We start from the raw sequence: 576,716 nt of genomic DNA, 5'->3' as shown, positions 1-576,716 counted from the left end.
GTTCCGCTGCCGCGTTAAGCTCACCGTCAAACACGCCCATAGAAACCACTGCGTGGTTACGACTGACGCGTTTGGAGGTGCCTCACGGCTTCAAAAGATACGACAGATATTCGAAAATCGACTTTTTCGGTTCTATTTGATCTATAGTTAATAAAATACTGCCTTAAATTAAGATTTTACTGATAGTTTCCTTATTTTGCGACAAAAACCAAAGTATCCCGGAATAATGTACCACATTTTACTATCCCGGAATAGTGTACAGTTACCTTACCTATTTTCTTTCTTGTTAATTGTAGTTTTGTATCACAATACATAGTACAGCTTTACTGTAACGTTATTTTATTTTATTAGTATGTATGTTTGTTGTTTGTTACTCCCTCAATTAATTAATAAAGGAAACTGTGGCAAGTGTGGAATAAGCAGAACTGTCTTCTGAAGGATTACCGGACAAACACACCTTTTAAAAAAGTTCTAATGCTTCAGGTTTTTGGTGTTCATGGGTGACAGCGATCTGTCTGCTCATTTGCCTTCTTTACAACTTTACAATCAGATGTTAAAATTGAATGTTGTATATTTTGTCCTCAAAACATCGGCAATAATTACATAATAATTAAACTAGTAACTAGCTAAGTTTACTTCTTCCTTTTTAAGTATAGGAGCCTTTTTTGTTGGCATCTATATAAATTAATATAATACTTACCAGGTTACTTATGTTATATGAACAAAGTGATATGACGTTTTAAAACAATATTTAGAAAGTAGTATACTAAGGCATTGTATGGACTTACTTTTTAATTGCATAGTAACTGAATTTGACTTTTAATTCACCTTAGAATATAAATAAAACATTGTAACTGCGTATGCTTATTGCTTGCATTGCCAATGCACAAAAGGGAATTTGTTGCTACGCATAATTTTACATGAGATTTCTTGTACATCAGAAAAACCTTAAATGAAAACTGATGAAACTATAATGACCTTGACTTTAAAACGTAATTAATACTAATTTAAAAACATTTCATTAAAAGCCAAAAAGCGCCGTTCTAAGACCTTAGAAGTTGCAAACTAATCAGTGTTACCATAACCAGGGAATATCAAAAACATTCATAAAGCTTAATATAATTATAACATTTTCAATAGGTTATATATAAAATAATAGGAATAACTTAACTTTAAATAATAGGAATAACTTTTAATTTGCTTAATGACGTCATCATGACGTCACATCATCAGATACTTAATACCATTAAGTAGGTACTCATACGAAACTTAACACTATATCATATTTTGATGTTCTTACTTTATTTTATTTTCGCATGCAGTATTTGTATTGACATGCAAGGCTCTGAACATCTGCATAGTAAATAATATTTGTTGTCTCGGATTTGGATAGGAAGTATAATTAATAATCAAACGAACTTACCTGTGAAGTTTGATTACAATTATACGAGTATCCAAATCCGAGACAACAAAGTCCCGCCCCCCAACCCCGAAAATAACAATAAAATGGTTTCACGACACAAAAAGATCTACTCTAAAAAAATGATGGGTTTACGCCGCAGGGCGCTGGGCTATGTTGAAGGTAGTAGGTATGCATGGCGAGAACTTGTTTTTTAAATTTTATATCTCTGAAATGTGTGACTTTGGACGGTACGATTCCGTGTGCTGCATAGTAAATAATATTTGTTGTCTCGGATTTGGATACTCGTATAATTGTAATCAAACTTCACAGGTAAGTTCGTTTGATTATTAATTGTTACAGCGTATTTTTGAAATGTCACTAAAGCCGGTTCCAAAATTAATTTATCTAAGGGCAATTCCCCGTTGTAGAGGAATGTAGGTAGTTATGCTATAAATACGAGTATATAGTATAATACATTAGGTATGCTTATTTTTAAATATGTGTATTAAAATACCAGACATAGCGATTTCTATTCCTCGACTGATCAAGTGATCATTTCACTCGTAAACGTGACGTAGGTTACCTACCTAAATGTTTCGGTCAGCATTTTGTATGTGATTTAGCGGATCATTGTCGAAACAGCTCACAAACTAAACAAATTCATTCAAAACGAAACGCGTCGCCGTATAAAATTATACTAGGCGATCTGTTCAAACCGGAAGAAAATCCCGTCATGTGGTAACCCTGATTTCATAAAGACAAGGGGCGGCGCCGCGCGCGGGAGGTCTCGCGCAACTGACCACTAATTGCGAGCCGCTTGGCGACGCTGATCGATAACACGATAATGTCTTCAATGCGAGACGCTTTCCTTTTGACTCTTGCGGACGACAAATTGGTATGCACTAAGTCGAAAAAAAATATATCAATTTATATAGTGAATATAAAGAGCATTATCATTATTATGACAATTTTCTAAAACTGACCACTAATTGCGAACCGCTTGGTGACGCGATAACACGATAATGTCTTCAATGCGAGACTTTCCTTTGACTCTTGCGGACAACAAATTGTTATTCACTAATGCGAAAGAAAAAAATATTTACAATTTTTTACTACTTACTGCCCAACTGGTCACAATTTGCGAATCACTTGGTGACGCTGATCGATATCACGATAAGGCCTGATTTAGACGGCGTGCGAACTCGCATGCGATTTTAGTTACATTGCGGGTGGTTGAGGTTGCATACAATTTTGCACAGCCATCAAATACCGTAATGTAATAAAACTCGTATGCGAGTTCTTGTACCGTCTAAATGGGCCATAATGCATCCAATGCGAGACTTTCCTTTGACTCTTACAGACGACAAATTGTTATAAAAAATCTCTTATTGCACTTATTCCAAAGAGAATGAAAGAAAAAGTCATAAATAATTAGGTATCAATTATCACCACCATTTTTTACAACGGACCACTACCTTATAGTGAACCGCTTGAAGACTCTGATCGACAACACGATAATGTCTTCAATGCAAGACGCTTTCCTTTGACTCTTTAATCGGGTGAGAAATTTATTTTGCACTAATTCAGAAAATAATAAAATTTATGGGTTATGGACTGCACTGCACACGGACAGCATTGCTCTCATACTGATCAGAAACCATAAAAAATATATTTATTTTTACAACAACGCAAAATTTTCACTATTCCTTTTGGAATACTAATTTGTGTAATATAACATAAATGAATGTAAACAAAAGTGGCTACTGGCTGATAATGACAATGGCATCAGTTCCACCTCCCTCCCTCCTTCCGGTCTTGGCAGTTCTCAAGCGAAGTATGTCCGCTATTTGGCAAATGCCGGCGGGTCTGTCTCACTGGCTGTCAACATACCGAGTGCTTCTTGCGTTCACTATTCCGTCTTTGCGTTGCCATCCGGGCACTTGTGAAAACTGTCGGCTGTTTTTCTTCTGAATGAATTGAAATAATATCTCTTTAATTTAGGTACATTAAGTAACTTAGCCATAGCGATGCAATTAAAAGTGCAATAATTATTATTAAAGTGCAATGTTTAGGTATTACTAACACTCATCGGATATAATTTGATGACAATGATGTGACTACTTGTCCCTTTTGGGTGATAAGAAAAGTCTGAACTAATAAAAATATTTGTTTTATATCTGAGTTAGATTAAATGCTCGCAAACTGCCGTGAGAAATCTTGGCAGTAAAATATGAATCAATTAAATTTTCGATAATTGCTGTCCATGCGTTGGCATGAAGGTAGGCACTAAAGACCCCCCCCTAATTAGTATGCAATGGGGCGTCCGTTTAAGATGAATGAGTTGATACGAGCCAAGCGATGCCGCGCCCGCACGCCCTTTTGTGCCACGCTAACCCTGTAAGAGATAACGAAATGGTGTTACTATATATCACAATTTTAAACCGTGTGAAACTTTAATTTCATTTGCATAATGGCTTCTTTTATGAAACCGTTTAGCAGCCTTAAAAGACGGATGAACAACAACATCCTACGAGTTTTAGATTGCAATTGCAGACTCGTCATTAATCTAGTCAAGCCTAATTGAGTAATTGGGCGTATTGCAAATAAACAATAGATTGTTGTTCACAAAGGCTGCTTAATATGAAGCTAAGAAAAAAGATACATAAAGTATGTACAGTAAACGGCCATAAAATGGTCATAGGTCTTTGGAAAGAGACAATTAACGTCACATAAGCAAGAAAGAGACAACGCTCTACGACGATGACCGTTTTCTGTAAAATTGTGAACCTGCTTTTAATGAGAAATATGTGCATAATATAAATCTTTCCAATATTGAATGCATTAATTATACTTCCGACTGAGTTTAACCTTGCACTCATATCTATCATCATCAAGAGTAACGGATGTCTACCGCTCTACGAAACCAAATCTTAAATAAATGTACGAGTATAAAGTACATGTCCAAAAATATTTTATGTACATATAATTTGTTCTATATACAATTCAGAGAAATTATTTTTTATTAAGTTGTTAAGTAAATGGGTTTTGTTAAGTAAATGTCACATTCTTTAGACGCGTCTGATTCGCTACTATGAATATTAGATATTGACTTACCCCCTATTCATAAACGTTCAGTAAAGTTATCAAGCCTATAAGTACGTTTGTCCCTTTCCGACGTATTGGTGTGATAGAAAGGGACAACCGAACTTTATCGGCTTGATAACTTTAGTGAACGTTTATAAATAAAGGGGTATATCTACCTTACATGTAAGTAGTTACTTATCATAGAAGCGAAGATATGACAAGGTATTATACATGGATCACGATTAACTAATACTGTAATTAACTACAGAGTCATGCACGCCATAAAATAGATATTTATTAAACCTATGTCATGGCTTTTGCTATGGAACATGCATTCATTTGTAACTTTGTAAATCATCGTATTAAAAATATTTAAAATTGCAAACGGGACTTAATCGCGTATTTACTATGTTTTAAACACTAACCTCCGACGTTTCAAGGACGGCATTGTCCCCGTGGTCTCGGAGCAGACTGGCTGAAGTCTCGGAGGAAATATAGACTGGAGTAGCCTTTCAGTTACTTACCCCTCTGCCAAAAAACTTGAACAAATGTTCATAAAGTCACGTAAATACAATTTCACAATCGATTCATGCTCATTCACAGAATCGCCACGACACATATCACTGGTAATTAAAAATGCCCGCTTGTGCTGTGAACACTTGTAATAAGCGCTCAAATACCTCAAGTTTGCAAAAAGATGGCATAATATTCCATTTGTAAGTAATTTTAATATTGTTATATTTTTTTTTGTTAGCCTATTTGAGTGTCCCACTGCTGGGCAAAGGCCTCTCCCCTGGCTCTCCATGACTCCCTGTTCTCTGTTTCCTCCGGCCAGTTCTTCAGAAAGGCGTCAAGATCGTTTCGCCATCTTTGCCTGGGCCTGCCCGGCCCTCGCTTCTTCGTCGGCATCCACTTGGTGGCTATGTTAGCCCACCTATCCGAATGCATGCGATAGACGTGGCCGGCCCAGTCCCATTTAAGCCTGGCGGTTTTTTTGCCAACATCAGCAATGCGAGTTTTGGAGCGCAGCGTAGTGTTTCGGACTCGATCGGTCCTTTTGACACCTAGAATGCTGCGCTCCATAGCGCGTTGGCAAACCTTCAGTTTGGACTTCTGAATCTCTGTGAGTGACCATGTTTGGGCGCCGTAGGTTAGGACAGGCAGAATACACATGTCGACGAGTTTTCGCTTGAGTGACAGTGGAAGGTTTCCCTTCATAAGCTCCTTCATGGACCAGTAGCTCTTCCAAGCGTTATCGACACGGCGTTCGACTTCTTTGTCTTGCCTGTTGCTGAAAGAGACTAGCTGGCCCAAGTAAATATACTCGTCGACATATTGTATATTCTGCCCATCTACCTCGACCCTACGTTTCTTGCTGTTGGTCATCACTTGTGTTTTTGCACGATTCATTCGAAGTCCAACCTGAAAGCTTGCGTTGCTCAGATCTTGGAGCATTTCTTGCAGTTCGGATTCCGAGGAGGCAAAGAGGACAATGTCGTCGGCGAAGCGAAGGTTTGATAACCTCTTGTCTCCGACGACTATTCCTCTATTCTCCCAGGAAACCGCAAGGCTTTTAAAAACTTCTTCAAGGGTGCTGGTGAATAATTTTGGAGATAGCGGATCACCCTGTTTGACACCTCGCTGTATAGGAAACGACGGGCCGGAGTACTGAAGTTTTATGTCTGCTGTACTATTCCTGTATATGTTTTGAATTAAGCTAATGTATCTGGGGTGGATATTTTGGTTTTGAAGTGCGGTTACTATGGCGGAATGTGTGATGCTATCAAATGCTTTGGTGTAGTCTACGAATGCTAGGTATAAGGAAGGGGAGTTTGAATTCCGTAGACTTTTCTATGACCTGGTTGATTGTGTGGAGGTGATCGGTGGTGGAGAACCCTGGACGAAAGCCAGCTTGATTGGGCGGTCGGTGTTGATCGAGTTGCCCGGCAATGCGACGCTCTATAATTTTAATAAATATTTTATATATGTGGGATACAAGACTGATTGGCCGATAGTTTCCTATGTCGGCTTTATCCCCTTTCTTGTGCAAAAGTATAATATTTGAATGAAGCAGTTTTTGAGGTATTTGTCCTGTATTTACTATGGTGTTAAACAATTTTGAAAGAGGAAGTAATAGACTTGTTTTCCCGAAAACCAGTGCTTCTGTGGTGATACCGTCAACTCCAGGGCTTTTGTCGAATTTCATTGTAGACAAGGCTTTGGCCACTTCCTCAGTTGTTATGGGAGAGATAGTTTCGCCGCAGAAGAGTTCCAGGGTGTTGTGTGCGTTAAGTGGGTCTGAGTATAAGGAAGAGTAAAACTTGGTGCATATATTCATTATCTGGTTTCTATCGCCGCATTTCTTGCCGTGTTCATCTTTTAAATTAGTTATCCACGATTTTCCTTTTGTTATCCCATTTTTTGCTGTTCTAAGTGACCTGTTGTTTACTATTGCTGCTGTAACTAAATCTGTATTGTATTTTCGGATGTCGGTTCGGATGCTGCGTTTAACTTTTCTGTCTGTCATTCGATATTCTGCGGAGCCTATTTCTAGATTAGTACGTTGTTCTATTAAGTTTTTGGTGTCCTTTGATAATATGGTGCGTTTATTTTTAGTGGTGGTTTTAATTTTTCTCTGTTGTTTGTTGTTATATTATTGTTATATTACTGTTTTTATTATCTAAATGATAATATTTTTGTCATACGTCATCGAATATCGATTTATGTGATCGAATGCAATCGATTTGAAATTTGTTGGTGGGTAGAAATTACGTCACGAACACTCCCCACGAGACTTCGATTTTTTGCTGTTTAAGAAGTTACCTAATGTGGTTTACAATAGGGTCGATATTTATATATCAATATATTCATAAAAAGACGCACTCCCCACGAGACTTCATTTATATATTTTGTAAGAATTAACCTAATTTCAATTAGAATAGAGCATATATTATAATAATATTGACAAGGATAATAAAATTGAAAATTAGAAAAATCATTTGACCGAGACTTCGTCGTAGAGATGTGGGCATGGTCGATGAAATACCAACTATCGATAAAAAAGTATGATTTGCAAACCTTGATCACACAATTCATTTGAAATATATTTGCAATTTTCCGAAAGAGAATGATTTGAGTTTTATTACATGTACTTAATAAACTTTACACTTTGAACCAGTATTGAAAACAGTTAATGAAGACTAAACCATTTCTAGTTTATTTATTTAACCAAGTTTGTCTATAATGATTTAGTACCACCAACCGCAGTAAACGTTGTTGATTAGTTAGTCTGGAAAAATAAATTAATGTTTTGTCAAAATGTCAAATATTTCTTTACCTACTAATCCTATTATCCATCGCTAGTCCACCCGCGTGATACCTACTACCCAGGATTGTCATAAGTGAATCTTAATATGATTATAATAGTGCCAAACATTAAACAGATCTAGAAAAAACAACGACATCATTAAAATTATAATTTGCTTCATTAATTATTATCGACTTCAGTTATCGATGCCTGCCTCACCCCTATAGATTGAGAAACACACGTGCGCATTTAGTGTCCATATACACTGTGTTTCTACGAAGTATTTCCATGTGTGATATGTCTGTGTGCATCATAATGAGCATGTGTTATTTTTTTATCATAATGTGCGTGTGTATTGACAATAATATTTTTTGCATTTGTGAGTACATGTGTTATTTCCTCACCTCCCGCGAATCTTGGCAGAATTATTTGTACGTAGACGCAACATGAAGGCTACTCCAGTGTATATTTCCTCCGAGGCTGAAGTTGACATCAACATCTTCTAGCTGTACGAGTTTTTCGAACTACCCGCACTTGGTCCTGACTACCCACTTGAACAGTTTGTGCACTAGGGATGTCACCTTGTCGACACACAACACTCACGATATTCGGTTTTTCAACCTGCGATATTTGTTTCTTCTTGCATTTACTAATCAATGTTGAATCAGTGCTTGCAATGTAACATTGTTCGGATTAAAGAACTTTGGTCCGCAAATAAATTTAACATTTCGCTTTATGAGAAGAAGTCGGTTAAAAATGACATATACGGTTATATACACAGAATTAGATTTAGATAGAAGAAACAAGCTCATTTATTTGTATGGCGGCCGAGCGTGTCAGATTTTGTACTGAAGTTGTTACTTGCCTGTGATTTTAAAGGCCCTTGAGTGTTCATATTAACTTTTGTGTTGTTGCATTTAAATATCACGTAACGAGGCATTTATAATGTTTTTGTTGACTTCAACTTACATAAATTGACACCCGAAAGCTGCAAGCTGCGTTTAAAGACGGACAACTCAGTGGATTTTACTGAGTTCATTTGACACGCTAAGTAAATACGTTTACTTGATCTATGGTATATATGACATCTGTGGAATATGTTAACAAAAAATTGATGTAATAAGTAAATACTAATAATAAACATAAAGATCGGACAATAATGCATCATACGCTTAACAAAAATAACGTCTCGCTATGATAGGCCCGCCATCAATTGACGTGTAGAGGACGCTACAATAATAGCAACGAACTAATTCTGCTACTGCCAACCTACTGTAGCTAGAAGTTAATCAATGCACTATTGAAAACCACAATTTTAAAACTAGGTATACAAAGCAAGGACGATATAATACCGGGACAAAGTCCATACAGAAAAGCGTACCCCTGAAATGTATGGGCCTTTTAGACTTAGTTTTAAGCCTAAAGGGACCTGCTGTTCGCAGCCTGGAAGTGGCCAAAATCATATTTTCCCGAAATATTTTTGCGTTTTTTATAAGAGCAAATATGACATATTTCTTTATTTTAATATCTTGATATCACGTCAATAGGTACACATTTTGAAAAAAAAAAATTAAATTTGTACGCATCATCAGTATTGTTATGATAGTATTTAATAGGTGGCGCTAAAAAATTGAGGAATGATTCTTAGTATGAAGATTGTAAATCCCATATAAATCATTCTTGGTAATATTCACTTATCAATTTCAAATATTCAAGCATCTAATTACACGTTTAGCTTTGACGTAATCGTATTTATTTTGTCAAGACATGTCGACGCATCATTGCTCCAAAAGGTTTCCGCATTTCCTTTTACAGCTAAAGAATCCGAAGAAGGAAAGCGCTCGATATAAAGCCGTTTGACCCTTCCGTCGCCCAGGAGATCACAGGCTGCAACCAGTTACATAACATGCGTTATTTAAGCGCGACAACCTTTTACGAAAGTAATAATGTGATAGAGACTACGCATGTCGCGTATGGTGAGTCAGGGGGCGTTGACCCGCCGCGGACGCAGCGCGAACTATTCCTGGGGGGTAGGCACAAGGCACAATTTCTCCAACGTACGCCCTAACTGTATTTTATATGCGATAATTACATGTAATCGACAGCTTACGCTAAAGAGCCAAACGAGGTGCAGATATGTAACCTTTTAGCAGTCACAGGATCAGGTATATCCCAAAGGAGTACCCTGAATTAGTCTAAAATAACAAGGGATTTATTTTCAAGTTGGAAAGTCTCATTTATGCATCGCAAAGATATTCATTTTGTAAATCATTATTTACAGTTTAATCAGAAATTTAAAATTTGCAACATTGTAGAGTCGCGAGTCGTCCCGTTTTCTTATGTTAATTTTAAAATTCATGACACTACAGTGTTGCCACTTTTAAGTTTTTACAATTTCTTGTCGGACAGTAAGTTATGATTACATAATTTTGACAAAAAAGTCCGTTTCAGTCTACCCTTATTCAGGCATGCATACCAAGGAATAAGTTTTAAAACTGAAAAAATAAATTCAATTATCAGTCAATGATGTGTAACCAAGAATCTTATATACATACTGGATGTTGCACGCCGAACATTACTTTGAAGCCAGAAAATTTGACCTTGAATTACGTCACGCCGGTCTTGCATCTCTTTCTTTAGGGTGTCCATGATTAAGCATACATTAGGGATATCCCGCGGAATTTGACGTATTACATCTCTCGACACAGGCTTAAAACCTTTGAACCTCCGTTTTGACAATATTCTCAGCTTGATATGATATTGATATGTGTTAAAATGTCAAATATTAATATTAGCGCCATCTATCTGAGCGTACCTACCCCAAAGGTGTATCGCCATCTAGCTCACCGTACCTTTTTCTGTATGGTTTTGAGGTACGTTTTTTTCTTAGACTTTATCTGTCTATACGGAGTTACATAAGTATTTGTCAATACTCAATACTCAATACTCAATCATTTATTGCACATAATGGTTACACAGTTGGCATATAATATTTATACAGATCGCATTATGTACCCTGTTGGGCGCAGCAAGATATAGTGAGAAAGGCACTTATAATTAGACTTAAGTATAAATTTGTACATTGCTATAATATTTCTAAATATCGCTAAATTCATCATTTAAATATGTCTTTTACTAACTGACACCTGTGTTTATTAAAGCATGCAATGGAATATATATTTTAGTGTTTTGGTCACTTTAAACCATCACAATAATATTTTGGTAGTAACTACTGGGAAAACTAATCCCAGTAGCTATCAACCCCCGGTGTGGTAATTAACAATGTGGGGGAAATCCCAGTAGTTAGGACAGGTAAAAACTTGGTGGTTACTAGTGGGAATAGCCACAAAAATATAAGGGAAGTATTTGTCAATGGGGAAATAATGAAATACTGTGAGCGTCAGAATGGCGGGTGTACATCAAGCAATCCTGGTGTGGTATACGTCAGGAGTTAGTGCTAGCAATGTGCCAAATGTGCGCCAAAATTCGAGCAATGTGCTCTTTGAACTCCAGAGATATTTAAGAAATTAATGACACCCGCCATTCTGACGTCAGGTTGGCGGGTGTACTTCCAGTTCTAGCTAATGGCTGCCTACTCAAGAGTGAAAGTACTGCCTGAGGTTAGTGTTCGCAATGTGCTTCCACATGTATGAAACACAAACTAATTCAGAGAACCGTTGAAGAGTAATATGGGATTGAATAAATATATCTATGAGTATCACTTTTTTGTGAAAAGCGCCTGCATGTTAATGCTGCATTGCAGGCAATGAACATTGCTATTTTATTTCAGCAGGCGTTATAGATATATTTATTCAATCCCATATTACTCTTCAACGGCTCTCTGAATTAGTGTGTGTTTCATACATGTGGAAGCACATTGCGAGAAATACTAGGACGTTTTAAAACAGTATCTTTATTTTTAAGCGCCGCCCCAAATCTCAAGGAAGGTGGTTCTCAATTCGTACGTATTTCAATTCTCTTCGCATGTATATATGTATCTCAATTTAATGTTTATGCCACGATATATCCGTCGTTACTGGACTGATTTTTAAAATTTCTTTCTGTGTCATAATCTTCAGGCTTAAAGTGCAAATTGTCGAACGCTCTGAAACATTTCCTTTTATCGGTACAATCGACAGCCAACAGCCAATGCTGCCTCCTTCCTTCATCTTTTGGAACACTGAAAAGTTTAATATTATTCATGTTAATTGTAAAGACATAAATTATATAAAGTTGGTATTATTATACTGTGATATGAACTATGAACATAGAAACCGTACCAAGTTGATAGATTTAGCTCCATTCAATAAGAGTAAATACCATGCAAGAAAAAAGATTGGTCACCCTAGTCGTAAAACCACACATAGCATTATTTTTCTTTAAAGGTCATATTTATCGTTCTAAACCTATTCGTGGGAATTTTGATATAATTTGAGACAATGAAAACAATATAATGATAAGAACTAACCAAGATTACAAGCAAAATAGAAGAAAATTTATTGCCAGTGAGGTTTATGAACATTTTGGTAAAATAAGTACTTACTTGTGAAATTTTACGTCGGATTTCGGTTTCCATTTACTTCCACAATGGTTCACTATGCAATACATAGCTCAGAACTTAAGTAAATCGTCGAAAAACGTTTATTTTGCAAAATAAATCTCTGAATCGGTGAATGAATTTTGACAATTCTGACATATCGGGCATATTTTTTTATTATTAGTGTTCCCATAGTACGCAGGAGGTAAATACCGGAGAAATAAGGTTTTTGATTGAGTTTTTTTTTGTATAATACAAAGAAAAGTAAGTCAATTTGATTGAAGAATGCTTTATACGTTTTTTTTATTAACTTATCTGGCAATACATCACAGTGTTGGAATGAGATAGAACATAGGAGTAAAGGTGAATGAACCTGGCTTCAACTCATTGGTCGGCACGCACTATCCAGAGATATATATAAAATTCTTGTGTGTAACCAAGTTTAAAAACGTTACGTTACAGGCAAGACAATGACTAAACAGACGTCGTATAAATCAACAAGCAGACTAACACTCCCTCGGTCATGAAAACCTAATAGATTGGTGGGCGTAGTCCTAATTTAAATAATATATGTTTAAACACTTATATTGTAGGTTGCTATGTTCCAAAATAAACATGATAGTCACTAGTCATCAAATAATATTTGCACACGAACACCGTCAACAATTTTTCATTTTGTTACAAATGTGTGTCAAAGAAATTACTTTTTCATCACAATAGAGTGATAGTTGGCATTTCACGTAGCAACAAAAACAACCTACATATATTATTACGTTTGTTTCTTTACGTCATTTGAATTAAGAAGGTTTTTCTGTAAAATTGTATAGGTATTTGTGTTTTATTCACAATTTGTCAAGTGGAAATTCTAGTCGATTAAGGAATCTTAAGAAAAACATACGACCCAATACGTCAAATAACCTCTAGATACGATTGTGTATGATATGTTAGTGTCATAAATGACATTTCTTCAAAGAAAAACGTAACTGTTGACATTCACAACACAATGAAGTGTGAATCAATCCGTATCGTATTTACATCTAATATTTGAGTATCTCTAAGTTCGAATCCAGCCGTATTCTTTCCCGATGAACCCCCCGTGTTCCTTTTCTACGGAGCCTTGTTCGATGCAATCACGACTATCACGACAGAAACTAACTTGTCAAGTTCTGCCATAAATTCCCACTCGCACTTGACCAGTTTTAATTGCTAGATGGAGAGTCAGTACATGATTCAGTTGCAGTAAATTTGCTTCGTTCTGTACGCGTCGTCTGGATTTAAGGTACCTTAAGAACATAGATTATTTATACAGGTTTTATTTTATAACAGGTACTTAAGAAAATTTTTAGTATAGTTCGAAATAAATGGTTTAATAAATAATGATGAATGAACTAGGACACATTTCATAAGAATACAAAGTACGCCCAGACATTTTTCATATATTAAAAACATAAGTATGTAATCGTTGCAACTACAATGTTTATTTTGCTTACTGGCCAAGGTATAAGTATGTAACTTTCATATAATTTGCCTGTCTGACCCGGAAATTTTCTATGAAATTCGAGGTTTTTTTCGCAATTCAGCGTTTCCTATTAAATTTATTCACTCCATAAATTATTTCAGGTAAGTAAATAAATACCCAGCATTTACATAACATTTTTTTATTTGTATAATGGTTGTGCCAAAAAACCAAACCTTTAGCTCTTGAATCTTTCATTTTGCATATTAATAACTAAATGAAATTAGTACCAAATGAAATTCGCAATAACACAAAGAACTGCTTACGCATACCGACTCTTAAGAGGCCGAGGCGATCTCATGTCGATACTGTCACATGACTAATGGAGAAGGCGCCGATCTCAGATATCGGAAAATAAAAGTGTTTTCAATACTCCAGTGACCTGAGGGTACTGAAACTAACTATTTTGCATAAAAACATCGAATATATTCTAATTAATTCTAATTAACACAAGTCAAATTATACATACATACAATCACGCCTGTATCCCATGAAGGGGTAGGCAGAGCACATGAAACTACTCAAGTTTCAGTGCCACTCTTGGCAAATAAGGGGTTGACAGAAAACGAAATTGTGACATTACAGTGACAGGTTGCCAGCCTCTCGCCTACGCCACAATTTAACCCATATCCCACAGTCGCCTTCTACGACACCCACGGAAAGAAAAGGGGGGGGGGGTGAAATTCTTAACCCGTCACCACACGGGGGTCAATTATAGTCTATTGAAAATATAAATTATAATCTATTGAATATATATAGAGGGCGCTGCGAGTCCTTGTATAGATTACTCATATGAGAGATAATTTCGACCTCAGCAAAAGAGTACGCTGGTTCAATTCCAGCCTCAGGCACGAGAGGCCTTGGTCACTTTTTCTTTCATATGTGTAATTTATTTAGGTTTTAATTCATCGAATATACTGTTATGATCAATTTAGGAAGCTTTGGTATTGAAAACAAAACATATAAATCAGTAAAAGTGTTGATACACTAAAACTAGGTAGGTAATAAATACTTAGATAAATAATTCCAAAATTCACGGCGTTAACCCCGGAATCCTGAAAAAGCTTTGACTATCATACATTTAACTGGTCTGCATTGAAATATTTTAATCGTGTCGCTTAACTTCATACTCGGGTAAATCCATTCCGCTGTAAGATTGGTTATCTTTCAAGTAGTTTTCACTTACTTTCAGGTTTCAGAGTTTGAAGTTACTGATATAATTTCCGATGTTGCAGTTGATAGCAAGCAGGCGTGTAGTTCAAAAAAGTACAAGTTGCAGTTAAATAGCAATACATCTGTAGCTAATCCAAAATTTTACGGAAATCGCGGATTTATAGGTGTTCGTTTTATGACAGACCATAAGAACCTACAAAATATAAAAATATTGAAAATGCCTAGCACAATTCCTATTTCTTCCGGCATTTTTTAGGGTTCCGTAGTCACTAGGAACCCTTATAGTTTCGCCATGTCTGTATGTCCGTCCGTCCGTCCATCCGTCCGTCCGTCCGTCCGTCCGTCCGTCCGTCCGTCCGTCCGTCCGTCCGTCCGCGGATAATCTCAGTAACCGTTAGGACTAGAAAGTTGAAATTTGGTACCAATATGTATATCAATCACGCCAACAAAGTGCAAAAATAAAAAATGGAAAAAAATGTTTTATTGGGGTACCCCCCCTACATATAAAGTGGGGGCTGATATTTTTTTTCATTCCAACCCCATCATGTGATATATTGTTGGATAGGTATTTAAAAATGAATAAGGGTTTACTAAGATCGATTTTTGATAATATTAATATTTTGAAATAATCGCTCCTAAAGGAAAAAAAGTGCGTCCCCCCTCTAACTTTCGAACCATATGTTTAAAAAATATGAAAAAAATCACAAAAGTAGAACTTTATAAAGACTTTCTAAGAAAATTGTTTTGAACTTAATAGGTTCAGTAGTTCTTGAGAAAAATACGGAAAACTACGGAACCCTACACTGAGCGTGGCCCGACACGCTCTTGGCCGGTTTTTTTCTTCTGAATTCCTCCTCCATCTTTGATTTTATGATTCTTACAGAAACTACCCAAAACTTGTTATTTTTCTAACGAGTAATTATGATCTAACAAGTTTTTTTTTGGAAAATAACAAAGTACCTAAACCAGAAATAAATTGCACATATGAAAGAAAAACTTACATTTACTTTAAGATAGCACAAGTTGAAATATTTTCAATAGAATATAATTTGACTTGTGTTAATTAGAAATAACAAAGTACCTAAAGGGGAACCCTAAAGCAGCATAGTATGTATTCGCTCACCGCCCGCATCGCTTCGATTCCCACACACTGCACGTGAGGGCGGCCTCATCTAGATCGCAGGCGTTATGGTCTCTACACCATTATTACCATTCAACAGAAAATCTCAGAATACAACTAAGTGAGACATATTTAAATCTAAATATGTAAAAAAAAGAAACTGACTGACTGACTGACTGACTGATCAACGCACAGCCGAAACCGTTGGCCCTAGAGATTCCAAATTTGGCACTTAGGTTATTATAAAGTGTAGAGGAGCACTATGAAAGGATTTTTCAAAATTCACTTCCTAAGGGGGTGAAATGGGGGTTTGTATAGTTTTTATGGGTTAAACAAGGTTAGATTAGACGCGAAGCCGCGGGAAAAAGCTAGTATTTAAAATACGGTTGCATTCACGTTATTATATCAATATGTTGGTGACAATGGCGACATGTTTCGAATCGTATGGAGACTGTTCATCAGTGCAATCTTGTATGTCGCCAATAGCGATATAATTAACGTGAGTACAACCGTATTTCTGAATAATTAAATATCTACTGGGAAGTATCGCTGGGAGGGCAGTGTGATGGCGATCTGCGTCAGCTTTAAGTCAGTAACTGGCAGGGTCTGAGCAGGATCGGGGCAGTTGGCGATCTCTCATTTCGGAGGCGAATATTCATTTTGGATCACTGGGGGTTACCATGACGTGCTAAAGCCGTTCAGTTTAGGTTGAGAGAGAGGGACGGAGCTATGTAACTGCCATAGCTGTGTCCCTTTCTCTCAACCTAAACTGAACGTCTTTAGTACGTCTTTAGTACGCCACTTGTAGCGATAGGTATCTAGGGCAGTTCTGAGAAAGAAGTCTAGGCTACAAAGTGTTAAATCTATTTATTAGGTCTATTTAGGGACGTGGGTCGTAGGCCTACGGTGGTGATGGCAAATGGATCGCAGCGTAGCTGAGCGTTACTGTCCTGGCGTCCTGGCGTCGGTAGTGGCGTGTGACGCGGCGTTCGACGCGAGTGGGCAGAGGCGTCCAGGCAGGGTGAAGATTTGCGCCCCCCAGAGCCTAAATAGTTAGTTATTCATAAAACCATCATTTAGATTTTTAATTTTTCATTTAATTGCACACCTAAAGATCATAACGACAGAAAAGCAAGCGATAAATATTGTACTACGACTACTACAAGGCCGTAATGTGATTTTAGGCGAAGAAGTGTTGTCCGATAATGAACGATATTCAATAGATCATGATGATATAAGATGGACGAAATGTATCGATCAAAGTCTAAACTCAGTCAGTTATTTTTTTTGCAATTTGATGTTTATGCAAGTTAAGAATTTTGGGCACGCAAGTTTTCTACTGAGATCTTTCTATTGTGACGACGCAGTGCACCTGGGCGTATAATTGAAAAAAATATATTACTAAACAAAAAAAGCCATAAGCGAGAGAGCACCGCTGAAACAGGATTGTTTCTCCATCGATCATGCGTGCAAGTCTCGTTCACTTACTCCCGTTCTGCCGTGTAAGGCAAGCCTTCTTATCCAGCTCATCTATTAAAAAATATCAAGTCTCGACTGTAAGATCGTTTAGTGTAACTTGGTCTCGAAAACTGTTATAAATATTCATGAGTAATTGGGGGTCAGACGTATAAACAAAAGTTTGTGATTAGCAAGAGTCTAATCTACAAAGTCGTTGAGTGTGTTACACACGGAAAAGTGTGTTTCACACTTTTTACAGTGTCGTTTTGGAAGGGTCTTCTCCCATAGGACAATGCCATCCTGGAAATAATGAAAGAAAAAATAAAATTTAAATAATGATTACTTAAAAATCATGAAAAATTAATTCAGTTTAAAGTTCACGATTTTAATAAACAAGTAAATCAGCGGCTCTCGAATTTACAGTAGTAAGTTTTTTCTAACACATTTTGTGCCATTAGTAAGGTGCAACATTGTACAATGGAAAACTTCTTATATATCAACGATTATTTTCTACTTAGAATTCTAACTAGGTAATTCTAATGTATTTATCTAGCGCTAAACCGATTCAAATGACATAGATAAATTGTTACAATTAAAATAGTATTCATTTATGAATAACAGCCAATAACTATGATCTAGCGATTCTAGCGACATTAACGACAATTCATTATCAAGATAACACTTTATAGCAGATTTAACCCAGATTCTAGGACGACAATGTGGGTATTGTATACATCGAGTTATGTTCTGTACTCCGGCCTAGCCAAAGTGACAGTCGTTGACCCCACGTGGCGAACAAAGCGCAACTGGCTCGCACACCAATACCGACGAGCGATAGAGAGACCTAGCTACGGAGCGTAAGCAATTGTGACGTTGGCTAGTTACTCATCACACTGAAACTGTGATAAGCGTTATTACTGGAAATTGGAACAAGACATCCGGAGCTTAAATTGTGGCACTATCCCGGTCAGTGACTGAAATGTTTGCAGATTCCTTGATTTTTGGGACTGCCGTAAAGTTTTTGATATTTATAATTGGACGTGTGTGTGTGTGTGTGTGTGTGTGTGTGTGTGTGTGTGTGTGTGTGTGTGTGTGTGTTGTGTGTGTGTGTGTGTGTGTGTGTGTGTGTGCGTGCGTGCGTGCGTGCGTGCGTGCGTGCGTGCGTGCGTGCGTGCGTGCGTGCGTGCGTGCGTGCGTGCGTGCGTGCGTGCGTGCGTGCGTGCGTGCGTGCGTGCGTGCGTGCGTGCGTGTGAGTGTGTGTGTGTGTGTACGAATATGAGGGATAAGTTTGAGTATGCGGCTGTACGAACATCTACAATATTTGCTACTGTGAAAAAACTTTATGCAAACTGACAGCTAGAATTCCATTAAGTAGCAGAGAAAGACTTAATAGCGAAATTATTTTTTCAGTACAGATGGTGTTTTTTATACGCACTAGTGCGAGAAGTGGTTCATTATATACCAGGTCGAAACTTTAGAGGCTCATCTGTACTGAAAAACGTCGTACGATACACGTGCGAAAAGGAAATTCGGAACTCGTCGTGTTTTAATCTATCGCCACTCGTTTCGAACTTCCTTTTTTACGCACTTGTATCGTAATGTACTATTAAAAACCACCCAGCACCCGCCTGACGTAATAATGACTACGCAACATTATCTAAAAATCTATTGTAGATAGAGAACGAGGACCGCCGGATGCGGAGACCTTGCCAAATGTGTACTGCAAACCGCGAACACTGCAGCAGCGGACCAGACGCCGACGACAGACGCTTCCTGAGCCGGTCGCCACGTGACGCGCCGTCACCACTAAATTTACTTGTGACAGTGAGACACTCTGCCGCCTGTCGGTGTCGCCTCTCCCCGACCTCCATCGACGCAACCGATACACCATAATACCCAGCGATAGTAAACCATAGGGCAAAAGTAGCAAATGCTACGATTTAGGGCATCTGGGGGTCGTGAAATTTGTTTTTACAAGCTTTTATTCAACTTGCCTTGTTAGTAATGTTAGTATGTTAGTGTGCGTTAAAACGTAGAAGATAAATTTGACCCACTTCCCGGTTTCCGATTGAGCTAAAATTTTGCACACATATGTAAATCACGTGACAATGCAATATTATGGTATCGTGGAGCTGATCTGATGATGGAGCAGAAAGGTGGTCATAGGAACTCTGTTATGAAACGTCGTATCCCCATCGAGTAAGGGATTTTTAGAAACGTCTCGGAGAGTAGTAGATGACTGTTGAAAGAAAGGTACAGTCAGCGATAAAAGCTTGTGCCAAAAATGAAATTTTTGCAAAAAAAAACTTATTCTCTAATAAGCATCCTAGAAAAAGTTCGTTTTATTGTTGTAAATATTGGGTTGGCACAAAAATAATGAGACACTTGGTTTACGTTTTATATTTTTTATTATTATTACAATACAAAAAGCTTATTCGATGATGTAATCACCATTAGCATCTATGACTTCTTGCCAACGATCCGGCAAAGTTTGGATGCCTTTCGCCCAGAACTCTGATGGCTGTGCCTCGAAAAAGTTGTTCAACTCCACCTGTACATCATGGAAATCATGAATTGTTTACCCCGCAAATGTCGTTTCAGGGCTCTAAACAAATAAAAGTCTGATGGTGCGAGGTCTGGAGAATAAGGTGGGTGGGGTATCGTCTCCCAGCCCAAGTTCTGCAGCTGTTGGCGAACGGTAGATGGGACATGAGGTCGAGCGTTATCACGTAGTAAAATTACAGTGGCTCGTCTTCGTCGTTTTTTCTTGATAGCAGAAAATAGTTCGGTGAGCTGTGATGAATATTTGTTAGCGTTTACAGTTTCATTGTGTAATAGTTCATGAAACAGCATGCCTTGCGAGTCCCAGACCCAACAAAGCAAAACTTTTAAGCGGTTCTTTTGACTCAGCTTCGGTTGAGTTGGTGGCGTTTCTTCTCGAGGCAGCCAAAAAGCACGACGTGTATCGTTCTCATAATAAATCCATGATTCATCTCCCGTAACCAGATCAGTCAAAAACTCTTTACGTCGGGGTCGCAGCAAAAGTGATTGACAGATGGCGACACGGACTGCACGACTGGCGTCGGTAAGGATGTGCGGTACCCATCGAGCCAAAAATTTTCGATACCCAAGCTCATGCAGATGGTATTCCACAGCGTGGTGACTGCAGTTAAGTGCTTCCGCTAATTCACGAGTAGTCATCGCAATAGCATAGCATCAGGATTCAACTATAGTTCGCAGCGTAAATCGTCATCATTGAATGCAGGTGGTCGCCCTGAGCGTGACTGACTTTCAAGGCTCCTGTCTCCTGATTTAAAACGGTCAAACCATCTGGACACCGAGGCATGGCATGTACTTCCAGCGCCCAATGCAGTGTTGATATTGTCAGCTGCAGCCCGCGCACTGTGGCCTAACAAGTACTCGTATAAGTAAAGTGTTCGAACTTGTCGCTCGTCCATTTTATTTCAATCTAACTAAACCAATCACGAGGGCGGCTTTATATACCCTCACATTAGAAGTACCTAGAATGTTCTACAACATACTAGAATATTATCGAAAACAATTAACTTAAGAAAGGAAATGTATAGAGTTTTGTAGAGTGTGTCATTACTTTTGTGCCAACCCAATATATGCCCAGCCGGCCCAGCCGAACAGGGGGGTTACCATGACGTACTAAAGACGTTCAGTTTAGGTTGAGAGAAAGGGACACAGCTATAGCAGTTACATAGCTCCGTCCCTCTCTCTCAACCTAAACTGAACGGCTTTAGCACGTCATGGTAACCCCCCAGGTACCTAATCGTTGACGCTACGTAGCGATCGAAAAATAGCTGAGAAAAGCTTACGATGCGTAAGCGAGTGTGACGTTGGATAGGAACTATGGAAATTATCATTTTAAACGTAGACTGAAAAATCGTAGTTACTTATAAAATAAAATCAAAGCACGATTTTATTTTATCCAGTCAATATGCAAGAAAAATTGGTTTTATTATTGTTTCAAATCTGTTGTTGGGCCCACAACTTAATCTTTTTAAACATAGACCGAGAGAAACATATTTAGTTACAGAATTTGATCAAAGCATGAAAGTCATGAATTTTCTGCAATTACCATGTAATTAGGAAAAGTTAGTTTTATTGTTGCAAATCTATAGTCAGACCCAGGAATTTATTATTTCACACATGGACATAGAATCATACTTAATATTACGGCAATCGGCTAGAATTTTATTGCCATAATAAGTACCTAACATGCTTGGAGTGGGTGAAAAGGGCCTCTATGTAAAATTGGCATAGACAATACAATAGTAAAAAACATGAAAAGGATGAATCCCTAAATATAAATGGTAAACCAGTAGAAAGGGTTGAAAAATATAAGTACTTGGGATGCTGGCTCAATGAAAAATGGGTCCCTAAAAAGGAGATCCAAGTAAGAATAGAAATGGCCAGGAGTGCCTTTATAAAAATTGAAAAATTATTCACAAATAAAGATATAAACTTAAATCTGAGATGGAGACTGGTTAAATGTTTTGTTCTGCAAATACTGATGTACGGAGTGGAAGCATGGGCCCTAAATAAATCAATAGTCAACAAGCTAAATGCATTTGAAATGTGGATATACAGAAGGATGCTGAGAATATCTTGGGTAGATAAGATATAACAAACAAGTATTGGGCAGAATGAAAAAGACAACGGAAGTTGTATTGACAGTCAAAAGAAGAAAAACAGCATATTTTGGACATATTTACAGAAACACTAAATATGCCTTACTGAAAAACATTGTAGAGGGAAAGATGGACGGAAAGAGAACTAGAGGAAGACCAAGAACATCATGGTGTGGCAATATAAGGAGTTGGACCGGTATTGCAGACGCTACCACTCTGAGTAGAGTGGCTAAACGCAGAGAAGATTTTCGCATGGTGATCGCCGACATCCGTTTGGATATGGCACCTTACGAAGAAGAATACAATACCTGCCCTGAAACTGTGGTTCTCGTAGCCCATCCTAATAAAACTAGGTTCAACAACCGAGCCAACGGGAATGACGCCTCGTCTAGATATTGTATATGCGGTATGCGTTTAATATCTAGCGAGATGTAAATAAATTGCTAGGATTATTGCCAAGTGGAAAATCACTATATTATTTATATTGGACGCGCGGAATTCGCATTGACAATATTTTGACAGTGTGCGGTTCGAGGGATTTAGAATATTTAGATACGACCGCATCGCGCACTTGGAATTTTTATCATTTTATTTTCTATTTTGAAACGGGACTATTGAGATCATTTGAAGTGTATGAAAGCAGCGTAGCATTTTAGTTTGTTCATAAAATTGAAGACTGACTATTATATTTAGTTTATTTCTGTACGTAATATATGTACATATTTCTCAATCTCGGAGCGATATATGTTTCTCCTGAATAACGGATAAAATAAATTAATTAAGAGTTTTCTCCAGACAAAATTAAGATAAAGAATAAGTTTTCTTTGCATGTTTTCAATATGACGTCTAACTTTACATGTAGGTAAATAAACTATGAATTGTAAAGGACGTGCCACATCTTTATAAAGTTTATACGTAGCATTTGAAGCAGGCGAGAGCGCAGGCGCTAGCAGCAGGGAGAAACGGGCGCCGCGCCAGTCGCCATCTAAGGAGTGCAACTGTACAACCGGACCACATTCGCCTCGCCATCCAACACTGCGCTAGGCCAGTTCAAACCTACACCCACATCAGAACGATATCCGAAAGACATCATTCAGTCATCGCACGCCAATACAGCTACGGGCATGCACGAGCGATATCCTTGATATGTCCTAATGATATTAACGTAAAAAGAATTGTCCTGTATGTTACTCCTTACCGTCAATTTTATCCACCAAATCCAAACTACGATCTGAATTCTTATCTCTAGGAGACATATCAACAATCACTGCAAGTCTAGAATAGTCTAGACAAATATTAGATAACCATCAAAAGTAAATAATATGGTTGACATGTTACACGCGCGCCGATGTTTAGTTACCTATTTAGCTAACTATGCATTCATATATATGTACCTATAAAGTTGGATCTCTTGGAGATCGAAAATTACAATTATTTTACTTTATATAAAAACTATAATTGGACTATGATTGCTGTTTGTAGTTGTTTTCAGGGCACCGTTTTGTGACATTTTAATTTTATAAAAGTTGCCCCAAAGTAAATACAGTAGCATCAAATTAATTATTTCTTCATTTGCTGGATGCTTTCCCACGTACTCTAATGTTTTTATCCACAGTGAGTTATGAAAACTATTATTTAATTACGTACGCTTAATAGCTGTGTGAAGAAATTATATTTCCTCAAGATTATCCTATAAATATCCTGGAAGGTAACGTTTATACGTAGGTACGAGATAATTTTTTTGGGGATATTTTTTTATATGTGGTATAGTGACGGTCGATGCTGCTTGCAGAAAGCTATCCTACTTGCGTGTTCTCCGGTCGTCGTACCCTCATTATAACTCAATCGTCTAGAAACGGACTGGACTCACAGATCTACAAGTTTTTTCCCGCGTTACAATCCCGAGTTGCTAGGACGCGTATTTATTTTTACCCCTGATCCGAGTTCCCAAGAATCCAGCGCGAGTGGTTTATACGCAGACAGCGGGACGACATCGCACGCACCCCGCTACCACCCTCTCGCGCATACTTCGGCGCTCCGGCTAACCATAATCGGTCCTCACATTATTAAACGTTCTGTACCGTGAGATTTTTGTACGTAAAGCTTATTAAAACGCACTTGGCCCGAGACGTGATCAGATACCCAATGCGCGTTGAGTAAAACATTATCATTTTCGAGGAACTAATTTTCACGATTTTTTCTAAGTTTCACAGGCTGATCATCATGTGGTACTAAAATTACAGTAAATGACGCTGATATGTTTAAGTTTTATGATTGTTACAGTTTGTCATCGTGTTTAAAATTATTAGAAAAATATAACGTAGCTAACGTGCGATCATTATATCGGCATAAAAAGTAAAGCAAAAAGCTGTAAAGCAGAATTCCCAGGCAACGCCGCAGGGTTGATTCTCGTGTGTACGTAATTTATGCCAGGACATAAATAGAGACGGTGAGGTGCCTACTTACTTACCTATAACATAGGCGCATAACCGGCGCTTGGATATGAAAGTCATAGCATTTATCCAAACACGTTTCTCGAGCGATTGAGAAGAGTGCTGGGATCCATTACGTGTTGCATGAGCAAACAAAGTCCTGTCAAAGCATTAAAGTCCTTAGCTGCATTAAAATTAAGTATGAGATGGGGCGTGAAGTGCTTGACGGGCGTGTTTGTTGATGGAGGCCAGCCGGCGCTGACGATGGGTAGGTAATCTCTACAAAATTGACATTTGGCGCCAAAAGGTATTCTTATTGGGAGTGTAGCATTTGGTTTGGCGCAATCTGGGAGTGTGTAAATATTTATTGAGTGTCTTGCTCGCCTCGAGTGACGACATGCATCGCCGTTTCGTTTTGCGAGGTGTAAACAAATTCATACGGCACGGGTGTTATTTTCCATTACAAATCTAGTGCGATATGTCTTTGGGCTTGTAATAACACCCCTTTAACCATGTGCACTATTTTTATACTTAATGTAATACGATATTAATAAGCTTTGGAATTGTTGATTTAATTAAAGGCACCTTTTTTCCGACCGCAGCCGTAGGTGTCTTTTTATGTATTTAAGAACCAAATCGATAATAAATGGGTTTAAAATAACTGTAAAACTTTACATATATGTGAAATTAATTGGTTTTAGATATGTTTATTGTTTTTTAACTAGGCCATTAAGGTTATAGGTAATATCGGAATAGCAAATCTTACTATGTAGATACTGCGTTATGCTAACCTACGCTAACTATTTTTTAAGCTTTAGAAAGTATAAATAAAAAATCTAATAATAAATACCTCTAATAAAACGGTAAACTGAAATGAATGCTACATATTTCCTAAGGAAAAGTAAACCTACATATAAATACAAGCTAAAGATTAATTAATAAGTATTGAATACCTCATCTAATAAGGTGAGTTATGACTAGAAACAATTATATCTGACCATAATGCGCCTTGCACGCATTGATTAGGGATCAATGACTTCGCCCCATACTTATCTCAACAATGAACATACATCGCTGGATATAGGAACTAATTAGTTAAAGTGAAAAATTACGTGGGAACCAATCATAAAAAGATTATTGCATATATCAAAAAATGTCTACAGCTTAATGTAAGTACCTATTTTTTTCTCAACAACAGAGTTGGAAGTTTGGGTCTTTATGATGGGTAGGGTAGGTACGCTGTTCAATCATCAAAATATTGTAAAATAAACTTACTTAGTACATACCTATGTATGTATATGTAGGAATATTGTACTGGTTACGCCGCTATTGCCAAATTTTAATTTTTTTTTTTAAGAGGGCATTCAACGAAAACGTCGTAATAATGTAAAATTGATAGTTTTGGTCGGCAAAATGCTACACTTTCCGTCATCTAAAAGACTTATTAAGTTCAGGATTCGATTAGGACATCTTCTTAACTTACATGTTGTGAGACTGGATTTTTAAAAACTAACTCACTTAATTAATTATGATTTTTTTTCTGGTGCATGTTTAGGAAAACCCGCGAAAAGTGCTGACTTAGTCCGTCTAATTTGTAAAATTTGGATAGTTTTGAATGCTTCAAGTGGTAAATTTGTATTATGTATATCCTGTACTACAATCATCTGAGACTACTTCTTTGCTATAAGGCTTTAGAATAGAGTAAATGAGGATATGATGAATCCAATTTGTTTCAGAAATCACCTCAGAATAAGTGTCAATTTCTTCGAAAACTTACGTGTTTTTGAAGTAGTTTTAATATAAAAATAATCTGCAACGCTTACTCAAACAGATTTTATGCAAAAGTATTCTATTAATTGCAATTTAATATTTTTGACGATTTTTTAAAAATGACTCCTTATTACCGGTTACGCGCGCTTGCGATGTCAGTACCGCGGCAGAGCTTGTAGAGGCAGGACGTATGTTAGTCCGCTCCGCACGCGGCTCGACGATCGCGAAGTTATTTTGTCATTGTGTGCGGCACCCGCCGTGTCCAAAACCGCACTTGTGTGCGTGTTTGGCTGTACTGTTGCATGTATACTGCGACCGAAAACTTTGATCCTTGGGTTGACGACTTTGGTAACTAACTAATTAACTTGACTAATATTTTTAGTAAGTATTATTTATTATTGAATATCATTTGAGGTTACTGACTCGTCTCAACAAAATCTTTGACAATAGATGGTACTCAGGATCTGATGATGAAGTCAGATGGTAGTCATGAGTTCTCATCAACCAGGTCTTGAAACCATTTCGTGTTTGGGCTCGTTTGATTCACCTCAACAAGATCTTTGACAAGAGGTGATGGTACCCAGGATCTGATGATGAAGCCGGAAGGTAGTCATGAGTTCTCATCAACCAGGTCTTGAAACCATTTCGTGTTTGGGCTCGTTTGATTTGCCTCAACAAGATCTTTGACAAGAGGTGATGGTACCCAGGATCTGATGATGAAGCCGGAAGGTAGTCATGAGTTCTCATCAACCAGGTCTTGAAACCATTTCGTGTTTGGGCTCGTTTGGTTCGTCTCAACAAGATCTTTGACAAGAGATGGTACCCAGGATCTGATGATGAAGCTGGAAGGTAGTCAAGAGAATTCATCAACCAGGTCTTGAAACCACTCCGTGTTTGGGCTCGTTTGGTTCGTCTCAACAAGATCTTTGACAAGAGATGGTACCCAGGATCTGATGGTGAAGCCGGAAGGTAGTCAAGAGTATTCAACAACCAGGTCTTGAAACTCTTCTGTGTTTGGGCTCGTTTGATTCATCTCAACGAGATCTTTGACAAGAGATGGTACCCAGGATCTGATGATGAAGCTGGAAGGTAGTCAAGAGTATTCCACGACCAGGTCTTGAAACCACTTCGTGTTTGGGTTCGTTTGATTCGTCTCAACAAGATCTTTGCCAAGAGATGGTAATCACTCTTTTATACTCTGGCGCATCCACTGTCTCAGTGTGTCAACAGTCAACTAAAGCAGGTAGGCGTAGCGTAGAGTTGTGTTTCCTTACAAAAAACCAATACATAGATGTGGACCTTCCTGTGCTCCATGCAATTAAAACAACATAATATTTAAAAACCGGCCGAGAGCGTGTCGGGTCACGCTCAGTGCCTACACTGAGCGTGGCCCGACACGCTCTCGGCCGGTTTTTAAAGCCGCGTTGGTAAATAGCCGCTCGGCTCTTCCGTAGTTTTCCATATTTTTCAAAAACTACAGAACCTATCAAGTTCAAAACAGTTTTCCTAGAAAGTTTATAAAGTTCTACTTTTGTGATTTTTAAATATTTTTTAAATATATGGTTAAAAAGTTAGAGAGGGGGGGGGGGGACACTTTTTTTTTCTTTAGGAGCGATTATTCCCGAAAATATTAATATTATCAAAAAACGATTTCAGTAATTCATTTTTAAATACCTATCCAACAATAAATCATACGTTAGGGTTGAAATGAAAAAAAAATCACTCCCTACTTTAGGTACGTGTAGGAACCGTACCCTAATAAAACATTTTTTCCACTTTTTATTTTTGCACTTTGTCGGCGTGACTGATATACATATTGGTACCAAATTTCAGCTCTCTAGTTGTAACGGTCACTGAGATTATCCGCGGACGGACGGACGGACGGAGGGACAGACAGACAGACATGGCGAAACTATAAGGGTTCCTAGTTGACTACGAAACCCTAAAAACACATTTTAAATATTAAACTTATATTGACCGGGATATAGACCGTGAATATAAGTCTAATGAAAATAACCGTGAATCATTCAAAAGTCAAAACTATTACATTTTAAATATAAAAAAAAAACTACTTAAAATTAAAGAAAACCGATCTTAGTTCCATTATATACAGAGTGGGGCCTGTAACAAAGGCGAAGAATTGAACTGTAGGCTATTCTCCTTATACTGATCAACATTTATTCAGTAACTTTTAAAAATTATGAAGTCTTTAAATTTTTAATTTTTCATACAAAATAAATATTAGCTTCAATGTACGCCATTATTGTTGTCATTGACGTTGTCTGTCACACTTTAGACTTAACAGAATTCGCAATACATTACCTCTTAGAAAAAACTTTCAAGGGTGATAAAAATCAAAATACAAGTTATTTTTAAAAGTCGCCGAACAAATGTTGATCAGTATAAGTGCGTTTTCACATTATCCGATCCGATATCGGATGTCGGACCGATATCCCATACATTACAGGCGCCATCTTGGATTTTTTCTATTGAAATGCTTCCGACATCCGATATCGGATCGGATAGTGTGAAAACGGCTTAAGGAGAATAGCCTAGAGTTCAATTCTTCGCCTTTGTTACAGACCCCACTCTGTATATGTACCTAGAAAACATCATCATCTTCCTTGCGTTATCCCGGCATTTGCCACGGCTCATGGGAGCCTGCGGTTCACTTTGACAACTAATCCCAAGATTTGGCGTAGGCACTAGTTTTTACGAAAGCGACTGCCATCTGACCTTTCAACCCAAAGGGTAAACTAGACCTTATTGGAATAAGTCCGGTTTCCTCACGATGTTTTCCTTCACCGAAAAGAACCTAGAAAACATATCATATACAAAATAAAATAAAACTAAGAAAACGGATTTAATATATTCATTATACGCGATATAATCTGATTCCATAAATTTATTTCATGAGTAACTATCGCGGTGACAGAAGACAATATTATATACACAATTTATTATATTATAAAAGTTTTTTAATTTATTTCTTCCAAGGCTACACACGTTTTAATAAAAAAAACTGTGATAAGTTTAATAATTAAACTAAAAGGTCAAGTATTTATGCACGAAATCATGTATGCAAATATGTAATATATATGGTGGTGTTTTTACGCAAGTATCAATAATGGTTAGTCCGCAACGCCACTGACGGCGTGGCGGTACCGACCATGAATGCTATCCCTTTCGCTCTAGCCGCACGTAAGGTTTGTTCGAAGAGGATCGCACGCTATGTCTGTACCGCAGGCTACAATCGTTATGCTTCTGGTTATAATGTGCGTCTGCACACAGGCGCACGCCAGCGCCGCCGGCGTCGAAATGCGAGCAAGCAGATTTTTTGAAAGCGCTCTTAAATACGTATGATCTTAGAATGAAGTTTTGGTAAGTATTACAGCAATTCCCGAATAGTTTGTACATTTGGATCACGTCTCCGATTTTGACAAAAATTGATAGGCTGATAGACTCCATGATGCTGAGCAAGATCCACTAGGTTTCACAAAATGTCCTGGGTTGTTTGTATGAAACTTTCCTTTTTTGTTACCGAAAATGTATAGAAATCTGGTAACAAAAAAGGAAGGTTTCATACAAACAACCTAGGTGCTTGCTCATTATTGTTTTAATCACTTAAACTAAATTAAGTCATAAAATCGAACTAGTATTAACAATTCCTCAGATTCCGAGTGATGATCAAGCGATAAAGTTTTTGTGTTACACCTAAAACCAGTTTTTATAACGCGGTTACGATAAACCACTAAAAATGGAAGACGCCTCAAAGTCTCCAATAATCGCTCTAAAAATGCAAGTCGATTCTCTTTACAAAATTGCTAATGAATGCCTTTATTAGGGTTGGCTCTAGCAATTACTAGGTTTGTTACACCTGCTTCAGCTATGCACGGTTTTTATCACTGCCGGCCTAGCCGAAGTGATAATTGTTGACGATACGTGACATTCGAAACGCAGTCTGGCTCTGTCGCACCTCTATACAGAAGAGCGACAGGGAGCACTAGCTACGAAGCGATTGTTACGTTGGATAGGGACCCTGCTCTTACTAGGAACGGGTCGGTTAGGTTCCAAAGAATGCCACATCCTCCTTTACAGAGGACCTACCAGACTACATGTCTCCTTCACCACCCTCCACTAACGACTGTGAGAACCTCGTGCGTCACAATTGTAATCGCTTTTAAACTGCGTCATATGACATTTAATATCGACAATTAATTAATTTGATGAGTAATTTTGCGATGTATATTTTAAACTGATCGATATTAATTTGGCAATATATAAACCGGTTTTGAATGGGTAGGCAGATTTATAACATTGAATCTATTAACACCTGCTACACGTTCGATATTAAATTAAATAATCATTTGGTGCATCTTGAGTGAATAGGTCAGACTAATCTCCAATCTTTAGATATACCTAATATCTTTTATTTTTAGGGTTCCGTACCAAAAAGGTACAAAAGGAACCCTTATGGCGCCGCTCTGCCCGTCTGTCCGTCTGTCACATTACTAAATATCTCGAGAACTACTTAACTTAGCTTTGCTTCGCTGTACTAAAGAACCAAAGGATTTTTTGTAGGCCGGACTTCTTAAACATACCTTTAATGTTGTGCTGTAGGTGTTAGCGTCGCACCTCTTTTATATTTAAATGGTTTCCAATTTTGTAGGATCTATTTAGATTTGATATGACGTACTTACCTACTGTCTGTTTATTATTTTTAACAACTTTCATAAAAATTGAATTAGCCTTTTAAGCTCTAAATGAATTATGCGACTGATTTCCACTAATTCTACATACACGTCGAATAGAGGAAATAAGTTTGTTTCTTTATAGCGGATTAACCTATATTAGTGATGATTACTAGGCAGTGGGCCGAGCGGCGCTGGGCGCAGCACGCACGGCGGCATCGGCACTGCGCACGCCCTCGCGCCGGCGCAGCGGATGCACGTGCTCGAGCGCCGATGGACTAGCGTGCTGAAGCGCGACTTGCACTTCCGACTCACATTCATTCCCGCGCCATTCATACAACTGCGTCATTCATTTAATTCAAGTTCATAACGAGCCACCGCACGTGGGAGGCTCACGACACGACACACCCGCGACTTAACCATTCTCACACTAACTTTTAGTGTCGATAAAGATAAACGAGGGCCCATTTTCACGATTCATCCGGCGACACCGAACAGGTCCATAAAATAAATCGGATCGCTCAAGTTTCGGAGGCGCATTTATTGCTTCTCGGTATTTACGCCGTTTTAAATTCTGTAAGGCGCGCAATATTTCACGGCACCTTTAAGCCGGTCTTCTAATTATACGGGCGGGCTCCGGTGACAGCGGACGCCGATCGATCGGCGGCGAGGCGCGGACGGCGCCGGCGCGGGCGCCGAGATGCTATCACGGGTGAACCGTCGCACCGCGCCATACTTTTCTAACTTTTTGGCCTGCCGGGTCGCGCGGGGGCGTATTGTGTGCAATTGTAGCACGCGAGGGCACCTCGGGCCGACGACCCGCTGTCCCCCGCGTCATTTAATCCGACAGCGTTATGGCCGGCCCGGCGCCTTTGTTGGCTACCGGCTTAATGAGAACCGTGGGTGGCTTATGACACGTCAGGATATGATCATAAAGGTGCCAAAAATTCTACCTGCCCCAGGTTGCGCCGACGACATTCCTATCCCGCGCCTTTCAAAATTAATGTCTATTGTCCGCGCATGCGCCGCGGCACGATGGCGCGTCTTGACGGGGGATATGAACCGATTATGAACGACATCACCGCCGCGCCAGGAGCGGGATTAGGCCCGGACGCAATCCACACAAACACGCATTCAAATAACTCGCCGGCGTCGGTCTCTGATAGCGTCGCTTTTAATTGAGATGTATGCACTTAAATTCTTTGACCCCAATTAATTTCGTGGAAGTGAGTTCGTTGGGAGTTAATTAAGTGTGCTAATATTTGCTAACACGGGCCCGCGTAAGCACTTCAGTTGTAATTGCAGTTTATTCGTTAAATAAAATTACCGCTGCACCCAAAATAAACACCTAAATTTATATGGCTTTTGAGTAAAGTAGGTAGTAGGTACCCACTAAAATTGCGTCGTTGTCCATCTCATTAAACATAGGTACCTCATATCTTTTGCGAGAGTATTTATAATATGAAACTTTTGATCAGATTCCAATTAGAAAGGTAATATACCTAAACCAAGTCATCATACTTGCTCAAAAGGTACCGGATACACGCTTTACAAACCCGAGCTCCAAATTCTGATCTATTCGCCTTTTTGCTCGCAAATAAAAACAATCCGGCACAGCGTACAGTAATGCGATTTGAGTGCAATGCATTGCACATGGCGTGACGTCACTGGGCGTTTGTTACTCGGGGCAATGAACCGAGGACTGAATTGGACATACTTAAGTGTCCTGCGATGGAGAGCAATACCGACAGCGACGCGAACTTACACTTCGTTTGGCACTTGAACTATCTACTGGATTTAAATATCAAATGCTTATTTTAACGTCCCAATATGTAAGTACCTAGTGGACTTTCTTTTGTAAAAAATAACTTTACCTAAACATTACTTATTATTTGAAAACTGTGCTTACCACTGGAATAAATGGGGATGGTGTGACTCGCCCAGTGCGAGTGTGGTAGCCCCGAGCAGACGGTCGAACACATAGTCCTGGAATGTCCCCTCACCAAATTAGAAGGACGAATTGAAGACCTTATAAACCTCAGCGAAACGGCAATTGAGTATTTGAAGAGCACATACATCAATCACTAGTTTAAGATTTAATACTTAAGGAAATAATTATGTTATTGAAATCCAGTAAGACATATAAATTCCATACGATAATAAAAATAACTTATTATTTTCTTAAACATTTATTGTGCGCAATAAACTTAACATCAAAATAAAAGAATTTGAACAGTGCCACTTTGCTACCCCATAGGCCAGAAGTCAGAAGTCTCGTAACAGTTTAAAGGAGTTCAAAAATTAAAACTATAGGATAATGGACAGATAGCAATAGGATCAATTACAATTTCCAAACACGTTAAGATTGTAATGCTAAACATTTGTTTGAGAAAACATTTGATAATATTAAGCAAAACTAACTGTAAATTTACAGTAAACAAATCCGTTCAGCTACTGAATATCAACATTGAATAATGAGGATTTGTACTCTCTGTACGTTGTTAGTAAACATAACCCTCCTTGTCTAAAAGGACCTTATTCACCAAGTGCTACAAGATCCAACTACCCGAAATTCCAACTGATTTATTTTATATAATGGACCTTAATGCACATTAACCTTAAGGACCTTTTGGGTATCGAACGCCACAAATGATATTGCGGGACCTTACAATGTCGCGCAATACTCAACGTTCATTGAGTTCATTCTGATTCCGAACACGCCGCGATACCTACCACGAGTAAATAAATACAAACAAACTACAACGCACTATATTCTGCGTTTAATGCGCGGGCATTCCAGAAATCAGGATTACAAGACTACTTCATACCTACTTTTATAGTCTTGCATTCCACTGTTTCATTTTCTGATTCTGATACTTATCTAAAGAGGTCCTGTCATTTCCATAAGCGACAAAGATCTAAAAGATAGGATCGATTGTGGGTAGGCGTTGATGCGATACCTAGATAGCCAAACAAAAAAACTAGCTTTGCACAACTAATGATGATTTTTTGAATGATGTTTTGCTACGTTTTAATTAAATGGAGATCTTACATTTAAGATTATTGCATATTAAAGTATAGTTGAAGTAAGCATACCAAAGAACGCAAACTTACCATCTTAGAAATCAGAGCATAATCAGTAAGGATAAAAACAAATAAGATTTTTCAGATTCTGCAGTTTACGGGTAGACAAACGCGATCTCGTATCTTTATCCGTCACTCAAGTGTTATCTCAATCGATCTGTCAAGAGCACTGTTAATTTGACAGTAAACCTCGGAACGCGTGACACCGCGTTCCGCGTTGCTCCCGTGTGTACTACTCGCCACGTATAACCATTACGCAAGGCCCGTGCTGGCGCCCTTTCAGCCGACACCCACCTCTCCACACGTCACGCGTTCACCACGTAGGTACATCTAATAATATACGTAAATAGATAAGATGCATACAGTACAGCACCCACCATTCACACATCTCGCACGCTGCTAATATAAAATTATTTTTATGCAACTTTCATTTTTACCCTAGCAGTTTATTCTTTACCCTGAGTATTTAATGGTATAGATCACAGGTATAGATAAAGTACCTACTAAAGCGTGGCTCGTTCAGACATCCGTCAAACAACGTCGTCGCTTTGACACCGCAATACACGGTAATTATTATGTATGTTTCCTTGTCACGTCCTGTCTCGACCGTCTAGACTTTCCCGACGAACGAGTTTATCTCCTCGTAGGCAATACAATTTTTGGCACACTTGTAAAAATATTTTGGCAAACATACCTAAGTGAGTTTCAGCCGATGCGGAAAATGAATGAAAGTCGACGGGCGAGTGAGTCACGGCCCAGTCTACAACACGTATTTAGGGAAAAAGTAATTGAGTGGTTATTGCGACTAACGGAGAGGAAAAATGCTTTTCATGTTTTATAAGACAAAATTACATTGATCAATTATGCCATTATTTATATTATATCATTAATTGTCATGCTTGCAAAATTTCGTATTGAACTAGAAAGAGGACCCTAGACTGTATCAGCACTCTCCATCAGATGAAATTGTAGTCAAATGATCTAATAAAAAAAAGGTAATTAACGATTGCGTCTTTATCCACTTCAAAACAATATATTTTACTGAAATCGCAAGTGAAACGCGTGTTACTGAATAATTTGACTGTTGATAGATCCACTGTATTGTAATTTCTAACATTTTAAAAGCTTCGTTAAATACTAATCTTTGCTGTAATTTAGTGTTTGAATTAGCGTTATTAAACAACAGTTTTATTTAGAATCATACAAGAGTTTTTATGTAAAAGTAACTCAATAAACTCTTTAATTTTACTAGTATAAGAATAAGTGTGTGAAGGTGCGATTTTCGAGCCACAGCGCGGCCTCCTTACTGCCAAGGCTGCCCCAGCGCAGGCCGAGCGACACCCGACACCGACATCGCCGCTAAGCTACCTCTTCTAGCCTCTATTTATGTGCTTACGGTTGTAATAAATATATCTAACGTTTTTATTGTGGGAACTTTGGCTAAGGTTGGACCAACGTGTAAAATAGTGGGAACATCCGTTACTTTACGCTGTCACGAATGTCCCAATTTCGTTTCTAACACAGGGTCGCATTTCTCTTTAGATACACAAGGCCTTAGATTAGACTATCAAACAATGGTTTCGAAGTTGACAAAAGGGGCTTCGATAATTTAGGGAGTTTTCTGGAATTTCAAGTGTCTATACGAACCCTAGACGGATGGTAAATTAAGGGTCGTGTTTGGGGCGATCAAAATAACGTTGTCCTGTCCTAATAAATGGTGTAACTATATTTTACCAGGAAGACCTAAATACCTATACAAAGTAGAATTACAGCAAGAATGTAAAAGGATGAGTTTAATTATACGACCATTACAAGTAAACAAAACGACTCGAGTTTCCACGATTATTGTCAATTAACGTTGTCTTTTAGACTTAAACTAGGCATATTTATTTAATTAACTTAATTTACTGCGGCTTGCCGATGCCGATTACGCCATTACCATGTAAATGTTCTTAGAAAAATTAAGACGGCGATTACCCTGAGAAAATTCTCAGTCATTATTTAATTTTCAGAAACATATGTCTGAAGAAGACAGATATGTAAACGACTTACTACGTAAGGCATGCATGTACGTAAAGGAATTACATACCCTTGTATAAGTATGTAATTGCATGGGTCCAATCTATACTAATATTTTCAATGGGAAAGTGTGTGTGTCTGTTTGTTTGTCCGTTTTTCACGGCAAAACGGAGCGACGAATCAACGTGATTTTTAGGTGATAGTTGAAGGGGAGTGACATAGGCTCCTTTTAGGGTTCCGTAGTCAACTAGAAACCCTTATAGTTTCGCCATGTCTATCTGTCCGTCCGCCCGTCCGTCCGCGGGTAATCTCAATGACCGTTAGCACTAGAAAGCTGAAATTTGTTATCAATATGTATATAAATCACGCCGACAAAATAAAAATGAATGGTAACTAAAATCGTTTTTTGATAATAAATATTTTCGGAAATTTTAAAGGAAAAAAAGGTCCCCCTCTAACTTTTGAACCACAATATGTTTAAAAAATATGAAAAAAATCACAAAAGTAGAACTTTATAAAGAAGAAGAAGAAGATATTTCTATGAAAATTGTTTTGAACTTGATAGGTTCAGTAGTTTTTGAGAAAAATACGGAAAACTACGGAACCCTACATTGAGCGTGGCCCAACACGCTCTTGGCCGGTTTTGTCTCTTTCTAACGCGAGCGAAGCCGAGGGCAAAAGCTAGTATCCCATATATCCAATGCGATGATGATGGTATGATGACAATACAAGTTAATGTATTTAAGTCAGACAACAACATGGACACCATATACACGGTGTTTCCGGTATCACTCAAAAGCTCAGACACCCCAACTGATTTTTATTTTTTTAAACGTATCTAGAATGTTCATTTTTTAATCTGATGATTATTATTTTTTTAAATTGAGTTTTAAATTTTCTGTGCAGCTCTACTCGGCTTTTAACTCTACACTCAATAAAATAATTGCTAGTTACCATCATAAACCTTCAAACTGTTTAATTGTGTACGTTACTGCAACGACATAAGGTTTACAAATAGACAGCTATGTCGATGTAAAGCACTTTAACCTGTGTCACAGTAAACTTCAAATTGGACAGGTGACTCAGTAAGCAAATTTAAACCTAAAATTCAAAATGACAAGGTTGTAATTAGGTACGAGTTCAATTTGTTATGACTTATGATAAACTTTAAAATTAAACTGACGCACAACGTCTATCTCGTAGCGGAAAAAATAATCGTCCAAGTAACCACTGTAACCAGCCAGTATTAATACCCTTAAATACTGAAAAAGGTATACAACCTCTAACAATATGATATGCACAATGTTGTATTACAAATTTGTAGAATGGGCACGTAAACAATAACTAATAATACAAATTAAAACAAAAAATATTACCCCCATCAAGATATAGCTCAATCGATTCTACTCTCGATTCTGAACAAACAGTTTTCAGGTTTTTAGTGTTAAGTGAAACACGGTGTATACATTCCTTATTACACGAGTACTGGTTCTGAACGTTGATACAATTGAATTAAAACGATTGCATTCCCATACCAAATTACTACGAGAAATCATGTATGATGGAGTTGGCTTGAATGCTCTGTCTAGTAGTTGAGGTGTTCTGTGAGCTAGTTCTAGTATGTTATATGGCTTTCCATGCAGAAAGGACCCTGTCCTTATGTACCAAGGGCCATAAAGACGTTTCAACTGAAATTGTAACAGAAATTCTAATAGACATTTCTTACTGCAAACGAATCATAAAAACCATGGAAAGCCGCATATATTAGGCCTGAAAGGTGCTATTTATCACTTTCATTTGTTATTTTCACTCACGACACGATGATATCTGATAAGAGTATTTTTTATGACATTAGATTTCACTTTAGATTGATTGAAATATCAAGCTTCAAGATGACTTTTGAAACTTACTTATAATAAATAAGTAAGTACGAGATAACTCAATCTGTTTTTCCTATTTATTTATTTGATAAAATTTTGCCGGAATCACGATATGTACTGTTTGTACACGAATATATTCTAAATAGAAGAAACTCTCAGTTCTCAGTACATTATTTGACGACCGGTCTGGCGCAGTCGGTAGTGACCCTGCCTGCTGCGCCGCGGTCCCGGGTTCGAATCCCGGTAAGGGCATTTATTTGTGTGATGAGCACAGATATTTGTTCCTGAGTCATGGATGTTTTCTATGTATATAAGTATTTATAATTATATTATATATATCTTTGTCTGAGTACCCACAACACAAGCCTTCTTGAGCTTACCGTGGGCCTCAGTCAATCTGTGTAAGAATGTCCTATAATATTTATTTTATTTATTTATTTATTTATTAACTTTGGAAAGTTGTCCGATACTTATGTGACAAATATCACTAAAAAGTTATCCCTACTCCATAATAATACTATTAATACTGCAAACGTTGCTTTGAATATAAAAAAGTGTAGACTGACTGAATTAAAAATCTATATAGGAATGAACCTCTTGCATAGCATTACAATATTTAGTTTTGTCAATGATGCCAACATACGCAGTACTTTTGGTGTTATTTACAATCAGCACGGGTAGCATGGTCGCGCGATAGACGATAAACGTTCCTATCGCACTATTAGTAAGTGCGATAGGGACGGCCAGATGTTTTATCATTTATCGCGCGACCATAATTGCCTGCCAGGCCAAGCTATGTCAGCAGCGATTTTCAGAGCCCGGCCTAATTGTTTCATTATTTCATAGAAATTTTAAGTTAAAAGTAACACTCGCCCTGTGCCTTCAAAATCGCTATTACCAATAAGTAACAACAGCTTGGCCTGACTCTGGTTGTGTTGTGATCTGTCAGACTTCTATATTTATTCTAGTTCGTTGACTGGAATATAAAACAATTCAGAGTACCTATCAGACATCCAGATACCTGAAGTACAGGTTTGTTAGTAAAAAACGATCTCTTCGAGTTGCAAGTACCTTTAATAAATGCGAGGAACTTGTCTATTTAGAATAATATTTTACTAACGATTTCTTGTATTTAATTGCGATGTCCGGTATTCGTACTGGTAATGTAGGTTTATTCATTCGTTAAAGTGGAGATTACAATTTTAATTATTATAATTTTAAGTTTAAATAGTTTAATCAAAATAGTAATAGTTTGAGTTTTTCGGAATTTATGTGCGAAATGTACTAATTCCAATAAGGTCTAGTTTACCCTTCGGGTTGGAAGGTCAGATGGCAGTCGCTTTCGTAAAAACTAGTGCCTATGCCAAATCTTGGGATTAGTTGTCAAAGCGGACCCCAGGCTCCCATGAGCCGTGGCAAATGCCGGGAGAACGCAAGGAGGATGATGAGTTTAATCAAAGATAGTTATTTTATTAAATTATCAATGTAGCAAAGACAATTTGGTAGAGGGAGTGGTAACTTTTGAAATGTTTGATGTCAACTTTTAAAGTATAGGCTACTTTCCTCCTAGGCAAATCAGCTTCTTTTTAAACACTGTCAAAACGATCTTGAATGGCTTGCTAATAATATGGAATTAATATGAAATCGAATTGAGTGACGTCACGGTCAACTGATTTACTTTATATATTTCTATCTGATTTATAAAATATAAATTGGAGCTAAAAATAACTTCTGTCCCTGGTTCTTATAATTATCTGATGCTTTATTTCGTGCATGGCATAAAATATTTCATTTTAAGTAGTCAAGTTGCCTATTAGGAATGGGCAGTTACTTACTATATTCATTATTCATGCTAGTTACATATGTAATTATTATGTATTCTATAAATCATGCCATAAAATAAAAAATAAGAGATATGTATAAAAACATATTCTAGAAAGTGACTAATTCCAAAAGGATTAATTACGATCGAAATTAGATTATTACATTATTTTAGCCTGTTTTCAGAATTTTTGAAACTTAGTAAGCTACCCAAATACACCGGAATAGGTAGCATATGTTGAACTTGTCTGTTTGTTTGTCCGTCTTTCACGGCAAAACGGAGCGACGAATTGACGTGATTTTTTAAGTGGAGATATATGTATCATATTATTATAAAACAGTACCATACACATAAAAACTATTAGCAACATAATGTATGTAGGTATGTTACTTAGCTCACTTTACATATATGTAGTATAAAGGTATAGGTACCTCCTCAGTTTACGTTAGTCAGCGACGACTGACGACTGCTCGTCTAGTGTTTAAATGCCTACTATTATTGCCTACAGAATGTGATCTAGGTTCGTAACCACAACCTTTGACTGTAAATATTAATGCGTATAGATAGCTACATCTTTTATTTGATATGAGAGATATTTTATTTGATGAGAGAGAAGGAGAGACAATAAAATAAATAAATATTGGGGACACCTTACACAGATCAAGTTAGCCCCAAACTAAGCAAAGCTTGTACTATGGGTGCTAAGCGACGATATACGATATACTTAAATAGATAAATACATACTTATATACATAGAAAACATCCATGACTCAGGAACAAATATCTGTGCTCATCACACAAATAAATGCCCTTACCGGGATTCGAACCCAGGACCGCGGCTCAGCAGGCAGGGTCACTACCGACTGAGCCAGACCGGTCGTCAAAACATCATTCTAGTTGGTATAGACCCTGATTGTTAAGCCGATTGCCGTGGATTTGAATTCCGGTAAGGGCATTTATTTTGTGATGGGCATTTATTTATATTTGTTTCTTATTTATGGGTATAAGTACATATTTATCGTTGTATATTATATTTATCGTTGTCTGAGTACCCACCACATATTTATAAGCTTTCTTGTGTTGTGTCTCATAATAGTAAATTATATATTTACGAGAATGTATATTATTTTTGTTAGAGCTGGAGGTACTGAAATTATACAGAGAAGGTGTGTACGTAGAGTTTGTAGTGTTAAAGTAATTATTCATCATTATTTAACTATGTGCATACAGTACAGATGCTTTGGCCTTATTCAGTACCAGGCACAGAACTCTACCTATATTTGGCGCTGCGAATGATGATCTGTATGACAGTTCCTTACTCGCTATAGATAGAACAGACTTAATTAATTCGAAAAATTATGTATGAAATGGGGTTTATCACATTTTTATTGATTAATTGTTACATTTCTAAGGCCCACTTGCACCGACCACTTAACTCAGGGTTAGTGGGCTGTCAACTGTCAAATTCCATATGAAATGGTGGGTTAACCCTCCAGTTTCGTTGGTGCAAGTGGCCCTAAGTAAAACAAGCTATGCTTTCTACAAAATGAACTGTCATAGTAATCATCGTTGGCCGCATCACGTATACCTGCATACCTCATAGTGTAAACGTGAGTACGAGTCCAAAAGTATAATTCTCACGTCACTCTAATTGGTTTACTACTAACAGCAATCATTCATAATTGTGTATGATAAAGATAAGATTGCAAAATCATACGACACTGATAGACACCAGTGTTATGAAATACCGGCTCTATTAAAAAATACGGCGTGCAATAAAAACGTACAATTCGATAGTAAGTCGTGTGGCATCGTCATAATTAAATACGTCATTATAAGAGGCAAGAGTCTATATGACGAGTGAGATGCATTGGACGTAAGTTATTCGCGAATACGTCAATATGAAACTGGTGATTAACTTACTGATTTTCTCCTAAATTCGTCCTAAAGCTTTACGTTTTTAAACTGTGATAAATCATTGGTAGATTTTTACGTTTATATGTTTTCGTTCCAATATTCTGAAAAATATTATCGAATCTTCAATGACCAAAATACGTAAAGGGATAATAGTTATTTCTTATACAAGGGGGCAAAATTGTATTTTAACGCCGAGTGTGGAATTGAAAAACGAGCAAGTGAAAGGATTCTATAGTTGAACCACGAGCGAAGCGAGTGGTTCGAGAATAGAATGCGAGTTTTTTAACCCACGAGAAGTAAAATACATTTGCACCCGAGTGTTAACACAAAACTTTTCCCCTCACTATAGCGGGGAAACTACAACGCAAAAAATGCGTTTATCACTGCTTCCAGTAGGTCCACAGGTGGTAAATCATCATTATTACTAGATTCACCTACTTTTATCAATTTTAAAGCAGTTAATTTGACTTTATTCTAGGTCAAATTACTTTACCCACTAGTGGATAAAATGCGTTTTTACCCGCTGGTATTAAAGGACAAAACACGTGTTTCCGAGCTAGTGAGGGGAAAATATATTGACGGTTTTTAGGTAAATGTGACTTACAGGTTATACTCGTAGTAGGTACTCTTAAGTTAGCTACAAAGTAAAAGCTGTATAATTCAAGTTAAAAATCAAAAATATCAAGATCATTAAGATTTTTGAATATTAATTTATCAAATGCAAGTAATAGCCGGAAAAGGTTCCTAAATAGAGCAGCCTAAATAACAGTTCTTATAAGGTAAATCAGTGCTAGTATGTATGTAAATAGTTGACATTCCGTATGCAATATGATTTATACGGCAACGAGCTTAATTGAAGCCAGTACCTAAGTTTATTTTTTATGTTGCTAAGCTCATTTTACCTTGATTCTAATACGATACCTATTATTCTCAATCAATTGGTAGTCACACGATTTAAAGCTAAAGATATCCTCATTGCTGCTGAATATAATTGAACACACGTGCATTACAGTTTACTTTGACATAGAGTTAATAAATATAATATTTTGATTTCTATATAGTGCAAGCAGATTTCCAATGAGAGATTTTCCAATGGTTTACGCCTGCTACTTCCATCTTGGTTAGATGCTGTCTTCATTCGATCTTGCATCCACCCTACGAGATGCCAGATGATCGTTTGCCCGATTACGTTCGTCAGATGTCTTTGGCCGATAACATTTGAGTTATTGTATCACTGTTGAAAATAGATCTGCGTGAACTTCCTCGGGCGCCGATACCGCTTCGTAAACCTTCTCACGTGGTATTGTTTTTATTATCCCTCCGAACCACCGGTATCGGCTTACCTACTGATAACGATACGTTAGATACGTGTGTATTATTGATAAATAAGGACTCGTATTAGCTAAGCCAGCCGTCGTCGGCAGCAGCCACGCTCTACGGCGCAACAACATCGCTATGTCAATTGCGATATATGTCCTCCAATGCTTAATGCTTCATTGCGTTCTAATGAATCGGCTTACCGGGTCACAGGAGCACGATTAACATGTAAAGAGTGATGCATCAGAAGGTTCGTCTTGGGTGAGTCGGTTTGTTTTGATGAGGTTAGGTCGGGAAGACTTACCGGCGGGCCTGGTGGTGCGGCGCGCGGGCTCGTCCTCGCGCAGGTCGGGCGCGTGTCGGCGCGCGGCGGCCGGCGGAGCCAGCGCCGCCAGCGCCAGCACCAGCACGGCGGGCAGCATCACGCCGCACTGCTCGCACTAGTATCTCGTATCGGCCTCTTCGCTCCCGGCGAGCGACCGAGCTCACTATTTTCGCCGCGCGCGGAGTCGGTGCAGCGAGCGTTCGGATCGAGCGGAGGTTCGCGACTAGCGGGCGTCGTCGTGGCGCGACGGCTGAGCCGGACTGAGACGAGCGCGCGATTTCCCGGCTGACGCGGCGAGGGGGCCGGCGGCCGTGGTCGCGGAAAACGCGCGGCCCACCGCGGCCCGGGCGGCGGGCGGGGAAAATGCAACCGCCATCCGCCCCCCGCCCGCGCCCACTCCCGCATTCTGCGTCTGCGCCGCCGCCGCTACTGCACCGCGCTTATCCTCTACAATTAACACTTCACTCATTCATCTCTTATTATACATACTACTTTATATCTTAAATAAGTAAATAAATATTTCGTATATCGTCATACCTGACTCATAGCGGTAAGGTGTTTTTCATGGTGTGCTTTAAAAAAATACACAGGTATACAATCATTTAACATATAAAAACACACAAGGTAACTATTCGTCACTAATATCCCAGTCTACTTGTAAAATATCATGTCGCAGTGGATGTTTAATATTATTTAATCCTGGTTAAACATGCGTATAATTAATTGTAGGTGTTTAGATGTATTATTATATCTATCGCGTTCGTCTCATAACGCGTACGTCAAACACGTCAGTCAGCATGTTTGCCACACCTCTTATTACGAGTTTATGTCCCTCAGAAAATTAACTACCTACCTATTGAAGAGCGACGAGTAATTTTTACGTAAACATAAATAGAGAACGCTGAAGTGGACATAAATACTTAACAGTAATAACTGTAATTGTTACTAATAATAAAAAAATGGGTTCAAAGTAGATAAACGACTATATACTTTAATTTTAAAAAATAAGAGGAAAACGAACGGTCAAATAGAAATGCCGCAGGAGATAGCTATGCGAGGCATGATAAAAAATAAAATGAAAAATTTGAATAAAACTAACTATAAGTGGTATCGTTTGTTATGGCTAGGGCGTCCAGCCAAATCCCCAGATTAATAAAATAATGCATTAGGTCAATACGGGTAAGTGTGTCAAATTGGCCTTGTTGAAACAATGATCAGTGTTTATTGAGAACTCATACAACGTTGACCTCTAACCGTGAGTAGCAAGTAGCAAAAGTATGAACTCGCAGAAACACCTGTGTCAATGAACAATGACAGGTACACTTACCCGTATCAACCTTATTATTATTTTGTATGTAAATTATGTTTTAATACAAATAAATAAATTATTCTCATAAACGGGAAAACCCTCGAGTCAGCTTATTACGATAATCAAGATAATTATTTTAAACAAAGTGGAAAAATAGGATACGATCATTTTTTGAATCATAAAACAACGAGCAAATGTGAGGCATATTACGCATAATTGAGGGTTCCAAACGAGACTAAAAAAACAATGAAATATCGTCACTACTTTTAAAAAAACCGGCCAAGAGCGTGTCGGGCCACGCTCAGTGTAGGGTTCCGTAGTTTTCCGTATTTTTCTCAAAAACTACTGAACCTATCAAGTTCAAAACAATTTTCCTAGAAAGTATTCATAAAGTTCTACTTTAGTGATTTTTTTCATATTTTTTAAACATATGGTTCAAAAGTTAGAGGGGGGGGGACGCACTTTTTTTTCCTTTAGGAGCGATTATTTCCGAAACTATTAATATTATCAAAAAACCGGCCAAGAGCGTGTCGGGCCACGCTCAGTGGTAGGGTTCCGTAGTTTTTCGTATTTTTCTCAAAAACTACTGAACCTATCAAGTTCAAAATAATTTTCCTAGAAAGTCTTTATAAAGTTGTACTTTTGTGATTTTTTTCATATTTTTTAAACATATGGTTCAAAAGTTAGAGGGGGGGGACGCACTTTTTTCCTTTAGGAGCGATTATTTCCGAAAATATTAATATTCTCAAAAAACGATCTTAGTAAACCCTAATTTATTTTTAAATACCTATCCAACAATATATCACACGTTGGGGTTGGAATAAAAAAAATATCAGCTCCCACTTTACATGTAGGGGGGGTACCCTAATAAAACATTTTTTTTCCATTTCTTTATTTTTGCACTTTGTTGGCGTGATTGATATACATATTGGTACCAAATTTCAGCTTTCTAGTGCTAACGGTTACTGAGATTATCCGCGGACGGACGGACGGACGGACGGACGGACGGACAGACAGACATGGCGAAACTATAAGGGTTCCTAGTTGACTACGGAACCCTAAAAACGATATCAGTAAACCCTTATTCATTTTTTAATACCTATCCAACGATATTGGGACCGTGCGCGACGACACGCCACGTGACAGGTGACCATTATGGACAATATTGTCGCCGCTGTTAAGCGAGAAGTAAGTAAAAATTGTGAAAAAATTAATGAAATCTTGTGTTATTTTACTATATTAGACAATTTTGGACGACGGTGGTTACAACATTATCGCCAATAACATTAAAATTGTTGTTTTCAGTGAGAAATTAACAAACTGGTGACTAAAACGGGGTTTCGTGCCATCGCTCACGAAATCATTTTCCAACCTAAGACGATGAATAAAGACAAGAAATTGGTGCTAGCTGGGCATTTTCTAGAGATCTTTTTTACACCATTTGTACCTATGTGCAATAAAGTATAAATAAATCATTGGCTTTTGAAATAGTTGATCAGTTCACTGCTATCCTGTCATTTTCATAGGCTAACTATAACTATAGGTATTATAAGTATCATTGCAGGGTACAGGGTTTATTGTAAAATAAAAACAAACTAGCTATAATAACGTTTAATTATAATATACATTACATAAACTTGTTTCATTTACTTGAAAATATTGGAGGTTTACCAGATATCACATCAAATACAATCATGAATGCGATGAAATAAGTTCTCAGGAATTTTATTTAAAATGTGATAAGCCTTCAGTGGATGGACTGCTTCTGCTTCTGTTGTTCTCGTGCTCCTTCTTCCCATTGAAACCGTCCGTTTCGATTTGTAAACAGGAGCACAGATGAGGAAACAAATAAAATTATTTCCGAACATAACTGGGATTGGCTTCCACGTCGGCTTTTCTACCTCCAATAAAATTTGCACTATAAATTCACCGTAAATTCAATTCAATACTTGTATCAAATGATTACGCACTTTAAGTAAAACTTCAGAGATTGGACGACACTTTTCTTCTTACGGCAACTATTCACTTAAACGGTGGTTTCGTTTCCACCACATATAGCTAGTTGACTGACTAAAAAAATCTGTCAATGAAAAGAAAATTGTAGTATGTATGGAACAGACACTGCGTTTTATTATTGAGGAACAGCCTGATATAGCTTTCTGACAAAGCACAGACATATTATTAAAGCATGAACAAAAATATATGACTGCGCGCCATGTTGCGGAATTTCATTAGAACTATTTTCTTCATACTATATTGAACTGTCACCCCATACATCAGAATAACAGCGCCCTCCTGACAATAGTCATATTTCTGGCCAGGCTTTAATAACAGATGGACAAGTAATCGTACCAAGTAGTCATATTTAGTCTGTTAGAACTTAGAGTCAGACCAAGCTAAGTTAGCAACGATTTTGATAGCCCCGCCAGCTCAAGGGTTAAGTATCTAAACATCGTAATTTCACAAATTTGATGATCCAACTAGCAATTCTATCAAAATCACTCCAATTTACATTATTTACTGAGACTTTATTAAGTGTGTTTTCCGATATTGGTTCGGTAATGTGAAAGCGCACTAAGGATCGGTTGCACTAAACCGCCCGTGACCGAATTTAACATTCGCAATTTTTTTGTACGGGAATTTCCAAAGAATTGCGTGATGTGACGTTGACTGAGGTTGATGCAATTCAAGTACGGAACTCTAAACGTGGCGCCATAAAATTCGCAATAACATTTATCGTTTGTAAACATTCGTGGCTAGCGGTGACAGAATAATTGTGCTCTAATGTGCGACACAGGATTCTTAGAAGGTAATAAAGTTATCAACAGCTTTTAAACAAACTAATAAAGCTGCTATAAAAGTACGAGTATGATATTTGAAAATTTCCCAACATAAATTGTAATTTAATTTTTGCCAACGTTTATTTGACGACCAGTCTGGCCTAGCGCGTGGGTCACTAACGCTGCCTGCTAAGCCGCGGTCCCGGGTTCGAATCCCGGTAAGAGCATTTATTTGTGTGATGAGCACAGATATTTGTTCCTGAGTCATGGATGTTTTCTATGTATATATGTATTTGTATATTAATGTATATCGTTGTCTGAGTACCCACAACAGAAGCCTTCTTGAGCTTACCATGTGTCTCAGTCAATATGTGTAAGAATGTTCTATAATATTTATTTATTTATTTAAACTTACTTTTTAGGGTTCCTTACTCTGAAAAAGCTACGGTACTTTCGTACATATCTCAACGACGATCTGTCATATGCGTAAAAACTTAGCTCCATCTTAGATCCAATATGTACTTCTACCTATGTAAAACACAAAGTACCAAAGTAATCCTATTAGGGCCCCGTTTTTAAAACAACGAAAATACGGTACGTGTCTTATCTACCTGTCTATAAATTAATATGTTTCGTAATAAAATAATAATTATGGGATAGTACGGAACTCACAATAGCCCTCATGAATATAATGTTTTTTTATCTAGAGTAAATTCCCTAAATATGGACTAGTCACATAATATGGACTATGGCAATTATTCGCTAGATGTCGCTGTTATCGTAGTGAAGTTAGTAGCATTCGATGCCCTGGCGTCGCCCCGCTCCGCCAGTCGATTGCAGCGAAGCTACATGTCCGCTCGTGTCAGTGATCGCCATTTTGAAATTATAAGCACATTTGATGTAATTTTTGGGTGAATTTTGTAAGATTATTACTGCTTTATTTACGGTCGCTTATTCTTGAATCTCAATATTTTAGAAACGTTGATTTGTTAGTAAATGTTCTTGATTTAATGTGTAATTGCACGTCATACCTATAATTTTTGAAAAATGTTTAACGTTCAAATGCCACTGGTTCTTATTATGGACCAATGGTGAGGTTTCAAATATGGTCTAGTGGTCCATATTATGAGGGGTTAAAAAAACATATTTATTTGTCATTTAAGACTATTTACATTAACAAGTTCCTCACATATTTTTGCAAACTTATATCACACTAAAAGTATCGTGGTCCATATTTTGTACCCCCAGTCCGAATTAAATACCCAGTACCTAGTCCATATTAAGCTCTTCTTTTGTAGCACTTAATTTTGAGACATTTTATAAAAACAAAAATATTCTTAGAGGATTTGCTTTTTGGATGCAATTTTAGCATAAGATATAATCACTAGATAGTTTCTCGACTGATTAACTTTAATTACACTTGTCTAACTTCAAAGTTCTGCGTTTTATTTCATTAATCCTTATGGTAGTCCATATTTAGGGAATTTACTCTAATTTTTATAAATGATGTTGTTTTCTTCTACAAATAATCTCTGAAAATTTGTATAAATGAGATAATACTATAGAAACTGATTATATCGCGTATAATGAATTTACAATTCATCAGTTTCCATAGTTTTATTTCATGAGCAACTATCGCGGTAACGGAAGACAATATTAGTATAAATGATTTTTTTTTTCGGGGCAGTATGATTTAAAAGACTAAATCATAGATTTGACATGGCGGCGTATTGTAATTGAAATCAAAATGTATGAATTCACGACACAGTTATACCTACTTTATCAGTAGGCCTAGCACATGATGGCCGCGGGAGTATGTCGCCGCGAGATAGATGCCACGTCTTCTTCTAACTGTATTAATGACATAAGGACTAGTCTAATACTCCCGCGGCCAATATAGAAATAATATAGTATTAGTGTGTCGCGCCCGCGCCAATCCATGCAAAGAAAAATACGAGTGAAATGCACGGTACCACAGATTATCAATATAGTATTTTATGCAACAGGCGTTTAAAGGAGGTCAAAAAAGACGAGTGGCGTGGGTAACGCCACGCCACGAGTATTTTTTGACTCAGTTAAACACCGTTGCATGCAATACTTTTTCTACGACCATGCACTTACTTTTGAATAGTTTTCTAGAATAACTTTCGTGAAATTCGCACTGTTTCCTATAAGTATTTTGACTTGTCGTATGCGTGGGTGCGCGGGGCGCCGGCCGGGGGCGGGCATCTTTTATGTAGGGTTTTAACGATCTATGCACGACACGGTAAATGACGAATAACAACACGGGAGTAGAAAAAGTTACTAACGTAAGTGCGTTTTCACATTATCCGATCCGATATCGGATGTCGGCAGGATTTCAAAGGCAAAAATCAAAGATGGCGGCTTAAATGGATCGGATAATGTGAAAACGCACTAACAGATCCTTCACTTGCCCGCAAATCGACAAATACCTACGCTTTATTTTACTAATAATCTTTTTCTTAAGCTCTCTATCCCTGCCTCACCGCACTGGGTTTATGACTAACTCTTTTGCTGTCCAGGCGAGCCGTCTCTGGAATTCACTCTCTCAGTATTAGACAAGCCCCAAGCAAGTTAGCTTTCAAGCGGGTACTACATCAGTATCTGCTGAACAAGAGTTCGAGTAGCATCCATCAATATATATTTGCGAATATATATCAATTATATAGTAAGTATATTTATTTATGTTTGCATATATTTATATTTATGTATTATATTAGTATTTTATGAAGTTAATCAGTTGTTTTCGATTATTCTACCATTGTCATTTTTCCTTCTCCTTGCACCATTTGTACGTCTCTGTTTAGCCCGATGGTTGACTGGTAGAGAATGCCATTAGGCATTAAGTCCGTCATTTGTACATTTTTGTTTTATTTGTGCAATAAAGTTTAAATAAATAAATAATATATTTAAGTAATATGTTACTACGTAAAACTCGGAGGACTAGTAGGTACGTGCCACGCGACTACACAGGCGGGCGCGTGGCGCCTCTCGGCCACTTGCTACCTCGAGGCAATTGCTAGCGGGTAGGTACTTAACGAACAACCGCGAGCGAGTGACGTAGGCCTGACGATACTAAATTTGATCAGTTAGATAAGTGTTCATTCGAATTGGCCTGTGTGGTTGTAGCGGACCCTTAGTCCGCCGCTATAGTTATTGCGAGCTACGAAAGTAGCTACGAATGCTACGCGCTACGCTAACATTCACTGGTTTGCATTTTCCTTTTCCCAGTAAATCTACCTACTTGTGCAACATATACATTCATTAATTAATTAGGTAAGGTACAGCGCAGCGGGGTAAATTTCGACTGGCCTGGATTTTGGCCATTATTACACTATGATGTTGAGTTCTACATGTATCCACTGAACACACCTACCATATATATTATAACCGGTGGACACTCGATTTAATAATGCAAACATTGTAAAACATGGAAAAAATGGACCAGTTTCATTTGTCCCCCAGTCAAGATTTGCCCCGCTGTATCTTACGTAAAAAGTTTAGTGCTTTAAGGGTTGTTGTTTGAACCTAAGTAGCTCTAAAGTATTAGAAAAAACAGATTTTCTTATTAAAATGACGTGGGTAGATTTTGCTTTTACAACCTGTAACATATCTTTAATTAAGGTTACCTATTAATTAAGGTAGGGTTCCGTATCTTAATTTAGTCATCTTGTTTTTCACACATTAAAATTATTTTATTATTATGCCCAACATATTCGCAATTTCACGTATTACCAATATCTCTCAGAAAAATAAAATAAAAGTAGGAAGTAGCAGGTATTTAATGTAACCTATTCTATTTAAAGTCTAGGTCAAGTGGAACATCGTTAGAAAGACCTCAAATTGTATAAATTAAAACAATTTTTTATAAAAAAAAATACATTTTCCTCAACATTCTTTTTTTTTCCAAAACAAAAAATGTTTTGGTACGGAGCCCTAAAAATACCGCCCCCTTATCTCCGAAGTTAACCAACGAAAAATTATGAATATTTTACGAAACATTGGTCGTACCTATGCTAAATATTACAGGAAAAATAAAATCATGTCTGTATTTTGAATTTTTTTTTTTATTAACAAAAACTTTTCAAATTTTAACTTTCAATTTAATATAATATGTATCGTTGTTGAAATGAATACGAGATTTTACGTAAAATATCTTCTTTCAATTAAAATTAAAACTACGATTTCCGGAGGTTAACATTATAAAGAATTATCCCTGAAAATAAACCAACATACTATACAGGGGCGGTTACCATGACGTGCTAAAGCCGTTCAGTTTAGGTTGAGAGAGAGGGACGGAGCTATGTAACTGCTATAGCTGTGTCCCTTTCTCTCAACCTAAACTGAACGGCTTTAGTACGTCATGGTAACCCCCCTGGTCGCGCAAATTAGTTAGCGAATTCACCGAGAGATGGCGCTATACCACAGAATATATAATAGTACAAGTACAGAAGGCCCACTACTTTGATGTTCACGAAATGCCGCCTTTATAAATGCCTACAAAATTCTAACAAAGAAACGAGCCGCACTTGCGCAGCGTCGGAGGATAGGGTTGCCTATAGATTACAACGAATTAATATTCAGATAAAATTTTATTCTATATCATATTTAAGTCTTAGGTACTTTCTAGGTATACAGTATTTATATATTTTTGTTTAATCCCTAACATCACAAGGCTTATTGAACTTTTCCGTGGGACTTAATCATTAATAGATGTGTAAAATTGTCTTATTTATTCATGATGACATTTAACTAAGCATTATTAGCCATTCCACACGCCGACATCGCATATAAACCTTAATAAAAACTCGCGACGTAAAGTAACAATAAAAAGTGCGAACGTGCGTTCCGTGAGAACGCGCGCCACCCCTGACTATATAGGCCGCGAACTCGCGGCCGCCAGCATGTACTTGTAGCGCGGCGATAGAATCGCAGAGTGAGCCACCCCTGGCTATACACAATAATACTCTTAGTACACACTGTCTTTAAAGTTATCTGAGAAACTTATTTTAACTTAGATTATTTTAACTATTGAAAGTTTGCACGGAACCCTCGGTGGGCGAGTCCGACTCGCATATGGCCGGTTTTTATGGTTCCGTACCAAAAAAGTACAAAAGGAACCCTTATGGCGACGCTCTGTCCGTCTGTCATACAAGGCGACAACAGTTAATTGTGAAACAATACCACAGTATAATAAAGAGTACCTACTATTATACAGTATGGCCGCTCCCGCTCCCCGCTGAAAGTGCCGCCCATCCCCTCTCGGTTACTTCACAGTTACCTCCTGTCAAAAACGCGAGTCGACCTGTCATATTTGACTCATCTCAAGCATAGTACGCGTTCACCTACACGAGCATAGCCTGTGTGCTAGGAAAGCGCCTCTTTCATATATTTGATCGACAGTGTCCGAGCCTCTGAGGTGTGACAATACTGAGTACCTACAGCCCGCCATATTCGTGGCCTATGTAAAAGTATAATCAAAGGCGCCGAAACTCAAAATTTCTTTACCCTGATCGAGGGCTCAGTCCTGTTCCTGTCCAAAGACCCGGTACACCATTTCTAAAGACAAGAAATTAAAAAATAGTTTAATTTGCAAGGAGCGGTCGATGGAAGAGTACGAATCGCACTTGACCAGGTTGCCAATGGATGGTACAATGGTACAACGCAACGATTAGGTACAAAGATATAGTTTTATTAATTACGCGCAGTTGGTGTGCTCAATTCAATGCTCAGTGTGATATACTAGGCACCTACGAGACCTTTATAATTGAAAATAAGTAAAAGGTGCCGTCTGTGAAGACCGGTCTGTTTAAGCTTACTGGGGCTGTTATAACTTAGTAACTTTAATTCAAATTTTTATTAAATTAGGACACTTTGTTTGGTTGTCGTTTGTTTCCTTTCTTTTAGTGAATATTTATATATGATTTTGACTCTTGGAGACCATATACATCTCTAAGGAGAATTAGATTAAGTATACATTTTATCTTTAGTTGTGACATTTAGAGTCGTTTGCACCTCTAAAGTAATTTTAGACTTTTTTGTATTTGTACTTTTTATATTTAGTGTAGTTCTTGGTTGTAATTCGACATTTAGAGACCTTCTACATCTCTAATTAATTGTATAGAGTTAACTTTAGTTAGAACTTAGAATTAGTATATAATAGTATCAATTGTAATTTCAATTCAATTTTAAATATTTTCTAAATATGTGACGTGTATTTGCTGAATAAATTATTTTGATTTTTGATTTTGATTTTGACGTCCTTTTTTCTGTCGCTCATAATTTTGATCTTTTCGGCGCCAAATCAAGCATAACAGCTGCCACTGAGACTTCGATGAATTTTAACTTTATCTATAAGCACGTAAGTGTATGTTGCTCTGTGGTCTGTGATGGAATTATCGGTCATTGTCGTTGAAACTGCGGTGCCAATATCTACACTACACCTTTGGAGTGGAGTGGAACAGGTTAAAAACAGCATTTTGCCGTCTTTCACAGATTTCGAAATTGTTCTATTGCGATGTGCTTCTTAGACTTGCGTATAGATAGCAAGTAAGCCTGTCATGGTTCATTTAATGTCAATTTACTTTCCCAAAAATCTGATCGAACCTTAAGCCGAACTCCTAAGGCGCGTATGTCGCAAGGTTCCAAAAGGATTAAAACTAACCATAATACTTACGGTGTATCACTTACATTTTCAAAGTGTCAAAAGGGTATCTACGTGTTGGCGTCTGCTCCGCGCACGTCTTCCAAAGGTCCAGATTCCAATGGCGTCCGTGATGCGAAAGTCATACTTACAAGCTTACAACATTCACGCCAGATTGTTCATCGCCGATTTTATCTTGAAGATCCAATCGTCAAAACTCGCAGAAAAATGCAATTTAGTTAGTCTTAATAAATGTAAAAAGTATTGAAATCCTTTTTATAGGCCTAAGTGGCCGAGTTATGTAATTATGCTAAATAATTAACATAATTATTACACTTAAATTACTGATACTAAAAACGCCTTGGCAACTAGGTATCTGTGCGATCAATCTCTAATTAATAAAAACAATTAGTGGTTCATTATAATCATTACAGTTGTTTGGCTATATTATAGATATTACTATCATTTTAGTATCTGGGACATAAATCAAAGTCTTGTCAACACAAATCGTACTCAGGCAAACAAATTAAGATTTTGATAGCATGTTTTATTACCCTAGAATTCAAGATGGCGGACATTTTCCAAAATGGCGGCCGCATATTTTTAAAAATTTATAGAATCGTAACGGCTGCACCGATTTTGATGGTTGAGGTGTCTATCGCATCGTATTGAAGCGTTAATTAATATAAAAAATTAAAGTCATAAAAAATTAAGATGGCGGCCGAATAATAAGAAAAATATGAAAATTTCAAACTATTTTTTTTCATTCTCGTGCAATTTACCAATAAATTTTCTATGATATGGTCACATTTTTATGTATTTAAATTAAACCTGATAATATTATCTACATAATAAAATAAAAATCATGAAAATCCGTTGAGTAGTTTTTGAACTATACTCATTTGAAATGGAGCGCGCGGATTTGAAAGACGTTTTCGCACGTGATGTAAACAATTTTGGAATCATAACGGCTGCACCGATTTTAATGGTTGGGGTAGCTATCAGTTTGTATTAAAACATTTATTTATATAAAAATTAAAATCATTTAAAAAATAAAGATGGCGGCCGAATAATTAAAAAAATATGAAATTTTCATTTTTTTTTTATTCTCACGAAATTTACAAACAGTTTTTCTACCATATACGGTCACATTTTTATTTTTTTTAATAAAATCTAATATAAACATCTGCAAAATAAAACAAAAAACATTAAAATCCGTTCAGTAGTTTTTGAACTATACGCATTGAAAATGAAGCGCGCGGGTTTGAAAGACGTCTTTGCACTTGATATGTGATGCATCGTTTCGTTTGGTACCGCTACACACGCAAGACTGATTATTTATTTTGGTCATAACTTACTATATTACTATTCAGAAACAATGTTTTTAGTATTTATATACGTTATTAGTTTTTTATTCCGAGTTTAGGTATATTTAGATAACCCCCGTAAACTTGACCATCACATAATTTGTATTTTAATACGTAAAAGAACTTAAATGCACATAACATAACATTTGTATTAATAGCAATTGTCCTTTCCGAGGACTCCAGAGATAATTTTCGACAACTTAGGGGGCTTCAGAAATATCTATGTATAAAATAACTTGTTTTCTGCGACAAGGAGCGTATGTTTTTGTAGTGCTGGCGATGTTGGTGGGATGCTGGTTATTAATTTTGGTTGGAAAAAGTTCCAAACGCACCAAGTTAACCGATAAATGTTGAGTCTGCGGATCAAGTTTTCAAGCATGGCCATTATTCCTCCAGGAATACACTGTTCAGCATGACAACCAACAATACTTTTTCCAGAAACTATAGCCTGTTGATGTTATAAGTGTGGTGATTTTTTTTTCTAAACAATTTACTTCCTCAGAGAACATTTGCTCTGCTATTTCAGGGTAAACCATAGGAACGTAACCGGAAGAAGCTGATAGCCTCATTGTACCTCGCCCAAAAGATATGGCGGAACAGGGACTCACGCGTATCATCACATCTTCCGATACAGATGTCTTGGTATTTAAATAAAAATCACTGGAGTCTTCGGGTGAAGGATAGACGTAAAGTCAGTGGCCAGATTCGGGTTTGGACCTAGCTTAGAGCCTCGCAAGGCCTCATGTGAGACCTCGAGTGAGTTCAGGGTGGTAACGGATGCTAGAGTGTCCCATGCCCTTCGTTGAGTTTATCTCGCAGTTTGTAGCCGTGGAGGCTTTCAAGGCGTTACGTGCGAGATCGGACGTGATGTAAATGGAGGCAGGAATGACGGCAAAACGACACTTTTCGAGTGCCTCAGCCGCCAAACCATACCGGTAAACAGGCCTGAGTCCATGCTTGCTCACTAAAATATGTGTTAAGAACGGTCCCAATTTGGCATTTAAGCATGTGATCTATGGAGCTAATTATATTGGGAAATTTCCAATTCTTATCTATTATATTTTCTTAAGACTTCAAATGAGAATAACCTACCGGAGTATAAGCCTTAAGGTACTACTGCTATTCGTGGTTTTTACGCTTTTACGTCTGATACGTTAAGTTAAGTTATACCAGCTTTGATAGAAACATCGCAGTAACTACAAAGTCTTCCTGGAGGAATAATCGCTATGCTTGAAAAGTTCACTCCAGTTCAACTTGGTGAGCAAGAAACTGTTTACTACCGAAAATAAATTAGTACCTAACCAACATCGGCAGCACTCCGTGTCGTATAATAACGCCCCATATTCTGGATATTACTTCTGTGCCTATGCCATCATCCTGGGGTTGGAAGACGTACAATGATAGTTGGGTACTGCAGTGGTCTGAAAACAGGGAGATATGGTATGAATATGTATACTTGGACAATTGCGGTTGTGAAAAAGGCTGCGAAACAATACGCTGTACGTGTTGTGGGTCTACCCTGCGCGGCGCAATGCAAATAATGCAATGTATTAATAATGTTATCATTATTTCCTTGTTTGATATTATTTTGTATCTCTTTTATCTTTCAGTATAACCTAGACGAGAAGCAAAAAATATGTTTTGTATTAATATATGTTTCCGTAGCCCCTACAGGAGTTGTCGAAAATTATCTCTGGAGTCATCGGAAAGGACAATTGCTATTAATACAAATGTTATGTTATGTGCATTTAAGTTCTTTTACGTATTAAAATAAAAATTATGTGATGGTCAAGTTTACGGGGTTGTCTAAATATACCTAAACTCGGAATAAAAAACTAATAATGTATATAAATACTAAAAACATTGATTCTGAATAGTAATATAGTAAGTTGTGACCAAAATAAATAATCATTCTTGCGTGTATAGCGGTACCAAACGATACGATGCATCACATATCAAGTGCAAAGACGTCTTTCAAACCCGCGCGCTTCATTTTCAATGCGTATAGTTCAAAAACTACTGAACGGATTTTAATGTTTTTTTGTTTTATTTTGTAGACGTTAATATCAGATTTTATTTAAATAAATAAAAATGTGACCATATGGTAGAAAAACTATTTGTAAGTTTCGTGAGAATAAAAAAAATTGAAAATTTCATATTTTTTTATTATTCGGCCGCCATCTTTATTTTTTAAATGATTTTAATTTTTATATAAATAAATGTTTTAATACAAACTGATAGCTACCCCAACCATTAAAATCGGTGCAGCCGTTATGATTCCAAAATTGTTTACATCACGTGCGAAAACGTCTTTCAAATCCGCGCGCTCCATTTCAAATGAGTATAGTTCAAAAACTACTCAACGGATTTTCATGATTTTTATTTTATTATGTAGATAATATTATCAGGTTCAATTTAAATACATAAAAATGTGACCATATCATAGAAAATTTATTGGTAAATTGCACGAGAATGAAAAAAAAAGTTTGAAATTTTCATATTTTTCTTATTATTCGGCCGCCATCTTAATTTTTTTATAACTTTATTTTTTTATATTAATGAACACTTCAATACAATGCGATAGACACCCCAACCATCAAAATCGGTGCAGCCGTTACGATTCTATAAATTTTTAAAAATATGCGGCCGCCATTTTGGAAAATGTCCGCCATCTTGAATTCTAGTGGATGAAAATCGTGTTTCCTCGGATGAAAACGTTTATATTGGTCCCTAGTATCACTGTGCAAAGTGGCTTGCTTTCTGCATAAAGTGCAGCTTTTGACCAGAATTTCGCCGTAAGCCCTATGACTACCATGGCTAATCCATTGTCTCGACTGTTGTTTCGTCTCTGGAATATAGTGATGAATCCAGGTTTCGTCCATGGTTACAAAACGTCGAATAAACTCCACGGGATTTTTATTAAACACCTGCAAGTTTGCAGCAGATGTTTGCATGCGGATACGCTTTTGTTCTGGAGTGAGAAGCCGCGGCACCCACCTTGCACAAAGCTTTTTCATGTGTATTTCATTATGCAAAATAAAATGTACCCGCTCCGTCGAGATGCTTGAGACTTCAGCTAATTCACGTATTATCAATCGTCGATCAGCTAAAACTAGATCGTGGATTTTATCTACGATTTCTGGTAAAACCGCCGTTTTCGGAGCACCTGGTCGGGGTGCATCTTCAATGCTTGTCCTGCCACGCTTGAACTCATTTACCCACAGTCGAACGGTCTCGTACGAAGGACAAGAGTTGCCCAACGTAGGAGAAATCCTTTCATGAATTTCTTTCGCCGTTTTCGCTTCCAAAAAAAAGAATTGAATCCCACCACGAACTCCAATTTTCTCCATTATACCGATTTAACTTGATAACTTTTTCTAACAGCTGTCAAAACTAAAATTCCCGCCGACAATTACTTTGATGCCACAGATTAAATACAGTTAGTTATCAAACTTTATGAATAAAAAGATAGTTACCACTAACGCCATCTTTTAGTACCCGAAACAAGTTACATGTCAAACCGCCCCAAGAATCTTATATATATCTCTGGATAGTGCGTGCCGACCAATGAGTTGAAGCCAGAAAATTTGACCTTGAATTACGTCACGCCGGTCTTGCATCTCTTTCTTTAGGGTGTCCATGATTAAGCATACATTAGGGATATCCCGCGGAATTTGACGTATTACATCTCTCGACACAGGCTTAAAACCTTTGAACCTCCGTTTTGACAATATTCTCAGCTTGATATGATATTGATATGTGTTAAAATGTCAAATATTAATATTAGCGCCATCTATCTGAGCGTACCTACCCCAAAGGTGTATCGCCATCTAGCTCACCGTACCTTTTTCTGTATGGTTTTGAGGTAAGTTTTTTTCTTAGACTTTATATCTGTCTATACGGAGTTACATAAGTATTTGTCTTTTACTAACTGACACCTGTGTTTATTAAAGCATGCAATGGAATATATATTTTAGTGTTTTGGTCATCACAATAATATTTTGGTAGTAACTACTGGGAAAACTAATCCCAGTAGCTATCAACCCCCGGTGTGGTAATTAACAATGTGGGGAAATCCCAGTAGTTAGGACAGGTAAAAACTTGGTGGTAACTAGTGGGAATAGCCACAAAAATATAAGGGAAGTATTTGTCAATGGGGAAATAATGAAATACTAGGACGTTTTAAAACAGTATCTTTATTTTTAAGCGCCGCCCCAAATCTCAAGGAAGGTGGTTCTCAATTCGTACGTATTTCAATTCTCTTCGCATGTATATATGTATCTCAATTTAATGTTTAGGCCACGATATATCCGTCGTTACTGGACTGATTTTTAAAATTTCTTTCTGTGTCATAATCTTCAGGCTTAAAGTGCAAATCTGCAAATTGTCGAACGCTCTGAAACATTTCCTTTTATCGGTACAATCGACAGCCAACAGCCAATGCTGCCTCCTTCCTTCATCTTTTGGAACACTGAAAAGTTTAATATTATTCATGTTAATTGTAAAGACATAAATTATATAAAGTTGGTATTATTATACTGTGATATGAACTATGAACATAGAAACCGTACCAAGTTGATAGATTTAGCTCCATTCAATAAGAGTAAATACCATGCAAGAAAAAGATTGGTCACCCTAGTCGTAAAACCACACATAGCATTATTTTTCTTTAAAGGTCATATTTATCGTTCTAAACCTATTCGTGGGAATTTTGATATAATTTGAGACAATGAAACCAATATAATGATAAGAACTAACCAAGATTACAAGCAAAATAGAAGAAAATTTATTGCCAGTGAGGTTTATGAACATTTTTGTAAAATAAGTACTTACTTGTGAAATTTTACGTCGGATTTCGGTTTCCATTTACTTCCACAATGGTTCACTATGCAATACATAGCTCAGAACTTAAGTAAATCGTCGAAAAACGTTTATTTTGCAAAATAAATCTCTGAATCGGTGAATGAATTTTGACAATTCTGACATATCGGGCATATTTTTTTATTATTAGTGTTCCCATAGTACGCAGGAGGTAAATACCGGAGAAATAAGGTTTTTGATTGAGTTTTTTTTTGTATAATACAAAGAAAAGTAAGTCAATTTGATTGAAGAATGTTTTATACGTTTTTTTTATTAACTTATCTGGCAATACATCACAGTGTTGGAATGAGATAGAACATAGGAGTATACCTATGTTTTATTTCTAGCAGTCATCATGTGCGTACTAAATCGCTACAGAGTTAGCTTACTCTCTTTTCGGTAAAAATATCGCTAATGGATAAAATGATTAGTTCTTCCAAAACTACCTAGTTACCTAGTTTTCGTATAACGCCTACGCATAATAACTAGCAAAACACATGCCAAATATAAAGGTTGATAAGATTTTTTGGGGCGACATTTTAGCGAAACGAAAAAGCCCCCAAATAAAGATTGAAAAAAAAAACAATTAAGCCCAACGGTATTCAATCTGTTTTGGTTTAGATAAAAATTATATGCTAGAGATATTCAATAGCAATGGTTGTTTAATGGTTAGTAATCATCAAATGAGTGTTTCAAAGCAAAAATCAAATATTGGTGAGGATATTTTATTCCATAATACAGCATAAGACAAACCGGAATGTCACATTTCGCATTTTCAATATTTTTTGATTCTCATATCATATCATAAAAATAAAAAAAGACTATTCACCACACGAGCCACAGTGTATCCTTGGATATTAGGTTTTAACAATTTCTTCTAAATTATTATAAAAATGCTAAGTTATAATTAATTGTGTAAGAGCTGAAGATTCTGAGCACTGTTTCCCTGTAGGTAGAAACACTTCTCAAAATGACACCATGTTTATCTAATACATACATATACCTAAGTTACAAGAATAATCTCGGTTCGCCGTGAGACACTGTAAATGCAGACACGACTGGCCGCCACCAACGTCGTCGAAACTATCGTAATGGAAATACATAACAACTTACTCTACCTCGTTAACTCCGAAAAATAAACTATCATCATACAATAAGTCGTTCAAATAAGTGGAATACGCACAAAACCGGTGACACCACCATACATCGAGAGGAGCACGTGAAAAATTGTTATAGTAAAAGTCAAAGCGATGTGAACAGGCTACCGGCGCGCCTTCCTCCCCGGTGATCGAATCAAAGTCAGCTGGTATGAAGTAACTTCAAATACTTTATTACGACAACTTAATCAACATTATAGTACACATACAAAACATGTTATACTGTGATTCGTTTTATCACGTGTTAGCTACATACCTATCCACATCACGATGCGCGACACAAAAGTGTCGGGTCTCCTTGTTTACTGATATTTATTAATTATAAACAAAATTGTATTTTTGCATAAACTTTACACGCTATATTTTGTTCAACGTCGCCGGGGACCGAGCGGGCCGCGCGGGCGCGCGAGGAGCGCTCGGTCGCGGCCGCCGACGTATCAGTAAGTAATACATTTATGATTCCGCACATAATACATCGTATTTTATAGCAAATAAAGTTAAGATATCTTAAACCATAGTCTCTTTCAGTGTTGTGTGTGTGGGGCACGTTAGCGGCTGGCGTTCTTGAGCTGGTTGGAGAGCCAGTCGAGCCCCTCGTACAGCCCGTCGCCGGACGTGGCGCACGTGGCCTGGATGTACCAGTTGCGGTTGCGCAGCGAGTGCAGCCCCAGCTTGTCCGTGATCTCCGCCGCGTTCATCGCGTTCGGCAGGTCCTACAACACCACACCGACATATGTCAGCACCGCTCCTCTTCATTACACAACACACTGCATTTAGTACATATGGAGACAGTTTTTTCTTAGACTCGAGATTTAAAGCTCTTGCAGATAGTAAAAACATACAAAAGTCCACGAAAGTCTGTAGCACCGAATGGCCTGGGTATTTTATGAAATTTTTAACAAAATTTTGGAATGTCAAGAAAAAAAATGATGAAAATGTCAAAATTCAAACAAAACACGTTTAAAATAATAACAATTAACGGGATTTCAATACGTGAAACATTGAACAATCTAATCAATTTTTTTATTATTGCAGAACAGCTTAAGTGTTTTTAGAAGGCAATTAACCAGTGGATATAGTTGTCATGGCATGCATTATATCTGAACTAAGCTTATTAATTATTATATTGTCATGCACAACTTTATTTTTTTCGAACAGTTGACCTGGGCTAGACCTTAACGAGAATAATCGTGGCAATCCTCCATTAGGAAATAGGAATATTGCACAGGAAGGCTGCACTTTCCATTATGCTAACGTGCTACTTCGAATTGTATCTTGTCTAATAAATAAATGTACCTATCTTGTGTAATAAAGAATGTTCATAATCATCATCATATCAGCCTCTATCGCCCACTGCTGAGCATAGGCCTCTCTTCTAGTACGCCACTTGTCCAGGTCCTGAACTAGTCTCATGAAGAATGTAAATCAGTAATCACCTGTTTGTTAGCGAAGATCAGCAGCACAGCATCCCGCAGTTCGTCTTCACTCAACATTCGCATGAGCTCCTCGCGGGCCTCGCCGATACGCTCCCGATCATTACTGTCTACTACGAAGATGAGACCCTGAAATCAACGAGAATTTGGTTGAATTATAATGTTTTGAAGACATAAAGGGAAGGAACCTATCTAGATCGCCTAGTAGGTTTAGTTGCGAAAATAGAACCTGTAGTGTCAAATTGCGCATTATTAACTTGCATTATTAATGCAAGTATCGTTACTATAGTAGTGATCTTTCCCTATCGTTCATTCATACTAGTAGTATGACGGAGGCAGGTAAATGCAATACGCTACAGAGCGTGATCGAATGTACACGTGTCTACGCGCACAGACTAACAAAATCAAGGCGAAAGCGAAAGTTACAAGTTGTATTAATTGGATGTAATGACAACAAAAAGAAGTAACTTGAAACCTTTGTTTTTTGCATAATAATGATGCTACTTTATTTAGTCCATCACTTTCATTCAATAACCCAGATTTAGATCCCACTCTCAAATAGTTCTTACACCATGGCGGGTGCTGCTCTGTGTGCGTCCCATGACACGGGCAACGTCAGCATCCGTTCGGTGTACCCCTTACATCTCATTAAAGTGTCAAAAGGGCCTTTAAATGTTGGCTTCGGCTCCGCGCACGCCTCCCAAAGGTCCGGAACACCATTGTTCCGTGATGGGAAAGAAATGCTACTATGAAACATCACCTTCTCTGCTCCTATCTTTACAATCCAAGTCTTCACGCACACTACTACAAACGTATACCTACATTATATACGCACACATACAAATATTATCGGCCGACAGGTGGCGGGGGGTCCGGCATGCCAAAAATGTCGGAAGCGTCCTGCCGATATCGGCAGTTCGATGGTGCCTCGGACAAAAACTGTCGTAGGATAGTGCCATCTGGATTAAATCCGCAATTTTTGCGTTTTATATCGTTTTTTAGTAATAATGATTTATCAAATACATAAATAAAGACCTGGAAGCGCATAAATCTTACATTTTACATCCTTCCTACATCCGATATCGGATCGGATAATGTGAAAACGGCCTTAGTGGTTAGCTGTGATGCCTGTGATATTAGCACGCTTTCAAACAGATTTTTTTATATCACATACGTGATCGATAATAATATAAAAGTTTCTTAATCACAGATAAAGGAAACAGCAGTAAAGGTACGTGAGAATTTCGTTAGTCGATTTTTCTCAACTTACGGTAATTTCATATGAGCGAAATAGCAGACATGACACTACTTATAAAACAGAAAACACATAATTACATTAATAACTTTAAACATAAATGACTGAATATCTGTTTTATAAATCGTAAACTACTATTAAGAGTTTGTAACTTTATCGTAACGTCTATGCAGCGTGGAACACCTATGTAGCCTGTACACGCTAGATAGATGTTCCATATAGCAATCGTTTAGAAATTTCGAAAAAATTAACTGATTTGACTAGTAGGTAATCAAAATACTCTTTGCCCCTTAACAGTTGGTGAAACAGTTTTAAGACATGTAAGCAAAAGCTGTAGTGATTAACGTCCAAAACATTGAAAACCCGCCTAACGGAAACCAGCTAAAATAAAACAATAGGTAGGTAAAGCACAAGATAGTGGGTAAGTCCCTTCATGAAAATTGAATTTTAAAACATTACAGATCTTTTTCTTCGAACAGTTAGAACAATAGATGTTAGGTAAACTCATACATATTTATAAGTCATACTGTTAACAGATCCTATCATCGAGAAGAGTTTAAATTTAAAAAGCAAGTTTTCTTATTTCCTGTTTATTTTATTGGATAATTTCATTTTGAATAGAATCTAGTCTCCTTAAAAAAAACCTTATTGTTGTATGGACCCTATGGAATTCATAGAAAAATAAGTACTCTTGAAAAGCCATTTCTCATCTGTAATACCACTATTCGTTTCATTTTTACATGTACAGTTATTTATGTTAGTAAACATTACATTTTTTTTTTTTCAAAAAAAAGATTTGTCCTAATTACATACAACATTGTCAAATTATGACTATTAAAACTGTACCTATTTAGTCATTCATCAGCTTGAGTAAATGTAGTTAACATGGCCCAATGGTTAATAACAATGACTATGGTTGTATTTTGTTTCAAACACCAGGAAGCAAGTCATGCACAACAAACTACAATTCATATCTATATCAGAGGTATTTATGACTAAGCCAAAAGGCCACTAAATTAGTGTAACACACAATTTCAACCAACTAAATGGGTTACATTTTCATTTCTAATTAGTTTCACATAGTTGAGTCTAGTTTTAATTAAATCTCCATTTAAATAAGAGAGCAATCTGGTTAATCCCAGATTATCAGATTGGAAAACTATACATTTTATCTTTTTATTTAAGTTAGAAAATTATAATGACATTTCAAAAACAAATTAGTACATACATACTAGTATCCCATTCTCATCCTATATCCAATGCAAAAGTTTTGAAATCAATTTATTTATTTGCTGTAACTAGGTAATCTCATTCATCTGTCATCACAAAGTACATTCACTTACACTTTGCTTATCTTATGGTGGAATGAAGGGCATAATTATCTGGCTAATGTAACATATACAACGTGTTTCCGGTATCACTCAAAACCTCAGACACCCCAACTGATTTTTATTTTTTTAAACTCATCTAGAGTATTCATCTTTTAATCTGATCGTTACTTTTTTTTTAATTGAATTTTTAATTTTCTGTACAGCTCTACTTGACTTTTAGCTCTACACTCAATAAAATAATTGCTAACTACCATCATAAACCATAAGACTATTTATTTGTGTACGTTACTGCAACGACATAAGGTTTACCAATAGACAGCTAAGATGTCACTGTAAAACACTTTAAAGCTTTATCACAGTAAACTTCAAATTGGACAGGTAATCGCAGTAAGCAAATTTAAACCCAATATTCAAAATGACAAGGTTGTAATTAGGTACGAGTTCAATTTGTTATGACTTATGATAAACATTAAGATTAAACTGACAAACAACGTCAAACTAGTAGCGGAAAAAATAATCGTCCAAGTAACCAGCCAGTATTAATACCCCTAAATACTGAAAAAGGTAAACAACCTCTAGCAATGCCATATACACAATGTTGTATTACGAGTACATAGAATGGGCACGTAAAAAATAACTAATAATACTAATTTAAATAAAAATATTACCCCCATCAAGATATAGCTCAATCGATTCTACTCTCGATTCTGAACAAACTGTTTTCAGGTTTTTAATGTTAAGTGAAACACGGTGTATAACCTAGCCCTAGCTTATTAAATAGGAGCCATGCCTAATTTAGTTACAAATTTGAAAATTTAGTTCCATAATAAAACAACTAATTGATTTACTAACCTGTGTGTTTTGGAAGTAATGCCTCCACAGTGGTCTGATTTTGTCTTGGCCGCCGACATCCCATACGGTGAAACTGATGTTTTTGTATTCTACAGTTTCCACATTGAATCCTGAAGTATTTTAATGCATAGTTAGTGAAAAGTTTCAGCAGAGAATCAAGAAGAGCATTGTGGCCAAGGCTTGAACTTGAACCAGGTCACAATGGCATAGGTCAAGAGTTAGAGGATAATTTCATTTACAGATGTATATGTGAGTGAGTTTAGTGAAACGTCCCACTTTGTCGGTTCTAGTTACGGAGCTACGGGCAGTTTAGTGAAATATGGCAAAACCTACCGAAAATCGATTTTCAATAAAAACTGATTAATAAGACTCTAATAAAGCTATTATTTTGATGCCGGTGCATAAATGTCAAATTTAAGCACCTTTTCAGGGCCTCAAAATTTAGTGCCGACCGTCCTACTTTGTCGGTTACATATGAAACCGTGGATATCATACTTGTGACTGTTTTAGGGAAAACTTCTTACTTTTTCAATGAGTAATTGTAATATAACAAAACTTAAGCTATCTTTTGGTGAAAGAATTATGTCTGTATGTCAAATAGTTATTTTTTTTTTATGTATTCAAATATTGCAAAAGTAAAAAAGTGAGAACTGTTATACTTTGAGACGGCAAAAAACACACTTGTACTTTGAAGTTATGGAGTGATGGGTATCAAATAAATCGCCACACTTTAAGGATTTCAAATTAGTCAAAATCATGTATGTGACCTTGACAGTTTTAATATAAAAATATTCTGAAGCTAAAAACACCGAAATAGTTCTATGGATCCCTTCAGTCAAAAATGTAATTTATTATATTCTAGTGGCTCTGGGCTGAGCTGTGGGGCCGTACAAGTATTACGTAAGCATAGAGGGGTGGGGTTTTTTTGCTTTTCTTATTTTTAATGACATGGGAGGTAGGGGGAGGCATCTAGATGATGATTAAGTAATATGTTTACATGGGGATCGGGTACAGAGCTATGCTTACTTTTGCTGACTAGGCCACCACCTAATGTATACCATGTTTATCGCAATAAAGTAATTCATAATTCATAATAGGGTGTTGGAGAGACACTTAGTTCCTTTAGGCATAATTGTAATAAATCTACTTACGTCTTATTTGAACGACCCCCTTAGATCTTCGCGATATTATTAGAAAACACAAAAGTGAAGAACACTTAGTTCCTTTAGGCAAATTATCACATTGAAGTAAGTCAGTCAAGGAGAACCGACCCCAGATGAAGGAATAAGCTACTAGACCGACAAAGTGGGTCACTAAACTTGAGTCGAAAATAAATTCAGTTCAAATTCCGTAAAAATAGATCAAACAAACAACATTACTATCAATGACTATTATGTTAATAATAACAAACCTTTATATCATAGATAAAATGTGTTTACCGCACACATGTATTTCACTGAACAAGCACTAAAGTTTAGTAAACCGACAAAGTGGGACGCTCCCTACAGAAAATCACTAAACTTTATTTGCATAAAAAAGTACTTAATATTTGATGTTTTTATACTTTTTAAGATTGATCAGTGTGTTTTTAAGTAATCATATGTTTTAAATTGATATACATAGGTAATTTGTATTTTTATAATATTATAATTTTCAAATATATTTTTATTAACTTTTTAATATAATGACTAACTTAGGGCATCCATAGAATTATTTCTACTTTTTTAGCATAAGAATTATAAATACAATTTTAATGATAAAACTGCATGTTGTGCTATAAATTTGGAAAATATAGATATATTCACGTTGACATATTTTTGTTCTGTTTTTATGTTTAAGTCTCCGTAACATTAAAACTACTATGATTACATACATGATTTAGACTTATTCGAAATCCCTAAAGTACGACGATTAATTTGATACCCACCACTCCATAACTTCACACTACAAGTGTGTTTTTTACCATCCCGTACTTTAACCAACGTTTTCTCAATTGTCGGTTTTACGCTTTTGCAAACTTGAAGAATTAAAAAAAAAAACTAAGGTGACGGACCCAATCATGGACAGTTTAAGAAAAAAATTCGCCTGTTTTTGATATTTCACTGATAAATGTAAAAATTCTACCGCCAAGCGTGTTAAATCTTGAATGTCCTATCCTTCTTCTAAATTTCAAGCGTATTGCAGAATAGATACTCCTATTGGTTTCTTCATAGTTAACAAATTAAAACTAGGTGTTTTTTCTCCAATTATGGACGGCAGTTCTCCAGTAATGGATCCCCCATTATGGACAGTGAAATAAGTTTAAAATTTTACTTTTAAAGCCAACTGATACGCAATTAGTCAATTTTATACACCATAAATACAATTAGTTTGGGTTATTTTAACATAGGATTGTTTCTTGTAAATTTTGGTTTTGTAAATTGTTCCTTGTCCATCATAGGAGGTAGGCAGTTTTTCGGGTCCAGTAATGGACACTCGCAAAATAACGTCCTTTTTTTATATCTTTGGAGCAACAAACTATTATGTTTTATACCTTATCTCATGCTTAATGCAGTTAGTAAAACGCATTCAAGATTACACCGTGCGTTATTTTTTTATTATTTTATACATGAACTCATCTCTCTTAGCAACATTACTAAGAATTCGTCTTGATATTTTTTTCAGTAAACTGGTGAATTTTATCTTGTCTCCAAATCCTTCAGAAATAACCGAATTAATTGAAACTTCAAAATGAAACAGCTCTACAACTCTAGTTTATGGTACATAGCCGTCAGGTTTTAGAAACTTATTTTAGATACTTATTTTTCAGGATTTGTGTTTTTTTGTCCATAATGGCATCACCGTCCATTATGGGGTATTTTACCTTATAGCACCTAGAGACATGATTTTTTCACCAAAAGATAGCTTATGTTCCGTAGTATTAGGAACTAGTCCTAACTCCATATCAACAAAGTGGGACCTTTTCCCGTGCACAAGCACATATTTACTCCACATAGTCAAATTTAATAATGAATGGTTTCAATGTAAACAATTTAAAAAATCTGAGAAGAAACACAGATACCACAATGGTTGAGTTGTATAGCCAACTTGAAATGTGCATCAATATCATATTTTCAAAACATGACCACACTGGTGCATATTTCAGAATCTCTTATGTAAATAACTCTACAATAATGAATCTATTGTATCAAGCAAATGAAGTTGGCAAGTGTCAAAGTTGGTGACATCATAGCTTGACCCCAATTTTTCTATGAGCTTTGGTTTTATAGGCTGGAATCCAGGATAAAAAAGTAAAGAAGGAAAATAAAGATTTATACACAATTTTACTGATTGATTGGGCAAGCTCTATTGTTGCTATTGTTTAATACTTTGGTGAGCTATCTCCATTTGACGAATGACTTTTGAAGTGGGTACGATGGATGAAAGGCAAATAACTCTCTTTGTGAATTTAACAAAATAATTTCATAACAAACAAACATAAAGATTAAAGGACTAAGTTGAAACTATATGGCAATAATTGTGTAACTATCTATGTGGCAATTTCACTTGTCATATTCCTTGATGAAATCTAATTGGTACATCAGAAACACAACAACAAGGTAGCCACATTGATAACATATTGCACCAATTGAATATAAAACTCTTAACTCATCAAAACTAACAAGTTACCAATAGTCATACTAATAGATGCCCATTAAGTGGGTTAATTACATTTACAGATCCTGGCTCAAATGCATATGATTATTAGCATAATAAAAATTAAGAACATATTTAAACAGGAAAGCACAAGAAGATTAGATACATGGCTAAATTCTCATAATTGCAAGGAACTATTGAGGTTATCAGTCAACATATGTTGAAAGAGCAAATTGTTAGGAACTAGTATACATACTCACCAATAGTTGGGATTGTTGTAACAATTTCGCCTAATTTCAGTTTGTACAGAATTGTGGTTTTACCAGCGGCGTCGAGACCGACCATCAATATTCTCATTTCCTTTTTGCCAAATAGGCCTTTAAATAAATTTGCAAACATATTCCCCATTTTTCAGCCTTGTATGTATTCTGTAAGAGAAAGTATTAATGAGTAAAAAGTGAGCATCTGTGAGTCATCCTTCCATAAGTCTACACGTTAATCAATGATAATGACATGGCAAGTTGCTGGAATCCCACATAGAAATTCACACGAAATCTATGATAAAACACACTGTTTTCCTCCGCTAAATGGAATGACTAAAAATTCATATTGCGTTTTATTGAAAATGACCTTCGGGAGAGCGTCAGCCCTTACACTTCCAACAATGATTGACTAGCCAACACCGTTGTAGGAGCTGCGGTCACCACCCTCGGGTTGTAGCGTCGTCACAAAATCACTATTACTGTTCACAGTTTACAAATTGATATTCGAAGCACTAATAGAACTCAAAACTAAGAAGTACTTACATTTCCACACCAAAATACCTTTACTAACGAGAAAAAAAACGCTATACTTAAAATGAAATCTCAGAAATCCGCTGGATGTCAAAATGGCGGCGAACGTGGAAGTTATTCGTGCTTATGCCACGTATCGTAGAAAGTGGCCAGGAGCAATAACATTTTGGATCAAATATAAATTATAATTTTTGTTTTATTCATATAAATAGGCAAAATGAAACAAGATAAATACCTCCCTGATGGATAAATAAAATAGTTTCTATACAAACCTTGATAAATTATTTTTATTACAATGTGTAGACATTAATTTATATAAAATCTGGCGTTATTTTACTTAGCTTGAACTAACTCAGAGTAGCTCAAACATACTAACAATGTTGTCATTGGAAAAAACATGGAAAAAACAAACAAAATTTCAATAAGTTAATGACATATAATATCTCTTAAGATATTATAGTTAATATAACAAGGCAGCTGACATGCATAGTCAACTTATTTTAATTAAATAAGGATGTATTTTTACCCAGAAAAGCAACACAACTTGATCACAACAGAGCACCTCAAATTTCTATTTGTATCAATTTTGAGTGACTGTGCTGGCAATCCCAAGCGGAAATGGATGTGTAACGGAAACTGATTTTTGACACTTGACAGTAATGACATTGACATTGACAATAGTCGAGGCCGACGGTCGAACACCGACGACGAACTTGATTGATTGCGATATCAAGGTACAAAGGCGTACACAATTTACTCAACCTGTAAAGTAATTCATTTCCTTCTTAAACAACACTTACTTCTTAATATTCGTAAATATGGAGCTTCATACCTGGCTTGTTCAGCCTCCAAAGTATACAACTTTTAGAGTAAACAAAACACGAGAATATGATATCAAAACTTTTGAAAATTACCTGGAAAACGTAAGTATTACCGATTATTATGTATAAACCATAGTTTTATTATTGTAACTAACTTTACAGACTTATTTCAGCAACGTGAAAGTTTAAAAGTACCAGCAATACCGAAGTTCTACTGCCTGTATCCAGACTGCTTGGTTGTAGAGCAGTGGTTAACTGAAGTCGAACCGAGTGGTCACTGTGAGGTGATAGTAGACGCACTGTGTGCCGCCGCTGTACTGAGGGGCGCTCATGTCTTTGCTCCAGGAGTAATGGGACTTCCACCAGGTTAGCATCTTGTTATAGTTGTTGTTGTAATTGAGTTCTCTCACTGCCATCCCTGTCCATGTTAACAATATAATTACCATTAATTAATTTCCGGAGATCATGTTCAACTTGTGATGTTGTGGTCTGATTGGATCATTTATATATTGAATTTGAAACAGCCTTCATTTTGGGGTCTAATCTCCTAATACTAGAACAAGTTATTAGTTTCATTTGAGTTTCTTTTATTTTTTCTATATTATTTTAAAACAAAAGAAATTCAACAAAGTTTGCCAATTTTCCTTCACTATTTCAGGAGACAGGATAATATAACTGTAGTATTGCCATGCTAACACATAGTCTTAGTCAACATCACAATCTTAAAATTCTAAATACATTTTACAGGTTGCAGTATTGATGATAAAGTTGACATCTATGGTGATGTGGATGGGAAATGCAAGAAAGGGCTGAAAGTAGAGTATACTGGCCAGAAAGTTTTTGTTGGCACCGGCTACTTAAAGATGCTTCGACATGAGCTATTCAATGATGGCACACCACCCAGGTAACTCATCATTCAATTGGAGTGTTTCATCTTTTGTTTCATTCAATTTTAACATAAGACCATAAGGGTCGACTCACACCGCAATGGCAGAGGCGAGCAGTGGCCGAGAGCGGGGAGCAGCGGTCAGCCAACCGCTACTGACGTAATTTAAAACTTTATCTACTATTTAAAAAGACCAGTATACAGGCCGTGCTACCTGTTTGAGTTAGTTAAGTGATATTGGTCTTTTTAATTATGTAGATAAAGTTTAAAATTTGTTTACACTAAAAGTGCTCACTCGTCGCCTCGCTGCCGGCCATTGCCATTCCGGTGTGAGCCAACCCTAAAACTTCATTTCCAATGTTTCCTAAAGCCCATTTGGAAAATATGCTAATTAACGGCTAGCTTTATCATTCATTTAAACACAATTCCAAAGCGCAATTTAATTTGAACTGCATAATGGAATGCTACAGTTTAAATTCTATTAGCGTATATAAAGAAAGGCGGGTAGCGCGACCGCCGCAACAAGATCGCTTATTTAGAGCTCCCGACAAATCAACTTAAAATAAATACAAAACTGCTGCAATCAACCAGTGAGATATACCAAAATCTTCCGGGGGAAAAGATCTATCCACTAGTGAAAACCGTTCTCCAATATATCAAATACCCTTGAAGAAATCACAGTGTAAAGTGTCACAAAAATCGTTTATTAAGTGCGGTCAACGGCCGCTAGTGCTTGGAAGTTCAGTGACCCGTGAACTTCGTTCATCTCCGTCACCGTTCGGCCGCAGCACATCATAGATAAGGAAGCGCTGGCCTTGAGCGACGCTCCGCACAGCCGGCCGTCGAGTAAGTTAACATATGTTATTTTGTTTACGAGTACGCTACTGCTGTTGCTAGATAAATTGCTAAAATGAATTGCAAAGGATGCGGCGATGCTATTAGTCACCTAGAAATATTAAATTGCGTGGCTTGCAATGGCGGTTACCATTATATGTGCCTGAATATCACAACAGCACAATACATGGCAAAAAATTATGAAATAAAACGTATTTGGCACTGTCCGGATTGCATGAACATTACCCGCAGGCGCAGAAACGATGACACACCCGTACGCGCGCATATCCCCTCGTCCCTGAATGAAACTACCATGTCAGTGGACGCCCTTCTCGACCTTGAAGGAGATATACCAGGCGACACGTTAAATAAAACGCAGATACATAACACTTCTAGTAGCGAAGAAATTACATTATCGAGCATTAATGCGTTGCTAACGGCCAATAATAAGTTTTTAATCAACAATATGAACACAGCAATACAAACACAGATAAACCTAGCTTTTAGCCAATTTAACAAGGAAATCACACAGAATTTGACACAAGTACGGACTGAGCAACAAAAATGCACCACAAAAATTGAGGACATCAGTAAACAAATTCAATCGCTTGAAGCGGAAAACACTATTTTAAAATCAGAGCTCAGAAATCTTGAGAGCCGCATGTCCAGCCTAACGGAGGAATCGCTAGACAATGTTCAAAATAATAAAAAAATTGTAATGTATGGATTGAGTGAATATCACCACGAAACACAGGACGAGTTGTACGGCCGCGTCACCGACTTTTTCTATGAAACACTAGGAATCAATGTTAACACCTACGTCGAAGATGTGGCCAGAATTGGAAAACGAGGTCCTCGACGTCCCCTCGTAATCGAGTTTATGAGTAAAAGGATGGCAAGATACATACTAGATAACTCCTTATGCTTCAAGAATACTGGCATCGCTGTTTCTGCATATTTAGATAACAAAGCTCGAGAAGAACGAAACACGCTGAGAGAAATTATGTTAGAAGCGCGTAAATGTGGGAAATACGCAGTGATCAGACACAATAAATTATTCATAGAAGGTGAAGAATATCGAAACAACCAACATAAGATACAGCAGCAACGGCGAACACTAGAACCAAATACTAACACAAGTTACATAACATCAACAGCCACACAAACCATACATACCGAAACCGATACTGCAGGCCCATCGGCGGCCGATCATTCTTCGCCGAAATCGCCGAATATGAGTCCAAATTTAAATAATCCTCCCGCAACATTTTTTCGCACCTCAAAATGATAAAAATGATATCAATATATTATTCCAAAATGTGCAGAGTCTAAAAAATAAAACCCATATACTAGAAACATTCTTAGAAACTAACGATTATCAAGTACTATGTTTAACTGAAACTTGGATATCAGAACAACAAAAAGATATTATCCACATCGAAGGGTACGAATTTGCAGCGGCGTTTTATCGGAGCGAGCGACCGGGCGGAGGAGTGGCGATTCTGATACGAGATGGTATTGATTACATTGAAAGGAAAGACATTTCAGAATTATCTACTGAGTATATAGTTGAATGCTGTGCAGTCGAAATCACACAATATAATATGTGTATAATTAATATATACAGGCCGGATAGAAGCATAGACACCTTTTTCACAGTATTAAATAACATTTTATCAAAAATTAAATTTAAGCAAAAAATGAGAATCATAATTGGAGGAGATTTTAATATAAACATTTTCATAAATTCAACATCTACAGAGAAACTATTAAATACTATGTTAGAATCAAATTTAAGACAGATAGTCAAACAAGCGACCAGGGTAAGCATTAAGTCTTCTACTTGCATTGACCTTGTATTTACGAATAAAACGGACCATGTAGTGAAAATTGTAGAAAATGGTATATCTGATCATAGAATGGTAATATATAGTTGTCAAACGCAGAACTTACAGGAAGAAAAAAAACAGTATACTTATAAACGAATTTTTAGTGAAAAAAATATGCAGAGTTTTAAAGATGGGCTTAGTAACATTATATGGGAAGACATAATATTGCCAAGTAACGATGCAAACCAAAACTATAACCACTTCCATAATAAAATACAAGAATTACTCAATAAATATATTCCATTAAAACGCATAAAAATAAAACGTAAAAATAATAAAACACCGTGGTTGACTGTCGGGTTAAAAATAGCATGTAAAAATAAAAGATTTCTTAGGATTGCCAGGAACCACACAAAAAATAAAGAATTTATATCTTATTACAGAAAATATGAAAAAATTTTAAAAAAATGTGTATAGTTATCTAAAAGGTTTAATTTCATAGAACAAATGGAAAAATCAACCAATAAAATTAAAACAATGTGGAACATCGTAAAAAGCACAACGTCCCGAAACAAAACTTCTAAACACAAAAACATGAAGATAAAAATTGATGATTGTGTTATAGAAACACCCAAGCAAATAGCATGTACTCTCAACGAATACTTTGCATCTGTGGGTGAGTCATCACTAGCAGGTAGCGGCGCCGGCGCGAGCGCGCCTGCGCAAGCGCCCGGCCGCCCCGTCATTGTACCTACAGTAAACTCCATTATGATTAGCGAAGTAGACGAGCGCGAAATTATTACATTAATACGGCATATGAAAAATAGAACCAGCTCGGGCATAGATGATATTCCGTCGGTACTCGTTAAATTTTGCACTAATGAATTAGTAACCCCGCTTAAGTGGTTAATAAACCAATCCTTTTACGAAGGAACATTTCCGGAACGATTGAAGGTTTCGAAAATAAAGCCGATTTTAAAACCAGGCGGTAAAGAGAGCGACCCAAGCCAGTACAGACCTATTGCACTATTACCAACTTTTTCCAAACTATTTGAAAAAGCCATGACAAAACGAATTTATAACTTTTTTGAGAAATATCACATTTTCGATAAGAATCAATTCGGTTTTCGGAAACGGCATTCGACGACTCTGGCCATCTATAACTATATCCAGGAAATACTTATTTACCTTAACTCAAAAAATATGCTGTAGGGTTACTCCTGGATATGTCTAAAGCTTATGACCGTGTATCCCACAACATTCTACTTCGAAAACTATACGACATGGGCATCCGCGGAATTGCCCATACATGGCTAAAGTCATATTTACAAAATCGCAAACAGTGTGTACAAGTAGATTGGTATTATAAAGACACTGGATTAGTGAAGGCGGTAACCTCACCAATGCGAACCATTACATGCTCAATTCCTCAAGGCAGTGTGATTGGATGCGTCCTATTTCTCGCGTACATCAACGATTTGCCAAAAAATATGGAAAGTAAATGCGTGATGTTTGCGGACGACGTCTCGTTGCTACTTAACTGCTCGGATAGTACTGAGTGCGATGAGCGCCTCCCGCAAATTACAGAAACCATAATGGAATGGCTTTTAGATCACAATCTTGAAATAAACTTAAAAAAAACCAAAATAATCCAGTTTAGACCTGTCCAAAAAAAACCACTGCAACTGTCGTTACAAATAAATAATGAAAATATTGAAGAAGTAAATGAATTCAAACTGTTAGGAATAAAAATAGATACAAATTTAAATTGGAAATCACACGTAGATAATATTAAATCAAAATTGTCTAGTTTCTTATTTGCGTTAAGTGTACTAAAGATCAATACTAACCTGGAAACCGCCCTGTCAGCATATTTCGCGTTCGGACATGCAAGACTCCAGTACGGTATTATTTTGTGGGGGCCAGCACGGATGCTCATCACCTATTCCTAATGCAAAAAAAGTGCATTCGCATACTTACCAACACCCAGATACCAAATAGTTGTAGACCTCACTTTTCTGAACTACGTATCCTCACTTTGCCCTCGATATACATATTGGAAGCAGCACTCTTTGTTAGGAATAACTCTCATCTCTTTACTACAAAAATGATTAACTCAGAACGAAGGAAAAATGATAAACCACAATTAGAACTACCCCCATCAAAATTAGAAATGTTTAAAAAAGGCCCGTACTACCGATGTATACTTATAGCAAATAAACTGCCCGAAATTATAATTAATGAAAAAGAAGACAAAGTATTTAAAAGCAAACTAAAGGACTTACTCATCAAAAAATGCTATTACTCTATAGACGAGTATCTAGAAGACGAATCTTTACCCAAATAAATAATTAATAATTTAATTTATATTCAATATAATTACATACCTACTTAAGGCCTGCGAATCTATTAAAGTTGCTCTGTACATGAGAAATTAAATATAAATAGTTTAAAATATTACCAATAATAATTGTAGATAAAAATAAAATAAAAAATCAGTTGAATTGAGAACCTCCTCCTTTTTTGAAGTCGTTTGATAAATAATTATTGAATATAATGCAATTATAAAATGTACTAAAACTATATAAAACCAGCTTAGCCTTATGCTTTAAGCATAAGTGGTAAATGCGAATAATAATTGTAATTTTTATGAATGTACCTGCACTTCCTAGCTCTAATTTAGTTTTAAGGAATACTTGCTGTGCCCTAACAGGGTTCATGTGTGAACTTACCTTATTGTAACACCTGCTTGTACCACATGATTATTATGCAATAAATTATGAATTATGAATTATGAATTATGAAATCATAACCTTGGAGAGATTCAACAAAAGTTCATGTCATCAATCATTTATTTTCAGCGGAATCGCTATAGAAGTTTCTCTGCCTGCCTCAAGACTCCCAGTGATCAATGAGTCCATATACCCCAAAGGAACTCTAGTTCTACAAAACCTTCCGTCCATGGTCTGCGGCTGGGTGGTGAATGCACAGGCCAAGGAGGTCATCTTAGACATGTGTGCTTCTCCTGGTAATAAGACTACACACTTAGCTGAAATGTCTGATAATGAAGTTAGTAGACTTAGACTATGTAGAAGGGTTTTTTTATGCACTGCCCACATGTTCCTATATCTATTGCATTTGCAAAACTATATTTCTGTTACACTGGCACAGTGCATTACCCAAGGGCATCACTGGCAAGGCATATTATGTGCTATAGAAATAGGAATAGGCTGGTACGAAATAAAATTGTTTGTGTGTGAGGCGTCATCCATACTTTACATGGATAATTGCTTTTAATTTTTTTATGTACTACATAGTTGAATAAGAGGACTATTTCATTGTTATTTTTTTCTCATAGTTTATCTTTGTTTTAGGCAATAATTATCGCAATAGATAAAACTCCTCAAAAAGTCGTTAGAATAAAGGAAAATTGTGAAAAACATGGAGTAGCATGTGTCACCGCTTACGCCTTTGACTCGACAAAGTGTTATTCAGAAAATGGTACTACTGATGTTGTCAAAGGCCCTCCTTTTGCTTCTAATGTTTTTGACAAGATCCTACTTGATGGACCATGCAGCGGACTTGGACAAAGGCCTCAGCTAGTTAACAAAATGACAGACAAGATGCTGCAGTCTTACAAATTTGTGCAACGAAAGTTAGTGGAATCTGTAAGTGAATTTCTACTTAGAACTTTTCCTACTTGCTGTAAGGATCGTCATACACACACATCTCACACTGAAACATGAACAACCCTACAACTGCGACACATGTCATGCACTTTCGTAGAACCGCAATTTATGGTCGTACAATAAAGCGGACGATTTCATAGTATTAGTTTGTATTTTTTTATGCAATATACCCTAAAAAGGTCACTAGAGACTTGGTAGTCGCGAAGAAACTTTGTACCGCTAATACTGAAAAAAAAGAACACAATTTCGAGTCATTGCCAGTCTTTGTTTTGTTCAACATTGACCTTATTCTCACGCGTACCAACATAAATAAAGGTACAATTTACTTAATTCGCTTTTATAAAGTCCTTGATTGTTTGCAGGCAGTGAAAGTACTGAAAGTGGGAGGTGTTTTAGTATACAGTACATGCACAGTGACTGTCGAAGAGAATGAAGCGATGGTTGCTTGGGCGTTGGACAAGTACCCCTGCCTCCAGCTCGTCCCCGCGGAGCCTCTTCTTGGAGGCCCAGGGATGAAATGCGCGGGACTCACGGATGCTCAAAGGTAAACTGAATTATAGATAGAAGCGGAGCAACACACACATGACTAGACGTAAATACTATATTTGTATGTACTTAGTAGCAGTCTAAAAAACCGGCCAACTGCGAGTTCTACTCGCGTTGTAAAGGTTCCGTGCACTACAAGAAGGGCTTAAGCGCCTCCTTTTTAGTAGGAACTTAAGTCATTTTTGCGAATAATCGATATTTTGAACAAAACGCGCTCAAACAATTTTAAGAGACTTGGTAACTGCTTGCAGCGGCAGTGAGTGAAATTCGTAATTTGAGTTTTTTTCTTTTAGTCCGACTCCGACTTACGCTTTACTATAGATTTCTAATAGGTTTTCCTGTAATCTATAGATTGAAAACTATCTCGTGTATTTTTTTGAAAATTTTACGCAAAGTAGTTTCGGAGATATGGGGGGAATGGTAATTTTTTGCCTATTTTCTTAAATAACTTGAAAATTACCTTACTAAAATAATTAAAAAAATATTTTTGAAATACTTATAAAAAACCTCTTTCATTTGATATGTAACACAATATAGTTCTAGAAACTTTGATTTTTAATTTTCACTTTTACCCCCCAAAAGTGGCCCCTATAATTAATTATAGGGGCCACCCTATAATTAATTTTTCTTAATTTAAATTACATTTATTTATTTATTTATTGGTAAATAACAACTTAAATCTATCTTTACAGGTTTTCCTAATGCGATAGATAAGCGAACCAAACAATAAAACAGTTATTGCCAGTATATAAAAAAAAGAAACTAAACTAAAATTAACATAGTGGCCTTTGTGAGATCATTCAGGGAGCATGTAAAAATGTCTATCTCGAGAGCAACTTTATTGATAGCGCGAATCGCCCTCGTAAGCGGGGCTTACATGTCCGTCTTTGGGTCATAGGTTTCCATATGCGTGCCAAATTTCAAGTTAATCGGTTCAGTAGTTTCGGAGAAAATTTGCTGTGACGACGGACAGACAGACGCACGAGTGATCCTATAAGGGTTCCGTTTTTCCTTTTTGAGGTACGGAACCCTAAAAACAATGAGAAAATGCCAACTGTCAAATAACAGGACTACCGATCAGTTTTCTGAATATGTACAGTCAGGGGATACCCCCATTTGCCAGAATTTCATTTGCCATAATTTTATTTGCCATCCTATTCAACAATCATAATATTGTTTCTCATAACATCTTATGCCATAATCATTGTTTACTATATTAATCTAGTGCCAGAAACTTTGTTTCCCATAAAGTCAGTTTCCATAATGTCATTTGTCAGAATCATCAAAATCCGTAATTACCACATTCCATACCATCATTTGTCATACAAATTAGCGTCCAGAAAAGTCAATTTCCATAATGTGCTTTGGCAGAATCGAAAACTACTATAATAGGTACTAGAAGGACTAGTGAATGAAACTGCTATCAGAAAGTAGGTTAGGTTAGGTTAGGTTAGAACTGTGACCCCCTGGAAAATGAAACTGCTATCAGAAAGTAGGTTAGGTTAGGTTAGAACTGTGAACCTCTGGAAAAGGAAACTGCTTGAAAAGTAGGTTAGAACTGTGACCCCCCGGAAAATGAAAATACTATCAGACAGTAGGTTAGGTTAGGTTAGAACTGCGACCCCCTGGAAAATGAAACTGCTATCAGAAAGTAGGTTAGGTTAGGTTAGAACTGTGACCCCCTGGAGAATGAAACTGCTGGAAAAGTAGGTTAGGTTAGGTTAGAACTGTGACCCCTGGAAAATGAAACTGCTATCAGAAAGTAGGTTAGGTTAGGTAATAATATGGGCAACAATTAATATGGCAATAATTGCTTATGGCGTTTGAATATTCTATGAAATCATATTATTGCACTTAATAATATGGCTAACAAATAGTATGGCATTGTATGATTATAGAAGGTAATATTCGGATAAACAACGAGTATGTCATATGATTTTTATGGTAAACAAATCATTCGGGCAAATGAAATTCAGGCAAGTTAGATTCGGGCAAATGAATATTATGTTAAATGACTGTCGGGCAAACAATAGACAACCTACAGTCAGAACTCAGCAAAGAATATATTGTGACAGACATTATATCCAATCGCGCATTTGCTGTCACAATATATTCGACGCTGACTGTACTGTCCGGTTATTGTGGATCTCAGGGGATGTCTTTCAATACAAAGAGATTGATTTCATAATAATCATTTATTGTTCCCATGTAAAAATACTTTTCTCGTGAATAAACGTTACAAGAAACTCTTATAAACTAAAAAGATGGGATTAACAATCGTATAATTAATTTGTCTTATAAACTAGTAAAATTCAATTTAATAATCGGGTTGATCGAGCACTACAAATCACGTTTGGATCTACTATAGCTTTTGTAACGAAGAGTATCCCAGTGATGTTAGAAATCTTATAAAAACAATGGCATTACATGTTTATATGGCATTTAAAACTTTAAATTAACTCTTTAATAGGTATATTAATCAATACCAGTAATATGATGAACGTAATTCTTTATAACGAAATATAAATCTCAACTTCAAATTGGTACTCTATTTGTACTAAAGAAAAAATACAGTAATTTATCACATGATATCACATTGAAACATAAATGGAAAATATGAATGATTTATAATATATGTGTGTCACATTACCCAATAAAATGGCGGTACTCATGCAACTAAATTCCATTTATGTTGAGTTTGATAAATCGATCTGTAAAAATATTACTCCATTTTGCAAGGGACTATCCACATACTGACGACGCACGTCGTAAGACGCGGAACGGATGCCAGCGCCGCGCCGCCCAGGTGCCCGGTCCGTGTCCTACGACGTGTGTCGCCTATGTGTGTGGGTTGGCCCTAAGTATGTCAATAATATCTCAGTGCTAAATTTTGCTTACTAATAGTCCGGTCCACACAGAGCGAGGCACGTCACGCGGCAAACGTGCTACGTAGACGTCAGCGCGTGTATCTTAGACATTGCCTCGCGACGTGCCTCGATCTCTGTGGACCTGGCTAATGACACATGCCTTGTATATTAATGGTAACTATTGTTGTTACAGAGCAATGCTACAACGATTTGGACCCGAAGAAGATCCTCTTAGGCCAACAAATCATCCTATATATAAAGACACGATAGGATTCTTCATCGCAAAATTCATTAAAACGCAATAAGTTATAATTAATAAATAAATGTGTGTACATAAGAAAAATAATATGGGTTCTTATTTCGGATTTGGCTACCTAACAGAGAAAATAAATAACAGCCTGTCTCCACAGTTTCGTTGATTAAGAATGCTGCCTTAGGGAACGGAAAACACACTCACCAGTCATATCCATATCACATTGTAAAACAATCTTGGCAAGATAAACAATTCTCTACTAAATGCACTATGTAAATACACAAAATAAACAGTGAATGACAAATTACCTATATTGTACCGTTGAGGTTTACAAATATCACAAGCCAACATGCCAAAAATGTACCTACGTGACGGTAGCGCGTCGTGCAAAGCTTTGTTGAAAGGGCAAATTTGTAACATTTTTAGATAACTTTGGCTCACATTAAAACGTGTAGGGGGGGGGGGGGATAGCTACCAGATGACTATGCACCGTGGTGTAAATACAATATAGATAAAACCTGTACCGAATTTATTCTGATAGCCAAAGCAGGCCTACGTCACACGCTCGCGGTCGCGCGTTGAGAACCTACACGATAGCCGTTCATTCGAATGAACAAGTGGCCGAGGGGCGCCACTAGCTGCTACCTACACGCTAGCCGTTCATTCGAATGAACAATTGGCCGAGGGGCGCCACGCGCCCGCCTGGGTAGTCGCGTAGCACGCACCTAGTTTTACGTAGTAACTCATTAGAGTCATTAGTATTAGTTAAATAAAGCGTAGGTATTTGTCGTTTTGCGGACAAGTGAAGGATCTGTTACGTTAGTAACTTATTAATGTTCTGTGGCTAAAGTAAATATTGGGTATGTACAATCATCTACCTTTTTAACTGCTACTAAATATTTGGCTGATAACATATCAAAACCAAATTAAGCTAACTCCACCCTTAAAATACATTAAATAAAATGTCTATATAAATCACAGGGATTCAATGCGTACCCACAGATCAGCCTTCAGCAAGATACCTCTCTTGTCAAATTTGATGGGATCCGAAGTCTTCGGGCATGCGGAAAACTTGAAGTTTTTCAGAAGCGACACCATGGCCAATTTTGCGGAATACATTGCGAAACGTAGACCTGTAAAAAAATAAAATATTGAACATGAAACATTAGATATTAGTATTACCCATGCAGTAAATATTTAGATACCTAGTGAACGACGAGTTTCACATTTACAGGACGTCTTTCATTATTCTGTATTGTCTTCCTATATTTTAGAGGCATAGTACACTGCCGACGCATGTATAGGTACCTAATTGAAACGTGCAAAGAGAAAAATCCGCGTGCGACAAACACGTGCACACAAACATTACGTTAGAAGTTCAGTAGGCCTAACACAGAAATAGCCTGACGGTATCTCGCCAGCGAGATTGGAATAGGTCTGTCTTTGATTTACTATTAGGTACCTAGTTACTATATGGTGATGGTTCCTGCTGGTGAGTAAGATTACGAGAGCTCAGAAGGGTGGGTTGTGTTACAATTACAATCGGCAGCGCGCTAGTAACATCTCTGTAGTTTTTTTTTTGCAGGCGTCTTTCGGCTACGGCGACTGTTTTCTAACAGACCGACCGTATTCTTATAAACACTTTTTTTTTACTACGTCGGTGGCAAACAAGCATACGGTCCGCCTGATGGAAAGCGGTCACCGTAACCTATGAACGCCTGCAACTTATGGAGTGTCACATGCGCGTCGCGTCGCCAACCCGTTAGAAGCTTTTGCTGTCCCTTGCTTTTGATTTTGTGTTGGCTGTGTGTTGTGCACTCCCTTTTGCTGTGTTAAGTACACAGCAAAAAAGACTGTACAAGTTCCAAGGAGGGTTCGGGTTGCCGACGACTCAAAAGACAATAGACGGAACAAATTAGTTCCGTAGATCCTTCCGTCACCAGCACACCGCACCCTCGTTGAGCTCTGGCAACCTTACTCACCGGCAGGAACACAACACTATGAGTAGGGTCTAGTGCTATTTGGCTGCGGTCTTCTGTAAGGCGGAGGTACTTCCCCAGTTGGGCTCTGCTCTAGATTCGAGCGAGATGATATCCGCTGCGCTGTGCCCTACCACACAAAACGGAATATAATGATATTCAGTAATTAGCTGGGCCATTTTTTTCAAAGTTGTCCACCCCACTTTTTTCGTAACATGGGTATTTTTTACGCGATTCATACTCAGAATCGAGAGCTCTTTCGATCCTGATAGGAGAAAAAAATGTCCCAAGCTCCCAAGATTTCCATACATTTTTTCGAACCTTCCATTCCGTTACCGCCATACAAAATGTATGAAAAAATGATAACGGAATGGGAAAAAACCTTGGGACACTTTTTTTCTCCTATTAGGATTGAAAGAGCTCGCGATTCTGAGTGGAAAACACATAAAAATTTCCAAATACAAAAAAAAAGTGGGGTGGACAACTTTGAAAAAAATGACCCAGCTGCCTGCCTACCGCCACCAACGTAGTATAAAAAAATATAAAGCGTACCTATGCAGTTCCTCGGTCCAGCCCCAAAAGCCAGGAACAAATGAGCTGGTCTATTCTTCTTCTCGTCCCCCACGAACCTCTCTGGTCTGAACTCTTCAGGTTGTGGGTAAATGTCGGGGTCTGTGTGGATCCCGTATACCGGGATGGCAACAACGTCCCCCACGTTGATTTCTACTGGTGTTCCGGGAAGGGTGTACTTCTTGGTGCAGACTCTGTCTACTCGGGCGACCGGTGGGAACAGTCTTAGTGTTTCTGAAGCAAGATATACAATATTTTTGTTAGTTTTAGGGTTCCGTACCTAAAAAGGAAAACAGGCCAATAGCGTGTCGGGCCACGCGCAGTGTATAGATCCGTATTTTTTTTTCAAAAACTTCAACCTATCAAGTTCAATACAATTTTCCTAGAAAGTCTTTAAGTTCTCTTTTGTGATTTTTTTTCAATTTTTTTAAACTTATGGTTTAAAAGTTAGAAAGGGTTACATTTTTGGAGCGATTATTAACGAAAATATGAACAATATCAAAAAATGATATGCGTAAACCCCTATTAATTTTTAAATACTTATCAAACAATATATCACACGTTAGGGTTGATATAAAAAAACCATTCCCCACTTTACGTGTAGGGCACCTACTCTAATACAAAACATTTTTTCCCACTTTTTATTTTACCACTTTGTCGGCGAGATTGATATACATATTGGAACCAAATTTCAGCTTTCTAGTGATAACGGTCACTGAGATTATCTGCAAACGGACGGACAGACAGACATGGCGAAACCATAAGGGTTCCTATATATAGTTGACTACGGAACCCTAAAAAATTGCGAATCGTAGGTACCTACGTACCAGCAAGATGTCGAGAGATTTACATAACTCCAAATATGTATAATAGAATAGTTATACATACGAATAGAGATTAGGTTTTGTTAACATAAACATAAGTTGATCAGCAGACACTTATTAATTCAGAAGTGTCGATACAGAATGAATAAGTTGTTAGTCTAGTCGGCGTCAGCGACAGACGACTGATCATGTAGTTATGTTGACACAAATCGTGCTCGCTAAACCGGATTGCTAAACATATTCCAAAAATGCACAGTTTTTGTGAAAGGCTAGTGACATAACATAGAAAGTTTAATTTAATATTCATCTTAGAATTTGAATAAGTACCGAATAAAATACGAGCTTTAGTTATCTATACTCTCTCGTTTTTTCATTAATTGAGATCGGATTAGAAGAAAGCTCGGGAAGAAAGTTACAGAAATCGAATTATAACATTTTTAGGCTACATTTTACAAGCATCTTTCTCAAATAAGAAAAACGGGATAAGCGTATAACCAGAGTCGCCCTTTTTTTTAAAATGCTACGGCGGTGGCAAACAAGCATACGGCCCGCCTGATGTAAAGCGGTCACCGTAACCTATGGACGCCTGCAACTCAAACAGTGTCACAAGCGCGTTGCCACCCTATTAGAAACTTGTACACTCCCTTTTGCTGTGTTAAGTACACAGCAAAAAGGAATGTACAAGTTCTAAGGAGGGTTCGGGTTGCCGACGACTCAAAGTTAGTTCCGTAAGTCCTCCCGTCATCAGCACACCGCAGCCTCGTTGAGCTCTGGCAGCCTTACTCACCGGCAGGAACACAACACTATGAGTAGGGTCTAGTGCTATTTGGCTGCGGTCTTCTGTAAGGCGGAGGTACTACCCCAGTTGGGCTCTGCTCTAGATTCGAGCGAGACGATATCCGCTGTGCTGTGCCCTACCACACAAAGCGGAATATCATAAAATTTTATAATATTTATAATATTGTCCACAGAAGTGACATTTAACCACTAACATAGGGGACACAGAAATACACAATTATTCTGTTAACAATCGAGTCGAGAGAGCAATCGAGTCGAGTCGAGAGAGGATAGAAGCAGCCGGCCAGCAGAGGGTCTACCGTTTTTTTTTGTTATAGCTAGAATATGGCAAAGTGACAGGACACTTAAAAAACGTATACCCTACTTACTGAACTTATTGCCAAGTGACATTACACAGGAACCAAACAAAAATACCTTCAAAAGACGGTTAAAAAAGTATCTCTTAGAAACTCTATAAGGGATCGTCTTCCTGCATGTATGTTATTTTAATGTTTATGGGTTCTCAAATGTTAACCTTGATGATGATGATATACTTTTATCCCCCATCAGGGAATCTTTAACTGACTGTTAACCTTGAAGTATTATTTGATTTCTTGACTCCACAGTCAAACTTATACCATAGTTTTGTGGAGCACTGTATAAGTATATTTTATTTATACTATAGTTACCTTTGATTGTAATAATTAAATAAATAAATAATAAATAAGTAAATCACTCACCCAATAAAAACCCTTCTAGATAAGACAACTGCGACAGCAGCTCATAAGACATTTCTTTTCCCTCCGTAAGCTCCGTGACATGAGCCCGAAGGTTTTCCTGGATCTCTGGCTTGGTGGCCAGCATGTGAATGGCGAAGGAGAGGAGCGTGCTGGACGTTTCGTAGCCAGCTATGAGAAACAGGAGAGATTGTGCGTCGATCGTGTCGTCATCGAGTACTGTAAGGATATAAGTAATAAATTGTAATAAGCAAGATCAATTATTTAATCCTAGTCAATAATGCGCGAGCTAAAAATACCGAATCAAATTCTAACCCCCTTATTCATAACGTAGTCTAAAGTTATCAAGCCGATAAAGTTCGTTTGTTTGTCCTTTTCTATCACGCGGATACGTCGGAAAGGGACAAACGAACTTTATCAGCTTGATAACTTTAGGGACCATCCACACTCAAGAGACGCATGTCCGCCGACGCGGAACGGACGTTAGCGCCACGCCGCCTGAATGTAATTTAAAAAACGTCTCCTCAGTACATTTTGTATAGGAAAGACGTAAGACGCGCCCCCAGGCGGCGCGGCGCGCGCCAATTAAGCAACGTCCCTTGCGCGTCCTTCCTATACAAAATGTACTGAGGAGACGTTTTTTTAAATTACATTCAAGCGGCGTGGCGCTGACGTCCGTTCCGCGTCGGCGGACATGCGTCTCTTGAGTGTGGACGGTCCCTTAGAGTACGTTTATGAATAAAGGGGTAAACCTAAATAAATACCAGTCCTTCAAAATAGTTTCTCCGAAAGAAGTTCAAAAGTAGCTAATCCTTTCAGGCGTTGGTGGTAAGTACTTATTGTTTTATTACCTTTTACTATAATATATCAAACGATACCCAGTGATTATTGAAAGCTGACATTATTGTTTGTCGGTCTCAGTAAGAAAATGGTGTTATAAGTGATATTGGTTTTATACTTACATGTTCCTTTCGTGCCGTCCGCGTCAACATTTTCTTTATTTGCTCCGTCTATGAGCAGCTGCAAGAAATCACTTCTCCTAAAAACAAAAATAGAGTAAAAATTATTGTCACGTTTTTAACTACTTACCTACACGTAGGTACAGTGGCGCCGTCTAAGTAATAATATTATTATGTAAGTATCAGATGTTTCGTCAAGTTCGCCAGTTATGGTGGGTACCTACCTTTGTACAGTCAACCAATTGGAACCCTAGGCCACTATACAACCATATCGAAATGACAAGAAGTAAGGGTCCCCCCACATCTAGCGTCTCACGAGCGTAGCGTCGGGCCAACTGTATGGGCAAAGCCTGACGCGGCGTCTTTTTCCATATAGTTGGCCCGACGCTACGCTCGCGAGACGCTAGATGTGGGGGGACCTTAAGAGATTTATTACAATCTAATTTATAACGTCACTATGATATATTTCTACAATGGTCTAGGGTTCCAATTGGTTGACTGTACAACTCGCCTATAGAAGTTTAGACCAAAAATAAATGACGATTAAAAAAGCAACAGGTAATAAGGTTTTACTATCCTACGAGTATCATATCGTCAGACTTCAAACACATCGAGACAGGGTATTGTCCTACTTACTAAATAGATGCATGTACGAATTAACTGATAAGATACGAGTAAAACTAGATATTTAAATAAACAAACATGCAACAATGTTATACTGTTATCACGGTTTATGCGTCGTTGGACTAAAAGTAAATATGGCGATGTATAAAAATGTCTACATATAAAATAAAAATTGGTCCGAGTATTAGAAAGCCAATACTTCAAAATGTTTAAGTCTTATCAAGTCGGAATATAAAAATTACTACTTTCAAAGTATACAAATGTCTAAGTCTTATCAAGTCGGAATATAAAAATGACTACTTTCTTTACATAGGTCCTGGCCCCTATTTCACCAAGTTGACAGGTTCTACAAACTATCTAATGTTGGCTCACTGCCTGCGGACGACCTTCTTGATAAAGCGATTATTGTTATAATTTTAGCATACATTTTCGTTTCTCATAATAAATATAACAAAAAGTAATTTTAAAATACATCGCCATATTTACTTTTAGTGTCGCAACATATCGACGCTGGAAAGGCTAATTGACTAACAGACCATTTTTGGGCATATTGAGTTATATACATCATTGGAATCAGCGATTTTTTCTGCGTCTAACGAGCCAGGTTTCAAAACGATCTGAAGACTTTTTTGGCTTGTTAGCAATTTGGAAAAAGGCAATTTACTAAAAACATTTTCTCTAACAAGCCACTTTTTTTGACAAATTATTGAGATACTGGCTATATGTTAACGCCAGAAACACTTTTTTGGATGTTAGTCAATTTCGTTTAATGTAATTTTATGTGTTTTAGTTTATAAGTAATTTTACCAGAATGAAAAAATGTTATGATTGCACGTTAACCATTTATCTAGAACCGCGGTAGTAAAGAACTGCACGTTAGCCGTTTATCCAGAACCGCGGCAGTCAAAAACTGCACGTTAGCCGTTTATCCCAACTGGCGAAATAGTGGCTTAGGTGGTTTAAGCAAATATCCTAGAAATTAATAACACAACATTCTCCTTTAATCCATTTTACTTGTCTTTGGTAAATAAAAATTACATTTAATAGTCAAATATCCTGACGAAATAATTATATTTTAATTTACGTTAGTGAATTTAAATGAACTCTTCAGTCATAGCGTAATGCGTATTAGGTATTTTAAAACCAAAAACTGACCTTGAGCGTAAACATTTTACAAGGGGGAAAGGGGCGGGCGACTCTTTAGTCAACGCTTAGTGCTACTCGAGTTAAGACGTGACAGCTATCGTGCGTAATTGTGGCGATCATTCATTTCGGAGTGTTTAGAGGTAACATTGGACAAAAATCTACAATGGACTCTTCATATAAGAAAACTAGCAAACAAATTAAGTTCAGCCGCATACGCCGTTAGGAGAATCAGGCAACTGACTAATGTTGAGACAGCTCGCCTAGTGTATCATAGTTATTTTCACAGTTTAATGTCATATGGTATTCTGGTTTAGGGCAAAGTAGCTGACATACAGACTATTTTTGTATTACAAAAGAGAGCCATTCGTTCTATTTACAACTTAGGAACACGTGAAGAGAACTTTTCAAAGAAATTAATATCTTAACTGTAGCTTTCCAAAACATCTATGATAGTATAATTTATGTTGTTAAGAATTTAGACTGTTTCACTAAGAATTCTGATATCCATAATTATAACACTAGAAAAATAAGCTTGCCATAAAGAAGTTTCGTGTCCGCAAAGTACAGAAATCATTTGTTGGGCAATGAATGCATTAATTTTTATAATAAGTTACCTGACACTGTTTTGAGATTACCCCTCCCAGCTCTTAAGAACTACTTTAAAAAATCATTGATATTAAAGGCTTATTACAGAGTCGAGGACTATTTGATAGATAAACAATATAAACATGCATGGCCCGAACCAGAAACTGCAAAAAACAAATAGCAATTAAAATAATTGTATTATGTGTAGAGGACACAGTTCAGATAAGAAAGCACATAAAATATTTTATGTTTTGTAAGATCATAATATATATGTAATAAACTATTCATAAGAGCTTGTAACTAGGCCTACATGAATAAATATATTTTGAATTTGAATTTGAATTTGTACATATTTAATGATATTGACATTGACGACGATTGATTGATTTGACGAAGCCTGCGCTGAGGATTTGGATGATGGTTTGTATGTTTTGGTAATAAAGAATTTTTGTTTATAGTATTGAGATTTATATTATCTTTTTCTTCTGTGACAATTTGATATGTTTTCTCTGAAGAAGAACGACGTCAACGACGTATTATTAAACTACAATATAATTTATTGAAATTAATTTCCATAGAGTACCTACCTACTTACCTAGTTTATTAATTTTTTTTTGATGAATACTTTTGCATGTTAAATTTTATCTTGTTATTTAATGCATTTTAATTATAAGATGTAATGTATTGAAAAGAAGTGGCCCGCCGAGTTTCTTGCCGGTCCCATAGTGGATACCCCCCTCCCAACTGAGGGGAGACTGAAATCTTCTCGAGGCTGAGGCGTAGGGTTAGAGCCGGCGTAGATTTATTTGACGTTCATATGCGCATTGTAATATGCCTACTTGAAAAATAAATAATTCATTTTCATTTTCAAGTCTTTGTTTTGTGTATTCCTTAATTATTATTATACCTAATTTTAATTGTATAAAGTAATAATGATACTCGAACCTATATTTAAGTAATAAGTCGTTTTATTTATGTTCCTTTCTCTTTTTAACACAAACGCTAAGCTTACTAATAATATTTACGAGTACCTTTCTATTGTTTATTTTGAAAGTACCTATAAGTTTGTTTTTATACTGTCCCGTGTATAACTCACTGGTCAAAGGAAACGGGTCAGATAGTATGGAGATCTTGAGATTCAATGTTGTAGTACTTGTAGTGAATACGGTTACCTTGTTGACCTAGTTGACCTTGACTAGTGACTTTGCCTACTAAGTTGGAGGCCCTGGAATCGAATTCCGGTGAGGTCGTTTATTTGTATGTATATAAGTAGGTACCGTATTTACCTACATTTATCTACATTAGTAAGTACCTATATATATCGTCGCCCATCACACCATAATACAAGCCTTGCTTAGTTTGGGGCTTTGTTGATTTGTATCAGATTGCCCCCAGAATATTTAAAATATATACATACTCACATACACACATTTTTATGCCTTTTTCACTACATGGTGGCGGCAGAGCGTCGAAGGTGCAACAGTAGAAACCTATGTCTATTTTCGTACAATCAACAGCAAAAGTAAGTGTTGACCATCTTCCTTTTTATAATATAATAAGGTCTAAAATCGAATAATGATCACTTACTTTTGCTGTTGCCTGGACAAATAAGTTTAACTTAATTAAAGATTCTTTCATGAGAAATACAATAGTTTTCAGTATGACATCTCATCTAAAAACAGGTGTTAGTTTTTGGTGAAGTGCCTTTTAAGCTGTTATACCAGTGTTTCATAATGTTAGCTAGTGGCTGTTATGCATTTTCTTCGATTCTAGTTTTGTTTGAAACGTCTTATTATATGTTCTTTTGGGTTGGGTTTTAAAGCTAATAGTCGCATAAGTTAAGTATCCGTTCCCTAAGAAACTATGAATATGGTGGTTAGACCTTTATCCTGACTTTTAAAAAATGACAATTGTCTAACGTGGTCTTTATTTCGTAAATACGTACATATATCGGAATACAATCATATTGATCAAATAAACAACACAAATACCTCCAACTTCGTAGTACATCATTTTATTGTATAATAAATAAACAAAAAGTTATGATTTTTTTTCCAAAAAAAAAAGTTTATATTGGCTCTGTAAAGTTTGCAAAATGCACGTTAGTCAATTAGCCTTTCCAGCGTCGATATTTATATTTGGTCTAATATACAGATGCACATTTTTATACTTCGTCAAAATTATATACGCCCGAACTTATGTAAGTGGACATTTTTATACATCGTCATATTTACTTTTAGTCTAGTGCCGCAACATATGTATTTATATTTGGTCTAATATACAGGTGGACATTTTTATACTTCGTCGAAATTATATACGCACGAACTTATGCAAGTAGACATTTTTATACATCGCCATATTTACTTTTAGTCCAACGACGCATAAACCCCATTTCTCAAAGCTGAAAGTTACAAGCGGAAGTCTCTTTTCAACTTGTCATATTAGACATTGCTACCACTTGTAAATTGTAACTTGTAGCTTCGAGATATGGCCCACTGATGATTAGGTAAATTAAGTTCTTTAATTTTATTTACTTGACAAAAAAAACGTGGACAACGGGTGACTGAGGAAAAATTACAATGTGCAAAAGCTACCCACATACACACAATTTTTCCTCAGTCACCCGTTGACCACGAATGCTGTAAAGTGTTCGAAACGTTGGAATAAATTATAAATTCATTATACGCGATATGATCCGTTTCCATAGTTTTATTTCATGAGTAACTATCGCGGTAACCGAAGACAATATTAAAAAAACTTACTTTTCATCACTAGATCTCCTTTCTTTCTTAGCAGCTTTCAGTATGGCGACTAGTTCTCTTGTACTCTCTTCATTCATAAACGATATGTTGAAATATCTCAACATTTTGGGTGCAAATAACAGGAAGAAGAATATTAACATCCTCTTAGACTTGGACATATAGTTGAATCGTTCTGCAAGCTGGAATTCATTCAATGTAACTGAGAAATAATCAATGCAATTACAAAAAAAAGACACAAATTGAACAAATTTAATAAATAGAACCTGCTCTAATATTTCACATAATCGCAACATCCGTTTAGTTTAAGAGCAACTGTGCTTAAGATAGGCACACATTACACATATTTTGCAGTCAAACTTAATAACACCCTTCAAAGTCAGTATCAAATGAAAAATAGAGTAATGGCCACTATGGCCAGTACGGCCACTCACCACACAAGGTTTTTTATTTTTAACAATAAAAGTATTAGGGTCGCCACAACGCAGGTAACACCTCTGGAATTGCAGGTGGCAGTAGGCTATGTTGATGAATGCTGATGAACTTGCCAAGGCCGGATCTGAAGACAACTTCATAGGTCCGGAACCTTTTGTGGGCCTTTCACAAGGAACCATTAAAACGGCTATGAAAGACCGAACAAAGGCTAATCACCAAAAAGAGTGGGATGCCCTGGTAGGTCTGAAGCATTCAAAGCTCTTTATGCGGAGGGTTGACTCTGGATGGAGAAAAAAGCTAGGAAAGCTAGGCAAAAGACAACTCCAAATTATAACGGGGGTGTTCACAGGCCATTACGGGGTCAAAGGAATCTTGGCCGAGATGGGACACGCTGACAACACTGATTGTCGCATGTGTGGCGAAGAGGAAGAGACCGTCAGACATCTAATGTGTGAATGTCACGCCCTCGCCAGACAAAGAATGAAGAACTTTGGAGCAGGCTACCTGGTACCAAAGGACTTCAGAGAGCTACCCATGAGCCTCATCATCCGATACGTGGAGATGGTCGAGAAGCTCCTGAATAGCTGAAGGATCTTAGGATCGTAGGGGGTAATTGCACAAAAGATCCCGATGGGTCGAAGTGTATCCGGAAGGGCCCCCGCAGATTTAAGATAAGATAAGGCTTATGTTGATTGCTTAACATCAGACGGGCTTATGCTTCTTTGCCACCAACTTGGTATAAAAAAAGTCTGTCTATTTGGTTTTTTTAGGGTTCGTTAAAATCGTTTTTTGATAATATTCATATTTTCGGAAATAATCGCTCCTAAAGGAAAAAAAAGTGTGTGTGTGTGTATGTCCCCCTCTAACTTTTGAACCATATGTTTAAAAAATCACAAAAGTAGAACTTTATAAAGACTTTCTAGGAAAATTGTTTTGAACTTGATAGGTTCAGTAAGTTTTTGAGAAAAATACGGAAAACTACGGAACCCTACACTGAGCGTGGCCCGACACGCTCTTGGCCGGTTTTTCTTACAAAAATTTCAATTCATTACTTATCTTTACATATTTTGATTATGATTTTATATTTTGCTGTACTGTACAATATTTGATGGTAACTGAAAAGACCTAATTTTCCAAATTACGTGTTTTCTGATGAAACTGACTGCTTAATTCCGATTTATAGGAAGGTATGTCTTTTATACATTAGGTATCACCACCGAAAGTCTAATTAAAAAAAACACATTAAACCTACTACATACATACAACATACATACAATCACGCCTGTTTCCCATATAGGGGTAGGCAGAGCACATGAAACTGCTAAAGTTACAGTGCCACTCTTGGCAAATAAGGGGTTGAAAGAAAACGAAACTGTGACATATATAAACCTACTAACCTTTATGAAATTGGTATTTTCATCACCTAAAGCATCACATTTGATACCAAAGGCACAAGCTCCAATAACCTCCAATGTAAAATGTCCCATTGTGTCCTTCATTTCAACATCCTGTTTATCTAAAAGTATCATAATAATCAGTGTAATTGTAGCATAATTGGAATTGGATTGGTGGTCCAGCGGTAAGAGTGTGCGAGTTTCGATCCGGATGAGGAAAAAATATATATTGTTGATTTTGATGAAATAAAAGAACATTAACATCAGAAATATATTTAAGGTGATGTGTTCTTTGCCTAGTTTAGTTCATAATAGAACATGAATAGAAGGCGAGAGGTGCAAATCTTATTCCTATCTCACCCAGTCAAAATACCAATTCTATACTAATGTCAACTTACCATATTGCTTTAAGAACTGAACCATTTGGTCTGTGCACACCTCGATCAAAGGCAGCATATTCTTTAATCTTGCAGAGCTGAACGCTGGGGTTAATGTGCTGCGAACCCCTTTCCATTCGGCACCCTAATGTGATAATATAATATTTTGTAAACATAAACATAAACATAAAATGTAAAAGCGTAAAAGAGCTTGACATTTCTTACAATAAGATTGTAAACTTACTTAAAGTATCAAAGTGTGTGAAGCCCTATGGGTACAAAAACTGTTGTAACAGAACTCTGAACTATTTTATTAACCCTTTGAAGAAACTGGCCGGAAAAAGCACACCAGAGGGAGTTGTGGAAATCAAGGGGAGAGGCCTTTGCCCAGGATTGGGACACTATAACGGGCTAAATTTTTTTTTTATTGAAGACGTAAAAACTTACTTTTAAATTAAGAAGAGATTGGCTTAAGTATCTTGGTTCATTACTGTTTAAAGTGTTTCTGTCAACAAAATGTTCAAAATCTCTTATTGTGATTGCCTTGATCAGCTCTGGGTCCAACACATACAAACAGGGTCTTCTTCCTTCAAATATCCCTAGAAGAAGGAACATACCACTTTAATTTTATGAAATTATTTACTGTATTGCAAATTTAATCATGTTAAGGTGCATGGCAAGGTTATCAAATAATTAAAAAACAACATAAGGTCACAAAAAAAACCACCTTGATGTAACATGAGAAAATTTTGTATAAATTTTAGAAAATAATCACGGAACTCTTGATGTGGTGCACAAATCTCTCACTCAACAACAGCTCCTGAGGATGCCTCGTAGAGAGGCGAAACACGTGTCGAGTTTTGTATTTTTGGTGGTGGGTTGTTGTATTTATTTGCGTATTTATTTTTATTTTTGCGGTGGGAGGGTGGGAAAATTAATTGCATGTAAAAATACGCAAGTAAGTACAACAGGTTAACACTGATTGACTTGCACGTTATCAATTCGCGGATTAGCAAAGGAACGTTCTAGTTTACGATTAAATCTCTCACTGTTATTTATCATTTACGTTACTTGTACCAACTTTTAAGGTATCACATTATCATAGTTTGAAATTAAATAATTTAGGATTTTTGTAGGAAACTTACCTCCATAGGGATTGCCTTTAAAAAAGTTATAGATCTCATACTGGAATTCATGGAATGATTTTTTAGCCATCATTCGAGAGCCCAAATTACCTACTACAGGATACGGTTTCATGAATTTGATCCCTTTTTGTTCAAAGAATTCAAATGTACTTGTATAATACATGTACAGACTGAATATTAGGGTCAGAAATAAAATAAGCTTCCATTCTTCCATTACGAAGAAAATTATTTGTTTCGTCCCACTGTTTATCTGCATGATTTGGCCGTAAACACTTGCACCGAGAAAATAATTAAGCGTGCTTCGGCGTTGAGTCGAGCCAAACACTGAATGGATTCGCTGCAGTGCTTGCAGGTGAAATATACGAAATGAATAATAATGCAATCGCTACATGAAAGAGCAAATACAATAAATTACTCACAGGAACTACAACTACTTATGCAAACAATGAATGAAACACAAATGAAATGACAGTTTTACTTTTGGTGAATGGAAGTAAAATGTCAAGCTAGGAACATACTACGCGGACGTCCGTCGTAAAGCTAGGAACATACTACGCGGACGTCCGTCGTAAAACGAACGCGACCGCGACCTATCAGTGTGCACGGAACAAAACATCCAGAGAGACAGCACGGGAAGCATGGTCGCGCGATAGACGATAAAATAGCAGGCCGTCTCTATCGCACTATTTGTAAGTGCGATATGGACGGCCTGATATTTTATCGTCTATCGCGCGACCATGCTTCCCGTGCAGATTTCGATCGGACGTCCGTGCGCTCAAGGCCACGTCCGCGTCCGTCGACCGATAGTTTGCACGGTTATGTGTATTTCCATTGTCCAGATTCCCGTCCGCGGTCGTTTTACGACGGACGTCCGCGTAGTATGTTCCTAGCTTAAACTGTCACTTGATTTAAGCTAGGAACATACTACGCGGACGTCCGTCGTAAAACGACTGCGACCGCGACCGAACAGTGTGCACGGAACAGAACATCCAGCGAGCCAGATTTCGAACGGACGTCCATGCGCTCAAGGCCACGTCCACGTCCGTCGACCGATAGTTTGCACGGTTATGTGTATTTCCATTGTCCAGATTCCCGTCCGCGGTCGATTCACGACGGACGTCCGCGTAGTGTGTTCCTAGCTTTAATGGTTCAGAACATTCGGAAACCAAATATTATAAATGAATATATGCGGTAATTAGAAGGAAGTGTTATTGTGAAGGTTGAATATGCAATCGACTCATGCTTGACCAAATTTAAGTTTGGAACCTCAGTTGTCTATGTGCAGACTTTTGAGTTTTCAAACGACACTCTTCTGACAGGACTCATGATGTAAACATGTTTGTGTAAATATATATTAATAAATTATAAATAAATAACGTTCGGATAATTAAAAGTGCCTTCCTATTGTTCCAAGGACCTCCTGTGGGAATTACCACAGGTTATGGGCCATACGCGACGTTAAGGAACATTGTATTTAAAGCTAGGAAGTGTTTGTATTTTTTCAGCATTATTTAGTCAGCTTTCGTACGGCGAGAATAACGTTAGCAACCACAGTTGTTGACAACATAACCTTAGCAACGAGAGTAACATCATAGTTAAAGAAAAACCGTAAGTAAACTACATCATGGACAGCAAGGACAACATAAAGACTTTGAAATTAAATACGAATTATTCTAATTGGAGAAAACTAGCTAAATTATTTCTGGATGCAAAAGGAATTGGAGCCGATGATAAAGGTAAAGACGCAAAAGCTAAATACTATATTTTAAATTCAATAGATGAAAATATTTTACATTATGTGATTAATTGCTCAACCACAAAGGATATTTTTGAAAAATTAGATATTGTCTTCAATTACAAAGTGGAAAAAGACAGTCACCTCAGAGTTATAGAATTTTATAACTACAAATTTACTGGAGATATACTTCAAGATATTAGCAAATTGCAAAATATGTGTTTTGAACTAGAATCTACCGCAAATAAAATAAATGATGACATGCTTATACAAAAGATTTTGACCATTTTACCTTCAACATTAAATTACTTCAGGACTGTATGGGAGGTAACTCCGAAGTCTGACCAAACCATACATACTTTGATCGAACGAATTCAAAAAGAACTTAAGCTTGTTGAAAATAATTATTCAATAGTAGTCAATTCAGATATAAATCACCAAACAGAGGAAGCAATGAAAAGCAATGAAAGAATTTGTTTTAATTGTAACCAACGAGGGCATATTGCGAGATTCTGTAATAATAAAAAATGCACTATATGCAATAAAAGTGGCCACACTTCCAGTGAATGTTTTTCTACAAAGGTATGTAGGAAATGTAACAGGAAGGGACACATTGAAAAATTTTGTCGCACTTTTAGTCTGGTGAGTGAACAACTGAAGCATACAACTAGTATTAGAGCCATTATTGATTCGGGTGCATCCTCTCACATGTTCTATAATAATGATGTCATTAACTCCACAGAAAATGTAAATGTAGAAATAAGATGTGCTAATGCAGAGAACCTCGTCGCACAAGCCATAGGTACAGTAAAAACAAATGGTTTTGAACTGGAAGATGTACTACATGTTCCTGCAATTTCTAGAAACCTGATATCTGTAAGTTCAATCACTGATCATGCAGCTTCTGTACTCTTCGTTGGAAACAAGGTAACTGTAAAGAAATATAATCGCATTATTCTTACGGGATATAAAACTAGAAACGGTCTTTATGAAACAGAATTTTCTGCTAACACTGTTCGCGAGGTTTTGCTTTCTGAGAACGCCGATATTTGGCATCGTCGGCTAGGTCACGTATCGGATGTGCCGCGTCTAGCTAAACTGGTGAACGGTATCAAAATTGGGGGGAACATAAAGAAAACTTTTGTGAAATATGCATTAAAGCAAAAATGACTAGAAAACCTTTCAAAAATAATAGAATTAAAGCAAAATTTCCTTTAGAAATTATCCATACGGACATTTGCGGTCCGATAGAAATTCCCACTTGGGATAATAAAAAATATTTTATTACTTTTTTGGATGACTTTACACATTTTTGTGTTGTCTACTTAATTACTTTTAAAAGTGAAGCCTTTGATAAAATAAAACAGTTTGTGACTTTAGCGGAGAACCATTTCAATACAAAAGTTAAGAAAATCAGATGCGACAACGGAAAAGAATACTCGAACAATAACCTAATGTCTTGGTGCAGCTCTAAGGGCATAATTATGGATCTAACAATACCCTACACTCCTCAATTAAATGGAAAAGCAGAGCGATTAAATAGAACCTTGTTAGAACGAACGAGAGCATTACTATTCGATGGTCGAGTTCCAAATTATCTATGGGGTGAAGCACTTATAACTGCAAGTTTCTTAATCAATAGAAGTCCTACCGAAGGCAAAGACAAAACTCCAGCAGAGATGTGGTTTGGCATCAAACCTGATGTATCACATGTAAGACGTTTTGGTTCAACAACTTATTATAAAATAAACTCTGGTGTACGAAAGCTAGATGTCAGATGCAAAAAGGGAATCCTGATTGGCTATATCAGGAATGGTTACAAAATATGGGTGGATGAAACAAAAACAATTGTAAGAGCGAGGGATGTAAGAATAAATGAAGATGAGCAAGGTATATATACAAATGAAGAAAATGATGAAACTATTAGAGGTCTTTGGACAATCAACGAAGAAACTGAAGAGACAGTTAGGGAAGGCACAACACAAAATGAAGATCAAATAAACAGGCAGGAAGAAAATCAGGTCAGAAGAGTCAACAGTAATGAAGGTCGAGAAGGAGATACATTAAGAAGAATTGAAACAAGTAGCAATGGAGAGGAGGGTCGAGAAGGAGGTACATCAAGAAGAGTTGGAGGAAGTAGTAATATAGAGAAGAGTCGAGAAGGTGATATGTTAAAAAGAAAAGTAAGAAGTAGAAATGCAGAGAATGTTCGAGAAGGTGTTATTCATTTAAGAAGATTAGGAAGCGAAACAAGTGAAGATGAAACAAAAGAAGATGAAACAAAAGAAGATGAAACAAAAGTAGATGAAACAAAAGTAGATGAAACAAAAGAAGATGAAACAAAAGAAGATGAAACAAAAGAAGGTGAAACAAAAGAAGATGAAACAAATGAAAGCGAAACAAATGAAGGCGAAATAAATGATGGCGAAACAAATGAAGGTGAAATAAATGAAGGCGAAACAAATGAAGATAAAACAAAAGACAATGAAACAAATGAAATAGAAACAATTGAAGAAGAAGAAAATAATGAAGTATTTTATGATGGGAATGAAGAATTTTTTGATAACGAAGAAGTTGAAAATCGAGTTGGAAGTATTGAAAATCAAAATATTGATAGTGATGTTAATCAAAATAGAAGAGTTCAACCTGCCAGAAACCACAGATTACCTGATAGATATAAAGATTATTTAATGAATTATGATACTGAAGCTTCAATGTTAACTTACGAGGAGGCAATAGAATCAAAAGAAAAGGATAAATGGAAAAAGGCAATAAAAGAAGAAATTAAATCACTTGAAGAAAATAAGACGTGGTCATTTGTGGATGAACAGGAAGCAAAAGGAAGAAAATTAGTTACTAGCAAGTGGATTTTTACAGTAAAGTCTGATGGCAGATATAAAGCCAGACTAGTTGCAAGAGGCTTTCAACAAAAGTACAAAATAGATTATGACGAGACGTACAGTCCGGTAGTTAATAGTACGTCTTTAAGAATCTTACTATCTATTGCAGCGGCAAAAGGGTTAAAAATAAAACAGTTTGATGTGAAGACAGCCTTTTTACATGGAGACTTGAAAGAATGTATATACATGAAGGTACCCAAAGGCTATAGCAACAAAGAAGGCAAAGTATGCAAACTAAACAAGAGCTTATACGGTCTGAAACAAGCTCCACTAATGTGGAATATTAAGTTTACAGAGTTCTTAATAAAGATGGGGTTCAAGCAGATGAAACTTGATCAATGCATTTTTGTTATGGAGGGTGAAAGGAAGATTATTCTTGCGGTATATGTCGATGATGGATTAGTTCTTGGAGAGAAAGAAGAAGATCTAGTGTACATAATAGAAAGAATTAGAAAGGCTTTTGAACTAAGAGTCTTAGATGAAGTCACCAATTACATTGGTTTGGACATTAAGCAAGATGAAAATGGGATTAAAATTTTTCAGAAAACATACAGTGAGAAAATCATTAAGAAATTTAACCTAAACAATGCCAAAGAATGTAAATGTCCAACAATTCTGATAGAACAGCATCCGTCAGTAAAGGTTGATACTAAGTCTCATGAGCTTTACCGAGAGATGATAGGGTCATTGTTATATCTTTCGAATAAAACGCGACCAGACATTAGTTTTCAAGTGGGTTATTGTTCGAGGCATCAAAATTCTCCAAATTTAAATGATTTGAATAATGCTAAGACAATTTTGCGATTCCTGAAAGGCTCATCAGAAAAAGGGATTCACTTTAATAAAGATGATAAAGTACTCAGGGGTTATTGTGATTCGGATTTCGCGGGAGATCCAGACACTAGGCGCAGCACTTCTGGTTTTGTGATTTGGCTGAATGGTGGACCAGTGGCATGGAGCTCAAGAAAACAATCAGTAGTCGCACTGAGCAGCACAGAAGCAGAATTCATAGCAGCAGCAGAATGTTGTAAAGAACTACTATTTATAAGGGATCTGATTTATGAGATAACCAAGGAAAAACTAGAAGTTGAGATGAGAGTAGATAATCAATCTGCAATTTGGCTTATGAAAAAAGGAATCATGGGGAGAAGAAGCAAACACATAGACGTAAAATACTATTACCTAAAAGAGAAAATTGACGAAAATCAGATTACAGTTAAATACTGTCCGACGGGATCACAGCTGGCTGATATATTAACTAAAAGTTTACCGGCTGTAAAGTTTGAAAAATGTCAACGAAGATTAGTGTTTTAGTGATATTGTGGCTAAAATGAGTCATTGAGTGTAGTATAAGTGCGGGCTAAAGTGAACGTTAATAATTTTTTCGGCTCATGTCGGGGTTTTGTTTATAATTATCGTAGTATGTAAGTTTTTTATAGGGTGTGTAAAAATAATACAGAAATGTGTATTGAAAGAAAACTTAAGGATTCTGGAAGCATGAAATAAAGTTAGAATTAAGGGGGTGCTTAATAATGATTCACTTAAGGGGGTGTGAGTGTACTAATGGTAAGTGTCGCGACGTTTCGCGAGTTACCTGGCAACACTACCAACTGAACGAAACAACCTCCATTCAAACCAGTAAAAACCTGTTTGTCACTTTATGGCGTGTTGAATTTAATTATGTAAATTAATATTCGAATCAGTGCTCATCAAGGGGAGCCGAGTCACCAAAGAAAGCTAAGTGGTGTTTTATATCTCTATGATAAAAGAGGAGTTATTTTCCCAAAACGTTCTCGTACATTTAACCTAAAACTAACTTTTCATAATTGAATATTATTGCTATGCATTATTACGAAGTTTACGATGATGATGTTTCCGTTATGGATGATATATTGAAATGAGTGTGGCAGGGAGTTGTTACACGTTTATGCATATAAAGATCATGTAGTTAACATGATTGCATCACAAAATGGCGCATGTTGAATGCGGGAAAGAGCCAACGTGGCTGTAAGTCAGCGCGGCCCCAACGAGTTTGGGACCAGGCATCGGGTAGCCCTGATGCTGGTATGACCGCCACCGGGGGCTGGGGGTGCGGTCCAGCCTTAGTAATTGTGCTATCTATTTAATATGAGGAAAGTTATGAGTTTGGCTGGGGTTGGAGTCGCGCCCCAGGCCTTGGTAAACGCCAGTGAGTTTGTGAGACCTGGCCGCTGACACCTGAAGGCCATGGGTTCACGCATCCTCTGGGAGGACCCCCAAGATGGTGATCACTGTAAGGGCCCTCGGGCATGTGTACAGACTAGCGCTACTCTGAGAGGGTTGACGAACCTTCATACACATTTTGGGTCTAATAATGATATTTGTCAGGCGTTGGCCACTAGTGTGGAGCGTTGTGACATACCATGTAAATGTATAGCTTTAAGTTTGTATATTGTGTCTAAGAAAATGTATGATTTGATAAAGATGGATTTGGTAATGAGCCAGATGAAAGAACTACCTGATTTCCCTATGGGTTTTTCATGTGTTGGTTAAATTCATGTTTATGAAAGTAATTACTGATATGATAATGTGGTTTATGAAACACCTATGATTTACCTAAAAGTGGCTTTGATAATGTGGTTACCACAGAGAGGTTCTGTGGCTTATGAAACATCTATGATGTATCTATAAGTGGCTTTGATAATATGTGTACGACAGAGGTGTTCTGTTGTTTATGAAATATCTCTAATAATCTGTAATGTGTTGATCTATGTGTGGTGTTAATGTACTTGCCTTAGTTGTGTTTATGAGAGACATGTTTGAGAAGTGTACTTTGTAAGAGAATGGTTACAAAGCTTTCATATTGAGTTTGGCTATTATATATGGAATTTTGTATCCTGAATATGCTGAATTAAGTTGATATATCTCAATACATTAGTTGAGATAATAGCAACTATAATGAAAGACAAATGTTGTTAGAAATTGACTTTGTTTACTGATTTACTGCATTATTTGTGTAGTACTTTGGTATGAATATTGATGCACCATAATGGTGACTGGAAAGTATCTTTGAGATACTTTACATATGTATTTAAGTACTACATTTATGTAGTTCAAAGGGAACTAACATGATGATGGTCATGATAATGATAATGGTCATGATAATGATAATGGTCATGATAATGATAATGGTCATGATAATGATAATGGTCATGATAATGATAATGGTCATGATAATGATAATGATGATGATGATGAAATAGTTGGAACTGTGATAACTTTAATAAGCAACTTGGAATTAATGATTTCAGTGAGATTTGAGAACCTATAATGGAAAGAATATAATATGAGATTAACCTTGTAATAATACTTGCATAGAACTAAATGTGTGATATTATATAGAGATAATTTAGTGACTTTGTAAGTCATAGTTACCCCTTTTTTAATACAGATCTTGAGATGCCAGTCATGCTGACCAGTGTGGAAGCAACGAGGACAGCGGTTAGAGAAAGGCTCTAACAGTCATTCCATACATGCAGTGTAGCCACTGCTAACCAAAGGTATGAATCATTCCTTTGCTTGACTGACGTTTGTACAGATTGAGTTATAATGATAGCAGTTATAGTGATAAATCTTTGGAGATGAATTCAGGCAGTGTTATAATTCTCTTTGTTCCAAACTTATTCCCCAGAGTTTGGAACAAAATTGGTTGAGTTAGTCTGGGATATTTGGTAGTGGCTGGGGAGACGCTGCCAAAATCACAGAAAGAATAAAGTTAAAAGTACATTTCATTTGTTAAAATTCTATTATGGTATCTGAGAAATTGCATAAAGACGTCAGTTCATGGGATGTGTGATTCATATCATTTAAAATTATTTATTTGTGTTCTACATTCATCAATTTAACGAAAAATAGGTTTAACAGGTACTAGAAGAAGCTGATTTGAAATTATTAATGTCATCTAGCGTCGAGTAGAAGTGATAGCCACGAGATGGACACAGAAATTGGCAGCATAGCATTTACGTTATGTGTGTTATAATAAAGATATATTGCTCTTTTATTTAAGCATGAATGTACGAATTGTATACTTATTTTATTGTGATTTCCCTTCATACCAATTATATGTAGAAATATTGGTAAAGAATGTTTATTTGTTGTTCGACAAAGTGAGGTTGACAATTGGTGCAAGTTTACGAAGTTTGATAAGTACAAGTTTACGAAGTTTGTAGAGCTCAAGTTTACGAGGTTTGTTAGTACTTACAACATTTTATTTTCAAATGCTTATTATAAATTAATAAATATGTTAAACATTAACAAAATTAATACACAAATAAAAGGACAAATAATTGCTTTCTGTAATTATTGGTTCTTAAAACATAAATGAAAAATCGATGTGATCGATAAACACGCATAAAAAACAGTCGATTTCCGAACGTCTGTCTTTGACATATGACATTAAAGGATTGTAAATGTAAATGTGACAATCCATCACAGAAAGGCCCTTATGGCAGGTATTGAGTTAGGCACAGATCCTAAATCTGCATTAAATAAGCTATCTAATACAAAAAAAATCATGGCCCTAGGCCACGTACTTTTTTTTTTTAAAAATCATCAAGCATACACATGCTAAGTATTGCACTTTTGAGAAAACGTGAAAAGAAGTTTGAAACTCACTTTAAGGGTGTTCCCATTGGAAGTTACATAGATGACGATTGATTGTATATCTCAAGGTACATTTCTTTGAGAATCAGTTGTGATTGTGTTTCATCGACTTCCAGATCATGAAAAATCGAGCTTTGATTAGGGCAAGTCGCTTATAAGAAAAAATTAGGAAAACATATTTTTTTGGCTTTTCTTCTAATATGTTGCTATCTGAACTATAGTACATAGTTATATATGTTTCAACTTACATTTAAGGATAGAAATAAAATCCCATGGTTCATTAAATATGTATATTTTAATCAGAATATCACAATTAGAATATTTAACATCTGCTCCTATAATAATAATAATTTTCGTATAGAGACTTCTAAATTATATTTAATCAGTCTACACATTTATAACTAAAGTGTCAGAATTATTCTGCATGTCTTATTTTTTTATTTATAAATTTTTAAAGTTACATAAAAATCACAAATTATTGACTCCCATACATTTGGGAAAAGGGCCCTTATGACCATCACAGATAAAAATTACTCATTGCTAATGTATTTTATTATTTTAGTTACTTATCTTGTATTATAACAGAATACCAAAGAAAAAATGTTATATGAAGTAAACTTAAAATCTTGATCATTAATCAGTAATTCTCATAAAACGTTTATTATAATTATTAATTCACACAGTACCTACCAGATCGATTTGTAATTCTTAATATTTGTTTTTTAATTATTTAAGACACAGTATATCGGAAGAAAACACATCTTACCACCGATAATGTCACCAATAAGGGACCATTCATCCGCGTGAAGAGCGCGGCGTGCGAAGTGTCGCGAGTAAGAGAGAGACAGTGGTAACGGCGGCATTAGTCAAAGGAAGAACATCTTCGCTTTGACACGCCGCCGAGTGAGGTTTGAAGTCAGATTGCACTTAGTAGCTACTCACGAGTAAGATTTTTATTTTAAAGTGACGACTAGGTACCTAAATCGGGTAATTTTTAAATTAGGTATCAAAGTACTTCATTGAATCGTACCTATATAACATAAACTAACTTATAAACAAAAGTTGTAAGTAATTACAACATTTTTTAACAACAGTTTTCATATTTTCGAACGCGCTCTGGCATAAGGGCCCTTTTCTACTAAACTTTGAGCTGAATTTTAATATAGAAATACTTAACGTACACTACTGAAACCAAGCTACAATTGCACGTCTATTCGTATATTTTACTATTTTGCATAAATTCAAAAATCGATAATTTCGAACGATTTTACAAAAACGTCGATATCTCCGTAACTAGAAACCGCCATAAGGGCCCTTTTCTTATGGATTGTCACAAATATTGTTACCGGCGAAATATGTATATAAATAAAAGTGAAATTACTTGTTGATTACCTGAAAATATGACGGGGAGTCCGTTTCTACACAGGGAGGTAGTACCAGGATAAATCTACGCTAATTCTAGCCACTGTGGTCCCAATGCAGACATTCGGTTTTATGGCTCATTGGGAAGCAGGCACAGCAAAGAGGTTTGGGGTTTAATCCCTAGCAAGGACGCCCTTGTGGCGATATGAACGCCCTTGGGGCAAAATGTTGAAAGACTCGGTGAGTGTTGTAAAAGCTTTTAACTACTTTAAAGTCAGGGGATATGAATGATAAAGGAGTTTTGTACATGTTCAGTTTTGCATCTTTTGGCAAATGATAAATAATGAAATTCCACGCAAATTTGTATTGTACGAATGTGTTCATCTCAAAATATCTTTACGCATTGAGTATAGGTACTCATCATTATAGTGTTATTATGAATCGCTCTGTTTGACATCACATAAAATTGAAATATTGATATGATTCATCATTTGCAATTTCATCACATAAAAATTCTCTTTATCGTTTCTTAGTAGAAACCCATACTCTGAAGATTAACTACGAAATAACCACATAATTGACGTCGTTAAAATACTTCTTATTGGAATCAACCATTTTATGCCAATTTTAACAAGACCTTCTTGCCCAAGTATCCACATTTGTTAGTAATATAGAGAAGTTAACCACTGACACCAAGTGCACTAATACCATGAGTTAAAAACAAATCAGAACAAAGCGTCATCACTTCATCAAAATTACACACTATAATAAACCGGTTAAATACTGAACTTTATCAGTATTTTAAAATTGTAAACAAACAAGTACCAATGAAATTTCTAAAGTGACTACCTCACAGCTCGAAGGTGAAGAAGAACTAGCTGAATTTGAAAATGCCTTAATTCTACAATTTGATATAAAGGTGTCTAACATACAATTAAGTAAACTACGGGTTAATAAGCGAAGCAAATTATCTGAGTTTATACTCCACAAGTTTAAGTGAAATGTAGTGGACTGGTACCCCTTGATGGGACCAGTTTCATTCTTGTATAAGTCAGTGGGACTGATGTGATGTTGATAAATTAATATACCTAAGGGAGGTATGGAGAACCTCAGTACTAAATTGAACTTCTTCAGTTTTGTTAATTTTCATGTGACCTCGAAAGGAGAGAGAGAGGATTCTCTTGCTGTTATAACAATATCAAGTTGTTTTCTAAGTTCTTGTGTAGATTTAAACTTACTTAGTTTCACTTCATATATTATATATTCTGGAAACTTTTCTATGAGTATGAACCTCAAGTGATGATGATCAATATTTTCCCCTAATGAATGTTAAGAATATGAGATGTTATTGGATCTCATTTATGGTCTTGTGCCAATCTTCAAACCTTTCACTCTGTATAGAGTGGCATAATGGATATTAACCACTTGCTTGGGTTTTCATACCTATTTTTGAGCATATCGACAGCAATCTGATAACTAAGGTTATCTATACTTCATCACCTATTAAAATTTGGGCTCTCCTTTTTCTTTTAAAGAGGCCTTATGACACCAAAAGTGAAAATATAAAATATCAACTTAAATGGAAAGCTAGAAAATTGTGAAAACAATTATTACAGCCTGCCTGTGTGGTGACGGGTTAAGAATTTCACCACCCCCTTTCTTCCCGTGGGTGTCGTAGAAGGCGACTATGGGATATGGGTTAAATTGTGGCGTAGGCGAGAGGTTGGCAACCTGTCACTGCAATGCCACAGTTTCGTTTTCTTTAAACCCCTTATTGCCAAGAGTGGCCCTGAAGCTTTAGTAGTTTCATGTGCTCTGCCTACCCCTTTATGGGATACAGGCGTGATTGTATGTATGTATGTATTATTACAGCGATTTTGCCTTATCTATGAGGTAATGAAAAACCGTATAAGAAATTAACAAACAGCTGCTATATTTGTTTTAAAGGAAGACATAAAGAAAAGAATGTCAAAATGTCAAATGCGTTCATTACAATACTACAGGAAAATTAACAAGGCCTTGTGTCCGAAGCTATGACTTTCAAATAGTAAATAAAACTTGTCAAGACCTTACACATACACAGAGAAGGAACACTGTTTTACAAACTGCTGCATTATCTGCTATAAATAGGAATGGAATTGTCAAGAAATAAATATCACTTATTGAGGGACAGTAGTTCTCAAAGAAGTTACATGACACAAAGAATTGAAAATAAATTATATTTAAGCACAGAACAGAAAATTGGCCTATTTATTTTCATATTTGAAACTGAGTAACTAAAGGAAATTAAAAATAAACTGGTTGGAATTTACTTGAAAATATAGGTATTAAGATTATTGTTTACCAATATGGTACCAGCAATTACACCAAGTGTATCATGTCCCAGAGAAGATCTGCGTACATATGTGAGCAATTACAATAAAAGGATAAATTTAGTAGATGATAACCCTTTGTCAGATCGTATTGACATACTTATAGGAAGAGATTATTATTATTATTTGCATCTCCGTTTAAAATTCTCGGGTCTTTCGAGCCCGCTCATTTATTATTATTATTCTTCATGAATACTGAGAAACAGAATTTTCAGAAAATCTATATTAGGCTAGATCTTATCAGAAAACCTGATCATAGAGACAAAATGACCTGATGGTTTTAACTTACTTTCAGACTCTGTATGAGAATAAATTAACAAAACCTGACCCTACTTTAGATGTTAGGAAATGTAAAAGTACTAGAACTAGAAAAGAACTAGAATCCATTAGTATCACAGATACTTCTAGCACGGATAGAGACGAAGAAACTATTAATAATTAACGAGACCACTACTATTATTAACAACCGCTATACGGTTGGCTAGTTGTGTAATGAGTACCCTACGGGTCTACCTGCAATAGAGAGTCGCACTGCTCATTTATGAAAAAATCCCATGAGACCGATTGAATAAAGAGATTATAGAGTTTGTCCCTAATCACAGCCAGGTAGATTAATTTGGCCCACCATGGAATTTCCTTGAGTGGAAAGGCCATGAGAACTGTACAACGTTTCAGCAGAGGGTAGAGAAGGTAAAAGCTTGATTGAGTCTATAATTATCATGGCCATCTGATGCTAAAAGATCTCCTCCAACTCGTGGTCAAGTTCAGATGTCATAGAATAACAAATAGCTGATATAGAAAAAGCTTTCTTATAAATCGGACGAAATGAAAAGGATAAGAGATGTGACTAGATTTTATGGCTATAGAACATTAACAAAACGTATTCTATGGATACGAATCCTATGGATCTGGAAAATTCCAGAAATAAACAATAAAGGCACAGTAAAAACCTTAGGTTTGGTTTGTGATATGTGCAAAGATACTTAAATTAAGAACAAATCTAACAAAAATACTTTCACCAAAAGAGAAATACTAAATACCATAGCTTACATCTATGATCCGTGTGGGCTTGCAGCGCCTATCTTTTAACCAGCTAAATTGCTCTTACAATCTTTATGGGTAAATAAAAAATATTAGATGAAACTCTACCTTATTAAAAGAAATTGTAACATACTGGAAAACTATATAACTGTGTAGAGGTAGTAAAAGAAATATGTAGGTATACTTACCTAGAAATATATCTAGGGAAGAAACTTGTCAAATATATGGTTTCACAGACGCATTAGTCAATGCATATTCTGCTATAGTGCATAGAGATACTAACTATAATATATACAGCAAAGGTATTAACTGAAATAGACTGACTCTCATAAGAAATCAAGGATGATTTAAAAATGTCCGTTTAGAACTATGAGGCACCTCAATAGAAAATAGATTAATATAATATGGAAAAATATATCTCCCAATAAAAGGTGACTAAGCAAACATTAGAGTGTGACAGTCAGATTGTTATAGGTGGCAGTCAAACAAGTTACTTGTACTATTTGTAACAAAAGGGATAGAAAAAATGTAAAAGAACAAAAACTTAGATCTACGTTATGTATCCTCCAAATTGAATCCGGCTGATGTAGCAAAAGGACCGTTAAATGACAGAAAATTACATTTTGGCTACTTAAATTGTCCCGAAGTTCTTGTTATATAGCCCGTCTAAATGTCTGAGCAATCAGATGATTGACAACACTTTTTCTGGCGCGGGAGGGTCTCTCGAATTGTGAGAGGTTAAGAATAAACAAGTGAGAGTTCAAGTTAAGGTGGCACCACGTGTTGTGTTGGTGACATAGTATGTACAAATTAAGAAAAAATCAAGAGAACAGAGAGACTCAGAAAGTTGATCGTATATCAAAATTAATTACAGAAATAAATGGGCAATGTAGAGTGGCCAAAGCAAATTAGGTAATACTATATTTATAGGATATATAGCACATTTGTGTCCTTGAGATAGGAGAATCAATGGTGTCTGTGGATCCTGCAAAGGATATATTAAATGATAAACATTCTATGAGGAAGAAGTGATGGATCTTGATATAGAAGTAGATATACCGGTTTAAAGAGAAGATGTGAAACATAATGGAAAATAGATCAAAGGAAGAGATAGTGGATAATAACATACTAAGGACTCAGAGATAAAATAAGGTGGATATAGGCTTAAGCAGAAGGCATCAATGAAACAGAAATCATGTATACCTCTGAAAATATGTCAGAGTGATTTGCAAAAGATGGCATAGAGTCAGTGACGCCTAGAGATGAGAGACAAAAGAGAACAACAGCGGTCCAAGCAATTGGAGAAGATCAAAGAGTGGTCCCGCCACTTGTTGCTTACACTAACTCCTTTTCATTAAACTTTCGTCGTCGGGTGTGTCGCGACGTTTCGCGAGTTACCTGGCAACACTACCAACTGAACGAAACAACCTCCATTCAAACCAGTAAAAACCTGTTTGTCACTTTATGGCGTGTTGAATTTAATTATGTAAATTAATATTCGAATCAGTGCTCATCAAGGGGAGCCGAGTCACCAAAGAAAGCTAAGTGGTGTTTTATATCTCTATGATAAAAGAGGAGTTATTTTCCCAAAACGTTCTCGTACATTTAACCTAAAACTAACTTTTCATAATTGAATATTATTGCTATGCATTATTACGAAGTTTACGATGATGATGTTTCCGTTATGGATGATATATTGAAATGAGTGTGGCAGGGAGTTGTTACACGTTTATGCATATAAAGATCATGTAGTTAACATGATTGCATCACAAAATGGCGCATGTTGAATGCGGGAAAGAGCCAACGTGGCTGTAAGTCAGCGCGGCCCCAACGAGTTTGGGACCAGGCATCGGGTAGCCCTGATGCTGGTATGACCGCCACCGGGGGCTGGGGGTGCGGTCCAGCCTTAGTAATTGTGCTATCTATTTAATATGAGGAAAGTTATGAGTTTGGCTGGGGTTGGAGTCGCGCCCCAGGCCTTGGTAAACGCCAGTGAGTTTGTGAGACCTGGCCGCTGACACCTGAAGGCCATGGGTTCACGCATCCTCTGGGAGGACCCCCAAGATGGTGATCACTGTAAGGGCCCTCGGGCATGTGTACAGACTAGCGCTACTCTGAGAGGGTTGACGAACCTTCATACACATTTTGGGTCTAATAATGATATTTGTCAGGCGTTGGCCACTAGTGTGGAGCGTTGTGACATACCATGTAAATGTATAGCTTTAAGTTTGTATATTGTGTCTAAGAAAATGTATGATTTGATAAAGATGGATTTGGTAATGAGCCAGATGAAAGAACTACCTGATTTCCCTATGGGTTTTTCATGTGTTGGTTAAATTCATGTTTATGAAAGTAATTACTGATATGATAATGTGGTTTATGAAACACCTATGATTTACCTAAAAGTGGCTTTGATAATGTGGTTACCACAGAGAGGTTCTGTGGCTTATGAAACATCTATGATGTATCTATAAGTGGCTTTGATAATATGTGTACGACAGAGGTGTTCTGTTGTTTATGAAATATCTCTAATAATCTGTAATGTGTTGATCTATGTGTGGTGTTAATGTACTTGCCTTAGTTGTGTTTATGAGAGACATGTTTGAGAAGTGTACTTTGTAAGAGAATGGTTACAAAGCTTTCATATTGAGTTTGGCTATTATATATGGAATTTTGTATCCTGAATATGCTGAATTAAGTTGATATATCTCAATACATTAGTTGAGATAATAGCAACTATAATGAAAGACAAATGTTGTTAGAAATTGACTTTGTTTACTGATTTACTGCATTATTTGTGTAGTACTTTGGTATGAATATTGATGCACCATAATGGTGACTGGAAAGTATCTTTGAGATACTTTACATATGTATTTAAGTACTACATTTATGTAGTTCAAAGGGAACTAACATGATGATGGTCATGATAATGATAATGGTCATGATAATGATAATGGTCATGATAATGATAATGGTCATGATAATGATAATGGTCATGATAATGATAATGGTCATGATAATGATAATGATGATGATGATGAAATAGTTGGAACTGTGATAACTTTAATAAGCAACTTGGAATTAATGATTTCAGTGAGATTTGAGAACCTATAATGGAAAGAATATAATATGAGATTAACCTTGTAATAATACTTGCATAGAACTAAATGTGTGATATTATATAGAGATAATTTAGTGACTTTGTAAGTCATAGTTACCCCTTTTTTAATACAGATCTTGAGATGCCAGTCATGCTGACCAGTGTGGAAGCAACGAGGACAGCGGTTAGAGAAAGGCTCTAACAGTCATTCCATACATGCAGTGTAGCCACTGCTAACCAAAGGTATGAATCATTCCTTTGCTTGACTGACGTTTGTACAGATTGAGTTATAATGATAGCAGTTATAGTGATAAATCTTTGGAGATGAATTCAGGCAGTGTTATAATTCTCTTTGTTCCAAACTTATTCCCCAGAGTTTGGAACAGTAAGTGAATCAATATAAAAGTAACCAACAAACCAACTTGAAGAAAGAGTAAAACCACATATTCATTTAATAATTATTATTTACACAGTGTTCTGAAGTTATCCTTAAGTATTTTTTCTAAATTTTATTTATTCCAAATATTATTATAATTTTTAGTATTTTAGTATTTGTTTAGAGAAGGGAAGGATACGTAAATTTTATAATCGATATATATATTTGGCAATTAGTAATGATGTATCGAGCGGTGGAGAATAAAGATAAGTATGAGTCGAGAGGTGGAATAAATAAGGGAGATAGATGTAGTTAATTTATATATTAGTAGCGATGTATCGAGTGGGAGAATAAAGATAAATATAAAGCGAGAAGTAGAATAATTAACTGTTTATTTATATATTTGTAGCGATGTATCGAGTGGGAGAATAAAGAATAATATGAGGCGAGAAGCTGAATAATTAACTACTTATTTATATATTAGTAGTGATGTGTCGATTAGTGGGAGTTTATATTATATGAGAGTACATGTAGATATGTACTAATTAATATTTGATGATAATGTTTTTTGAAACCTTTTGTTTTTTGGTAAACTAATGTGATGAAAGTTTTTGAAATATTGTTCTGGAAATGAGATTGTGGCCTTTTAAATAAAAGTTGTAAAGTATTAGATAAAAGTTGTAAAGTATGTACTAACGCTTCAAGCAGAGTCGATTGAGGGGGTGTGTTATTGTGAAGGTTGAATATGCAATCGACTCATGCTTGACCAAATTTAAGTTTGGAACCTCAGTTGTCTATGTGCAGACTTTTGAGTTTTCAAACGACACTCTTCTGACAGGACTCATGATGTAAACATGTTTGTGTAAATATATATTAATAAATTATAAATAAATAACGTTCGGATAATTAAAAGTGCCTTCCTATTGTTCCAAGGACCTCCTGTGGGAATTACCACAGGAAGTATTGTAATTTTAATTATTTACATATATAGCACATATAAATTTTATTCTAAAATACTCATTAATATACATAACACTCATTAGATTCAGGAGCTAAATGATAAAAAATTTAATAAAGGAATAAACATTACGATAAAATTTAATGTGTTTTGGTTTTTCACAGCTGTCACAGCTGTCATTCATTGTCACTATTGTCAGTTGAGTTGACATGGTTGTATTATTACCAAGAAATTGTACGTTGAGACTTCCGGTTGGGACGCCATCATAGCGGTTTCGTGTCGTGAATAATTTATTTTTCTTTTACTCATTAATGTTGTTTAAAGTGTAATATTGATAGCGTATTATGCAGTAAACTAATGGTGTAGTGAGAAGCTGATGAAGAATTGTTCTCGAAACGCGTTTAGCCTCTTTTTTGTCGTAAACGGCCGGTAGTCCACGTGCTCTTGTAAAATCTAGCTATCAATTTACAAGTGCTAAGTCACCGTACAATGTCGTACTTACCGTACAAAAATTACTAATATTAATTAGCTCATATCACCTTGACACTGGCGAAATAGTCCCAATGGACTGAAGCCATTTAATTTTAAAAACTGAACTGAACTGAAATTGTACGTTCTTGTTATTTCAATTTATTAACATTTACATCAATAATTGTCTACCTATAGCGTAGTTGGAAAAAAGTAAAGCTTATTACTATGGGTAAAACATCAAAAGATAAAAGAGATATCTACTATAGGTTAGCTAAGGAAGAAGGATGGCGAGCCAGAAGTGCATTTAAATTGCTACAAATTAATGAAGAACACAACATATTTGAAGGAGTACTCCGCGCCGTGGATCTCTGCGCCGCTCCCGGTAGCTGGAGCCAAGTACTGACAAAGAAACTTCGACAGAATGCTCAAAATGAAGATGAAGTTAAGATAGTGGCCGTCGACTTGCAAGCTATGGCGGCTCTGCCGGGCGTCAAACAAATACAAGGCGACATAACCAAGGTGTCGACTGCTAACGAAATAATTAAGGAATTTGAAGGATTAAAGGCAGATTTAGTTGTTTGTGATGGAGCCCCAGATGTGACCGGATTGCATGATATTGACGAGTATGTCCAATCACAGCTTCTCCTAGCAGCTTTGAATATTACTACACATGTTCTCAAAGATGGAGGTGTATTTGTGGCTAAAATCTTTAGAGGGAAAGATGTGTCACTCTTATATTCACAGCTGAAGCAGTTTTTCAAGTTTGTTACTGTCAGCAAGCCGAGGAGTTCAAGAAATTCAAGTATTGAAGCCTTTGTGATATGTCAGAACTACCAGCCACCGGAAGGCTATGTGCCAACCATGGTGAATCCTCTGCTTGATCACAAGTACTGTGATTTCAATCAGTTCACTGGCCCTAACAGATATATTGTGCCCTTCAATGCATGTGGGGACTTAAGTGCATATGACTCTGATACCTCATATCCTTTACTGTTGGATGGACAGTCATCTTATGAATATAAGGAACCAGTTCAGGGCCCTATCAATCCACCTTACAAAGAAGTATTAGACAAGACAAAAAATTTACAGTTACAGAAGTATATTTTTATTATTAAAAAAAGTAGAAAAAGCTTTCTGGGAATACATATAACGAGGGAAAAATAAGACAATATTGTATATTTGTGTAAAACCCCTCGATTGCCGCCTCAGGGCTTATTATCAATACTGTAACCTGACTTGTAAGTCTTAACACTCAATGTATGTATTTCTAAGAAATTTTAATTTCTACAATATTTCTATGTGTAAAATGTAAATATCAAAGAGTATATATTTACACAGTAAACATGACTACTCTCACATAGTATATAATACTACTCTTTGATATTTACATTTTATACATAGATTCTCTATGCAGTGTCTATGTATAACATTAATAAAACTGGTTAGATGTCCTTGGTCTAAAAGATGTCTACCAAACCTTCAAAAAAACATCTTTTGACATTGACATACAGATTCAGAATGTAATAAAGCTATAAACTAAGAAATTCTAAATTTTTGTTATAATTTTAAATTAGCTGTGATATAATTAATAAATAATCATGCCTAAAAAAGTCAATAACAAAGCTGTTGAATTTAGCAAATATTTCTTAGCAAAAAAGGTATGTATACAAAAGCGGCTATATTTCCGAGCTCATATAACCCGGCAACCTTCAATCAAGGATGAACAGGCATCTTCTGGGCAAGCTCACTCCATCGTAGGCCATGTCTTTGCCTTTGGCTAGTCTGTGGTCAAGAGTAAGCCCATTCATAACAAAAAAAAAGCAAACTTATACTATCCACATTTAGACCATTATTATCTGCACCCTAGTTTCGTGTTTTGCAAAAAACTCACGGTATTGACCCTGTGTTTTAGATTGAAGTTACCCCAATGTATTAATTCCGTTCGCCATCATTAACAATAGATGAGTGTTGAAATGGCGCAGTCGGTAGGATACATATATGGACTACCCGTCATGTTCTAACTGTACCAATTATAGAAGGCTTATCTATCTCGCGGGCGAGATACTGTCGTGTCACGACCAACATTTGCTTACCCTGTAAGGTAAGGAAGGAGTTGACTAACTCTATTATGTAAACAGTTCGGAGGGGCGCCGTGAGGCAATCCTCCTCACCATGGTGTCTATGTGTTTCAATTGACCTATCCAATCTAACATGCTTTCCAGCCTAGAGCAAGGCGTCAATATAAACGTTAAAACTTGTAAATGCGCCAGTAAAAGAAATTAGGTACTAATTTTTTATCCGCCATTTTCCATTGGAACGCGCTTCGCACATCTAGTTTCTTCCACAAAATAGGTAATTAATTATATTATGACAATTTACACAAGTGTCCACAGCTAAAATCTACACAGTATCATATTATATCTTTCCAGACATTTTACGGACCGACAAAAAAGGAACCAGTATGGGTATATTTGGAGAGAGAAATGCAACAGAATGCAGACAGAAAACCTTACAACGAAAAAGTGGGCGACTGGCTTAAGTTTTTGCGAGACATGAAACGCTTTTTTTATCAGGAAAGTAAGTATACCTACTGTGCGTACGTAAGTGGCTACGCAAGGATTTTTGTAGGTGCATAACATGTTTAATCTCTATTGGCATCTTATGGGCATGTCCAACAATAATACTAGCTGCGGCCGTTGGAACTAATTTGACACCCAGGAGGATGGTGATGACAATTTAATTGAAAAAACCGGCCAAGAGCGTGTCGGGCCACGCTCAGTGTAGGGTTCCGTAGTTTTCAGTATTTTTCTCAAAAACTACTGAACCTATCAAGTTCAAAACAATTTTCCTAGAAAGTCTTTATAAAGTTCTACTTTTGTGTTTTTTTTTCATATTTTTTAAACATATGGTTCAAAAGTTAGAGGGGGGGGACGCACTTTTTTTTCCTTTAGGAGCGATTATTTCCGAAAATATTAATATTATCAAAAAACGATCTTAGTAAACCCTTATTCATTTTTAAATACCTATCCAACAATATATCACATGTTGGGGTTGGAATGAAAAAAAATATCAGCCCCCACTTTACATGTAGGGGGGGTACCCTAATAAAACATTTTTTTCCATTTTTTATTTTTGCACCTTGTTGGCGTGATTGATATACATATTGGTACCAAATTTCAGCTTTCTAGTACTTACGGTTACTGAGATTATCCGCGGACGGACGGACGGACGGACGGACGGACAGACAGACATGGCGAAACTATAAGGGTTCCTAGTTGACTACGGAACCCTAAAAAGCCGACAAAGTGAGGGCAGCACCAGTCGTGCACATAGCGAATAATGTTGTACCTCTAATTATAATATTTATCCAAACGGAATACCATTCCTTGATAACATCGAAATGAAGAGTAGGGTACATGTATGTAGGCAAAGTGGAATAGTGTACTGTACTTACCTTTCTCTCTATCGCTATTTCATGCATTACGAACTCTGATGTGAGTTGGTTTCAATTTAACGCGTCCAACGGCTATTGGGCTTCCAATCTTATCACTTACCTACGTGGAAAAAGCATCCGTCACGTTTTCGAAGTTTCGTTTTTCGTCACGTTCCTAAATTTGTCCAATTCTGCTTTCGTCAGCCATTCTTTATTCGTCACGATTGTCGATGGTCTTTCTCAACTACGGTCAATTTCGTTGTTCATCTTTATCTTAATCCGTCTCGTTCTTCACTCGTCATAATCTTCTTTCGGCATGTCCGCTGTTAAATGGAAGGTTTTCGTGTTTTTTCGCAGTCTTAAGTCGGTACCAACTTAGAATATGATCAAATACGAAATGATGAAAAACGATTGAGTCGAAATAAGAAAAAGGCCAACAACTCATTATGGTCAAAGACTATAATGACTGCAGACTAGGTTGACGAATGAAGAATGGAAAGCAGAATTGGACAAATTTAGGAACGTGACGAAAAACGAACGAGACGACCCAAGAGTATACCGTGAGTGTGAGAGTGACAGATGTCTTATCCACGTTGATAAGTGATGAAATTGCAAGCATGATAGCCCCGCTGTCATCCACAGGTAAAAAGCAAGAAAGAATACTGAAAAAGGAAATTGGTCCACTTTGGTACGTGGAAATGTCAGGATATCAGAAAGACGTTCTTAAGGAATTAGTGAAGAACATCCACTATGACTTGATTGAAAACCTGCCCACACGGACTCGAAAATCCTTATCAGATTTAGGCCTCAGCAGGAGCATACCCAAGTCTGTTTTAATGAAATGTATGAACGAGGCTGGCGAGGACGCAGCAGTATTTATTTGGAAGTTATACACTGCAATTTATAATCAATCGCCCAGTGAACCTCGGGGAGGTACGGTGTATAATATTTTAAAACGATCATTTCCCCGATTTAAAACTTAATGTAGGTTTTGTAATATTGTCATTGTCCAACGATACGCGTAGTGTGTTCCTAGCTTTAAAACTTAATGTAGGTTTTGTAATATTGTCATAACATACCTACCCATGTGGGGGCATTATAGGGGCGTGAAAAATGTTACACGCTTTTACAAGTTATATTTTACTAGCTTTTGCCCGCGGCTTCGCTCGTGTTAGAAAGAAACAAAAAGTAGGCTATGTCACTCTTCATCCCTTCATCTATTTCCCCTTAAAAAATCACGTCAATCCGTCGCTCCGTTTTGCCGTGAAAGACGGACAAACAAACAGACACACACTTTCCCATTTATAATATTAGTATGGATTTACAATGTGCCATACCAGATATGGGGCCTGGGTATAACGCGTTCCGTTGTGCAAACTATTTTAACAGATATTATAATGTAAGATGGGATAAGACAGTCACTAGGACAAGACTAAACTGTAGGGAAATATGTAGGGAGTCCTCATATTGTCCTCAAATAGCGAGTTCATGTAATGTTCATTTCAATTTAGTTTTTACTTCACTTATAAGTTAACAGTAAATACCAAGACACACTCGTAGTTCAATAGTCGTCGAGGACGCGACGATTTTTATCCTAGTTAGTTTTAGTTTAGACCTAGATCTATTACTCAAAAATATACTAGTTCCCTATGGTACAGTCGAGTTCGTAAATATGTGTACATTTTTTCACTTTAACTCGTTGCAATAAGGTGAAAATACTGGGGACGCTATTGCTATGTCTTGTATGGGAACCCTGCATTTTATGATTAAGCACTGAGACTTGGCACAGTTGTTCATTGGGTGGCCCTGAGTAGATAAAGATCGGGAGGCATCGAGAGCCCCCCTTAATTTAGGAGGGAGGAGGGGGGAAGGCTGGCGCCTCCGCGCTTCCTTTGAAACCATATTTCTCTAAAACTATACAAAATAGGGCATGCGATATATAATTTTCGGATAAATGAAGGACGAGGAATTCATTTTTGGAACAAAAGAAATGTATTTTAGAACAAAAATACAAAATAAAATGGGAAAATCTGAAAACGAGATTTTTTTTTATACATATTATTGCACATTTTATGAAAACTGTAATGGTTTTTTCTAAATAAAAAATATTATTTAATAGCTACATTTATCTAGTTTTAGAAAATGTATAATTTGTTATAGAAATATATTATACGACGAGTGATAAAAATTAATTTACAACGCCCGATAGGGTGATTTGAATGCTCATTTCAATAAGTTTTGTCAATGATTTCAGGTATAATCACTATTTTTAACACACGAAAGCCGTAATCATTGTATTTTATGGCTATTTTAGTGATTAATGTACATAAATAAAAAATACAAATACAAAAAATAAAAAAAATATTAAATGTGATAACTTTTTTATAACATTATCCTATTATGTTCTTTCTATACAATATATATCTAAAAGCAATCGGGAAGCATCGAGAGCCCCCCTTAATTTAGGAGGGAGGAGGGGGGAAGGCTGGCGCCTCCGCGCTTCCTTTGAAACAATATTTCTCTAAAACTATACAAAATAGGGCATGCGATATATCATTTTCGGATAAATGAAGGACGAGGAATTCATTTTTGGAACAAAAGAAATGTATTTTAGAACAAAAATACAAAATAAAATGGGAAAATCTGAAAACGAGATTTTTTTTTTATACATATTATTGCACATTTTATGAAAACTGTAATGGTTTTTTCTAAATAAAAAATATTATTTAATAGCTACATTTATCTAGTTTTAGAAAATGTATAATTTGTTATAGAAATATATTATACGACGAGTGATAAAAATTAATTTACAACGCCCGATAGGGTGATTTGAATGCTCATTTCAATAAGTTTTGTCAATGATTTCAGGTATAATCACTATTTTTAACACACGAAAGCCGTAATCATTGTATTTTATGGCTATTTTAGTGATTAATGTACATAAATAAAAAATACAAATACAAAAAAAAAAAAAATTAAATGTGATAACTTTTTTATAACATTATCCTATTATGTTCTTTCTATACAATATATATCTAAAAGCAATAAATATGAATGAAAAGCCACATTTATGTAGTTTATAAAAATATATAGTTTGTTACATAAATATATTACGAAACGCGAGATAAAAAATAATGAAAGTGACGTGGCAGGGCGATCTTGATGTACGGTACGGGTCAGCTTGTATGATTCGATGAGGTGAGGTAAAGGTACTCAAAGCTCTCAAAAAGTGTAGTTATTTAGAGTACTTCAAATTAAACAACATACTCCTATATAGTCTGAATTTAACTATTTATATCACATGAAATGATCGATTGATATGATAGGTCAGATATATAGATCTGATCCTAATACATCTTGTGAAATAGTAGTTATCTATATGATTTCCATAATTTATGAATAATTCTTACTTGACATATTTATTATTCCAGATCTGCGTCCTGTACTTTGGTTAACGAGTGCCGAAAATAGTTATTAACCAAAAAAGACCGCCAAATTAACAGCATTTCACCGACAAAAGCTGCCTTGCACCATTTTTGTAAGGGTTATAGGTATATCAAGGTGTCCATTTATGGGGTCAACTGAACCCAATTCAAAATTTGCCATTATTTGCTACTTGTGGCTGGACGAAAGTCTGTAACAATTGGGATTTGGGAGCCTACTTGCCCGCAACGTTGCCTGTTGCTGCAGAAACATGCCTCGAAATTGTCAGATGCAGGTGTAAAAAACAGTGCCGCGTAAGGTGCAATCGTAAAAAAAGACTTTTTAAATTAAATGTTCGGAGCTGATGTGCTTATGCAGTGGATGTTGTTATATGTACATAATTAAATTCAGACTATTCATGTTGTTTTATTTGAATAACTCAAAATAGCTACACTTTTTGAGAGCCTTGAGTACTAGCCCCGATACACATTTTTCGTCTAGTCAGACCATTTTTTGAGGTTCTCCTTTGTACAAAAGCAATGTCTTAGTTCAAAAATCATTAATGTTTAATGCTAATACGAATCTAGTTTATTTTTTATGGCACTATTGCGCAATAACTAACTATCATTGATACTGAAAGGAAGAATATGACGATTTTTATTTTATCTTTTATGGATGGGTAAAACCGATTTAAGGGGGCCCAAAGGAAGTAACTAAATTCTGCTAGTAAACTAAAAAATCTTCAAGCCTATGCATGCAGAACTGCTTTAGGAGAGGAGAACGTGATTAAGACATTTTTTTTGCAATATAAGTCACATGCAATTTTATTTTACAATCAAAATAAACTATATTATAGGACTTTTACAATTTTCTGTACTGGGTCGTGATATACCTACATGTGTAAACGTTATTAGAATAAGTATATTTCTGTATTACTAGACGAACTCCACTGCATAGCGGGTAGTACCTTTACCTCACCTCATCGAATAATGCAAGCTGACCCGTACATTAAAATTTTCATTTTCATTATTTTTTATCTCGCGTTTCGTAATATATTTGTATAACAAACTATATATTTTTATAAACTGCATAAATGTGGCTTTTTATTGATATTTATTGCTTTTAGATATATATTGTGTAGAAAGAACAAAATAGGATAATGTTAAAAAAAATAATCACATTTTTAATATTTTTTAAAAAAATTGTATTTTTTTTTATTTTAAGTACATTAATCACTAAAATAGCCATAAACTACAATGATTACGGCTTTCGTGTGTTAAAAATAGTGATTATACCTGAAATCATTGACAAAACTTATTGAAATGAGCATTCAAATCACCCTATCGGGCGATGTAAATTATTTTTTATCACTCGTCGTATAATATATTTCTATAACAAATTATACATTTTCTAAAACTAGATAAATGTAGCTATTAAATTATATTTTTGATTTAGAAAAAACCATTACAGTTTTCATAAAATGTGCAATAATATGTATAAAAAAAAATCTCGTTTTCAGATTTTCCCATTTTATTTTGTATTTTTGTTCTAAAATACATTTTTTTTGTTCCAAAAATGAATTCCTCGTCCTTCATTTATCCGAAAATGATATATCGCATGCCCTATTTTGTATAGGTTTAGAGAAATATGGTTTCAAAGGAAGCGCGGCGGCGCCAGCCTTCCCCCCCTCTTCCCTCCTAAATTAAGGGGGGCTCTCAATGCCTCCCGATCTTTATCTACTCAGGGCCACCCAAGGAACAACCTGTGCCAAGTCTCAGTGCTTAATCATAAAATGCAGGGTGTTGTGCAATAGCGTCCCCAGTAAAAAATGTACACATATTTATGAACTCGACTGTACACACGCTCAAGGACTTTAATTGTTGAGCCATTTAGATATCACAATAATTTTGTTATTTCATAGTTAAGATATGACGTGTCCAGTATAAAATGAGCTAGAAGTATATCAACAATTATAGTCCGTAATCGTACCTACACGTCATGTTGGTAGGTATTTATTAACCGCCTTCCAAATCTCAAAGGAAGGGGTTATCAAGTCGTCTGTATGTTTTTTTTTTTTTAATGTTTGTTCCTCGATATCTCCGTCGTTACTAGACCGATTTTGAAAATTTTTTTTTTGATTGAATGTATATGCATACAGATTGGTCCCATTTTTCTCAAAACCTAGTTCTGATGATGGGATCCTGGAGAAATCGAGGGAACTCCTCAAATATGAAAGGCATACATATGGTGATTTTTGTGTTTTTGAAGGAACAGCATGCATTTACGTACGGAACAGTGACATTTGGTGCAGTGGAACTCCTGATGATGGTCAGAATGGAACTCCTCAAATCTGAACGGCACACTTATAGTGACTTTGGTATTTTTATAAGAACAGCATGCACTTACGTCCAGAACAGTGATATTTGGTGCAGTGGAATTGCTGATGATGGTCAGAACGGAACTCCTCAAATCTGAACGGCACACTTATAGTGACTTTGGTATTTTTATAAGAACAGCATGCACTTACGTCCAGAACAGTGACATTTGGTGCAGTGGAACTGCTGATGAAGAGTGAGCCGCCCCTGGTTAGAGTTCCGTTCTGATAATCATTCTCATCTGTAAGTACTTCAGAATCATCCAGATTTAAAAATTGGTTCAGAAATGACGGAGATATCGAAAAACAAACATTAAAAAAATATACAGACGAATTGATAACATAATCCAACATTTGAAAGTATTTATCACCAGAACCCCAAAGGAAGGCGGTTTTTTTTTTCTTAAAAATTATTTTTCTCAAACATGCAATGAAATATTGTCTTTACGTTCCTTAAAATGGGCTGGGAAGTATCGCTTTTTGGGCGCAACAACTCGAGAGGACTGTAAAGGGATTTCATATTATTTTTTAGGCCTAGGCCTGCAAAGTAACTTTTTTTTATAAAATATTGTCCTTTAGAGCATTTTTTTTTATTTCATTGTATGTTTGAGAAAAGCACTATACATGCCTCGGCGTGAAAACGGATTCCCGGCCTCGTATCCCTATCCGGCCTCGCTCGCACGCTCGCTCGGCCGTATATACCCACTTGGCCGGAAATCCTCATTTTCCCGGCCTCTGATGTAATGTACTATTTCATTTGTGATCATCTATTCCTATCCCATAGAATACGATATGGACGGAATGATTCTTATGTCAGCGCTGGTCTTTATTGACTATGATGAATGTGTAGAATCTTTAAGAGAGTTAACGAAGCCAGTAAAGGAATCACCCGAACCACCGAAGAAGAAAGGTAAAATCAATAAATACATGTTTTTTTTTACTTTTAATACTAACCAATTAATACTAATAAGTGTGAGATGATATTTTGACTCGTACTTAGGTAATTACTCAGGTACCTATACCGAGTACCTAGTCAAATTACCTAGTAATAAACGTTTGGTATTAAACTGTACTACCTTGATAGGTAGCGTTAGTGAGTTATTTGAACATCAGATCAACGTCTAAGAAATAGTTAGCGTTAGTGCGTTTTCACATTATCCGATCAGATATCGGATGTAGGAAGGATTTCAAAGGCAAAAATCAAAGATGGTGGCTTAAATATATGGGATATCGGTCCTACACCCGATATCGGATCGGATATGTGAAAACGCACTTATGGAAAATGCCGTCGGTCAGTTGTACTTACCAACATTGCATCAATCATCAGCCATAGAAGTCACTAGATCCTGACGGTGCTGATTTAGGAGACGCAACGTGTGGAGTGGCCCTTTTGTTAGACCGTGAAATTTTTTATTGGTAACTAAGCGACGGTTTTAGGTTACAATATTAGGAGTGCTTGAATAGGCTACTTTGCATCCTAGTCAAATCAGCTTCTTTTTAAGAACTGTCAAAATGAATTCGAACGATTTGCTAATATGGAATTTATATGAAATCGAATTGAGTGACGTCACGGTCAACTCAGTTACTTTATATATTTCTACCTGACTTATTAAATAGAAATTGGTTTAAAAAATAACCTAATCTGTCCATGTTTTTCTTATAATCTGATGTTTTATTTTGTGCATGGTATAAAATATTTTTCACCACACCAACTGGTAAAGGCTTACTTTGCTATTCGAAAACAGATAGCAAAATTGCATTTTATTCACAAGAGTGCAAAGTAATTTCATAGAAATTTTAACTTGATGTCTTGAGCCGGCTGGTATAATTAACGTGTACATGATGATTTTGAATCATATTAAATATTGATTAGATTGATAGATTTGATTTAGTTTGATGTTTTATAGTCAGTATTTTGTTCGTGTTGGTGTGGTGAAAAATTTTGTGTTTCACTCGGCGGCAAAGTTTGTTTAACCTTCGTGCCTTGAAACCCTCGCAACGCTCAAGATTCCACTTTTTGAACCACTCGCTACGCTCGCGGTTCAATACTGGAATCTTTCGCTAATGCTCGGGTATCAATATTGGCACGTGCGGTTAAACAACAACTTTGCCCCCTTGTAAAACAAATAACTATTATTTTAACTACAGTCAAGTTCCCTATAAGTATTATGTTTCAACAGGTAAAAAGACTAGCAATTATGCAGACGACCGGTACGGAATGTATTTGGAGCGAACTACTATACCTGTGTACTGTAGACACCCGTCTCCGCAGCGAGGGCAGAGAGTCAACAAGCCGCAGCCCCGAATGGAGAAAAAGATCACGATTAGGAGTGATGATGTACGATTTTTATTTTATTACATTATATTCCACTAGGCAGCAAAGTTTGCTTTAATGGCGCCTTAAAACTCTCGCAACGCTCAGGATTCCATTATTCGAGGCTAATGCCTCTATGATGATGATCCTGATTCTTTTTTGAAATATATTAATACCCAGATAATTATTTAGGTATTAGAAAATTAACAACTTCTTGTTATAATTAGTTATTTAAAAATATTTTTTATTCCTCAGAGCTATGAAGAATTAAGAATGGATAATAAGTTCGTAAGTACAAAAATTAGTTGTCGAACTGCAGTAGGCGGTAACATATTTTTTTATTTTTTGTACAATCTATAACTTACATTAATTTTTTTATTCTTATTAGTTAGAGAGATTTTCTGCCGACAATAATAATGTACTATCTCTAATTCGAATACGTAGTTTACTTATTAAATGGCTCAAAATCTTGTTAAACAGCTTGATAAAAGACTGCAAAGATGTGTAAAAGCGAAACAAGCGGAAAGGATTTGCACTTACAAATTTTGGGAGCCACCCGTTTATCTTCGTAAGTAACTAACAAATTATTATGTAAATTATAATGTAATATTATAATTGAATGTATGTATTTTTAAACCGTCAGAGCAAAGACATTCAATTAATAATGTGTTGTCATTCATCTTAAACACATATTGTCAACTTCATAGCCCACTCAGTCCATTCTAATATTTATAAGTGGGAAAGTGTGTGTGTCTGTTTGTTTGTCCGTCTTTCACAGCAAAACGGAGCGACGAATTGACGAAATTTTTTAAGTGGAAGATAGTTGCATGAAGGGGTGGAGAGTGACATAGGCTACTTTTTGTCTCTTTCTAACCCCCCCACCTCCCTAAAATGGGGGGTGGAAGTTTTGTATGGAGCATTCCGCAGTTTTCGAATTTAACGCGGGCGAAGCCGCGGGCAAAAGCTAGTGATTGTTTAAAATATAAACGGCCCCCTCTTTTATGTAATGACTGTTTAATAATCTGGCTTTAAAACATGACTTCTTAGAGTGTATCTTAATAAACGATGCCAAAATGTTTAAAAAAATTGACAAAGTCTACTAAATATGTAACTTTGAATATTTCAGGTAGCACTAGCCCGGGTATGGCGGAATATTATAAGAAGTTAAAGTTACTACAAAAGTCAGCACGAGTTCAACATGCGAGTCCTATAGATAACGTACAATTTAACGTGGGAACTGTCGCTTTAGTAGGGGGACAACCACGTTATATTTTAAACAGTAAGTATTATACATATTCAAACTTAAATAATAACATGGAAGTTAAAGTGACCTCCAGTGCCCATGGCTGGGTCGAACCTACTGCATACCACCCTGCAAACGCGGCAGATGCATACGAACCGTTTGACCACCCTGATCACATCGGCCCGGGTCGATTTTCTTAAGAATTATGACCAGTGTTATGGTTCTATTGGTTTGTATCCGATACCCAACCGATACCTATTGGAACCGACTCAGGTAGTTACAACATAGCAAGAGAGATGGCGCTGTATATAAAATTCCAATATTTTTTTGTTTAATTTACAGATATTGTTTTATTACCGACTGGATACATAGCTATCAATGGGGGAACAAGCTCATTCTCCACTGGAGAATACTTGACAGTTATAGATGGACACTGGAGGTACCCAGTGGAAAAAGAAGAAAAATGCGATCCTGATTGTGACTGCTTGAAATGGTAAGCGGAGTTACAACCAACTGAAGCAACCAAAAAATTTAATAATTACGTACAGAAAGGACACTTCGTAAAAAACGGAAATTTGAGAGCAGTTCAGGGTCGTATCGTGTTGCCCCTTTCCGAAGCATGGCACTATCACTTACTGCTATTTATGATTCTCAAAAGTCACGTTGTACCAACCCTGATATATCATCATCATCATCATCATATCAGCCGAAAGACGTCCACTGCTGGACATAGGCCTCCCCCAAAGAATGCCACAATGACCTGTCCTGCGCCACCCGCATCCAGCGGTGGGCGGGGCACATTGCACGTAGAACCGATGGCCGTTGGGGCGGAAAGGTTCTCGAGTGGCGACCGCGTACCGGAAGGCGAACCGTGGGTAGGCCCCTAACAAGGTGGACTGATGACCTGGTGAAGGTCGCAGGACCCTGATATATGCTACCTAGCATTTGTGAATCGAAGATTAGGTACCAGAATTGCCCTATCGGGACAGTATTTACGACCCTTGGATCTACCTACAGATAAAGAATCACTTTTTACCACGAATTTAAAACCTATCATCACTATTATTTAAACGTCTAAAATTAAAACAAACATCGTTTCTTTTAGGGAACCAACCGTGTTAAAACATTTAGAAAAATCCAAATGCAAGTGCGGTCACCTTTACGATTTCTACCACGAAGGGAAATCTAAGGAGAAGTACTTCTACCAGCCGATGAAAGAGATGCCAATGTGGTTCGACGAAGCTAAAATATACCAGATGGATCCAACAGAGGATTTCATAAAAGACACGGTTATAATGGCAGAAAGGTCTCAGGATCCAACGGTATGTCTTGTTTGTGTTAAATAGTATAAAATCTACCTATTCATGTTCTTTCGCTTAGGGTCGGTTGCACCAAACCGTATGTCATCGAATTTCGAGTTTTTGTATCAGAATTTCTATAATAGACTTCTTCTGCTGCGTGACCTTGAGGTGACTGTATATACCGTGACACATTTGATTCACTGACACATCATCGTCACTCACCGACGTCTATCGAACTTTCCGTTAACTTCGGTATAAAGTTAACGGCTTTAACGGTGTTAGGCGGTTTATGGACTTAATATAGTGATGAAGTGACTGACGTTCAATAAAAACACGACTATATGCATGGTAGGTATAAGTATTTGCGAGACATGATACGAAGATAAAATTTAGGTAAATCTTATCTTCGTCACGGTCGAACAATTGTCCTGTAAACTACAGGAAAATAACATTTTCTTTACAGCCGGTTCCGTCCCATCCTGAATTGTCGGCAGGTGGTATAAAACCGAAGGCTCTACTACAGGTAAAAAGAAATTCCGTACAACAATATGTATAGGTAAAAGTAGTAGGTACCTACACTCTGACTTCAGCCAGTAAACAACCAGAATAAATTTGACATATTTATTAGTTGCGAGAAACTCCTCCGTGATGCCATAGATTAAATATAAGAAGATCATACCATCCCATACATTAAAATGCATCACATGATGGCGCACAAAAAAAAAAAAAATTGATGGTATGATCTTCTTATATTTTATCGTCACACCGTTATGTAAGCTTTCAATAGTTACCGTTTTATGAAATTAAGTTAATAGTTCGATATTTGATACTTAATTGTAGAATAATAGGAAACAAAATTGAAAAATTAAATATGTATTTATTTTCTGAACTTAACGTTTAGAAAATTACTGAGTACACCCTGTTTTGAACAAAACCCTGAACAAAAAAAACACGGTGTATAATAATTTTCTCAAGTCTTTCTCAAGCTTTGAGCTATCATAATGCATTCTACACTATACATATAATACATACCTATCGTCACTACTTTAAAAAAATCTCGTATCTCACGCTGTTCCTCAAAGTTAAAACGCAGTAAGTTTATATGCATTCCATACATACTTACTACAATTTTATTTTCATTGACACACGAAGATACAAGTTTTTTTTTAAATAGTGACGATATGTTTGACTGTCATATGTTTCAGTCGTTCCTTGCCGATTTATCTGGGACCCCGCTAGTGATCCCCCACCTACCTCAAGCGGAACTCCTGAACAACCTGCAAGAGCTCGTCAGAAAACGCTTCAACGGCGAGCTGGCTCCAGAGACTCACAGTTTGTAGCTTCAAATTGATTTTAACGAAACCCGTGAAGATTAGGGATCATCCATAAATTACGTCACACGTTAATGTGACCAGCTGTGACAAGGAAGGGTTTTTAGTGTGACGTAATTTATGGATGCTCCCTTACCTAGTAGTTGCAAAGTTTTTGTAAACGCTTTAAATTGTTTCTTGTTCGGGAATGATTTTTTTGACCCGGGGTCATACATATACGATTTTTCCGTGATTTAGAATATTTACACCAATTAGACAAGTCTTAAAAAAAAATTTCAAGTTTATTGAAATCTTTCTCAAGTTAAATCAGTTCTACGAAGTGCTACGCCGTAGCACGAGCTACGAAGCAAACCAGGCCCCGTAGCCGAATGGCATTTCTGCAACGCGAAACGAAATCGAAACGCCGCAGAAAGGTAGTCTGGCTCTGTCGCGCCATTACGTAAGAGCGATAGAGATAGATAGCTACGAAAGAGATATTATCGTGAGTGTTTCGTGAGCGTTTGTGCATTCGGCTACGCACACTGTTTCATATGTGTGTAAGGGGTGGCCCATGATATTAATTTAAAAAGACATGCGTAATATCCGTCATGCCAATCAATCAAGGCCTCCTCCGTTCGTTATGCAAATTAATATAAATAAATTAGAAGATGTGTAAGCGGCCAATCATAATTTCCGCTCAATCGTAAAGCTCCCGAAGTAATGTTTCGACTAAAGCCTTAACCAATAGAAGGGATAACTAAAACAGGTTCTTGAGGTGGCTTCGGATGCCCGAAGGGCAAACTGTCCATAAATACGCACGTTACATGAAGCCCCGTCAACAATTTTTATGTTTCACAATATGCCTAGGAATTTCATGGTCTGGCAGATATTCCGATTGGCTGCCAACACGTCACGACACACTAATTATTATTAGTATTATTTACACAGATAAATAAATATCTACTTTAAACTCTGTTTCAGAGCTTTCAGTAGTCCGGTCGTTGCGGCGATGGTTGTGGCTCAAGCATATGGACTTCAGAGAGCGAGCTTACATGATACCCTTTACGAAGCACGAGCTTGAGAATATTACTTGGGCGGATAGGCAGAATCTGCAGTACCTAGTATGTGAAACCTTAATGCTCTATTAAGATTGTATGTAGTAATTTCCGGCCGAAAACTGGCCCTGTAGGCGAATGGCATTTCTACGACGCGAAACGAAAACGAAACGCCGCGAAGTAGTCTGGTTCTGTCGCGCCAATACGCAAAAGCGATAGAAATCTTATCTACGAGCGTTTAGCGAGCGCTTGTGCATTCGGCTACGCACGCTGAGCTTGTAGCCAAGAGTACAATCGTTGACGCTCTGTAGCAAACGATACGCAACTGGCTCTGTCGCATCAATAAGGAAGAGCGGTAGGGAGAGATAACTACGATTCATGCTTGACTGCATGTCCTGTACCTACATAAGAAGGGTTTTTTTTTCAGTTGACTGACTATCCGAGACGGGTTATCATCGTCGACATAAATTAACAAACCGTAATGTTGACACTAGCATCCGATCAGTGTCCTATTCAAAGATAATGTCTGAAGTATATTACAGTTCGAATCAGGCCGTTTATCAGTCAGACCTGAAGCGCCACATTAGCTTTGATGAACATAAACATATGGGAAAATATCTATATAAAGTCTATAAAATTCTAGACTAGTTAAAAAAATATCTACAGTTCGAATCAGGCCGTTTATCAGTCAGACCAGAGAATACCAGAAATACAGGACATCCAAGAAAGCTTCTACCTAAATTAAATATTAACACGATAATTTTGTATTTACCTCAGATACGGTTTTGATATGACTTGCGGTTTATTTCGCACTCATTAGGCTGGCTGAATGTAAGACAACGAAGAATACAACATATTGTTAAATACTTATCTGTTTCCAGTTTGAGACCCTGCTGCGAGATTTCACAGCGAGGAATAGATTGCGCCAGCTGGAACAGACGCGTCTTTGGTGGTCCACTATGAAGTTCGATAGATACCCCAGCCAAGCTTTCTTGTAAGTCTAACAGGAAACTCTTTAAATATTTTTTCTACTCCACAACTGTTATTCCTCATTTACAGGGTCTACGGCCACGACAATGGCTCCCGCGCACGCGCGCAGTAACGAAAAAGTTGAAAACGCATTGTTTGGCTCTGTAACCGTGGCAACGCATTGTTAGAACGATACTACGCGCGTGCGCGGGATGGCTTTGGGCAGCTGTGCTGGCAATGCAAACCTTTGCGTCAAAATACAGGAAACAGTGTGAATTTCACGAAAGTTATTCTAGAAAACTATTAAAAACAGTGCATGGTCATAGAAAAAGTATTGTAACAAGCAACGGTGTTTAACTGAGTCAGAAAATACTCGTGGCGTCTCTATTAACAATTTTCGGCTTCGCCTCAAATTGTTACCACGCCGCTCGTCTTTTTTGACCTCCTTTAAACGCCTGTTGCATAAAATACTATTTCGAAAATGTGTAGGTAGTTTAAACCTAAATAGGTACCTAAGTACCCATCAGTCATGTGTGAAACCTATCTAAAGTTCTTTGTTCCGGCAACTACCAAAACTTCTAGTTTTTATAGGATCATTTTCGAATATCGTTGCAGTTTCACATAATAACGGGTTCCTAGATAGATATACCTACGTTAAGGATCGTCGCATAGGTTCATGTATATTGTACCTAGAGCCTCTAAAGCCTGGCCTTACTCATTGAGGTATAATGTACTAGAGAGGACACGGCGAACAAAAAGTTTGCGCCACAAACATAAGTCCAGTGGACTTATGTTGCCTCAGTCAGTCTCTGCGCGTGGTGGGAGGAGGTTGTCTCTGACTGCACACAAATAAAATGAAAAATGCCTTCCTGTGCTATAAGATACTGTTAAAGTCATACGAGAAAATCTAAAAAAGTGACGGTGTCACATTTCATCGGTTAGTAGACAAGCTATTTTGATCTAACTTAATTTAAGTAATTATTATAATGAAGGGACGGGCTCCTTAAACGCGATGCTATGGCCGCCATTTTGACAACTGGAATCATAGATGAATCGCGCAGACATGACATGTAGGTAATAAGGTATAATAATTGTGATCATATTCTGTTTTCAATATATAATATAAAAATATTTATTTCAATTTATAGTTTTGAATATTACACGGTTCTAATACGAATTTTAGTCGATAATATTATACAATAAGCATGATTTTGAATTATTTCTGAATTATAATTCTCATTATTGACGAAAAATAGTGACACCAAAACTGAAATAGTATTAAAGTATTTAATGCAACCGGTGTTTAAGGGAGGTAAAACAAGGTGAATGGCGCGATTATTATTCTGAGCGACAGAAACTTACAAAACTAATTTTATTCAAAGGAAATTAAAATTTATGAAAAAAACAATTACTTATTTTTATTTCACTGAGTAGAAATTAAATATAACACAATGTACAATAGTGCTAAAAATAAACTACTTAGTATTTCACACACAAAGTATAAAACAAAGGTCTACACTAAAAGTGTCGCGTCTAGGTGGTCAAGTCTTACTCTATGACACGGTTCGCTTCACGCGCATGCGCCTCGCGCTGCCGCCGCTGCCGGTTGGCGCACAGAATATGTTCGAGTTGTCATTTCTAGTACGTAGTACATAGTAGTTCAATGGCCTTACTCAATTTATATTGTACCTATGAAGTACTTACCTAAGTTCTCGTGTTTTTTTCAGGGATCTCTACTTCACGTACATGCCGGGCAGATCAAAGGATGTTTATGTTTTTAACCCATTCAATGCTGAGCTCACTCCAAATGACATTTTCAAGACTTGCCCACTTTCGTGATTATTTTTTAGAACATTAAGTATCGGTACATACATATAAGTAGTATAGTTTGTCTACTGTGTGTACAAGTCTAATAGCTATGATTTGTATTGTGGGTAATAAATATCATATAACATGTCGATGTCATGTCATAACTAAATTTGTTGTTTTGTACATATTTTGTACTTATTTTAGTTAAGTAGGACTAAATTAACTTCATACGAGTAGGTAATTCAATGTCAGATTTAACGGTTGGAGTCCTTGTATACTTACTATTTATTTGAAACGATTAATTTGCATAGCTGGGCACCGTTAATCAAATAGTTAACTTCGATAATCGTAATCCGTTACTTAAAAAGTTAACTTCGTTAATCGTTAAAGCGATACATTTCGGTAGATTTAACGGAAGTTAAAGTTAATCGATAATCCGTTAACACGTTATTAAAATAGGACTCCACTATAGGTATTATGTATTTCTATTTACTAAGTATCCACCAAAAACCATTAAAACCTGTGACGGAAATCGGTAAAAAACCGGTCTCTTCGGGCTTTTACCACCGTTGGTTGGCTAAATCCTAGGTTTTACTTCAGATTGGTAATTATTGGGTCATTCATGCGGTCGCGATCGTGGTGCGTCGGTTCTTCAGATTGAGATTTGAGATGACAACTCGGTATTGTGGGCCACGGTAACTTGGTAGAGTAATCTAAGGCCCGCGCCGGACTCTAACTCGATGCGTCGGTTGCGCGATTTGTCTGTCATGCCTGATGATTGCACTCTATTCCCAGGTTAGTGATCGATCTAGCAGCACGCCTAATAAGATTTAGGAGATCTCGAATAAGTGATCCAAAGTCGCCAATTGGTCTTTAGACTGTTTATAACCGACGGATCCGTCGGATAAAACATAGGTTTTGCCGTACTACGGGCTTTTACAGTAGCAGTAAGAACGTGGTTTTCGCGGCGCAGCGAGCCGCTTGGGATGCTGGATTAACGATTAACGGACTAGATGAAATTTAACGGAAGTTAACGAATCCGTTAACATTTTTTAAAGTTAACTTAAAAGTTAATCCGTTAATCGAAATGTTAACTTCGTTAATTAACGATTAACGGATTAACGAGTTAATGCCCAGCTATGTTAATTTGGTACTTTTAGGTGCCTACCTACGTTGTGTAATATTTCAAGTTTTAATGTGTTTTGATTTCGTCTGTTTGGTATTGTTTTGTTCCAAGTTCTATTTATCTACTACTTTCCTATCGTAAACGTTAAAAAGTTTGTAAGACCAACAATGTTTCAATGTTAATATAAGATAAAAATGTAATTGTAATGAAAAATCTAAATAAATTGTTCATGATAACGTCCTGATTTTACTTATTTTCCAATAGTCAAACGAGTTATTCACTAGAAAAAGGCGCGAAATTCAAATTTTCTACGGGGCAATATTTATATATTTTTATACATTATATAACCTTTAACAAGCAGAATGGATTTACCCAAGTTTGAAGTTAAGCGACACAAAAAAATATTTTGCCGCATTTTTCTACTGACGGAAGTGGCTTTAAATGACTTTTAATTTCGCGGTTTTTTTACTGACACAATGGGCTTGTCAGAGTCTAGAAACCGATAGATTTTCTAAGTCAGTACGATCTTATAACACTTTACGATCTTATAACACTTTAAAACAGGCTTTTAAAAATGTATCTTGAACATCTTGACCAATGAATAATGTTGCCATACGACATTTTAATCAATAATATGGGGAGATTAAACTTTCAGATTCCGATTACTCAATAATAGTCAAGATTGTAATAACACTAAAAGGATCCAAACATTAATTTACGTTTTAGTCCTAATAACATAAATTATATATCTGTGGATTAAAATTATTGTGAATCAGTTTCTATTCTACTTTTTTCTCTTCAGCTTGACTGAAAAGAAGAATCTCTTTAGATATAGGGATATTTGAAAATTTGCTGGTCACCCAGAACTGAACGTCAATGTCAATGCCAGCTGTCAGTTTTGTTCTGTGACACCATTGTGACACTTTTACTGAAACGAAATAAACTCGAAATAGATTGAATTTTTTTATAAAAATGTCTTCCCAACGAGCTATACAAGTCGGACAAAAACTTGTAAAGCCAGTGCTCTCGACTACTCCTGGGGAAGCCAGGAGACGAGTCCTGAATCTTTACAAAGCATGGTACCGTCAAATCCCCTATATCGGTATGTTACCAGTTATGTCATCGTATTCCGTAGTAAATGATTACAATATTATTACTAGGTTAAGTTTATAAATTAATGCTTAGGTGCTGTGCTCTGAACCTAAGTGAACGCTATAAATATATTGAAGGCAGCAATTGTTGAGAACGACTTGTTTTCCTGTGAAAATAAAGAGGAACTTGAATCTTCAATTCGACGACAACAACGTACAAGGCGCAATCAATAAGGTTCAAAATCTACATTGTCGTCGAATTATCTACATCAGGCCACACTTTCCTCATACATGTTTACAAAACCCACCCCTTACTGTAAAATAGTTGCAATACCTATTCTAGAAAGTTGTGGTTATTTCTTTCTTCACAAAACAATATAAGGGAGAACAAAACTTATTCTACGACGAAAGGCAAATTTTTGTTTTAGCTGTTGTTATAACAAAAATTTGCCTTTTGTCGTAGGATAAGTTTTGTTCCCCCTTATATTGTTTATAGTTGTAATATTATGTTGCTTTTGTAGTCATGGACAGTATAATGTTTCAGTCAAGGACTATGACATCCCAAAATCAGAAGAGCAGTGCCGACAGAAGTTGAGGGAAGTATTCCTCGCCAACAAAGATGTCACCGACATCAGAGTCATTGACTTGCTGGTCATCAAGGTATTTAATATTTATCTACTAATTATATTGTTATACCTCAATGTATTTTTATTAATTTTTAATAAGTTCTACTAGCATAATATCATGCTTCCAATTTTATCACTAAGACATCCGTCACTCTCACACTGACATACTTGCCAAAGCATGACGGATACTTTATCCACGTAGATAAGTGATTGTTTGTCCATTTTTTTAGGGTTCCGTAGTCAACTAGGAACCCTTATAGTTTCGCCATGTCTGTCTGTCCGTCCGTCCGTCCGTCCGTCCGTCCGTCCGCGGATAATCTCAGTAACCGTTAGCACTAGAAAGCTGAAATTTGGTACCAATATGTATATTAATCACGCCAACAAAGTGCAAAAATAAAAAATGGAAAAAATGTTTTATTAGGGTACCCCCCCTACATGTAAAGTGGGGGCAGATATTTTTTTTCATTCCAACCCCAACGTGTGATATATTGTTGGATAGGTATTTAAAAATGAATAAGGGTTTACTAAGATCGTTTTTTGATAATATTAATATTTTCGGAAATAATCGCTCCTAAAGGAAAAAAAAGTGCGTCCCCCCCCCTCTAACTTTTGAACCATATGTTTAAAAAATATGAAAAAAAATCACAATAGTAGAACTTTATAAGGACTTTCTAGGAAAATTGTTTTGAACTTGATAGGTTTAGTAGTCTTTGAGAAAAATACGGAAAACTACGGAACCCTACACTGAGCGTGGCCCGACACGCTCTTGGCCGGTTTTTACTTATTCATATGTATTAAAATTTAAATACTTTCCTTACAGGGACAAATGGAGCTAAAAGAAACTGTAGAAATCTGGAAACAAAAAGGGCACATCATGGCATATTTCAAGCCCACCGAAGAACCCAAACCAAAGGACTTTCTCTCCAAGTTCTTTGCTAGCAATGAATAGTTTAAGCGAAAGTGTAAATAGCCAATCTAATAAGTTTAAATAAATCATAGCTGCATCAAATTAAAGTAATTCTTCACCTCAAAATCGTCTTGGCAAAATCTTAACCTCAAATGCAAATCAAAACACAAAAAAAATGAAAAGTAGTCACTAAAAGACAGTAGTACTGTAGCAATTGAAGATGTGAGTAAAAATATAATGTAAGTATAACAATTTTAACTTTTTTTTTTTTTTTTTTTCAATTATAGTTAACTCAATTTGACATCCAGGATTTGAGGATGTATGAAGCATAGAGGAGGGATGGGACAGTTGTGTCTGGTCTAAAGTGCGAGGGCATTCAACCTTCTGGTCTCCCTTCGCTCGTCCCTGTTTTTTTGGTCCCACAATTTTAAGTATGGCACTATGCTTTTGTCTACAAAGACATTGCAATGCAGATGGCGCTAGTGTCACCTTTGGCCAAATTGGATCATTGGAAAAGTGACCTTGATGTTTAAATATGATTGTTCGCGTACTGCTCCTTATTTCTGTCAGCACATACCTACCTATGGCCGTATAGGCTGTCTAGCAAACTACTTCATAATCTTCATATTGCAGAATTTTTATTGCATGTAGTAGGGCACAGGCAACTTTGTCACCGCAAGTATTTTCTTTCGCGTCCAGTGTACGAAAAGTTGCATCGCTACGTGTGCACGGTTTCATACTAGCCCATAGACATGATGGCGTGGAGACAAAATGAGGAGGCACACTCAAAGGTTATGACAGATGGCGCCACCTTATTAGTCCATTGCATAAAGAATTTCATATGTGAGAGTGAGACGATCATATTTTTTTCTCTCTCATATATGAATGACTGTGACATGCCTAAGCACTTGCACATTGCTTGCACAGGCGCCGCCTGGCGAGATAAAATGTCAGTGTCTCCTCATAGTTGCGGCGACAATGTTGCCCCTGCTCTTAAATTTAATGTCTTACACGAGTAACACAATTCCAAGCAATTCACATTACATACCAATGCCGCGTGTGCTCCATAGTTAGTTGCTGTGGTGCGTATGGATGGAACAAACGCCGCAATGGTATGTAAATTGCTTGGAATTTTATTGCCCGTGTAAGAGCACCATTAGTAACATAGCTAACCTTTTTATAAACCGAATCACCAACCATAAAGTGTATCAAATGTAAATATCAAATAAACGTCATTTCTTTCATAATATTGTCATAATGACATTTTCACCGACATTATTTTGAGCATCGTATCCCAAAATCTAAGTTACCGGGAAGAATGGCGCAAAAATGCTCCCAGGCCGCATTCAAGAGCGTGAGACCAATGATGTCCGCCAATGGCAGCGAAGCTCACCGGCGAGTCATCGCCCTGTACAAAACCGTGTATCGCTACATCCCTTATATAGGTAAGTAAACGATACAACACATAATTTATGACTGAATACGAGGGTCATGCCAAAAGAAATTAGATACTCAAAATTTACATACTTTATTCTTTATTACAGCTATCTATGTTTTCGAAGTATTCACCGTGAACACGTATACACGTTTTCATCCGTCTAAACCACTTAGAAAATACCGATGACCACTCTTCTTTAGACACCTCAGAAATTTCGTAATTATACGCAGCCAACGCATCTTCTTTGTTCTCAAATCGCCTTCCTTTTAATTTTTCTTTAATTTTAGGAAAAAGATAAAAATCACAGGGGGATAGGTCAGGGGAATATGGGGGGTGGGGCAGAATAGTCACGTTTTTTGAGCTGAAATAGTCAAGTGTTCCAGCGGAAGTGTGCGGGGCAGCGTTGTCGTGGTGCCAGAGCAGGTGCCGGGTTCCTGACTTCGGCCGCTTGTCACACCAAGCTGACAGTACTCTTGGGGCACAAACTGTCACATACCATTCTGAATTAACTGTCTTTTGATCTTCTAGCACTATTGTAGCAATATGTCCCGTCTTGCAGAAAAATGAGGCAACCATTTGTTTTTGTGTGCTTCGGGTTCGGCGACATTTTGTTGGCGTCGGCTCATCTTCAAAACACCATACTGTGGACGTCGCTTTGTTTCGGGATCGTAGTTATATAGCCATTTTTCGTCACCTGTAAGTATATCATATACGTTTTTGTTCTCGCCTGCGTCGAATTTATCTATCATAAATTTGCACCAATCCACGCGACGGTCTTTCTGTAAATCGGTGAGCTTGTGCGGCACCCATCTTGAACAACGCTTATGAAGAGACAGTTTACTATGAATTATAGTTTGCAATGCTGCTGATCCAATGCCCAGTTCACGCTCGAGCTCTACATATGTAATTCGTCGGTTCGCACGAATATTTTTTTCCACAGTCTTTACATTTTCTTCAGTGACTGCGGTTGGCGGCCGTCCGGTCTTCGCCTCATCTTCAAAGCTGTCCCGTCCTCTTTTAAATTTAGCAAACCAATTGAAAACAGTTGCACGTGAACACGCAGACTCTCCAAAAGTCGAGACTAAAAGTTCAAAACACTCTTGAGGTGTTAAACCTTTTTTAAAGTCATAATATATCATAACACGAAAATCACGTCGAGTAAGCTCCATTGTTGCGGAAAATTCCCGCCAAAATTATTAATCCCATAAATAATTAAAAAAGGAATCCTAAGAATTTCGAAGTGTTCCATTTTTAAATTTATAAGCAGATAACCTACCTTTACATTGGTGTATAACTGGCCAGTATCAATCAAATGACCATGGAGTATCTAACTTCTTTTGGCATGACCCTAGTATTTACATACCGTTGCCACGCGTTTGCTCCATAGTTGGTGCGTATGGAACAAACACGGCAATGGTATGTAGATTGCTCGGAATTGTGTTGTCCTTATAAGAACACCATTGCGTGCACATGTTCATACTAACGAGCGATTTTTAGTCGGCGAAAGCCTATTCCGCGTCGATGTAATAAGTTTGTACACCTATAACTATAATGGATTACCACGTGACTGATTTAAACTTTTACACATGTTTAAAATTGCAAACGGGACTTAAGGTTTTAATATCTCATCCACATGGAACCCGGTCATTAGTAAATGCAAAAAGAAACAAATGTCGCAGGTTGAAAAACCGAATATCGTGAGTGTTGTGTGTCGACAAGGTGACATCCCTAGTGCACAAACTGTTCAAGTGGGTAGTCAGGACCAAGTGCGGGTAGTTCGAAAAACTCGTGCAGCTAGAAGATGTTGATGTCAACATCAGCCAGTCGGCTCCGAGACCACGGGGGATAATGCCGTCCTTGAAACGTCGGAGGTTAGTGTTTAAAACATAGTAATACGCGATTAAGTCCCGTTTGCAATTTTAAACACGTGTAAGTAGTATGACAAATTTTATCGACAAACCACCTACGTTATTAATCAACTACTTTTTCAATAATTTCAATGCAGTCTTTCCAAGTTTTATGTCTCCAAACATGATCGTACTTGATATATTTAATAAACAATGATGATCGTTTTAAATAAACTTGTTACAGTGAAATATTACGATATTCCTAAAAATGAAAATGAAGTCCGCTTGAAATTGCGAGAACAGTTCTACAAGAACGCTTGCATCACAGATATAAGAGTTATTGATCTACTGGTTATCAAGGTAAATTATATTTAATAATACCTACAGTAAACGGCTATAAGGCCTATAAGGAATGCCCATCGGTCTTTGGAAAGAGACAATTAACGTCACATAAGCAAGAAAGAGACATCAACGCTCTACGAAGACGAAAAACTGATGTGCAATAATTATCGCCGGGTACTGTACAGTATGTACCGTACTTAATCATTATCTAATATTTGTGACTGTTAACTTGTGGTTCATGCAACTAGCCCTTAGCTTAGCATGTGGTGGGAAAATACCGCCTGCTGGCGATGTCCCATGTCTGGCCCGCGAAAGGATTGTATCTGGCCCGCCACCGGTCCTTCGACATTTTGGTGTACACCGTGTCCAATAAGTTTGAATACAGCACAAATAGCCAATAAAACAAAATGAACAAATAGTTACTACATTATTATTATATTTTATGAATGGCACTCTTATTTACTACATTCACAACAAATGTTTTGGAATAACTCCCGCATTAACTTGTTTACCAGCCTCAAACGCTTCTCAAACGGATCACACGCGGCACGCACCGTTTTCTTCACATTTCATCCCAAATACTCTCGATAACCTTTTTGAAATGATCTAGGTTTATGATTTTATAAAAATTTAGTCTTCAAAGCATGTATGACCATACAAAATAATCTAATACGCCTAAACCTGGAGGCCTGGGTGGCCACTCATGTTTCGGATAAAAAACTGCCAAATCAGTCTGAAACTACGCTAGAATACCATTTGCCGAATGTGCTGGAGGTGCGTCTTGTTGGGACACATGATACTCATTCCCAATCATCCTTTTTAACTTTAAGGCATTTTTTTCTCCAAAACCTTGGTTTTAAAGAAAAAAACGTTGATTTTAACGCTTTTATCTGTAAGTACTGAAGGTAGTTTACCTCGCTTACATACTGCATCCCACACCTGGGCCGATGGTGAGCTCTGGAACCTAGGCACATTTTTCTAGTTGCCCGGAACGTTATCTATCCTCGGTACCCATAATAGTTTTTTTTGGACTCGTGGCGTCTGTTTTATCACATACAGATTCTCCTTATAAAAAATAACTCGTCACCTGCGTGCCGAGCAAGTATTTTGTTGGCACTTTACCTCTTTGTTTTTCTTAGACACTTCGGAAATTTCATGTACTTTGTGCTTGTATTTTATTAAGAGGAATATACTCTTTAGTTTAAATAAGAATTTGATGGCCTGTGATCCCTATATCTTTAGAACTGAGGTAAAATGTGAGTATTCGGACTTATTGGACACGGTGTAAATCTACCCCGCTTGTAAAATTTCTTTTATATTTTGTAATCAATTTCGCCGACCACTGCTCTAGACGAATCAAATAGGATAATTTATTATTGTAGGGCTGCATGGAATTTAGGAAATCAAAAACTCTTGGGTACTGAAGGGCCGCCTGTTCTCCTACTGGAACCCGACCATAGAACCCAAGCCTTGCGACTTTCTCAACAAGTTCCTGGCCGGAATGGAACCTTAAGAGCGTTTACATTATCCGATCCGATATCGATTGTAGGAATAATTTCAAACTTTTCAAAGGCAAACATGGCGCCTTTAAAATATAGGATATCGGTACATCCGATATCGGATCGGATAATATGAAACGCACTAAGACGTTTGTGACATGCTCTTGTGATCTCTACCACCATTCGCCTTCATATTCACCATTACCTAAGCAATAGATTACATAAATATAAACAAGTGACTTTTGAATTTTTCTTCAACGCTTCGTACCTTGTCAGCGTGACAGTTTAAATCCCCTATGTATTGTCATTGTGACAGATTAACAGAGATCTCAAGCTACCATAATAGAAACTAAAATCCTTGACTGTACTGGTATTTTAAAATGAGGCTACTTTGAAATGACGAAAACCTTAGACACAAGCTACAGTAAAAGCATACACAGTATAGTATTTACAGTAAAATCTTAAGCCCTATAAATATCCTGAAATTTTTCATTTTTCTTAAAGGTGTTCACCACACCTCCGCGCTACTAGTATGTATATATGTACAATTATATTACGACCGGTCTGGCTCAGTCGGTAGTGACTCTGCCTGCTAAGCCGCGTTCCTGGGTTCGAATCCCGGTAAGGGCATTTATTTGTGTAATGAGCACAGTTATTATATAAGTATGTATTTATCTATTTAAGTATGTATATCGTCGCTTGGCGCCCATAGTTAGTACAAGCTTTGCTTAATTTGGGACTAAGTTGATCTGTGTAAGGTGTCCCCAATATTTATTTATTTATTTTATTTATATATGTAGGGACGGTATACAAGCAAAAATCGGTCTATAATCAGCTGAAGTGGATTCATTGTGATCCCTAATACTTTACATGGCGCAGTCGGTAGGATACGAACCTGCGCTCTCAAAGACGCATAAAGCCGGCACCGTGTACCTACCCGCGCCCTAATGGAGCAAGGGTTCTCTCAGGTCATCTGTTTTACTGATGAGCCAACGGAAAGTTTCCAAAATTCTGAAATTTTCACATAGGAAAACTTCGGAAACTTTCCATACTTTGTTTGTATGGATGGAATCTTTCAATTTCATAAATTTAAATTCCCTTTATTTTTCGTGAAAGTTTCGTGAATTTTTCAAGAAATTTAAGATTTTTTTGGAAAGTTTCCGCAATTTGCTATTTTGCACATCACTAATCTCTTTTACCGGGATAGTAAAATAATTGTTCAAGTTTATACCGCAGCTGAAATAAAAAAGAGGGAGCGAAAATAAAATAACAAATTCAAAATTTATTGATCACTCATTCCACATCACACGCCTTTCAGAAAGGCTTAAATATAACATGCTTGGGATATTTGCTCACGTATTACTCGAAATCCTGAGTGCCTAGCCACAGTGCCAATCGCTTACGCTCCGACACGCAACTATCACTGTCGCACCTTGTAACCTTGGTTAGACAGCCTGATAACATACGAGTATGAGTTCTTTTCGTGAAAGAATAAGGTCACATTTGTGTAAGTAGGTGCCTATATTATATAATATTAGATGAAAACTGAACAAGTGACTACATAGGCATATAGTTCATCATTCGCATCACAGATAATTGAACTAAATAATCAACAATCAGCGACATCTAGCGAAGGTTTTGCTTGTTTATTAGTTTAGTTCAGTTACTTACATTGTCTCACATATAAATGTAGTATATTTAATAACAAAATATTCCTATTATTGAAACAGCGATCTGACTAGAGAATATTTAACATTGTTGTACTAAACTTTATATAACTATATTCAAGATATTTACTCAATAAATGTAGATAGAGTGATACATAACTTACGTACCTTTCAGAAATTGCAACAGCCTAGATCTAAATAATAGACATGATCAATGTCTTTAGCCAAAATATACGTGTATATTGAGTACGTAATATATCGCCGAGTATTGTACATTTTGCCTTGTAACTATTTTACACTAAGCAGCAGATATTTAAGACAGCAAGCAGCAGAAAGACGACTTATTTACTTTCGCAATATCTGCTGCTGTATGCAATATAAACTCATCCATTTAAGTACCCGCTAAAACAATTTAAATGGACGATTATCATTATTGTACTTTCTGTAATGTTGCGGATTTGACTTGTTATTTAACAAGAATGTAAAAAAACCCAGAACTAAAAATACCATACTCAAATTTTGGGGAAGCGGTGGTTTATCCATGAGTGTTTCAGTTTGCGTTTTTAAACCGTATCTTTATTGCCAGTAACATAAATTGAATAGGTATTTACTGAAATATAAACCAAAAGTAATGTAATTTCCATGTTTTATATATACATTAAATATTCGTTGTTTTCTTTTTGCATATCTTGTCCTGATTTTTAGCAAATAATAAATCCATCCGATAGAGCTTACGAATCATTCACAACCATAAAATATTTACTCCGTACCTCAAGTACGGACTCTCAAATATAAATACGAATGCAAAATATATTACGCCATAAGTACATAATTATATGTATATTATATCAAGGCTATCTTAATTATTCTAGTCTATATTGTTAATAACTTCATTTGCTTATATTACAAAATCTATTTACAACTTTCTCAACAATTACCAAACCTTTGTAATACTTCTAATTTTCTTTAAAAAATTTTTTAAGAAGTTCAATTAATTATCGGTACCGCATCGCAATACCTTGATTCTACAATAAACAAAATCCTCGATAAATATAGCTCTATATATCTATAAATTATATAATAATAAATAGGCGTAGGTGTACCCCTTACATTTCATTAAAGTGTCGAAAGGGCCTCTACGCGTTGGCTTCGGCCCCGCGCACGCCTCCCAAAGGTCCGGAACACCATTGTTCCGTGATGGGAAAGACATACAAATAGGCGTAGTATATTTATGGAAGATTTTTCGAGCAACCTTTTATGTCTTCACATTAATTCTAAAGTCAGGGTAAATCCCATTTGTCGGATAGTTCTCATAGACGGAAGTACTTAGTGTATACTACCTACGAGTAATCAAGCACCAAGACAATCCAGACTGTGGTAAATAGGTAATCTAAAATAAACAAAATTTGCAGTAAAATACCGACGACAACTAGTCGTCTTAATAATCTGTGCAAGGCTTTACTCCGTTGAAGACATGTAAAAGTGCCCCCGTGGCCTATTTGCTGAATAAATGATTTTGTATTTTGTATTTTGAAGACTTTGTATTTTTATTTCGTTTATAGATCCCCATCTTGTTGCGAACTAATACCAATATGACGGCATCTGTCTGTATTTAGTACAAATGGGATATACCCCGAATAACGCACGAAGCGAGCGGCGCTTGCTTTGACGCTGTCTTTATATTCTACCGTAATCCCTAGTGAGGTCTTCCTTCCACGAACTTACAACAGCATTTTCACAAATTCTGTAACAAAAGAAATTTTATATAGTTTCAGCTGTCAAAAAGGCCTAAATTCCCCGGTAAAGAAAGTAAAACGTGTGTTCGGATTTTGTTTCTAGTAGGAAGTTAGCAATAATCGTTATGCCAGCGAAATTTAAAATTATTCTCAAAGGTCGGCAACGCATAAGTGGCTCCCATGATGTTGCTTATGTCCATGGGCGGCGATGACTGCTTACCATCAGGCGGCTCGTCTGCTCGTTTGCTGCCTATTTCATAAAAAAAAAAATACACTAGCGTGCAGGTTGACCATAAAAGTAGTCTAATAAAAAAGTTAGGTGTCAACCATATAAAGAAAGTTCAACTATTGGTACCTAAAATTAGAGTAATATACTTTTCTCAAATATGCAATGAAATATTGTCTTTACGTTCCTTAAAATGGGCTGGGAAGTATCGCTTTTTGGGCGCAACAATTCGAGAGGACTGTAAAGGGATTTCATATTATTTTTTAGGCCTAGGCCTGCAAAGTAACTTTTTTTTATAAAATATTGTCCTTTAGAGCATTTTTTTTTATTTCATTGTATGTTTGAGAAAAGCACTATACATGCCTCGGCGTGAAAACGGATTCCCGGCCTCGTATCCCTATCCGGCCTCGCTCGCACGCTCGCTCGACCGTATATACCCACTTGGCCGGAAATCCTCATTTTCCCGGCCTCTGATGTAATGTACTATTTCTCAAACATGGTATGAAATATTGATGTTATGTGCCTTATAATTGGCAGCGAAGTATGACGTTGCAGGTGCGGCTAGGACGATTGATAGATAATGGAATTTCATACAAACCTTGCAGGCCAAGGCCGGCAAAGTCTTCTTTTTTAATTTCCAAACACAGATAATTGTGACATAACATCCAGGTATTTAGCCAATTAAAAAAAAACTATAAGGGGCTTTATAGACGTGCCGACTGCAACTGGTACGGGCCCTAGACAATATTTGATTTTGGGTGCGTTTTCATACAAAAAAAAAATTTCATTTTTTTTTTTAATTTTTTTTAACTTTTTGTATTTTTATAAGCGTATACGGGGTATCAAAGGGGAACGAAAATTCGATTATTTTTGCGCTACGACGCACCGTTTAGGAGATACAGCCATCCAAAGTTACTATTTTCAGTAGACTTTATTTATTTCATACCATGTTTGAGAAAAGCACTATACATACCTCGGCGGGAAATGGGGTTGCCCGCCTCAGACCTATCCCTCAGTCTATATGTCTTCGGCCGGCAACCCCCTTTGTCCCGGCCTCTGTAGTAATGTACTAATATTACTAGCTTACACGCAGTGGTACAGTTTCAGAATTAAGTATACTATGTTTTCGTGTAAGTACATAATTATTTTGATATTTCATAATCGCCTCTTAACTTTTTTTTATACTGAAATCTGAAATGAAAACAAACCATGAGATTCTTGTACATTGTAACGTAAATACGTTACGTAACCTAGGTTACATATACACCGTGTTTCACTTAACACTAAAAACCTGAAAACACTTTGTTCAGAATCGAGAGTAGAATCGATTGAGCTATATCTTGATGGGGGTAATATTTTTATTTAAATTAGTATTATTAGTTATTTTTTACGTGCCCATTCTATTGTACTCGTAATACAACATTGTGTATATCGCATTGCTAGAGGTTGTTTACCTTTTTTCAGTATTTAGGGGTATTAATACTGGCCGGTTACTTGGACGATTATTTTTTCCGCTACTAGTTTGACGTTGTTTGTCAGTTTAATCTTAATGTTTATCATAAGTCATAACAAATTGAACTCGTACCCAACCTTGTCATTTTGAATATTGAGTTTATTTGCTTACTGCGATTACCTGTCCAATTTGAAGTTTACTGTGACAAAGCTTTAAAGTGTTTTACAGTGACATCTTAGCTGTCTATTGGTAAACCTTATGTCGTTGCAGTAACGTACACAAATAAATAGACTTATGGTTTATTATGGTAGTTAGCAATTATTTTATTGAGTGTAGAGCTAAAAGTCAAGTAGAGCTGTACAGAAAATTAAAAATTCAATTAAAAAAAAAGTAACGATCAGATTAAAAGATGAATACTCTAGATGAGTTTAAAAAAATAAAAATCAGTTGGGGTGTCTGAGGTTTTGAGTGATACCGGAAACACCGTGTATATTAAGAAGTTTTATTGATTCATAGCTAACTTACATTCCAATATAAACGTAATTAATTCATAAGAAACACTTACCTGCTTATACTAGATACGAATAATTAAAAGCGATACATTCAAATCGTAATATTTAAGTTGTAATTGCATCCTGATCCTGACCTATGCATTGCGCACTTTACCTTGCGCGACATTCCTTCGTTGTAAAACCGGCCGGTGGCGCTCCCCACACCTAACGACCTTTGTTCGTGTGCTCACGCGGAGTTACGGCGAGAATAAACCAGTTCTTTATTTTAACTCGTTTGTTTTATTCTATCTCGCCGTCAACCGTAGCAACCTATATGTTTTGAATCTATCGCTTCTTTATTTAGGTATTTATTCCTGTGAAGGAAAACATCGCAAACTTAGCGTATAATGTACCTACCTATAGTCGTTGTAGTTATAAACATGATAGTACCTATCGTAGTCGATCCGGCCGTCGTGGTCCATGTCTCCCTCGTGCGTTTCGTCTTTTTGATCGACTAATTCGACTATAGCTATGTGATTATAGTCAAGTTGATAGTTACCCTCGTAGTCGATCCGGCCATCGTGGTCGATGTCTCCGAGCGCGAGCACCTGGTTCAGTTGCGCGTCCGTGACCGGCGCGCTCATCTACTATAGTCGCTGTAGTCATGATAGTTACCCTCGTAGTCGATCCGGCCATCGTGGTCGATGTCTCCGAGCGCGAGCACCTGGTTCAGTTGCGCGTCCGTGACCGGCTCGCCTATGATCTCGAGCGCGCTCCGTAACTCGTCTCGTGTTATGTAGCCGTTGTTGTCGCGGTCGAACACTCTGTAATAATCACGTTATGTACTGTTAATACATTTAGGAGTTGATAACCATCATATTGCTATTTTAACTTAGGTTTGACTATGAACTGCAATAGACGTCACACGAAAGAAATATAGACCAAGTCCAACGGTGGCCGAGCCGGGAACGAACTCGGGTCTTCAGCTTACGCAGCAAACGTCTTAATGACGCAGCTCCCAGAAATACTCTAAGTTAACTTTTGTTATTCCCGGAAGAACCCCATATAATATCACATCATTAAATTGCTTTCAATTTTTGCGCTAAGATCTTTATGAAATTAGATGCTTGAGGATAGCATAGTTTTTTCAATCTTTATCATCATTTTACACAAACTAATTCGCGGGTTACGGGTTAGTTTCGAACATAATAATATTTCTGGTTATTGGTTATAAGAAATACGATAAACAATAGGCAAAGTTCTTACTTGAAAGCGGCGAGCAGGTCCCTCGTGATTTCCTCTTCGGAATCCCCACCGCTGTTACCGACGTCCATCCCTTGTATCGCCTGTATCTTTGTCACCCACTGCATAAAGTCGTTCTCATCTATTAGGCCGTTACCTGCAATTAAAATTATTTTATGTAGGTAACAATTATATACGCACTCGTAACAGGGGGATCAAAATTTTAAGATTACGATATAATATGGGCCTGCAGCCCATGAGATATCAAAATGGCCTTCGGTTTTCGGGTGAAATTAGACGTAGGTAATCGTAAAATGGACACTGATTTATCTTATTAATTACCGATGGCTCTTTTGAAAGCTAGTAGGTATAAAACTAGGCGACCAGTCAGAATCAAATAGGCATTGGAAACAAAAGCAGATACTAATAAAATAATCAGAAAGATGACACTTCAAATGCCTTTATGATGATTTGTAGATTATTAGCAAAGTCTAATAACTGAAAACTTCAAACCTAAACGTTTATTAATAAAATGCAAAAAAAAAACAAATTCCTAGTTATTACTGGGCTCAGTATATTTTTCACCTTTTTCGTCCCGTCTAAAAATGAATGCTAATGATTGAACAAAAGGACGTGTCGTTAAATCTTAATTACCATGGCAGGGCATCATTAAAGTGATGACGTCAGCGCTTCACCCGACCCGCCTCTTTCGTGTTTATTACGTGCTCATTATTACCAATATTTTGCCATTACACCCGGCTATATCATTATGTTTACGTTACGACGCGGTTTGGTGTAACCGAGGTATTTTCCGCACTTTTCTGATACCTTGCCAATGAAAATGAAGCCCAAATTTAGATTGGTAGGTAGAAACCTAATGTGAAGTGGCAGGCTTTATATGACGTCACTCCAACGTCAGTGGCTGCCCTAATATGTACGGCCCAGTGACGTCCCCATGAACTCTGTATATGACGTCTCTCTTAGTTCTGTAAACTGACGTCTTGAGGCTGTGACAAATTGACGTCATCTGCTGGGACCCCCCGACGTCACGAAATGACGTCTCTTACGTCGAGCAGTACCGTAAACGGACGTCATAAAGCTACGACGTATAAATGCTACCTGGGTAGTTATCACTCTGGGAAAGTTTTATTTTAAATCATACTAGATCTTGGTCTGATTCTCTCTAATTTACTTTATAAGCAAATATTTCGCGGTCTACTATTTTCCTTCCAAAAAAGGATTTGTCTGCGGGCCGATTTTTGAGTCTCACGCGTTCCAATTCAGAAAATTGTCACTGAAAATAATAAGCAAGTCACGTTTTTCAACCGGTATTTTAGTGACAAAATCCCGTATGCGAGATTCAAAAATCGCCCTCCTGGTCTGGGGTTGGTCTAAAAATCTCCGACATAGGTCTTCGGTAATTCAACTCTAACCATTATTTCCTGATCGTCTGTTACGTCAATGCAACTCCATCAAGCCAATCGCTATCGCCCATGAACTAATCTCAGATGGACGGTAAATAGCATTAGCATAGTGCGATGCGATGGCGGATAGGGCTGGCCGTTATTCCTAAAACTACCCACTTCACCTAACAGCCCCAGTGTAAACCGAACCTTATAATACTTACAATCGCTATAAAACGCACAGGTCAAGATATATAAGGAAAGGGTTAAGATAAGATGGTTGGTGAATGACAGGGCTGCACGTTATCGCGGTTGCGTGCAAACGCTGCTTGAGGTCACACCATGTCCTGCGCCGAGGGCATAGGTTACACCTGACATCTAAGATTAAATTAAAATAAATCGATTTCTTCCGCTAGATGCCCACATTATACGAAATAGTCTGAACAGTAGTAGTAGTTATGCATACGTGTTTACAAGTTTTTCTTTCTGGATTCATGTTTTAATTATTAATACTTGTATCAGGGTATTTTCAGAAAGACGCCTGAAAGAAAGGACGTTCTGAAAGGGCCATTAATAAATATTAGAAAATTACCCAAAGATATTAAATTTACCTCAATGGTGAATCCTACAAAGGCTCAAGGGCATCAAACCGCTGAAATTGTATAAAATATATTAGGTATATATTTCCTTGATTGCCCTGATTGTCAATGCCATCCTCTGTATTTTACACTTTGGAAAAAATAAGATTGCTCCTCATTACAAAAATTAAGAAGGTTTTAAGTACCTTCCGTACATTCGAGGAAGTTAAGGAAAGCGTTGCGTGACGCCTCATTAGATGTGGTAGTCGGAACCAAGGAAATGGTGAAGGTCACAAAGGCACAATTTCTGAATATTTCATGCAAATTGATAATATTGGGTTGGTAAGAAAGTAATGAGCGATCGATTGAATTCCACATAAAATTTTTGAGAGAGTTCTAGAATCTTCTATGGTCGAAAGTATATAAAGGGCGAGTCGCACAGTTTCTCGTCAGTCATTCACTAGCTGTCGCCGAGCTAATATAAGGAAGAAAATGGACGAATTAAAAGTGCATGTAAGGCATTGCTTACTATATGAATTTCAATCTGGCCATTCAGCCGCCGAAGCAGTGCGTAATATATGTCAGCGTGTTGCTCCTGAAGTTGTGTCTGAGGCCACGGCGAAACGATGGTTCCAGCGGTTTCGTAGTGGCGACTTTTCATTATCAGATCAACCTAAGTCTGGTCGACCGGTGAAGATTGATGTAGCCAAATTAAAAACCTTAATTGAAGGAGATCCGAGGCTAACGAGTCGTACTCTTGCTACCGAGTTAGGCTGCTCTTATGTCACCATAGAAACACATTTACACGAGTTGGGAAAAAACTACAAATACAGTGTTTGGATACCGCATGAACTTAATAGAGATCAACTAAACCGCCGTGCCGATATCTGCATACAACTTCTGTCTTTTCGCCTCACATTCAACTGGTTGGACCATCTTATCACTGGAGATGAAAAATGGGTCTTATATATAAATCACACACGCAAGCGTCAGTGGCTAGCTCCAAACGAAAAAGGAATAGAGGCACCAAAAGCAGAGCCTCACCCGAAAAAAGTTATGCTGTCCGTTTGGTGGGATATTCATGGTATTATTCACTGGGAACTCCTACCAAGTGGAATGACTGTTACCGCATCAGTATACTGTAATCAGCTTGAAAATTTAAACCAAAAAATCTGTCAGAATCGTCCACAGCATGCTAAAGTTTTTTTCTTACACGACAATGCTCGCCCACACATTGCAAAAGTGACTCGGCTAAAGCTATTGGAGCTAGGTTGGAAAGTGATACCTCATCCACCGTACTCTCCAGACTTGGCACCTACGGATTACGCATTGTTCAGATCGCTAAGCAATGCCTTGAATGAAGAAAAGTTCGATGATCAAGCCCATCTACGACAGTACATAGCTGAGTTTTTTGAATCTAAACCTAAGAACTTCTTCGCAGATGCTATTCATTCGTTACCAGAACGATGGAGACAAGTAGTAGATAACGAAGGCCGTTATATTTTTGATAAATGATTAAAATAATAAATTAAATAAAAATTACAATATTGGTTATGATTCGCTCATTACTTTCTTACCAACCCAATATAATTTAGTAAAAATGCTTTGCTTATTAATAAGTGCTTTTTAGGGTTCCCTAGTCAACTAGGAACCCTTATAGTTTCGCCATGTCTGTCTGTCCGTCCGTCCGTCCGCGGATAATCTCAGTAACCGTAAGCACTAGAAAGCTGAAATTTGGTACCAATATGTATATCAATCACGCCAACAAAGTGCAAAAATGAAAATGGAAAAAATGTTTTATTAGGGTCCCCCCCACCTACATGTAAAGTGGGGGCTGATATTTTTTTTCATTCCAACCCCAACGTGTGATATATTGTTGGATAGGTATTTAAAAATGAATAAGGGTTTACTAAGATCGTTTTTTGATAATATTAATATTTTCGGAAACAATCGCTCCTAAAGGAAAAAAAAGTTTGAGGCTTTTATAAAGTTTGAGGTCGCACATAGGTATGGATTCTTAGTTTGTGTCCTTGATGCGATGAATAATATGAAGACACAAGAATCAAAGAATATCATAATAGGCGACGAAACTGGGAGGACAATCGGGAGCTGATAACTAAATAAGATATAATTTCATTGCCCAACTTCTTGTAAATATATCCACGCGATGTTTATAGCCTATATATTATGATGAACTGTTGTTTATTTATCTTTAAGAAATCGAGGAACAATACTATTACTTGGACGTTTTTCGACGCCAACAAAAATACGGATGCCCACACGCTTTAATTATAGTCAACGTAAACATGTCTTAATTTTAGCAGGCGGGTTTTGTCAGTAGGTATGTGACTGATTCCTTTAGTCTTTCATCGTTATAAATTACACTCCAAACTGTTACTACTGCTGCCAAATGCATCAGGATACGTAGCCAAATGCACAAACTCTCTACCTTACAACTATCAGAGCTATCTCTACCGTTCCTATTGTCGCGATAGAGCCAGATTGCGTTTCGATTGGCGTCTAGAGTCGACAATTGTCATTTCAGCTAGTCCGTCGGTACCTACAGACCGGGTAGACAGATTAGTATATAATATAGGGAGAGGGGTGAATTATCAGATCATATGTACCTACTGAATAGCACAGTACGGTGCGGATCCCGAAATCGACGAAAATTCAGTCCTTTTATACTTACAAAATTATGACAATGTCACACTCATGACATGACTCAAAGAAAACACTATGAGGCTGCAAATTTTTTTTATGATATCGGGTTTAGCCTTGTAGTAGTTGTTCATTGTCATATAAGTAAAACCTCTTTGAGTATCGTCGAAGACAACAGGAACCAGTTATACATTAAAATATTCTTAGGGTCATGCCTATACGGGTATGCATTACACGTCACAGCCGTTCTGAAAATGAGTATCGAAACACGTACGTACGTAACTATAGGGTTGGATACATTACTAATTAATACGAAGATACTAAGCAGTTGGTAGTTTGAACATAATGGAGATAGACTTCTCTAGATGCGCCCCGTGTACTTTATAAATGACCTATGACACATTCACACGTGCTTTAACTTGGCACGTTCTCAAACTAACTAACTATAGGGCAACGTACAATTTGATACAAACAAGCATAACCACTTTGAAAGTATCATCAAGGGCGTATATTATTAACACTTGAATCTAAATTCTCTCACGTCGATTTCGATCTTTTCATCGCCTGCTGTTGCCAATTTATCAGGTTTTTTGGAACGAGTTTTTGGCACAAAACGCTCATGAAAGTAACTTTATTTAACAGTAGGTATAACAATATATTTTTTTACTCCGCTATGTTTTAAGAAAGATATAAAAACTGCAATTTTGACTAAAGGTTTAAGTACTTACATGTTACAAAATATTAAAGGCACTAGGCGTAGAGGTGCTTAATTTGCGCCGTAAACAGACTTCTCAACTTTTTAATATTACCCCCGAAATTAGGTCTGGTAAGGTTGAAGTGGCAATCTAAAGCAGAGTCTAGTTAACGACGTCGCCGCCCGTTTGTTTTTACGACTAGGCTCTTATTTAGTTTGGCTCGTTTTTTGATTCGTAACAGCTAGCTAAGAGTTCATTTTGACGTAATTGTCTCAATTTACTACGAAGAGGTTTTGTTCCCTTGTGACAATGACAATCGTTATCTCAATTAGAGGCGAGGTTAAACCGTTGAGGTATGTTAGTTATTTGGGGACATCCTTACTGAATACAGGTGTTTTGGTTACACCTACGCAGCGCAACGCATTCGCACACAACGTGCACATCGTGTTTGTTTACGAACTTTGAATGTCACATGTGTGGTAGGTACTTTTCCATATTGAGCTTTTTATAAACTTTTCGTAAAATAGTATCTACCTAAACCTAATAACTAATAAAATGTTAATTGTGGGAATAGGAAATTTCGCTCCTCATAAAAGATTACTCCGTTACACGTTTCCAAGATTACTCCGTGTGGGAACATTAGACACAGCAGTATTTCGCTCAACAAGCAGACAATGTTGTCAGCACTCACCCGTCCGACTGGCGTCCTTTATGAGGTCTCCGATGAGGTCGTCGCTGACCTCGATGCCGAGGTTCCGCAGCATGAACTGAAGCTCTTCGGGCGTCACGTGCCCGTCACTGTCCCGGTCTAGCAGACCGAATGCTGTGCGGAGATCTGGAAAAAATTACGATAATGTTACTTAACTATTTGAACACTCTAGATAGCGTAAGTAGTGAGCTACAACGCCATGAAAAGTCGAACACAGCGTAAGTAGTAACTATTATGAAGTGAGCTGTCAAATATTTGATGGTCCCATCGGAAGATCAGCGCTGGAAGTCACCTGCAACACGCTGAGATGAGGCCATTTCGTGGCACTTCATTACTTTTTGTCTTGTTGTTATTATGTGTATTTTGTCTTACCTGTGTTCACGAATAAATGTTTATTTTATTCTATTCTATTCTAAAGTAACATCCCTAAATGCAGGTAAATTTTACATTAGCTCGTTTGCTGTATTATTGGACTGTTTGCGAAGTTTTTGTTTATGTAGTTACTTTTAAAGGGTTAATCAGTAGAGTAACGGCTCCTCACCCATGGCCTTACACTTATTGGTGCCAAGCAAAGCCTTCTGATCCCTTGGGAATCTCTATAATATTAAAAGAATTAGGGACTCGCAGACGGGACTTCACCCACGGCTGGATTATTTCACGCTACGCCACTGTTTTTAATCAAGGATATTATAAAATCTTAGCTTAAGCCCCTCTTGTTTGTAAGAGTGTAGTGCTCAGCGTTAAGTGCTCTATTATCTAGATAATACTTAGGTATTAGGTATGTAAAATAATATGATAATGACGTAAGGTTTGCAAACCTGAAACAAGAACTAAGCAGGAATTTTACGAGTAGGTACTTCGGCTAAGCGTAATATAAAAAAAAAACCTTTTTAAAAATAAAATAGTCATCTGACTAAATTAAAGTGATTGCTCGCAGCATCTTTACTACATTCTATAAATTGCACTTTACATGACCGTATTGAAGTAAAGCGTAGGTACCATTACTTTAATTCCTTAAAAGTTTTCAGTATCGAAACGTTGCCTCAAGTGCCAGAGATAAAGGCCAAGGCTAAGACATCGGGAGCACGTCCTTGCAACCTAATCTTCGCTATTGATCATAGTTGGCCGGAATTTAAAGACCAGGGGCCCGTTTCTCGAAAGGTACAAGCCTTGTATTACAAGTGCGCGAACTGTCAAATCGTATGGGTTTCCATGGAAACACACTTGTAATACAAGGCTTGTACCTTTCGAGAAACGGGCCCCAGATAGTACGTTAAATTTTTCAGGTTAAGTGTTAAGTCAATGACAGCACTTCAAAAATTTCTACCACTCGTCACTTTGCTGTATTAATAGCGAATAACATTGAAACTACGATTGTTTTATACCTACTTCAGTAAAATGGTGTTTAATTATTTAAACATACAATAAGAAAGCTGTCATTATACGAAATTTCCATACCTAATTTATACATATGAACCCTTCACATAACCTCCTTCTTCTTTATTTTCGGTAAAGAAGTAGGTTAAATATTACTGTAACCGCGATAAACAATACCATTTACCAACAATAGTGTATCGAAAATGTGTTAGTTGCAACAAAGGAGCATTTTCGATATTGCGTCCCTTTGGCTCCGACTACCGCCGAGCTGTAAACAAGTCGCCCAAACATACAATACAATACAATGTACACGAATGTAACTGGAAAGTTAACTTGCAATGGCGGCTAGCACTATGCGACACAAGCAATCAAACAAAACAAAACAATAAAAAACACTTCTGCCTTTTATACTCTCCATGATTGAACTATTGCAATTGAAAGTTTGTTTATTCGGACTCGAATCGTGTGCATCTAAAAGTTTATTTTGTATAGAAACGTAATTTGTTTATAGAATCCGTACAAACGTGAGCTCGTTAAATTGTATAAAGGTTTGTGATGAGACAGCATTGATTGCGTATTAGCGCAGACGAAGTAACCCTGAATGTTACGTGATCCAAAGTAATCCACACACTGTTTGTCTAGGACTTCAGTAGCAGACAAATTATCACTTGTAAATTTTCACGAGAAGAATCCAATTTTGTTTTCTACAATAGATAAATTTAATATAGACGGTTAACCAAATCACCATCACCAAAATGTAGGGCTCACCGGCCAATTGTCTTCATAAAACGCGTGCCTTATTCCCAGACCTTGACGTAAAAATTGAGTGAAAACATATGGGCGAAGGTTTGTTCTCCATAGAAAATTTGAATTTCGTGCCATTAATGCATAGATTTGGTTGACCGTCTATATTTTTCCTACTAGTCCCTAGTAATCCACACATTGTTTTTCTAGGACTTACAAAAATAATCACTGGCACTTACAGAAATCGTTGTCTTTCTTTGGAGTTGTCATTATTGTATCACTTCCTCGCTGTGAGACTATCGTCGTAAGAAAATCGGAACTGTGTGATGCTGATGAGATAGTTAATTCTTATCATATGCAAAGTATCTCAAGGTGCTGGGTGGAAATGGCCCGCCATCACTCCACCGTCATACTCATATAACATGTCGCTATATTGACAAAAGATTGCTTTATCTTTCTTATCTTCGTACCTAATAAAGTTCAAACTCTTAGTCTTAAGTAATTATCTATTGGCTTTTCTTGTTATTTTCTTGAAACTCTATAGCGAATTGACAGATAATTTGATTATTGTAAATATTTGTTAAATTGAGCTATACCTACTGTAAATATGTGCCTATTTTATATTTCATCAAAATCAATACCCCTTTTCAAAATATAATAAAATAAAATAGGTATAAAAAAGCTTCTTTAATATTACGTCTACATATATGGGGGCAATGCTTTAAAAAGCAAAAACATTGAGAACTTTAGCGGCAAGTAAAAACTATGTCTGACAATGTATCTTTTTTACCAACGAGGAATGTTTATACGAGTTTAAAAAAGCTAAAAGTTCCATTACTTCTCTTTTAAACCTCGAGCGCGGTGCACATTATAAAATAGTTAGCATATTTGACGGTCACGGCTTCACTCGCTCGTCGCTCGTCGCGCCGCGCCACATCTCGGTCAAAGAGAATTCCAGCGGCTGCCAAATGTTCGACCGTGCTCCCTTGTAATGAATGGCCAGTTAAAACGTTAGCATCCATACTAATATTATAAATGGTAAAGGGAGTCTGTTTGTTTGTTTGTCCGTCTTTCACGGCGAAACGGAGCGACGAATGAGTTTTTTAAGTGGAGATAGTTGAAGGAATGGATTAGTGACATAAGCTACTTTTTGGCTCTAACCCCCACTTCCCTAAAATAGGGGGTGGAAGTATATATGGAGCATTCCGCAATTTTCGAATTTAGCGCGAGCGTAGCCGTGGACAAAAGCTGGTGTTATTATAAACTGACATAATATCTTACGAATGTCCCAAAATACCGGTCGCGGGAAATCTTGGATTGACACTACATTTTTTGGTGAATGAGTAAATTATTGCGATCGATTTTTTTTTTTTGTTTAATGGATGCTGGCTTTATGCTTCATGAGTCAGATCTTGGCAATTGGAATTCAGAATCTCAGATTGTATCTTTATTATATTTAACGTATTTCGTAGAGCTTTGACAAAAAAACGGGCTCTCAAGAGACAGGTAATAAATTACTTAGTAGTCTCTAATAAATAAGTGACTGCACATAAATGTACATACAGAGGTAAATCCAGAAAAAAGAGAGAGGATTTTTGATAATGTGTCCGTCACTCCATGAACTTAGTAACAAATATTGCAATCAGATTGCAATCGTTGCATGCTTCGGCTAAAATTCGCAGCATTAAAACGTTTAGATTAGCTGACTAAAAAGATACAAAAATACTGCCTGAACATCGTAAAAGAGCCTGAATTTCGTAAAATACAAGGTTCATTGGGGTGGCAGGTGTTAGTTTAAATACCGTAATAAACTCAAGCTAAGTCCTGGGTTTACTCGAAGTATGCACCAAGTTGGATTATGTCCACTGACCCGAACAGCTAGCTCGGCTCTGGTGGTTTTAAAATAAAATCTAACAAGAATTCTCTTAGAAGTTTAAAGGCTCCTTTGCTCTTTGTCATAGACGCCGGGGATAGAAAATACACCGTACGTATAAAAAAAAGACACCCCCTTATTCATCAACGTTCACTAAAGTTATCAAGCCGATAAAGTTCGTTTGTCCCTTTCCGACGTATTAGTGTGATAGAAAGGGACAAACAAACTTTATCGGCTTGATAACTTTAGTGTACGTTTATGAATAAGGGGGTAAGACTAATAAGGGTGATTCTCTGTAAGGATGTTCAACAAACAGTCCCCTGGCAATGATTTTTTGAAATATTTATTAATGAAATCCTAAATAGTTAGTATAATTTAATAAAACCCATTTGCCTTAATTAAATTATACAAACTATTTCTGATTTTATAAATAAATATTTTAAAAAATCATTGCCAGGGGACTGTTTGTTGAACATCCTTACAGAGAATCACCCATAAAACTCAGTTGGTTTTCTTATTAAGTAAACCTAATATTTTTGAATTTGTTTTAGATCGGATTAGATTTTAGGCGGCTAAGCCGGGCCTTGCCTATATTCCTATTAACTATTTCAATGGGAATCACATTTTCAGCAAAAATATTAAATTCAAGATGTTACCGTTAGGTAGGAATTAATTAACCCTAAGACTACTTTCTTTATCTACATATCGTCACTACTTTTAAAAATCTTGTATCTTCGTCTGTTAATGAAAAGAAAATTGTAGTAAGTATGTATGGAATGCATATAGACTTACTGCGTTTTAACTTTGAGGAACAACGTGAGATACGAGATTTTTTTAAAAGTAGTGACGATATTGGACAATCTATTTGCGAATATAAATAGTAAGTATCTCCTAATAAATGTTTCAGTTTCAACTGGATCATGACAACTGCAATACACAAGTAGATAATTGATTAGATAAACACAACATACTAAGTGCATTATGACAACGTAGCGACGCCACTAATATCACAAATTGTATCCTCCATGTACTAGAACTTTTTTGCCAAAGTCCGAACCATTTACGAAATCGACACCTTAATGAAATGTTTGGTTTCGGCCCCATAGTGATGGTTTCCGATATAACCTTTTTATTTGTCATGCTTTTAGAATGCTTCCTGGTTACGCGGTTATCGCACTAATGCGAATTCGCACATCGCTCGGTAAATAGGCGCGACAGCGCTGTTTGTTTTGGAAATTCAGCTTGAAATATCCTTATTGCACTTACATAGAGCCTCTTCTGTAAGGAGTGCCACATTTATATAAAGAAACAAAAATTATACGCCCTTTGTCAATAAAAAAAAACCAACTTGTTTAACGACTCGTGATTAAATAATGAACCACGAGTAACGTGAGTGACTCGAAAAGTAGAATAGAATTAAGGGCGTTGCAATATCAAGGCCCGGAGGTTGACGGTCACACACAATATTTATTTTCACACACACGACCGCAAAGAAAAAAATACTGTGAAATATAAATATAAAACGAAGTCAAACAATGCTACTTTCTTTTGTACAGTCAAGAGGGGCTTTTGCTGGTAATATGGTGAAGAAATATCGAAATATAATTGTTTGCTTTACTTACTGTTGAGCATGGCTTCACTCGGCGCGGGGACCACCGGCCGCTCGTCGACCGGCGATTGTCTTTTCTTGCTTTTCTTCTCATCTTCTTGCTGCAACACAATACTCCCGATATCATCACAAGCCATTAAACTATTTAAAACAACACTACACAAATGATTTATATTCCAATTAATATATGTTCACTTATGTTATTTTAGGTCACTTTTTCTTTAATATAGGTATCTATTTTATTCTAAAATACCAAAAAATAAAGCGCCACTGTTATGAAACAATGAAAAAATATAAGTAGCCAGCAATATTGAGCTCTTATCAAATTTACTCTTATCAATTTTATCGGATGTGTGATCAACATAATGCTATGAAAGTATGAATGTAGTAGATATTCCTGTAGCAAAACATCGTCATCTTCTGATTATGAATGGAATATTGTCAGCGGTCGCTTATCGATAATTATTTTAGACTTTTATTTATTTTATTATTTATATCACTCAGATATTCGCTAACGTCTCTGTAAGTTATTTTCCGGACCTGTAGCCAAGAATACAATCGTCGACGTCCGTGCCGTAAGATACACAACTGTCTCTCTCGCACCAATACGAAAGAACAATAACTACGATATGCAGTCTACGAGTGTAGTTTTGGCTTTATGTCCTGATCATTTTACTGGTAATATTAGTAAAAACCGGCCAAGAGCGTGTCGGGCCACGCTCAGTGTAGGGTTCCGTAGTTTTTCGTATTTTTCTCAAAAACTACTGAACCTATCAAGTTCAAAACAATTTTCCTAGAAAGTCTTTATAAAGCTCTACTTTTGTGATTTTTTTTATATTTTTTAAACATATGGTTCAAAAGTTAGAGGGGGGGACGCACTTTTTTTTCCTTTAGAAGCGATTATTTCCGAAAATATGAATATTATCAAAAAATAATTTTAGTAAACCCTTATTCATTTTTAAATACCTATCCAACAATATATCACACGTTAGGATTGCAATGAAAAAAAAAATCACTCCCCACTTTACGTGTAGGGGCGGTACCCTAATAAAACATTTTTTTCCACTTTTTATTTTTGCACTTTGTCGGCGTGATTGATATTCATATTGGTACCAAATTTCAGCTTTCTAGTGCTAACGGTCACTGAGATTATCCGCGGACGGACGGACGGACGGACGGACGGACAGACAGACATGGCGAAACTATAAGGGTTCCTAGTTGACTACGGAACCTTAAAAAGTGTGTTTTAGCAGGTTTAAAAAATGTAGGCAATTATCTACATCACTTTTTCGGCACTGTTGACTGCGCCAACAGGCGTCCACTGTTGAGTATTATATCCTTCCTAAGACATTTTTGCCGTGTTGAACTTGGGACTTTCTTTAATCCCATTGTAGTTCAATATTCGAATGTATTGTTTTAAAGAAACTCAGGACTTGATATCCATATTCGGATATAGAATTTTCACTTTATTGCACAACCTCAGAAATGTACATAGGAACACACACATTACAATAAATTTTATTACAGAGGTACACAACAGGCGGCCTTATCTCTACCAGGCAACCTTTGGGTAGTGGGAAAAATGGTATTCATAACATTAACTAATTAGGAGGTGCAAAAAAACTAAATTAAAACTAATACTGAGACGCTGATATAGTCCTGCGAGCAAATCTGTGGGCCCCTGTAGACTACGTTATCCAACTCTAGACACAAGACGGCGATTCATACAATTTATGGCTCCCACGCTAACTCGAACGCGCGGCAACCGGCGCAATCCACGCATATATCATTGACACTGCACTATCTTATCTAACGAGATGATCCTACTTCAATATTTTGTGATCCACAATGTCACTTGACTCATAAAATATCGTTTAATCACTGCGTTTTGAACACTGAATTTTCTTTGCATGAAAATAATAGTAGTGAAACTTTAAATAGCAATCGCTGCGATTAGATATGAAACGCTCGGTATTTTTGCGACTGAACGATATGAAGTAGCATATTTTATTTAAAACGGTGCTTAGGAATTAATGATTTGTGGCATTTGTGCGGAAAGAAAAGAATGTATTGGATCCCACACATTGCACGACTCTTTTCTTTCCGCACAGACTGAACACTTAAATGTGTTGGGTTAGATCGTTTTTTTTATTCGCATTATTATATGACAAATAAACCAACATACCTATGTAACATACCGCATTTTAAATATGTAGGTATACAAGGTGTTAAAACACTGACACAAATACCGATGCCAGACAAATTATGACAAAAACATGTGGTTAGACATTGATTATGATTTACAATTTGGACTTTGCTTGACAGCACTTAACCTCCACAAGGATTTGGCGCAAAGGTGACACTTCCTTCCTTTAATTTGTATAATGCATTACAATGAGTAGCCAAAGCTGATACCAAAGGGCCAAGCGCCAATATAAAAAAATCGTATACCGTAAAAAGGGGAGACTTTAGAAAAAAATCTGGCAAAAATGTATAGTAGGACGGCCACAAAACTACGATTATTTAGGTACTTACAAATAGGTAAGGTTATTTAAATAACTAAAAACATTGTAGCTAGCTCATAATAATTGATGTTCGGGTAAATCATCCCGATTTAAAGTATGGCTGATTTTTTTATGTCACGTCTGCATTTCTAATCGACATGAGCTAAGAAGAGACAAATAACGCTTTACAATTGTTTAATGTTGTCCTCTGTTCCCACGCCTACGTTGAACAGTTAAGAGTAGATTCTCAGAGCCAAGGCTTCGGGAAACGGAAGTAAGCTTGCTCTGGCAAAGATTCCAGAACATTCCGATGCAAAGGTATCGTTCCATATGTTCTACCTTGACATTTATTTTTAAACTTTGCGGTAGAATATTTTGTAACTCATGTGCAGTTCGAATGTGTACGGATAGCAAAGCTTTTTAGGTTAATATCTGCAGATTTTACTCCTACACACGATATAGACAAATAAGGTTTGTATTCAGATAGTTGGTCGCCGAATGTCTGTGTTTATTTTGACGTCGGTAATCGCCGTGATATATTACAACAATCTCAGTCATTCTTCAGACAATTACTTTGATCGCCCGGAGTGTTGCCAAAGAAATTATGTTAATTTATCTCTGACTGGCTACGGCGGCGGCGACTAAAGTGATGAGACTATTTTAGGCTAATCTGTTTGGTGCTCAATACATCCTCAATTATGGACACGAGGGGCCTTGATTAAACGTAGGAAGCTTAGGTAGTACGCCCAAGTGAAGTTAGCATAGAAATAGATGGTGTCGCGCTTGGCACGGCATCAAATCGCGACACGGCCAGTAAACACCCGGCGCCCCTCTCGCTTTGAGAAAAAATATGACAGCACAACTCTCAGATGCCACGGCACCGGCACAGGCTCACGGTAAATAAACTGCGAGTACAAAGCACGCCCGCCATCAAAGATGGCCCTAAATCATGCAGGATAATTGTTAGATAAACACTTCTGTCGCTAAAACTTCAAGGGGAAACTAAAATTACACAAACTATTTCAGGAGCCGCTATTTTGTACGAATATATTTCAGGTTGTAGATATTTACGTGACGAGATGCATTTATCACTACGTCGAGTGCAGTTTTGGATGGAAACTTGGAAAGTCGTGGAAAATTCATTAACCTTGAAAAGTTTTTTGTGACAAAAATATCTCGTTAATGTCAATAACCATTGTGTGATATTCTGTCTCTTCTCAGCATAAACCAAGGATAGCTAGTACAGGCACAAACCACTTACGCGATGATTTGTGGTAGTGATTTGTAATAAATAGTTGGCAAGCGGCTGGGTATAGATAATTTGAGCGTGTATGATTCGCTTCTCTAATAATGTTAATGATTACATTTTGCTCGTATATTTAGTGGCTTATTATATATAAAAGTAATAAAAATTTGAATTATGAACTACCCATCTAAATCGACACAGATAAAATATATTTTGGAAGTACCTGACGTCCACATTACTTTAATAAGTTTACACACGCTGAAACATTAAATATTTATTATGTTTTGTGTGTGTAATGTTTACAAACATAGAAAACTGAATGTGCAGGTCATTTCGCTTTTTATACTACATTTTATAGAAATAAAGATTAAGTGTGTAACTTTGTAACTGCTGAATAAATTAAATATGCCTATTTAAGAAAGAATTTTTATGAAATGGGCATAAATTGTGCTTCAATTTAGGTTGACGTTTTTTTTAAGGGACAACCAATACTTTTGTTTCATCATACGGAGCCTGGCAGATAATCTAGATATAATATTACAAGGACTTAAAAGTCCTCCAATTCTCCTACTCGTAATTGAAAAAAGTAAACTCGGGTAAATCCATTCTGCTATAAGGTTGATTATTTTTCAGATTATATATATTTTTATACATAATCAACCTTAAAGTAGAATGGATTTACCCGAGTTTGAAGTTAAGCGACACAATTCTTAACTATATTAACAAACAGACCGCACGCGAGCAGTCGACATTGAATTCTATTGCGCCGCGCGAAAGTCGTCGACATTGAATGGGCCGCGCACTCGCGGCCGCCGGCATGTACTTGTAGCGCGGCGATAGGATCGCGGAGTGAGCCGCCCCTGACCGCCTGGGCGACCGCGCGATTGTCGCGCTAACATTGAGACGCGACAGCGACGGTCGCGATATCGCGATTGTCGAACGCGACGGCGATGTCGACGACGCAGGCGGTAACTGTGAGGTACGAAATCAAACCTTATCGATATGGAATTATGAGACGATGATATTTTAACAAATAGTTACAACAGAATCGGGCTCAAGGGTCGCTTTAACCCTTCTCAATGACATACTGGCCAGCGACAGCAAACTGGATATGTTTCACAGCACGGAGTCGCAATTCCTTGCGATCAGCGCCCGTCACTTGGAGTCTATCACTACTCCAAGTTCGATCCACGTGTAAGTACCTACTATATTATGTACTTTATGTTCCGCCACACTATTTTATATAAGTGTACCAGGATTATTCATGTTTATACCCTCCTGTACGATTGACATATTTAGCTAGGCTGTTAATGTTAATTTAAGGAATAAATAAAGAATATTTCTAGATAGTTCACAGGACAATTAATGTTGAGAGGTGGGCATATATTACATAGTTAGCGAACGCAAGAGGGTCAGGAATTCTAAGTATGCCAAACGTCCACCACCCCTGAAGGCACAAGAATGACGACCTTCTCAAATACGATATGTATACGCCAAAAACAAAAACGTAAGTAGGTAACAAGGATTATTTATATAGGATTTACAATTACATACTTCATGCCAAAGACATATATATAACTCCGTATAGACAGATGAAGTCTAAGAAAAAAACATACCTCAGTACCATACAGAAAAAGGTACGGTGGCCTAGATGGCATTACACCTTTGGGGTACGCTCAGCTAGATGGCGCTAATATTAATATTTGACATTTTAAAACATATCAAGCTAAGAATATGGGCCAAATTGTCAAAACTGAGGTTCAAAAGTTTTAAGCCTGTGTCAAGAGATGGCAGTCTATGCACTGTAATTACACATTTTACTTCGACTGTAACTCTCTATAATACTCGATCCTCTTTGCTTCATACTAAGAATCGTACCTCGATTTTTTATAACGCCACCCATAACTATACTGATGATGCCTACTTTATTTTTTTCAAAATGTTTATTGACGTGATATTATTATTTTAAAAATTTAAAACACACAAAAATATTTGCGGAAAATATGATTTTGGCCACTTCCGGGCTGCGAACAGCGCCATCTAGTTCTCCATACGCTTTTTTGTATGGGCTTTATCAATCCAGTATTAAATCGTTCTTGCCGCCTACTCTATTATAATTTCGTAAACACACGTTTACACAGTTCTTTTAGTTATTCCTACTAGTAATTTAATAGTTTTTACGTACTAAAATACTTTGTCTAGCAAAATTATACAGATTAATGATTAAGGAAAGGCATATTTACCTTTCTCCTACTTCTTGACGTAGTCGCCATTCCCTGTAACAAAGAGATTACTTTACTACACTAATATGCCAGAACGAGCGAGGTGCATTAGAAATACCGAAACTGCGTTCACGCCAGTGAAACGAATAATTTGAACCACGCATTTAAGATAAAATACGACGAAGAGGTCGCTCAATATGGACTGCATTCGATATGGATTGGATATGTGCGAAAGTAACGTTTCTTAACCCCTGGAAATCCGATGTCTAAAACTTTCTATGGAGTCCAAATTGTTTGTGACGGATACGGGACCAGGCATTCGAGGAGTTAAATTCAAAACGTCACTTTTGACCACTAAGTTATCCTGACCAGGATATTGTATCCAGAGCAACTATTTGACACGTCAAATAGTTGCTCTGGATACGATATCCAAACTCCGAATCGGACAGAAAACGGGAATATTTATTTGTTGTTAAACAAACTTTGCCACCGAGTGAAACACAAAATTTTTCACCACACCAACACGAAAAAATATTAACTATAAAACATCAAATTAAATCAAATCCGTCAATTTATTCAATATTTATGATTCAAAATCATCATTTATAGGTAAATTCTACCAGCCAGCTTAAGACATCAAGTTAAAATTTGTATAAAATTACTTTGCACTCTTGTGGATAAAACGCAATTTTGCTATCTGTTCGAATAGCAAAACAAGCCTTTAACAGTTGATGTGATGAAAAAATATTTTTTCTACTCCCGTGTTGTTATTCGTCATTTACAGTGTCGTGCATAGATCGTTAAAACCCTACATAAAAGATGCCCGCCCCCGCCCGGCGCCCCGCGCACCCACGCATACGATATCGCTCTTAAAGTATTATTAGGAAGCCTTTAAGGGATATAGCGGGGTCCGCGGGGCGCCGGGGACTGGCAGCGGCGGCGGCGAGGGGGAGTGCGAGCAACAGGGTGAGTGCAGGAACATTACAGAGGGGAGGCCTGTGGGGGAGGCCAACAAGTCAAAATACAGGAAATAGTGGCAATTTCACGAAAGTTATCCTAGAAAACTATTTAAAAGTAAGTGCATGGTCGTAGAAAAAGTATTGTATGCAACGGTGTTTAACTGAGTCAAAAAATACTCGTGGCGTCTTTATTAACAATTTTCGGCTTCGCCTCAAATTGTTACTCACGCCACTCGTCTTTTTTTGACCTTACTTAAACGCCAGTTGCATAAAATACTATAACACCACCGCACATGAAAACATTTTTTATTATTTTAAGGAACAAGTTCTAAATATGAATGCTCATAATTTAGCTTTCGAATAAAAGTCACCGCGCGGCTCGGAGCAAATGTACTAAATAAACGTACTGCGCATTAAACGTACCTTACCTTCCCAGTATTTACAATGTAGCTAATGTAGTTATGTATAAAACACGCCACATTTATATATGACTAATATTAGGGTTCCGTAGTCAACTAGGAACTCTTATAGTTTCGCCATGTCTGTCTGTCCGTCCGTCCGTCCGTCCGTCCGCGGATAATCTCAGTAACCGTTTGCACTAGAAAGCTGAAATTTAATACCAATATGTATATCAATCACGCCAACAAAGTGCAAAAATAAAAAATGGAAAAAAATGTTTTATTAGGGTACCCCCCCTACATGTAAAGTGGGGGCTGATATTTTGTTTCATTCCAACCCCCACATGTGATATATTGTTGGATAGGTATTTAAAAATGAATAAGGGTTTACTAAGATCGTTTTTTGATAATATTAATATTTTCGGAAATAATCGCTCCTAAAGGAATAAAAAGTGCGTCCCCCCCCTCTAACTTTTGAACCACAGGATTAAAAAATATGAAAAAAATCACAAATGTAGAACTTTATAAAGACTTTCTAGGAAAATTGTTTTGAACTTGATAGGTTTAGTAGTTTTTGAGAAAAATACGGAAAACTACGGAACCCTACACTGAGCGTGGCCCGACACGCTCTTGGCCGGTTTTTTTATAGATATTATTACTGGATTGTGCATCAATACCGAGGAAAAATTATTAGGTTAGGTACATCAAATAATCTATCTAAGAGCAAAGACTTGTGTAACTCCGTGTAGACAGATAAAGTCTAAGAAAAAAAACGTACCTCGGAACCATACAGAAAAAGGTACGGTGGCTTAGATGGTGTTACACCTTTGGGGGACGCTCGGCTAGATGGCACTAATATTAATATTTGACATTTTAACACATATGAATCACTACCTACTTTCTCCTGCGAGATTTTTTTTTCTTTCTTCGAACATTTTTGTAGGTGCATATGTATTCCGTATTCCACAATATTTTATGCTTTTACCGTTAATAAGACATACTGTGGAGTAAACGATCAGCATGGTATCGGTCAAAGTTCAACCCTTGCTTTCAGTACAAATAAGCGTGATAATACTGATAATTATAAACTTTCAATTTATAGAAGTAACTTTACTCATCAAGTAAGTTATTTCAAGCGACGGCTTTTGCTACGAGCCTTAAGTTAAGTTCTACGCCGTCGTAGCCGCTACGGCGCTACGAAATGCGACACCGCCGACCGCCTTGGTCAATGACCGAACGTAAACAATCATTGCTAGAGGTTAAACGCGACTAATCACCGCTTTTAAACTAATTGTTCTTGTCGTTTGACTAAATATAATCTAAATTAAGTCACCACTCAGACAGTTTTAGTTAGTTATTTATACAGCGTTTACTATTACGTCACGGGTATTATTGTTCAAAATGCGAGTTGCGAGCCAAGTAAAATGAGGCGGTTAATGTGGTCATTGTCAGGGTTCCCGGTTCATGCTTGAGGTAAACGGCGGCCACTTACGAAGGTGCGTCGGATGGCGAGCAGTAGCCACGCGCAGGGCAGGCACGGGGGTCTGCGCCGGCGGTGGCGCGAGCGCGAGCGCCGCGCGCCCATGCTTCGACTATCAAACGCGCGCTTACAATGCCTCGCAACGTGCAACACTTCGCCCGCTGCCAATCGCTTATTTATTACACACTATACTACTCTGCCAAACAATGAAGCTATTACTATGATGCTTTTATATTACCGATACGCTAACAATGAGAAAGCTACAAACAAAATCACTCACAGATCTTCCGAATCGCCCGAAACAGCTACGAATGATTTTCAACATTTGAACCCAGCAGTGCGTAGTCACGTAGTAGTTTTCGTTAACCTGGCCGTGCTCTCGAAACGGTACAAGTTCCGATCAGAAATAGAAGGAGCAGTGGCCGACTTCCCCGATTATCTTCTATTTATAACTCGGACCGGCTGTCGTGGACCACTGTGCAATTACTATCTCTCGGCACTACACAAACGACTTTGAGAGAAAAGATTGCGTCGCGTCCCTGTTTACAAATATTCGTTTTCGTCGAAAACGCGTCGCCATGAATTCGCAACTATTTCAGTTCGACATACAAAGCAGGCGGCGAGGAGCAGCGCGACCTCGCATCAAACGAAAAGGGGTCGCGTGTAGGTGCCGATGAGTTTTTCAGAATTCATACGCGAAATTTATCATTTATTACGCGTTCTCTCAAAAGTATAACGACGAAGATGTGATGAGAAATTCTGATCATATTTGGAGCGCCTCATATCTTATTTGGCACAAAGTTGACTACCTACCTATACGTATCAGAGTAATGTTGGAACGGAATGCCGGTTGGTGAAGCAAGTAGGTGGCATTCTTTGATTCCTGTCGGGCAACCTCCATCCTCCATTGATGCAAGTCAGACTGTTTGCGCTCGGCCGACCGTGTCGCCAAGATGTATCGCAGCTATTTGTAATTTTACATGTGGGATGCGATTCCACATTGTGTGGCTGAACTTGTAACATTGTATTGACCTTAAATAAACTAATATAAGATATTTGTTTTAGTAAATATAACAAAGATGCACTTAATTTTTGCGACATTTGGAATTTTGCGCCGTACCGGTGACATTGCCACTAAGTATTCAGAAATTTGTTCGTATTTATGTATTTATTTATTTAAATTTTATTGCACGGTAAAAAAAAATGTACAAAAGGCGAACTTAATACCGGAAGGCATTTTCTACCAGCTAACCTTTGGGCCAAACAGAGATCTATAATTATACATACAGTTCATGACATATCAGAAGGAATTCTTTTAGTTTTTATTAGGTATTGGTACTTACTTAAAATATTTATTATGTTATGTAGCCATGACTCTTTATGATACGCTTTATAGGTATTAACCGTCGTTTGTTTCTTACTGATAAATGAAATTCGACACAAAAAAATCGTTGTTTAACAATAAATGTAATTATTAAATGTCAATCAAACAATCAACTGCCTACGTAAACATTCATTAAAAGGAAACTGTTTACGACAGTCGTTTTTAATGGGCATTTTAGTATTCCGCCGGGCGCTGTCTTGGGTAAGCATTGTAAGCAATGCCGATATTTAAATGTCAGTTTCTGCCGGCCTAGCCAAAGTGACAATCATTGAGTTAGGTGGCGATCGAAAAGCTGGCTCTTTCGTGCCGCTACAGAAGAGCTATAGAGAGAGCTAGTTACAAAACGCTGACGAAGCTAAAGGAGATTGTGACGTTGACTAAGTACCCGGGCCCAAGTATGTGCAGCGTGGCGCGTGGCGCGATCGATGTGAACCTTGCGATGGACCTAACCTTGCCCCGGAGTCACCGGGCCCTGCTTACGTACCACTAACAAAACGCGGTCGTGTATAGTGTGAATTTTCTGAGATGAACTTTTCGCTTTAGCCGTAATCTGTTAAACAAAGGCCTTTGTTTCTATTATTCACGGCGGCTAGCTCCCGTTTAAATGGCACGGGTAGTCTCAGTGTAGTTAAAAAGCAACTATCATGATAGTAATAAGGTTCAAATCTATAAAAAGACCTTTTGGAGATAACACGTTTTGTCATCTTCAAAAAAAGTTACCTGCATACTGCAAACTGTTTAATAAATTTGAACCTTATTGCTATCATGATAGTTGCTTTTTAACTACACTGAGACTTTAGCACGTGTTGTGGAAACGGGAGCTAGCCGCCGGGAATAATAGAAACAAAGGCCTTTGTTTAACAGATTACGGCTAAAGCGAAAAGTTTTTCTCAGAAAATTCATACTATAACTGAGCCCTTAGAGGCAGACCCTGCCTAAATCTCGTGCACTATTTTTATTATTTATTCTGTGGTTCAAGCTCAAGTATGTGACGCGTGGATGTGGATCGATGACTGAACCTTGCGCTGGACCTAACCTTGTCCGAAGTCATCGGGACCAGGGTGCTAGCCGAATGGCACAATCGCTCACGAAACGCTCACGAAACGAAGCGCTAGTAGATATCTATCTCTATCGCGCTTGCGTATTGGCGCGACAGAGCCAGCGGCGTATCGCTTTCGTTTGGCGTCGGAGAAATGCCATTCGGCTACGGGGCCTGGGTGCGTAGCCGAATGGCACAAACGCTCACGAAACGCTCACGAAACGAACCGCTAGTAGATATCTATCTCTATCGCTCTTGCATATTGGCGCGACAGAGCCCGACTAACTGGCGCGGCGTTTCATTTTCGTTTGGCGTCGGAGAAATGCCATTCGGCTACGGGGCCTGTTTACATACTACATATATATAGCGTGCAGTCGTGTATCAAGCCCTTAAGCAAACTTGGTCACTATTTGCTTTGACTGGCATTTGACTAGGACTTGAGTTTACTTTATTAAAAAAATAGTTTTTACTTTCTATTCCATTTTGGCCATTCCTTAATTTATTTAGATATGGGAAAAATGTACATTAATATACCTACAAAGTAAATGAAAAGAACTGGCAACTAGCTGAGTCCTACGTTCATTGGCACTTTTTGCTACAAACAGGAAAAACGGCGTTATGTTATATGTTATGAATTAAAGATGTAGCTCGGTCTAAACTATAGTACTTTTCATCCAGGATGAGTCCTGGGAGACTTGAAAAAATTCCGGATTACGCATGGTATGTTCGCAAAATATTTTTGTAGACTAATTTATATTTTCACGTGAAATAATGAAACATAGGTACACAAAACTATAGGTACTTATGCGTAATTTAGAAAATTTTCATGTGTTACAGGGCTCATTCCAGTCGGAAAATACTATAGGCAGTAACTATTTTGTACATACATACATACAATCACGCCTGTGTCCCATGAAGGGGTAGGCAGAGCACATGAAACTACTCAGGTTTCAGTGCCACTCTTGGCAAATAAGGGGTTGAAAGAAAACGAAACTGTGACATTGCAGTGACAGGTTGCCAGCCTCTCGCCTACGCCACAATTTAACCCATATCCCACAGTAATAGGTTTTATTTTGTAATAAAAATAAAACCTATTAGTATTATCTCGTTAGTTAAACTGTCCATATCTACTCTTGTTAGAGTAAATATCTATATTTTATTTTAAATATTCAACTACTTGTAAAATTAGTAGAATAATATCTATCATCTACAATCATCGGCAATAACATCGCACAAAACGAAGGGCGGAATAATGTCTGGCACTATCTTATTTCTAGAGCCATAAGAGCGTGTCAGATATTTATACAACCTTTTTTTCTGCGATGTTATTGCCGGTGACGGTGGTAACTGTACAAGTGTACATTGTGCTATTAAACAAAGAGTTCAAGCACCAACAAATCGTCACTACTTTTTAAAAAACTTGTATCTTCGGCTGACAATGAAAAGAAAATTGTAGTAAGTATGTATGGAATGCATATAGACTTACTGCGTTTTAACTTTGAGGAGCAGCGTGAGATACGAGATTTTTTAAAAGTAGTGACGAAATGATTGCTAGCCAGTTAGTGTCTAAGATGTGTAATTGCATATCGGAATGTGAAAAATTCTAATACTAAATCTACCTAAACTATGTATTTGAATAATTTGGTATATTGTTTGCTAATAAGTTCATTTTATTAAGTAGGTATATCAAAGCCTTATTTTAATATTCCAAAAAATACGAGATACTAATATAGAAATTTGGATAGTAGTTATTAAGTGGATAAGGTTCTACTTACTATGTTAATACTATGTTAACTTTCTCCTCCTTTAATCCTTAAGTATGTAGGCTAGGTAGAATTGAGTAGGTAGGTGTTAAAAAAATGTTAGGTATGAAATTTACAAAAAAAAACGGAAAACTGGATAAGAAATCGTGTATCTAATAGACTGGTAGATATTATTGAAATAAATTACAAATTTTATACTGACCGTTGGAATTTTTTTAAAAAACGTGTAGGTAACTCACAAAAAAATTTGTGGTAGTGTGCACATTTTATTTCATTTACTCATTTAAACGGTATATTTAAAGTGCCTACACATTCATGATTACGATTTATTAATTAAACTAAATGTAAATAAATACCTCTACCTACGTATCATTATAAATTGATGTAATACTTTTTCTTTTTAGATTTAACTAAATGACCAAATACGACTTTAATATTTTCATTCAATAAAATAAATAACTTAAAGTCCCGTTTTTACTTACGAATACTGTCACTGAAGCACTTGTTTACCGAACCAGTTCACACTAACAACGTAGGACGCTAAATTAGAACTTATCTTATCACACACTTCAGTAGAAATATTCGCTCCAGAGTTGGTAAACAAATCAATCCAGCGACCACGTGGTATCAACACGGTATTTAAAATTTACAAATAAACACGAAACATCGATCACTTTCACACGTTGTACGCCGCGCCGGCTTTCTCGCGCTGTTTTGTTTGTGTACCCGCTTCCGAAATTGTCATCTCAAATTACCGTGTTTTCTCAAGGAGTTTGTATGTACCTAAGTTGTCAGCCGACGGGTGTCCAAGTGTCTCAGCAGTCGTGGACAGGTGTGGAGTGGAGTGAGGTCTGCGGCGTGATGTGTCGTGCGGTCGGGCGCGACGCGAGTGCGGTCTCCCGGCCTTTGTACGCGGGGGTATTTCGGTAGATCGCCACCATCGGACAATTCACGGCCGAGCGATGCGACCCAGCTTCAACCATCAGCACTCTAATAATAAACTTGTTTATATTTTTTACTACCTCCATAAATTTAATTCTGAATCCGCTTTATTTCTGCGATTACGGCGGCGACACTAACGGCTCGAGGGTCCGCGGCCTCGCTGACCACGTGCTTCTCGAAATAGAAGGGTGCGGTGGCAACACGAATCGCTCATTCCATGGAATTATATCGAGATGCCAGCCGAATGTGTTTGGAACGAGTGATGTGTCGTAAAGAACCGTCGCGTGGGCGGCAGAGGTCGCCGGATACTAGACGGCGGTCAGCTGCCGCCAGTTTGAACATCGTAAATTGTAGCGCCGTTTGAAAACAACGTCGGGTCCGAGTCAGTTGTCAGTACATACCGTGATAGTATCAGAGAGGGCGCTGCAGAAAGCGCCGAAGCCGGAGTGCGCGGGCGGGGGAGACTGGGGCGGCGAGGAGCCGCCGGCGTGGTCCATGGTGGCGCGCGGCGCGGGAGCGCGGGCGCGCGCGGTCGGCTCTCGGCGGAGCACTGCCGGCGGCCGGTCCGCTGCCGCTGCCGCGCGGCCGCCCGCCCGCCTAGGGCTGCCACCGATACCAGCTACGCACCACGCGCGCCTATACAGGCGGCGAGGTGCAAGTCACGAGTTTACAGCGAGATGATTGGTAGGTTTACCTATTTATTGGATTTATATTTTCTAATTAATTAATTAATATGGTGTCAACTATTGTTAGCCAACATATTTTGACACTAAGCCGGTAACGTACTAAAGACCCACGCTGGTGTTGTGGTTATCCATGTACGATGATAATCGCTTATCGATAGGCAATTTTTCCGCTCAACAAAACAAAAACATGGCATATGCAATTGCGAACATGTTATATTTATTAACTGTTTTCGTGTCTGTATTATGCAGGATAACAAAATAAATAAAAAACGTTCGAATAAAACTTCCCAAAGATAATTAACTCAAGTGAAGCTAACTAGTCAGCAACTTATTATAAACGAATAAAACGTCTATTGCGTCAACCCTACATATATTTGTCAACAATAGTTATGGTCAAGCTAAGTTGACTATAATTTGTTGGCGCTTATTACCCTAGCCATCAAATTATCCATCCAATGTCAACCATGGGAACTTGATAACGACCTTGAATAAGCCCTGCGTAACCTTCACCTTTATTGACTTTCGCATTATTGCTCAGTTATGAAACGTGTTACCGTTACATGCACTTAGTAAAATCACTTCGATTTTTAATGGGGCACATGCTATTTAGTTTTCATGTTGCTACATTATGAATATTATATTCAAACGAATACCTTTTGTAGTCAAAATAACCTTCATCCTTACCACGAGTCACTGTGACAGTGTCAACACTGACATATATAATAAATAAATAAAAATAATAAATAAATAAATAAATATTGTAGGACATTCTTACACAGATTGACTGAGGCCCACGGTAAGCTCAAGAAGGCTTGTGTTGTGGGTACTCAGCAACGATATATATAATATATAAATACTTATATACATAGAAAACATCCATGACTCAGCAACAAATATCTGTGCTCATCACACAAATAAATGCCCTTACCGGGATTCGAACCCGGGACCGCGCTAATAACGCTCACTTCTATAATATGTACTTCTAAGTTCTAACTTACACTATGCATCTCGCTCGTACTAAGAGTTCGAGAGATATACAGTGAGCTGCAAAGGTGCATGACGTTTTTTACTGAGGGGGGACTGAAATCTTCTCGAGGCTGAGGCGTAGGGTTAGAGCCGGCGTAGCTTTATTTGACGTTCATATGCGCATTGTAATATGCCTACTTGAAAAATAAATATTTCATTTGCATTTTATCAATGAATTAATTCATAATTTCTCCATGCAATTTTGGAGCTCCTGTACCTACCTATAGATTAAAAAGAAAATATGTAAGTTACTTAGACGAAGGTCTTACCTAACATAATTATTTTTTTCGCTGCAAGAGTATATGAGGAGTCAAAAAGCGTGAGTCTTTCTCCAGTGCTCATGTTACCCCACCTCACCTCAGTAGTAGTACGTATAGTCCTTATTTAAAAATACTGCTCTAAACCTATATATCAGTAGCTAACGCGTCTTGGAAGCTTGTGTGTCCATTGTTAGGGTTCCGTACCTCAAATGTATACATATTTATTATAATATACATTTGAGGTACTCACAAGAAAATGAAAATCAATAGGATAATTCCCGTTGACTTATAAGTATGAAAATATGCAAATAATATTGTGTTATATTATACAAACAGTAAATGTAGGTGAATATGTACGGAACTCTCTGTCGGGCATTCCGACTCTCTCTTGGCCAGTTTTTATCAAATGAGCTTCTCACGCGTCAATTTCGTAGAAATGATCTTAAATAAATGTAATGGCGCGTGGGAGATAATTCTTCTTAACGCTTTTCACCGTACATTGTTATTTTCAGAACGCGTACATTTCTTGTTATTTCGATTAATCTTACGTACTGAAATGACATTGCAAAGGTTTATTGTTCTTTACTTTAAATATTTACCTACCTAATTATCTCTCGTCTTAAATTAAATCACTTGACCACAAAATTTAAATTTTGAAAAAACCCTGACCGTGATATAGTGGACCGATTTTCATGACACATGGCTAAGAACACTCCCGACTAATTCAGCTTTCAAACAAAAAAAACTAAATCTAAATCGGTTCATCCGTTCGGGAGCTACGATGCCACAGACAGACACACACAAACAGACAGGCACGTCAAACTTAATAACATCCGGGCTTTTTAGCGTCGGAGGTTAAAAAAACGTCGAAGAACTGACAAGCCGTTGCCATCAGGCGGACTGATCTTCAAAGCCTGTGAGCAAAATTAATAAAAACCCAAGTATGCTTTATATATAGGAGTTACAAACTTCATACAAAGAATCGTACCTCATTTTTTTAGCGCCACCTATAAAATACTATCATAATTACACTGATGATTTCTAAAATTTACATGACATTATACCATATGATATTAATATAAAGGAATATATCATTTGTTCTCATAAAAAATAAAAACACGCCAAAATATTTGGGGAAAATATGAATATGAAAGAGCGCCATCGAGTTTTAAGCCTAAAAGGCCCATACATTTCAAGGGTACGCTTTTTTGTATGGGCTTTATCAGTCCCGGTATTTTATCGTTCTTGATAATAACCTTACCTAACCACAAAATTAAAATTTTGAAAAACCCCCGACCGCGACATAGTGGACCGATTTTCATGAAACATGGCTAAGATCACTCCCGACTAAAACAAAAAAAACTAAATCAAAATCGGTTCATCCGTTCGAGAGCTACGATGCCACAGACAGACACACACACAGACAGACAGACAGACATACGTGAAACTTATAACACCCCGTCGTTTTTGCGTCGGAAGTTAAAAAAAAAGTTCTGAAGCTAAGAAAAAAAAACATCAGCAATTTACTCAATTGCGCCAACCCTGCGGTCACGAGTCCGCGCCCTCGTATTACATAAGCCCTCCCGCTGCCCGCTACCTGTCTGTTTTGGCATGCCGGCCACAACAATAACACTAAATAATTATAGACAGGCTATTTTAACACCGACACTTAGTACGAGCGTGACCGATTTGAAACAACTGATGAAGTGCACCTGATAATTAGCACTCATTAAAAACCGTTTCGGGGAAGTAAGTGGTTACCTCCTTGGTTTGTGGTTGATAAACAAAGCACTTGTGTTTAAGGGCCTTGCTTTTCATAGATAATATCTAAAAGCAATCTGATATAAATATTTATTGAGTGTCTTTTTCACTGGACTGAGTATGAGTATACCTACATATGTATGTATAGTCAAATGTAAAAATATGGGTGAACAAAAGATGCTCCAAGATAACCACAAAATTAAAATTTTGAAAAAAAAAACCCCCGACAGCGACATAGTAAACCGATTTTCATGAAACATCTAGTTAAGAACAATCCCGACTAATTCAGCTTTCAAACAAAGAAAAAAATTAATCGTTTCATCCGTTTGGGAGCTACGATGCCACAGACAGACACACACACAAACAGACAGAAAGACAGACAGACAAACAGACAGACAGACACGTCAAACTTATAACACCCCGTCGTTTTTGCGTCGGGGGTTAAAAATATGACCGTTTGCGATTCGCCAACGTAGTACACTCACGGACTTTAATTGTTGAGCCATTTAGACGCCATTATAACTTTGTTATTTCATAGTTAAGCTATGTCGTATCCAGTATAAAATGAGCTAGAAATGGATCCACAATTAAAGTCCGTGACTGTACCTACTCTACTACATGTTTTTGAACAACTTGTGTCCACCCATATTTTCACGCTTGGCCGTTTCTACATTGGTTGACCCAATATCTGTCCGTTTTCATGCAAAATCCACCATATTGTTGATTAAACATAACGCTGTAACAAGTTATCTATGTAAAGATTACGCCCAAATTTCGTCCTCACGGTAAACTACAATGGTACCTTCAATGGTACTGTCAGTATCTACTGAAATACCTACACACCAAGATTAACCATAGTTAACGATACGAGTCTAAAACTGTAAATTGAAAACAGTTGAACAGTAAAACAAAAGTTAATTGTCTGGTTTATCACCCGACGATAAAATAAAAATACTTAAAACATTTTTATTTTAGACATAATGATTGTACAAAAAAAATTGAGAGTCGATTTAGACTCCAATGTATTGAAGAAGTCAATTTGTTGGTTTATTTTTAAACGAAAAAAAAATTGACAGTCGATTTTTAGACTCCACTATATTGAAAGCTTATCTAATTGCTGGGACTAGGCCAAGAGGAATGTACAATAAACACTGACAATGCTCTTAGCACAGTTTATATACCTAGTGATTTTCATGCGATTTCCATGCAGATAGGTCAAGAAACTAGTTGGCGGAAAATTAGGCCACTGGACAGCCTAGAAAAACAATTTTCAATCTTCTTGGAAATAAACCAGAGGTTTTATGTTACTTGTTCAGATTAGGAGACTAGTGCCCGATTCTGTATTTAGATTTTGGTCGAATTTTAACATGACTTTGAAGTTTAATAACACTTAAAAGGCCAAGAAATTAATGCACATAAAAATATGTAGTTGCAGAAATACAAGGAATAGGGAACTTGACTGTACTTAAAATAAAATATTTCATATTATGCACGAAAGAAAGCATCAGATTATATAAGGAAACTATAGACAGAAGTTATTTTTAAATCCAATTTCTATTTCATAAGTCAGTTCGAAATATATAAAGTAACTGAGTTGACCGTGACGTCACTCAATTCGATTTCATATTAATTCCATATTACTCATATTAGCAAGTCGTTCAAATTCGTTTTGACAGTTCTTAAAAAGAAGCTGATTTGATTAGGAGGCAAGTAGCCTATCTTCATATATAGGAACTTTTGATTTCGTAACTTTGGGCTAGACGGTAAGCATGTCAAAAGTCCCCGGCCGTATCGGTCATAAACAATCTTACATCAAGATGTTTTTTTTATACTACGTCGGTGGCAAACAAGCATACGGTCCGCTTGATGGAAAGCGGTCACCGTAACCTATGGACGCCTGCAACTCAAAGAGTGTCACGTGCGCGTTGCCAACCCATTAGAAACTTGTACACTCCCTGAATTGAAGAATAACTTTCTTTCTTGTCAATCTCCACTAGGTTGAATTGTGCATTATTAGCTTGTTACATTTGGATTGGCACCGACTTCAAATACATGGGTCTCTAAACGGATAATAACCATTTTCAAGTCACTTTTCATTTTTGCATTTTCATAGCTTGTCATTTTTGTTATGTATCAATTTGATATCAAGATGTTTTCACGGTTTTATGTCATGTATATTGCGCAACCACGTTGATTGTGTAAGAGAAGGGGTAAAGTGCAGTGTCTGCATTCTAGGTTCGAAAATTTACTCTCGATTTATTAAAATCGACGCTTCGAAGACTGATTTGATTTATTTCTTACCTTATATAATTACAATTCTGTACTAGGTATATCATGTCATTTACAATGACCCGCAGATTTATCAAACGTAATCCATACTTAATATTATAAATGGGATAGTGTGTGTCTGTTTGTTTGTCCGTCTTTCACGGCAAAACGGAACGACGCATTGACATGATTTTTTAAGTGGAGATAGTTGAAGGGATGGAGAGTGACATAGGCTACTTTTTGTCTCTTTCTATCCCGCCACTTCCCTAAAATGAGTGGTGGAATTGGTGTGGAGCATTCCACAATTTTCTAATTTAACGCGAGCGATGCCGCGGGCAAACGCTAGTTCTTAATAATCTAAACTCAATCCCATTTACCCGATTTAAAAAAATTAGAATAATTACCAGTTATCGAATAAAACGCTCAATTAAACATCAGTCAAACCATATTTCGAAGAACCAATTATGATTCCCGCTTCCCGCCTTCACATTACTCACCTGAAAATAAGTGTGATACGTATTTTTGTGCGTATTTTTTGGCGTGTAGGCCCAACAATGAACGCCCACACAACACAGGGAACCTTGCACTGAATATAGGCCACCATTCATTGTGTCGTAGGCACGCCTTGAGGAGTTCATTCGCCGCTGACGTTCGATTTGCGGTGTGGTGGAAAAATATTTTGGTAGGCCGGTAACATCTTCCATAGCAAGCGCGTAAATAGGTAGGTACCTAAGGCAATTATCATATTAAATGTACCTCATAATTTGTAGTTGTTAAATAAGGTTTTTAAACAGGTGATTTTGTATTTAATACTAGCTTCTGCCCGCGGCTTCGCTCGCGTTATTTTAGGGGTGGGGGGTTAGAAAGAGACAAAAAGTAGCCTATGTCACTCTCCATCCCTTCAACTATCTCCACTTAAAAAATTACGTAAATTCGTCGCTCCGTTTTGCCGTGAAAGACGGACAAACAAACAGACACACACACTTTTCCATTTATAATATGGATTAAAGGTATAGGTATGGATACAGGACTGCACCTTGAAGTGACTGCTACATTGATTTGTTTTCTTTTAAACTTTTCCTTGAGAATCATTTTAAATAATGCATAGTACTATGTAGGTTAATAACAATAGTAAGCTAACTGTGGCCTCTGTGCCTCTGCGTGAGTCCCATGTCACTGACAAGGGCAGCACCGGCCGCTCAGACCCCCTAAATTTCGTCCCTAAAGTGTCAAACTGTACGTGTTGCCATCCGTTCGGCTCCGCGCACGCCTCTCAAAGGTCCAGAACACCTTTATTTCGTGATGGGAAAGGAATAAAACTATGACAACCTCCATACAAACCCGCTGCGACATCTATGTTTGACTAGCCATGTCCAACATAGATGTCGTAGCGGGTTTGTATGGAGTTGGAGGTTGTCATATTCATATTCATATTCATCTTTATTAGTATTAATCATACATTGTCAATAATATTACAGCTATACATATACATATATCTCCATAGTTTTATTCTCCCTCTGAAGTTAACTGACCCAAATTAAATATTTTTTAGAAGTCTCAAGGTTAAGCAAACATTCTATTGCGTTAACTTGTCACGTCATTGCACTGTTATCTAAAAATCCCGTTGCGATAAGTGTACCTAACTCAAAATAAATAGAGATCCATGAAATTAAAACAACAGCCATTAAGGTTGGCTTTTGTTCGCGCTCGGAGTGGACACCTGTTTACACATGGTGCTACGTTTCACGTTCGTCACAGTTTTGTTCTATAGGGTTCCCTAGTAAAATTGCAATTTTTTTTTACAAAAGTTATCGTCATTAAACTGATGTTAACATTCTTAGATAATTATTAATTATGGAAAGAAAATTTATAAAAATAGTACTTACAACTTCGTAAGGCCTGACCAGAAATATATATTATGGCCTGCCTGCCTGCCTGCCTGCCTAGTCAGGCTTTATGTCAAGCCAAGTTCAAAATCTCTGCTTTATTAAAACTTAAGGCATGGGTGTATAAAGTTTTTTTTTTAACTCCATTTACCTTATATATTTATATGTATATACACACAGCTACAACAGTACGATGCATTGCATCACTGTACGCTGCAATACTCCGAAAGTATCACAGACAATAACATTCTTCCAACGCCCTTCTGCTTGGACTACGAAACTGCATTCGTTATTTATTGCATCGCTGAAGGAACTGCAGATTTCCCTGAAGACAACTATCTCCTGAAAAATCTGTAAAACGTGATTGCCACTTGGACCTCTCTTACACGACATGTTATTTTCTATTTAGTTTTCTACGCGACGATGAGGCGAAATGTGCAAAGTGCTAGTCATATTGATTCCCATAACTACTTAATATTTTTGGTAAGAATTTTAAGAGTGAGTTGCAGATGACTCTAAAAATACTCAAGCTCAACAAATTTTTATCATAGTTAAAATAGGTTCTAATTTCACAATGTCAAACAAAATATTTTCTAGGAACTTACGGAACCAACTACAAAAAGTTCATGCTCATGTTTGTAAATTATGAAATATAGTTATTTGTAAAAATACAATTCATTTAGAAACTGTTTTCCAGTATGGTACGATAAGACAATCGTTAAAATGCTACGGCAAATATTAAAGATAGTAAAATTGTCTTGTTTCATAGTGTTTATAAATTGTTTGGTGGATTGTCGAAGGGTGAAAAGAATTGTGGAGGGTTTGGAAGTCGAATGCGGTAATCAACTTAGTAATAATTTATCTATTGTTAGGCTTTTAACGGTCCAGACCTAGGACCAGACAACGCATTTTTAATAATTACAATAAGCTAATTAAAAAAAAAGTAGGCTGATACAAAATGCTTATCCATACTAATATTATAACTAAATGGGAAAGTGTGTCTGTTTTTTTGTACGTCTTTCACGGCAAAACGGAGCGACGAATTGACGTGATTTTTTAAGTGGAGATAGTTGAAGGGATGGAGAGTGAAGCAAGCATAGCAAAAGCAAGCACAACCAAAAGCTAGTCTCTAATAAAAACGACAAGACCAAACATACCATATGTGTAGTAGTACCTATATTATAACATGAAATGGCTTATCTAAAGTGTCTGCGAAAAAACATAAAATATTATCGCCAATAGGCACGCCACGTTTGATTACCTACTTTTATACATCTATCTTAGAGTGAAAACTTCAATTAAACATCGTAGAAGCTATAGCACATGTAATTTCTAATTACTCGCGCGTATTCAATCTTTGAAATAATATTACTTGGCACCGACTTCATATTTTTTTTATAAATTAGACGTTTTTGATCCCTAACTTTGTCATGGTAATTTATTTGCAATTAGACTCTGGATCTACTTCAAACTAAGTACTGCAAGAAAATTGATCGAAGGATCAAGAATCTGGTGATAGTTCCAAGTTGTTTATTGCCCTCACGTGCCCTCACACCTGGTGAAGACATTTGGGTAGAGTCCAAAAACGTAAGATATCTTCGTTTTCTCTCAGTTTTCGTAGTCTAATGTAAATTAAACAAATAAATATTCAAGAAGTTATACTATTTTTAAAAATTGTAAATTTATCGTAATTACTAGTAATTGTAAGATGTTTATAAACAATGTTTAGCTACACCCTTTCCAAGGTCCATTATGTAATGCAAATAAAGATCTATCCATCTATGTATTTCTGATATGCATGTATTTACCTATTCCTTTTATTAATTTTATTAGGTGATCAACTGCGTGTAGCATCTCTTCGGAATGCAACCAACGGGCAGCATCTGTGTGGAGCGACGCTGCTCACTCAGGTTCAAAATTTAACTTGAGTTTTAAGAATAGAACAAAGGTTTATTCGTAGCAAAAAAAGGAATAACCACAAAATTTAAATTTTGAAAAAACCCCCGACATAGTGAACTGGTTAAGAACACTCCCGACTAATTCAGCTTTCAAGTAAAAAAAAAAAAAAAACAAAATCTAAATCGCTCCATCCATTCGGGAGCTATGCCACCGACAGACAGACACTTCAAAATTATAACACCCCGTCATTTTTGCGTCGGGGGTTAAAAACACGACTGTCTTGGCTAACAATGTTATTTTCATTTTTCATAACCAATAAATTTATTTTCATTTTCATTTCATTTTCATTTCATTTTCATTTCATTTTCATTTCATTTTCATTTCATTTCATTTTCAATGTCCAATTTCCATAGAGTAGGTACCTAGTCTGTTAATTTAATATTTCTTTTTTTTTTTGATGAATACTTTTGCTGATTAAATTGTATCTCTTTTTTTTAATGCATGTTAATTATAAGATGTATATAATGTTTTGAAAAGAAGTGGCCCGCCGAGTTTCTTGCCGGTCCCATAGTGGATACCCCCCTCCAACTGAGGGGGGACTGAAATCTTCTCGAGGCTGAGGCGTAGGGTTAGAACCGGCGTAGCTTTATTTGACGTTCATAAGCGCATTGTAATATGCCTACTTGGAAAATAAGTATTTCATTTCATTTCACTGCTGTTTGTGGGACTTTCTTCTTCTTAAAGGTTGACACACAGCGTCAGAGCCGAGAGCCAGAGAGAGGTATAATTATCTTATTTCTTATTTATTATTTTTATTAAAAAAAAAACAATTACCATTCGTTTCGATAATACACTCTATTGCCCGATTCAGACATAATAATTGTAACAACTTTTTATGATTTATTATTGGTTTTGACACGAACATGTAATTTTTCCGTTGTTTTCGTTTACGTGTGATGCTGTACACAGTTTACCGCTTATAGCGTCTACCAGAAAATCATACTTACATACATACATACAATCACTCCTGTTTCCCAGAGGGGTAGGCAGAGATCACGGATTTCCATTTACTACGATCCTGACAAACCACTTTCGCTTCACATACAGTCGAGTTTAATTCACCACACCAACTAGTAAGGTAATACCATATTACGGGAACTTAAGACGTTTCCTACTTTGAGTGAGGATTGTAAAAAAATACGAAGTTTCTGGTCGTGTTAACTATTTTATTTTAAGGATAAGTCTTCTACGATGGATTTAAGACACTATTTTGCATCTTTAATTCCGGGAGCCGTTGTACGTATTACGGATATCTTTAAAGTAGAAGCAAAAATATCTAACCACGACTCTATGTAATGCTATGAGCATAAAACATGTTCAGATGTTTTTGATCGTGTAACTGTGTAGATATTGAACTCGACTGTACACATTTTGTCCAGGAGTTCGCCAGCACTGCCGCTCACTGCGTCCACGGTACAGGCTACATGATTCAGCTGAACAATTTCTGCGGGGACCCGCCGAATGCTACAGTCTTGGAAGTATTCACGCACGAGCGTTATGATAAGTACGTTTTTATTTAAACTGCCGTTTATTTCACAGGAGCAAATTGTTTTTCACCACACCAACTAGTAAAGATCAATTTTGCTATTCGAAAACAGATAGCAAAATTGCATTTTTTATGTTTCACTTACAATGGTTTACAATTAAATTTTGTGTTTCACTCGGTGGCAAACTTTGTTTAACCTTCGTGCCTTGAAACACTCGCCACGCTTAAGATTCCACTTTTTATATTGAAATCTTTCGCTTGCTTCAATATTGGCACGTGCCAACGCTCGCTAAACAACGACTTTGCCCCCTTGTAAAACAAATACCTAACTATTTTAATTCTCGTGATATTGGGATTCAAAAAAGTGCGAGTATGCACAAAGTGAATTAAGTACAAGTGTTTCAAGACTGAAGCCACATTCAAATGGTGTTGTAATTAATGACACCTAAGTATTATCACAAAATCAACTTAAAGAAATTCATAAAATTTCTACTATAAACTCTACCTAAAGGTTAAAGGTGAGCAGCAGGGGTGGTGAAAATTAATGATGCCTACGTGGTAACAGTAGATGCCTAGGCACCATTGAGGTAAAACCTACCTACACTAATTTCTACGTAACGTAAGTACATACTTTCATGATTCTAATCAAATATACTTGTATCAATGACAAAGATTTTATCAAAATTACACTTTACAATTTCTAATCACGACACTGTAAAAGCGAGCCGACTTATTCTAATCAATTTATAATCATGCTAAGGAATATTAATTAGGCTTTATAATGCTGATGGTGGAAAGCACGGCATGCTTACCACCCTCGCGTTCTTCGGACGTCATGACTTTGACTGATTAACAACACATTTTACCCCGTTTGTAGTTCAGTCCATAGTATAAGCAGAGCTTAACAGTCTTATATTAGTGTGGGGTTAGAGATTCCACTTGTACTGGTCTCTCTTTGCGCAGTCAATGATGGTTTTGAATACAGGTCATGACTGCTAATATCGACCTTCTACTTAAACTAACTACTTTACCCGGCAAGGTCAAAAAGGTGAGCAAATATTCTTTGTTTATGAAGCTTGACGTGCGGCTTTTAAAATTTTAAGACGCCGTAAATTCAGAAAACCCATGAAATAAAGATTAATTGACGCTTATTTGCCAATGCCACGCTAAAGTACTCGACGCGTATTTGTAAACAGGCTCGCAGAATTTTATTACTCAATTACCACAAGAATGCAGGACAATGTAGGTTTATTTAGTCTCTTCGTCGTAAATAAGTCAGTCAGTTAAGAGGAAATCCGTCTACCAAAGTCAGTACATCTATGAGTTTTTTGGTCACTTCCGAATTTACGCTAGTATTTAGTACCTACACATATAGGCCTAAGAAAAGATGGATGGAATGTGTGAACAATGATATGAGAGTGAAAGGTGTTAGTATGGAAATGACGGCTGATAGAGAGGAATGGAGGAGGAAAATCTGCTGCGTCGACCCCAAATAATGGGAAGAGGACAAGAGAATGATGAATGATATATAGTCGTAGATACTGTGACCCACAGAAGGTCGATAGAGCTGAAGAAGCAAAGATCTGCCTTTCCGACTGTATCTAACTACTTTGTACATAGCGTAGGTATGTATGTACTCTATGTACTACTTAAATATATGACATATGATATTCTCCCAACCAAAAAAATGCTCATCTTCTCCACATTGATAGGAGTAGAAGCTAGCTTCACTTCCTAATTGCGTATGACAATAATCTTTATGCAGGGTTTGGATTCATGAGTAGGTAGGGTAGATACTTGTAAATATTTAAAGCCATGTGACTTTGTACGCACCGAATAGAAGATCCACTGTGTAAAATATAGAGACAGTATTAATAAAGTTCTAAATGCAAATGTTGTTTTAGGTACTCACGTGCTCACGATATTGCTCTGCTTCGAGTGGAGCGACTAGATTTGCCAGGGCTTAATGAAAACGTGCTACCTGAGCATTCGTTCGGTGCTGGAGGTACGTATAGACGGATGTGGATACCGGTGCAATTAGGCCCCGTAACCGAAACGCCGCAGAAAGGTAGTCTGGCTCTGTCGCGCCAATACGCAAGAGCGATAGAGATATATAGATAGCTACGAAAGAGATATTATCGTGAGCGTTTGTGCATTCCGCTACGCACACTGTACTGTTTTCGTAACTTCAGTTTGAGTGGAAAACTTTTGTAATAAGAGTTGATTGATTAGAATTTCTGTTTATAGGTTTCTTTGGAAATACACAATTGCAATAGGTATTTGACTTATGGACTTGAATTCTATTATCTATACATTCTACACACTCGAAACAGAATCAAGTAAAGTCACCGGCAATAACATCGCACAAAAATAATGCCGCAAAAATATCTGATGCAATCTATTTTCTAGAGCCATAAGAGCGTGTCAGATATTCATGCAGCCTTCTTTTTGTGCGTAGTTTTTCCTAGTTAGTGAGATGATAATAATAACATAGATAGTTTTACCTTTTAGGCGAATGCATGGTGTACGGTTATGGCGTTAAAGACGTGTCTGCAAACGAGCTGTCACAGGCTCTATTAGCAGCCAATGTAAGGATAGTTCCTCTGGACGAATGCACACAATCTCTTGGGTCCTACATGGTCCCGGATTTCGACAGCGGAATGTTATGCGCTGTCGGCAATGGCGTTGATACTTGTGAAGTAAGTAAAGGTAAAATTTTTAATAAATCAATAACGACCCAGACGATACACAAACATTTTAGTAAGTTTCCAATTACGTATTTACAACTGTTTGACCCTTTGGCCACAAAGACGTCCTAAGTCGGCTCACAATCTAGTTTAGAAATAATGGATTACTAGTTTAGAAATATACTTAATAGGTAAATAGGCGAAACTTTCCAAGGGTTAGGGTTTATCAGAAGTAAGGTCAGACGCTGTCATATTGATGGCTGGTGACTAATGATTACATAACAAAACCGGGCCCTTTTGTAATTTATAGTGGTGTTTCTAGAAGGTTTATTTTTTTCTATATCCATACTAATATTATAAATGGAAAAGTGGATGTGTCTGTTTGTTTGTCCGTTTGTCACGGCAAAACGGAGCGACGAATTGACGTATTTTTAGGGTTCCGTACCAAAAAGGTACAAACAGGAACCCTTATGGTGCGACTCTGTCCGTCTGTCTGTCCGTCTGTCACATTCCTAAATATCTCGAGAACTACTAATGCTAATAACTTGAAATTTGGAATAGTTATGAACATTGTAATGAATGGGGGGCAAACTGTAAATTTCAAGTTACTAGATCAAGTGGGATATCGTTAGAAAGAGCGCAAATTTAACGTAAATAATCTATTTTTTTATAATTTTTTTTGTTGTGGAAAAAAAAAGAATTTTGAAGGAAAATGTAAAAAAAAATACCGTTCCCCCCCCCCCCCCCCTTATCTCCGAAGTTTACCAACTAAAAATTATGAAAATTTTAGGAAACATTGGTTTTATGCTAAATATTACAGGAAAAATATAATCGTGTTTGTATCTTGGAAACTTTTTTTTTAATTCACAAAAAACTTTTCATATTTTTACTTTCAAGTTACCCACCCTTGCGAATGTATATCGTACTTCAAATTAATACGAGATGTTACGTAAACCGTCTTCTTTCCAATAAAGTAAAAACTGTTTAAATCGGTTAACATTATAAAGAATTATCCCTTAAAAACCAACATAGTATACAGGTCGCGCAAATTAGTTAGCGAATTCACGATGAGATGGCGCTATACACAATAATGCTCATTAGTACCTAAACTTTTGTCTTCTAGTCAAGTCATTAGAGTTATATGAAAACATGAGATTATTTTGACTAGGTAGTTTGAAAGAAAGTTTGTACGGGACCCTCGGTGGGCGAGTCCGACTCGCACTTGGCCGGTTTTTTTTAAGTGGAGATAGTTGAAGACTTGGAGAGTGACACAGGCTACCCATACAACCATTTCAGTCGCAAAATCTTCAAATCAGTAACTAACTGTCAAATGTGACATAACGCGTGGTAACGTCGTGCAAACAATGCGACCGTATTGATACAATAACAAAATGTAGTCGTCGTGTGCACGTTACGGTAACAAAATGTGTACGAATTTGTGGCTGTCAATGTCACTGTCAGAATGACTTTTAACGACACTTTATTAGTCGACGTTTGCACACATAACGGTAACAACATGTGGACGAATTTGTGGCTGTCATTGTCACTGTCAGAACGGTTTCTGACAGTGACATTGACAGAATTTGTACACACATGTGTCGGTCTGATTACCGAACTGCTCCTAAATCACTGTATCCGCAAATGACAATCTGAAATACGAAGGTTTCTCAAACGTCTTGTGAAGTTGTGGACTGGTTGCTTTGAATAATTTAAATATGAGCGAATTAAATAATAATAAACGACGACGACCATTTAAGCACTCTTCGACATTTTATAGAAATGTGGGAAAGTTAAGAAAAGTGCAGAATAATAATACAAATAGATAAGCACTTTATAGTTACTTAATGTATTAAATATATAATTTTTTATTCTTATTGATAAAAATTAAGTGTAGTGTTGCTTTACACAATAAAAGTAGGAATCAAATGAAATAGAGTATTTACTGTGATATTAATAGAATTTCTGTTGCGCAATGATAGTTTTTTTCAGTACAGATGCTGCTGTTTTTAACGCAGTAGTGCGAGCAAATCAAGCAATGATTCATTTCTTGTCTGGTCGAAACTCTTAGCTTAGATTTAGGTACTGAAAATCGTCGTACGATACACGTGCGAAAAGGACATTCACAACTCGTGTCGATTTTTAAACACTCCCTTCGTTCGTGTATTAATTTATTGCTACTCGTATCGATTTTCCTCTTTTCCGCACTCGTATCTACAAGTATTTTGTTTGGGTTACAAAAAAAACACATTATTTACCCTACTACGTTTTATTTATGTCTCTTTAACATTACAAATTTGTAGACACTTATCTATACAAAAATCTTGACAAAAGAAGTACAGATCGCTGAAATTAATGTTGATAGTAATATTAATGACGACTACTTCAACAAGTGTCAATTGTGAAATGCCGCAAAATACTAGTTGCTCTATAGAAGACCATTATTAATAATATATATGATCCCCGATCCTTTACAACCCAGCAGTTCGGTACGCACGTTACAATTTTTTTTTAATCTTCTTTAGTGAGGGCAACTGAGTACGACGGCATATTTAATTGTTTATAAAGTTTGAGGATACCTGGAAAAAATTAATACAAGAAGCCATTTTGAAAATATAATAAATATTCACTGCTTTCGGTTACGCGTGTACGCTGCGACGATTTTGCGACCGTTTGTCGACCGTTTGGTGACCGTTTGGCGACTGTTTTTTACATGGAATATTACCGATTTAATCCATATTTTAACAACTTTATTGGTTTTCTAGGCATTATTTTTATTATTTCAGTATAGTATATGCACCGGAGCACTAAAACTTCACCAATCAATATACATAACACGCAAACACCGAGTAGTCAATAATATTATTACTGGTTAAACTGAGGTAAATTGATGGCGCGTTGATTAATTTAGACTTATTTTATGAAATCACTCGAGCAATTTAATTGGCCATGTTAATTAGCCCACATTATATTACAAATGCAAACAATATTTATCTTTAACAAATTCTTACGCCATTACATTTTAATGTCAAATGATTTTATTTCTTTTTTACTTTGACGTCTCTGACAGTCGCCATTTGAAAAGAATGAAATGAACGAATGATTTTGGGAAAGTAGTCGCCAAACGGTAACAATGTGTGCACGCGTAGTGCACACTTCTGTCACTTCTGTGACCATTTGTGCCTGTTACCAATCGTCCCCATTTGGGTCGCCGCGACTAAACGTCGACCGTACTGCGACTAAGCATTGAGACCCGAAGACCTGTGTGTACACAAAATAGGAGGATTTGCGTAGGAACGGCGACCGATTATGGTTATATGGGTACTTTTTGTCTCTTTCTAACCCCCCATTTCCCTAAAATGAAGATTGGAAGTTTGTATAGAGCAATCCACAAAAAAGGCAAAAGCTAATATTAGTATTCTTATAGTTGCTTCGCTGTTACAGGGTGACTCCGGCGGTCCCCTGATGTGCTACGGCCTCGTGGAGGGCGTCAGCAGCCACGGGCTCGGCTGCGCTGCCCCGGGCGTGCCCGCGGTCTACACAAGTGTTAGGGCACACTTGGCTTGGATACAGCGAGTTATAGGGACACGTACACAAGAGGACACGTTTACAACATGAGGCTAGACACTTTTAGCGCATTCACTGACAAAGTTTTTTAAGTACACTACACGCGTAGCGAATAGCATTTTACCGCTTTTTTTATAAATGGGCTTACTCTTGACCACAGACTAGCCAAAGGCAAAGACGTGGCCTACGATGGAGTGAGCTCGCCCAGAAGATGCCTGTTCACCCTTGATTTGAAGGTTGCCGGGTTATATGGGCTTTGAAGAACAGACTACGAACAGATTGCCCGTTGCAGGGTTCCCGGCAGTCACCTTCACACATCCTATCACAGTCCTATCTATGAAATTATAATCGTTTGCATTTGGACCAGAACTGCATCTATATCGTTCAGAAAAAAAATAAAGATTATTTCGTACATTTTATAGGCGAATATTCCACTGGAATATTTTGACATTATTTTCTTTCAACATAAACAAATACTGCAACATTCGTTGAAACAACACTAATTTGATTTCATCTCAATAAACATAGGTCGCAAATGTACGACTAGTTATACTCGTTGCGTAAATGAGTTATAAAACAATTGAAACAAAAATAAGTAGAAAATAGTCAAAGGAATATGGTCAATCGTCTACCTATTCGTACTTAAAAAAAAGGATTCGAACCTAAGTTGCAGAGTCCTGCCCGAGGTGTGAACCTTTCCTTTAATTAAAAAAAAAAATATGTAACTAAAATAAGATATAGGTACTAAGTAGGTAGGTACAGTCGACTACAAAGACATGTATCCATTTTTTCACCTTATTGCATTGTAATTGCGAAGGAAAAAGTTTTGCACAATATCTGTACTTACCACAGGCAGCTATTTTATTTTCGAATTCAACCCCGTAACGACATGTAGGTAAGTAAAACGGGGAGATGAAATTTTGAATATAAGAAAAAACAATAATTTGCATACAGTATCGTACATTTATTCGCATTTTATACCATTTTATAACATTAAGCCAAAATACATACAATACATAAAGTAAGGTAGAATTATTTGGATTGGAAGGCATATCGTCACTACTTTTAAAAAAACTTGTATCTTCATGTGTCAATGAAAAGAAAATTGTAGTAAGTATGTATGGAATGCATATAGACTTACTGCGTTTTAACTTTGAGGAACAGCGTGAGATACGAGATTTTTTTAAAGTAGTGACAATATGCCAGGTGTTCGCGCGATTTTCTATCTTAACAAATCTGTGTGTGTGTGGATTGAGTGAGCACCTTCCGAAAATAAAAAAAAATATGCTGATCATTTAGTAAAAGTTCTAAAACAATTGTAAAACGAATCTCTGAATTTGTAAAAAGATAAATCAAAAGATACAGCCATTAACATGTGCTCACTCAGTTCTCACAAACTACCAACGAAAACAGTGAATATATTCATTTAACATATAATATTTATATACTAACATTTAGTAAAAAATAGGCCAACCTACCTCTATAAATATTAGATCACCTAGTGACGTATTAAATTTTTTACAAATAGTTTCTTATGCTCACTCAATCCTCACACTTTTGAAAAGCCGAATTTTGATGAAAAACATAAGATTTAGACCGCTATTATATGTGTATAGTTTAGTAAAAGTGAAATGGGAATTTGTAAAATACAAAACGAACCACTAACGTGTCAGGTTTTTTTATAATAAATTTTTGTAAGTGCTCACTCAGTCCACACGTTTTGAGAAAGTTAAAAATGTAAATATCTTACGATTTGTAGCACCTAAGACAATTAGTGCCATTCGGCTACGCACCCTGATCTGTCGGGTCAAACTCAGAAATAGTTATTATTTTCTCGCTCCCACTTACAAATCCGGTACGCTCATCTGTTAGCACGATTAGATTACCAGGTTCTGGTTTCTTACTAGTGAAGTATTATATTCTTTGTTTCTTACCAATTATCATTCATGTCCTTTTTAATGCATGAATGTCGACATGGTTATTATCCTGACGTCGATAAAAATTACACAATACACATCATCACTAGGCCAAGAACATAACCTAAAAACAGTTTGCAGATGGAGAATTAATATGGTATTAGTACTATTAGTTTAATATAAACTATTATCAAAATTGAACGAAACTCCCCAATCTCAATATGACAATGGGAAGGTGGGGAAAATCAGGAGCCGACATAGTGTGGTCACCCTACTTGATACATTTGTATGAGAAAAGTTATGTCTGAATATCTTTAAAACCAGACAACGAATATAAAATATTAGATGGTGGATATTTAGTAAAAATTTTTACTAAATGTTGAAGTACTTTCGAGTGTCTTAGGTGCTACAAATCGTAAGATATTTACATTTTTAACTTTCTCAAAACGTGTGGACTGAGTGAGCACTAACAAAAATTTATTATAAAAAAACCTGACACGTTAGTGGTTCGTTTTGTATTTTACAAATTCCCATTTCACTTTTACTAAACTATACACATATAATAGCGGTCTAAATCTTATGTTTTTCATCAAAATTCGGCTTTTCAAAAGTGTGAGGATTGAGTGAGCATAAGAAACTATTTGTAGAAAATTTAATACGTCACTAGGTGATCTAATATTTATAGAGGTAGGTTGGCCTATTTTTTACTAAATGTTAGTATATAAATATTATATGTTAAATGAATATATTCACTGTTTTCGTTGGTAGTTTGTGAGAACTGAGTGAGCACATGTTAACGGCTGTATCTTTTGATTTATCTTTTTACAAATTCAGAGATTCGTTTTACAATTGTTTTAGAACTTTTACTAAATGATCAGCATATTTTTTTTTTATTTTCGGAAGGTGCAAATCTTAATCCACACATACTTTTTATTACAAACATAGGTATATATATGGACAAAGTGTTCATTTCATTAGCGTTAAGATAGAAAATCTTGTAAACGAATGTACATCAGTCACAGGTATTATTTAGATAATATATTACCATGTTATATTATTTTGTACGCGGTCATTTAAGACCAATATTGCGGGTCTATTTGTATAGATATTTTTCTAACTATTATCCGCAAAAATATAGCAGGTAATGAAGACATACTAATAAACATAGAAAACTTCTAAAAAGCTTTAGGTTATTGATAAACGTACCCTAAGAAGGCTAGAATTTCAAGGCTAGAATCAGGCCATTTGAAGCACGGCACAACACTATTATATTATACTTAAAAACCCGTATCTATTCTACATCTACGCAGTGCAAACATAATAGTACATTGTGCAACAAGGGGAGGAAGTTGAATATTACTAACGAGAGTAAGTTAAATCGCGACGGCTTGCCGGGGCGATTTAAAGACTCGAGTTAGTAATATTCATACTCCCCGAGTTACACACAATGTTTTTCATCACACTCGCAATGTAAAAAATATGTAAATAGATGTAAAAAAGTTAAGTACGGCACAAGAAATTTCATTATTCCCTTGGGAGAACGATTTTTCTATAACTCACGCTCCACCTGCGTGCAATAGTACATTTAAAGTGCGGGTGTGATGAAAAGACTATTGAACATAATGTCCCTGTAATATTTTTATATACCTAGGCATTATAAGTTTAACTGAAGATTCGCCCACTCTGCTGAGTAACTGTGACGGTACGGGAAGAAAACGTCACCGTTTCTTGAGAGCGATATGGTCCTTTATGGAGTTATCATAAGGTTAATATTTACGAGTATTTTAAGTCAAGTTTTGCATTTTTCACTTTATATTGACTGGTATTAATAACGTTTCTCAGTTGACTAATTGTAATAAATACATTTTTTTTTGTTTTTACGCATAGTGCGAGAATGTTCATTATATAAGGTCGAAATATCTGTACTGAAAAACGTCGTGTACACGTATTCGATTTAAAACACTCCCTTCGGTCGTGTTTTAATTTAAGTTTACTTCCTTTTTATATCATAATGTACTATTTTGTATATGTTCCGATAACAATACATGTTATTATAAAAGTATTATACTAGTCATATAGTACCCAATAAATTTTATTTATAATAAAGTGTTTTAAGTTCAATTTGCCTTCTTACCCTTAAAACTTACAAATTAAGTTAAACACTTTGGTATTCAATAGTTATAAGTTAGAGATGTAACAGTAAACACTGTATTGGTCATTTGAGACTCTACAAGTAACGCACAACCACTTATTTAATATCAATAATAATTATAGAAGGCCATTGAGAAATGGAAGTGAATTTAGTAACACTTAACAGTGATAACACCAATAACATTTCTATAAAGCTAACATATTTAATTTTAATAGTAGGTCCACTCTAAGCAGACACTTTTTTTTTAATAATTGTTGACTAGTGATGACAATGATTACGGAATGCAATTTTATAAAGGTCCGTCCAGACTTGGCGACATTATGCGAACAAAACGTGCGCGCGAGCTGAAAGTGGAAGGATAACGACTCGCGAATGTTCGTCGCGCTTTGAATATTTAAATACACGCAACACACAAACAATATCCAAGGGAGCGCTTTGCAAAAGCATTTGGTGCGTTGTTCTGACACTTCCGACTCGTTGGCCAAATCTGGAAGCGCCCTCTAATTCTCAATATTCTCATTAGGCCTACACATTAATTTGTGACGTCATATAAAGACAAAATGCACCATGCAATCTTGCCTGTTCCTGTTATAGCCCGTAGGTTTAATCATCATCATAACCTTCAAGTCTATACAAGCTGTCTCAACTGGGGCGACAACGTTTTTCATGGCTGTGTAAGCCAATACGGGAGCGACAAACACGACCACAACTCTGGCATGTGTAGTGTGCCCGTGTGGCGAACAGGTGTCTATTGATATTATATGAAACATACAATCAACCACTAAGCAAGCTCCAAGGTCTATAACATTTAAACCTATAAAGTACTTCAACTACAATAAAATCTATCTATCTCAAAATGAACGAAGTTTGTGAACTAAATATTTGTACTACTGTACTAGATACTATTTAAATATATTTCGAGCATAGGAACCATAATTCAGATAAGTAATAATTTTATTTTTGTATTACCATCTCATGACAATCAATGTTACATTATTATTAAAAAAACAATTGCACTAATAGTTTTATGGTCATAACAAATCATTCTATTAACATAGAGGAATAAGTACGGGAAGAGTTGTATCTCCAAGGCATAATTAAGTGAAATCTAGCGACAATCACGCGTCAAATAGCGTGAATTATCAGTAACACTACTCGATACTAGGTGGCAACTGTGTCTCATCTGCCAATATTAGAACAGTTTACAACTTATATTACAAGCAGAAGGAATTGAAAACAGAATACTGATTAATACTATTGTAATATTAGCTAAAAATTGGTGAGCATGAGACTTTTCGTTCGTCGCGACATCTATTGACAAGTAGCAGTACTGATAATTTACGCTAGTTGACGCGTGATTGTCGCTAGATGTCATATAACTATGCCTATACAAATAACCCGCATTTAATGATGTATGGAGTTACAACTCTTCCGTAGCATCGCCATATTTTTACCGTACCATGAAAAAAATGATACCTACAGGAGATTCACTCCATACAATAGGCTTCTCAGTTTTTCAGTGTAAACAGGTGATCAATCTAAAACTACTTTGCGATATAAAGCTCTTGTCAAGTACAAACGCATTGTCTTAATTAAATCAGCTTATTGTATGAAGTGACATGACATTCTGAACTTTTCTAACAAATTACACTATAATGGACACAGATACGCCAATCTAAAAAAATGTTTACAAATATTATTTCTTATTTACGCTTAGTGTTTCCCGTTTCATTTTTCTACGAGATCACAGGATGGGCAAGTGATTTTCATCGCCTCGTCTCTCGTCGTTGGGTAATTAACTTTCATTTTTAGTGGAACGAAAAAGAATAAGTCGAATAACCTTTTAAACACAAATTTTGTGATAGACAAAAATGTCACATAGTAAGGCCACAGCGCCAACGAACTAAGAAATTTCTGTTTACCTATGAGAATAGCGTATCTTATATGTCTCTGAGTATTAACTTACCAGAGTACACACTTTAAGACCAGGTGAACCAAGACCGGGGTTCTGTGGGTGTGGAGCTGGCACTCTGTGGGGTCTTCGGCGTCTGTGGTTTGGAAGATGGGGACTTTTTGGGGTCTGAGGGCGTCGCTGGGGTCGCTTCTTCGGCTTTCAGCTAGAACGAATAAATTATATACTGAAATAAATATCATACACTAAAGGAAAAATAATAAGTCCACCGGTGGCCGAGTCTGGAATCGAAGCCCGGTTTTTTTAATTACGCGGCTAATGCCCTTACCATTGGACCACCCGGCCACTAGGCTGGTTGGATAGAACGAATAAACTTATAAATATCTAATTATCACGTTTCAACCTATTTACAGGAGTCGAACCTTTGCTTGATCAACATAATGAGATATGAGAGATGTAGTATGCAGTCAAGAATTCAAATTTGTCCCCGAGAAATTTAATCGAGTTAAAATCTTTTGCTAACTTGAGATATTTGTTCCTGAGTCAGGGACATTTTCTATGTTTATATATGTATTTGTATATTATACATATCGATTGATGTTGAGTACCCTCATCCTCAATACAAGCCTTCTTGAGCTTACCGTGGGGCTCAGTCAATCAGTGTAAAAAAATACCTATAATATTTATTATAGGTCATTTTGTTTTTTTACACAGATTGATATTTTATTTTAGTTTAGTCGGCTCAGTGGGCTCACATACTTTTACATTCTTCAAACGGAACGTAAACAAACACCTCATGTATGCTCTGAGTTATGCTACTCGTATGAGTACGTTGTAAATTATACCTATAATTTTCACCTAGCTGCTTAGCAGCGCGTTGAAATTTCGACATTACATTATTGTATTCAAGTAATTTATCAATACCACAATATTAGATAACTCACCTTGATATTCGTTTTGTCCTGCATTTCTTTCTCATAAGCTCGCACGTCATCAATAGTCATGTTGTACCAGTCGTCCATCCACGCGAAGGCTTGCCGGTGACCCAATAGGAGAATCTCACGTATCGCCTGGGGCAAGGATAGAAAAAAGTTGAGTGAAAGCCTATTTACTCTCATTTGAGAATTTGGCCAGCAATTTTACTTCCTACCTAGACAAAGTATGAAACGGGAGTGATAACTGAAATTACGAATTTTTTTTACGTGTTTCGGTGGCTGCCATTCCCCGCCCCACGAACAAAGTTCCAGCTGCTCCAACTGTTGAAGCTGCTAATTATTAAATAAAAATAAAATCAGCTCACATTTTTAATACCTCAACATTCTTGTTATTATCAATTATTCTAGCACAATTTTATTATTTTTCCCCTCACTAGCTCGGAAACACGTGTTTTGTACTTTAATACCAGCGGGTAAAAACGCATTTTATCCACTAGTGGATAAAGTAATTTGACCTTGAATAAATATCATTTTTACTGCTTTAAAATTGATAAAATGAGTGAATCTAGTAATAAAGATGATTTACCACCTGTGGAACTACTGGAAGCAGTGATAAACGTATTTTTTGCGTTTTACTTTTCTCGCTATAGTGAGGGAAAAGTTTTGTGTTACACTCGGGTGCAAATGTATTTTACTTCTCGTGTGTTAAAAAACTCGCAAGTTCAGGATTCTATTCTCGAACCACTCGCCTCGCTCGTGGTTCAACTATAGAATCCTTTCGCTTGCTCGTTTTTCAATTCCACACTCGGCGTTAAAATACAACTTTGCCCCCTTGTATAACAAATAACTATTAAAGGTTGAGGATCATGATGTGATATGAATTGATTAAATAACACATGGATTTAGCCAGTATCTGATGAGTTAGAATGGAAATTAAAGACATTTTGACTACAAGGTTTGTTTACATTGTTCACAAATTCTATAGACGCACAGTGTAGACAAAATATGAAACGGGAGTGATAACTGAAATAATTATTTCCTCTGCAATTAATGTTTAATCTCTTATTTTTCGGCCAAGATATAAGATAATGCAGTATTTAGCTAAGGCTTTTTCTGGAATGACATCATATCAGCATATCACATTTACAATATTGATAAGGCACTTCCGGAACGCTATGTTTAAACATAGCATATTGATAACATACTAACATTAATAATTTTATTAATGGATGAGTCATAGGTTACACATGTTACGTCTAGCATGTTTAGTAGGTTATAATTTATAAATATTTAGATAAATACCTAAACATTATATATATTTAGATAAGTAGCGTTATATTCGCGCCCATCTCAGACATCATTTTATATACCGGTATGTACTATCAGCTGCAAAAGTGCATGGAGAAATTATGAATGAATTCATTGACAAATTCGCCATGCACTTTTTCAGCTGATAGTACATCGAATATTTATTTCCGAAATGATTTAGACATTTTCGCATTCTTTAATGATGATATTTTTTCTAACATTTTTCATTATCAATCATTTAAGAGTTGGACTCTTGTCGGTGGAGCAACTTCCATGCGTGCCGGTCTTCTGCCTTCCTTTTGACTTCCTGATACGACACAACGTTGATTTTTTTTCCTTTATTTGGGTATACGCTCTCCTTGGTCTCCCCTTTGCCTTCTTGATCAATTCTTCCTTCTAGTAATGAAATCGTCGTGTCGTATCAGGTTTTCAGCAAACTATTATATTTAAAACCTCTTCGTTAGTTTTCATTTGAAATCCTTGCCATTGCACCACATCTCAAAAAGCTTCTATCAGATTGCACGTTTCGTTAGTAAATGGCAGATACCAACTTACGAAATTTGTAAAAAAGCTTCTAAGAGCAGGTTAGTAAATGGCATCCAACTTATGGTATTAAAGATAGAATGAACTTACGCCCTGCACATACTCCTCGACGCGCGTCTGCAGGCCCCACACCTCGAACTTGACGTGCACGACCTTGTAGCAGCACATGATGGGCTGCTGGGTGTCCCGCCAGCCCTCCACCAACGGCCCGCGCCCTGTCAAGGATGTTAATAATCAGCCAGGTATTTTTTTTTTCAAAGTTGTCCACCCCACTTTTTTTGTAACATGGGTATTTTTTACGCGATTCATACTCAGAATCGCGAGGTCTTTCGATCCTGATATAAGAAAAAAATTGTCCCAAGATTTCCATACATTTTTCAAACCTTCCATTCTGTTACCGCCATACAAAATGTATGAAAAAATGGTAACAGAATTGGAAAAAAAACCTTGGGACACTTTTTTCTCCTATTAGGATTGAAAGCGCTCGCGATTCTGAGTGGAAAGCACATAAAACATTCCAAATTCAAAAAAAGTGGGGTGGACAACTTTGAAAAAAATGGCCCAGCTAACTGCTGAATATCATTATATTCCGGTTTGTGTGGTAATGGATACTGCCGAACCGGTATTCGACAGCATGCCCGACTCGGCTAGGAGATTTCCTCCTAGCCGCCTACGGACTAAAGCCCTCCACCCTGTGTAGGTACCTAGTTTGTTACCAGAAACTCGGCGCTATCGGTATACGCTTTATTTCTGAGTGTGTGTTTGTGTGATCTGGGAGAGTGATGTGTGTATGTGTTGATTTGTGGAGTGTAATGTGTGTGTTAAGTGTACCTACGTCCTTACAGTGTAAGGAGTGAACATGTGATCACTTCAATAATCAGCCAGGTCCACTAAGCTCGCTCTAACGCGGACCGATACGGCTCAGCCACGACATTGGTCTAAGCGCGACAGCGGTGAGCGGCGGCCATACATTGGAGCGAGACACAGCGATGAGACTTTTCATTCGCAAGTATGGCTGCCGCTCACCGCTGTCGCGCTTAGACCAATGTCGTGGCTGGGCCGATAGACATATGTCCCGACGAGTTAAACCGAAGCAGTGCACGCGTTTTATTCGGCCGGGCACGAGGCACGTCTAAATTGGCTGATTGCCGCGCGAGGAAGTTGATTTGCCATGACCCAGAAAGAAGCCTTCGTGCTTTTTTATCAATAGGTGTGACATGTTTTATCAATAGGGATGACGACTACATTAAAAAAAGGCATTCTGTTAAGTCCGTTAGTTAGATCGTCCAAAAATACTGAACACATATTTTTCGCCTTTTCTAATTAATGAAAAAATACAAAGATATAGAGCATCAAAGTTCCGGAGTGGGGGCTTGTGACGTCACTTCTAAGTAAAAATTGTACCTAGGCGTGACGTCACGCGAAACTTCAACGCACTGTACCGTCGTCATTTTTCGTTTACGAGAAAAAAGAAAACATACGTGTCTAAAATTCTTTAATAATCTAACTGACGGACTAATTCGTTTTTTTTAGTCGTCTCGTCTCGCCTATTGTATCATATCGGAAGACACAAAACGATTAAACGACTATTTACCCTTTAACAGCCAAACGCACATGTTTAGACGCGCAACGGTAGCACCCCATAATGAACCTTCGTGCCTCGCGACAAGGTTTATGATTGTGCGCGAAAGGAATAGCTTTCAGTGTTAACACTTTCGCTACCAAGAACCCGACTGTCGGGTACACCGCTCGTAGAAGCGTAGCCGATTACATGGGTTTCCCCGTATGTAGCGAAAATGTCGTAGCGCCGCGTAGAGCCCGGTTTCGAAAGTGTTAATAATACCTATCAACATGATATAATGTCCTAGTATAATTTTACGGTTATTATGGAATTATTGCATGTTAGTCTATGGAAGACTTATAATTTATAATTTTGGCTAATTCATACTGTATATCATGAAATAAGTAATCTAATCTTATCAATTATAAAAAATGATAAGCAACACAGCCTTTGGTGATAACATTATGTTCTGAAACCTTTTTTTTGTAACATAGTATAAACCTCACCTGTTTTCTCAGACTTGAAGAACTTGGGGTCTTCTGCTTCTTTATAATGATGTGGCTTGATCTCATCATAAGCAATGTCCAGAAAATCTACCTCTCGACTGCCTAGTTCTTCGTCAGTTAAGCCAAGACACTATAACAGGAAAATATATTATTTATTCTCGTTAAAAATATGTAACCTTCATAATATGTGAGTGTGTTTAGTAAAACGTCCCACTTTGTTGGTTACCATTAAGGCGAGATTGACTTGTATTGTATCTTCATATGAATAAACTGACAAAGCCGCTTTATAGCAATCAACAAAGTGGGACGTTTTCCCGTGCACACTCACATATGTGGCATAAGGTCTATTAACAAGTGTAACTATTAGTATACTTTAATATAAAGTCAGTTCCACCTTACTTGTCCAATATAGTAAACAAACGAAACATCAAATATGATCAAAGACAATTACTAGTGATTGGAAGTGTCGATAAAACGATGTATTAACGATACTTTCGCCGCTGACGTCATCAGAGGATTTTCAATTTTACGTCACACAATATCCATGTTAAAACCCAAAATTTAATTATTTTTCGTCACATTTGCAATAATCCTGTGAAAAAGGCTTGTCTCACTTTCGCTTTCTTCAGAAACATGATTAAAATGGCTCTCGGAGTCATCGGTGAACATAATTAAGTACATAAAACATAAATACGAAACTGAATACAGAACCTCCTCCTTCTACGTAAAGAAGTCGGTTAATAAAAAAAACTAAATCGAAATCGGTTCATCCGTTCAGGAGCTACGATGCCACAGACAGACACACACACAGACAGACAAACAGACAGACAGACGAACAGACAGACAGACAGACAGACACGTCAAACTTATAACACCCCGTCGTTTTTGCGTCGGGGGTTAAAAATCTGATTAATTATTGTAGTTAATATCAACGCATTTTTTCCAAGCTATACAAACTCAAACGTTAATTTCTATCGTTCATAACGATGACTTGTCATCCCAACATTACGACTCATAGACAATCTAGACTTCGTAATGTCAGGAGTTTTTGATGTCATACGTTCGTAATTACAATTATTGATAAAAATCGTTTTAAAAATGATATTATTCTGTGGTTTTTTGATTGATTTCAATACTTTGTGAGTTTATTTAAGTGTATAATAACATTTTAAGTGATGGTTAATGTGTAATTCTAGAGAAAATTGAGATAATGTTTTCCAGCAGTGTTTGTTTACATGATTGGACAAGTAAGCCTGAACTGAGTAGTCTGGAATAGGTTAAGATTGTAATTAACTAGTTAAACTGTAAACAATATCTTATAGTTAAATTGTGAGGTTGCTTACATTTTCTGTTGTTCCATTGTTATCTTCATATCTTGTTTGTATAGATATAGAGAATTTTGGGATGAAAGAACACTGAAAAGAAAGTTTTTTTTTAATTATGTTTCCTGAATTTCATAAAATATAATATATATTTATAATTAAATAAATAGAAACTATGTATAAACTAAATCTAAATATTTTTGATACTTACTGTGTATTCTGAGCAGGACCATGAAAAAAAACAACAATTTGATTAGTAAAAATTATATATTATGTTCAGATCTAGATTTACGCGTAACTTAGGCTCATCAAATTAGAACTATGAGAATATTGCTTACAAAAACGTGATATACAGATATTTGAGAATCCTAATAGTCAATTACATGTATATAGGACCTTTATTATAGGACCAAGTTACATAGAAACGTATATAATATATCTATAAAATATTTGTTTTAATCAGTAGATAATAGTTAGCTAATTTTCATAAAATGATCTGTACAAGTGTACATTTAAAATCAAATTAAATGGAACTAAAATTACAGTAACATAAACTAAGTAATACCTGTAATGGTGAAAGGGTAGTAGTTCCAAGCTTTTTCTATGATGTAGAATATTTTTGGAGTCATTGATTGTATCCAGTAGGGTAGATGGCTGAAAAAGAGATATGGTTTATTAAATAATGATACATATCGATGGCAAAGTGCCATGAACTCCTAACCAAGTACGAAAACCTAAGTAGTTGGGAGTTCATGGTACTTTACCGTCGATATAAATCCATACTAATATTATAAATGGGAAAGTGTGTGTGTTTGTTTGTCTGTCTTTCACAGCAAAACGGAGAGGCACATTGACATGATTTTTTTAAGTGGAGATAGTTGGAAGGGATGGAGAGTGACATAGGCTACTTTTTGTCTCTTTCTAACTTCCCACTTCCCTAAAATGGGGGGTGGAAGTTTTTATGGAGCATTCCACACTATTCAAATAGTTAGTGTATTTATACATAGACTGTATCACAGAACTAATATAGTAAGTAAATTGGCTGGATATTTTGCTTATACCCACTAATACTCACAATGGGAAAGTGTGTGTGTCTTTTTGTTTATCCGTCTTTCACGGCAAAACGAAGCGATTAATTGTCGTGTTTTTTTAAGTGGAAATAGTTGAAGGTATGGAGAGTGACATAGGCTACTTTTTGTCTCTTTCTAACGCGAGTGAAGCCGCGGGCAAAAGCTAGTATTTAATATCTTAAAGTTAAATCTTCATTCAAAAGGTCTGAAATGCTGTAACACTTAACTTTAATGCTGCACTTCAAGAAATATTAACAACTAATAGAACATAATTTTTGTATTTTTGTAAGCAGTATTACCTTGATAAGTGAATCCTTTTCTCAGTATACTGGCCCTGGCCATTGACCTCATCATTCACCTGTTCATTGGCCACCACCTCCACGCCCTCCCCGTTGCTGGACTGTTCAAAACTGTGGCGCGCTATCATATATAGCTGACCAATACGATACTGCGAAGTTACAAGAAATATCGTAAAATACAAAAAAAAAACACATTTCAGGTTACATTTATATACGAAATACTAACTTCGTGAAATCAAAAATTGTATGTACAATAAAAACTTTTAGTTTACGCTCCATGAAGCTGAAAAACGATTTATAAAATAATGGCTGAAAGTACTGAAACAGGGTGACTACACTTAAAGATACTTTGCCAAGGAGATTATAGCCATGTAGATTGGACATTACACTTGCATAATGAAATGTCGTGTTATTAATTCCAATAACAACTTAATGAGCATTGCTAATTAAATTATATTAACAAAGAAGTATAGATACAATGAAACCTACCTCTTCGACCGTCATAGGCATGGATATTCTGTATTCTTTTGTGAGAACCATATTAAATTTTTTTATTGAAATAGATTTCAAAAAAAAAAGTATTATGTATTAAGGAGATTCTCTTTCAAGAAACATGAATTGATAAATAAATAACGCTGAAAAATCTAGTGTGAACTGTAACCAGTGAACTTGACAAGACAATGCTTCTGTCACAGCCGACAGTGGAATTTGACATTGACAAACATATTTCCGGTGTGAAGTTCGCAAATTACAACAAATGTTGCCAGTTTATTATAATCCTACAACTTAAGGTATGAGTAGACCAACACGGATGGGTGGATTTTAATGGAAATTTAAAAGTTCACCAAATTTTATTCAGTCCTTATTGGTCTTCATCGGCATTCGGTAGTTTGTTTGCATAATGGGGAAAAAATGTTTAAGTTGATACCATTTATTTCTAATAATGATTAATTATTTATTAATAATAACATTAAACTTTTCTTCAACTTATTTTAAAACTATTATATGGTGATGATAATCACTGTTAATTGTATATTTCATACAAATGTAGTAAGTGAAGTTTTAAGTCTTAAGCACAGATATTTGTTCCTAAGCATTGAGGTATGTCATATACCTCAATGTTCCTAAGTCATGAATGTTTCCTATGCATATAAGTATTTGTATATTATGTATAACATTGTCCGAGTACACACAGGCCTACTTGAGCTTACTGTGGGACTCAGTAAATCTGTGTAAGAATATCCTATAATGTTTATTTATAAATAAATTGCATATTGTTGGCATAGAATAAAACATTTTTTCTATATTATATTGTTTTTAATATTAGATATACATACTTAATGTAAAACATAAAGTTCATAGCACAAAATAAATTATTTAAAAGTTGCATTAAATAAATTTAATGACTATAAATTATGGAGCATCATTGCCAATATTTACAAATAATTGATAATGTGCTCAAAATACAAAAACAGTTGCCAAATCATCATAATTATATGTTCTTTTCAAAAATAAGTCTACTAAGGCTACTCCAGTGATGTTATGGAGGCCAGTATTCATGGGCAGTGCAGTGAGGTCCACCAGCACTGCCTTGCCTGGCTCCAGCGGGCCCAGTTTCCTGTTGGAAATACCACACCATAGCAGACTTGAGTCAGTATTAGACTGCAGCTTCAGAATAAGATCCAATGTCCTGTCACTGGCATTGACTATCTTGCATTTAAAATTAAATGGCTCATCCACTGCAACTTTACTTGGCAAACTTTCATATGTCAATCTTATGTCTCCATAGTCCGGAGTAACTCTTTGAAGTTGACTAGTCTGCAATCTTCCTTTCTCTCCCAGGTTTGATCTCCATACAATGTCTAGTTTACCAATATTCTTTGCTAATGCCAACAGTTTTATTTCATTAGCAATGTTTTCCTTTGGAGTCAGGCAATAAAGATATTGGCAACTTTCTTGAGGCTGCAACAATGTGACATCCCCAAATACAGATTCTCCATTTTCATCCTCATTTAAGGATTTTACAGTGAATTGCTGTGAGCTTTCTAATGAGACTTGGTCAAGGGTGATGGGTCCAGAAGTGATGTTCTGAACTTGAGCTTCTAGATAAACATCATCTGACTCAGCATTGTAAAACTTTGTCTTCACATCAAGTGGTTTCATTACTTCAAATTTGAAGAACTTTCTAAAAGAGGCTAGGGTGTTGTAATTGGACATGTAGGTTACTTCACAGACTAGAATGTGTGTGCCCAAATCCTTGACTTCATGGTGTATTACATCGCTTAGGGTGTCGTCTACATCAAGCATAGAGGGGGTCTGACTTTGTTGAGTAGTGAGAGGTATCCTTTGTGAATTTGTTTGCAGATCTGCCTTGATAGATACACTTTGAACTGGTTGATTTGTTTCATTATGAACACAAACGTAGCAAGAAAAGGTTTCACCTAGATAAATGTTACCGAAACTCTGCGGTAACAATAGGAATTGACCAGCTGCAAGTGTCTCCATTTGAGTAACTGAAGTAGGATCATCTTTGAGGAAATTGTTAAATATGTTCCCAGGCAAATCTTTCGAGTCACATGTCACGATCTTTGGACTTATCAGTGCTGGTTTTGTGAGCCTCATCACCTTTAAGGCTACCAAATGTTCACTAGTATCCTTGGGATCCATTTCGTGATTAATATAATATTGCGATGCACTTTAGTTTTTAAACGGAGATATATGTAACAAGTTGGAATCAGGCAGCACTACTGTAATTGGTGCAATGTCCACGAATCACAAATGCATTATTTGCATCTCGAAAACGAATCTAACTCCGAAGATCAGGATCACAAAATTTACTTTACTCATCAATGGGTATGGGTTGTCGATAATGTCGATAATGTCGATTGTCGACTTCACGACTTGTTGTCAAGTTTGACATTTTGTTTTCTGACAAGACAATTCGGAAGGGTATTTTCCAAGTTTGTTTTCCTTTCGTCCTTTGAATTAACAATACAAACGTTTTAGTGGTGCCTCAAATAACTACGATGCGTTCAGATGATCGAATTCTTGATTGTCATGTCATTCGTTTTGACATTAAGTAAAATATTTTGAACGCGTCAATATTATCAATATATCTTCAATGTTTTCCCTTTTGCTTTTATGGCTTAGATTTTCTTTTGCTAAATAAAAGCAAATTACTATTTAAGCAAGTTCAAAAGTACAATACATAGAAAGACAATTGTTAATATGAGAGCTATATCATCTCGCAGTGAGCATTAAATTGTGGACTTATTAGTAATCGTGTAACATTTTCTACAATTCTGATGTGGCCCAATCATGTTGAGCCCGTGACTTATCTATCAGCTAATTTCGTTTTGTAGTTTTTTCTAGTTAGCCCTTTTCGTTCTATAAATAAAACTCTGTGCAACAATGGCGTATCAAACTTTTCTTCAAGAGTATATGCTTATACCGCCGGTCACTAGAGCCTATACAACCGCTTGCGTTGTCACAAGTCTAGCAGTCGTAAGTATTACTTCAAAATTTAGTCCATATTGCACTTTTATGTCTAAATCATACACTTTCTGTATAATAAGTAACTTGCATTTTTTTTTTTCAGCAACTGGACCTAGTGTCTCCATTTCAACTATATTTCAACCCTATACTGATCCTCAGGAAGTACCAGCTATGGAGGCTGGTGACCACATTCCTCTTCTTTGGGAATTTAAATTTTAATTTCTTCTTCAATATGATATTTACATATAGATACTGTCGGATGCTGGAAGAAGGATCATTTAGAGGACGAACAGCTGACTTTGTTGTTATGTTCATGTTCGGAGGAGTACTGATGATTGTATCCTTTTTTGCAACTGTATTCTAGTTTGGTAAGATTAGAATAATGCAGATTGAGGCTAGAAACTGAGCCCCTGGATTATTCCAATTGGAATGGAACCCAAGAGATAGTTTAGTAGAAAAAGCTTAGTCATTACTTTGTTTCTAACTTTCAAGCGGGTGTGTGGTCATTTGTAATATCAGCTGTTGTGCGTAACATCAAAGACCTATGGGATATGTTTCTGATTTGATCACTAATTAATTATTAATAGTTGTTTATCTTTTGTACACATATATTATGATTTATGTTTATCAAGTATACAATTTCTTAAAAAAAAAACTTTGGATGAAAAGTATAGAATAGAATAGAATAGAAAAGTCTATTATAGGTAAAAATAAAAAAGTGAATAATAAAATTAAATAAGTAACATAGGCAACTCAGATTTTCTTTGAATTAGAAAGTAACTTGGCAACAAAACACCTCTAAATGATATTATTAGGTAAAAAAAAAAATATTTTGTCTTTGTGAGATCAAAAAATTCTCATTAAAATATTGATGAAATGAGGTCTAATTTTCTTCAGAATCAGTTTCTTCGTCAAGATAACATTCATTGCAAATAAATGTAGTGTGGGTCCTGCAAATATTTCTTAGGCATGATGTGCATTGAGTCTTGGATTGCCTCCTTTTCTTTGCAGGGCATAGTTTACAACTTCCCCTGCATGTGCCGGAAGTGCTTCGTTCATTACCACTATTACTAGCGTCTTCAGTCATATTCAGGTGTTCCTTTATTTTTCTTTTGAGTTGTCTTGGCAGGTTCACCATCGTAGCTCTTCTGTGAACATACTCTTTTGTCAGATCAATACCTAACTGACGTAAATATTTTCGCCTTTTCTTTATAACCACTTTATTTGCCCTCAATATCACCATGGCATTTATTCCAGCAATATCCAGAAGTCGAAAGAACAGTGTCAATGGCCATCTGTTATTTTTCCGTGATGTCGAATACATTTTCACTTTTTTATTGACTTCATCAACAGCACCTTTCGTTTTGTTATAAAAAGTTGTGATGCTTGGCTTGCGTTTTTCGTCATCAATTTCAACATCAGAATGAAGTGTTGAAATTAGCACTAGTCTGTTCTTATCTGTAAAACAAGGACGTGTTATATTCTTGTTTTCACGCATAGTCCCCACAACAGAAGTTTTATGGTTTTTAGCTAAATCTTCGGCCAAAGGAACACTGGTGTAAAAATTGGTAATCGTCAAGTTTCGTCCTGTACCAGAAATTGGTTTAATTAGTCTCTTGACGACGTCTGATCCAGCGTTGCTCAACTGGTACGGGCCTTTTGACTGTTCCCCAGCATACAACTCAATGTTGAGGACATAAAACGTAGTAGCATCTACTAGTGGATAAAGTTTTATCCCGTATTTATCGGGTTTAGATTTTATGTATTGTCTAAATGGACACTTTCCTCGAAAACCTGCTACCATCTCATCAATGACAATGTTTTGTCCCACAGAATAAGGTGACAGGCAGTTTTGCGTAAACTTTACCAAAACATCCCTTATTGGTGCAGCTTTATCCAGAGTACGACGAGATGCTCGTGTAGTTGCATCATCAAACCGCAACGAATTAAGTAGAAATTTGGTTCTTTTCAGTGACATCGTAGTAGAAAAAATAGGTACACCTGTGCCATCAGTTGCATATAAATCCTCTAAATTCGCATATGACATTCGCAAGGTTCCTGCGACGTATAGTAATCCGAATAGTGCTCGGATTTCCACAGCATCAGTTGGTTTACAGTCACGGGGTCTATTATACGATGACGCCTTTTTTTCTATAAATTCATTAGTGTGTTTGACAATTTTTTCAGTAATATCTTCAGTTATGAATAAACTCCAGGCTTGCACAAATGAAGTCACTCCAACGCCGTTTCTACGGGTACCCGCGTCTTCCGTGTGAATATTTTGAATTTGTCGCCTCACTTTGTTATTGTTTGATTTTTGCCACTTTGTTACCTTATCACGCTTACATGTTACATCATCTGAATCTGAGCTGCTTGATTCTTCAGCAGAGTGAGTTTCCTCTGGAATTAGGTGGTCGGAAGCTTCTGATCCTTGGTCACTCAGCTCTGATTCACTCTCATTATCTTCTTGTTCTATTTGCGAAAGTATTCCACTATCATTTAGCGGCCGACGAGTCATATTAATAAGAAAAAAAAGACACTAGTACGAACTCTTTCCTTTTAGTTCGTTATATTTACTAATGCAGGTCATATCCAGCATTCAGGTCGAAGATTCGCTTATATTCGATTCGATAACAAGCTTTATTTTATTGAAGGCTTAGATTATTAATCTAAGATTGAATTATATTTCGCGTTGAGCGTCGCGCGTAGCCTTTTAGTAGACGACTGGGGCGCGTCGCGTGGCGTGCTTTCGATGTCTGCGCCGATATAAACAATGGCGAATTGTGCACTACAGGGGATTCGGGGAAGGGACGTAACCAGTTTATTTTAAGAACAATGAAACAAAGACATCCTACAGGAAGTTCATGACATAAAAAGTAACGGTAATTGGAAAAATAATCATCGTACTCGGTGTGGGTTCGACGCCGCGCGCCCGCTTAAATGTTAGGTAATAGGGACTATTTAATTTACGAAGTGTCCTTTTTTAAGGTGTTTTTTTTTACAAAGGTCTTGCAAAGGAAACATACTTGCAAAGCAAGGTCGTTCACTCTTTAAAAAATATGTACCTATTTACATACATATATATATATAAAATCACGCCTGTATCCTGTATCCCATAAAGGGGTAGGCAGAGCACATGAACTACTCAAGTTTCAGTGTCACTCTTGGCAAAAAGGGGTTGAAAGAAATCCAAATAAGTTGCCAGCCTCTCGCCTACGCCACAATTTAACCCATATCCCACAGTCGACTTCTACGACACCCACGGGAAGAAAGGGGGTGATGAAATTCTTACCCCTCACCACACCGACCACACGGGGCCTGTTTTGAATTTAAATATATCCATAATAATTTTATATAGGTAAAACCTTGACTCATTTACAGTTGTGTGCCTTTTTCGTCAACTTATTATTTTTAGGACAAGCATTCACCATCATGATTGTGTATGTGTGGTCTCGTCGCAATGTATTTGTTAGGATGAACTTCTTCGGCCTGATGAATTTCCAGGTTAGTGGTTGTTTATTTACACTAATTATAATATCTTGCCATGGGTTGGTCATCATAGTTATTATACTTGCTCACAAGTAACAACTGGGAAGAGTTTTAACTCCATACATCAGTAAATGCGGGTTATTTGTATAGGCATAGTTAAGTGACATCCAGCGACAATCATGCGTCGAGTTACAACTTTTTCCTTACCTATTCCTCTATGGTTTAACTATTAAATCATCGGTTTAAGATTGCTATGTACATAAAAATACTGTAGTTCAATAATGTAGGTATTTTTTCTTTGAGACTTATTATCGTATTATTAGAACATATTGATCATAAAGTAAAAATATACCCCGTAGTTATAAAAATAGAGGGGGGGGACATACTTTTTACGACTTTGAGAGCTGATATCTCAAAAACCGTTCACTTTAAGAAAAATGTTTTTTAGAAAACTTTATATCATTTTAAAAGACCTTTCCATTGATACCCCACACGGGTATGTACATCGAAAAAAAAATTTTCATCCCTCAGTTACATGTATGGGGGGCCCCACCCCCAATTCTTTTTTTTACTATTTAGTGTCATAATTTTGTAGCGGTTCATACAACACATATTCCCATCAAATTTCATCACTGTAGTACTTATAGTTTCCGAGTAAATCGGCTGTGACAGACGGACAGACGGACAGACGGACATGACGAAACTATAAGGGTTCCGTTTTTGCCATTTTGGCTACGGAACCCTAAAAAGTAGGTAAAATATTTTTGCTTACCGTAAGAACGAAATTTGCTCGCAAATTTAAACAAATTAATTACCTGCTGGAGAGACCTTATGCTCAAGAAACAATTTGGTATCTTTTTCTTGAGGTGGGCATATATGTTATTTTTCAGCATAACGTTCCACATTTTCGCTTGCCGTAAGGACGTTTTAACCGGATACTCGTATAAAGATACAAGCAAATATTGTCCTTATGGTAACCGACAAAGTGGGACGATTCACTAAACTTATAACATATAACATACATACAATCACGCCTGTATCCCATAAAGGGGTAGGCAGAGTACATGAACTACTCAAGTTTCAGTGCCACTCTTGGCAAAAAGAGGTTGAAAGAAAACGAAAATTGTGTCATTGCAGTGACAGGTTGCCGGCCTCTCGCCTACGCCACAATTTAACCCGTATCCCACAGTCGACTTCTACGACACCCACGGGAAGAAAGAGGGTGGTGAAATTCTTAACCCGTCACCACACGGAACACATTAAACCATAGAATTATTAGGCAATAATTTAAAAATATTAATTTGTGATTTATTTTCAGGCCCCCTACCTACCGTGGGTCCTACTCGGCTTCTCCGTGCTGCTAGGAAACGCGATATCTGTAGATTTGGTCGGCATGGCCATTGGCCACATCTACTTCTTCTTAGAAGATGTACTGCCAAGGAAGAGGGGTGGACGGAAAATACTTAAGACACCAAGATTCTTGTAAGTACTTATAGGGAATGTAGACTATTTTCTTAATGGACATATTAGCATCTTAAGCACCCACGTGTTTTAATGGTAAACGATGATGAATTAGAATTAAAGGCTCTAATGATTACATTCGTAGGTCAGTTAATTAATGGTGACAAGACGAGTTAGGTAAAGTTACCGTCAATAGAATTTGTGAACAATGTAAACAAACCTTGTAGTCCAAATGTCTTTAATTTCCATTCTAACTCATCAGATACTGGCTAAATCCATGTGTTATTGAATCAATTCATATCACATTATGATCCTCAACCTTAAAAATAATAAAATTGTGCTAGAATATTGATATTTTATAGAATGGTTTGTTTACATTGTTGACAATTTCTATTGACGGCGATTTTACAAGAGTACACAGTCACTATTGTCACCAAGAAAGGGGTTATTGTTTCTATTTAAAAACTGAAATACGCTATAAAATAAAGTCCCACTATATTGATGAAATATAATATATTGTCGTAAGGGCTATATTTAGTTCAGTTCGATTAAATTCTTTTATAAATTTATATGGCTGGGCCGTAGAAGGATAAGGAGAGGTACTAAATTAATAAATAATAATAAATAATATAAATAAATATTGGAGACACCTTATCAACTTAGCCCCAAACTAAGCAAAGCTTGTACTATGGGTGCTAAGCGACGATATACATACTTAAATAGATGAATACAGTATGTAAATAATACTGTATACATATAAATAAATACATAGAAAACATCCATGACTCAGGCACAAATATCTATGCTCATCACACAAATAAATGCCCTTACCGGGATTCGAACCCAGAACCGCGGCTAAGCAGGCAGGGTCACTACCGACTGAGCCAGACCGATCGTTATTGACGGTAGTTTTTCATAGATAACAATTATGAAGAGACGATACCTACTATCAAAGACATATGTAACTCCGTATAGACGGATAAAGTCTAAGAAAAAAACGTACCTCAAAGCCCTAGAGAAAAAGGTCCGGTGGCCTAGATGGCGTTACACCTTTGGGGAACGCTCGGCTAGATGGCGCTAATATTCATATTTTAACACATATCAAGCTAACAATATGGGCCAAATTGTCAAAACTGAGGTTCAAAAGTTTTAAGCTTGTGTCAAGAGATGGCAGTCTATGCACTGACAGTAACTCTCTATGATACTCGATCCTCTTTGCTATTATTTATACTACTACAAATGAGTGAACAGTATTTATTTAACTTGCAGGAAGAAACTCTTCGACCCAGCCTCTGAAGATCCGGATTATGAGCCTCTACCGGAGCTCGACAACATCCGGCCAGGCGGCTTCAACTGGCGGCGGAACCCGGACGACGAAGCCAACGCTAACCCTAACCCCAACCCCAATGTGAACCCTAATGCCAATCAAAACCCCAACGCGGAAGGCGATGCCAGATAAGATCTCAAACTGTACAGTGTCATAGACAGATATTAGGCGATGCATACAGATTTAGTGACAAAGACCAACTGCCGTGGGACAGGGAACCTGAAAATTGGCACTTCGAAACTTAAAATTCATTTTTTTTCTTCTTACAGTTATGCTTTATGTCAATTATTCTCAGAGTTGACTGTGTCCCAATCCATCTAACAAGAGCTGCAGAATTATGTCGACATGCCCATCTTAACAGGCCCACTTGCACCAACCACTTAACTCAGGGTTAGTGAGCTGTCAACTGTCACATTGCATATAAAATGGTGGGTTAATCCTCGGGTTAACCCTCCATTTTCGTTGGTGCAAGTGGCCCTTAAGAAGTGAATAACTGGGACACTCCTTGTAATGTCGTGTTACGTTTCATCGCCCTCTATATTACCACACGACGCATAGTTTGGGAAATGCTGCCCTAACTAGTTACTAACCTAAGGGCCACCTGCACCAACGATAATGGAGGGTTAAACCGAGGGATAACCCTCCATTTTATATGGAATTTGGCAGACGACAGCGCACTAACCCTGAGTTAAGTCTTTGGTGCAAGTGGGCCTATTGTCCCGGATCTGTAAGTTCACATTTTTGACACATTTGTTTTGAAGTATGTTGCGATGTGGGTAAGACGTATCGTCTGCCAAATCTAACGATTAATTTCGAATTGGTTGAATCGATTAGGCCCTATGTACAAGGAGGCGCTTAAACAAATATACGATTTCTGTCAACTTATTGAAATGTCATTTGAATCGAAATGACAGACTCTGCAACAGCACTAGTTTAAAAATAATAATGAATGATAAATGACATAATAAGTAAATCCTGTGTGATAAATTAATATCGTAAAATACTCACTAACGAAGATCCGCAAAAATGTAACATGTGTTAGATTACGTTTAAAGTAAGCGAAATATTGTTTTTAAGTATTGGTTTTTTTAAATATTATTACAGGATTTTATTTAAAATTTCAGTAGGTTGCGCGAGTTTTACGTTTTGTGGACGCTGTCATGTGTCAAAAAGAGGTTCTTACAGCTCTGGGACAATAAGAGTGATAACGCCGATGTGCATAAACTTGGACTTCTAAGACAGCCTACGTTTTTTCACTAAATCTGTATGTTGTTTATAATTTTTAAGACGCCATAAGACGTGAAACGTGAATAGCCAGCTGTAAAAGACAGCTGAAATGTAATAGACAGCTGAAATATGAAATGTGCAAGACAGGCATCGTGTCTAGTGTGCCTACTTATCAAATCTCATATTATGGCGAATGCTCTAAATCCCACTTCGTTAGATAGACATTGATCATAGGAAAAGTGGCATGAAGGAGCAAGCTTTTAAAAGAGCCACTTCCATTATTTGGGTAGTTACAAATTGTGTGTGAATTAAATGTTTGTAGGCGACGGTCAATTATTTTGGTCACTTAAACATATATAATAATTCGGTACTTGCAAAACCTGGCTCCTCTAGCTCTGTTTTCTCCTACGGTGTCTTGAGGGAGTTCTAAACAAAGATTATGTAGTTCTAACATTTTAAACACAAGACCAAAGCGAGAATGTAAACGTAGCTTAAATGACAAAATTCTATTTACAATTTTAAAAAATAACTCTTATTTTATTTTATTACGATTTGATATATGATATATTTGTTACTGCAACACCGCGAAAGTAACACATGTAGATAAGGCTCCATAGAACATGTATGAAATGGGAACCTTATTTACATATTGTGTTATTTAGGCGGTATGCACTGTTCCCGAAAAAATATATTTATTTCAAAATAGTAACATGCACCTAGAACTGGCTATCTGGCTAATAACTACTTGTATGGTTATGACTCATGAATAACCTTTTTTTGTAGAGATTCTTTGCTTTGCAATAGTCAAAAGGACAATTCAGTTAGTTGAAATTTATCAGTTTACCAAAATTTAGTTCTTCCATTTTTTTGTGTCTATTTGTTACTTTTATTTAGGTTTAAGTTATTTTAAATGTGTTGACGGTGCCAAAGCTAAGCACTTATTTTCCGGTGTTCTTAATTATTTTCTTATGGTGCTCCCACACTGGGCTATTATTTAACATTTATAACAGCCAGTGTGGGAGCAGCATTAGTAAAAATAAATTGTAACATATTTATTCAATATCAGGAGGTAAGGTACCAACCCACATGATTCTTGAGCTCAACTTTGTAATTTTAATCCACCAACTTAAATTTAGTCTAGTAGCGAGGAAATAAGGTTTGAAATTGAATATGTGATTAATTCCTTGGTTTTAACCCTGGTATTTTTAAATTTCATGTGTTTATTTGCACGTTTGATCTAGTTTAAAATATATTGCTGTTTTTTTTACATAACAATGAATTTAAAGTTGCTGTTTTATCAGCTATGAAATTGGATTGAAAATGATGATCCACTCCGTTAATAGCTACTTGTAAATTTTTCACTCATATTGCAATACAAGTGTTCCTGGCTGCACCGCTCTTGTAAGTTCTCAAAAACTAGGCCAAACAGGAATTATAATATCCCAATTAACCCATCGTATGCTCAGGATCCGTGCGTGAAATCAGGTCATCTTTTTGTATTTTTTCCGAAACGATTTTTTTGCTCTACATGACATGGCCGAGGTTGGAACCCATGATTCTGACGCGTCCGCAGACGACTATTCACTCGCACAACTCACATTTCTTCTTATAGATTAAATTATATGGACTTAAAGTCTGATTGCTAAAGATCAAATAGATAGATCGTGCACTGCGTGGAAAACTGCGAATAACGGCATAAAATTCCAATCCCTCGTTAGGTTACGGAACGACACAGTATCAATGTCTGTCCTGTAAATATTTTTATAATAAGCATGATAAGATAATGTGTTTTGTATTCATTCAGTTGTGTAGGGTTTCTTCAGTGGGGATTTGTATGTGAATAAATGATGTGGCCCGTAATTTTTTTTTTCTTATATCCCCTTTTAACACATTCAGTGCTAGTACCAGCTCTACGTACACACTACGAACATAGCAGATGAGAAAAACCTGTAGCTGCGTGTAGCAAAAATAATCTAAGAAAGGAGCCTAGCAGATCGCTCAGTTGCAGTGTGTCAAGAGCATATCTGGTAGCTTTTCGCCATGTCCGATGTCAGCCGCAGTTTAGCTCACAGTAAGGAGTTAGGTATTTCAGTAGTTATGGCCATAATAAAATAACAATTACAAAACATTGCTGTGATTGCATCAATCCGTGCATCTCTCTATGGTATCTTGTCTGCTGTTATGATCTCATTGACACAAAGGTCAACAGGTTTTCAGTAAGGTAAAAGTGAAAAGCTTTGAAATTTACAATATTTTATTTTTCACACATTCGGATTACTCGGAATGAACATTTCCATTGGATTTGTGTAAAAACGAGTATGAAATTAAAATGGTTTTACAATTTATGTCACAACATGTACACGAATGAATTAAATAGCAACAATTAATCACATTTGCAGCCAGCAAAACTACTGAAGCTAATCATCAGTAGCTCTTTAAATTGATACTAATTGTATTGACCAATTGACCTGTACATAAACATTCATATAACTCCATATAAAGAAAAAACATTTTCACAGCTCACATAGTTAATGATGTCGAGAAATTCTTAGCAAAATTTCAAAATATTTACAAATGCAACTTGTTTCGTTTGCATCCGAATTAATAATTCAGAAATTAGGAATCTGGTAATACTTAATTTACAACGCACTAAACATATAAAGTAAAAAAAAAAACAGAACCGATAGATGTGTTCGGTTGATGACTAACCTTTAAATCTACAGTAATAACAACAAGGACCGTAAAACTATCTCAGTCTTCATTCAAACTTTAAAACATTCACTCATGATTCATTGCTTTCGTTCCGCACATCACGATGCTATCACAGGCATCAAACACAATAGCCAAAGTAAACGAATTATAAAAAGTGGTGAAAAATCTCGACAACATCGTAATCATTACCCGTCACTAACTGCTTTGCTTGTTTCAAGCACACAAGGTGAAACAATCAATTTTCTTTAGCGATCAAAGAAAATGACAGTTCCTTACACACACAACTCAATATCACCATAATGTGACTAGTGTTCAAGGCTGTCATTGTTTAAGTAGAGTCAACGAAATTTTACATAGTCATCAAGATGCCGGTTCAGCCATATTCTACAGGATATCCAAATACAAGACACTTCTAGATTTTACCTAATCGGAGGATTTAAGCGTGGTTCAACAGCTAAATCGACGTCTTCATAAATGTTACAGTTATTGACAGATGAGCAAGTGGCGGAAAGTTTTCAAAAGGTTACAGATATTCTCGAATTTTAACGATTTTAAAATCGAATAGTTTCGTTCCCTTCCAAAATTATGAGTAGCTATCGAAAGTATTCGATATCGGTATTTCGCATTTTGAAAACATTCCGTCAGCACATCAGTAGTTAGGTACAGTGAAATTATAACAAGTGGGAATAGATTGCGATAGAATACCTAAGTATTAGATACTTTTGGGGCCTTATGAAGTAGGTTCCCTCTGAATTTGTTTAAAGGGATTTTAGAACGATTGAAGCTTTTAAACCACGCTGAAATCCACCATAAAATGCTGCAAACTTGAAAAGACATGCCTGTCCAAATAAGTCACTAAGTTAGAACAATGTCGAATTTTTGGTGTCGTTGTTTAATATAACTATACCTACTAATTTCGTAATATGTTTTGAAAAGAACAAGTGCCTAAATCGATTGAGGACATTTTCATAGGGCTACGATCGCCAGTAGCACCGTTATGTCGTCCGGTTTGCCCCCTGCAAAAGAGGAAAATACAGTTAATTAATAAAAATATATCTATAGGCACTTAGGCACTACAATAAAAATAATTAATGAGTATAAAACCAAAGCGTTGCGATACATGCAACTGCTAACTGTTCTGCTAGAATTCCTACTGTCACTTTTTGTCTTAGAAACTGATGTTTTTGATCAGAAACGCTTTGAGATGTTCTTTTGTTTTTATGATGTGTACCGTCCCGCCCATCGGTCAACACAAGCGGCAGCCTAAAGTCAATTCAATTACATTTTTTGCTCTTAATACTGTTTTTATGATATTATGGGTGTTTTTTACTTTATTCATTCTCAAAAGTATTCTACGGGGAGTTTTGCTGACATATTTGTTAACAACTCCTTTATTAAAACTACTATTATAATCTGATCAATAATAAAATAATGGACTTAAAAACGGCGAAAAACAAAGACAACTAATAGAGTTTGTTCGGAAAGAGAAGAGTCGTGATATGTATGAGGTCTAATACATTCCACGACCCTTCTCTTTCCGAACAGACTTTAACAACTACCTACTGATAAAAAAAAATATTGGGGACACCTTACACAGATCAACTTAGCCCCAAACTAAGCAAAGCTTGTACTATGAGTGCTAAGCGACGATATACATACTTAAATAGATAAATACATACTTATATACAAAAGTTTATCTAGCAAGATATGAGAGCTCTTTAGGTACAAAGTGCTACACCTATGATAGGTTTTCGTCAATGAAGCTGGCCGTGCAGTCTCGGTGGTAGAAAAAAAAAGATTAAGACCACAGAACTAGATTAAGACTCACCGATAGCATCAATCCCATTCTGCCTAGCGCTCTTAGCGAAGGGCGACATGTAGCAGCCGTCAAAGGACAGATTCCTCGCCATCCACGCGATGGAGTTAGCCACAGCCTGCAGACGCGGGGAGTCGCCAGCGAGAGTCTTCGCTCGTCGCATCTCAGCGAGTAGCACTGGCTCGGGCACGTTGTCGAACACGCCGTCGGTGGCGACGAGAATCACGTCGCCGCATTCGACGGGGAACTCGGATGTGTCAGCTGACTCTGGGCTGGAAAGAAGAGAGATTGATGGTCAATTGATTATACTGAAAGATGTGATGGGAATTAAGATTATAATATCTGGGCGACCGAGCTTCGCTCGGTTCTATTTTAATATATCACGTCTTTAGATTAAAAAAAACTCTTATAAATACAAAAAGAAAAAAAAAACAAAAACTTAATTCCTGGCCGGGATCCGAAACCCTGACACCTACGATCTATCTGCGTACATTAGACCGACTTCGTACGACTGAGCTAAGCGGAATCGATGCGCGCGCGGCGAAATTAACGACCATATTTTACGTTTACTAACGCGAAAGAAAAACTCATGAAAACTCTAAAATTCGCGTTTTCCGGGATCTAAGGCTACGCTAGATCGATTTTTCACCCCCGAAAACCCCCACATAACAAATTTCAGCGAAATCGTTAGAGCGGTTTCCGAGATCGTCGGTATATATAAATAAATATACAAGAATTGCTCGTTTAAAAGTATAAGATTTAATTAAAAACACTGATCTACAAACTAAAGGTTAATAGAGCGTGTTCTGTCGTTAAAAAATCTGACCTAAAAAAACACGTTAAGTCGACCATCCAAACCCTATAAGCTGGAGTTGGGAACACACCTATAATGAACAACCATCAGCAGATCAATGAAGTGTTTAAAAATATCTGAATGCCTTTAAAACAGGTAGAAAGAAGCGTGTTCATCAGATATTTGTAAACAAGTTAGCCGCTCCGTTACATGTTATACAATACCTCCTATTATAGGAGTCCTATATATGCGACTATACATTCTTATAGTTACTCAAAGATGATGATAAATAAATGACCATAAAAGCAACGTTTTTGGGCATTGAAAATATTTGCAGGTAGTAAATTTACCTATATCTATTTAGCTCGTCTATACTATACCCCGCGCTACGTTTACAAACACAAGATCTCATCATGAATCATATGTTTCAATTCAGCTGCTATTTATACCTACCTACATACATACATAACATATGAGAGTATACACCGACACTCGTAAATCAAAGGTAGGAATAGGACATTTACTGGCCCAGACCATGCAGGCAATTTAAAAGAGTTAAAACCATCTGGGCCAAATTGAGCCAGACTCCCTCGACAGAAGCTAGGAAGAACTGGTTTAATCCACACAGTTTAAAAAGATAACCTGTTTGAACTACCCAGACTGCCGGAAACTATATTAAAGCAAAATTAGCGTTTGGGTAGCTGTCAGATTCACATATGTATGCAATTTTTTACCTTATGCCACTGTTTTAAGGTTTTGTAATACTGTGTGTAATTCTACTTTGCATCTTGAAGGTTTAAAGTGGGTACATACTTGTAATACCTACCACTGAACATTGTGGACATCATATGACTGATCACATAGCACCACAATTTGTGCTTAAACGTATAATATGTAACCCCGACACCGGGATATTGAACAAAAATCGGCTCTTTTCAAATACAACGAAAATTCAAATACTTTAAAAATAAAATGTTTTTCCCGCCTTCATATAAAATTCAGTCACGAGCTCGTTTACAGTTACATTGAATACGTAAATCCCGAAGATTACCATTCCGAACTTCGCATCATGACCGAACGCATTTAGACACAGCGCAAGTCAACCACGGGATGCAATTACGAGCGCATGAGTTGAGTCGGATAACACGTGGACCCCCCTACGATGCGTCCTACCAGATGTAAACAAAACAAGTCATGGGATTATGTACATATTACATAAAATTTAAACTTATCACGTGAGTTCTCAATTGGCAAAGGTCCAGGGAACTAAAAACTATTAATAGAGGTCGAAATACAACAACACGATTGTGGAATGAGCACATGACTTTTCAGATGCCGAATGTGAACTCTTTGACAATGTTGGGTTTCTTTGTCCTCTGAATCAGAGGTTCTGATAGAAATTACAATGTAGATATTTTATCAATCGGCGTTTGTAGTTTGTTTATCAGTAAATAATCGGTTAAATTGCTGACTGAAAAGTATTTACGCTGTAGTTGATCAGTGTAGGCATGTGTAAGACTGCGTATAGATAGATACTAACTGCTACAAAATCTGCGTTACTAATATAATGGCGAGAGTGAATAATAATAGCGCTTTCTTATCAGTTTATTACTAATGTATCGGAGCAAAAAATATAACCATATCTCAAAATCATCTCTACGGATACGCTGTCAACTAGACTTGTTATACTTACTAATACTAGTTAGCTCCTGCCAGCACTTACATAACCCTGCACAAGTACAACCAAACCAAACCAAATAATACTACATGCCAAACTTAATCTAAATTGATTCAGACAGCACCTTCGCTTTAGAGTAGGTTTTAAGTTAAGTAGGTATCACAGGGTGCCTTACTGGTAAATAAACTTAAAGCTCCGGCTGTACAAAATTAAGGACACAAGTGATAATAATAGAAAAAAATACTAAAACTGAAAATAATAAAAAACGGTGTCGAAATAAGCTTGCTAGGGGAAGTATATGGTGGAGATAAATAATTTAAGATTTTGTATATTTTATAACATTTATTTATAAAGAAAATTCTTGCCAAAATGTGTTTGTTCAGTTGGTTCTTAATTTAGTTACTTACTGCGCTAACCGTGTGAAAACTGACCTATAATTCTCTTGTTCGACACCAATGAAATGTACAGAGCTCAGCGGGAAGCTAGGTCGCTTAAAAGGGTTCTAAGTAAATTTTCACACAAGTTATCTTAATTTTTAACTAGAAATTTATACTACTAAAATACCTAGGTACCAGTTCTCAAAAATATTTGCTTGCTCTAAATTACTGACTCTATGAATTTAATCTAACTAAATTTCAGCTGACGCAGTTGCCCTGACCATTAGAAGGATAAATTGGACCGACCTCTAAGATGGTGAACCTTCGGGAAAGCTGTGGAAGGTGGCACGGGACCTCCCGGGGAATGTTGGCTGCACTGCGGAGATTTTTAACCCGGAACGCGTGCCACGTGGACACCGAGACAAATGCGGCAGAGGCAGGCCGTCTTCCAGCAAACAGGACTCAGAACTTGCGCCGGTCACAAGGATTTCCAGAGTTAATAATATATATATCTATAAATATAATCCCGGCTCCTGAAAGCGACATAAAAATACATTAGTCTAATGCTCTCAAGACCAGCATGACAAAATAGAAGACAATCTAATAAATTAGCTCACCGCTAAAGGTCAAAGAAATTTCCTAGCGGAGCGCTCCCAATCCCACAGCAGAAGACAGATCATCCCTGTGAATAACCAAGCACATGGTTAGGAACAAACCCACAACGTTTTACGCCATTATGGAGTTGATCAGAACAATTCAGATACTTACTCAATCCGAGGATTATTGCAGGCCTTCTGCTTCCACCGTTTTTACCACCATGCGGTATGGTCTTGTGGAGAAAGTGCGTGTGCACCCAAAAGGGTCAAAAAGGAAATGGACCACCCAAGATCATTAACCTATTTGCATATGGAGCAATCAAGGACATAGGGTGACAAACCCAGGAAGACATAATATATCGAATTAATATATTATATTTATTTGAGACTCCATCAGAGTCATGAAAGATTTACTATGATGTACATAGCAAGATTGTCACTCCAGACAGGCCTCTTATTTAGAGTATTAATATTACAGTATTTTGTTATGTATTTAAGATAATTTTCCGCATTATTTCTATATAATTATATTAATTTAATTTATCAAAATGTACTGGAGTAACAATTAAAAATCTCATACAACGCGTTATTTTTAGCTATCTGGCAACCCGTGCACAGATTATGCAGAAAAGTGCATACATGTGTGGATGCAAGTATTTTTGCACCAGTTGAGGATTTGAAACAAAATAAAATTAAAGAAATTTCGATTTTAGATTTATAAAAAAAATATTAATTACGACCAGGAAAAAGTACTACGTTACAATACCTCCCTCCCCGATTTAAAGGTTCAACGTAGGTGAACCGCCCGCTGTCCCCAGCGGCTTTCATCACATTGAACTGTGAGGAACCAAGGCAACAAACAACCCTAAGGCAAGAAAACTAAACTATAATACTAAAAGAAATAGTATCCCAGAAGGACAATGAAAAAAAAAAAAAAAAAAGGGAAAAACAAAACGAGGCTTCGAGATTTTATTTAAAAAAAAATGTCTACACAAAACCATCAAAGTTTCCTAACTTTTAAACAATTCTACCATTTTCATCAACTTGCCTGAAAGGCCATATCCACAAAACTCAAAACTAAAAAAAATCTCGAACCCACGTAATCAATAACGGCAGGTAAAAAAAACTATGAGGCCAACCGCGCAACACATAGAAAAAACCTCCGTAATACCTAACAACCAGTGAACGAACCATTTGGCGTTCTCAGCACAACGCGATGTAAAGCACCTTGTGCTAAGAAAGCCAATATCCAACGCCAGGACCGCTGATCAGCATTCCTTAAAATATACTCTGCTTGTCCGGGCAAAACGAAAATGTCTAGTCCATAAACTATGGGCCGACTCCGAAATCCAAAGAACCTAAAGTTCAAAACAAAACAAAATCGTCAAAATCTAAGTTTTAGTCCCTCTTAGTTAAAACTCCAAAATAATCCAAAACCGTGTCCCCGACTAACTTGTCGGAGGAAACGAAACATCCAAAATCATGTTGCACAACACCCATAAAACATGGTATACCGTAAACAAAAACAAGGCGTGGCAACATGCGAAATAGTACCTAAACTAAAACGTTAGGTATTTAGCCTAACGACGCGTTACCTAAAGGATACGCTAAAAAAATAAAAAAAACGTACTATTTCGATGTTTGTCCGGTATGGTAGTACCTGACAAAATTTTTGCAACAAATGTTGCTATTTGGTCATATTAAAGACGGCTCTGACCTTGAGGTTGAGAGGCACAGTAGCTGGTGAGTGGTTTGTCGTCCTTGGCGGCACGACGACAGGTACTAGACGAGGGATCGTGCGTCCAAGGATAACTCTTCCAAACTCTTAACCAAACTATAAGTACCTACAGCCCAATTCGATTTAAGACTGAGCGCAGTATCGATCGCGCCTAACATACTTCACGCATTCATAATACCTAACATACATCACACAATGCAAACATTGTAACGAAGCAGCTTTTCTGTTCGCCACGTTCCGAACAAAATACGTGAATTAAATATTTACCGAATATTTAACACTACTAACGATTTCAACCGCATATGTTATGTTACGAGAGCTAGGTGATAGCAGTTGTCAACCCTGGCGGCAAAGCGACAAGCCCTATAGGCTCGAGGCTTTACGTCCAGAGATGACTTCCACCTCAAAACCTGACTCCCGTTAATACCTACTTAAAGTCTTTAATATGCCACGACCCGATTTGTTGACCGTCCAACCTTTCGAGCTCATAAACTAATGGGGACAAAACCTTCTTAACTCTGCACGGTTCATACTTAGGTGCGAGCTTCGACATAAAAAACTTAGAAGCGTCACTTTGCGTGTACGTACGCTTCTGAACAATATCCCCAACCGAAAATCTCGCCTCTCGGCGTCTCATATTATAATACTTGGCATTTGTTTCATGTGCTTGCAACATACGTACCCTAACCTGTTCAAAAATATCTTTCAAACAACCAAATTCGCCCGCATACTCTTCTCTAGGGATACCTACACAATATTGTTTATCGGTATCTTTATAAAAGGAGCCGTTAATGACCGGTTCCCTAGCGTGCACTAAAAAGAAAGGAGAATACCCGGTGGTTTCGCTGACTGCACTGTTTATGGCAAACCTAATCTGGTGCAGTTTTTCGTCCCATGTACGGTGATTTTCCTTTACGTAAGACGCTACGGCGGTCATTACAATTTTGTTATAACGTTCCACCAAATTTACGTGCGGTGAATAGCGCGGACTGTAAAAAATGTTAGGTACGTTGTAGCGTTTCAATAACTGCTTAAACTCTGATCCCGTGAATTGCGCTCCGTTGTCCGAAATCACGGTTTCAGGTACGCCATGTTCCAAAATGACATGGTTTTCAAAATGCTTCGCCACCAAAGCGCTAGTAGCGCGGCGAAGTGGAAACAGCAGTGTATGTTTCGAAAAGCAACATGTAACAACCAACAAAAATGTATAACCTGCCCGAGAGCGCGGAAGCGGACCGACAAGATCGATACTAACTACCAACCATGGTCGATGACATACCTTTGGTTGTCCCATGAGGCCTGCAGTCGGTTTCTGCGAGTGCTTGTACGCTGCACAGACATCGCAAGCCTTTACGAACTCGACTACATCCTTGTACATACCGGGCCAAAAGTATGTCAACGCCAACCGGCGATGAGTTTTAAAAACACCTAAATGAGCTGCAGTTGCTTCGCAATGGTTTTGCTGCAAAACTCTCTTTCGATCACTCTTCTTCACCACTTCTTTCCAATCAAACTCTCGCAACAAATTATACTTGGCCTTCGAAAGTCTAAAAAGTTTCCCGTCTTTTAAACAAAAATTCGGAAAATTCGCGGGAAATGACCTACAGCCATTTACAATCTTGTCATACCATTCGTCTGGCTCAGCGTCATCACTCGTAACATGTATAGCGTCAACTTTCATAAGTCTCGAAAGTGCGTCAGGCACAACGTTAAGCGATCCCTTTCTGTGCTCAATCTCAAAATCGAATTGAGACAGTCTGCAACCCCAACGAGCTAACCTCCCTGACGGGTTTTCGAGGTTCATGAACCATTTGAGTGACGCGTGATCAGTGATCACTTTAAATTTACGCGAGCCTAAATATGCCTGAAATTTCTCCACTGAAAATAAAACCGCGAGAGCCTCCCTTTCTGTGGCGCTGTAATTTCGCTCACATTTATTTAAGGCGCGGCTAACGTATGCAACAGGATGCTCAACACCGTCGATGGTCTGAGAAAGCATTCCGCCAATCCCGTAGGACGACGCATCACAATGTACTGTAAATTGTTTATTAAAATCCGGTACCGCCAAAATGGGTGCCGTAACTAAAGCGTTTTTTAAAGTTTTGAATGCTTCCTCTGCTTCTACAGACCATTCGAAAGGTGGCGCTTTCTTGCCCTGTGACGTAAGTTTATTCAGAGGAGCGGCTATCGATGCAAAATTTCGGATAAACCGTCGATACCATGAGCACGTTCCTAAGAATGCCCTTACGTCACGCGCGCTCGTTGGTGTGGGGAAGTTGAGAACGGCAGAGATCTTGTCAGGATCAGTACGCAACCCGAACTCGTCTACGACGTAACCAAGGTATTTTATGGACTGCCTGAAGAACTTAGACTTCTCATAATTGATGGTTAAGTTCGCCTTTTCCAACTTCGCCAACACACGATTTAGCAACCGTATGTGCGTCTGAAAATCTGATGAACAAATAACGATGTCATCGATGTAACAAAAAACTAAACCGTTTTCGATGTCGCTCGTTATATTATGGTCAATAAGGCTGTCCATTAGCCTCTGCTGACGCGCAGGCGCTCCGCAGAGGCCAAAGGGCATGACCTTGAACATAAACATACCACGACCGGGAACGCAAAAACTGGTTTTCTCCTGTGAGGCCTTAGCTAACGGGATTTGCCAGAATGAGGAACTTAAATCGATCGTGGTCAGGTATTTCGCTTCCTTCAAACTGTCCAAAATCTGGGGAATGTACGGAATGGAATACGAATCTCCCTTTGTGATCGAATTTAACTTCCTGCAATCTAAACAAAATCGCCAATCACCGTTAGATTTTTTAACTAAAAGAGCCGGATTATTCCACGGACTCTCACAGGGCGTAACTACGTCCAACTTCAACATACGGTCTAACTCGGAGGATAAAGCAGCGCGTTTTTCCGGAGACAAAGGATATTGTTTCGTTTTGATGGGCATGGCGTCGCCAGTGTCAATGGTGTGCTCCATTAAGCTGGTTCTGCCAAGCCCCTTCTCCTCGAACGAAATGTTTTTAAATTTGCCTACAACGGTATCCGCGAGTTCCCTCTCGGCCGCAGTTAAGTGTTCGTAAGACCGGATCGTGTTTACTTGTTCCGCACTTAAACCGTTACACATAAAATAATTTTCAGGTGGAGTCATACGTTTCGCATTTTTTAAAACGTCAGGCAATAAATCGAATGCTTTCCAAAAATCTACCCCCAAAACAACATGATTAACAATAGAGGGTACAACTACAAATTTAATAACCTTGGTAGCATTCAAAAAAGTAACCGGGACAAAAATATGCCCGATTGTCTCACAATCGACTCCATTCGCAACACTACACGACTTGGAGTGTGCCTCTTGAAGTACAAAACCGAATTTCAAAAAGTCCAAATGTGCATTGTTACCTAAAACCGACAATGCTGAGCCGCTATCGGCTAAACCGTAAACCTCAAAATTATTTACACCTATTTTTAAATATGGCCTGATATCATTTTTATTTGGTGTAAACAGAATCGTAGCAATCGAACTTAAATTATTGTTTTGTGCAATCGATTCTAAATTTAATCGATTCACTTGGCCATTTAACTTGCTGCGATTCTGCCTTAGGCGTTTTTTGACTGTTGTGGTATCGGTTTCTGAACGTTACCCTTTTGACAACAAATGTCACACTTTGACCGCACAGTGTCAGGCTTGCCGCAACCGTAACATTTAAACGAACCATTTTTAGGCCTTTGTTTACAAAGCCTGAAATTGTGATTAGTTTTGTTGCATTTGTAACACACCGGCCGCTGTGGCTTTGAAATATTAAGGTCATTAGTTTTAAAATGTTGCTTTCTCTGTTGCAAAGTGTTACACTGTGGCACCGAACCGTCAGACTTCCTCGCGAAGCTTTGTTTTTCAGCAATAGCGTTTACTTGTTGATGTTTGGAACTGGAGGCCTTATACACATGATCGCGACAAAGTGTATGTTCACTAACCTTCGGCGGTTCTACAAATAACTTCGCCCTTTGCTGTGAAAACTCAACCTTTCGACAATAAGTCTTCAGTTCGGCGACAGAATGGATGTCTACCAATGCTAACTGCTGTGTAAAATGTGGTCGAATGTTGTGCAACAAGATGTCAAGCTTCGCTTCCTCCGGTAAGTCTGACTTTAATCTAGCAAACATTCCTGACATTACCGCAAAATACAAATGAATGGGCTCGTTTTCGCCCTGTGTCCTAGCCTGAATTTCCTGTTTCAACCTAAAATCATAATCACCAGGGACAAACTCATCTAACAAGAGCGACTTTAACTCTTGCCAGCTTGAAACCGAACTCTTAATACCACGGAACCATAATAAAGCACCATCAATAAACAAGTGAGGCGCGGCCTTAAATAATTTGGAATCTGACACACCATTTGCCTCCTTCAATTCTTCGACACGCTCCAAAAATGAGCGCGGGTCTGTCAATCCGTTAAACTTGACTTGCCATTTAGAAATGTTCAAGTCACTCGAGCATTGTACACGCATTTCTCTAAAACTATCTATTGGCATTTCAGAACTACCGGCCGAAGCTGAAGCACTTGGGTTCGAACCCTCAGCGACACCAACTGGTGCTGCAGTTCCCACAAGTGGACCTTCAATTTCCGCCAGCAGACTCTCCAACCTGGACTGCAAACTGCACTTCGTAAGCAACAATGCCTGGTCATCCTCTTCGGGCTGGATCCTAGCGAGACGATGATAAATATGGTACCCTAATGCCTTCGCTCGGCTCAAGGCATACCTCTCCTTGGACTCACTATACTTCGCGACAAGGGACGACAAATCATCAATCTTCCTAGCCACAGTATCCAATTCCGTGTCTGCCGCTAGCGAAGTTTCTAAAATGTCTTCGCTTGGAGCCTCGACAACAAGAACCCGAAGCTGTTTCCTCAGAGCATCTACTGTACTGGCGGGAGTTTCAGAACGAATTTTCACCTCATAAGTCAGCTCATCTTTCAACAATGCGTGAAACTGAATATTTCTCTCCATTTTGCTAAATGTGAATCTAATTCTTGAGAATACTGGTATTACAATGCTCTATTATGTAAAAGTGTGTACTTTAAACTATAAATTTTCTTTTAAAAAATTCAAACCTTGTTTTATTTGAGTTACCTTTTAAAACAGTCAGCTGACTGACAAAATCTAATATTCTTTCTAAACTTGCCAAAGTCCAAGCACAAAACAAAAAAATATGTGTCCTAAACAGTCTTAGAGTTACAAGCCACAAAAAAAACAAAAACCAAATGCTTGCTGGCTCTAAGCTAAATATAAAATCTAGTAACACAATGATAAAGCTCTGGCAAATTTGAAAGTCAGTGCAACTACTTTTAATCAAAACCCTGGTAAACTTTTGCTTACAAGTGCAGGCAACTTTTAGTTTTCCAAAAAATATTGTAAAACGTTCAAAATAATAATAAAAGTTTCAAGGCGACACAAATTATAGAAAATGCACACAAAATTATTCAAATTTCCAACTATGGAAGTCAATGCACACTAACACGTGTTCAACTTTCTTTTTGACACTTGAATAACCTCAAAATGATTACGTAATCACTAAACTTTCTCCTTTCTAAATATATAAAAAAATGTGCAGGAAATCAACAGAAATGCACTTCAATAATAACACAAAAGGAATATTTCATAGTCTAAGAGCAAGCAGCAAAAACAAAAGGTGAGTCATACAAAAAATTTTTTAAATATTTCTCTGGTACCAAAATTTCCACAAATTCCTTCAGCAAGCTTTTAAATTCAAAACTTTGGGCGCCAATTATCACAGGGTGCCTTACTGGTAAATAAACTTAAAGCTCCGGCTGTACAAAATTAAGGACACAAGTGATAATAATAGAAAAAAATACTAAAACTGAAAATAATAAAAAACGGTGTCGAAATAAGCTTGCTAGGGGAAGTATATGGTGGAGATAAATAATTTAAGATTTTGTATATTTTATAACATTTATTTATAAAGAAAATTCTTGCCAAAATGTGTTTGTTCAGTTGGTTCTTAATTTAGTTACTTACTGCGCTAACCGTGTGAAAACTGACCTATAATTCTCTTGTTCGACACCAATGAAATGTACAGAGCTCAGCGGGAAGCTAGGTCGCTTAAAAGGGTTCTAAGTAAATTTTCACACAAGTTATCTTAATTTTTAACTAGAAATTTATACTACTAAAATACCTAGGTACCAGTTCTCAAAAATATTTGCTTGCTCTAAATTACTGACTCTATGAATTTAATCTAACTAAATTTCAGCTGACGCAGTTGCCCTGACCATTAGAAGGATAAATTGGACCGACCTCTAAGATGGTGAACCTTCGGGAAAGCTGTGGAAGGTGGCACGGGACCTCCGGGGAATGTTGGCTGCACTGCGGAGACTTTTTAACCCGGAACGCGTGCCACGTGGACACCGAGACAAATGCGGCAGAGGCAGGCCGTCTTCCAGCAAACAGGACTCAGAACTTGCGCCGGTCACAAGGATTTCCAGAGTTAATAATATATATATCTATAAATATAATCCCGGCTCCTGAAAGCGACATAAAAATACATTAGTCTAATGCTCTCAAGACCAGCATGACAAAATAGAAGACAATCTAATAAATTAGCTCACCGCTAAAGGTCAAAGAAATTTCCTAGCGGAGCGCTCCCAATCCCACAGCAGAAGACAGATCATCCCTGTGAATAACCAAGCACATGGTTAGGAACAAACCCACAACGTTTTACGCCATTATGGAGTTGATCAGAACAATTCAGATACTTACTCAATCCGAGGATTATTGCAGGCCTTCTGCTTCCACCGTTTTTACCACCATGCGGTATGGTCTTGTGGAGAAAGTGCGTGTGCACCCAAAAGGGTCAAAAAGGAAATGGACCACCCAAGATCATTAACCTATTTGCATATGGAGCAATCAAGGACATAGGGTGACAAACCCAGGAAGACATAATATATCGAATTAATATATTATATTTATTTGAGACTCCATCAGAGTCATGAAAGATTTACTATGATGTACATAGCAAGATTGTCACTCCAGACAGGCCTCTTATTTAGAGTATTAATATTACAGTATTTTGTTATGTATTTAAGATAATTTTCCGCATTATTTCTATATAATTATATTAATTTAATTTATCAAAATGTACTGGAGTAACAATTAAAAATCTCATACAACGCGTTATTTTTAGCTATCTGGCAACCCGTGCACAGATTATGCAGAAAAGTGCATACATGTGTGGATGCAAGTATTTTTGCACCAGTTGAGGATTTGAAACAAAATAAAATTAAAGAAATTTCGATTTTAGATTTATAAAAAAAATATTAATTACGACCAGGAAAAAGTACTACGTTACATAGGGATTAAGTAGTCGGATTATGGAGAGTGTAGCAGTGTAGGTCTTCCAAGGCGACTTATCTCCTGAATAATACATATTCCAGAAGTAATTCCGGTCACATAAGGCACATTATACAATATTTTTATGCAGAACTTTTTAATGTTTATGTTTTATTAACCGACTTCTTTACCGAATATAAAGAAGAATTATGGAGGTTATATTTTTTTTTTTCTCTTTCAAGTTCGCAAGTGCAATGACAGGAGTGCGCGGTGTTAGTGTGCCTACATACTTTTATGTAAATTATCACTACCTGTGAGTTCCTGTAATTGTCTCTTTGTTTTTATGTTTAACGCTTATTGTTTATGTAATAGCTGTTGGTACTCCTTAAATAAATAATAAATATTCACACAATGTAGGTACAAATCCATCATGTTCGTGTACAAATAGTTAGTAGGTAGGTACTTAAATTACATATTTGTAACGATTGTCTGAAAATGACCTGCAATGGCCGCCGTTAGCTTGTTACTGAAGTTTGCTTAACCTTGTCGTGACAGAGGACACACATGAAACGTAAGTAAACATGGTAACAAAACCAACAAATCATTACTATCATTTTAGTGATACTAAGGCAGCTACTAAGGATTTTTACCTGCACTGCAGTGGTCTTATTAGTCTTAACAAATGTTATATATGACTAAAATAAGATTTAAAAGTTATGGTTTTGTTTATAAAGTTCTCTTCGTTGTATAATCTTGTAATAAACTCAACTATTTTCCCTGCCTAAATGTACATATTTATTACAATCTAGAAAACAGTGACCTACGAACGTATACCTTTAAGTATACCTAAATTAACTTTGTTTTTTGGCGTAGTTTTTAGAGAAGATATTTTTTTGCAGTTGAGATTTTTCCTGCATTTATGTTATTTTAATGTTAATAAACATTGATGATGACGATGATGATGATTGATGATATCCTGTTATCCCTCATCAGGGACATTTTAACTGACTGTTAACCTTAGAAGTATTATGTAATTGATTTCTTGACTCCACAGTCAAACTTACCGTAGTTTTGTGGAGCACTGTATATTCAATAAATAATAATAATTAGGTCCTGTCTTATGTACGATTATTGTGATAGTTAGGTATATACCTACCTACTTACATTGTAAGACTACGAGTATGTTTAAAACATCGAGTAGGGAACCCCCTAAGGGATCGATCGCTGTGCGATTATCAATTAGAAAACTTATTCGCGTTCCGATATGTTAGATCGCGCGTTCGCACGATTTATTTGCGCTAACTTACAATAATCGCTAATTAAAATAGATTCTAAAGTTCGATAAGATCTAATATTGATACTAATCAAATATCAGATTAAATGAAGTTTACACTAGCTGATTGTGAAAAAATATGCTTTATCATTATTTGTTAAAATATGCTGCGGTTCCATAATTAGATAACATTTTCGTGTTATCTGGCACAATTCCAAAACAACATATAAATGGATAGATGCATTCCAAGGATTATATTCACGAGGTAAAGAATCAACCAGACAGCTTAAAAATCTATAAAATAATCAACTTTCACTTTATTGCATTTTGCTGGTTATTCACCTGAATCAACCAAAATATTGAGCTGAGGATTTATGTTATGTATTGGGATTGTTCTGATATACGACATGCTTTGTATATATATTTTAAATGTAGATAATATAGCTTTACAGCTACATACCTACATACATACATACATACATACTCACAAGTGGCATTATGGCCACACTAAACATACATGTGAGACATTATTTAAAATAAATGATAAGTATTTCTTATAGGCAGCTAAAATTTAAGAAACTGTAAAGCAACTGATCTGTTGCTCGGTCAGTAACATTTGTTAACCAACTTCGTATTAAAGAAAACTGGGTTGATTTAAAAATGCTGCTTTTCGATTGCATTCATTTTAAAGGACCAGATACAGAAATAGGACAAATATCTTAAATGTTAGATATATTCAGCACATAATACAAATATAGCCTTTGGCACTGTTTTCCTCAGTTTTTAGTTAGGCAGGAACACGGATTTGCAAAACGATTGTTATTTATATATTCTCGTCTGATCTTTGCGTCAGAGAAAATTACCATATACTTAAAAACTACATAAACAACTGCTTTCCATTTGGCAAGACGTTTAGCGTAGCCTATATTAAATGTACTTTCAAAAGGATAGGTTCAATAAGTTCTGATGATATGTATTTCTAACATATCAAATATAAGAGCAAAACTTTGATCTGTACAGATAGAGCAACGCGCAATACCTAAGGGATTTTTAACCCCCGACACAAAAACGAGGGGTGGTTATAAGTTTGACGTGTCTGTCTGTCTGTCTGTATGTGTGTGTCTGTCTGTGGCATCGTAGCTCCCGAACCGACGAACCGCTATAGATTTAGTTTTTTTTGTTTGAAAGCTGAGTTAGTCGCTTAGTCGGGAGTGTTCTTAGCCATGTTTCATGAAAAGCGGTCCACTAAATATGTCGCGGTCGGGGTTTTCTTCGTCGCTCGGTATAAATTGGCAGTGACTGTATAATTTTGACTGTGTCTTATGTGTCTTAATGTCTTAAAAATAGTAGGTTACCTCGAGACAAAATAGTGCTGTAGCTCTATTCTATAACTCCATATTTGGCTCGGTGGTACAGTCGCCAGTCGCCGCTATATTAGAATATAGCGGAGAGGGAAAAGTATTCTCAAATATTGGAACACGCCTCTATTACCAGTGCGTTGAAGTGCGTTTTCCTATATTTGTGACCACTTTGCCCGCTTCGATATACCTATTAAATGGCGACTGTACATAACGAATAAATGAAAGTTTATTTTATACAATTAATTTGATTTGAATTGAACAGGAATAATTATATCTTCATGACTATTTGATCGCTGAATGCGTAATATCATTAAGCAAATTAACTGCTGAAAACCTTGACTGATGTTTACAGATTTATCTAATAACCTTTTGCTTTATTTCTAACAACCACAACGATAACACAGCGACATATTTCATTGATCTAATAGTCTCAAACGCATATGATAAATAACAATAATAATGTTTTGTTTTTATCATTTTAATGTGCTATTAAATGGTTATCCAGCACACATAAGTCATTCATATACTTCTTACTTCATAGCCTTTATAAAAATAAAATGAAAGTTATTGATAGCATCATGCTCCCAAGTGATGCCAATTACGTCAATTGTATCATATCGATACATATTAACAATGTTGAACAGATCGGCTTTCTCAATTTTATGAGTTGTAATACTTGTGCAGCTTGCACCTAGTGCGAAATGTTTTTCCTTCGTGTTTTCACGGAAACTCACGAACGTGTCATGCTAGTTCGGTCAACGTTAGTACTTTTTGTACTGAGACTGACTGAAATAACATGACACGAAGGAAAAACATTTGTTGTCTACATCTGTAATATTATGAAGAATTGTATGAGATACTACACATCGTTGACAGTGAGAGCAAAGAGCGTGCGCAGTATTTGCATGTACCAAGTGTCGGCCTGACACCGAAATAAGAAACGAAGGTCGCTATGTCAACGATACGAGCGAAAATGTAAAAATAGATGATCAGCGACGTATAAATGTAATTTTCGATTTTCACGATGGTGAATTAATTGAAAAAAAAAATGTATGGATATAACTTGAGATCCGGGAAAGGCCATAGGCCAGAGTGGTTGTGGCGAAGGGCAGATTGTTACCTACTCGAATTGTTCCGATTGTCGCGGTTACAGTTCAGTATTATCGACCTTCCATAGACGCTAGTTTTCAGTAATTATGTATCTGGAAATAACTTTCTTTTAAAATATTTTTATAGGTAAGGTGGCGTTCCTTCAATCAAATCCGACAGATAATCCGTATTCGTAGCCAAGCTTAAGATATGGTTCGCACACAAAATAAGATTATAAAAATGATCAATAAAATATAATCCTCAGGAACCTCATAATAAAGTGCACTTGCAATAAATGACATATATCAATCATTTGAGTCATGAAAAATGTATTGTTTAAAAATCCACTCATATAATACAAAAGTAGACTGTCATATATATATAATTTTATTATATTCCATTGTTTCTGTCTGGAATAGTTTATAGTTATTATAGGTATGTGTGTAAATGTCAATATGGAAACTATTTTCTTTTAATGATTTTTCTGATGAATGAGGAATTTGAAGAAAGTCTGTCAAAGTTAATAATAATAGATGGCGCTATGACAGACTAATTTTCTCACGTTGTTGTTACGTTGAAATAAGTTCATAGAGCGTAACTCGCTAGAACTGAGGACGGACTTTTGGAAATTAGTGGATTCTGTAATGATTCATTTCTGTAACATGACTTCCAATGATGCACATTTAGCGTTTTTTTGAGTTTACTCTGCCATTGTTTTTTTAGCTATTGTGATAACCTTACCTGTCCCAGAGAACGTTCCAATCTTGGCCCGACGGCGGCAAATTGAGCTAGTCCAGTGTATAAGTATTGTTACTGTTTACGTCAGCAACGCACGCTACGCTCGCCTCGCACAAGTTAGCCTCTGTAATATTACCTGTCACTGAGCACGTTCCTGTCATAACCCGGAGGCGGCAGGCTGAGCTGGTAGGGTGTGTTGAAGTAGTGTTGCTGTTCATGTGAGCTATGCACGCCACGCTCGCTTTGCACTACAAGTCAGCCACTGTAACATTACCTGTCACTGAGCACGTTCCTGTCGTGACCCGGAGGCGGCAGGCTGAGCTGGTAGGGTGTGTTGAAGTAGTGCTGCTGTTCATGTGAGCGGTGCACGACCCGGCCGCCGCGTACGACCATGTAGCCGCTGTCGCCGATGTTGGCCGCGCGCATCACGCTCTCTGTCCGATCCAAGATCATAACGCAAGCTGTGCTGCTGCCTGTTGGTACAAAAATATTATCAATTAGTTTTCATCAACATTTCTTTTTATTTTAATTTTCATGACATGAAGTATGAATAATTTTTATAGGAAGGTTTTTTTTTTATAGCACAGTAGTACATCCTCAAATAAGCATTTTCAGAAACTAATAGGAAAAGCAAATTTGAGTCCTACAGCTCTTGAGCCAGATATACAGAGAATGAGCAGTGGCAATGCTGAAAATTGCCTTGCACCTTTATTGGCCAATGTAGATGTGCCTAGGGAAATGCTTGCATTCTTTAAAGTTCCTGGGATTGGCCAGTCAAAATGACAACCATTAAAAAAATAGTTCCTGGGATTGGCCAGTCATCCAGTTTCCAGATCTAGTAAAACATTAAAAAATATAATTATATATGACTCAAGCTATGTCACTTATGTATTATTTATGCTGAGTGTACATTGCAAAAGTTATAAGCTCTGCTGCTTACTATACCAGGAAGGTCCAAACATATAAAAGAGATAAATAATCATTGACATAATAAATTGCACAAGCATATGCATGCACATTACAAGGAAACATTTCTTAAGTGAAGGGTAAACAAGTTTATAGGACATCATTTTCCTTAAAAAAGAATAAACCAGAACCTTCAATAGTATGAGTTGAGTTGTTAATGCAGAAATGTGTGTAGTGGTGTGAAATTGAGTTTTTTTAAGCAGGAGGAATGTCTATATATTGTTCATTAAGGTACAATTGACATATGTAATAGACATGTTTACAACTTTGAATCTTACTACACTGTAATAAGGCAGTAAATATATAGATAGATAAGATAGATAGATAAATCATTTATTTGGCAAACTGCAAACACACACAATATACAGATTAAAGGAGACACACAAATTAATCGCAACATAATAAAAAGAGACAGCAATAAAATGAATAAAAGACAGAAAAAAAAACAAACAAACAATAGTAAAAAATAAAAGTACAGAATACAACTGTGTGCGTTGCAGCAGGACAAAAGGGTCTCGGCTCAGTGATACGCTTCGCTCTTTCGACCAAAGCACTGATTTTCTGCCGGAACCTAGGTCACATCAGAGTATAATTATATTTAAGTTTTATTGCCAACGTTAAATCGTAAACAAATGTAAACAAATGTATAGTGTATAGTGTAAGTGTTATGTGCATATCATGAGTTGTTTTCTGAATGATGTAAATGTTAAATGTGTATGGTGTAAAGTAGCAGGTAACTTCACACGTGTGGACCGATTGTAAGCCTCCTAAGACTATCGTTGTTCCCACCAAATCATATCCGGAAATCTGCAACCAAGTACCCGAATGGAATACCATTTGCTTGCTTTTCGAGGAGAATTTTTTTAAAACGAATATTATATACAAGTTTGACCATTTGATTTGATGAACCAGCCAATGGATCTGGAGTAAGCACTTTGTACTCGCTTTAACTGGATGTTCAGTTAGTCCTCATATTACTCATTTAATCATCAACTTGGACTTTGGACCTAATGCAAAACTTACCTAGTATAGGCTTCTTGTGCTCAAGTAGCTCATAGTATGACTTGGCTAGGAGGTCAGCAGGCTCTGACAACTTGAAATGGCCCATTTGGACCAGTCTCTCACACGTCTTCATTAAATAGGAGGAGAATTCCCCGGGATCAATTCCGTAAGCACGCCAGCCCCCCACTCCGTCTGCCACTCCTGTAAAAGTACAACAATAAAATAACCTATGAAATGTAATTAATGACCTCATGGTGACAATTACCGTGCAATTAAGCTTAGACCTTGGGGTAAATAGGAGCATATTTACAGTTTTTTTTTTGTGATCCATGCCTATCTACCACAGAATTGTTGAATTTTGGGTTGAACAGTATGAATATCAAATATATCTAGACAATAACAACAGCTAACCTTGTTAGACAAAAACAAAATAGGCAAGATAACAAACAGCGTGTAACTAAATAACATACTATTGTTTGTAGGTAACTAAATAATCAATAAAGAAGTTTGTTGGAAAATAACATTAAAAATTGAATAATAAATAAAAACAATATCAACTTACCAATAACGTCCGCATTGTGGAACTGTGAAGAGAACCATGCGTCGTCCCCGAATTGCCCTTTACGAGTTCTTCCATTGACAATGTCTTTGGGAAATCCACACACAACTGATACTAAATATGGATGTTTCTTGCTCGAAACGTTTAATTCAGCAGAGCTAGATAGGTTTGAGATCCCATTCCTTATAGCACGTGATAGCACTCTGCCTGTCCAGAAAATAGACTGCATCATTCATTAGTTGTTTTGCACTTTGACTCGTCATTCACAAACAAACATCTGGTATCAATGACACCATGGTTATGAAGGTATTTATGTAGAGACACGCAAAAATAGTAGCACTACTCGATTTAAACAATAATAAAAACAATTTATTTTCTATTACTAGTCTTGTGACCCAACAACCATAACCAACCACTCGACACACAGACTGAATTTAGGTGCGTGCGTCGCGATATTATGCTGGCCTGCTGGGGTTGCGACGACTGCGACTATCCATCCAAAGCTGACAATATTTGCCATCCTCTCTCGCCTTGCAAAAAGCTTCGAGGACAAAGGGAGATAGAAGTAATATGCTCAATTGCGCACAAAGCAAATAAATTCACCCACTGCAGACAACATCGACTCTTTTGCTATAAATTTATAGCATATTTTAAATTTAGTTAATTACTGTTGACAGCATTTAACCTCTTTTGTCCTTTTCTTCGCCACAGATAAACCACCTACGTCATAGGAAATAAGGAATGTTATACACTTACCATTCTATGAATATTGCTTTATAATAGTTCTTAGAAATAAACTATAATATACTTAAATGAAGAAAATATTAACCGTGAAATAATATTAATAGCGACAGAAGGTATCCATTTATTTATTTCACGCAAACATCAACAAAATTCTCAAAATAAATATCGATCCATAAACAATGAGTACTGCGTCTGACGTTTCAGTTTCATAGATATAGGCGTTGTAGAAGTAAGCTCGTCTTCGGTCGGTCGAAGTATTATATCGTTGATTGATGACGGCTACTAATGCATTGATTAATCGAGATTTGGAGCCGATTCACCCCGTTTACGCCTCCTAAACCAGTGATAGTGCGCGGTGTCGGGTCTTGTTTCTAAAGTGTAAAGAAAAGGCTTAAAACTGGTGTTCGACAAGTCACTTGGCAATATGCCTGCCGTAAGGGGAGATGGAATGCGAGGACTCGCAGTCTTCATATCGGATATAAGAAACTGTAAAAGTAAAGAAGCAGAAATAAAAAGAATCAATAAAGAGCTGGCAAACATAAGAAGTAAGTTTAAAGGTGACAAAACTCTCGATGGATATCAAAAAAAGAAGTATGTCTGCAAACTGTTATTCATCTTCTTGCTGGGTCACGACATCGACTTCGGACACATGGAGGCGGTCAATCTGTTGTCTTCCAACAAGTATTCCGAAAAGCAGATCGGGTATTTGTTTATCTCCGTTCTGGTCAACACCAACAGTGATCTGATCAAGCTCATCATTCAGAGCATCAAGAATGACTTGCAGTCACGCAACCCTATCCATGTTAACCTCGCCCTGCAGTGCATCGCGAACATCGGCAGCAAAGATATGGCGGAAGCTTTCTGCACAGAGATCCCTAAACTTCTTGTGTCTGGAGACACAATGGATGTTGTTAAACAATCCGCTGCTCTCTGCTTACTCAGACTCTTCCGTAAGTCTCCTGAAATAATTCCAGGGGGTGAATGGACATCTAGAATAATTCACTTGCTAAATGATCCCCATATGGGTGTAGTAACCGCAGCAACATCTCTTATAGATGCTTTGGTAAAGAAGAATCCAGAAGAATACAAAGGGTGTGTTACCCTTGCAGTGGCCAGGCTCAGCCGCATTGTGACTGCCAGTTACACAGATCTACAAGACTACACATATTACTTCGTACCTGCACCTTGGCTCTCTGTTAAACTTTTAAGATTGTTACAAAACTACACTCCACCTTCAGAGGAGCCTGGAGTCAGAGGTCGACTTTCAGAATGCCTAGAAACTATCTTCAACAAGGCCCAGGAACCCCCGAAGTCTAAAAAAGTCCAGCACTCTAATGCTAAGAATGCAGTGCTATTTGAAGCTATCAGCCTCATCATTCACAATGACAGTGAGCCTAACTTGTTGGTGAGAGCATGCAACCAACTCGGTCAGTTTCTCAGCAACCGTGAAACTAATTTACGTTACCTGGCATTGGAATCCATGTGTCATCTTGCTACTTCTGAATTTTCACATGAGGCAGTTAAGAAACATCAAGAGGTTGTTATTCTTTCAATGAAGATGGAAAAAGATGTCTCAGTTAGACAGCAAGCTGTTGATCTATTGTATGCTATGTGTGACAAAACAAATGCTGAAGAGATTGTCCAAGAAATGTTGGCATACTTGGAGACTGCTGACTACTCCATTAGGGAAGAGATGGTGCTTAAAGTTGCCATATTATCAGAAAAGTATGCTACTGATTTTACTTGGTATGTTGATGTGATTCTTAATCTTATAAGAATTGCTGGAGACTATGTATCTGAAGAAGTATGGTACAGAGTAATTCAAATAGTCATCAATAGGGAAGAAGTTCAAGGATATGCAGCTAAGACTGTGTTTGAAGCCCTACAGGCACCTACCTGCCACGAAAACATGGTTAAAGTGGGAGGTTATATTCTTGGTGAATTTGGTAATCTCATCGCTGGTGACACACGGTCTTCACCTTTGGTCCAATTTGAATTGCTCCACTCAAAGTATCATCTGTGTTCTGCAGCAACAAGAGCTCTATTACTTTCTACATACATCAAGCTTGTCAACCTGTTTCCAGAGATCAAAAATCGTGTCCAAGAAGTTTTCAGAGCAGACTCCAATCTACGTTCTGCAGATGTAGAACTACAACAACGAGCATCTGAATATTTGCAGCTGAGTATAGTGGCTAGTTCAGATGTATTGGCAACAGTTTTAGAAGAGATGCCCGCATTCCCAGAAAGAGAGTCTTCTATCTTAGCAGTGCTCAAAAAGAAAAAGCCAGGCCGTATTCCTGATACATCTGATATGAGAGAATCAAAGAGCCCTCAACCTACATCAGCTGCTGCACCCACAGTTAACTCCACAAACAACACTAATGCATCAAGTGCTGACCTTTTGGGATTATCCACTCCACCTGGTTCAGCAGCTCCTACTGCAGGCAATGGATTACTCGATGTCCTTGGAGATCTGTACACTCCTAAAATTAGTCCAAGCAGTGCTGCACAAAATAATATCAAAAAGTTCTTATTTAAAAACAATGGTGTCCTCTTTGAAAATGAACTGATACAAATTGGAGTCAAAAGTGAATTCAGGCAGAATCTAGGCAGAATTGGCCTCTTTTATGGCAACAAGACACAGTTTCCAATTCAAAGTGTGAATCCAGAACTCCACTGGACTGATATGCATAAACTAAATGTTCAGATGAAGCCTATGGAACCAGTCTTGGAGGCGGGTGCTCAAATACAACAAATGTTAACCGCAGAGTGCATTGAAGATTTTCTGGACACCCCAAGCATGTCTGTTTCCTTTATCTACAACAATGTGCCACAGAAAATTACAATGAAGCTTCCTTTGACACTGAACAAATTCTTTGAACCTACTGAGATGAATGGTGAATCTTTCTTTGCAAGGTGGAAGAATTTGGGAGGAGAACAACAAAGAGCACAAAAAATCTTTAAGGCTCAAGGAGCAATAGATATTGCAGCTACTCGCACCAAATTGGCCGGATTCGGAATGCAACTGCTGGATGGCATTGACCCCAACCCCGATAATTTTGTATGTGCTGGCATTGTGCATACCAGAGTGCAACAAGTAGGATGTCTTATGAGACTGGAACCTAATAAGCAAGCTCAAATGTTTAGACTTACAGTAAGATCTAGTAAGGAAACAGTCTCACAAGAAATTTGTGATTTGCTTGCAGACCAGTTTTAATATAAATAAAATAAATTAACGAATATGAGAACATTGTTGATAGCAATGTTATTTGCTGTTAGGTTCACAGATGCAGAAAATACACAAATGCTATATGTTATATGGAGCATGTTAAAGTCACTTGTGAACATTGCACACTGGTTCAGTAGGAATTTGTATCTCACATGTACAATTTTGAGATGACTTTTTACTTAAAAGTTAGGCTTTGTGGTTTGAAAAAGTTAAAAGTTTGTTTAATATAACTTATACACTATAGGGATCATATTTTCAAATAGTCCATTACTATAGTTCTATGTATTGTATGTAATTATTCAACGATCTTTAATGTAAATCAGATTCCATTGATAGTTATAAATATAGTATGTTAGCATTTGATGGGCTATTTGTATTATTTAATTTGTAAAATTAAGTAAAACTTACTGACAAGTAAGTTTGGACTTAAATTGAATATATTTTTATTTAGACCATTATAGATTTTTTATGTTTCCTGTACAATTCATATATGGTACAGCGCGTAATTATAATCATTTATATGTACATAGACTTTTTATAAGGTGTGCCCAAATTTCGGCTAAGTGTTGGATGTACATTTATTTTTCATATTGATTGAAAATAATGTATTGTATTACTATTTTAATCTAAATTCAAGTGTAATGAGATATGATAAAATGTATAACATGATCATACCAAAGTTAAATGTTTTGGCTGTTATGTGGCATGAATCGGCATGATTATTCATAACATAATCTAACCATCCTGTTGGTTTTTATCTAAAGGGGTCGCCACATGGATATAAATTCTGGGTGTGATCTGTTACCCTATGTTTACTTATCATCATTCTAATGAAATATTTATAATATTTAAAAGAATGTAAGTGGATCTTATTCTACTGATTATTTGTGGGGTATCACAGTTATCACAGATAGGTACAAGAAAGTTGCCCAGTTTATGCTACTACCCATACCTACTGGTACCTCCATACTGTTTGGAATACTGAAACGTATGTAGTCAAATAACATTCGATTTTTATGGGGCGTGTTTGTATGACCGTTTTGGCACTAAAGGATTTATATTTGATTTTTCTTATTTTTAAAGCCATGTAAATAATATACGTCCCTACATCATCCACTATATGGAGATGCCCCACGAATATTGTCTAATCAAGAAATAAGGCCCATGCAACTGAACGTTATCAATGTTATCATTAATATTTTAGGTTTTTTATTTACTTGTAATGATCCTATGTAATGTGAGATTATTTTTGAATGGTTACGATTCCTCCTTTCCTTTCAGAAGTACTCGTCCACAATCTTGTTATTTGTAACTTGATCACTGATATACTTATTATTCAACAACTTCGTCCATTTTCGCTTTAGATTTATATTTCTTCCTTTTTACGATCCGATTCATGGACAAAGAAATGCAAACTCCATCATTCTTGGTATTGGTGGAAAACTTACTTATATTGATAGGGAAACATTTTGTTATCATGTGTTATTCATACATTCCTCATATCTATTAAAATTTGGTTAATGTAATAAACCAAAAAATATTAGTGACTTTAAAATATATATATGCATGCAATTTATTCTGGACTTATAGCTATGTGAACGGAAATCATATATTAGGTATAATACTTGTATGTAAACTCCGTTGGAACAAAATGCCCATTGTCTGTCATTGTATGCGGACTGATAAGAAAAGGAAGAGGACTGAGCTCACCCAGTTATCATATGTGAATGTACGAGATTAATAAAAATTATGTACAATAAAATGTGGTATGTGTTATTGTTTGTTCATAGGAATCTCACCACATAGAATATCATAGTTGAACTGTACCACATGATATGTAGATTCGTAGATACAATTGGTATTAGGGTAAATGGCTTGAAAGAAAGTGTATAACCAGTTGTACGCGAAAGAGTATTAAACATAAAATGTTTAAGGGAGCATAGTAAAATATACTTTGCATGGTAGGTGTTTAAAAAGTAGTAAGAATATTCACAACAAATTGTTTATGCATTACTTCATCTCGTTAAAACACGTGGTATGGAAATTATATGTATATTATGAAAGTAAGAATGTGTGTACTTGCTTATTTGATAAATACCTTCAGTGTATTGTGTGTGAGTTGAATATCAAAGGTTAATAAATTGAGCGTGATACATAGATTATATAGAGGTTCGTTCCGCGCTTGAAGCCACTTTGTAATTGTCTAACGTAAATATTTATCCAATATATAATATATTGAAATTGAATTGTTTTTTATTTAAACCTGTATGCAACAAAAATAAAAGTTACAGAAATCACATCTTTAATATTTAAATGAATGCACTTACATAATGACATAAGAACGATCTTATTTTACTTAAATAACTGTGTGCTACTCTGCGGCGGCGCCACCATAATGAAATTCAACTAATTACATATATGTTAAAATGATGTTCGTAAGACGTACAGTATGTACGTATAATGTTATGACTGTACCTATAGCGGGAAACGAAATAATGGGCTTTTATTGTGGCGCCGCCAGGGAGCATACTCTGCAGCGGCGCCACTCAGTTCTCATAGATAGAAATGACATCATCTACTTTTTTCTCATGGAAATTGATGTACCAATGCTGTTTATTATGTACGTATTGAAAAAATCACTATAACTTAGTAAATTTATGTACTTTCAGTAATTCCGCATTCCGCCTGAACGGTATGAGCTAGTATGTAAGGAGGTGTACCTACGGGTAAGCGAGAGGGAGATATGTTCCTTCCCGCTCGCTCCCGCGATCGGCGCGTTTCGTTCTAGGTTTCAATAATTATTATTAAATTTATGCCCCTGTTGTACACTTTGCTTTTCACTTCGATTGCGAGGAATTAATTATATTCTTCTCGGCAATTTATACCACGAAATTGTCGTAAAGCGAAAGAACATAATAGGTACATAAAATAACCAATTCCCGCCAACTTTTTTTTCAACATGTGATCAGAGTTTCAGACGCTTGGTTTTTTGCCAAGTCAAACATTTTTTAAACGATAAATATTCGAATCCTATTTTATTTTATTTACTTAATTTAATGACAGAAAATACGGAATTCTAATAAATTATAGCAAAAATAAAATAACCTATCAAAGTTTTGTCACCTACACAATTTTATTGCTCAATAAAATTGTGCAATATGTTTTAACTGTTTGTCTCTTGAGACCGATTACCTTTAGTCTTAGGCCGGCACGGCAACAGACAGTCTTAAAATTCATAATTTGATAAAGTCATAATCAGTACAAAAATCAGATCGAGTGCACGGAGCTACATATAATTTCGCGACTGTCCACACACACTCTTGTTTTTTAAGATTATGAATTTTAAGACTGTCTGTTGCCGGCCTTAGAAGAAAATTGTACCTACTTTATGCTCTAGAATATAAAATGCGATTTTATGTCGTCTTCGCACTACATAAAGGTGCACTTTTCGAGCATGAGAAGATTGAGAAGTGAAAACGAAATTTATTTGTTATACTTATACAGAAATGCCTGCCAACGATACTATATTTATATACTATGATTACTAAAATAATACTCTCTTTAAGAAAAAATTACATTATGTAAACACTGTCAAACAATTTAAGTCTGTCAGTAAATAAGAACAAAGAAAACTATAGGTATCCTTTTCTCTAGTACCCTAAAGAAAAGGATGCATATAGTTTTCTTTGTTCTTATTTATTGACAGTTGCGCGGGAGCGAGCGGGAAGGAACATATCTCCCTCTCGCTTACCCGTAGGTACACCTTACATACTAGCTCATACCGTTCAGGCGGAATGCGGAATTACTGAAAGTACATAAATTTACTAAGTTATAGTGATTTTTTCAATACGTACATATTAAACAGCATTGGTACATCAATTTCCATGAGAAAAAAGTAGATGATGTCATTTCTATCTATGAGAACTGAGTGGCGCCGCTGCAGAGTATGCTCCCTGGCGGCGCCACAATAAAAGCCCATTATTTCGTTTCCCGCTATAGGTACAGTCATAACATTATACGTACATACTGTACGTCTTACGAACATCATTTTAACATATAATTAGTTGAATTTCATTATGGTGGCGCCGCCGCAGAGTAGCACACAAATAACTCTACTTAAATTAATCAAACCACTCTTCAACGTTTGGGGAGTTCTCCAGAACATCATTTGATTCACTGAAACAAAAAATAATAAGTTTAGTAGCTTACCTAAGCAACCTTAATATTTCGATGCTCTGGCTACGCTCAAGTGCTGCCGAGTCTTCTGGGCCGCATCAATGCCAAAATCATATCTCAAATTTGCTTTGATATAGGTATTACATCCGAACAAAATTAATTTTAGAATAAGTCCAGTCTAAATAAGACCTAAGGATTGTAAATAATGTAAGGAATGTAAATAAGACCTAAGTGTAAGCAACATATAAAAAAAAAAACATTATTTTGAATAGCACGCATATGACATCATAATTTTATGATGGAAAGCGGTCACCGTAACCTATGGACGCCCGCAACTCAAGGGGTGTCACGTGCGCGTTGCCGACCCATTAGAACTTGTACACTCCTTTTTTGAAGAACCCCATACTGTAGTTCATCGGGAATACCTCGACAGGGAGCTCATTCCACAGCCGGAGCGTTCGTGGGAGGAAATTCCTCTGAAACCGCACGGTGCGCGACCATTTAGGTTGCAAGGTGTGTGGATGAGCGCCCTGTCTATGGCGAGCGGTGCGATGATGAAAAGTGGCCGTTGGCATCATGTCAAACAGTTCTTCAGAACACAACCCATTGTACAGGCGATAGAACACACATAAGGAGGCGAAGTCCCTCCTTAGACTTAAGGGTTCAATACCGCCTGTGAGTTTGGGATCGTCGACAATTCGTACAGCGCGTCTCTGGATCGAGTCAAAGGGTCCAAGCTGGTATTTGGGGGTAATGTAAAAATTAAAGATTTTTGAATGAAATTTTCTTACATACTATCACATGAAAGAGCTTATTATAGAATTATAGGCATCTCAAAAATGTTTGTTTTTAATTAATTTAGAAATAATTTAAGAAAAGAGGCAATAAATAACCCGTTCCAGAACCGAAAGGTGGTAGGCGGGGTTAGACAGCCGCTGGCTTTGCACTACATCTGTAGCAACGTGTCTGTCTGTATAAACATTTTCATGTATTATTTTTCCCAGCTTAACCATATTTTTGATCACCTGTAGTACCAGGGCCGCAGATCCGGAAGGCGAAATAATAGAAATTTTCCTGCATACTCCATATTTCCTATCACCAGTAGAACCGGGACCATAGAACCGAAAGGTGGTAAGGCAGGGTTACACAGCCGTAGGCACACAGATTAGTTTATGTATTGTAAATAGTAGAAAATTAATAGGGTAGTATTTTATTTTTGCTTAAATCTCATCTAACAAATTTTCGTTAAACAGTAAATAGTAGAAAAATGGTCCGATAATGGAGTTTCACTTCTTACTGTACCTCCGAATACAAAAGAAAGAGAAAAAAGCGGCCGTCCTACTCGCACTTGGCGTGTTTTTTTTCACATTACCTATTCGGTACAACAACACATTGTTAACACAAAGTTATTGGGTACCTAATGCAGACTTGCATTAAAGTATTACAATAGATAGGTACCGTAAACTGGGGTTACATTGATCAGTTTATAGTTTAAACTTCTCTAACTTCTAAATTTAATAAAAAAAATTGGAACATCAACTTTTTTAGTCTTTCGCTGCTAAAAATCTAGAAAGGCTAACAAAATAATGTACGGAGAGAGAAAAAAAATACGAAAACTAGGATTTTTTTGGTAATCGAATGTAACCCCTTACAGAAGTATTTTATCTCAAGGAAACATAAAAATCGTTTCGCAAGTTCAAAAGTTACAACTGTTTAATGCTATTTTGGGGTTACTTTGATCAAAGACATAAATTGCCATCTTCGAATAATCAACTTTATTTAAGATTGTCTCAATATTTATCACAAAAATAGATCAAATTGTCAGCCTCAATAAGTACCTTGACATAATACACAATAATCAACTTTGTGTAAGTATGGTCAATGTTACCCCATGCAGGTGATCAAAGAGACCCCACAAACTAAATAATTAGTAATAAAATGCCTAGTTTGAATTTTAACACAAAACTCAATAAAATGATATACCTAAACATATTTCTGGTAAGCTAATATTCACTGTGAACCTTTTACTTTAAGACCCACTAAGTTAGTTTTATTTGAACATGATAAATAGCCATAAACTATACTTACATTTTGACAATGTTTTACATGTGTTCTGTCTATCCCTTTATGGGATACAGGCGTGATTGTATGTATGTATGTATGTACATATTTACAAGAGATTTGCACTGCCCACGACCATACTTGTTCACTGCGTTAGTGCAACTAATGGTAGTAACTATCGATAGTGCCAACGCCGTTAAAACACCATAAGGGTTCCTGTTGTACCTTTTTGGTACGGAACCCTAAAAATGGACAGATGCGTTGGGACATGTAGAATTTTGCGTTTAAAGATTAAACAAAGTTTTTATCAATGTAACCCCAAGTATCAAAGTAACCCCAGTAGTAAAATAGTTGTATAATGGAACAGGGACAAAATATCCAAATATTAGATATATCTGCCACAAGCCACGAGATACCACAAAATTATACGAAGCATATTTGCAGTTGGTGATAATATAGGAAAGGAATGTTTCCAGTAAGACTGGTAATTTACTCGGTATTATTGGGAATATTACTAGTAAGATTGGTAATTTACTCCCCAAGGCACTCTACGAGTTTTTTTAAGTTTTATGATGGCGACTTAGTAATACATAATTAAAAAAATAACCATCGCGTGTCATAAAAATCGCAAATTTTGTATATTACCCGGTTTTGGTAATATTACCGGTAAGATTGGTATTTTACTGGTAATATTCCCAAATGGAAAAATACTGGTAACGAGTATTTTACCGACGACCCATCACTAGACCGGCCACATCTAAGAGACGCATGTCCTGAGGTGCGGAACGGACGTCCGCGCCACGCCACCTGAATGTAATTCCAAAATAACATTCAGGTGGCGTGGCGCGGACGTCCGTTGCGCGCCCCGAGACACGCGACGCTAAGTGGGAACGCTGGCTTACCCATTCGAACCGAGATCGTTGCATGCTCCAGGCGTACTTTTTGCGTGCTCGCTAATCGCCAATATGATAATGCCCTTACATACTTACTACAAATTTGTAAATAATCCGTTACCTACGTCACGTCACACGTGCATTACTTATGTGTGCCTACCTACATTGCAGGCCCAATGATAATCATCATCATTGTGAATTTTATAAGGCACAGTGGCGACGGCTGCTTTCCGTGCAACAGGCGAAGCAGAAAGCGAGGGACGCTTTTAACTGCATAGCTGAATTGGCGTACCTTATTGCCAAAACACAAGGTCTACGAGTAGTTAAGAATGTACCTATTAAGTGATGGGTCGTTGCTGAACATCTCCATAGAAACAGTGAGCGGCGCACGTTCATAGGACTGCCGCGACTGCAGATATCACTCCACCACGGGGGTCATATGCCCATCCCCAGCAGGTGATATAAGCTGAGAGCCTTAGCATAGGTGGTCTGGTGTACCTTATTGTAAAGACGCCAGGACGCCACTGTCGATTAGCTGAGAATGCTCACCTATCAAGTGATGGGTCATTGCTGAACATCTCCGTAGGGACAGTGGGCGGCGCCCGCTCAGGCAGCAGCTCCACATAGGACTGACGTGATTGCAGATGTCGCTCCACTTCCTCGGGGGTCATGTGACCGTCACCAGGCGATAGGCCGAAGCCGAGAGCGGGGACGCCTTTGACAGCATGGCCATGTTGGTTTGGTGCTGAAACAGTTCGTTATTTGTAATGTGTTTGCTTTTTATTATTTAAACGATTTTATCATTTATTAAGAGGAATTATAGCAATAGCTGTGTCGTGGTCCATACAAACAAGCAGCTTGGAAGGTTGGCTATACCAAGTGGCACTCCATCTCTTTGAGAGTATATTGTATACAACGCGCCAAATGTAATAATTATAATTATGAACGCATTAAGGTTTATTTTAAATGTATAATATATAATGATAAACGTACGCTTACTTTGACTCTGTGGGTACGAATTCAAAGTTCGAAAAAACGTTTTGGAATTTGCTTACCTAATAATACCTCATAACTGGACGAGTAATCTAGTTATCTTTGTTCTTTCGTACAGTTTACTTTGCCTCAATCGCATAGCCATAGAAAATGAATGGACTAAATACGTAGGTAGAAAATGTGGGAAAATTTAATGCGATATTTTACTTACAAGATGTGTAGTATTAGGAGGCTTTTTAGGTACCACAGCTCTTTTTCTCTTCACAGGGTTGGCATTCTTGTTTGGTGTGGCGGCAGCAGACACAGTCTGGTGGGCAGCACTTGCTTCTATTTTCTTTCTGTAAAATTTTACAAAAGAGACTATAAAGAGGATATCATTTTATTAATGTTTTATACAGGCAAGATGTTTTTCAAGTAGGATTTAACAAAATCCAATGATAGATATTTGCTCAATATTACAATATGCATGCAACATTTTAAACACTATATAAAAAAAAAAGATTCTTTTTTACAAAATGTTTTGTTAGACTCTCTTGTATTCTCAATTGCCAGTGATTCAAGAGTGAATTCGTAAGAATCATGACTTATGATTCTTGAATTAAGTTATTTATCCAAAGACACAGGCTTTGTGCTTAATAATAATATTATAAACTAAGAAATATCCACATGTACAAGGTATATATGGCAAATCTAGTATACACTGTACAGTTCTTACTTTTTCAAAGCATCCGCCCGGTTATAATCTGTGTCATCAGAAGATTCCGTCTCGTCACTCTCCGAAGTGCTGCTGTCAGGCTTCTCATACTGCAGCAGCCTGTCAAGAAGGAAGCTGCGGTCGCGGGATACCTTCAGGAGTCTCTTTTGACTGCATCGAAGAGCATCTTGAAAGCATTCATTTTCCTGAATAAGGGGGAAAAAAATCTATTAATTTCAGATTATATCCATATCTACTAAAATTCTTTAGAAAAATGAATTGTACACAAAATAACTCTGTGCAGTTATAGATGGATCCTAAGGTGAGTCTGTATTTTTCCAGGCAATGCATGCTCCACAAAACAAGTTACTTTGTGTGGCAATTGGTGAAACAGAGTGAGACATCAGATTTCAAGAAATTTCAGTTTTTATTTCTTCTGATTTCTTTAAATTATTCTGTGTGAATTACCAGTGTTAAAACAGCTGAGCTGCTTATAATCCTCTGTAATATCTGAGTAGGAGGAGTACCATTTAAAATGATTGCTTTTGTATGGTTTTCAGAGATACCAGCTCCTTTAAACAGACAACCACATCTACAATACTAGTTTATCATTACAAAAGGTACCTATAACGCTCACATAAATAAGATATTTCAGCTTTTTCTTAAGCGTAAGGTAATGTGACTTGTAGTTAGTTTCTGGCTCAGGTTCACTGCTGCTGTCGCTAGAGTAGTCCTCACGGGGCGGCGGCTGCGGCTCTGCCGGCACGCTGTTGCTCATGCTGGCGGCCTCGCTCGCCTGCATGTTGGCTATCGAGCGGCAATACCACCCGTCCAACATTTTCTGAAAAACATTATTACATACCTCAACTGTCTGAAACTAACACTAATAGATCGAGAACTGCCGCCTCTACTTCCGCCAATAAACATCTGTTACACGAATAGATATATTATTTAATCATGGGGTTAATAACGATAATATAGTAAAGTAATTAGTGGGATAGTGGGGTTCACTCTAAAAATTGTATACATTTTTCTGGGGTTAACTCCCAAACTATACAGACGTTTAACAGAGTTAAGCTTGTGTAGGAGTAAACTTAATTAATACGCGTTGAGTATTTTTTTCCCATTTAGCAAAAGAGAATCGATAAAAAAATGAAACAAAATCTTACTACAAAATAGTGTAAAATATTGTACCTTAGTGTAATTTTCTGACGCCAGTCTGTTAGTTTTCAAATACTAATAGAGCAAAAGACCAAATATGTGATTAAATAAAGTGTTATTTATTCCGATTTTTCAGGTTTTCTATGCATAATCAAAACTTAAACAAAAATAGTAACCTCAATGTTTGACAACGAATATTATGACAATTTTGACAGACAAACAGTGTTGCCAACTCGGATTTTGAAAAGATGCTAGACTGTTTCCCGGAATATGCCAGAAATATGCTAAACTTTTTCGCAGGATGCTAAAAAAAATGCTAAACTGTTACCCAAAAAAATATTAAAAATAATGTGGTTTGTGCGACTGTCCGTCCAATAGCTAAGAAAGGATCCGCACCGCGACCTTGGATTTTTTTCACGCAAGTGAGAACGACAAATAAATAACTCTTTCTCGCTCTCACTTAGGTAGGTGAAAAATCCAAGGTCATGGTGCGGTAAGATTGTGTGTTACCTCTTCTAGGAGTCTGTTGTCAGAGCAAATGGTCAACCCGATATTGAGATCCGTACATTCGTGTCAAACAATCATACGGCTATGAGGTGAGTCATATTTAGAAGTAATCAACCCTGCGCTACGGACGCCTGCTACTCCATAGATGTTGCATGCGCATTGACGTCCTAGAGTCCGGCCGCGATAAGTTTGCCTCTGCAAGGGTTGAGTAAACGTCATAATTTCATAAAAGTTTGACGTTTAAAAGAAAAATTAACATCTACACTGACGAGGCTGTGAAAATCGTTGCAAACTTATCATAGGTTACCTTGGGTTGAGACAATTGCAATCTAGTCGGATTAGCAGGTAGGGGGATTAGGGGGAACCAAAAAATAATATAATACTCACAAGTCCCCTAGTGGTGGACACATACGATTTTCAGGAAATAAAATAAGAACTAATGTGTTGTGAGCAATACCTATCACATTATTTGTGAACTAATAATATATATAAAGATTAAAATATATGTGAGCTATTAAGAAACAGGCTACATTAACATAAAAAATAGAAGAAGAAACTTGGGTAAGGCCGGCAACAGACAATCTTAAAATTCATAATCTGAAAAAAAAATCATAATCTTATGAAATCAGATCGAGTACACGGATTTCTATACAATTTTGCAACTGTCCACACACAGTCTTATTTTTTAAGATTATGATTTTTTCAGATTGATCTGACAGATTGCGAATAATCTGAATTTAAAGTATGTGTCTGGCAATGTGTTGATCTGATTTTTGTAAAATTATATTTTTTTCAGATTATGAATGACTGTCTGTTGCCGGTTGCCGGCCTAAGTATCGAAAAATAGCACCTGACTACCGAACAGGCTAATCACAAACCTTCAAAAACCTAGCATTGTTATATTGACGTGATTTTGTAAGTAAAGATAGTTCTCCACTTAAAAAATTACGTCAAGTCGTCGGTCCATTTTTGGTTTTGTATTTTTTTTTTAGTTTGACTGCTAAGTTCGTACAAAATTTTGGCTTCGACCAAAATATGCTAAATAATATGCCAGATGCTAGATGGAAGATTTTCATGCTGAATCGCTTGCCATTATGCCAGATCTGGCATCTTTTATGACAAGTTGGCAACACTGCAGACAAATAGGTCTGTGCAAATGAGAGTAAGTTCCAAAACGTAACGATTTTACTCTAGCGTTAAAGAAGCTCGTGAATAGCCTTAACAACACCCTAGTGAGTATTCTTTGATTAACACTATGTACCTCATTATTACATATAAAGTGCGTCTTGTAGTTCAAAAGTTGATTTCAAAGAAAATGAAAATGTTTATTTCTGATATTTAATTTTAGGATAATAATTATTAAATCTGTAGATCCCTTAAGAGACAGGAAATATATCAGTTTATCTCTTTTGCACTTATAGGATTATTGATATATACGTCTCTTTCTTTTTACTTGTATCTGTCATCTAAACAACCTCTAATCCACCGTCATTGATTTAAAATTTTACATATATTTCCGATAGATGTCGCTTCAAACCCTGAACCAGAAAAGTCATATCGACATAAAAAGGTATGTCCAAAATACTCACTTCCATTGCTGGCTTCAACCTCATCGATTGTGTCTTAGATTTCTACTCTTACGCAATGTATTACTTCTAATTTTGGCACGTTATTTTAACGCTAAAACCGTCAGTATCGCGGTAATATGGTATTATTCGCCTGAATTAAATGAGTGGGTTTCTGATAGGATTTAGTTTTTGGTGAATACCAATTGGAATTTAGCTTCATTTCAGTGAGCACATTTTACTGTCAGTCGAAATTGAACCTTAATTGTACCGCATGTGCTGCTTCAGCTGAGTGTGTGCCGTGCTTGTCGCGGTCAATCGGTGCCGGATTTGTTCCTCGTGTTGTGATGGCTCTCGGAAGTGAAGTGAATGATGAGAATTCTTCAAAAAATACTTCTCAAAAAGTGAAAAACGGTTCGGCTAGCAACAATGTGAAGGACAAGAGTGGTAGCGAGAATGTTATCAAAGGTAAGTTTTAACTTTATAAAATCTTCATGCATTCAGTTATGTAACATTGAGCATGGTTATTACCAGATCCTATTATTTTAGCCTTGTTTTTCTTGCCTGAACAAAGTATAACTAGTCAAAATTTTGATCATGTGACAGCAAAATTTTGTGGTTCAGTATCATGTGATCAACGCGCTCTCTTGTGCACTTTGCACGCATTTCTCTCATATCTGAAAACATGCAAGTATATTTTGTTCTAGTGTAATTTAAAAATTATATATTTACCTTAAGGAAAATTTTGTTGCATATGCAAACGATATAGGAGGTTCCATGTAATACTTATAAGAAGTTGTGTAATGATTACATATTCAAGGTAATGTCATTCATTGTATTATTATTCGTTTTTATTACTCTTCTACACTATTAAACGAAATTCGTGAGATCTTTGAGCAAATCCTTAAAAAGATAAGTGTGCATGTGGTAATAACTTACATAGGGAGGGCTTATCAAGTCTACTAGAACTACTTGTTATTCAAGTATATGGTGTGGCAGGCAGGTAATGAGCTATGTTAATACATGCACAACAAAATATTATACTTGCCAATGCATTACTACTATGACCTATTGTGCCCTTCATTTCTAACTGTGAATAAAACCAATAGTATGGTTTTGTTCCTTGATAAAAATCACCAAAAATCATTGTGGTGGAATTTGTTAAAATAGTAATTGTAAAAGAGAGACAACAGAGTAATTTATTTGTGATAATAATTAACATGAAAGATATTTCTTAGTTAATTAAAGCTGGTTGAAAAATGCGCACCATACAGAAAATTTCTGTGAATTTCTTGCAAATTTATATAATTATAGTGTATGTATTTTCCTTAACAAAAGTTTATGGAGCTTCCTTAAAAGAGTATATAATATTAATTAGTGTAAACATCCTTTACCCTACACATCTTTACTACTGCAAATATGCACCTTTTTTCAAACAATCATAATCATTGTCTTGTGCTAATCAATGGCTAGGCCTTAGTTTCTAACCATTATTAATGGCTATTAAATATTTTTTTTAAAGCAGAAGTGTCTGCAAGGTGCTGCAAGCAATGGTATTAACCTTGTGAGCAGTAGGCCTTTAGGCTGTCGGCACCTGATCAAATGTTAATTAAAATAACTTGAATGATGAAAAAAAATTCCAACTATTCAGAAATGTTTCGCCATTTCAAGGTAAGCTTTAGGTATATAAATTTGAAAGTGAAAATATTACTTGACTTTGAAGAATGTATAATTTACAAAAAAAATCTTGCTATAATAATTTAGATAACAATATGACACAAGTATTTTTTATTCCATCTAGTAGATATAATAAACAAGAGTTAATAATTCTATTCTATTCTGTTTGTTCTTAAGATCACAGGGTTATCTCATGACACCTTATTATTGTATTTAGGCCAACTAATGGTGATCCTATCATCCATATGAATAACAAGACTGAGAGTAAGGTACTAGTAGAATTTTGTTCTGGATATTTTACTCTGCCAAGGATCAACAGTAAAAAATATTTAATATCTAAAAACTGGGAGTAAACTTTCTTTGAGAAAGTTACTCTATTTAGGGTCTGGAATGCATCCTTAGAATTAAAAGACTTGAAAAACAAAAAATCCAGTATTCCTTAAATCTCTGTACTATTATTACTATTTTCCTTGTGAAATTTGCTGTTCAAATATATCAATTAACAATGCCAATAATGTACAGCCAAAAACAGAACAGCCAAAATTATAGAAATATCTATTATAAAATAAATAGTAATTCTTATTTTAAATCCTTATGTGCCATAAGGTTTAATTTTCTATCATTATATTTAATTTTGTTTTAGTAGTGCATCATGAACATAGGATAGCATTAGAAATCTTTTTATAAATAACATTTTTATATCCACTTGTTTCTCTTCCTCATTTATTTTAATTTATATATACAATTCAATATAAATTCCACACCTCAATGCAGGAAAAGTAGGTAGGTACCTACATATTTTATACAGAACCATGTGAAGAGGTAAACAACAGGTGGACTTATTGCTAAAAAGATATTTTCAGCCAACCTTTAGGTAGCAGAATTTAATAAATGTATGTATTGTCAGCAGGTGTACACTGACTGTATGTACAATTGTACAGAGACCAATCTTCTCTTATTTTACTATCAGTTATGCTAAAAAAGGTTCACATATTGCTGGTTTCTTCTTGTTTGATTTCCCATCCATCAGTTAATGATGTTCTCCTAATGCATCATACATACCATACCTATCATTTGTATCATTACTATCATTAGGTAATGAGCACAAAACCTCATCCATACTATTATTATAAGTGGGAAAGTGTGTGTGTGTGTCTGTTTGTTTGACCGTCTTTCACGGCAAAACGAAGCGACGAATTGACGTGATTTTTGAAGTGGAGATAGTTGAAGGAACTTAACTGTAGCTTCCCAATACATTTATGATAGTATAATTTATGTTGTTAAGAATTTAGACTGTTTCACTAAGAATTCTGATATCCATGATTATAACACTAGAAACAAAAATAAGCTTGCCATAAAGAAGTTTCGTGTCCGTAAAGTACAGAAGTCATTTGTTGGGCAATGCATTCATTTTTATAATAAGTTACCTGACACTGCTTTGAGATTACCCCTCCCAGCTCTTAAGAACTACTTAAAAAAATCATTGATGTTAAAGGCTTATTACAGAGTCGAGGACTATTTGACAGACAAACATGCATGGCCCGAACCAGAAACTACAAAAAACGAATAGCAATTAAAATAATTGTATTATGTATAGAGGACACAGTTCAGATAAGAAAGCACATCAAATATTTTATATTTTATATTGTGTAGGTAAATTACATATTTAATGATATTGAGATTCATATTATCTTTTTCTTCTGTGACAATTTGATATGTTTTCTCTGAAGAAGAACGACGTATTATTAAGCAATAATATAATTTATTGAAATTAATTTCCATAGAGTACCTAGTCTGTTCATATTCTTTGATGAATACTTTTGCATGTTAAATTGTATCTTGTTATTTAATGCATGTTAATTATAAGATGTAATGTTTTGAAAAGAAGTTGCCCGCCGAGTTTCTTGCCGGTCCCATAGTGGATACCCCCCTCCCAACTGAGGGGGGACTGAAATCTTCTCGAGGCTGAGGCGTAGGGTTAGAGCCGGCGTAGCTTTATTTGACGTTCATATGCGCATTGTAATATGCCTACTTGAAAAATGAATATTTCATTTTCATTCATTTTCATTTTCAAGGGATGGAGAGTGACATAGGTTACTTTTCGTCTCTTTCTAACGCGAAGCCGCGGGCAAAAGCTAGTTTGAAATAAATTTAATGAATATCATCTTGTATTACACACAGATACAGGAAAAAATCTAAAAAAAAATACCGAAATCTCAGTGGGCTATGGTTAGATGCATAATTCAAATAAATAAATAAATATTGGGGACACCTTACACAGATCAACTTAGCCTCAAACTAAGCAAAGCTTGTACTATGAGTGCTAAGCGACGATAATTTCTCATCTTGCGAGCGTTTTTTGAACTTGCGTGTCCGTAAAAAACGTCAATAGATCACACAACGCAAGCGATGCGATACTTATCTGAAGTTTCATTCCATAAGTAGGTATACATATTAAAACCTTCGTGTGCTGCTACTAAATCATCTCCTCTCCTTTGGCAATTGTCTTATGATTTCTTTTGAATAATCAATAGAATTTATCTGTCCATAGGCGCCATGCTGATAATTAGGTATTTGCTTATGAGGTATGGCAAGCTTAGATAACCGGGTAGCTAAATAATCAACGCAGGTCAACCCACGATGTGAAATGGGCGAAATATGATTTGAAAAATCTGAATAATGATAAGATAAATGTTTAAGATATTCCTTCAGTCAACATTGATTTTATTGCTATGTAATGTACAGCCAAAGCTTCGAATATATCTTATCTTATTATATTATATTTTATTTATTGTAGGGAAACAAACAGCGAAAAATAATAAAAATGTATAAACAAATATAGACTAAACATAAGCCAAAAGATTGCACCTATAAAAACGAACATATTATGGAACATATCTTTATTTTTGTGGTAAAGTTTGTTACTTTAGGTAATTATATTTGGCGGATTGCTGACTGTAGGCTATAGCAACAGTATTTACTGGCAGTCTGCTTTTCTACAAAACAAAGTATGTACTAGTTACCTACCCGTATAGTAACTGAGAAGTACATATGTACTATTCAAGTAATAACCTGACTACGAATTTTGAACACAGACATGGTTGTATTAAAAAACGTTCTTAATTAATTAGTTATATTTTTTGTGCAGACCATTTTGCCCTAGGCGACATCGACAAAAACCACATAGAAACAGTAGATGCCCCCCAGGTCTTTCACCACGTGTTTATCATATGTTTGTCGAAGGTATCTTTTGACACAGTGGGCCCGACATCCCGACATATCACCGGGAGACATGATTGATTACGTAATTAAATTACGTTTCTTGTTTTCGTCGCGATACGATGGGTGGAGGACGGAGAATCGCGATAAGAACGAGCAGAATAAGATACTAATCATTTATGTGCTAGCATAATACTTTCCATTGTGTTAAACCCACTTTTGTTATCTGAATTGTCATGGGTATAGATATAATATAGAACACGGTTGCCTGTAAAAATGTGGCTAAGCTTTAGATCAGTTAACATTTAACATACGTTCTGATGGCTCTGTCTTCTGAAAAATCTTTTGAGAGCATGTTCAAGAGATCTATTTATTATAACTCTTATCAACGGCACAGTTTTTGTCATCGGTATCACAGTCGTATGATGCATATTTTCCCTACACTTCATTAGGTTCAGTTCAGATACGGAAGAGCTACGCCACATGTTTCGTTTTTAGGGTTCCATAGCTTCCGTACCAAAAAGGTACAGAAGGAACCCTTATAGTGCGACTCTGTCTGTCTGTTGTTAAATACTCCCAAAAATGCCTTTCGGCTTGCGCTTAGGTCATTAATCGAAAGTAATAATAGATTCATGCCACGGAAATCAGCCAATGACAATGCACTTATTGTACTATCGTGTAACCATTGTCGTACCCCTGTATCTCGCTTTCATTTTAATAGAATGATTATCGCGTGCACTCTTCCGATGTAAACATGTACCTTGTTATTTCATTTTAATTTCGACTATTTCCCGTTATTCTGGTAAAGGTATCGAACGAATATTAAAAGCGCTGGTTTCACATAAGCACGCTACACAATTTGCGTACGAGAAAATGTATGTAGGTACCTATGTATTAGCTAATTGATCCTCACCTACTTTAATATTGCCCTACATACGAAACTGAAGAAACCGGGTTTCAATCCCGGACATCCCGGTTATAACATTTATTTTTGCTACATTGTGTCCCGTTGCTGGGCAAGGTCTCCCGTGTTCTCCGTCACTCGTCACCACTTTGTGATATAAGATATAAGTACATAATATGTATAACATGTTTGTGTAGATGACACATATATAACGTGTAGTGCTATTATTTGTTTTGTTTTTTAGATAGCAAATAATTGCTTCACCTTTTCTTTTAAGACGGAATTATACACGTCACATGTTCGACACGGTACTACTTTCCCACACATTCATACTAATACTTAATCTTATAATACAATATACCTAATTCCCCGTGTAATTCTCTTAGCCAATGTGCATTTATGTATGTATATTGTATGAACACTAATACTAAATGATAGAGTTGAACTAACCACCCTTTATTTTCCTAACACTTTATATAGTATCACTGCTAAGTACAAGAATAGATGTTATCGCTACCAATCTACTTTATGATAGGAAAAATGCACAAGGGCCTCCCCTTCCTAGCGCCCCTAACTTGGAAGGCATAGACGTTCCTGTATTGATTGGTGAAGCCAAGGGGGCCCCCGGCATTACTGCGGTACAGTTTTTATCCATGTCCCTTCTCTATTTCTTTAATACTCGGACGGTTTGGATCACTCATATTATTGCTTGTAAACCTTGTCCTGTAATGTAACATGTATCACAGAATATAATATATAATACTACAACTAGTACAAGTATTGGAAGTATTGGTACCTGTATTGGAGATTACTTTTGAATATACTTAACTATCAAGATATAAGTTAATATTTTAATACAGGTTATCCTTATCATTGAGCATATTCCGTCATTTTTATTTGGTTCGCAGGTTTGATTTAACCATCACAATTTAAACATAATATGATAAGGTTGATATGATTTCTGCCTGAATGATAAGGATATAGGTCCGTGTAATATACAACTGATATTCTTAAAATCTCCATCTGCAATTCGTTAAAGTAAAATGTCTTTTCAACCTATTATTGTCCCCGAATGTTTACTTGACGAAATTACCGTCTGTTGAGCAATCGCTTAATTAACCTAATCCGGAGAATTGGATTGGTTTAATTTTTAGAAAGCGAATGCCTTCCGATTTCAACTCAAAGCAAAACTGTCCCTGTTGAGTTGGGATTTGTCTGAGCTGCGTTAACATGCGAAAAGCAGGATTATGTCACATTAAATTGTACTTATTATGAGTATTGACAGCAATATTATTTCTAACTTGGGCGTAACACACTTAAATCCTTCACTAAGCTATATTATAGTTTGGATTCTCTTTTACCTCGATACTCTAGTTGAAAATGAAAATGAAAAATATTTATTTCAGATAAGTAGGTATAAAACTAAACTTAAGTTATTCCAGTCCAGTTATTCTTCGATTCGTTTAGGATATGACTCTGGTTGCAAGATTAAGATTATAATTGGTTTATATTTTAAGCAGTTCCTCCAAATATAATAATTACTCGTAAAATCTTATTGTGCGCTAGATATACCGAAAGCCACAAAATTAAATGCACAAACGATAAACTTTTACTGCCCGCGTTATTTGCTCGGGGACGTGTGAACAAATATATCTTACAGTATAAGTAGGCGCATCTATTGAATTTTGTCTTTAGAGTTACTGGCAGCTCGTTCAATTTGTATATGAATACTGAACTGTATTTCTAAGACTTCGTGTCAAGTTACGAAATTCGGCAGTGGTCGTGACTGACTACTTTGAGCTAAGGTGTCATCGGTGTCTGAAATGTGAAGATCTCTAACGCACATCTGATACGTACATTTAGAATGAGATACTATGAATCGGAACACCCTTGAATACCATTAATTGGCTCATGATTAGGTGTCTGTCCAATAGTGATCGGACGTTGGCACCGGTCCGCTTGTTACCCGCCCAATTGTACCAACCACCTTCACAAAGATTTTGTCTCGTCTGTGACCACAACCCCTGTGTATCATGATCTCAGAATCGTTAGCATACACGTGATCGAAACCTACACTTATGCTGGCGCCCGAGATTTTCCGTTCAGTAAATCGTTGTGAATGCTAGTGCTATAACTATGAACCATTGATACATGCATGCATGTATACATAACAGTCCAAGGCGAGTTATTAGTCGCTTCATTTCTGTTCTTCTGAAGCACTCGGTTAATAAATTATCTTGCTTACTATTCGTCAACTCAATTTTGAAATATATTTCAGCGAGCACAAGCTTTTTGCAGAATTCGCAAAGCGTCTAGTTGACGTAACTCATGACTATAGGTAGTCATGACCGAAAAGCGGGCGGCTTCTGCGAACGACGTATCGATAGCTAGTTATTAATTTAGTTTAAATATGTGTATATATTTTTTGGTTGTCTATTGTTTGCCCGACAGTCATTTAACATAATATTCATTTGCCCGAATCTAACTTGCCTGAATTTCATTTGCCCGAATGATTTGTTTACCATAAAAATCATATGACATACTCGTTGTTTATCCGAATATTACCTTCCATAATCATACAATGCCATACTATTTGTTAGCCATATTATTAAGTGCAATAATATGGTTTCATAGAATATTCAAACGCCATAAGCAATTATTGCCATATTAATTGTTGCCCATATTATTACCTAACCTAACCTACTTTCTGATAGCAGTTTCATTTTCCAGGGGTCACAGTTCTAACCTAACCTAACCTACTTTTACAGCAATTTCATTCTCCAGGGGTCACAGTTCTAACCTAACCTAACCTACTTTCTGATAGCAGTTTCATTTTCCAGGGGGTCGCAGTTCTAACCTAACATAACCTAACCTACTGTCTGATAGTAATTTTCATTTTCCAGGGGTCACAGTTCTAACCTAACCTAACCTACTTTTACAGCAATTTCATTCTCCAGGGGGTCACAGTTCTAACCTAACCTAACCTACTTTCTGATAGCAGTTTCATTTTCCAGGGGGTCGCAGTTCTAACCTAACATAACCTAACCTACTGTCTGATAGTAATTTTCATTTTCCGGGGGGTCACAGTTCTAACCTAACCTAACCTACTTTTCAAGCAGTTTCCTTTTCCAGAGGTTCACAGTTCTAACCTAACCTAACCTACTTTCTGATAGCAGTTTCATTTTCCAGGGGTCACAGTTCTAACCTAACCTAACCTACTTTCTGATAGCAGTTTCATTCTCTAGTCCTTCTAGTACCTATTATAGTAGTTTTCGATTCTGCCAAAGCACATTATGGAAATTGACTTTTCTGGACGCTAATTTGTATGACAAATGATGGTATGGAATGTGGTAATTACGGATTTCGATGATTCTGACAAATGACATTATGGAAACTGACTTTATGGGAAACAAAGTTTCTGGCACTAGATTAATATAGTAAACAATGATTATGGCATAAGATGTTATGAGAAACAATATTATGATTGTTGAATAGGATGGCAAATAAAATTATGGCAAATGGGGGTATCCCATATTTTTTATGTACGTACATTTTTAAATGAAGGACATTTTAACTGATTTTCAAATACGTTTTATTTAACCTCAATACGCGAGGAAGAGAGACTTTCTTGACCAATAATTACTGCAAAACCACTTTCTACTCCAAGGATTTTCAGAGCGAGTAAAGTTGCAATTTGGTTTGGTCTGGTAAACTTTTAGAGCCGAGTGGTTCCAGGCCGTTCAGTCGGGTTCAGCTTGTTGATTTTAATTTAGAATAGCCGGAAATACAACTGGTTACGAAAATGGAGCGCTGGGTCATTGTATTTTACTCGTCTATCACGGCGACAAAATGATCTCGAAATTTGTGAATAACTGTAGTCTTAAATGAACCACAAGCCATTTGAGTTCTGAAGTTTTAGCAACCATGCTGTGAGCAGAATTCTAATTTACAGTGCATAAATACTATTGTGTACTGATATAAGATGTAGTGTAGATACTTGACATTGCAGGCTTGTGTTTAGTCGGCTTTTGATGTTTTTTGTCTGTTCGAGTGCTTTAACTCTCGATTGCAAATATAACCTTGGTTTGATTCTAATGTCGGCACATCTGCGCAATAACAAAAAATTGGGTGTACCTCCTGGTGTAATAGCAATGTAATAGCCATAACTTTTTAATTTTATGTGCTACTAAATTAAAAAAATGTATTATTTATAGTACTTAATAGCAAATGATGATACAAGTACGGAAAAGAGGGAATAAGAACTTCCTTCTTCGCACATGTAGGGGGAGATGGGGCAGCTTGATACGATTTTTTTTGTTGGCCTCTTAAAAAGGCATGGACATAGTAACAATAACAAAAACAACTTCTCTAGGCTATTTATCTGAATACAAATGTGAGTATAAATTGATGTACCTATCGTTTGACGTCTTCAGTACATATGGCCCTTTGAAATGTCGATATGGCAAGTAATTTAGTACTTTACAAACTAGTGCGGAAGAAAGTACCAAATGTACTTTAAAGTCTATGCATTACCTCCCGCGTCTCGCTTTTTCACTTACCGTAGGACGAAATTTGCTTCTACCTGTCAAAGCGTCTTTATGGCAAGCGATAAAATGGACTGGGACGTTTTACTTTTACTACAAATGTATGAATTTTTCGACAAGTTTAATATCCTTTGTAAAGAACAGAAAGGTTTTAGGAAAAACATAAATATAAATATGGCGATTTACGACCTAGTCAAAATAGTTACAGAAAATGTTGACAGAAGAACACCAGTTTGTGCGATATTTACGGATATGACTAAGGCTTTTGATTATGTAGATCACGAATTGCTTCTTAACAAATTGTATAGATATGGCATCAGAAGTAATGTTTTAAGTCTTATTGAATCCTATCTAAATAATCGTCTACAGCTTACTCAAATATCAAGGGTTTCCCTAAAAAACAAATCTGAACAAGTATTTACATCAAATGAACAAGTTGTACAATATGGCGTGCCTCAGGGCAGTGTGCTTGGCCCCTACTTTTCCTTGTATATATTAATGATTTTCCGAGTGTAATTGATCATCCAATGATAATGTTCGCTGACGACAGTACATCAATTGTACGTTTTAATGATAAGGTTGACTATGAAAATGACATAAACTTAGTAATAAATAAAATGATAACATGGCTTAAAAATAATAACTTGATAATTAATTTAAACAAAACAAATGTAATGCATTTTCATCAACGGAAAACAGTAATGGATTTGAATATAGAATACAATGGAACCAAAATTGATAGAATAGATGTAACAAAATTTTTAGGGATTATGATTGATGAGCAGCTTACTTGGAGAGATCATGTGGAATATGTTTGCAAAAAAATAAGCAAGTCAGCATTTGCACTACAGAATCTTGCTAAGGTTGTAGATAGGAAGGCATTGTTAACTGCATACCATGGCCTTGTGGAATCGATATTACGGTATGGAGTGATATTTTGGGGGAACTCTGTATATAGAGACGCAATTTTTATAGCCCAAAAAAGGTGCGTACGAGCGATTTCTGGAATCGGTATGCGAGAAGGCTGTGCTCCGCACTTTAAACTTTTAAATATTTTAACTTTCCCAGCACTGTACATCTTTGAAATGGCAAATTTTGTAAAAAGTAATCCGCATTTATATACAATGGTGTCACAGCAAAGCAGACTTCCTGTGCGGTCTCAATACCAGAATAAAATATCTAGCACTAGACACAATACTGCCTTATTCAGTAAAAGCGTACTGGGAATGGCTTGCAAGATATATAATAAGATCCCTGACCATATAAAAACCCAAAACATAAACTTGTTTAAGAAGCAATTGAAAACTTATTTAATAAGTAAAATATATTATTCGATTAACGACTTTTTTAATGATATATAAATAAATTGTTAATCGTATTATTTTAAGTATTTTAATTGATCTGAATTGTATCTTGTTTCTTGAATTATTGTTATATATTCTGTTATTTCTTCTCTCTTATTTAGTGTTGTGACTTCATCTGTTTATATTTGTAAGAATTTAATATGTACCTTAACTAGTTATAAGTTAGGATATTCATATTTTGTACGCCCATAGGCAGAACACAGAGGCTCTCTCTACAATTATATTTTAGTGTAGGTATTAATAGGTAAGTACCGATCAAATTTAAAAATATTAAAGTCTTAAAATTTCGTCTAAGCTTAACCCTGAAATGCATGATTTTTTCTTTTAACGAAATATTGATATATGTGATAGACAATGGTTTTCTGACTCTGGGCAAAATAATAAAAAAAATATTTAATACCGATTTTAATACTAAATCAGTGTTAGAGGTAGGTTTTATTTGTAAAGTTTTACTACTATTAGAAAGGTACACTATTTGTGAAACCCCCATGATAAAATGTTTAAACATAAACTAATTACTAACTCCGAAAAAATCTGCCTAAATCACATACTAAAAATCGCCATCATCCTGTTTTTGTACACTTTTCCGCCATTTCATCTTTATCCTTAAATAATAATATTATTTATTTTATTTAATTATTTATTAAATAATAATAAATACTGAATAATAATTAAGCTATAAATGTGATTTTGGATATCTACATATTGAGCCACAGGCCATCAAATATGTGATGCATATATATACATATACATCACCATGCATTTAAGGGTTAACATGCAAGTCATTTCGTAAAGATATAACATCACCATAATATGATAATTGATAAATAAACCATAGTATTGTGTCATGTACTTATTTTTAATGGTATAGGAGCACGATATAATAATTACTTCGGTCATCGTTTATTCTAGGCGTATGTAGGCATTGCAGGTTGCAGGTGTCATCGTAGGAGTCTTTGAATTCTATTTAACGGAGCCAAGCAACGGCAAGTTCCTTCAGCCCACACCCACAGTTCCGAAATGCTGACGTGACACGTAATAGTAATACATGTTACACAAAGCAAGCGGCGATATAAATTAAATTAAAATACGAACGAAGGGAGTGTTTTAAATCGATGCGAGTTGCGAATTGCCTTTTGCAGTTGTATTATACCTACAACGTTTTCGGTACATTTGACACATATATTTCGATATAAATACTTACTTTTTTGGGCACTCGTGCGGTAAAGCAGCGCCATAATGCATGTACTGTAAAAGATACCCTTTTTATTACGTATTATGTACACTTGCTAATACTTACATCGAGTCGTATGCCTTACATTGAATGAGGCGATGCAGTTTGCTTGACCCATTATTGATCCTGCCCGTTGTAATCATTATGTGCCATACGTAACGACTAGCAATGTATTTTTCCCCTCACTAGCTCGGAAACACGTGTTTTGTCCTTTAATACCAGCGGGTAAAAACGCATTTTATCCACTAGTGGGTAAAGTAATTTGACCTTGAATAAAGTCAAATTAACTGCTTTAAAATTGATAAAAGTAGGTGAATCTAGTAATAAAGATGATTTACCACCTGTGGAACTACTGGAAGCAGTGATAAACGCATTTCTTGCGTTGTAGTTTCCTCGCTATAGTGAGGGGAAAAGTTTTGTGTTACACTCGGGTGCAAATGTATTTTACTTCTCGTGTGTTAAAAAGCTCGCAAGTTCAGGATTCTATTCTCGAACCACTCGCTTCGCTCGTGGTTCAACTATATAATCCTTTCACTTGCTCGTTTTTCAAATCTACACTCGGCGTTAAAATACAACTTTGCCCCCTTGTATAACAAATAACTATTGTCTTGCTACGATTCATTATCGTTTGATAACTGCTTTACTATTCAAGTAGAAGTGCAAAAATGCAAATATGTGTAAATATGTGTAAACTCCCTAAGGCCGTTTTCACATTATCCGATCCGATATCGGATGTAGGAAGGATGTAAAATGTAAGATTTATGCGCTTCCAGGTCTTCATTTATGTATTTAATAGATCATTATTACTAAAAATCGATATAAAACGCAAAAGTTGCGGATTTAATGCCGATGGCACTCTCCTACAACAGTTTTTGTCCGAGGCACCATGGAACTGCCGATATCGGCAGGACGCTTCCGACATTTTTTGGCATGCCGGACGCCCCGCCAGTTGTCGGCCGATAATATTTGTTTGTGTGCGTATATAATGTATATATACGTTTGTAGTAGTGTGCGTGACAAAAATGGCGTCTATTAAACAGCTGCTAATGATGGAAATTCAAATTAGTTGAAAATTCCCATTGAAAAAAAAAAAGGTTTTAATGCATCGGTCCGAATTGCGGATACTAGTTCTTTCATCTTTTAGTAGATATAGTTGAATGTAAATTTATTTATTTTGCCTGACACCCTGAGTATTTTTTATGCTCGTTATTTTAATTTTACAATATAATATTAAGGATATAGTGCTTATAATTATTAAATATAAACCATTTTTAAATATTTTTCGATACAAAATCATACTTCATTGATTTGGAACAATGCGTTTTATCGGACCGACATCCGACACTATCGGAAGCGTTTATCGGATGTAGGATGTCGGTCCGACATCCGATATCGGATAATGTGAAAACGGCCTAAGTTACTTAAATGATTTTTACTTTTATCCAGTTTCAGTAGTATCTTTTATGTAGTTTCAGTTTGAAAACTTTGAAAACAGTTTTAGTCAGACTTTACGAAGGTTGATTGAAGCACGTTTCTTTCCGCTCTTGGGTTTTTAAACATATTGTTTTATTCGTTTTCGTGAGTTAGGTAATTGTAGTTTATTACTTACATAATATATTGCTTCATAAAATATTGCATTACGCCTGTTCCTAACTAATTCTAGGTATTCTGATAACACTTTGTAAACTTTATTTTAATTATTAGCGCATTAATAGAATATTTACTTACAAGTCCATTCATTTTTCAACCATTTTTATCATTGTCACCGGCCCTCATTTGATCCTCCTTGAAAGCCCTCATTCAAAGCGACACTCTGTATTAAATTAAATGTATGAATGAATAAAAAAAAAAATTAAACGCCATAGTTCCTAAAGTTTTTAACCAGTAAATAATAAAATTGTTTGAAATACAAGAATACTTGCATATTTTCAGGGATTAAGGCCTATAAATGAATTAAGACTAAGCTTTGTGAATTATGGACATAAGTACATTAAGCAGCTATACATATACGCCTTACAATTTCCGACTAAGTTTTATCGGGTTCAGTTCAAGGGTTTTATCAGGTTAGGGTTAGGGATCAGATACGCGCGCCGTGTACTATAAGATTTACATAGTTTGATCGTGCTTGTTTTGTTTGACTTTACATATGTATAGGCGAATGTGAATCATGAAATTCATGAATTTGATCTATGTATAACAAAATGTTACACATATATAATATTAGGCCGTTGTTGAAACGTATAATATAGTTCTATGGCGGTTCCACAATTTGTTTAAGTGTAGACGAATTTTTGAATATGATTAAACGAAAATAATCTGTTTAAACTTTTCCAAAAACCTTTAAATCGGATAATATTTTATGTGTCAAAATTGTCAATGTCTATCGTTATTCTTAATATTTTGTTTACATGTGTCAAATATAATAAAAATTCCATGTTTACTTAAAAATTACTAACGTTTAAGCGCATTTCTAACTAAGTGATGGTATATAGATAGTGTTTCAAAAGGAAACGTAAGGTCAAGGGAAGGAATCACACAATAATCGGTAAGCTAAGGTTAAATATGCGGCGATTGTCGCTGACGCTGGTTGCTCCTTGCATTATTCATTGAGCGGCGCTCAGCGCGCTTACCACCCGCTTAGGCGTCCCAGCAACACGCTTCTTATTTTTCTGAATCCGAAAGTTTTTTATGACGTCAAACCCTCTAATCATACTTGCCAAGGTTTCTTCGCCCAATCCCGTCCGCGGTTGTATGGGAAACCTTAAAATACCAGTGGTGTGAAAATCGTGTCAAGCGTGATTTATAAAACGCGGAAAATTTCTTCGTGGAATAAGGATTCCACTCTGGAGACAGTTGAAAAATGTTATTATAAATTGGGTGAACTTGTGATATTCATATCTTTGTGTCTATGTCTTGTTACAGATGTGAAAGAGATCTTCGTATTTTTACGGAATCGTTCGTATTTGTCGTGCTAGTTCAGTCAATATCAGTATTTCTTTTTCTGAGATGTCCGAGATAGCATGACGTTCGTACGTTTCCGTAAAAAATACTAAGGAAAAACATTTCGCACTACATCTGTAGTAATTATTACGCAGTCGTATCATAATCACATTATTATAATTATAAGTCGATTATAAATAATCCATACTTAATATTATAAATGGGAAAGTGTGCGTGTCTGTTTGTTTGTCCGTCTTTCACAGCAAAACGGAGCGACGAATTGGCGTGATTTTTAAGTGTAGATAGTTGAAGGGATGGAGAGTGACAAAGGCTACTTTTTGTCTCTTTCTAACGCGAGCGAAGCCGCGGGCAAAAGCTAGTTACGTTATAAATGCTAGAGCTTATTAACCTTTACCTAAACCTTAACCTTTAAACATCTCTAAATACCTTGCTATTTCTTATCTACATTTAACGGCTAATTTAAAGAGCCGCGACATGCTGTGATATTAAGAACGAAGAGCGTTTATCAGTAAATTTCACAAGTTTTAATATAACTGAAGGGGCCGTTGGCACCTCGCCTTGTTATCTCTTGTAACGGGAACATAGATAACTCCAACATTTAGGTTGATATGAAAGTTTGTCTTCTCAGGCATCACTCAAGTATGTAATTTTTTCCGCTCTCGGTAGGTAAATAAGGTGGGATTCATTAAAAATGTTTCATATTGAGGTCATGCTTTATTGAGAGCAATAAATTGATATGATTGCTTAGTCGTATGTCTCCCTTATCGCTCAGCGTCACAACCTATATGTATAGGAGTAGAAGAATTGTTTCGTTCTAGATAATAACTACTTCGTCTGTTAATGAATACGAGAAACAATGATCATAGTTAACGTTTCTTAAGTTTTTTGTCAAGAGACCGAAGGCTATTGTTGTGGCGATGGCAATAAATTATAATGACATGCTCAGGTTAAGAATTTAATAATTTTTATTAATGTAGATTTACTTAAACAGGGTATTATTATATTTTCCATGCTATTGTTTAGTCTGGTACATACATATTTTTCAGTAGGTACAGATGGTGTTTTTTTTTCGGACTAGTGCGAGAAGTGGTTCATTATATTATATGCCAGGTCAAAACTTCGGAGGGCCGTCTGTACTGAAAAAGTCGTACGATACACGTGCGAAAAGGAAATTCGTAACTCGTGTCGATTTAAAACACTCCCTTCGGTCGTGTTTTAATTTATCGCCACTCGTTTCGAACTTTCTTTTTTACGCACTTGTATCGTAATGTACTATTCTGTAACAGTATAGAAATGAGTAAGGATTGTGTGGGGAAGTATTTTAACAGGTACCAACAGAAGGCATGTTGTGACTGTTGTGATGCAGACAGAAGGTCTTTAGGCTTTTAATTTTAAGATTAATGTCTATCTTGAAAGATGTGCAAATTTGCAAAATATGATTCCTCATAACAGTATTTATAATAAATTCTGACTGGATTTAAATTTTAACGCCCAGTAGGTTTACGTCAATTACGACTGACCATAGATAGATAGATATGACATTATTGTCTAATTTGTCTATGATACTTTCATCTCACTACAACTATATTTTTTTTGACACCTTACACAGATCAACTTAGCCCCAAACTAAGCAATGCTTGTACTATGGGTGCTAAGCGACGATATACATACTTAAATAGGTAAATACATGCTTATATACATAGAAAACATCCATGACTCAGGAACAAATATCTGTGCACATCACACAAATAGATGCCCTTTCCGGGATTCGAACCCAGGACCGCGGCTCAGCAGGCAGGGTCACTACCGACTGAGCCAGACCGGTCGTCTGACTCATGCTAAACAAGATACTGTAGGAGCAAGATCAGTCCAAGCAGTCAGTATTTGTGTATTCTGTAGCTAGTGCAATAATACCCGTTCAACCACAGAAAATAAATGAGCATTAGTTGAGAACAGATGCACTACCCTGTCGCGATGCAGACTCGGCGTCGATGGCGTCTATTGTTGGCGGCATCCCGTTGCCGTCTATTATTGACTCGCCGCTGGAGATAGTTGGCGCTGCGCCAGCGGCGACCACGTGCGCTGTCACGGGATCAGGCATGCGCAACACGCCCAATCTCCCTATACATTACCTATTGCTACAAAACTAGTATAAATGTAACTATGAAAACCATAGCAAATACCCTAAATCCCAACGCAATTACGCTGGTTAGAAAGCGCGACTGCTAGCCCGCTATCGAATGCTATTAGAATACTCAAGCGCTTCTACCTTACATATTCTTAAATAAAAAACTTCTCAATCGCTAGCTCGCTAGGATATTTCGGTCTCGAGATCGGAAACAGCTATGTATTTTCGAAGATCACTCTTACACTGGTTTGCTGGCGATGCGCTCTGTTAACGTCGTGAATTGCCCTTGATGTTCCCCCACACCAGGAAGAATAGTAGCTAGCCTAAAAAACCGGCTTCAGTCTTTAAACATATGCGGTATCGAATAGAAATAAACTCTTATAAATATCGCGCCCTAGAATTAGTATGCCGTTTTACAAATAGAATTGAAATATGACAAGTAAGGCACGTTCCTTTAATGAGTTTTATGACCAAATCCTTTGATGTTCGGACGGCTAAAGTTGTCGCCAGTTGTCGTTTAAGTGCGAAGAATGACTTAATTACTACAGTTACTATGACGGGTTGAAATGAAAAGCGCCAACATGCTTTCAAGAAATAGCTATTGCATTTTACTGTTTTAAAAGCGAAGCGTTCTGTGTATAGGTACAGGTACTTCGCGCCTATTTCTATACATTTACACAAAGAAAACTAAATCGTAGTCAATAAAGAGACTGCAACGACTATCTCTGTTACAACGCGAGTTTACGGTAAAGCCGTGTACTCGTAAGCCCCGGGAGCGCTAGGATAAGTCTGCGCCGTGTACTGACTGTACAATAGCATACAAATTTAGTGGTTTATTCTCACAAACAGGGCACGCCTCACTCCCCCCAGTCAACAGTTTATCTCCTGAACTCTCGAACTTATCTATTAATAATATTCTTGCACGACATCATGAATTATAATATTATGTAGGTACATTATGTATGAGGATGTAAGATGTTTTTTTTTTAATACGACCATGTTTTCATGATATGAGAATTATGAGATGCCATGCCATGTTCCAACTGTTCAAGATTCAGCATGCATTCTGAGGAAACTACTAACATAACTATGTCTTCTACAGCCGAGAAGGCGGAGGCCACAAAGATGAAAAAGAACATATCGGTGAAGACTGCAGGGAGCAACGGGCACGCGCGCACGCCTAACGGACGCGCCGACGACGAGGGCGGTGGTAGCGCGCGCGTCTCTTACGCGGCTGCCGCGCGCAAGCCACCATCTCCCGGTACCAACCCGGCACCGTTCCCCATGCCCACAGGTAACTGCCACCTTAGATACGAGAATATATCAGTGAAGACAGCAATAGACAGGCATGGACACTTGACATGCACATAGACGGGGTGCATGTTCTACTACATGCGCCTCCTATACGGTTGCTGTGCGCCATCCTTCTCCGTTACCGACACGGCACCGTGTCTCGTGCCCACAGATATTTTACGTTTGTCTTATAGACTGATAATCAGCTAGTAATGACCTGTATAAAAGGTGTCCCCAAACACATCTTTAAGTAGATTAGTTGAATTGATTTGGCCTTAGTTCAAAAAGATTGCCTGAACAGAATTTGGTTAAGTAAGTAATTTAGGTATGGAATGATTAGGTATGTGACATTAATATTCGTTCTCTTTACAGAAACCACACAAAAACCCAAAAGCAATAACGAAAAGACACAAACGAATTCCAGCAAGTCCAATTCAAAGTTAAACGGGGAAGAACGGATACCTAGCGACAGTGATGTCAAAGACGACAAGCCACGCACCAAAGAGCAAATTGTAAATGGAACAAATAAATCGCACGAGACCATTCTCAATGGCAACGCTAAAAAAGAAAATTCAGATTGTGATATTAGTAGTAGTAGTGATAATGGTAAAGTAGTTTCTAATGGAATTAACAGTGATTCTGACGATTCAAAGTCCAGCAAGTCAGACGAGGGCCATGACATCGTTTTACCGAAGGTATGTCCGAAGAAAAACTCTGAAAGTAGAGTAGCTGATAAGAAAAAAGAGAGCAAAAAGACTAAGGCAGCTGATAAGAGTAATGAGTCTGAAAAGAAAGTGACTGTTATTGTAACAGATAAGAAAGAAGAAGATTCAAAGCCAGCGGAAACGACAGAAAAAGTAAATGGTGAATGTAATAAAGTCGTCAATGGAGATAAAGACAGGGAGTCGACTCCCAGTGAAGACGGTGATGACAAAAAAAGAGATGCTGAGGTTGTTTTCATTCAGGATATGGGATTCACTGTTAAAATTGTTAGCCCTGGAGCGGAACCATTAGATATTCAGGTATACCATCATATTTACAAAAAATATGTTGATTTTAACAAAAATATAGCATGAATTTTCATAATATACTTCATAAATATTGAGTCACTCTATATTTTTTTTTAGGTATTGAGTATGGAGCTGGTGCAAGAAATCCATCAGGTGTTGATGGATCGCGAGGATACTTGTCACAGGACCTGCTTCTCTCTGCAACTCGATGGCGTCACTCTAGATAACTTCGCGGAATTGAAAAATATTGAAGGATTAAAGGAAGGATCAGTTATCAAAGTACGTAACTATAATGTTTGCTTTAGATTCAGTTGTTATTTTTTGGAAAAGAGAATGTCTACTTTTGCATGGCATTAATGATGCTAAAATTTTATTTTTGTTTTGGTTTAAAGTGGTTCTAAGGAGGGTGAGAGAGTGATGGATCTTGTCAATACCCACCTATATTAATACTAGTATGTAGTCCTGTGAAATAGAAATAATCATTAGACCATGGGCCTGTTGCATAACAATTTACAACTTGTATTACAAGTGGAACTCTCTTTCTTATAAAATGAATTGGAGGGGGACTACCGCTTGTAATATGAGTTGTAAATTGTTATGCAATAGGCCCCTGTCTCATATTTATTCAACAGTCGCCTCGAAGTCTCCGATGAACTGGTTCTCCACTAAAAATGGATCTCATGAGATTGTCTTATGTGTTGCATCCTAGCCATATAATCGAAGTGGGGTGTGAGAAGTTTAGGCGGCCGAGTAACGTGGCAACACCATGTCTCTGCCCACTACTTCGTACCTCACTCGTCGAGTGTGAGACCGTGATGTTGGCAGAATATTAAACGGTATTGTGTTTCCAGGTGGTAGAAGAGCCGTACACGATGCGAGAGGCTCGCATCCACGTGCGTCACGTGCGCGACCTGCTCAAGTCGATAGATTACACCGACGCCTACGCTGGGCAGGAGTGCAGCTCGCTCGCCTTCCTCAATGTTATTACACAGGGCGATATTCTTGGTAAGAATCTACACTATTGGTGGTACACCACGTGTGTGACAGACAACTCTTGGGCCCAGTTGCACCTACCACATTTAACAGATCGATTAACGTCAAACAGCAGAGAATGATGAAAAATACCGTACAATAAAATCTAGCAAACGCTGTTACGGTAGCAGATGAGGAGAGATTGGTGCAATGAGGAGACACACTGACATTTTATCCAGAAAGGCGGCGTCTGTGCAAGTGTCTAGGCATATCATTGTCATTCATATGTGTGAGAGAGAAAAAACATATCTTCTCGCTCTTATGTATGGACTAATAGGGTGGCGCCATCTGTCATAACCTTTGAGTGTGCCTCCTCATTGACCCTAAAACTTCTTTGTAGCTCTCAACAGAAAGAAGAGTGTGGCGTTTTAGCTAGCATCAGACAAACGGATCTAAATGCGATATTTTCAAGTAAAAAATTTAGATGCAATGTAACTTTTTCTTGTCATACCCATTGCAGATACATCTGAACTGTCTGAAGTCAAAATCGAAGTATTTTTATGTTTATAAAATAACTCATGTACTATGTCTTCCTTTTTTCATCCAGAAAAGAAGAAGTCTCGCCCAGAAAGCGTGGATTGCACGCCGCCCGACTACATCATGCCTGGCAGTACAGAGCGGCCATTATTGCCCTTGCATCCGGGGCTGACCAAGGAGAACAAAGCTCCCCAATGTTTGAAGGTATTTCCTTTACAACTACTTGTTTCGCGAGAAAACAACAGTTATTCATATATGTCATTTAATTGGGCGCCATTTGTAACAAATAATTAAGGTGAGCCTGGGATACCAGAACACATTTTGTCGTGAAGATGACAACCAAAAGTCACTTCAACCAGAGGCAGTGGTCAGACGCTGTTCGCTTCGGCCGAACTCGCATTAAAACTACTAGGTCACTGCGGTACCTGTCTGCCCCAAATTCTCAGGCGTTCGTAGGCACCAAAGAGAAACATCATACATCATACTACAGAGTGGAAAAGTAGATACGTACAAAAAACAGTCGTCCTCTTTCCTCTTAATGTGTTTTGGTTGTCAACTGACTGATGATACCTATTTGAGCCCTTCGACGCATTTGGAAAAAAAACCTAATGTGTACCAACGTCACCATTAATTGTTTCTTTGGCAGGTGCTGACGACATCGGGCTGGAACCCGCCGCCGGGCCCGCGCAAGATGTGCGGCGACCTGCTGTACCTTCACGTCGTCACTCTAGAGGACCGCCACTTCCACATCACGGCGTGCCCTCGCGGATTCTACCTCAACCAGTTAGTAGCGATCCTTTTCTAACTTGTGCGTGTTAGCAATTTCATACTTAGGCGTGTATCGGGCTGGAATCAGCCGCCGGGGCCGCGCAAAATTTGCGGCTACCTGATTAATCTTTTTAGTGACCTACACGTCGTCACTCACATTACGGCGTGCCCTCGCGGTTTCTACCTCAACCAGTCAGTAGTGCTATCCTTTTCTAACTTTAGATGTTGATTCCGCACTGAGGCATGTAATTCGCCCTACATGGAATTTTTGTCGTCGTCAACCAACGTAAAGTCTATAAATATCGTTTGTAAATTGATGCCCTTATTTTGAGGAATCACTCGTCATAATCATTTTTTATTGTGTTGGAGATAAATACGGCATTCAAATGTGAGGAAACCACGCTCCGTTCAACGTCTGCGGCATTGTTATTTCTTTTGCATATGAATCTATAATATTGTACTGATAATAGATGTTTTTTAACTTTACGCCTTACTTATTATTTTCGTTTTTAGGGTTCCGTAGTCAACTAGGAACCCTTATAGTTTCGCCATGTCTGTCTGTCCGTCCGTCCGTCCGTCCGTCCGTCCGTCCGTCCGCGGATAATCTCAGTAACCGTTAGCACTAGAAAGCTGAAATTTGGTACCAATATGTATATCAATCACGCCGACAAAGTGCAAAAATAAAAAATGGAAAAAAATGTTTTATTAGGGTACCCCCCCTACATGTAAAGTGGGGGCTGATATTTTTTTTCATTCCAACCCCAATGTGTGATATATTGTTGGATAGGTATTTAAAAATGAATAAGGGTTTACTAAGAACGTTTTTTGATAATATTATTATTTTCGGAAATAATCGCTCCTAAAGGAAAAAAAAGTGCGTCCCCCTCTAACTTTTGAACCATATGGTTAAAAAATATGAAAAAAATCACAAAAGTAGAACTTTATAAAGACTTTCTAGGAAAATTGTTTTGAACTTGATAGGTTCAGTAGTTTTTGAGAAAAATACGGAAAACTACGGAACCCTACACTGAGCGTGGCCCGACACGCTCTTGGCCGGTTTTTTTTAATTATTTGGCACGTTTATATTCCACTCCAAATTTAGACTATTATCCGTGATAACGATAGTGGTATACTACCTTTGTACTATGGAATATTGTCATAGTTTGTCGTAAGCTGACTCGTAGGTGCTATCATAAAAAATATATGATACGTAATAGTGATAAGAATTTATTTGCCATGCGTTACATGCGTAGTTAACATTTTTTCATATCTCAAATAGGTCAAAGCCGCTTAATGTGATAACTCATGAGATGTCCTAACACCCCTTTTCGTTTTTAGCGTTGGGTTTAGGAACACCCGGTAGATACACCGTTTTCGTGATCGACATTATCTGATGTAACTTTTTCCTTCAGGTCCACCGAAGAAGTGTTCAACCCCCGTCCCTCTACCCCGTCCCTGCTGTGCCACTCTCTCATCGAACTATTGAGCATCGTGTCTCCCGCGTTCAAGCGAAATTTCGCTCTAGTGCAGAAGAAACGCATGCAGAAACACCCCTTCGAGAGGGTCGCGACGCCTTACCAGGTAACATTGAGTGAAATGTTGAACCCCCGTCACTGTTGTATCCCTGATCGAGCTGCTGAGCATTGTATACCCCGCGTTTAAGCGCAACTTCGCTCTGGTGCAGAAGAAGCGTATGCAGAAACACCCCTTCGAGAGGGTCGCGACGCCTTACCAGGAAACATTGAGTGAACTGTTCAAACTTCCTTGCAAATACCTTGCGTTCAAATGTCCATTGCTTTCCCTAATATTCGAATACGTGTGCGTGTGCTATTCCGTCTCTCGCTACCTAAATGGAAAGTACCACATTTAATCATATCATATCTACAAACAGGAACACACTTTTCGCTTACATTATGGGTGTGCTCGTTTATCTTTATTAGATAGCAATGTAATTGCAACACCTAAGGATAAAGTTTTAGGTGTTATTCAAAGAAAACAATGTTAGGTGCTTTTATTGGTTTATTGACTTGTAAAAAGCTTTTAGCATTTCACGGTCCTTTATTACATTTTGCACCACAAGGTTTTATTGAAATTGAATGCGTAATTATCGTCACAAAAGTGACAGTGAAAGAAGAAAAGTTAATTCTCAAAATTTAGCTACTTAATTGGACACACTTTTTCTGAAAATTCCTATCTAATTCAATAAACTAGCAGCACCAAGGTTACCAATACAACCACTAATGACATTTTACAATCCTCAAAGCCACTATTCTTATCAGCTATTGCTATGCGATAGCGCGGACATCAATAAAACACTAAAGAACAGTGGTCTTCAGCATTGTATTTCAACAGTGCAATGACACGCATCTGATCCGTCTTATCTTTGCAGGTATATCAATGGGCGTCGCCTGTGCTGGACCACACAGTCGATGCGATTCGCGCCGAGGACAGTAAGTACACATTAATACCTACTACGCATATTTGTAAGGGCATAACATACACTGTTGGTCAAGTGCTGTTACGAGTGAACTGAGCGACTGAGTGGTTGAAATATACCTATGTATGTGTTGATACCTCATGCACTTAATTTGTAAGGATATAAGGTACACTGTTGGTCAAATTTAATGTTGTTACTGAGTGACAGAGTGGTTTAATTATGCGTGTCAATTATAATGTATTGCAACATGATACTTGATTACGTCATTTACCGGTGGGATTAATAACTCAACTAATGCATCACAGTAAGAATTGAATAAATTTAATCACAAGCACAGGCTTAGACAGAGAAAAAAGGCTTTTGTATGCAAATAATTATGTAATTTGCAATTGAGAAATCTATTTACGTATAGCATATAGGTATTTAAGAATTTTCTAGCTCGTGACTTTCCATATTATGGTTATTATTTAAATGTTAATTAAATAGTGAACAAAGTTGTTGTGTGGTTTGATGATTCCATCTTTGGTAATTTCCCTAAACTATTACTTTGTTATTTTACATTTCAGTAAATTTTCCTAATTGGTCTTTATTTAAAACCACGTCGGTGTTAATATTAATTGAAACTGCGTAATAAATATATCCTGATTCAGACAAACACTTAATGCAGAAACTGAAATTCTCGCTAAATTGATTATTTGTAAAATAAACGAGTTATCTCAAATGTCAATCTAATATCATTACTTTACTTTTGCATCATGGAATGAGCTAGCGGTAATTATATTCGTCTGATTTGTAATACCAATTATCTTCCACAGCATTTTCATCAAAGCTCGGCTATGAAGAGCACATCCCGGGACAGACCCGCGATTGGAATGAGGAGCTTCAGACCACCCGCGAATTGCCTCGCGGTACCCTTCCTGAGCGACTACTTCGCGAGAGGGCTATTTTTAAGGTAACACACACATAATAGTATATTTTATTACTTAAAAAAAAACTGGTTTATTGTTCAATACTCTTGCTAGTCTAGTTAATTCAAACTAGAAAAACAAAAAAGAGAAATCAGAATCGTAGATTAGGTATAAATATAAGCTGCAATGTGTTCAGCTCCAGTGATTTTGACTTCTACAGAAGGGGGATTCTACCGTCACGGGTGGGACACTTGTACGTAATTCTTTAGTATGTGCGACTTATTTATGCAAACTCTGTTAATGACACACATATTAGTTTACATAGAAAACAACAAATTACTTGACGTACTTTCATATTTATAAAAAACCACAATACATTTTTGCAACGGGTGGGACAAAAAATGGACATCCTTGATACACATGAATCGTATAAATGAAAACTCTGCTATTTGATATTACTTTTTAATACATATTAAAATTAAATTTTTAGTCAACAAACTAAACATATCATATGAAAACAAAAATTGACATATTATTTAGTATTTTTTTTATAAAAAATAAATAAAGTGTGTCACGGGTGGGACTACCATTGTCACGGGTGGGACACGTACGTTTTATTAGGCAAAATGAGCGGCTTATAAGTTTTTTTTTGTCGATATTGATGCTAAAGTTTCATAATCAGAGTCACTCCAACTGCTCAAGTCTGTATCGGAGTATATATTTGAAACTCTGAGCTTGAAAGCTTTGCACCTTTTCAGATCCGAATCAGCAGTAGTGCCCACTAATAAATCTTCGTTGTTATAGCCTTTAAAAAAGTGCTGCGACTGTATTTTATCAATACCAGTGGCGAGTTCCCATCTACAATCTAGGATTCTCCTGTTAGTCTCGATTTCTTCTTCTGACAGATGTAAGATGTTGATGTTTTTAACGGTCTTACACGCTGCAGCCACTAAATCTTCAGCGTTGTTTATTTCAACTTTCCGCTGCTTAACTTGGCTCCAGACAGCTCTTTTTACTATTGCACCTACCCCATCCACGGCTCCTTTGCCATGGGATGTAGCAAAAAAGTACCAGGATCCAATAATACCAAAATAATGTAACACAAATTGTTGAAATACAAGCTGTTTCTTTATAAAAAAACGGTTAATAACACGTGAAATAGTTGTAAATTGCACAAACACGTTCTTAAATCAGTACTTATGCTTAAGTAAACCCACCTTATAAAACCGTCCCACCCGTGACGAAACAATTGTCACGGGTGGGACCGATTTCAACAGCTAATAGATTCCAATTTTATTGACAGAAATTTGATATCAGTATACATAAAGTTTTATTTTGTTACACTAGAACTAATTTATAAGTTTCAAACATAACCTCAAAGTCAGTCATTGAAAAACAAAACTTATGTATGTTTTCGTAACGGGTGGGACCACTTGGTTATTGGTTTTATTCATTTTTATTTTACAACAAAATTACTTACGTTTATCAAAATCCGCCAGCACGTATTGATTAGTAATTAAAATCAACGTAATTTTAATGACAATAACCGCGGCAAAGTTTAAAAAAAAACTGATGCCACAGTGTTGTCAATATGAAAAAAAAGTACCATAAATACGTAAGGTTCATTAATCAATGTTTGCACGTTTTTAAAAAAAATAAAAATATGAGTATACTTTTTATTTTTACGGAAGTTTGAAATTCGAAGTATTTTTTATCGATAAATATATTAGTTGATGGTTTACGAAATACTATTAAAATAAACTTCAAGGTTTACTTTTCTGTAGAATCCCCCAGAAACTATAAAGTATCACTTAAAATTGCTCAAGTAAGCCTTTCTAAATGGGTCTTTTTTTAGTTATCCAATTTTTGGGCGAGCTTTATGATTTAAAACTCGAGTCGGCTAACATAATGCAGGTGTGGTCTGTATGTAGATGTCTTCTGATTCTTATTTATTCACCAGGTTCACAGCGACTTTGTGGCGGCGGCGACCCGCGGCGCCATGGCCGTGGTTGACGGAAACGTGATGGCCATCAACCCTGGCGAAGAACCCAAAATGCAGATGTTCATTTGGAACAACATCTTCTTCTCGCTTGGATTCGATGTTCGCGACCACTACAAGGATTTAGGAGGAGATGCGGCCGCTTTTGTAGCTCCGGTAAGTTATAAAACAATTTATGTTTGATAGATTGAATCTCAAAGTAGTGTGCCAGTGGTGATAGAGAGATCTAGCGAAGAGGTTGATATGAAACAACATTTTCAATTCGCTGGGCTTTGATGTTCGTGACCATTACAAGGACTTAGATGGCGACGCAGCCGCTTTCGTAGCTCCGGCAAGTAAAAGCAAAATCAACTTTCAGTATATTAAGTGCCAAAGTAGCCTAGCCATGTGACATAACGTGATGGCCATCAACACCGATTAACAGCCCAAAATACAGATGCTTAGCTCTATCTTAAATTTGACTCATTGAAATCCCATTGAAATAAGTATTATTGCAAATAGGGATCGTTTTTGGAAGTCAGCTAAATCACAGCTATATTAAGGCAGACTCGCTCTGAAATTCAATTATGTTCAATCCACAATTTTATTATTATTTTGAACTAATTAACCAATTAATCATTGTCTTGCAGCGCAACGACCTCCAAGGAGTCCGCGTCTACAGCGCAGTCGACACCCCCGGCCTGCACACACTCGGCACCGTCGTGGTCGACTATCGCGGCTACCGCGTCACCGCGCAGTCCATCATCCCCGGCATCCTCGAGAAAGAGCAGGAACAGAGCGTGGTCTACGGGAGCATCGACTTCGGGACAACTGTTCTGTCGCACCCCAAGTATATGGAGCTGGTGAGTGACGTCTCAAAACAGTGGCCTACTAACGCAGCTACCGCGTCACCGCACAGTCCATCTTCCCCGGCATCCTCGAGAAAGAGCAGGAACAGAGCGTGGTCTACGGCAGCATCGACTTCGGGACAACTGTTCTGTCGCACCCCAAGTATATGGAGCTGGTGAGTGACGTCTCAAAACAGTGGCCTACTAACGCAGCTACCGCGTCACCGCACAGTCCATCATCCCCGGCATCCTAGAGAAAGAGCAGGAACAGAGCGTGGTCTACGGGAGCAACTTCGGGAGCAGGAGCTGGTGAGTGAGCGTGGTCTACGCGGAGTCCATCATCGACATCCTAGAGAAAGAGCAGGACAACATCGACTTCTGTCGCACCCCAAGTATATGGAGCTGGTGAGTGACGTCTCAAAACAGTGGCCTACTAACGCAGCTACCGCGTCACCGCACAGTCCATCTTCCCCGGCATCCTCGAGAAAGCAGGAACAGAGCGTGGTCTATAGCAGCATCGACTTTGGGACAACTGTTCTGTCGCACCCCAAGTATATGGAGCTGCTGAGTGACGTCTCAAAACAGTGGCCTACTAACGCAGCTACTGCGTCACCGCGCAGTCTATCATCCCCGGCATCCTAGAGAAAGAGCAGGTACAGAGCGTGGTCTACGGGAGCATCGACTTCGGGACAACTGTTCTGTCGCACCCCAAGTATATGTAGCTGGTGAGTGACGTCACAGCACCCCGGTTGCACACATTCGGCTACCGCGCGCTCTGTGTCTAACACGTGATAACAGAATTTCCTGTGCGTGCATAGAAAGGTTAGATCAAAGTTAAATCATTTTTCTTACAACATTACCGATCTACTTTTCTTGCCACAACAATCACATAACAGATTTATTTTTTCTGTACAGCTCAGCAAAGGCCGGTCAGCAGCTGAAGATAATGCCTCACTCCGTAACCAGCGCCAACGGCGAGACGGTGGAACTGTGCTCGAGCGTGGAGTGCAAGGGCATCATCGGCAACGACGGCCGCCACTACATCCTTGACTTGCTACGCACCTTCCCGCCCGACGTCAACTTCTTACAGCGTACGTATTCACTTCATAAGGTTATGTTTGCAAGTCAAGGTCAACAGCTGAAGATAATGCCCCACTCCGTAACCAGCGCCTTTTGGTTGGTTAAAATGGCGAGCAAACATTTCAAGTTCGTTGAATCCGTTTCAGATAAGGTACAGCGGGGCAAATCTTAACAGGGGGGCAATTTTAACTGATCCATTTTTTCCATGATTACAATATGATGTTCGACATTTGTCCACTGAACACGCCTACCATATATAACCGGTGGGCACTCAATTTAATAATGCAAACATTGTAAAACATGGAAAAAATGGACCACTTACATTTGCCCCGCTGTACCTTAATGTGAATGTGTTTTTTGTTTTACCTCTGATTAACGCTGACCAACAGGTCTTTCGTGTTCTGAAAGTTTATTCGTGAACTTTCTGTCAAGGCAAGGAACTAGTAATGGCCAATTCGACTTTTCTGTTAATTTACATACACTTAAATAAAAATACGATGATCGATAATTATTTCTTACGTCTATCTAAATGCGACGTTTCTTTTTCAGTTGAAGACGACGAGCTGAGAGAGGACATCAAAGCTATGGGCTTCCCTATTATCCACAAGCACAAGTTGTGTTGCCTCAGGCAGGAATTAGTTGATAGTTTCGTTGAGTAAGTATACTTTACATTTAAACATGTTTTTTTTCTTATCCTTTATGATTATGATTGGTTATCTCGTATGCCGGAACGTGGATCCGTGTTCGTAGGTATTGAACTCTAATTTTCACGTTCGCCCATACAGCAGCGGCAGATTATTTAAACGGTCGATGAAATTCTTGTAAATAAACTATTATAGTTGAAAAATATATTCTATTGGTCCCTTTTTGTTTGGTGCCAAACTATATTTAGCATTGATCAAAAAACTTTTTAAAACTCTCTATAAGACATTTGAGCTTATTGTTTACTCGTTTTCTGGTATGCAAACTTGGAATGGAGATTAGTAGTAGTAGTAGTAAAACACTTTATTGTACCAGAAAATAATACAACGCACAAGAAAAAGAGCTCATCACTAGTACAAAGGCGAACTTATCCCTTTAAGAGATCTTAAGAGATTTATAGGATTGTGTATATTTAACATTATTTCATTTTTCCCAGGGCCCGTTACTTCATGTTTATCCGCTACGCAGCATTCCACCTGCAACAGCTTAGCGCCAAACGCCAGCGCGACTCCGGCGACGCCAAACCGATCGAACCCAGCAAAGAGCCAGAAGAGCTCATGGAAAAAGAACCCAAGGAAAAAGAGCCGGAGAAGCGCGATAAAAAGAGCCAGGAGAAAGAAGCCAAAAAGAAGGATAAGAAGGAAAAAGAAAGTGCCAAAAAGGAAGAGGTTAAGGTTGAAAAAGACAGTGAGAAGTCTAAGGAGGATGATTTGTTGTTGAATGAGAACTATTCGGATATTGATACTGATGTCGCCAAGAAGATTGTGGAAAGTATTACGGATTCCATCTGCGGTGATAAGGATAAGGAAGAGAGTGACAGTAAGTTTGTTATTCTGATTTTTTGGCTGTTTCGAGTTTATTTTAGACACCCTAGTAGAAGAAATACGTGTAAAACTATTAATTTTACTCCCTACTACACCATCATTGTGATCTACTTTGATTTCATAATATTTGATTCTCGCAAATGTGCGTTTGTGATTAACATCGCATTAAACGCACGCGTGTGACCAATCTATTCTTGCGTTAAATACTTATTGCCTTATTCATAAACGTACACTAAAGTTATCAAGATAAAGTTCATTTGTCCTTTTCTATCTCACCAAATACGTCAGAAAGGGACAAACGAACTTTATCGGCTTGATAACTTTAGTGTACGTTTATGAATAAGGGGGTTAGTCGTTGACCAGTCACATACATCAGATGCAATATAGTTTAACTATTTTAATACAGTGTAAAGAAGGTATCTTTTAGACCCATCAAAGACACCAAGAAATAAAGTGATTTTTATTGTATTTTTTGTCATTTCAGCTGGCGGACGCTCCCGCGCGGTAGTCGCAGCCGCAGCTCGCGCCGTATCCTCACTCAAAGAATCAGAGTTCGACGTTCGCTTCAACCCCGACGTGTACTCAGCCGGCATCAAGCACGCCGCGCCGCCCGGGTCTTTGGCACGTCAGCGCCATCTTGTGAAAGAGGCTGCTGCCTTCTTGCTCACTACACAGATTCCCGCCTTCGTGAGTAGATACCACTGTTTACAATAGCAGCTAACGCAGTGTCTAGATTTAGAAGCAGCGACACCCTTGAGAGCACCTACTTTTTCAGCAGTAACAATAAATATATGTATTTTGCAGGTTCGCGAATGTCTGGAGCAACAGGCTGCGCCCATGGACGGCGCGGGTCTAGCGGAGGCGCTGCACGCGCGCGGTATCAACGTGCGCTACCTAGGCCGAGTCGCCGCCGCGCTCAAGCCCATCGCCTCCCTGCAGTACCTGCACGCCATCGCCGTCGGCGAGCTCGTATTGCGCGCGGCCAAGCATCTCTACACTGCATACCTACAGGTAACCGGATGTAATAGCGGAGTACCGAGCCGAAAGATCGCGCTCTTCCTCATCGCCTCGTCGTCGCGTCGACGTCATAAAAAATGCTGCGGTTCTTTTATTTGACCCGATCGAGTCTATCGATCGCGTGGATTATTTCATTTCAAAAAAAAAGCTGAAATTTGGTACCAAAAAGACAAAAAGATAAAAAAGAATGTTATTCATGAGGGTCACAAACCCTTTATGTAAAGTGGGGGCTGATACTATTTTTTTCATTCCAACCCCAACGTGTGATATATTGTTGGATAGGTATTTAAAAATGAATACGGGTTTATTAAGATCGTTTTTTGATAATATTAATTACGGAAAACTACGGAACCCTACACTGAGCGTGGCCCGACACTTGGCCGGTTATTTTTTCTGTGACTTGTACTTTTGACAATTGACACACGTATCATATTTCCAGGGTTGCGAACCGATGTGCATCGGGTCCGGCGTGGCGCACTTCCTGAACTGCCTGCTGGGCGCGTGCGCGGCGCCGGGCGTGTCGGGCGGCTCGGCGCCGGCGCCGGCGCGAGGGCGCGGCGGGCGCGGCCGCCGCCCGCGCCGCCCCGCCCCGTCCGGCCCGCTGCCGGAGTGGCAGCACCTCACCCCGAAGGCGCTCTTCTCGCAGATCAAACAGGAGCTCAAGGTGAGCTCCGCACTCTGTCCGCTGTATCCGTTCGATAGATCGAGCTACCGGCTTTGTGTTCCACGCCGTAGGAGACGTTAGCGTCTGCTCGCGTGACGTCCGCCCCCGTGTGTCAGAATCTTACGCTAAAGTTTTTACCGTTATACTTAGACACGGACCCGCCTCTAAGAACGGCGTAGTGCGAATAAGATAGTAAAATGAATCAGACGACTAATATTTCTAAAAGCATATAAACACATACATTTGATTCCAGGCGTATTGGGGCTATGAGTTAGCGGCCGATAACATGGACAATGTTATCGAAAAACACGGCCTACAAAAAATATCACTTCTCAGGTTAGTATCACACAAATATTTCTAGCGTTTCAACATGAATTTCAACGAGTGCGTTTTCTATCAATTCGTATTTCGTATGTCTCGATTATTAATCATGTTCTTTTGGAACTGTCATATGGCAAGTTGTCGTTAGTGGAGCATCAAATCTACTATTAACCTTACATCTTGTATTTTTTACAGGTCCTTCGCATTGAAAGTAGGACTCCAAATCATGCTGCGAGAGTATGACTTCGACAGCAAGAACAAGGCCACTTTCTCCAGCGCGGACATTATGAACATCTTCCCCGTTGTCAAACATATCAATCCTAGGGTAAGTATCATTTTATCAACTTTTAAATATGTAAACTACGAGTAGGTACCCAAAAACTAAACTCTTGAAATCTACAGATGCGATATTGTGTTAGATATGTTAATCAAAATCGAATTCTAAATTTAAAACTGATGTACGTTTATAAGGTCCGACCGAGAGCGATATTTTTGTCTCGGCCGAGAACGAGACCGAGATTCAATTTGATTCTCGGCCGAGACCGAGACCGAGAATTTATAAAACAGCGAAAAACATACAATTTTTGCAAAAAATGTTTTCATAACCGAAATTCGCCTATTAATCAGGAATCCAGGAGCATGTCGGGCCGTGTTTAGTGTTTGGTTCCGTAACTACCCAAACCTACCGCACCCCTTACCCATCTACCGTAGCAAAATAGACTACATCAGTGATAAACAAGTATACGGCTCGCCTGATGGTAAGCAGGCGCCATAGCTTATAGAGAAATATCGATAAACAACCTACCAAAATCACTAAAATCGGGATACCAAACGGACGATGTAACAAAGGGTAGCTAAAAACCGATTGGACGCGAGTGCGCAATAAATTCAAAATCTGAGTCTCGGTTTCACCGAGAATCTCGGCCCATTTTGGCCGAGAGCCGAGACCGAGTTCTCGGCCCGATTTTCGGCCGAGAATGCCGAGACCGAGACCGAGACCGAGATCTCGGTCGGACCTTACACATTTACACTCCCGCCCTCCGGGCACTCTGCGGGTTAAAAACTGAATCATAAGTTTTATCTTTTTTTTTTCAGGCATCAGACGCCTACAATTTCTACACCACGGGCCAAAACAAAATCCAAGCCGGCTCTGTATCAGAGGGCCACGAACTGATTGCCGAAGCTCTCAATCTGCTCAACAACGTCTATGGAGCTATGCACGGAGAAATAGCTCAGTGCTTGAGGATGGTCGCTAGGCTATGCTATGTGACGGGCGAACATAGGGACGCGATGGCCTATCAGCAGAAAGCCGTGCTTATGTCGGAGAGGGTCAACGGCATTGATCATCCTTACACTATTACTGAATATGTAAGTATGTTAGGATCATAATAGTAGCACCGGCAGTTTTCTTAACCATATAATGACGATGATATATTTCAAAATGATAGATGCATTTTACGTTAGTCTTTGTTAACTTGATATTTGTAATTTCAACGATTAATTATTTTTTCAGTCGCACCTGGCGCTATACTGCTTCGCCAACGGGCAAGTGAGCACGGCTCTCAAGCTCCTCTACCGAGCCCGCTACCTGGCGCTGCTTGTTTGTGGCGAGAACCATCCAGAGATGGCGCTACTCGATGTAAGTACATTGGCAGGGTCGCCATGTGATGTCTAGTAGAATGCATAGCTGTTTAAGCATTCATCCTAAACTATCATGAATACATGATAAGATTGATAAGCCTATCATGTAAACAAACGTGATATCAAGTTGCGATTCTAATAATAACATTTATAGCCAATCGATCGTAATGTTTAATGTTTTTGAGGTGATCTGTGCCAGTATTTCACATCACTAAATCTACTTCATGCTGGAGTATTTTTCCATTGTTGATAGTTTAATTATCAATATTTATTGTATAACGTTCCGTTATCTTTACAGAGCAACATCGCATTAATACTACACGCGGTCGGCGAATACGAGCTATCACTTCGCTTCGTAGAGCGCGCATTAAGCGTGACAAGCGCGGTTCACGGCGCGCGTTCTCTCAAAGCGGCTGTAGCGCGCCATTTGCTAGCACGAACTTTGTCCTGCCTTGGTGACTTCCGTGCCGCTCTGACGCATGAGAAGGAGACGTACTCCATTTACAAGCAGCTGGTGAGTTGTCGCCCAGTATATAGAGTCTGCTAGGACTATAGTCCTGGCAATTTGTTGCGTTATGGTGATGAGAGTGCGGCACGGCGTGCGCTCACTCATTCAAGGCGGCTGTAGTGCGCCATTTACTTGTGCGCACGATATCCTGCGTGACAACTATTTGAGGATCGTGCTGTATGACATTTGACTTGGCTAACGCAGAAAAAATCATCATCCTTATTCAGCTTTTAAAATCGCAGACATAGATTTTTCGACCACTTAACTAATCAAAGTGACATATATGATATGATACGTCTTATTCAAATATTATGAAAAGACACGTGCAGATTATTTTATATACGTAACTCAGTGAGCTCGGCGTCGGCAAAAGCTGGCGCGATACCGGTCAAGACCGAGCAAAATGACGTGCTCTCGTGTTGGAGGCCAAAACTCATTCTGGGTTATCGCGCCAGCCAAGTAATTAAGGAACTTAGTGCCACCTACAAGAGAAATTGATGTCGATATTGTCGATTTTGCACTTACAGTTGGGCGAGAAGCACGAGAAGACGCGCGAGTCGTCGGAGTGCCTGCGGCACCTGACGACGCAGGCCGTGGTGCTGCAGAAGCGGCTGGCCGAGGCCTACGCGCGCGCGCCGCACGCGCACGCGCCGCCGCACCACCCGCCGCTGCACATCCAGCCGCCCGGCATGGCCTCCGTCATCGACATGCTCAACCTCATCAACGGCATCCTCTTCGTGCAGATCAGGTACACATACCGACCTGACACACACAACTCTTTGCTCCGTCATCCTCCCGCTTGCTCAGTTGTTCTTCCGACCTTTTGGGGGTTTCTTAGATAGCGGCAGTGACTATAGGCCGAGTCCTCCCGAGGGCTGTGGCTTCTTCTGGACGATACACGACTCGACATTTATTTATTTATTTACAAGAACGGTTTACACCAATTATACTTGCATTACATTTATGTATACTTAATTAGGTACACGCCAATACGCATGTAACGGTGTAGAAATTTAAGAACTTCAACTCCTCATTCATTCATTCACACTCTCACTCTCTCTGGACATAAAGATGAATGAACACAGTGTCCAAAAACTAAGAGCGTAGCGTACACATTAAAACTATTTTTAAAAATTGATTTAATTAATTGTAAAAAATACCCGTGTCGTTTGACACGTCATTCCAAAATCAACTCTGTACTTTTAATACTATGATATCACATATCCAACGTAGGCAGATAGTCCACTATCATATATTTATCATAGAAATATGATCATAGGCAACATGCCATCCTTTTTCTTCACGTTGGAAAAAGAGGGAGGCATACAGACTCATGATCATATTTCTATGATAAACATATGATAGTGGACTTTCGGCCGTATATAGGAGTCTAGTACGAATAAAGCAAACGCTAATACTTATATGAACGAATATTTATGCCTCGGAAAGGAACGGTTTTAAAACGTATTTTGCAAAATCGTTTAGGTCACGTGTTTTATGCACCATACCAAATTAGCTCCATTCTTGCACTTATTATAATTGAAATTTTCATTTCCAGTCCCCAAGACATCGAGCAGTTCAAAGCTGAAATAGAAAAAAGACAACTAAAAGACTTACCGATCCCCGGGCTGGCCGAGCTCAGCGCCGGCAAGGAGAAAGCCGAGAAGACCGAGCTCAACGCCGGCGGCGACGCGCCCGCCGACAGTTGAAACCGCACCGCCACCGGGGCCGGCGCATCCGCGGCCCACACAGGTTGCGCTCACTAGGGTCCACAGATAAATGGGTTCATAGGTTGGTACTGTTCAAATGTTAATGGTTTACAATCTAGGGAAACTATAGCGGTTTGAGCGCTATCGGTTCGGATGTTAAAGTGACATCTATCGAAATATTTTTCGAACCGATTTGTGTAATGATAACTCATTATCTGTGGTCCTATTCAGCAATTACAAGAAGGGGTGTGCGTAACCTTTCTGGAGTACATCATTTGCGTTGCGATGGCACTTATAATGAATTTGAACAACGCAAGTGATATATTTAAATTTGGCAACCGGTGTGGCCCGACCTTAAATGCCTATAAGATTTAATCCGGCCCTGTGAACATTTATTATACATTGTTATTTTATAATTATTGATTGATGATATTGTTCCTTATCGAAGAATGTATGCCGTAGTAGATAGCGTGCTAAGGTTTGATGTAGATTTTTTTATTAGTCAAATTTTGATGGTAATTATTTCGATCAAATAATTATGCGTTATATTAAGTCTCGCAGAGTGCAATAGGTTTATGTGCATGTGCGTACGTTGCGTATTTCGCTCAAATCACGCCTAAACACAATGATTTCGTAGGACCTAAAATCGGCCGTTAGTTTTTCTACATTCTTTAACAAAAATATAGTGTAACGGTGGTCGCATTCGCCTACTACTTCCTTTTGTTTCTAACCAGAAATGACTAGATCTTCGAGATATTTCGGATTACAGCATAAAGTAATAGGGTTCTCACTCACTGAATAAAATATGGCTGGAAATATAAATAATACATTTTTTTTACGAAATGCATTTTCTAGGGTAAAATATTAGCAAGGAGCAACCCTAAACAAACATTTTAATCTATTGTCTCAAAGGTTTATGCTTATTAAAAAATAGTTTAATTATATTACTGGTGTATTTAGATGAATCATTATTTTATTTAAACCTATTTATATTATACGTTTATGTATTTATTTATGAAAAATATTATCTATAACACGGATCACATGTACACAGCACACACATGCACATCACAGCACAGTAAATACCGTTTCACCATTGTTACACATGCAAAAATTATTTAGAAAAGTACCGACGCCGATTTTGAGGTCCTGCAAGTCAGTGTCTTATGTAGGTTTAATTTTATGCTTCCGTTTCAAATTCACAATTTTATCGTTATCCGATGTAGTGCAATGGAATGTAGTGATAATAGCAATAAGTTTCGGTTGTGAGCCGGACCGCTCGCCCGGTGTCCGGTCTCTGGTGCTACCGGCGAGTCCGAAGAAACAAATGATTTTATGAATTGTTATGTCGAGTATTATTTCTTTACTTAATTAGTACGGGAGTATATTGTTGACATGCCCATAGTCGTAGAAATTTTGTTATATTGTCATTGAAATGTAACAGGATTTGACAATTCTGTAGGTTTTTAATTACGTAAAAAATTGGTATTTGATCAGATTTCAAGATTGGATTGATTTGTGTTCTTTAGTTAGTTCTTATCCTGTCTGCGACGATCCGTGTCGTTAAGGCCTATTTAGATTATTCAAGAATTCACGTACGATTTGGTCGATCGACTGGATTTATTGTATTCTGTATTGCATGCATGTTTTTGAACAGTCTAGATTGGGCTTTAGTCAACAGTGTCGATAGGATTTCTGTCGACCAAAGTAATGACTATGACGAATGACGGAATATACGCGACGTGGGAGAGCCTGGATTGGAATGACGTAAATTAAACTCCGAATTATCTACTGATATATATTGTATAAACACTGCCTTTGACTGTTAGCTTACTTTCAGATTTTAGTGTGATTAGTGCCATATAAGTAGTGAGAATAAATCTTTTCGTAATGTTTCTGTTAGTCTGTGATATGAATTGTTTTATCAACGAGCCACTTGCCTTGCTGATGTTTACAGTACTTACCAATCTTCTTTAGGTATTTCAACTTTTTAACTATTGCTGTGTAAATAATACTAATTTCCGGTTCTGACAATAATCTTCCGATGAATTGTGATTACATCTTGTATCTGATAAATTATGAATGTCTAAAATCAAGCAGAATCAAAATCTTTTCTTTTTTTTTATTTCTATTAATTTATCTGATTTTTCTCAAAACTTTTTCTGTGTAAACCAATGGAACTGTCAATTGAAAATATTTATACACAAACAAATGCGAATGAGACCACACTGTATTTTCTTGATGATTTTTATAAAGTTATACCAAATTATGTAATTTTAAACGGTATCTCAATATTTTAGCGCATCCCAATTATTGTAATAAATAAACAAGCTTATGCTTATCGAATTTTAAGGGCCGAGAATAGTTTTACCAAGAAGTAAGCACCATTGCAGGTGTAACAATCATACCATGTATCCTAAATAATAAGCTTCTCCCATAACTAACAATTGAATGTTACTTAACTTTTAAGGAAGTTGTTAGATGAAGTATGTGCCTAAGCAATCAATAATAGTTGTTGTTGTTACATTTCTTTAACAATATGACGACCATGTAAATACGGCGCTGTTCGTAGTATACTAATAAAAATCGTTTTTAATATGTTTGTTTTATTTATTCATCTTTTGTTAAATTAGACTTACAATTAAAGCTTATAGTGACTTGCCAAAAGTAATTATAAAAAGTTGCTCTGAAATTACTATATATATAACAAACTTATCTAATATTTATTGCTAAATAAATTAAAGCTTAAATGATTGTCGTTATAAGGAAACATATAGACAAAGAAGAAATTCTCAAAGAGCGAGAACGCAGAGAACAGTAAAAGTAACAGAATTACAGAAATAGAGATGAAAACCTGGCGGTCTAGCACCATTTTCGCTTTTACCCGCGAGTCCATACTTGAAGTCACTCAGGTTTCGTATTATTTGACGTTTTTTGTTGGAATTTCTTTTAACTTTCAGACAGAAAAGACCTTATCGCACTTGAAGCTTAAGGACTCTTCTGTGATGGAAAACTACAGCTAACATAATATCAGAAAATGACGGGGCGAAAACAGGCGGTATCAAAAATATATACTAGTAGTAGTAGTAGTACTAGAGACTACAGTAGTCTGCCGTGTCACTTCCTTGAGCGCGCACTGGCCCGCACCCTCGGCCGGGGCCGGGCGCGGCGCCGGCGCACTCGCGGCGCGCGCCCGCGCTCCAGCTGCGCCGCCACCAGCTCCGCCAGCGACCCGCGCTCCGCCAGCATGGACAGGAACGTGCAGATGAACTCGTCGTAGTTGTGCGTGCGACGGCAGTCGTCCACCTGAACAGGCAAATTAACCCGTTAACAGAAACTTCTATGAATTTCTGACGTTTACATTAACATTTTCTTAGACTCACCGGCAATAACATCGCACAAAAAGAACGTCGCAAAAATATCTGAGACTGATCTTATTTCTAGAGCCATAAGAGCGTGTCAGATATTTATGCAGCCCTTTTTGTGCGATGTCATTGCAGGTGACTACAATATAGAGATGACCCGGCAGGTAACGGGGCGACAACCACTTTCGGTACGGAACCCCGACAAAATTTTGTAGGTTATAATACGTATGTATTTATTTACATGGACATATTTACATAATTATAAAACAAACTAAGACTAAACTTAAAAGCTAGCTAATATTTAAAATAGGTCCTTGAGGCATTGTACCAAGGATGCTGGCGTCATTTCCTCGCTGTATCGCAATGCTGACACGTTATGCGAGGAAGTCGCCAGCTCTCCGGGCACCAGTTAATACCTCAACCAGACGCTTCGCGATTTCAGTGAAAAACTTGTTCGCGTTGGGATCCCACGGTCCTAGTACACAGTATATAACCTAACCACAAAATTAAAATTTTGAAAAAACCCCCGACCGCGACATAGTGGACCGATTTTCATGAAACATGGCTAAGAACACTCCCGACTAACTCAGCTTTCAAACAAAAAAAACTAAATCGAAATCGGTTCACCCGTTCGGGAGCTACGGTGCCACAGACAGACACACACACAGACAAACAGACAGACAGACAGACAGACAGACAGACAGACAGACAGACACGTCAAACTTATAACACCCCGTCGTTTTTGCGTCGGGGGTTAAAAACCAGTAATAATTCTTCTAACTAATTTTACGCCGCGCGGTTTGTCCTTGAGTACCGCTCTGCGCGGGCAAGATGCAGAGAGTACATGAGGAAACGGACGATCGCGGTCGCGCCGCGCGGCGCTGCAAGGTCGCGCGCGGCGCGTGCGAGAGAGCCTAACGGCCCGGCCACGACATTGGTCTAAGCCCGACAGCGGTGAGCGGCAGCCATACGTGCGAATGAAAAGTCCCATCGCTATGTCTCGCTCCAATATATGGCCGCCGCTCACCGCTGTCGCGCTTAGACCAATGTCGTGGCTGAGCCGTAACACCGATCGCGGTAGATTCACTACTGGGTCGTCCTTATACTGTGCCTAGACTTTCTAGGTATTTTAGGTATGTTGTCAGGAACATACCTTATACATGTCCCTCTTGTCATTCTCATCATTGAGCGCCTGCTGACACAGCTGTACCTCGGCCACGATGCAGCTCATCAGTGCGTTCAGCTCCGCGTGAGTGAACAGCACCTTGCGCGGTTTGAACGGCTCTTCGGGCGCAACCTCGCAGTAAGCTAGGATGGGCGTGTCGTTGCTCTTCACTAGGGCTGTGATGGATGTGGGGTAAATCTGGAATAGTATTCAGAATTTAGGGAACCAAGTATTAACAAGTAAACTAGTACAAATAATTTTGAACTTATATACCTGACTCGGAGGAAATATAGACTGGAGTACAGTTACTTACCCCTCTGCCAAAAAAAAAAGAATGCTCATTCACAGAATCGCCACGACACTATTATAAAAATGCCCGCTTGTGCTGTGAACGTAGGTACTATTCATTTTTGAACTAGATGGCGACACATATGTCAAGGATACGAACAGAACCGAGCGAAGCTCGGTTGCCCAGATATTTATTCATAAAAAGACGCACTCCCCACGAGACTTCATTTATATATTTTGTAAGAATTAACCTAATTTCAATTAGAATAGAGCATATATTATAATAATATTGACAAGGATAATAAAATTGAAAATTAGAAAAATCATTTGACCGAGACTTTGTCGTAGAGATGTGGGCATGGTCGATGAAATACCAACTATCGATAAAAAAGTATGATTTGCAAACCTTGATCACACAATTCATTTGAAATATATTTGCAATTTTCCGAAAGAGAATGATTTGAGTTTTATTACATGTACTTAATAAACTTTACACTTTGAACCAGTATTGAAAACAGTTAATGAAGACTAAACCATTTCTAGTTTATTTATTTAACCAAGTTTGTCTATAATGATTTAGTACCACCAACCGCAGTAAACGTTGTATACCTGAGCAATTCCCGAAAAGTTTGTATATATGCATCACGTCTTTGATTTTGATAAAAATAGGTATGCTTATAGAGTCCATGATGTTGAGCAAGATCCACTAGGTTTCCTGCCTGGTTTACCTGCCTCTTTAGCACAACTTGTCTTGTCGCGCGCAAGTCCATACTTGAAGTCGCGCTTGATGTATCCAGACTCGCGCGCGACAAGGCAAGTTGTGCTAAAGGGTCAGATTTCTATACATTTTCGGTAACAAAAAGGAAAGATTCATACAAACTACCTAGGACATTTTGGGAAACCTAGTGGATCTTGCTCAGCACCATGGACTTCATCAGCCTAACAATTTTTATCAAAATCAAAGACGTGATCCAAATGTACAAACTTGGCGGGAATTGCTGACCTACAGTGCAGTGTCAGCGGCAACCCACACTCAGGCGACGCATGTCTTAAGACGCGGAACGGACGTCAGCGCCACGCCGGCCGAGTGTAATTTAAAGAACGTCTCCTCAGTACATTTTGTATCCGTCCGTTCCGCGTCTTAAGACATGCGTCGCCTGTGTGAGGATAGTCCCTCAGAGAAAGTAAAGTCACGAATCGAATATGGTAGGTGATGAATATGGTACATAACTTATACAATAAATATTTAATTGTGATGACACGTTATTAGCCATATGTTTGGTGATATAAACTAGGGGACTTTGTCTTTACATTACCTTATAGACCAATACTTAACTTTTTGTAATATTTTGTTTAGTAAGATTGTTTTTAATACTACGTCGGTGGCAAACAAGCATACGGTCCGCCTGATGGAAAGCGGTTGCCGTAATCTATGGACGCCTGCAACTCAAGGAGTGTCACACGCGCGTTGCCAACCCATTAGAAACTTGTACACTCAAGAATACTTACATCTCCAAGTATTTGACTGTCCCGATTTAGGGTGAAAAACTTCACCACTTCTCCCTGCTCAACAGGGTCCGCTGAAATATAAATTCTTTGTTAAAATCATAATATGTAATACAATTGAAGGTAACATAAACAATTTTGGATGTGGTAACAATGTGACGTTGTTGGAGATAGTATTTTCAAATACAAACCTAAAATAAAACTAGTATCTTGGTTCTGCCTATCCGTGGGGCCAATCTCTATGTACACTGGTTGTGTGTAATCTATGTCATACAGCTGAGACTGCGCCTGCTCTAAAGCCAATAGGATGGTCCTCTCACTGAACTCCATTTCATTATCTTGTAATGAACTTTCATTTGATTCTGGATTCATTTCTGGTTGCTCTGAAAATACATGAGAAATAGCTAGAAATATGAAACACCTTAAGAGAAAAAATAAATAAACACAAACCCGAATAGAGAACACCCCCCCTTCCCAACCCTTCTGGGTAAAGAAGTCGGTTAAATAGTTACAATCGAATTTGAACCACAGATGGAGGCCATTGTTGGAAATTAAACTTCACAGAAGAAAAATAACTGTACATATAATCTTATTACACCCTTGTGATACACAATGTCCCAATCACAATGGGTGATGTCTAGTTGGAAAAACAATTCGTATTTGTGTACAATTTACAGGTTTAATTTACATATCTTACCATTATCTCTATTTTTCGCAAGTAAATGCCTCAAATGTTTTCCTATTTTTGAGATGGCATCCTTTACTCTTTTCTGGTTGACTTCAAGTGCATTCAGTTTCTGTGTTATGGCAATTCTTCGGTCTGGCACCACAGCCATCAAATTGAATCTGAAATAATTTATAGTTTGATTGCTAAATCAGTGTACAGAAGAACAATTTGCATGGTATGGATCAATAGTTATCAATTGGTACAATTTGATTTCGTCTTGCAGCTTCAACTTCCAAAAAATTCTTATTTTACACTATTTTGAAAATTAAATACATTGTCAATGAAGATGTTCATTTGGATTGTAAGTTCACAAGCTATAGTGCTATAGTTAAAACAATTGACAACTGATTTCTAATGTCATATGAAAGTTTTATCCATACTAATATTATAAATGGCAAAGTGTGTGTCTGTTTGTTTGTCCATCGTTTAAGGCAAAACAGAGTGACGAATTGAAGTGATGATGATTTTAAGTGGAGATAGTTGAAGAGATGGAGAGTGACATAGGCTACTTTTTGTCTCTTTCTAACGCGAGCGAATCTGCAGGCAAAAGCTAGTTGTTTATATTTACCTGATATCATGGACCTGTTCCCCCGCATCTCTGCCTAACCTCTCAGCCATGACTCTCCGGAACTTATCTGTCCAGTCCTCGTCAGTGGCCCAGGGCCCATGGTCTGTAGGAAATGGTTTCAACCCATCCAATTCAAATAGATGCCCATTGATGGGTACAAAGCTGACAAAGTGATATGCTTCACCTGGGGATATATTTTTGATATAACAATTATTATGGCGATGGAAATAGACATATAAAATGTTTGGTAATAAGAATGAGTTATATTGTAAATCACAACACAAAATCAAGACTGCAAGAGATCCTAGGAAACAACTTCATGAATAGAATTTATATATCACAATACAAAATATATTATGAGGATATTTAAAACATAATGAATTATAACATATAATTTACATAGGCTTGAGTATATACTATTAAGAGCTGATATATACCAGACTAGGAATCATATTAGATAATATAATAATTGGGATATTGTTGGATTTGGTTAAAAAATAAAAACAATCGCTGACCAGTGAAGCGTCCTGTAGGGACCACAGCATTTTTGTCTGTCTTCTTGCGGGCTTGTGGAATAGCATGAGAATTGTGAGCACATGCTAACTCTGGAGTGTTGCCAATAGCCCACCCCTTGTTCTCGGGATTCATTCCTACTGTGTGGTGCTATTTGAAAAGCAACAAAAAATAATAGGTTATTATTTGCTTATCCTAAAGTCATTTAACATAAAAAACATTATCCACACATACCTTTAACCTACTCAAAGTCTCTCCTAAATGTAGATTGGGGCAGTTGAGTAATATAGATAGTAACGCGTGTGTAGCACAACTATTGGGCACCATTTGCTGAGCGAAAAATATGTTGTTAATTGTCTCCTCATCGCGCACAAAACTTTCTATTTGTTCGACAAATTTGCGACGCGACCGCCTCTCTTCTATCCATCGGAATAAGAATATGAAACCATACACTGGACTCTCTAATGGTTTGTGCAGATCGTATATTTCTTCGACTTGCACGCCTTTGACGCCGAAATCTTCTAGCAGTAAAGTGAACAGACCGGGGTCGCTCTCCAGCTCTAGCCATCCTTCCGTGAGACTATTCAATTCTACAGGCATGCTTTTCATGTATTATAAATCCTATTAAATCTTATTTGTATATTATTGTAAGAATTCCTTTGTTTACTAGATAAATAAATAAAAACGCTGCTGAGCAGATTAGTTGACATAAATGACAGTTGACTGACATAATGACATAAATTACAATGTTGCCATAAGAAATTAAATTGGATATCTTAAAGTCACAATAGACATCCGGACCGTACCAGCGTTGTGGCAGTTAGTTCGAGTGGTATTTGATCGTATGTAAGGTGCTCTATATGTATAGACGGTCAAACAAATCTTGGCACAAAAAGGTGCGAAATTTAGAATTATAATAAACTTTCGCCCCTAGATTTTCAATATTTTTAAGTGTCGTCGATATTTCCGCCAACGCCAAGGTTTAGGTAAAACGTAGTTATTCAATGTTCCTTGGTTTAGGAAGTTTGAGTCAGGCGATTTACGAACATTTTTAAGGTAAATCGTCAGTGAGCCCTGCATTTTTCAAATTTGCCGCCTTTTCAGTTACAAAATTTGGTTGACCGTCTATATCACAGTTGATTATTGTAATTAGGCCGATAGTCCTCTATCATATGTTTATCATAGAAATATGATCATAGGTCTGTCTTCCTCCCTTTTTCTCCAACGTGAAGAAAAAGGACGGCATGTTGCCTATGATCATATTTCTATGATATGATATTATATGATATGATATCTATATATGATAGTGGACTAACGGCCTTAGTATGAAGAAAATAGTTCTAATGAAATTCCGCAAAATAGCGCGATATTTCTGGCCGGCTTTAGACCATTACGAACATTTTATATCGTCGGGTGTCAAGCAAAAGCACTAAGTAGTATTTTGGTGCCTAATGCCTATTATTCTCAGACCTTGTTTTAGTGTCATTATTATAGCACTAATCTTTCTATATAACTCCGATTTGTTTGAAGTAAAATCACCATAGTGAAAATAACGATAAGGTTACAGCAACCAAAAGATGTCTCTTGCACCATTTTGCTGGTTCCACTTATCTACAGTTGTTTTTCAATGGAAAAAGATATCAACAATTTCCAAGTAATTTATGTAGGTATGTATTATCAGTTACTGCTAATGGGATTTCAACATCGATAAACTGAAAATTTATTACCAAACCCTTTTCATAGTCAGGTATTGGTCAACAAGCAGGTAGGTAAGCAAACAGGTATACCTACTTTATATACTTAGGTAGTACCTACATGATTATTCAAGAAGAAATAAAACAATCATTAAAGTAACGACATTTATTTTGTATGTACACTCAACTTCACAAACTTTGTACAATGTACAAATAATAAATGCACAACTTCAGTATCGTAAAACACCAACGACTCGCAGGCACACGCATTAATGATTACAAATTTCAAGGTAGGTTAACATAAGCGCACATATACGTTAGACATTGGTCCCATTTTTAATTCATGATATATACAATCGTCATTTCCAAAACAAATGGTTAACCTAAACATTACCTACTTTAATATGTTACTGATTTACTAAGTAGGTAGTCCAGAAGGCAGTGTCAAATCCCAGTTTGTTTTTAGGTATTGTTTGATAACTCCAAATCAACTGCAGTTAAACATGTCAGTTACAAGTAGATGGCGTAAGTCCAACTGAAAAACGCACGGTGTCAGTGCCAATGATTGCACTGAATACCTATTTTTAAACTGCCTGATAACCTCTACTCTGTGTTAAGTATAGGAACAGCTACTACTAAATACATTTGATATAAGTTCAATTCATCTACACTACAAATCCTTTTTGCTATGCAGAATCGAATATAATGGTCCTTCAAGTTGTGCAATCAAAATGTGTACAAATTACAAAAACACATTAAGCTTCAATTCGTGTTCAAAAACACAGTTCATATATAGCTAATTTAAAAGGACTAGATCGAGAAGATGGACATTGAAATATTATTTAATATTCACTAATTCATTCCAACTATACTCATCTCAAACAGTTGCAACCGGACTTTATATTCTTCGTATCATCTAGGCAGTATCGCTATTTAGAAATAAGAAATACCGTCGAAAGGAAGTGTAACAAAGTCTACTTATATTTGGCTAGGTTAGCGTGAGAGATAAGACAAGAAAAAGAAAAGCCAATAGAATTTCTATTGAAGATATCATTCTGAAAGCTAAGCTAGTGAGTCGGTATTCACTTTTGCCTTCGTCTTCCTCGTGTGCTATCGAACACTGCGTCAGTCACCTACTTGGGGCTTCACGCCCGGGCAGCCTGCTGCTCGTCCTGTCCCAGCTCAACTGAGACACTCCTACACACATGACTATTGATTTTATACAATTTTAAACTCAACTTCATTTACTTGCATGTAGGAAAATATCATCGTTAATAATAATTGGAAGAGGTTCTTAACTTATCCTAACATACTTTCAACAAAACTTCTTTACAAAAAATATTATGTACAGGAATTAATATTAAGTATTTAATAATTACATTCTTAATATCACATAAGTACGCATCGCTAAGCTCGACAATCTAACGAACGATCGTTTCATGCGGATATGTACGTACAATAAATAATACCGTAGCATTGCCGGGGCTTCAATATCGACTCGAGTCGAGTCCTTAGCCTAGAGTTCCATCACATGAAACAGCAGTCGATTTAAAGTAACAGTAGCAGACGGGCGCGGTTCATCTGATGGCGTGGGTCGGTCTGTAGGGGGGTGGTGGGGTCTTGGGGATGGGCGTGCGGTGCACGGGCGCGAGCTCGTCGGGCGCGAGCTGGCCGGGGATCACCGCCGCCGCGTCCACGGGCGGCAGCGGCGAGTGCTGCGCGTGCGCGCTGCTCGTGGCGGGCAGCAGGCGCGCGGGGTTCAGCTTGATGGCGTCGTCGTACGTGGGCGGCGCGCCCGCCACCGTGTCGTAGTCCGGCGGCTTCTGCTGCATCGTCTCCTCGTCCGGCATCGATATCACGTGGATGGGGTCGTCGATCTGTAACCGAACAAATCTAAGATATAAAAACTGAATGAATGTCAAGGCACAACAAACATTAAGCGCGACAATCAGAGCGAGGAAAACTCTGCGCGTTGAATGGTAGATTATTATCATCTCCGGCGTGAAGCGAATGACCTGAATTTGATTAGCATGTGATTGTAGGTGGTAGTTGGTACCTACTGGCGCCATGGGAATTTCAAATGAGTCTATTTTAAAACGGTTTAGGCGATAAGATAAGTCTTAAAGTTTTCAAGTGGTAATGAGGGATCTAAAGTTAGACGCTACTGTTTTAGGGTCAGTTGCACCAAACCATCTGTCACCATTTTATTTTATGAGAATTCTCATAGACAACTGCTGCTTGACGCTTAACGTTGATCAGTCAGTTAACTATGCTTGGTGGAAATGACCCCAAGGTGTCAGAAACATGTACAATGAGCCAGAAAGTTGAGGCGGTATAGTATTGTTGAAGTAGTAGGGGTGGTACTGACCTGATGTGTGTCAGGCGAGGATCGCTCGTTGTGCGGCTGCCGGGCGGGCGACTGCAGCCAGCAGCACATGGCGGCGCAGATCAGCAGCGCGCCGGCCACGATGCAGGCCACGCCGACGTAGCGCACCGGCTCTGCGTAGTCCTCGGCCAGGCCTAGCCAGTTGATGAGCGCCCCGGCGCATAGCAGCACCATGCCGTACCGGTACGGCCGCTGCGACTGTCTGCCTTCGTCGAGAGACATGCCTGGAAATAAAGAAAATGCTTATCAATTGACTGAATGTTCGTGCGCAGGTACCTATTGCCAACTTTTGGTCAGTTAATATTGCATTCAAATGTTTTTGAGGCAGGTAGGACTTTGATAATAAATAGGTAGGTGCAACCCCCGTGCAACCACAGTGCAACACGCTTAACGGAACTTTGGTAGTTTTATTTGAATACACCTTAAATTAGCATAACTTTGGGTCGGAAAACCTTTGGAAAAAAGACGGGTGCTGTTTCCGAACGTGATTATGATTATAATAGATAATATGAAAAATAAATAATATGTGGCAGTAAATAAATATGGGCAACATCAGAAACGACACAGCATTAAGTAGGCAACCTATGTTATGTTGCCACTTCATCGTGATTCTATTATAATATTTTATTTACACGCATGTTACGACTACATACTATCATAACGGAAATAATCAGTCATTAAACTAATGTTAAATGTACCTTTACGCTTATTGCATAGATAATGATGGTAAGTGCCTAGTGTGAGGCGTAGAATATCTACCGCTACGTTCATCAGTTCCATTCTTCTTCTTCTTCCTCTGAATATTTGGTATTTTTATTTATAACCGTAGGGCGCAATAAATAATTCTCTAGTTAAATAACTTTATATTTTAATTCAATCATATCTAAGTACATTATACTGACGCGAAAGTTAAAAAGTCTACTTTTTATCATTCAGGAAATACAGGTTACCTAGAGACAGGTGGAAAACAGACACAAATGCATACAAAGAAGGCTTTGTGCTACGCAGAGTTCCGGCTACCAGTTAGCATTATTCGGATACCTTCCGTAGCACATTTATTTAAACGAAGCATTTAAGGAATTTATTGCGTGACTGTCGCATTTCGTCGTTAGTCTCTGCAGATTCTTAGAAATCGCCTAATTATAAATTATATCCAATGTTTGTTGAATACCTAACCCACTTTACTGCAACTAAATAAATTTGTAGGCAAATTACTCGTTTAGCACCAGCTCGTCAGAACATGGAAAGTGTTCATATTAAGCGCAGTAGGGCAGCGCATCTAACGGGATTCGGAAACTGGTAGATCCAAATCGAAAGCTGGGAAAGTTCACAATTACATGAAATAAAATGTAAATATCAAATAGGTAAACGCATTAGTGAGTTCGGACAAAGTGTCATTGGCGAAATGTGGGAGTTCGTTTCGAGCGCAATCAGAATGTCGTTAGGTGAAGAGGGGTTCTGTAAGTGTTGACTTGTTGAGGAAAAATGTAAGATGTCAAGCGGTGGGTCGACGAGGCCGGGCCGAAGACAATGGTCTCGAGAGATGTGGGTCAAGTTCGGGCGAGCACGGGCGGTCACGCGCCGCGGACTCCACATAAATACCCACATTACTGTGTCCACATCCGACTGCCATTATGGCTACCGTGCTGTATGCCGCGGGAAAGTGAAAGCTTTCCTTTGATTCGTTCCGGTAGGGGCGAGACAAATGATAGTGTCATTCATGGTGTGTAACCTTTTCAATTTTACGGACCATATTATCTGGATCATCATCACATTCATCACCGTTAAATTTTCCCTAACGATTGAAAGAATTTCTGCCGTAGGTACGTATTTTTCATGTGATTATATTTAAAAACTTACAAAGCAAGGGCCCACCTATGTTGGGTACGAAGGTAACTCCTGGATACACACATGGCCAAGGCATTCTCCGTGGTTTCTAATATGCGTGTTATGAATTTATTAACAGCTAGATTTCACATATATTATAAATAATTATTGTTTTTATATAAATATAAAAAAAAAACTACAAATTCATCTTCCGAACTCACTCGCGAACACACAGAACAAATAAAGTTATGAGATTTTATCTCCAAATAGAGGACTTACCTGATAACCGATAAAATATGGATATCTCCGAAGTCACAATCTTGTGCCCGCATGTAAATAAATAGTCTTATGCACTTCTTGAAAATTCTTTCGCAAGTGTCATCAGCCCAGATTTTTATAGTAAAAAGCTAAAAAAAAACCGATTTAATATTTACTGTTATATACACTGGGCTGGATTAAACTACGAGTAAACACGACAAAAAACAGCAAAACCTAAGAACCACAGCTAAGAACAGTAACAAGACACGTCACGATAGTGGGTATGTACCTACGTAAACCTACTATTAAACATTTTAACTGTTCAGAAAAAAATCCGGGCTAGTACGAGTACAAACCGTTACATATTTTAGATTACGACTAGATACAGGTACCTATTTATCACCAGATTAAAAATACACCGGCACAGGCTGCCGCGGTAGGCGACACTTCTAAGCCCCTACCCACGCACCGTAGGGCTTCGCCAGCGAGTTCCCGTAACACGATAAGTCATATTCGTTAACCAGATTAACTTCAACTAGGAAGGTGCTGGCACATTATACAGTTATGCCTTTCCTGCACTCGGTGGATGTAACTTTCGTAAGCCTTTCGTAACCACAATGCATTAGCGACAGTAGGTATGTCAAAGGGTAGTTTTTTATTCCATATGTCCCACATAAGTACTATAAGTAGATATTTGGTTTAATTTTGTACATTTTACGGAACTTGCACTAAAAACTTGGCGAGAATTTCAACTTTTGAAAATCCAGGCGAAGATAGGGCCTCCTAGGCAAAGAGATCCGTATTTTACGGTACAAATATGTAGACAGGTACCTATATTATTTTTATATATTCTCCACAAATTATGTTCCGTTTTTATTAACATATTTTATTACCTACTCAGTTAATATATGCATTAATTGCACCGGTTATTATAACAGCACGAAGCATGAAAGAATGTGCACGAATGTAAAATGTTTTCACATGCACACTGATAACGGTAACATTAGATACATAATATAATGACTTGCCTAGTGAAATATGAATAAGTAAGTTTGAAAATATGATTTGGACGTTTATTTGTGTTTCTGCAATAATACAAATATTACAACATAACATACACATAAGGTGAAATACCCCATAATGGACGGTGATGCCATTATGGACAAAAAAACACAAATCCTTAAAAATATGTATCTAAAATTAATTTCTAAAAACTGACGGCTATGTACCATAAACTAGAGTTGTAGAGCTGTTTCATTTTGAAGTTTCAATTAATTCGGCTATTTCTGAAGGATTTGGCGACAAGTTAAAATTCATCAGTTTACTGAAAAAAATATCAAGACGAATTCTTAGTAATGTTGCTAAGAGAGTTGAGTTCATGAATAAAATAATAAAAAAATAATACTCGGTGTAAACTTGAATGCGTTTTACTTACTGCATTAAACATGAGATAAGGTATAAAACATACTAAGTTTGTTGCTCCAAAGATATAAAGAAATGGCGTTATTTTGCGAGTGTCCATTACTGGAACCGAAAAACTGCCTACCTCCTATGATGGACAAGGAACAATTTACAAAACCAAAATTTACAAGAAACAATTCTATGTTAAAATAACTCAAAATTGTATTTATGGTATATAAAATTGACTCATTGAGTATCAGTTGGCTTTAAAAGTAAAATTTTAAACTTATTTCACTGTCCATAATGGGGGATCCATTACTGGAGAACTGCCGTCCATAATTGGAGAAAAAACACCTAGTTTTAATTTGTTAAGTATGAAGAAACTAATAGGACTATCCATTCTGCAATACGCTTGAAATGTAAAACAAGGATAGGACATTCAAGATTTAACACGCTTAGCGGTAGAATTTTTACACTTATGAGTGAAATATCAAAAACAGCCGTATTTTTTTAAAACTGTCCATGATTGGGTCCGTTACCTTAAGTATGAACTAATTATTTTACATATTATTGGGCATATTTTGACACAGTTTTATTTAGCAGAGTGGGTCTATCTTTGTATCTACAATTACCTACAATATAAGTAGGTACCTTTTATATGTGGGCTTCAAATATTACATTTTAAATTTAATACCACTACCGGCGGCATATAATGATGGCAATGTTACGCTAACATTTCTTCGATCAAAAAACATAAACAAATCGAGTTTGGTCTAGACTCTAGAATTCTGGATTCATTAGAAAGTTTTTAAGAAACTTTTGACAGACATGCTAATAAGAAGAACAGTCAGCAATAAAATTGTGTTACAAAAGAAAGTGACATGACCCGTTTTATATCTAGATGCAAAAATGTGAAAAATGTCACTATGATGTATTATAATGTCAATATTATGATTGATTATGTACCTACTTGTAGTTATTTTAAGAAAATGCACATACATCAAAATCAATCGGTTTAATCTAATCGAATAATCGAACAGTGGGAAACACTTAATTCTACTTTTAGAGTATTCCGATGATAAAACTGTAAATCTTAATGCATCGAAGATTATGAATAGGTACAGTAGAACCTCGGTAACTTGAATCTGAATAAGAAACAGCCCACGTAAACGTGAAACGCTTATTCCCTTTCCTTCAGAGTCCAAAACCTCCATAAATTTAGATATTTAACCTCATTACCTAATGACATTCAGTACATTTACTCGAAAAGTGAAATCTGATCTAGAGATCTACATTTACAACTTAAAAGAATAGTCATAAGTACATATAATGAATTTAATGTATTGTTTTACACCGCAAGATATTTCGTAAGAATCCCTTTTAAAGACACAAAAACTGTACTTTCTCGTGTATACGAAGAATTTGGCGTTTCCCTCGGTAAATGGCCTCTCGCAAAAACGAAATCTCGTTATTTTTGCTTCTCTAATTCACATTCGAGCGATAGGAACGCAGATAACTAAATTTGGATTTTCGATTTCCGCGTTAAAATTAGAATTTATTTTTGAAGGTTACTTTAATAAATTAAAATCACGTTATCAAACACGGATAAACACTGGAATAAAATTACAATCAGAAGCGGGGTAATTATGTAAAAGGGATTCCCATCAGATTACAAATCGTCGCTACTTTAAAAAAAACTTGTATCTTCGTCTGTCAATGAAAAGAAAATTGTAGTAAGTATGTATGGAATGCATTTAGACTTACTGCGTTTTAACTTTGAGGAGCAGCGTGAGATACGAGATTTTTTCAAAGTAGTGACGAAATAGCTCATCCATTAGCATATTTAGCTTAGCCATTGAAAGGAGCTAGACGACATAAGTGATATTGGCACCTACTTAGTAGTCTTAGTACCTACAAGTAGACAGACACGCGACTCAAAGAGGATCGAGTATTATAGAGAGTTACTGTCAAAGTAAAATGTGTAATCACAGTGCATAGACTGCCATCTCTCGACACAGGCTTAAAACTTTTGAACCTCAGTTTTGACAATTTGGTCCATATTTTTTGCTTGATATGCGTTAAAATGTCAAATATTGATATTAGCGCCATCTAGCCGAGCGTCCCCCAAAGGTGTATCGCCATCTAGGTCACCGTACCTTTTGCTGTATGGTTTTGAGGTACGTTTTTTTGTTAGACTATCTGTCTATACGGAGTTACATATGTCTTTGGTATCAGGTGCCACATTGTGACACCGTAAAAACGATAATTGCTCGTATAGTTAAGCAGTAAGAGTGTGCGCGGGTTCGAACCCCGTACATTGAGTTTTAGGAACTTACTTTCGAAATGTTATTTGATATTGGCCAGTCGCTTTTCGGTGAAGGAAAATATCATGAAGAAACCGGACTAATTCCAATAAGGCCTAGTTACGCTTTCGTAAAACTAGTGCTTACGCCAAATCTTGGGTAAGGATTAGTTGTCAAAGCGGACCCCAAGCTCCTATGAGCCGTGGCAAATGCCGGGATAACGCAAGGAGGATGATGAGTTATACTAATTGCCTGTTAGAGCTTTTTTTATATTTAAGCAACAATGTGGTATCTTTTGGTGGAGAAAGCCACATATATGTAGAGTCTACATTGTAGACAAAGGTAGGTACAAATAGGAGGTGGTCGTGAAAGCGGTTCTTTACGAGCTCCTTTACGAGTCGCGAACATCCCTGGACGGTCAGCGCAGCGACTATAAAGGCTACTTTATGCGCTCTGGTTATAAGGCTATTTATACTTCTTATTGGGCTTGGAACTACTTGAACAACACAATGAGGCGGCGACACTGAGGCGTCTTTTGTCTCAGGTCTTTCTGACAGCAAACATCAAACTCCACCAAACATATTATATGAACATTTATTTTACTGGTGGAATTTGAAGTCTGTTGTCAGAAAACCTGGTGGCGCCTCAGTGTCGCCGCCTGGCGAAAAAAACGATTCAGAAAACCCTCATTGCATAACTGCAGAATAATAATATACTGGAATGAAAAATATAGCAGAATATGTTTATATGCATTCTTGACAAACGCTCAAGGTGCTAGGCATTGTGATTATGATAATAAAATTCTAATAGATAAATAAATATTTTCAGCGTCAAGTAGGCGTATAATAAATGGTATAATAGCAATATTACGCAAGTATTCCTTAATCACGTTTTTAGCGGGTGTATCGACCAGCGTAGACTGCCATATCATGGTCTGCCAAGGTGACACCGCCGGCGATAGGTCCTATTGAACCATTAGAACGTTCCACTCCCAATGACTTATATTTTACTTCGTAAGGACGTGGCACTACACTAATTACCAACACCGATGAGCACGATTGTGTGCTAAACGTGCAGTTTCACCAGTCAATCGTGTTCTAGCGTTCCACAAAGGCGCGACAAACGATAATGTCCAGTCGAAATTATATGGACTGCAGTGTCCTAACTTTTGAAATTTTTGTCCACTTCACTTTTTTCGTAAAATCGATTTATAGTCAACGATTTGTAGCACGATCACAACCGTTCAAATGAATAACATGTTTTTATACAAATGCTTTATAATCGATACCTACGGACAAAAAACGAGCTATTTTAAAAACGAGACTAATGACTTTACTTTATGGATGCCTACGGGCTTATGGCATTTTTTAGTAAATATTTTTTTGCAAACAAACAAGGTATTTATAGATAACAAGTTTATATAACTGGTTTATGGATTTTTTAAAAGCCTTTTACCTACTGACGCAATAAAGCAAGTTATCATAGAACGTAAATAACTAACTAAATAGGTCGATATTATGTAAATAAGCAAATACTTCAATAATATTCAAAATAAATAAGATTATTATTTAAAACGAACCCAGCCGGCGTATCATGCTTCTAATTTTATCACTTATCCACGTGGATAAGACTTCTGTCACGCTTTGGCAAGTATGTCAGTGTGAGAGTGACAGATGTCTTATCCACATGGATAAAAGTGATAAAATAGCATGGTCGCGCGAAGCATGCCGTCCCTATCGCACTATTAGTAAGTGCGATAGGGACGGCCAGATGTTTTATCATTTATCGCGCGACCATAATTGCCTGCCAGAAGTCGTTTCCGCGTTCGAAGTTAGGAAGCTGAGCTCCGAACTTCGCCAAATATGTATATATGTACCTAAGTAAGTAATGCGTATTAATGTAGTTTGCTTTAAATAATCCGGTTTGAAGTCACCGCGGCAGCAAATAACTTGAAATAACCCGTATTTAGGAGCATTCGCGGATATTTCTGTCCGGTCCGAGGCCATCGTCACAGGTAGGATATGTGACAGCAGAAGTGCTCCTAAAATAGACGCCAATTAGCGCGTTTTCACATTATCCGATCCGACATCGGATGTAGGACCGATATCCCATATAAATAGTATCAAAGGCGCCAACTTTGAGTTTGACATTCTTCCTACATCCGATATCGGATCAGAGAATGTAAACGCTCTTTAAGAGAACATGAGTCAGAATGCAGACGTATCGCATTGCTCCATAAAAGGAAGGGGATTAACTTTTCCGTAAAATTGTGAAACTGAATAAAAATCTATCAAGGCAAGACTATGTATAATTTACAGATAATAACGAAGGTTCCTGGGGATTTAATTACTTCCTAATTGGCCCATAGGAATAAATACCATAAAACAATCTTGCGATCTATAATATCTTGACTTATTTTCTTCCAATTAAAATGACAAATCGATAAGCACTTCCCAGCTGCTACAAAGATTAAACTAAGCAAAAACCGAAAAATAAAATCTAATCGTTAAACACAAACATGTAAACAAACCAATTAAATTACATGCTGTATGTTGATATTGTTGATAGGAGTATGCTAAAAATAAATCATCAGGATGCTTTGCCAAATTTTCAAATTACTGGTGTATTTTCAATATGCGAAATAAACACGATTTTATGTCATTAGTTCAATGAACTTTTTGACACTGAAATAGTTTGTTGTTCCATTTATTACAAAAATAGTAGGTACTGTATGTATTCGTAGGTACCGTATTGGCACATATGATTCGCGCGATAATATTTAACAAATCGACACTTAAGAATTATTTATATACTTTCGATTATATCGATGCAGGTTACACTGGTCGTCGTCGTGGACTGAATTGATATGCCAATAAACTAAAGCATTAATAATTTTATGTAAATTATAAGATCCATTAAATCCGTTAATGACAGAGCACGGACTGCAAACACTGGATTACGTATAAATTCTTCCGCATTGTGAACCTGACTGACTAGCTTTCGTTACGTGCGCCAACAACCTGCTAGCCTGCAACTGCATGCTCACACATTATGTATCCCAAAGACTTGTGGGACTAGAGTAAGAAGACCAGAAGATAGTACCAGTACAGTAAATACCACACATTTATAGTCAATAACTTGAGATTGCATCTACCTAGTACCTATGTATATACTTTCGGGTACTTGTACTTTACATCTGTTTAATGTTTCCTAATAATAGTCAAAGTGACACTCATGGAAACAAGGTTTCACCATGGCACCGATATTTATTAAAAAATAATGGCCCCAAAAGCCAAAAGTCAAAATTAGTATGTCCCTCTGTCTAACTATTGAACCTGAGCCTGAACCGTAAAGTAACATGTGAAAATCCATGAAACCTAATTCGAACCGTCGCGAGTGCTTTTTCTCAAAAAACTTTTCTTCGAAATTACGTAACTAAAACGGACGGGCAGATAACCCTCTTTGCTTGAATCTTATCATGGTTATGATAGTACTATGGAACCCTTCATTATGCATGGCCCGATACTTATTTGATTGATTTTTATAAGGCTATTGAAGGAGACCTCCACAAGTTCATTAGACGTAGACAGACAAGCAGTCGAGGGTAAAAATCGATGACACTAATATAATGAACACATTAACGCCTTGTTTACATAGTTCTGTTCATTTGGTTGGTTGCATCGTTCTATTTATAGGTGAAGTTTAAACGCTTTTTGTATTACTTTGATCAGTATTTAAAGCATGCCATAATATATATTTTTTTATAGATAATAGGCGTGATTGAATTAACTTATGTCCGCCCTGTGGGTTTACGTCTACCTTAATAAGAATACGAGTAGGTAATAAGATAAACATCCGTAAGTGCTAGAAACTTATTCGAATGAAAAGTACCCGAATGCAGTTGCCTGCCAAATTATTCGGGTAAAACGAGATTCAAAAACATTTACACTTTAATAAGTAGGTACCAATATAATTTGCTGATCTTTTTCTTAGTATTTTGAATTTTGTTTTTTAATATTCTCGGGAAATTCCTCCCCGAGATACACAACAATATGTATATTTACCTACTTTACGAGTTTTCGCGGGAGATGTGTGTCTAGACTCGAGATAAGCTGAGATAACAATGAACCTACACTACAATGAATCAGTTATTTGCGTCGTATCTCGGCGGAACGTGGCTACCTTAGAGTTGTAATTGATTTTTCATTGTTAATAAATGCTCTAATAATTGCTCCATCCGATTAATCTACTTTTTAACCGTCGCCTCATATCTCTCAAGAAGGACGGTTATCAAGTCGTCTGTATGTTTTTTTTTTTTGTTTTTTTTTTTTTTTTAATGTTTGTTCCTCGATATCTCCGTCGTTACTGGACCGATTTTGAAAAATTTTTTTTGATTGAATGTATATGCATACAGATTGGTCCCATTTTTCTCAGAACCCAGTTCTGATGATGGGATCCTGGAGAAATCGAGGGAACTCCTCAAATCTGAAAGGCATACATATGGTGATTTTTGTATTTTTAAAGGAACAGCAATGAATTTACGTACGGAACAGTGACATTTGGTGCAGTGGAAGTGCTGATGACGGTCAGAACGGAACTCCTCAAATCTGAACGGCACGCTTATAGTGACTTTGGTATTTTTATAAGAACAGCATGCCCTTACGTCCAGAACAGTGACATTTGGTGCAGTGGAACTCCTGATGATGGTCAGAACGGAACTCCTCAAATCTGAACGGCACGCTTATAGTGACTTTGGTATTTTTATAAGAACAGCATGCACTTACGTCCAGAATAGTGACATTTGGTGCAGTGGAACTGTTGGTGATGGTCAGAACCGAAATACGTAATCCAACATTCGCAAGTAGCTTTCACCAGAACCCCAAGGGCGGCGGTTTTTTTTTCTTAAAAATTATTATAACATTTTTAATTCATGAAATAGGTAGATACTAAGGACGGATGTCTGTGATTACCTACTGTATTTTTATTTTTACCGATTGTGTAATTAGATCATATTCGGTAGGTAGGTATTCGTATACGTAATGCAGAACTTGCAGATGAATATAAATAAGTGCCTAATGCTTAACAATAGAATTATTACTTAAGTTTATAGGTATATGTTTAATGCTTACTAAATAATAAACTTTATTACTTGTTGCATAAGGAAAGATGAGTTCCTATTGAGTTTCATGCCTATTTTTAACCGCCTTCCAAATCTCAAAGGAAGGGGTTATCAAGTCGTCTGTATGTTTTTTTTTTTATTTTTTTTAATGTTTGTTCCTCGATATCTCCGTCGTTACTAGACCGATTTTGAAAATTTTTTTTTTGATTAAATGTATATGCATACAGATTGGTCCCATTTTTCTCAGAACCCAGTTCTGATGATGGGATCCTGGAGAAATCGAGGGAACTCCTCAAATCTGAAAGGCATACATATGGTGATTTTTGTGTTTTTAAAGGAACAGCATGCATTTACGTACGGAACAGTGACATTTGGTGCAGTGGAACTCCTGATGATGGTCAGAATGGAACTCCTCAAATCTCAACGGCACACTTATAGTGACTTTGGTATTTTTATAAGAACAGCATGCACTTACGTCCAGAACAGTGACATTTGGTGCAGTGGAATTGCTGATGATGGTCAGAACGGAACTCCTCAAATCTGAACGGCACACTTATAGTGACTTTGGTATTTTTATAAGAACAGCATGCACTTACATCCAGAACAGTGACATTTGGTGCAGTGGAACTGCTGATGAAGAATGAGCCGCCCCTGGTTAGAGTTCCGTTCTGATAATCATTCTCATCTGTAAGTACTTCAGAATCATCCAGATTTCAAAATTGGTTCAGAAATGACGGAGATATCGAATAACAAACATTAAAAAATATACAGACGAATTGATAACATAATCTAACATTTGAAAGTATTTATCACCAGAACCCCAACGGAAGGCGGTTTTTTTTTCTTAAAAATTATCTAATACATAATTTAATAATAATTCTTATAGATAAGTGATTACATTTGTTTAATTACCTACATATGTTCGTATCAAATTGAGAAATCTATTGGCCTAATTTTACGATTAAATGTTTAAATCAGTTTTAAAAGGATCTACTTAAGTTTAATGGGGTTTACGGGCACCATGAGTGCAAGTGCGTCTAGCACATAGCACCACAGGATGCGGGTATCCGGGCACTCATTGGTTTTTAAATAAAAATATAGAGTACAAACTGGAATATGATGACTCCCGTTTGCGTCATTCAAAGTCTGGATCCTTACCTGAAACAAACAAGTCATTAAGTTAGTTTGATGTTGAAATCAAATGCAATTTTATGTTTGTAACTGTTTAAATGAGACAATATAGCTATTGTGCCAGTGCGATACGGGTTCTAGTTTAGCACAATGGGCGTGGGTGCATGGGTAATTTGTAGAAAAGGTTGGCTGTAGGGATTGGAGTGGAGCAGCGCAGGGCACACTGCCCGCGCGCAGCGGCCGTGTCGGCGCGTGAGCATAAACCGTTTCTCACATCGTTCCAAAACAAAAGGACATGTGGTTAAACAACCTACTATCATATTTTAAACTTATGCTCATCAAGATAAGACTGCAATTGCAACATCTTCATAACAAAGATGCATGTAGGTCGTGAAAACGTGACATGTCAATGCTATCCAGCGATTTTGGCACTTTTCCAAACTTTTCCACACACAAATTGAATTGTATAAATCCATTCGTAAATATTTTGTTATGCTTAAGGTAAAAAAAAATGCCTACCTATTGACGTCTTAATTTTAATATAAGTTTATTTTTAATAACATTATTCATGACATAGACATAGACATAGACATTTTATTAATAATATTATAAATATTACGCACGTTCATCAATAAAATTATTTAACAGCAATTAAATTAAGATTAATACAATTTCAGTCTAATTATAATTTCTAATATTTAATTGAAAGATGCATTGATTATATTACATATGATATGTCATTTAGATTTGTTAATTTGATTTTATGCATAATTATTATTTTATTCTAATATAAGTTATTTGGTAGGTCAAAGAAATCAAAAATTAGTTTATGTCATAGCCAAAAAAGTACTCTTATAATAACCTTGTAAACCCTTTACAAGAGGGCATTTGGGCCTTTTCGTAGTGATTTATGTGTACATCATCATCAAGTCATCCATTTTGCAAGTTAGTAAACGGTAAGTTAACTTTTACATATTACAATTATTTGCTTATTTATTATGAAAACTGTGTGGGAATCCAATTTCATGGTGAAATGTGATATAAAATGTGTTGTATTATTAATGCGCCCTTGTATTTCAACGGTTTTGTACTAAAAATGCGGTTAATTAATTTTGACATGTCTTGAGCAAGGCTGTTATAAGAGTAAAAGCAGTAAGCACATCATTTACAAATACTCTATAAGAGTAAAAACTTTATAATAGCCACCGGTGTTACTTATGATTCGCCATTTTATATATCTTTAGGGTTCCTTCTCACAATTAGTGAAATCCCGAACCTTACCATCTACTTAGTTAAATATTTGTAACGGATACCAGTTAAAAATTCATAACGTTATCGTTAGAGAGCAGATTTCAGGTAGCGATTTAAATATTAATATGAATATGACTCGCATACAATATTTATTATTTTTTCTACACACGAAAAAATGTATGGGAACATAAAAGTAAAACCCTCTTTGGATGCTTTTGTGAATATTAGGCAAAAATAATAATGATAATAAATAAAAATTAAAAAAATATTTATTTATACTTATTTCTTTAATATTTCTTCTGCGCATTGCACAGTAAAAACTTCTATTATGGCTCAAAGAATATAAAAATGAAAATAATTCGCTTCTTATATATATTTAAATTGAAAGTCCATTATTTAGAATAAAATACTTTTTTTTAAATGTAGTTTGTTGAAAAAATAACATTAATTTAATCTAATTATTCAGTGAAGTTTGTGGTGTGCGATGTAGGTAATAATAATAGATTATAAACCACATGACATGTATTTAAAAAATTGCACTAGTCGTACTTGGCGCAAAACTTTGAAATTGCATTTTTGTTCGAAAGACCGTTCTTTTTAAACCGGTATTTTGGGGAACGCTTTGATAAAGGTTTGGTTCGATTAACCGGCATAGAACAGAATAAAACCGTGTAGTCCGCAGCATGTCACTCATGTCAGGTAATACTGATATTTTCAATATTTCATTAGGAAGTTATACCTAGAATTTTCAATTTAAAACAAACTTGTGCTTCGGAATATTTAATCTTCTGGTGCCTTATTTTATTACTTCCTATTGATTTATTGTAAATTCAGAGTCAAATACTCTATTTGATATTTATTATTATGGTTATTGTTACAGAATCTGTGGATGAGATACATAGTCAGCCGTTTTTAGTGACGTGAAGATGACAACTCTTCTCCTCCTCTTAGTAAGTAAGTGCTATTGAAAACCACAGACGATTTCAGTACCGCCATCATGATGGACTTTGTGACGATAACTATAAACAGCCTAGCCTAAGACTTCAAATAAATATTTTTTTTTAATTACAGATGAACTACACAACGGCACATATTCTGATGGAGAAAATCAGTCACAATCATTACTTACACCCAAAAATAAATCCGGAGTGGTGGATCAAAAAACATGCAAAATGGAAGAGGACGCAGGAAATAGTTTAGGTTGTAAGAAAATCACACCAAGCAAAGATGGCGCTGATAATTCAAAACAAGAAAACGAAAAACAATATATCTTTTGTGAATTTGATGAAGACCTCGATAAAAGAAACTACTTATTATTTTGGAAATTTACTGATAGGTTAATTACAATTTCTACCACCGTGTAGGCGCTCTGAAGAATATATTAATATTTTGAAGTATGTAGACTCATTGAAACAGCAACATCGTGAGCAATAGAACTGAAAATATTAATCTTATAAAGTTACTTGTATCGGTTTGGTTTCGTTGCACATAAATAAATATCTTAAAAACAGTGAGTTTGTCTTTATTTGTCCTCAATTTTAATCTGTCTTAGTCCCAAAAGGACTACATATAAAATCGGTTTCTTCTTAAAATAGCCGAACATTGTATTCACTTATTCCACATTCACAATGATAATCCGCAATAAAAGATTTTTTTTTATTTCAGACCAAAGTCCATAAAGTAAGGAATACACTTTTGGAACTTATTCTAATAAAGTTAATCTTAAAAATTAATATTAGTAGGTACTGATGGATAAAAAAACTGAGTGCCTTGGTAATAGTCTCTTATACGCTCAGTTATGTATAATTGGCCACCTCCGAGTGCATGCTAGTCTGGTATAACCGGTGGACACTCTATTTAATAATGTAAACATTGTAAAACATGGAAACAATGGACCAGTTACATTTGCCCTCCAGTCGAGATCTGCCCCGCGGCCCCGCTGTATATACCTTAACATTTTTCACCGCAGAGCTACAGACACCTTAAATAAGAACAAAAAATATAATTATTAAGCTAAATCCAAACTCAATTCATCATTTAACGATATACCTGTATTACTGTCACTGCTGCTTGCCTGCATATTCTTATAATTATTCCATAATGGCATCCTCTACGGAACCACTAATCGATAAGTTCGGATCAGATTGTTCACATTCGCTGGATTTTCAAAATGACGAATCAAGTTTTATAAAAACTTTTAATACGACACTTTCAAGAATAATGCCTTTATAATTATTGTATAAGAGAAAATGTATTGCTTTAATTCTTTTAAACACTTTATAAAATGCTATAATTTGTTTGCTGGATAGACGTTTTATAATATGCTCCTATGAGGCATAAAGCATCATAGTTATCTTATGCATTACTTTTATAAGAATAATTGGCCATAACAAAAGCTTTTATAGTGCTTTATATTATACAGCGAAAAGGCATTTTAAATGGCTTCTATAAGAATACATATTTTTAAACCCTTATTGCAGTCATATAAATTGGACTTATTAACGTGTACATGGCCAAGTTATAAGAGTAAATGTACTATTGGCCAAATCCTCTTATAATGAGCTACTATAAGAGTAAATATTTTTAAACCCTTATTGCAGTCATATAAATTGGACTTATTAACGTGTACATGGCCAAGTTATATATTTTGTTTGTTGGGGAGCCATCTTCTTAACTTTTTTAAAACTTGGTGGGTACTGTCTGCATTTTTTATTTCTGCTGGTAGTTTGTTGAAGACTCTAGGTCCTATGTGAGACATGATTTTAGACGACTTAGTCAGTTTGGTAGTATGAGTTTGGAGTTGATTTTTCGAGCCCTGTCTGGTCCTGTATGGTGATTCTGTTTACTATGGCATATTATAAAACCACTATTAGTTAACCACTATATAGTTAGCCAAAAGTTCGTCATCTACTTAACCAGTTTGCGTTTCACTAGGAAATCCGCGATAGATATTAATAGCTTTAAAGGTACTTTGACGCGAACACGAGTTCAAGTTACGCTAGAAAACGGCTTGAACTATATTTAGGCGAAAGGTGAATCAAAATAAGTTGCCAAACTCGTTGGAGTCGCCGACCTTTCGACGCGGAAGCGACGTGTCCGATCTTAACCTTCAGTGGAGTCGGAGGCTTGGCGTACGCGATTCGGCCACCACGGCCGCACGTAGCACACAGCTTAGGATTACATGACGAACAAAGCGTTATTATGTCATTTAAATCATTTGTGCCAATGTCAGGCTAAGTAAACTCAGTAGGCGTCAAGATAACTCGCAACAAAATTGTTGAATTGTTTTATTTTTGCGGCATGCGAGAAGGCACGTCTGCTTATGATTAGGTTAACAATGTTAACATCATGAATAAAGAAGCGATATTATGTCATCTATTTAAAATTCATCACAACATTACTACTAAACATAATAAAGTTGCTATATTTAAAGCTGTAGGCATTTTGATAATATACCTATTGTTACTAATTTTGTTGTTATTTCGCATGTTTGTTGTTGTTGACGGTAGCAAGAAATTGGAACTGTACGTTTCATTTCAATCTGTATGTTGGATCGCCCGTTAGCCGATATTTAGGCTGAAGTGTGTGGCATGTGGGCATTTCTAACTATTTCCGAAAATAAGGTATTTTTGACGAATGGGACTGCCATTTAACGTTCCAAGCCGAAGGGAAAACTTAGCGCTTATCACAGAATATATAATAGTACAAGTACAGAAGGCTCACTCCTTTGAAGTTCACAAAACGCCGCCATTCTAAATTCTTACCTACATTAACAAACGGACCGCACGCGTGCAGACGACATTGAATTCTATTGCGCCGCGCGAAGGTCGTCGCCACTGAATGGGCCGCAAACTCGCGGCCGCCGGCATGTACTTGTAGCGCGGTGAAAGGATCGCGGAGTGAGCCGCCCCTGCGCTTATTCAGAATGGTCATATTTTCTCACTATGTTCCTTCATCCAAAAACTACTTACTTTACATACGAATAAGTTAGCGTCTTGTAAATATAAGGGGTGAAAATAGGGTAGTTACATTGACCGCGCTTTTACGTATTGTTATTCATACTGCAAAGCACATCGCTAGCTCGGCATACCAATGACATCATTCATGTAATGAATTCAGCATGGCAATACGTTTATAATAAGTAGGTCCCACTTTCACTTAGTTTGTATTTGTATGGTCACCAAAGTGTCGTAAGTACATTGTTGATGTGCAGTATCCACGCATGTAAATGCAAACGGTTTTTTACACAAACAAATCACTGGATTCCATACATTAGATAATTTGAAGCCATCCTCACGATTGAAAGTTGAGTGCAGTTGTGGCAGTTCTTACATAGGGCAGACCAAGCGCACTATTGCCTGCAGAATTAAAGAACACATTGCTGCAGTCAAAAAGAACGATACTCGCAAGTCTGCTATTGCTCAACATCTCATTGAGTCGGGTGAAAATCATTGGATCGAGCTGCATAGTCCTAAGGTAATTTCGACGGAACGCCACTACATACCGAGATTGGTAAGAGAAACCATTGAGATTCACAAATATAAAAATTTCAATCGTGAGGATGGCTTCAAACTATCTAATGTATGGAATCCAGTGATTTGTTTGTGTGGCGAAACTAAAAACCGGTGAAGTCAGAATTGAACAAACGTAGTGACACTGTGAGTGTAGTGTGTTTGGACAGACCATCGAGTGTGAATGCGACCAGTGGTAACGCTGAAAGTGAACGCAGCCGACGCGCGCGAAGGAGGGTAGATCGCGCGCTGTCTATGCAACTTTAACATCCACCCGCCTTCGTCAGTTTTCCGTGATCATGATGCATGCAACTGCGTCGAAATATCGGGAGCTCGACAAAAATCAAAAAGGTAATCACGGTCTATATCCCGGTCAATATAAGTCTAATGAAAATAACCGTGAATCATTCAAAACTCTTATCTTGGGATTAGTTGTCAAAGCGGACCCCAGGCCCCCATGAGCCGTGGCAAATGCGTGGGATAACGCAAGAAGGATGATGATGAGTATAGTAAATTATTTGCTTACAGAAACACCAATATGTGTAGAACGCAACGGGACGAGAAAAAAAAGTGGTGGTCGGATCGCAATTTTTGTAGTTATCGACATCGACATTGGGATAAATGTACCTACACTACAAGAGGATAAATAAGATAAAAATGCTGTGTACTATAATGATTCCTTTTCATACATGTAGTTGGTGCAAAGTTATTTGTTTTGAGTTTATTCAAATATATCCCGCCATTTAGTATTTGGACAAGTGGCACGAAAACACTATGGCAGAAAGGTTAAAATACAATAACAGTCACACTTCGAAGTCGGCACAAGCTGGTTCAATATGGCAAAACAAATAAAAAACCTATTCGCTCACGCCAAAGACAAAACGATTTGTAGCGTTATATCGGCTGGAAAAAATAATTTGTAATGCTAGGTATCAATTTTACAATAACATATACGTTCAGTATCTAACTCACATATATACCTATATGTATGCTATGTGGTCTACGTATATTGATATTTGATCTAAGGAAACAATACGAGTATAATACTCACGTAGGCTGCATGCATACTTGCATATATGCTTTGACAATATGAGTATTATCAATTTATCATGCGCATTATCATTATCAGGGATTTCTTGATAACACAAGATTTTTCTAGTAATAATCTAATAATAGAACATTTAGAAACATATTTTATAAACGAATATCATAATATTGATACAAATTGACATAATTACTTATGTACATAATTTAACTTTGGATTGCACTTTAAAAAGACTCTTAATACTAAGTATACAGCCCGCAAATGTAATAAATTTACGATAGGTTAATATCTGAAATTAGGTATTTGAACTTTCAAAAGATGACTTACATTAGCCCGCACCCCCGCTGGGAATATTTATTTGCCTACTCGTATAACCAGACTGGTTATAAAATAGCTACGCATTTCCTTTACGTTGTTTTTAATTTAACTAACCAGTTTAGTTTATCTAATGACAGGGGCGGCTCACTCCGCGATTCTATCGCCGCGCTGCAAGTACATGCTTGCGGCCGCGAGTTCGCGGCTTAATCAGGGCTGGCGCGCGTTCTCACGGAACGCACGTTCGCACGTTCTATTGTTACTTTGCGTCGCGAGTTTTTTTTAAGTTTCTTATGCGATGTCCGCTTGTGGAATGGCTAATAATGCTTAGTTAAATAAATATCATGAATAAAATAAATACCATACGACATTTTTACACAGATCTACTATTAATAAGTACCCCGGAAAGGTTCAATAAGGCTTGTGATGTTGGAACAAACAAAAATATATAAACACTATAGATATACCTAGAAAGTACCCAAGACTTGAATATAATAGTATAACATTTTATCTGAGTATTATTTCGTTTTAATCCATAGGCAACCCTATCGCCGGACGCCGCGCACGTGCGGCTCGTTTCTTTGTAAGAATTTTGTAGGCATTTAAAAAGGCGGCATGTCGTGAACATCAAAGCAGTGGGCCTTCTGTACTTGTACTATTATATATTCTGTGCTAATGATATCTAAATCTAGGTATTTCTGTCTCAGCAAGGTATTATAGGTACTTTCCCCTCTTTGTTTTTGACCTTGAACCTATTTCCACGTTGCTGCACAACAGACGTCGTTTACTTGAAAATAAGAAACTTTTCTAAATGTTTATAAAGTAGGTAAGTATACCTATTAAAACTTTCGTAGGTACGTATGTATGACTCGTGACTTTAAGAGAAAGTGAGAATAACTTCACTAACTCGATTGTCATCGTCTCTTCTGAATGTTGAAAAAGAACGTCAATGGAAAACACAATACAATGGTGCATTTCCTATTTTTCGGAGCAAATTGTGCGAGGTGCACTCTCTGGAAAGTTATTTTTCCCCTCACTAGCTCGGAAAAACGTGTTTTGTCCTTTAATACCAGCGGGTAAAAACGTATTTTATCCACTAGTGGATAAAGTAATTTGACCTTGAATATAGTCAAATTTTCTGCTTTAAAACTGATAAAAGTGGATGTATTTAGTGATGAAGATGATTTACCATCTGTGGAATTACTGGAAGCAGTGATAAATGCGATTTTTTGCTTTGTAATTTCCTCGCTATAGTGAGGGGAAAAGTTTTGTGTTACACACGGGTGCAAATGTATTTTACTTCTCGTGTGTTGAAAAACTCGCCAAGTTCAGGATTCTATTCTCGAACCACTCGCTTCGCTCGTGGTTCAACTATAGAATCCTTTCACTTGCTCGTTTTTCAATTCCACACTCGGCGTTAAAATACAACTTTGCCCCCTTGTATAACAAATAACTATAAATAGGGAAACATTATACCAATGTGTCTCTCAATACGTACTGTGTTTAGCAAGCAGGGTGCGCCAATATCGGTATCAATTAACATTATATTCAACATTTCTGAATACGCCTCCCTGTTGGCAACATTTCCGCTGCTGCACTCAAGGAGACTTTCCATAGGTAAATGTCGACACTCGATGCGATTAAAATCTAATACAGTTTTACAAACTAATTGTAGTCAGATAGATAAAATGCACTACTTACAGTACTTACTAAACAAGTACCCACTGCATAATTATTGTTTTCCTGCCACACATCAAAACGTAGGAATATTAAAATTATATGATGATATATTGGAATTGGATGTAATGTAAAGGTTTAGCTTAAACTTGATTTGGACACGGCATTCGGCATTTCGTCACAACTTTAAAAAAATCTCGTATCTCACGCTGTTCCTCAAAGTTAAAACACAGTAAGTCTATATGCATTCCATACATACTTACTACAATTTTCTTATAATTGACAGACGAAGATACAAGTTTTTTTTAAGTAGTGACGATTTGTAACTTGAGCTGGGTGTCTAAAGCAAGATCTCTATTTTGGTTCATAAATATCATGTTCATTTGGTCCATTCCATACGTTTTGTGACTCTTTTAACTCTGTGACTGTCAAAGTGCACGGCTACAAATTACAGACTAATATTGTGGTGTGGCGTCGAAAAAGCAGGTACAAAACTTATGAAATAACTTGTAAAATTAAATTCAGTACTCACAAATTATGTAAATGATTTGTGTAGAACAAAAACATTTATTCGCCAGGTGTTTAAATGCCTACAGTAATCGATATCTAAAAGTGGCTCCTAACTCCTCACTTGCATAAGTGTGGTTGCATAATCAGCCCTAGCAGTGGATTCATTTGACAGCTCATAGCTCACATTATGGTCGTGAATACTTATTGAATACTAAATGCGACTTTCTAGGTTGTTAGTGTTATGAATGCGTTTGAACTTGCATTTAGCCCTTGCCCGTCACGGAAGTGTACGAGTAGGCCCTAGGTTGCATACTAACGACTAGTTTTCTTAGTTAAAACACATTTTAATTTAAATAGCCTTGGGGCCTTGGGGTTCAGAGGCTCGCTCCTTTTTCAGGGAATTAGGGCGTCGTTTGCGGGAGAGGGGCTGCGATCCTCGTTCTGGGTCGTATCTGGTCCAACAGGTCTCCATTGCAGTTCAGCGGGGAAATGCGGCGGGTATAATGGGGACGTTTGAGCCAGGTACGATCCAGGGAGGGTTATTTTAGATTTAGGTGTATGTTGTGTTCCTTTTTTTTATATATATATGATTTAAATAGGTAGATATAATTCATCATGGTTGGTAGTTCGTATAAAATAATTATCAATTGATCATCACTATATTTAGTTTGGGCGACAAAACATCCGTTAACGAACTGTATTGTCTGAATTTTTATTCTTGTTGTGTAGTTAGGTAGTTGTAATTACGACATAACTAAACATACATACATACAAACACGCCTGTATCCCATAAAGGGGTAGGCAGAGCACATGAAACTACTAAAGTCTCAGTGCCACTCTTGGCAATTAAGGGGTTAAAAAAAAAATTGTGACATTGCAGTGACAGGTTGCCAGCCTCTCGCCTACGCCACAATTCTAACCCAAATCCCACAGTCGACTTCTACCACACCCACGGGAAGACAGGGGGAACTAAAACCAAAAGATATCTTATAGCAGGGCCATTTTTTTTTTCAAAGTTGTCCACCCCACTTCTTTTGTAACATGGGTATTTTTTACGCGATCCATACTCTAATAAATGGTAACGGAATGGGAAAAAACCTTGGGACACTTTTTTTTCTCCTATTAGGATTGAAAAAGCTCGCGATTCTGAGTGGAAACCACATAAACATTTCCAAATCCAAAAAAGAAGTGGGGACTTTGAAAAAAATGGCTCAGTTAAATAATGGCATATTTTTTTAATATTTGTGACTCACAAAATGTGTATTCTTTCATTATGTTGTATTATATTAGTTTTTATTATAATAATGGCTAAGTAGATTTAAATATTACCTACTAGTCTCAGGTGGCATAATCAATATAATCATAAAGAAGCTTAGTCGGCTTCTAAGTTGAAAGGCTTTGACAGTCATTAGCGAGGTCAACGCGGGAAGCCCCAGCATATACAATTTATTTTTCGGAAGGCCATTGTAGGGTATTTTAGTATTTGTATTCAGGAAGGGAGAGCAATTTCACCCCTGTTCTACCTTTAAAGTGGAATATTTGTTCAGACGCAATATGTAGTAGACGGTCTTCTCCACACCAGCCTAAGATAAGGTAGCATATCGCGAACTGATTTTTATGTTATGAAACAATTATTGTTCAGGAAGACAAGCTAATGAGCAGTTCTCGATAACTTTGTACATAGCCACGTCAGCAAATTTTAATTGATTCTATTTTGTTACCAACATTTAGTGATATAAGTCGACTTTCGTAAGATATAATACAGGATAATTGTTATAATTAAGCAAATATAGATACCAGAGAACCTTAATGACCAAATAAAACTTACGAAAATCTTGGTAACAAAAAAGGAATAATAAAAACAAATTTAACTTTTTCCTTAATTTTTGTACATTCTTTTCGAGAACTGCTGTAATACAGGTGTACAACCTGTACATTACAATCGAGCTCTTCCTTTATTTAATTACTAACCAACTGATGTAATTGTGTATCTTTTTTTATCAACAGCTAATTTTATTTGACGACGTTTTTGCTGACCCACGTGCCTAAACTGGACTTGGAAGGACTGCGTCTAACTCGTCCGTGCCTTATCTCACCGCTACAGGACCCAGTTACACAAACAGAAAACAATAAAATATAAGATTATTGTGTAATACAATGTGGTTACTGGTTATTTGTTTCTCGAGATGTGGAAACCGCGTGTCATCCGATACGCCGATGATACAGGAAAATGGACTTGTTTTAGTTCTGGTAGGTTCTTTGATATATACCTGCCATCAGGATATAATTAGCGTTACAATAACGTATAAGGAAATAAGCCTTGTGGTATCATTTTCTTTGCATTGAAATGCGGATCTGTTAGCTCTGATCTAACCCTATATGAACACCTACAGGAATGGAGAAAAGGATTGAAATAAATACTTTTAAAATCCCAAATAAGAACATAAAGATTTCTCTTCGAAGAAATCGAAGAGGTTATGCAACAAAATAGATTCAAAATTATTTATCGGTGACTTGGTACTTAATAAAAAAATACCACCCCAATGATACATTTCGTAACAGTTACACAATTCTTCGAAAGTCCTGCATCATATGAACTCAGATAACGGTTATGGTATTATTTATATTGACAACCTGTAAGAAAATTAAGTGACTCACAGACAATTCTGAACGCAGTCGTCGTGATTCATCCGCATGTTCGTTACAAAGAAGTATGAAGGATGATGTATGGCAGTTTCTCTTTTTACCTAAATCCTGAGAAGCTAATTATTCATACATTTTCACATTGTGTAATCCTTGCCGGTTATTACTTCTCAGTTGATTAAAGGTGAGCTGGAAGAGATCCTTTAGAGATAGTTTGCATTAGTAGACACTCATTGAATTCAATCTGATTTATTTTATGGAACCAAGTGTTTTATTTGTTATTGACTATTGTGCCTAAGCTAAGACACGTACCTAATGTGTGTCGATTTCTTACAATTGGGCTTAATTGTTTTTAGTTCTTTTTTAAATAAACAGAAGAGACTCAACGATAACATCATTAGCATTTAAATATGGAAGCAAATGTTAACAATTTGTGTGTTGAGAAAACGATTTATGTATATTTAATATTTATGTAACAGTCGGTAAAACGGATACATAAATACATCGCAAATCTCGATCTTGCGAGAAAACGTCGGATTTTACGAAACCTCGTGAATACTCAATTGTTTATTTTTCGCCCGTTGTTTATGAAATTTAATTTTAGTTACTGGCCATCTTTTCCTATTCTAGGGTACTTTGTAAGACTCTCCGAGAAATTACGATATTTGCGATGCATTAAGGTGCTTCCTTTCTTGCATGGGTCTCAGAAAACAATAAAAAAATATAGATGAAGCAAATTAAGAGTCTTCGATTGACCCTAATATCATCTTCATCTTCCTTGCGTTATCCCGGCATTTGCCACGGCTCATGGGAGCCTGGGGTCCGCTTTGGCAACTAATCCCAAGATTTGGCGTAGGCACTAGTTTTTACGAAAGACGACTGCCATCTGACCTTTCAACCGGAATGATAAACTAGACCTTATTGGAATTAATCCGGTTTCCTCACGATGTTTTCCTTCACCGAAAAGCGACTGGCAAGTCAACAAGTGACATTTCGCACATAAATTCCGAAAAACTCATTGGTGCGAGCCGGGGTTCGAACCCGCGACCTCCGGAACGAAAGTCGCACGTACTTACCGCTAGGCTACCAGCGCTTGACCCTAATAGAGCATTTTAATTATTAATTTTTATATCTTAGGAAGATTAGAATGCTGTATTAAAAAAAAAAATTAAAGTTATAAAATTTCAAAGAAAATGAGGGGATAAAATTATAAGTAAGTTTAAGTGCATGAGAAATATCTACAATAACTTTTTTAATTAGAAATGAATACCTGGAGACAGTCGAGACGAAAGATCAGCTATCCTCGAAATTTTGAAGCCGGTCGACTCACACACGCACTAAAAACGTTGATCAAAGTAAGCACAAACTCGCAGAAAGCTATAAAGTACTGACGTCAAAGCACTTAATATTATTGTCCGTTATCAGTTATAATTGTTGTGATAAGGCGTCCGCTCGTGGAGGCGGGTGGGCTACGTGTGTCGCCTGCGTCGTGCGGTGTGTGCTAGACAAGTGTCGACGTCACACGCGACGGCGGTGACGATGACGTAGCTGACGACCAGACGGTGTATTCCGCTCCCGTTTGTTGAACCGGAGGATTTCCCATACCAATTACAAATAGGGGTGTGTACTTCTTGATACTTTGTTTACTTTCATTCGCTGGGAATTTCTATAAAGTGTTGTGGTCTAACGTAGACAGCAAAATTGTTTACAGGACACATTGGGGAGTCAGTGTCGTCAATGACGTTCGAAGTAGATACGTCAAAAACGACTGAGTGTAATACTAACTCAGTTAAGTACTAGAGATAATATGGGTGAAAAATAAGTCTTAAGAGTTTGCTTTTGGAGGAAAGTTGGTTTTGATACTAACATATCCGATCCAGTATAAATCAGGTCGATTGTTGCCGCATAATCTTCTATAGGTATATTACTATACTAGTTGACAGAAGATATTACGGAGTAAGTGGCTTCTAGAATTGTGCGCTTCTAAAGCACAATAATTTTCAAAAGATTACGGGATTACCAACGGCTTTGAATTATAACACCTTACAAACGTTGTTAACAGTAATTAAATATAAGATTGCTTATACACAATAGCACAATAAAAAGGGTTTTTTCCCGTAAACTAATACGTCACTTATCTTTCTGGGTTTCACTGAAATCAAGTTGGGCTCCATATGTTCTGACTTAGGTACGCAGAATACAAAATGTTTAAATATGTAGTCATGTAGTCATTAATAATGTACAGCGTTCCATGGTTAATGGTTCCGTTTGCCTCATAAGAGTCATAAGCAAAAAGGACCTTTTTTATAGAAATGTCTTTCAAAGAAACTTAATCACTTGATGCATAAGGACTCTTCCGTGCTAGGAAGCCGAACTCAGCAACTTCGCGAAACTGGGGTTGGTCCCTTACTGAAAGTTCAATATGGTCTATAAGTATCTTCACTCCGTAAATTAATGTACGTAACTTGACTGTATGTAAAATACGTAATAACGAATTACACCCCAACTGTGTCTACGTCATAAGCGTAGGATAAATAATTATTTTCGGCCAATCACGTAGGAATAGATAATGATGGTATTCTTGAACGAGTGGGTGGGAATTGGGTCAGGCCATGCCGAAAAGGTTGACCTTTTTGGTGCCACCGCGGCACTTCGTATTTTTATAAGGGGTGGTTGACGTAGACAACTATCTACTAATAAATATGACAGTTGACGCAGAGGGAATCCTTCGTTTCCTTGAAATTATTGCTATAATTTAATAGAGTTGCCTTGAAGATAATCCTGTCAATGCTAATTATACAGATAACCTATAATTTGTGAGTATTGAGGAGGAAAAGTTGGCATTACTTGGTGTCGAGGTGACCTTGCGTGTAATGTTGATAAAACTGTCATTGTCTTAGATATGTAGGTACTAATTGTTTTTTTTGCACGATTGAGTCGAAGGGACTCTTTAGATTACTGGGTGAACAACTGGCCCCGTAGCCGAATGGCATTTCTCCGACGCCAAACGAAAGCGATACGCCGCTGGCTCTGTCGCGCCAATACGCAAGCGCGATAGAGATAGATATCTACTAGCGCTTCGTTTCGTGAGCGTTTCGTGAGCGATTGTGCCATTCGGCTAGCCACCCTGAACAGTCAGGTACGAGTACGATCGTTGACGGTGCTGGCTCTGGCGCTCCAATACGGAAGAACGTTAGAGATAGCTATTATTCGTTGGAGCGTCAATTGTACTCTTGGCTATAGGCCCTGGGGTCGGATCGGAGCTAAGATAACAATCAAACACACGATAATCGCCAGAGAAAAAATGTATCGGGATAACACCGCAGCACCGATGACAGATGTGGTACGAAGGACTCACGTGACTATTTCCATAGTATATTCCATATAGTAAGCACAGCAGGAAGATTTTTCACACGTAGGTATAGGTATATTTAAGTATATTGGTATAAATTACCGATGTCAATACCTAATAATCCTAAATGAAAACAAGCTACACGCCATTGCCCCCAACGTCAGGATACCAGTTTACCCTCTGCATTTTTTTTAAATATGTTTTCCTTATTATACTTAAATAATATAAACGATATCCTTTTCCACTTGAAATAATCAAAACATAAATAAACTAATACAATTATTAATTATCCATTAAAATACTTGACATGCTGATCTTTTTATTGAGCTGAATCTGAATACATTTATGTATTATTTATTTGTGGACATTAACAGCTACTTTCAAGCCATGCTATTCATTTTACTGACACACGTCTCACATTCACATTACATTGATGCGGTCACATTCAGTCACCTTATAAAATCGGTGACCAAAATACTTAGCACGTTTATATTAAAAGTCACAGGTCACAGAAGTTAGGAGTTCGGTATTAATGAAAATCACAAGGATGTCTGACGCGCGTATTGTATCAATTCATCGCATCTCGTCAACAGAGCATGCTCATGTGATTCATGAATCGAGTTGGAATCGAGCGCAGACGAGAAAAGATTTCATATGAAGCAATCGATGCCCCTGTTTTCCAATAACGCGTACCTCTTATAGTTGGTGAGGTCACAAATATACTGGACACCGTTACAGTTACTTGTATGTGTTAGCAATGAGAACAAGACCAGCAGTAATTGCTCATCGGAATTCTCCGTGTCGCTAGAAACTTCAATAGAAACTCACAATACCCCTTATCACAGTTTTAAGAGGTTAAGTGATACTTGACGGATAGTTCCTTGCGTAATGCGAGGGTATCACTGTGGTAGGGTATCATTTGTAGGTCATTAGTCATTAGCGTAATCTCGATTTTGTGACATTTAAACCAAGTAATCAGTCATTACTAATTTACTAAACAAGTGCAGTGCAGTGCCCCCAGAAATAGCCAAAAGTCGGGTTATATAAATCAAACCGGAAATCGCGCCTTCGCTGACAGGGCATCTAGCATATCTGACCTTTGCACGCACTATATTTTTTGCCCACTGCAGTCAGTGCAGTCATATCATATTTCAAAGACATCGCAGCGGTTACCGATAAGGCGCTAACTCGGATTATTTACGGACAAATCAGTCTTAATATAATCGCTCTAATAAAATTATCGCCTTAGCTTCCGTGACGCTGGAAATAGCCGCTAAATCTGTAGATGCCGTTGTGCTAATGTACGAGGCACACCTGATTGCGTTGCATTCTATTTATGCCTCGACGCTACCACAGTATACTAAAGAGTACTATCGTACAGTATGGCCACTCCCGCTCCCCGCTGAAAGTGCCGCCCACCCCCTCTCGGTTACCTCACAGTTACCGCTTGTCAAAAACGCGAACAGTCGACCTGTCATATTTCACTCATACAAGCATAGTACGCGTTCACCTACACGAGCATAGACTGTGTGCTAGGAACGCGCCTCTTTCATATATTTGATCGCCAGTGTCCGAGCTGTGACGCTACTGTGACGCTTGCTTGTCATGGGCCAGTTAAAATGCATCAGAAACAAACAGAATATAAGTAATAAGAATGTTAATCGTTTTCATGCTTATTTCATGTTAGTAATCACCTAATGACGTAATGAGATAAGTACATTGACATGTATTTCACTGAAATCTAAATACTACTGTTGCTAACTTGCTACTTTATCTGAATCCATTAACTAATACGATTAAAATACAAGTGACTAAGCAAGCACAAATACCTACAATAATATCCTGTATTGTATCACATTTAAAATAGACAAATCAGGGACCGGACAACCCCTTCCGCGCTACAAGCCTTTCATTGGGAATCCCTAACGTAAGGACGACCCAATCGAGAGACTCTCCCTTTCGAACTGCAAGCCCATTCATTTGACTAGCCCCACAGATCAATACAACAAGATGGCCCTTACAGGGCGACTCGCGGTCACCAAGCATACGACAAATCAGGTTTATAAAAGTTTGAACGCGTGCGACACCGATCAGTAGCGCCCAAGTATACGACCCGCTAACAGTGTCCGTGTCCGCTCGGGAAAAAATCTTAAATAATCAATTTTGGTTGCAAACAATGGTCTCTTACAGCATAAAGTGGTGTGGCAAGTCTTCTAACACTTCTACATGTAAAAAAGATGGAACAACATTCCACAGTTAAGTCAAATTAATTATTTTGTTGAATATTGTTTATTGTCCGCGGAGTTCATTTATACTGGTCAATATGGTTGTGCTGAGCGGCGCCGAGGCGCGTCCATCCCTCTTTACCGAGTTAACAATGTGATATGCTATCCCTTTCACGTAAACGACTAGGCATGGGGCCATGTTAGTTTATGTCTGTTGCGGGAACTTCGTACTGCCGTTCGTACCATGTGCTACCATTTTATGAAATATAAAAGAAAGCAGATTTGTAATAGTGAATAATTATCTAGAATCTGTAGAGTCTGTAGTGGTATTTAGTTCATTGATTAGTTTAGAATATTTAGTTGGTTATTTAACTTAGTAAACGTAAGTAAAAATGCACAGTTTAGTTATTAGTTACTAGAATGATTTTTATTGAGATGCTATCACAATTATCATCCTCCTTGCGTTATCCCGGCATCGGCATTCGCCACGGCTCATGGGAGCCTGGGGTCCGCTTTGGAAACTACTACCAAGATTTGGCGTAGGCACTAGTTTTATGAAAGCGACTGCCATCTGACCTTCCAACCCGAAGGGTAACTAGGCCTTATTATAATTTAATTATAATATTATAATTTGTTGCAAAACAAATTCACCACAGTACTGGTACCGGTACCATTGTCTATAATAGACATGTCCCATTCCCATCCCTACTGCTAATCATAAAGGCGCGCCATTATTTGAAACGACCAATGGCAGCACCGTGCGCGCCCGCCTCACCCCGCAAGGATTGGTGATTTGCGTCTCGAACAATATCGCTTGCATTTGGCTTCTAGTGGGGTGTTCTGTGACTAGCCCTTACAAAAAACTAAGCAAAACAATAAAGCTAGCCCTGTGCATTGGCTTAGCGCTATCCGATACGGCTTGCAAGCCTTTAATAAGGGTTACCCTTATTTTAAGCGCTATTTATAAGGCTTTCCCTTTTGTTAAAGCGTAGTCGAGCCTTGCGTAAAAGAGACAGGATTATGAATCTAAGCTATTGTAAGAACAGGAAGGAAAATGCGCTGTTGCCACTCCGCACTATGCGCCCCATTTTTAATTTTGCAACGAAACATGTTTTCGTTGGATAAAAGTAGAACACGGCTAGAAATTATTTTTAATGAACTGGGAGACAAGGAAGTGATGGATCGCCTGATGGTAAATGATCATCGTCGCCCATAGATCAGTATGTACGTTCGTACGTATGAATGTATGTAGGTATGTATGAATGTATGTAGGTATGTATGTATGAATATAATTATGTAAATATGTATGTATGCATGTAAATATACAGTGTTGGGCGAAAATCAATACAATTAACCATTAACATTACACATTGAAAACGTTAATTGCCAACATAAAAACAAGCCGTTTTCGTCATCCAACTCGCCTTGATGAGTTAATTGGGTGAGCAGTTCCTAAGATAGAGCTGATGCTGAACCCTGGCTTTTCCCAGGGGAACGCGGGTTTGGTTTAACATAGGCAAGCGCTGTTTTCGTCATCGGACTTGTTTTGATGAGTACTTGAGTGAGCAGTAACCAAGGTAGAGCTGATGCTGAACCCTGGCTATTCCTAGGGGAACGCGGGTTTGGAGTAACATAGGCAAGCGCTGTTTTCGTTATCGGACTTGTCTTGATGAGTACTTGTGTGAGCAGTAACCAAGGTAGAGCTGATGCTGAACCCTGGCTACTCCTAAGGGAACTCGGGTTTCGTGCAACATAGGCAAACGCTGTTTTCTTCATCGGACTTGTATTGATGAGTACTTGAGTGAGCAGTAACCAAGGTAGAGCAGATGCTGAACCCTGGCTTTTCCCAGGGGAACGCGGGTTTGGAGTAACATAGGCAAGCGCTGTTTTCTTCACCGGACTTGTCTTGGTGAGTACTTGAGTGAGCAGTAACCAAGGTAGAGCTGATACTGAACCCTGGCTTTTCCCAGGGGAACGCGGGTTTGGAGTAACATAGGCAAGCGCTGTTTTCTTCACTGGACTTGTCTTGGTGAGTACTTGTGTGAGCAGTAACCAAGGTAGAGCTGATGCTGAACCCTGGCTATTCCTAGGGGAACGCGGGTTTGGAGTAACATAGGCAAGCGCTGTTTTCGTCATCGAACTTGTCTTGATGAGTACTTGAGTGAGCAGTAACCAAGGTAGAGCTGATGCTGAACCCTGGCTACTCCTAAGGGAACTCGGGTTTCGTGCAACATAGGCAAACGCTGTTTTCTTCATCGGACTTGTATTGATGAGTACTTGAGTGAGCAGTAACCAAGGTAGAGCTGATGCTGAACCCTGGCTTTTCCCAGGGGAACGCGGGTTTGGAGTAACATAGGCAAGCGCTGTTTTCTTCACCGGACTTGTCTTGGTGAGTACTTGAGTGAGCAGTAACCAAGGTAGAGCTGATGCTGAACCCTGGCTTTTCCCAGGGGAACGCGGGTTTAGAGTAACATAGGCAAGCGCTGTTTTCTTCACTGGACTTGTCTTGGTGAGTACTTGAGTGAGCAGTAACCAAGGTAGAGCTGATGCTGAACCCTGGCTTTTCCCAGGGGAACGCGGGTTTAGAGTAACATAGGCAAGCGCTGTTTTCTTCACTGGACTTGTCTTGGTGAGTACTTGTGTGAGCAGTAACCAAGGTAGAGCTGATGCTGAACCCTGGCTATTCCTAGGGGAACGCGGGTTTGGAGTAACATAGGCAAGCGCTGTTTTCGTCATCGAACTTGTCTTGATGAGTACTTGAGTGAGCAGTAACCAAGGTAGAGCTGATGCTGAACCCTGGCTACTCCTAAGGGAACTCGGGTTTCGTGCAACATAGGCAAACGCTGTTTTCTTCATCGGACTTGTATTGATGAGTACTTGAGTGAGCAGTAACCAAGGTAGAGCTGATGCTGAACCCTGGCTTTTCCCAGGGGAACGCGGGTTTGGAGTAACATAGGCAAGCGCTGTTTTCTTCACCGGACTTGTCTTGGTGAGTACTTGAGTGAGCAGTAACCAAGGTAGAGCTGATGCTGAACCCTGGCTTTTCCCAGGGGAACGCGGGTTTGGAGTAACATAGGCAAGCGCTGTTTTCTTCCCCGAACTTGTCTTGGTGAGTACTTGTGTGAGCAGTAACCAAGGTAGAGCTGATGCTGAACCCTGGCTATTCCTAGGGGAACGCGGGTTTGGAGTAACATAGGCAAGCGCTGTTTTCGTCATCGAACTTGTCTTGATGAGTACTTGAGTGAGCAGTAACCAAGGTAGAGCTGATGCTGAACCCTGGCTATTCCTAAGGGAACTCGGGTTTCGTGCAACATAGGCAAACGCTGTTTTCGTCATCGGACTGGTCTTGATGAGTACTTGAGTGAGCAGTAACCAAGGTAGAGCTGATGCTGAACCCTGGCTTTTCCCAGGGGAACGCGGGTTTGGTGTAACATAGGCAAGCGCTGTTTTCGTCATCGGACTTGTTTTGATGAGTACTTGAGTGAGCAGTAACCAGGGTAGAGCTGATGCTGAACCCTGGCTATTCCTAGGGGAACTCGGGTTTCGTGCAACATAGGCAAACGCTGTTTTCGTCATCGGATTTGTCTTGATGAGTACTTGAGTCAGCAGTAACCAAGGTAGAGCTGATGCTGAACCCTGGCTATTCCTAGGGGAACTCGGGTTTCGTGCAACATAGGTAAACGCTGTTTTTGTCAGCGGACTTGTCTTGATGAGTACTGGTAAAGCTGATATTGAACTCTGGCTGTACCTAGGGGAACTTAGGTTTGGTGCAACATAGACAAACCCGGTTTCCGTTATAGGCCCTGCTTTTATGAGGACTTGGGTGCGCAGTACCCAAGCCAGTGTTGTAGCTGAGACCTGGTGGTACCGGTGCAATATAAATAAACGCTGTTTTCTGTTCATAGTATGTTTCGTGTGAAATATCTTAGACTCGTCTTTATGACTGGTACTTGGTTGAGTTGAGTTGAGTAGTACCATAGAATCTGTCAAACTATTTCTGTTGATTGTTGTGAATTCTATGAAGATCGTTTGAAACAGAAATACTTTTCTGGTGGCAATCAAGCATACAGCCCGTCTGATAGTAAATAGTTACCGCAGTCTATGGACGCTTGGAACTCCAGTATTCTCTTTATTCCCTGTGTTACTATTAGTGAAATCGACTGTACTTAATTTTGATATTCAAATGGATATACATACGTATTTTTTTAGACATAAATAGTGTTTTATGTATGGCAAATTAATAAATTTGTTCTAACTACTTGATGTTAATATTCACTTCTGGTAGGATTTTTGTTCAGTTAATATTATGTTTTATGCCTAACTTGACATTGCATGAAATATTTCTATATTATAATGCACCGAAACCAGAGTTGCCCTAGATACCGCCAGGGCTCAGCTACAACGCTGTCTTGGCTATTGCGCACCCAAGTCCTCGTCAAGACAAGTCCGATGACCCAAACAGAGTTTGCCTATGTTACACCAAACCCTAGTTCCCCTAGGTACAGCCAGGTTTCAGCATCAGCTCTATCTCGGGTACAGCTCACCCAAATACTCATTAAGACAAGTCCAATGACGAAAACAGCGTTTGCCTGTGTTACACTAAACCCGAGTTCCCCTAGGTGCAAACAGAGTTCAGCATCAGCTACACTTCGGGTACTGCTCACTCAAGTACTCATCAAGACAAGTCCGATGACGAAAACAGCGTTTGCCTGTGTTACACTAAGCCCGACTTCCCCTAGGTGCAGCCAGGGTTCAGCATCAGCTGGACTTTAGGTATTGCTCACTCGAGTAGTCATCAAGACAAGTCCGATGACGAAAACAGCGTTTGCCTGTGTTACACTAAACCCGAGTTCGCCTAGGTGCAGCCAGGGTTCAGCATCAGCTGGACTTCGGGTACTGCTCACTCGAGTACTCATCAAGACAAGTCCGATGTCGAAACCAGCGTTTGCCTGTGTTATACTAAACCCGAGTTCCCCTAGGTACAGCCAGGGTTCAGCATCAGCTGGACTTCGGGTACTGCTCACTCGAGTACTCATCAAGACAAGTCCGATGACGAAATCAGCGTTTGCCTGTATTACACTAAACCCGAGTTCCCCTAGGTGCAGCCAGGGTTCAGCATCAGCTAGACATCGGGTACTCATCAAGACAAGTCCGATAAAAAAAAACCGGCCAAGAGCGTGTCGGGCCACGCTCAGTGTAGGGTTCCGAAGTTTTCCATATGTTTCTCAAAAACTACTGAACCTATCAAGTTCAAAACAATTTTCCTAGAAAGTCTTTACAAAGTTCTACTTTTGTGATTTTTTTCATATTTTTTAAACTTGTGGTTCAAAAGTTAGAGGGGGGGCGGGACGCACTTTTTTTTCCTTTAGGAGCGATTATTTCCGAAAATAAAAAACAATCAAAAAGCAATCTTAGTAAACCCTTTATTCATTCTTAAATACCTATCCAACAATATATCACACGTTGGGGTTGGAATGAAAAATATTATCAGCCCCCACTTTACATGTAGGGGGGGGTACCCAAATTTTTTTTTTCCATTTTTCATTTTTGCACTCTGTTGGCGTGATTGATATACATATTGGGACCAAATTTCAGCTTTCTAGTTCTAACGGTTACTGAGATTATCCGCGGACGGACGGACGGACGGACAGACAGACATGGCGAAACTATAAGGGTTCCTAGTTGACTACGGAACCCTAAAAAGCAGCGTTTGCCTGTGTTACACCGGGGCAAAGAAGGAGCCTATCATAACTATAAGTATTTGGTATTGAAAATTGAACCTTATTTTATCTACAGCCGTTTCCATCAAACAGAAACGCGCAAATATCACACACAGTGCCACCGTAGGTAACGATCGTATGTTATTTCGTTCGGAGTAATGTGTGCTTTATGAGCGAGGTACAGGATTTAAACTCGCACGATATGCTATAAGGGAAAGCAAATAAAACCCAGTATAAGGCTTACCCTTATGGCGTTAGGCTGAGCCGATGATAAGGGTTTTGAAAGGGTATTGGGCTATTTTAGGTAAGCGCTTTCGTTAGGGCTTTAAAAGCAAAATGAAAGGGTATCGCGTCAAAAGGGTAGGGTAAGTTAAGCCTAACGAAATACCCATACAAAACCCCGTATAAGGGATAGCGGGCCGGTCCCTGAGACAAATGTCAGAGATCATTACAATAAAATGTCATAGGAATAAACACGTGTACAATAAGAATACAAAAATCTACAAACGTTTATAAATGTGCCTAACTAAAATAAAAATGTGTTATGTGTAGGGGTACTTATTTAATTTTTATAGACTTATTTATATAAAGTTTTATTGAATAAATAATCAAATAAAGTAAATAATAAGTACAAAAAAAAATCCACAGCACAGGCTTCGTCAAATATAGTATCTATGTCATGTCAAGTAGGTTATTAACATATATATAAAAAAAAGGAACACAACATACACCTAAATCTAAAATAACCCTCCCTGGATCGTACCTGGTTCAAAAGTCCCCATTATACCCGCCACATTTCCCCGCTGAACTGCAATGGAGACCTTATTTAATTAAATCGTCACAATTAGGTGTATGCTTAGTTTAAAAATATACCTAACGTTGTGAAATTCATCATACATTTTTATTATTGACACCAGTCACGTCAGTTAATGTTGAGAAACTTCCAAATGACCTACAATTATTTTGGTCAGCGGACGACGTGCCGAGGGCTTCGACCGCTGAAAATTCAACTAACTTTCCTTTCACATTTTAAACCACAATATGATGGAATAGTCTATTGTGAATTAAAACTAACGAACGCAGGTTTTTATCAGGTACATACATTACTCATTGCGTACAATCGGTCAACACTGTCATTGATTAGAGTTATTAATATGTACTTCATAATGATAGGTATCTTAGACATCGTAGGCATTTGTTCTAATACCTAACAGTGAATTTATAATATTTAGATCCATCTACATACGATCCCATACAACCATTTCAGTCGCAAAATCTTCAAATCAGTAACTAACTGTCAAATGTGACATAACGCGTGGTAACGTCGTGCAAACAATGCGACCGTATTGATACAATAACAAAATGTAGTCGTCGTGTGCACTCGTTACGGTAACAAAATGTGTAGGTACGAATTTGTGGCTGTCAATGTCACTGTCAGAATGACTTTTAACGACACTTTATTAGTCGACGTTTGCACACATAACGGTAGCAACATGTGGACGAATTTGTGGCTGTCAATGTCACTGTCAGAAACCGTTCTGACAGTGACATTGACAGAATTTGTACACACATGTGTAGGTCTGATTACCGAACTGCTCCTAAACCACTGTATCCGCAAATGACAATCTGAAATACGAAGGTTTCTCAAACTGTCTTGTGAAGTTGTGGACTGGTTGCTTTGAATCATTTAAATATGAGCGAATTAAATAATAATAAACGACGACGACCATTTAAGCACTCTTCGACATTTTATAGAAATGTGGGAAAGTTAAGAAAAGTGCAGAATGATAATACAAATAGATAAGCACTTTATAGTTACTTAATGTATTACATATATATTTTTAATTCTTATTGATAAAAACCGGCCAAGTGCGAGTCGGGCTCGCGCACAAAGGGTTCCGTAGCAGCAAACCAAAATTACAGTTAAATCAACCTATCTCAAAAACTATAAGAGATACTTTGATCAAACCAAAAATCGTTGAAAGAGTTAATTAGCATGCATCACCTCTATTTTTTTTAGAATTTTATACCCCGTAGTTATAAAAATAGAGGGGGGGGACATACTTTTTACGACTTTGAGAGCTGATATCTCAAAAACCGTTCACTTTAAGAAAAATGTTTTTTAGAAAACTTTATATCATTTTAAAAGACCTTTCCATTGATACCCCACACGGGTATGTACATCGAAAAAAAAATTTTCATCCCTCAGTTACATGTATGGGGGCCCCACCCCCAATTCTTTTTTTTTTTACTATTTAGTGTCATAATTTTGTAGCGGTTCATACAACACATATTCCCATCAAATTTCATCACTGTAGTACTTATAGTTTCCGAGTAAATCGGCTGTGACAGACGGACAGACGGACAGACGGACAGACGGACAGACGGACATGACGAAACTATAAGGGTTCCGTTTTTGCCATTTTGGCTACGGAACCCTAAAAATGAAGTGTAGTGTTGCTTTACACAATAAAAGTAGGAATCAAATGAAATAGAGTATTTACTGTGATATTAATAGAATTTCTGTTGCGCAATGATAGTTTTTTTTCAGTACAGATGCTGCTTTTTCTAACGCAGTAGTAGGGCTTGCAATATCGGACGATTTTCAATTCCGGAACTGGTTTTCGAGATTGGACTTCAATTCCGGAATTCCGGAACTAGTTCCGGAATTGAACAATTTTTTTTGGTTTGTGTTTCTGGTGGGTTTTTGATGAAATGATACAATTTTAAATTGAAATTTAGTATAAATCGACGTTTAAGACAATAACTCCGTACTTGTAAGGCATATAACACCGAAATTTTCATTTTAGTAATTTTACAGGAAAGCCCATTTTGTGTCAAAATCGGTCTTGCAAGGTATTTCGAACTACAGTTAACGATACAAACGAGGTTTTAGTGCCAGTTTCCTGATAGTGGTCAACGTTATGGTTATTTTTTTATCCATTGACCATCGAAATAATATAAAAGTAATAATTTGGCATTAAGAATGGCATAACGTCTTGTTCACATAACTGTAATAAAAGAAATATTGAATTACCTTTATCAGACTCGAGTAGGGACAAAAGATATACAAGATAGCCCAAAAAGACAGATTTTATAATTTATTCCTAGGTTTTTGTAAAAAATAAATCATTCTTTTCATAATTTTCCATACATTTGCTTCTCAAATCTTTTGATTTTGTGGTAAGTGGACTTAGATAGAGTTTAGTAAAATATGCACACGTCTTTGTGAAAAGTGTATAAAGTAACTACGACGTCATGCTTGTGAATGAATGTAATACCAAATACTACGATTTGCGTCTGAACTTAAGACTTTATGCCTAAAATAGGAGGAGGAAAGGAGATGCCTTATCACCTGTGCTCTTCAACTTGGCCCTTGAACATATTGTCCGAAAAGTGTTAGCGTTGGACATAGGGCTGGAGTTGAGCGGCAGGCACAAAGTGATAGGGTACGCGGACGACCTTGCTTTATTAGGGAAAAGTCGAGGGGAAGTAGAGCTGGCAGCTAGTGTCCTCGAACGAGAGGCACACCCAGGATTAACCAGTCCAAAACTGAATACCTTCACATGAAGCGCTAAAATACGCGAGTTAAGCGCGCAAGTCTTCATGTTGGGGGTATCGTCTACCATGGAACTGACAAATTTCGGTATCTTGGATGCACCATCACCGACACAAACACCAGGGAGGAGGAAATTATAATTCGCATCCAGAGTGCGTTGCGGTGCAGTGCAACCCTCCATAAAGTGTTGGTGTCCAGGCTTCTCAGTAGAAATACTAAGCTGAGAATATATAACACCGTAATTCGACCAATCCTAATGTATGGCTGTGAGGCCTGGACACTAACACAAAAAGAGGAAAGTCAGCTCCTTGTAGCGGAAAGAAAGATATACCGGAAAATCCTGGGACCTGTCAAGAGAGATGACGGCACGTGGAGGATAAGGAGGAATGCCGAAATAGAGGAGTTGGTGGGCGAAGCGAACATCATCGGCGTAACCAAATCCCACAGACTTCGCTGGTTCGGCCACCTACTAAGAATGGGAGAGGATCGGGCTGCCAAAAGGGCGTATCTGGGAAGACCAACTGGTGGCCGCCCGGCGGGTCGGCCCAGATACCGCTGGGGAGACAGCGTGATGGCGGATCTGTGTCAGCTACAAGCCGATAATTGGCAGGAAGCTGCGCAGGATCGGGATAAGTGGCGTGCTCTCGTTTAGGAGGCCAAGATCCTCTTTGGATCACAGTGCCATACTAGTTAGTTAGTTAGATTATATATTTCACTTATTAGCTAAAACAATTGAGAGCAAAACCAGAAAGTGACAGTGGTATAATATTAGCGGGTTAAAACTACACTATCTCGCTCTAACTAGCCCTGGATGCAACCCTTTGGTCATAAAATAGGCACTACCTGAATCCGAGCAGTGTTTAACTTAATGAATATACTTACATATTTTTTATAGACGCGGTGGTAGTTTTGTAAAATAACCAGGCTGATATTACACGTTTTCGTCCAAAAATATATCTTTTTTCAATTCCGGAATTTTCGAGATTATGTGTTTCAATTCCGGAACTGTAATATCGGAAAAATTGTCCGAAATTCCGGAATTTCGAGATTCCGGAATTCCGGAATGCAAGCCCTACTTGTAACTACATAGGGCCTAATCGATTCAACCAATTCGATTTTAATCGTTAGATTTGGCAAACGATACGTCTTAGCCACATCGCAACATACTTCAAAACAAATGTGTCAAAAATGTGAACTTACAGATCCGGGACAATAGGCTAGCTAGATTTTCTTCGCAATTTCAAACGGCTTCAGAATATGAATTATCTACGTTAACGGATCTCAGTAATTGCGTTTTGACGCATAAAAAGTTAGTTTGTATGTCAGAGTTACTGCTTGAGATGTTATAGACAATTAAGGTAATTTTTAAATTGTTCGGAGGATTTATTTCCGTTACTCTGGCATTCTGTGCCTGTACCATGAGTTTTTAGAATAAGTAACTCAATAACGTTACGTTTTTGGTTCTAGCTTGTAACTGTTTCGGGCGCTGTTTACTTTCTCCATACAATGAGTGTAATTTTCCATGTCGTTTACTACAACGAGTAAAATTGTAGTCTAAAAGTCATGGTAGGGCTCATGGCCTGCTGTGAATCTGAGTAATTAGTGGGAGTGTAGTTTTACAGCTAAGATTCTGGGTAATGAGTGTAATGACCGTCGGTAAGGCGAGCATGCAACGGCAAATATGTAAACTAAAAAATAATATGGTTCCGTTAGTATTGTTTTACCGCGTAGTTCAGGATTTAGTATTTTAGATAATTATTTAAACAAATTTATTGTACTTAAGTATATATTACGAGTAATGTTTCAGACTATTGACACGGTTTTTTCAGTGAAATAGTTTTATGGCTACGTAGTAGTTTTTTCTACGATTTAAACGGACCTACAAGTTTACTCGAGAAGAAAATACTCTGGTTAATCGAATGACTGTTTTTCTACGAAATCAGATAAAATATTTGGCACGAGTGGTTTCAGCCATTGAAAATTATCCTATTATATTATCTACCAAACAAAATCTCCAAAGAAACTAACGTAACTAACCCTCTTATCAAAGTAATCTTAACCACGGAAGTATAACTAAAGCATGGAAGCCATGCTAAAATAAGAGCTCGGTGACATGTATCTTACTCACACCACACTATTACCTTTTTTATATGAGCGAATGAGACAATATTCAACAACTTCTTTCGTTTTCTCGAAGGTTGTCCCTAAATGCTGATGTCAAAACGGACCTGGGGTCCATTTATTATACGGCAAAATTAAATATACGTTTGTCATTTTTTCTGATAGATCGTGGAAAAAATAGCTCAGTGTATATTTGTGATAGTTCCAAGTTTCATTTCTGACTATGGCTTGTGTGATCAAGTGTTGCAAATCACATTCAGGAAGAAAAGAAAACACGCAAGAGGTTATATCATTTCATCGGTAAGTTTCTTGAGTTTTTGATAATATTTATTGATACGACCTGGCAGAAATATAAATGTACATATTAGTAGTTTATACAATTCAAATCTTATTCAATTCTGTATAGATTTTTGCATATTTTTTGGAAGTTTTCTCAAACTCGGAAAGGTTATGTTTTTTAGCATAGTGATGTGATGTGTTTTATCGACCTTGCAATAATAACCTATCAATATTCATACCTTAAACACGCCATCAATGATTATTGTTCTTTGTTATGATTCTTTTGTTATTTAGCTATTTTACAAATTCAACTTTATATATTTCTTAGATTTCCGAAGAAGAAGACCGGAAACACGAAGTTCAAGGTGCGATGCTCGCGGTTCCTTTACTCCCAAGACTCCACCAAAAAGAAGGCCAAGAAGCTGAAATGGAGCAGGCCCCCAGATGTCTCCCCAGGTGTCTACCTTTGACAATTGTACATAATCTTATTATATTAGATCAAATATCTCGGCGGTCGTCTGGCCGATTTTTAATTTAATTGTGTTTATTCCTGATAGATAGTTGATGATCCTGCTAAATTCTTATTTGTGATGTGTTCAAGTTCCTTGTGTGACTATGGCTTGTGTGATTAAGGACTGTAATTCACGTACATGGAGAAAAGAAAACTCCCAAGAACCTGCTGTGTTTCATTAGTGAATTTCGGTCAGTTATTGATACTATTATTTGTAGGATCTAAACAAAGCATAAAATATGGTCTTTTCATAGTTTATATAATAACTACTACCATGTTAAATTCTGTTCTGAAGTTTCTCAAACTGTTTTTAGATTATGTTTTTGTACTAGTGATGTGTCATTTTTATCGACGTCCCGACATTAACTCTATTGACATTCTTGCATTGAAAAGGACATAAAAATGATTAATGATGATCAGGTATCACAGACTGAGTAAATGGTAATGTAACATTTCTAGTGAATTAAACTTATAGTATTTTTTAGTTTTCCAGAAATTCTCAAACATTATTAAAAAGAAACTAAAAATAGGTGAAACTATTGAAATAATAAATTTTGGTACCTACACTGCCGTTTTGTTTTATTTTCTATTTGATAGAGAAAATATTATTGAGGTAAGTATGAGTAGATTCTTGAGTGGTGGACTAGAAATTAATAGAGGGATGCTACACGAATTAAATTACTTAGGTCTTTGCGTAAGGAGAAGAGAAGAATGTATTTATTTGTTTTATACTCGTATCTCCCATCTTCTATTTTTTACAAACTATTTAGGCCGATATTACACTATCATAGAATAGTCATAGACAACATGCCGTCCTTTTTATTCACGTTACAGAAAAAGGGAGGCATACAGACCTATGATCAGAATATAGGTATGATAATGTAATATTAGGACTTGGTAAGAGAAGAGAAGTGACCGTTTATGTAGGTAAGTACATAAACAAACCATTTATTTGCAATCAGTAGGTACGGTTAGCCAAGAAGGCAATAATGTATGAATATATGACTTTCATAGCCAAAAAGCCACATAATAATCCAAATGAAATGTTTATATCAATATTGTATGTTTTCGTTACTTTTATATATATAACGTTTATATTATTTTTAAGGTGAGAACGTAAGTAAGTGCATATTTTATCGATAATTGAATCGACAAAGTAACATCCCTAGCTAACACAAAACCAGGGACCACCTACCAAAAAGAGAAATAACTAGCATATATCCATCCTTTTTCAATACATTATCTAAGTCATAAGGAAGTCAAGGATGAGTATATGCATTTTACACGAATTTTTATTAGGGGGGCTTGATCTTAACTACCCAATTAAGAAAATAAGGTTTCGTTTGAATAACTTATTTAACCTTCACTGTAACGAGTAAATCGATCCGGTACTTGACGTCACGGTATAATGAACATAATTATTTGCCCAGCACTAATTAAATGTAGTAGAAATAAATAAATATCATAGGGTCTCACACAAATTACGACTAAATCCCATGGTAAGCTCAATAAGGCTTTTCTTTACTTGAGCAGCGATCTTTTGGAACACCGCTGGTCGGTCAATTTTTCCTTAAAGAAATGGTAGTATCGTTCGCAAATGTTTCTGCTTGATAATAAGTTTTTTTGCAAAAAATCATTTTTGGCACAAGCTTTTATCGCTGACTGTACCTTTCTTTCAACAGTCATCTACTGATGCTCTCCGAGACGTTTCTAAAAACCCGTTACTCGATGGGGATACGACGTTTAATAACAGAGTTCCTATGACCACGTTTCTGCTCCATCATCAGATCAGCTCCATGATACAATATTGCATTGTCACGTGATTTACATATGTTTGCAAAATTTTGACCCAAACTATATACTTATATACTAACAAGGCAAATTGAATAAAAGCTTGTAAAAAGATAGCTAAGATTATGTTGAAGTTGCAGAGCACTTAGAAAACGATGTAATCCTTGGTACCTACAATGCCTCAAGGGCCTATTTTAGACATTAGCTAGCTTTTAACACTTTCGAAACCGGGCTTTAGACACATACGGGGAAATTAGCTAGCTTCTACGAGCGGTGTGCCCGACAGTTTAGCGAAAGTGTTAAGTTTAATCTTAGTTTCTTATATAATTATGTAAATATGTTCATGTAAATAAAGAATATATGTATGTATACAGTATATGATTAATATGTTATACAAATACAGTAGAAAAATCTATTCATGATTCAGAAACAAAATGTTCGTGTTCATCACATAAATAATGGACCTTACTGGGATTTGAACAATAGTTCTATATTATGTGCACGACTTGCATATTTGCATAAAGGTTATTGTTTCATAGGTTGTGAACCACGTTAGCCGTGATTGCCGCTTGACAGACCCGGGTCAATCGATAGACGGGTTAGTTCCATTAAAAATGTATCGACAAAGTGGATAATCACGGTGCGACTGTTCATAGCTAGTCAATTATTCAGAGGCGGATTTGTAAAACAGTGGGCATACTACAATCAAATTCATAAATATATTTACAAATAAATATTACAAATGTATACACGACCTTATTGTGATTGTCTTAGATACGTGTATTATATTTTTGGTACGTTGGCTTCTAAAGATGGTTGTGTACTCGACAGTACTATCAACATAATTGATATTGATGCAAGCTTTTTGCCTTTTAGTTTAGAAGTACGAATAATAGACGTTCTTATTGTTCAATATTAACATAGCACGATAATTTTGATAAGTAAAAAGACAAGTTAAGATAAATAAAACATACAGAGAAAATAAAATAAATATGTACCTACTTATAAAAAAAAACTTGACCTCATAAAAGAAAAAAAAAACCAGTGATATATTTATACGGTAAATATACAAATACTCGCAAAAAATAAAGTTCAATGTAAATGGTAAAATAGTTAAGTACATAGTATAATGTAAGGCAAATACTTACTCGCAAAAACATTTAATGTGAAATAACAAAATACGCCAGTAAAAAAGTCAATATCCGTTTTACTGTTTACTGTTTGCCTACTAAATCGAGGTGTTAAATGACATGCCATATAAAAATATGTACTTTGTTTACCAACCATGTATGGTTTAGCGACGAGTGATCAGGTGATCACCTGTCCTGAATGTCCGGCCGGATAACCGGACAAAAAATAGAATATCCAAGAAGTACATTCAATTAGTGACTTATGTATCAGTTTTATGATAGTTTTTGATTGAGATGCAAAAATTGCAAACAGCGTTTTGTATAAAATAAAGAGTTCTATTACCGTCTCTGAGGAGTCAGATCCTAGCAGCCATCAAGTTGGAAATTATGTATTTAGACGGTCCTATTTAGGAAAATAATTCTGGAACTGAATTGTGTTTCTCCTAATTAATAATATAGTTAATTATTGTGCGCTTCATGAATTCTAAATGCCACTATTACCACTTTAGGAAATACACTTTTATGCAGGTTGTACAATGTACAATTGTACAGTCACTTGCAGAGAAAGTTCCTTTTTTGGATCCAAGGGTACGAAGCCAATAACTATGATTGTACATCTGCTAATATATCACAATAAAATTAACAACAATAAATAACAATAAAATTTAAATTGCACAAATAAAATTAAACATTAAGGTTAATATATGTGGGTTGTTAAAGGTGGGTTGAAAATAAATAAATAAATAAAATAAATATTTGCTTAATTATATGTGCAGGTACTCAGACAACGGTTGTTAAAGGTCACACAAATAAATGCCCTTACCGGGATTCGAACCCGGGACCGCGGCGTAGCAGGCAGGGTCACTAGCAACTGCGCCAGACCGGTTGTCAAAATGAAATAGTTACCAGAGCGTGATTGTTGGACTTCGTACGTGTGAAGTTTGACGCTAATTAAACGCTTCACAGCCATACGCCACCATATCACCTTTGTCAGAATTGAATACAGAATTGTAGGTCAAGCTTGAGAATTGGGTACCTACGTAGCCAATTGTACAAACGCTCACTATAATATCTGTTTTGTAGCTATCTATCTCTATCGCTCTGTCATATTGGCGCGACAGAGCCAGACTCCATTTCTGTCTGCGTCTGGCGTCGAAGATTGCCATTCGGCTACGCCGGCTGGACGTCCGTTTACTGCGTAAACTATAAAGCTAATCCGAGATGAATGTATGTAGGTCGGTAATGCTGCAATCTGCATCGTGTGTAGTAGTGGACCGAGTGTTTCACATTGGTTGGCGAGTCGGGAAGTCGGGATCTCAGACCATCAAGATGATAAGATAATGTAACTGATCTCAAGGCATGTCATTGGACCATTTCACAGATTATTGTAACATTTCGTGTAATTTCTTTTTGGTTATTACGAGATTTCCAAACCATAATTAGAAAAATACATGTATTCAATATGTATTTATTTGGAACTATAATTTAATATTTAATTGTCAAAATTGTTCTACTCACTATTTGATTCATAATATTTTCATATTCATAATTCTATAATTGTTTAGCGTGGGAAGTTCAATCTGCTACGATTGTAATCAAACTAAGTATGTTGGCCTTATACTGGTGAGCGCCAGCTTTCGCCTCGCTCACTCTTGAGCAACGGGCAAGTACAACAGCACCCAGATTCGTTACCATACGGTTACGGTCATACCGTGTCATGTGTGCGTGCTCGGCCATTTCTTTATATGTATCTCTGTAGCTACTGACGCTCGGCATCGTAGTTATCTCTGTCACTGATTTTAGTGTCACGCTGACAGGCTAATTGTACGATGTTGACGGAGCGTTTTAGTATGTACTAGCGACCCGCCCCGGCTTCGCACGGGTACTATACCTACATGTAAATCTTCCTCTAGAATCACTCTATCTATTAAAAAAAACCGCATCAAAATCCATTGGGTAGTTTTAAAGATTTATGCATACATAGGGACATAGGGACAGAGAAAGCGACTTTGTTTTATACTATGTAGTGATTAACTCTGAGAGGTGAGCGCTGACGATCGTTGGATCAGCTGCGCGCTGACTGCTCAGCGCCAATGGTCAGCGTGATACTAAAACCAGCCTATCGCTCTTATGGACGCGGCAGAGCCAGATGCGAATCCTTCACGACGGAGCGTTGATAGTACTCTTGGCTACAGCCCTGGAATCTGGGCGAGTTAAGTATACATACTTTACAATTATTTATGAGTGTACTGCGATATGCGTCTAATCTCTGGTCTAACCAGGGGCGGCTCACTCCGCGATTCTATCGCCTCGCTACAAGTACATGCTTGCGGCCGCGAGTTCGCGGCCTAATCAGGGGTGGCGCGCGTTCTCACGGAACGCACCTTCGCACGTTCTATTGTTATTTTACGTCGCAAGTTTTTTTTAAGGTTCTTATGCGATGTCCGCTTGTGGAATGGCTAATAATGCTTAGTTAAATAGATATCATGAATAAAATAAATACCATAGGACATTTTTACACAGATCTACTATTAATTAAGTACCCCAGAAAGGCTCAATAAGGCTTGTGATGTTGGAACTTAAACAAAAATATATAAATACTATAGATATACCTAGAAAGTACCCAAGACTTGAATATAATAGTATAACATTTTATCTGAGTATTAATTCGTTTTAATCCATAGGCAACCCTATCGCCGGACGCCGCGCACGTGTGGCTCGTTTCTTTGTAAGAATTTTGTAGGCATTTAAAAAGGCGGCATTTCGTGAACATCAAAGCAGTGGGCCTTCTGTATTTGTACTATTATATATTCTGTGGTCTAACTTCAATTGATATTGCCAATAATCACTTATTAGAATTTTATATAATACTTATGTATATTAATTGTGTTTACCATTGAATAAATTATTGAATCTGAATCTGAATCTTTCTGGCATAAAAACCTGTATCTACTGCAAGCAAATTTTGTGACTCATCAAGTCTATCTCATCGACTGATTTGACATTTTAAGAGCGCTTTCAAAAAATCTGTTTGCTCGAATTTCGACGCCGGCGGCGCTGGCGTGCGCCTGTGTGCAGACGCACACTATAACCAGAAGCATAACGATTGTAGCCTGCGGTACAGACATAGCGTGCGATCCTCTTCGAACCAACCTTACGTGCGGCTAGAGCGAAAGGGATAGCATTCATGGTCGGTACCGCCACGCCGTCAGTAACGTTGCGGACTAACCATTATTGATACTTGCGTAAAAACACCACCATATATATTACATATTTGCATACATGATTTCGTGCATAAATACTTGACCTTTTAGTTTAATTATTAAACTTATCACAGTATTTTTTATTAAAACGTGTGTAGCCTTGGAAGAAATAAATTAAAAAACTTTTATAATATAATAAATTGTGTATATAATATTGTCTTCTGTCACCGCGATAGTTACTCATGAAATAAATTTATGGAATCAGATTATATCGCGTATAATGAATATAATCCGTTTTCTTAGTTTTATTTCATTTTGTATATGAAATGTTTTCTAGGTTCTTTTCGGTGAAGGAAAACAACGTGAGGAAACCGGACTTATTCCAATAAGGTCTAGTTTACCCTTTGGGTTGAAAGGTCAGATGGCAGTCGCTTTCGTAAAAACTAGTGCCTACGCCAAATCTTGGGATTAGTTGTCAAAGTGGACCGCAGGCTCCCATGAGCCGTGGCAAATGCCGGGATAACGCAAGGAAGATGATGATGTTTTCTAGGTACATATATATAATGGAACTAAGATCGGTTTTCTTTAATTTTAAGTAGTTTTTTTTATATTTAAAATGTGTTTTTAGGGTTTCGTAGTCAACTAGGAACCCTTATAGTTTCGCCATGTCTGTCTGTCTGTCCCTCCGTCCGTCCGTCCGTCCGCGGATAATCTCAGTGACCGTTAGAACTAGAGAGCTGAAATTTAGTACCAATATGTAGGTATATCAGTCACGCCGACAAAGTGCAAAAATAAAAAGTGGAAAAAATGTTTTATTAGGGTACCCCCCCTACACGTAAAGTAGGGAGTGATTTTTTTTTCATTTCAACCCTAACGTATGATTTATTGTTGGATAGGTATTTAAAAATGAATTACTGAAATCGTTTTTTGATAATATTAATATTTTCGGGAATAATCGCTCCTAAAGGAAAAAAAACCGGCCAAGAGCGTGTCGGGCCACACTCAGTGTTTTTCGTAGTTTTTCTCAAAAACTACTGAACCTATCAAGTTCAAAACAATTTTCCTAGAAAGTGTTTATAAAGTTCTACTTTAGTGATTTTTTTCATATTTTTTAAACATATGGTTCAAAAGTTAGAGGGGGGGACGCACTTTTTTTTCCTTTAGGAGCGATTATTTCCGAAAATATTAATATTATCAAAAAACGATCTTAGTAAACCCTTATTCATTTTTAAATACCTATCCAACAATATATCACACGTTGGGGTTGGTATGAAAAAAATATCAGCCCCCACTTTACATGTAGGGGGGGGTAACCTAATAAAACATTTTTTTTCATTTTTTATTTCTGCACTTTGTTGGCGTGATTGATATACATATTGGTACCAAATTTCAGCTTTCTAGTGCTTACGGTTACTGAGATTATCCGCGGACGGACGGACGGACGGACAGACAGACATGGCGAAACTATAAGGGTTCCTAGTTGACTACGGAACCCTAAAAAAGGGTGTCCCCCCCCTCTAACTTTTTAACCATATATTTAAAAAATATTTAAAAATCACAAAACTTTATAAACTTTCTAGGAAAACTGTTTTGAACTTGATAGGTTCTGTAGTTTTTGAAAAATATGGAAAACTACGGAAGAGCCGAGCGGCTATTTACCAACGCGGCTCTAAAAACCGGCCGAGAGCGTGTCGGGCCACGCTCAGTGTAGGCACTGAGCGTGACCCGACACGCTCTCGGCCGGTTTTTAAATATTATGTTGTTTTAATTGCATGGAGCACAGGAAGGTCCACATCTATGTATTAGTTTTTTGTAAGGAAATACAACTCTACGCTACGCCTACCTGCTTTAGTTGACTGTTGACACACTGAGACAGTGGATGCGCCAGAGTATAAAAGAGTGATTACCATCTCTTGTCAAAGATCTTGTTGAGACGAATCAAACGAACCCAAACACGAAGCGTTTTCAAGACCTGGTCGTGGAATACTCTTGACTATCTTCCAGCTTCATCATCAGATCCTGGGTACCATCTCTTGTCAAAGATCTTGTTGAGACGAATCAAACGAGCCCAAACACAGAAGAGTTTCAAGACCTGGTTGTTGAATACTCTTGACTACCTTCCGGCTTCACCATCAGATCCTGGGTACCATCTCTTGTCAAAGATCTTGTTGAGACGAACCAAACGAGCCCAAACACGAAATGGTTTCAAGACCTGGTTGATGAGAACTCATGACTATCTTCCGGCTTCATCATCAGATCCTGGGTACCATCACCTCTTGTCAAAGATCTTGTTGAGACGAACCAAACGAGCCCAAACACGGAGTGGTTTCAAGACCTGGTTGATGAATTCTCTTGACTACCTTCCAGCTTCATCATAAGATCCTGGGTACCATCTCTTGTCAAAGATCTTGTTGAGACGAACCAAACGAGCCCAAACACGAAATGGTTTCAAGACCTGGTTGATGAGAACTCATGACTACCTTCCGGCTTCATCATCAGATCCTGGGTACCATCACCTCTTGTCAAAGATCTTGTTGAGGTGAATCAAACGAGCCCAAACACGAAATGGTTTCAAGACCTGGTTGATGAGAACTCATGACTACCATCTGACTTCATCATCAGATCCTGAGTACCATCTATTGTCAAAGATTTTGTTGAGACGAGTCAGTAACCTAAAATGATATTCAATAATAAATAATACTTACTAAAAATATTAGTCAAGTTAATTAGTTAGTTACCAAAGTCGTCAACCCAAGGATCAAAGTTTTCGGTCGCAGTATACATGCAACAGTACAGCCAAACACGCACACAAGTGCGGTTTTGGACACGGCGGGTGCCGCACACAATGACAAAATAACTTCGCGATCGTTGAGCCGCGTGCGGAGCGGACTAACATACGTCCTGCCTCTACAAGCTCTGCCGCGGTACTGACATCGCAAGCGCGCGTAACCGGTAATAAGGAGGCATTTTTAAAAAATCGTCAAAAATATTAAATTGCAATTAATAGAAAACTTTTGCATATAATCTGTTTGAGTAAGCGTTGCAGATTATTTTTATATTAAAACTACTTCAAAAACACGTAAGTTTTCGAAGAAATTGACACTTATTCTGAGGTGATTTCTGAAACAAATTGGATTCATCATATCCTCATTTACTCTATTCTAAAGCCTTATAACAAAGAAGTAGTCTCAGAAGATTGTAGTACAGGATATACATAATACAAATTTACCACTTGAAGCATTCAAAACTATCCAAATTTTACAAATTAGACGGACTAAGTCAGCACTTTTAGTTAGTTTTTAAAAATTTAAAGTAACCTTGAGCGATACATTAGTTTTAATAACTTGAGGTGCCTTTTCCTGGATTTGTGGAAATGTCACTTTGGACACTGATAAATGATTTATACATCCGTAATAAATCCAGACCATAACCAGTTGTGAACACGTGTCTTAGTTATGAAGGGGTTAAAGTAAACCCTACAGCGTCGTACTAGCTACGAAGATGTAGAAAAAATAACTTTAAAGTCATAAGACGACTTGTTTTCGAAATTTTATTTATTTATTATTATTTATTTATTAACATAAAAGTATACAGCTTATACAAGTACAGTGCCCCACCTTATACAAGTACAGTGTCCCACAAAACAGTTTCCAAATAAAAGGAATACTGCCCAATTGGCCATCCCAAGCATTGACTTATGTAATTCGTAAGGACGTGGCATGCGCGGTCTCAGTAACGGATTAACTAATGTGACATGGCTCATTACATAATCGTATTAATCAAACAAATCACGAACAAATACGATGATAGGCGCAGCGTGAAAATCCAGGATTTGTTAATGAGATTAAACCACGCAAAGTTACCCTTTAAAGGTCAGTATTGACATTGAACTTTACTTAATGATAATTAGGTATATGTATAAGGTATATTGTACTTATGTTTAGGGATATTAGTGGCTCGATTCGAACTTCAATATACGTTAAATTAGCTCTAGAACTACATAACTTTACCGTTCGTAAAAGTACTTTGAAAGTTCGAAGCAAGCTAATAATTGTTATAAAGCATACCTAAACTGTGTTTAATATGGCACAATATTTACATAATTTATTTTCAAATCTTGTATCAAAACAGCAAGTTTTAAGAGTATCGTCTTATTATTTTACCTTCTTACTTATATTTCTTGGTAGGATTCGAGTAACAAAACATTATTATTTCCTACAGCAGGTAAGGTAAGTTGCAACTACTGCAGGCATAGTTGCAAAATCATCGAGCTACCGAGCCGCTGCCGCTACTATTCAATTTATCAGGACAAAATAAAAATATAGATTGTAATAGTGAGATTACAATACAATACAATACAAATCCACTTTATTGCACAACCTCAGAAATTTACATAGGAACACACACATTACAATAAATTCATTGAGATTCTATATCATCAAATAATTTAAATCTAGTTTTAGTCAGGCACCTAAGATTTTCCTCAGAGAATTAGGTATAAAGTTCATTCGGTCTTTTTAAATAAACCTGAATCGTAAAAGCACGTGACCGCTGCAGAGATCATCTCATAAATATTCGTTTTTACTTCTTTTAATACGGAATAAAAAAAGACAATTGATTAAAAATAAGATAATTTTAAAAAACAATAAGACACAATATGAGGGCACGCCTTCGGGGTGTGAAATAACTGTATACCTACTATGTATAAAGTTTGTCATTAAGTTGACCTAGTCTACATGACAGTGGCTCCCTCGCCTTAATAGCTTGCGATCTATCCCTCACTAAAAGGGTAACACCCTAGTGAGTAGTGAAACTACTCAAGTCAACGCTATTCTTTAGCGTTTCGTTTCAGATCCCTGGGGCTTCGTCAAATATTGGACCAAGTCTGATATTCCTGATTTTTCTTCCTAGGGCTATCCCATCGTTTTGCTAATGAGAGCCTGGGGTCCGCTATCTATGGTAACGATTCCCAGGATTTCATCATCTCATCTGTACTGTACGACGTACGACTTGTACGAGTCAGGGTTTGAAACCGAGACCTACGGATTGAAAGTCGCACATCCTGAACCTGTAAAAACGTAACGGATCAGCTGATTACGTGTCATGGCTCTATCATTGTCAATAGGAGGATTGTTTATATCGTTTTAAGACAATCATGTCGCGCAGTAAAGCAAGTAGAGGTTTCCCGGTCAGTTTGTGGTGGTGGAAACCGGCAGAAGTCACGCGATGACATTGCCGTGTCCCTCGCTAATTAAACGAATCCTGACCTCTTGTTTATGTGCTTGCTAACTTTGCACGGATTGTTTGGATAGCTAAATTTGGTTGTTCGTGATAGTTTATAGGTCAGTTTGTATTCAAATATATGAAATGAAATGAAATGAAATGAAATGAAATGATTTATTGTCAGACCACAGGTAAAAAATATAAAAGATGTCAAAAATAATAATAATCGTATCTTTTCCGCAGTCTACCATTTCTGGTGTACAATATTTTGGGGCATGCAAAGCATGCAATAAAAACTATTTACAATATTTACACAGTCACAAAAAGCTAAGCAAACAATATGAAAAATAGGTACCTACTTCAGAATATGTCAAAGTTATTGTTATTATTATGTCAAATCGTAAATGTGCAATAATTACTGATATATGTAATGTAAGGATAAAGTACCAGGCTGTTTTCACAACTTGCGTTGCGACTCGCGGACGATATAAATTGTGCTAGACAGTCAGGTCTTGTTTACACTTTAATAAACTAAGTTTAGTTAGAGCTAGTTTATACATTTACTAGTAAACAAAATCAACGTGTAAACGAGCCCAAAGTGAAGGCCAACTACACTTCCTCAACACCCGCGCCCGCAACTATCCGTATTGACCTTTCTTATTTACATTTTCAGTGATAAATGTATATTCCAGAAACCATTGTTATAAGTTCAATTTATAAACGAAAAAATTAACATCGAATTTTTAGCGTAGACACTTACTTATAATTTATATCATTTAGAAGTTGTTTGTGCTGTCCCGCTGCTTCTAAAATAGGCAGTCAAACCTGATAGAACGCCCATTTTAGCTCAACCGGATTGCATACATAATCAGATCTCTACACAGAAAACATAAATAGATATTACACGCCTAAAAACGACCAGTCTTTCCAATTTATAATGATTGGTTATTTAAGATTGTTACGATTTTAAGAGAAACCAAAACATCGCTAAATTTAGAATTGATATTCTCTCGCTTTCGCTAATTAGCCGCAAGTTACTTCGCATTTGCGATAAACTAAAGTGTCAATAATATTTATTTATGTTTCGTTTTTATTAGAGAATACGATATCTACAAATTTTTACTCTTTTAAAAAAGAGCCAGATTTCACTGAGACATGAAGAGAAACTGAGACCATTTTGGCTTTATTAAACATAGTCACCATTCTGATTATAAAAAAATGGCGTCTTGAAACATTCTAAATAAGACTCAGCCTCATGTTTGTCTGCTACTAATACTGCTGTTAGACATGGAAAAAGAGTCTCTACTTGTGTGATACCGATATGGTAACATTTGCGATGATGTCACGAATCGCCAAAAAACAATTCTGAATAAGCATTAAACGAATTTGTACTATCCTAAAAGCGTCCATTAAGGCAATTTGTAGCGTTTAAGTAGCTTGATTAGGTCACAGCTCACAGGCCATGTAATGTCACGATTGAGCACTAGGTTATGTAATACTTCTATGTGTATGTGCCTACGCAGATGACGACTATCCAGCCGGCGTATTATGATTCCAATTTTATCACTTATCCACGTGGATAAAGCATCCGTCACGCTTTGGCAAGTATGTCAGTATGAGAGTGACAGTTGTCTTATCTTATCCACGTGGACAAGTGAAAAAATTGGAAGCATGATACGCCGGCAGGTCGATAACGCTAGTATTTCACATATCATGACGGTTGCAATAACACGTGGTTGCGTTTATTTATAGTAGATATGTTTATAGCAATAGTTACATCCATATTACCTTTTTTCGTTGAATATTGATGGATTTTAGTGTGACTTTATTTAACAGGTACTATCGTGATGTATTTCTTATCATACCGAGACAAACAACTGTTTGACCTCTCGTTTATTACACTTTTTGCAAAATAAACGTAGTTGTTCAAAAATTTCTCTAGTTTAAGAACGTTTTCATATAAGAAACTGCTTGTAAGTATAATATATGTTACACTAAAGCTAAAATGATTGAATTGGTTCTAGTAATCAATAACCACTATGTCCTCACTCCACGGCCGTATGACCCGTCACGCGGTCGTTTAAATATAAACCGTCCACTCTTTCGTTCATAATCAATAGTGTATGAAAGTCAATAGTCTATGAAAGTAATATTCGAGAAGCTTCCAATTGACGAAAACGTTCACTGTCTATTATATTAATATGAGTTGATTGCCACACATCGAAAGACAAGTGACAAAACTTAATTAATTGAATTAAAGAACTGAATCATTCACTCCATTGCCTCTAGAGACTACGAGTAAAAATTGTTTTGAATCTTTCGCCTCTACCCTGTGATCATCTGGTGCCGTGACCGAATGGCACAAACGCTCACGAAACGAAACGCTCGTAGATATCTATCTCTATCGCTCTTGCGTATTGGCGCGACAGAGGCAGACTACCTATCGCGGCGTTTCGTTTTCGTTTCGCGTCGCAGAAATGCCATTCGGCTACGGCACCTGGGCAGATTTTTTCAATTTGATAACAGAAATCTAGTAATTTATAGCCAATATAGCCATAGCCACTAATGTTTCATAAAAACTAGTAAGAGTTTTCAATTTATTATAGTGTTGTTCACGCTTATAATCACGTGTTCATAAAGCGAGAGCGATTTTTAACTTAACGGCTCCTTCTTGAATATGCCGTTAGGAGTAACAATTTGTGCTAATAATTTTAATATTTTCTACATTCACGATCTCCACAGCAATTAATATACAGTCAGCCAAATAAATGGTTTACCACTTTTCGACTTTATGTGTTTAAAATAGAGTCGAAAAGTGGTAAACCACTTTCTTGGCTGACTGTACTAACGCGTTTTCTTAGTGTAACGTCAGCGTATAAATTTAAACGGTTATACCTACAGCTCCAGTAGAAGTAACCACTTGGTAACACACCTCATCATCATCCTCCTTGCGTTATCCCGGCATTGGCACTACTCATGGGAGCCTGGGGTCCGCTTTGACAACTAATCCCAAGATTTGGGGTAGGCACTAGTTTTACGAAAGCGACTGCCATCTGACCTTCCAACCCAAAGGGTCTAGGCCATTGTGATTAGTCCGGTTACCTCAGGATATTTTCCTTCACTGAAAAGCGACTAGCAAATATCAAATGACATTTTGCACATAAGTTCCGAAAAACTCGTTGGTATACGTGCCGAGCATTGAACTTGGGAACTAGAGATGGGCCGAATATTCGGTTAATATTCGGTATTCGGCATATTCGGCAAGTTTTTCAATGTTCGTATTCGGCCGAATAGTTCGGTTACATTGCCGAATATTTACCGAAATAAACAAAGTAAATAAATAGCACAAGTTGTTTCGTAATTCATGGGATAATAACATCCTATTTCAGGATTCGAAGGACCAAAGGGGGTTAAAAATGCGTTAAAATATATACTTCAACAATTATGTAAAAAAGTAAAAATAATTTAACTTAAGAAACAAAAATCTAAATGTTCTTATGCACTAAATTATAGGAACATTAAGAGCCTTAGTTAGTACCCATTACCAACCATTGAAAAGTTTTTAACTCTAAGCCAGGTATTAAATACAGTGGAACCGAATATTCGGCCGAATGTTCGGTTCGGTAACAGCTGAACCGAATGTTCGGCCGAATATTCGTATTCGGCAAAGTCCGTATTCGGCCCATCTCTATTGGGAACAGACCTAATACTAAAAAAAAAACAAAAAAAAAAAAAAAACATTCAGTCGAATTGAGAACCTCCTCCTTTTTTGAAGTCGGTTAAAAATAACTTCTAGAGTGCCTCTGCCAAGATTTTTGGTTCTTAACCGTTACAGTTCGCTATTCACTTTTAGATGCGTTTACGACTAAAACGTCAAAAACCCATTTTAAAGCCTTAAAAAATACTATACCAAATTCAAATTACCAATATTATATATATCGTGTCCTCCTCATCGTTTTCGATGACGACGACCCTAAATCCACCACGGACGTTTCTTTGCGTGTGTTCTCATGTTTAAGAACAGAGTGTTCCAAAGTCTAGCAAGAAAATTAAGAAGTCTCTCCTAGCCGGTCTAATTCAGTTTCAAACAGTTAGTTTGAATCACTGCCATCATTACGGGCGTCGTCATCGAGCGATAATAGTAATTAACTCGTTGGTCGCTACCTTCGCGGTCTTCGAGCGAGACGAACGGATTATGTCGGTTACGATTTCGAACGAACCGATCAACCGTGACGGATTGCTCGATCAGAAATAATAACTGCGACGGGCAAGGAACCTTTGCCACGATTTATTTCAGTCAAGATAGATGTTTTAATTTTTGTTTTTGAATATAATTGTCAGCTAAAGACAAGGGTTTAAAGGGTTACCTTGGTTTTTATATGTCGCTTTTTATTACAGAAATGCCCATGCATGTATATTTTAATGATATTTACATACATTTTTGTTTAAATTACAAATGGAAACAATCTCGTTTAGAGCCAGTTTGTTATGGAAATACAAATATTAATCTTGCAGATATTTGCATCATATTAAATGTATATCTCGATTCCTGACTTTTCAAAAGAAAAACCAAGGAAATTGTAAACCTAGGTTTCATCTAATCATACTTATTGCTTACTAACTTCAACAGCAGCTTAACTATACTTAACTGCCAAGTGTTTAAATGTTTAAGAGTCACAGGTATTTTCGTGACTGGGTATACATAATGTTTTATTTCTTGGATTACAGTTTATTGGCTGTTATCAAGCACAAACACTATAAAATAATTAAAGCCATTGCCTCTAAATGTACCCGCGATCAACATTATATGTAGAGGCGTAGTGTCCAAACCTTGTCAACAGACTAATTTAGAGTTTTACGAGCCTAACAGGACAATTCTAACTTAGGCTGATATCATTAGGTCATTGAATGATGTCATTTGGAGATCGTGCAATTCTTTCGCACTTATCCGTCGCTGTTGGCGCGAGCGAGAAGAATGATGAATGAATGTCATCCTTCTGATAACGTTCTGATGTCGGTGAAGGTTTGAATCGGCCTGAGTATTGAGGATGTCCCAAAACTGGCACTAAACGAAGATTGCATGGATTCCCCGGCGTACGGGCGAACGTTATCAGGCAATTATGGTTCTACTTACATTGTAATAAATTGAGCTACGTAGACACTTACACAATACGTGACTGCTTCAGTTATACTGCTACCAAAATTAACTTTGCGAGTTAGTTTGGCTGTACGGCTTGCACGTACTACTTCAAATAAAATATTTACGAAAGATTTTGGTTTTCCCGAATCCTACGCAGTTTTCTCATAATAAACACTACTGCTTTACCCCAAGTGATGTATATAATAATTCAGCGCGATTAAAGTAAAATAAAAAGAGCGTTTGTACGTGTAAAAGTAATCAGCCACCGCTTCGTAAATTTAGCGAGAAGGTCATGGATCCGTCATTGGAAGCACCTTGAAAATATTTGCCGAAAACGAGCGTTCTTTGCAATGCGTACGCGCACAGTGACTGACTATTTATTCGATTACCTTTTCCATGATGTCCGACAAGGATACAAAGGGTGTCATACTAATCAAATTAATAGTCATGCATGCTTATATGTATGTATAGTATTGTTATAGCGAAGGAGAACCTACGAATGCCGGGCACGTCCAGCGGCGTCAGGCCATACTGTGCGAGTGTTACCGCACCACTAGTAAACAGAGCATAATGACTAATGAGGTAAGTATAGTACCTTCACTCCACCACTTACATGGAGATTAGCTTCGGGAAATAATGGCCTTAAATTTAATGCGCGACCTACTTTCAGAGTGGACTCTGAAACGCGTATTTTCACTTAGTCGGCGAGGCGCAGGTCAAATAAAACAGCATCGTGTGCGAAAAATAAAACACTTAATTCAGATTTATCAAGCAGATCACGTCACTCATGAACGACATTCAACATTCATACGTTGATAGGTGCTGGTCACGCAATTTTTTGTTGTACTATTAACTGTATGTGATAACTTTGTATGATTTTTAATGGCGTGATAACCTTTTTACATTGTGAGGAGACTAGATCACGCAAAGTAGATTTAATCTCTTTATCACGCTATAACTAAGACAGGTAATTAGGTATCTTGACTATACTTATCATGTTTTTTATTCACGTAACTTCCCATTCCTACTCACAACATTTCACATAAGATACAGCGTTAGGAAAATTATTCAGGTTTTCCTAGTTACGTTTGTCATAGGAAAACATATTCAAAAGGAAAGGATAGCCTCAAGCTCAAGAGCTCCACTTCACAGGGTCGCACAACATTGTGACTGTTTCAACATAACAACTCAACGTTTTTAGGGTTTCGTAGTCAACTAGGAACCCTTATAGTTTCGCCATGTCTGTCTGTCCGTCCGTCCGTCCGTCCGTCCGTCCGTCCGTCCGTCCGCGGATAATCTCAGTAACCATAAGCACTAGAAAGCTGAAATTTGGTACCAATATGTATATTAATCACGCCAACAAAGTGCAAAAATAAAAAATGGAAAAAAATGTTTTATTAGGGTACCCCCCCTACATGTAAAGTGGAGGCTGATATTTTTTTTCATTCCAACCCCAACGTGTGATATATTGTTGGATAGGTATTTAAAAATGAATAAGGGTTTACTAAGATCGTTTTTTGATAATATTAATATTTTCGGAAATAATCGCTCTTAAAGGAAAAAAAAGTGCGTCCCCCCCCTCTAACTTTTGAACCATATGTTTAAAAAATATGAAAAAAAATCACAAAAGTAGAACTTTATAAAGACTTTCTAGGAAAATTGTTTTGAACTTGATAGGTTCAGTAGTTTTTGAGAAAAATACGGAAAACTACGGAACCCTACACTGAGCGTGGCCCGACACGCTCTTGGCCGGTTTTTAAATTTTTGTTTGGCTCGTCGTAAAGCGCTGAGGAGTTTCACTACCGTCTTAACCGTAATAGCTCGCGCTTTGTCCAGATGCAGTTTATATCTAAACCGTTTATAGCGGTGCTTGGGATAGACGGACCACAAACCACAACGCGTATCATGCGCTCGTCGCGGCAAACGAAAAGAACCTTCGAATAATAACTAAGGCGAGACGTGAACAAAATTAAAATAGACTCTGGAGCGAATAATAATCCGTCCAATTTTCTGGTCGTGCCTTTGAAACACTACGCGGAAATGGAGGAGGTTAGCCAGATCTTATTAGCATAGATCTCATTATTTCGCTTGCATTTCAACCAAAATTTTAGAAGTATTGACCATGAACATTACTGAACGACTAACCTCTAACTACCTATATACATTGTTAGCTGCATTTCATAATGTCAATGTGGGAAACATTAATCCTATCGGATTGCATTGGAATCGGTGTAGCATTAAGGGTGTTAAGGCGTAATGCGATGCCAGATCTAGACAAGTAGCTGAAGATGTACCAGACTTAGCTATTACAAGTTTAAGTGCATTGCGTAACTAGTAACACTGAGTGCTTTAATTAAAGTTAAGAGAACCTGTGAGTCATCACGGCGTAATTGGTAAAAGAAAAAAAAAACCTTTGTTTTGTTTGTAAATAAGGAGACGCTTAACAAAATAATGGCTTTATTATGATATCATTCCAATCATCACTCGTCCTTTGGATCTATTCGAGTAAGCAAATGACGTATTGGAATCGATTCAAAACAAAAACCCGCCCGCTCCCGCTTAATGCCCGCTCTTATGATAATGGATTAGTACCTGTATTTTATTTTAATATAACTGTGGTGGGAATAGACCTATACTTCAAATAAATATGTTAACACCTCGATATCACATGAAGGGATCGTTGGGCAACGCGATCGGCTCACGTATTGCATTGCAGCCATTCGGATTTTCGCACGTTCATATCTGGCTTGAATATCTCATTGTGCAGGAACCAGTCAGGGCCGTTCTGTTCGCAGATCTGGTTTGCGCGTCAACAGTGAGAGTGGAGCTATCGCCACTCCAGCAGGATATAAATATCTATTCATTCATATGGATGACCTTGCACAATACTAAAGCCGCTTGGATATTTGATAGCTGTTTTAGAAGACAAACTTGACTATAGTTTAGCACCTTTCTCTTATTTAATGACACTTTCGATTGTAAACAGTGATTCCTGTCTAGGCGTTTATTATCTACTGGTAGAACCGGAGCTCAATTCTCGAATCGAAATTTTATGAATTTGAAATTGTATTAGTTCGTAAATTATACCCACTTTCTTTTGCTTAGCGTTAGGGCCTGGCCACATGGGCGCGTTGCGGCGACGCACCGCAAAAATTCTGCGTTGCGTTGCCGCGCCGCCAGTTTTTGCGGCAGGAAATCTGCGGCGCGGCACCGCGACGCAAGAACTCGCGGTGCGTCGACGCACCGCAAAAACTCGCGGCGCGGCACCGCAACGCAGAATTTTTGCGGCGCGTCGCCACGCCGCCAAAACTGGCGGTGCGTTGCCGCTGCTCGCAATTGTGAACTGTTGTGTTCGAATTTCGTGTCGTTTATATTTAACCCTTCTTTACTTGGTGATGGATTTTTTTCCAAGCATCACGAAAATTGAATCAATAGTAGATTTAGTACAGTTTTTCACGCAATATTCGAATTTTTCAATATGCTATTAAAAATCATCTTTTTTAGTTACGTTGTTTCATATTAAAAAAATGGTGATAGATTTTTTGCATTTTTTTTCCAGTGCTCAGCATATATACCACCATGGTGTCATATATCTGTAAATTGTTAAAAAAAGTAAAATCATGCAATTAAGGGTTTATTGACAATGGAGTGCCTCTCTAATTTATATTTCCGCAATGGGTACATCGATGGGTAGATTTAAATAATAACATTTTTAATCCCCGACGCAAAAAACGAAGGGGTGTTATAAGTTTGACGTGTCTGTCTGTCTGTCTGTCTGTCTGTCTGTTTGTCTGTCTGTCTGTCTGTCTGTCTGTCTGTCTGTCTGTCTGTCTGTCTGTCTGTGTGTGTGTCTGTCTGTGGCATCGTAGCTCCCAAACTGATGAACCGATTTAGATTGATTTTTTTTGTCTGAAAGCTGAGTTAGTCGGGAGTGTTCTTAGCAATGTTTCATGAAAATCGGTCCACTATGTCGGGGTCGGGGGTTTTTTCAAAATTTAATTAAATAAATAATTTTATGACTTTTATGTAATTCCCAAAAGATTTGACAATTTGTAAATACATAGGTAAAGAAAATATTCGTTCTATCTGAATATGACGATATGTACCTACGTTAAAAATAGAGCGCTTTCGAACTACGTCCGAACCGAATCCGATAAATTCGTGAAAATAAAAAATTACGCACTATTATGGACTATGGACGGAAATCTGGCAGGATTTTGGAGTAGGCCCTTGAGGCAACCTGCTAAGATGCTTCTCTTAACATAGTTAAACTCAGGTCCGCAAGCTGGCAGCTGGGGAGCGGGGCTAAATCGACAATCGATTATATTTTTAAGACGATACAGGACGGTTCAATTTCCATACCAACGCTCTCGACTATTTGCTCCCTGGTTTTTGAAGGTAGACTGATTTTTTCAACACAGATTATTCTATAAATTGAAATAGACATCATACACGAAAGAAAAAACGACAAGGCCCAAGGCAACAATTAGTGCTTGCACCTCCTATATGAATCCATTTGCAGCATTACGATATAGCGAAAGACTATTTTTAACCCCCGACGCAAAAACGAAGGGGTGTTATAAGTTTGACGTATCTGTCTGTCTATTTGTCTGTTTGTCTGTCTGTGTGTGTGTGTGTGTGTGTGTCTGTGGCATCGTAGTTCCCGAACGGATGAACCGATTTAAATTTAGTTTTTTTGTCTGAAAGCTGAGTTAGTCGGGAGTGTTCTTAGCCATGTTTCATGAAAATCGGTCCACTATGTCGCGGTCGGGAGTTTTTTCAAAATTTTAATTTTATTATTAGGTTATTAAATAACAAATCAAAAAAATATTCAATAAAATAATTTGATTTGTTCCCAGTCAGATTGTTATTAATTATTAATCTTATCTGTGTTGGAACGTTTTGATATTTTTATTTTTAAAGACGCTCGAGTCAATCAAAAAACCGGCCAAGTGCGAGTCGGACTCGCCCACCGAGGGTTCCGTACCTACAAAACTATTAGGTACTTTTACGTTACTCACATAAGTCTAAAGACTGGGCTAGGCTAGAAGTATAGGTTCTCTAATGAGCATAATTGTGTTTAGCGCCACCTCTCGACGAATTCGCGAACTAATTAGCACAGCTTGCGTGAGGTCTTTTATAATGTTAACCAAATTCAACATTTTTTATTTTATTTTAAAGTAGGTGTTTTATGTAAAATTTCGTAGCTATAAATTTTAACACCTTTATTCATAAACGTACACTAAAGTTATCCAGCCGATAAAGTTCGTTTATCCCTTTCTATCACACCAATACGTCGGAAAGGGACAACCGAACTTTATCGGCTTGATAACTTAGTGTACGTTTATGAATAACGGGGTGAGTATTACCGTACTGTAAAAATGTAATGTATAGTTGTATACGGATTAATGAATTTAATATAGATAGGTAATTATTGATATGTGGCAAAACGAAGGAAATTGTTTACACCTTCGCAATAAGTATCTAATGATATTTTTTTAATTTACCATGTTACTTCACGTACCTACTTAGGTACTTATTTTAAAAACTCTGAAAATGTCTATTGAGTTTCTGTCGCAGACCACCATGTGGCTTCTGCATATTCTGCGCTGTGATAGAGTTGCCATAGTAGGTATGTATACCTATCTTATCTTATACTTTTAAACGAGCAATTCTTGTATATTTATTTATTTATTTATTTATTTACACTGACGATCTCGGAAACCGCTCTAACGATTTCGCAGAAATTTGTTATGTGGGGGTTTTTGGGGTGAAAAATCGGTCTAACTTATCCTTAGGTCCCGGAAAACGCGAATTTTCGAGTTTTCATGCGTTTTTCTTCGCGCGCCATCTCGTGTGCAGTAGTTGTACTGTTAAGACAGAATTCTTTCGGTCGATGTAAGTACTATTTATTGCAAACACTAGATGGCGACACAGGTCAAGGCTAAAACGAATAGAAAATACACTATTTGAGTTTTTGTGGCGAAATGCGCGCCATCTCGTGTGGAGTAGTTGTGTTGTTAAGGCTGAGAATTCTTTCGCTCGATGTAGGTACTATTCATTTTTGAACTAGATGGCGACACATGTCAAGATACGAAACAGAACCGAGCGAAGCTCGGTTGCCCAGATTATTGTATAATAGGCAATAAGAGGCAAAAAACATATTGTGCTAAAATATTTAAAATACCTACAGTCATTTCCGAAACGTGTGAATTCATGTCAAATTGTCAATACTTTCTTTTATCAGTATTACACGGAGTAGGTAAACGTTTCGTGGCAGCGGCAGCGCACACTGCAGAGAGCGCACGTGGACACCGGCGCGGCGCCACAGAATATATAATAGCACAAGTAAAGAAGGCGCACTGCTTTGATGTTTCCGAAATGCCGCCTTTTTAAATACCTACAACATTCTTACAAAGAAACGAGCCGCACGTGCGCGGCGTCCGGTGATAGGGTTACCAATGGATCCAAACGAATTAATACTCACATTAAATGTTATATTATTATATTCAAGTCTTGAGTACTTTCTAGGTATATACGCTGTATTTATATATTTTTGTTCGAGGTTCCAACATCACAAGCCTTATTGAACTTTTCCGTGGGACTTAATCAGTAGTAGATCTGTATAAGAATATCTTTTGGTATTTATTTTATTCAATATGTCTATTTAATTAAGTATTATTAGCCATTCCACCCGCGGACATCGCTTAAAAAACCTCGCGACGTAAAGTAACAATAGAAAGTGCGAACGTGCATTCCGTGAGAATGTGCGCCACCCCTGAGTAGGCCGCGAACTCGCGGCCACAGCTCGCGGCCGCCAGGATATACTTGTAGCGCGGCGATAGGATAGCGGAGTGAGCCGCCCCTGGCGGCGCCAGCGGACGCGTCTGTGTGCGTGAGCTAGGTATGCATACAACTACAACTGCTGTAGGCACCGCCCCCCTCAGCGCGTCCTCTGCGGCGCGGCGATAATCACCTAGCCCTAAGGCCCTGGTTTCTCTGGCCCGTCACACGCGCCCGGCGGCGTTTGGAATGTTTGGATGTGAGCCGCATGTGCCGCTGTGCCACACGCTGTCGGTCGCGGGTGCGTGGGTTTTCTGACCCTTGGTCACCCGTCGTCGGCGACGGAACTCAGAAGCTCTGGTAGACTGATTTTTGAACTGTTGTGTTGTGCTCTGATCAAAATGAATGTAAAAATACTTACATTGTAATTCTTAGAGGAAGAAGATTATACGCGACTTAATCCGTTTCCATATAAATATTGATATTACCCAAAAAAAGAGACAGTCAAACGATATTTTTGTATGAAACCGGCAAAAAGAAAGTAAAATTTTTAACTTGGTACTCAAACACTTTCATTGTAGTATAGAAAAATTTACATCATATATTCGATTAAGTATATCGAAAACAGTTCACAGAAGTACAATTCATCCATTGAATTAATACTAGAAATTACACCCCAAACAAAGTCTGTGCTCCGGCCGGCAGCGCGCGGCGCATGCGTGGGGAGGTACCGTGTCATAGAGTAAGACTTGACCAATGACCACCTAGACGCGACACTCTTAGTGTAGACCTTTTTTATACTTTTTGTAAAATACTAACCCCCTTATTCATAAACGCACACTAAAGTTATCAAGCCGATAAAGTTCGTTTGTCCCTTTTCGGCGTATTGGTGTGATAGAAAGGGACAAACGAACTTTATCGGTTTGATAACTTTAGTGAACGTTTATGAATAAGGGGGTAAGTAGTTTAATTTTAGCACTATCATACATTGTGCTATGTTTAAGTTCTACTAAGTGAAACAAAAATACATTATTGATTTTTTTCATATCACCTACTTTAATTGCCCTTGAAGAAAATCATAGGTTATTATTGTATGAAAATATCGATTACAACTCGTGTTAGAACTGTAGTATTCATAAGTATAACGTGAAATAAATTTAACATTTCTCTTTTATATATTACAAACAGAATATAATCACAATTACTATACTTCATTACCTACATGTCAAGTCTGTGCGATTATGATGCGATTAATCTATGATTTCGTTCAACAAAATGGCAGCGATAGCTTCGCGTTTGAGGAGCGCGTCCCTTCATTGAAATAATTACTTAAATAAAGATCGATTAACATAGCGTGTATACTAACCGATGAAATGTGCCACGTCAGTTTTATTCGATTTTCTCGTATGGCTTAAACAGCATCTTGTTGCGCAGAAAAGCATTTTTACATTTTATTTGTGTGCAGGCAGAAACATAAGTCCAGTGGACTTATGTTTGTAGCGCAAACGTTTTGCTCGCAGTGTCCTCTCTAGTATTACCTCAATGAGTTCATCATTATCTTTAGTGAAGTCAGTCATTTTCCATATCAAGACGCCACCCGCCGTCCGTTGCTATTTTGTACAAAACGAATACAGACCGTCGCGTGCGGCGTGTGACCTTCGCCCGTCGAACCACCCGCCACCGGCGACGTTTCAAAGAAACCACCCTCAAACATTTTCGAACAAAACATTCGAACGTCGTCAGTCGCGGACCCGCGTAAAAAACCACAACACGTTCTATGAACATTGGTCAAGTGCGAGTCGGTTTTCGACTTTTCCATACAAAGAACTCATGAGCGCCTGAACGACTGTGATGGCAAAGTTAACTTTTCGCACTTTCAAGACTTTACGTATATATCTCGGAAACGATAAGAGATAGAGCAAAATGGACTTCAGATTTGGGCTGTCGTTGCCACAAATTCTATGTTTTCGTCAACAGAGACCTTTTTTTGGACCGATTTGAACAAAATTTTGCTCAGTCCACTTACAAACGGTCTTAAGCGCCTCCTTTTTAGTAGGAACTTAAGTCATTTTGGCAAATGAAAAAAAAAATTAAACAATTTCTAAAAAGAAAAAGACAGAAATGAATTTCTTTCTACCTGTCCATCACGCTTACAAAATTTTAAGACGTTTAGTAACTGCTTGCAGCGTCAGTGAGTGAATATCTTAATTTGAGTTTTTTTCTCGTAAGTCCGACTTACGCTTGACTGTAGATTTCTAATAGGTTTTCCTGTAATCTACAGGTAGAGGGCTATCTCGTGTATTTTTTTGAAAATTTTACGCTAAGTAGTTTCGGAGATAAGGGGGGGGAATGGTCATTTTTTGTCTATTTTCTTAAATTACTTCTAAAGTACCAAAATTAAAAATTAAAAAAAAATATATTTCAAATGCTCATAAAATGCTCTTTCATTTGATATATAACACAATATAGTTTTAATAACTTTGATTTTTAATTTTCAAGTTTACCCCCCAAAAGTGACCCCTATGATTAAATTTCATTTAATTAAATTACATGTCCGTCTTTGGGCCACAGGTTTACATATGTGTACCAAATTTCAAGTAAATCGGTCCAGTAGTTTCGGAGAAATCGGCTGTAACAGAGGGACAGACAGACACACGAGTGATCCTATAAGGGTTCCGTTTTTCCTCTTTGAGGTACGGAACCCTAAAAAACTGCCTTTTTCATTATGGCGCAAAAAAAGTTATACTCAAGATTGGTAACAATTAGCCAAAAAACCAAAACGGTACGATATAAATGAAAAACGTGTGACCTGTGCCTTTAAAAAAGTAAAACAGAAAAACGTACGTCGTTTTCGTACGTGTTTTCACTACGATCAATATGCAAATGGATAATTTAGTAGGCAAGTTTTATTTAAATCGATTAAATCGTAAATAGTGGTTTGCAGCTAAAAATAATGTTCAACTGGAAAAACCTAGGTACGTTTTTTCGCTAGAATCTACATTTTAGTAGGAAATTTTCTTAAAAATAGATTAAAATTAAACTGGTACAGATTTTTTTAATTAGCCCGTTATAGTGCCCTACTGCTGGGCAAAGCCCTCTCCCCTTGATTTCCGCAACTCCCTCTGGTGTTATTTTTCCGGCCATGCAGTCACTCATAAAGGCGTCCAAGTCGTCTCACCATGCATGCGACAGACCAGACGTGGCATGCACAAATACACTTCAAGATGGCGGTTTTCTTCCCTACTTACTTTAATATGTACAGATCATTTCTGTCGTAGATCAATTTTAGCTGTAGACCACCGTTAACGACTAACTTACGAAAAACTAAAAAATGTTTACAACATGTCGGTGTGTACCTTAAACAAACCATGAAAAAAAACCGCTTCCTAAAAATAAGCGCGTTAGAAAACACGGAGAAAATAGAAAAAAATAATTTTACATTGCAATAATATTGATGATTAGATTTCCTACCTAAACCTTTGAAATCAGATTTCTTAAGACGATACGATACAGGTCAGTTCTCCATACAAACGCTCTCGACTATTTCCTCCTTGGTTTTTGAAGATAGAGCAATGATTTTTTCGACACAGATTATTATTATTTTTTCTGAGTCGGACCGTTTTGATATTTTTTGCTATTCTTATTTTAAAAGATGCTAGATCCAATCAAAAATTTCTAAAAACGGCATTTTTCAATATGGCTCGAAAAAGGGATACTCAAGATCGGTAACAATTGTCCAAAAAATCTAAACGGTCCGACACAGATTATTTCATTTTAATAAATTATTCAGATTCTCAAATTTCGTTCCGTTTAAATAAGTTTTGAAGGAGGAAAAGAGAGCGGAACCTCGATTTCAAAGATTTTTTCGCAATATCTTTTAACTGAGTTGTTCTTAATGGAAATTTTTTTTTTGATAAATCTAGTTAATAAAACTAGTATATTTAACTAAAATTCCCAAATTGAAAGGGGGACTCCTTTCCATTTTAGCATTTTCGCTCCCGTAGCGTCTTAATGTATTGCAATAATCTAAACATCCAAATTATAGACTAATCAATTATTTTTGTTAGTAATTAAATTCCGTTAGGCAGTTTTCACATTATCCGATCCGATATCGGATGTCATAAGGATTTCAATGGAAAAAATACAAGATGGCGCATGTAATGTATGGGATATCGGTCCTACATCCGATATCCCATACATTACAGGAGTTTTGAAGGAGGAAACAGTCGAGAGCGGAACCTCGATTTTAAAGAATTTTTCGCAATATCTTTTAACTGAGTTGTTCTGGATGGACAATTTTTTTCGATAAATCTAGTTAATAACACTAGTATATTTAACTAAAATTCCCAAATTGAAAGGGCTCCCTTTCCTTTCCATTTTCGCTCCTGTAGCGTCTTAAATACCTAAAAGTACTTAAACACCTAAAAGTACTTAAATACCTAAAAGAACAACCAGCGAATCGTGTCATCACGCACGCACACAAGGGTAGCTTAGCTAACAACTGCGACACGGCCGGCCGCCGCGGCACGTTGCTGTATCGTGCAAATGCCACATTGAGCGGTGTAGGCCGTTTTCACATTATCCGATCCGATATCGGGTGTCGGACCGACATCCTACATCCGATAAACGCTTCCGATAGTGTCGGATGTCGGTCCGATAAAACGCATTGTTCCACATCAATGAAGTATGATTTTGTATCAAAAAATATTTTTAAAAAGTTTTATATTTTATTGTAAAATTAAAATAACGAGCATAAAAATACTCAAGAGCGGCAAGTAAAATAAATACTTATAATTTTACATTTAACTATATCTACTAAAAGATGAAAAAATTAGTATCCGCAATTCGGACCGATGAATTACAATCTTTTTGTTTTCAACAGAAATTCATCATTAACAGCAGCTGTTTAATAGACGCCATTTTTGTCACTCACACTACTACAAACGTATACCTACATTATATACGCACACACACAAATATTATCGGCCTACAGTTGGCGGGGGGTCCGGCATGCCAAAAATGTCGGAAGCGTCCTGCCAATATCGGCAGTTCGGTGGTGCCTCGGACAAAAACTGTTCTAGGAGAGTGCCATCTGCATTAAATCCGCAATTTTTGCGTTTTATATCGTTTTTTTAAGTAATAATGATCTATTAAATACATAAATAAAAACCTGGAAGCGCATAAATCTTACATTTTACATCCTTCCTATATCCGATATCGGATCGGATAATGTGAAAACGGCCTAGGGTTGCCAACCGTAGGTAGTATACACAAAGACAGGAAAAATGCTCTGAGGAAAATGATATGATATATAGTACATACATACATACAATCACGCCTGTATCCCATAAAGGGGTAGGCAGAGCACATGAAACTACTAAAGCTTCAGTGCCACTCTTGGCAAATAAGGGGTTGAAAGAAAACGAAACTGTGACATTGCAGTGACAGGTTGCCAGCCTCTCGCCTACGCCACAATTTAACCCATATCCCATAGTCGCCTTCTACGACACCCACGGGAAGAAAGGAGGTGGTGAAATTCTTAACCCGTCACCACACAGGCCTGATATATAGTATTGTAAGTAATATATTATTTTGGTTCAGCGTACCTACTGTAATTATTTTTAATTTCTGTACCATTTTTAGGGTTCCGTACCTCAAAAGGAAAAAACGGAACCCTTATAGGATCACTTTGTTGTCCGTCTGTCCGTCCGTCCGTCCGTCTGTCAAGACCCTTTTTCTCAGGAACGCGTGGAGGTATGAAGCTGAAATTTATATCAATTACTCAGGTCTACTGTCCCTTGAAGCTGTGAAAAAATAAAACTTCTAAGCCAACGCAATCAAAAGATACAGCCGTTTATGCCGCAAATTTTCGACACTTGCAAGGGAATCAAAACCTACAGGGTGCTTCCCGTGAACTCAGAATCTTGAAATTTGGTACGAAGCAACGTCTTATAGCATAGATAAAGGAAAAATTACGAAAACCATAAATTTTTAGTTACATCACATAATATATTTTTTTAATAATTTTAACCTTACTACCCATTTCCTCATAAACGCGTAGAGGTATTAAATTGAAATTCATACCAAATACTCAGGTCTATAATACCTTTAAGCTGTAACAAAATCAAACTTCTATGTCAACGCAATCAAAAGAAACAGCAATTTAAGCTGCATATTTTGAAACTCGCAAGTACTCGCAAGGGAATCAAAACCTAAAGGGTACTTCCAGTCGACCTAGAATCTTGAAATTTGGCATGAAGCAACGTTTTATAGCACACATAAAGGAAAAATTCCGAAAACCTTAAATTTTTAGTTACATTACAAAATATTCTTAAATTTATGCTCCTCCATCTTTCCCCATTGTAATGTTATGAATTTCATTTTGCAATAAAAATACCATAGTTATGACTCGATTGTCGTAATGAACGAACTTTGTAAACCTTGCAGGTTTGTACGGAACCCTCGGTGCGCGAGTCCGACTCGCACTTGGCCGGTTTTTTTTGTAGGTACTGTACTGCGCACAATTATACCGTCATATTTAAAATAGATACCTAACTTGGATAAGTACTCGACACCGATAGCAATAAGAAGTTGCAGGGCAATCATGGTCGCGCGATAAATGATAAAACATCGGGCCGTCCCTAGTCCCTATCGCACTTACAAATAGTGCGATAGGGACGGCCTGATATTTTTATCATTTATCGCGCGACCATAATTGCCTGCCTGCTGTCTATAAGGCTGTCCTTTCGTCCTTTGTCCACATTAGAGATGGGCCGAATATTCGGTAAATATTCGGTATTCGGCATATTTAGTTAATCTCAGCATCTCCAGAGGTCCGACAGGTTTTCTAAATATATATTGTATTTTTATTCGAGGTGAGATTTTAAAGACCAGTTCTTCGAAACTTGCTATTGTCATTCTGAAATATTCTTTGAACTTCACTTCACTTGTCTTTAATGCCGCATATTTCCTTTCAAAATGAGTTCCGTCATTATTCATTTTATATATATATGGGTTGACCCAGCATCTTCTTTTCGTCTCCTTTTTTTTAAGTACCTCCGTAATACGAGCAAGAGCAGAATGCGCGTAATGGGATCCATGTCTGGATAAAGACTGATCGTGAAGTTCTGCACTGTGTATAGTTATCGAGGCGCGGCAACGCACCGCCAGTTTTGGCGGCGCGGCGACGCGCCGCAAAAATTCTGCGTTGCGGTGCCGCGCCGCGAGTTTTTGCGGTGCGTCGACGCACCGCAAGTTCTTGCGTCGCGGTGCCGCGCCGCAGATTTCCTGCCGCAAAAACTGGCGGCGCGGCAACGCAACGCAGAATTTTCGCGGTGCGTCGCCGCAACGCGCCCATGTGGCCAGGCCCTAAGAGCAAGCTCGACGGATAATTAAATTGAATTAGAATTATATAAAACCAGAGAATGAAGGCTCTTGATACTGCTGTGGGTAATTACGATATCGCCTTGACATGACAGTTTTTCTCATAGTAGATACCAGTAGTTGTCACAGACCATCTTGTGTTTCTTTTTTCTGTTAATTAGCTTTGTAATCAAGCGTCATAGATTTTTACTTGTCTGTCAAGTAACCTTCATTTAGCTATTTGTTATATGTCAATTTGTCGAGAGACGGGGCGTTATCATGGAGTCATCTTTATGTTTATAAACAACCATATTGAGTTAATGTTTATATGATAAATATAGTCTGACGGGTGACGCCACACACTATACCTGGTTATGTAGGTTCCAGTCAGTTACTAGCAGAGTACTTACTATTCAGCTCTTAGTACGAACATTTATTAAGTACCCAAAGAATTTCGCTCTTACATTCTCGCATACTAGACAGTAAAGGACGTGAAGGTAATCAACCCATTTAACGCGGTTGAAAAAAGTGATTTATAAAAAGATAACTTGCTGAAATAATTATTACCTACCTATACTAATCGTATTCCTATCCTATTTAGTTTCGGCACTATGGAAGATTTGGTTAAATTGAGTTATAAAATTCCGAACAGGCGCCAATGTTAAATGAACTTGTAAACAGAAAGCGTAAACAAATCGCTGGCGCTGAGGTGAAACGTCATGAAACAGCAGTCAGTGGCGCAAACAATGAGACGAATGACCCGCGACAAATGTCAAAACCAAATGTCATTCGTTGAAAGCTGATAATTTTAAGAAGTTCAATGTTTTTTAAAGTACTGTTAATTTGTTTGTTTTGGGTTGGTTTTACCGAATTCACGCAAGTGTTACGCAGTATTTATGAGATCGCGTTAAAATTTGGTGTTACCAAACAATGGCAGTTTAAGAAGCCTGATAAGTTCGTTAGGCTTAAACTTCGTAACGGTCGTGGGCTACTTTTAACATTATGAGTGCAACTGTGACCAGCTACTTTCCGCGGCGTGCGACGAGGAGTACATAGCGTTTACGAGAGAAACTCCCGGGCATCTCATCTCACCTGCTCCACAAGTGTTCCTCCAAAAGTCTGCAAACTTGCTGCACGCGCTCATCTCGATCGAGCGTCACTTCGCACTAATGCCAATGTATTTATAAACTTCACTTGTGCAGTTTCGCAATCCTTCAGCTGGGGTCAGGCTACGGGAAACTTGGTAAAGCGTGAATTCGCAAACATGCCGGGCCTACGCGTGTACCGTTGTGTAGAAAGCTACCGGAGGCACTGTCACCGTACACGCTGCGTGGAGCGGACTCGCGGACGGCGTGCTACCGGCGCGACTGCCCTCGTGCGACTACGGTAGTGGCCGAGCCGTCAGCGGAGCGCGAGCACCGTGCTCCGCGGCTCCGCGGCCGCGGCAGACGCCAGGCGCGGCACTCGCGCGTTATTAACGTTTACCCGCGGGGAAATGGGACGATTAGAGGGTGACGTGTCGGGATTGCCAGGGCTGTGCACAGGGAATACTATCCGGCTTATTACTGTTAGGGCTCCTTTAGTCAAAAAGACAAGCAATGAACCATTAGGCATCTTTTATGTATTTTTTTAGTAAATAAGAGTAAATATGTATTATGGTATTGTTCCCTCTTGCAAATTATGTGCTAAAAATCTGAGATTTGTATTTTGAAAGTTTTGTTTCTAAACCTCTTGTTATGCATGTCCTCATGGTGCATGCTACGTATGCGGAAATTTAAAATAACTTGCTTTGCAAGGAACGTGTCATAAAACTAGTTATTATGAATTTCAATACAAACGCTGGCCAATAACTTCCTCATTGGAAAATGAAATACTTATACTTACTTAGCCTACTACTTACAACTACAATAATTATCGATCTTCAATAATACTAAAAACAACATAGCACTTATAATTATGTAGATTTAAAATATTGAAACAAAATCGTCGATTAAAACATAGTTGCACAAAGCTATTACCACACCCATTACTGAAAATAGTTTTGGTTTGTCAATTTTTTTTACAGCGTCCCTTGCTGAGTTTTCAGCATTCCTACCAGTTATCTAAGAACATGCATGAATCACACCGAGGGTTGCAAATAGAAAAAAACAGATTTTTTCAGTTGAACAAATAATACGACAATAACGGTTTTTCGTGATTTGTAACGTTTCAATAACAATCACAAATTATAAATTATGCAAACGTTTATTAGGGAATCCCCGATGCAGTGTGGAGCGTGGAGAGGCGGTAGTGTTGCCAACAGTAAATAGCGTCAACTACTAACTATAGATTGTGTAAATGTTAGTTTTATAAAACCAGAAATTGAAGTTATTAAATTAAATTCGTTTAATAGTTAACATAAAGTCTAAAAAACCGTATAAAAGTATTAACAGTTTTGAAAATTTTGAGATTTCGTCCTTTAGAAAAAAAAACATACTCCAAAACGAAAATTTTTTTTTCACGGTTTTTTTTCATGTTTTTTTTTAAGCCAGAAAAAAAAACCGTTTTTTTGGAACCCTAATCACACCCCAATCCATCACTGAAAACGATACCAAATTAGACCAGTGGCGGATTAACACAAGGTAAATGTAGCATATACTACAGACTCCACACTCCACGGAGCAACACTCTGTAACCGTTCAAAATTGATATCAAATGGAGAAAATTGTTTTTCTCCGATAACCATGGGAACAGTTCCTTTATTTTGCCCATGTTTTCGGCATTGTATTGTAAAATCATACTTAATTACTAAATAATTCCAAGCATACGATATTAATGTACTTAGATTTTAAGGGCCTCTTTATAGAATTTCCAACAACCCCGCGAGCGCTCCCGACAAGCACTGAATACATTTGGTTGGGGATATATTGCAACATTGGTTTACACAATACCTTATTACACCAACGTTCCCATACCGACTCCGTACCGTCCTTGGTAAAAAATATAATAAAATTGAAATACTGTGGCAAGATCGTCCTTGAGGAAAATGAGAGGATCATTTCGTGGAAGCTGCAATCGACGGTGAGCCTCGGGTGGCGACAAATTGGATCAACTCCTCGTTACGCGTTCATCTATCCACTAAATATCTAACTACACCTTCTGTTTCATATCACCTAGATTTTCGTTATGTAATAGTATTATAAGAATAAATACAAAAGTTTAAAAAAATTTTTGTACGGTCAGCCCAGGAAATGGTTTACCACTTTTCTTTTCGACTCTATTTAAAACCATAAGGTCTAAAAGTGGTAAACCACTTTTTTGGCTGACTGTACCTAAATACTACTTTATATTTATCGCTGTAATCTATTCATAGGGAACTCATGGACACTTAAGGGTGGGTTGCCATACCGCCTGATACCGAATTCAGCTTTCGTATTTTTTTTGTATTAGGTATGGGTATTTCCATAGACTCCTGCTGCGTGACGTTGGTTTAAACTGTGGTTGATGCAACTGGCCCTAATTCTAACAAACCAATTAGTAGATTTGAGATCACAGAGTACCATGACCACCTGCTATATCCATTATCAGTACAGCTTCAATGCATGATATTACGGTACCATTGCATACCATACCGTAATATTGTATTGCCAATTTACGTATGTGTGCAAAGTTTTCGGGAAGTGAGTAGAATTTTACTTCCAGGATTATATTATTACAGAATACAGACATATACAACAACAGATGAAACTAAAAAATGGCTTGGTGTATTGCGCTTTAAAGCAAAAAAAAAACACTTAAATTAAAACGGACTATTGTGAAATGGAAGTTTTATAACGGAGTCTGAGTGTTGTTTTTTTTGTTTTTAATTACCCAAATAAATCAATTTAATGTACTGTATTTACAGTACCAGTTTGTACAGTTTTTATGAAGTTTGCAAAAACATCATCATAATATGCATAATTATGCAATTTACATATACAATTGTTTGAATTTGAATAGACGTACAATATATATTTCTGACTTTAACGAAAAAAATATCTGGATGTGATTAAGCACGAGCGTTTTCTATAAGTATATAGTTATATATAGTCTGTAAGTACGTATGTAACACAAGCAAATTTTTTGCTCACGGAAACTTCACACGACTACAGAAGAGTTGAAAAACCGTGAAATAATAATTTAATTACATGATGCTTAATTCAACTTAGGCAAGCGGTGATTACTTAGAATATTCCCATACAAAAGAGTTCAACGAACCTTAGATCCGCGGGTCCGGAACTGTTCTGCTGTTCCCATCGCCTAAAGAATGTTCGACTCGGGCAAACCAATATTAGAAAGAGCCCCGTGGTTCATAGATTACATATTCATGTTACGCTTACATTGGTAGTTCTATAGTGGTCTTTTATAGAAGATCATGAATATCATGTCTTGGTCGTTCACGGATCACGTGCGAGGTGCGAGCGGTCCGAGTGAGTTAAACTCAGGCAAATTGTACCTCAGTCATACCACATCTCGGACACTGGCGATCAAATACATGAAAGAGGCGCGTTCTTAGCACACATTCTAAGCTCGTATGAGTGAGATATGACAGGTCGATTGGTCGCGTTTTTGACAGGCAGTAACTGTGAGGTAACCGAGAGGGGGTGGGCGGCACTTTCAGCGGGGAGCGGGAGTGGTCATACTGTACAATAGTACACTTTATTATACTGTGGTCATACGCTGGTTGCATCGAATTCGACTAGCTGACACTATGTAAATGGTGGCAATGATCTGTGGCCCGCTATTCCATCGGGTAAAGAGACCGGACACTGCGGTCGTGGTCTCTCATTCAGCAATTATCGATTGTGCCATAGCTGGAGCATGAACGCAAAGATTTAAGCGAACAAGCGAATGAATGAAGTTTGACACTGTGCTGATCGGGCGATTCCGATTCCGTTCGGCTCACGTTGCTACGTAGCAATTATTGTGTGCACTACAGATAAGATAATTACTGGATTTTTGGCAACCCTAAATAGTCGAAAGGGATAGTGTCATACGTTAGAAAGGGATATCTTTCGACCCTGAACTGCTGTCAAACTTTGAGTTTGTAGGAAGTGTGTTTTCTATACATATAGTCAGTATTATTATTTACTAGCTTTTCGCCGCGGGGGCGCTCGCGTTAAATTCGAAAATTGCGGAATGCGCCATACAACGTCCACCCGGGGTTAGAAAGAGACAAAAAGTAGCATGTGTCACTCTCCATCCCTTCAACTATCGCCACTTAAAAAAACACGTCAATTCGTCACTCCGTTTTGCCGTGAAGACGGACAAACAAACAGACACACACTGCACTTTGCCATTTATAATATTAAGTATGGATTCTGTGGTTTGATCAAGTTGCCCAAGTGCTACTAGCCTTCTAACCACAGAACTATATTTAGATAGAAGAAACAAGTTCATCTATTTGTATAGGGGCCGAGTGTGTCAAATTTTGTACTGAAGTTGTTTCTTGCCTGTAATTTTAAATATGTCTCAGGCTCTTGATTGTTCATAATTTTTGTGTTGTTGCAATTGAATATCTTACAAAAATTGACGCCCGAAAGCTGCAAGCTGCGATTAAAGACGGACAACTCAGTGGATTTCACTGAGTTCATTTGACACGCTAAGTAGATACGTTTGCTTGATCTATGGTATATAAGACATCTGTGCTTCTAACCTAGGTTGGTGTGCAACGTTCTCACTCCCACATTCCACTTTCATAAGGTTTTAGCACTTGTAGAGTTATGTGCGAAGTATGTGGAGGGGGAAATAACTGCCGTGATTGCACTCGGCGTAAATATTTTATTTTTATATACCTAAGTAGCAAGCGCAATGTCGATTAAATGAATAGATGCATAAAAAAGATCATTTTTTTAATAAAAGCACGAGTAAGGTACAGCGGGGCAAATCTCGACTGGGGGGCAATTGTAACTAATCCATTTTTTTCATTATTACACTATTATGATGTTGAGTTATACATGTATCCACTGAACACGCCTACCATATATAACCGGTGGACACTCTATTTAATAATGCAAACATAGTAAAACATGGAAAAAATGGACCAGTCACATTTGTCCTCCAGTCGAGATTTGCCCCACTGTACCTTACCTAAGTATTTTACCTGTCACAGTATCACTAATACTTATGTCTGAAATTCTGAATGAATTATTATCGTCACCATATTATTATTTATTGCATTAAAATGTAAATAACAAACATGCGTGAGACGCTACAAATAAATGTCTTAGTAAAACAAATGTAATGTTTTGAAATGTGAGATTGATCGATAATAATAAGTTGCTAATCATAACAGAAGATAATTTTGTGGTTTAAATACTTTTACAAGCTTTAATATGTTATTTCATATGATAGAAGAATATTTGTAAGGCAAATGTACCGGTGCCCGACACGCAAATACCCAATAGATGACAGCCTTCTGTCACATTTATTGACAATATCTTGAAGATTGAAAGTGGCATCGAGAGGGGTGAGTCACTGTCGCTTGACTAGTGACTTTAGAAGCCAAAATTTTCATCTTGTCATTGAATTTTGTAATGTAAATTGAATAGCAATCAATATGACCATACTATACCGTATTAAATTATTTTTCTAATATTAGTTTTACTAGAAAATAAGTCTTCGGGCGTTGTTGTTTGCGTTTTTTACTGTTTTTTCTGCATCATTATTTCGAAGACCGGTCTGGCGTAGTCGGTAGTGTCCCTGCCTGCTGCGCCGCGGTCCCGGGTTCGAATCCCGGTAAGGGCATTTATTTGTGTGATGAGCACAGATATTTGTTCCTGAGTCATGGATGTTTTCTATGTAATAATAAGTATTTATATATTATAAATTATATATCGTTGTCTGAGTACCCACAACACAAGCCTTCTTGAGCTTACCGTGGGCCTCAGTCAATCTGTGTAAGAATGTCCTATATATATGTTTTTTTTAACGAAAACACCAGCGTTACCTAACCAATACTTTGGATAAGATGAAAGTTACTTCCATGTTTTAGGGTTCCGTTCTAAAAAGGTACAAAATGATTACATTTTGGTGCGAATCTACCAGTCTGTCGGTCTATAACGTTATTTGTCTTAAAGTGCCACTTTTTCATCCACTTTTATTTTCAAGCAACCCTCATACTGTGACAGTATGTATTTGTCTATGCAAAATTTTACTGGTAGTGCTATCGAGAGTTGTAGTTTTATGTTAATCTGCATACTAATGCATCGTTATTTAAAAGTAACCCGCATTTAGGGCCCAAGTTGGTCAAGGCTTGAGCAGGCTTAGTTGAGTTAGTATCTACATGCCAGAACTTTCGAGATTCTAATAAAAACACTTCAGTCTACTTTTTTGTAGACCATAGATCATCAAATACTTACGTCACACCTCGGACACCGGCGACCAAATATATGAAAGAGGCGCGTTCCTAGCACACAGTCTTAGCTCGTGTAGGTGAACGCGTACAATACTTGTATGAGTGAAATATGACAGGTCGACTGTTCGCATTTTTGACAGGCGGTAACTGGGAGGTAACCGAGAGGGGGTGGGCGGTTCAGCGGGGAGCGGTAGTGGCCATACTGTACGATAGTACTCTTTATTATACTGTGTTTACGTGCATATAGATAAAGCTTAATTTAGTTTTGACATTTCGGTGTCGTTGCGCTTGAGTGACAGCGTGTTTGATACAGCGTCGAACAGGTTAACGCGTTTCATGAATCTTAACCCTCTACCTATTTTTACGTATTTTTTACTGAGATATATTTTAAAACATGAGCAGCAAGAAACAGAGCAGGCCACCGCTTATCTCCAATGACCTCGTAAGTAAACAAGGTAATAGCAGTGTGAGAATAATTCTATTCTCGACAATAGTAATTAAATTACTGAGAACGTCACAGCACGCACGGCGTCTCCCGTCGTGATTCCGTGGAACCGTCACGCTGAGACAAGATACCATACTAATATCATAAATGGGATAGTGTGTGTGTCACTGCACTAAAATGGGGGTTGGAAGTTTATATGGAGCATTCCACTATATTCGAATTTAAAGCGAGTGAAGCTACCTTTATACAATAACACAATCAATACAATTAAGCTAGCGCCTAGCAGTAACCCCCAAACGTTTTCTAATTAGAACCAAAAGTATAAAGTATAATTTTTAAGAAAAAAAAACCGCCTTCCTTTGGGGTTCTGGTGATAAATACTTTCAAATGTTGGATTATGTTATCAATTCGTCTGTATATTTTTTAATGTTTGTTATTCGATATCTCCGTCATTTCTGAACCAATTTTGAAATCTGGATGATTCTGAAGTACTTACAGATGAGAATGATTATCAGAACGGAACTCTAACCAGGGGCGGCTCACTCTTCATCAGCAGTTCCACTGCACCAAATGTCACTGTTCTGGACGTAAGTGCATGCTGTTCTTATAAAAATACCAAAGTCACTATAAGTGTGCCGTTCAGATTTGAGGAGTTCCGTTCTGACCATCATCAGCAATTCCACTGCACCAAATATCACTGTTCTGGACGTAAGTGCATGCTGTTCTTATAAAAATACCAAAGTCACTATAAGTGTGCCGTTCAGATTTGAGGAGTTCCGTTCTGACCATCATCAGCAATTCCACTGCACCAAATATCACTGTTCTGGACGTAAGTGCATGCTGTTCTTATAAAAATACCAAAGTCACTATAAGTGTGCCGTTCAGATTTGAGGAGTTCCATTCTGACCATCATCAGGAGTTCCACTGCACCAAATGTCACTGTTCCGTACGTAAATGCACGCTGTTCCTTTAAAAACACAAAAATCACCATATGTATGCCTTTCAGATTTGAGGAGTTCCCTCGATTTCTCCAGGATCCCATCATCAGAACTGGGGTCTGAGAAAAATGGGACCAATCTGTATGCATATACAATCAATCAAAAAAAAATTTTCAAAATCGGTCTAGTAACGACGGAGATATCGAGGAACAAACATTAAAAAAAAAAAACATACAGACGACTTGATAACCCCTTCCTTTGAGATTTGGAAGGCGGTTAAAAAGTAAGTAGTTTTCGTGTTATTCACGCTATTCAGTTAATTAAACCAAAAACATGGTATATACATTTTCTTTGAATAGTGACGTAACATAACCTAAACTTTTCCTTGTATCTTGTATTGCTCAATTTGTATGGGATTTTTAGGAGCTCGCTAAACGGGACGTTCTGGCCCCGTAGCCGAATAGCATTTCTCCGACGCCAAACGAAAACGAAACGTAGTCCGGCTCTGTCGCGCCAATACACAAGAGCGATAGGGATAGATATCTATTAGCGCTTCGTTTCGTGAGCGTTTCGTGAGCGTTTGTGCCATACGGCTACGCACCCTGGAAACAAAGCTACTAGGTACAGTAGGTAGTTACCTGTCTAAACAAAACCGAAAACGAAATGCGGCGTTGGAAACGGCTCAGAGCCTTTCTAATTTTTGACTTCTGTTTTGCTATAATGTATAAATCGTACATGAAAGATATCCTTCCTTACCTTATGCTTATTAGGCACTTATTAGGACTAGTACCTACGAGCTAGTAAGTACTGTATGTGTATGTCTAATGTTTCTGCACATGTAAGCGTTATAAACACGAGGCAACTAATTTTAATCATCTTTCCGTTTCAAACCGTGATACAAAACGGATTGTATCTTAATAAAACAAAACTGATTACAATGGTTTTTGTTTTACTTTAATTTATTATTTAGAGACGGAGTTCATACAGCATACAGCGGTGGAGAAGGCTTTTGTAAATTTATTCTTATTGTAATTTAGAATTATTTTATTAAACTACATACATGTATAGTTTTGGGGATATCAGAAACTGCTCAAATGGGAACGGACATGCTATGGGAGTTATCGGAGGTGTAAAATTTATCGGATTAGATCTTATCTCCGAGAAACGTGCATTTTTAAGATTTTATAAAAATCTTCCAGGCAGCTATTTAAATGTCCAATACTAACTAAATACCTACAAATATTATGGATCCGCTGCGCGCTGTTATAATATAATGCTTTTTATTTTGTAGTGCCTTTAGATAAACATGTAGTGTGTAATTACCTATTCTGATATTAAGAAAAACAAAATTATCATTACCTACAGCCAATCTTAATTCCATAACCAATCCGGAATACGTTAATTACTAACTTCATTTGTCAATTAAAGTTGATGTCGTCGACCTTAATAAGGCGTAGCACTTACGAGCCAAGACAATTAGTACTTTAGGTTCATTACATCAACACGTTTAGAGAAGAGGGGACGATACATCTTGTCATGATTGTCTTCTCGGGACACTGACGAGTTTTTCCATTATGTGATAGGTACACCTACTGGATCTTCGTTAGCCATGCCTATGCCATGCGTAAGATTTCTTAGAAAAATAAAAAAGTTTAGCGACTTCTTCCGTCGACCGTTGGTTAAGAACGGTCGAACAGGTGCTCCGAAAGTTGGATTTTTTTTTAAATAAAAAAATGATATAATTTAGAGAAGTATCGGCATGATAATAATTAGCATATATTAGTAGGATACGTCCAAACCAATGATTATGTTACCTACCTCGGGTATGGCTTACGACAAAACAATAAGAAGGTACAGCGGGGAAATCTCGACTGGGGGCAAATGTAACTGGTCTATTTTTTCCATGTTTTACAATGTTTGTATTATTAAATAGAGTGTCCACCGGTTATAAGTATATGGTAGGCGTGTTCAGTGGATATGGAATTATGGATACATGTAGAACTCAACATCATAGTGTAATAATGGAAAAATGGATTAGTTACAATTGGCCCCCAGTCGAGATTTGCCCCGCTGCACCTTAGGTGTTTTAATTACTAACGAACAAGGCAATTTAAAATTGTGATATACTTAAATATACTTATTATCGAAATCTAGATAAGACAACAAGTTATCTTCCGTAGGTAATTGAGCAAGTAATTATTGTATTAATGTATTGGATTGTTTGTGACGAATATTAATAAGTGAACAGGTTATGCGGCATTCACAGTGGTTGCGTAGGTGATGCACATGCGCAAGATTTAGATCAGTAACCTATACAAATATAAATATTTATTCAAGCACTATAATAATTCATTGTCATGAGCTGGTCGAAATTCAAGAACTCTTTAGAGTCGCGTAAAACAATATTATTACTTCATTATCTGATTTAAAATAAATGTTTCGTGAAAGTTAGATGTGACGTTACAAAAGAATGATAAGGGTGCGATAAAATGCAGCTGAAAAAGTTGGTTGACAGAGCCAAAGGTTTCAATTAAACAAATCGAATCAAAAACGAATCTGTCATCGAATCGAGCCAAATCGAATCTGTTATACTGTTGTCGCAGAGTGCACTATGCACGACTTATCTCGCTCGTGTGTGTTTAGGGATATGCAAGCATCGGTGAAGGCCGGCCAGCTGCTAAAGGAAGCGGGAAGTATGGGTGACGTAGTCGATGCCGCCAGATGAACGAAGTTGGTTGACCGGACCAAACGGTGGATTTAACAAATCGAATATGTTATATACTGTTATCGATATGTGTACTGTGTACGACTTATCTCGCTCGTGTGTGTGTAGGGATATGCAAGCACCGGTGAAGGCCGGCCAGCTGCTAAAGGAAGCGGGAAGTATGGGTGACGCATTCGATGCCGTCAGTTGAACGAAGTTGGTTGACCAGACCAAAGGGTGGATTTAACAAATCGAATATGTTATATACTGTTATCGATATGTGCACTGTGCACGACTTATCTCGCTCGTATGTATGTAGGGATATGCAAGCTTCGGTGAAGGCCGGCCAGCTGCTAAAGGAAGCGGGAAGTATGGGTGACGTAGTCGATACCGCCAGATGAACGAAGTTGATTGACCGGACCAAAGGGTGGATTTAACAAATCGAATATGTTACATACTGTTATCGATATGTGCACTGTGCACTGTATCTCGCTCGTATGTATGTAGGGATATGCAAGCATCGGAGAAGGCCGGCCAGCTGCTAAAGGAAGCGGGAAGTATGGGTGACGTAGTCGATGCCGCCAGATGAACGAAGTTGGTTAACCGGACCAAAGGGTGGATTTAACAAATCGAATATGTTATATACTGTTATCGATATGTGCACTCTGCACGACATATCTCGCTCGTGTGTATGTAGGGATATGCAAGCATCGGTGAAGGCCGGCCAGCTGCTAAAGGAAGCGGGAAGTATGGGTGACGTAGTCGATGCCGCCAGATGAACGAAGTTGGTTGACCGGACCAAAGGGTGGATTTAACAAATCGAATATGTTATATACTGTTATCGATATGTGCACTGTGCACGACTTATCCCGCTCGTGTGTGTGTAGGGATATGCAAGCACCGGTGAAGGCCGGCCAGCTGCTAAAGGAAGCGGGAAGTATGGGTGACGCATTCGATGCCGTCAGTTGAACGAAGTTGGTTGACAGGGCCAAAGTTGGAAGGGTAAAAACAATGATGCAGTGATTTTCGAAATTTTTCGTGTAGCTCTATCTTTCTTCAGGATGTAGATAAAAGTAATTGGTTGGTTCATTACCTACCAGAGGCTCTGGTAAGTTAGTACCGAGTTGAATGGCTTCTATGCCGGAGGTCGTGGTAGGTAGTGTAGGTACCTACCAAACTCCTTCTGAATAATGAGTTATTTGAGAATTTCGAACGCTTATTTAATTACCGCTCTTCTCAGGACATTTTTGTTAAAGTAAATATAAGGAACCTTTTATTAAACAATGTTTGAATAAGGTATTCATATTGACTTTGTCAAATGTACTTTTACCGTCAGACAATAATTATTAAGATAACATATCAGTGGTATTTCCAAGTACTATACATTGTCACATGACAAAAGTTACACTAATGTCTACAGTTAAAAATATATCATATTAGGTACAGCGGGGCAAATCTCGACTGGGGAGCAATTGTGGCAACAAACCTGAAATAGAAACGGATATTGCCATAACCTCACATAATAGTACGGAGCGTGGGTGCACCGAAAGCTTTCGTCGGCGACGTGACGAGTTAGGGGCGGCCTACGCACGATTACGCTAGTCTAGTTCACAACAATCTAGTTTAGCTTACTTTTGTGTGCGCTTGACCATGAACTTTTCTCTATATGACTTGACTCCGAGCTTCACAAATAAGACTTTATGTAATGTACAGTCTCCATTTGATATAGGTACAGTCAGCTGCAGAGAAAAGTATAGAAATGTGTATGCAGGGGGGTCTACTTTTCTCTGCAGCTGACTGTACTAACAGCTGCAACAGTGCATGGAGAAAATATGAATGAATTCATTGATAAATTCGCCATGCACTTTTGCAGTTGATAGTACAGTGGGCCAAGAAAGTGGTCTACCACTTTTGACAAAAAAAGTTTCTGTGAGCTCTTACGATCGCTAAGGTTGACTAGACTCATGGCATGACGTAAATATCATATATGGACAGAGCAATTGTCACTGACATAATATTATTGCAAGCGGAAATCGACCTTGTCTCATGACGTTCAAACGAACCTCAACCGTAACACCTGGTAAACCACATTTTTGGTCGACTGTACCTATCGGAAAATAAAGTGTTTACAAATATCGGAACACGCATTTTAACGCCTGTTCCAATATTTCTGAGTGCTTTGCCCCGGCTCTGATATACCGGATGGCGTCTGCACCTACTATAAACTATAATAGTAGCTTTAGGAATAGTTTGTAACAGTTATTGCGAAAATTATGAACATCTAAGACATACCAGAAGTATTTACAGTTGGACAAGCGTATTTAAGTCTAGTTTTCAGATTTAATTGTGCCACGACTACAAGAAACACATTCTATACCAGAACTAACAGTTCGATTTAAATGCGTGGTTGGAATAACAGCACAGCCGGGATAATTAAAGACTTTGTATCTCTCAATCATTCTTCCAGTTGCGTTTTGTACGCTTCGGAGTGTTATCGATTGGCATGTTGGCTACGCCCGGGCTTGACCACCTTCGAAACGCTTCGATTCCGATAACCCGCCACAGTTCATTGGCGTCACACATTGACCGACCCAATAATTGTATTTACTTGTTGCTATCATTCTAAATTTATACATTTTTATATAACAACTCTCACCCTTAAACCTTGTTGTGTCTTAAGTTTATCAGCAAACGTTACGACGAAAACATGTTTCATTAGGTGGTTCGTTTTGTTTTAATAAGGGTTTACCTTGCATTCATTCACATAGTGGCTACAACTCTGAGATCACTACGTGTGTACTTGCTTCCCACGCCATAGCACTACCGTAAACGTACGTTAAGATACAGCCATGGAATAGAATAGAATAGAATAGAATTTTATTGCTCTCATGTTGGTGTACAGATCTTACATTAGGTACAATGGTTACATAGCAACATGATACCCTACAGGGTATTGCAATACGGTACACATATATTAAAAGAAACAGGGCATCTTATAACTAAATACTTAATCCTAAATCGTATTATAACATTGTATCGTACCTACTTTTTGTTCTAACTTTAATGACGTTATGTAGGTATTTATGATATAGTAATGTATGCATTTTTGACCGTCCGAATGAAAATTGTACCCATATTAGATGAAAATTTACATTTGTTACCTGATAAAAAATGTGTTTAGTATAAGGGTATCAGTAACCTAACGAGGCCGATTATTTCAATAGGTACTGTCTTTATTACAAAATCGGTTAGTTTATATTAAACATGGTCATTAAGTTTGTATTACGAATAAAGCAAAGTTACTATAATATTCATAAAAAGTAAATTTAGTAGACAATTAAAAAAAAAAATTTAAAAAAAAATTAAATCACTTTATTTCAGACACAATGGGTCCATATAAAATATACAAAAAAAAACAATACATATCAAACTTACACTAAGAGTTGCTTCAGTAAATTTTGTAAACTTTTTGTTTTTTTATTCTTAAAAATAAGTAAATTATACCAATTAGGTAGTTCCCAAAGACTATTTCTCAATGGAGGCTGTAACGGATCAAACAACTCGACCTTAAGTAAAACTACGTGAAGGTTTCCTTTATTAAAAATTTTCTTTGTTTGTGCACGTAGTATTTACGTCAGCCGAAGAAAATTGGTATGACACTTCATTCACGCGTACGCAATACTTAAATTTACTTGAAGGCTAACTGACTGTTACTAATTAAAATAAACCGATAAGAACAAACACTAGGAAACTCGTGGACCGGAATTGCATAACCTTATTTGGTTACTTACCTACTATTTTGAGTCATACGATATGTAGATGATAAAGAGTAGTTTACATATAACAATGTTGGTATCATAAATTATAGCAACACGTAATAGAACATCTAAGTTTAATCATAAACATGTATATTTTTCAGGAAAATAAGTTCTTAAATAAAAGAATCGCTCACGGCTTCCGTTAGCAAGACGGAAAGCTTTAATTCTCACTTTGTCATTTCATATCCTGTTAGAAAACTGTCTGTAAAGTGGTTATACTCGCAGCGGTATGACACCCTTACCACAATCCTGGCATACACATGCCAGAATCCTGAGTCGTGTTTATGTAGGGATTACTTCTACAGTGTGAATTTTAAGCTGCTTCGCTTTCACTACTAACAATAAGTAGTGTTCTTCGCCTAAATCGTCCGTCGTATAGACCTGTGAATCCGCGAGTTGTAACTTCCCCCATCTACAGTTTAGGTATCTACAAATAGTCATTGTATGTAGTTATTCTGTTCGATCAATATGTGATCTACGCTGGAGAATTCCTTATTTATATTTTAATGTTGTGATGTGACCCGTCTTCTGTAATGCGGATTCCTGGATTTTCCCAGTCTCCCATCCCTTCACACAGTCCTATCGCTATTCTCACAATGGAATTATAGAGCCTAAGTAATAAGTATAGTATTTATAATGTTTGTAGTTACATACCCATTTGCGAGACGTGGTAGCCCGCCGACTCGACCACCTGCGGGTCGCCTTGGGACTCGCGCCGCCTGCCTCGAGCGCGCGCATTCTCATTTCCTTCATTTCCACTTACCTGTCGACAAATCACATAGGTACTTATTATTATTAAATATATTACAACAACAACATATTTTTAGTTATGACTAAATTTTACACAAAAACAGCAATTACGACAGTCGGTGCCCGCGTCCGCCAACATATACTCCTGACCTGGGCCTGTAGCCATGTGTATTGTAGCTGTGTGTATTGTAGTTATCTCTCTCTATCGCTCCGCCGTATTCTATCCAACACAGATAGTTGCGTATCGTTCACTACGAAGCGTGAAAGATTGTACTCTTAGCTATACGGGTCCTGAAAATACTCCATAAAACCTAGTAAAACATGTCGGAGGATTTTCGACTTAAAAATGCGAGTGACCCGTTATAATATATTTTTTGTATTATTAGTTTTATTTAACATGTCATTTATATTTCAAGGAAGATTTATAACTTAAAAATACCTATTCACATCCTTAGCTACCTATTCCATGTTCTACAAACTGTTTAATTGGTACAGTCACTGTCATAAATAAGTGATGATTTCTGTACCTTGTCGCTTTTAATCGTTTGAAAATTTCGTATGACATTTCAAACAAGACGTTAATGGGACAAGGTTCTAATCATCACTTATTTATGCCGGCGACTGTAACTATACATGTAAAATGTAATTTCATCATATGAAGAGTAGCGCACCCGGACCCACTACACAAGAAATCGTTTTAAATTATTCACGGCTGTCACTATTTATTTAAAACACATTCACATTTTCAAGACTTCCAGATTTTTCTGCATATATAAATCATCATGTGCATTATCACATGTCACAATAACACTGTCTGTCATGTCAACAATTGTTTGTTGTAAATGTCGTAAAGGTTCGGCGGGAAAACTGCACATGTCATTGAAGTGGCCAGTTACAGTTAAGTGGTAGGGTAAAAGAGGTACTAGAATCTGTTCAATGAGTTTTCATTTAATAATCACATAAACAGGGTGTTTTTACGTAGCAAATTTGTTTTTCCGTTTTCTCCAAAAAAACATCGTAAAAGCTATAATTATAGTTTCACGGTTTAATATACTCCAGAGACCGAGTACTATCAGCTGTAAAAATATCTGCATCTAATAAATTAGGACCTTATATATTCTAAACTATGAATTTTGCACGATAATTTATTCTTTAGGCGGGATTTATGTAACCGCCTCTAATTATGATGACAAATAACGTTACGTTACAATCTGGCAGTAAGTATGACAAACCCATCATGTGCTAGGCCTACTGCTATTGAATTGGGTATATATAATTACTAGCTTTGCCCGTGCGGCTTCGCTCGCGTTAAATTCGAAAATTGCGGAATACTCCATCCAAACTTCCACCCCTCATGTTAAGGAAGTGGGGAGTTAGAAAGAGACAAAAAGTAGCCTATGACACTCTCCATCCCTTCAGTTATCTCTACTTCCAAAATCACGACAATTCGTCGCTCCGTTTTGCCGTGAAAGACGGACAAACCAACAGACACATACACTTTCCCATTTATAATATTAGTATGGATTTAATGTACCTAAATGAAATCAGAGGATAAACATGTAGAAGTAAATAAACACGATACAAAAACAATACTTGATTTGATTACACAATTCGTTTGACTCTTTTTTGTTTTGTTTACCTGTTTGGCATACCCATTTGGGTGGGTATCCAGTTTTTTTAATTAAATGTCAAATTGTCAATTAATGTCAAACATCAAATGCATATTATTTTTTAGCGCACTGGAAAATAATTATTGTTTAAAACATTAAATACATAAAACATGTGATTAACGTCTTATTTCTACGGTTTAAGAACTTGCCACCACTATACTATAGCGCCGCAAGCGTTTACGAGGAATGTAATGAAATTGAAGGAAGGGAAAGAGGCAGATATGTCAGGCAGCAGCAAGTGGAAATCCGTGGTCTCAGCTTACCCCTTCAGGAAATATGTTTGATTACATTTGTATACCAGTATGTAACTAATTACACATGTATTCAATACATAAGAGTACACTACAAATGAATTCAGTAGGTCAACCAAATATCGCAATTTTTAAGAGTATCTATATAAACAAAAAAAACGGAATATCAATAAATTGACCTGCAATCAATACTTGATAAAATAAATCTAGTTCAGTCCAGGTCTGTTTGTAATAAAGTATGTTTATTTACGATGCCATGGCTCGCCGGTGGTTCGTTTGAGAGATTGAACCTTGACACCATCCCTAAATAGACAACTATATTTACGAGCTCATTGGATTGATGAGAATCAGATACTGAGTTATTATTGCGAGTAATACAAACGGAATTATTTCAACATTAATAGTATTTTATATATAGAAAAGCGTATATACAGACTGAAATGTAAATTTTTTCTACTCTCTGAGCGAAAAGCGTCAACTTTCTGCCCGCGGTGCTAAAAAAAGTTTCCACTTTCGTGTTCCATCGGGTTTGATCATATGCGTGTTTAACATCAGACTTTATAATGTATTTACTACCTAATGAAACCACTCTTTCATAGGAAATCCGTAAATTGATTTCACGTTAGTGTCATAATTCAGTTACTTCATTTCATAGACAACTTATTCCATTGTATTTTTAGTATGAATGTGATTTAATGAGATTCTGATCTTATACGAATTATTTAATGTTTTGTACAATGAACATTACAGTAGTAGAAAAGAAAAATGAAATAGTACACCTGAAAGTATCTACAAAATACATCTAATTGAAATAGCGTAAAACACATGTTAAACAAATCAAAATCTGAAAGAATGTAACCAAACCAAAACCTTGCGGTTTATCAACATCACAATATTGCAATAGCACATTAACGCGGAGCAGTTTCATAAAACAAACATCAAACGACTAGAATTGAACGATATGTGATTCAAATTTAAATAGAACGTTCGCAAAGAACCATTTTCAATATAGGTAGTCTTTTCAATACTTGAACTAGGAGGATTGTAATTCGTAGCGCTTAAACTACCGAGGTGAACCAGAAAGTATAGGTTTAATTAAATTCAATGTGTTGTTGTCGTTTTAAAAACCTGCCTAAATCGTACAAGAAGTAATTAAATTAGTCTGGTTGACTTTACACACTTTTTTTGGTGCCTAAAACAGGTTAAAAGGTTACCTACCTAAACTCTTCAACAATTTTTTTCTTAGCGCTTCACTTATTAACCGCAAAAACTAGTAATTTTAAACGGGTCATTGTAGCAGTATTTTCAGTAAAACTTAGTCAATCCCAGCGTTTAGCGAAAGTCTAGGTGCAAACAGAAAAATCGAGCAGATAACCTGTTTATAAAAAACTGTATGGATATGGGTGACTGACACCCATCTGGCAGATTTCGCGATTTTACCGTGTCTTCCCTTATACCGCTTAAGAGAGGTTACAGCAAAATCTACCTGTGAGATTTATTAAATTGCAATACCGGTTCACATGATCAAACGGTGGCCATCGCCAAAGGGCAATAACAACTGCCCCCAATCACATTCGCGTGCTCGCGCCCCGATTGCAATTGCACCGCTTTGTTTGCCGACGGCGACTCAATTAACGACGAGCCGGCAGGTTCTTAGCCAACATCACAATTGCTTACGATTCGTAAACTCTCCATATCGCTCTTCTGTAGTCACGCCACTGAGCCAAACTGTGTTTCGAACGCCAGGTAGCGTCAACAATTGTCCTTCGGCTATGGCTACAGGGCTTCCGCCAAACTCACAAAGGGTTAAATTAAAATGTTATTACTGACAGTGTAAATGACACTTTGTGATTTTTTAGGGTTCCGTAGTCAACTAGGAACCCCTTATAGTTTCGCCATGTCTGTCTGTCCGTCCGTCCGTCCGTCTGTCCGTCCGTCCGTCCGTCCGTCCGTCCGTCCGTCCGTCCGTCCGCGGATAATCTCAGTAACCGTTAGCACTAGAAAGCTGAAATTTGGTACCAATATTTATATCAATCACGCCGACAAAGTGCAAAAATAAAAAATGGAAAAAAATGTTTTATTAGGGTACCCCCCCCTACATGTAAAGTGGGGGCTGATATTTTTTTTCATTCCAACCCCAACGTGTGATATATTGTTGGATAGGTATTTAAAAATGAACTTTTTTAAGGGTTTACTAAGATCATTTTTTGATAATATTAATATTTTCGGAAATAATCGCTCCTAAAGGAAAAAAAAGTGCGTCCCCCCCCTCTAACTTTTGAACCATATGTTTAAAAAATATGAAAAAAATCACAAAAGTAGAACTTTATAAAGACTTCCTAGGAAAATGGTTTTTAACTTGATAGGTTCCGTAATTTTTGAGAAAAATACGGAAAACTACGGAACCCTACACTGAGCGTGGCCCGACACGCTCTTGGCCGGTTTTTTTTACCGTCTGCTCTTTGTTATTGCTGTCGGTGGTGGATATATGAGTTTATCAGAGGCGCTTTGTAGTCTCGGAGGAAGATATCACTTATTGAATTCGTAATGGGGAGAGCGGTTGAGATGAAATTGCAACAAGTTTTTGTGATGTGGTGACTAAAGGAGAAGTCGTTAATACTGAATACAGGTTTATTATGGCTCCAGTTACAGTTGCAAGTATGGTAAAAAACCTGAAGTGGGTCTAATATTTTTCTGGGTATATATTTAAAGTGTTTAAAAGGCTGTATTAAATAACTAATAGACATTATTTATAACTATGCGGCGAACTAATCTCGTAGCGCTACGCCGTAGCCCGTAGCAGGAAATTTCTCGATTTGTTTAAAAAAAATCAGTACCTACATGTGACCAAAAAAGTACAGTGATAGTATAGCATACAGCCATACACGATACATTGTGGCAAGCTTTTTCTAAAATATTATAAAAGTGAGGACACGCTACCATGACGGATACATAACTGGACGAGCGTACGTTGAGTGTTTTTCGTGCAACTGGAATAAATTCAATCTGGACCGGAATCTAGTTCAAAAGGGCAATGCCTCTTTCGTGTTCTGAAAAAAGTTTTTTATAGCAGTTAAAGTTTTAGTTTTTCAGTTACTTAGAAAAAAAAAATTAAAAATTAAAATTTGAACTGTTTATTTCATTCTAATAAATTTAATCAGTACATGCTTAGATCTTAGCCTAATCTATATTATTCTAGATTGTTAGCCAAGACGAGTGGCCTATCTTTACATTTATAATTAAATACATGCAAAAAACTTAAATGTATTTTTAATTATTCCATATATACTTTGTTTTACAATTCTATTTATGACTTAAGGTTTAACAGGGCTTTTTTAGTTATATATTTAATTTTATGTGGCTTAGCCTCTATATTATCTATAACATGGCTAGGAAAACCATTCAGGATATTAGGTAAGTAGCTGTTCCATACTCTTTGTCCATATAAGTTAGTACTCCTTGGGAGGGTGAAGTGTTTTATGTTACTAAGTGCCCTTAGGTTAGCAGGTCAGATAAAACTTTTTGAGCATCATGCGTTTTTGACTTTATAGACAGCATGTTAAAATTCATATTTGAATGAATCTTTGTCAAGGTCAAGGAAAAATTTAAAAAGTGCTTTTATTACACATTTAAAAATCCAAATAAAAAAATAAATCATTGTTTCAAATAGCGTTAGTATAAAAAATAATTACATTACGCCATGCCACAACTACCACAAGGCGCTCTGTTTTAGCTAGCGTCTGTTTTCCACAAGTCACGAGTGAACCGACCTCTAAAATCGGATCGGTCAATGCGAAAACACTCCTAAGTGACAATGGCGGTGGGGGTTTTCTAAAATTATCCTTGGGGATCGATCCCGCAGTCTGCAGACTCTGTTCTGTAGTCTAGACGGGCATATACGAAGCGCGAAACGTACAGACCTAATTATATACTTATGGTACCGGTGCCTAGCATGGCCCATCGTTATTTTATTTTTAACACCCTATGCAAAAACGAGACGGGGTGTTATAAGTATGACGTGACTGTCTGATTTAGTTTTTTTTTTTTTTTGTTTGAAAACTGAATTAGTAGGGAGTGTTCTTAGCCACGTTTGGTGAAAAGCGGTCTACTATTTCGGGCTTTTTTTTCAAAATTTATATTTGTGTCGCTTAACTTCAAACCTGGGTAAATCCAATCTGCTTTAAGGTTGAACATATAAAAAAATATAAGTAATATGATCTGAAAGATAATCAACCTTATGCTGCCGGCGTATCATGCTGCCAATTTAATCACTTATCCACGTGGATAAGACATCTGTCACTCTCACACTGACATACTTGCTAAAGCGTGACGGATGCTTTATCCACGTGGATAAGTGATAAAATTGGCAGCATGATACGCCTGCAGAATGGATTTACCCAGTTTTGAAGTTAAGCGACACATTTTGTGGTTAGGTTATTAATATAAACTTGCAGTTATGTTTATGGTACTAACGAACACGGACACATCATTAAAGCTCATTCCCATTATGAAAATTGGAAAGTGAGAAAGATTCAGAACTGGGCCATCTTAGGAGCTAGTACCTTACTTATTTTAGATAAGATTCTGGAGTGAGACGACTTTCTGTAGACGCCGCAAATGATGTACACGTGAACAATGGAAGGTTGACTTTTGCTGCTCTCTAATATTGAGTTTTTGTATTAGTTCTACCTTTTTGTAAAATAAGAAAGAAATTTACGATCTTAAATGGAGAAACATTAATAGTTAGTAGAATTGTATGTTTTTACTATTACGATCCTAAAATACGAAAACATCTTCTACATATGGATACCTTTTGTAATAAAGAATCATAAGATAAGAGTCAGAGCAATCTAACTTTGCAGTGATCTTGAATATCTTGATAGCACAAAATAAAATTGCAAGTGTTACATCGATGCAAGAAAAGTATATGACTAAAATAATACTTGCACAGTCTGGGCAAGATTCGCTGCAGGTTTTCTTTTTGCTTTATTTTTAAAACATTTCCATTTTATGTTGGTTTATTCCGTTTTAGTCAGATAGCCAAGAAAAGGTCAACAATGTATGTGAGTCCACCACAGATTATGCAATCTTAGAATTGTTTATTGACGCTGAAGAGACAAATGTAATATGATTTATAGCTTTATTCAATGTTATCGGAAATAAACCCGGGTCGTAGGGTTAGGTTTTAATGGTTTTATCTTAAGTAAGTCCTTAATCAGTTTAATATGTATCTGTACAATAATTAATACCTACAAGATATATTCAACCATTATATAATCTATTTTACAGAACAATATAAACTTTAATCGGGACGTTTAAACAATAAAAAATTAACAAATACATATCGTCACTACTTTAAAAAAAACATGTATCTTCGTCTGTCAATGAAAAGAAAATTGTAGTAAGTATGTATGGAATGCATATAGACTTACTGCGTTTTTACTTTGAGGAACAGCGTGAGATACGAGATTTTTTAAAAGTAGTGACGATATATCAATTTAATCATTCACAATTTTACATCGCACTGTACGTGTCTGGCCGCTAAAACATTGACATGAATAGAATTTGAGTTTATGGATTGACAAAAAGACGTAAGTATAGAGGTAAATACATACATATTTATGTGTTATAATTTTATTATAAATGACGTTGAGTATATTCATTGTGCAATCTATATTTTTTCTAGTTTGCTGAAGATGATCGTTAGAAATATCGCGGTAAGTCGTAGTACTTACAGCAAAAAAAGACATTGTTAAAAGAAAAAATAAAGATTAGAGAACAAAGAGGAATTAATTTAATAGGTAAAGTCTCTAGGTATTTAATATTAAGGTAAGATAGCACTAATATCTCCAGGCTTCACATTAATGATGCTATTAATTGTTTAATGCCTTTTTATCAAATCTAGTAAGTAGGTGGGCGTAATAAGATAAATATACAATCAAATAATATTTTCGCTTTAAGTAGATAGGTAACTAATTCAAAAGGTTATTAGACCTAAAGATTAGTAATAAGTTATACTAATGAGTAAATACACAATATAGTAACAGGTCTAATATTCTAATGTAACCTCATTTTATAATACTAAAACAGAACATTTTATGAGATAAAGAGCTTCAAGTGTGTTTGCTTTGTTGAGACGACCTTTCTATGAGGCCTTCAGAGGAATACTAGATTATATGTATAGTGTTTCTATCTATGGGTTTTCACCAAAAACAACAATGCCTACTGAAGCTGCTGTACTGAACGATGTACAATGACAACTGAAGAGGTACATATTCTCCAGGATAAATGTAATTTAATGCACGGAAGCCTCTATCATGCCTTGAACTGAAATTCTCCCAATTGAAATTTTGAATTTAGATTGTACACTCAAAATCAATATTAGCGGATTAAACAACGTACCAAAAATAATGTTTCAACGGAAATAGAAAAAACATTCTGCTTGAGTCCAACCTAAAAGTCTTGGCTTTTCTTAGCCGAACTGACCTTAATCGCCACTTTTGTTATCTATTAGACTATTCATAAGACTGTGAAATGCAATTGCGGTCACGTTATATCACCTCGAGGCGACTATCTCTCAGTAATTAATCACTGTTGCATGACATTTAATAGCCGCTTATCTTTTTCTTATCGCTAACATATAGAAACCAAAGCGGAAATAGGCGCTTCAATAAACGAAATAACAGACTGTGTTTAAATCTTAAGACCGATGAATTAGTGATTAGATGTAACATATGTCAGATTTGTGGTTCAAAAAGATACTACAAGTCTTTGAATTTGTAAGACTTGACCGAGAGCTGTAGTGTAGTAGGTGGCAGTCACAATACCTAGATTAGAATAGAATAGAATATAATAGAATATCTTTATTGCGAACCATGGTACATGTAGAGTTGTTACATTTCATTAAAATAGAGCGACATGGCGCCCTGAGAGGGCATTGCAAAGCAGTCTTATATCTAGTTATCGTAAAACACAAAACTAACAAACACTTAAAAGTAGTGTTTACATACTAGCGAATTATTTTGTCCTAGCCTATTTTTGTATTAAGTAAGTAGGAATACTTAATAATATTTAGATATAGGTACTCAAGAGAGCACATAGGTTAGGAAAATAATAATTAGGAATAGTCGCAGTGGTATGTAGGCACTACGGAGTACGGATCCTTACATAGTCCCTAGAAAAATATGTTTGGAAAGGAAACTGAAATCGGAGATAAGGTGTATGTATATACCTATACCTTATGAAAAATCTGAACTTCGTATTATTGGAGCCCCCATAAGGGCACTAAAGTAAAACAACGAGATATTTTAAAGCGTAATATTGTATGTAGTAAGTCTAAGTACCACAGCCGCAAGTTGTATTGAAGCCAAATTCTTTCTAGTTTTGTTACTTTGATTATTTAACAGCAAAGTATGCTATAAATAGCGTGTTATTTACCTAAATCTAATCCAAGTGTAATTCCAATTAAATCTGATTATCTACACGTCACACCCGCGCCAGCATATAACTATAAGGTTTCACTTTAGCGGAAGAAACGATTTCAATCATATACCGGCTTCGCACGCTTGGTGATTGCTACCTACAAACTTTTTACCAAACACTGCTCGTTTAGCGAACATGACAGTTTGTCAAAAATCCATTTAATTTGTAAAAAATGTACACTGATGCCGATCACCAGCAAATGTAACGCAAACGTGTGGAGACGCCATAAAATAAAACCCTTGGGTAGATAGCATTGCACCGATTGGACCAATATTATATTGGTCCAATCGACCAATTATGTTATAATAACAAACATAAACTACCAAGTTAGAAGTAGGTAAATCAAGTAACGTAAAGACAAGAAAAAAAGTGTTAAAATATATTATTTAGATATAGTTAAGTTGGAACCACGGAACATATAATTGTCATAAGTGACTATACTATCGGGTAATTCTAAATATTGGGTACGTCCCAAGGAAACAAATATATTTTTTAATTAGATAAGGGAAGTTTTTTTTTTAACAGCAACACACTATTTGAACCTACTACATTTCAAACAATGATAAGTTTTCCTTCCTGGAAAATAAAGGAATGGAGTGCAATGTTTTAATTTTTCACATAGCATACCTATGACACCTGTCATATACATAAGTGGTTTGATGTTAGGTATTAATTCCCTACTGATGACGGCTGTAAGCATACCCAAGATATGTGAAAAATATGAACTACAAAAAATATGAAGTGAAAATATGATATTTATATATCGATTAACCCAGTTCACAATCGTGCTTTACGGCGAAAACATTGTTGTCACTAGTACCATAGTGAACAAACATAAGATCTTTATTACAATTTTATTTTTACGCGGAAAATGTCTGCCTTGGGTGAAACTTGAACTCACGACCTCTGACCAAGGCAGACATTTTCCACTTTCAAATTTATTCTAAGCCTAGTGGCATCGATTGCAGAGGTTTCTGCTAATCCAAAATTTAAAACCATTTTTTTACGTACGATTATGAACTAGGGTGACCGTTATGTATGATATGATGTATTGTATTGTATGTCTTTCTTTGCTCTGCAGCCTAATAAATCTGCATAACTATTTTCCTACGGTGCGTAATATTTTGGTAATCAGTATTGTTTTAAATTTAGTATTATTTAAAAATCGATTGTACCGGAAAAAATAAGGAAACTAAGTAATACTATGTATGTTTTTAAGGAATATATGTACGAAGTGTCCGTGCATAGCCCTTGCCCTTACCATTAATATGTCTATCAGAAAGGTTGTCCTCCTCATCCCATAGCGGCCGGTCATACCGTCGCGACCGGCGCTCAATATTGCCATAGTACTGGAACTCCATCACAACACAATATTCGAAGTATCGATATCGTTTAACACACTAAAAACATGTTATTTAGCCACAAACACATCAAGTCTCCGTTATAGTTTACGCGATACTGACATTACTCAGCGTCTCGCCCGAGATAAGAGTAACGATGCTAAATAACGACATTTTATTAGCTTTTATTTCTTCATAATGATAGTCCGGTCACTCTCTCACGAGTGTTTTCTCCTTACGAAATTGCATTCCGTCTAGCGCCTCCACGATTGTTGTTTGGCAAACAACAAACAAGTAGGACTACTGTAAAGACAGCCGGTTAGCAAACATAATGTGGAGAAATGGAACTTGGTTCCTTGTTTAGCGGAGATAACATTTCGCAACTGGGCCAATGACATGAAGATGAGGACTTGACGTTAAGTGTGACTAGTGTGAGTACATTATCTGAGATTTTGTATTGTCACTGTAGTGTACTTAATGCTTGCTAGTATAGAATGTAGGGTTACATTTGGTTTAGTTCTGTATAGGATGGGTTTTGACGGTATGTGGCGTTGTGCCTGATATTGCCAAATAATTACAATAGGTACTTAAATATACAACCTTTTATTGCATACCTCACATAATAACGGCCCTGTACCTACCTAGGTACCTACACCAAAATAAATAACTACATTAAAGTCACACAGCATAATATTAGGATTGTACTTAAGTAGGTAAATAACAGGCTGTCTTATTGTAAAAGTAATGATCCCCTCCAGACAACCTTTGGCTATTGAGTAGAGATAGGAAAGAAAACAAGTGTATGTGCAAAGACCAAGACAAAAAATAACAATAAACAATAGATACAAAATCATGCATACATAATACTTACACGTGTTAATATAAACACATAAATAAATGTATTATGATGAATGGACAACCATGATTATTACGAGGGGTATGCAAAGCAATTAAAGGGTTGAAAGAAAAACGAAAATGTGACATTGCAGTGGGTCATTTTCGCGAGCACAATCACAAAAAATATTTTTTCTAATACTTTTAATTTTATGTCTTTCCTAATCAGAATCAAGAGTCCTTTCGATCTAGGACAAAAAAAACAAGAGACAAAAAAATGATCCCAAAATGTTCTATTATTTTGCATACTTTCCACTTTGTAACCGCTATATAAAGCGTTTGAAATATGGCAACGAAGTGGTTTGGGACATGATTCTGGAAAAAACATTAAAGTTTACCTATTTAAAAAAAAAAAGTTGTTGAATCTTTTTTCGCGAAAATTCCCAGTGACAGGTTGCCAGCCTCTCGCCTGCGCCCCAATTTAACCCATAATATCCAACAGTAGGTCACTAGTCCCAGTCACAGTTGCCCATGTGATGACGGGTTAAGAACTTCACCACTCCCTTTCTTCCCGTGGGCGTCGTAAAGATGTAATATTATCAGGTAATTATTTCTAAATCGCCAATGAGGTTCCATTTTTGTTTACAGACACACCTTTAGATCGTATCATTCTACTACGTTTGACTGCACAAGTATTTAGATATAGTAGTCTACAAACGGTCAGTCACTTAGCACGTTACGGTCGCATTTACATCAGTATGATAATTGAACAGTTTGTCAGGTAGGGGAGACCGGGGTGAGTTACTCGTAAAACTGAGGTGAGTTGAAACTTGTTTTGACAATTGATCGAGCTGGAAAACGATGTTAACCCACTTCCTGCCACCCTTCATTACTTCCATCAATATGCGCTTCCCTTACCTCAATTTCAATACGTTTATTTATAGTTCTCTTACTTCGTTGTCAACCGTGTGCCATTTCGTGGCGGACCCCAGGCGCCCATGAGCCGTGGCAAATGACGATATAACACATGGAGGATGAAAATGATAACACTCCTCTTACAAGTATCGATTTTCTCATGTTCTCTTTTTTTAACGGAGTTGTATGCGCCCATAAGTTAAGGTGTTATTAGAGAAACGTCGTTTCATCTTCTATGGCCCTATTAGTGATGACTAGATAGCTCCAAATGCTACCAAAAATAAAGATGAATCTTATATCGTAAAAGATATCGCCTTGAACAGGACTCAACGACTATCCAGCTACAGAAGTGAGCTATCAAAGCGCCACTCGAATTAATGACGTATCGATTCAAATACTTCTTATTGGACAGACCGCTTCTTGAAAATTTAATTATCACTGTACTAAAAGGATCTTTCATTTAAGTAGTTACTTAAATTACGAAGATAAAATTTTTTATAAAGGTACTATGATTATCAATGTGACTTAAATCAATTATAATGATAGACTTCTAATTTTAAGGCAGCGTGATTGAGTCACTGTTGAGAAAAGTATCAATTTTGGAGCAGACGGTAAATTAATGTTGATTTTAACTTTACAGATTCAAGGACTCAGTTACGTGTTACCGATTACTAATAAAATTATAGCTATTACCTACTCGGAGATGTCCAGCGCTGATTAATTTCTGGCGTCGGTAATATGTTAATCCCCGTAGAACGAGTAGTTACGCAATAAACAATAAGTAAATAGCCATTAGCCACCTTGGTACAGCCATTAAAATGTGTCGTCAGACGCTTCTATTATGTATTCAGTCATAAGACCGCTTATATACGATACCGATAAATAGATGCAACTGATGTAATCTTCATCCTTAACACACATAACTGCCGTCTTTTGTTTTTGAATGATTTCTGACTCGAGTTGACGTGACGTGAGAATCACGATGTCATTCAAGAAACTATTGCATTCATTTTACATTCAGGGCTGTAATTAGTGGGTATACACAGCTACAATATGCGAAGAAATATGAAGGTAATATAACGAATCCATACTAATATTATAAATGGGAAAGTGTGTGTGTCTGTTTGTTTGTCCGTCTTACACGGCAAAACGGAGCGACGAATTGACGTGATTTTTTAAGTGGAGATAGTTGAAAGGATGGAGAGTGACATAGGCCACTTTTTGTCTATTTCTAACGCGAGCGAAGCCGCGGGTAAAAGCTAGTATATTATAATTTCATTCTACAACATAAAAAAGGTACGTCAAGTAGAGGTCAGAACAATCCTATACTTAGTTACTAAATTCAGATACCAAATAAAAAGCATAGCTTAAACCTACTTCTATTTATATTTGGGGAATAATTGTAGAAAATTATAAATTTAATTAACATAAGAAATCGTACCGGGGAAATCCACTGACAGCGACAACATTTCTTGGGAAGGTTTTTGCGGATTAGTCGTATACAAGTGAGTCAATGGAAATGATAATATCATTAATAACTGCAAGGACACACTAGCACACTGACTACGGATATATGTCATGTGAATCATATCATAGTAAACAGCATTTATCGAAGTTTTTTTTATATCACACTGTGGCAAACAAGCATACGGCCCGCCTGATGATAAGTATACCTAAAGTGAGAAAGATGTATCTGCCTCAGGTGACAATTTCATCGAGGTGTGTAACCTTAGGATACATATTAGGTGTGTGCGTCAGGTATCTATATTTTTCATTTTTTGGCTCGATGGAGCCGAATCGGCAACGTTTTGTTTGACGCATCGTCGTGGCCATAGTGCGCAAAATTGTCGCTTTTTGCAATAGTTTTGGCTTCTTAAGATTACCGAACAATTGGCAATTGTAATCGTGGATACCACAAAGGCGGTAAGTCCCAGTATTCCAAATAATATATGAGAAGTCATAAAAAAATAATATTGAATTAGGCAGGCAGGCAAAAAGTCTACTGATTACCTGTCAAACAGCCAACCCGTTGGTCATCGACCTCGACTGTCTCCAATACGACAGTTACGCGACCTTGAGATTAATTAATTAGTCAAATTAATCATACACACATGAGAATTGAATTTTCCGTTCTTAAGTGCCGGTCACCCTTCCGCGACCTTCCCTTGTTTGTCTAAGATAGTTCGTTCAACCAACAAGTGATGCTGCGAGGCAAAAATAATTAATTTGTACACGATAAGGAGTGTATGCAAAACATACACACGCTTATCAATTGCGTATCACCTAGGGCAATAACATGTGACAGAAACACTTTAGTTTAGATACGCACTCAAATAATAAGGTGTCTTAGTAAATTAAATGTTTTATACAGGATGTAATTTTTATAACCAGTAATATTTCATCATATTACTGGTAGTATGTCATTCATGATGAGCTGGTCTTATGAAGAACATAAAACTAAATATCATGCTTATTTCGTTAAATTTTATCTAGACTTTGCCCTTTTCATTTCGTCTCAAAAAGTCTAACGCGTGCGCACGAGGCTGCCGCATAGACGTGAAGATTCGAGTTGATCGGGAGATTCGGGTTATTTACTCTATTGCACCCCCGCGCGCGCTTAGTTAATTATCATCAATTTATGGAGATTCAGGAAAATTACTAAGTAAAATTATGGCGCATTTTATTGTTGTGTGTTTTATATCAACTATACAAATCGCCTCCTTAAATATTGCCGGTTACAAAAACGACAACCTGTATATATGAATATGATACAGCGGAACATTTACAGTCATTGTAAACATATGCTATCGCATGTAATGCAGAATAATGTTGAATGCTTGGTAATGTTGACTTGCGAATTTTCATTGTATTTAATTGATGGAAAGTAAGGCTTTCTCTAAGAGAACCAGAAACCTGGTTTACATCCGTTTCAAGTCTATTTGCATGTCGATTTGGTTTACAGTCGTAAAGATAAAAAATAATCACCGCCGAAACCTACTTATTTATAGGTAAATACCTACTTACTTTTAATTAATTGCGCAAAACTTTGACAAACACTTTACAATAACTTACTAAAATGATTTTTATCACACGAGCATAAATAGCGAGAAAAAGTTGCTGCTAAAATGCATACACATCATTAAAATGCAATTTATTCGTAAATTAGTTGCTGGGTAATATCATAATATGTACTGATTATTTACAGAAAAAGTGCGAAGTTAGTTTTTTCTACAGTACATTCTTACAATTTAATTAGTCTAAAAGCACAATAACTGTTTAGGATAATCCGGATGCAAACATAAAATGCCGTAAACATGACAAGGAGGAAATAAAGATAAGCTAAATTAATTAACCTAAGAAAGAGAAAGGACCCGATGCCCTTTAAACGACCGGTATACAATCATCGGCCACACTACTAAGGCGTAGGCCAACGTCATATATTATGTGGCTTTCCACAGCAGAAGGATCCTCACAGTTTGAATGCAGTGAAGGCGAATTTCTGGTAATTTTAAATAGCGTAGATACTTGATTAATGATTACTAATCAAATCAGTGTGCGTAGCCGAATGCACAAACGCTTACGATACTATCTCTTTCGTAGCTATCTATCTCTATCGCTTGCGTATTGGCGCAACAGAGCCACACTACCTTACCCAGGCTATGGGGCCTGCTCCTTTTTCCGAAATGTAAAAACGATTTTTTACTATGGAATTTGAATGAAACCTAATACAATGACAGTCGAGTTACTCTTTATTGTTCTGCATGTTTGATAAAATAGGAATTGTATCTAAAATACGTTCTGTCTTGATACATCTTTACATCAGCCCTCCCGAAAACCTCTTCTCGTGGTGACAAAAAAAAGAATGGCTCATACAAACTTTCGAATATTTTGGGAAACTCGCTGGATCTTGCTCAGCATCTGATGGACTCTATCAGCCTGCCAATGTATATCAATATCGAAAACGTGATCCAAATATGTACAATCTTTAGGAGAAATACTCCCTCATTGCATATGAATCATAAGGCCTCTGCAGTTCTTGAAAGTCACATATGACTACATCGTACACATGCTCTTATAATGCCAATTACAATCATTAAGGGCAATCTTAAGGGCGACCGGTCCCAGAAACCTCAATTGTATCTAGCAAGTATTCAATTATTTTCTAACCTTGTTCTGCTTTAATTTAATACAAGTTTGACATAGATTTGTTAAAATCTAGGTTTCGAATTAATTTAATCAGCACAATTAATTATACCTAGTTAAATGCTATTTCGGATAAACCGTTATCAAAATAAATTTCAATGGAAACCGATTTTGTTGAGATTCGGTAGTCAATGAACATCAAAAATCGAATTAATACGCAAAGGTATTTTTTCGTAAAGCTAATTATTATACGTAATATTTAATATCTTTAAAATAAAATACTGTAAATAAAATCAATAAATATTTGCGAAGTGTTAAAAGTTCTTGCTCAATTGTAAAATACAAGACAGTTTCCATTTCGCAACAAAGAAAGTCATTGCTATGAAATTTTCATCATCATCACTGTTACAAAGTCCTTGTCGACCGGCAATTCATTATTTAAACAAAGATAATAAACAACAAAACGCTACTCACGCTGGGATCCCTAAACCATCCGTACATATTGACATTTATTTATTTGAAAAGCTTTCAGCACAGCACTAGACGTCAACTCAAACCGGGTATAGTATGGAGGCGTGATCGCATGCACGTATACCGAAACACTGAGGCGGGAGGGCTAATCAACCGACTTACATAACGCTAAAGCCTTCGACAAACACCCCACGACTGATTATTTTCACGATTTCGCGAGTTGCCGACCTGACGTTAAATAGGTAATCTAAATATACCGAATTTGTTAGCTTTTGTCTGCGAGATCGACTGTCATGTTTAGAACTGATCTGTCATTATGTACGTTCTACCAGTTTAGTGCAAGATCAAAGTGTGCTACTGCTACGTCATGCCTACTGACTCAGGAATTCGATATATTGGTTATTTACCACTAGCTTTTTGGTGAAGGAAAATGTCATGAGGAAACCTGTTTAAACACCTTACAGTGCTTGTAAAACAATAAGTACATATAGGTAGGTACCAAAGTAGCGAATCTGAAACCCAGGAAGATATAAAAACCAGAAATATATTTAAGCCCAAATCCGAAATTCGGATCCGAATCCGAGTTTGTTTAAATGTTTCCGATTAAAGTATGGCGTATGTAATAATGTTTTTGAAGATAATAAAGGTAAAACTAAAAACGCAATAGAACAATTAAGTAATTGAAGCAATAATATACAACCCCTTTGTTATAGTGAAGGTATGATTGCTCAATCATAGGAGTTATCAGAAATACGTCACAACATACGCATTAGATACTTGTAGTATCACCATTTCATTTGCACCTGTACCGATACATCGTAAGTACTTACGTATAAGAACTAAGGTACAGCGGGGCAAATCTCGACTGGGGGCAAATATAACTGGTCCATTTTTCCGTGTTTCACAATGTTTGCATTATTAAATAGAGTGTCCACCGGTTATACAACCTGTTTTTATTGAATTCCGTTAACTTTAAGGGAAGATTCTTTAGATCAAATACAATTAATTTCTCTAAGAAACTAGCGTCTTTAACTCTTAGTGCGTTTTCACATTATCCGATCCGATATCGGTTGTAGGACCGATATCCCATACATTACAGGCGCCATCTTGGATTTTTTCCATTGAAATCCTTCCGACATCCGATATCGGATCGGATAATGTGAAAACGGACTTACGGTTATTAAAAAAATAAAGATAATTACTGAACATGTTTTGATATGTGTCAACAGCCTTTAGTCTGTTCAATTCCTAATGTTATTTGTTTTGATATGTGCCGTCAATCAGGCTTGACACTAACTTGAATGTTATTCATTTTCATTTAAGGGTCTCTCACACTAATAAATTCATTTATTATGTATGAAAATGATGAAATTTTTTTTTGCGAATTTAACTAAAAGTGATATACAGGGTGGTTCCTGATAATGAACCTAGCTACGTGTCAAATTTAACGGAAAACAAAAAAAAACACGGTATATGTAGAACTCAACATCATTGTGTAATAATGGAAAAAATTGATTAGTTACAATTGTCCCCCAGTCGAAATTTGCCCCGCTGTACCACATATTTAATATAATGTATGTATTAATATAATCTTATACCTTTATAAGAGCAATTCTTGTATATTTATTTATTTATAATTATATACCGGCGATCTCGGTAACCGATTTCGCTGAAATTAGTTATGTGGGGGTTTTCGGGGGTGAAAAATCGATCTAGTTTAGTCTTAGGTCTCTGGAAACGCGAACTTTTCGCCCAGGTACTGTATGTATAAAGTTCTCTTGTTCCTCGTAGATAACCAAGTTTGATAACTGGTTTTGTATGAGGAATAGTTATTTGTTATACAAGGGGGCAAAGTTGTATTTTAACGCCGAGTGTGGAATTGAAAAACGAGCAAGTGAAAGGATTCTATAGTTGAACCACGAGCGAAGCGAGTGGTTCGAGAATAGAATCCTGAACTTGCGAGTTTTTTAACACACGAGTAAAATACATTTGCACCTTCGAGTGTAACACAAAACTTTTCCCCTCACTATAGCGAGGAAACTACAACGCAAAAAATGCGTTTATCACTGCTTCCAATAGTTCCACAGGTGGTAAATCATCTTTATTACTACATTCACCTACTTTTATCAATTTTAAAGCAGTTAATTTGACTTTATTCAAGGTCAAATTACTTTACCCACTAGTGGATAAAATGCGTTTTTACCCGCTGGTATTAAAGGACAAAACACGTGTTTCCGAGCTAGTGAGGGGAAAAAATAATTCTTCCTAGCTAACTGGGTTAAGAAATAGGATTTTTTTTTCTTCGTAGAAAACCATAATTTATCATAACCGGGTAAACAAAGAAGAAAAAAAATTCTTCGTAGAAAACTGCAAAAAAGAATGGTTTTCTACGAAGAAATAAAACATCCTCTACAAAACCAGTTATCAAACTTGGTTATTTACGAGGAACAAGGGATAAAGTTCCACACTGAATAAAGTAAAAATGCTCATATGTAGTTGGTGTCGTGTCGTCACTAATACCCCCAGTAAAGCATTAAATTGACTTAATGAAGCCACAAAATGGGCTATATCGATTACGAAGCAGGTTTCATTGGCTAGACTTATACTAATACGATAAAGACACGGTGCAATTGTTTTGGCTATAAAATTATTTTATAACTTATTGCGGTAACATATGGCTATAGTGTTATGTGTTGTCCTCAGTAAGATTGTAGCATTACTATACGTAACATAATAACCTATTTAATATCACGCCTGTATTTCCAAAAGGGGCAGGTAGAGCGAAGGAAACTGCTCAAGATTCGTGCCACTCTTACTTGCACCAACGAAAACGGAGGGTTAACCTGAGGGTTAACCCACCATTTTATATGGAATTTGACAGATGACAGCCCACTAACCTCGAGTTAAATGTTTGGTGCAAGTGGGCCTTAGCAATCAAGGGGTTGAAAGAAAACGAAACAAGTGTATGCTATGGAATGAATGTAAGTTGCTCAGCTGGGATTATTTTCCCATAAAGATTAATGTAGGTAACTAAATAATGCTTTCTGGTTTTTCCATACATACGAGTAGGTAACAGGAGGATTCAGAGATCGAATATGTTTACGCTTCAAATTATAATTGTGATATTTTTGAAAAACTTTTTGTGTTATGCAATTTATTAATTAACACATTAGATGCAATGCAACACTATTGTTGCATACGTCAAAAAGGGAAAACAGTAAACACCTACCTGTCACAAATCGTATAAGCAACGTAAACATAAACAATTGATGAATACTCGTTTATAGTAGTTAATTGTTGTTTGTTTGACAGAGGGGCAAAACTGGTTTGAATAATTAATAAATTAATTATGTCCAACCAGCAGTGGAGGTTCGAAGCTCGGCTAAAGTTTTTCGGAACTTATACATATGTATACAGAGTGGGGCCTGTAACAAAGGCGAAGAATTGAACTCTAGACTTTTAACAATAACTTGTATTTTGATTTTTATCAGCCTTGAATGTTTTTTCTAAGAGGTAATGTATTGCGAATTCTGTTAAGTCTAAAGTGTGACAGACAACGTCAATGACAACAATAATGGCGTACATTGAAGCTAATATATATTTTGTATAAAAAATTAAAAATTTAAAGACTTCATAATTTTTAAAAGTCACTGAACAAATGCTGATCAGTATATAAGGAGAATAGCCTACAGTTCAATTCTTCGCCTTTGTTACAGGCCCCACTCTGTATACGAAATGTCACTTTTCGGTGAAGAAAATAAATAAATAAATAAATATTACAGGACATTCTTACACATCACCAAGCATACGACAAATCAGGTTTATAAAAGTTTGAACGCGTGCGACACCGATCAGTAGCGCCCAAGTATACGACCCGCTAACAGTGTCCGTGTCCGCTCGGGAAAAAATCTTAAATAATCAATTTTGGTTGCAAACAATGGTCTCTTACAGCATAAAGCGGTGTGGCAAGTCTTCTAACACTTCTACATGTAAAAAAGATGGAACAACATTCCACAGTTAAGTCAAATTAATTATTTTGTTGAATATTGTTTATTGTCCGCGGAGTTCATTTATACTGGTCAATATGGTTGTGCTGAGCGGCGCCGAGGCGCGTCCATCCCTCTTTACCGAGTTAAAAATGTGATATGCTATCCCTTTCACGTAAACGACTAGGCATGGGGCCATGTTAGTTTATGTCTGTTGCGGGAACTTCGTACTGCCGTTCGTACCATGTGCTACCATTTTATGAAATATAAAAGAAAGCAGATTTGTAATAGTGAATAATTATCTAGAATCTGTAGTCTGTAGTGGTATTTAGTTCATTGATTAGTTTAGAATATTTAGTTGGTTATTTAACTTAGTAAACGTAAGTAAAAATGCACAGTTTAGTTATTAGTTACTAGAATGATTTTTATTGAGATGCTATCACAATTATCATCCTCCTTGCGTTATCCCGGCATCGGCATTCGCCACGGCTCATGGGAGCCTGGGGTCCGCTTTGGAAACTACTACCAAGATTTGGCGTAGGCACTAGTTTTATGAAAGCGACTGCCATCTGACCTTCCAACCCGAAGGGTAACTAGGCCTTATTATAATTTAATTATAATATTATAATTTGTTGCAAAACAAATTCACCACAGTACTGGTACCGGTACCATTGTCTATAATAGACATGTCCCATTCCCATCCCTACTGCTAATCATAAAGGCGCGCCATTATTTGAAACGACCAATGGCAGCACCGTGCGCGCCCGCCTCACCCCGCAAGGATTGGTGATTTGCGTCTCGAACAATATCGCTTGCATTTGGCTTCTAGTGGGGTGTTCTGTGTTCTTACACAGATTGACCGAGTCCCACGGTAAGCTCAAAAAGGCTTGTGTTGTGGGTACTCAGACAAAGATATATATAATATATAAATACTTATATACATAGAAAACATCCATGACTCAGGAACAAATATCTGTGCTCATCACACAAATAAATGCCCTTACCGGGATTCGAACCCGGGACCGCGGCGTAGCAGGCAGGGTCACTACGCGCTAGGCCAGACCGGTCGTCAAAAGAAAAACATCATGAGGAGACCGGACTAATCCACATAAGGCCTAGGATAGCCTTCGGGTTGGAAGGTCGGATGGCAGACGCTTTGGTAACGGATGGCAGGCAGACGCTTTGGTATAAACAGTTCCTACCATACGCCAATCTTGAGACTATTAAATTTTGCCGACTGTACCTACCTAGGTACATAATTATGTTAAAGGAACTAGGTACTTTAAAGTACTTAAGCAGTAAGTACCACGTGTTCCAATTGCTAAGACTTGGTAAAACAATGCAATGATTCTATTATTTATTCAACGTTTTATCATTTGTCACCGAGATGAAAACAAAGGGGACTTAGCGGAATTGTTTCACGTCATGCTTTATTTATATTCAATCCCTGGGCAAATATTATAAATGACACCGTTTGCTATCTTTACAGCTTAAGCCCCGTAGAACGTTTTGGAATGATATTTAATTGTTGTGAGGAACAAACAGGGTTTTAGTTAATTAGTTGCCGACTTAGTTGCGCGTTGGTGCGCAGAAATATTTTTACAAGTGTCATCATCATCATATTTCACTACCTAAGCGCTTCTACGAGACCGCCTCATAGCCAGGGTATCTAGCCAACGTCACAGCCGCTTGCGCTCCGTAGCGTACCGTCGCTAACTCTCTCTGTCACCCTACCGCATAGGTTGACCAGTGATTAGTCACAGAGTACATCTGAACGTCTGCTAAGTTACACCAGCTTCCCTCGAAGGCAACTGACCCACATTGGCACGAGAGGGAACTTTATACCTATGGTAAAATGACGCCTTCATTTACATCTACATTAATACTTACAAGAACAAAAATATCTGAACGCGCTCTTATGTTTATATTATTAGAGTCATGTTCAGTTATTTTTGCCCGTGTCATTTTGTAAATGTAACTGAATACTTTCATAAAAAGTAGGTAAGTATAATAACGTCTGCCCCAGACATTAAGTTATAAATAACTTCGCGTATCATATATTCGTAAAAAACAAGTTTATTTGAGCTAAAATATTAATGCCAGCCGGCCTAGCCGAAGTGACAATCGTAGACGCTAAGTGGCAATCGAGACGCAGTCTGTCTTTGTCGCGTCATAGAAGAGCGATAGGAAGAGCTAGCTTTGAAACGTTTACGAAGCGTAAGCGATTGTGTCGTGGGCTAGTTACCCTGTTTAGTTTATTTTTAATTTATTTAACAAGCTATGAACGGACACATCAGTGATAGCAGTTTGACAAGGTAACTGATGCGCTTTCTGATCCGGATGCAATGCAACGCTAGTTTGTGAACATGATGCTTTAATAAATGCAAATGGCTCTCATACATGTTAAGATTTTGGGGGCACTGCGACCCAAGAAAATCTTATTAGCTCATTAAATCATACTGTATAGGGGGGGGTGAAAAATCACTTGAACATGGGGGTGGGGGGGGAACATCTTCCTGTGTAAAAAATCATATGAGCAATTTTTTTAATATATCAACTTTAACATAAATAGCTATAAATCATCGTAGCAATGAGCTCACTCCATCGTAGGCCACGCCACGTCTTTGCCTCTGGCTAATAGTGTTTGGCCAATAGTAGGCCCATTTATAATTAAAAAAAAAAAAACATTTTAGCTACTAAACTATTTTTTCCATATTTTTTCGGCAAAAAATTGACATTTAAAATGAATCATAATAGGTAGGTAAATACGTGTTAGGCTATTATTTCCGGTGTGACTTTTGGGTCAATCCGCGGCAAGAGTAACATGAATCACCGGTCACGAACTCACGATTTTACGGTATGTTCCATTTATTCATGACGCAAGTTCAAGTGATAATCTATCTCTAAATAAGTGTTACTTTCCCGATATATGCATAGATCCTTTAATTTGCAGCCGTAGTTCAAATAAACACTCAATGAAGTCGTGACTCACGTTACTTTCACCCTTTTGGTAGATATATAGATGTAGTGCGAAAAGATTTTCCTTCGAATTGTTACGGAAACGTACGAACGTGTCATGCTGTTTCAGTCAGTCTCAGTACAATATGTACTGACATTGACTAAACTAGCATGACAAATTAAATACGAACGTTTCTGAAGGAAACCCTTTTGTACTACATCTATACCAGTTTTATAAGCACGTTGCTCTTATCAAAGGCTTTGTTTTTTCAGTACCAGTTACTATAGTTACATTAAAAAAAAACATGACTGAGTTCCAAAGACAAGCACCTTGAGATACAAAATCAATCATAATCTAATCAAAACTAAAATAATCATAACTTCCAATGGGTATCCCTACAAGCCCTATTTTTATACCATACAACGAAGTTATTAATACGTATGTATACATCTAATAGTGTTGTAAATCCATTTAAAGGAAATGAGCTACGAAGGAACTGTGACCCACTTCCGTGGGGCCTCGACCTAATCCTCGACAAGACTTGATGAATGCTCCTAATAAGTTTCATGTCATTGGCTTCGTTTTATTAGGAATTTCAGCGTATTTTGACATTTATATTTCGTCTATTGTGAAGCGTTATTAGCTGGAAACAATTAGTTTTCCATGAAACTTAAAGGTTGTTTTTGTTCTTTGATTAATCTTGTTAATCAATACCTTTGATTAATAACCCCTTAAGCCCTGAAGCTTTAGTAGTTTCATGTGCTCTGCCTACCCCTTTAAAAACTTGTTAATCAATATGATGGTCAGAATGCCAGCTTGACAAAGCCTGTCTTTCTCATTCATGTAAAATGGCTTTATTTATAACATGCACACATATACATTATAGATATATGAACTCACGCCTGTATTAAAAAAAGTGGTAGGCAGATTACTTGAAGCTGTTCAAGGTTCGTGCCACTTTTAACAATTAAAGCATCCGCCACACATAAAGCGTTTTGAATTTTGATAGCGTAATAGCTTTAGCGGAGCGTTAGCGCAATCCGCGCGCAATCCGCTCGCAATCTGCGCTCGTTAGTTCCCGCCGGCGTCCGCTGGGCGCAACGCAACGCCAGCGTCCGTCCAGCGCACCGCTATCATTGTGCTCCGCGCTCCGCCTACGCTCTCAAAACGCGCATGTGCGGCCTAGCTTTAAGGGATGAAAAGAAAACAAAATTCTGATAACTATTAAAAATACTTAACAGGTTGCCGGTCCATCGCCCACACCACAATTTAAACCCATATCCCACTGTCGACATCTACGACACCCACTCCCACCGCCAATGGCTTCACATAGGCCTAAATATAACTGTCATATTCGAAAACGTTAGAAAACAAGTCAGAAAATAAAACTGAATATACAAGAATGTACGATCGCGTTTCGTTACAGTCAAAGAGGATCGAGTATTATAGAGAGGTACTGTCGAATCGAAGTAATGTGTAATCACAGTGCTTGACTGCCATCTCTTAACACAGGCTTAAGACTTTTAAACCTCAGTTTTGACAATTTGGCCCATACTCTTAGCTTGATATGTTTTAAAATGTCAATATTATTACCCGATGTTAGCGCCATGGGTTTCTAGCGAAAATGTGAGCGTACCCGGTTTCGAAAGTGTTAATGTTAAAGAGCGTACCCCAAAGGTGTAATGCCATCTAGGCCACCGTACCTTTTTCTGTATGGTACTGAGGTACGTTTTTTTCTTAGACTTTATCTGTCTATACTGAGTTATATATGTCTTTGGTTACAGTTGTGAAATAGGCCCCCTCGTAGCGCTCGCTACGCCGTAACCCGTAGCAGACACTTCCTGCTTCGTGTGCGAAAACTTTATCAAATAATGACGTCAATGTGCAAATTAGCACTAAACGTGCTAAGTGGGTTTATGTGGCGTTCCAAGCCTCAAGGGTATTTATGAATCAATTTCTGTTAAACTTTTAGTTGAAAACGTCTCCAATACAGTTTCAGTGTATGGACCTTTCTGTGTTGGAAAGCCACATGTGGATAATAAAGTTGTTTAGCGACTCACCTTCGTCTTTAGGAGCGTCCTCCTCGCCCAACGCAATCACCATATTGCTTCTCATCATATGCGCCATTTTCTGATCTTACTATACTGACTTTGAGCGTAAATTTGAGTGTACCACAAAAACAATTAAACTACATAAATGGATAATTTATTATAAAAACAAAATATAAAGAAAACAAACAAAATAATAAAGGAAACGTTTACATCTAAGGTAAATATTACCGCACGAGTCGGCCAAGACGCGAATAGGCTACATCTCTGCTAAAAATTAGATGGGATACGATAGTCGTTAGAAAGCCAACGAGTGTGATCTGTCTCGTAACTGAACTGCGAGTGATGTAAAACGCGCGCTTCTGAAAATATAATAGTTTGGAAGACGCACAGAGAAAAATGTGGAGTGTCCGTGAATCAAAAACAGTGAGAATGTGTAGGTATAAACATACCCATTACAGATCTATCATCATTCTCCTTGCGTTATCCCGGCTTTTGCCACGGCTCATGGGAGCCTGGGGTCCGCTTTGATAACTAATCCCAAGATTTGGCGTAGGCACTAGTTTTACGAAAGCGACTGCCATCTGGCCTTCCAACCCGAAGGGTAACTCTAGGCCTTATTGAAATGAGTCCGGTTTCCTCGATGTATTCCTGCGAAAAGCAACTGGCAAATATCAAATGACATTTCGCACATAAGTTCCGAAAAACTCTTTGGTACGAGCCGGGGTTCGAACCCGCGATCTCCGGATCTAAAGTCACACGCTCGTAGGAGCGCCACTAGCCTAGGCCACCAGCGCTTCATCCTATGCCAGATCTATGAGTGTCTAAATTATTTAACGGCATTTATTTCCAACGATTCGACGCAGATTCGTGGTCGCGAATAACTGATGAACGTGGGTCGTCAGTTATCAAAATGTTGAGATTTTTACAACAATAAATAGTTGGGGTATCGTATCACAAACTTAACCATCGACCTATTATCCTCTTGCCGCCCAATGTGCAATGAGATGTGAGATGTACATTCGGGTTCAATGGAATTTTAACTCTCATGTGAATAAATAAAGTAGCATATCTTTTGTCTCTAAAATTTTTCGAACAAATGAAATTCAACTCAATTTAAAATGCAATTAGGATCAAAATTCCCTAGCAATTTTTTTGTATGGTGGGCGTTACGAGGTTATTTACACACAGATACATACGAGTCAACGAGTGTAGTTTTGTTTGGATTTCAATACAAGTCAATCATTTCAAATTGTTAACAATCTAGAGAATAACAACAACAAAGTACGTAGTATTTAATTAATTACTCACTTTTTGATTCTAACTAATTATTACAAATTATTTGGTGCGGTATACGAAACATTACCTGGACCCCCGTCTATTAATCAAAGACAATCAATATCAAATATTTATAGTCTTCGATCGACTCTAAATTTGACATGTAATTAAACCACTACCAAGAGCGGATTCCCACCGAATCATTCATCATACTCATACTCATACTCATTTATTTATAATATTGTTACATATTACACGTCACAATTGATTTAGGTACATAATTATTATATGGTATATTAAAATTAAAATTATTATATTAGTATTCGTAGTTTGATATGTCGAAATATGGTAAAGGTACATTTTTAAATTACATTAAGGACCATTGAGCATTATATAATATTAGAATAAAATGGATACAATTTTTTGTAAATGTTAATTAAAAATTAAAAGATACAACAAATGTGTCGTAATATTTAAGAATAATCAAAGCATGTACAGAGAAGGTAAGTGAAAAATGTAAGATAACTGCGTTTCTTCGCTGTTCTATCGTATACGATGTTGACTTAACCAAGGAAACTGCTATCAGCTCTTACATTCTTATCGCTTACCAAGCCAGGGGAGCATTCGTCTCTCACATGACGCGTGTGGCCTAGTGGGTGACCCTGACTGCAAAGTTGATGGTCCTGGGTTTGTATCCCTTAGGAATTTATTTCTGTGATGCACACAGATATTCCTACGCGACTCATGGTTATTTTCTATGCTTAGTTTGGGGCTAGGTCGATGAAAGCAAACCCAAGCTCGCGCTTAGCAATAGACCGGTTGATCTAGCGCCGATCGCTTGCGCAGGTGGTCAGAATATCAACCAGGCGCCTGTGGAATTGCGGATCAACCAAATAAACACAGTGCACGTCGAGGTTAAAACATTAAATCTAAACCAGATGCGCAGGTAATACGGATGGAGAAATATTGACATTAGTAGTTTAGAGTGAGACTATGTTAGCAGCGATTTTGATTGGACAGACTTTGCACGTGTTAACACATTCACCGCTGAGCTACTGTCGTAGCACTTCGGCGTAGCCGATACCGTGGATTTCCCAGCGAAAATGGGCCGTATTAGAGGCAGAATGACAACGAGTCGTGATGGGTTAAATAAACGTCATAATTGTATAGAAGCTTACCCCCTTATTCTTATATCATATCATTTCTATGCGATTATTTTGTAAAAAAAAAAATCAGTATGGCTATTACAGGTGAATAGTTCATAGCATTAAAATATTATTAAAATTATAATTATATTAAAATTTATATAAATTTAGATACAAAAACTATAAAATGATTTGTTTTGTATAGTTTGTAGAAGGGTCTCCACGGAAGACCAGCGTCAGGGAGGGTCCCTTGGTATGAAGCTGAGTGGAGAGTTACGCTTTAATACAATAATATTTATTATGTTAGTTAAGTTTAAATTAAGCGTTTTTGAATAAAGTTCTTCTATTTTATTCTATTCATAAACGTTCATAAATAAGGGGGTTAGTCTGTATCTACCTAATGACAGTGTACCTACATACTTATATCTGGTGTATCCTGGAAGTTAAGCACTTCAATTACTCTAACTATTTAGGAGGTGTCGGTCAGGCTTGTAGGCGTCTCAGGGGATCAACGAGCGGAGGCTTTCTTTGCCCAAAGGCTGAGTCTGGCCACACCTCGGATACTGGCGATCAAATATATGAAAGAGACGTGTTCCTAGCACACAGTCTAAGCTCGTGTAGGTGAACGCGTACTATGCTGGTATGAGTGACATATGACAGGTCGACTGTTCGGTTTTTGACAGGAGGTAACTGTGAGGTAACCGAGAGGGGGTGGGCGGCACTTTCAGCGGGGAGCGGGAGTGGCCATACTGTACGATAGTACTCTTTATTTATACTGTGGTCTGGCGGTGCAGATAGGAAACGCTGCGATGCGACTGTCCTGGCGACTGGCGACCATGCCAGAGGGAGGTGAATTAGGGGAAGTTTTTTATATTTAGTTGTAATTTTAGGTTAAGTTTTATTTGTATTTAGGATCTGATGTTTTTATTGTATATTTTGTATGTGTTTTTGCTAATAAATGAAATCGTTTGCTTCACACTATTTAGGTATTTGGATAATGGCGAGCTAAGGATTGATAACTTAGCTTTAACCTTGCTTGCGTAATCTAATTAAAGTCCGACGTAAACAAAAGGATAATCAAATACCTATGCCCCATTACACTACCTACAAACACACAAGAATGGTCGTTAAAAATAGCAAAAGAAACGCAATATATTATTATTAATCGGTACTTTAAGTATATTTTTTTCCAACAGTTACATAACTCGTCGCAAACACATAAATGTACATACGACAAATATTAGTAAATACCTATGGACTATTTACGCATTGCGATCATAGACATATCAATACCTATCATATTAAAGAATAACTTACGAACAATACGAAGTATCCCAGTTCGCATGCATTATATGAACCTATCTTTTCTTTTTTTTTATGGGATAGGAGGCAAACGAGCAGACAGGTCGCCTGATGGTAAGCGATCACTGCCGCCCATGGACACCCGAAACACCAGAGGTGTTGGAGGTGCGTTGCCGGCCTTTAAGATGGGTGTACACTCTTTTCTTGAAGATTTGAAGGTCGTATCGGTCCGGAAATACCGCAGGCGACAATTCATTCCACAGTTTGGAATCTTTGATTTAGATCACAGCCATGTTTGTGGATCTTTCAAACATACCTATTTCAGACAAGTCGTCATATTTAAAATAGCTGCAAATACGGAACTATTTGCGTATCTCTATCGTCCCTTGCTTATTAGTGCAATAGTGGTGGTTCCATTTTATTCGCTTCGGTGCATAAACGATTGGCATATTGTCTACGCGGCCAGGTGTACGAAACCAGGTTACTAAAGATGCGCCCGCATCAATATGCGGGCGCATCTTTAGTAAATTTGTGAGCAGTTAGCAGGCAACTAATTGGGCGTGAAATGATGACAGCCGCCGGCAACAAGCTTCGCTGTTACTGCCATTACTAACGCGCTAGCGGCAGGGAGGGACACATCTGTGGTAAATCAGTATAGGGTTGAACTACTTACAAAAAGTGCGCACCTACAAAGTAGAGTAGAGAGAAAGGAAAAAGTAGAATTCATTTGGTTTCCAATTTTATCTAACTACGGTCCTCCAAGGTACGGTACGATCCTGGCAAGGTCGCCATGTAAGGTGAGGGTTCGGAGTAGAGTGGAAACGACTGTTTAAATTAAATGATGATTTAATACTACTCTCATACATGAGTAATTGGTCCTTATATATAACTTATCAGCTACGTACATAACTATACATAGTATACACTACATACTCGTATACCTAAGTTTGTATAAGGTGCAACATGCAACATGGAAAAAATGGATCAGTTGCAATTGTCCCCCAGTCGAAATAGAAAAATAAGTTTTCTTACACTTGCATCAAACGGGGTAACCGGGGTAAGTTTAGTAAGTGTAGTAATTAATAGTCCCATTATACTATGTTTTTAGTGAGAGCTGTTTAGGAAATAAGCGAATGTTTTATCGTGTGTTTGAAACATTGTCTCCTGCTCTTTTATTTCTGTTTGCTTTCCAAATAAATAAAATAAAATAAACCGTCATTGTTCCGACTTCTAACGTGTAAAATCGAATTTGAACCAAATCAATATCACAACTTGGTTTGGTCGATTTAAACATTTTCCACCGCTCGCCTCGCTCGCTCCGCATTAAGAATAGGTAACTGGCATCCCAATTCCCTCAAAATTCAGGTCAATTTCCAACCCGGATCCTTTTAAACCGTCCGCCCTTCCCTGTTTATATTTATGCCTGTCTCGTAATATTTGTAAGTCGGTAATATTATCGCTACGCAAATAACCTTAAGAAAATAATCCGTAGGTGTCGCGTACGCTTCCGTGTCTGTTATTAGATCACCATAAAACTTAATAGATATTATCTATTAAGTTTTATGGTTATGGCGAGATTACCACCCACTGTATAATTTAAATTTAATGAAATAAACTAATGAAGAATGAAATGAGTTTAATCGATTTATACTTTACGTATGCCTCAGGTATAGGATAAACTTACATGCCGATTACCTACTTTAGGTACGAAATAATCTTGATTATTTTTAACAAAAACTAAACTATGACAAACTTTAACCATACAAAGATCAACTTAGCCCCATACTAGGCAAAATTTGTACTCTGAGTGCCAGGCGAATAAATGGACGTAATATGTAAATTCAGTGGCCTGATATTTGAATAAAACTTTTTATAACTTAAACAACAAAATAAATATTCCAATTATTATAAACTCATTTTAATACTAAGTATATGACTTCCGTTGTAAAAGTGTGTCAAGAAACGAATGACAGTTTGTTATTAACACGGTCAAGTGAAATACCCTCAAAAATATGTTACGAGTAGGTACTTACGTACCAACAAAACATTCGAACAATGAAATAACTGAACTACGCCTAGAACAATGTTTGGGCAGCGTTGCTATGACAACGCCCGCTCGACCGGCGGCCGATCTTAAATCGACTTATGTAGTTATGTAAATCGTAAGGTCAAGGTCGAACATAACGACTCTAAAGACCTAAGTAACCGTCGTGGCGAGCAGAGGTGTGATAAGATTGCGTGCGGTTCAGGGATGTCTCAAGGCGTACTATGTGGCGAGTCATTGACTGACAGATCTTGACATTCTTGACCGGCAGTCCATTGCCGCGAATGATCTGCTGAAAATTGCATGAACATCGAATACGTGTGGGATCATTGTAATAGTTTACGTCAAAATATTCTAGTTTTCGTCGATCATACACATATCAAATAAAATATTTAATTTTATTTACTTAACTGCTCGCAATTTTTGACCTTGTGATGATGTGGGGTGATTTGGGGTGCAGACGTGCGATTCAGACGACGTTTATACTCGTCAAAGGGTCAAAATATTTAAAAGATGGACTTACATCTTAGGAGCAGCCTCATAGCCTTGACAAGCGATAGAGTTAGTAGCGATGTTCAGACTTCGACCACGTATGTTTGAGTCCCTGCAGAAGCCATGCAATATTAATTTCACTGAAATATACCTGTTAAAATATAATAGAGAACAGACTTTGGCCCAGAAGCCATGCAATAATAACAGTTGAAAAGAACTGAAAGACACCTAATTGGGAATTTTCGCGAAATATTCAAAAACTTTTTTTCTAAAACAGGTATATATTGAATGTTTCTCCTACTCAGAATCACGAGCTCTTTCCATCCTACTAGGCGGGAAAAAACGTGACAAATTTAATTTTTCTTCGTTAAAATTAGTTTCAAACACTTTGTACAGCGGTTACAAACTGGAAAGTATGCAAAATAAAAGAAAATTTTGGGACCATTTTTTTCTCTTATTTTTTGTCCTAGATCGAAAGGGCTCGTGATTCTGAGTAGGAAAAACATAAAATTCACCTACCTTAGAAACAATATTTTTGTTGATTCTTCTCGCGAAAATGTCCAATTATTTACTAAAACTATTCTACAGAAGAAAGACTGGGGTCTTTAACTCTTGTACGTAAAGCATATTTTACGCAGTGCGTCATCATGAGCCTTGTCTGAATCCGTGAAGTTTATAATTGGACTGGGAACCGTGCGCGTCAGTTATCGTCATTGGCGGTCAAAGGGTTAAGGACATTTTTCAATGGGTCAATCAAGTTTTCCTCATCATCATCATCATTTCAGCCATTAATCGCCCACTGATGGCATAGGCCTCCCTTCCTGTACGCCACTTATCCCTCGGCTGCGGTCCTGGGCTGATCTCATGCAGAAGTGCCCCGCAGTTTTACGAATGTCGTCCACCCAACGGAACGGATGCCAGGCGGCAGGCGCTTCTTACACCGTGGCTTGCGTGGGCGACGGTCGCGCGATGATCGCGCGACGGCGATGCGACACTGGATTCATTATGAAACGGCTAAAATCATTCCATAGCAAAAAAATACATTCCATTTATGTGAATTTTGCTAGACTCGATCAAATATCAGGTGGCTACGTTTTCCACTTCCATGTATTAAAGTAACTTTATTTAGGAAAACAAACAGTAAATTGTATAAAAAAGTAATTCAGGGACTTAAATATACATTTATTTACACTTTTATCCCTTTTTTTAACATATTACAGTACATTTTTTGCAAAAAAGACGGGCGACGCTTACTTATCGGCTTGTTTTTCCCAGAGTCCGGCTCCCGGCGCCTAAAAACGGAATGTTTTATAAAACGACACGTGCCACTTAAACCTCACCGCAAACCTTATCGACATGGAAGTATGAGACGCGACGGCGACGGTCGTGCTACCGTCGCCCACGCAAGACACGGCGTTACATCCGATAGTGACCACCGTTCGGTCAAGTTTCCCTCATAACCTTATAACTTGTCAACTATGTTACATTTACACCCTGTATCAAAACCTCCTAGAAGATGAAAAAAAACTGATCAACCCATTGAGTTAAAATTAATTGAAATGATGTTTAAGACTTAATCTAATCAGCTTCAGTGTCTTGAACTATTTTCTTTTCAAAAATAGATCTTACTTGTATCTCAATGTTTTTCAACTAAGTACATTTATAGTAAGTATTATGTATAATAATATAATGGTCTCAAAAGAATAATCAACTGTTCTACTCTACAAATTTTATTGTATAGGATTTAAACCAACTTCAGAAAATAAATAGGCTGTAGATTCCACACGAAAATAAGTGTCGAATTCCCATGCTGTAGCATACATGTCTAATAGTTTTTCATCTCTGCAGTGTGCTATATTCTCTGAAAAAGGTAACAAAAAAATATTATTAATTAAGTACCTACATACATGATGAATATTATAAACAACAGGGGTGATTAACCACAAAATATTAAAAGATCATTATTCTCATTATTTTATACTTTTTGGATAGTAGAAATATATATTTTTATTTAAGACTGTGATAGATCATTTAATAACTTGTATTGCCATAATGCAGATCCACATATGAAAAAACTGTGTGAAAAAAATAATTGTGGCATACAAAAGGTTAAATTATTAGAACAATATTTAAGCTAAATATAACTTTTCTTAACATACATAAATTCTTCCTTTATACATGTGCCTATAAAGTAAGAATTTATATATGTTGGGAACATACCTGTGACAACAGATTTAAGTCTATGCTCCTGCTGCAAAGTGTCGAACACTTCAATCACATTTTCTGAAATATCCATTGCGGTCCAAGTCAATATGACGGGTTGTGCCACCTGCTGCAGCTTTGCTAAAGCTTGCAACTGCTTATTAATAACAGCTACCCCTAAAAACATTTTTTGGGAGTATTACTTATGGGACTTGGCCCTTTGTGCGTACATAAGCTGTGACTTAGGACAAATCATACAAAAAATTAAAAGTGACTGTACTTTGTGGGAGATAATATGATAAAAGAAAGAGGATGCAGGTGAATAGTGAGATGAAGAAGGCATTGGCTAAATAAACCATACTGTGCCAACCCCAAATGATAAGAATAAACTCAAGCCTATGATAATAGAACACTATTTTAAACATGTGGAGCCAATATAAAGTAATATAATATTGTGATAAATACATACCTTCGATGATATCATTTAAACTTTCCAAAACTTCCATCAGACTTTCAGTGAGCGGTTGTAACTGGTGAGGATAATAATCACTCCTGCACTCGTGCAGTTTAAGTGCAATCATGGCCTTACACAACTTGGTGCCCTTTTCGCGAACTCTGATCCAGTCATTTAGGAGTCCATGAAGACGAGATACGTGAGTAAATACTGTCTTTGAAATCCCATGAGTATCTTCACTTTGCGTGGGCAATCCTACAATATAAATAAATCACAAACGTGATTCAATGTAGTTAGGCTAGGAAATAAGATAGGTATTAGTATTAACGATAATATTTAGTAGTTGATACATACTTTTAGTTGGAGAATTGAGCATTTCGGAGTTCCATATAAGTTAAATGAAATTACATGAAGAAACAACCATCGAAAGTTTGGAAATATATATTATAAAAACCCTGATAAAAACATAAACATAACCTCTTCAGTAAAAACGTCAAATTTGTCAAGTGTTTTTTTTTTTTCAATGAGAGTTTGTAAATTGTAATTTACATCCAAACAATGCGCGGCCAATCCTTGTCTACATTAAGGACTACCAGTGCTACCAGCCTAAAATAATCGGCAATGTTTTTAGGAATGGTGTGAAGTATCTTTTATAAAAAAACCTACATCCATCATGTTGTCTATGATATAATGTCACTCATGTCACTGTCACTGCTTGTGCTTGGAGGCTAGCTTGGTGATCACTGAACTGATCAGCGTTTTGGGACAATTGGGTTCTCCTAACTCACTAAACTAGCAAATTCTACCTTCTATATACAGTTATTAAACGACGTGGCTATTTACATAAACAACTAATAAAATCCTTATCGCCGTTTGAGTCAATTTAATCAATAATGTCTGGACCATTACAGGATATTCTTGAGGAAGACGCCGCCGATTTACGGTTTCCCAAAGGTAGATGATAGTTACTCTGTTATGTATTTATAATATATCGTTTCTGTTCTGATGGCTCTCTATTGGAATATGACAATAGTATTACAGTTCTTTATCATTATATTAGCTTTCTATAATTGTTGATAACTGGTTTTTTTCATGAACCCCTTAACAGTGAACCTTTTCATTGAGTTTCAACTTAATTCCAGAGTTTGAAAACGCAGAGACATTGCTGATATCTGAAGTAGACATGTTACTAGAGCACAGAAAGGCACAAAATGAGTCTGCCGAGGAGGAACAAGAATTCTCAGAAGTATTTATGAAGACGCTGACATACACTAACATGTTTAAGAAATTCAAAAATAAAGAAACTATTACAGCAGTTCGGAAGTATGTACTATTTTTATTATATGCATATTTTAACACAATGATAATTATAACATAATCATTATTGCTCCTACTTTTCATAAGGTATTAATTCATAATGGCTAGAATGAAGCTATAACTGCCAAGTGTTGACTAAACTCTCCTTATTTTATGTCCCGAGTGTCCTGACATTTAAATATATTATTACAAAATTGCTATGAAATTGCTACAAACATATTTATTTATTTCTTCTTTGTTTCAGCCTTCTACAAGTAAAAAAGCTACACAAATTTGAAATAGCAAGTTTAGCCAACTTGTGCCCGGAGACCCCTGAAGAAGCAAAAGCTTTAATTCCTTCACTAGAAGGCCGGATAGAGGATGAAGAACTTAGAATATTGCTAGATGACATACAGACCAAACGCAGTTTACAGTATTAGAAAAATAATCATTTGTACACTTTTATTTTGTGATTTTGATTGCCCCAAAGCAAACTCCATGTAAATGATAGATTGTGTCCTTCGTAATGATGCACAATTTTGTCAAATGAGGAGGCACACTCAAAGGTTATGACAGATGGCGCCACCTTATTAGTCCATTTCCAATTTCATATGTGAGAGTGAGAAGATGATAATATTTTCTCTCTCTCACACATGAATGACAATGACATGCCTAGACACTTGCACAGGCGCCGCCTGGCGGCATAAAATGTCAGTGTGCCTCCTCATTGAACGCTTTAAGGTGGTTTTCCACCGGCAGAGCGTGAATGGGCTGAGCGGAGAGGGAATTGAAATCGCCCGGACCCTTTTCCACTAAAAATTGCCATTAATAGCCATCGCGGGCCTGCGCGAGCCCGCGCGTGCCTGCCGCAGATTGTAGGTTTCATACGATACTCTATGTCGAAAGCAATAAGGTACATTTTTACAGTAACAAATATTTCAATTCAAGTCTCGCACATCCTCTTCAATCCGCGCCTCGCGATGTCTCGTCGCGCCCTGCCGGTAAAATACCACCTTCGAGTTAATTTATTCTCTAAGTAGGAAGCAATACGGTTAATTTTTACACTAACAAATATTTCAATTCACGTCCCGCACATCCACGTCAATCCACTCCTCTCCACGCCAGAATAAGCCACTTCTCGTCTCGCCCTGCTGGCGGAAAACTATCATCAGAGTTAATTTATACTTTAAATCGGAAGCAATACGGTTCCTTTTTACACTAACAAATATCCATAGCTGGGCACCGTTAATCAAATAGTTAACTTCGATAATCGCTAATCCGTTACTATAAAAGTTAACTTCGTAGCGATACATTTCAACAAATTTAACGGAAGTTAAAGTTAATCGATAATCCGTTAATCGCTATAAAAAAATAATTTTACTGTTGCTAGTTGCATCATTTATCAACTATTTAGTATTTGCGTAAGTTTATATGTTACTGTAAAAGCCCGAAGTTCGCCAAAATCTCTTAAAAAATCCCAGCTGCCAAGTGGTAAAAGCGAAATATTACTTAATAAATATTGTTCTGTTTGGACTTATATCGACGTTGGTTCGGTAAATTCTAGGTTTTATTTGTTTTATTGGGTCAATCATGCGGTCGTACCTAGTCATGTTGCGTAGGTTCCTCGGATTGAGACACCTCTATTCGAAGTTGTGATCCACGGTAATTTGGTAGATAGCGCGGCCCGCCGAACTCTGCACTCTGGCTTGATACGTCGGTTGCGCGAGTGTCATGCCTGATGATTTACATTCTATTTCGCAGTTAGTGATGGGTGCAGTAGGACTAATAAACTTTAGCAGGTCTCGAACAAGTGATCCAAAGGCACCAATTTGTCTGTAGTCTGTAGACTGTGAATTTACGTGACTGTGAATTTACGTGAAAATCCTAGGTTTCGCCGTACTCCGGGCTTTTACAGTATCGGTCAGAGCAAGTTTTACTCGGCGCGTGCGGAACTGGATTAACGATTAACGGACTCGAACAAAATTTAACGGAAGTTAACGAATCCGTTAACATTTTTTAAAGTTAACTTAAAAGTTAATCCGTTAACCAAAATGTTAACTTCGTTAATTAACGATTAACGGATTAACGAGTTAATGCCCAGCTATGCAAATATCTCAATTAAAGTCCCGCACATCCCAGTCAATCTTTACTATTTCCACCGAAGATGCGCTGGGCGAGAATTGAAAATTTGCCATACAAATTTCAATTCCCTCCCCGCTCTGCCCATTCACGCTCTCCCGGTGGAAAACCACCTTAATTTATCTGCCTTTATGAGTGTCGACCGGCCGATGACGTCAATCAAATTAGAAATTTGATTAAAAAATTCTATGATATCTATATTATATACCTTCATTAATTTTCTTAGGGCCACTTGCACCAACGGAAATGGATGGTTTAACCCGAGGGTTAACCCACCATTTTGTATGGAATTTGACAGTTGACAGCCCACTAACCCTGAGTTAAGTGGTTGGAGCAAGTGTTTACTAGTCTTTTACCTGTGTCGATTGCATTAGACCCATGGTAATGATTGTAATGAATCAAATACAGCATGTGCTGGCATTTAAAATGGAGTCCTGGGGGGTTACCATGAAGTGCTAAAGCCGTTCAGTTTAGGTTGAGAGAAAGGGACGAAGCTATAGCAGTTCCATAGCTCCGTCCCTCTCTCTCAACCTAAACTGAACGGCTTTAGCACTTCATGGTAGCCCCCCTGAGCATACTGAGGGAAAAATTGTACAAGGTGGAAATTAATTTAGCACATAAAATTTAAAGATTAAATCTCTTCAAGAGTCTGATATTGAAGAACTCAAGATCAGGATCTGTAGGAATCAGGCTTTCTTTCAAATGGAAATGCCTTTTATACTGATTTCCAAAGAGGACAGGATGGGTGTAATTCAATGGGAATGGATAACACATGATATAAAGAAAATAATAAAAATGCAGTTAAATCAGTCTGTATATTGGATATGTCTGCAATACAGCAAGATACATTACAGTGAAAACAGGTAAAGTGATAAAATATTGGAAACAAAAATAGTAATTAGAATTTCTTCTCTGAAACAAAACTATAATAAAACCATTCTTATGATTACTTAATGTAGACACTATTATTAATGATGTTAATTAATGCCTCTAAAAGATCAAGCCTGTTGTTCAGCACTGCATGTAAAAAAACTAAATCAATTTTTTTTATCAATAAACCTCAACAATTTTAGATAACTAAAACTCAACAATCCTCCGATAATTTTCTTATACCCTAATTTTGTCGCCTAAACATTATTTTTAACAAAATGCTGAACAAAAGGCTTGCTTGAATTGTAAACTTATCTCAATGGGCACTTTTGGTTTAGTTTATTTAAATGTTAGTATTTAATATCATAGTCATAAAAATTATAAACCTATCCTTCATCTAAAAGCAAACTTTAAAATAATATTAACCATCTATAAAATAACTATCAAATCTAAAGTCCTAGCCAAGTTACTTTTATGGTACTCTCCTCGCAAGTCCTACCCAAAACATAGAAAAATATCTTTATGTACTTTTAAAAACATTTCACACTTCGGGGACGAAGGAAGCTTACAGCAATGGCCACGCCCCGTTTTATAAGCTAAAAGTTGTAAGTTAAACCTGAATCCTTGTCGAAAAGGATCTCGTCGCATCAAGCGTGGAAGTATCAGAATGTTTAAATTTGTAACTTCAATTTTATAAAACTGGTTCCTGAAGTGTGCTGTAAGCAAGCCTTAGTCCGAAAAGCCCTTCCACACTATTCATGGTACAACTTGTCTGTAAGGGACTATTTATATAGCACACTTTAACGGCTAATATTCTTCGGGTTACTAATCCTTAACTTAGGTAACGACACTGGGAGAGGCTTACACATATCCTAAATTACAACCTGGACCTGTGACATAAGTCTAAGTATTGTATGTAAAGCATTTAACATTATTTTGGAATTAGTGAGGGATTCTAGAAGCATCACGGAAGCTGACAGGAAGCAATGTAAATATGATCACGAAGCGGGGACTATCACGCCGAAACGTTAGCGATCGACGAACTGCAACTCAATATACATATCTATTACATTGAACGGTTCAAGACGAATGTATAAATCAAGATTCATATATTTATTTTAAAATATTCAATCACTACATACTCAAATTTTATACATGGTTGCTAATATTTTCAACATTACGGCTAGATATTGCACTTATCGGGAAAATTTTACACAGAAATTCCGGATTTAAATACTGGCTCGGTTTTTTCTTCCATGTTTTGTAAAGCAGCAGTTAATACGACAATCACATATTTATCCACTAGGTAATATGAGAATCTATAAGTTGCTGCAGCTCGTAAAACTTAAGGCGATGACAATTATAATGACTAATGAGATGAAAACAATAAATTCGTAGATTTAAAGATTCAATACGCGCTCCATTCTACAGTATCATTGTTGTTTGGTCACACCCATTCAGTCGTTCGTAAGTATCCAATAAAAGTGGATAGGATAAGTATTAAAACCCTGCTCTCAGTCACAAGTCTGTTACGCTACGCCGTTACTCTATGAACCAAACTAACAAGTCAGCACCTTCTTACTAGCTAACTCCTTGACGGGCCGCGCTCCTCGCCAAGCATCAACATTCATATTAGAACGATTCTTACATTATCACATTCATTAACTGAATAATCAATAGGTACCTACTATATGTACATCAGCAACTTGGAATATTACATCACATCGTTTACAATTTCAAATTCGGCATTGTGGCTCCTAATAAAAAATTTGATTTGAGCAATGACAAGTTTAAAATACTTTATTCCAAAGGAGAGCCGTAAAAAATATATATTTGCCGTCGAAATTTACAAAATGCTCAAAAATAATTGCGTACGTCGAAAAGCAGGTCTCACTAATGTTTACGTGTAGTCGTCGACTCTACATTATCATATCAGTCTCGATGGTAACGCATTTTGGCCAAACGAGAGATCTACCTGGCATGGTCCATCTATCCGAGTGGTACGCGTGTACCGACATACCCGATACAGATACAATGACTGCTGAACCGACGCCGAGACGAGCTCGGGTCAAAATCATAAATAGAACTAAAGGAAAATACGAGAGTTAAATATCTATAGACGATGAAGAGGCACTTCGCAGTGTTAAACGCTAGGAAGATACAACAAAATTGTCAAGATACCTGTATCAAAGTACGAGTTTAAAGTCAGTCTATTCTCTTACATCTGTATGAATCCCGCTGCTTAAAGCTCTGCTTTAGAAAATCGATCTGGCTTCGTTCACCGCGACCAATATCCTCAATCTTGGTCCGTCTTATTCTCCTTACAAATTTCAATTGAAATGATAAAAGATAATAACTTTGAGAAATTGTAACCTATAACCCTATTACTTCTTCAAACACTACGCCTGCAATATACAATCAAGTTTATGTTCATAGTTCTCAATAATACATAATATGAGATCAAATATCCACAGTTGTTTTCAGTGTTAGCTGAGGGATCATGATATAAACAAATTAAAGTAAAATGTTATAACAAACAGTCTAACAAAATTATACCGAGTACAAGGACACAGCTTTGTGAAATGTTGCACGAAAACCTAGTGAGAACAAGTCAGTGTTTGAGGTCTCACCGCGAACAACGATAAATAAAAAGCAGTAGCTGTCTCCTTAACTTCAACTAGTCATGAGTGACAGAGAAAGATGCCTGCAATTTGCTTATTTTGCGGTTCACAGTAGGTACTCTGGTGTCCAAAGCACTATTATTCTTCTAAGAACATTTTGGTCGCTAAAAGTTCAATACAAGCTTGGATTAGACATGACAATGATTTGTCCCACTAGTTCTTCGCAATAGTGAAAATATATATAATTAACTTATTAATTCAGTCCTCTGTAACGTTTACGAAAGTTCCCTTTTTATAACCATGTAAAAATAATTATATAAAATAATGTTAAAAATATATACATTTGTTTTGTAAATGCTTTGGTTGGTACGAGTGATTAATGCGACATAGCAAATCAAATAAAGCAATTTGTGTAAAAGAAATACCTAGGTACAAATGTAAAGTTAATTTTACATTAACAGTAACATGATATTGTCAGGACAGTTTGATTAAAAATGATGTAAGGTCAATACGGGGAAGTGTGTCTGGTCTTCACATTTGGCATGTTTGAACAATGCTCAATATTTATTCAGAGTTTATACGTTTGACCACTAATCATGAGTAGCAAGTAGCAAAAGTATGAACACCTATGACAATGAGTAAGGCCAGACACGCTTATCCCGTATTGACATTAAATCGACTGTTACCCGTCGGCAAAAGAAAACCCGTAGAATTAGGTTTAATGCCTAAACTAGGTTTTTAAATGTTTTACAACTTAGGGCCAGTTGCGTCAACCACATTTGACAGACACATCATTGTCACGCAGCAGATGTCTATGGAACTTCCCATGCAATAAAATTTAACGAACGCTTTAACGGTGACAGACAGTTTGATGCAACCGGCCCTTAATATGAAGAGTTGTACAATGTACAATAACACGAGAAACAACGAAATTATTATTGTTTCTTTTAAGCAACTGTTTCGCAAGCTACCATCCAAACAGTCGAACAAGGTTTATGATACAAAACTGTCAAATTCATACAAAAAAAAACTTATACATGTATGGTTAATATACTCTTAGAGATGAACAAAAATGACACAATACTATATCTAGACATGGTCAAGTTAAAACTCGTTTAAACGAGTGTACAGTTGCACAACACGTTACCCTAGCAATATTAACAATGTATCGATGTATTGATGAAAAATAACTTGTCAACAACAATTCTCGAAGCAGAGTTTTGTACAGAGACCTGCAGGCCGAGTAGAGTATTAAAGTTTTCGAAAATGTCCAAACTTTCGGTACCCATACGTTTGTATGAAATATATCGCTACATCATAATTTTGCATTTGGTACTAGCTACTAAAGATTTTAGTCAATTTGTCAGTAGTTTTTTGGGTTCTGTACTTAGCTTTAAAGGAAATTATGGAACCCTCTCTTATAGGATCACTTTGTTGTCTGTTCGTCCGGCTGTCTGTTAGTATATCAAATTTTAAATAATGATTCAGACCATGTAAAGATGACAATTGAATACTCAAGAGTTTAATGTCAGGAATTAGAAATAAAATATTAGCAGATTTTTTTTGCTGTCCGGTATTTTAATGACTATGTTGCTACTGCTTCCAGCTATTTCCCGTTGAAACACTAGTTTTCAGGTATTACTGATACTGAAGTGTAACCAGTCTATGAAACATCTTAACTCGTTAAATGTATAGGAAAACAATGGTACCTAATTATTAATTCGTTAAAAAGTAACATTTTCGAAAAGAGTGCGGAACATTGATAAGAGTGATAAGTTCTGTAATATTATCATCAGAGGAGGACGAGGGTTTTTCTTTTAATTTGACGTTATAGGGTAAATAAAATTATCCTTTCCGAGCTCTGTCGATCATTTTAAATTTAAAAAAAAAACGCGATACCAGCTCGCAGGTCTCAGCCTATTAACCTTTCAAATGACAACCTTACTCGCCATCGTATAAGACTATAAATTGATGCCAAAAGATAGCCTGGTAAAAAAGTGGCAATCTCGTCCCGTTTTTTTCCATATACTGATTTGAAAGGGACGATATTGCCGCACGTTGCAAACTATTTATTTTTTCCTCTCGTTGGCAGATCGCGTAAACGCTTCGATCATACCACCGAAGCGTCTACAATCTGATATCGGCGCGATCATATCGCGTCGATTCCGGGTAGCATCGACATTATAATTCCAATCGAGGCGACGTAGTCGTCACACTTTAATTCGGTGTCCGGAGGAGAACGGTAATATAATCGTACCGCCGGGGAGAGGGGAGGGGGAGACGGGACCGTGCGGAGGGAGGGGGCGGGGTAGTCAGTGGTCGCCGGGCGCGGGCTCGGGGGCGGGGGAGGGCGCGGGGGGCGCGTGCAGCGGCTGGAAGGCGGAGCCCAGCGACGGCCGCAGCGTGAACCCCGGCACCGTCGGGCCCACCACCGCCACCGGCACCGGCTCCGGGTACGAGCTCTCGCATCCTTTCAGATTCACCTGCGAACATCATAAACGGCACGTGAGGTTTCAGAAGGGTTTCGGGTGAAAATGGACACTGACTAATCTTAGGGCCGGTTGCATCGACCACGGTTAACAGATTCATCAATATCACGCAGCAAAATTCGAAACGTCCGTACAATAAAATTAAGAAAACGCTTTAACGGTGACGGAACTGTCGGAAGGTGTGGTGCGACCGACCCGTATTATCGCTCTAAATTGCGGACCGAGTACTTCGGCGTGCCCTGGACCTCAGCGATTGTTAATATACCTAGATGTCTAAAGAGCTCTCAAAAATGACCCCACGAATATTGTGCCACGGTGGGCGGGGCCTAAAAATTGTGCCACGGAGCTTGTCAGTGCGCTAATGGCGGCCAGTTGAAACAGTCGTAGTACGGCATATTTAGAATATATGTTTACAAAAAGAATATGCCGTACTGTTTTGTAATATCATGTGCTAGTCGTTCCAACAAATACGGAGAAAAATATGGAATTAAGTTTCATGTGTAATTTGGCGAGGATCATAATTATTTCGATTTATTTTGTACGAGCTACTTTTGTATGGGGATGATGTTATGCAATATTTTTAATAGCCATTGATATTTAAAAACTTTCATTTTTGTATAATTTTATTAATATCGCGCGACCATGTTTGCCTGCCTGCTGTGCGGCCGACATAGGCCAGTAAACTTGTTTAAACACACGTACGTGTCAGTGGCATAGGAGTTCGATTATTTTGATCACAGACCTTGTGTCACCGGCATAGTGGTTTAAATGGCCAATCTGAACACATTCGTGGACACGTATGGTATAGCATACGCGTAGTCATTTGTTTCCTTTGGTCTATGACAGATGACGTCACTAAGCGTCCCTAAACGTGTTAATTTAGAAAGTTGTAGAATAGAAATAGACGTGACGTCCGGTGTCAGTACGGCGTATTATGATCTTGGAACCACTTTTCGGCTGGCATTTTGTTTGAAAGTAGTGTTCTATGTTATTATCTTTCGGTGGCGACATCTAAGTAATTACATATTCAAGGGCCGGTTTTTTAGTCGCCAGATAAATATATCTACCAGATAAAGTTATCTATCCTTTTCATCACACGTATAAATTACAGTGACAGCTGACATTTATCTGACAGATATTATTTATCTGGCGATTGAAAAACCTGACCAGCCCTGAAAAGGTAAAATTTATAAAATGAAAGCCTACGTTTAACACCTGTTAACAATAGATGGCAACTGACAACAACCTGAACGTGACTGTACATTGATATACAGATATAAATTGAATTTATCTAGCCATAAAAATACTTATTATAGCGGCATACGTGTACGACATAATTATTATTTTCATATGTAGGTTGTTACTTCATAACAACAAATTAATTATGTAGTTATTTTTTAATATGCATAAAATTAAAATTATTTCTGCTTGGTTCTTTAATGTATGACATAAACCCATCCCTTTTCGTGTCAAATTTTAGTCAAATATGAACCGCGAATTCTTAGCTGCCAGTACGTACAGCAAGAAGGTTATTAGCCGAATAAAATCGCTGATTGGTAGTTAGTGACATTATATGCATTTCAGCTACACCTTATCTGTGTGCATTAGTATAAAAGAGATGACTATTGTTTTGTTTACCAGTTTTGATTACAGGGCCTGTAAACGTATTGTCTTGTGTAAATGTAGGCGTAATTGTGTATGTGTGCTAAACGGTGCCAAAAATTTGAACGGTAATGTTCTTAAAAGCGGCTTCCATGTTTATCTTACTTCGTTGATGAAACAGATAATGACGGGTAGTCTATTATGCTCGCGGGACACCATCGCGCCCCTCCTATGCTAGGCTCATAATAATAGTTTCCCTTACCTCATTATTTTACTTGCCCTATCTTACCTTATTTTATTTAATCTACATAACTAACTTACCTACATCAAAGTGAAGTAATTAAAAAGCTTTAGCATGTAACCATTTCAACTCATGTAAGGTAAAGTGGGGGAAGATTGAAGGGTTTTCTTGATGGTTAAGATAGAAAACCGGCCGTAGTGCTTCGTTATACGGAACATATTTCCTCTTACCCCTCAAGAAAAACCCTAAATCTCTCCCCACCGTACCGTATACTTTTTTTTTTGCACAGTTCATAAGATTAACCATAACCTTAATGACTATTAGGTTCCCCCATAAGATCTTTTGAACTAAGCTTTCAATTACTTCACTTTATACTGAATAATACCTTACGGCTCAGCCACGACATTGGTCTAAGTGCGGCAGCGGTGAGCGGCGGCCATACACTGGAGCGAGACACAGCGATGGGACTTTTCATTCGCACGTATGGCTGCCGCTCACCGCTGTCGCGCTTAGACCAATGTCGTGGCTGGGCCGTTAGAGGCTCATAATTTAGATTTAATCTATAATCTGCCTCACAGAAAACTGTGGACTGACTACGCTAAGCAAGACACTAAAGTTTACTACAAAGTCGCTTTTTCCTTGTTAAAGGTTTTCAGCACTTTTTTATGCAAAAAATCATATTTATTCTAGGACAAATCCAAGAACATTACTTCTCTTATAGTTAATTTATTATCTAATTATTGATTGTCTTAAAATAAGCCAAACTATGAACAAATAAATAAACAAATACAAACATAATTATCACAATATCACGAATAGATGATACTTTTGCACTGAATAAAGTATTACTTCTTATTTCAATAATTTTCACATTAACTTTTGGATGTCTTGAATATAATATTAATATGATATAACAAAGTAAAATGGGTTGTTAAAATATTATTCGAAATGTATTTTCGTCTTTGTCTAAGAAGACTTTACTGAGTAACTTACGTTTGTATGTGTGAACTCAATGTGTAGATTGGTCTCAGAGCAACAAGTTACATTGGACAACATTAGTTACACAATACAATCTGTTTTTAGACAATAATTAGAAATCTATAAGGGTTCTAACGATTTTTTCAAGTCTAAACAAAACAACAAAACAAAAGTCATGCTTGGATGAAAGCATTTGTTAAGTGCAGTGTATGCATCATTGCCAGGGTCACTATAAGCTGAGAATCGTGTGTTGACCTGCGGCTAGTAGCTCTGCGGAGCCACTGCTGGAGAGCGATCTGAGAGACCCTCGGGACGGTGGATCTGAACCCACAAGTCATGGTTCACATATCACGTATAAAAAAAACAACAACATCAGATGAAGATGGCGTAACCAAGATTACTAGTGCTCATAGAAAATGGCAATCAAATCTTATTTAGAAATAGTGATATGATTTTTCCTTTGACGTTTGTCGATGTACGATTGACACTATTGTCATCTTGGCTAGACCCCCCTATTTAAGAAATATTATGATAACCATAATTATTAAGAACCACGAAATCCATGTTAGTTCGCCGCAAAATCGTAAATGCGAAGTACCTCTTTACATGAGTACAAATAATAATTGTAAGTATGTTTTTATAATTTTAATAAAAAAATGTGAACACATTTTGCAGCTGACAGTTCTACTAAGATAGTAATATACTGAATATAAATAGTAACAATTGATAAATAAAAGCCTTCGAAATATTTTATTTATCGCCTTTATTGGATCCTCGATCAAGGCAATAATTTGAGAAGAGATACTTGAGAGATAGAAAAAAATACTTGGTGCACAACTGCACATGAGAACTTAGTCAAATAGTCTTAGATTGACGCCAACCGTTTGCAGATCTTAGGGACCGGCCACATCAGAGCGTCGCGTGTCTCGGGCGCGCAACGGACGTCCGCGCCACGCCGCCTCAGTGTAATTCAAAAAACGTCTCCTCAGTACATTTTGTATAGGAAGGACGTAAGACGCGCCGCCAAGCGGCGCGGCGCGCGCCACGCCGCCGCCACGCCACCTGGGGCGCGTCTTACGTCCTTCCTATACAAAATGTACTGAGGAGACGTTTTTTGAATTACATTCAGGTGGCGTGGCGCGGACGTCCGTTGCGCGCCCAAGACACGCAACGCTTAAGTGGGAACGCTGGCTTACGAGGCGTCCTAAACAATAAATAATAGAAAGATTGGAAATTGTGTTTTCATTTTACCTGATGAGTGAGCAGTATGGCATAGGTCGTGCGGTGTTTGGGTGTTGACGGAGCGTCTGAGAAGCTCGGCTAGCGGAGCGCGGTGGCCCTCGGGCGTCACCTGAAATTTAGAGAAGTAATCAGTTTCTTAGGACGAAATAACATACAGGAGCAGTTTAGTTGGATTGTTAACCACACCACTTATCTTGTCACTATGTCGAGTGTTTTCAATCATAACATTGAAGCAGCGAACTGATAGCCGGTGGCCGTCTTAAGTGGACTACTGTTTCACCATGGTGACATTGACAATCGACTGAATGGTAGATTAAGGGCCCATTTAGACGGTACGAGAACTCGCATACGAGTTTTAATACATTGCGGTATTTGATGGCTGTGCAAAATTGTATGTAACCTCAACAGCCAGCAATGTACTTAAAATCGCATCGAGTTCGCACGCCGTCTAAATCAGGCCTTAGTCCTACGATCAGGCTCCCCTTATGTCTCGTAGTGATAACCAATTGTGGTGCTTGCTTGTGTCAAGCCCTACGGTCGGTGTCGCTTGGTCACGTCACAAGTTGGCGCGGCACGAGCTGTCAGAAGATCATCGCTGCTATTACGAGTAGAGCGTGGTGTTGTGAGTTGTCCTAAGCTATGTTCTATTTTCTGTTTTATGTACCCTCACCTGGAATATACCCGGAAAGCGGAAACCATGCCGCCCTAAATCGACATAGCGTCGCTCGGATCAGCAAGAACTCAGGGTGGGAGGAGGAGTGGCCATGGGGTGGGAGGAGGTTACCCTAATTGCTCAAGACCCGAGTAAAAGGAGAAATATGATTCGAGCCCTACACCCAGAGGGTAACAGGATATAAAGAAGAGAAGATGTATTAAAACCTATGTTGTACCTTGTCTTTTAGCCGGTCGAGATGTGGCGTCTGGGTACCGCTGGCCGGGTGAAGGACCAGTCGTTCGATCTCCTGATTCAGACCTTCTACAGATGACCGCGCCGCCCTTAGAGGCACGCCACCGCTACCGAAACGTGACCCTGATGGAAGAAAAACAAATTAAACCTTCCTGATATGTTGAATATTCATTTTATAGATTTCTTTATAGAAAGAGTAAATCTTCTTCATGTGCAAAATGGATCTTTTTAATAGAATTTTTCCATGAGTGTCATTTAATTCTTATATTTGGTTTTTTTTTTAAATCATTCCTACAAGTGGCGCTGAAACTTGATCACATGCTGTGCCTACCTATTTTATTAGGGATACAAGGGTGAGTTTATGCATGTTTGTAATAGGTTTGTTCAGAATGTCTGATGGATTTTCAAATTAACAGATTTTGTTGAAGTCAAAGTATTCTATGGAATGCGATAAGCAAACAAAGATGCGGAGCCAATCTGTTATGCCACTTATGCCATACGATTTTTGCATACAAAACGAGATTCTGCACAATCTACACAAGATGTGACTGATATTACTATGTCATTTTGTATGCGAAAAGTTTAACGGGTTAAAATTCGGTGCATCAGAGTTCGTTCCGAAAGAGCAGTGTGAAAAGGTTCTTACAAAAGCCAGGGCTCATGGAGTGCGCCGAGTCTGAGGTAGCAGGTTTGTGCGGCCGCTGCAGACGGCTGCGCAGGAATCTGTCCAGTTTGTCGTCGTCGGACCCTCTCGAGGACCGCCCTGACGCTCCGCCGCCTTCGTCAGTCTGGAAACAAAATCATTATTCTTGTAACTTTACTGAACATTATAAACTGAAATAGATATCATACACGAAAGAAAAAACGGCTAGGCCCACTGGTGGCCGAGCCGGGAATCGAACCCGTATAACGTCTTTACCACTAGACCACGTAAGCTGAAGACCCGGGTTCGATTCCCGGCTCGGCCACCAGTGGGCCTAGCCGTTTTTTCTTTCGTGTATGATATCTATTTCAGTTTATAATTAACATAGGTAGTGTGACTACTTGAAAAAGAGCAAATCAAAAAATTTGATTTGTTCCCTAGTTGCTAGTTGTTTACTGAACATTGGTAGCCATTTACCAGTTTCACTTTGGCAACCAAGAACTCGCCTGGTAGGCATTCGTGAACGTTTCTCAGATGACGGACAACCCGCTGGGCGGGTTGTTGCCAAACAAGCGGGCGGTTATGGATAACGGGTTCTGACGTAGTGCGGCATTTTTTGTCTGGTAGTGAATGTGTTAATTGAAAAGGTAGGAACGCAGGAAGGCAGGCAGTTCATTATCATGCTCCTTGTGTTATCCCGGCATTTGCCACGGCTCATGGGAGCCTGGGGTCCGCTGTGACAACTAATCCCAAGATTTGGCGTAGGCACTAGTTTTATGAAAGCGGCTGCCATCTGACCTTCCAACCCAAAGGGTAACTAGGCCTTATTGGAATTAGTCCGGTTTCCTTACGAGGTTTTCCTTCACCGAAAAGCGACTGGCAAATGTCAAATGACATTTCGCACATAAGTTCAGAAAAACTCATTGGTACGAGTCGAGGATCGAACCCGCGACCTCTGGATTGAAAGTCGCGCGCTCTTACCGCTAGGCCACCAGCAGCAGAAGGCAGGCAATTATCATTATGAATATGTACAATACATGTGTGCCGTTCTCAATCAAGTGATACCACAATGTTACTTCCCATAACGGTGCTATGACAGGTTATTTGTTTATACACATTTATGTACATGTTTAACCACTTTTATCCTTATGGATCGGTTGCTAAAACTCGAAATTTCCCGGGACCTAAGACCAAGCTGGATCGATTTTCACCCCCGAAAACCCCAACATAACAAACTTCAGCGAAATTGTTAGAGCGGTTTCCGAGATCGCCGGTATATAAAAAATTAATAAGTATACAAGAATTGCTTGTTTAAATGTATAAGATATCATACATACATACAATCACGCCTGTATCCCATAAAGGGGTAGGCAGAGCACATGAACTACTAAGTTTTAGGGCAACTCTTGGCAAAAAGGGGTTGAAAGAAATCCAATTTGTGACATTGCAGCACAGACCAATACAACAAGACGGCCCTTACAGGGCGACTCGCGGTCACCAAGCATACGACAAATCAGGTTTATAAAAGTTTGAACGCGTGCGACACCGATCAGTAGTGCCCAAGTATACGACCCGCTAACAGTGTTCGTGTCCGCTCGGGAAAAATCTTAAATAATCAAATTTGGTTGCAAACAATGGTCTCTTGCAGCATAAAATGGTGTGGCAAGTCTTCTAACACTTCTACATATAAAAAAGATGGAATAACATTCCACAGTTAAGTCAAATTAATTATTTTGTTGAATATTGTTTATTATCCGCGGAGTTCATTTATACTGGTCAATATGGTTGTACTGAGCGGCGCCGAGGCGCGTCCATCCCTTTTTGCCTAGTTAACAATGCGATATGCTATCCCTTTCACGTAAACGACTAGGGATGGGGCCATGTTAGTTTATGTCTGTTGCGGGAACTTCGTACTACCGTTCGTACCATGTGCTACCATTTTATGAAATATAAAAGAAAGCAGATTTGTAATTGTGAATAATTATCTAGAATCTGTAGAGTCTGTAGTGTTATTTAGTTGCAATCAACTAAATAACACTACAACCAACCAACTAACCAACTAAATATTCTAAACTAATCAATATTAGTTTAGAATATTTAGTTGGTTAGTTGGTAATTTAACTTAGTAAACGTAAGTAAAAATGCACAGTTTAGTTATTAGTTACTAGAATGATTTCTATTGAGGTGCTATCACAATCATCATCCTCCTTGCGTTATCCCGGCATCGGCATTCGCCACGGCTCATGGGAGCTTGGGGTCCGCTTTGGAAACTAATCCCAAGATTTGGCGTAGGCACTAGTTTTATGAAAGCGACTGCCATCTGACCTTCCAACCCGAAGGGTAACTAGGCCTTATTATAATTTAATTATAATATTATAATTTGTTGCAAAACAAATTCACCACAGTACTGGTACCGGTACCATTGTCTATAATAGACATGTCCCATTCCCATCCCTACTGCTAATCGTAAAGGCGCGCCATTATTTGAAACGACCAATGGCAGCATCGTGCGCGCCCGCCTCACCCCGCAAGGATTGGTGATTTGCGTCTCGAACAATATCGCTTGCATTAGGCTTCTAGTGGGGTGTTCTGTGCATTGCAGTGACAGGTTGCCAGCTTCTCGCCTATGCCACAATTGTCAGGTATAAGATATAGTTATGTAAAATTAAAAATGGTGATAGATAGATGTTGTTGTTGCATTTTACACATTTCTTGATAATCTTTGAGGTCACCATGCCAAGATAGTGTTTCGTATGTCTATTTCATAATAATCAGAGTTTTTAGCGTCATAATTTGTCGTATCAGGAAAAAGCATTATTACAAACTATCCAGATGTTAGGTTCAGATCTTACCAAACCAAAACTTACCTGATAAGCCAAATAATTACCAAATACATATTTGGCCCATTTCTAGTTAGGCTTTGGAGTCTTTGGACTATAGTTGATTAGCTTTTTAATGGTAACCCAATAGTATCTTTATATAACTTACTTGAGTAGATTTATCAACTTGTAGCTGCCCTGCATGTAGATAGTAATCCCGCGACCACTGGCCTTTATGGTACAGTGTGTCCAATGAAGCTGTGCGTCTGATAACACTCGCGCCAAACCTCCCTTTACCTGCATATGAAATATACTGTAGTAATACTGGAAAACACAGATTGGGTAACTGTGGCAGTGGGCTAGTCCCTTGAACAAGTACTAGAAATCATTTCCTCAGGGCCCATCATATTATTATGTTTTATAAATAAAAAATATTTCCTGACTAGGTTTATTCTAATGTTTTCAGCCAGAAGCACCATTACATCACTTGGCATATTACCAGTTTTAAGGAAATAATAATAAATTACAAAGAATATATTTATAACACCTTAAACTCTTGCTCTAACAATATTACATTAAGGTTACAGCTGAGTTGCAGTGTGATGGTTGAAATAATTAAATTATATAATATAACCATATTTCTTTCTTGTTTGATGCATTGAACTACTATGTACTACGTCACAGTATAATAAAGAGTACTATCGTACAGTATGGCCACTCCCGCTCCCCGCTGAAAGTGCCGCCCACCCCCTGTCGGTTACCTGACAGTTACCGCCTGTCAAAAACGCGAACAGTCGACCTGTCATATCTCACTCATACAAGCATGGTACGCGTTCACCTACACGAGTTTAGAATGTGTGCTAGGAACGCGCCTCTTTCATATATTTGATCGCCAGTGTCCGAGATGTAACTACGTACTAGAAATGACAACTCGAACATATTCTGTGCGCCGACCGGCAGCGGCGGCAGCGCGAGGCGCATGCGCGTGAAGCGAACCGTGTCATAGAGTAAGACTTGACCACCTAGACGCGACACTTTTAGTGTAGACCTTTGTTTTATACTTTGTGTGTGAAATACTAAGTAGTTTACTTTTAGCACTATTATACATTGTGTTAAATTTAATTTCTACTCAGTGAAATAAAAATAAGTAATTGTTTTTTTCATAAATTTTAATTTCCTTTGAATAAAATTAGTTTTGTAAGTTTCTGTCACTCAGAATAATAATCGCGCCATTCACGTTGTTTTACCTCCCTTAAACATCGGTTGCATTAAATACTATTTCAGTTTTGGTGTCACTATTTTTCGTCAATAATGAGAATTATAATTCAGAAATAATTCAAAATCATGCTTATTGTATAATATTATCGACTAAAATTCGTATTAGAACCGTGTAATATTCAAAACTATAAATTGAAATAAATATTTTTATATTATATATTGAAAACAAAATATGATCACAATTATTATACCTTATTACCTACATGTCATGTCCCCGTCCCTTCATTATAATAATTACTTAAATTAAGTTAGATCAAAATAGCCTCTCTACTAACCGATGAAATGTGACACCGACACCGTCACTTTTATTAGATTTTCTCGTATGGCTTCAACAGTATCTTATAGCACAGGAAGGCAACTTTTCATTTTATTTGTGTGAGACAACCTCCTCCCACCACGCGCAGAGACTGACTGAGGCAACATAAGTCCACTGGACTTATGTTCGTAGCGCAAACTTTTTGTTCGCCGTGTCCTCTCTAGTACATTATACCTCAATGGTTTGATGACTATAAAAATCTGTTTTCTAAGAATAAAGTTTTGCATGGAAAAGCATAGAATGATTTTATTTTTAATACATATTAATAAGGATAATTTTCTGTGGGGTATTTGTTACACTATAGCATTTCACACAGAACTTAATTCCACTGGTGATAAAACTAGCAGTTTACAAGAAGAGTATGTATGGCTATAAGAAACTAGGAATGTTACTCAAAGACCAAAGAAACTCTCAGGCAGAGGTGATTGGTAATGCCCATAGCACCCGGAGCCGATTCATAAGAGACCTGTTAACTAAAGAGTTTTGGGCGCATGGTGTCATGTATAATAGTTTATTGAGTGAAACCTCAGTAATTTTTATGCCTACACCTTTGTTATGATGACTCAAATCACACTTGCTACAACCATGTTTTGTATGCAAACTTGTTTGAACTTGTATGAGCCTGTAGTGATCTTGTTTGCCTTTGTGGCCTTTGTATATTTAGAAACTTGATACTTTAATCTTCGAAGAGATTCAAGAACCTAAATCTAATTGAATAACTGTATAATAATGATGTCAACATAGGTTGTACAAAGAAGTATGACCCAAAGCTTGTTGGATGTGGTTTACTCAGTGTTGATCTAAGCTATTATTCCGAAATAATCCTGTCCCATTAGCCAGGAGAAAATAGTAGTATAGTTTCCAATATTTTACTTGGTTTATGTGGACAAATTTACTGGAATATTTTACATGGATAAATACACAACTTGGAATATTATTCTGTACTACAATTTGATACCTTGATGTTTAAATTTTCGTGGGATAGGGCCCAGTAAAATAATAAGAATGTAGAAGAAGCGTTTTAAGTACAAACCTTTATAGTTAACCGCGCCAGGGCTGCGCTGGCCCGAGAGGGCGTGATCCGGCGATATCCGCCGCCACACGTTGGTGGGCGACAGCGTCGGGCTGTTGGCGGTGCTCTTCTTCAATCCGCCGCCCTTCATCACCGACGACACCGGCAACGTCGCCCGCATTGGACCCTGCTTTCCCACGGGACAGTCCGATTTGTTCCGCACCCGCCCCGACATTGTTGTCGGCCCTTATAACCCTCTTTTCACCAAACGATCGCACTCTGACACTTCACATAAACAACCAAGGTTGCTCTTTGACGCCGCTCGGCTTCTTTGTCGAATGTCGAGGAATCTCATAGGCCTCAATATACGATCCTTTCTTGTACGAGTACCCGTTTATTATGCAACGTTATATCATACATTTCGTACAAAACTAAGAGCAACCATCGTATAACGGTCGTACTAAATGTTCACCTAGCTCCCGAGAAATAAAAACAGAGTTACAAAGCACACAAGTCACATTTTTTCTGAACTACAATGGATGAATGAAGCTGACAGATGACACCGCGCCATTATTTTTGTTTCTTGCAATAAATGTTTTAAGATAAGAAATATCACTAACACATTTGGAACTTTACACTTAAAAATAATTTTAAAAATATATTTGAACAATAAACAATCACGAATAATTAAACAATTTACAAATATTCGTTGGCATTGCAATTAACAGCTGATTACTCCGCCATGTCAAGTTGCTTTGTCTTTGGTAACCATTCATTCATTCATTTTTCCTCCATCCACCATCCAACCCACATCCAACCTCCAATCCATAGATATTGTTTACGTTTCTTCAGCAAATGAACAAAAATCCAACAATAATCTACAAAATTTTTGAAAAATACAATCAGGACAATAATTTTTATTTATATTATTCTCTAATTTATATTTTTACAGTAACTTCTATTCACCCAATAAAAATGATTCATTATTTAAGGGCTGTACACATTGTAAAAATAACAAGAGAGGAACCAAAAAGTGCACTGAGAAAACCATGAAGTAGCCAAATGCAATACTGTGGCCACACCTTATGTACGCAAAAAGCATTTTTGGCCATCATTAGGTCAAAAGAGAATGCAGATTATCTAAGCGAGAAACGTTGTAATGAACTACTTTCTAATGGTTAACTTTTAGTTCGTTGGGGTAGGTCGTATGTCGTTCTTGTATTTCGAGTAAGAATGTCATGCGTGTCTCGATAAGAAATTTTGTGGCGAAAGAAACAATTTTGACGGAATTTCAGCATGATGTCAGCAATGCCTTTTGTCTTTTCAGGAGTTATTAGAACTGATAAAGGGTTTCCTCACATATATCGCTGTTTAGTTCGACCGGCTTACAGCTTCTTCCTATTGGCAATTGCCGATTATGCTGCGATAGATGTTGAGAGAGGACACTAAAAAGGTGTAATAAAAATGCTGAATATGTTTTCTGTTTTATTGACATGACATTCATCAGATGCTGTGCCGCATTCCCAATTTGCTTGAAACATAAAATGCAAACAAATGAACACAAGGCATAAATTCAGAGATTTCAGAGTAGGTTCCTACGTTATACTTATCGCTCAATACTGCTAGTGGCGTCTGCCTTGCGGCTATGGTACACATAAGTTATTTGGCAGTTGATATCCAAATGACAATTTGGCAAATTCATATACATAATTATTATTAATGGCACGTGTAGAACATGCATTGCTTTTATGAAGTTCTACAAAGTATTTCGCATGTTAGGTTTAATAAGTGCTACCGTTTTTGTGTTATCAACTACCTTAGAAGTAGGTCCAGAGCTAAAGATCTCATAATTAAACGCTCTTTTAAATATACATTTTAGTGCCTCGTGATCGTAGTACCAAACGACAATTCAAAATACAATACGTGCTTAACGCGCACACAAAAATGTCACCTTAGTTGTTATTAACCAGCGATTGTTTAAAAAGGGGGTCAGTGGACGAATCGTAGGCATTTAAATCAATAAATACAATAGTAAATATATAATTATCACTTAAATAAATATTCAGTGCATTTTAATTTTGAATAATTAAGGAGTTATCAATACCTAAGTAATTTATAATAAATATATTTTAAACGAAAAATACATTCTGATTTACAAATAAATTTAACAACCTATATTACTATAGCTATCACAAAATAGTTCACTAAATAAAATTGCACCATTCTCGTCGTTATAATTTTGTTACATTCACTTGAGTGAATGGAAAATCATATAGGGGAATGTTGGCCGAACACAGTCATTTTATAAGAACAAGTGTTTTGACATGTAAACATCACATTTTTTACAACTAACGTTCAGAAAAAATGCTCATTTAGACGGCTCGCGAGCTCGCAGGCGATTTTAGTGACACTGGACTATCGAGGTTACATACAATTCAGCACACTAAATCAAACACCGCAATATAATGACACCGTGTAAATGGGTCCTTACTTATGGCTGTTTCTGGGTGCTCATGGCAGTTTTAGCCACAGACATATACCTAAATCAGGACGATTGCTCTACACGGTCCGTTTTAATTTATATCCTAACACAGCACAAAATGTATTATTATTACCCTTGTGACGTTGTCAATGTCACTTTAACCTTTCTTTGGTACGCTGTAAATGCGACGTCTATTTAGCTATATGTCTGTCATTTTAGTCAAGCGCATTAGGTCACAATGTATGACAGCATTCCAAAAGATAATTTTATTACTTTTCTACAACACTGAACGTACACATTGCTCGCTGAATGCTCTTAAGGCTTCTAAAACCTAAAATCGTACATAGTGTGATATCCACAGAACGATTCTGAAAGGTTTGGTAGCATTTAATTATGTACAGTGTTCTGTAGTTTCTGTACACATTACGATGAACTAGTTTTCTAATGCAATGCAAGATTATTATGCAAAGGGAATCGGCGATCGGTGGATATCCGGCTATGGACATTGGGACGCCGTCACAAATTTACCCTTATACGCTGTACTTGAGGACGGGTGTGAAGAAAATCCTACACACAACCAACTTACAAGTATAAAACTTATTTTATAACTTATGCTAAGTTCAAATGACCGCGTGGCTAACTATAGCGCGCTTTGCGTGTCTAAAAAGTTGTCTGTGCCACCGTCAACACTGACAAAAAGAGTTGATAAATAGTGAAAATCGATGGTATAATCCAGACATGTTTACCCAATAAAATGTTATTCTAATAAACTTACTGCATTCTTTACAGGCTTTCCAATTTCATGGTCCGTCCAGATATGGCGATTTTTTAAATATAATATAAGATTACGTGTAATAGTGTCAATGTTGAGCCGCGGTCCCGGGTTCGAATCCCGGTAAGGGCATTTATTTGTGTGATGAGCACAGATATTTGTTCCTGAGGCATGGACGTTTTTTATGTATATAAGTATGTTTTTATCTATATAAGTGTGTATATATCGTCGCCTAGTACCCATAGTAGATACAAGCTTTGCTTAGTTTGGGGCTAGGTTGATCTGTGTAAGGTGTCCCCCAATATTTACTATTATATCATTAATGTGTCAAAGGTACTGCAAGCCCCTTTGTGTTTGAGCTAGAATCTTGCACGAGTTTTACATGTAATATTCGGAGTGTCGTTCAATATACACGCAGTACGCAGAATTTGTATTATACACTCTATAAAATTCGCGAAATCTGGACGCACCTTAAAACTCCTACCGTTCTCAGTTACGATTTTTCCGACTTTACACAAAAATGAGTAAGTTCTCAAGAACGGTACAACACTAAACACTAACTATGACAATACTAGCGCGTAGTATGTCGACTAACATGTAACATACAAAATTGTAAAATTTATGTGTCGCTGGTCCGGGGTTGAGCAATTTTCTGCCTCTGTTCGGCGATCCATGCGTGGATTTTCTCTTTTAGTTCGACGTTGGACTTCACTTGATCCATGGATAGCGGCGATCGGTTGAAGGGATCCGACTGGTCACTTAGCAAGTGTCTGAAATGAAACATATTAGAAGGTAATTTGGGTACTTATGAAATTACTTAAATGCGGTGTGGTCCTTGTAGTTCCCGCATCGGTATGAGCACAGGCGAGAAGTAATGATTTAAAGTAAAGTTCAGTTGCATCCATTTTAATACACACCACAGTGTTGTCATGTCATCGAGAATGTCTTCGTCGCGCTGCCCCTGTTTAACTAACACTGACTCTGCTCAGGTAGCGTTGCTACACTGATTCTAGAAGAGGTCCATGAACTATCTGTTCTTTGCATGGGCAATATGGCCATAAAAATCTAAGTATTTTGGTGTGCAAGGACGGCAGGGTCACGTCACGGGGTCGAGCATGAGCTCTGTTCGGCTAGGGCAGCTAACACGATACTAAGTGTATACTATCTGTCGACAGTGACCCAGTTCATCGCGCTTCTTTTGTTCAAATTATTCTAGAACAGTGCTTGGCAGATCGCCTCGTCTCATTGCCAGTGGTCGGAACTATGGGAGTAAAACATTAACAAAACCTTAGAGCTGACATAAATTTAAAACAAAACCAAGATTATTATTTTCAGATCAGAATTAAATTTGATTATATACCTGAATCCAAGATTTCTAATACATTACTACAAAGATATTAATATTTTCATGGCTGTAAGTACTCTAAACTGTCCACTTAGCAAGTTTTGTTAAAGTTTTACTCCCATAGTTGCGATCACTGCTCATTGCTGATGGGCAAGCGCCGGCGGGTAGATTAGCTATAATAGTGTCATTTTAGAATGTCTCACCTGGCGATGGTGGTGCGGTCTATAGTAGTACGCGAGGACGGCAGTGTCACAGGATCGAGCATGAGCGTGCTCATGATAGGATCGAGGAATTCCTCGGGCGCGTTGGCTAGGATCTCTTCGTCGCGCTGTCTCTGTTCCGCTAGAGCGGCTACACGTTGGGCCACTTCTTGCAGGGATCCGATTAGGGAACCGCCGCCAATACGGACTGTAATGCAGAAAAATATCAATTTAATTATTAGCATAATTTGTAGTTTAACTTTTCGTATGGAACGTGGATCCACGTTAGTAGATATTGAATTCTAATTAATTTTAATTAGAGTTCAATACCTACGAACGTGGATCCACGTTCCGGCACACGAGAGGTTAAAACTTAAAAGATCTCTCTGAAATAAAATGTGAAGGTCATTGGTGATTCCCTTGAACATGTTAATGCAGTTAAAATATTAAGCGCCAAAAAAGCAAGGCTGCATCACTTGCAACATGTGGTCAATCCTCAATTTCTTCTGATATCCCCTGTAGTAGAGTATGGAACACAACACTGACCTAGGACAGCCTCGGCTAGTGTTTTCTCATCTGTTGCCCCACGTACAGATGTCAGCACTGCTGTAGTAGAGTATAGATATAGAACACAACACTGACCTAGGACAGCCTCGGCTAGTGTGAACAGCTGAGGCGAGTAGGAGCGGCCGTCGTCAGACACGGCGGCGCAGAACCGCTCGTTGCTGCCCAGCTCCACGTACATGCGACAAATGTCCAGTACTGTTGAGGCGGGGTCGAACTCGAACTCTTTCATGTCTTTCACCTGCAAACAACAGTTTAGTTGTTAAAATTAAAGAATACATGTCAAAATACTATAACGAAGTGCTTAAAGTGGGACGACGCACGAGGATGCAGATTGTATCCCATCCTAGGATGTCGTAGCGAGCCAGCATGGCTATGTAGGACAAGTGCTAAAACTTGAGTACTTTACAGTTCGTAGGTCAAAGATGACAGACAAAAACTATAAGCATCTATCATTGCCTTTAACAAATACAGTCCAAGAGCAACGTACCTTTAAATTCTTCTTATTAGGCCCAACCAAATGTAGCAGGAAATAATTGAGCATCGACGCGATGCGCTCGACCAGCGTAGGATGGCAGAACACGTACGGAGCATGTGCCGTCAACCGCACGAGCGTGCGGATAGTGTCCCGCCCCAGGATATTGTCGAAGCGAGCTAGCATCCCGATGTGGGATAGGTTCCCGAGGTTCTGCTCGCGCTCTTGTGCGGATAGGTTGGTCCAGGCGCCTGATTCCCTGTAAAAAATATTAAAAATGGAAATTTTTGACACCGAGAAACACATATTTCCTTAGGTAGAGCCGAATTGTAAATAAAAAGTTAAGTTGACGGCTATTTTATAATATAAACGTCAGAATTTCGTAGAAGTTTGATGTTTAAAACAACATATGCACCATTGGGACAGTCAAAAACACTGTCAAGTTATCTTGGAATTAATTTATAACCGAAAGTTTTTAACAAATAAGCATTAATTACAGTTAGTGCAGAATTATCATAGTTTTATTAGACGACGCGCGAACTCGCATGCGATTTTAGATACATTGCTGGTTACATCCAATCCTGCCGGCCGAATAAAACGCCGCAATGTAGTGAAAGTCGCATGCGAGATCTCGTACCGTCTAAATCATCCCTTAAGATGGTTGTGTTTGCTTACTGTGCAGTTTGCATGGTCCGGATCTGCGCCATGTTGCCAAGCGCCTCGTCGAGCAAGTAGATGGCGTCGTTGATGAGCAGGTTCACGAACCGCAGGAATATGGGCGGGTGAACAGCCTCCATGTTGGCTTCAGCTTCTTTGGCAAGGCGACTGTGGGACAATATGCACATGTTGGATTTGCCATTATAATGTTTAATAATTGTAACATTTTAAGGTACGTTTCTCTCAAACATTTAAATTTATGGCAATAATGTCGGTAGACAAAGAAACCGGGTCGGTCTGGCAAGTTTACCTGGACTGGTTATAAAAGGGACTGCTCGTCGGCGAGCAGTCACTTTTAGTTCTACCAGCGCCACGAACAGAGATAAGTACCTTAATCTGATTATATAATAATAATAATTGTCTGAATTAGTTTATGAAATTATTTGAAGTACCTTAATCTGATTATTTAATAAATACCTGAATTAATTTATAAATTTATTCAATGAAAATTGTCTGAATTAATTTATGAAATGGATTAATGAAAATGTAATTAAAAAGTTAATGTTTTAGTGTTTCGTTATAAACAACTCTACAACCCTGTTTATGTCTGATTATTTAATAATAATTACCCGTATTTAACTATGAAAATTAATTAATGAAAACTACCTGAATAAATTGATGAAACTGACTAATGAAATTGTAATTAAAAATAAGCATATTTTACTATTTCATTATACGTAACTTAATAGTAACCATGTTTATGATTTTACTCCCTTGTTGAATATTTGATGTGTTTCTAACGAGTAAATATATAATTGGTATTTGGTGTCATTGATTTATAACCAACGCAGTTTTATTATGTCCCATATTTGCCAATTGAATTACATATTTAAATTTATCCCAAAAACAAATTTAATTAGGATCGCTTAAATGGAGAATACAAATAAATGTTTACAATTATTTTATCATAATATTAGTCACTTCAGGTCATATGACATTTGGGTAAAGCTAATTTGTTCTTTGGAAGTTAGTTATTTCATCATATTAGTAGTCACTACAGGTCATATGACATTTGAGTAAAGCTAATTTGTTCCTTGGAAGTTAGTTACCTTTCTTGAAGTAAAAAAGTTGATTATTATTTTAGACAAAAGGCTGCATATTATACCCCTTTAACATACTCGGTCGCATAATTGAATTGATATGATCTCTCATACAAGCATAAAATAAAAACGTTTCATTATATAACCAAAATGCTAAATTCAGAAGTGGGATACGTTTTACCTAGCCATCTTTTAACACTGTGAATTATTTCAGAGATAACGGATTGAAATCTGCTGACCAACTTTCATACCACCATTCGGAGTGAAGTTTCTTCGGGCTGCCGATACCACAACATTGTGCTTCCTACATTTGGTCCTACTAACAGCGATGATGGGGCTGCACGGCCGACGCATGGTGCACCGATTTCGGGACCTTCTGAAAACCTGAATGGACTGGCGTTGTTATGATCATTAAAGTCGGTAAGGCCCTGAGGGCTCTGCATTATCATGTAAAAAATCTTGCTTTGAAGAATAGTTATTTGTTATACAAGGGGGCAAAGTTGTATTTTAACGCCGAGTGTGGAATTGAAGAACGAGCAAGTGAAAGGATTCTATAGTTGAACCACGAGCGAGGCGAGTGGTTCGAGAATAGAATCCTGAACTTGCGAGTTTTTTAACACACGAGAAGTAAAATACATTTGCACCCGAGTGTAACACAAAACTTTTCCTCTCACTATAGCGAGGAAACTACAACGCATAAAATGCGTTTATCACCGCTTCCAGTAGTTCCACAGGTGGTAAATCATCTTTATTACTACCTTCACCTACTCTTATCAATTTCAAAGCAGTTAATTTGACTTTATTCAAGGTCAAATTACTTTACCCACTAGTGGATAAAATGCGTTTTTACCCGCTGGTATTAAAGGACAAAACACGTGTTTCCGAGCTAGTGAGGGGAAAATATTTTTGTACCCACTGTGTTTTAAACTGATTTTGTTTACTTATTACGGAACTGCAGTTAATCGAGCTAGTTATTGAAAGAGCTAGTGTTATGATTATGACATCTTGAATAAATAAATTACCTCTTATTAGATCATGTTTTTTAAAAGAAAAACAGTTAAATCCTGAAGAAAGGGTATAAAAGTCAGAACTGAACAATACAGGTTTAGAACAATACTGGTTTAGTTTCTTCCTTTGGGAATAAATTATATTTTGTTAATGACATAATTCGGTAAACAAGTTCTTGTTGTAAAGATTTTATTACGACACTACTGATCCGGAGTGATCCTATAACTGCAAAACAATATTTCGATTTTCGTATTGATATAGGTTCTAAATCTCTGTATTGACCAACGTTTATTTTATTTTCCAAAAAATATTTTTAGCTATTTCTCTTGAGAAACACTAATTTGAAAATCACTAATTTTTTTTTTTGTTTATGTATTTAGCAAAGTGGCAGTTTTCACTTAATAAATAAAAATTTGATACTAATAAGTGACTCAAGATCGATGTTTTCAAGCAAATATGTACGTTTCAAAAATCGTTTTTATTTTTTTTTTTTATACTCGCTTTTCAATTGTCCAATATTTGTTTTCGCTTACATTTTATAATGATTTTTCTCCACTTTGACCAGAATGAGACCTAAGTGGATTGCCATTATAATAAGATACAAAAAAATTGGCAATCGATATGTGATTTACTTTAGGTGGTTTCGTTGTTTATTTAACTATACTATACCAAAAACAAACAAATTAGTAAGTAATTAAACCTGCCTACCTACAAAAATGTCAAATTTAAAAGTAGTATATTAGTGTTTTCTTCAGATAGTGGCATGGCTTCAAAGTGAAAGTTATTGGTTTATTTAAATACAGTAGTTTAGTTACATACTTACCTACATCATAAAAAAAATAGACACAAAACTTGCTGCTAAAAATGCTGTGCTTATTTTAACCTGTTCCTACCCACCATGTAGGTACAGTTTGAGGTATTGAAATTTAAACCAAATTATTTAATAAATATGGTAGACTTTCCTTACCTACCTAATTAATAAAAAAAAATAGATTCAAAACTTGCTACTATAAATGCTGTGCTTATCCTAAGAAACGCTTAAACGTTTGTATCCCGCACTAACGTATTTCAAAATTATTTCACCAATTGCGGACCAATAAAATTTACTTTTAGTACCCAACAGTAATGTTACACACACATCCCTATTGGTTTGAATTCAATTAACATTGAAACTTTTTCCAAGTTGCTGTTACTTCGGACAAATTACTGATCTGATAAATGATAAATCTATTTATCATCATTGCGAGTATGTTTACAATTTTGTCTTCTCTTTTCGTTGAGAACACAGATCAATACAACAAGATGGCCCTTACAGGGCGACTCGCGGTCACCAAGCATACGACAAATCAGGTTTATAAAAGTTTGAACGCGTGCGACACCGATCAGTAGCGCCCAAGTATACGACCCGCTAACAGTGTCCGTGTCCGCTCGGGAAAAAATCTTAAATAATCAATTTTGGTTGCAAACAATGGTCTCTTACAGCATAAAGTGGTGTGGCAAGTCTTCTAACACTTCTACATGTAAAAAAGATGGAACAACATTCCACAGTTAAGTCAAATTAATTATTTTGTTGAATATTGTTTATTGTCCGCGGAGTTCATTTATACTGGTCAATATGGTTGTGCTGAGCGGCGCCGAGGCGCGTCCATCCCTCTTTACCGAGTTAACAATGTGATATGCTATCCCTTTCACGTAAACGACTAGGCATGGGGCCATGTTAGTTTATGTCTGTTGCGGGAACTTCGTACTGCCGTTCGTACCATGTGCTACCATTTTATGAAATATAAAAGAAAGCAGATTTGTAATAGTGAATAATTATCAGTGAATAATTATTATTAAGTGTAATTTAGGTAGATAGATTATAAAGACATGGATATAATAATAAAAATCTGTTTCCAAAGCAAAAAAAAAATAATTATCTAGAATCTGTAGAGTCTGTAGTGGTATTTAGTTCATTGATTAGTTTAGAATATTTAGTTGGTTATTTAACTTAGTAAACGTAAGTAAAAATGCACAGTTTAGTTATTAGTTACTAGAATGATTTTTATTGAGATGCTATCACAATTATCATCCTCCTTGCGTTATCCCGGCATCGGCATTCGCCACGGCTCATGGGAGCCTGGGGTCCGCTTTGGAAACTACTACCAAGATTTGGCGTAGGCACTAGTTTTATGAAAGCGACTGCCATCTGACCTTCCAACCCGAAGGGTAACTAGGCCTTATTATAATTTAATTATAATATTATAATTTGTTGCAAAACAAATTCACCACAGTACTGGTACCGGTACCATTGTCTATAATAGACATGTCCCATTCCCATCCCTACTGCTAATCATAAAGGCGCGCCATTATTTGAAACGACCAATGGCAGCACCGTGCGCGCCCGCCTCACCCCGCAAGGATTGGTGATTTGCGTCTCGAACAATATCGCTTGCATTTGGCTTCTAGTGGGGTGTTCTGTGGTTGAGAAGTAACGATTAAGAAAGTGTCTGAGATTTTAATTCTACTTTCACGTTTGTGTGTCTGTTATCGCATATCTTAGGCTCAAAAACGAATAAAGCTTTATTTATTTATTTGAACTTTATTGCACAAATTAACAATTTTTCTATCAGTCAACCATTGGGCAAAACAGAGATAGTCTGGTGGACGCCATTATAAAGCCAGTATGAGATTTTAATGATTAAATACAAGTTGATTCTATTATAAAATAAACATATATAGATACAATAAATGAACTTACATACATATTAATATATACGTAGATAAATAAATGGACCTAGTGCAAATAAAGGCTTACGCAACTTGCTTTATAAAGAGAGTTTACTCTGTGCTTGCCTGGTTTTCGAGTTTGGGTAGATTATTATCTACAAAGAATTTTTATTGATTTCCGTTAATATTAGGGGACGGTTCTTTAGGTAAATTACAATTAATTTCTGTAAGAAAATATTGTCTTTTCTCTTACTGTTATCGAGTTATTCAGGGAATGAATTTAGTGGCTCAGTAAGCGTAGTAATAAAGGCTGCCTTTGTAATTCCTTATTCTATATAATATAAAGCTACAACCCGACTGACATTTTTCAAAAAATGGGCAGAAGGGGGATTTGAAGGTGGCAGTGTTTGGTGTGGTCGTATAGAGTTTGGTCCTGCGACCCCGGATAGATCAGACCGTCGGTCTACCGGTTCCGGGTAAAAAAATGTTGGACGGCCTGTTGGAGTTAGCCGGGGAGTGTTCGACCAAATGTCATAGAGGACCCTGGGCAGTTTTTGACGCCACCATTTTTTTTTCAAAATGGCCGACTTTTTTTTTTGACGATTTTTCAAGTTTGTCGTAGAGAGCTCAAATTTTGGTCATAGAATCTCCAAGTGGCCTCGATTCGAATGAAATAAAAAAAAATTGAAAAGTGCTACAAATGTGGGAAAACTGGCCACTTTTATTTTGTATGGCAACTTTTAAACCGTAAGAGATAGCCGGGGGGTGCTCGACCAAATGTCATACAGGTATCCGAGTAGAAAAAGTTGCATTAAAAAAAAATCAAAATGGCCGACTTTTTTTTTGAAAATTTTCAAAATGGTCCTAGCGCGCTGAGATTTGGCACACGGGTGGACGGTCGCGCTAAGATTACTATTCAAAAAGAAAATTTTGAAAAATTCAAAATGGCGGCCTTTGAGGGCCAATTGAAATTTGAATGGAGGTTTTTCTTTTAATTACCATAGCTCCGTAACGGTACAAAGAAGTGAAAAGTGCTCAAACAAATGTTATACAGTCACCCGAGGTCCATCGAATGGCATTAAAAAAAAATCAAAATGGCCGACTTTTTTTTTTTGAAAAATTTCAAAATGGTCCGAGCGCGCTGAAATTTTGCACACGGGTGGACAGCCACCCTAAGATTAGTATACAAAAAGAAAATTTTGAAAAATTCAAAATGGCGCCCTTTGAAGGCCAATTGAAATTTGTATGGAGGTCCTTTTTTTAAATCCCCATAGCTCAGTAACGGTAGGGAAAAGGTTAATAGTGATTGAACTAATGTTGTACAGTTATCTGAGGTCCATCGAATGGCATTTACAAAATTTCAAAATGGCCGACTATGAAAATTTTTTTTTTATTTTCGGTCCGAGCGCGTTCAAATTTGGCACGTGGTAAGAACGGGGGCCAAAAATAGAAATGAGAAAAAAAAATTTGGAAAAGTCAAAAACGGTGGCGAGAGGGGACAAAGTCAAATTTCCCTACCAGTTTGTATGGAGGTTTTTTTTTTTAAATTCCCATAGCTCCGTAACGGTCGGAAAAAGGTTAATAGTGCTTAAACTAATGTTGTACAGTTATCTGAGGTCCATCGAATGGCATTTACAAAATTTCAAAATGGCCGACTTTGAAATTTTTTTTTTTATTTTCGGTCCGAGCGCGTTCAAATTTGGCACGTGGTAAGAGCGGGGGCCAAAAATAGAAATGAGAAAAAAAAATTTTTGGAAAAGTCAAAAACGGCGGCGAGAGGGGACAAAGTCAAATTTCCCTACAAGCCTGAGGGAGCGTTCTACAGCCCGACGGTCATTGCTCCGGTCCAAGTTCCGAGCTGCGTACAGACAGTGCTCCCAAGCAAGAAAATATAAGAAAAAGTGTCTAAAAAGCGACGCGGCGGGCCGGAGGTCCAACTTCCCTACAAATCCTACAATCCCCACAGTAACTACGCGGAGGGCCGAAGGCCCGGAGCGTGTCTGACAGGCTCCCAAGTACGCGAAGGCCGCAGGCCGAGCTGCGGGCAGAGTGCTCCCAAGCACGCGAAGGCCGCAGGCCGAGCTGCGTGCAGATTGTGCTCCCAAGAAAACAATAACAAAAAGTATCTAAATAAGCGAAGCGGCGGGCCGGAGGCCCGACGCGGAGCTACGAAACCAAGCGAAGGCCGAAGGCCGAGCTCCGCGTAGGGCCGAGGGCCCGGAGCGTCCCTGATCGGCTCGCCGGCGGACCGGGAAGTTGGAGCTTAAACACGACCCAATAGTAAAAGTGTCTTAGAGAAGCGAAACGACGGGCCGGAGGCCGCAGGCCGCAGGCCGCAGGCCCGACGTGAGCTTCTCAAGACACTTTTACTATTGGGTCGTGTTTAAGCTCCAACTTCCCTACAACCCCCACAGTAACTACGCGGAGGGCCGAAGGCCCGGAGCGTATCTGAGAGACTCCCAAGCACGCGAAGGCCGCAGGCCGAGCTGCGGGCAGAGTGCTCCCAAGCACGCGAAGGCCGCAGGCCGAGCTGCGTGCAGACTGTGCTCCCAAGAAAACAATAACAAAAAGTATCTAAATAAGCGAAGCGGCGGGCCAAAGGCCCGACGCGGAGCTTCGAAACCCAGCGAAGGCCGAAGGCCGAGCTCCGCGTAGGGCCGAAGGCCCGGAGCGTCCCTGATCGGCTCGCCGGCGGACCGGGAAGTTGGAGTTTAAACACGACCCAATAGTAAAAGTGTCTTAGAGAAGCGAAACGACGGGCCGGAGGCCGCAGGCCGCAGGCCCGTCGTGAGCTTCTCAAGACACTTTTAATATTGGGTCGTGTTTAAGCTCCAACTTACCTACAACTCTCACAGTAACTACGCGGAGGGCCGAAGGCCGGAGCGTGCCTGAGAGGCTTCCAAGCACGCGAAGGCCGCAGGCCGAGCTGCGGGCAGAGTGTTCCCAAGCACGCGAAGGCCGCAGGCCGAGCTGCGTACAGACTGTGCTCCCAAGCAGAACGATAATCAAAGTGTCTAAAAAGCGACGCGGCGGGCCGAAGGCCCGACGCGGAGCTTCGAAACGAAACCCAGCGAAGGCCGAAGGCCGAGCTCCGCGTAGAGCCGAAGGCCCGGAGCGTCCCTGATCGGCTCTCTGGCGGACCGGGAAGTTGGAGCTTAAACACGACCCAATAGTAAAAGTGTCTTAGAGAAGCGAAACGACGGGCCGGAGGCCGCAGGCCGCAGGCCCGTCGTGAGCTTCTCAAGACACTTTTACTATTGGGTCGTGTTTAAGCTCCAACTTCCCTACAACGCCCACAGTAACTACGCGGAGGGCCGAAGGCCCGGAGCGTGTCTGACAGGCTCCCAAGCACGCGAGGCCGCAGGCCGAGCTGCGGGCAGAGAGTGCTCCCAAGCACGCAAAGGCTAAAGAAAAAAGCAAACAAGCAAAGCAATAAATCAAACAAGCAAAGCAAAAAAACATAAAGCAAAGCAAAAAACAATAAAGCAAAGCACAAAAGAACACCGCGGGGCCCTCGGGCCCCGCGCACCTTTAAAAAACTAGTCATTATTTATTGTTACATGTGTCGTCATTTACTTGAGACTGACTTTATTGTTTCTACGGGTCTCTCACATGATTGACAAATTTATAATGTATGAAAACGGTTAAAAAAGAAAACCTTTTTTCTAATTTAATAAGTGATTTGCCGGGTGGTTCCTGATAGGGATCCTGGCGACTGTCAAATTTAACAAAAAAAAAAGTGTTTTCATATCAGCGGGTTCGTTTATACGAACCAAATTAATTTTATTACTTATGTAATAAAATTAATTTAACCAAATTAATTTTATTACTTATGTAATAAAATTAATTTGGTCTCCCAACAAGAAAGTCATTATTAAAAAAAGGAAAGCAAAAAAAAAAATTAGATTAATAAATTAAATTATGAACAATAATACAAATCTCACAGAACAAGATTCTGCAAAAAAAAAGGGTCACTAGGTAGGTACTTATTCATCTTTCATGCTGAGTAGAGTACCTACGGAAAATAGTGTGAATAGATTCAAATAAATAAGATTCTTTGGGAAAAGGGACCATTTTCAAAATATAACTGTATAAATAAGTGGGCGATTCTAAATGCTTTTTTTTCCTGATTATTCGTCACATTTATGCTTTACTTCTCAAGATGGCTCATTACATAGTTAATATGTGATACTGTAATGTTTAATAAATATATTAGGTATACTATTTACTGAAAACTGTTGCTGATAAAGCGATATTTACCATGTAATAAGCTACGAATAAGGGAAGATGAGTTTTCAGTTTGTACGGCATTTGCATCTTACATGACATGCCCTTCATAAAATATTATGTCGTTAGGTCAGACTGGCCGAGCTGTTTGGAAGATATAATAATATTCACACTTGTTGATTGATCGTGAAGTAATCAGAAATAAATATATAGCTCGATTAATTGAAGTCCTAGGATATTGTATCTTTTTACAGTACAGTACAAAGATAAAAACATTTTGTGATAAAACTTGATGAAAGATATACCTATCGATGATGCTATATCTGTAAAGAAAATGTAAAATAGTATACAAAATGGTAAATGGCCATATTAAGTGCTGATTATCTTAAAGCATTCCGCAAAAAGAAACTGGCTAAATTTATTGTGTACTTGCTATACTGTTACATTAATTTAAGGTTACAATAAATAACTGAAAAAAAAGGTAGCTTTTTTGCCGATTGCTTTAAGTCCGGATTAGCCGTGTTGGATATATACATATGTAATAAAATGTGTAATATATATTATATACTATGTATAATTGACAACGTTTCAAAATTTTCAGTGTCCCTAAGTCGAAAACCATTTCGAGATATAATATTAATATAATTTTTTTCCCCGTATTTTTATGATAACAAAAAAATCTTAAAAAATAGTTTAATGGGGAAGTGACCTCAATAGCTGATTTAGAGCTGTCACTATAACAAAAGAAACTTCCAGTTAGGAAGTCACTTGAGTTTGACAGTGACACTTGACAGTCAGACATACCGGACTGTTTAAGCTGAATGTTAAAACTTTTTTTTTTTTTGGAAATTATTTCGTCGTTTTCTTAAGTGTATGAATCAACACATGTGAAGTCATAAAGCTGTGTCTTCTTAAGCTCTTTCTACTCGAAGTAGTAATAAGCGACTTTCTCATTAAAATAGCAGTTTTTGGAAAAAAAAAATACGTGTATCTTTTAGTATTGAGTTCTTTCAAACCAAACAATAAAAAGTAGTACTCAAAAATATGAAATGTTGTCAATTGTATATATACTGCTGGTCGGTTATGTGTCTGATGATTGCTTGACGTCATGGTGCAGCAGGTGACGGAGCTTTCATGCCAGGGCACATAGCTACAAAAATACTGTTGGTCGGTTGTGTGTCTGATGATTGCTCGACGTCATGTCGCAACAGGTGACGGAGCTTTCATGCCAGGGCCCACAGCTACAAAAATACTGTTGGTCGGTTGTGTGTCTGATGATTGCTCGACGTCATGTCGCAACAGGTGACGGAGCTTTCATGCCAAGGCCCACAGCTACAAAAATACTGTTGGTCAGTTGTGTGTCTGATGATTGCTCGACGTCATGTCGCAACAGGTGACGGAGCTTTCATGCCAGGGCCCACAGCTACAAAAATACTGTTGGTCGGTTGTGTGTCTGATGATTGCTCGACGTCATGTCGCAACAGGTGACGGAGCTTTCATGCCAAGGCCCACAGCTACAAAAATACTGTTGGTCGGTTGTGTGTCTGATGATTGCTCGACGTCATGTCGCAACAGGTGACGGAGCTTTCATGCCAAGGCCCACAGCTACAAAAATACTGTTGGTCGGTTGTGTGTCTGATGATTGCTCGACGTCATGTCGCAACAGGTGACGGAGCTTTCATGCCAGGGCCCATAGCTACAAAAATACTGTTGGTCGGTTGTGTGTCTGATGATTGCTCGACGTCATGTCGCAACAGGTGACGGAGCTTTCATGCCAGGGCCCACAGCTACAAAAAATGCTGGTCGGTCACAAGTCTGATGTTTGCCTGGCTTCACGGGCAGCAGGTGATGGGGCTTACATGACAAGGCTTGTGGCTACTTAATATAAGAGTAAGATTAAGATGTATAACTATGTAAATACTTTTGTACTTCGAGATCGAAGTACTTGTCAGTATGGCCGTGTTGGATTTGCCATTATAATGTTTAATAATTGTAACATTTTAAGGTACGTTTCTCTCAAACATTTAAATTTATGGCAATAATGTCGGTAGACAAAGAAACCGGGTCGGTCTGGCAAGTTTACCTGGACTGGTTATAAAAGGGACTGCTCGTCGGCGAGCAGTCACTTTTAGTTCTACCAGCGCCACGAACAGAGATAAGTACCTTAATCTGATTATATAATAATAATAATTGTCTGAATTAGTTTATGAAATTATTTGAAGTACCTTAATCTGATTATTTAATAAATACCTGAATTAATTTATAAATTTATTCAATGAAAATTGTCTGAATTAATTTATGAAATGGATTAATGAAAATGTAATTAAAAAGTTAATGTTTTAGTGTTTCGTTATAAACAACTCTACAACCCTGTTTATGTCTGATTATTTAATAATAATTACCCGTATTTAACTATGAAAATTAATTAATGAAAACTACCTGAATAAATTGATGAAACTGACTAATGAAATTGTAATTAAAAATAAGCATATTTTACTATTTCATTATACGTAACTTAATAGTAACCATGTTTATGATTTTACTCCCTTGTTGAATATTTGATGTGTTTCTAACGAGTAAATATATAATTGGTGTCATTGATTTATAACCAACGCAGTTTTATTATGTCCCATATTTGCCAATTGAATTACATATTTAAATTTATCCCAAAAACAAATTTAATTAGGATCGCTTAAATGGAGAATACAAATAAATGTTTACAATTATTTTATCATAATATTAGTCACTTCAGGTCATATGACATTTGGGTAAAGCTAATTTGTTCTTTGGAAGTTAGTTATTTCATCATATTAGTAGTCACTACAGGTCATATGACATTTGAGTAAAGCTAATTTGTTCCTTGGAAGTTAGTTACCTTTCTTGAAGTAAAAACGTTGATTATTATTTTAGACAAAAGGCTGCATATTATACCCCTTTAACATACTCGGTCGCATAATTGAATTGATATGATCTCTCATACAAGCATAAAATAAAAACGTTTCATTATATAACCAAAATGCTAAATCACATGTATTTAGGAATCACCAACTCATAATACTCGTACTTATAGCAAAAAAATAGGTTCCTAAAAAAGTATGTAGATTGTGTTACGTACGGTAGTAGTCAGGAATTTTGAAATGTGTTTTTATTTTCATCACATTACGTATGTTCTGTGAGTTCTGTATTTCCTGGACACAAGATTATGGCTGATTTATAGAAAACTAGAATTCTTACGTCACATTAGGCAGGTCCACACAGAGCGAGGCACGTGATGAGGCAATGTGCTCGCGCGGCAAACATCAATGTACTATCAGCTGCAAAAGTGCATGGCGATTTATCAATGAATTCATTCATGATTACTCCATGCACTTTTGCAGCTTATAGTACAGTAAAAGGCGATAAAGAATGCACATCGGTCTTTGGAAAGAGACAATTGACATAAGCAAGACAGAGACAACGCTCTACGAAGTACCGGGTACTGTACGCGAGTTATGCCTGGTCTCGCTAGGTGTGATCCGCATATTCACTGCGAATTATCATTATACATTTTGCATAAAATACCTATTGCAAGGTATAAAGTCCAACTCGCAGTCGACATTTATCTAAATCAATAGAGAGTTACTGTCAAAGTAAAATGTGTAATCACAGTCTGCCATCTCTTGACACAGGCTTAAAACTTTTGAACCTCAGTTTTGACAATTTGCTCCATATTCTTAGCTTGATATGATATGTGTTAAAATGTCAAATATTAACATTAGCGCCATCTAGCTGAGCATACCCCAAAGGTGTAATGCCATCTAGGCCACCGTACCTTTTTCTGAATGGTACTGAGGTACGTTTTGTTCATAGACTTTATCTGTCTATACGGAGTTATATATGTCTATCTAAATACATCTACTAAGAAACACTAACTGGTTGATATACTCACGTGAACACATCTTTGTGCTCCTGCATGGTCCATAGGAAGTCCATTACAAGGTACATGGGACGGCGGTAGTTGAACTTTTGCTCGAACGCGACGCTCTGACCCGTCATTTCTATGCCGACGAAAACATCCAGAAGGCAGGGTACCAACTAAAAATAATTACATCAAATATTAATGAAGGCTTTTGTAATTTTATTTTAGATGAGATAGCGTTTAAAAATCATCGATTTAATTGAAAATTTAGACTCTGACACCAAAGACCGTCGTTTAACGACACAGTAGTATCTGAGATCTAAGATCCAGTTCGGGTTCTCAGGCCAAGAATAATTTTAAATTTGAATTGTTTCGATGAGTAAGATTATAAATTCCTTATACCTACGAGATATAATCGTTTACTTAGTTTTATTTCAATGTGAGTCAATTTAATTTAACTGGTAATTCGACATTTGATTTTATAGCTAAATTATTAAAAAGGCAGGCCGAAGTGGTGAGACTATGTCCCAAAGCTGCGAGCTTAGGATAAATTGATCTTTTAAGACGCTGACATCACCCAATGACCTTGACGCTAGCGTACACTGTCTATTCGCATGGGAGTAAGTGAGAGCGCGATGTCACTAAAACAGGGCGGCTAGGTACGAAAAATACGGAAAAATATTAAAATAAAATAGAAAGATGCATTATTTGTGCAATATGTTTCGTTAGTACTACCTATACCTATGTTTAATGTCTGCTATTTGTAATCTGTTCCTGATCCTGATCCTTGTGGTGCAATAAAGAATATTTACTTACTTACTTACTTAGTGCTTTAGATATGTATTTTTTTGTTATTGTAATTTTAATTAAAGACAACTAAGTGAATAATAGAACGACATAGAACCGTTTAATGACGAACTCGAGACCAATCTTTGCAATTTTTTTCTATCGAGCCGATTTCGTTAAATCGTGTATCGAGTACGGTTATGTTCATTGAAATATAATGAATAAATTGAATAATAACATATAATTTACATGCCTTATTAAAATTAATAGTTTGTCTTAAAAAACTGCGTAAGTAACATCATTTTTGCGCAGTTGGGTGTTGTCAACCCCTTAACCTTAGGAAAGGTTAGATTCATTCTATATTTCAAAGTAATTTTGAACGAACCTGTAATCTGTGTGGATGTTCCTTAAACAACTGCTCGCGGTAGAAGGACGCAAGACTGTTTAAGGGCTGCTGATCGTCGGGGTGGTTTGGCAACATCGCCTCCAGGCATTCTGCTAGACGGGCCCTGAAACACAAAAAAAAAAGAAGTTTTAAAACTTCACGAATCTGAACAGACTATGAACACCTCAACTTCAACCATGTCGGTTACCATTGCGCATATCGCTTTCGGCATATTGCGAAACTTTAAGTTCCGCCATGGCCAATATTTGACCGATTCTTCGACCATGACTAATTACCGGGTCGAATAAAATATGTACGGAACAATTTTGAATAGCTGACTGAGGGCCGCCATCTTGCCAAGAAAATTGGCTCAGGCTAGGCAAACGTGCGCGCACGAGGCTTCTCGGTCAGACCCGGCCAATAACAGTATGTTTTCCATTTACTTCATACTAATGTCTGTGAAAAAATGTGAATGCTCTATTCTTAAAGCTTCTTTTCGTCTTCGTAAGTGTTTGGCTGACACCCGAAAAATTGTATTAGATGGTATGACTGCTTAATAAGTAAGCGCTGGTAGCCTAGCGGTAAGTGCGTGCGACTTTCGTTCTGGAGGTCGCGGGTTCGAACCCCGGCTCGCACCAATGAGTTTTTCACTTATGTGCGAAATGCCATTTGATATTTGCCAGTCGCTTTTCGGTGAAGGAAAACATTGTGAGGAAACCGGACTAATTCCAATAAGGTCTAGTTACCCTTCGGGTTGGAAGGTCAGATGGCAGTCGCTTTCGTAAAACTAGTGCCTACGCCAAATCTTGGGATTAGTTGTCAAAGCGGACCCCAGGCTCCCATGAGCCGTGGCAAATGCCGGGATAACGCAAGGAGGATGATGATGGTATGACTGCTTAATAGGGGTATCCTTGTATTGTTACTTACCTCAAATGTGGGTTGTAGGTACGGCCCGAGTCGCCCATGAAGGTGAGCACTAGTGTGAGCGCAGGCTGAAGTAACCCCGCTACGTCCGCTTCCTCCGTTATGGCGCCCACTGTGCGTCGCTCCATTGTTCTCAGCGGCACTATATGATCTTACCTCAGGTGAGGGTTGTAGGTGCGGCCAGAGTCGCCTATGAAGGTAAGCACTAGTGTGAGCGCGGGCTGCAGTAGCCCCGCTACGTCCGCTTCCTTTGTTATGGCTGACTGTGCGTCGCGCCATTGTTCTCAGCGGCACTATATGATCTTACCTCAGGTGAGGGTTGTAGGTACGGCCCGAGTCGCCCATGAAGGTGAGCACTAGTGTGAGCGCGGGCTGCAGTAGCCCCGCTACGTCCGCTTCCTCTGTTATGGCTGACTGTGCGTCGCGCCATTGTTCTCAGCGGCACTATATGATCTTACCTCAGGTGAGGGTTGTAGGTACGGCCCGAGTCGCCCATGAAGGTGTGCACTAGTGTGAGCGCGGGCTGCAGTAACCCCGCTACGTCCGCTTCCTCTGTTATGGCTGACTGTGCGTCGCGCCATTGTTCTCAGCGGCACTATATGATCTTACCTCAGGTGAGGGTTGTAGGTACGGCCCGAGTCGCCCATGAAGGTGAGCACTAGTGTGAGTGCGGGCTGCAGTAGCCCCGCTACGTCCGCTTCCCTTGTTATGGCTGACTGTGCGTCGCGCCATTGTTCTCAGCGGCACTATATGATCTTACCTCAGGTGAGGGTTGTAGATGCGGCCAGAGTCGCCTATGAAGGTAAGCACTAGTGTGAGCGCGGGCTGCAGTAGCCCCGCTACGTCCGCTTCCTTTGTTATGGCTGACTGTGCGTCGCGCCATTGTTCTCAGCGGCACTATATGATCTTACCTCAGGTGAGGGTTGTAGGTGCGGCCAGAGTCGCCTATGAAGGTAAGCACTAGTGTGAGCGCGGGCTGCAGTAGCCCCGCTACGTCCGCTTCCTTTGTTATGGCTGACTGTGCGTCGCGCCATTGTTCTCAGCGGCACTATATGATCTTACCTCAGGTGAGGGTTGTAGGTACGGCCAGAGTCGCCCATGAAGGTGAGCACTAGTGTGAGCGCGGGCTGCAGTAGCCCCGCTACATCCGCTTCCTCCGTTATGGCGCCCACTGTGCGTCGCGCCATTGTTACCAGCACCACTATGTTCTCAAGCACGAATTCTGGGATGCACCTGTGAATTAATTGCATGTATTGAGTGTTTATTAGTGCAAAGATTTAGGGTTGTCTGAACAGGTAACTATTTGTAGGCGCCTGAATGCCTCTAATGTAATCAAATCTGACGGTTGTATTAGCCAAGAATTTACAAGTGGTGTAAAGCCGGACTAGAAATATATGCCTATTGTCAGGAGGGCGCTGTTATTCTGATGTATGGGGTGACAGTTCAGTTTAGTATGAAGAAAATAGTTCTAATGAAATTCCGCAACATGGCGCGTAGTCATATGTTTCTGGTCAGGCTTCAGATAGAGTATTGCTGGTCTCAAGAAAGTTCCCCATTGGTTTTTGACGACCGGTCTGGCGCAGTCGGTAGTGACTAGTGACCCTGCCTGCTACGCCGCGGTCCCGGGTTCGAATCCCGGTAAGGGCATTTATTTGTGTGATGAGCACAGATATTTGTTCCTGAGTCGTGGATGTTTTCAATGTATACAAGTATTTATATATTATATATATCATTGTCTGAGTACCCACAACACAAGCCTTCTTGAGCTTACCGTGGGCCTTAGTCAATCTGTGTAAGAATGTCCTATAATATTTATTTATTTATGTGAAATGTTATCAAGCGAGAAAGGTTCTTGGAAACGGTTCTTCTTTATATTTTAACCGCTTCGTACCTACCGTAATGTATCAGGAGGCGGTGTCCGAATAGGCATATCCACAGGAACAATGGTTGTGGGTGCGTAGTTTGCTTGTGGCGTAGGGGGATCGGGTCGGATGGCCACTTGCACGAGCCAAGTGCAAGTGGTGGCTTGTAGCCGATTTAGGTTGGTCAGCATCTCACTCTCCAGAAGCGCGCAGCGAAGGCTTACAAATCTATAACAAAAAATATCATATCATAAAGACAATGGAAGAAAGGAAGTTCAGTGGAAGATAAAATATATGTGGGGTCACGACTACAGGGATCGAAAAGGCGACACTCATGTTACATTCTTGTAGTAAAATAGTTGCGCATTATTTTGTGCGATGGTAAAAGCTATTGTGTTGTAACAATATCCAAAATATGTTTTGTAAACAAAATGGTTAACTTCCATTTTTAAACCCCGACGCAAAAACGACAGGGTGTTATAAGTTTGAGGTGTCTGTCTGTCTGTCTGTTTGTCTATCTGTCTGTGTGTGTGTATGTCTGTGGCATCGTAGCTCCCGAACGGATGAACTGATTTAGATTTAGTTTTTTTTTGTTTCAAAGCTGAATTAGTCTGGAGTGTTCTTAGCCATGTTTCATGAAAATCGGTCCACTATGTCGGTTTTTTTTTTCAAAATTGTAATTTTGTGGTCAGGTTATTATTTATTATTGACTGGAAGAGATCGCTCTTTAGCGATAAGACCGCCTCTTGTTTTACCTCTTAAGTTGTTGTTTATACTTAATATGTTGTTTCCTGTATTGAGGTGTGCAATAAAGAGTATTTGTATTTTATTGTATTGTATGTATTTGTATATCAAAATGGTTACTTCGTCATGAGATGGTGAGTTCTTTGTCGCATGGGCTCGAGCAGGTGGTGCGCGCCGCCCACGTCAGCCATGGCTCGCTGTGCGCGCCCTAAATCTTGTCCGCAGCGGTACAGCTTCTCTGCGCACACTCGGACTCCTGAAACACCACAAAATAAATATTATACTACATTAAATCAAAAACAGTGCAGCCTAAAATAACAGGACCCGTACGCAAATGTTTATGTTGCAGTCGCACTAATACAGAAGAGCGATAGAGTTGCGTTTCATTCGCCACGGAGCGAGAGTGATTACCCACTGTCTATGGGCCCAGCCGACGTATCATGCTTCCAATTGTATCACTTATCCACGTGGATAAGACATCCGTCACGCTTTGGCAAGTATGTCAGTGTGAGAGTGACAGATGTCTTATCCACGTGGATAAGTGATAAAATTGGAAGCATAATACGCTGGCAGGTTGTATTGAAGTGAAACTTCTAATGCGACTTCCAATGAGGACGCACACTCAAAGGTTATGACAGATGGCGCCACCCTATTAGTCCATACATCATTACATGAGAGCGAGAAGATGATATGTTTTTTCTCTCTCTCACATATGAATGACAGTGACATGCCTAGACACTTGCACAGGCGCCGCCTGGCAGGATAAAATATCAGTGTGCCTCCTCATTACCACGTTTAACGCTCAGTATTGCCAACTCGAATTGGAAAAAAAGAAACATCACGAAGTTTCATTTCTTCCGCGCAGAGGGACTCCACGCGCTATTTTTTTTTCTTGAATGAACTTTTACACCCGCATTGCCTAGAGGCACTTGCATCAAACCAAATTAAGCGTTCGTAATTTTTTTGTACGTGAATTTCCATAGTTTTCTGCTGCGTGACGTTTATGTGTCTGTTAAATGTGGTTGATGCAACTGGCCCTAAGTGAGCACACTTAATAGACCAGCTTCTCTACTTACTACAAAAACTGAAACTAAAATGAGCACAGTACGTGAAAAGTTTCAGTTTATTATTACTGTATGTTCACGTAAATAAATATTAAGTTCCTTTTAAGTTATTTATTTACCTACATACATACAATCACGCCTGTATCCCATAAAGGTGTAGGCAGAGCATATGGAACTACTTGTGTCAGTTCCACTCTTGGCAAATAAGGGGTTGAAAGAAAACGAAACTGTGACATTGCAGTGACATTGCTGCCAGCCTCTCGCCTACGCCACAATTTAACCCATATCCCACAGCTGATTTCTACTACATCCACGGGAAGAAAGGGGTTGGTGAACATAACCCGTCACCACACGGGCACGGGGGACATAAAACATATTGTAAGTTTTCGTGACTTACCCAAATCAATACATTTTTGCGTCATGAAAAAGCACTCAGTAACAAAGTTGTATGTTTCAGCAGTGGGCCGCTTCAAAGATTGGTTGTTTTCATCCTCCCTAGATGGCAGCAGGCTCGTCTCGCTATGCAGGCAATCTAGATGTACTGATTTTGCTTCACACTCCTCTGGCTGGAGAATAATAGGAAAAGAAAAATTAAAAAAAATATATGGTCACAGGTTGGAAATGGGTGAAGTGATAGTCATGCTCTCTAAATCTCTTTGGACATGTTGCTTCTTACTCTTCCACATTCTCTAGGCGCGATAACGTCCATAATAAACAAGTCCATTATGTCCTCTGTTTTTCCTGATGCTTGGAAAGTGGCATTAATAACGCCACTTCCTAAAAAAAGTAATGTCTCTAGCCTTAAGGATTTAAGACCTATTAGTATTTTACCGTGTTTATCTAAAATACTCGAACGAGTGGTATATATGCAACTATCAGCTTTTCTTGAAAAACATAAAATGCTTCCCTCCCTGCAATCAGGTTTCCGCAAGGCCCGTAGCACCACAACGGCATTACTGGATGTGATCGACAACATCTTATCTGCACAAAACGTGGGCCAAGGGACGATAATGGCACTCCTTGACTTTTCTCGTGCATTTGATGCCATTAACCCTCAGTTGTTGTTGTCTAAAATGGAGTATTACGGTTTTGGGTCACATACAGTTGCATGGTTTGCCAGTTATCTTAGTGGTCGTACGCAGGTTGTTAAACTTCAAAATGACAGAGGTGTAAGTGCAAAGTCAAAGCCTTCCGCTGTCTCCAGAGGGGTACCGCAAGGCTCTATCTTAGGTCCACTGCTTTTTATACTTTATACAGCGGATGTCCGTGACGTCATAAAATATTGTAATTATCACCTATACGCGGACGACATTCAGATCTACATCTCCTTTAATCCAACTTATACGAGTCAAGCTATAGCCAAATTAAATGAAGATTTAGAACATATTACAGCTTGGTCAGAATCTAACTGCTTGGTGTTAAATCCAAATACACCGTGTCCAATAAGTCCGAATACTCACATTTTACTTCAGTTCTAAAGATATAGGGATCACAGGCCATCAAATTCTTATTTAAACTAAAGAGTATATTCCTCTTAATAAAATACAAGCACAAAGTACATGAAATTTCCGAAGTGTCTAAGAAAAACAAAGAGGTAAATTGCCAACAAAATACTTGCTCGGCACGCAGGTGACGAGTTATTTTTTATAAGGAGAATCTGTATGTGATAAAACAGACGCCACGTGTCCAAAATAAACTATTATGGGTACCGAGGATAGATAACGTTCCGGGCAACTAGAAAAATGTGCCTAGGTTCCAGAGCTCACCATCGGCCCAGGTGTGGGATGCAGTATGTAAGCGAGGTAAACTACCTTCAGTACTTACAGATAAAAGTGTTAAAATCAACGTTTTTTTCTTTAAAACCAAGGTTTTGGAGAAAAAAATGCCTTAAAGTTAAAAGGGATGCTTGGGAATGAGTATCATGTGTCCCAACAAGACGCACCTCCAGCACATTCGGCAAATGGTATTTTAGCGTAGTTTCAGACTAATTTGGCAGTTTTTTATCCGAAACATGAGTGGTCACCCAGGCCTCCAGGTTTAGGCGTATTAGACTATTTTGTATGGTCATACATGCTTTGAAGACTAAATTTTAATAAAATCATAAACCTAGATCATTTCAAAAAGGTTATCGAGAGTATTTGGGATGAAATGTGAAGAAAACGGTGCGTGCCGCGTGTGATCCGTTTGAGAAGCGTTTGAGGCTGGTAAACAAGTTAATGCTGGAGTTATTCCAAAACATTTGTTGTGAATGTAGTAAATAAGAGTGCCATTCATAAAATATAATAATAATGTAGTAACTATTTGTTCATTTCGTTTTATTGAAAACCAGATTAAGCTCATCGAATATCATAAACCAACAGTTATAATCTCGGGAAATGAAGTAGAACGTGTATCCGAAGAACGTAATTTAGGACTACTAATGGATGAGTCGTTGCGTTTCGAAGGGCATATCGCAGAAGTGACGAAAAACGCATTTTATAGACTCAAAATACTTTATAGAATACGGAATTTTCTTAGTGTCGATTTGCGTATTAAACTTTGTAATTCTTTAGTACTTTCCAAATTTGATTACGCTGACTTGGTCTATGGTCCTCGCTTGTTAGCCCGCACAGACCGTGTAGTACAGAGGGTACAGAATGCATGTGCTCGATATTGCTTCGGAATTCCGCCTCGCGAGCATGTGACGTCTTACTTGAACTCGGCAGGAATTCTGAAAATGGCACTACGCAGAGAGCTGCACCTGTCATCGTTATTGTTTGGGGTGTTTAAAACCTCAGAGCCACAATATCTGTACGATAAGTTCAAGTGGCGTTCAAGCCGGTCGAGCTTATATGGCGTCAGATCGGTATGTAACGATCTGATATTACCACGTTGTCAAACTGCTGCGTTTCGAAGTAGTTTCAAATATACTGCAACTAAATGTTGGAACAATATACCTCCACCTCTCAAAAACTTAAATATAATTACCAGTTTTAAATTAAGGGTAAAAAAACATCTTTTAAGTATTCAAAACATGCTACCTCCTGGTACTAGAGCCACACCGACATATTTATAACAATATTTATATTGATTGTATCTTAAAATTAATATTAAATTATTCAAATAATTAATTGAAATACGGTTGTACTCACGTTATTATATCGCTATTGCTGCGACATGTTTCGGGCCAATTCGGAGGCCCCTCTTCAGGCGTATAGGAGTTCACGCGACGGCTAGACTCCGCAAACTGAACGCGCCGCTCGCCGCTCCGCCCGCTGCGCGCGCGCTGATAGGACGGGGGAGGGGGGCGCAGAGCAGTCTGCTGCTGTAGTTGTTGTGTAGAGTTCTGGTAGCGCGGCTGTGTCGACCGATGGAGGTAAGCACACTGCACTCACTGTGTCCACACGATTGTGAGTGCAGTAGCGCGGCTGTGTCGACCGATGGAGGTAAGCACACTGCACTCACTGTGTCCACACGATTGTGAGTGCAGTGTGCTTACCTCCATCGGTCGACACAGCCGCGCTACCAGAACTCTACACAACAACTACAGCAGCAGACTGCTCTGCGCCCCCCTTCCCCGTCCTATCAGCGCGCGCGCAGCGGGCGGAGCGGCGAGCGGCGCGTTCAGTTTGCGGAGTCTAGCCGTCGCGTGAACTCCTATACGCCTGAAGAGGGGCCTCCGAATTGGCCCGAAACATGTCGCAGCAATAGCGATATAATAACGTGAGTACAACCGTATTTCAATTAATTATTTGAATATGTCTCACGGAAGTTTAACGTGTATATATTAAATTATTATATGTTTTTGCCATTTTATAAATATTTCTCTTTTTATATTTATTTCCTACTCGTACTCCGATCTTGTGACTATATATATTATATTATTGCGAACACTACTCCAAAATGCCATTCTACCATTTCTTTATTTACACACAACTCCACATTCAGCACAATTTTCAAGCCAATCGGTTTTCGACTAACAGCTGTAAGGTGACAATATATCAAGGGTCTGCCTGAAAACCAGCGTTGTAGTTAGCATGCTGCAACATTATGCTGAGGCAAGCTCCTATTTAACGCACATGAATATTTTAATCTCACCTGTATAACTCATTTTCTTAGATGCTTAGTCTAGATTTAAGTTTTTTTACTTTATCAAATCCTAATGTAACACTTCATTGTTTGTAACATTTTCATGTGATGTTGAATAAAAATTTTCTATGTCTATGTCTATTATGTCTAAATTATTTTCTTCACTGTTTTTTTATTTTTTACTATAAAAGGGCCTACTCTTTGCCACAGACTAGCCAACGGCAAAGACGTGGCCTACGATGGAGTGAGCTCGCCCAGAAGATGCCTGTTCACTCTTGAAGGTTGTCGGGTCATATGAGCCGATCTATACAGAACTTTTACCAACAGGTAGCTATTTTCTATTCATGTCCCTTGTTGATCTTGTTGCGTAGTTAAAACGTTTATATACTTTAATGAGGTAATATGTTAAAAATCAGTGCCTATATGCCTATAACAATACTTATGAGAAGTATGGCTTTTTTTAAAGAAACCGCTATACTGGTATATAAAAATGCGAACTTACAGGTACAGCACCATACGTGGGGTCAATTTTGAGCGACTTGGAGTCATCGGCAGTGGTACAGAACGGTTGGCACAGCTGGAGAAGTACCGCTCCGAGGTTCAACATGAAGCCATCTGATACACAGCTCAGAGTTGCTGCACTTACTTCACCAGCCTGGAAAACAGTGGAAAAAGTATTTATAGAACAAATATGTTGATGGAAGCTTTTGTAAAGCTCATTAAACTAAGATCTACACCGATTCGACACAATGAGGCCAACGATGCAACGCAGTCACGCTTTACGTCATCGCCCAAATCAATTGTTTAGGTAATTTATGTACCTATTTACTGTTTATAAATTTTAGTTTAATTATGCAATGGGATTTACTCATCTGTAAAAACATATTTTCGAATAAATAGAATAGAATAGAATAGAATAGAAGAAACTTTATTAAAAACGCTAATTTAAACTTAACTAATAACACTAACATAATAAATATTATTGTATTAAAGCTAAGAAAAGGTCTACACCAGCTTCATGCCAATGGGACCTGGAGGACCCTGACGCTGGTCTTCCGTGGAGACCCTTCAATTGTTTAGCTAAAAATATACAAAACAAATCATTTTATAATTTTTGTATCTATATTTAAGTATATAAATTTGAATATAATTATAATTGTAATATAACTATACAGTAATATAATTTTGATAGTGTTTATGCAGCGTGCAAGGAAATTTTAGCTGGGAAGCAGCTTGGAATATCCTCACTATGTGGCTCCACCATTATTAAATTTACCTGAACATTCCACAGCTTGCCTTTAGCAACATTCGTTTTTAAGCAGTTTCCGATCCATGTCAACAAACGGTTTCTCATCTGCGGACCCCCTTTGAGCAATGTCAGGAATATCTTATGAAGATTGTTAGTCAGATGTGAAGATGCATTCCATATAGATGACTCCATCAATGATATTGCAGACTGTAAATATATATATATATATATTTTATTAGTTTATTGATTTGTATTTAAATACATTACAAGTGATTTTACCCTCTATGTATTTGATTGATTACCTACTCTAAATTAAAAACGATCGAAAAGAAATATGAATTGTATACTAATGTTAGGGACCGTCCACACTCAAGAGACGCATGTCCGCCGACGCGGAACGGACGTCAGCGCCACGCCGCCTGAATGTAATTAAAAAACGTCTCCTCAGTACATTTTGTATAGGGAGGACGTAAGACGCGTCGCCTGGGGCGCGCCAAGCGACGTCCTTTGCGCGTCCTTCCTATACAAAATGTACTGAGGAGACGTTTTTTAAATTACATTCAGGCGGCGTGGCGCTGACGTCCGTTCCGCGTCGGCGGACATGCGTCTCTTGAGTGTGGACGGTCCCTTAGACTTTTGTGAGACATATTCAGAAATACGGACGTACTCAATATATCGCGATTGGCGACATATTTAAGTCATATGGAGACCCATCACAAGGCACGAGTGCTCCATATGACTCGAAACACGTCGCCAATTGATATATTAACGTAAGTACATCCATATATTTCATACATACATACTACATATAATCACGCCTGTATCCCATAAAGGGGTAGGCAGAGCACATGAACTACTAAGTTTCAGTGCCACTCTTGGCAAAAAGGGGTTGAAAGAAATCCAAATTCTGACATTGCAGTGACAGGTTGCCAGCCTCTCGCCTACACCACAATTTAACCCATATAGGGGTGGTGAAATTGCTTAACCCGTCACCACAAGGACATATTTCAATATTAAAAAAAATGGTACAACTTATTACCTGATCCATTGGGTTATCAAAGAACTGATGGAATGATGAAGATGTTCTCGGTAGAACCGATAGGCTCAGAAGTGCACCTATAACTGAGTCTTGATAAAACCTTCCATTAGTTTTATTTTTTGGTTCACATGTTTCCATTAGAATTTGGGCTAGGTTTGGATTACCTGTAATAAAAAAAAACACACACATATTGACCCCAATAAAGTCATAATTAACTTTTCAGTACAGATGGTGTTATTTTTACGCACTAGTTCGAGAAGTGGTTCATTATATGGTAGGTCGAAACTTCGGAGGTCCATCTGTACTGAAAAACGTCGTTCGATACACGTGCGAAAAAGGAAGTCGTAACTCGTGTCGATTTAAAACACTCCCTTCGGTCGTGTTTTAATTTATCGCCACTCGTTTCGAACTTCCTCTTTTTCGCACTTGTATCGAAATGTACTATTTCAGTACAGATGGTGTTATTTTTACGCACTAGTGCGAGAAGTGGTTCATTATGTCTGGTTGAAACTTCAGAGGGCCATCTGTACTGAAAAATGTCGTACGCTACACGTGCGAAAAGGAAACTCGTAACTCGTGTTGATTTATAGCCACTCATTTCGAACTTCTTTTTTTACGCACTGTATCATAATGTACTATTTTATTTTATTGTAATTCAAACTTTTAACACATTGCCAGACACATGGTTTTTTGTTTCCTTCGGCCATATTTTTTGTTACAAGCACTTTTTACTGTGACAAATTAGAAATGAAAAACTTACTGGCAAAGATATGTATTGATGGAAGGATGTAGATAGGCAGGTTGATTATATTGGACTTGTTTACTTCAGCATGTAGCATTTGTAGCACTGGCACCATTGTATCTCGTAATTGCTCCTGAACTCCATCTTCACCTGCAGACAATAAATAAATAAATAAAACAAATAAATATTGGGGACACCTTACACAGATCAACTTAGGCCTAAACTAAGCAAAGCTTGTACTATGAGTTTTAAGTGACAATATACATACTTAAATAGATAAATACATACTTATATACATAGAAAACATCCATGACTCAGGAACAAATATCTGTGCTCATCACACAAATAAATGCCCTTACCGGGATTCCCACCCAGGACCGCGGCTTAGCAGGCAGGGTCACTACCGACTGAGCCAGACCGGTCATCAATACACATTTATTGATTGAAATAATGATTTCGGGTAGATAAAAAAATTACCCTTTAGCCAAAGAATAACAAAGAAAAATATAAGGTACAGCAGGGCAAATCTCGACTGGGGGACAATTTTATTGTAACTAATCAATTTTTTCTATTATTACACTATGAAGTTGAGTTCTACATGTATCCACTGAACACACCTACCATATATAACCGGTGGATACTATTTAACAATGTAAACATTGTTAAACATGGAAAAAAATGGACCAGTTACATTTGCCCCCCAGTCAAGATTTGCCCTGCTGTACCTTAGCAAAACAAATACAGCTTCAACTTTATTTTAAACCACATGGTTGCATTCAAGCATATGGACATTGGACTCCTACCTCTTTAGAAATCTGTATACTCCTATTGTGAAAAACTCCTTACTGTAGACCCTAGGGAAAACTTGGGAAATTCAAAATGCATGGGAAACCTTTTAAAAGGGTAGCTAGATTGTCAATAATCTTATATTCAAGCACACTTACCATCAAAAATAAATGCCTTCACAATGTCAATAAAGAATGCATGACTCTGAGGGTCAACATGTTTCAATAATTCAACAAGTTGCATAGTGAAGTCCTGACCCTCAAACAGAGCTGGTTGCTTAAGAGCTGTTACAGCATTTCTGAAAATTAGCTCTCGCATCTTTTGCACTCCGTTTTTCACAACAATAGAACTATGATTCTCATAGCATTGAAGGTTCTGAATAGAGCTAAACAAATACGCAAACACTTGCTTCTGGACCACATGTTCTTGAAATACTTTATTATTTTTGGGTATAACACACAGTTCAACCTCTGGCAAAAGCAGTCTTTCAAACAATGCTTGTTCCAATGCCTCCAAATCTATGTGAATGCGAGGTTTCATCGCTTCTGCTAGTTCTTCTAAGAATACCAACTGTCTGTTGTTTTGAGGTCCTTTTATTGCATTTGCATTTATCGTGAAGTGAAAAACATTTTCAACAATGTTGTTGATTATTTCAGCATCCTCATCCTCTTGTGATTTCTTAGGGTTTTCTTGAAGAGATGCATCAGGGTTTACAAAATTTGTATTATTACTTGTTGCCTTCGCTTCTGAGACTCCCAGCAGCCCAGCAAATGGGTTATTTGGCTCAGACATTGTTAAAATCTTACAGACAAAAAAGCGTAATCAAATAAATTGTGAATCAAAATGTACACCAGTCTTATTTCATTTCTGATAGACCTATATTATGACCTGCGAGCACGACTGCTAGCATGGAAACTTGTCTTAATATACTGATAAAATGATTAATCAAATTTTGCATTTGAAACTATGACAAAAATTCACTATCACACAAATTGATAAATATGACATTTCATCGTTCTGTTTTGAAATTGTCAGAATGTTATTATTATATTATAAGAGCATTAGATTTTACAATCATTAATTTTGTAATTTTAAATATGTATAAATAAATAATACTAGATAAAGTCAGTAAATAAATTGAATTACAGAATTATAAATAATAATCATATTCTATTTATTGGAATCCAAAAACAGACAAGTTCATGACAACCCTGGAATTTATATTTTGACTGGCAATAGTCAGAAAAACTAATACATTTGATTCCTTTTAAAAAACATTGTGTAAATCTTCAACATTATGTGATAAATAATTATTTTGATATATATATTTTGTTTCCAGTAATATAATATATTTGCTAAAAAGGTAGTTTTATCAAAAATAAATAAAGTAGGATGCTAAAGAATACTGTCAGTTCCGTCAGATGATCCCACGATGATCCATAGCTGGCCGACATTAGCGCCATAACCGGAAATGTGTACAAAAGTGGAACTAAATATTTGCTACAACGCTTCCATTGTACGCTGCAGTCGTCGTCCGAAATCATTATTGCGTACCCGATCGTTACTCTTTATGCAGCAATGCTATGAAATAATTCCATTTTACATGGCGTATAGTAGTTGCACATAGTGAATCGTTCATTAATGTAAGATTGGTAACACTTACTAATATTATTTACTTCTTAGGCCATAATGAATGCGTGTCCCCTCTAAAATACATAGTGCTTTTGAAGCTAAGATTTTGCCAAATACCTACACGTGCAGCATTCATTTTACACACCAATTGGTATAAACGTAACCACAGTGATAAATCTTAAAAATTAAGGCCCCTTCAAATGCGCATTATCATCAATTTCTTGCCACCTGTAATCTGCCAAAATGGCGGATAAAGGTCGCAATAACTAATGGCATAATTACTGCGATACCTTTAATGGTAGGTTTGTACAGTATAATGTAAGACTATTTCTATTTTTAAGTGCATGATATTTTTAATTGTTATATGAATGAACACCAAGTGCTTAAATGCATTTGTTTTGTTTCATCATTATTCGAAGCTTCAGTGGTGTCGGTTTTTGTTTGCATTTTAGTATTTTTCCATAATTTACTGTACTTTCTCTATTGTAGTAAAAGGGCGAGATACATATTTGTAATCCAGTCTCCTTTACCATAAATTTGTTACTTTTATCTTAGGTGGTAGGTAGGTATTATACGACTATATCATGATGGTAGCCTATGTACCTAGGTATCAAGTCACAGTAGGTAGAACGCTATACGCCAGTAGAATGTCTTGTGGCTAAGTGTGAGTGAGCGTTATACGCTGTGTGACCTCGAATCAGGATACAACACATAGATACGCTGTTCTAGAAGGCTGGCGTCATTCATTCCGTCGTGAGAGCGCGGCGCATAGCAAGACATTGTGAAATGTGAACGGCCACCCACTGCTTTCTGCACCCAGCTCTATCTACTAATTTACTTGAAAGTAGTGGCTATGAACAGTTACAGTACTGACTTCTCTGCCAATCAATGTTATTTCTTACTACGCAACTTCTAATTTGTGAATTTTGGAGATAAATTTCCAATGCTTATTGTCTCGGCGAATATTAGGTATAGTATTTAAGACGACGGAAAGTTATTTCAGTACATTGATATACCAAAGGGTTCAAATTATTGTTATTCAATGTATTTCCGTAATAATGTTTAATTAATTATCTTGAACAAAGAAAAAATGGGTATGCCCATACCTACTATCGCTTTAGTGAATGCTTGTGCAACGCCAGCAAACTATTATTAATTTATTACTTATCTATGCTGATTTTATGTACATAAATGGCATTTTTAACATTTTAACTTAATTCCAGTGACGTATTTCTCATAAAAATCAATATTCCCACGCGCTACTCTCATGCATTACCATTTTAATTTGGTCGGGTTATAAGAACAAATATGGCTGCTCGGGCTGCTTCCTGCCAAGTTTTGCAATGTTATTCAATGACGTGTTGTGTTCTAATTTTCTAAAAAGTGTCCATTGTGGACTTAAGGCTTCATTTTTATTTTAAAAATTACGTTACCGTAGAATTACAAATTATGGAATTAACACTACAGGGATAGGCATATTAGGTTATTCGCTTGAACGATACGGAAATAAAATACCCAATGACGTATTGAAATAGGGTTTAAATTATTTAAATTAATGGCATGATTTATCACTTATTCGATATAATGATAAAAAAATTACCTACTTACAACGAGTTCCGATTAATTAAATGATAAGTATTATGGGACGAAGGTCAATTAAGTTCTTTAAAAAATGCTCTTGAATTCAGTTAAACCTTTAAATCTACGCATGATACATTATTATTTTAGTACAGATGCTTACTATAGGTACTTATTATTCGAAATTATTGGTTACATAATTATATTAATATTATAAATTTAACTAGGGATTCCTATTGTAAAATGCTTGATAATTAGTTTACCACTTAATACATTCTGGTGTGAGCCGAAATTATTATTTCGTAAAATTTTTCTTTGCGGAGTAACTAAATTACTGTTCTGACCTTTACTAATGTCTGAAATATAATCTCAATGAAAAAAATCGATGGATAAAAAGGTTTCCATGTGATTCATTGATTCAGTTTTTTACTGTATGAGGCCAATTATTGATTGAATTGTTTAAAATAAGGATTGGTCGATCTAAAGTTTTCTTGGTGGCGCCATTGTTCGTAGCTCATCCTGTCCCTAGAAATTTGCCAAATCCACGTCTTATCGTAATATTTTGTCTTGGATTCCAGTGTTTTAAGCCAAAATACATTAAAAAAATCTTGAGACTGGGACAATAAATTATGGCGCCATCTATGAAGTCCTTAGATACTTGGCAACAGTTAACACCATATGTTTCACACTGTTAAAATCAGAAGGTACACACATAATTATTTATACACCACCACGAAGGCGAAATTATATGCATACTGTAACAGTGAGTCATAATTAGTCATTTTTAAGATTTAGGCCTCTTGGTCTTTACAGTGTGCGGAATCGCGAGAAGTTAAGAAAAACCGTTTAGGTTCATATAAATGTTCATTTCTCTTTTTTAATAATTGTTTCTTTCAATTTCAGGAACATCATTACAATGGCTGACACTGCAGCGAATATAGATGACTTGGAAGATGGGGAGATTGAGAGCGACGCCGAAGATGTCCAAGAGGCTACACACGATGAGAAAAAAGAAGACTTACCTACTCAATTAGATGATAACAAACAATCTGAAGACAAATTTGAACCACAAGACTCGTATTATCCAAAACAAGGTAAGAAAAAAAAGAAATCTCGCAAAGGTGAACAAAAATTTAAGGATAAAAACAAGAAAAATCGTAAATATCTTGTTACAAATGAAGAAGATTTTGCGGGAGATGTTGAAAAAGCTATTAGAAAACAAATGAATAAAAATGAAGATGAAGAAGAAATGCCGTTTGAGGAAGGAGAGGATAGAAAAAAACGCAGGAAAAGAAAAAAATATGATGGTATTGACGGACCTAATAAAAAGCGTAAAAAACAAGCATATTCCGATGAAATGGACGAAAGTGAGATGATGTGTGTCAGAGGAGCTTCTCCAGTTAACAGAGAATCTGATATGGGTGTGTATGGCGATGACGATAGAGATTCATATGCATCTGATAGTAGCCATGAAGAAAGGAATCTTCAACATCCCCAGCAAAGAAGGAGGCCGCCTCAGAGAGACCGAAATAAAAATAATAAAAACGATAGAAGAAGAGGTGCTCATCCTATGCAAGACCCGGACGGTGTCTGTGTATACTTTATGCAAGGTAAATGTCATAAGGGCGACGACTGCATATTTTCACATGACGCACTACCTCCTCGTAAAATGGAGCTGTGCAAATTTTATCTTATGGATTGTTGCGCCAAAAGAGACAAGTGTCTTTACATGCATGCTGATTTTCCCTGTAAATATTACCATACCGGTCTTCCATGTATTTATAAAGATGAATGTAAATTTGCACACGGAAAACCCTTAAACGAAAATTTGAAAAATATTCTTTTGAAACATATTGAATCTGCACCTAAAGAAATACTGGGTGATTTCCCAAGACTAAACAGAGAAGGTGCCCTTAAAATGATGCAGCAAACTCAAGCAAAACTCATACAACAATTTTCAGAAAATAATGACAGCCAAGAAAAAAATATTCCGTCTCTATTCGAAATTAATATACCAAACATGCAGAATACGACAGACTCGCCCCAATTCAACCAAAGTAAGATTTCGCCTAAGGTGCGTCAATCTAGGTGGCAAAACGATAAGTCAAATCAAAATTTTAATGTTTCACCTAATAGTAATGCAAATGCGGGTACGAATGTCCTCAGTATTAAAAATTTGACTGGAGTTTTAACACCTAGACAAATATCTGACCTGACTAAAATGGGCGTCGAAACTTTAGATCAATTAGGGCAATTGACTGTAATGCATTTAAACAGCATTGGAATTTCACTTAAGCAAATAACAGAAATACAGCTAAACACAATGAGTATTCAAAAACTAGGGCTCATAAATTCAAATGCTGAACAACAATCTTCATCGTTTTTGGGAGCCGTGTCTAGTAATAAAGATCTGGACCTAAGAGTTCCGCCCGTCGCTCCGCCGCTTAATAACTTACCTGTACCAGACTTACCCGGGAAAGACGTTGACATGAGGTTTCAACCATCTGTCCCAATCCCGAAAAATGAGGACAGTTTGAGTAGTAAAATGGAATTGAAAACTGATTTAAAACCAAACAAAGACATGATTGACATAGACCAGTATACAAAAGATGCCTTAAAATTCAAAGATAAAGAAAACGTCGACGTTTCTAATGAAACGTATGATAGTGATAAGTCTGTGATCCCGAACGAATCTAAGGATGTCGATCATAGAGTGCTTCCTTTTACTGATGACAGTTCAAGAAATACTCATTTTGAAGAAAGTTCCATTTCAAAAGAGTGCGATGTAGACATAAGGTTTCTTCAGCCGGAACCAATATTTAAGTATCCTGAAAAAAGACATCGCCGATCAACTACGGACGATGAAGATAATAATTTATTAATAGATGAGAAGTGGTACTCTAGCGATGAGGAAAAAGGTCCCAAAAAGAAGTCACCGGCTTCGTCACCTCAGACATCACTTTCTCCACAGGCGCCAGCACCACGTGTTATAGAACCATCAGCTGTTTTAAGTAAAATCGGAGATCTTTCTAAAATTGATATAAGCGAAGATGTCACCAAATTATTAAATACTATGCGGAATAACTTACAAGAAAATAAAGTACAAGAAAACAAAGTTGAACCTAATATCGAAGCCATTAGTTCTCCAAAGTCTAGAGACCCTAGATCTCGACGCTCTCCAGATAAACCAAATGAGGCAGTAAAACCAGCGAAAAAAATACCGCGAGTGTCAATTTATGAATGCGTAGATGGGGAGCCAACCGATGGACGGCGTAGGTCAGACGTAGATCTGAGACAAACTGACTTTAATCTTCCTGCTTTCGGAGATACGGATTTACGACAGGGAACTAGTGGAGACATTGACTTTCGTTTAGGTTTACCCTTCAAAGCAATACCCAATTATACTCCAGCGTCCGAAATAGATGGCTCAATCAATAGCCACCCACATATAACGTATAAACTAGTGCCTATAGACATTCCCAGGCCAGATTATACAGACATTAGAAACAGTACTGCTAAGTCACAAGCATTACTAGATCCTAGGTTAAGGAAAGTGTTTAGGTTATCATTGGACGAGTCGAACAGTGACAGTGAGAAATCTGTTAAGGCTGTACCGGTCGCAACGGGCCCAAGGACGGATCCTCGAAGAAAACCTAAAGAAAATAGCGACGGCATTTCCTTAGAACAAAAACCTAATACTCTCGATATGCAAACGATATTACAAAATTCTAACTGGTATAAAGATTTGAGTTCCACTCAAAAAATATTTGTCAATCAACATTTAGCGCCTGTTACACAAATGGTGAAACAGTTTCAGCAAGATAAAACAAGTGGCAAAACATTTGACCTTAGTATAGTACAAAGTAATAGTATGTTATGTAGTATCTTCACTAATCTGGGTATCACTTTAGGTGAAAATGGCGAGTTTTCGTATTTACCTAAGCCTAAAGAAGCTCTACTCAAGACTCCATTAAATTATCAAAATTCCAATCCCTTTGGTATAAACACTAATATACCGGGGGGCGCCACAGATCCTAGTATGAATTTAATGAATCTACCGCCGATGAATATGGGCGGTGCAATGAATATTGGACACATGCAAAATTTCAATCAGCCTTTTTCGGATCCACGTGGGGGCCCCGGCCCTGCGCCGGGTCTTTTAGGTATAGCACCAAATATTCCACATCATTTTAACAATAATTTTGGAAACATGGGTTTCAATGGACCTGGTAATGATTACAACTACGATGGGGAACAAAATTACCAGAGGTTCCCAAATAGGGGAGGGCATAGAGGACGTGGTAACGATCGGTGGAATCGTGGGGGTTCGGGACGGGGTAATAGAGATCGTAAGAATTACAACGATAGAGGTAGTTGGAAACATTAAGTATATTAAACAAGTCATTAACAGTAACGTTACTATGGCAATTAAATTATTTTTACTTATAAGTAACCCACCCTTCCGCAAAATGTAAATTGTGATTACGGTGATTATGATGACAGACTAATTGTACAGTTTATTTTTATATTTTTATGAAAGCAAGATGGATCATTCGATATTTAAGGGTTTTGTAGGAATTGTAAATATTCGAATACATGTAATGTAGTTGGCAGGTTCTAGAGAACAGTAATATCATTAATGTAATTATGTCCTATTAATCATTGAATTAAGGTTTCTATCGTAGCAAGAACTCATTGCTTAAGAGCCAAATTGTTTAAGACTGAGTGGTAGAATATGGTGTGAATTGTTTTGTTTCTGTTTCGAGTGAATAATTCCATGAAGTTAAGCCTGTATTCTTTATTATGAATGGTTCTTATTTGTTACGATTCCGTTAAACAGTCTTAGATTTTTGTAATTTGTAATTCAGTGTTTATTCTTGTCGCCGTCACTAATTTTACCATTTGTGTATTTTGGTTAAAGGAACATTAAAAGTATGACAAGCGAAAAGCAATAATATAATGTTTTACATAAATCTAAACTATACAAGTTTACTCTGTAGGTAGAATTTGCCGTATTTTGTAAATTAAGTGTAGCGATGGGAGAGAACGAGCCTACTCAAAATAAATTGTTTATATTTGAGAGAGTATTCCTTTTGTCACCTTAAATACTTGAATATTGTTACAAATTGTAACGGAATTAATTATGGGCCATCAACCAATAAGAATCCTGTTTTTTTTTCATAATTCGGGAATATTGCGTTTTTCTTACACCAACATCAATATTATAACTTCCAATAGTTCCAATACGTATGGTAACTCTTCCTAACATTTTATTTATGTGGTTACTAATTACTCAATGCAATGCAATAAATATTATAAATTTGGGCATAAAACACGCAATACTTCTCTACGTCGGTAATAATGGTAATTAATTTTGTTATAAATACGCCGAAAGGTTTTTTGCAGATATGCTATTGGGCATTAAAATATGACATGAATGGATGATTTTCAGTGGACTTATGCTACAATGGTGTGTTTGAAGTTCTACTGGTATGCAACGCTGAGGCGTTGTCTTAACATATCAGGTGGGTATGATGGTTAGTATAAAATATGAAACTTACCTAAGAATCCTAAGATAGACGTTACACTGAGAGACACTGAATAACCGAATTAGGGTAAGTTAAATGAGAACTGAAAACAAAAATTCTAAATAGATCTGTTTATTGATTGCAATATAGAGACGACAAAGTTTGAAAAATCAATTTTTAAACGATTTCCTCCTGTCTTGAGGTTTATTGCGACTTGCGATACCTTTGAGAAAGTGGGAGCTGCAAAATAAAATATCTTTTTTAGAATAATTGGTGATTTACGTGGGCTAAATGGAAATAAACAATTTACGGAGTGTTTTCATAATATTTAGGTACCTACATAGACACATAAATAAAAATATAATATTTACACAGGCTCAAAGATTCCAGGTCATCTTGTTCATCTGTGCAATTATAAAACAGGACGCATTGCTTAGTGGTAAGCTTAGGCTGAGAAACGAAGTAATTGTACAGTAACTCCATTTCCCTGGTAGCAGCGTTTGCAGTGCTAGGCGAGCATACCAGTATGACTCCTTGCACTCCAACACGAAGAGCCGGCCAGCACGATTCAAATCTAAAAAAAAATCCAGAGAGAGTACCTACACATTTAGACATTGTATATTCTCTAGGGTGGAGGTTGGAGGAGCACTAAAAGAACTAACATTTAGTTATGTTACCTGTGATCTCCACTGCAGTCCCATAATTCTATGTCATTGTTATAAACCTTGTCATTGACATTGATATTAGACAGTTCAAATTCCACTATACGAACACCTTGAGTTGGCTTTGGTGGACCTGATTCTTCAATATTCATTGATTCTGATATGAAATTAGCTATTGAAGTTTTTCCACTCTGAAAAGCAAAACAGCGCAGAAGGAGGGTAAGGTAAGAAGAATTATAATTGCTTATCTACATGTCCACCGACTAATGAATTTTCTTCATTAATTGTTTAATAAGTGAATGAATAAGACTTACGCCGGATGGCCCTATAAGTAAAATTTTTATTTTGTTCAAGTGCATTTTATTCTTAATCTCGAAATGTAAACACAAATGTGCCTATTTTACCTAAAAATATGAACCAAGTGCTTATTATAAGTAGGTAAACCACAAACTGACAATGCCGTTTTGTTGTGGTAAGCATAAGCAGTACCATTGCTTAGCAACCTTTTTATACGTACATAATACGTCCTTTTTTTTAATGCACGTGTAATAAATATTATTTATTCTTTGTAAAATATTTTCTTATTTGCCTTAATATATATACTTAAAGGAAAATATATAACGAATTAAATAAAAAAATTACAAAATGTTAGCTTCCCAAATTTTGATTTTTTTAAAGGTCATGTCAATGGCGGCGCCTCTGTCTGCGCCAGGAGATTAGTGTTCAAACTGCGAGAAATAATAAAAAAAAATAACGAATCAACTACAAACGCTGTAAACTTGCTGTAAACACACACAACATAGCGTTTTAACGATATACGTTTTGATCTTAAAAATTGAATTTTCTAACAAAGCATAAACATCATACAATTTTATATACTTACGGTAGGTGTATCTAGGTGTGTATTCTCATATTCTTGTTTTTAGGGCGCCGTCTAGGAGAAAGAAAAACAATGTAAAACTTTTGAGATGGTGCAATCAAATTAGAATAATTATGTCGTTCAAAGTTATTAATAGAAAGATAACTGCCTTGCGTCGCAAAAAGTTTAAATAGGACAAAGGTACAAGTTAGCATCACCTACAAAAAGTATATTATAACCTTGATAAATCCACTTGATAAATTTCCCTGTTTTGTTGATGCTTGATACTACGTATTTGTAATATTTGTTTTGTAACTATCTTTTTGTAAATAAATATTATAATTATATTTTCAGACAAAATATTATAACCCCCTTATTCATAAACGTACACTAAAGTTATCAAGCCGATAAAGTTCGTTTGTCCCTTTCCGACGTATTGGTGTGATAGAAAGGGACAAACGAATTTTATCTCCTTGGTAACTTTAGAGTACGTTTATGAATAAGGGATCTCAATAGATTATATTACTAATATAGTAAAATAAAAAACCTAATACAATAAAATTAAAAATGAAAAAAAAAAAAAAAAAAAAAAAAAAAAAAAAAGACAGGTTCCACCGAGATTTGAACTCGGATCGCTGGATTCAGAGTCCAGAGTGCTAACCATTACACCATGGAACCGTTGGACGCTGGCTCGAAATATGCTATTAGCTTCTACATACCGTTCACCAGTTTTCGATTGCATACTCTGCTGTGTCGCTCTCAGTGGATTTTGCAACTGACAATAAAATTTATTGTATCATCAATTAATGATGAAAATATCAAACTTTGATGTAGAATATAAACATAAGACGTTGATAAAACTTCCACACTTTACTACTGCAAACCAAAGTCGAAAATACATAGCGCCAAAAAGTACCGTTATACCTATCTAATTAATAGGTAGGTAATGTCATGTAATAGGATAATGTAAAGATTGTGTTATACACGTTGCAGGCTTCCGACACTAGTCCTAAAAACTTGTCTATAAAAGGAAGTGGGCAACGGTTCTTTCGTGCCTGGAGGTAGTAACTGTTCCTAACTACTCTTACTAAGTAAAGCAAAGTTGTAAAGCAAAAAAACCGGCCAAGAGCGTGTCGGGCCACGCTCAGTGTAGGGTTCCGTAGTTTAGATACAATAAACACCTGCTTATACGGTGAAATTAACTAAAACTTACTTCAGCAATAGTTATATACATATTTTTCAAAAACTTCAACCAATCAAGTTCACAATAATTTTTCTAGAAAGGGTTGGCACATGTGCGTTGCCGACTCATTAGAAACTTGTACACACCTGGCCCCGTAGCCGAATGGCATTTCTCCGACGCGAAACGAAAACGAAACGCTAGTCTGGCTCTGTCGCGCCAATACGCAAGAGCGATAGAGATAGAAATCTACTAGCGTTTCGTTTCGTGAGCGTTTGTGCCATTCGGCTACGCACCCTGTAGGTACTTAAACTTATTTCTAAGGAGGATCCGGGGTGCCGGCGACTCAAAGGATAATAGACAGTACCTACTAATTAGTTCCGTAGGTCCTCCCGTCGTCAGCACACCGCACCCTCGTTGAGCTCTGGCAGCCTTACTCACCGGCAGGAACACAACAGTAGGGTTTAGTGCTGTTTGGCTGCGGTCTTCTGTAAAGCGGAGGTACTTCCCCAGTTAGACTCTGCTCTAGATTAGAGTGAGATGGTATCCGCTGTGCTGTGCGCTACCATAGAGTATATTCAATAGTATGGCATATAGTTATCAGTCAAGATATTCGAATGCAGCGCCATCTATTATTAGTAGTAGTTGTCGAACAACTTTTCATGTGACTCCTACACCTACTTGTACGGTTCTAAAGCTATAAGTCAATTTCAGTCTTAGGTATGTACTTAGTTACTATGTTGTGTAGTACTTTGCATGATAGGTATAGGTACATACCTACCTACATGTCTATTCCAAAATCCCTCTGTAAAACAAGGTTAGCAAGCAATCATTTATTTATCATAAATTCTCTGTTTATACTTCAAAAACTGAAAAATGAAATTTTCCTCGCATCGCATGTACGTGTGTGGTTAATTTTTTCACATCATAGATATTCGGAAAAGCTACGCTACGCTCAGGATTGAATACGTCATCGTACTAATTATTATGTAATTTTGCTGCCTTTCAAAACACAATACATAATCATGTTTTCACCACCAACTGGAATTAAAGGCTCTCTTTGCTATTCGAAAACGGATAGCACAATTGCATTTTATCCATAAGAGTGCAAAGTAATTTCATACAAAATTTAACTTGATGTTCTAACCTGGGTGTTGGGATTCACGTATAAATGATGATTTTGAATCATAAAATGTTAAATAAATTGATGTTTTTTTTGATGTTTTACTGTTAATAATTTCATAGTGTTGGTGTGTTAAAAAAACTGTGTTTCACTCGGTGGCAAAATTTTGTTTAACGTAAGTGCCTTGAAACCCTCGCAATGCTCAAGATTCCACATTTTGAACCTCTCGATACGCTCGCGGCTCAATATTGGAATCTTTCGCTTGCTCGGGTATCAATTTTGGCACGTACGGTTAAACAACAACTTTGCCCCCTTGTAAAACAAATAACTATTTTAAGACGCCACTGTTCGAACTACTCGACACGCTCTTGAGTCGTTCTATAAGTCGAAAATCCTAATAAAGTCCGTTATAAATATTATTTTACTGGAAAACAATATAACATTTTCAGTACCAAGCTTCCTCCTTATGCCTATACAAAATGAAATATCAAATATTGTAGAGTTATATTGCTATTATTTGCTATTAAACAAAAGCAAAGCCTGTATCTACTGTAAAGTTAATAGCGTGTTTAATTTAAAGGGAATCTGTATGTAAAACCGACTTACAAAGTAACCTAACGGCAAGTGACCTTGCGGTTTGCCACAGTTTGTTTAGGTCTCTCCTCTTTCTACCCACATGATGGTGTTAATTTTAGTTTAGATGCGATATTGTCTTTTACGTTAAATCACTTAGGTACTTGACAAACAATAGTAATTTCTCTTACATGGGGGCAAAGTTATTGTTTAACCGCACGTGTCATACCCGAGCAAGAGAAAAATTCCAGTATTGAACATCGAGCGTAGTGAGTGGTTTCAGAAGTGGAATCTTGAACGTTGCGAGGGTTTCAAGGCACGACATTTAAAAAAAAAGTTACCGAGTGAAACACAACATTTTTACCGCATCAACACGACGAGGAATACATGTAACTATTTTTTCCCCTCACTAGCTCGGAAAAACGTGTTTTGTCCTTTAATACCAGCGGGTAAAAAGTGTAAAAACGTATTTTATCCACTAGTGGGTAAGGTAATTTGACCTTGAATAAAGTCAAATTAACTGCTTTAAAATTGATAAAAGTAGGTGAATCTAGTAATAAAGATGATTTTCCACCTGTGGAACTAGTGGAAGCAGTGATAAACGCATTTTTTGCGTTGTAGTTTCTTCGCTATAGTGAGGGGAAAAGCTTTCACTTGCTCGTTTTTCAATTCCACACTCGGCGTTAAAATACAACTTTGCCCCCTTGTATAACTAAAAAAAATACATCATTAAAGCCTTTAAATGATGTTTTTAGGGTTCCGTACCTCAAAAGGAAAAAACGGAACCCTTATAGGATCACTTTGTTGTCCGTCTGTCCGTCCGTCCGTCTGTCAAGACCCTTTTTCTCAGGAACGCGTGGAGGTATGAAGCTGAAATTTATATCAATTACTCAGGTCTACTGTCCCTTGAAGCTGTGAAAAAATCAAACTTCTAAGCCAACGCAATCAAAAGATAGAGCCGTTTATGCCGCAAATTTTCGACACTTGCAAGGGAATCAAAACCTACAGGGTGCTTCCCGTGAACTCAGAATCTTGAAATTTGGTACGAAGCAACGTCTTATAGCATAGATAAAGGAAAAATTACGAAAACCATAAATTTTTAGTTACATCACATAATATATTTTTTTTTAATAATTTTAACCTTACTACCCATTTCCTCATAAACGCGTAGAGAGAGGTATTAAATTGAAATTCATACCAAATACTCAGGTCTATAATACCTTTAAGCTGTAACAAAATCAAACTTCTATGTCAACGCAATCAAAAGAAACAGCAATTTAAGCTGCATATTTTGAAACTCGCAAGTACTCGCAAGGGAATCAAAACCTAAAGGGTACTTCCAGTCGACCTAGAATCTTGAAATTTGGCATGAAGCAACGTTTTATAGCACACATAAAGGAAAAATTCCGAAAACCTTAAATTTTTAGTTACATTACAAAATATATATTATGACTCGATTGTCGTAATGAACGAACTTTGTAAACCTTGCAGGTTTGTACGGAACCCTCGGTGCGCGAGTCCGACTCGCACTTGGCCGGTTTTTTTTTATTTCCTCAAGTTAAAATTTGTATCAAATTATTTTGCACTCTGTGGATAAAAAGCAACTTTGCTATTCGTTTTTGAAGTATCAAGAGACTTTTATCTACTGTGTGGTGAAGATACAATTTTCCAGAGCTCCTTATCAATACCTACACACTTTGGGTCTCTGCGAGGTGCGCCAGTCTGTGAATGTCGTCGTCGAATATTCTAGAATGTTACTCATTCACACTCGAAAATGGAAGCAGCCTACAAGTGATCATAAATATCATAATCCTGTAACGGCGCGTCGTTAATGCCCCGTGTTTACTATGCCTAGGCTTTCATCGCTAACGGGCTGGGGCTTGCGGCTTACCGCGACTGTTTAGGCAAATAATGTTTACCGTTTGTGTAGGTAGTATTAGTGCTAATTGTCAAGTTAAAACTAACTTTTGACAATTACAATTGATTTTTTTGAAACTTCAAGTCAGTTAAGAAAGATCTTTCATACATAATACAAAAAATAGAGATAATAAAGTAATTACCACACCAACTGGTAAAGGCTTTCTTTGCTATTCGAAAACAGATAGCTAAATAGCATTTTATCTACAAGGGGGCAAAGTAATTTTATACAAATTTTAACTCGATGTCTTAATCTGGCTGCTAGATTTTACCTATAAATAATGATTTTGAATCATAAATATTGAATAAATTGATGGATTTGATTTATTTTGATGTTTTATAGTCAGTATTTTGTTCGTGTTGGTGTGGTGAAAAATTTTGTGTTTCACTCGGTGGCAAAGTTTGTTTAACCTTCGTGCCTTGACACCCTACTACTCCCTACGCTCGCGGTTCAATATTGGAATCTTTCGCTTGCTCGGGTATCAATATTGGCACGTGCGACAACTACTTTGCCCACTTGTAAAACAAATAACTATTAAGTAATGTAAATAAGTACGCCTTTCTATGTGTGTTTAGTGTTAGCAAGGATTATTTATATGGGATTTACATACTTCATACTAAGAATCGTTACCTCGATTTTTTAGCGCCACCAATACTATCATAACTACACTGATGAGGCCTACATATTTATTTATTTTTCAAAATGTGTATTGACGTGAGATATCATGATTTTAAAATAAAGAAATATGTCATTTGTTCTTATAAAAAATAAAAACACGCAAAAAAATTTGAGGAAAATATGATTTTGGCCACTTCCAGGCGGCAAACAGCTCGATCTAGTTTTAAACCTAAAGGGCCATACATTTCAGGGGTACGCTTTTTTGTAATGCCTTTGTCAGTACAGTATTAAATCGTTCTTGGTATTAGGTATATTTACTTAGTTTATGTAAAGTAACGTATATATATGTATTTGTATGTTTATGTATTGTATTTTATATTTATGTGTGTAGTATATTGCTTTGCGTAGTATAGTTTGTGCTAGATTTCCTCTAAGTCTACATTTAGTACACCTACTTACAAGGTTAAATTTATTATTCTCCACTACCTAGGTTGTCTGGAAGAGATCGCTCTTTAGCGATAAGGCCGCCTCTTGTTTTACCTCTTAAGTTGTTGTGTAGTGTATACTTACTATATTGTTTCCTGTATTGAGGTGTGCAATAAAGAGTATTTGTATTGTATTGTATTGTATACTTCCTATTTGTGTTTGGGTACTTGTTTAGTATTACTTACGTATGTACCGGTCTGCAGATTCAGACACAGGCTTCAAGAATATTCGGGCGCAGTTTAATTGAACATTTCGCACCAAGTAAAATCTTCAGCGCCTGATGAAGTGTTCCGAAAGCTTGTACTTATGTGGAATGGTTGCAATTTTAAAATAAAACCGACGGTATGGCTCGATCTGGGCCATTTTTTTCAAAGTTGTCTACACCACTTTTTTTGGATTTGGAATTTTTATGTGGTTTCCACTCAGAATCGCGAGCTCTTTCAATCCTAATAGGAAAAAAAGTGTCCCAAGGTTTTTTCCCCATTCCGTTACATTTTTTTCATACATTTTGTATAGCGGTAACGGAATGGAAGGTTTGAAAAATGTATGGAAATCTTGGGAATTTTTTTCTCCTATCAGGATCGAAAGACCTCGCGATTCTGTGTATGAATCGCGTAAAAAATACCCATGTTACAAAAAAAGTGGGGTGGACAACTTTAACAAAAATGGCCCATCTACGTGCACAGATTTCTCACATGGTGCCAATTTAGGACTTGGCATCATGTGTTGATGATTAAGGTCAAAAAGGTACAGAATCACATAAAAACTATATTCCCAAGAAAGTCTTTTGTACTTAGGTGGATCCCCAGTTTACAAAGTAACCTTTGCCAACATTCTCGCAATTATGGGTAATTAATATAGCCCGAAGCAACATTTATTTACTCTTTTTATAGAACTTTCTCAGAAAGGGAATGAGTTCTGAATGAAGTCTTGTAGAAATTTTATTGGTAATTAAATGCAAGTCAAACAGCTGAAACAGCACGTTGACTCGACCCATTTTCTAAATAATTAAATTTTGAAAACACCGAAAACGCTCGTGGTTCAATTTTAGAATCTTTCGTTTCCTCAGGGACCTATAATCAACATTTTCACGAGAGGTTGTTTTAACCTTTGCAAAAGTGTTAAAATAAATAAATAATTTATTATTTATTTATTATTATGGTCTACCATTCAAAAAATTACGCGCTGTATTACGTTACACGAGCAGCGTAATGTTGCCTGTCGGGTTAGTTGTCCCGGAAGCATTCCAGTGCAACGTTAACCTAACTGTCCGACTGGTCCAGACTGGACTTCTAAATGCGTCTAATCTTTGACAAATATTTATTTATGAGGCTAGCTGTGAGACCGGTGCTTATACAGGAATATGCTGTCATTGATAGATACGGGCGAGATCAGACGTAGAGCATTTCTGTGAGTCGTCTGAGGAATGTGCAAATATCACATTCATCGGTCTGACTGGTGTGAGTGAGGCAGACCTTTGAATCTGAATTGAAGAGCCAATTATAGTAAACAATCATAGGTACCTATTATAATTTTTTTTTTTTACTTTAGCCCGGAATTGGTTGAGCATTTTGCAATACAAGGTCAGGTTTATGCTCCTCGCGTCGGTATCCTCATTGCTGAGGGTTGTGAAATCCCCATGGAATCAATTTTCTTCTGACGATATCTCGCCATCTGTTCCTGTTTTTGGCTAGGTCAAGTGCAGTGCAGTGCAGTTTTTGTTTACTTATACTATTTTGATAGTACGCTAGATGGCGCTGCTCCAAGTATAGAAATTTTGAATTGCGCTAGCAAGGCAGTTATATTAATACTAGCTTTTGCCCGCAGCTTCGCTCGCGTTAGAAAGAGACAAAAAGTAGCCTATGTCACTCTCCATCCCTTCAATTATCTCCACTTAAAAAAAACCGGTCAAGTGCGAGTCGGACCGCTCACCGAGGGTTCCGTACAAACTTTCAATAGTTGAATCATCAAAATGTTATTCATAGAACTCTACATATTTGACTAAATCCCTCAAGACTCAATTTCCCACACAGCATAATATTTTAAAATACAATTTTATTGTTAGACAACGTCCAAATAAAATCAAGACTATTCGACTTCAAATAGTTTACGACTTACGACATGTCGCAAGGACGCTCCTGAACCGACCTCATTATATGTATCAGGAAAAACGCGATGTAGGAAATGAGCGTTCAACCTACAGCGACATCTATCGGCAAATTGAGTAAACTAATGCGCGCGAGCTAGTATGGAAGATGATTTTTATGGAATAACTAGCTTTTACCCGCGGCTTCGCCCGCGTAATAAAAGTATTCATTAAGATTTTCATTTGGATCCTTAGGTTTCTCTGTAGGTATATTTATCTGCGATTATTTCGATTGCACATAATACTTTTGCTTGCAATGATTGTAGAAATATTACACATCGACCACAGCGTAGGTAATTCTATATACGCTGGGGAAACCTTTATAAACATCCCACATAGCCCGTATTTCGACACTATGATCGGTGGGTAAAAAGTACTTTTTTCTATTATCCCTCACAATTTTTTACATTTTGCTTATACTTATCGCAAACGTAATCTTCAAGCAAGCAAACAACAATCGTCTTAGAGCACATTGATTGTAAGAGACCGCCGACCGATTATCCGTATCCCTCTAACGATACCCATATTATCCGTATCCGTATCCGTATCCCTATCGCTATCGCTAACGCTATCGCTATCGCTAACACTATCGCTATCGCTAACGCTATCGCTATCCCTATCGCTATCGCTCTCCCTATCGCTATCCCTATCGCTATCCCTATCGCTATCCCTATCGCTATCCCTATCCCTATCCCTATCCCTATCCTTATCCCTTATCAAGATGTTTAATGATATAACACTTTAAGTTCTCGCGCTTTGTACACATATTTAAAGTCACATACAGGTCGAACGCGATTAATTAACATTATTTTTACCTTTTTTCCCAACGTTTCGGCCAGGTTGCACTGGCCGTGGTCGCGGAAGACTGACGTCCCAGCAAAATGTCACCGGAGATGTAAACAACACAAAACTACCCGATATTATTTTTATATAAATGTTCGGAGTAGACAAATAAATATAATGTCACCATGTTTATTTTAAAGGTAAAACTAATGTTAATTAATCGCGTTCGACCTGTATGTGACTTTAAATATATGTTTAATGATTTCTTATCAAGTGCTAAAATATAAAGTTTCATGGTTTTATCTTTTAAAATTAAGAAATCCCATACAAACTTTCAACCTATTTTTCAACCCCTTCATCCCTTTTTTTCGAAATAAAAAGTAGCCTATGTTCTGTCTCAGGGTCTAAAGATTGTCTGTTCCAAATTTCATCAAAATCGGTTGCGTGGTTTAAGCGGGAAAGCGTAACAGACAGACAGACAGACAGACAGACAGACAGACAGACAGACAGACAGACAGACAGAGTTACTTTCGCATTTATAATATTAGTATGGATATGGATAGTATAGTATATAGTATAGTATGGATTGTTTATTGCGTGAACCGATTTTAACCATTTTGACTCTATTTGAAAGCAGGTAATTTCATTGTTATTTTGTTAAATAATACAGGTAAAATAAACATCCGCAAGGGTGTTGAAATTGAAAATGTAAATCTGAAAGGTTTTTTATAAATAAAATAAAAAGTTTTCAAGATACATGTACGATTTTATTTTTCCTGTAATATTCATTATAATAGCCATGTTTGGTGAAAATTTCATAAATTTATGTTGGTAAACTTCGGAGATAAGGGGGGGGGAACGGTATTTTTTTTTACATTTTCCTTCAAAAAACTTTTTGTTTCCACAACCAAAAAATTCTAAAAAATAGTTTTGATATGTACAATTAGAGCTCTTTCAAACGATACCCCACTTGACCCAGTTACTTGAAATTTTCAGTTTGCCCCCCTTTAATTTTGGCCATTTTCTATCATTCATATTAAATAATAAAAAAAAATACTTTCAACTTGTAGAGGTTCACAATGTTTACAACTATTCCCATATCGATAGCATAAGTAGTTCTCGAGATATTTAACAATGTGACAGACGGACAGACAGACGGACAGAGTCGCACCATAAGGGTTCCTGTTGTACCTTTTTGGTACGGAACCCTAATTACGTCAATTCGTCGCTCCGTTTTGCCGTGAAAGATGGACAAACAAACAGACACACGCACTTTCCCATTTATAATATTAGTATGGATGCCTCCGTCTCCTTTGTTACAAGTTACAATGAAACGCATTTTCTTGTTTATGATTCTCATGATACATTGTGATATTCAATAATACTGTTGTCATACAAACTTAACTAAATGCAGACTTCAAAAGATTTCTTTCAATTTAACTTACCATAAAATGTTTATTAGCTACACTCAACATTAAATCAGATTGTTATATGCATTTATAACTCATAAACCATGAGTGCAAGTATAAAATAGGTTCACATTAAAACTTACACAATAGTAACTTACAAGGTACAATGCGATTTGGAATGGCAAAGCCCTTAAATAAATTGCAACGGCGTGTTAGATCGCCGATGAGAGCATTTCACTATGGCCGTGCGCGGCTGCACGAGAAACTTAATTGAAATAAGACTAAAATATTTGCAGGCCTGACTACAGAGACGTGTGCATAATAAAAACTGCAATCAATTGCCGTTAAGACCAAAATATCTGGGCAACCGAGCTTCGCTCGGTTCTGTTTCGTATCCTTGACATGTGTCGCCATCTAGTTCAAAAATGAATAGTATCTACATCGAGCGAAAGAATTCTCAGCCTTAACAACACAACTACTCCACACGAGATGGCGCGCATTTCGCCACAAAAACTCAAATAGTGTATTTTCTATTCGTTTTAGCCTTGACCTGTGTCGCCATCTAGTGTTTGTAATAAATAGTACTTACATCGACCGAAAGAATTCTGTCTTAACAGTACAACTACTGCACACGAGATGGCGCGCGAAGAAAAACGCATGAAAACTCGAAAATTCGCGTTTTCCGTGACCTAAGGATAAGTTAGACCGATTTTTCACCCCCAAAAACCCCCACATAACAAATTTCTGCGAAATCGTTAGAGCGGTTTCCGAGATCGTCAGTGTAAATAAATATATATATAAATAAATAAATAAATAAATAAATAAATATACAAGAATTGCTCGTTTAAAAGTATAAGATACAAGGTGCTCGCGAGGAACCCGCATAACTTTAACAGCGTATTGTTGGTCACATTTTAAGACTAAAATGTCATAATTATTAAACTTTTCTACTTCTTTTCCAGATTTCGCCTAGTTTCAGAGTTATTGCCAATTAAAAAAACATTTCCGTATTGTAACATAGTAGGTTGAAAAAGGCCTTCTAACGGCGCTGATGCGCAATTATGGGGTATAGAGTTAGTCTCACAGTCGTCATTGATAGATGTCAACATGTGACAAGAACAACTTAAAAAAAAATGGTTAAGCTTAAAAAAAAATAATTAAGAAACTCATTTTAACTGTCAACTTTATAAATAAAATTTACTTTTCATTTGAAAATACGTCTAAAAAAGTAAAAAAAGCAAAAAATGTTTTCTGGCGAAAAATTTTCAAATTCATATAACATTTTTTTCTTTCTTTTGGCCTCAGAAACGCGTGGATAAAGTTATGCGGATTCCTCGCGAGCACCTTGTTTATGGCGGAAACGTTCTGATGAAATGGCGTCTTAGCGATTGCTGTCTGAAACACGATACCTAATACGGGTTTATGCGCATTTATAGCAAAATTATGTTACGTATCTATAGACTTCCAACATACTACCTACTTCAGTGTCTCACAACAATGACAACGAGTTGGACTTAATTTAGTATGCAGATGGACAGTCACAATTATTACATTGTCTTTGTTGGGCAATGTGGAGGCGTCAAAACTTGCGAAGAAAGCGGCTAGGACAGCCTTAGTCCTCTTTTTAAATGGAGAAATTTATGCGAACTTAAATTACTTTAACATGTTTTTGTTACTGCATAAGTAATTTAAATTCTTGTTACTTTTTAGTCGTGCATGTGAAATTAGTGCGGTGCTATTAAAATGCTATGTAACGTTATTAAATACAGAGAATCAAGTTGGAGTTGGTCATTATATGGAGCGCGGGCAGTACTTTAATGTCGTGTTTATGGAAATCTCTTAAGTGTCTCCGAACATTGTTGAGTGTTGAATTCTGACGAGACGTGAGAAAGTCGTCAGATAGATAAGAACTAGCCGGGTGGGTTATTTATATGAAACGGGGCACGGCATGAATCAGGCCCATCTCCAAACCATAGTCAGGTTGCCTAGGTTCCTTTGCCTAGCCCTTGAGGCCCTAACGGCTCAGCCACGACATTGGTCTAAGCGCGACAGCGGTGAGCGGCAGCCATACGTGTGAATGAAAAGTCCCATCGCTGTGTCTCGCTCCAATGTATGGCCGCCGCTCACCGCTGTCGCGCTTAGGCCAATGTCGTGGCTGAGCCGTAAGGGTGAGCCCGGCCCTGCTAAGTGCTCCGTTATTTTTTAAACGTTAAAATGTTGATAACCGACCAACTTAGTCCTGAAATCGTGAAAAAGAAATTCGGCTCTTACGAAACATACATCTATGGGATCATCCATAAATTAAGTAAATATATACAACTATATCTGTAAATATAAAATTTGTTGTCTCACAAAAATGTGACCAGCTTTGGCAAGGACGGGGGAGGTGCCAAAAAATCATGAAATTCGTGTGACGTAATTTATGGATGACCCCTATCTACAGACGGCGTTTTCTTCTCTCAACCCAACCAACTGCTACTGCTGATGACAATATTACGTCACGTTATACTGTTTGGTCTGAAATCTGGACTCCTAAGAATAGTCAACCAATGGGAGCATGGCGACGCATGTGATGCAGTGCATGCATGCTGAATTACTGTCATTATTGCTCACTCTGCACATTAATGCATGCTGTTGCATTGTGAAATCATCCTCATCCTCCTTGCGTTATCCCGGCATTTGCCACGGCTCATGGGAGCTTGGGGTCTGCTTTGACAACTAATCCCAAGATTTGGCGTAGGCACTAGTTTTACGAAAGCCACTGCCATCTGACCTTCCAACCCGAAGGGCCGTATTGGAATAAGTCCAGTTTCTTCACGATGTTTTCCTTCACCGAAAAGCGACTGGCAAATATCAAACATTTCGCACATATAAGTTCCGAAAAACTCATTGGTATGAGCCGGGATTCGAACCCGCGACCTCCAGATCGAAAGTCGCATGCTCTTACCGCTAGGCCACCACGCCAGCGCTTTTTTGCATGTTGCATTCTGAAATATTGAGCATCAATGATAAAATATATTGAGGATGAGGATAGGGTTGTCACTTGCCAGTAAGTGTGTGGTTGACGGAATTCTCCCGATTTTTGGCGTACCGTTGCTGTGGCGTACGGGGCATCTGAGTAGGCCTTATGGTAGGCAGTAGGCAGAACCTGGTCATGAAATCATGAATTACGTAAATACGTAATTAGGTAGGTGTGTTGAATCTGTACACTAATTACCGCTGCATTATGAAATATTGTGTACCAATATCTGCACTGCTCTAGAATCCATTATCCATTACTACCTATGGAATAGTTAATCATTTGATCAATGGTTGGCCGGTCGATGTATTTTACAGATGGCGCTAGCATAGGGTTTCCTGTTAATGCGTTGTATGGCCAATTTTGGAGTCAACATGGAGTCCAAAATGGAAGAAATAATAAGACGATTAAATACACTGCAAATGGACCTCGAATCTAGCATTAAATCAAATACAGAGAGTGTGACCGAGAATATACAGAAGACATTAGATGAAAAATTTCACATATTACAAGAAAAATATGACAATTTAAAAGAACGAGTCGACAATCAAGAAAATCGCTTATACTTTCTTGAAAAGCAATCAAGACAACGAAATCTTGTGTTTTTTGGCATAGAAGACAACGAAAATTCATACGAAGAATTAGAAACAAAAATTATCTGTTTTCTAAAACAATACTTTGCTTTGGAGCTAAGCTATAGCGACATACAATCAATCAGGCGAGTAGGTAAACGGACCGAGAAGATCAGACCCATAATTGTGACTTTTACAACACTCCATACAAAAATTCTTATATTAAAACAGAAGAAGAAACTAGCAGATTCACAATATTACATCAAGGAAGACTACCCTCAACAAGTCCTAAAAATCAGGAAAGAGCTACAAGTTCAAGCGCAAGCAGAAAGAGACAAAGGAAATAAAGTCATAATCAAGTATGATAAATTAGTTATATTAAAAACCAACAAAGGGTCTAGAACAAACAACAAGAGGAACTTGTCACTATCTCCACCAACCCGCTCCTCAAATAACGCAGCGGGGACAGAACAAATAAGCAAGAAGAATAAAACTCTACCAGTCACTTCTCATGCCGACACTGCAGACTGCTACAAGGATAAACCTAAACATAGAGCTTCGGGCACGGGGGAGGGAGTGGTGAAACCAGGCATATTAAACTTTTTCAGTCCTGTTCAGCCCCCACCTACATCGCCACAAGACTTGTCGAACAAATAGCAATTAGCAACCCCTTCTCATGCACTGAAAAAAGCAACAAAGAAACAAACCAATCAACATCTCCCACGCCGGCTGGTCACCGAGGGAGATTATGACCAAAACCCTCCAGAGAAAAATAGTAAGGACGACTCTACCAAACTTTACATCATGACGTTCAATGTAAGGACGCTATCAACACATGAAAAATTGTTAGAACTATGGGAAGCAGTGAAAAATATACACTTTGATGTCATGGGCATCTGCGAGGTCAGGCGACTTGGTTGCGTGATTGAGGAATATGAACAGTTTATACTCTGCACGATGGGTACCACACCTGGGAAGCATGGCGTCGGCTTTATTGTGAAAAAACAATATAAAAATAACATACACCGCTTTATAGGACTAAATGAACGTATAGCTCTTCTAACCCTGAACATTGGCAACCTCCAAATTGATATAATTCAAGTCTACGCTCCAACCTCATCGGCAGATGACAGCGATATAACATTGTTCTACGATGCACTCAAGGGGGCGCTTGAGCTCGCTGGGAAACACATAATCATTATTGGCGATTTCAATGCAAAAATTGGGCAACCTAAACCTGAAGAATATTTGGTAACAAAGTGTCATGGATATGGTACAAGAAACGTCAGAGGCGAGACACTAATTCAATTTGCATACGAAAATAAGTTATCAATACTCAACACATTCTTTAAGAAAAGAAATAACCGACGCTGGACCTGGCGGTCACCTGATGGAGACACTAAAAATGAAATTGATTACATCCTATCGAACCATCCAAACTGGTTTCAAAACATTGAAGTTATTAACACCATTTACCCATCAGACCACAGACCAGTACGAGGCATAATCAATCTACAATGCAACAGAAAAAGTAGAGTCAACTACAACAAATTACCAAAAAGTTTATTAAAAACCGAAAATGAAATCAAAACATACACAGATACCATCTCAAGTTTTAAGAAAGACCTAGACTACGACGATAATACCACAGTACAAAGTTACCATGACAAGATTATACACGCCATCACCCAAAGTCTAGAAAAAGCGCAACAGGCTAGAAGACACGATCCGCAAAGCACAACCATTATTACATTATAAAACGACGACATGAGCTTCAACACACAAAACCTAAAACATTATTAATGAAAAAAGAGCTCAGTGCTCTATACAAATTAGTCAGCAAATGTATAAAAAATGACTACAAAATCCATAGACAAGAAGTATTTAAAAAGCACCTTAATTCATCCGGAAGCTTAAAAAGAGCATATAAAGAATTAAAAACTCACAAAACCTGGATAGAAGGCGTTAAAAAATTAGACAAAACATCACATGAAAGATGCGACATTTTAACTACAGCAACAAACTTTTACAAAACACTCTATCAAGGAAAAACGCCACCCTGCCACGGTCATCAGCTACAAGAGGGAAGATTTAATACTAATAAAGTCAGAGCAATTGATGAAATAGAGGTCATGCAGCAAATAAAGAAACTGAAGCTACAGAAAAGCCCAGGCCCAGATAAAATAAGCAACGAGGCACTGAAATACGGCTCTACATCTCTTGCCCACCCACTGGCACACCTATTCAACTTAATACTTAACACAACAGTAACACCAAAACAGTGGTCGGAATCCAATATTATTCTTCTTTATAAAAAAGGCGACCCACACGACATTGCAAACTATCGGCCTATTAGTTTACTGCCAAGTCTCTACAAACTGTTTTCATCAATTATAGAAAGAAGAATAAGTAACACTTTAGAAAACCACCAACCAGCTGAACAGGCAGGCTTCAGGAGCGGTTTCGCAACAATAGATCATGTGCATACAGTAGAGCTCATAATTGAAAAATACCAGGAGTTCCGGAGGCCACTCTACATTGCCTTCATAGACTATCAAAAAGCTTTTGACACTTTATCTCACTTGTCAATATGGGAGGCATTAAAAGAACAACAAGTAGAGCTCCAGTACATAGAAGTCTTAAAACAACTCTATAAACATACCACAAGTAGAGTCCAACTGGAAAGTATCGGCCCGCCAATAAAAATAGAACGAGGCGTGAGGCAGGGCGATCCAATGTCACCGAAGATTTTTATAGCAGTACTAGAGGCGATTATTAGCAAGCTGAATTGGTCTGGCCGAGGGCTGCCAGTTAACGGTAAATACCTAAATCACCTAAGGTTTGCCGACGACATCGTCCTGCTCTCAGAACGTTTTACGGACCTGGAATATATGATACACACTCTACAGGCTGCTAGTAGAGAGACAGGGCTAGAAATAAATCTCAGCAAATCAAAATTAATGACTAATAGTACGGAAAAACCACTGTATATCGATGATACAAAAATGGAGTACGTTAAAGACTACATATATCTCGGAAAACAAATATCCTTTGACATGAAAAATATTGAACACGAAGTCGACAGGAGAATCAAGATCACCTGGAACAAATTCTGGAGCCAAAAAGAAGTTCTCAAGAGCACGTCAATGCCTATTAAATTCAAAAAGAAAATCATGGATTCATGCTTACTACCATCCCTCACATACGCAGCGCAAACTTGGAAATTTACCAAAAATATTAAAACAAAAATAACGACATGCCAAAGAAGTATGGAGAGAAGTATTACTAATATTAGAAAAATCCAAAAAATCAATCACAGCATTATCCGATCTAAAACCAAGGTGATAGACGCGCTACAGTACGCAAAAAAGCAAAAATGGAGATGGGCAGGCCATGTCGCCAGGATGAAGTCGAACAGATGGGCGAAACAAATAACCATATGGCCAGGACCGCAAGGAAAACGTGCTAGCGGAAAACCATACACGCGATGGTCGGACGAGATAGTTAAGGTGGCAGGAAAAAACTGGATACAAAAAGCCCAAGACAGATCCAACTGGCTTACTCTGGAGGAGGCCTTCACCCGAGAAGGGGTTCTTGCAAACAAATGACGTATGGAACTATATTTGACATAATTAATTATTTGTAATAAATTAGTAATTATAATTATAATAGACCGAATTTAAATGAAATTAATATAATCAAATCTTTAAGAATTATTGACGTAAGAATGCAAGAAATAAAAGGCTTTTTTATTTTTATTTTATTTTATTTATTTATTATGGCCAATTTTATTAGTAATGTGTTTTTAGTAAAATTTAATACCTAATTCGGTCTGTTGATATTTATTTTAGAGTATTAAGCGTAGTTACTAAATAAGTTTGAGTGTATTTATATTTCAATTGTGTAAATAGATACACAGTCCGTTATTACAAAACCAAAGTCAAAGGTCACATGCTAATGCGTAAGCATACATTGCGATTGCGACACGCCACATTACAATAGCAGACCTGTTTGATATTTAGCATACTGTGGCATCCGGGTTCGCTTTTAGCCATACTGAACCAGCCTAAGACTAGGACCTAGACCTGACGCGGGTCCTAGGTCGATGAACCTAACCTGGGAGGCGGTAGATTTGCGGGATACGATAAATTTCAATGGTGCATTGACTGCAGGATAGTCTACATCAAAATATGTTTATTTTTTGAGCCTTATGTTCTTGTAGGTATTAAGGCACAGAATATATAATAGTACAAGTACAGAAGGCTCACTCCTTTGATGTTCACAAAACGCCGCCATTCTAAATTCTTACCTACATTAACAAACGGACCGCACGCGTGCAGACGACATTGAATTCTATTGCGCCGCGCGAAGGTCGTCGCCAGTGAATGGGCCGCGGACTCGCGGCCGCCGGCATGTACTTGTAGCGCGGCGAAAGGATCGCGGAGTGAGCCACCCCTGATTAAGGTGAAATCGGTTTAGTTATATTTTGATCGCACACGATGCTTAAACAGCGGGAAGTCATATAATAGTTAACTTATTTAATTGCTGTATTATACAGAATTTCCGTGAGATTAATGAACGTTGCTTTATGGCTAATTGAAGTCATGAATATTGCAATTAAATATAAAAGACGAGTGTACAGTCATGCAGACATATCTGGTTCCACGTGTAGAAGAACGTCTATGCGATTAGCGCTTAGGAATTGCAGCTGACTGTTTACGCTGTAATCAGCATAGGTAGGTATTTATTAAAAACGAAATTCGACTTTGTATATAATTCGGATAATTAGTCTGTACTTTGTTAATGTGTGTTTGTAGGTTTACCTATTGTTACTGAAATACTGAGAACTACGAAGGAGAGAAACGAATTTATTGGTTTCCTATTATACCATGTTCAATTTAGTTTATCCTCTTTATTTTAGTAAGGATACGTTTCGTTATATGCCATAGCGTACTAAGTACCTAGACATAGTCTAATTCAGCTTGTTTTTAAGTGATCTAACGTCAAAGATGCCTTATTGGTCTAATTATTGATCCTCGGACCTCGACTAACTGTATCGTTGGAGCTAGAACATACAGTTAGAATGTAAGGGAAATTACCTAGCTTCACTTTTATATGGCTGCAATTACAGTTACAAGGTTCTTGGAGCTGCGTTATTAGGTGAGGACAGCGAACGTTGGTTTCTAGGGTGGTATTCGGCCTGTCCAAAATCTTTTGTGTATTACGTCTCACTCTCTTATTACGCAAAATGTGAGATGCAAATACAGATTGGAACAAGATAATGGACATCTGCCCATTCAGTACGTATGGACTACCAAGTACTTACCTTATAAGAGTCGTGTGATGCAGTTATGTTAAGCAAGGGTTTACCTTCTAAGTCCGCTATAGGCTTGATGGGTACGTGGATTAGGTGTATCTAAAGGTATTTAACAAGGTGTACCTAACAAAAATAATTCGGATGTGTTTAATTTTATTCGGTATCGTGTTCAAATTAGGAAAACTATAATAAAACTTGTTTAAAAACGAATAAGTTTGTAGTCGTCCAAGTCAGTCGACCCTACCAAAGACATATGTAACTCCGTATAGACGGACAAAGTCTAAGAAAAAAACGTACCTCAAAGCCCTAGAGAAAAAGGTACGGTGGCCTAGATGGCGTTACACCTTTGGGGAACGCTCGGCTAGATAGCGCTAATATTAATATTTGACATTTTAACACATATTATCAAGCTAACAATATGGGCCAAATTGTCAAAACTGAGGTTCAAAAGTTTTAAGCTTGTGTCGAGAGATAGCAGTCTATGCACTGTGATTACACATTTTACTTTGACAGTAACTCTGATACTCGATCCTCTGTGACCCTACTAAGGTCGAACTTTCGCGTCGAAGACGTATCTTCCACACGTTTCCTAATCGTAACAAAATACTAATGCCCTTAACCGGTTCCCTGCTATATTTTGTTACATTACACTATAATTCACCATATAATAAATTGAACCTATCCATTCCCTTCGAATTTCGAAATGATACGATTGATTGTTTACAACGTTTACCTACGTACTCAAATCGGTTCCAAGTATTCAAGTCTGGGGGGTCTCCGGTGACGGAGCATTCTGTAGGGCTCCAAGTCGGGTCAGTGGACGTCACAATCGCTTACAGAATCAGAATCAGAATCAGAATGCTTTATTTGTAAAACGTAGGTACATAATTAGGTCTTAGGTCTATGAATGGTCTGAACAAACTATGTTTTGCCGGTTGGCATACAAATGTCAAAAAGGACGAGAGGCACGAGAGCAAATGAATAATATAAAATTAATAAATTACAATTAGTCAGAATTAAAATTACAATTTAAATAAATAGACACAATTAAAATTAAATAAAGATTTACAATTAAATACAAAAAATAGTCATTATATATTACTTTCTAATTGATATTTTGTATGTCACAATCATCTAGATATTCTTTTATGGAATAATAAAGCCTTATTAACAAGAAAATTAAAAAGATCGTTTTTGAATATATTCACGTCCTGTAGTCTTCGTATGTTATCTGGTAAGTTATTATAAATTCGAGGTTCCATTCCAAATATACTTTTTGATAGAACGCTTACGCTAATATCGTTTTCGTAGCTAGCTCTCCCTTTCGCTCTTCTGTAGTGGAGCGACAGAGTTGGATTCAAGCGCGGATCCAGCTTCGTGTCCAGGGGGGGTCACGTGGTAAGGGCCCAGGCCCCAGGGGGGGGGGGGTCACGTGGTCTATTTGTATGGCGAACCTAGGCTCCAGGGGGGGGGTCATGACATGTCACCCCATGACACCCCCCCCCTGGATCCGCGCTTGGTTGGATTGCGTTTCGATCGCCATGTAGCGTCAACGAATGTCAATTCAGCTGGTATAGCTTTGATTTGAATGCCGACGATGTATGGGCATGGGCTTCCTTAAACGTGTCAATTAGATTTTACAAGTGTGGATGGTTGAAGTATGAAATAAATAATAATCAAAACGAATAAAGTTACCGGTGTGCAAAGTGATTAAGTAACTTACACAGACAATACAATATAATAAAATACTATACAAATTCACTTTATTGCACCTCAGAAATGTACATAGGAACACACTACAATAAATTTAATGATAGAAAATGGAGGAAAAACACTTGAAAACATACAACATGTGTTCAAGGAGTGCTTTACGTTTTCATAATAAGTACTTATTATAATTTTAGTAGTAGCAAGTAGTAGCAATTTTTAGCAAAGCAAGGATGATTTATATAGGATTTACAATCTTCATTTTTTTAGCGCCACCTATTAATGATGCCTAAAAATTTTTGTGATTATATGTAGGTATGTATGTATGTCATTTGTTCTTATAAAAATTTAAAACACACAAAAATATTAGAAGAAAATATGATTTTAGCCACTTCCAGGCTGCGAAACAGCGCCATCTAGTTTTAAGCCTAAAAGGCCCATACATTTCAGGGGTACGATTTTTTGTATGGGCTTTGTCAGTCCCTGATTAAATTGTCGTTGGTAGTAGGCAATTGAAGTAATTTTTTTTACTATTTGTTCCGTTTAGTATTTTAGGTATTCAAATAATAATTAATAATTATAACTGCTTCGGCAATAACGATTGTAATATGTCAGTTACTTATAACACTACAAATTGCTAGTATTGTAATAATTGCTAGTATTAAATAGTAGGCGCATCAAAAGTACAAAAAATAAATAATGTGGTAATTTGTTCGCAGGTTCGTGGATATTACAAAAACCGGCCAAGAGCGTGTCGGGCCACGCTCAGTGTAGGGTTCCGTAGTTTTCCGTATTTTTCTCAAAAACTACTGAACCTATCAAGTTCAAAACAATTTTCCTAGAAAGTCTTTATAAAGTTCTACTTTTGTGATTTTTTTCATATTTTTTAAACATATGGTTCAAAAGTTAGAGGAGGGGGGGGGGGGACGCACTTGTTTTTCCTTTAGGAGCGATTATTTCCGAAAATATTAATATTATCAAAAAACGATCTTGGTAAACCCTTATTCATTTTTAAATACCTATTCAACAATATATTACACGTTGGGGTTGGAGTGAAAAAAAATATGAGCCCCCACTTTACATGTAGGGGGGGGTACCCTAATAAAACATTTTAAAAAAGCACACACTAGTGCGTTTAATTTCACATTATCCGATCCGATATCGAATCTCGGAAGGATTTCAAAGGTAAAAATCAAGATGGTGGCTTAAATGTATGGGATGTCGGTCCGATCCGATATCAGATCGGATAATCTGAAAACGCACTTAGAGTTTGTTTTTTTTTAAATGTTTGTAAACGGATGACATTTTTTCATCCTAATATGAACCCGAATTTAAAATACTTACATACTGTTTTTTGAGAATTTGGTTACTTAATTATATCTGTGTTTCTTTTCAAGTCGGAAATAAATGTTTGGTTTTCATACATAATAATAGTACATTCTGCAACGTGGGGTGGAAGTTGAACATTTCTAACGAGTGCAAATTAAATACTCGAGACTAAAAACTTAAAGACTCGAGTTTGTAATTGTCTTACGCCCCGAGTTAGAATTAGAACACAATCTTTGTCATCACACTTGCAATATAATAAAAATATGTAAAAAGATAAAAAAGTTAAATGCTGTTCTAGAAATTTCATAACTCCCGCTCCGCCTGCTTGCAATTGCACATTTACTGTAGGATTGTGATGAAAATGGACTTAAGTACTTCAATATAAACAGAGCTTTGTCCTATTTATACCTAAGGCAATGTATTTTTTTTCTATATGCACAAATACAAGCACCTGCTCGTATCTGAAATGGGATATGTACTTTAACACTTTCGCTACCAAGAACCCGACTGTGGGATAGAAGCGTAGCCGATTACATGGGTTTCCCCGTATGTAGCGAAAATGTCGTAGCGCCGCGTAGAGCCCGGTTTCGAAAGTGTTAAATGGTGTAGTATTATTGCAGCAGTTTAACACAGGATTACTTTCAAACCATAAATGGATTAAAAAAACGTTTAATAGTGGCAATAAACACTATAAATGTTCTAAGCCCCAGAGATAACAATTTATTAGAATGACAATACCTAACTGCTTACCAAGGATTATTTATATAGGATTTACAATCTTCATACTAAGAATCGTACCTCCATTTTTTAGCGCCATCTATTAAATACTATCATAACTAAACTGACGATGCCTACAAATCATTTTTTTTTAATGTGTATTGACGTGAATCATGATATTAAATTTTCATGTCATTTTTTCTTATAAAAATAAAAAGAAGCAAAAATATTTGGGGAAAATATGATTTTGGCCACTTCCAGGCTGCGAAACAGCGCCACCGCCATCTAGTTTTAAGCCTAAAAGGCCCATACATTTCAGGGGTACGCTTTTTTGTATGGGCTTTGTCTGTCCCGGTATTATATGGTCCTTATTGTCTAAGAGTAAGTACATATTATATTGCATAAATACAGCGGCTGGGCCCGCTAGAATAAAGAATAGGTACTTATATTTTTTTTCACCACACCAACTGGTAAAGGCTTTCTTTGCTATTCGAAAACAGATAGAAAAATTGCATTTTATCCACAAGGGGGCAAAGTAATTTCATACAAATTTTAACTCGATGTCTTAATCTGGCTGCAAGATTTTACCTATAAATGATGATTTTGAATCATAAATATTGAATAAATTGATGGATTTCATTTATTTTGATGTTTTATAGTCAGTATTTTGTTCGTGTTGGTGTGGTGAAAAGTTTTGTGTTTCACTCGGAGGCAAATTTTGTCAAGGAGGCAAAGTTGCTCAAGATTCCACTTTTTGAATATTGGAATCTTTCGCTTGCTCGGGTATCGGGTATTGGCACGTGCGATTAAACAACTACTTTGTCCCCATGTAAAACAAATAACTATTATCCGTTAGTAAATCGGCACTGCCAAAAATTTTAATAGGTACTTACTTACCTTTAATTAGTGTTGCCCGAAGCGATTAAAGCAATTTCTAAATATATACTAATTAGTGGCAGAAAATTTACTTTTCGGCTGAAAATTTCTTTAAATGATTAAAAGCATTTATTGGACAAAAATAACACTAAATATTTTACAACCATTTTTTGCAGTATCCGCAACGCAGGCTTCGTCATGAGGTTACAGCCATAAATCAGCAACAGGCGTCGTATAACAAATAACCATTTATTGGACACACACAACAATAAAGCTATCCGCAACAGGCTTACACACAAACAATAAAGATATCCGCAACAGGCTTCGTCATTTACCCATATGTGGGTTATTGCAACAGCAACATACGCGCAAACTAACTAGGACCCGCCCGAGTCGTACCGGGCCCAAAGGTTCCCATCACACTAGCAGCATTTCCACGCTGTATAGCCAACGAAATCCCCTGCACCAGATACAACCCGGAACGCCGATCGCAGCCCCTATCCCTAAGTCGGCGACCAAGTTCTTTTACAAAGGCTTTAGCCTCAGTTCCCCAGGGACCCGCCGTCTCCACAGCAAGTGGCACAAAATTGTACATTGCTTCCATGGCGCTGTACTTTGATTTAAATTGATTTTAAAGTGGCGGACAAAACAGTTTATCGGATATAATACTTATATATCTTCTCGCATTCAGGCTAAAAAGTGAATCAGATGAAAGATGTCATCTAAGTTATTCTGCATTCTGCAATGTGGTCGTGCTGATAGTGAGATAAATGTATGGATATTGGATAGTGTTGTAAAGTGGGTTTTATTTGTCAGCTGGACCTTGATTTTGACTAAACTACCTTCCTACTTACCTACATACAAAAAAGAAAATGGATAAAATTCATAGAGTTAACATTTTAATCATCATGAAATAGTACATTATGGTAGTAATTACCTGTATCGAAGTGCGAAAAAAAGGAAGTTCGAAACGAGTGGCGATAAATCAAAACACGACCGAAGAGAGTGTTTTAAATCTACACGAGTTACGAATTTCCTTTTCGCAGATAGCCCTCGAAGTTTCGACCTGACATATAAGGCCGTTTTCACATTATCCGATTCGATATCGGATGTCGGAAGGATTTCAATAGAAAAAATCCAAGATGGCGCCTGTAATGTATGGGATATCGGTCCGACATCCGATATCGGATCGGATAATGTGAAAACGCACTAATTAACCACTTCTCGCACTAGTTCGTAAAAAAACACCATCTGTACTGAAATACCTCTTTACGCCTTTATTGAGGTCTCTCTCGTCTTTGCTACGAATCTACATATTACTTAATTATGATTCTTATACACTTCATAATATTACCTACTTAGGATCTCAGTTGAAGGTACGTGTAGTAGGTACTTGTAGGGTAGTTGCGCCTCATTAATAAGGAGAATACAGAATCCATACTTCCATACTAATATTATAAATGGGAAAGTGTGTGTCTGTTTGTTTGTCCGTCTTTCACGGCAAAACGGAGCGACGAATTGACCTGATTTTATAAATGGAGATAGTTGAAGGGATGGAGAGTGCGGCGAAGCCGCGGGCAAAAGCTAGTACTTAATAAATAAAGCTAGCAAGCCTAGATGCAAAAATGTCTTTTAAAGAAAGCTCAGATGTCTTCAGACCCTTTCCCACAGCACTAGGTCTTGTGTCAGCGACCGTGGAACACGAAAAGCGTGCTACTGCCGTAAATTAATGGTAATCTAAGGAAACTAAAACTGGGAATTACAATGGCCATTACGGAGTCCTTTGTGACCTGAGTAAGGTCTAATTCTAGGGTAGGAAAAGAAGAGTTTAAATAAAATAATGTGACTTGTGAGTGAGTGTGAAATAATGTGATAGAACTCACTGTACCTAAATACTACATTTTTGCAAACAAATATTGATTGATTGATTGATTGACTAAGTTTTAAAGGGTATAAATATGTCTCGGTGAGAACTGCTGTGGAGGTAAATGCATGTTTACCATATAATTAAGTTAGTTTTTATACAAAATTGTGTACATTTAACTCTGTTTGTTCTCCTACCTAATAAATAAATAAATGGAGTCGGTAGAGTGACGACTAGATTGATCTGAAATTATGTTTTTCTTAAATATTTTTTTGTGATACATAAATCAGAAACTAAGACTAAACTTACAAGTTAGCTTGTATCTAAAATACTTAGGCCCTTGAGGCATTGTACCAAGGATACTGGTGACATTTCCTCGCTGTATCGTAATGCTGATAAGTTGTGCGAGGAGTCTAAATACCTCAACCAGACGAGATGTTTCGCCCTAGAATTTAGACTTACATTGATTTTTATTTATTTATTTATTTATTTATTTATTTATTTAAGACTCTTGTATTTATTATTATTATCTACGTAGAAATACTTTGAGATAATGATATCAAGAACAAGAGCGTTACGAGGGCGAAAATTAATCACACAAACGTTGTAATTTACCGCTTTAATTATTTATAAGTAATCAGGAAAGTTGTTCAGTAACAATTTGAATACTCCTAATAAGCTAGTTAACATAACATACCATAAATATGACATAATAAATTATGCGAAAAGTAAAATTATGCGGAATTACTGCGACGTACCAGCGGGCATTATAGCGGACCTCGGCAACTAGAAGTGCACAAATTATGCCATTATTACGTAGGTTACACTAATTGAGTTGGAATTAGTAGATTTCTGCGTAATGTTGGACTGTTTATCACAAAGGTGGCGGAGTTCAAGGAGTATGTTTTCGTTCTACCACTTTAAGCTTTTACTCTGGCTCTAATAACTATTTTTGTGGATCGCAGAAATGAGAATCAGTCAAATAAGAATTGAGATCTGACCAGCGGGCGTAGTAAACTAGTTCGATAAACTTTATCGCATCGGTGCGTCTCTATCGCACTTACAAATAGTTGTACATGCTTGCCTGTACTGTCGCTTAAAATATAATGTCTGAAAAAAATACTGAAGACATTATACCTCTACAATGAATTACACACTTCTTAGCAGTTATAGGGTTGCCTAACTCTTTAATACCAACTGCTTCTATAGAACGAGAATTTTATTGTCTAAGGGCCACTTGTACCAACGAAAATGGAGAGTTAACCCGAGGGTTAACCCACCATTTTATATGGAATTTGACAGATGACAGCCCACTAACCCTGAGTTACGTGTGTGGTGCAAGTGGGCCTAAGGAAGTAGAAAAAATCAGACCATGCATTTGTTATGGACTGATCAAAATCGTCTGTAACTGGCTTTAATCTTGAAAAATGTAAGTAATAAATTCCTAACAACTGAGTAGTTCTGGTTCTGGCAGGCAAGTATAGTCGCGCGATAAACTATAAAACATCTGGCCGTCCGCGTTCCCTATCGCACTATGTATTAGTATGCGTGCCTGCCAGTACCTACTACATAGTTGATCAAGTCATTTTAAAATCTAAAGATCAAGTAACACTGGGATAGCTGACAATGACACGAAATCTTTTGTGAATTAGTAGGCAAGGAGCGCGGGCGCAGATTGCCGCCGCTGTCACCCGCGCGAGCGCCTAGCGTCACTCACCCGTGTTTTTGCCATTTAATATAAATGCTCCAGTCCTTTGACCTTTAAGTGCTTTATCTTACCAACTATCTGCATAAAATCTGAGTTATACTCACACAAATGTCACATAATTCAGCCTCGTTATCTTTGAAATGGACGGCATCTGTTCAACAATTTGAAAGTAAATTCTATAGCAAATACTTTAAGGTCATATGACTGTAGGTATGCATATGGTTGCTTTAAAAGTTTAAACATTTGCACATCCACATTTAAGTTAGGTATCACGTGCCATGATCTCCATATCAATGCTTTTTTAATCTTAACAGTCAATAAGTTTTGTTCTGAACGAGCTCTGAATGGAAGGAAACAACATCGTCGTGTTAAAGTTCTCGCATAGGTTCTTACGTTTATGTAGATTTTATGTATCTTGGGCTGCTCTATAAAATAAACGCGGGTAAACAATCGGACTGGTGTCTCGCTATTTGCAAATGTCTAATAGCATTACATTTATAGTGCAACAAAATAGCTTTAAGTGCATACTTGCTAGGCTTTCGCGGGACGATAAGTATGAACATTAAGCGAATAATAGCTTGCTACGTGTTGTGGTCTCTTTAAGTCATCCACAGTGCGATATGCGAATAGTTATTTCGTTCAATGAGGCTATTCATTTCTCGACAAGCTGACATTAACACAGTAATGTGGTTAAAAGGCTATCCAACATTTCACACTCAACACTCAATAATAGCCCATGATTATTAGGTTGAGTAGGTTATTGACATACTTATTATCAACTATTTCAAAAATTTTATTATAAAAATGATATTCTCATTGATATTCTCATATTGAAAATAGCCTACAATACTTATAGAAACTGAAACAGTAGATCTAGTTTTAAAATAAGTCTTTTATCTTTAATATAAAACCCAACGACTTCCAAGAGTGATTGTCCCATTGTGCTGTAGTATGATTTACTGCTGGCGTGGCTTAGATACAAAATGTTCCTTTTATCATACATTTATCTGCGCGTAATCCTGCGCATGCCGGCTTCATTCACAACACCTTTATTCGTTAAATTTTCGATTGACCTCCAAGATATGTTACAATTACTTGTGATCAGAGTTCTTAGTTATGCTGGTTGGTAATATACGATGGGGTTGGTTTGCGTTTGGAGTTCAGCAGCCCGTGCCACTCATTGTCCAGCGAATGTCATTTACGTATAATTTACTACTTGTCTCTTTGAAAAGTCGCGTCGCTCTTGTAGAGGCATTCCCGCAAATCTATAAGAATGGAATGAAAAAAATGTTCTGCATGTGAATACTTTTTTTTAGAAATGTATAAGATACTTAAATGTGTTTACAATCTGAGGTATCTTATATTATTTGAAATAATGTTTAAATGGGCATAATATAAAACTATATGTTATTATAGGTATAATATTGTCTATTACAGTTAGCAATTTTGTTGATAAGTGATAAGTTACGTAAATTCTCACTATAAGTTGCTTAAATTCTCACTATACTTCAGGGAACATTTCCACTTTCAGACTTCACAGTTTTAGTCCTAACTTTTTTAAATTAGGTACCGAACTATTATTTCTTGATGCCTGTTTTTGGTCATGCCATGCAATATATACAAAAAAAAAACAAACAAAATAAAAACAAAAAGATCGCTGTCAGAACCGAACCTGAGAACATCGGCATACGAAGCCAGCGCACTACCACGGGACTACGTCTTGACTTGCTGAGTTCGACGAAATTATGGTATAAACTACGAAGTTACTAAGTATTCTGATAAATTCTCGTTCTCGAGAACATTCTCAGAAGTTACCGAAAATTCTCATTAGGAATGTTCTGCAACTTTGGAAACTTCTCGACCGTGCATTACTATATTAGACCCATATATTAAGTAGGTTCATTTGAAATGAGTTTGCTTATGTATTTTGGGCTTCATTATTCTGAAAAAGGAAATGTATATGTTAGGCTAAACGTACGTTTTCTCTTAACTATAATGTAGGTAGTTAATATGGTACATACTATAACTATTATTCCCAATTTAGAGTGTGTTAACTTATATGGTTAAAATTTATCGGACAATTCGAGCTCACAGTGTCTTACTTAATACATAAGTTATAATCATATTTTGAGATAGTTCTACCAGTACTTTGTATTTGTCAGTTATACCGACCCTTATCTGGAGAGTACTTGTCCAGGTACTCTTAGAAAATGAGCACCGTGGGAGGCTGTACAAATAAGAGGCATGACTTAGCATTTGGTGCAAGCGTAGGCCGCGAACTCAAATATTAATTATGTTTGCAGGCCCTCTAGCCAAACGTACAACCTTTTACGCCCGTGGCGAACGATACGCAATGCTCCGTAGCGACCTGCGCCAATATGGAAGTGCGATAGAGAGGGCTAGTTACCAAACGATACGGAGAACGATACTTGGCTAGAGGGGTAGGAATTTCGCTGCGCCTGCGCTGGCCCTTGTCGTGTGCAGATAAGGCTCCGCGATAATGGAAAATATTATGGGATTATTATTAATCTCGGCGAGGCAGATTGTCAGATCAGTGAAGGTGTATTTTTGAAATAAGTACTACACTTAGGTATAAGGATGACTTACATCCTCTTGTATGGAATGGACAGTGCACTGTTTCCAAAATATAATTAAATTTAAAAATGTACACTGAGAGAAAATACAACCAGTTTTCATGTTCGTTCAACAAGTTTTTTGGTTAAAATAGCGCCTACGTGCTCTTTGGTTCAAACAACAAGCTACTTGCCATTTGAATCGGCAATATATTTGAATCAACAAGTCGATTTTATAAAAACAACCTGACACATATTGTTTTAAACATACGTTTGGCTGATTAAAAACGGATAAACCGCAACAAGTCGAACTTGTTAAATTCACAATGCAAATTTCTCTCAGTGTAGCTTTGCTTATTCACTTAAAATAGTTGGATTATGTTTTGCAACATTATAAACGTAAAATACAAAATAATAATAATTAGCTCGACATCGAGATACTTCGAGATACCTCAAATATTATTAGCTCTATTAATATGGATCGGATGCGTCAGTGTGAAAAGTTACTTGTTTATTTCATGAAAAAAACATGTTTTGAGGTCTGCGGGTAAAATAATAATTTGCTATGATATAATTTTGTTTTCCCCTCACTAGCTCGTAAACACGTGTTTTGTCCTTTAATACCAGCGAGTAAAAACGCATTTTATCCACTAGTGGGTAAAGTAATTTGACCTTGAATAAAGTCAAATTAACTGCTTTAAAATTGATAAAAGTAGATGAATCTAGTAATAAAGATGATTTACCGCCTGTGGAACTACTGGAAGCAATGATAAACGCATTTTTTGCGTTGTAGTTTCCTCGCTATAGTGAGGGGAAAAGTTTTGTGTTACACTCGGGTGCAAATGTATTTTACTTCTCGTGTGTTAAAAAACTCGCAAGTTCAGGATTATATTCTCGAACCACTCGCTTCGCTCGTGGTTCAACTATAGAATCCTTTCACTTGCTCGTTTTTCAATTCCACACTCGGCGTTAAAATACAACTTTGCCCCCTTGTATAACAAATAACTATTAAGAAGTCACTAATGTCACTATTAAAAACAGGTAATTTAGCAGTTACCAAATCTGCGTTTGTTATGTACTAAAATTAAAATTAACCAGAGTTTTAAGTTCCATATAGAGCAACCATCCGTATAGTGCTAATAAACTCAAGAGTAGAAACCAAATTACTCAATAATTGCTACCACTCTGAATTGATTGATGATATATTTGTACGTACTTTCCGCCGCCATCGGTCGTTCAGTGTGGACTGATGTGGAGGCCCGAGGCTCGAATCCATCTTGCAGTTACAAAGTTGTTAAAAAGAGTAAAGACGAGTTAGACGAGGATTTATTTAACGATGTGCCAACAAATGTGGCGATCTTAGTCCGTATTAGCTTGGTTTATTTTATCGGAATTTTAGAACATTGTTTCTTTATTATAGCTAAGAATTTGTTCTATGTTCGATTGTCTCTAAAAGTAGCTTTGATAAAGGTAAGTAGGTGACTTCTTAATAATTATGATCATCAGTGATTTAATTAATTGAAAAAAAAAAAATGTATATACAGAGTGGAGCCTGTAACAAAGGCGAAGAATTGAACTCTAGGCTATTCTCTTATACTGATCAACATTTGTTCGGCGACTTTTAAAAATAACTTGTATTTTGATTTTTATCACCTTTGAAAGTTTTTTCTAAGAGGTAATGTATTGCGAATTCTGTTAAGTCTAAAGTGTGACAGACAACGTCAATGACAACAATAATGGCGTACATTGAAGCTAATATTTATTTTGTATGAAAAATTAAAAATTTAAAGACTTCATATTTTTTAAAAGTCACTGAACAAAATGTTAATCAGTATAAGGAGAATAGCCTACAGTTCAATTCTTCGCCTTTGTTACATGCCCCACTCTGTATATATTAACCCCCTTATGTATTCATAAACGTACACTAAAGTTATCAAGCCGATAAAGTTCGTTTGTCCCCGTTATCATAGGTACCAATACGTCGGAAAGGGACAAACGAACTTTATCTATCGGCTTGCATGATAACTTTAGTGTTCGTTTATGAATAAGGGGGCAAGTAAATAGACTGATGTAGGGAACAAATTAAATTATTTTATTAAATATTTGTTTTTTTTTTAAGTAGTACCTAACACTGCCCGGGCGGTCGGGGTGGTGTAGCGGTTTATCACGTCAGCCGCGTTAGCTGGAGACCTGTGTTCTATTCCGCTATTGATCGCTTTTTCTTTAGTGTATGGTATTTATTTCAGTTTATAAACAGACAGATATAATTAAATTTGAAACTGAATAAAGCTGAATATAGTACCTACTTGGCGAATTGCAAAATAAAAATAGAGGGAATAATTGAAAACTATATGCTTATATCGCTTAAATTAAAATCGACGTAATTCGTGGGGTTGATCTTGATCACGTCTCTTGAAATACACTGTATATATACATCCTTGTAGATAGAAAGTAAGAAGAGGTCAAAGGTGACACGCGATAACTGTCAATGAAATCTTTACAGATGTTATTAAAGTCCAGCAAGCCTCGTCCGAGCGTCCATCAACTCGTAATCAGGCATCTCACTTCCTACATATTAAAGTGCAACAGCAATGAAGCCTTCGGTGTATTAATCATAAGCTAGATGGGGTCAGCCAGGTGAAGCTGGCCTGTATTCACGAAGATGAAGGGAGCGCAGATTTGAATTTTGGCTAACCGGTATAAATATGCTTTTGAGTTATGCTAGACAATCGGACATTCTATATTAATGTTACATATTAAAAACTTATTTTATAAGTTTTATTACGGTACTGTTATATTACGGTATTTTTTTTACATTTTCCTTCAAAAAACATTTTTTTCCACAACCAAAAAATTATAAAAAATAGTTTTGATATGTACAGTTTCAGCTCTTTCTAAAGATACCCCACTTGACCTAGTTACTTGACATTTACAGTTTGCCCCCCTTTCATTTTGGCCATTTTCTGTAATTAATATCAATAAATTAAAAAAAAAATACTTTCAATTTGTAGAGGTTAACGATGTTCATAAGTATTCCAAATTTCAAAGCGATATCATAAGTAGTTCTCGAGATATTTAATAATGTGACAGACAGACAGACAGACAGACAGTTCCTTTTGTTCCTTTTTGGTACGGAACCCTAAAAATGAGAAAACAATAGAAGCCCGTGTTCGACTCATCTATATTTAGAAGAGATCAGAATAAACTCTGACGTACCCCGGGCCGTATTGCTCGTCAACGTCGCGACGTCAGGTAATGGGATTCCTGACGTATTTTAATTATAATTTTATTAAATAAGCATGCTTGCTTATAGCAGTAGGTAGGTCTATGGCTCATTAATGCCTGTGATTATTTTGTGTGCCTGTATGTCTGTGTACGTTGTAGGCCTGTGAACCTATAGGCAATCAATTATTATTTATGGAAGTACATAATTAGGTACCCGAGTCGTCATCACACAGGTTAAAAATATCTCCATCCCCTACTTTGTCATCCCCTACTTTGTCATACAAAAAACTGAATACATCGTTTTCACCTAATAATGCTGGATACAAAAAGGCGTTTTTATTTATTAGGTACTGGCGGATGTACTGCACTTAATGCCAATAATAATGTACATAGTTGCCAAAGCGGACCCCAGGATTCCATGAGTCGTGGCGAATGCCGGGATAACGCAAGGCGGGTGATGACTAGCCGAATTTCAAATTGGCCAATGTAAAACTTAATTATTTACCCGCCCTGTTGTTATTTTATGTTTAATAATGGTTATATATAACGTGCTTAGTAATACTACTAGTTAATACTAAGTTATAATTGTTTGAATACAACGTCGGTACAGTCAACCAATTAGAATCCTAGGCCACTCTAGAACCGTGTCGTATTGACACCGTGCTTTATTTGCTATAGAAGTCAGTTTGACTTTTAATGTGAAAGGCTTCAGAGTGGCCTAGGATTCCGATTGATTGACTGTACTTACCAACATATTACTTCTTATCGTTACCCTTATTCAAATGCTTCATTTTTAACCGCCTTCCAAATCTCAAAGGAAGGGGTTATCAAGTCGTCTGTATGTTTATTTTTTATTTTTTTTATTTTTTTTAATGTTTGTTCCTCGATATCTCCGTCGTTACTGGACCGATTTTGAAAATTTTTTTTTTGATTGAATGTATATGCATACAGATTGGTCCCATTTTTCTCAGAACCCAGTTCTGATGATGGGATCATGGAAAAATCGAGGGAACTCCTCAAATCTGAAAGGCATATATATGGTGATTTTTGTGTTTTTAAAGAAACAGCATGCATTTACGTACAGAACAGTGACATTTGGTGCAGTGGAACTCCTGATGATGGTCACAATGGAACTCCTCAAATCTGAACGGCACACTTATAGTGACTTTGGTATTTTTATAAGAACAGCATGAACTTACGTCCAGAACAGTGATATTTGGTGCAGTGGAATTGCTGATGATGGTCAGAACGGAACTCCTCAAATCTGAACGGCACACTTATAGTGACTTTGGTATTTTTATAAGAACAGCATGCACTTACGTCAGAACAGTGACATTTGGTGCAGTGGAACTGCTGATGAAGAGTGAGCCGCCCCTGGTTAGAGTTCCGTTCTGATAATCATTCTCATCTAGTACTTCAGAATCATCCAGATTTCAAAATTGGTTCAGAAATGACGGAGATATCGAATAACAAACATTAAAAAATATACAGACGAATTGATAACATATTTCAACATTTGAAAGTATTTATCACCAGAACCCCAAAGGAAGGCGGTTTTTTTTTCTTAAAAATTATATTGTTGAGAATCATAGGCTCTGAGTGGAACCCTAAAGCCTTTACGCTACTTTTATGAATATTGTAATACAAGAAATGACGCCACTTAAATATGCATATAAAGTAATTGTAATGGGCCCGTCGTCGCAACACCGTCTATGCTCCTGTACTCACAACTTATATACAAAACTTTTTAAATAACCAGTATATATTAGACCTCCATCTTTGATTATATTACGTATAATCAAGGGATCCACACAAACTGGTCATTAAACTTTATAGTTTAGTTAGTGGCTGGAATACAGAGTTTTATCAAAGATCGGTGCATCGCACAAAGTGGTTGATGTTATCAGCCCGTTGGACAATGCGCTATCCATGACTACCGGTGACTTCCATTATAAATGGACCGTGCTCATTGAAATTTAACGGGATATAATAATGTGTCGATTATTTAAATTAGTATTGAAGGAAATTTGTTTTTTTTTATCATGCAGAAACGTCTGCGAGCGATATTACATATTTTTTTAAATTAAAGGAAAAATGGAAAAATTCACACCTCCGGCAGGACTCGAACCTGCGACCTTTGGCCTTGCCGGGGCCAATTCGCTACCAACTGCGCCACGGAGGCCTGCTGGATGTGTGTGAATTTATCCATGCATTCCCTCAATTCTCAACCGCCTTAGGGTGGCGTTATAGCAACATCTACCCGTAAGAATAGATCTTAACATCCATCCATCCATCCATTTCCATTTTTCCTTTAATTTAAAAATATGTAGTATTGAAGGAGTTCCTCTGAATCCGAGAAATATGAAGTAAGTGCGAAAACGAAAATACAATACTTAGCAGAAGCTGGCACTACATACTTAGAAAAGCCTGTCATCAAAGGATACCTAAAATTAAATAAGATATATTATGTAGAACACGAAAATAAATATTATTTGTAACAATTATGATAAATTATACTTAAAGGAAAACTTTACAGTCGAGTAAGGCGTCTAGCCCACAAAGTGATGAGTAAAGTATAACTAGTAAGTATAATAACTAACTAGTAATTAAAAGTAAGTAAGGAAGATACGAGATTGAAATACATGACTAGTTATATCACTATTATAAGGAATATATAGCAGTATTATAAGGACTTACAATACAACCTGTCGGTGACATGTCAGGATTGGCACCATTTTCACACATCGGGGCGTTGCTGGGTCATCGAGGATTGAGACGAAGACGATAGTAATCAATGATTTATTTTACACACTTTCAATTTTACAGTAACTGATAGGTAAACGACTTGGTTTAGAACAATTAATTAACAACAGGACATGATACGAAACGTGATACTGTTCCTGTCCTGATACGTCTGCACGCACCAGTGACCAGTAACCAAGTAATTACAAAATCATAATGACCGTTGCCGGTCAGGCGACACTGGTTTTATACCTGAACCCTACCACTGGTCGTGCAGGTACGTCAGGTCAGACTCAGTAGAAGCGCGCCAACGCTGCGCTTGCGTTTCGTAGGTAATCAATTGATGTCCCGTACTGATGACTTCCCGACACGGCTATCCTGCGCGACACACGTCCCTGTGTGTTAACCTGTAACAAATTTTGCGCACAGGATCATATTGCTCGGTCACTCCTGACCCACAGAGGTCATAAATTAAATGAAACTTCATTAATTGTTATAAATCCACAAAATCAATAACATTTCGCGATGAATACTACTCAATCAATATACAAAACGTCATAACGACATTTATCACATATCTAATCCACTAGATATAATTGTTCATCACAATTTAGGTCTCAGAGCTTCACTGATTACTAACAACTTCAAATGCGGACTCGCTATCCGACTCAAAACTACGATTAAGTTTCACATGTGACACGGCTACACATAGCCGGGCAACTAACAGTTGCACTCAATGCGCGTCCCTCATGGACCGCACGGCTACACATAGCCGGGCAACTAACAGTTGCACTCAATGCGCGTCCCTCATGGACCGCACGGCTACACATAGCCGGGCAACAGTTGCACTCAATGTCCCTCATGGACAGCCGAGTTCTTCCTCGGACTCATGGTTTCACCCGAAACCCGACCTCCGCCAGGGTTGATGGCAATACCGCGTACTCACGGACTGTAAACAGATACCGATTTCTACCGAGCTACGGCTACACATCAACCTCTGGTACGGTCACATCACCATGTAAACTTAATCTTCATCAGATGTACACTGATCTGAACCAACATCTAAATCAACTTCAATTTCGTCAGGTAAGCTCTGATCCCCCGCATCTATCTTAATCGATCAATATCTGGGCGACCGAGCTTCGCTCGGTTCTATTTTAATATATCACGTCTTTAGATAAAAAAAAACTCTTATAAATACAAAAACAAAAAAAAAAGACAAAAAACAAAAACTTAATTTCTGGCCGGGATTCGAAACCCTGACACCTACGATCTATCTGCGTACATTAGACCGACCTCGTGCGACTGAGCTACGCGGAATCGATGCGCGCGCGGCGAAATTAAGGACCATATTTTACGTTTACAAATGCGAAAGAAAAACTCAAGAAAACTCGAAAATTCGCGTTTTCCGGGATCTAAGGCTACGCTAGATCGATTTTTCACCCCCGAAAACCCCCACAAAACAAATTTCAGCGTAATCGTTAGAGCGGTTTCCGAGATCGTCGGTATATATAAATAAATAAATAAATAAATAAATAAATATACAAGAATTGCTCGTTTAATAGTATAAGATATTATAGCGATCGCCATCTAATATCTCTGTAACCCGAAATGGACCCTTGTACTTAGGATCTAGCTTAGTCTGGTTTCTATCTTCATTTTTTTTTTTTTTTTTTGTAAAACAAAATCTCAAAGAAACTCGGTAATTCAAAGTAAAATGATTGACATTAAAAACTTTAAGATGGCATTTACACACTACGCAATGCCAAAATAACAAAGTTCCAATTTAGTTATTTATTCTTCCCAATAAAATCTTCAAAATATTAAATTTGATAAAATGGATAGCATTATTTACACACTATACGCAATGCCAAAACAACCGAGTACCAAATGTTGTCTTTTTTCACAATAAAATCTTCAACACATTTAATTTCATAAAATCCAAACAAGTATCTCATTCGTGGCCTATTGGTTATACCATAACCACACACTACGCGCATCCCCACGGGATCGCCGAGTCAACCCTGTGACTCTACGGTCTCTGCAAGACCCGACCTCCGCCAGAGCTCCCCGCGCATCGCGCACCCACGGACTGCACACAGCAGATACCGACTTCTAACGGGCTACGACTACGGTGAAGCCTCTGGTACGGTCTGACCAGCCGAACTGAGATCCTCATTCTCAATATTACACTCGCTGTCTTTACATCTAAATCATCAAATGGTACGTGGCTATCTGGCATTTTCCTCAATCTATCGTGAGCCCATTAAATGTTAACCTATTTGTTTGCTGTCACAGAACTACCTAAAATTCACTGTTCGCAAAACAACGACTCTAATCCGCAATTAAAATTGTAAGATCAAAAAAAGCCTTTCACTTTTTCTTTATTATGAAACTAACTAAAAACATGACCAAAAAGTCAACTTTACCAGTTTTATATTTTGTCCTATCATTTTAGTTAAGGACAAAAAAACCTTTTCAAAATTGTATGTAGGTAGGTACCAAAATAAGTCAACAATAGTAGAATGAAACTCAACGTGTTGATCTCACTGATCAAAATGTCACTAAATCAGAATCAAGATAATGAGTTACAGTGCTCTAACAGTTGCATCCATTCGGCAACTTGACACACGTCATACAGCTGACACACGGCGACATATGAACCACCTCTACCCGGTGTTCATCACATGAATATGGACTACCTCCATACGGCATCCAACATCGACCGATTACACCACCAAACCAAACGCACGCCACCCACACGTGGCCGCACAGAAACGGAAAAATAGATCCGAATTTTACTCTTACGTTTACGAATGATTGTAATGGTGTACGCAGTCTGAGCCAAAGCAACACATAGCAATATGGTACAAAATAAAAATTACGTTAACCATGAAAACAACGAGTTTCATTCTTCGATTGCAAACTAATGTTTACCAAAAAAAATGAATTTACTTTAGCATTAGCAACAGATGAGTTTCATTCTGTTTAGAATTCACAATCTAAATAGAACAAATATCTCAACAATATCCCAATAAAATGAGAACTGCTCACCAGATAAAGTATCAGAGTCCAAAGGTGTGTTCTTATTCGTAGACCTCACGATGACCAATTCACGCACGAAAGCTCAAGGCTTCAGTTGCCACTGCTGTCACTGCTGCAGCATCAGATGAAATCACGACGCGACGTCGTTTCATAGCTGGCCATTACTGAAATAATAATTTGCACGGTATCAGTTTCATTGTTTACCGAAGTAAAAACTCAAAAGGAAACAAATTCACAAATAAACAACGACTGGCATTGTCTTAGATATGAGATTTAACAATTATTATTTTATGAACTTTCTCTGATATTAAAATAAAACTTGAAATGAACAAACAAGTGTGAGCACGTGTTTGTTTGTCTTTAAACCTTTACTAAATAAAACGGCTTTTTTTAAACTGCTTAACCATGACACTGAATAAAATTCAATAATAAACAATTGGAACGAAACCTGTCCCTTTTTTTCCATTCTCCAGATCACATTTCATCCTTCAGATCAAGAAATGCAGTGCTGAGCATTGTCTGTGGTACTCGCGTGATGGTACACGCGACTTTAGATACCTCACGTTGTGTAGACTTGACTGTAGCACACTGCTTTCAAGGTTAGACACGTGACCTTACTACCACGTTTCTAGGTTAGGAATTAGCTCGCATTTTAAACAGCTCCTGGAACTGGTCCCACGTTAAGCCTTTACCACCCATAAACACTGCCGTAACGAGATGTCCTCTGCACTGACGTCATTTCACACACACGTCAACACAGACTGTCCAATCCAATATTTCCCAGTTTCGCATGTATTCGCTGTGTGCGAGGGTAGTTTTTCGACGCACTGCGCGGCGTGAAGTTTGTAAGTAGAGTTATTACTGCTATACTGTGTAAACAATTTGCGAACGTAGACGCTGCTCCTTTAAACACGTTGACACATTTTTTAGCGGGTACTTCCTCTTTTTTTTTCTCTCACGGTTATGAAAACGAGTATGACCGTTTCCATTCTTATCACTCATAAACAACATTTTCCTTGATCGCTTCATAGTCACTGCAACTTGCGGATGGCGACGACAAGCTGGTCGCCCTCCAATGGTGCGTTGACCATACACACGTCGGCGGTAGCACACCATATCATGGCGTTAGTTTCTTGTTTATCGGGTTCCAAGTCCGGAAAGGTCACCCGTCGATAGTAGGTCAAGGGCGCGCATTTGTTGATTTTGCGCTTCGAGAAATTGCCAATATGGCGGTACTTCCGTTCCGGTACAATTTTGATATGTCTCTTTGCCTCGATGTGATCCCACCTTCTGATGTCGGTGACATGTCAGGATTGGCACCATTTTCACACATCGGGGCGTTGCTGGGTCATCGAGGATTGAGACGAAGACGATAGTAATCAATGATTTATTTTACACACTTTCAATTTTACAGTAACTGATAGGTAAACGACTTGGTTTAGAACAATTAATTAACAACAGGACATGATACGAAACGTGATACTGTTCCTGTCCTGATACGTCTGCACGCACCAGTGACCAGTAACCAAGTAATTACAAAATCATAATGACCGTTGCCGGTCAGGCGACACTGGTTTTATACCTGAACCCTACCACTGGTCGTGCAGGTACGTCAGGTCAGACTCAGTAGAAGCGCGCCAACGCTGCGCTTGCGTTTCGTAGGTAATCAATTGATGTCCCGTACTGATGACTTCCCGACAAACCTAATCACATAATTCAATAAACGGTAAAATTACAGAACAAAAGACATCAACGAGTTTATGTTAAGACGATACGGTAGGGGTCAATTCTCCATACAAACGCTCTCGACTATTTCCTCCTTGGTTTTTGAAGATAAAGCAATGATTTTTTCAACACAGATTGTTATTATTTTTATCTGTGTCGGACCGTTTTGATTTTTTTGATATTCTGTTTTTTAAAGACTCTAGAGCCAATCAAAAATTTCCAAATACGGCCTTTTTCATTGTGGCGCAAAAAAAGGATACTCAACTATACTGATACTCAAGATTGGTAACAATTAACCAAAAAAGCTAAAAGGCCCGACATAGATTATTTCATTGTTATTCAGATTCTCATATTTCGTTTCGATTGATTAAGTTTTGAAGGAGGAAAGAGTCGAGAGCGGAACCTCGATTTTAAAGATTTTTTTGAAATATCTTTTGACTGAGTTGTTCTTAATGGACAATTTTTTTTCGATAAATCTAGTTAATAACACTTGTATATTTAACTAAAATTCCCAAGTTGAAAGGGGGGCTCCTTTCCATTTTAGCATTTTCGCTACCGTATCCTCTTAATCAAAAATATAATATTACATGGAATTATGAACAGAACCCTGAACTGAAATCGACCAAACTGCCACTGCGCGCGCGCAATTAATTATAGTTACCTTTCGTCATCACTTCCAAACAATCGTAGACAAATGCAATAAAATGGTACCATTGAATTGCGGTGGGTAGCAATAATTGATTGCAGCGAAGCATCGATAAGGTATCTGAGATCGGCGCGTACGCACAATGTCCTATAAACTAGGCGATGCTATCTGTCGTTGTAAATGAATCAGGGCAGGTTGCGACGAAACCCTATATCCGTACGTTCCTAAATATCTACCTATAAACTACCTGTCTTATTTATGGGCCAGCTTGTAAAGACTAGTGCCTCAATTTCTCTGTGCACTGGTGACATCCAAATTTAAAAAAAAATGCTAATTCATTCGTTCGGTCATCATTTTATAATCGAATAAAGTTGGATCAGCGACTCTATTTCAATTTTGCGTCCGCAACTTCAGATCAGATAATCAGTATGGATTGGCCAATAGTTTGAGTTCAAGTTATTTATTTACAAAAAAAAAAAAAACTGATCGCAGTTTCATGACAATCATGACTGGTGTAACTACTTAGGTAAATCCTGTCCAGAAATATATGACTATTTAATATTATTGTCAGGAGGGCACTGTTATTCCGATGTAGGTAAGGGGTGACAGTTTAGTATAGTATGAAGAAGAGCAGTTCTCAAAAAGTATGTACCTACAAAAATTAAGGAAAAAGTAATTTTTTTTTAATTACTATTTTGTTACCAAGATTTTTTTGATGGATTAAGATTTTATTAAATTTTATTTCATCATTAAGGTTCTCTAGTATCTATATTTTCGTAATTATAACAATTATCCTGTATAGATCTTACGAAAGTCGACTTACCTATATTACTAAATGTGGGTAACAAAATAGGATCAATTAAAATTTACTGACGTGGCTATGTACAAACTTTTTGAGAACTGCTGAGAAAATAATTCTAATGAAATTGGTCAGGCTTTTATCTGGTTTTTATTTGATATCTGTGGAGGGTTTACTATTATCCAGTTAGCATTAATATAAGGAGGATGAGGACCGTTTGCGGTCACATGCTAATGTTATATGTTTTCGAGGTGAATCTCGCACTTTAAAGTCAAATGTATGCAATGGAAGTCTAATTGACTCTTACCACCCGGATCTCTCGGATTAAACCTTATGTGTTGTGCCTATTTAAAATATCACTATTAAAATCATGCCTACTTTACTTATTGCAATAAAAATATGCTATAGCTAGGTATAGGATTCAGAAAGTGACATAAAATGATGCTGACTTCAAGCATTTTTGTGAAGATACAAAAATTTAATGTAAGTAAGTAAATATAAGTAAGTCTAAAATGAACCGAAATAGACCGAGTTTGGGGCAAATAAGTAAATTTTAATTATTGGGTAAATAACTCTCCCTGTCGGACTTCTGTAACTTAGGAACATTTTACTACTTGCATTTTATACTTCTGCATGTGCTCTTCCTCCTTTTTTGAAGTCCTATCTCATTCCTGACTTGGCATAAACATAGTAATAGTCCAGTAGAGTAATTTGCCGGTCAAGTGGCGTCCACCTCCTCGGGGCAAAAGCAATCCGCGAGACAGATACGACCGCGTTATTTGCAGTTAGTGACGTACCCGTCAGAAGGGTTAACGGTCAGAAAACATCGGACGAAATACTCTTGCGCAGAAATCACATACAAAACGAGTCGGGACATGTAAAGAACAGGGTTTTGTAAAGCCACTAAGTATTATGAGTTTTTGACGTGTATCCCCATACTCGAGTGCATCCCCATTCGCTTTTCAACCAAAATATACTTGTAATTTAGTATTATCCTTGATGTTTACATTATACTTATAGCAAAGTTACTATTTTAAAATTTTCAAATGGTTTTCGTTTCCTGTTCTTGTAGAAAATAGGTACTACAACGATGATTTTTATATGTACCTACAAAAGTTGACAGGGGACATAAACTGATATAATGGATTTTAACAATAACTATTAGAGATAAATAAAGGAGAAATAAGAAATACCAAACATGGTACATGTAGAAATAGAAATCCATAAGTACAAAAGTAAAGCTTTATATTATAATGAATCGGTCTCTAATATAAACCGTGGATGGACTGGGCTATATCTCATCGTTGAAAACGGAACCCTAAAAAGTGACATAAAAAAAACCGGCCAAGAGCGTGTCGGGCCACGCTCAGTATAGGGTTCCGTAGTTTACCGTATTTTTCTCAAAAACTACTGAACCTATCAAGTTCAAAACAATTTTCCTAGAAGGTATTTATAAAGTTCTACTTTTGTGATTTTTTTCATATTTTTTAAACATACGGTTCAAAAGTTAGAGGGGGGAGGACGCACTTTTTGTTTCTTTAGGAGCGATTATTTCCGAAAATATTAATATTATCAAAAAACAATTTTAGTAAACCCTTATTCATTTTTAAATACCTATCCAACAATATATCACACGTTGGGGTTAGAATGAAAAAAAATATCAGCCCCCACTTTACATGTAGGGGGGGTACCCTAATAAAACATTTTTTTCCATTTTTTATTTTTGCACTTTGTTGGCGTGATTGATATACATATTGGTACCAAATTTCAGCTTTCTAGTGCTTACCGTTACTGAGATTATCCGCGGACGGACGGACGGACGGACGGACAGACAGACATGGCGAAACTATAAGGGTTCCTAGTTGACTACGGAACCCTAAAAAGTGTGCCTTCGGATGAGGTAAAAAATAAAAATGCATGGAAAGCAGGTTGATAGATGAGTTACAAAGTTGCAGTTAAGACAACGAAATTGGCTCTGTATGTACGTCTAAAATAAATAACCTAATCAGTATGAGGCTACTTTTTCATTGTGGGTTTGTAAACCGGTCATTTTCTGATAATATGTCTGCGTGCACGTCTAATTTGTGTTTAAGTATTCTTTATTTGTACTTTTGGTAAGGCTATTGCGAGTCAAAAACAGTCGAGAAAATGTTGTGCTTTTTATGAATAATACGAAAGTTTATGATTAGAAACTTATTTATTTTATGTTGACCACATGAACGTTATAAGTACATTTACAACCTTTTTAATAAAAAGTTTTTGACTCAAATCGACTTTGATGTTGACGTTGCTGCAATGAAATAAATTCCTGACTATTCTCTGTTGTTCTACGCTCCATGGACACCGGTTAACATTACCTGCAGTCCACATAGGAACCAAAATGTAACTTTTTTCCTATTGAGTTAAAATCCACAGAAATCAATTGAAATGATAGTCTGTGAACGAACTTGATGTGAACTGTCAACTTACCTGATTGCAGCGTCTGCTTAATGTAAGATCTCCTCAAAACCTGATAATAATTCCCGAGTGTTGTCCGTAATACATGGAAGTGTAATTTCCTCGCATAAGCCAGTTATTAAATAATAGGCACCGGATCGGTCAGTCGCGATGTGTGGGAGCGAAGGACTCGCAGACCATACATTCAAATAGATATCATAAGGTAACTAAGAATATCGACTAGTTAGATGACGATTTTTATTACATACATACATACAATCACGCCGGTATCCCATAAAGGGGTAGGCAGAACACATGAAACTACTAAAGCTTCAGTGCTACTCTTGGCAAATAAGGGGTTGAAAGAAAACGAAACTGTGACATTGCAGTGACAGGTTGCCAGCCTCTCGCCTACGCCACAATTTAACCCATATCCCATAGTCGCCTTCTACGACACCCACGGGAAGAAAAGGGGTGGTGAAATTCTTAACCCGTCACCACACAGGCTTTTTATTAGTTAAGAAAAATCTAATAATGGACAGTAATATTAGGTTAGTCATAAGTTTGGTTTTCTGGTGTTAATCTTGTGTTATATTTCTGACCTCGACATCGGTTCAGGTTGTTGAATTTTTTAACATTTGATTCAACATTCAATTATATTTTTACGTAAATAAAATGCGTAATACTCAGTAACATATACGTCGTCTTGGTTTTGGTACGTACCTATATAAATTGTGTCATATTAGGTATACGTCGTCACGGTGTATTATGCTTCCAATTTTATCACCTATGTGGCTAAAGTATCCGTAACGCTTTAGCAAGTATGTCAGTGTGAGAATGACAGATGTCTTATCCACGTGGATAAGTGATATAAATGGAACCATAATACGCCGGCAGGTATGAACATATAAAATGTGTAATATTCAGTAGCATACGCGGTGTCTAGTTTATATTACAGTCTGTGAGGACAGCCCATTACCGCGACATTAGGTACCGATTTACTTCGTCACGCACGATTACACTCGCACATGGGAACCTTGCATTAGATGCAGACTAGGGATGAAATGCGTAATTAGAGTTCCTGTGTGGCAATTATTGGTGCGTCTAGTTTGTGTCGTTTCATGTAAAATGTAAGTATCCAAATGTATCCATCTGAGCAGGGTACGTACATAGCCTAATGCGCAAACGCTCATGATAATATTTGTTTCGTAGCTATATATCTCTATCGCTCTTGGGTATAGCGCGACAGAGCCAGACTGCATTTCTGTCGGCGTCTGGCGTCATGGACCGCACTTGATAGTCTTGCTGAGAAGCTCACTCACCGGAAGCATGACAAAGAAGCGAAGAATTGGATGCATGGGCACACGTTGGGCGGACAGAATAACGTCTGTGACAAAGACCACATTGCAGGCCAGCGTGCACCGGGCCCAGGATCGAGTGGCGTGGAAAGCTGGTGAAGATAGTCCACAGTTGTCACGTCCCTCAGCCATGAGGATACGAAGAAGAAGAAGAAGAAATGTATCCAAATCTACGAAAACGTTTTACACAAAAAACGCAGTCATCATTTCCCTATTCCCTATATGAATTTTGTCACAATGAAAGATATTTTGTAAATGTTTTGATAACTCTAAAGAATTAGGGGCGAAAAGTTTAATGATTTTTTTTATAAACATTTTAAGTTACGTAGGGACGTAGGGAATGTAAGCGGTTTAGTGCGAGTGGTACTTTCGCTTTTCGCTTTCATGTGAAATGAGAGCCAAGTTCAATATTAAGAAATGCCCCACCGTCGTTAATGACTTTGCCGACCAGAAATTTTAAAATGTGCAGACAGAATCGGCGCCAGACTAGAAAGTTCCCATGGAATATAATTATAGTTCAAGATTTTACTTAATAAAAAATCGTCTTGACTGAATATACGGTGCAGTTGCTAAACCTAAAGGCAGTAGCGACTGTCGCAAACATGTTCCATGATTTGTCTCAGCCTTCATGTCCCCGGCGATCCCAGGCGAACTTATCTTTATTTATCACTTGTCCGGAACAACACTCATTTGGCCATAACTAGACTTTAAGACTTTGTAATAAAGTCCACAAATTGTCAATGAATATTGTGGTTGATGGTACAGTCAAAGCATTAATTATAGCTGCGAACAAATAACCAAAATTTTCATCCACAACCTTAAATATTTAATACCTGCCTATTTTACTTCACAAATCGGTTCAAATCGATTTAGGCCTCGACAAATCCGACCTGAGTGTTCATTGCAGTAAATCGACTTGAGAGATGTTCATTCTCACGTGATCTCACTCGATGAGTTCCTGCGTCACCTTCGATTGTCATATTGTTATGCACGAAGAAAAATATTGTCATGCACATCCTGCCATTATGGAGACAAGTCGAAACTTGGTACCTAAACTACGGTAGGTAAAGGAAAATGATGCTTGTTGTTTGAACTAATCAATTTCGCACGGGCTTACAGAGATCGATTTGGCGGTAAACATGGATTTGGATCGGTTTGGCTCGCGTCAACTTGCCAAATGTCCGATCTGGCGGCGTTGACTGACGGAATCGGTCATGCTTCGTTCCCGCTCAAATAAGAGTGATTGACCACGGAGCGGAGCGGAATCTAAACCGATTTTGGGTTGAAGTCCACTTCTTCGGTTTGATTTTTTTTCGATTTGACCCTACACTATCGGGCTTGACTGTACTCGTATGGGGCTCGTTAACTAGCAACGGCCACCGACGGTTTCCGATGTGATTGTAAATGCAGCAGTTTAATTTATCTCCAGTTGCAGGAACGGTTGTAAACCAGGATGTTTTACTAGTTAAACTCATTACTTTTTTTAATAGTATGTTATAAATCTTGTCTTTAATGGTTCTAGGTATTAGCGATATTTAAAATTGTAGTATTTTTAAGTTATTAATTAATTTGTTTATCGTTATTTACTTGTTATATTAAAAAGATTTGTATGTAATAATTAAAAAAAATATAGTTAACATGTTAACAATTAAAAAACATTACTGTTTGAATGGTATGAGTTGAAGCAAGTCATTTTTAATTTCGCCAATATTGGTTATAATAATTACATAGTTATAATCAATTTAATTACCTATGTTTAATCGAATGGCGCACAGTCAACAACACAGCTGTGAATACAGCCAAAGTGCCAAAAACATGTATATTGTATGTATACAGAACTTTATTGCCTGTACATTAAGATGTGTATACATATTTTTGGCCCTTTGGCTGTATTCACAGCTGTGTTGTTGACTGTACCTACTTTTAAGTATTTGTGCTTCTGCCTTTATGCATAATATGCATTGTTTGTATCAAAATAAATACGCTAGGTACTCTTGATGCAAATAAGCATTGTGCGTATTACATATCTTTATTATAGATTTATTTTATATCTTTGCAGGCATTGCTTTAGTTTCTATAAGTATGTAAATTGTAAATAAGAAGATTTATAAATTTAGTAGCTTTTCCCGCGGCTTTGCTCGTGTTAAATTCGAAAATTGCGAAACGCTCCATACAAGCTTCCACCGTCCATTTTAGGGAAGTGGGGGGGTTAGAAAGAGACAAAAAGTAGCCTATGTTACTCTCCATCCCTTCAACTATCTCCACCTTAAAAAATCACGTCAATTCGTCGCTCCGTTTTGCCGAGAAAGACGGACAAACAAACAGACACACACACTTTCCCATTTATAATATTAGTATGGATTTTTTACATTTTTTTTTCTTCAGCTATTTAATTCATTACTTCCTAAAAATTAATTTGTTTTGTATAATTCTAATATTGTCTTCGGTTACCGCGATAGTTACTCATGAAATAAAACTATGGAAACGGATTAAATCGTTTCGTCGACGGGTTTTTTTTTAACAGAGTAATGGTAAATTTTTTGAATATTGTATAACTAGCTTTATTAATAGTGTGTGAACCTGCCTTAGAAATCTATATTATTTGTGGTCATGGTTCGTTAATATTTCTTGTAAGTGGGTAGCTTTTGCACATTTTAATTTTTCCTCAGTCACCCGTTGACCACGAACGCTGTAAAGAGTTCGAAACGTCGGGATGTATTTTAAATTCATTATACGCGATTTAATCCGTTTCCATAGTTTTATTGTATAATTCTGTTCGTAAATACTTATTACCCATTATATGACTTTCATTACCATCAGAATGCGCAGTGGTACTTAAACATGCATTTATTGCACTATTACCTCTGATAATCGAGTGTAATCTTACCTAAGCCATTATTCTTTACCCTTTGCCGCGGCGTTAGTTGTCTTAATTAACTTTCTGAATATACAGGATGAGCTATCATTAGGGTCAAAAAATTAAAACCTTCAGAATGATGACGGCTAATTTACTTTTTCGTATGACGGGTTTGATATTATCACCGTTTTTAAGTTATTTTAATTTTAAGGGTGTATTCATACGCGAAATTCTGTTACTTTCTCAAAGATCTCGGTATTCTAATCTTGGAAATATCTAATCAATCTTTTTTTTTACAAATTAGTAAAGACATACAAGAGCGTATAGTTTCAATACATATTCTCAAGAACCTGTGGCCCGTTTCTTGTAATACACAAACACACTTGTAATACAAGGCTTGTACCTTTCGAGAAACGGGCCACTGGTCTCCACATGCAGAAAACAAGTACATACATCTAGGCATTTTGAATATAGTTTTCTATATGTCTGCTTGTGGAAAAATCAATAAAAAATTGCAACAACCTGTATTTAAATGCAATTGTAAATCGCACTTGTTTCGCTCTACACCAACTCTACACTTAAATCTTTATTTGTTCCGGCAGGTTATATTAGAAAATCTGAGAATAGGAATTTAATTTAAATTATAAAATCTTTTTGTTACATAACTTGTTTGACATACATAACATACCAGTTTTTGCCCGCGGCTTCGCACGCGTTAGAAACAGACAAAAAGTAGCCTATGTCACTCTCCGCCTTTAACTATCTCCACTTAAAACATAACATCAATTCGTCGCTCCGTTTGGCCGTGAAAGACGGACAAACAAACAGACACACACACTTTCCCATTTATAATATTAGTATGGATTAGTATGGATACTAATACATATGCCAATTGCCATTCAGTAGGTAAGTAAATCATATTTATATTGCATCTGTTTCCAATTCTAAATATTCATAAATTGTAAATGCAGATGTCAATAGCAATGAAAAAATAAACATTGATCAACTCTTGTAAAAATATATTTGCCATAATAATACCTCCTCGGAAATCTTGTAAAGGTTTTTGTATAGCAATTATTGACATGAAAAGCTCTTCCATAAGAGTCGTTTATTTATCATATTCTCATTAAATATTCCGATATAGCCTTTGGTCAGATTCATCAATCATTATAGGTACTCAAGATGATGGGCGTAGACGTTGGCCTTATACATATTTAAATTTGCGGCACAAAGCACGTGCCGATCCGTCGGACATTTATGTATATATTATAGATTGGACTCGTATTTTATTTTCTTCAATATATTCGATATGTGTAACAGTCGAGACATGGACTACCTACGAGTAGTATAATAAACTTATGAAGTTATTTAAACACTAACCGAATGAAGGCGAAGGGCGAAGGCCTTAGTTTATTTTCATGTTCTGCGCATTTTTTTTTATAAATTCTCGTGAGATCGGGTGAGTTGCCATGATCTCTAATATACTTAAGTATGTAGTTTTTTTTTCAACATAATGAAGCTATTGTGGATTGCGAGATATACAACTTACATGACTTCTACTATTTAATGTGTACCAAATAATGAACATTCTTCATCATCTCTATAATTTATTTAATTTTACAAGAATAATAATAGCAGTTCAAACATCCGGCTTTGCTCCGTGGATTTGATGAAAATAGACTAATATTGTTTAAGTAGTCAAGTACCTAAATAGTTCTGTGAAATAAATTTGACAATTTTCAAAAATAAATATATGGTAAGTATACTTAAGTACTACCTATACGAGTACGGCCACATAAAAATGTTATAAAAACAGCTTATTGGTTAAACAGGTATTAATTACTATTACAGTTCCACTGGTTCGTAGAATTTAAAAGCCATTTCATTGTTTTAATAATCATGAATTTATATTTGGAATGGAATGTCCTGTTTTATTATAATATGTATTTTAATAAAAAAATATCATAATATTATTTTTAGATACAAATGATACAATTACCGTGTCGCTTGGTTGAGGGGTATTTGTAGTACCCATTAATGGCAGAGACGACTGTACCTCTAATCGATCTGCAAAAGTTCACTGTGCTCGTTTGCACTTGAGTTTACATAGTTAAGAATCATACTTTATACGTAATACGCTAGGAGTCTTGACAAAATTGCCCTTACCGTGGTGAGGCATTACAGCCACGGCAAATCTCGCGTAGTTATTTTACATAAAAAACATGTAAATGTATGTATGTATGTTTAAAAAAAAAACATACATACATACATACACACATATAATCACGCGGCGCCTGTATCTGTATAAAGTGCACAGCACATGAACTACTCATGTTTCAGTCCCTCTCTTGGCAAAAAGGGGTTGAAAGAAAACCGAATTGTGACTTTGCAGTGACAGGTTTCCTATGCCATAATTTCACCTATATCCCACAGTCGACTTCTACCGCTTCTACGACACCCACGGGAAGAAAGGGGGTGGTAAAATTCTTAACCCGTCACCACACGGCTTACTTTGCCACTTACTTACCGCGGCGACTTATTTTGTTAGGCATAACTTGTCTTATACGGAGTTATATCTTTGATAGTATTTTTTGGGTTTCGTACCCCAAAGGGTAAAAAGGGGTTACTAATTGAATTGAATATATTAAAGTTTGTACAAAAATGAAACGCATGTGATGTGTGTAAGTGTTTATTGTGGAGGACAGTGACGGGTGAGGGCGCGCGTGAGTAGCTCGCCGAGGCGCAGCGCCGCGGTGTCGACGCGGGCGCGGCGGCCGTAGCGCGCGCACTCCGCCACCACCGTCGTGTTGCACGACTCCTGCAAATGCAACGGTTGTAATTACTAGGTAATAAAATGACAATGACAAATCCGTAAATTAAAAGGAGGACATTTTGAAAATGAAGGCACGATGAGGGTTCTAATTTTGAATTTTACACTGTTACGTCTGTCACCGTTAAAGCGTTCGTTAAATTTCATTGTATGGGAAGTTCTATGGACGTCAGCTGCGTGACGATGATGACTGTGTCTGTCAAATGTGGTTGGTGCAACTGGCCCTTAATCAGTTTTGGTTGTGTTTTTTACGGTTTTAATCTTATTGTTGTATGGATTTGATCGCTAACGCTGATAAAAGCTTCGAAAAAATGTGAAATTTGTGACAACTCCCCTCCTAAATGTTAAGAACATTGTAGGAAATTATAGATACGAATTTATGGATTATTAATGAACAAGGAAATATCCCGTCGTAGTACGGAAAAGTTTGGCAGCCCTTTGGATTAATCTGCTTATTTCTAAATTTGCAACCCCAGACATACGTACGTAGAATTTAAAAATAATAAGGAAGTATCTGTAGTCCAGAGGCTAGAACTCGTTAAGTTTATTGTAATAGTAGTTCAGTTACAATGAGAAACGAACCACGCGAATAGACGGGGAAAGGGATTCCGTGACAAATTTAATAAATGGCTTTCTGAGGTCGTATTTTAGAAGGCGTGCAACAGATAACCACGAGTCGTGCTCTACCGGCAGACGTCAACCGTGTCTGCCGTGTCATGGGTTTCGCAGTACTTTCATTCGATATAATTCTGAGATTAAATATTTTAACCGTTAATTTACTAAACTGTTTACAGTTACCTGTAATTGCACGACTGCTCGAAAAGGAAATTATTTTGATCACATACATGGCAAGCGTCTGTGAAGTTCGCGATCAGTGGCTAGCATAGTAATAATATCTAAATAATATAAATTACCTTGTAATGGTTGAGCTGCACTTCACTGAATGGCGCCGACCAGCCGAGGAAGCCAGCCGAGCCAAGACTGGCCAAAGGGTAATGGTTGAAGGCAGTCAGCACTTTCCTCGTCAGCATAAAACTCTTGCTGTACGAACCTTTAGGACTAATAACTGCTGACCTCACTATGTGCCGCACTAATTTTGGGACCACCAATTCTTTCCCACACTTTTCTTTATACATATCATACAACTCCTTGTCGGTATCCTTAATATCTATGACTTCATTGTCTATCCTATTTTCATAGTCAATCAATTCTATTTCTTCTAAATATTCAGCATCCTTTATCCGCACATCATCTCGCTTAATATATATTTTACTATTATTATAACTTAACTTCTTAGCTTTATATTTATTAAGTCCTTGCATGAAGTCAAAGAAAAATGCATTTTGTATCATAATAGCTGAGTATTGCGATGGATCCCAGCCACGAATACTCAGCCGGCTAAGCAGTTCTGGCCATGTTAATACTTCTTTCGGTAATACTATTTCATCAACATCTAACGGGATAATGTATTCAGATTCTCGTATATTCCGATACAAGCAATCATTGTAAGTTATTATGTGGTCTCTTCTGCGCTGCCATAATGACCTCTCTAGCTTATGTTTAATAGGAACTTGGAATAATCTAACATAACCTAGATCTCTATAATAAAACAGAATATTTTCACATTCCTTAGTGATGCTGTCTATGTACATATCGATCATGTCTACGCCAAGTATCTTATTCGTTTCTATCCATTCGACTAGATTTTGTGATACATCATTTTCGAATTTCATATCCTTTACACAAATTGTAAAAGTTCTCTTGTAATTCATATCTCTGGAATAAGATTTCAAAGCAAACGCGTTGGTGGGGTCATCACACGGCTGCGTCACGATGGATACCGTTGAAGGGCCATTCAGGGCTTCCGTCAGAGGACATGACAACAACAAAGGTGTTTCAATCTCAGACGTCGTCGAGTCCCATTCGTGCCACCAAATTTCCAACGGTTTGGCTGCCACCACTTCTACAGATTCTTCGGAGTTCAATGAACGTGTTTGGCAGAATAATGGCAACTCTGTCAAAATGTTGCGACCTGCGAACAAATGAACAAGATCTCAATTGTCATTATAAAATAAATTTATCTTTAACAAACCAAAGAGCCTCCGCATAAATAAATTCATAGCGGAAACATTACGGTATCAGAGCGGTAAATAGTATGCTATTATTTATTTCCTATTGAGAAAGCTCTTACTGATATAATAGTGATTTAGTCGAGCCGAGTCATTTCCTAAGGCAAAAGGCAAAGCGGTGCTTTCAAGGAACTGTCATTACAACGGTGCTTCAATTGCTGCCTTTTCCGACAGGACTGGATGCCTGCCACTCGGGACGAATAGAAAATATTACAAATCAATTTTGTCTATAGAATTGTCTCTTTCTTTTACTCAACCTGAAAATGTCAGTAATAACACTAATAACAAAGGAACAATGACAGTACCTAAACTCCAGAAATTTAAGAATTTAGGGCTCACATTTAGCTAGGATACAAATAGTTTTTATCTTTATTAAATTTCAGGTTAGCTTTATCAGGAAACTGAATAATAATTATAGACCACCTAGAAATGTCACAAATTTTTAGACCGTTCCCGGTTTTTTTTGTGTGAATCATTTACTTTTCACATACATCAGGTACGTGTCGCTTGTCGCTGCTAGTTAAGGCTCATAACTCAGACCTGGGATGTTATCTAAAACTAAACATAACGAGTGCGTGCAGAGGCTGCAGTGAAAATTCCAGTAGCAAACCAAGTGATTTAGTTAACTAGCTAGTTACTGGATTACACTGATTATAAACAGTGTAAAGTGTAACTTTAGAAGTAATTATGGTGTTACAACGAGTGGAAATACTTCTGTATAATCAGAAATCTTAAAATAAAATAAACTAGTACTTTGATGAAGTAGCATGTTCTACAATCATTCATAACATGGTTGCCAATGCAGAATTTCCCTATAGCATTTATAACATCTTCAACTGAACACTTATTGATAGGTACAAGTAATATTAATAGACATCCCTCCGGTTAATGAAATTGAAACTTTATTAATCGTTCCGATCTGCTAAAAATGGTCATCAGAATGGGAGAGACTTGTCTTTCAATAAACGAGTGGCGGTTATCTCGGGAGGAATGTACACGGCGCGCCGTCCGCGCTGACAAATGACCGCGCGCTTATCGCGCTCGCCGCGTGCTGTGTCGTGTATTCGCACTTTTACTCGACACTTTGTTCCCTATACAGATGCATTTTACTCACTTGAACAAACAGTAAACTATATACTCCCAGAAGAATAAAGCATCAAGTCTACAGCTTTAGCATTTCAAATCGAATCTTGCAACTTTTGTCTGTTAATATGAATTTACAACAACTCGTCTTTGATGCTCTTTTCTTTTGGTACGGCAAGGGTATGTCGGCTCAAGATATTCAACTTACGCAAATACTATTGCCCTGTTTCGAGCACTATTTAAATTGTAGCAGATTCCCTGACCTTTTTAAGAGCTTCGATAAAATTAAAGGACGTTTATTGAGATTTAAATGAGCACTTAGCGGCAACAGATTTTAATGAGATCGGCAGTCATTGAGTGCATTGCAGACACGAACGTTACGAGGGCAGAACTAGTTTTTAAGTAGTGTTTACATTAACATCGGGCTTAGTAGTTATTAAGTTATAAAAACAAATTAGGCGGGTACTAAACGTTTTTGCAAGATTTTATTATGCGTCTGCGATGTTTATAGCTGTTGAAACTGCCATGCACAGAAATAGTTTCATTGCTATGGATTTACCTATTATGTATATGTACATATATGTTGTTTTTTATTTAGAATTACATATTTGATTACATTTAGTTACTTCGTTATTTGAAAATCTAAATGAACTAAGTTAAAACATGCAGGTACTTTGTACCTTTGTAACTCTTTAAAATACCTCCAAAAAACAGTTAAAATAAGTGATCGTATGTTTTATTAAAAAAAGTCTGACGTTTTCAGTAAAAACCCAATACTAAGCTCCCGTGACCGTAGTATCTCGGCAGAAATAATTATGGCGTCCTGTTATCAACCGTGGAGATTTCGCCGATGTCTTTATTAGTGTAGATTGTGAACATGTTCAGGGAACACATTATTTAAGACTTTATCTCGATAGTGCTTGTTTACACGCTTTATTTTACCCTGCTGCGGGCCTGGGGTTAAATTTTCAACCATAAATTTTTATATACTTACAACATAAGAGTTAAACATTTATGAAACAATGTATTTTAATCATGAACAAAATGCAAACTTTTTAGCGCTGGAAATAAACTATGGAAACGGATAATATCGCATATAACGAATACTTGTTGTGTTTGTTTCTTAATTTTCTTTTATAATAAAGTAAATGATTCCATATTGCAGAAAAAGTTATGGTATAGGCGGTATGCAAGAACACTTTGCTCGCCCTTAGAGTTGGTTAAAACGTCGCATTATTTGATGCATAAACTGCTAATTTGCGAATAAGACCGCAGATTTCTCGTAGCCTTTTTAAAGTATGTGTGCAATATTCCATCTCTTGGGAAGTAATTGTGGAGAGCCCGGGGCAACGCGTGCGCATAATTGCTGAATTTACTTTTAATTATTTTCTTTCCTGACGTTTAGCTGTTTAAAGGCAGTGTTTACATTACGACTGCAATTATCTCTTTATATTTTTATTTGGATGGTCTTGAGATTTTTATGAGATATAACTATATTACTCTTATAAAACAGACATCAAAGTTATTGAACATACTCGTAACATTTAAAACGGAAACCCTATAAAAAATCGCATCGAAATCCGTTTCGTGGTTTTATAAATCTATGCATACTGCATAGGGACAGACAGCGGGAAGCGACTATGTTTTATACTAAGTGCATTAGGGTAATTTCGAAAGTCATCTAATTTCGAAAACCGTATAAAAACTACCATTATTTTCATCATATGAAGATTCCCCTTTCGAAATTACCCGACAATTACTGTGATTCGAAATTATCCTAATGCCCCATGTTGAAAGTGAAGTGATGAACATCAAAATTGCGATTTCCATACAGTGTGACCAAGATATGTATAAAAAGTGATTTTTCTAATTAATTACGTCATTTTTTCCTTGGATTTCACGATTTAACACATGAATTTTTATTTGAATGCCGTTCGACATGTCCAAGAGTCCATTCTCAATGTATAAATAAATACTTAATTACTTATAATTATATAGCTAGAAAATTATGTCAGAACAAGTTGTGTAAAATTGTCACCAACAGCACCTTCATGATAAACAGGTGATTACATAATTACGCAGAATATGTAGACTCTTTATTCATATACGCGTTCGGTCGTTATAATGGTAAAACAAAGCAATGGTGGAAAACGGCAAGTGTGCTGCAAAGTTATGCATTATTCATTTATTCATGGTTAAATAGGCATTCGTTTCAATTAAGTCTCCGGACAAGTATGGAGCATGTGTAGCGATATAATTGCTCAACAGTTAAAGTTTTATTATTCTGTATATCTTTTTTATTTATTATTATCTGTATTTTACTTACTTACTTACATCTTTTTGCTTTCTAGGAATATTAAAATCCCTTCGATGCTATAATTTCCTGTAGTATCTAATTAGGTACTTAATTAAAATATGAGTAGATATATAAAATAGTATACTCCTAAGTCCGGCTTATTTATTAAACTACAATGCATGGAATTAAAGTTCGAAATAGTACATTACGATACAAGGGCGAAAAAAGGAAGTTCGAAACGAGTGGCGATAAATTAAAACACAACCGAAGGGAGTGTTTTTAATCGCCACTAGTTACGAATTTCCTTTTCGCACGTGTATCATACGACGTTTTTCAGTACAGATGGCACTCCGAAGTTTCGACCTGACATGTAATGAACCACTTCTCGCACTAGTGCGTAAAAAAACACCATCTGTACTGAAAAAAAAAATATTCAATAAAGTTGCAAAAATGAGTCTGGGTTTTAGGAGGCAGGAAATGAAGCGTGGCCTGTAATCAAGTACCTATGTAGGTATTACAACTAAGGTACAAATATATTTTTTGTATAGCAGATGCAAGCACACAATTATGTACATAGTACAATTACACATCGCCTTTACAACTGGTCAAAGATGACATGACATATGTGTACCAGAAATGTTTCGACAGTTACTGTGGAGACTGGGTGGTCTAGTGGTACTTAATGGCGTTAGTCGGGTAAGAAGACCCGTGTTCGATTCGGCTCGGCCACCGGTGGACTTATTTGTTTTCTTTTTAATATTGCAAGTTTGTGAAAAACTTTGTTGCGTCATTCAACTGGCGATAGTTTTACTGCGACAACGCCTGTCAACTACGGCACCTTGGTATGATAACGAGCCTTATGAAAAAAAGAAAAAAAAAACATAATTATGTTACCTACTCGCTTAATCATTGTAATAGAATCGAGTATCAGGCTAACATTTTTATGGTCTAATTTAAATGATTAATACTGGTTTTACATTGTTAAATTATAATTAATGTATAAACATGTTACAACAAATACCTCAAGGACGCTTAGTGGTCATTTCTAGTTTGACAGAGGTCATTGAACTGTGCCACTTTAAAAAATATAATGTTCAAAATAGATACAATTTATGAGGGGATTACTCTCGTAATATAGAATTGGGTTTTGTACGAAACTCGCTAATAGTTTGCCGATTGTTAGATACTTATGGGTATTATCGGCATATCAGTAACCGGCAATATCACACAAAAAGAAAGCGGCAAAAATATCCGACACAATCTTATTTATAGAGACACTAGCTTTTGCCTGCGGCTTCGCTCGCGTTAGAAAGAGACAAAAAGTAGCCTATATCACTCTCCATCCCTTCAACTATCTCCACCGTAGTATCTTCTTAGTAGTTTGTGATCTCCACCTAAAAAATTACGTCAATTCGTCGTTCCGTTTTGCCGTGAAAGACGGACAAACAAACAGACACACACACTTTCCCATTTATAATATTAGTATGGATAAGGAGTGTGTCAGATATTTATGCAGCTTTATTTATTGTACGTTATTGCCGGTGACTGTACGTATCTTTTATTTACACAGGGCTGTTTAACAAAGATACAAAGTAAATGTCATAAATATGGATATAAATCAACAAAAAAATTGGACACTTACTTATTTTGATGATGAATCATTTCACAACAAAATCCTTGTCATGAGTTTAGTCGTGCTAAACACATAATGTTCTTAGAGGTAGCCAAAGTCCTTATGAATTAAATATTTGTGCGGAAAGAGAAGAGCCACATAATGTATGGGGCCCCACATATTCCACGATACTTTCTATATATAAAAGAAGAAACTAACTGACTGACTGACTGACATATCAACGCAGAGCCGAAACCGCTAGTCCTAGAGATTCCAAATTTGGCACGTAGGTTCCTTATCATGTGTAGAGGAGCACTAAGAAAGGATTTTTCAAAATTCACATCCTAAGGGGATGAAATGGGGGTCCAAAGTTCAACGTTTAAATAAGATTTACTCTTAGTAGTAGCGAAGCCGCGGGAAAAAGCTAGTAAGGCAAAAACGCTCTATAAGGCAGCTCTATAAGGAAAAAAATCGATGTGTTGTCTTTGTGACCCGGATGACCGAGCGATTTTAATGTGGTTTTAATTGTTATTATGGTTCGATTTCAGCATTGAGAAAGGTCTTTGATCAGTTATTCGTTATATATGAAAATGCTTGTTTTTTTTTAATAAAATATATCTGATATTAAAGAGTAGGTCTATGTTGCTATACCCTGACGGGTGCATGTTGTGACCTAATCTATAAAAACACCTATTGTAAACACATGTGTATGCAATAAATGATATGAATGAATGAATGAATAGGTAGTAATAGTTAATAAGCGCCCAACATCTCAAGAGACTCTCGCTAGGTGGCTGGATCAAGGGTCAGATGCAGAAGGCGGTGATCTTGGACACAGCGCGAATAGTCCGACGGTTCCTCTCTCTGCAGCCCTAACCACCGGCAGCTTGGGCCCTGCCCCGCTGCTGGCGGCAGCCTAGGTTAGGTTTTATTTATATGTTTTTTATGGTTTTGTATTTTACTTTTATATTCGTATTATAAATAGCCTAGCCTAAGACTTGAAAGAAATAAAGATAAGTGAGTAGCTACCTTGAAAGGACGCAAGTATCCGCACATAGGGCTGCGCTGCTCGCTGGTCGTAAAAGGCCGCGTACAGTGATACTCCGGTGCCTTCCACTTTCTGCCACGTGTTTTCTTTGCTGTTGCGGCTCCAAGTTCGATTCTGAAATGAAAATGCATGGTCAAATCATTAGAGATAAAGATAAAAATTCATTTATTCAAGTAGGATCAACAAATAGACCGCTTTTGCATCATCAATATCTACATTCTATCTCAAACATGAACAATTACAATACCGAATAATTATATCATATAAGGAAAGATGTCAAACAGGTCACATTGTTAGATTATTACTTAAAATGTGTAATTTATTGTACGTTTCATTTTTATTTTTATTGGGGACACCCTACTCATCAACTTAGCCCCAAACTTAGCCAATTTTATTTATTTATTTATTATTTATATACATAGAAAACATCCATGACTCAGGAACAAATATCTGTGCTCATCACACAAATAAATGCCCTTACCGGGATTCGAACCCAGGACTGCGGCTTAGCAAGCAGGGTCACTACCGACTGAGCCAGACCGGTCGTCGAATATAACCTTCCAACTAACTACTTAACTTATAACCTAACTAACTACTAACAAATACTGTACTGTAATAATGTAATGTACTGTAATATTATTAAGGTTATAAAACCGTATTTATATGACGTGTAGGTATACGGTGACGGACTAATTGTTGATCCACTTTTAGCCCATTTTATACTAGACACGTCATAGTTTAACTATGACATGACAAAATTATTGTGGCATCTGAATGGCTCAACAATTAAAGTCCGTGAGTGTACGAGTAATATATTATGGTACATCCATACTAATATTATAAATGGCAAAGTGTGTGTTTGTTTGTCCGTCTTTCACGGCAAACGAATTGACGTGATTTTTGAAGTGGAGATGAGCACATGTTTATTCATGTTTATAGAATAACAATCGAAAATCCTACCGTTTTCCCATAACTGCGAGCGAGAGGAAGAGATTTTGAAACAAGTTTTAATTTACACATTCTGAGTGCCAATTGTCAATTGCAATAATTGGCACCGACGGCAATTTAATAAAACATAATTGGCAATTATACGGTACTCGTCTCCCGGTACCAGAGTTAAGACCTCTTGAAAGGATGCTTTCATAAAAAAAAATCCTACATATCAATTAAAATTGCATGCATAACAGGCCAATTCTAACTGCTCATATCAATAGGACATCTGAAGGATCTCATTTGGATATCATGCCTTTCACTCGTGTTTGCTTGCTGCATTGCTGTATTAGCGCGCGAGACGCACGGTGAATGACCGAATGACTTGTTTTGGATATAGTTCATGTCGATGTACGTTTGAATTGGCCGTTTAAGACGATACAGGAGGGGTCAGTTCTCCATACAAACGCTCTCGACTATTTCCTCCCTGATTTTTGAAGATAGAGCAATGATTCTTCTAACACAGATGGTTGTTATTTTTATCTGTGTCGGACCGTTTTGATTTTTTTGGTATTCTTATTTTTAAAGACGCTAGATCCAAAAATCTCCAAAAACGGCCTTATTGATTATTGCGCAAAAAAAGGTGCGGTATTCAAAATTGGTAACAATTGACCCAAAAAGCTAAACGGTCCGACACAGATTATTTCATAGTTATTCAGATTCTCAAATTTCGTCTCAAACTTCTCAAAAGTCGAGAGCGGAACCTCGATTTTAAAGATTTTTTCGTAATATCTTTTAACTGAGTTGTTCTGAAAGGACAATTATTTGTCGATAAATCTAGTTAATAACACTAGTATATTTAACTAAAACTCCCAAATTGAAAGGGGGCTCCTTTCCATTTTAGCATTTTCGCTCCTGTAGCGTCTTAAGGCCAGTATAAAATGGTCGAATAAAGTGGAAAGAAAAATTAATTGCATGACATCACGCAATTTTCGGCGTATCCAGCCGGTATTTGTTTTTTTTTGTTTTGCCTCGTACATTAAGATTTTTTGCTTGTATTATAATTGACGGTACAATTTGTTCGCACGACGTAAATTGCCCCTGAATTATTCTTTCGCAAAACAGGATTTAGGTTCATTATGATTTAATTAAAATGAGTTTATGAATAGTTTTATGACACAGCAGGAGGAATGAATTTTTCCATGCTCTGAATATTTTCATTTACAAAGATTCTCAAAAATGGTTATACAGATTCTCTAATTTTGTTCCGATAGGTTATGTTTTGAAAGAGGAAACAGTCAAGACTAAACAATCCATGACTATAAAATTATACTCGCACAATTAATCTGTTCGGCAGTCCTTTTAAAATGTATCAAATTTGGCAACCCGACTACTACTATGACTTTTAAAAATAATTGACTGAGCGTCAGCGAAGTTCTCCATTTCAGCTTGGTCAAAAATGTTTTCGCATGTTTTCAAACATTTCTCTGCATATAACAGGTATAAATGTCCGAAACAAGCATTAATATACAATACGAGTTGGTAAGTAATTATTTTCATCTGGCGAAGCTGCGCGGGCGCGGGTCTAAGTTTCCGCGTAGGGCCCAACTTCTCCGTGGGAATGTAGCGAACGCGCTTCCAATTGACTTCGATATTGTTCAGTTTACTTTCCGAGTTCAAAGTTTTTGATAGCTTATAGTCCGTTTTTTTAAGCTTAGATTTTAAAATAAGTTAATAACGGTTGATTTTACCTAAGTTTAATTAAATATTTCAGTCATCTCTAGAAAATATTAATAAGATAACTTGGAAATAAGTTGTCAATGTTATGGTTAAAAAAAGAGTCAAGCATGTTAACTTTTAAATTATTTTCCTAAAAATCGCACGACTTTTCTAATCCTAAAAAAACGGAGTATAGTAGAGCATATTTTCAAAAGTTCAAGTATTGTAAACTTAGGTAAGGTAAAAGTACTAGTGCTCGACACCATAATGCCCAGTAGATGACACTTATTTATCGACAATGACTGAAGATTGAAAGTAACATCCTATAAAAAAAATACAAAGGACAGAACTGAATTCTAGACCTTTTTTCGTATTTCTTTAAGAATAAAATAAGTACCTAGAGAAAATGTAAAATAAGAATATTTTAGTGAAAAAAAGTTTAAAAAAAAATGTACGTCAAAATTTGTCGCGTTTACTAATACCTAAAAGACAAAAGTGACTTGAAAATGAAATAAATTTATAAAAAGAACTACTTATATAATTTTCTTATCTGAAATCTTTCATCAGACTCGAGCTCACGCTAAACTGGTTACCAACAACTGCATCCTCGCGTACAAGTAACCAACGCGAACCAGCGTATGCAAATTGCACGCGAGATACCGGCATGCTGCATGCCTCGCCCGAACGCTTTAAATCAGAGCTTTACAACCTTTGGCTCTTCCTACACCATCAATAACCATCTGCGGTTCTAATACTACTAAATCTCCTTTAATGTTTTAAGTGCTGCATAAATACTAATGGCATATACATTTCTCTGAAAGGAGCCGACTTGAAATTTAGGTACTTAAACAGAAAATAAATTCATGTTGTGTGATCGTCTTCTTCTTTTCTCTTTCTTTTATACGCATGTTTTAACATATTTGTGGATTTTTTGTTATGTACTTTTGTCCTTTATTATGTAATAACCAGGGAGCGTACTTTTCGTGCCGATGACATCAATTTGACGTCACGCTCCATATAGGGTGATCACAAATTGTTTTATTGTTAATTATTAATCATTAGTAATCATTTTAAGTTATGAATTTCTTTGCATGGTAATGAATGCAAGAAGGATGGTGTGCTTTACGTTAGAGAGAAATTCTCTTTTCTACGTCTTTATTGTAATGTGTTGTTATCAATACTATTTAATTAAATTAATTTATAAAAACAAATCAAATAATTTTATTCACGTTTCACATTTCAAGTAGGTATTATTTATGCCACATGTAAATGGACTACTGTATTTGAAGTAATTTGTACACGATTAAAATGATTGACGACTAATGATTAATAATTTACAATAAAACTATTTGGGATCACCCTATACGGAGCGTGACGTCAGATTAATGTCATCGGCATGAAAAGTACGCTCCCTGGTAATAACCAATCTTAGTAAATAAGATTGTCTTCGCGTTAGCTATGAGCGTTATCTACCTACTCATTGTTTAATTCCGTTACTTAAAAGTATACTAAAGTTTTAACTCTAATGAGGATCTAACACAAAACGAAAGCATGCAAACCATATTTAGTACTCATTACTCTCAGTAGCAACTAAACTAGGAAAGTACAAGAGAAACCTAAACACTAAGTCGCATAGTAAATATGGCAATCCAGACCCAACGTGCAACGCTTTAAATCAATTAAGGCTTAGAACGTGGGTGTACCTATCAATATCCTGAGTGGGAGTCCGGTGTAGACACCAGGCCCCGTAGCCGAATGACATTTCTGCGACGCCAAACGCCGCAGAAACGCAATCTATCTCTATCGCTCTTGCATATTGGCGGGACAGAGCCAGACTGCATTTCTGCGGCGTTCGGCGTCGCAGAAATGCCATTCTGCTACGGGGCATGTGCTTAGACTAAGCTAAGCCTTTCTATGCCGAGAAGGCATATCAGCCATCGGGAAAGAAATGTCCATAAATCATTTGAGCCTCGTACAGGATCTAAGCGGAGTATAGTTCGTTACACAAACAGATTGTATCGGCAGAGGTAATCAATTCTGCAGCGTTCTTAGTTCAATTGTACTTATTTTTTAGCTTTTGTTTATAGAAATTGTTCACGCTTTCATTTCACTCTATAAGTTGGCTGGATGCTTTTGTAAGACAAAAATAAAAAACAAGATATTTAGTAATGTGACAGACAGACAGACGGACAGGTTATTAAAATTATTCTTTTTTTAACTAAATTATATCGTTCGCATAAAACTCGGAATTGAATTGTCAATTTGTTATAATTATGACTTTTACGACCTCTGTTTCATATTTTACAAGGAATGACAATCAACCGAGATGACATGCTAATTCCATACATTTACATACTTTTATGGTTTTTAATGTTATTTATAATACTGTTAATTGTGAAATATGATAAAGACCCTATTCATGACTGTGCAAAGTTGCGTGAACATAAACCAGAAACATATGATATATACCAAAATAAAAAGTAAAAACAAATAACACAAAACTATTTTTGAATACAATGATTGTTAGTGTGAACTAACAACCCAAAAGTGTTAATAGCAGTATAAACTTTTCTAAAATACAGGGTGCGGCGATCACGTACCAATACAAACCTACAATCATTGCATACAATCGAGTATGATTGCCCGCCGAATTCGATTCCAAATTGGCCACGTACGGCGCTAATATACGTACATATGTTACTCGTATGTTGCACGTGTACGACAACGCCGGTATTTTTATTTTAAAACTATAGGCTTTGGAATAGTTTGGGTTTGGGTTTGAGTTTGAAGCGCTGGTGGCCTAGCGGCAAGTACGTGCGACTTTCGTTCTGGAGGTCGCGGGTTCGAACCCCGGCTCGCACCAATGAGTTTTTCGGAATTTACGTGCGAAAATGTCATTTGTTATTTACCAGTCGCTTTTCGGTGAAGGAAAACATCGTGAGGAAACCGGACTAATTCCAATAAGGTCTAGTTTACCCTTCGGGTCAGATGGCAGTCGCTTTCGTAAAAACTACTGCCTACGCCAAATCTTGGGATTAGTTGTCAAAGCGGACCCCGGGCTCCCATGAGCCGTGGCAAAATTCTGGGATAACGCAAGGAGGATGATGATGAGTTTGGGTTTGGAACCTTTGGTTTTTTGTTTTGTTTTAAAACTACGGGCTTGTCGTTGAAACTTAAGCCAGGTTTGACTTTAACAAATTTTAGCTTAACTTGACTTTAGCTAAGTGTTAGCTTTCATGCTCATGTTTTTCTTAGGAACTTAGCTTTTAATAACGAAACTGTAAAATCGGCTCTCTGATTTTTCAGAGGTTAGGATTAGTTTGCCTAATAATTGTGCATTTAAAATAATAGTTGTTACCTATCTTAATGATAATAAGTTCCTCGGTAGGTACGTATTTTTATTTTAGATTAGAACAATAATGCTGTTTTGCGCATTCGATGTCCGTAGAATAATCTTAATCACACAAATCAGAATACAAGCTTCTTATTTACTTTCTTAACATATACATAAATAAAACTCAAATTAAACAACCACAGGACAAGTCCTTTACTGCCGTGGAATACCGAAAAAGATTAGAATTCCAACGACATATTTAAAGTATATATGCTGTTTTATAGCACGTATAAGAGATTAATTATGCAGCCAGCGTACCATCGTTGACACAGTTCACTGGTAAACTTAAACCTTAGTACTAGTGGTATACGGTGTACCAATGACTAGTATTAAACATTGTTCCTTTTAGTACAATCAAAATAAGTAATAGATATGGACACGGGCATAGTGCCAATAACATGTATACATACATGTATCTTAATGTGTGGGAATACAGTAGTGTATACATGATTTTGAAACTTTATATGCGTGCATATTTATTACCTTGACTGTACCACAACTTAGAAGAGGAAAGCCGAACGGAAATGATAGCAATCGCAGGGATGTGCGGCCTTATTAGCGGAAACTCGGGCTTTGCAAGGTACGGCCATTTGCAATAATTGTTTTAAGATTTTGAACTTTATATTAACTAGATATAAAGCTACAATTAGTAGCTGAAGTAGATGTTCTCATGATCGTAAAATATTATAAAATACAGCTAATATCCTGCGCAGTGATTTGCAGTAATTATGGTTTATTACGTCATCATACGTACGACTATTTAAAGGTCGTAACCACGCCAAGTTAATATAAAAAAAAGCAATAGAGCAGTGCGAAGAAATTAAAGTCGATGTCACCAATTTGATGGCTTTAACTTTGAAAATGTAGTAATATTACTAGCAAGACTAAAACTGCTACTACCTACTTTGAAACCATCAAAAACAGTTTCTCACACTTCATACACGGTATACTTGGGGATTATGGTTTCGAAATTCCATCATTTAAGTTTCAAACCACGTTATTTTACCTCCAAAACAGTTCAAGTCACGCGCGCGACCCCAGACTTCCCGTGACGCATAATACTGCCATAAACATGACAATACCATTTAAATAGTCGCATCTACAGTTAGCCAACATACTGACACATTTCCAGACATTAGGTACAGTTTATGAGAACATCTAGTAGCCGAACTGAATATAACAGGTGGGACTAAGGGACATCGTCTCCGCTGGCTTGACCATCTTGTTTCAAGAGGGCTTAAGGCGATACGGTAGGGGTCAATTCTCCATACAAACGCTCTCGACTGTTTCCTCCCTGGTTTTTGAAGATAGAGCAATGATTTTTTCAACACAGATTGTTATTATTTTTATCTGTGTCGGACCGTTTTGATTTTTTTGATATTCTGCTTTTTAAAGACTCTAGAGCCAATCAAAAATTTCCAAAAACGGCCTTTTTCATTGTGGCGCAAAAAAAGGTGTGATACTCAAGATTGGTAACAATTAACCAAAAAAGCTAAACGGTCCGACATAGATTATTTCATTGTTATCCAGATTCTCAAATATCGTTCCGATTGATTAAGTTTTGAAGGAGGAAAGAGTCGAGAGCGGAACCTCGATTTTAAAGATTTTTTTGAAATATCTTTTGACTGAGTTGTTCTTAATGGACAATTTTTTTTCGATAAATCTAGTTAATAACACTTATATATTTAACTAAAATTCCCAAGTTGAAAGGGGGGCTCCTTTCCATTTTAGCATTTTCGCTACCGTATCCTCTTGGTCGTCCTAAAAATCGTTGGGCGGATAGAATGGAGCTGGAGGCAGATCTCCGTGATTCCGGCATTGATGAAAGCTGGCGTGATATGGATTGAGCAAAGTGTCGCGTTATTTTGTTGGAGACCAAACCGAGGACTCATTTTGGGTTATCGCGCCAAACTTTAGGTAAGTAAAGAATCTGTTATTTATGACAATCATAAAATAACCTACAATGCTGTTATACAAAACAATATTTTTCCTTTGTTTTACTCCTAATATATTTTATTTATTCAGTATGGTTGAATAAATCAATATACCGTAGCAGTAACTACTTTAATGAAAAAAATCGCCAAACTTTAGGTAAGTAAAGGACTCATTTTGGGTTATCGCGCCAAACTTTAGGTAAGTAAAGAATCTTTATTTAGGCACATGTTATTAACGACCTGAATCATATGTGATTTTTTTCCCAATACACTTTTACGGATAGTAAGGGCTAGGCAATAGATGCCCGAAAGGCAAACAGTGTAGAAATAGGAGCCGAAACAGGCTGTCGCGTCTGGTTTCGTACAAAAAAGCGAGGTCTTACAATCAGTAAGTGTATTGGAAAGAAAAATCCCAACGGTTCAACTGGTAAGAGTACGCGGTAAGAGTACAGGGCATAGATCAAAAATAGGTATATCCAGGGAACAAAGAGACGCGACAAGGCAAGTTGTGCCAAATGGGCAGTTACATCTTTGGATTTGCAGGCGTCTAAAGAGTACGATTTTTGTTTTTCATACTGTATAAAGTATAAAGTAGTAGCGCTGGTAGCCTAGCGGTAAGTGCGCGCGACTTTCGTTCTGGAGGTCGCGGGTTCGAACCCCGGCTCGCACCAATGAGTTTTTCATTTATGTGCGAAATGACATTTGATATTTGCCAGTCGCTTTTCGGTGAAGGAAAACATCGTGAGGAAACCGGACTAATTCCAATAAGGTCTAGCTACCCTTCGGGTTGGAAGGTCAGATGGCAGTCACTGTCGTAAAACTAGTGCCTACGCCAAATCTTGGGATTAGTTGTCAAACTGGACCCCAGGCTCCCATGAGCCGTGGCAAAATGCCGGGATAACGCAAGGAGGATGATGATAAAGTATAAAGTAGTTATTTTCATGTAGGCATATTACAGTGCGCTTATGAACGTCAAATTAAGACCTACAACCGTATGTTGCGGACCGTATGGGTACTATGGGTACTTATTTGTCACTGCCGTACTAATAAATGCTGCTTCGTATATTAAGGTCAGGTAAAAGTTAATTCATATTATTTTTACATTTCTTGCTCAATTTCCCAGAGCAGTTTAGTGCCACACGTAGATGTAGATGCAATTGCGTTGCACACACGAACACGTGCCGGGATCCAATCGAACCTTGCACTTTGGGTACGTGACATCGATATGTTGCTATGTAGAACCTTCATTATACATTCCAAAAAATAATGGTAAAAATATGGGTTATTTGCAGTTTTTTTTTTTGTTTGATATATTTTTTAATGGATTGTGTCTGCCTGAAACATATTTAAAACTCGTTTTTTATTCCACCTACACCTACTACAATTTTCAAATTAAGTTTTATCCGTAGATGAGTAAGTTTTTTTCTAACAATTCGACACTTGAGATTTAGACGCTGCAGCGCGATGCGAAGATACCACTATCGCAAAAACAAACTACTTTCTCGAAAGGCTTGTTTAAAGTAAACTACTACTAGAAATAAAGTCATTTAATCGTAAGTTACTGCCCTTTCCATGTAATAATTTGCGAAGGAAACTTGTAAAACAGTAATAACAGCAATGAAGTGCAATAACGCCAATAACACTCCGAGGCGCGATACGTGCTTCGTACTAGCTCCAGAGACTACATTCAGAAAAGAAAACTTAATACACCGAGTAAAACTATGAAAAGATAACAAACGGTTTACCCTGGAATCGCCGATCAGCGATGAAGAAATATTCGTTGAATAGTCTTTATAATAACTAAAGAAATTTCAAATAAATAGTAGTTGAAACAAAATAACTCGAAACAATTTTACTCGAACAAAACTTTCAATGATTTGCTGTCGATGAAATGATATTCGATGAAACGTTTGTCGGCAAAACAAGGGTACACCGATAACAAACGTATAGTCTGGCAAAAAGGAGTAGATATAAAAAAAAAGTTTCAATGTTTCTAGTATCACTTATCTCTATTTAGAATTAAAATGTCAAAGACTTTGGCCAACTTATGTTTGCTTAATTAATTAACATAAGGCAATGTCTATTTTTGAAAACATTTAAATGCTTTTAACTTTGCTCGACATTGAATAACGAATGAATAATATATTAATTCGTTATCTCCGTTAATTCAAAGTAAAAAGGGAATGAAACTACGCGAAATAAGATAACTGATGAGTAGGTATATTATTATTTAGAGCCTTCTGTGTCTCACCACTGGGCAAAGGCCTCCCCTCTATACCCATTCATTCCTATTTAGAGCAATGTCTATTGTCTAGCCAGCCATTCAAAAAGAAGTCCAAGTTAACAGATTAGGTATAAACAATTTAAAATAGATTACTAAAGTAAATTATACGAATTTTAGTAGGAAGGTAACTTTGACCTCAGCAGCCTTGATTTACCACGGGATCCAATTTTAAAACGAATTTACCAAAATTATAAGCTATCAAATCAGTTTTTGCGAAGCGGTCATAAATCTTGGTCTAAACATCATTTTAGTAGACAGTGATTGGCTGGAGTGAACGTTTTATGAAACTTCATAATAAAGGCTTTTTAAATTGGATTGAGTTTAATTTTAAAACCGGTATTTTATGTTTTAAAACTCGTAAACAAATTAATTAACTTTAGGTATAAATACATATTTAACAGTGACAGAAGAAGGTAAGTACATACTGCCTACGTGCAAAATATTTTGTAATTTTTTTATTACACTATGTATTTCAGGTATTGTAAAATATTCACTGCAATATATTTCCTAAAGTGCCGCATATGATTTAATTGACTGTAAATAATACTATATTGCCATTGGCAAATATGAATAAAAATAAACGTGGAAAATTATAAACCTTTAACACTTTTTAATTTTTTCTTTAATGTTTTTTTTTTGAAATAAAGTCAATATTTGATTTAACAAAATTATACCTAATTACATATTTGCCACTGGTATGCGATATTGAACCGAAGATAATTTCTGAAAGTCACATTTTTAGCAACAATTCCTCCCCAAATACCGTACGTTTCACGACTTCAAACGACGTTGGACAGCCGAAGACTCCGAAGAGTGCCCGCAATCGCAAACACGATAACCCGGTGGCTATATTCTATTACAAATCAATATCTCAGGAGATATTGATTTCGATTTATACTGCGTTCGTGACCAGAATCACAAAGATTATCGTATTACAAAAACCGGCTAAGCGCGAAATGGGAAATCGCAGACGCAACATATCTGGGGTACCTATTTTGTGCTACCTATAACAAAAGCACGAAGCAGAAATGTAAATAAAATTGTTGATTCTAACATTAGTATTGCCCATAGGTTTACTTAATTTATTATAAGTTTTATTATAGGAACTTAGATTTTAAATAATATGCGTTCCTACAGTTAAAAGTGAGGAAATAATACGCCGAATAGAATAGTTAATTATTAGTTTTAATACGAATTAAAAGTTCACAACAATGATAAGAGCAATTTTCGATTTCGCATTGACAGTAGCGACACTAGTGACAGGATTGATGAACTAAGTGACGGGTGTTCGTTCGGAAACTATAATTATGTTTACATATCTTCAACATCCTCCCTTAAACATAATCCCATCCTTGAAGAACAGTAGGTTAGTTTTGTGTGCGACGTCGCTTTGGTCAGAGCGTCAGCAACCATCTGGTCTGTCTGCACGTAGCGCACCTCAATAGCCCGTTCGAGTATCTTATCGCGGACGAAATGGTGCCTCACATCTATGTGCTTCGTCCTTGAGTGATATCCATCAGTACCTGAAAGTTTTATGGAGCTCTGATTATCGCTATAAATTATTAAGGGCTCATCCTTCAGTTGCGGCCACAAACTTTCTTGAAATTGTTTAAGCCACATTGCCTCCTGTACACACGACGATAGAGACATGTACTCGGCTTCAGTTGTAGAGAGCGCCACAGTAGGCTGACGCCTAGAATTCCAGCTGATTGTTCCTCCCTGGAACAGAAATGCATAGCCAGTACAGGAACGCCTGTCGTCTCCGGAACTCGCCCAGTCGGAATCGCAGTATCCATGAGCCATGACTTCTTCACAATTTTGCTTATAGCTAAGCTTGTAATCGAGACTTCCTTTTAAATAGCGCATAACACGCTTCAGCGCAACCCAGTGCTGCATCTCTGGTTTTTTGTTATACTTGCTCAACATATTTACAACAAAACTTATGTCCGGTCTAGTAATTTGTGATATGTACAACAAACAACCAATTATCTCCTGATATGGCACATTATCTAAAATTTCGGCATTTTCTGAAGTTCCAGTTAGCTTAGTATTCAAATCCATTGGTGTTTGTACACTTTTGCAATCAGACATGCCAAATTTGTTTAACACTTCTTGTATATATTTTCTCTGGTCTAAGTACAAGATACCTTTGGCCCTATCTCTCTCCACATGAATGCCAAGACAATAGTTAATATCACCTAAGTCTTTAATTTTAAATTTCTTATGTAATTCCTCCTTAAAATAGCGCTTTGTCTCCTGATTATTGGTAAATAACACAAGGTCATCAACATAAATAGCCAGGAAAAACATGTTACTGCTATCTACTATCTTATAATAAATGCAAGGATCTAACTTTGAACGAGACAGTCCCATTTCTCTCAACGTTGTATCAATCTTCTTGTTCCACTGTCGGCTAGCCTGCTTTAAGCCGTACAGTGATTTATTTAACCGGCATACTTTCTCACTATTGTCACCATACATCTGCGGTAGCTTCATATAGATCTCCTCCTCTATGTCGCCTTGGAGAAAGGCTGACACCGCATCCATCTGACATATATCTAGGTCATATTTAACTGCTAATGCAAACAAATATCTTAAAGAAGCGTACCTGACAACTGGTGAGTATACTTCTGTGTAGTCTATGCCTGGTTTTTGAGAACATCCTTTGACAACAAGCCGTGCCTTGTACTTCACTATTGCTCCATTTGCATCCGTCTTGGTTTTAAAGACCCACTTACATGGTATCGGACGCTTGCCTGGCGGTAGAGTAGTAATTTCCCATGTATTATTCTCTATTAAGGACCGATACTCCTCATCCATAGCGTCTTTCCAGTGTTGAGCATTAGCGCTTGCCAAAGCTTCTTCGACAGTCAGCGGATCTGAAATCTGAACACACATGAAATTATTACCTTGAGCAAAATGTTTCTGATGAGACCTCAAAGTAATGTGCCTTTCAAAGCTATCATTGCTGTCACTACCGCTGGGATAATATGTCTCATCATTAGTATTCACCAATACACAGCTGTCAAAGGATGCTTCAGAATCTGATGTAGTTTCATTCTCATCAATATTTGTTGTCTCTCCAGTCTCCTGTGCCTGCTCAACTGAACTAAGAGAGACTGTGGCCATCTGTGACCCTGAAATGGGGTCCTGTGACCCTGAAATAGGCTCCTCTGTCATATTTTTAGTATTCTTACTATTCTCAATAAATATAACATCCCTACTAATCACTGTCTTTCCATTTGTAGGATTTAGCAACCTGTAGCCCTTTGTGTTCTCACAGTAGCCTACAAAAATTAATTCTTGTGATTTGCGGTCCCATTTTAGGCGTTTTTCTTTTGGAATGTGTACCATAGCCTTAGTACCAAATATCTTAAGGTGTGAAATGTTAGGTTTCTTACCTGTCCATTTCTCGTATGGTGTTACCTCATCCAAAACTCGTGACGGTGATCTGTTGATGACATAAGCAGCACAGGCAACTGCTTCAGCCCACAGATTTTTTTTCAGCTTTGCCTCAAAAAGCATGCATCTTGCACGCTCCACCAGACTTCTCATCATCCTCTCCGCAAGGCCGTTCTGCTCATGAGTGTACGGTGCACTGGTCTGGTGTCTGATGCCGGAAGCTGCTAGAAAATCAGAAAAATCTTTATTACAATATTCTGTCCCTCTGTCACTTCTAAGTATCTTTATCTTTTTCCTAACTCATTTTCTACTTCCTCTTTAAAAGTCTTGAAAATTGTTGTGATATCCATTTTGTTCTTAAGGAAATATACATACACTTTGCGGGAATAGTCATCTATGAAAGTTATGAAATATCGAGCACCACCAGCTGATGGTACCTCCATCGGACCACATAGATCTGAATGAACTATTTCTAGTAATGTAGTTGCTCTAGAACCAGAACGCGGAAATGGTAATCTTGTTTGTTTCGCTTCACAACAGGGTTTGCATACAGTATCACTCTGCTTGTTGGTGATATCTATGCCTTCAGCACATACCTCTAACTTCTTCACATCAGCCATGTTTAAATGTGCCATTCTCTTGTGCCAGGTAACTATATCTGCCTTCTTTTCACAAATTGCCGCAAATGCACTGACCCCTACTACATTGAGCCTATACAAATCATTGATTGCTTGTGCAGTTGCTATGAGATTCTCTTTGGCATCATAAATACAACAGCCTTGTCGTTTATTGAATGTTACCGTATAGTCACTTTTTGCTAATTGGCTGACTGATAGCAGATTTGCACCTAACTCAGGAATAAATAAAACTTTTCTCACCTGGATAGGACAACCATCTTTACATGAGCCTGTTTGAATGTTTACATTACCCATTTTCTCAACTATGACATAATCCTTGTTTGCCACCATTATCTTGTCAACCGGAGGTGGTTTGAAGTCATACATCCAGTCTGAACGCCTTGTCATGTGCATTGTCGCAGCAGAATCAACATACCAATCATCCTTGTTTATCGAAGGACTGCAAGCTGAAAAAACTGCTGAAAAACCATGTTGAACATTGTTCGGCTTCTTCGCTGTACACTGATTCTTGAAATGTCCATACCGATTACAGCTGAAACAACGCGGACCTTTTCCTTTGGGTTTTGTAATTTGATTTTGATAAGAAGTACTCTTCCCTTTAGCCAAGAACGCAGACGACTCCGAACCTTTGACTTCTTGCAAAAGTTTAGTCTTGACAAAATCTGATGATATCTTAACGCCGGAACTTTCCAGACCCATGATCATTGGTTTGTAATTATCGGGTAAACCTGCCAGCATGAGTGTGCCTAGCCACTCGTCTTCTACTTTGAAGTCTATATTTCTTAATTTGTATGCAGTGCCCATAATCTTATTCACATAATCTTCGATACTTGAACAATTATCAAGCGATGTGTTGATTAAATCACGTAACAATCCCACTTTTCTTGACAACCCGGAGTCCTCAAATGCTTTTTGCAAGCTAAACCACACATCTTTAGCTGATTTTGCCGTTTCAATGTGAACATAGTTGATTGGCTCCACTAATAAAATTATCTTGGACTTGGCTTTGATGTCTTTCTTGGAATCCACTGGATTTCCCGGATCAACACATTCCCATAAATCCTCGTGCTCCAAATACGATTTGACGGCGAACCTCCACGTCGAGTAGTTTTCTCGACCGGCTAATTTCTCAATTTGCAAGTTAGACGTAGCCATTGTTCCCGGTACAAATTATTCCACGTATTTCTAGTTGTACTGACTTTTTTACGAAACTCAGATAATTAACCTCAGTTCTATATTGCGTTTATGGGACGGCCCATAACCTGAGGAAATAATACGCCGAATAGAATAGTTAATTATTAGTTTTAATACGAATTAAAAGTTCACAACAATGATAAGAGCAATTTTCGATTTCGCATTGACAGTAGCGACACTAGTGACAGGATTGATGAACTAAGTGACGGGTGTTCGTTCGGAAACTATAATTATGTTTACATATCTTCAACAAAAAGATATTGCGAAAAAATCTTCAAAATCGAGGTTCCGCTCTCGACTGTTTAATATGATGATGATGATCTAAGAATGAAATAATCTGTGTCGAACCGTTTAGTTTTTTTGACTAATTGTTAACAATTTTGAATACCACACCTTTTTTGCGCCATAATCAATCAATAAGGCCGTTGGAAATTTTTGATGGGCTCTACCGTCTTTAAAAACAAAAATATCAAAACGGTCCGAGACAGATAAAAATAACAATAATCTGTGTTGAAAAAAATCATTGCTCTAATCTTCAAAAACCAGGGAGGAAATAGTCGAGAGCGTTTGTATAGAGAATTGACCCCTCCTGTATCGTCTTAATTGTAAATGACTCAACGAACGAAGTGTTTTCACTCTTACGTTTTCTAAGCATATTGTGAGGTCTACAGCTCACAGATCCAGTATTTCAACATGGTTCATAATTGTTTTTAAACAACAGAACCCTAAAAATGAGTGGAAGCAAGACACCACGCGGCGGCGGGCGGAGGACCGCCTGTGCCTACCGACAATACCGACCGATTCTTATCTCTGCCAATTTGTTATACTTTAGTCTTAATAAACTTGTGCCAACGTCGGGGAACGTCGGATTTTATTTAAACTGGCCATTTTTTAAACTTTAATCTGCCTGTAAATACCTAGTGTACGTTACGGCCTACGTTAAAAACATTTTTAACTTATATAGGTACCGTACTTATTAATCATTCATCAATTCAAACTCATCAGAATGGGAATGATTTTTGAAATCGAAAATTTAATTTAAATAAATAAATATTATAAGAAATTCTTACACAGATTGGCTGAGGCCCACGGTAAGCTCAAGAAGGCTTACGTTTTACTAATACGTATGTTCGTAATTTACTAAATATTACAAGAATAAATTCTCTCTAAAGCCTTTTATGCACGTTTAAAAATGCAACTGAACATTATAAAGGAACGTTATTTTTCTAAATTACTCATTAAAGTATTGTTTTAATCTCAGAGTGGGAATCGACTAACTGTTAAATATACAATGCGTAATATTTTGTCTTGACAAGGTAAAGATTTTCTCATCAGTTTTGCACATTAATATACTTAGAATTTACATATTCTGTGGGAAAACTGCAGGTGTAATCTTTTCTTCCAGTTCTAGATATAAACAGGTTGTTTGAATCCTAAGCACAATTTTCTCGATAGAACTTGTTTTCCCGAGTATGGAGTACGGCTGTGTGTGAATGACCATCAATAACGTTTAATAAGATAAAGTCGATGCACTTTAAACACTTCTAGTGTTGGTAAAGCAACCTATAAACCCCCATTTGGTTTGAATTAAAATAAAAAAGTATAGTGCTTAAGTTCAATTTATTTATGTATAATTGTTTTGTTCTTGCAGATCAATAATCTTGCATAGTTTCTACAATTTTGGCAGGTAGTACAAGGTTTTTTTAGGGTTCCGTAGTCAACTAGGAACCCTTTTAGTTTCGCCATGTCTGTCTGTCCGTCCGTCCGTCCGTCCGCGGATAATCTCAGTGACCGTTAGCACTAGAAAGCTGAAACTTGGTACCAATATGTATATCAATCACACCGACAAAGTGGCAAAATAAAAAGTGGAAAAAATGTTTTATTAGGGTACCCCCCTACATGTAAAGTTGAAACTGATTTTTTTTTTCATTCCAACCCCAACGTGTGATGTATTGTTGGATAGGTATTTAAAAATGAATGAGGGTTTACTAAAATCGTTTTTTGATAATATTAATATTTTCGGCAATAATCGCTCCTAAAGGTTTTATAACAAAAAAATATACTTAATCAGATACTACCTACATATTGTTTTCTTAAGAAAAAAAGTGTGTCCCTTCCCCCTCTAAGCCTCTAACTTTTGAACCATATGTTTAAAAAATATGAAAAAAATCACAAAAGTAGAACTTTATAAAGACTTTCTAGGAAAATTATTTTGAACTTGATAGGTTCAGTAGTTTTTGAGAAAAATACGGAAAACTACGGAACCCTACACTGAGCGTGGCCCGACACGCTCTTGGCCGGTTTTTATTTTTATTGGCATTGAATCATCATCCTCCATGCGTTAGGTACACCTATCCCGGAATTCGCCACGCTTTAAATGAATGTTTCTAATAAAAGACGTGTAATATCGATAACCTTTTTTTCAGTACAGATGCTGTTTTTTTTACGCACTAGTGCGAGAAGTGGTTCATTATATGCCAGGTCGAAACTTCGGAGGCTCATCTGTACTGAAAAACGTCGTACGATACACGTGCGAAAAGGAAATTCGTAACTCGTGTCGATTTTAATTTATCGCCACTCGTTTCGAACTTCCTTTTTTACGCACTTGTATCGTAATGTACTATTTCAGTACAGATGGTGTTTTTTTTACGCACTAGTGCGAGAAGTGGTTCATTATATGCCAGGTCGAAACTTCGGAAGCTCATCTGTACTGAAAAACGTCGTACGATACACGTGCGAAAAGGAAATTCGAAACGAGTGGCGATAAATTAAAAGACGACCGAAGGGAGTGTTTTGAATCGACACGACTTCCTTTTTTACGCACTTGTATCGTAATGTACTATTTACATTACTTACGTGTAGTGGTTGATCGAGATGCATGTATAAATAATTACTTCTTGTCATTATTAGTGGTCACATGAGAGCAATTGCTTAGGGGTTTACCTGGTTAGCTTAAGGTTGATGGCGATCGTGTTCGTATGGCTTGTAGATATATGGTTTCATCGAATGGAAAGAAATAGGTTAACCACAAGCTTTTACAAAAAAAATGTGATATACTTACATAAATATATGTAATCATCTTCTCTGCGGCTTCTCAGAAATGTGCTACTCGTATATTTTTTTAAATTATATTTCTGCTATATAAAACTTCAAGTTGATGAAATGTAAATTTAATTTCGCGCAATGACAAATGCCGTTTTGGGTCTCGCGAAGGAAGACAGGACGTGTACATAGCAAGATTAGGTGCATAAATAAATTAGACTTTGCTGCTCTGACATTGCTTGCTTATTGAGGAAATATTACCACCATTTTGCGTGCACATCTTAACCGCTTCTCACTATCATTCCTTGTTTCTAAAGACTTTTGGGAACACACAACAGTCCGATCTTTAGAGTTTGTTCAGGCACTAGCTGTTTTAATGAATGCTTTTGACATCTGTTTTGTTTGTGTGCATATCAATTTAATATTTATGACCAATTATTTACAGTTCTAATGTTAGAAAATTGAATAAGTGCTTACAATATATGGTATGTCTGGGAATGCTGGAAGGCGGTCGCAGGTGACGGGGGAGGGTCGATCCATCTCCGCCTGCTTGTCCTCCGAGTAGGCCACGATAGTCCTCATGGTGGACGCGGCGCTGCGCCCGCGCCGCCCGCCCCACGCCACCCCATTGTGCCATTCATTCACACACACCATCCAGCTAAAAAAGAAGACAGTCACTGCCGCCAGCAGAAACTTTGTCACGCGCACCACCTTAGACGGCATACTCAAAGTCTGATCATTACGTTGTTTTCAAAAGTCAAATTGATAACAAAAAACTCAGCCGTTCGCAGCGGCATTATCAAAGTCAGCATAAGCACGAAGCTTTCGCGAATCTAATATTTGTTAGAAGTTAGATGCGCCGGCGACGGTCGCTCGCGGCGTTAGGGGAGCGCTGGCGCGCATGCGTCCCGAGCGCGGTGCCATGGCGGACTGCGCCGGATCAGCTGATAGCGTATCAACAATGCGTCGCTCGCGGCTAATCGTTCTAAACGCTCGCGGACGTGGAAATCTAGTTTTCTATACCAGTTTTTGCTTGTGATTCTTCTTTTGCGACGACGTGAACGCACTTCTAACTTAAATGCTACTAGCTCTATAAAAAGCTCAGATTGTGGCAATCTCACGCGGAACAAGATATTTTTCTCAAACATGCAATGAAATATTGTCTTTACGTTCCTTAAAATGGGCTGGGAAGTATCGCTTTTTGGGCGCAACAACTCGAGAGGACTGTGGATTTCATATTATTTTTCAGGCCAGGCCTGCAAAGTAACTTTTTTTATAAAATATTGTCCTTTAGAGCATTTTTTTTTATTTCGTTGTATGTTTGAAAAGCACTATACATGCCTCGGCGTGAAAAGATAATCCGACCTCGCTCGCACGCTCGCTCGGCCGTATATACCCACTTGGCCGGAAATCCTCATTTTCCCGGCCTCTGATGTAATGTACTATTATAGCTAACTGACTATGGTCTACCAACTCGTCATTTTGTTATATTGTGGACAATAGATAAATAGCAAAGAAGAAACTCTATAATGGCAACATTGACAATTAAAGCAGGTTATAATAGAACTGGTCCGTGCCGTAAAAATTTATTGCAATCTAAGATCTTTAAGCAAGTCAATAAAATTTGTCTTTGCAATATCTTAATTAATGCAAAAATCTTTCGTGCTGTGTCCCGGTCGGAACAGGGAATGTGTACCTAGTGTTTTCTTTTAGAGGACAAAATTGTAAGCAAACTTAAATTGTAACCAACCCATTTTTGGAGATCCAGTGAAAAGAGAATTATAGTGAATGAAACTTAAAAAGCCATTGAATAGGTATGCCGAGCTGAGAGAGTGAAACAAAGGGAAGTGTACTTATGAGCAGGCTATCTTTAAAGATCCATTGAAAACAGTTTACAGCTAATTATAATAAGGATCTAATCTCTACCTTTATTACCTACTGCATTTAACGTTAGGTCTTTTAACTTTAGACATTTCTTTATTTCTTTATTTATAAATTCCTTAAAATTAACACTAACAGACAAGCTATACATGTTAATAGGAGGGTAGTTGTGATTTGTGATACGTACCCGCTATTGCTATTGACAACAAAATATTATCATAAAATTATGCGTAATCTTGATAAATTGCTAGTTAACCATAATTGTTGATTGTAAGGTTACCTTTTTCGTGAAAGGTCAAATGCATATGCCTCAAATTTTAACTTCACAACCATCAAATTGAAACTAAATAACCAATTAAGGGTCATGTTAACATTAACATCTCTCTAAAGATTATCAACTTACCATGACCATATTATTACTCTCGAACTTTCAATTTTCTTTTCTATAATAGTTACCTGGATGAACCCACTTTTGCGAATTTGCTATAACAATTACAGAATTTCGTATAAAATATGAATGTGCGGACTTCATCTTTGAGGCAATTTACTTACAACATTGTCACCTACTAGCACCTAGTAGCATGCAATAATTGTACACCATTGAAAGCCAAGAACAAAACAAACTTATCCGCGCCGCGCCAATAATAAAGGTCGCCACCGATGTCCATCGCTCGTAAATTACCTACGACAATTTAATAAACACATCAAGCTTTAAACGCTTTTTCAATAGCTACAGATTACTTCCAAGAGTATTAATTTGATCGGGTGAATACGGCTACCGTTCCCAGTAATTGTAGGGGGATATATGCAGCCTTTTAAAACTGGAATGTTGGTTTAAGAATGGAACAATTCAATTGAGAGAGAATAGCTATCGTGAGCTGAAAAGCCATGGAATCGTTTATATATAATTGATCGAAAGAAAACCACGGCTTATAATCTTATGCATGCGATTAAAATAATTGTTGTTTAAAGCAGAATATAACTTTATAGGGGCATTTTCAGAAATTGGGACTCAAAATTAGTGACAGCTGTTAACAAAAATTAACTCGATGTCAGTTTTGTGACGATAATTAAGAATAAAATTTGTCTAAAAACCAATTTTTTCATGTTCTAAATGTAGATTATTGCTTATAATTTACGTAATTAACACAAAAGCAATATTTTTATTGAAGTGTCATGCTTAGTTTTCGTCACAAAACTGACATCGAGTTAACTTTTGTTA

The 576,716-nt window shown here is 37.3% G+C and overlaps 27 protein-coding genes and 1 non-coding gene across 41 annotated transcripts; 12 read left to right on the top strand and 16 right to left on the bottom strand.

Annotated features, from left to right (window-relative positions):
* Positions 1-61,203: 61,203 nt before the first annotated feature.
* On the bottom strand, positions 61,204-71,102 carry LOC125230475 (ADP-ribosylation factor 1). Its single transcript, XM_048135617.1, has 5 exons — positions 70,963-71,102; positions 70,417-70,584; positions 66,521-66,630; positions 63,086-63,211; positions 61,204-62,362 (listed from the first exon to the last, which is right to left on the bottom strand). Exons 2-5 carry the CDS (start codon positions 70,562-70,564, stop codon positions 62,198-62,200), a joined length of 549 nt encoding a protein of 182 aa, XP_047991574.1. The 5' UTR covers positions 70,565-70,584; positions 70,963-71,102; the 3' UTR covers positions 61,204-62,197.
* Positions 71,103-71,423: 321 nt separating this feature from the next.
* Positions 71,424-82,768, top strand: LOC125230174 (tRNA (cytosine(72)-C(5))-methyltransferase NSUN6). Its single transcript, XM_048135229.1, has 7 exons — positions 71,424-71,873; positions 71,945-72,137; positions 72,519-72,675; positions 78,182-78,389; positions 78,695-78,988; positions 79,372-79,553; positions 82,616-82,768. The coding sequence occupies exons 1-7, from the start codon at positions 71,769-71,771 to the stop codon at positions 82,725-82,727; spliced, it is 1,251 nt and encodes a 416-aa protein (XP_047991186.1). The 5' UTR covers positions 71,424-71,768; the 3' UTR covers positions 82,728-82,768.
* Positions 82,769-83,323: 555 nt separating this feature from the next.
* LOC125230173 (cytochrome P450 9e2-like) lies at positions 83,324-97,439 on the bottom strand. The gene is made up of 9 exons (XM_048135228.1): positions 96,987-97,439; positions 96,289-96,440; positions 95,863-95,986; positions 95,468-95,586; positions 93,639-93,817; positions 88,525-88,601; positions 87,566-87,781; positions 85,207-85,458; positions 83,324-83,808 (listed from the first exon to the last, which is right to left on the bottom strand). The coding sequence occupies exons 1-9, from the start codon at positions 97,240-97,242 to the stop codon at positions 83,651-83,653; spliced, it is 1,533 nt and encodes a 510-aa protein (XP_047991185.1). The 5' UTR covers positions 97,243-97,439; the 3' UTR covers positions 83,324-83,650.
* Positions 97,440-116,080: 18,641 nt separating this feature from the next.
* LOC125230366 lies at positions 116,081-135,483 on the top strand. The gene is made up of 16 exons (XM_048135503.1): positions 116,081-117,039; positions 117,579-117,600; positions 118,372-118,519; positions 120,018-120,308; positions 125,957-126,082; positions 127,353-127,510; positions 127,742-127,774; positions 127,967-128,054; positions 128,613-128,765; positions 129,072-129,222; positions 129,835-130,051; positions 130,494-130,553; positions 131,236-131,362; positions 132,322-132,461; positions 133,277-133,389; positions 135,092-135,483. Exons 1-16 carry the CDS (start codon positions 116,168-116,170, stop codon positions 135,201-135,203), a joined length of 2,811 nt encoding a protein of 936 aa, XP_047991460.1. The 5' UTR covers positions 116,081-116,167; the 3' UTR covers positions 135,204-135,483.
* Positions 135,484-137,203: 1,720 nt separating this feature from the next.
* LOC125230503 (NADH dehydrogenase [ubiquinone] 1 alpha subcomplex subunit 6-like) lies at positions 137,204-139,025 on the top strand. The gene is made up of 3 exons (XM_048135677.1): positions 137,204-137,401; positions 137,935-138,050; positions 138,837-139,025. The coding sequence occupies exons 1-3, from the start codon at positions 137,272-137,274 to the stop codon at positions 138,963-138,965; spliced, it is 375 nt and encodes a 124-aa protein (XP_047991634.1). The 5' UTR covers positions 137,204-137,271; the 3' UTR covers positions 138,966-139,025.
* A 1,121-nt stretch (positions 139,026-140,146) lies between these two features.
* On the top strand, positions 140,147-144,288 carry LOC125230710 (NADH dehydrogenase [ubiquinone] 1 alpha subcomplex subunit 6-like). The gene is given in 4 exon segments (XM_048135966.1): positions 140,147-140,368; positions 142,453-142,568; positions 143,933-143,948; positions 143,951-144,288. Coding segments are annotated over 4 exon segments (372 nt in total). The 5' UTR covers positions 140,147-140,241; the 3' UTR covers positions 144,064-144,288.
* A 2,966-nt stretch (positions 144,289-147,254) lies between these two features.
* Positions 147,255-176,983, bottom strand: LOC125230215 (calcium-binding protein E63-1). 6 transcript variants are annotated; one of them, XM_048135298.1, is made up of 7 exons: positions 176,852-176,983; positions 168,507-168,539; positions 162,527-162,614; positions 156,893-157,036; positions 150,889-151,021; positions 150,298-150,446; positions 147,255-147,460 (listed from the first exon to the last, which is right to left on the bottom strand). In XM_048135298.1, the coding sequence occupies exons 1-7, from the start codon at positions 176,945-176,947 to the stop codon at positions 147,438-147,440; spliced, it is 666 nt and encodes a 221-aa protein (XP_047991255.1). In that variant the 5' UTR covers positions 176,948-176,983; the 3' UTR covers positions 147,255-147,437. The 6 variants fall into 6 exon arrangements, with proteins under 6 accessions (XP_047991255.1, XP_047991259.1, XP_047991258.1 ...); XM_048135302.1 differs by lacking the exon at positions 176,852-176,983 and adding an exon at positions 176,264-176,738; XM_048135301.1 differs by lacking the exon at positions 176,852-176,983 and adding an exon at positions 176,292-176,735.
* Positions 162,535-195,143, top strand: LOC125230365 (trypsin-1-like). The gene is made up of 7 exons (XM_048135502.1): positions 162,535-162,583; positions 176,805-177,134; positions 186,171-186,247; positions 187,676-187,800; positions 189,687-189,787; positions 190,294-190,481; positions 193,911-195,143. The coding sequence occupies exons 1-7, from the start codon at positions 162,535-162,537 to the stop codon at positions 194,082-194,084; spliced, it is 1,044 nt and encodes a 347-aa protein (XP_047991459.1). The 3' UTR covers positions 194,085-195,143.
* A 4,277-nt stretch (positions 195,144-199,420) lies between these two features.
* LOC125230443 (cytoplasmic phosphatidylinositol transfer protein 1) lies at positions 199,421-208,630 on the bottom strand. Its single transcript, XM_048135579.1, has 9 exons — positions 208,047-208,630; positions 207,558-207,706; positions 206,754-206,842; positions 206,400-206,407; positions 206,210-206,281; positions 204,867-204,996; positions 202,890-203,014; positions 200,958-201,083; positions 199,421-200,218 (listed from the first exon to the last, which is right to left on the bottom strand). The coding sequence occupies exons 1-9, from the start codon at positions 208,095-208,097 to the stop codon at positions 200,081-200,083; spliced, it is 888 nt and encodes a 295-aa protein (XP_047991536.1). The 5' UTR covers positions 208,098-208,630; the 3' UTR covers positions 199,421-200,080.
* A 228-nt stretch (positions 208,631-208,858) lies between these two features.
* On the bottom strand, positions 208,859-210,426 carry LOC125230294 (trafficking protein particle complex subunit 13). Its single transcript, XM_048135415.1, has one exon. It carries the CDS (start codon positions 210,222-210,224, stop codon positions 209,016-209,018), a length of 1,209 nt encoding a protein of 402 aa, XP_047991372.1. The 5' UTR covers positions 210,225-210,426; the 3' UTR covers positions 208,859-209,015.
* A 225-nt stretch (positions 210,427-210,651) lies between these two features.
* Positions 210,652-218,041, top strand: LOC125230465 (derlin-2). Its single transcript, XM_048135607.1, has 5 exons — positions 210,652-211,061; positions 211,156-211,389; positions 214,434-214,556; positions 215,860-216,023; positions 217,272-218,041. The coding sequence occupies exons 1-5, from the start codon at positions 210,969-210,971 to the stop codon at positions 217,459-217,461; spliced, it is 804 nt and encodes a 267-aa protein (XP_047991564.1). The 5' UTR covers positions 210,652-210,968; the 3' UTR covers positions 217,462-218,041.
* Positions 218,042-220,796: 2,755 nt separating this feature from the next.
* Positions 220,797-243,068, bottom strand: LOC125230147 (protein phosphatase PTC7 homolog). The gene is made up of 5 exons (XM_048135187.1): positions 242,614-243,068; positions 242,073-242,252; positions 240,358-240,556; positions 223,097-223,356; positions 220,797-222,284 (listed from the first exon to the last, which is right to left on the bottom strand). The coding sequence occupies exons 1-5, from the start codon at positions 242,840-242,842 to the stop codon at positions 222,235-222,237; spliced, it is 918 nt and encodes a 305-aa protein (XP_047991144.1). The 5' UTR covers positions 242,843-243,068; the 3' UTR covers positions 220,797-222,234.
* A 519-nt stretch (positions 243,069-243,587) lies between these two features.
* LOC125230168 (AP-2 complex subunit alpha) lies at positions 243,588-248,829 on the top strand. The gene has a single exon (XM_048135222.1). It carries the CDS (start codon positions 243,779-243,781, stop codon positions 246,569-246,571), a length of 2,793 nt encoding a protein of 930 aa, XP_047991179.1. The 5' UTR covers positions 243,588-243,778; the 3' UTR covers positions 246,572-248,829.
* Positions 248,830-248,868: 39 nt separating this feature from the next.
* LOC125230170 lies at positions 248,869-256,767 on the bottom strand. The gene is given in 8 exon segments (XM_048135223.1): positions 248,869-248,947; positions 250,694-250,759; positions 254,263-254,425; positions 254,428-254,458; positions 254,918-255,044; positions 255,422-255,606; positions 256,038-256,241; positions 256,595-256,767. Coding segments are annotated over 6 exon segments (762 nt in total). The 5' UTR covers positions 256,239-256,241; positions 256,595-256,767; the 3' UTR covers positions 248,869-248,947; positions 250,694-250,704.
* Positions 256,768-258,693: 1,926 nt separating this feature from the next.
* On the top strand, positions 258,694-298,477 carry LOC125230044 (clustered mitochondria protein homolog). Its single transcript, XM_048135025.1, has 25 exons — positions 258,694-259,101; positions 277,767-277,958; positions 278,330-278,979; positions 279,085-279,246; positions 279,819-279,972; positions 280,547-280,680; positions 281,123-281,259; positions 282,657-282,825; positions 283,634-283,694; positions 284,497-284,633; positions 286,550-286,744; positions 287,218-287,434; positions 288,336-288,506; positions 289,045-289,150; positions 289,634-290,016; positions 290,506-290,708; positions 290,826-291,032; positions 291,478-291,702; positions 291,956-292,038; positions 292,219-292,348; positions 293,119-293,391; positions 293,537-293,662; positions 293,963-294,178; positions 294,700-294,920; positions 295,731-298,477. Exons 1-25 carry the CDS (start codon positions 258,981-258,983, stop codon positions 295,879-295,881), a joined length of 4,824 nt encoding a protein of 1,607 aa, XP_047990982.1. The 5' UTR covers positions 258,694-258,980; the 3' UTR covers positions 295,882-298,477.
* On the bottom strand, positions 298,049-304,693 carry LOC125230043 (ubiquitin carboxyl-terminal hydrolase calypso). The gene is made up of 8 exons (XM_048135024.1): positions 304,248-304,693; positions 304,016-304,163; positions 303,501-303,684; positions 302,903-303,051; positions 302,397-302,588; positions 302,209-302,279; positions 300,400-300,609; positions 298,049-299,187 (listed from the first exon to the last, which is right to left on the bottom strand). The coding sequence occupies exons 1-8, from the start codon at positions 304,620-304,622 to the stop codon at positions 298,999-299,001; spliced, it is 1,518 nt and encodes a 505-aa protein (XP_047990981.1). The 5' UTR covers positions 304,623-304,693; the 3' UTR covers positions 298,049-298,998.
* A 1,165-nt stretch (positions 304,694-305,858) lies between these two features.
* LOC125230177 (extensin-like) lies at positions 305,859-422,958 on the bottom strand. Of its 5 annotated transcripts, none has more exons than XM_048135233.1 (4): positions 421,804-421,833; positions 396,418-396,526; positions 308,076-308,317; positions 305,859-307,584 (listed from the first exon to the last, which is right to left on the bottom strand). In XM_048135233.1, exons 1-4 carry the CDS (start codon positions 421,816-421,818, stop codon positions 307,285-307,287), a joined length of 666 nt encoding a protein of 221 aa, XP_047991190.1. In that variant the 5' UTR covers positions 421,819-421,833; the 3' UTR covers positions 305,859-307,284. The 5 variants fall into 5 exon arrangements, with proteins under 5 accessions (XP_047991190.1, XP_047991189.1, XP_047991192.1 ...); XM_048135232.1 differs by lacking the exon at positions 421,804-421,833 and adding an exon at positions 413,623-413,733; XM_048135235.1 differs by lacking the exons at positions 396,418-396,526; positions 421,804-421,833 and adding an exon at positions 422,625-422,958.
* A 7,635-nt stretch (positions 422,959-430,593) lies between these two features.
* Positions 430,594-432,075, bottom strand: LOC125230661. The gene is made up of 4 exons (XM_048135890.1): positions 431,884-432,075; positions 431,545-431,784; positions 431,094-431,252; positions 430,594-430,734 (listed from the first exon to the last, which is right to left on the bottom strand). The coding sequence occupies exons 1-4, from the start codon at positions 431,903-431,905 to the stop codon at positions 430,604-430,606; spliced, it is 552 nt and encodes a 183-aa protein (XP_047991847.1). The 5' UTR covers positions 431,906-432,075; the 3' UTR covers positions 430,594-430,603.
* A 171-nt stretch (positions 432,076-432,246) lies between these two features.
* Positions 432,247-433,290, top strand: LOC125230541 (DNA-directed RNA polymerase II subunit Rpb4). The gene is made up of 3 exons (XM_048135722.1): positions 432,247-432,483; positions 432,672-432,852; positions 433,091-433,290. Exons 1-3 carry the CDS (start codon positions 432,423-432,425, stop codon positions 433,263-433,265), a joined length of 417 nt encoding a protein of 138 aa, XP_047991679.1. The 5' UTR covers positions 432,247-432,422; the 3' UTR covers positions 433,266-433,290.
* A 10,689-nt stretch (positions 433,291-443,979) lies between these two features.
* LOC125230530 (protein FAM117B-like) lies at positions 443,980-452,692 on the bottom strand. The gene is made up of 6 exons (XM_048135712.1): positions 452,004-452,692; positions 449,546-449,673; positions 446,561-446,702; positions 445,898-446,037; positions 445,017-445,116; positions 443,980-444,086 (listed from the first exon to the last, which is right to left on the bottom strand). The coding sequence occupies exons 1-6, from the start codon at positions 452,215-452,217 to the stop codon at positions 443,995-443,997; spliced, it is 816 nt and encodes a 271-aa protein (XP_047991669.1). The 5' UTR covers positions 452,218-452,692; the 3' UTR covers positions 443,980-443,994.
* Positions 452,693-453,454: 762 nt separating this feature from the next.
* LOC125230207 (ubiquitin conjugation factor E4 A) lies at positions 453,455-486,049 on the bottom strand. The gene is made up of 16 exons (XM_048135291.1): positions 485,227-486,049; positions 484,301-484,432; positions 483,541-483,704; positions 482,529-482,708; positions 481,755-481,907; positions 477,582-477,750; positions 476,241-476,376; positions 475,410-475,604; positions 474,577-474,747; positions 472,591-472,714; positions 471,450-471,595; positions 458,496-458,645; positions 457,836-458,079; positions 457,424-457,586; positions 456,785-456,989; positions 453,455-456,006 (listed from the first exon to the last, which is right to left on the bottom strand). Exons 1-16 carry the CDS (start codon positions 485,858-485,860, stop codon positions 455,856-455,858), a joined length of 3,117 nt encoding a protein of 1,038 aa, XP_047991248.1. The 5' UTR covers positions 485,861-486,049; the 3' UTR covers positions 453,455-455,855.
* Positions 486,050-486,583: 534 nt separating this feature from the next.
* LOC125230273 (protein suppressor of sable) lies at positions 486,584-493,358 on the top strand. 3 transcript variants are annotated; one of them, XM_048135384.1, is made up of 2 exons: positions 486,584-486,711; positions 489,182-493,358. In XM_048135384.1, coding segments are annotated over exons 1-2 (3,486 nt in total). In that variant the 5' UTR covers positions 486,584-486,709; the 3' UTR covers positions 492,666-493,358. The 3 variants fall into 3 exon arrangements, with proteins under 3 accessions (XP_047991341.1, XP_047991342.1, XP_047991340.1); XM_048135385.1 differs by lacking the exon at positions 486,584-486,711 and adding an exon at positions 486,726-486,998; XM_048135383.1 differs by lacking the exon at positions 486,584-486,711 and adding an exon at positions 487,205-487,669.
* Positions 493,359-493,924: 566 nt separating this feature from the next.
* LOC125230364 (intraflagellar transport protein 22 homolog) lies at positions 493,925-494,972 on the bottom strand. Its single transcript, XM_048135501.1, has 4 exons — positions 494,783-494,972; positions 494,484-494,659; positions 494,178-494,380; positions 493,925-494,046 (listed from the first exon to the last, which is right to left on the bottom strand). The coding sequence occupies exons 1-4, from the start codon at positions 494,825-494,827 to the stop codon at positions 493,925-493,927; spliced, it is 546 nt and encodes a 181-aa protein (XP_047991458.1). The 5' UTR covers positions 494,828-494,972.
* A 961-nt stretch (positions 494,973-495,933) lies between these two features.
* Trnaq-cug lies at positions 495,934-496,005 on the bottom strand. Its single transcript has one exon. It is a non-coding gene; the product is annotated as a tRNA-Gln (tRNA).
* Positions 496,006-508,956: 12,951 nt separating this feature from the next.
* Positions 508,957-509,811, top strand: LOC125230363. The gene has a single exon (XM_048135500.1). It carries the CDS (start codon positions 508,957-508,959, stop codon positions 509,809-509,811), a length of 855 nt encoding a protein of 284 aa, XP_047991457.1.
* A 147-nt stretch (positions 509,812-509,958) lies between these two features.
* On the top strand, positions 509,959-510,912 carry LOC125230362 (craniofacial development protein 2-like). The gene has a single exon (XM_048135499.1). It carries the CDS (start codon positions 509,959-509,961, stop codon positions 510,910-510,912), a length of 954 nt encoding a protein of 317 aa, XP_047991456.1.
* Positions 510,913-546,767: 35,855 nt separating this feature from the next.
* On the bottom strand, positions 546,768-574,518 carry LOC125230361. Its single transcript, XM_048135498.1, has 4 exons — positions 574,091-574,518; positions 555,058-555,190; positions 547,823-548,940; positions 546,768-546,896 (listed from the first exon to the last, which is right to left on the bottom strand). The coding sequence occupies exons 1-4, from the start codon at positions 574,334-574,336 to the stop codon at positions 546,768-546,770; spliced, it is 1,626 nt and encodes a 541-aa protein (XP_047991455.1). The 5' UTR covers positions 574,337-574,518.
* Positions 568,042-570,816, bottom strand: LOC125230527 (retrovirus-related Pol polyprotein from transposon TNT 1-94). 3 transcript variants are annotated; one of them, XR_007177529.1, is made up of 3 exons: positions 569,618-570,816; positions 568,739-568,963; positions 568,042-568,223 (listed from the first exon to the last, which is right to left on the bottom strand). XR_007177529.1 is itself a non-coding variant. In XM_048135707.1 (2 exons), exons 1-2 carry the CDS (start codon positions 570,530-570,532, stop codon positions 568,892-568,894), a joined length of 987 nt encoding a protein of 328 aa, XP_047991664.1. In that variant the 5' UTR covers positions 570,533-570,816; the 3' UTR covers positions 568,442-568,891. The 3 variants fall into 3 exon arrangements, 2 of the variants coding, with proteins under 2 accessions (XP_047991664.1, XP_047991665.1); XM_048135707.1 differs by lacking the exon at positions 568,042-568,223 and having other exon boundaries at positions 568,442-568,963; XM_048135708.1 differs by lacking the exon at positions 568,042-568,223 and having other exon boundaries at positions 568,442-568,960.
* Positions 574,519-576,716: the final 2,198 nt, after the last annotated feature.

Source organism: Leguminivora glycinivorella, chromosome 10 (assembly GCF_023078275.1).
Source record: "Leguminivora glycinivorella isolate SPB_JAAS2020 chromosome 10, LegGlyc_1.1, whole genome shotgun sequence".
Classification (NCBI taxonomy): Eukaryota; Metazoa; Arthropoda; class Insecta; order Lepidoptera; family Tortricidae; genus Leguminivora; species Leguminivora glycinivorella.
This window is presented reverse-complemented; position numbering and strand designations above follow the sequence as displayed.

Excerpts from the sequence above, each read along its gene's own strand:
- LOC125230147 (XM_048135187.1), bottom strand. The coding sequence starts at position 242,842 with ATGATGCAGTCTATTTTCTGGACAGGCAGAGTGCTATCACGTGCTATA. Across the intron at positions 240,557-242,072 it reads GCACAAGAAGCCTATACTAG|GCAGCAGCACAGCTTGCGTT; the intron begins GTAAGTTTTGCA and ends TTGTACCAACAG. Across the intron at positions 223,357-240,357 it reads AGGAACGTGCTCAGTGACAG|CCCAGAGTCAGCTGACACAT; the intron begins GTAATGTTACAG and ends TCTTCTTTCCAG.
- LOC125230363 (XM_048135500.1), top strand. The coding sequence starts at position 508,957 with ATGGAGTCCAAAATGGAAGAAATAATAAGACGATTAAATACACTGCAA.
- LOC125230364 (XM_048135501.1), bottom strand. The coding sequence starts at position 494,827 with ATGCACTTGAACAAAATAAAAATTTTACTTATAGGGCCATCCGGC. Across the intron at positions 494,660-494,782 it reads TACTTATAGGGCCATCCGGC|AGTGGAAAAACTTCAATAGC; the intron begins GTAAGTCTTATT and ends TTTGCTTTTCAG. Across the intron at positions 494,381-494,483 it reads GACTGCAGTGGAGATCACAG|ATTTGAATCGTGCTGGCCGG; the intron begins GTAACATAACTA and ends ATTTTTTTTTAG.
- LOC125230365 (XM_048135502.1), top strand. The coding sequence starts at position 162,535 with ATGGCTTCACTCGGCGCGGGGACCACCGGCCGCTCGTCGACCGGCGAT. Across the intron at positions 187,801-189,686 it reads ACGCACGAGCGTTATGATAA|GTACTCACGTGCTCACGATA; the intron begins GTACGTTTTTAT and ends ATGTTGTTTTAG. Across the intron at positions 189,788-190,293 it reads GCATTCGTTCGGTGCTGGAG|GCGAATGCATGGTGTACGGT; the intron begins GTACGTATAGAC and ends TTTACCTTTTAG.
- LOC125230043 (XM_048135024.1), bottom strand. The coding sequence starts at position 304,622 with ATGAAAAGCATGCCTGTAGAATTGAATAGTCTCACGGAAGGATGGCTA. Across the intron at positions 303,052-303,500 it reads GAACAGGTCCATGATATCAG|ATTCAATTTGATGGCTGTGG; the intron begins GTAAATATAAAC and ends AAATTATTTCAG. Across the intron at positions 299,188-300,399 it reads ACAAGAGGGACATGTATAAG|GTGGACGACTGCCGTCGCAC; the intron begins GTATGTTCCTGA and ends TTGCCTGTTCAG.
- LOC125230273 (XM_048135383.1), top strand. The coding sequence starts at position 487,644 with ATGCTTATTGTCTCGGCGAATATTAG. Across the intron at positions 487,670-489,181 it reads ATTGTCTCGGCGAATATTAG|GAACATCATTACAATGGCTG; the intron begins GTATAGTATTTA and ends TTTCAATTTCAG.
- LOC125230465 (XM_048135607.1), top strand. The coding sequence starts at position 210,969 with ATGGCGTATCAAACTTTTCTTCAAGAGTATATGCTTATACCGCCGGTC. Across the intron at positions 211,062-211,155 it reads TTGTCACAAGTCTAGCAGTC|CAACTGGACCTAGTGTCTCC; the intron begins GTAAGTATTACT and ends TTTTTTTTTCAG. Across the intron at positions 216,024-217,271 it reads CTTAAGACACCAAGATTCTT|GAAGAAACTCTTCGACCCAG; the intron begins GTAAGTACTTAT and ends TTTAACTTGCAG.
- LOC125230661 (XM_048135890.1), bottom strand. The coding sequence starts at position 431,905 with ATGCTCAATTCTCCAACTAAAA. Across the intron at positions 431,785-431,883 it reads GCTCAATTCTCCAACTAAAA|GATTGCCCACGCAAAGTGAA; the intron begins GTATGTATCAAC and ends TTTATATTGTAG. Across the intron at positions 431,253-431,544 it reads TTTAAATGATATCATCGAAG|GGGTAGCTGTTATTAATAAG; the intron begins GTATGTATTTAT and ends AAATGTTTTTAG.
- LOC125230044 (XM_048135025.1), top strand. The coding sequence starts at position 258,981 with ATGGCTCTCGGAAGTGAAGTGAATGATGAGAATTCTTCAAAAAATACT. Across the intron at positions 279,247-279,818 it reads AGGAAGGATCAGTTATCAAA|GTGGTAGAAGAGCCGTACAC; the intron begins GTACGTAACTAT and ends TTGTGTTTCCAG. Across the intron at positions 282,826-283,633 it reads GGGTCGCGACGCCTTACCAG|GTATATCAATGGGCGTCGCC; the intron begins GTAACATTGAGT and ends TTATCTTTGCAG.
- LOC125230177 (XM_048135232.1), bottom strand. The coding sequence starts at position 413,649 with ATGTACGGATGGTTTAGGGATCCCAGC. Across the intron at positions 396,527-413,622 it reads GATGGTTTAGGGATCCCAGC|GTAAGTGGAAATGAAGGAAA; the intron begins GTGAGTAGCGTT and ends ATTTGTCGACAG. Across the intron at positions 307,585-308,075 it reads CCTCGCCTGACACACATCAG|ATCGACGACCCCATCCACGT; the intron begins GTCAGTACCACC and ends GTTCGGTTACAG.
- LOC125230173 (XM_048135228.1), bottom strand. The coding sequence starts at position 97,242 with ATGCAGATAAACAGTGGGACGAAACAAATAATTTTCTTCGTAATGGAA. Across the intron at positions 95,987-96,288 it reads AATCTCTTCTTAATTTAAAA|GGTGCCGAATGGAAAGGGGT; the intron begins GTAAGTTTTTAC and ends TTATCACATTAG. Across the intron at positions 88,602-93,638 it reads AGGAGATCTAGTGATGAAAA|GAGAAGTGATTTCTTGCAGC; the intron begins GTAAGTTTTTTT and ends TTTTGTTTTTAG.
- LOC125230530 (XM_048135712.1), bottom strand. The coding sequence starts at position 452,217 with ATGTCGGGGCGGGTGCGGAACAAATCGGACTGTCCCGTGGGAAAGCAG. Across the intron at positions 449,674-452,003 it reads TGGCGCGGTTAACTATAAAG|GTAAAGGGAGGTTTGGCGCG; the intron begins GTTTGTACTTAA and ends TTTCATATGCAG. Across the intron at positions 446,038-446,560 it reads CTCCATGAGCCCTGGCTTTT|GGTCACGTTTCGGTAGCGGT; the intron begins GTAAGAACCTTT and ends TTCTTCCATCAG.
- LOC125230366 (XM_048135503.1), top strand. The coding sequence starts at position 116,168 with ATGGGTAAAACATCAAAAGATAAAAGAGATATCTACTATAGGTTAGCT. Across the intron at positions 118,520-120,017 it reads ACGCTTTTTTTATCAGGAAA|GTAAAAAGCAAGAAAGAATA; the intron begins GTAAGTATACCT and ends TGTCATCCACAG. Across the intron at positions 127,775-127,966 it reads TAAGAATGGATAATAAGTTC|CTTGATAAAAGACTGCAAAG; the intron begins GTAAGTACAAAA and ends CTTGTTAAACAG.
- LOC125230527 (XM_048135707.1), bottom strand. The coding sequence starts at position 570,532 with ATGGCTACGTCTAACTTGCAAATTGAGAAATTAGCCGGTCGAGAAAAC. Across the intron at positions 568,964-569,617 it reads AAGATGGTTGTCCTATCCAG|CAGCTTCCGGCATCAGACAC; the intron begins GTGAGAAAAGTT and ends CTGATTTTCTAG.
- LOC125230215 (XM_048135298.1), bottom strand. The coding sequence starts at position 176,947 with ATGGACCACGCCGGCGGCTCCTCGCCGCCCCAGTCTCCCCCGCCCGCG. Across the intron at positions 162,615-168,506 it reads CGTCAAGAAGTAGGAGAAAG|CAAGAAGATGAGAAGAAAAG; the intron begins GTAAATATGCCT and ends ATTGTGTTGCAG. Across the intron at positions 151,022-156,892 it reads AAAGGACGCCAGTCGGACGG|GTAACGGCCTAATAGATGAG; the intron begins GTGAGTGCTGAC and ends TTTTAATTGCAG.
- LOC125230174 (XM_048135229.1), top strand. The coding sequence starts at position 71,769 with ATGGAGCTTCATACCTGGCTTGTTCAGCCTCCAAAGTATACAACTTTT. Across the intron at positions 71,874-71,944 it reads TTGAAAATTACCTGGAAAAC|CAACGTGAAAGTTTAAAAGT; the intron begins GTAAGTATTACC and ends GACTTATTTCAG. Across the intron at positions 78,390-78,694 it reads CTGAAATGTCTGATAATGAA|GCAATAATTATCGCAATAGA; the intron begins GTTAGTAGACTT and ends TCTTTGTTTTAG.
- LOC125230362 (XM_048135499.1), top strand. The coding sequence starts at position 509,959 with ATGACGTTCAATGTAAGGACGCTATCAACACATGAAAAATTGTTAGAA.
- LOC125230541 (XM_048135722.1), top strand. The coding sequence starts at position 432,423 with ATGTCTGGACCATTACAGGATATTCTTGAGGAAGACGCCGCCGATTTA. Across the intron at positions 432,484-432,671 it reads CGATTTACGGTTTCCCAAAG|AGTTTGAAAACGCAGAGACA; the intron begins GTAGATGATAGT and ends ACTTAATTCCAG. Across the intron at positions 432,853-433,090 it reads ACTATTACAGCAGTTCGGAA|CCTTCTACAAGTAAAAAAGC; the intron begins GTATGTACTATT and ends TCTTTGTTTCAG.
- LOC125230361 (XM_048135498.1), bottom strand. The coding sequence starts at position 574,336 with ATGCCGTCTAAGGTGGTGCGCGTGACAAAGTTTCTGCTGGCGGCAGTG. Across the intron at positions 555,191-574,090 it reads TCCCAGACATACCATATATT|AATCGAACTTGGAGCCGCAA; the intron begins GTAAGCACTTAT and ends TTTTCATTTCAG. Across the intron at positions 546,897-547,822 it reads TGCAGCTCAACCATTACAAG|GAGTCGTGCAACACGACGGT; the intron begins GTAATTTATATT and ends TTGCATTTGCAG.
- LOC125230207 (XM_048135291.1), bottom strand. The coding sequence starts at position 485,860 with ATGTCTGAGCCAAATAACCCATTTGCTGGGCTGCTGGGAGTCTCAGAA. Across the intron at positions 472,715-474,576 it reads ACCTACAACCCTCACCTGAG|GGCCCGTCTAGCAGAATGCC; the intron begins GTAAGATCATAT and ends TTTGTGTTTCAG. Across the intron at positions 457,587-457,835 it reads CTAATAAGAAGAATTTAAAG|GTGAAAGACATGAAAGAGTT; the intron begins GTACGTTGCTCT and ends TGTTGTTTGCAG.
- LOC125230475 (XM_048135617.1), bottom strand. The coding sequence starts at position 70,564 with ATGGGGAATATGTTTGCAAATTTATTTAAAGGCCTATTTGGCAAAAAG. Across the intron at positions 63,212-66,520 it reads ATTACTTCCAAAACACACAG|GGTCTCATCTTCGTAGTAGA; the intron begins GTTAGTAAATCA and ends CGTTGATTTCAG. Across the intron at positions 62,363-63,085 it reads TGATCTTCGCTAACAAACAG|GACCTGCCGAACGCGATGAA; the intron begins GTGATTACTGAT and ends GTGGTGTTGTAG.
- LOC125230294 (XM_048135415.1), bottom strand. The coding sequence starts at position 210,224 with ATGGATCCCAAGGATACTAGTGAACATTTGGTAGCCTTAAAGGTGATG.
- LOC125230503 (XM_048135677.1), top strand. The coding sequence starts at position 137,272 with ATGTCTTCCCAACGAGCTATACAAGTCGGACAAAAACTTGTAAAGCCA. Across the intron at positions 137,402-137,934 it reads CCGTCAAATCCCCTATATCG|TCAAGGACTATGACATCCCA; the intron begins GTATGTTACCAG and ends ATAATGTTTCAG. Across the intron at positions 138,051-138,836 it reads TTGACTTGCTGGTCATCAAG|GGACAAATGGAGCTAAAAGA; the intron begins GTATTTAATATT and ends CTTTCCTTACAG.
- LOC125230168 (XM_048135222.1), top strand. The coding sequence starts at position 243,779 with ATGCCTGCCGTAAGGGGAGATGGAATGCGAGGACTCGCAGTCTTCATA.
- LOC125230443 (XM_048135579.1), bottom strand. The coding sequence starts at position 208,097 with ATGGTTCTCACAAAAGAATACAGAATATCCATGCCTATGACGGTCGAA. Across the intron at positions 207,707-208,046 it reads TGCCTATGACGGTCGAAGAG|TATCGTATTGGTCAGCTATA; the intron begins GTAGGTTTCATT and ends GTAACTTCGCAG. Across the intron at positions 203,015-204,866 it reads CTTCAAGTCTGAGAAAACAG|GGCGCGGGCCGTTGGTGGAG; the intron begins GTGAGGTTTATA and ends CATCCTTGACAG.